Raw genomic sequence first — 576716 nt, forward strand, 5'->3', positions numbered from 1 at the left:
AGGCCTCTGTCGGGGCAGCCCAGAACCTCTGGCTGGGGCAGAACAAGGCTGGTTCTTCTGCCTAGTTCTTGAGACTCTGCAGCCCAAACTCAACCCAAACTCTGGGTTTTTGGAACTCGGTGTGATGACTACTGAGGAAGGTTGACAGATTTGACAGGGTCCCACATCACCAAGAGATAGCTCTCAGCCAGCACTTCCTGCCCCAAACAGAGGCACGTCGGTGTCCCCAGGAGACCCTGGGAGGGCTCCCAGCCACAGCCATCAGGGCTCGGGCTGGCTGGATTGAGTCTGGGCCTGCGGGCCACAGAGACCACCTACCCCAAACATACACTAGGAGCACACAGCCTCCCTGAAACAAGACTGTCTCTTAAAGAGATTTCCTGTCATATAGGATGCTGAGATCTGGCCCTGCTAGAGGCATCTGCATTTTCAAAGAAAGGATTGGAGAGGGCAATGCCTACCCAGTGGAAAGAGCGACATTGAAGTTTTCACCGTAGGCTGATAAAGGAAACATTTTCCCTTTCCCCTCAAATCGAGGTTACTTCGTAAACGTGAATAAGACAGAGTTAAGGGGCTAGCTCAAGGTTGCCCTGTGACCAAAGAGAGCTGAGACACGAACTGGGAAGGGATTCTTTCCCAGCAGCCCACTGAGTGGCCAGACTGCAGTCAGCAAAGAGATGTGCAAAACCAAGGGAGCCCCCATGCCAGGTGAATGGTTCGTTGCTGCCTCCATAACCTCCTCCCACCGCCAGACTGGGCCGGGAGACCTGCCTCCTGCTGTAACTGCTACGTGAGTCTGGCTGTCCAGCTTTGCTCTGTGTCCTCTGCTTCCTCTGCTTCCGCTCCATGGCATCTGCTGGTACTGGTACCTCCATCAGGTGAGCGGGTCTCTGAATCACTGAGGCAGCTTCCCCTCACTGAGGCAGCTCTCCCTGCACCCCGTGCCCCAGTCACGCACTACCACACCAGGCCCCGAAGCCACGCAAGGAGGAGCTAGGCCAGCCCCTCCACCTTTAGGAGGAGATTTCGGGGTTAATCAACTCTATTCACGTTGCAGGTTGTGCTCCCTCTTACCTTGAAAGTGAACTCACAGGCGGATTAAAGTGAAATAAAATCTACCATTTGAGTTACATTCTCAGCTGATTGGAAACATGCATTACCTCCCCATGACCGGGCCGTGAGAAGGGAAGTTATCTCTGTTTAGAGTTTGTAAACTCTTTAGAGCAGAGGCAGCTTTAAAGCTGCTGGGGGAAAAAAATGATCCGGGAATAAATTGCTCTCATTTACCTTTGTTTTCCAATCATACGCTCCAGTGGGAACAAAACAGCCTAAGCGAGTGGATGTGGGGAGCCAGGTGATCCTCAACAGAAGAGTTTCATTATTTCCTTCCTTAGGCACACGAGTTGAAAGGGCTTTAGGTGCCATTTGGCAGGGGGCTTGCACCACAAAAATGTGTGTCCCGCAGTAATGTCAGCATCCTTGAGCTGCTTCTATCTCTGCTTCCACTTCCCCGTGACACCCACTTCTTTAAGGGGCACTATCACCAGAGTGCGCAGCTCCAGACGTTTGGGAACAAGAAACAAGGAGTCTGAGAAAGGGCAGATGTGAATCAAAACCAAATCACAGTCCAGGGAGGAGGGAGAAACCGTGGGGTCTGGGGTTCTGGAGGGGGCTTTCCTTCCCCTCTGTTCTCCGATCCTCTCTGCGTTACCTAACACAGAGCTTACACAGAGCAGGTACTAGGCAAAGCCATCAGGACGTCCCAGGCTCTGAGCCAAGCACTTAAACTGCTGGAAGGAGCCCCAGCTGGGATGTCTGCCTCACTTTCCTTTAAAGATGTGCACGCCGGGGGGAGGGGGCGGGGAATCTTCAGAATAAAGCAGAGACGGGGGGCTTTGGAGGGAGAGCTCAGCCAGGCAGCCAGCCATGGGGTTTCCATAATTGCTTCTCTGAGGGATGGGGATGCCGTGATATCACTCTTTCGTTCACCTGCAGCTTGCTACAGATGGGCTAGGAAGATGGACCCTATTAGGTCACCTTGCCTGTGGGGCAGGTGGGGTGACGGTGGCCCGGAGTATATCAGTCAGGATCCAGTCAGGAAAAAAAAACACTCTATTTCAAAAATTTGGTTCAGTGAATTGGGTATACAGGTGATAGAATCGCCGAAAAGCCACACAGGCAATGCAATTCAGAGTTCGGCAAGAGCAAGAAGTGCTACCACGGCTAGCTCCCACCTCTGGGGCTGCAGGGGCACCTGCAGAGACCGTGTTACCAGAGCGGGTGCTGGGGGGCACAGAGCTAGAACCACCCGTGAAGCTGCGACCTTGGAGGCAGAGGCCATCCAGCGGGAGCTGGAGCCACAGAAGAGATGCAGCTGCTGCCAGACTCTCCCCAAGGTGCTGAGAGAGAGAGCAAACTATCCTGGCTTCTCCCCTTTCCTGGCCCCCAGTGGCCCGAGGCATCTGAGGAGCAGCCTAGGAGACGCAGCCTGCAGGGATGACTCCCCGAAGTACAGAGCCGAGGAGGGAAGGGGGAGCGCGGGCTCTGAGGGCAAACTGTCAAACCCAGCACAGGGAGTGTGCCCACCTCAGTGCCCTCAGTCCCAGCCTGAAGCCCTGGGGTGGCCGCCAAAAATGGAGCGGAGATGGGAGGGGGACGCACAGCACAGAGGGCTCCGCGGCTCAGGGGCCTCCCGAAGCCGTAGGCAAACACAAATCCCCCTCTACCACTGTCATCCCAGCCTGTATGACCTTCAGCATCTGTAAGAAAGGAAGGCAGAGGGCACAAAGGACAAGTGCAGGACAGTGAGGTACAGATGTGGCCTGGCCTGGCCCACACCATCCTGCAAGGATAGCTGCTTTGATTCTGCAGCCCTCCCCTCCCGCCTGAGAGGCAGGGCAGCAGAGCAGGGTCCACATCCCCCCTGCCCTTCACTTACTGACCCTGAGACTTCATTTTCCAAGCCTCTTTTCTTCGTGTGTAAAGTGGGGATACTATTGGTACCTACCCCACCTCTGTGAAGACTGAAACACACACCCTGTACGGGATCTCAGCACCTACCTTGGAAATGCTCAGTAAATGCCACCCATTTCTTATTTAACAGGAACCACCACCCATCCCCAAATGCTCTTCCCTCCAGAAAGCTTCCTTGACTTGTTCCCGCAAAGAGCCAGCTCCTTCCTACCTCCAAACCAGTGTTGGGACACCCAGAGCGGATTTTCAGGCGTGATCCACGGAACAGAATGTATTTCCTCAGCCGGGCCTATGGGTACTGGCTGTGTGCTTGGCATCACGCCGGCACCCCCCCACCCCCCAGCAGAGCCCCGGGGGTGGCGGAAACTGTCTGCAGGTCGAACAACCACCTGGCGCACAGTAGGTCCTCAGTGAGTGTCTGTTGACTGTGAGGAAGAATTTGGAGGGGGTGAAAGCAGACCTTCAGGGAATGAGGCTTTGAGAAGCACATCACACCACAACAAGGATGCTGCTTAAAAGGTTAACGTGCACTTTAAAAAACTAACTGATCGGAATGAGACGAGGCCAGCAGGTTTTTCTGTTTCTAGACGAGTCCCGTCTCCGTGGTGCAACACAACCACCCAGCCCTTCACCTCTTGGAAACACACGCACAAGGTGCAGGGCTCCCACGCTGGAGCTCTGGCCCGAGAGCCCTGGGAGCAGGCAGGCTGGACGCCTGACGTCGGAGGCTTCCAGCACCAGTGCTGGGCCTCATTACTGAGGAACACATAGTCCCCTGTGGCACTCGCTGGAGGCCAGAGAGGGAAGCTAAGCATCAGGGGGCTCCGTCTTTCGTCTTTCGGTTTTACATTCCTCTTCCCCGGGGCCTGCGGTTGCTGTGCAGACTTCAAGCTGCCGTATCAGGAAAGCCTCATGCGGTCTGACGTCTTCCCCAACACGCACACGCACACGCACACGCCTGCCTCTGGGCTTTGTCAAGCACCCCAGGTAAAGTGTTGGTTAGAAAACCATGGGGTAATGATGAGCTGTGAGTTTTGCTCCTTAAAAGCAAAAGTTAAAGTTAGAGAGAAGATACCTCCACTTGAGATTCTCAGCGTGCTTTGCAAACCAGAGTGAATATTTTGGCTCAGCTCAGAGGAAAAAACAGAAGCCAAGGAGATCTCATTAGAGGAGTGGTAGGGGGCATTCAGAACAGGCCAGAGTGTTCTGGGTAACGAAATGCTATACACCCTGGACATGAGGTCCCGGGAATGCTGAACAGCTAACTCTGATGGAGAGAGCAGCGGGTTGAGAGAAAGACATTCATCATGGCCGTGAGACTGAGAAAGTCACCAAAAGCTCCGCATGCCTCCCTTTGCCAGCCTCAACCATCGGGGACGTGCTGGTTAATGTTTAACAACAGGCTCTCTGGGTGGTGCGTGAAGTCTGGTTGTAGTGTTACCCATCTCCGATTTCCATGGTGTAAATTCTCCAACTGTGGTCCATTTCAACCTATCAAGATGACATCACTGAACTTGGATTTGGAAAGAGATGCACAGTCAGCACAGCTCTTCATAGCATTTCTGCCATACAGACACAATTTACAAGAGCATAGCTACAGTAAAAATACAGTAAAATAATTAGGAAGCTGTGTTTTGATTATTTATTAACTTTGTATTTAATATCGTTTGTTTAACTGTGAGTTCATACAATTTAATTTTTAATAGTGCCTTAACAGTCGTCTCTTACAAGATAGCATGAGACAGCTCCAGGACGCCACTGTATGGAAAAAGTGCCTGCCCCTTGTGCTCAACTGTGGGCCAGAGACACAAAATAACCAGTGTGAAAATGCCTTGGAAATAAAGATGCTAGTACACAGAAGCTCTAGAGGGGTCAGAGTAACTATCCTAAGAAACTTGTATAATGCTTTGCTACTTAAAAGTGAATGTGTGTTTAGATTTAGAACACTGGATATTCAAAATAACCTCATGAAGATGTTAAACCATCCCACGCAACAGAAGAAGAAACTAAGGCTCAGAGAGGGGATGAATGCCCAAATTCTCTCAGCAGGTCAGTGGGAGAGCCAGTATCTGATTTCTTCTAGATCCTTGCTCTTCTCACCCCCTTCGCTCCATGCACACTCGGTGAAGGGCAGCTGATCAGCTCTGGTCGAGCTGGGGTTGCAGAGTCACATTGTCAATGCCTGTCTAGCAGATGTCACCAGATATGGTTTACAGGGGCAGTGCTTGTGCTAGGGCCCTGGAATCAGTCCTCTGGCTTAAAACATGCAACGGGGGTGTTAAGTAAGAGACCACACTCCCTTCTTTCCTGGGAACTCTTTTAGAGTTCAGGGCAGTGACAGATTGCCTGGCATTTAGAGGAAGGAAAGCACAGCTCTCTGGGCCTCACCCCACCTCTCATCCCTCTTAGACAAAGGATATTGGAGTCTCTGGTTTACTGATCAGCAGGAAGCAGAGGGGCTTTCAACTCACTCTCTGAGCTGTAGCCAAACCCCAAGGCCTGCTGGACACTGACAGCAGGGCAATGTCTGGTTGGCCACCCAGGCAGTGTGTGAGCATTACCCAGCAGCCCCTTGGGAGGCTCCAGACAGGCTACCCCCCAACCCAGAGCAACTGGCATTGAATTCCAGAGGCATCAAGACCCCCACTTGAGGCTTGGATCCCAGACCCCAAACTCACATGTGGCGGAAACCCATCCCTCCTCCAGAGCAAAGTGAGCCCCTCTCCTACCTCTCACCTTCTCCCAACTTGGCTACTACCCCTCTGGCTTTTGGGTAGGAGACACCCAATTGCCCAGGCCATGTCCCCTCAATCCTGTGTCATTTCAAATTTTCTGACATGTAGATTTGGTAAGCTTGGCTCTTTTAAACATCACGCTTTATGGCCTTTTGCAGTGTAATTTTGTTCCTGTCCTGCCATTCAATTTGAATTAAATATCAAACAGATGTGAGTCATTTTTTGCTCTTTATGAAGAAAAAGTTTAATATTAAGGAGCATGCCCTCCTATATGATCAGGAAAGCCATTCGGAGAAATAAGCCCCTTCAAATTAGAAAAGAATCACGTTGGTTAACATTAAGATGCTTTCAAGTGATACATTTCAAAGTGCTAAAGGAAGGTGTTTCCAGCAAGCTATAAAGCAGCCAGGAGAAAGGAGGAGAAGATATACGGCCCCAGGCTGATGGGGAAATCGGAGCTCAGAGAGGGGGCAACACCACCTGGGGAGGAAGCCCTAAGCTTGGAGATGAGGTTCACAGATGATGGTGGGGGAGGCCATCTTTCCCAAAGGCCGGGGGTGGGAGCAGGGGATGCTCTCTGCAGCCTGTGTGGTCTGAGTGGGAAGGGAGTCATGAGGAGCTCCATTCTGCTCAGAGCCAACCTGACCTGGGTAGCCATTCCCCATCCTCACATACTTGTACCAGCTTGGCACATCACCCCCCGCCAGCAGCCCCAGGGGTGGGCTTGTACGTTTGGGCGTGCTGAATGGCATAATCCCCTTGTTCCTGCTACGGTCTCTTGGACAGTGTGATCTTTGGCCTCTTGTGCGTCTTAGATGCCTCCAAAAATGCCAAGAAAGCTGTGGCTCCTCTTCAGACACAGGAACATACATAAACCTCCATACAACCTCAGGGTCCCCTGATTTAGACCCCCTTCCCCCCGAGATGGCTCTAGAACAGAGCATTTCATCCTCAAGACACTCAGCCCACAGGACTGAGGCCCTTCTTTCACAGAGAACCGGAAGCTACTTTCCTGAGCATCCGCAAGCCCAGCACTGTGCAGGGCCTTGGCGTGAGCTGAGGGAGCTGGTCAGTCTCCAGACCTCTCTGGCTTCTTGGCAACATGCATGCCTGGAGCTCAGCATTATTGGACCTGCCGCCATTCATGGCTTTGAGCCAGGGCTTCTCCAGTGCCGGCTCAGGCTAAAGTGTTTCCATGTGGTCCTTTGACTCTGCACCTAAAAGGCAGTTCTCCAACTACAGCCGGCTGACTATAAATGACATTTCCATGTGGCGGGGAAAGGAGCCAGAAGGCCTCTGATTCCAGCTGGTTCTGGACATCCTGGACCCTGAGATGAGGCTCTGCACACCCGAGGTTCCCCTCTAGGGATGATGTGCAAATGCCCAGAGGCCCTGCTCCATGGGGAGCAGGAAGCCCCGCTGATGAGAAACAGAACCGACACTTCCTAGAATTCCACACACAAAAGAGAAGTTCAGTGGAGGGATTTAGAACAAAGAAAAGCCTAGGCTTTGGAGTCAGACAGTCAACGTCTGGATCCCAGCTCTATCACTTACTCCCTCTCCCAGCCTCAGTTTCTTCCATCTGTTAAGCAGAAATGCATGTCTCCTAGAGTGTTTGGGAGGTTGAAATGGGCTGATGCACGTGCAGCCCTTAGTACAAGGCTTGACCTACAGCAAGGGCTCAACATTTGGAAGTTATCTTTTTTGCCCTTCCTTCCAAGAGGACAAGACCCCTATCTGATGGTGCTTGTGGGGTCTGGCACTGGGAGGTAGATCACAGCCAGGCTTGCTCCCTGCAGTAACCATCCTGATAACCACATGAGGAACAGGAGATGCAAAGGGAGGGGATATAAGTTACTGTCTCATAATTCCTGTCTGAGGGGTGGGGTGGGGAGGAAGAGGAGGGAGGGAGGGGGAGGGGACAAACTGCAAAACTATCTACAAGTGGTTTTAGGAGAGGAATTGAAATTCACAAATCATTGCTGCTATTCCAACCGTTATTTTGCATCTGTGGCAATTCAGTAAGAAGGAATTGAGGTCTGTTCTGAAAGCCTGGGGGGAGAGGGAGGTGCAACAGAGAAAGGGTGAGGGACCCAGGACTACATCCAGATTCTAGAAGGGCTCTGAGCTCAGGCGGCAAGTGCTGGGCTGGTCAGAAGAGAATTCCGGTAGGAGGAGGACAAAGCTGTGCCTTGAACGATGAGAAGTCTGTTGAGGGAGAGACACCCACAATCTATGTCTTGCTGCTCACCAGGCAGGGGTCCGAAGATAAGGAAGCCTGCTCTCAGGGGTCTCGGTTTAGGCTCCCTCCATCTTCCAATGCACTCGGTCACACACAACAGCCATTCGTTTCTGCTTCACTCAGAACAGGAGGTCCCCTCCGCAGTGCTGCCCAGCTTTGGAACTCCTAATGACAATGAAAACGCAGTTCCCTCACCCTACCGCTAGGGGAAGCCGTGCGCCGGTCAGAGCCCTGAGGACACTCCCAGCCCTCCTCAGGGGCCAAGGTCCCTCTCCAACTGACAGAGGCAGGGGGTGTATGTGGGGTCCTGGGCTGTGAAAGGAAGCTGACTGTGATGGGGGCTCAGCCCCACTTCCCGCAGGACACCCTGCCCAACCTTGGAACTTCATGCAGTTGTCCACATGCATTCTGATGACTCTGCTTCTACGGTCTCTGCATGGGCAGGGCCCCAGCTGCAGGCTTTTCTCCAGCCTTTGTGACCACATACATCTTGTCCTGGACTGATGACATGGACTCTCATCCTAGCAGGAACTTGATAACTTAGACACATTCATATCAATCTCTGTTCTCATTTAATTTTCATTTTTATTATGCATTTAAATATTGAATGACTTAAATATATTTAAATAAGCAATTACATCTCCCTCCAGTCTTTCTTTTTCAGGGTATGCATTTTCCCACAGTCATAATCAGGGTGCGTACACTTGCTTTCTTCAGTTATTTCCTGGGCATTTGACATGGCTTCATACTTGTCATATTGATCTTATTGGCTATTCACTAATGGCATCAATGACACACCTCAGTGCATAACCAATCTATGGGCAGCATTTTCACTGGTTACATTTTTTTTTTTTTTTACTGTGTTCAAAGTAACACCCTAAACTATTTATAAAATAATGTTCCTTTTGAGCTATTCCCCTGGAGATGTTCCCGGGAGCTGGATGCCCAGTTGAGAGCTGTGTGAAGATTCTCTGTGGGCTTGATGTTCTATGAATGGCCTCTCACTTATCCATGTGCCAACCCAGCATAGTGCATTCTTGATTCCCATTTTACAGATGAGAAAACTGAGGTGGGTGGAGTGGGTATCTCCCTGTGCTATTTCTTGGCATGTGACCTCCTCCCTCATGATGCACCCTGGGTTTAAAAGGAGACCTGAGTGTCTTTGCCCAAGGCTACATGTAAATGAGTAACAGTGGAAATGCCTGGATGGCAGCACGGAGATAATTATAGGATGAAGAATGTCGATTCTTCAACCTCTGAAAGAAGCCTGCAGATGGCTGTCTCTGACCAAGCCCAAGACTGCCCTCCTCAGTCCCTCCAAGGACCCTTTAAGCCAGGGAGGGCATGCTTTTTGGATCTCTAAGCCCTTCAGAAGATGTGAAAATGGGGGCAGGTCAGCCACATGAAGTGCTGGCCGCAATGTGTAAACAGAGCGCTGCTAATCTCCCAGGTCAGGGCCTGGTGCCACCAGCCGCCCACTGCAGGCACAGAGGCCCGGGTGGCTCTCACCCAGTTGCCTGTATGATCTCACATCACTGGCAGGCGGTCATTGGGCTCCCAGGACCTGGCAGGGGACCATTCGCGGGTACCTCTCTCTGCCCTGCGGCAGCCTGAGCGCCCTGCCCAGCCTTCTCTAGATGCAAAGCTGCCGCAGCTGCCGGGCCAGAGAGGCGCCAGGCTCACACAGGCATCTCTGGCCCCCAGTTGTGCCCCTGGGCGAGGTGCATGGGGCTAACCAGAAACACCTGTGTACATGGAATTTCCTGCCCCAGTTCAGCCTTCATTTCCTCCGCCAGTAAAAACCCAAGGCGTGCAAAGGTGAAAGAAAGCAGCCAGTCAGTCACCCAGACGACGGCCACCAGGGCCGCAGAGACAGGACTCGCTAAATTAAATTTTAATTCCCACCCGATGGCCTGGCCAGGACAGCCATGATTCAAACCATGTAACCGCCACCACGGCCAGACAGATCCCCGCCCGGGTCCTTGCGGGAATTAACCTCACCCCTGGGCTAGCGGACAGGGGTGTCTGCCTTGGCCATCAGGTCATGGAATGAGACCCTAAGAATGAAAGCACTCCCTTTTCCCTCCACCTCATTCTGCAGCTGCAAGGGCTGCCCGGCTGATTAGCTGCTCACTGCCCCAGGCTGTTTGAATTATTAGGTGCTGGAGAGATCAGATCCCACCAGTGATTCAGGGACATTTACCAAGACAACATCAAAGGCGGGGGCAGCCCGGGTCCAAAGTGTAGGATAATGGTCAGGGCCCAAGGCTCTGTGCTCTGTCCTGGCCCAGCAGGTTTAGGTGAGGAGACAGTTGTAAAAATGCCTCCATTTTTCCAGAATATTTTTCCAGAGATTCCTACCGGCTGGAGGAGGCAGGGCTTGGAACAAGAAAAGAGATACTGAGCTACCTGTTGTATGGTTAAACCAACCAAATCATCGTCAGAGACAGTGGCTTGCCTGACCATACAGCTAGCTGGGACCAGGCCACCAGACTGAGTCCATCACTGAAGACTGAGTCGTGACTCCCATCTTCCCATCTCAGCCAGCCATGAAAAGGGCAGGGAAGCGGCCTTGTGGGGGTGATCCTGGGGTTCACAACAGACCTGGGCTCAAAGCCCAGATTGTGCTCTTACACAAGCTAAATTCTCTCAGTTTCAGTCTCAGGGTGATAAAACGGGAAATCATGATAGCCCCACCTTTATAAGGTTGGTGTGAGAAATAAAAGAATGTCCATGAGGTGCTTTATGCTGAGGAATGTGACAAGCCAGGAGACCAGATGAGGCTGCTTTTGCCAGGAAACTTCTGATTTTCTGTCAGTGGCATGTCAGCCATGGTCACCATAGGAATGGAGGTGAAGACTCGCCCTTCAGGAGGACTTGACCCCATCCTAGACACCCACATCCCCACTTCCGGTCTCGTTCAGCCTTGTGCAAGATGCACATGCCCCCTTCCCACCCTGTCTGACTGGTTTCTTCTTTGAGGGGTTCAAACACCAATATGTGTCATTGGTGATGGCAGGTGAGCCAAGGGATGGTGGGATTGGCACAGATCCATCCGAGACCTGGAGAAGCAACTGGGAGACAGAAACTTCAGGACAGAGGGCTGGGAGCAGGAGGCCATAACCAACTCCCTAGCAGAAGCACTGTAGAGCCCTCATTGGGAAGTGGAAAACATCCAGGTTTTTGACAGCTGCCATCCGCCATATTTTTAAAAATAGTTTTATGATTTAAAAACTATATATGCTTATTATAATATACTACGACTACACACCATAATGTGGGTGAATCGCATCAACAACGTTGAGCAAAAGCAACTAGACAGAAAAAGAGTTCACACTGCATGATTCCATTTGTATAAGATTTTAAAATAGGAAATGTAATCTGTGGTGTTTAACTCAGAAGCAGGTCATCCTTGAGGGTGGTAGTGACTGGAAGGGAAGACAGGGGAACTTCTGAAGGGCTGCTGATGGATGTTCTGTTTCTTGATCTGGGAACTGTTTACACAGGTATGTTCACTCAGTGACAACCCACTGAGCTGTACACTCATGATTCTGGCACTTTTCTGTGTCTTTTGTTATAGTTCACAATAAATTTCCTTAAAATAAATTTCCAGGTCCTTGGCAACACCGTGTTAAAAACAAATATAAAACATTCATGTTCAGTGTAGAAAATGGTTTTTTTAATGTAGAAACTTGGAAACAGATCCCTCATCCTACCATCCTAAGTTACTTCTTTTTATTTTTTAGTCTATTTCCTTCCCACCTTTTGCCATGTATGATGTGTGTGTATTTTATACATTTAGTCATATTTTTGAACTTAAAAGTGCCTGTGTGACTTTTGTTGTCTCAATATGATATTGTAAGGATTTGTGCACACGTCCTTAATGCCTCTTGAAAACTATCCTTATGACACTGTAACGTGCCACCATAGGGACATACCATGCTTTAACCTAGTGGTTCTCAACCTCAGTTGATTTTGCCCCTCCTCAGGGAGCATTTTGCAATGTGTGAAGACATTTTCGGTTGTCACAACTTGGGAGGCAAGGTGGCTGCTGGCATCTAGTAGGTCAGGGATGCTGTTAAAGAGGACAGCCCCTATAGCAAAGAATTATTTGACCTCAAACATCAACAGTGCTGAGGCTGAGACTCCCTGTAAATAATTAATAATAATAATAATTAATGTTATTAATAAGGCAACAGCAGACTTCCTAGATAAATCATTCTGTGACCTCTGATTATGTCCTTTGTATCAGTTTCTGTGGGCAAGCTCCATGTTATGGCCACTTTGAAGAGCTTGATGTGTATTGCTAGTCTGTCTTTCAGAAAGTGGTTTCTGTTTACCCACACCATCCCGATCCTTCCTTCTCTAGTGAAAAGCTCTGGCCTCAACCTTTAGAGGCTCATGGACCTCCCACTCCTAAAGATATCTTCTTTGCCCAAGACTCCCTCTCTCACTGTGGCCCATTTTCTCATGCTTTGTCAGCAGAGCTTCCTGAAAGAGGTGTCCACATCCCTCGTCCTTCTCTGCACCCACTGCTCTGGGCACCACAGAAGGACTCCCACCCCCACCATTCCACTGAGACTATCCTCAGACTTACTACAGGGCCCCCTTGAACCAAACATCAAAGTTGTTTTTCAGTGCTTGGCCACCTGACCCTCAGACACATTGGCCACAGGCACCCCTCCCCCATCTCTCTTAGAAGATTGCCGAAGACTCTCGCACCTGCCACCCCTTAGGGCTGGTCCTCCCCAGGGCTTGGACCCCACCCTTTCTCACCCACAAACACAGAGATGATTCCAGCCCAGCCTGCTCTCCTGAACTCCAGACCTATATTTTCAACCAAAACAAGGCAGCTTGGCCTTTCTCCCGAGCCAGTACACTTGAGCCTTCCACAGTTCACCTTCTTTGGTGATCTTTCTGAAACAAAATCACAAATGCAATATGGTAGACTTGATTTGAATCCTGATTCACACAAATCAACCTTAAAACAAAAATATTTTGGGGACAATCTTGGAAATTTGAATATGAACTTGGTATCAGATGTTAAGAAACTATGTTAGATGTGATAATGGCACTGTAGTTGTGTAAAAAAAATGTTCAGTTTCAGTATGGGTTCATGGGAAGTTCATAATACTATTCTGTCCACTTTTTACAAAATTTTTCATACATTAAAAAAAAAACAACACTGCAAATCTGACAACACTGCAAACAACACTGCAAAATATTCTTGTATTCCCTACTGCCTAGAAACAGTCCATGCTTAAAGGTGTCATACAAGCACTTAGAGCCTTGTCTTGCAACCTTCTCCAGCCTGCACTTCCCCAGACAGACTCTTCTGCTCGGTCTGGCAAAAGCCAGGAGCAGGGGGTGATTTGGGTTCCAGTCCCCTCCTGTAGTTGGTCATGCTGTCTTTTTTCACCTAAGAATTCCTAAAAATCTTTGCTGCTGGCTGTTTCGCCGCACAACGAACTGGCCATAAGACCAATTGAAATAACATAAAAGATAAAATAGTGAAAATAAAAGAGGACATAATGAAACATGAAAATTAATAACAAAATTAAAAAAGATTTATTGTGGAAAATGAAAATACAGAAACTATTTGAATACATTTAAAATGTGTGTAGAGGGCTTCCCTGGTGGCGCAGTGGTTGAGAGTCCGCCTGCCGATGCAGGGGACACGAGTTCGTGCCCCGGTCCGGGAAGATCCCACAGGCCGTGGAGCAGCTGGGCTCAGTGAGCTATGGCCGCTGGGCCTGCGCGTCCGGAGCCTGTGCTCCGCAACGGGAGAGGCCGCAACAGTGAGAGGCCCACGTACCGAAAAAAAAAAAAAATGTGTGTAGATTCATGATTACAGTTGTATCTGGATATATCTTAGAGATCGTCCTTTCTCAAAGTCGATCATTAAGGGTTTAGGATCTAATGTCAGGCGTATGTGAGTTCTTTACAATACTAAAAAAAACTCTGCTGTAAGTCTCTTCAGATTTCCCTGGAAGTAAAGCTGATATTTCTTACCAATATATGTAGCCCATATAACTGGTAGTACACATCTGGACTACATTTAAATGCTCCATCACATGCCCAGTTTTAAAATTTCACCAAATCATCTAAGCCAAATTCTGTGCCAAATACCAAAATTCTGTCCCATCATGTTACCCACTATCAAATTGCAAATTTTTTTCACCGTTTTCAAGAAACTTATACTCATCAGGAATCATGTAACCATTTATTTGGCCGAGGGAGGGGGGGATAGGAAGTGCTGATTCTTCTTTTGCCTCCAACTTCTAATATTGCAATGATAAATTTGGTAAAGATGGCATTAGAGAACAATTTGGATCTAAATTAGCCAAAGAATTGAGAATTAATGCTCTCAAAGAGTGTTGTGAATCACTAGCTGCCTCTTTTATACTATCTTTTATGGCCTTGAAACCAAACTGTCACCCAGTTACTTTATCTTTTACGGCAGAGGTGCCTTACGGCCAAGCGGTGCGGTAAAACTGCTTGCGGGAAAGAGTTTACGGCAAAGATACAAGATGCGGTTAAGGTTCTCGGAAGAGAGGACGCGGTTAAGAAGGCACATCTTGGGGCCCAACCTGGACTTATTGAATCAATTCTGGGAGTGGATTTCAGGAATCTGCATTTCTGCAAGCTCTTCAGGTAATTCTTTTTTTTTTTTTAACTGTGGTAAAATATATATAACATAAAATAATTTTTAAATGTATAATAAAGTGACAGGCATTAATCACATCAACACAACATCACAAGCGATCATCACCACTATCTGTTTCCAGAATTGTTCTATCACCCCAAACGGAAGCTCTGTACCCATTAAGCAATAATTCCCCATTTCCGCCAGCTTCTGGTAACCTCTAATCCACTCCCTGTCTCTATGAATTAGCCTAATCTAGGTAGTTCACGTAAGTGAAATCATACAATATGTGTCCTGTGTTTGGCTTGTTTCACTTAGCGTAAATATCTTCCGGTTTCATTCATGTTGTAGCATGTACCATAACTTCATTTTTATGGCTGAATAATATTCCATTGCATGGATATATCACATGTTGTTTACCCACTCATTCTCCTATTGATTGACAGACACTCCATCTTTTGGCTTTTGTGAATAATGCTGCTGTGAACATTGGTCTTTGAGTATCTGTTCAAGTCCCTGTTTTCAATTTTTGGTGTATATACTTAGTAGTGGAATTGCTGGGTCATAAGATAATTTTATGTTGAACTTTCTGAGGAATGCTGAAGTGTTTTCCACCAGCTGCTCCATTTTACATTCCCATGCATGAGTGTTCCATCCCCATTCTCAACAACACTTGTTATTTTCCATTTTTTTTTTTTTTATTATACCATCCTAGTAGATGCGAATTGGTATCTCATGTGGTTTTTTTCTAGTAGTTCTCATGCACACTAAAGCTGGAGAACTGTACTGTTTAAAAAGGAGACAGGGGCTTCCCTGGTGGCGCAGTGGTTGAGAGTCCGCCTGCCGATGCAGGGGACACGGGTTCGTGCCCCGGTCCGGGAAGATCCCACATGCCGCGGAGCGGCTGGGCCCGTGAGCCATGGCCGCTAAGCCTGCGTGTCTGGAGCCTGTGCTCCGCAACGGGAGAGGCCACAACAGTGAGAGGCCCGCGTACCGCTAAATAAATAAATAAAATAAAATAAAATAAAAAATAAAAAGGAGACAGAACTTTCAACAGAGAGATAAGGACTCAGGTAAAGGGAAGGGGATTTTTGTCATTTTTCAAAGAAAAATAATTTTTTTCTTTTTTGTTGTTTTAAACAAACACTGGTTCCTAGTGCTGAATTCAGTGGCCCATCAAGAGCACCTTATAGTCCTGAAGCAAGTTTGAAGAGTTTGGGAGTTGGGAGGACGGGGTTGAGATCTAAGAAGACTGCGCAGATAGTGACTGAGCTGGGGGCAGAGGTGCAGGATTAGTGACGATGGAGCCGTGGAAACCTGAAGTCCCCCACTCTCATGAAGCTCGTAGCAGTGGAAGGGATTGCGTCTGAGCCTCTCTCCAGGGTCTAGTGATTTCATGTGTTGACTTTGTAGGATAACTGTGCCTTTTAGGAAGAGCTGTAATGAGAATGAACAGTGGGAAAAGCGCCATCCAGCTTTTTAATAAAGAAAAACATGTGAGTCATGGGTGGAGAGACTAACTCCTCTGCGTTCCCACCAGCAGTGTCTGTGCAACAGTGCTCAGTGGGCAAGATATCAGGCTCTGGATCCATCTTGAGACATATCCGATCAGAGAGGTTTTCTTGTTTTCTAGGACTTTAGTCCAGGCTGTGTGAAAATCTCTCCGGAGTCAGGGGATGCCCCTCAATACCACCCCCCCCCCGCCCCCCGCCATCACCCTCATTGAGAAGCTGCTGCCCAGTGGGGGTTCTGAGTGTCTGGGAAGTGCTGACCCCTGAGCCCCATAGAGGCTGCCCTCTCACAAATGCCACATCCTGCCAGAAAAACCCCTCACTGCTTTAGGTGGAATTCTGCTTCTTGGGCTACACTGGGCCAATTAGCATAGCAGAGCTCTGTGGGTAAGCACACTCTCAATGGGACTTGTAAGAGCCACAGTCAGGAGATCAAATAACCCCCTTGCTCTCTGTGCAGCAGGCCTGGACTCCATCAGAAGGACACGCCCAGCCAGCCAAGACGTAACTTTGGTGCAGACAGCAGGGCAATGAGGCAAGCAATAAAAAGGCCTGATCTCTTAAGGCAACATGAATTGTTGGCAAGAACATAAGGGGACAGCGACATTAGCCAAGGATCCTTTTCCTCTTGTTATAGATGCCTGCTGACCGCTTGGAAAAAGAAGTGGGGGGAGGGCGGGGAATCCTTCTAACACCAGTGGGCAGCAAGATGCAATTTACAGAACTGATTTCCCCCAAATTTTAACAGCTAAACAGTATCATCATCCCAGGTTCAGTGTAAGAAACAGGTTATTCTAGGTATTTCGAGCAAAAGGGGATTTTTGTATTGGGAATCAGATGCCAACCAGATTGTGGTAGGAGCTGCCTATGCAAAGGGGTGATAATAAGCTGCTGTTTATAAGGACCCATTACATGGCTGAGACATCAGGAAGCTGCTAGAGCTGCCACCATGGCTACTGTCACATGACCTCTCCCAGCCTGAAGCTGGTGACCCTCTTTCTTGAACACCTCTAAAGTCACAACAGCCAAGCTTGCCTCAGCAGGAGGAAGAGGCCTCCCTCAGCTCCAAACCTCCCATGAGAACCACCAGCTAGTGGGACTTACTTCCCATCCAGAACTCTAGTTGCAAGGGTGTCTGGGGAGCTTTCCAGGCTCTCCAAGGAAGGAGGGTTGAATTGAGAATAAGGGTGCCTCATCTCCTCATTTTTCAGTTGTGTCCAGAGAGGTTAAGCCAGTTGTACAAGGTCACACAGCTAGTAGGTAGTGGAGCCATTACTTAAGCCTAAAATTGCAGGACTATGAAGCCTGTTCTTACCCACTGCTTTCTGGGGAATATAGGAGAAAAAGCACTCTACATATTCTAAGCATTCCTATTAATTATAATTACATTGGTGGTTATTATAGATCTCAGATTAAATTGCCAGGAGACTATTATGGATACAATTACTCTGGCAGTCATGAGAAATGAATTGTTCAAGTATCAGTGGAGAGAGCGTTCAGAGGAAGTGGTTAAGAGAAAGTAAATGTGACTAGTCTGGACTTAGCTGCAGAGCAAACCTATATCCTCCTAGATCTCTGTTCCAGGCTACAGGTTCCTCACTCCCTGCCATTGCAGCTTGGGGAGATTTACAGCACCCTTGTTGAAGGGTTAGCACGGAAGGGCAGTTCTCACAACTAACGCTAGCACGTAGATGCCAGGCATGATGCCAAGCATATTTACAAAGATTAGCTCGTTTCATCTGCACAAGAACTTTTGAGGTAGGTGACTGTGTCCTTTGAATTTCATAGATAAGGAGATTGAGTCTCAGGGAGGTTAAATGCCTCATCCGAGGTCACACAGTCAGTCTGTGGTAAAGTCAGAGTTGGCACACAAGTCTAAGTCCGTATTCTGAAATCCTTAGCCCCTGGCTATGTGTACACCTCCCTGACCCTCCAAGGTCTGGCAGCCCCTCACAGCACACACACAGCTGGACTAAGGCAAAAAGATTGAATACCAGCTGGGTGGACACTGCTTGTAACAGAGCAGTGGTGACCTGCTCCCAGGACGCCAGTCTGGAGAACTCAGTGGAGGGGCTTCCAGCAGGCCCGGGGACAGCTTGTAGGGCATTTCTCTACTCCAGGGATTCTTTCCAGGTCCATCATGCATTTCCCCCATCATACCCCATCCCTTGGGATTTTTGGCAAGTCCTAAAAACCTCATTGTTCCAGCTTGAGAGACCTTCATGGCTTGCTAGTTAAGCCTTGCATTGTATTCATAGAGAAAGAGATTGTGAAAGAGGAAGTGACCTGCCAAAGGTAATTTAGATGGCTAGAATCAAGGGGGTAGGGGCAGTACCCAGGCTGCTTCATCTTCTCCTCAACTTTGGAGCTTACATTTAAAGGAGGAGGTGTCATAGCCCAAACTTAGTGCCCCTAGAATTCCTTCATCACTAAGAAATCCGCCTGAACCCTTACTTGTTAGCTTCTGACATAGTGGTCATGTTCATGTTTTATTTCTTGATCTGGGTGATAGTCATATGGCTGTATTGACCCTGTGAAAATTCATTGGGCCGATTACTTATGGGTTTTTTTTTCATTTTTTATATTACGTCAAATTTCAATCAAAAGCTTACTTAGAAATAATGGGGGCTGATTGGCAGCAACATGGATGAACCTAGAGAGTATTATGCTTAGTGAAATAAGTCAGATGGAGAAAGACAAATGCTGCGTGATCTCACTTATAGGTGGAATCTAAAAAACAAACAAACAAAAAACGTGGGTACAGAGAATAGAGTAGTGGTTACCAGAGGAACAGGTACGGAGGAAGCGGGGGAATCAGTAAAGGGGATCAACTGTTTGGTGATAGATGGAAACTAAATTTTTGGTGGTAAGTACACTGTAGGGTACACAGAAGTAGAATACAGTGTTGTACACCTGAAAATTATGTTATAAAGCAATGTTACCTCAATAAGAAATAAATAAAAACAATAGTGGCTGATTAGACTTCCCTCAGTACCAGGAAAATAGTCCATGTTTTCCCTGAAAAGTATTTTCCTTCTAGTCTTAAGAGCCTGAACAAACCATATCCAGTGCTGCTGCTAACTCAGGGCTTGAGAAACCTGAGGAGTGAAACAGACATTCCTTTTACTTTTTCTTCAGAAGGCAGGAACACACACACACACACACACAAATGAGACTTGCGACAGAGACTTGTAGCTGTTCACAAATCATTTACCTCTTCCTCCTGGGCAAGCACTGGGCTATACTTCCCAGCCTCCCTTGCAGGTAGGGGCAGCCATGTGACTGGATTCTGTCCAATGGAATACCCAGAGTGGGTAGAAGTAATGGACACAGATTCCATGTTTGGCCCATAAACCCTCCCATGAACAACCCTTGATTACCTTTTCCTATCTACTGGCTAACTGGAGAATTCTCTGAGGTCCTAGAAGAGGGCAGAGCTGTAAGACAGAAGGAGCCCAGGTCCCTGTGACATCATGTGGAGGAGAGCCATGCAGAAAAGTTGCCTCATCAGGAAAACCTATGATGGGACATTGCACAAGCAAGAAATAAACTGTATTGTGTAAAGTATTGAAATGCATAGCTTGTTTGTTACAGCAGTTAGCCTACCCTGAATAATACAAGAACCATTTTGAAATTAGGCAAATCCTGGTCTCCAAATCACCCCTATTTTCCCAATGTAGAGCCAGCCCCAAAGAATTTTTAAAATCTGAGAAGCCAAAGTGGCCTCTTGCCTGTTACCGATTGACTTTTAATTCAGAAACAGTTGTAATAGGTACCATTTACCAGCTTCCCAGGTGAGTTAGGGCAAGAGGTCAAGGTGGGGAGACTCATTATAAGATATGAGAGTTGTCAGTCCTTTTTTTTTTTTTTTAATTGTTCTGTCTCCTTCTTTGTTAACAAAGTGCTCAGAACAGCAGCATTCCGGACACATTCAATACAGGGCTAACAGTCCTGTACCACCAGAGGGCAATACTATATAATGGCTGATACACATATGATAACTGAATCCTCATGAAAGGGAGAAATGGAGTCAGTAACTATGGAAAGGGGCAGGAGGCTGACACCAGGATTGTGGAAGGTCTCTGTGTGATGTAGTGGGGGACAGTGAGGAAAGTTTCTTCCAGATATGTGTCCCCCACCTCCATCTCCTTTGCAATTGTTCTAAGGACCAACTCTGCCTGTAATTTTCCTGCATGTCTGAAAATTCTCTAGCTGAAATATCCTGTTGCACGAGGTAAGGAAAAACTGTGCTGAAGCTACCTTCCACCAAAACATACACATGTGCAGAGCTGTTAGAAAAGAGGCATTGAGGGAAAAAAACAGATATAAAAGGAGAAGCACATGAGGAGACAGAGTCCCATTTTGTTTTCTCTTGGGCCTGGGGCTTGCAAGAGTTTATAAGGAAACAGCAGTTTCTCTAGCAATACCCTGTGGTTTCTTATTAAAACCCAAGGTTGTGAGTTCTGCTTCCTGAAATGGGTGGGGGATGAGATGGGGTCTAGCTTTTTTCCAGACCAAGCTTCTAGCTCAAAATAACTAGAAAAGAAGACAGAAATATATATATATATATCTTTTAAACTGTTCGATGGCATTAAAGAGCAACCAAAGATTTATAGAAGCAAGATCTCAGAGAGAAGGGGCAACCAGGAATCTAAGCCCAATATTTGGCATCCCTCTTTTCCTTGAGAAGTTTGGACTTTTTTTTTTTTTTGCTGTACCATGCAGCGTGTGGGATCTTAGTTCCCTGACCAGGGATCGAACCCGTGCCCCCTGTATTGGGAGCACAGAGTCTTAACCACTGGACTGCCGGGGAAGTCCCTGGACTTTTTGATTGAAGCGCTGATCAGAAAGTGGCAGCTGAGAAGCTAAGTAAGAACTCTTGACAGCCTCTCACCGGGTTGCAGGAACAAAAATTGGAGTCTGAGACCTGCCAATCAGGAGAGGATACGATGAACGGCCCAGGTTTTCAGTGGGCATCTCAAAGATCTACTACCTAGAATAAGAGGGTCTTAGGGAAGAGATATGGGAACATATGTATATGTATAACTGATTCACTTTGTTATAAAGCAGAAACTAACACACCATTGTAAAGCAATTATACCCCAATAAAGATGTTAAAAAAAAAAAAAAAAAAGAGGGTCTTAGGCCAGATTTCCTAGAAGACAGAGCCAGAGGCAAAAACTTGCATGCTGCCACTTTGCCAGGAAACACACTTGCAGGGAAGCTGGAGTGAGGCAGAAAGGGAGTGGGGCAGAGCAGAAGGGAGAACATGTGTAAGGGAGGGTGTACTGAACTCTACAAAACACCAGTTCTCAAAACCCTCAAGGTCTTCGAAAACAAGGAAAATCTGTTACTATCACAGACCAGATGAGACATGATGACTAAATATGAAGTGGTATCCTGGAACAAAAGAGGAACATTAGGGAAAAACTAATGGAAACCAAATAAAGTATGCAGTTTAGTTAATAGTTATGTACCAATGTTGGCTCCTTAATTGTTACAAAGGTACCTTAGTAATGTAAATTGTTACCAATAGGGAAAAGTGGGTGCAAGGTATATGGAAAGCTCTGTACTATCTTTGCAACTTTTCTGTAAATCTAAAACTATTCTAAAATACAATTTTATTAAAAAGAAAAGAGTAAACAGATAGGTTAAACCAAATGAATTTTCTCTGGTGAAAACGTGAATAATAATAATAACGTCTTGTGGGATTATAAACGTGTATTTAACATCACGTATAATTAAATCATATACATATTAAATATTAATAAACATAAACACATAATTAGATTACATACATAATTAAAACATGTACGTAATTAAAACACACAGCAATAGCTCAAAGGCAGAAGGATGGGGATACATGGAGTTAAGATGTTCTAAAATCCTTGTATTGTCTGGGAAATTGTTAAAATATTCACTTATATTAGATTTTAATAAATCAAAAATGCATGTTGAATCTCTAGTTTCATCACCAACATAATAGAAACTGAATGTGTAACTTAGCAACCAACAGAGAAGAAAAATAGAATAATAAAAATACTTAATATGAAAGAGTAAGAAAGGAAATTGAACATAAAAGAGGTAGGACAAATAGAAAATAAATAGTAAGTTGTAATGCTGAAACCTAAGTATCAGTTATAACATTAAGTATGAATAAAGAAAATGCTCCAATTAAAAGTCTAAGTTAGAGGAGATTTAGAAACAACAACATTAAGCAAATGTTTCTTTAAATAATATACTTTAATTATAAGCATACAAAATTATTAAAAAATGGAGATGGAAAAAGACATTCAATTCAAACAGTAACTAAAAGAAAACTGGTGTAGCTAAGTAGACTTCAAAACAAAGCATTATTGGAGATAAAGAGGGATCATGTATATTAAAAGGGTCAATCCACCAGAAATATATAACAATTCCAAATTTGTATGCACTTCATAACAGAGGCTCAAAATATAAAAAGCAAAATTAGATCAAAGTAAAAAGGAAAAAGACAGATCTACAACTACAGTAGCGGACTGAAATACAGTTCTCTCAGCAACTGATAGAACAAGCAGGAAAAAAATCAGGATTTAAAAGAATCGAGCTATAAAATAAAAAAAGTTGACCTATAACATACATACTACCACCTCTAAACAGTGAGAGATTGAGTACACAATTGACCCTTGAACAACATAGTTTGAACTGCTTGAGTCCACTTATATGTGGATTCTTTTCACCTACTGTATAGTACAGTACTACACAATTCATGGTTGGTTGAATCCAAGGATGTGGAACTGTGAATATGGAGGGCTGACTGTAAAGTTATACTTGGATTTTTGACTGCATGCGGAGTTGGTGCTCCTAACCCCTTGGTTGTTCAAGGGTTGACTGTACCTTCTTTTCAAGTGAACAGAACACTTGCCAAAATTGAGCATGTGTTGAGCCATAAAGCAAATTTCAAAGAACTGAAATCATACAGAAGATATTCTCTAACCACAGTAGAATTAAGCTAAAAACCAATAACAACAAACTAGAAAATACTCAAATGTTTGGAAATTAAGCAATATACTTGTAAATAAATCATGGATCAAAGAATATCACAATAGAGAGGAGAAACTATCTGAATAATAATGAAAATACAACATACGAAAACTTGTGAGCTGTGGACTGAATGTTTGTGTCTCCTCCAGATGCATGTGTTGAAGCCCTATTCCCCAGTGTGATCGTATCAGAGGTAGGGCCTTTGGGAGGTAATTAGGTTTAGACGAGGTGACATGAATGGAGCTCCCATGGTGAGATTGGTACCCATAGGAGAAGAGGAAGAGACAAGAACCTTCTCTGTTTTCACCACGTGAGGATACAGCAAGAAGGTGTGCAGACCAGGAAAAGGGCCCTCACCAGGTGTTAAATCTGTTGACACCTTGATCTTGGAATTTTCAGCCTCCAGAATTATGAGAAATAAAAGTTTGTTGTTTAAGCCATCCAGGCTATAGAATTTTGTTATGGAATGACTAAGATATTGTGGAACATAGTCACAATGGACCTGGACCTGGAAGGAAATTTGTAACCTGGAATTCATGTAAGAGAAAAGAGGAAAGAGCATCTATCTCCAGGAAATTAGAATATCAACAGCATATTCAACCCAAAAAGGTCCACTTCCAGGTGCATGAAGTGGTTTGTGGCAAGGCAATTCTCCTACTAAAAAAACTCCTGGAAACACAGACAACTTATAAAAATCATATATTCAAAAGCATCAGAGAACTACTGAGGCAATGGAGATTAAAGGATAAGATTTCATTGAGGGGAGAACTTTTTACCAGATGAGTGCAGAATACACATTGTTTTCAGGAGACATTTATATGGTCAATTCATTTTCAGTAAAGATGCCAAATCAAACCAGTGGGGAAAGATTAGTTTTTTCATCAAAAGGTGTTGGAACAACTGAATATCCATATGAGATCAAATGAAACTTGACCTCCCTACCTCACACTATATGTAAGATTTAATTTGCCATGGATCATAAACCTAAATGTAAAAGCTATAACTGTAAAGATAGTAAGGAAAATATCTTCATGATCTGGGGTAGGCAAAGATTTCTCAGAACTAGAAAGATATAACTATAAAAGAAATCATTGATTGAGTGGAATTTATCAAAAGTAAAAACGTCTGTTCATCAAAAGATAACCATCAAGAAAATAAACAGAGTTTCCTTGGTGGCGCAGTGGTTGAGAGTCCACCTGCTGATGCAGGGGACACGGGTTTGTGCCCCGGTCCGGGAAGTTCCCACATGCCGCGGAGCGGCTGGGCCCGTGAGCCATGGCCGCTGGGCCTGCACGTCCGGAGCCTGTGCTCCGCAACGGGAGAGGCCACAGCAGTGAGAGGCCCGCGTACCACAAAAAAAAAAAAAAAAAAAAAAAAAAGAAAATAAACAGGCAAGCCCCAGACTGAAAGAAAATATTGACAAGATAGATGACTGAGAAAGAACTTATATTCAGAATACATAAAAACTCCTACAACTTAATAATTTAAAGGAAAAACAGCCCCATAAAAATAAGCAAAAAACTTGACAGACGTTTCACAAAGGAAGATATTTGAATGGCCAATAAGTTTGTGAAAAAGTGCTCAACATTACAAGGCATTAGGAAAGTGGCAAGGATGTAGAGCAACCGAAACGCTCATATTACTGGTAGGAACATAAAAGAGTACAACCATTTTGCAAAAACTCTGGCAATTTCTTAGCTGGTTAAACATGCACTTACACTTTGATTTAGCAATTCCAATCCTAGTTATTTATCCAAGAGGTACAAAAACATATGTCTTTAAACCAACTTATACAAGAATGCTCCACACACCTTTATTCACAATAACAAAAAAATTGGAAAGAAACCCCAAACCCAAATATTCCTCAACAGGAGAGTGGATAAACAAATCACGATGTATTTATACAATGTAGTACTATTCAACAATAAAAACAATCAATGCACACAGCAACATGGATTGATGTCCCAAACAAAAACAACTGAAGACAAAAGAGACATACTCTATAATTCCATTTTTATGAAGTTCTAAAACAGTCAAAACCAATCGAAGGTGAAAAACATCAAAACGATGGTTGCCTCTGGGGGTAGAGATTAACTGGGAAGGGACTCAAGGGAACTTTCTAAGGTGATGAAAATGTTCTGTATCATGATAAAAGAGGCAATTAAATGATATATCCATTTGTCAGAATCGTACAGCTAAAATGTGTGCACTTCCATGCATGTATATTTTACCTTAAAATGAAAGAACTGTTAAAAATCATCATCAGGTAGGGAAGTTCGGGGGAGTACAGTGGATGCAAGAATGGCAGAATTTGATAATTGTTGTGGCTGGGTGATGAATATGCTGGCGTTAATAATACTCTCCTCCTTACGTTGTAAATGTGAATTTTTCCATAATAGAATTTGTTAATGAAGGTGAAATAAAGAAGTTTTAAAATTTCTTTAAAGAAGAAAAAAATGAAGAGAATTAGTTGCCAGCAAGTCTTTATTAAAAGAAACACTAATGGTAGTTTTTTCAAGAAATAAAAATGAAAAAGAATCTGAAAAAGAATAGATATATGTATATGTGTTAACTAAATCATTTTGTTGTACACCTGAAACGAACAGAACATTGTAAATCAAATATACTCCAATATAAATTTTTAAAAATAAATGAATTTCAATTTAAAAAAAGCAATAAAAATGATCCACATAGAAACACAGAGAGACTGAAGAGCACCAGAAGGGATAGATATGTGGATGAACATAAATTAATGTAACTATACAGAATAATCCTAATAATGTTGTGGAGTTTAAAATATATGTGGAAGATTCATGAGAATAATGAAAAGTTGAGAGAGTTAAAAATATTCTAAATTAAAATATTCTAAGGTGTTAAAATTATTGGGAAGATAGGAAAAATAATTTTTTGGTAAAATGTCAAGCAGACATCTTGTAATATATGTGGTAATTTATTACAGTAGTAATAGGAAACTAATGTAGTATCCACTGATGATTTTTGCCAAAACTAACCTTACTTTGATGGTTGCAACATGCTGATTTTCCAACTCCAGCACTCCCTCTACATTTTCTAGTTGCCACTTGTCATTCTACTAAAGGAACAGAACTTTTTCCCCCTTTCTATATAAATAAATAAATAAATATTATATGTATAAGTATCTATTAAATATATATTTATATGCAATATACTATATATATAAGTATATATTATATATGTGTATATATTATCTTTTTATAATCAGTATGGACTCATAAATCCGTCAAATTGTCCCAGATTTGGCCCATGGGAGCCTCTTAAACTGGCTTGTTGTTGAGCCTCTTTAACTGGCTCCAATCATTTTGTGAGTGTGTGTGTCTGTGCATGTGTATTTCCCTACTTCCTAGCATAGCAAGATATTCCAGTCTTATATATTTCCTGCCCTAGACCTAGAATGAGCCATTTCTCCAAGGAGCCCTAGACTCCTTTTAGTAGGAAATGGTATTAAAAATCAAGATCTGGATATTAGATATCCATATTGCTACAGGGGTGTCTTTTCGTCTTGGCCTTTTCAGCAAATAGAGCTAGGAAATATATGCGTGTATAATAAACACACACACACATATATACACACACAAATATATATGTGTGTGAACATATACAGGTATATGCACATATATATTTATACATACCTATTTTAGAAATGAGTTCACACCAGTACCTCCAGTCCCAATTCATCCCTATAGGTCTCTTCCTTGCCTTCCTCCATTCCATATTTCTACATCCCTTTTCCCTATGGTGAGAACCCTGGCTTCCAATAATATCAACACATTTACTCTTTTTTCTAAAACGTATAATAGATCCAAAACTATCTTAGAGGATAAGATAGTGGCGCAGTGGTTAAGAATCCACCTGCCAATGCAGGGGACACGGGTTCAAGCCCTGGTCCAGGAAGATCCCACATGCCGCAGAGCAACTAAGCCTGTGCACCACAACTACTGAGCCTACGCTCTAGAGCCCGCGAGCCACAACTACTGAAGCCCGCACGCCTAGAGCCTGTGCTCCACAACAAGAGAAGCCACCGCCATGACATGACCGCGCACCGCAACGAAGAGTAGCCCCTGCTCGCCACAACTAGAGAAAGCCCGCGAGCAGCAACGCAGCCCCCCGCCCCCCCAAAAAAATTGTTTTAGAATTGATTTTCCTATAGCATTGCAGAAAAAAAGCAAACAATAAAAACGGTTCAGGATTTGTTTCTAACTCTTCCCTGCCTCCCTTCCTCACCACAGACAAAGTATCAAATACTGTATTCATAAGTAAAGTCAACTGCTTCTTTGTCCGCCCCCGCATTCTGTAGGGTTATGGTATTCATTTGAAATAAATTGGGTTTACTGGTTTTAGTTTGATTTTAGTTTTAGAAATGTTCTCCCTGTTCATTCTTACAGATGCAGTTTTAGTTTTTGAGTATGTGGAACTCTAACATACTTCCAAAAGCCAAAGTGTGCAAAATATACTCAGAGAAGTGTTACTGTCTCCCTTGCTTTCTGCCCCTTACCCCTTCTAGGTTACTATGTTCATTGTTTTCTAGTTTATCCTTTCTGTGTTTCTATTTGTAGAGATATATGTATGTTTTCTTATTTCGCCTTCTTTCTTATACAAAATGTAGCACACTATATATGCTCATTTGCACTTTGCTTTTTTCATTTAACAACATCTCCTGTAAATCACTCCATAATCAGTTCATAGAGATCTTCATCCTTTCTTTTTACAGTGTGTAGTATAGTATCAGAGTTTATTCAACCAATCTTACATGCTTGGATATTTAAGTATTTGTCAATATTTTGCAATTACAAATAGTGAAACAATGAATAATCTTGAGAGGATGTATTTTCGTATCATTGGGGTGCATTTTCAGGGTAAATTCTAAAAGCAGAATTGCTTGGTTAAGGGTACATACAAAGATAATTTTATTAAATACTGTGAAATTCCCCTCCATAAGTCTGTAATAGTTTGTATTCCTACCAGCAATATATGAGAGCCTGTTTCCTACAGCTGTGCCAACAGGGTGTAGTTTCAAGCTTTTGAACTTTTGCCAGTCTGATAAGTGAGAAATGATATCTAGGTGTATTTTTTTTTTTTTTTTTTTTTGCAGTACGCGGGCCTCTCACTGTTGTGGCCTCTCCCATTGCGCAGCACGGGCTCCGGACGCGCAGGCTCAGCGGCCATGGCTCACGGGCCTAGCGCAGGCTCAGCGGCCATGGCTCACGGGCCTAGCTGCTCCGCGGCATGTGGGATCTTCCTGGACCGGGGCTGGAACCCGTGTCCCCTGCATGGGCAGACGGACTCTCAACCACTGCGCCACCAGGGAAGCCCCTAGGTGTATTTTTATTTACACTTTTTTTATGAGTGAAGTTGACCATCTTTTCATGTTTTAAGCACCATTTTTATATCTCTTTTGTTAATTGTTCGTATCATTTGAGCATTTTTTCTTTTTTTTTTTTTCTTTTTGTCTGCGTTGGGTCTTCATTGCTGCGTGTGGGCTTTCTCTAGTTGCGGCGAGCCGGGGCTACTCTTCGCTGTGGTGCTCTGCCTTCTCATTGAGGTGGCTTCTCGTTGTGGAGCATGGGTGCTAGGCACACGGGCTCAGTAGTTGTGGTGCATGGGCTTAGTTGCTCCGTGGTATGTGGGATCTTCCCAGACCAGGGATGGAACCTGTGTCCCCCGTGTTGGCAGGTGGATTCTTAACCATTGCGCCACCAGGGAAGTCCCTGAGCATTTTTTCAATAGAATTTTAAATCTCCCCCCCAGTTTTCAGAAGAGATATAGTTATATGACTGCTGTGGACTGAATTGTGCCCTCCCAGAATTCATATTGAGGCTCTAACCCCTATGTGACTATATTTGGAAATAGGGCCTTTAGGAGGTAATTAAGGTTATATGAAGTCATAAGGATGGGGCTCTAATCCAAAAGGATTAGTGTCCTTATAAGAGGAGACACCAGAGAATAATCTCTTCTATTTCTTTCTCTCTCTCCCTGTACAGGTGTACAGAGGAAAGGTCATGTGAAGACAAGTGGCCATGTGCTCTGGAAGAGAGCTTTTACCAGAAACTGAACTGTACCAGAACCTTGATCTTGGACTTTCCAGCCTCCAGAACTGTGAGGAAATTCTATTATCTAAGCCACCCAGTCTATGGTATTTTGTTATGGCAACCTAAGCAGATTAAGAGAAGGACAATAACTTTTACCTGTGTTATATTTTGCCAATATTTTCTTCCAGTTTGTCATTTGTCTTTTGACTTTCTTATGGTGGTTTTCTTTTTCCATGGAAAAGTTTTGTTTTGTTTTTCATGTTTTTAATGTAGTCAAGAGAGAAGTATTATAATAACCTTTTCAGATAATTGTGAATATTGTTCTCTGATTTCTACACCCAAACTCATTAAGTGGTAGTTTCCTAACGGTTAGTAGTTATGTAGAATATTAAAACATATCACTGGACTTTTCATACTCTGTGACATTAAATCCATTGGTTTTTCTTTCACTTTGAATGAATTTTTTTTTAACCAATGCATGATGTTGTAACATCATGCATTTGGAAAATATAAGTTCACTAAGTTATACTATCTTATATATTACTAAGATATTTAAGATCTTTCTAAATGTTGACAGATTTTTATTATATAACATCAAAAAATTATATTAGTTAATACCGTCACCAATGTCATCAGAAAAGTTTTTAAGTTTTGGGAAGCTGTCAACTGTCAAGCTCATGGTGGCAGACACAGGCTTTCAAAAATTTTTAAAATCTGGCCATTAAAGACACTTTTAATTCTTAAGTGAAACTGTGTGTTTGTTGAAGAATTCCATAACTGCTAAGTTTGGGGCCACTGCCTTGATTTATGCTAAGACACAGTTTTACCCACCAGTGCTTTTGTAATATCAGTGCAAATGTCAATACAGTGAGAAAGGCAAATAAGGCCCTACTATTAATTATGAATGTAGTCTCAACCCACAGACCCCAGTAAAGAGTCTCAGGGACCCTGAAGTTGTCCCTTTGAGCACCACTGCTCTACAGGTAGCCTAATCCTTTAAACCATGTTTTCAATCCAGCTCTAACCTCAGGGGGGAAAATATTTAAATCTAGAGATGTCTCTAGGCCTGGAAAAAGGTAATGTAGCCCTGATGGTTTTCCTTGGTCCCTTTGTTGTTCCCAATTAAGGGTAAATATTCGTCTGTACTTCTCTTAGAGAAGGGCATTAACTGCTTAACAAAGACAGGAGGGGGTGGGGATTATTGAAAAAAAGTGAAGGAGTCAGACGTTACCGCCAATTACAGATCAAAGAGAGAGAACTTACCTCTGCAGTAATGAAGTAAGGAAGAAAGGCTCCAGTGGAAGAGACTAGACGGTGGTGCATCTGTTCCATGGAAAAGACCACATCTGTTTGCTTGTGGGGGGCAGAGGACGGTGGGGGGAGGTTTATTTCTTTCCTGGGATTCCTCCACTCCCTCGAGCACTCACATTCACTTCTCTTTGCTTGAGTGTGTTGATGAAAAGCTTAGGAACTAACTAGAGACCCACTCCCTGCCCTTCCACAAATAAGGTCAAGCTAAACCAGGGAAATGGTGACACCCCACCGTTTGACTCTCAGATCATCAAAGGTCTTGGAGAACAGTCAGGGTGGGGCCAGGAGGTGCTGGGGAAATGCACGAATGCTCGATCCCACCCGTTTCCTGCCCTGTCCCAAGATCTTTGGAGGGCCATTTGGCTACCTGTGTTAAAGCTTGTAAACTATGGCTCTTTGATCCAGCAGTTCCGCTTCTAAGAACTTATCCTCAACAGTCAGATGTGCACAAAGATGCATCTCTAAGGACATTCATCAGGTCTTTCTAATAGAGTGGGAAATTGCCTGAAAGAAAAACAGTAACAACAACAATAACCAATAATAATTGGTTAACTAAACAATGGTACAGCCCAGGATGTTTGGGACAGTGGTTCCCAAAATGGGGTCTGCAGATCCCTGAAGGTCACTGAGACCGCAGACTTTTCATGATAATGCTCAGACATTATTTAGCTTTTTCACTGTCTTGGTCTTTGCACCAATGGTGCAAAAACAATCGTGGGTACAACTGCTGGTGACAGCACATATCAGCAATGACACCAAACTTTACTAATCATCATTTTATCATTTATTGCCAAGCACTCGCAGAAAAAAAAATCCCAACAGTTTCACTTAAGAATGTCCTTGATGAAGCAGTAAAAATCACTAATTTTATTGTTCTTATTGATTAACGGATTTTATTGATCTTGACCCCTCAGGACACATTTTACATTTTAAAATGTTCTCTGTGACCACCTGGGAAGTATGTGTGACGTACTTCTGCTATATAACAAACTAGGATGGTTGCCTTGAGAAAAAGCATTTGTGTGACTGAGTTGTGGGCTAAACTAGCTGCTTTTTTCATGAAACACCATTTTTATTTGAAATGACCATGACGGACAGCAGGGCTACATTAATATTTTCATGGGCTCCAGGCACTTTTGCTTTTCTGGGCCCCTTCCTCTATAAAAAAATATAAAAATTATATTTTATGACTATGTTAGTATAAAGACAAATATATTAATGTTATATTTAAAAATATTTTATTTGATCTAAAAGAAGTAACCTTCATTTTCTTCTTCTGATTTTAAAGAAGTTGAAACATTTTTATGGGCCCATAAAGTCATGTGGGCCTGGGCTCTGTTCCTAATGGAGAAGGTGGGCCTGACTGACAGACGAACTGTGGTTGTTCAGACTTGGGTGTGTGCAAGGCTGAATCCTCCATGAGGCATAGTTGTAATATATCATGTTAATATATTTGTCTTTACACCAGTGCTGGGGTTTTTTGTTTGTTTTTGTTTCTGTTTTTAAATGGAGGAAGGGAGCCCAAGAAGGTAAAGATGCCTAAGGCCCAGGAAAGTCATAATGCAGCCCTGTGTATATGGTGGACATTTTCTTGAAAATGAATAAAATGAACTTGTCACTTCAAGAAAGGTAGTTGTGACATTATGTTGCCAATGGTAAATTTGAACTTACAAGGAAAAATTACAATATTGGGAAATTTGTATCTGCCACCATGAGCTTGAAATCTTCTCAGTACTTAAAAACCTTCTGTTGATATCAGCGGTGATATTAAAGAATGTGATCTGATTGTACCATGAAAGGAGTTGGCATTTGGAAGACTGGGAGATCTGTATAACTCAGTGAACCACTGTTTTCCAAATGACCAATGAGTGATTATACCAAATCGTGCATGGCTTAAAGGTCCATCAAAATAATGGATTAAAAAATAAGAGACTATTAAGGAAATCAGCCCTTTGCCTTTGGTGTGAGTTACAAATCATGTTTCCCTAGCTTATCATTTCTACTTGGACTTGATTTATGGTGTTTTTTTTTTTAATGCAGACTTTTAATTTATTTTTTATTTAATTTATTTTTTTAACATCTTTATTGGCGTATAATTGCTTTACAATGTTTGTTAGTTTCTGCTGTGTAACAAAGAGAATCAGCTATATGTATACATAGATCCCCATATCCCCTCCCTATCCCACTCCTCTAGGTGGTCACAAAGCACCGAGCTGATCTCCCTGTGCTATGCAGCTGCTTCCCACTAGCTATCTATTTTACATTTGGTAGTGTATACATGTCAATGCTACCCTCTCACTTCGTCCCAGCTTACCCTTCCCCCTCCCCGTGTCAAGTCCATTCTCTACATCTGCGTCTTTATTCCTGTCCTAATGCAGACTTTTTAAATGTAAAATAAAATTTAAGAATTCTGCTCATTCCCCCCCAAATAAGATAGATTAATAAATCCATTCAAAATAATAAAAAAGTAGATTAACGGATTTTTATGTTACCAAATTCAAAAATGTATCCATTGGTTTCAGATTCTACATTGCTATTAACCTTTAAGAAACTACTACTTTTTGGGTTTTGGTATGGTATCAAAGAAGAACATCCAAAATTATCTGAAAAGGATATTAAAATCTTCTATCTTTTCCCAAACACATATCTGGTTTTTTTTTTAAAACGTAGGCTGGATTTTTTTATACTTAAAACAATAGATAGCAACGACCAAATACAGGAGACATGAGAATCTAGCTATCTTCTGTTAAACCAGACATTAAAGAAATGTGCAAAGTTGCAAGGCAATGACACTCTTCTCACTAAATTTTGTTTGTTTGGAGAATATAGTTATTTTTTATACAAATACATTATTTATATTAACGTGTAACTTGTTTACATATTAACATTTAAAAAATGAATAAATTGATATTTAAGATCTTTCTGTTTTAATTTCTAATAGAACAAATACTGACAGATATACCCCACATAAACAAGAGCTCTTTGCAGTCCTCAATAATTTAAGATAAAGGCGTTTTGAATTCAAATAGTTTGAGAACTGCTGTTGTAGAATACCTGGTTAAATGTTCATAAAGGACCATTAAGTTTAAAAAGCAGGTGACAAGCCCTAAGTACAATAGGAACCCAAATACATTTACTATTAGGTAGATATGGATACAAGGGCTGAAAGGGAAGCAGTGGTTCTCTCCCAGTGGTATACTTAGGGTGATTTTTTTTTTTTTGAGAATTTTTATTTTCCAAGTTTTACATAGTAAGCATGCATTTATTTTGCAATTGGAGAAAAAAAAAGCTGGTGGAACCCTCTGAGCCAGATTAGGGGAGAGTGCATGTCACTGAAGTGGAAGAACAGAGCACACAAGTTAGAGGGGAAGAGAAAGGGTGGTGGAGCCTTTTGGAGAGAGGGCATCTTGAACTGCTCCCAGGGACAATATTCCTACTGAGTTCTATGAGCATGGCACACTGTGGCGGGGGGGCGGGGAGTGTGAGGGGGGATGGCGCTAAGACCACCTCTTGGAGGGGTATAGACTCTAACCCAAGGACAACAGTGCATGACTCAGTGGGGACAGAAAGACCCATTCTGAATGGCCGGGGAGGATGCCGAGGATAGAAGCTGGGCGCAGAGGAAACCAAGCCCGTAGAAGGGCTCTCTTCAGGACTGAGCCATGAGAACTCAGGTCCCAGATGAACTTGGATTGGAACTCCAGCGCCAGCCTACCTGCTCTGTGATCTCCAGCATATTTCTTAGTTTTCCGAATCTATAGTGTCTTCATCTGTAAACTGGGGATAGAGATGTCCCAGAAATAGTGTGCCTGCTAGGGCTGATGTGAAATGAAAATGATACATGTGATTTGACACATAGTGAGTGTGCAGTAAGATGGAAAGAAAAAACAGCCTTGTAGGCATGACCCACTTCCATGTCACCAGGGAAATCAATCTGGTCAGAAACCAAAGCTGGGGTGGAGGTGAGTGAAGCACTTCTTGGCGCCCTAGGGTTGCAGATTGGGATCTCTTAGACAATCGTGCTCTGTGTCTGGTCTTAGCCATCACTAAGGACCTGGGGAAGAGGAAGCCTCAGGTCTGTAAACAGCCAGACACCAGCAGGCTGCAGGCATCTCCTCCTCTCCACACATGCCTGGCCTTCCCTACAGCCCAGCTGCTCTCTCTTGTTAAGTTTCTAGGAGTACTGCTTATGTTTCGGACCAGAGCCTGGGCAGTGTGGCAACGAACCTAGAGGGGTTTTCTCCTGGAAGGAGCCTGGTCCACAGCAGGTGCTCAGCAAGTATTTGTTGAGTGAATTATTGAAGTCTGGCATCCTCCCGACTTGCTGTGGCCTACAGAAGCCTCACCTGGTGGCTGGCCCCTGCAGAACTGAGGGACCACCCTAAAGAGCGGGGAAGGACAGAGCAACTGGGGTGGGGGGTGATCTCTGTCCCTTTCCAGACACCTCTCTGCAGCTTCCCTGGGGGAGTCCTCACACATCCTTAATGCTTTTGTTTTTGGACCCAAAGAAATATCATTTCTCCAGTTTCACCTCCTGTAATTTTCCCCTTCACTCATTCCACTTCAGCCTCACACTCACTCTTCCTTTCTTAAAAATTGAGATATTATTGACATATAACATTGTGTGAGTTTAAGGTGTACAACCTGTTGATTTGACATATTTATATATTGCCATATGACTACCACCTTAGCGCTAGTTAACACCTCTATCATGTCACACGTTATCTTTTTTAATGGTAAGAACACACTCACTACACCTTGATGATTTCAGAGACTCTTCTGCCTCAGGGTCTTTGCATTTGCCCTCCTGCTGCTTGGAATACTCTTCCCCCAGATATCCACTTGGCTTGCTCCCTCAATTCATTCACGTCTTTGCTTAAATGTCACCTTCTCAGGGAGGCCTTCTCTAAAGTTTGAAACTGCACCCCACCTCATACCTCCTATCCCCCTTCCTTGCTTTGTTACTGAGCCCAAGCTCGTACTCCTTGCCGCACGACAGGCCAATAAATCAAGACACGAGTTGTTGGGCCAAGGAATAATGACTTTATTCCGAAAGCCAGCAAGCCAAGAAGATAGTGGACTTGTGCCCCAAAGAACCATCTTGCCTGAGTCAGAATTCAGGCTTCTTTTATACTAAAAGGGGAGGGAGTAAAGCCAAACATTTGCTGGTTCTGGTCAGCCTCTGGAGGGGATGTCTTAATTTCTTCCTCCCTGCAGTCATTCACAGGTGGGCCTGGTAAGGATGGTTCCTGTGAGCTAACCAAAGGTATTTTAGCTTCATGCTCATTACCTGGGAGGCAGGGTTCGCAGAGATGGGCCATTATATGTAATTTAAGCTTATAGGAAACACCCTTTTAGTGATTAACTTGTAGTAGGATACAAAATTTCTTCCCTATTACAGCTTTATTTTCCTCTATAGCATTTACACCATCTGGCACATCATCTCTTTTGCCTATAACCTTTCTTTCCCTACTACACGGCAAACTTCAGGAGGTCAGGGATTTTTGCCTGTTCTGTTCACTGCTTCATCTTCATCACCCAAATTGGTGCATGGCACAAAGTATGACCACAGTAGTTAATTGAATTAATGGATATGTGAATGGCATGTATTGGACACTGCTCTGCAAACTTTTAAAGCCTAGTGTAAAGCATCATGGTGAGGGGAGGAGGTTACCACCAGCTGCTACAGGGGCAGCCCGAGGGAAGGGAGGGGTCTTCAGTGACTCATAACCTCCCCGTCACCAACTCCAGCAGCCACAGAACAACTCTGCGGAGGGTATGTATTGTTATCTAAAGTTGGTCCACAGCTGGGTGCCGAGGTGGCTTCCCCCTCCACACTTTAGTGGAGGGAGAGGAGAGAAGGAGAGGAAAGGTCCCTATTTAAGTCCTTGGGATGGGTCACTAACGCCTTCAGGCCAAAAACCAATTTAGGAATACAAGATAAGTTTTGCATCGGCCCCTCTTTCTGCTTGTCTGCAGTTAAAAAAAAAAATGTGTGTGATGATAAAGAATCACTGTTTATATTAGTAAATCGCAACTTGGGTCCAAGAGTGAACATTTGCTGAATCGAAGTAAACGCCTTCCATGCAACAGAGCAGATCCAGACTTCTAGGGGTCACTATGAAGAACCGCAGGGGTGCGCAGTAGATGGTCGTGGGGAAGACCAGGTTTGATGGGGGCTTGTGTCTAAAGACAGCGGGAGGTTCTGAAGTGCGCGGGAGGTTTGCATTGGTTGGGGAGGGAAAAGTGCTTGCTGGTAACAGCAGTCGTGCCTCCCTCCCTGCGTTAATGGGAAGGCTTCTAGGGATGGGCAGCAAAAGCCCCCCTCAGTAGGCGCTCAGTAAGTGTCACTCGAGACGCACAGGCTGGGACGCGCGCTGGAGAAGTGCCTCTGCCGGGGTCCCGACCCTTTCCCAGGACTTAGCTCAGGGCGAGTCCCCGGCTCGGGCGGGACCCAGCGTTCGGTGTCCTGGCGAGCTGACCGAGGGCTGAGGGCCAGAGCCAGGACCGCGATGCGGCCAGGGGACTGACCCACCGACGTCCAGGCAATACAGCGCGGAGGGTCCCCCGCGCGCGCAGCCGCGGGCTTAGGGTCAAGGCCGGGGCGCCCGGGTGGAGCGGGAGGGGTGGCCGGACACGCGGGGACGGGATGGGATGTGACGAGCGGCGCGCTGTGCATTGTGGGAATCCCGGGGCTGCGGCTAGTGGTTCCAGTTCACTCAGCAGCGGAGCCAGGCGGAGGGGGCGAGCGCGGGGCGCGCGGGCGGGAAGCGAGGAGGCGGGCGGGCCAGCCAGGAGCGCGGAGAAGAAAAGGCGCGAGCGGCCGAGAGGGCACAGGCCGGACACCTTGCTGCTGCCGCCGCCGCCGCCGCCAAGCCGCCCCGTAAGTGCCGCACGGGCCCCCTCGCTGCGCGCCCCGTCCCCGCCGCCCGGGTCCGGCCGCCTCGCTCTTCCGGCCGAGGGTGCCTGGGAGCCTCCGGGCCTGGCGTGTACCGGGCGGCGCACGGCCGCGCTCGGGCCGCCGGCCTCAGCGCGGCCCACGCCGGGGCCTCGCGCATGCACGGCGCCCTCCCAGGCCCTGCCCCGGCCGCGCGGGAGTCCCTCTGGTTTTGTTCAAAAAGCAAACCCGGAAGCCAACTTCTCTTAGAACCGCGTCCTCCTGCCTGCGCCTGGGCGCTTTTGTGGGCAGGAGACAGCCCTGGCCCGTTCCCCGGCGACCCTTCCCGGGGCGGGCGGGCTGGACTCGAGGCTGCGGGAGGCGGCGTGGAGCTGGCCGGTCGGCCTGGGCCTGGACGCCCGGGAGCTGTTGTGCGCGGAGTTGTACTTGGTGAGGCGCCCGTCCGCCGGCGACTTGCCGGCCCCGGCACAATAAGTGGGGCCCGAGCCCCAGGTGGCCGTGGTGTAGGCGTCTGGCTGGTATCTGCTGTGAGGGTGGGGTGGGGGGTTGGGGGATACTTGCGGGACTGCAACCAGGCAGGGGCGGGGAGGGGTTTGTTCAGGGACTGCCTGGAGAGGGGCCACGGGAACCCCCGCAGCTTTCGCTCGTCTTCTGACCGGCCTTTTGTTTGCTTTGTGGTTGGGAGGTTTTTTTTAAAGGTAACTCCGGAAGGCTGGAAGGCTGTAGGTTCCTCGGGTGGAGAAGGCCGGGAGGGAAGAGACTCGCTGGGGGTGGGGTGGAGTGAGGAGGTGAGTGTGCAGGATGCTGTTGGCCATGCCACCTGACAACAGGTGTGCGGAATGGCGCGCCCCACCTCCACTCCTGCAGAGATCACAGATCACTCAAGGATCTTGTCAGTAGATTGCTTGGAAGTTTCTTTTAGACAAGATGTTAGAGAAAAATATTCCTGAGTTTGAAAGTAAGAGACTTATGTATTGATACAAACAGCTGAGACAAGCCTTAAATTCAATAATTAAAATTACCACGAAGTCCTTGTAAGACTTTAATGATCCAAGAAACAGCATATAAGAATAGACAGTTAGAGGGGCACTTCTGCTAGCTTCTCTCTTCTACCCTTGTGGTTTGAGGTTTTATCATTAAAGAGGGGGGAAAGTGCTTTGTTACAAGACTTCCTGCTCTAGGGACTCAGGGAATTTTGAACAGTTTTAGGTTTGAGTGGGAGACTCTAGTTGTGAATTAGATGGAATCCATGGCCACGTTTCGGTTACTAGTCTGCTTTCAGAGGAGTTATTAGCTCTGAAATGGACACCTTATGCCTGCAACTGGAATTAATACCCATTGTACACAACTAACCAAAGCTGGGCAGTAGCATCTCAGTCTTGTACAAGAGACTACCCGATGAGGATAAATGTGTTTTTCAACCTGTTTTTCTTTCTTTCTTTTTTTAAATCCTCAAGACTTTAAATTTTTCTTTACTCTAGTTTTAGGAGGAGAGTGGGAAATCTTTCCACTTTGTTATTGTTTTAATCTCTTACCATTGTTAATGCTGATCCCTGGATAAAGGCGTTTAGTAGGAGGGAAGGGGTTAAAGTATGTGAAAATTGTCTGAGGCAGGGAGGGCCTTTAGAATGAGGAAGGGATGGCTCACATTTTATTAAACGTTAAGAGTTGTCTGGAACATCACACATGACACTCTACACAACTATAAGTCACTGGCTTGGTCTATACCAAATGGGCCAGGGTCAGGGAGGGGTACGTCTCAATCTAACATTTCTTCTGGTCCTCCAGGCAGCAGATCTCTGGAAGATCCCTCATCCCTTCCTTCCAAGAGAGACTTGGACTACATACATGTATTCTCAGACCTGCCTTTAATAGCTTCAGAGTTAATGCTGCCCCAAGCCATTTAAAGGAGCTTTATTTAAATAAACAGAAGCATAAACTGAAAACCCAACCTGACAAAACCCAACAAGAATCTATATGTGGTGTTCATCAGAATTTCAGCAGCCTCTAGCTCTCATTTGAGTGTGCCTTTGGGTTTATGTCAGCTTTTTCAGAGCCCCATTCTTGGCACATGGACTAGGAAGGGGCAGGGCTCAGTGGGGCCCATACCTGTCTTATGGGTCCTTCCCAAGTTCTGTAGGTTTAGAAATACATTGGGCCCCACCCCAGCTCTTATGAGTGAGCCCAAGTGCGTCAGCTCTTCATTCCAAAGAGTTGTATAGCTTGTTAACTTGGATCAGGCCTTCCAGATCAGTGTCTTGCAGCTTTCGGTAAATATTTCTTGAGAATCATTTTCTTGAGGGTCAGGCACTAGGGACAGAACCTGATCAAGAAATGTCCAGTATTGCCATGTCCCCCCACCTCCCAGGAGGGGAGGGGGCTGGAGGTTGAATCAGTCACCAGTGGCCAGTAATTTGGTCAGTCGTGCCTCCTATGTAATGAAGCCTCCATAAAACCTCCAAAGGACAGGGTTCAGAGAACATCCAGGTTGGTGAACAAGTGGAGGTTTGGAGAGAGTGGCACACTTGGAGAGGGCATGGACGCGCCATGCCCTTCCCCAGACCTTGCCCTATGTATCTCTTCCATCAGGCTGTTCCAAGTTTAATAAACTGGTAATCTAGTAAAGAAGAAAAAAAAAAGAGATGCCCAATTCTTATCCTTGGGAAGCTGATATGAGGAGGAGAAGGCAGGCAAGCAGCCATTGCAGGGTCAGTACAGGAGGCCACAGTAGATCCCATAGCAGCTCCCAGACAGTAGCCTATTCAGGAGCAAGCCCTTACCAGGCACGGAAAGGCCAAGTAAGAGTTGGCTGGGCAAAGGAGGGCAGGTGGGGACAAGCGTTTGAGACCTGCCCCACATGTGCAGAGTCTGAGAACAATGAGAACAGAGGTCGTATGGGGGAACTGCCAGAGTGCTCAGGATGGCTGGATTCTAGAGGGGAGTCAGGTGAAGCCAGAGGGCCAAACAGACCAGATCACAGAGGATCCTGATCAGAAACACACGGAAGGATTTAAACTTCTTCCTAAGAGCAGTCACAAGCCTTTGAAGGCTCTGAGTAGGAGGAAGATGTGGTCAGATGTCCTTTATTGGGAATGCTTCATCAGTTCAGCAAATATTGAATAGCTTCTAGATGCCAAGCCTCACCAGGGTCTTGCCCTACTGAAGCTCACATTTTCCTCTGATGGCCTTCCATTGGAGTGATACTCTCTGAGTTTCGCACAACCTTTAAAAGGGAGAGGAGGTTTGAAGGAAAATGTCCTTATGAAGCAGGCAGACAGTGCCTTACTGTTGTTGAAGAATAGTGCTGGTTCCTTTAGTGTCACTCAGGAAGCACATCATGGAGTGGGTTTGCAGAGGTGAGATTTTAATTCCAGACTAGCTTCCTGCTAACTGTACCTGCTTGTAGTGAGTAACACTTGTGTTCAGCTTTTGTTTTTTTCCCGCCATTAAAAACCTAACACATGAGGAGAGTAGTATCTGCTGGAACAAAATGTGTGGTTTAGGGTTTACTTACTGTCTCAATTTATCCTTCTCTCCTTGTTTGCAGTCCCTTGGTTCACTGAGGGTGGACTGTAAGTTCTTTAATCATCCGCCTCATTTTATGGTGTAGTGTTTTATGAATGGAGAGAGATGTTTTTCCTGATTGGCCAGAGTACCAGACCAAGTCTCTGTTCTGAGCCAATCAGAGTGCAGCTTGTGAACCCCCTGCTCTGTGAGTGATAAGTTATGTAGTATATCCACATGCCTCTGGGGACATGACAGCAACAACACCGTTAATCATTTGGTACCATAGGAGTAAACCGAAGAGAATGCAGTAAACAGGATTAGTGTCCTGCGCTTCAGAATTAAGTGTCTCAGGTTTGCCTTTGTGATTGGAGTTGATGGGAAGGTGACAAATGCATGTGGACACGTGGGCATCTATCCAGCTGCAGGGAATGGATGGGGCAGTCCTCGCTCTGTAACAGCGACTTGAGCGCTGATAGCTCAGATTGCTCCATCCTCAGGTGCTGGAGATAGGGCTGTCTGACTCGCAGCCCCCCAGCCGTTCTAATCAATATTTTGCTCAAGATCAATATGCACACATTCATTGCTTAGCAAATAAAAGACTTCACCATTGACCATTCCAGTGGTTTTGTGAGCGTCCTGATTATTTAAGTTTTCTATGCTGCATCTTTTACAGAGGTCAGTGTCTTACAGATATGAGGAAGGTCAGTACTTTCCTCTGGTCTGTGTTACGGTGCCCATCTTATGGCAAGAAGAGAGATTGCTGGAGCCATAGGATGGTCAGGGAGTCAGAAGGCCTCTGCAGGCTCCAGCCTCAGCCGTCGGGGAAATTGCAGTGTTCCCTTCCTGGGAATCCCCAAGGTAGCTCCACAAGCTCCCTGAATTTTGAGGGTCTGGGCTCCCACACGGATGGTCCCAAAGAAGGTCCCGGACTGGTGTCTCACTTGCCACATCTCTGAGTCCTGTGGCCTTTGGAAATGCTGCCCTCATTTTTGTCAGGAGAACCCCATCCACTGTAACTAATCAGTCCCAACCCAGCCAGCATTTGAGGGCCTCTCAGGAACGTGGCTGGGTGGTAGGTTCTTAGAGATACAGTGGTGAGCAGAGCAGCCTGGTGCATGCGGTCAAGACAGACAAGGAAATAGGCAGTGGTGATACAGTGTAACAAGTGCTAAGAGTGGGATAGTTGGCTTTAGAATGTTTATATAAGTTGGATCCGGAGTGGCAATCATGTTGGAGGGAGGGGCTGGAAACTGCACTTGCCAAGCACTTTATATAAGACTGAGAAAAGCAGTTGAACATATTTCCGTGGTGGCTGAGGTGCATTATAAGGGATTTTTCGCTGGGCTCAGGGGCCACCGCAGGAGTGTCTACTGAGGAAACTGAGAGCGATTCAGCCTGGTGGAGCCCTCATTGCTGGAAACAGGGAGAGATGAGCTGGAGGTCAGCAGGACCTTGCGTGTAAAGCTAGAGTCTGGGCGTGGGGCTGCTCCACACTAGACTGGGACTGGGGGCCACATGGCACAGCCACTGCAGGAATGGGTCTCCATCGCCAGAGGACATGTTGGGACCACTAGGTAGGATTGCCCCAGACTGAGGGCTGGAGAGAGAGTTCCAGACTGAGCAAGTGGCATGTGCCGAAGGGTGGAAGTGGGAATGAAGGTGGTTTGCAGCGCACTTAGGAACCAGTAAGGGTGCCCTGTTGGTGAGGAATAGAACGGTGTGGTAGGGTGGCCGTTTCCCCTCCTGAACTCTGTTGCCCCTCCTCCTTGTTTTCGTGTCCATTTTATTCATGGAATCCTCACAGCCAGGCTTCTCCTTTGTCCTGTGCTTTGAGGACAGATCACATTGTCGCGGTCTCATCTCGATCGCTGGGGGGCTTGTCATCAAAGACCTGCTTCTCACTCAAGCCTGGCTCTTCCCTCTACAGCCCCCTCCACCAGTGTGTCTCTGTGTGAACTTTGGGTTTCTGCAAACACGGTTCATGTCTATTGTGAATGATTGATTGTTGGAGGAGTTGCAGAGATAAAGACCACAGAGATCCCTTCAGGACCAACCACAGAATTTTCGTTTCCTGGCCTGATAACAGTCAAAAAGACCGCCAAGCTAATGTTCAGTAACGAACAGATGCCAGGGTTGCCTGAAGACCTACCACTGTTTTCAAAGCCTGTGGGGCCCTCTACAGGGCTGAGGGCTTCTGGTTTGCTAACAGGGTGCCCCCCTGGTGGACGAGTCCAGGAAGGAAGGACACAGCTTTGTTAGTTCGATAAGGTATTATTGCTGTTTCTCCTGTGGGCAAGCTCAGTGCCCCGAAGAGAAGGTGAATGCAGAAGAAGCCACTTGCTCCATGACGTAGGACTGTCCGTCTCTCAGAAAAGGCTAGACACAGGACATGGGTCAAAGTAGGCTTTGACTGGTCGCTCAGACCCTGGTTTCAGGGTCAGCTTTCAAGTTGGTTTGTCAGGTTACAGAGACTGGCTGTTTCCTCTTTTCTTCGAGCACATAGCTGGAGGCCATTTCCCAATCTCTTGCAATTAGGTGTGGCCACGTGACCACATTCTAGTCGGTGGATCACAGTCAGGGGTGATGTGCCCCACTTCCAGGCCTGGCCTCTGAAAGCCCCCATGTGTTGTCCTCCATGGCCCTTTCCCTCCAGTAGTAAACCCTGAATTGTGCATTGAAGGGTGGGAGGAGTCTGGATCCACAAATCATCCTGCAGAGAAGCACCAGCCAGTCATGGAAGCCACTTTGGACTTTCCACAAGTGAGAAGTAAGCTGGGGGCGTTTATTTGTTTCAGCAGCTAACCTAGGATGCATAGGCTTTCAGTGGTGGGGCTGTGACTTGAATCAGGTCAGTCTGACTTTGGAATTCCAGTTATTAACCACAGTGCTCAACAGCCACTTCTGTCACAGCCACTCTCTCCCCCCACGTTGGTGCCTGGCCACAGCTGCCCCGCATCCCATAGACCTCTGGAGAGCAGGACGGACCCAGCGTGTTCGTTGATTGGTTGATCTGGAGATTGCACGTCAGTTTCCAAATGACGTTTTAAAAACCACCACAGTTACTGGATGTCATGAGGCTGCATGGCTCAGTCAGAATTTTTTCAGAGCTGTGCCTGCAGCTTGGGGATTTATAGTTAGAAGTGCAGGAAGCACATGAGGAGGGGAGAGGAACAGAATCCCTTCAGGCCAGGCCCCCTGGGGGGGGGGGATGAAAACTCGGGCTGCTCTATCAGAGAGGAGCCTGACTCCAAATAAGACGTGAAGATGTTCTTCTATCAGCAGAGTGGCAGTGATGTTTAAGATCTTTCCTGGGACCTGGGGAGCTACAGATGAGTTGACTACAGCACCTGGCATGGAGTAGCTCCAGGTTGAGTCGAGCTGGGGAGGCAGGCACACAGATATGTGCCGGGGTATGTTCTGTGGGAACACAGAGCAGTGAGCAATTCCATGGTCAGGACCGAGGAGAGGGGTTGTGTGAGCATCAGTTCAGCAGGTTGGCAAGAGGACAAAGGGTGTTTCAGGCAGGGGAAGCGGCGTGTATAAAAACATTCTGGACACAGCTTCACAGGTCAGGAATTCAGGGGCAGCCTGGGACATCAGCCTGGGCAGGGGTGGCAGGAAGCAGTGCTGCAGAAGTAGTTGAAGGATGCTGTTTGTGGCTGGCTCAGGGTGATGGGGAACCAGCAAAGTGGGCAGAGATCCTCTGGTGTCCATGGAGAGAGACTGGTGCTGGGGAGAACAGGTGAGAAATAGTGGGAGCTGAACCAAGGCAGGGAGGGCGAAGAGAAGGGAAGAGGCTTGAGAAGTTAGGGAAGCCTCCGTGGAACCTCACTAATGACTGGGAGCTGTGGTGGTGGGCAGAGAAACAGGGACAGGGTGACTCCCGCCTGGCAGCTTGATGCGTGGTTTTGCCACTGCTGGGGCTGAGAAACCCAGAGGAGTTCACCTGCCTGTGTGACTTAACCAGTGGGCCCTGCCGCAGGCAGTTAGAACAGAGCTCTGGGGCTCAGCAAACAGGTGTGCACTGGGTTAGGGACCCGGGAGTCACCAGCATGTCAACTAAGACTCTTGACTCAAGTCAGAGGGAAACCCCAGGAGCATTACTTTTGAAGAATAAGCATGTCTAGGACCCATCAGATCCCTCAATGGTAGTGGCTCCTCTCTGGGACAGGACATTGTCCCATTCCCACAAAGGCAGCCCCAAACATACCCAGACAGGTCCGCCTGTAGACAGCTGGAGTCTGTGCTCCAATAAGAACAGGCTTCTCCTTCTGGAAGGGGGGAAGCATTCAGATGTAAAAGCTCTTAGGCCAAAGGAATGGGGTTGGTCTGTGAAACACATTTGCGTTAAAGCAGAAGACTGCTAGGAGCCCAGTTACAGCTTTTCCCTGCGAACACACATGCACACACGTGTACACATACCATTTCCTGCTCAGAGTGAGCATGGGCACCTGTTTGCAGGGAATGTTTTAAAAGAGAGCTCATTACAGAAGAAATGGAGCCAACTAATTGTTTCAGAAAAATCAGACCCTTCTGGGACTCTCTTTAGCACTCAGTGAACAGTTAAGACTTGGTGCCCCCCTTGACAGGGTGAAATACAGGGTTCTCATCACAGAGGCCTTGAGCCCCCTTAATTCTGGTGAGCCAGTCAGCACAGCTGCCCCAGAGTGTCCAGGAATTCTGCTCTCTACTGTTTTGGCCATCTCTCTGTCAGGCATGTGATCTGAGATGATCTTGGGGGTCATACTGATGTTAGGTATAGACCATGCATATCTTGAATGTAGGGTCGGGTGTCAGAGTAACAAGGACTCCTAACTTTGTGGCTTCCATGGTCATAGAGACATGGACTGTGGCAGCTGGAGGGGCCCACACACCGTGGAGCCTGACCTCAGTTTACGAGAAGATGAGAGACCTGCCCATTTTATTCAGTGGTCTGAGCATCAGTGACTTCGAGGGAAGGCATGTCTGACGCCCCAGAACAGGCTGAGGGCTCTGCATAGCCCCTCTCCCAGCACCCTGCACTGGCCTTTCACAGTTACCATTTAAATGATTGTCGGGTTATTTATTGTTTCTCTTCCCCACCAGCTCTGGGAGAACAGGAACCACATCAGTCTCGTGCACTGCTGTCTCCATTCCCCAGCATAATTCCTGAAGTGAATGCATGAATGACTTGAATGCTCTTAGTGAACATTTGTGACCTTACTGTGTGGTGCTACACTAGGTATACAGTTGGGGGCAGCCGTCTGAGACCTTGCAGTGTGATGGGAGAGACGGCGGGGTGGGGCGGGGCCGTGTGCACGTCAGTGCTGTGGTGTGAAGCACATAGGAGCCCAGAGGATGGAGCACTCAGGGAGGGGTTGGCAGAGGGCAGAAAAGAAGCATGAAGGGTAAAGGAGGTCCTGGCTAACAGGCACAGCCACGGTGGAGGAGGGCATTTGGGGACACTACCTGTGTTTGCGTTTAGACCTAAGGAAGCACAGGTAAAACTAGATGGGGGTGCCAGGCCTAGATTTCTAGGGCGTTTCGTGACAGTCCAGGGGTCCTGATTTTATCTTGGGAATTGTGGCAGCAGGGAAAGCTTTAAGACCTGGGCCATGGCGTATTCAGATTTGTGTGTACGGAGATAGCCCAGCCAGTGGAGGGCAGGTAGATTAGAGTGTGGCCTGTGTTGAGAAGACCTTTTCAGGAGATGTTTGTGATCGTTTGGTTAAGATAGTGGTGACCTGGATCCAGGCACAGTCGGGGTGGAAAAGAGAGGACTCCACAGTAGGTGTTGAAGAGGGGGGATCCTTCGGACTGAGGGGCATTTTGGATGGGGGGGGTGGGGGCCAAGGAAGGAAGAACTCTCCTCCCTCTTCTCTAAGGACAGGCCTGTCTAGCAGTCTGCAAGTGCTCAGAGGGCCTCTTAACTCCAGGGGCAGCCTGGGACATCAGCCTGGGCAGGGGTGGCAGGAAGCAGTGCTGCAGAAGTAGTTGAAGGTGCTGGCTGCCCACTGAACTCCTGTGAGCTGTTCTTGCCTCTCACAATAAAGGACCTTAAGGTAGAGGTACTGCTTTCATCAGAGAACCTAGGTATATGCCTTACATCTTCATTCTAGGGGCAGGTGACATAGTTTTCTTTTCTTTTATGAAGGCTTCAGCAAATTTATCAGCCCTGGTCTCAAGTGTATGAAAATACAATTATTAAACAAGCGTATAGATTGTAGCCAAGAAATCCCATTTTCTTTTACATCATGTGGCATAAAGGCGAGGCACTTAAGAGCAGTCATTGTCAGAGTAACGTTTATATGGAAGTGGCCGATAAAATTGATGTCATGGTATAAAACGGGAAAAGCGAAGCCGTTCTCTTTTCCAGGGCTGAAGCGCACTGGCAGAATGCAGAAACTGGGCTTGTGGGGCTCAGCGGCTGCAGGCAGTGGCATCTGCTGGCACAACCCATTTCTTCCAGGGGCCAGAGGCATGGGGAAAGGGGAGATGCCCTGTCCCCAGTAATCCTGACCCATGTGTCTCTTGCCTCCACAGTGTGTTTACTGATCCATCTCCAGGGCCACCGCCATGTCCAGCCGGGGTGGGAAGAAGAAGTCCACCAAAACCTCCCGGTCCGCCAAGGCAGGAGTCATCTTCCCTGTGGGCCGGATGCTGCGGTACATCAAGAAAGGCCACCCCAAGTACAGGATCGGAGTGGGCGCGCCTGTGTACATGGCCGCCGTCCTGGAGTACCTGACAGGTGAGTGTGCCCAAGTCACTGCAGACACCACAGCTTTCCAAGGATTGGTAGGAGGACCTTGTTCATTTCTTTTATTTTGAAATTTTTCAAACCTACAGAAAAGTTACGAGAACAGTACAGTGAACATTTTTACCTAGATTCAACAGTTGTTAACATGTTGCCCCACTTGCTTTATCTCCCTCCACCCTGTGTATATGTGTGTGTGTGTGTGTGCGCGCGCGCGTGTGTGTGTGTGTGCGCGTGTGCGCGCGCGCACGCACTTGGACGTTTCTGGAGAGCCCAGTCCAGTTGTTTTGCAGGATGTCCTTTAATCTGGGTTGGCCTAAGGCTTGGATTTAGGTTAAATGTTTTGGTAGGAGAATTCCGTAAGGGATGTTGAGTCCTTCTCTGGCATCGTGTCAGAAGGTACCTGCTGTGGGTTTGTCCTGTCATTAGTGATCTTTGCTTTAGTCATTCGATCAAGGTGGTATCTGTGCATTTCTGCACATTCTGGATCACAATCTGTCACCCATTGGCTTTAGCATTCCTTGATGATCTTACCTGGATCTGTTATCACTATGACGGTTATAAAATAGTGATTTTTCTATTTCTGTTATTTTTCCTACATTTGTTAGTCGGCATTCTTCTGTTAAGAAAAGGTTTCCTTCTGCCCTTCCCTTCTTTTTATTTTTTGTTCTATCAATGTTGGTTCACGGATTTTTAAAATTTAGTGTGTTATACACTATCATGTCATTACTCGTTATGATGGTCACATTGTCTCAAATTTGACCTTCAAGCTGGTTTTTGTGTCCTTCTGCCCCCTCTCCATCCGTTTCTGTACATTTCCTTGCTTTCCAACATAATGAGATAGTCTCATCTCCCCCTGACCTTCCCCTGCCCTAGTCTTGGAATCAGCCATCCCTTCAGGGGCGTCCTTGGTCCTTTTCCCAGATATAATGTTATTGGTGGCTCCATGGAAACTGTGCGAGGCCAGCTGGGCAGGGATACCACCCCCCATTTTTAGTGAGGAGAAAACCAACCTCTGGGCATAAAAAAATTTGCCTAGGGTCACATATAACTAGGAAGTACTTGAGAAGGAATGCACATCCTGCTCTCCTTTTGTAATGCTTTTACCACTTTTTGCTTCCATACACCATCAGGGTAGGTGGCAGGCAGGGGCAGCTGCCTCCCTAGAGCCAGAAAGGAGAGACTCAACAAGACAGGGCGCCTCTTCCAAACGGAAGTGGTTAGGCAATAGAAGAGCTGGGTCACTTCCTGCTATCCCAGGCCTCTCAATAAGACAACACCAAGGTTTCCCCCACAGAGAACACAGCCATGAGGGTTATAGAGTTTTTTTGTGTTCTGTTAAAAGAGTCTAGGCGAAAAAAGTAATTGGGGTTATAGTTGTGAGGCCTTTGCACATATTTGGAACTTGGACCCTCTGCTTGTCAGAGACTCGTAGGTGGCATGGCTGGTAGCATGAAGTAGGCCTAATTCTTCTCACTATGTGGATGAGGAAACAGAGCCCAGAATTTATGTGTCACATCCAGGAAAACCATGTATAACACAGGCAGTCAGCCAGGGAGACCAGGGAAGGCGTCACTAGATAGGACTCGGAGAACATTTTTAAGGTCTGGCCCGGCAGTTTACATGCTGTGTGACCCAGAGAGAGTCACTTAACCTCTCTGGACCCCAATTGCCTTACAAATCAAATGGAGACAGCAGTCCCTGCTTCACCAACTCCAGGCTGCTATGAGAGGGGCTTTGTTTGAGTATAATGGGAAAGCTGACATGATGTGCAAACCCAGCCAGCCGGTGTTTCCTGGTTCCCGAATGCTATGATGCCCCCGGCACTGGAGTGACACTGGGGTGTTCATAGACACCTTCATTAGGTCAAGTACAATAGCAGGTTCATTTCTTCTGTCAAGCTTCCTCTTTTCAGTTAGCAGGGCGTGGGTGGGGGGATACCACTGCCCCATCATGTCTGAGGCAACTACTGTCTGTGCCGCACAGAAAATCTGTACGTCTTCCTTGTCTATGCCTGGCTGGCTCTGAAACTGAGTGCAGTGCTCATGAAGGCCAGGTCAGCCGGTCCGTTCTCATGGGAACGGACCTTGAGACCCTGCACCCTCCCCACCAACTGTGCCTGTCTCTGGCTGTCATAGGTGCAGTAGTGGTCCCAAAGAGGGGTGGGACAGGGCAGCCCAGCCCTAGAGCTGGCCAAGTCGCTCAAGGCAAATCCTTACTCTGGCGTTAGCCATGTTAACCCCTGTATATTAAAGAGTAATATATATTTTTAAATTTTACCAGGTGCTTCCAGCAGAGCTATTAGCTGAATCTGAGCCATTTCCTCTGCCTATACGCAGTGCTGAGTCATTATGTGACTGCTGCCCAGTGCCTGCCCCCGACTGGGTACCTGGTCTGTGTGATGGGCCTTGAGGGGCGTCCTGAGCACTATACTCAATCACTGTTGGTGCTCACTTGTGTCTGGTTGCCTGATGGGACAGGAGCTGAGTTCTGGGGCCACATCCAGTGAAGCATTGCTCCATTCCACCCATCAGGACAGTGCTGCACACCCACCCTCACTGCTCTTAGGCGGTGATCTGCCCTGAGCCCCTCGGGCTGGGATGTGGGAGCACGTGGATTTTGGGAAGTCCTGGGCATCTGCCTGCTCAGAACTTTGGTTTTGGTCCCTGAGAGAGAAGTAAAGGTGGACCAGCTCGCTCTCGCTCTTTGCTCTTGTTTCACTGAAGACCCTTTCCCACCCATTCCACATACTTACTGAGCACCTGCTGTGTGCCTGACCGTGCTAGGCTCTGTATGAGTGCACAGGAATGACTGGGGAAGAAATGGTCTCTGCTCTGTGGAGCTCTCACAGTCTAGTCTGGGAGACAGAACCAACCAACCCAGGTGGTTACTGACTGTGCTGAGTGCTGTGGAGGCTGTAAACAGGACAGAGGGACCCAGGTGATGATGTGGCCCAGGAGGGCTTCGTTGAGGAGGAGACATCAGCTGAGACCTGGAGAAGGAGACGGTGCCAACCAGCCCTGCGAGGGCTGGGAAAGGGGCTCTGCCACCCACTCACCTGCGCACAGTGCACCTACTGGGTGCCAGCCTCTTCCCAGAGCTGGGAGAAGCCAGGAGAGCAACGCTCATGCAGCTTAGGGCCGAGTCAAGGATGTGGCCCAGACATCATGCTCCAACACAAGGCATCTGAAGGAAGTACCACCCATTCCGCAGGTCCTCATTGAGAGCTACGGTGTGTCCGGTGCCGAGATATAAGCCAGAACAAGACCTCCCCCCAGCCCAAAGAGCTTTTTCCAGAGGCAGGTACAGGCAAGAAAAAGGCAGTGATGAGGTAGAACTGCATGTGCTGGGAGTAGGTTTCAGAAAACATTTCCTGGAGGATGCTTGTTAACCAGTTGACCAGAGCTGCCCTGCTTGTCCAGTTGTCACCTGAAGGGCCCTATGGAGGGATTGTTTTCTTCTCTTACAGGTGGCCTACACAATTGCAGGCATGGTGATGGGGTGCCTGCCACACAATGCTCTTTTGAGATGGCTGGGCCAGGCCTCCTCCTGTGAGAAGGCCCCGGTGGAGAGATGAGGAGGGGTCTGGATGCTCAGGAGTTGCGGAGCTAGCTGCAGGGCCCACCTAGGAACAGGTAGCTCTGGAGCAGGGAGCTGACGTCTCCTTGGTGGCCAGCCAGGGGCACCACTTGGGGTGCCACGATGTTCAGTAGAATCGGGTAGAGGCAGCAGAGCCAGGTGGTTAAGAGTGTGGACCTTGGTGTCAGAGCTGCCATTTCTTCGCTGTGGTCTTAAGCAGGTCACTCACATCCCCAAGCTGCAGTTTTATTATCTGTGAAATGGGGGTTACAGTCACTGTGTCATAGAGTTATTATGAGGTGGAAATGAGAGGATGCACATGAAGTGCTTTTCTGTGCCTGCACAGTGTAGGTGCCCCAATGCTAACTGGTAGCGTAAAAGCAGAGGGAGGGGTCCCCAGTAATCCTGCTCTGGCTGCTGAGGTAACTGAGGGTTGCCCCCTTCCTTTAGGGATGGCGATGGGGCTGTCACTGCCCACTCATGCGTGGTGTCCTTTCATCAGGCACCTGTAGAATATCTTGGCTGTTTCAGGCCTACTTGCTCTGGTTTATTTCAAGCTGCCATTTGACCCCTCCTCAAGCCTGAATCACCCTCAACACCAAGGTGCCCTGTTAACCAAACTCTTTTGTCTGGTATTGAAGGCCACTTCTGTCCTGAGCTCCTGGCACACTCATGAAAACCTTGAAGGGTTTTCTGGTTAGCTAGGAGCTGAGCATACCCAGCCCTGGGCCTGTGTTAGGCCAGAGCTGAGGCCAGATCAACATTAGAGCATCTGGACAGGCAGCAGCCCGGCAGGCCAGGGGCCATCAGAGCCCAGATAGATGATCTCCTGTGGAGAGCATGTCTTCGGGGGTGAGGGACCATGCTCACTCATGGAGTACTTCGTGGGTAAGTACTCATCCTTAGGGTCTGTTCAAGGCTGGGGTGGATGTGGGAGGAGGATGTGGCCTTGCGTCTTGCTGTGAAACTTGAAGCTGGCATCTGTTTCTCCTCTTGGGTGCAGAGCCCAATCATCTGCCGAACTTAAAAGGAAAAGGCAACATCTGGAACAGGCTTGAGTCTGGCGACCAGACAGCTCCTTCTGCACACCTCTCTGTGCCTGGCAGCCCTTCTGACTCTTCCCAGAGCTCCTCCTGAGGAATGTGATGCTGTTTGCTGGTCTTCTCAGTGCCCCAGGACAGTCCATTCTCAACTCTTTGGCCCTTGACCTTCCAGCGTAGGTGATGATAGTAGCCCCACCTCTTGGGGTTGCTTTGAAGATTGATATTGCATCTTATGAATTTAGCCAGCATTCCTGCCAAACACTCAATAAATGATGGATACAAATAAGTATTATCATGGGGAAACAGAGGTAGTTTCTTTGAGGCATCATCTTGGTCCCCATATTACTGCGGTACTTTTTTCTTAAATGATATTTAAAGGGAACTTGAATTTAGTTCAGCTCAGAAAGCCTCTTTGGAGTTTCTTCGCTCTGCTCAGTACAGCACTGCTCTGTGCTGGAAGGTATAGGAGACATGAAATAAGGAACACGTGACATGGCTTTTGCCCTAGTGGAACTTCCATTGATGTTAGGGACACACAAGCCCACAGACCAGTAGGGGAATAGGGCAGGTCTAAGGGACAAGTTAGAAGCACTGGAGTCCTACAGTGGGGGTAGCAGGGGGAATGAGAAGTGTGTGGAAGAGCAAAAAGCAACCATGCTATGATTCGATGGATGCAAAGCACTCTGGGTCGGCATTGCTCAGACTGTGTTCAGCAGAACCGAGGTGTCTGGTGAAATTTAAGAGGTAGTCCACCAAAACATAAGGCTCTATGGGTGAAATTCGGAGATGGCTAGATTCACACTCCCTCTTTTGAGATGGATATGTGAATACCTTTGTTGAGTTCCTGAGTAAAGGAACTGGTTTTAGTTTGGGTACCACCGAGAAACTGCTCTCTTTACTGCAGGACTTTTCAGAGCCTTTAATATACTGGTGTCCCATGAATCCCCAAGGGAGGGAACTGTGATATGTAGTGGTTCCCAGACTTTTATCAGAAAGCCTTTCAAGGAACACCTGTAAACACCTTGCACCATACCGTGTGGGGACACTTATGGGTTAGGCCCATGAGAAATGGTCCATGAGAAATGAAGAGTGCCAACTGAAGAAACAAAGCTGAAGGCCACCATGAAGGATGCATTTTGGTCTGGCTCATGACATTGAGGCACAGAGCTTGGCTAATAGATAAGGAGACCTAGGTGTGCCTCCTCCATACAGGGCCCAACACATTAGAAGGTGCTTCAGCCTTCACACAGGGAGGCTATGACTTGGGAAAGCTGTGCAGTTATTCTGCTAAGCTGAGCCACTCATGCATTGACCACTCTCCAGGGCTGTGGCAGTCACTAATATGCCAGACAAAAGTCCCTGCCCATGGGACTTACCCTGGAGGGAAGTGCCTTTGGAGGCACTCACCCAACGCCTGATGACATCTTTTTCTTTTTCTGGTCCAGAAACCCTGTTACATAGCCTGATCACACAGCTTATTGTGCCAACCTGCCTCCTAGGATGTAAGCCTGTTTGCAAAAATCAAATCTGTTCTCAGAGGATTTCTCCACAGTAAGGAGGATGGGAAGCCCTGGCTGCCAGCTCTCAAGACTGAATGTTGACACTTTGTAATAAGTGTAGACACCCCCCACCCCGCTCCCCCAGTGGACCACCATGAGAGTTCTGCTGATTTGGATACCCCAGCTCTGGTCTGTTTAAATACCTACTGTTGTAGTATTATATTTCTACCTCTTATAGGATAAGGCCGTGGCTAGAATTATTTTTTCTGTCTTTTTTGGCTCTAATCTACAAAATGATGAAGATATCCAGACTTGCATATTCTTAACCCCCTACTCCTTTTCCATTTCCCCATGCCCTGTCCCTCACCATGCCCTGTGTTTCAGACCTCGGTCTTCCCTCTCCTGTTTCTCGTCAGTGACCAGGACCTCCACACTCTTCTAGCAGGCACCTGGCATCGCTCACAGCAGGCACTCCAGTCTGAAACTGCCTGCGGGTACTTCGCTAACCATGGGGAAGTTTACAGGGCCAGCTCCTGACCTGGGGAATGAACAGGGTTCACCCAGGGCACCCTTATGGCTGCTTTACAGACTAGATGAGTCCTAGCCCTTGTGCCTGACTGCATCCTGTAGTAAAACCCCAGGGAAAAGGGATGGTTGTTAAAAATACATCTTGCTATCTGGTTTTGGCTAGTAAAGTGATCATCCTCATCCCAAATTTCAGCTTGTTTGATTTCTAATCTATAACTCAGGTCAGATGTTGCATATCCCTTTGGTGTTAGTCATTGTCTGCACTCCATCCCTGCCCCCATCTCTTGTAAGTATAGTAGGGAGAGGCCTCCTCTGTCAGCAGTGTGTCCTGTTACACAGATACTCATTTCAACAAACATCCATCCACTTAGCATTTCTGGCCTGGGAAAGAAAGGATCCGATAAGCTTGGAAGATTACGGTAGGTGGAGCCTGCAGTTGTCTCTGTCACTTACCTGGCCTCTTTACCACTTTTCTATCCGGAACAGCCAACTGTGTCCTGTACTCACACAGCTAAAAATAGGGCAGGGAGAAGAGGACAGGCCGGCTCCGTGATGCTCCGAGGCTCTCTGAATTCCTGTGTCTCTTGCTTGTTTGCATGACCACCCTACCTTAGACTTACACTTCAGGCCAGGACCCAGCTAACTCTTGCCAGTGACTTCATGCTTCCCTGGGGCTCCCAGAACCCCACAGCACTCACTGTTCTGCAAAGCCCTTCAGCAGCTGAAAGGGAGGACTAGATTTTAATGAGCCAGAGGGTTGCGACTAGAAAAAAATTGGAAACACAGAAGTTGAAACTCCAGTGTTCTGGCAGCCTATATTTAAATGTATGTTCCCTTTTCCAGTTATGTGAGTAATTTATGTTTGAAAATTTAAGAAGGGAAAACTCGCTCATAATCCCACTGCCCAGAGATAGCTGCTGGCACTGAATGCCTTTTGTGTGTATGTGTACATGCATGAAAGGGAGTTAGATTTTAGTCTATTTGTTTTTATTAATATCTGCTATTGATGATCACTGTACATGATCATACGAAGCAAATCATGAAGTCATTAAGGGAGAGCTACATTGTCAGTCCTCCTCAGTCTCCCAGGAGGAATAGATGATTCCGTGGTGGATGAACATTCAAGGGGCGCTGGAAAAAAGCAGCTTTTTAGCACAGTGTTCCCTTGACATTTCCCTGATGACTTGTTGTAAGATGGCCAGCCTGTTAGCAGACCCAGGTGAGTCAGACCTCGGGGCTGAGGCCAGACATAGAAACCACTGAGGGGTGGAGTTTCCCCAGTGCTTCACTTCCCCATCCAAGGTGTGGAGGCGGCAGCACGGCTTGAGGACGTGCTTCTCCCAGGGCCTCTTGAATCTGCTGCAGAGCTCAAAAACTGAACTTTTATCTGGTCCTTCATTCAGTTCTTCTAAAGAGGCCATGAGGTTGTCCAGGAGAGTGTTAAGTGTGGCCTGGGCCCCCTTCACAAAACAGTGGCCCCATGTCCCCTGCACTCCCAGCCCCGGGGGTTGGACCACATCACTTGGATCAGAGAAAGGAAAGGTCTCATTGCTTTCTTTTGCAAATATTTTCTCCTGCTCTGTGACTTCATATTCTCTCAACACTGTATTTCAAAGAGCAGAATGTTTTTTATTTTAAAAAAGTTTCAATTCTTTTTTTCATGTATTGTGCCGTTGATGTTGTATCTAAAAAGTCATCACCAAACCTTGAAGTCATCTAAATTTCCTCCTGTGTTATCTTCTAGGAGTTTTATAGTTTTGGATTTTACATTTAGGTCTCTGCCCCATTTTGTGTTAATTTTTGCAGAGGGTGTTAGGTCTTTGTCTAGATTCAGTTTTTTGCATGTGGATGTCCAGTTGTTCCAGCACCATTTGTTGTAAACCTCTCTGCTTTCTTGAAGATAAGCCACGTTGCCTAGGAAACCTCAGTGGTCAAGGATTCTCATTGTTGCTTCATGATTTCCCTTTGAAGGGCTATATGCAGCTTTCATTTCTGTCATTGGGGTCAGCATATGCATAGCTGAGTTCCCACCAGAAGTTCTGTTTTTGCTTGGGCCAATGGGAAGGCACGAAGCACTACAAAACTGATTCTGGATTTAGGCAAGGAAAAATGTGTGACCCAGACTGTGCATGCCTCTTTCATTCAGACCTTCCATCTGGGCTCACTTTATACATCCTTCAGAATTTCATTTAGTGAGGTCTTCTGGTCGTAAGCTTTCTCGGGCTCTGATTTTGAACATGTCTTTATCTCATCCGTAAAGTTTTTAGCTGTTGTTTCTTCAGTGTCTCTATTCTAGTCTCTTTCTCCTTATGGAACACAAATTAAACATTCCTTAGTGTTTTATCTAAGTTCCATATCTGTTCATCTCATTCGTATTTTTCATTTCTGTCTCTCTAGATTACTTTCTGGATAATTACTTCTGGTCTATCTTGTAGAACTATCTCCCAGTTTACTGGTTCTCTCTTCAGCTGTGTCTTATCTGCTATTTAATTCAGTCACTGCATTTTTAATCTCAGTTGATATTTTTTACTCTGGAAGTTGTTTGGTTCTTTTGTGAATCTGCTTGGTCATTCTTTATAATATCTTGTTTTCTCTTCATTTTCACATTTTTCTTTAAATATATATTATACACAGTTCTCATATATTTTTCTGAATAATTATTTTTCCCCAGCTTTATTAAGGAATAACTGACAAATATAATTGTATATATTTAAAGTGTACAGTGCGATGCCTTAACATAAATGAAATGATTACCCAGTTTATCTGAAGTCTTCATGAGTCTGTTTTTGCTGGATTTTCAGTCATTGTTCAGAAAGCCTACCTCTCTCCAAGGCTACAGAGGAATTCCCTCATGCTCTTGCTTAGTATTTTTATGGTTTAATTTTTTACATTTTTACTTTGACCCATTTGGAATTTATCCTGATATACAGCGTGGGAGAGGGATCAACTTAATTTTGTTCCAGGTGGTTACCCATCTGTCTCAACACAATTAATTGGATATTCCGTCTTTTCCCTGGTGATCTGAGATGCTGCTTTTACCATACATGAAATTTCTAGATATAATTAGGGCTACTTCTCGACTTTCTTTTCTGTTTCATTGGTATGTTTATCTAGTTATATACTTTATGTTTCTCATATCTGGTAGGTCTTTCCTGTCTTTTTATTTTTACACAAAGTAATTGTTTCCTTTAATAAGTAATACATACCAATGACAAAATTCATGTTCCCAAAGGACATACAGTGAGACATGCATTTCTCTCCCTACTCTTTCACACACCCAGTTCTCCTCTCAAGAGACAATCAGTGTTATCAGTTTCTTATATATGTTGTATATGTTTCTAAATATACTCTTCTCCCTTTTCATTTCAAAATAAATATAGTAAATGTAATGGGTGCATGTGATATGCAGAGACTGACATTTATATTTGAGCCCAAATCTGAGGGTGGTTGATCTGCCTCTAACCTGCCCCAACATCGCTGGTTCCCTCAGCCAACCTTGAGTCCTGATTTGAGACTGAGAGGGACGGCCTGCCTGGATCCTGGGCCATCCTGGGGCTGCTTTCCCCCGGGATGACAGCTTTGTAGTTCACACGGCCTGCCATGGATCCTGAGTATTTGTTCTAATCCATAAAACCAGGACAGTGCCTTGGAGAACATCCCTGCACTTCCATCCTGCATCACCGCCTGAATGCTGCAGTGCTTGTTCACTGGTTTAGTAATTCATCTGTAATGACCTATTTGTGAAAGAGTTACCAAGCTCTGACCAGGTACAAGGTGCTGAGCTGGGTGCTGGGGGTCCGAAGAATCACTGTTGATTTCAGCAGATTTGTACTGAGTGTCTGTGATGGGTCAGACATCCCTGAGGACATATTAGTGACCCCCAAGGCTGGGACTATGCCTTCCCTCCCCCTCCCTCATCACTGTGTACTCAGCTGCTCAGCACATAGGTTTTTGTTGAAGGGTAAGAAGACTAGTTAGAGGAAGGATGAATTTCTGGAGGGGGAAATGTAGGTAATGTCAGATGCTGCCAGGAAATTGGTAAGGATGAGAGTTGAACTAGACCCCTGGATTTTTTTAATGATGCATAATTAGGATTAACACCAGGGCGTCGTGGACCAGACCTGCCTGAGGAGAGGCAAGTGGCAGGGCAACTGTTGGTGGCAAATAGGAAGGCACTGGGAGTGTTTCAAGAGTTGATCTCTCACTCCTGCCAGAAAAGGAGGTCTCCAGCTGCACCTCGAATAACAGAGGAAGCCAGGAGCTGCCCACCTGATTAAAGTAGCAGCATCCCTGGAGAGGTGCTTGAGGTCCCCCTGGGTCCCCCGTGGATGACCATCAAGAATGGCTTTAAAAGAACTACTTACTTACTGAGAGGAGGAGGAAGTAGGTAAGAATTCTACAAATATCTCTTCTCTCAATATCTTCCTGTTAAAATATCAGCAACTAATAAAATATATTTATAGCCCTCTTACCTTCTTTCCCTGCCTGAGGGCTTCTCTGTTTAGTCAACCCAGAATAAAATACCATGAGAGCAAAAAGCCACTTCTCAGAACTATAAATAAGTCCTAGCAAGGAGACAAACCCAAAGGATACTAACCACAGTCAGCCTCTCTCTCTCTCCCTCTTCCCACCACCCCCTCCAGTTCTGGTTGCCAAGAGGATGACACACACACTCCTCGGATTTGCCAGGCTGCTCAGCCAGCCTACAGCTCTGACCCTGCCTCCGCCTTCCCTCCCTCCCGCTCTCTTCCTTTATCTTCCACCCCACCTTCTTCCTTGTTAGACAAGTGCCCTCCGTCTAGTGGCCAGAAAACATGTGTTCCCTGGTACTTCAAGAGGCCTGTGGGGTCTACAGGGGGACATGTGTCGAATGGCCTTGATAGAAGACATTTACATATGTCCTCCGTATAGAAGGAGGCTCCTTCTCTGCCAGAGCCCACATTTCTTGCCTTCAGAACTGTGAGGACCATGTGGAAATCCAGGGCCTCTGGAAAAGGCTAATCTATCGGCTTCCTTTGCCGTCGATATCCTGATTGATGCTTCCTGTGGTAAAGGGTAACTGAGGTAGTCTTTGGTTAACATTTCTCTGTTGTCTCTGTAAATCTGGATATTGACCGCTGCAAGTCAATATCTGCTGTTCATTCAGAAAATGAAGGTCTTTAACTCCAGTAGCATTGTTTTCTTTGCTCTCCCACCTCTGCCCCAGGCCCTGGCAGTTTCCCTCACAGATTAAAATCGTGGCTTGTCAAAATGTGAGTTTTGGGGCACAGAGGGCAGTGCTTTGCACGCAGGCAAAGGCGGGACGGTTTAGAGAATAAAACGCCTGTCATACATTGAGCATTTACTATGTGCAAGGCATTGGCTAAGTGCTTTACATCTGGTAACTCACTGAATCCTCAAACCACCTATTTTGCTTAGGAGGAAATTGAGGCTCGAGGAGTTTAAATAACTTCTCCAAGGTCACTCAGCACAATAACTCATCTCTAGAAGAGCATTTCTGTAGGCTCTCAATGGAGCTGAAATCTTAGCAGTGAAAAGGGGAGCCCTGGGGCTTGGGATTACTCAGTGCACTTTGCATCTCCTCTGCCTTTAGTGGACATCTCAGGAGGATGGGATATGCCCAGGCCTCCATGGCTGGCTCCTGTCCTCCCCAGAGCAGCAGCCTGGCCGAGGAGGCAGATGTGGACTCAACGGGAGGAGCGGGCCCTGCGCAGTCACAGGTGATTGCCAAAGGGCACGTGGTGTGGGTGTGTCAGGTGGGAGACAGCCCTGTGGCCTGCTGTGGGCAAACAGGACAGGGGTCCTGCGGGATGGACCTGGAAGGACGAGTAGTCCCTGACAGGAAGGAGGTGCATGAGCTCAAGAGGGGTGATGGCCATTGGAGGGACGTGTGCTGGGCTATAGGGAAGGGGTAGTCTGGTCAGTGTGGGAGGTGCTGCCTGTACCTGGACACAGAGGTCCTGGGGGAGAAGCACCAGACGGCCGCCCTGAGCAGAGCGGAGGGCAGTGCCCAGTCGGGTGTGGGGAGGCTGTAGCACTCAGCAGCGCTGAGGGTGGACTGAAGGGCCAAAGGGTTTTGCCCGATGTCCCTTCATTGTCCTCTTAGTGAAGGGGAGGTGGAATCCTGGGCAACAGAGCTTAGGCAAATCCTTAGACAAGTGGCCCTCAGCATTGGGAATTCGTTTGGGCAGACAGGGCTGGGCTAGTAAAGGTGACCCCAGGAGCGGCAGCCCCTTTCGGGGCCTCCCCTACTATGACACACTCATATCGCTCTAAAAACAGTCAGTTATGGAAGAACCTAAAGAGTCTTCATGTGGTCAGATCTTTTTTTCCAGAAGCAGGATTAAGCAGGCTGGGACAGATGTCAAGGCAGGAGGGTGCTTACGACATGCCGTTTGCCAAAACCAGTGGGGTGGCATATAGCATAGTTGCCATTTCTCATTTATGCTGTGTTTTCAATTTACTTTTTACATTTTGAAAAGATAAATTGTGCACAAGATAAACTCAGACAGCGCCAAAAGGGTAGAAAAAAATGTCTCCCTCGGATATGGTCACCAATTCCACTCCCAGGAGGCAAAGCTGTGCCACATCTCCAGGAACACATGTCAGCGCGGGCTCAAGCGCGGGCGACAGGCATGGCCTCTGCCCCCCACAGGATGGCAGCCTACAAAAGCCCTGCTCTGCTCCTTGTTTCCCCTTTAAAAGTCCATCTGGGGAATGGCACCATGTCAGGGCTCTTTAAATGAGTTTCCTCTTTACATTACACTCTTCAAATCATTTCATGTCAGCAGACATCTCTTGATTGTTCACCCCTTCCTGAGATGAATTAAGAACAAACGGCTGTGATTTTCCATATCAAAACAAACATACACATTAACCATTTCCTTGTAAATTAATTTCGAGTCCTTGAAAGCAGTGAGCGGTGGGGAGAGGGCCCTGCCCGGCTGTCAGCCAGGCCCTGGGTCAGAGCAGGTTCCTCTGGCCTTCCCCAGCCACCTTGTCCTTCCGCCTTCCTTCTGGGGCCTTGACTTGTGCTGCCTCAGCAGCTGGCTTTGGTCCTGCCCTTGCCACGCTACCCCTGCTGAGTCAGACAAAAGCCCCAGACCCCATCCTTAGGCAGAGGATGCCTGTGGGGCCACCCTGGGTGCTGCGTAATATCAAGGCAAGTCTGGCAGCACCGAGGTTAAGCGGGTTCAAGTGCATTTTTCAAACATATGTAAACTGTTAAGTGTAACAGCAAAGGGTAAACTATCAGGTTTTCCATATTGCTTCTCTCCTCCTCCTCTTGGCTCTCACATACATCCCATCTATCCACCTAGCCAGCCAGCCAGCCAGTTATTTTGATAGAGGAAACTGAGGAAAAGAAAGTATAATTTCCTTCCCATAGAAATCAAGCCTGTTATTCTCTGTTTTAAAAGATAAAGTGTGTGGCCGTAGCATCAGTATTTGGAGCTTACGTTTACCAAGTGTTCTAAGCATGTCGTTTGGTAACTCATTAATCCTCACAAGCCTAGAGGTGACCTCAATTATCATCCCCTTTTATAGAATGAGAAACTGAGGCACAGGTGTGTCTTGGCAACTCTCACAGCTAAAGTGCAGGAGCTGTGATTCACACCCAGGCTGTTTGACAGCACGCCCCCGGCTTCAGCACGTTGCTGTTCGGGGCTGCTGCCTCCTCTGAAGACAGACCTAGGAGGTGAGCTTACACAGAATCGCTAGAGATTTGGGGAAGGAAGAGCAAGGCTTTCCTGACGCAGCAAGCTGGGTTGGCGGTTTAAATGAAGGTAATATTTGCCAAGAATCATAATCTCTTTTTTGTTAATCTGAATAATGCAAAATTACTAATTTTTTATTTTGAAATACCAAAAACAATTAGCTTACTTTAGAAACTCTCATATTGAGCTGTGTTTCTTTCTTACTGGGAGACTTTGTGGGATAGGTGGGAGACTGGACCAGATGCTGCCTCCTGGGCCCTTGGCTCATGGGCCCTGAGGAGGGGATCTGTCTTGTGGGCTTAACAGCAGTGGACAAGTTTGTATGAGACTCGAAACATCTGCAGAAAAGCAACAGAATGGTTCATTCTTACAAAATACCTTGTTTTCTGCACAGAACATACCACCTTCAATTACTGCCGTAGGTTTTATTTTCTCTGTGGAACCCCTGTTTCCTTGGAGGCCCCTGGGACAGGCAGACTAGAGAGCTTTGCTCTGGCCCACAGGCAAGACCCCGGTGCTCCAAGCTGACGGCTCAGCGGGCTTCAACCCCTGCCACTCATCTCCCGAAAAGGTGGGATGTGGGCCGGTGGATTCTGGGCTGCCGAGGGAATTGGAGGAAACTGTGGTGCAGTCAGGACGCAGGAAACACTTAGCAGTCGCTCTCCGATTGGGGTTGATTGGGTTAAGGCCTTCCAGAATGGCGTAAAACAGTTCTGAACTCAATGAACTGCTGATGGCAGCCTGATGAATGGAAGGAAATACGATAAACAGATTCCTTGTCGTGCTGTCGGCTTTGTAGCAGATACCTGTTTTCTCCTTGGGATTACGTGAACATTTGCTTTCCTTTGATTTCTGGTTGTTCTTTTCAGTATTGCTTTTGTGAGAGGAGACGCTTCAAGCAGTTCTGTAGAAGCCCCCGACTCTTCCCTAGCCTTTGGTGCGGCCTCCACACATCACCTGTTAGCTGTTAGGAGTCTAACTCTGCCAACCATGACTTCAGCTCCCTGAAGGGAGATAGAATGCTTCAGTACAACAGATAGGGCTCAGTTCAGGCGTTTGGCGGGGTGGGGGGGAAAGACTCTAAGCCTTTGGTCTCTTGGTGAACTTGGAAAGTAGACCTATCAGAGGTATTCATGTTCAGACAGCTGGGCTGTAGCTGAGAAGGCTGCCAAATAATGCTGTTACTCAAGGTTGTGGGAATTTCGTCAAGTGGCCTTAAAACAATCGCGTTCCACGCGGCTGGGGAATGGTGGGCCCAGGGGTGCCTGCTGCTCTGAGGAGAGAATAAGGTCACGTCGCTGGGCCAGGCCGCTGCATATGATGGAGCCAGCGACTCACCGCTCGCCAGGGACCGGCCCTGGCCAGGAGTCGGAGCCAGAGACACTCCGGTGTTCTGCCAATTAGATCTTAAACAAAAAGATCTTAAAACAGGAAACTACCTCACAAGGTGGCCGGTGTAGCTCATCATTCAACCTGTCCCCTTTGCAGTGTTTATAACTGGGGAACCTCACCGCACTGAGGGTCCTCCCCAGAGTGACCCCACGTGCTCTGAGCCCCACACCAGTCCCAGTGCTGGTCGGCGGTATCAAAATTAGACTGTCACTGGTCAGGAAGACTTGGCTTGAGGGGTGGAGGACCTGGTCAGGGGTTTGTTTCTTCTCCTCGTTACTGCTCTTTGCCAGGTTCCTCCCGGGGTTTCTTAACGGGTTCCACTTGTTTGGGTTACAGCCTCAGGGCTGTGGCTCCTGAACTCCTTCTGAGGCAGGATCCAAGCATGGAGCTCTGGAAACCGTGGAGAAGAGAATTTGCGTCTGTCGATGTGCTGCTTTCCTGGTTCTTTTTCTCAGAATCCCTTTTCTCTTAAAACAGCCAGAGGCAAAAAAATTTAGAGATGCACAAAGCCTTCCAAAATGCAAGATTAATCATGTGCAGGAAACCCTCCCTGGTAGGGAGGCACGGGCTGCATTCAAGTCGAGGCGGAGCTGAAGCTGGCTCCGGCCTAGCGCAGGAGGCGGCCCCCTTGCTAGTGGGGGTGAGGGGCCCATCCCCGCGGGCAGTGGGTATAGTGGCAGGAACCCAGGCACAGCCCTGAGCCTAGGGCTTCCATGAATTTGCCCTTGCTATCATTTGCAAAGCCGAGGATCACTTACTAGGAAGGAAACTTAATCAGGAAATCACCTTTGGTGGCGTGTGCCCTGCCCCAATTCCTCGGCACTCACCACCCTCTCTCCTGCCCTCCCACAGACGTGCCCTGGAGAGCAGGTGGGAACTGATCCATCTTGTTGAGTTGCTGGCAGTTGGCACCTCTCCTCTCCCACTGCAGCAGGCAGCCCTCTCTCAGCCAGGAAAGCCCTTTATGATTGCCGTTTCTAACACTGGACTGAGGACGAAGGGGGGTTGGTATTACTGAATACTTGGCAAGGGGCGAGTTCGTGCTCTGGGTTCCTACTTTTGTGCACAGCGGGAGTGCGTCCTCCATCTTTCTGGGCTGTTGTCAACTTCCCCAGCCCTCTGCCTGGGGCGGAGCGGCGAACACAGCTCGTAAAAGGTGGGTCTCTGAGGTGCTCCCTCTTGTGTGTCCCTTGACCGAAGCCGTTGCGGTGGTAACTATCCAACTGGAAAACATGCAGGAGTAAACGGAAGATAAAGCTCTTGTGCAACCAGCCAAGATGGGAATCTCTGCCCCTCTTTGTTACCCCACTTGACGCAGCTCCCTCTCTCCCCACAGGGCTGAGGGTCCTCTCTTTGAAGATAGGGAGTGGGAGGGCCAGTTATCTTGGTCTTCGCAGACCACAAGTGAGCTGGGGTTTTGCAGAAAGGAAGGAGTCCTGGATTTTCTAGCTCCTTGGTGAAGAAGTCAGAGGAGTGACAGGAAGGACACCCCAGCCCAGCTCTTTCTGAGGAGTTAGAACACTCCTCACCCCACTCCACACACCTCTCCAGCCCCTCCGTGTCCACCTTGTTATTACTCCCAGGTGGATCCAGTCTGGCTTCCCTGAGTCCAGGCTGAATTAGCAGTAAGTGAGCACAGTCCTTGACATTTCCCATGAGGAGAAACTCAGGCTATTTGCAATTGCAGACACAATGTGAGAGTGACGGCGGAGGGGGAGCTAGTGGTAGTCCAGGGGAGTTCTTGGAGACCTGATCGTCCTGTTTCTCAGCTGTGGGTGCTCCCTAGAGCTCAGTGCACTGCTTTACTTGCTTGTGTTACATACTGCCTGTCCCTCACCCAAATCAGGGGCCCAAACACACTTGGAGTTCTGGTGACCCCTCTCCACCCTCCAGCTCTTTGCATTCATCATCTGCACCTTCCCCGCACAAAAAATAAAGTAGTGATGCCAAAAATAAAAAGACCACTTGCCTCTTCCCCTCCAGCCTCCACCAGCGGCCACTGTGCCTTCTCTTGGGGAGAACCTGCACCAATACTCTGGGCAGGAAGAGAAAACAGGCCACTTCCACTTTCCCGAGAAACCATAATTTCAAACGATCTTCTTGCCAAATGGATGGGCTTAGGACACTATTGTGGGTTTCTCTGTCTCTCTCCTTCTCTTTCTCTCTCTCTTTTTAAATGAGGGCCAGGTAAAGCATTCTTAGCACATTATGGGGAGAAGGTTGTAATCCCCCAGCCTCCTCCTGTGTATTCTGGCTTTGTAAATACTGATGGCCTCGTGTTTCCTGTGGCCTCAAAGTGGAGGAAGGCTGGGGAGGTGAGGGGGTGGTGGAGGCCAGGAAGCCAGCCAAGTGGGCTACAGCTCAGCGGTGCCAGCTGCCCTCTCCAGCCTTCCTGCCCCTTGGGCTGGCTGTGGCTGGCTCTCCTTCCTGTGCCCTTACTCCTAGGGTCAGGCTCCTGTTGCGTCAGACTCCGGCCTCACTTCCTCACAGGCAGTGAGTTGGACAATAGCGTTGCAGATGTGCTGCCTCCTGCGTGAACGTGGGAGAATGGAGGCCAAGCTGGGCTCATTTCTGCACATGGGCATCAGGTCACTTAGGTATCCCAAGCACGCTTTCTTGCTTGGCCGTGACAGGGTCATCTCCTCTGGGCTTCGGGACACACAGTCACCATCAATTATAGGGAAGCTTCCATGAAATTGACAGGTGGGCCTATACTCAGGCTGTATGGGGAACAGCCCTGTGGAGACTCATGGATGAGGGTGGGAAGTGTACTGATTATCTCCCCTTCTTCCCCAGGCCTCACTCTAGTGACTTGCTCATGTGACGTTCAGGGCGAGGGAACCCTATGGCCTGGGAGCATCAAGCAGGCAGGGGCCTCAGTTGCCTCTGGTGTCCAAGTATCATCAGTGCAGTGATTGATTATTGAGTAAATGAATTCCTGCCTTGGATTTAGGCATTGAATCCGTGTGATCCAGGTGTGAGTATCCAAGCAGCTTTTCAGCTTGACACACAGACTAGTTTTTGCATTGGGTTCAGCTGTTAGTACCCCTTAACAACAGAAACCATGTAATATTGTAAATTTTAAATACCTGGTTTTAATGTAGCTAGAATTTTTTCCCTAGTTATTTTATAATGATTCTGAGTTTTCGCTTTGCTGGAGACATCTAGTGTTTGCAACATAACTTCGAATATTAGAAATCCTTTAGTACCAGGAAGAGGTCAGACTTGAATTGAGCCTAGAAGGGAGTGCTAGGTGGATATGACAGGCAGGGCTGTGGCGTGGACAGAATTGCAGAAGTGAGGGTGTAAGATACATTTTGGGACAGTCTGCATTTCTCATTAAGAAAATGAGGCGAAAGTGATGAGGTTGACACTTACAAAGAGAACTGGGCCACCAAGGAGAAAAAAATCTCTTGCCAAAGGGTACTTCCTAATTTTCCCCATCTTTGGTGCTGTGGAAGAACCTGTCTTCTTGTCTGGCAAACCCTGCCCCAAAGGACTGGTCAATAAACTCTAACTTAGCACCAACTCTAAGTCAGGCTCATATCCTTCTAGGTTTTTTATTATTTTGTGGAAAAAGTCAAATATACAGAAAGCTGAGAGAGGAACTCTCTGACGTCTCGCTCTCTTACATCACTCCTGGATTTAACAAGTGTTAGTATTTCACCACATTTGTTTTCCCCTGTAGACTTTTTCAGGACTATCTGAGTAAATTGCAGACACCAAAGCCCTTCACCCCTAAATACTTCAGCATGTATCTCCTAAGGACAAGATGTTCCCTTCAGAGTGGTAATACCATTGTCACACCCAAGAAAACCAGTAATTCCTTTGTGTCTAATATCTGGTCTACATTCAGATCTCCTCAGTTGTCTCCAGAATGACTTTTATAGCTTTTTTTGCAATCAGGATCCCATCAAGGATTGACACTATATGTAATTGGCTGTTGTGGCTGTGTAGCCTCTTTTAATCTACTACACTCCACCTTTTTTGTTTTATGTTTTTATGACGTTGACTTTGTAAAGGGTCCAGTCATATCCTTCTAGTTTTGAATCTGAGTGTACAGGCGTTCAGCATTGGTTCCATTAACAGAAATTTACTAAGTAATATGCCACCACCCCCTGAAGTCCTGTAAAGCCATGTATGACCCGTTGCTCAGGATGCACAGTTCAGTCTCGGCCACACTGCTGGCTCCACGGGGCTGTTGCTGGTGACGTCTGGAGCGCTGACTGTGGGCAGCCTTGTTCTGGGAAAGGGCTTCAAATCTCAGCTCTACCACTTCTCACTGAGGGCCTTCAGCTGGTGGTCCTTTCTCCTCTCTAAGCTTCGGGGTCTTCACGTCCACAACAAAGGGGTTGGACCCAGGGGTCTTCCTAGTCTCACTCAGCTTTGCCTCTCAACACCTCTGTGACTTGGCTCCAGGTGTTGCCAGGCAGACCGCCTGCAGCTTCATAGCTCGGGGTAGCTGCTTCGGGAAGCCAATTGCCTGCTCCCATTCCTGGCACCAAGAACAGGGGATCCGGGAGGATGCACACGGTTCTCTGATGCTTTAACGTGACCACATGCCCTTCCCCTCTGCTCCCCACAGCGGAGATTCTGGAGCTGGCTGGCAATGCAGCAAGAGACAACAAGAAGGGCCGGGTCACGCCCCGGCACATCCTGCTGGCCGTGGCCAACGATGAAGAGCTGAATCAGGTATGGGGCTCTCCTTTCCCTCCCCCACCCAGACACACCAGCAGGCAGTCTTGCTGCCCAAGAGTTGTCTGTCCAGAGGGAGGGTGCTGTTTGGCTGGCTATCAAGGGTGTGGGCTGCATTTTGGACTATCAGCAGCTTCCCTGTCCCCCCCATGGCAGTTTTTCCCCAAGACTTTATTGGTTTGGGGGAGGGGAATGAAACAAGGTATTTGGCTCTCTTTGGAAGAAAGATGGTTCTTTCTTCCACCCGAGTGGAAACTCCACCCGAGTGAGGGACTCTGAAGACTTGCTCCCCGTGTTGTGAGCCAGGGTCCTGTCAGTTTCCTTGTAGATGCCATGGCGGAGGGAGCTCTACCAACCCAAAGCAAGAGCATGGGGTGGGGGCAGGGCTGAGTTCTTGAAGGTCACGGACGTGCTGGTCTGACTCACCATCCACTACTTTGGTTTTCCTGCAAGCTGCTAAAAGGAGTCACCATCGCCAGCGGGGGAGTGTTACCGAACATCCATCCGGAGTTGCTAGCGAAGAAACGAGGATCCAAAGGGAAGTTGGAAGCCATCATCACACCACCCCCAGCCAAAAAGGCCAAGTCTCCGTCCCAGAAGAAGCCCGTGTCTAAGAAAGCAGGGGGCAAGAAAGGGGCCCGGAAATCCAAGGTGCGTAGGTGATTTGGCAGGGACGTGTGGAGGGTGGGGCTGGGCGGGTGCCGGCAGGCGGGGTCATGCGGGCTCCCCTTCCTACTGAGGGCTCATTCCCCTCTGGGGTGGGGGCCTGTGGAACAAATGGAGCTGGTGACAGAGGGCTAGTCCAGCTCAAGTGGCCAGAGTCTGGATGCAAGTTGGGGACTAGATTTCTGTAGGCAAGGGGGATGTGGGGAGGTGCTGGGGCAGATAGCCCCAGGCTGGAGGGACCTGGTGCCCACCCTTCCAGGAGATGCTCACGCCCATGGGGTGGGACGTGTATACAGGAGCTTCCCTGTGCGAGCGACAGCAATCGAGTCCTGCCCAGAGCTGCCAGCTGCCAGCTTGCCCTTGACGTGCCCAGAACTGTCATTGTGTTGCCATGGCTGCATGTCCTCCTCCGAGCCTGTTCCAGCAGGGATGGTTCAGATGGTTAGCTCTTTGAAATGACCACCTTGTTAAGGAGGAAAATAGATGCGTTATTTGGGCGCTTCCTGCCAGACCCAGCTGGGATTGAGACTAGGTCGTAGGTGCTGATCTTTCTGTGGGGAGCGAAACCTTCTCATGAGTGTGACCTGATGTCTTCTAGGATGGGGCAGGCCCACTAATCCCAAGCCAGGATCTTCCTGGTCCACCCTCGGGAGGTCCACACCCGTGGCTGGTTGCATTCACCTGTCTGAGACTCCAGGGTAACTGGGACACATGGTTTCTGTTTCTTCCTCGCTGGGCCCTGCCTCTCAGCTGTTGTCACAGACTCCAGGGCCAGCAGACTAGGAACAGCGCAGCTCTGTGTTTACTAAAATGGAATCTTAAGGCTGCTCCACCCTGCCCTGCCCTGGGGTGCCCCCTCAGGAGTCACCCTTCTGGCCTCCAGCCAGACTAAGAGGAAATTATCTCTGGCAGAAGGTGGCCTCCCTATTTTGAAAGACCCCCAGTAATATCCCCTTGGAAATGCCCTGCAAGGCCTAATGCAGTGTCAGTGTCAGGACATTCTTACTAGAGCCCAAAGCCCTCACCAGAGTGAGCTGGTGAGGACACCTTCCCAGAACAGGTCCAGGAGCAGTGACCCGGGGCCACATGCCAGCCCGCCCTCCCAGCATGTCCCCTCCGCTGAGCCCATCCAGACATCAGGCAGGCCTTCACCACATGGGGGGCACCTTCTGTGACCTCTCACCTCCCACCCACACTGTTTGTGTTTGTGGACTCTCTTTAGTTGAGGTGTAAGAGGCTGTATTTTTTGTACATCCTTCTGGGTGTGGACAGACACTTCCCTGAAAACGACAAAATCTAAATTCCTCTTGGCCAACAGACGCCCCCCACCCCACCCTACCCTACCCAACCAGGCTCAGAATCACTCCCAGCTCTTTGAGAGAGAAACCGGATACAGAAGAGTGTCCTGTAAGTTATTTCCAGACACTGCACTCCACCTTGCTCACAAGCCCTGGAGGAGGCTCAGGGCAGGCTGGGGATTTCACAGAGTGCTCATTCCTGCTAACTATAAAATTAGCAGATTGAACTGTTTCTTTTTTCCCTTACAACATTTGCATTTGGGGGGAGGTGCAGGACAGGGAAGGCAGGGGAAAGTGCCTGTGTATCCCCCTTTAAATGTTAAAAAAGAAGACGAAGATGCCAAATCCATCATCTCTTGATTATGGGCCTCAGGGAGCTGGCTGCCCACAGAGCAGGGGGCCAGCAGGGGCAGCACTGTGGCACCTCTCCAACCCGAGTGTCTCTGGCAACCCTGGGTTGAACCTTGCTCCCTGTCACCCCCAGTCTTCTGGCGTAGTTTTTGCCCCGTAACTTTCCGAACTTCCCAACTTCCCAAACACTGTGAATGCTTTTTCTTTCTTTTTGGACTTGAAATATAGAGGGTGTGTGTGTGTGTGTGTGTGTGTCTTCTAGTAGCTATATTCGGAACTCAGTGTTTCTAATAACCATATGCCAATAATCACTTGAACACTCAACTTTTCCCTTGATTACAAAAGCAGGAAGTCTGTTATGGTGGTCTGTTTTTCTTCTACACAATAAAACACATTGTCTGCTTACTGTACCAGTATTTGGCTAACATTAAACCCTGGGGGAAGCTGAAATTGGAACCGTGAACAGCTAATTTTCAAAACATTTGTTTAATGTAAATTGTGGTACCAGCTCCCAGAAACAGCGGAGAACCCTGCATCTCCAGGTTTAAGTGGAATGTTCTGAAAATAACCTTTCCAGAGACATGCAGACAAAGCCTTAGTAACATGCTAAAGCACTTGTAGTGAAAGGGAGTTGGTATTTTTCAAGTGTCAACACTTGAATTCCAAATCATAATTTTCCCCCCAATTCTATGTAATTGGAAGGTTTTGAAAGTCTCCAGTTGTGACAGCTGAGTCAGCCGTAGTGGAAACTGTTAGAGAAGGCGACAGAACCCACCAGGGGCTGGGCATCCGGGGCCCTGGCAGTGCCTTGGGGTTCCTCCTTCTACTTGGGTGGCCTCAGGCAAGTCTGTGCCTCAGTTTACCCCCCGCCGTGAAATGATGGGGTCCATCCCAGCCCTACAATTTACTGACTCTAGTGAATGTTTGCATAATGTCTTTGTGTAGGTAATATGTGTGAGAGTTTGGATGGTACAAAGCGTGTGCGGTAATAAAATCTCACTCAGTCCTCCCACTTCTCCCCAGAGCAGTCTCTGGAATGAGTTTTCATGTACCCTTTCAGAAAGTCTAAGCACATAAAAAGCATAGAGATACATAAAGTCTTCCCCATCCTACTGGCCTTAGAGAGAGAGAGAGAGAGAGAGAGAGAGAGAGAGAGAGAGAGAGTGTGTGTGTGTGTGTCGTGTTCCCCACTGTTTTTGCAGTGTGGTGTCAGTGGTTACTGGTGCCAGCTCATCTGGCTTTATATTCCAGTTCTGCCAGTTGCTGGCTGTGTGAGGTGTGAGTTGGGGGAGTTACTTCATTCCTCTGGTATCTCAATTTCCTCATCTGTAAAATGGAGCTATAACACAGGGTGGTTGGGAGGCTTAAAAGAGGATTCATGTGAAGTGCTTACAGCAGTGTCTGGCACACATGTCAGCTGCCGCTGTTACTCCCTTGGCAGTTCTTACTCATCTTGGCGTGTGGAGCTGCTGTAGTCTCTCATGGTGTGACTCCAGTTACTGATACTGTAGGCAGGAGCAATGTACCCAGTTCTCTATGGATTGTTCCTCGTGTCCATTCTGACAAACAGTGCCGCAGTGACCATCACTGTGTGTGGGTCTCTGTGCATAAGTGCAAGTGTATCTGTAGGAGAAAGTCCTCAAGGTGGACTTACTGAAGCAGAGAGTATAATTTTTAACTCTGATGGCTGTTACTCCCATATACAGCATATTATCCCATTAAGAAATTTCAAGAGTGGACTTATTTTCACATTTGACACTGAGTTGTTGAAAGAAGATGCATCCATTCGACCCATATTTATCACATCTACATGTGCTTGTTCCCCTTCTTGGTAGTGAGGGTACAGCACCTTGGTGCTCAGGGAGCTCTGGTCTAGTGAGGGAGGTAGAGTCACTGCACAAGGGGAGGGGCAAGTGGTGCTCCGACCACAATAAAGAGGAGTGATGGCATGGCAGTGTTGTCTTACATAGGTGCTCAGGGGAGGCTTCTCTGGTAAGGTAACACTCAAGGCATTTAAGTGATTGAGAGGAGAGAGCTCCTGGCACAGGGGGGAGCATGCCTGGCTCTTCCCAGAGAGAATGGGACAGGCCTTCATGTGGGGTCCCCAACGTTTCAGAGAAGCCTGGGGACTCTTCTCAAGATAAGGTTTTATTTATTTTTTTAATTTTACTTTTTTAAGAGGGACTTGGCTGGCCCCAAATGATTTTTTGTTTTGTTTAAATTTTATTTATCTTTTTGGCTGCGTTGGGTCTTTGTTGCTGTGCACAGGCTTTCTCTAGTTGTTGGGAGCGGGGGCTACTCTTTGTTGCGGTGTGTGGGCTTCTCATTGCGGTGGCTTCTCTTGTTGCGGAGCACGGGCTCTAGGGCACTTGGGCTTCGGTAGTTGTGGCGTGTGGGCTCTAGGGCACTTGGGCTTCAGTACTTGTGGCTCGCGGGCTCTAGAGCGCAGGCTCAGTATTTGTGGCACACGGGCTTAGTTGCTCCGCGGCATGTGGGATCTTCCCGGACCAGGGCTCGAACCCGTGTCCCCTGCATTGGCAGGCGGATTCTTACCCACTGCGCCACCAGGGAAGTCCAAAATAAGGTTTTAAAATGCATAAAATACCGAAGATTCAAAGGAAACCATTTATGCCTAAATCTTCAAGGTTAAGACCCCCGTCAGAGTGCTCACCAAGATTCATAAGATGATCTTTAAGGTATCTCCAAGAAGGCAGTTTTTGCCAAAAGTTTTGATAAATAGTCATCTCACCTAGGATTTTTCAAATGTAAACCCGCTCTACCACCCCAGTTGAACTCCACCCCCATATGTGAATCACTCTTCCCCATCAAGAAGATACACTTGCTCCTCACTGCCTGGCAAAAAGCCCAAGATGATTTTGGGAGAGCGCCTCTTTCTTTTTGAGAAATATTTAAACTGCAAATGAGTGATTAATGTTCTGGTAAGGGATGCCAAAAAAAAGGGATTGGTTCTTTTGAGAAGCTGCCATCCTTGCAAAATTTTGCTGACTTTTTAATGAAATTTCCAGAGATTCAAACAGCAGAGCAAAGGAGACTAGGCGTAGGTAATCTTGGGTTGATAATTTCACACAAGTCTTTTTGGACACTCAGTTCTACAGATTCTTAAATACGTCTCCCACTGACTCTGACCTTACAGGTTTTCTGCTGTTCAAAACAAAACTGGGTGTATGCACAATACATGGAGTTTTTGGATTTGTACAACAATATGAATTTCTAAAATGTCAATCTTTTTTTTTTAACATCTTTATTGGAGTAAAGTTGCTTTACAATGGTGTATTCGTTTCTGCTTTATAACAAAGTGAATCAGCTCTACATATACATATATCCCCATATCTCCTCCCTTTTTCGTCTCCCTCCCACCCTCCCTATCCCACCCCTCTAGGTGGTCACAAAGCACCGAGCTGATCTCCCTGTGCTTGCAGCTGCCAATCATTTTTTTTTTTTAACTCTTTATTGGAGTATAATTGCTTTCCAATGTTGTGTTAGCTTCTGCAGTACAACAAAATGAATCAGCTATAAGTATACATATATCCCCATATCCCCTCCCTCTTGAGCCTCCTTCCCACCCTCCCTACCCCACCCCTGTAGGTCATCACAGACCACAGAGTTGTTCTCCTTGTGCTATGCAGCAGCTTCCCACTAGCCATCCATAAAATGTCAATCATTTTGGAGATGGACAAAGTATTGCTTGCTAGCTTTTGTCCTCCCTGGGCCAGGTTGTGTAAAGAATCTACCATCTACTCTCACCATTTCATATAAGAAAGGGCATTTTAATACCAAGAAGTGAGGAAGGGACTTAATCGCAGACTACAGACCTTAGGAAAACTTAGGGCACAGTTGTTACGATTGGAATATAGTGACATCTCCCAAGGCAACTGTGTAGACCTGAAGCACCGTGTCACGGACTGCACGCCTTGCAGGGAAGAGGCAGGTGTTGGTTGCCAGGTGGACAGACTGTGAGAACTGGGAAGGAGCAGCTGGTCTTGCACAGGGTTTGCCACTTTCTCTGCCTTGGCCACTCGTTTAGTCAGTTCTCCTGCCTTATCTCACTTTCCTGATGAGGAAGCTAAGTCTTAGGGAATGTGAGCCATGTACCTAAGGCTATGCAGCTAGTAGACCAGGGCTCAAATGCAGGACTTCAGAGTTCAGATAAAGTGTTACTTGTGTGTCCTGTGACTATGGACCACGTCCCTAGGTAGAATCCCCTCTGGTCTGATGGTAGAGGGCTGCAAAGCCGCCCACTGCAGAGTGAGTGGGGCAACACCTTAAAAAACTTTTTTAAAATAACACATTCTGGCCTTTCATTAAATTTGTTTGTACATTCATGATATATATTCTGTTTATAATTTCCACCTGTTACCCTCTACAACGTTCTTTTTCTCGGTGTATTGAATTATAATTGACATAAAGCACTGTATACGTTTAAGGTGTACAGCATGATTTGACTTGCATGTATCATGAAATGATGACCACAATAAGGGTAGTTAATATCCATCATCTCACATACAGAAAAAAATGGTTTTTTCCTTGTGATGAAAACTCTTAGGACCTACTCTCAACAACTTTTCCTACGTTATCATACAGCAGTGTTAACTATAGTCATTGTGTTGTACATTACATTCCCAGTACTTATTTATCTGATAACTGCAAGTTTGTACCTTTTGACCACTTTCCTCCAATCATCCCTCCTCCTCCAACCCTCTGCCTCTGGTAACCACAAATCTGCTCTTTTTTCTTGTGAGTTTGGATTTTTTTGTTATTGTTTTTTTAAGATTCCACATATAAGAGGGATTATGTGGTATATGGTATTTTAATTTCTCTATCTGACTTATTTCACTTAGCATAGTGCTCTCAAGGTCCATCCATTTTGTCGCAAGTGGCAGGATTTCCTTCACTTTTATGGCTGATGAATGTTCCATTTTGTTTTATATAGGGGTGTGTGTGTGTGTACGTGTATCATATTTTCTTTATCCGTTCATCCATTGATGGACACTTAGGTTTTTTTCCATATTTCCATATCTTGGCTATTATAAATAATGCTGCAGTGAACATGGGGTGCATATATCCTTTTGAGTGAGTGTTTTTGTTTCCTTTGGATGAATACCCAGAAGTGGAATTGCTGAATTATGTGGGAGTTCTCTTTTTAATTTTTTGAGGAGCCTCCAAAATGTTTTCCATAGTAGCTGCTCTGGTTTACATTCCCACCAACAGTGTACCAGGGTTCTCTTTTCTCTACATCCTTGCCAACACTTGTTATTTCCTGTCATTTTGATAATAGCCATTCTGACAGGTGTGAGGTGCTGTATCATTGTAGTTTTGATTTGCATTTCCCTGATGATTAGCGATGTTGAGCACCTTTTCATGTACCAGTTGGCCATTTGTATGTCTTCTTTGGAAAAATGGTCTTGAGTTTTTTGCTCTTGAGTTGTCTGAGTTTGTATATATTTTGGATATTAACCCCTTGTCAGATAAATGATTCACAAATATTTTCTGCCATTCCATAGGTTGCCTTTTCACTTTGTTGATTGTTTCCTTTGTTGTGCAGAAACCTTTTAGTTTGATATAGTCCTACTTGTTTGCTTTTGCTTTTGTTGCCTTTTCTTTTGGTGTCAAATCCGAAGTCATTGCCAGTACTAATATCAAATAGCTTACTGTCCGTTTTCCTCTAGGAGTTTTATGGTTTCAGCTCTTATGTTCAAGTTTTTAATCCATTTTGAGTTAATTTTTGTGTACAGTGTAAGATGTAAGTGGTGCAGTTTTATTCTTTTACATTGGCTGTCCAGTTTTCCCAACACTATTTATTGAAGACACTGTCCTTTCTCCATTGTATATTCTTGCCTCCTTTGTTGTAAATTAAGTGACCATATATGCCTGGGTTTATTTCTGGGCTTGCTGTTCTGTTCTATTGATATTTGTGTCTGTTTTTATGCCAATACCATACTGTTTTCATGACTACAGCTTTGTTATGTAGTTTGAAATGAGGGAGCACGATGCCTTCAGATTTGTTCTTCTTTCTTGAGATTGCTTTGGGTATGTGGGGGGTCTTTTGTGGTTCCATACAAATTTTAAGATTGTATTCTATTTCTGTGAAAAATGCCATTGGAATTTTTTTTCACATTTTACTATTTTTTTAAATTGAAGTATAGTTGATTTACAGTGTTGTGTTAATTTGTGCTGTACAGTAAGGTGATTCAGTTATACATATATATACTTTTTTTATTAAGAGCACATTTTATTTTGTAAATTTTATTTTATATTGGAGTGTATTTGGTTTACAGTGTTGTGTTAGTTTCAGGTGTACAGCAAAGTGATTTACTTATACATATACATATGTCTATTCTTTTTCAGATTCTTTTCACATATAGGTTATTGCAGAGTATTGAGTACCCTGTGCTCTACAGTAGATCCTTGTTGATTATCTATTTTATATATAGTAGAGTGTATGTTAATCCCAAACTCCTAATTTATCCTTCCCCTCCCCCCTTCCCTTTTGGTAACCGTAAGTTTGTTTTCTAAGTCTGTGAGTCTGTTTCTGTTTTGAAAATAAGTTCATTTTTATTATTTTTTAAGACTCCATATACAAGTGATATCATATGATATTTGTCTTTCTCTGTCTGACTTCACTTAGTATGATAATCTCTAGGTCCATCTGTGTCGCTGCAAATGGCATTACTTCACTCTTTTTTATGGCTGAGTAATATTCCATTGTATATATGTACCACATCTTCTTTATCCATTCCTCTGTTGATGGACATTTAGGTTGCTTCCATGTCTTGGCTATGGTAAATAGTGCTGCAATGAACATTGGGGTACATGTATCTTTTCAAAGGATGGTTTTCTCTGAATATATGCCCAGGAGTGGGATTGCTGGATCATACGATAGCTCTATTTTTAGTGTTTTGAGGAACCTCCATATTGTTCTCCATAGTGGCTGCACCAATTTACATTCCCACCAAGAGTGTAGGAGGGTTCCCTTTTCTTCACACCTCTTCAGCATTTATTGTTTGTAGACTTTTTGATGATGGCCGTTCTGACCGGTGTGAGGTGATACCTCATTGTAGTTTCAACTTGAATTTTTCTAATCATTAAGAGAATCTTTCCATGTGCCTTTTGGCCATCTGTATGTCTTCTTTGGAGAAATGTCTGTTTAGATCTTCTGCCCATTTTTTGATTGGGTTGCGTGTATTTTTTTTGCTGTTGGGCTGCATGAGCTGTTTTGTATTTTGGAGATTAATCCCTTGTCTGTTGCATTGTTTGCAAATATTTTCTCCCATCCTGTGTGTTGTCTTTTCATTTTGTTTATGGTTTCCTTTGCTGTGCAGAAGCTTTTAAGTTTAATTAGGTCCCATTTGTTTGTTTTTGTTTTCATTACTCTAGGAGGTGGATCAAAAAAGATATTGCTGCGATTTATGTCAAAGAGTGTTCTGCCTATGTTTTCCTCTAAGAGTTTTATACTGTCGTCTTTATATTTAGGTCTTTGATCCATTTTGAGTTTATTTTTGTGTATGCTGTTAGAGAATGTTCTAATTCATTCTCTTACCTGTAGCTGTCCAGTTTTCCCAGCACCAGTTATTGAAGAGATTGTCTTTTCTCCATTGTGTATTCTTGCCTCCTTTGTTGTAGTTTACTTGACCATAGGTGCGTGGGTTTATTTCTGGGCTTTCTGTCCTGTTCCGTTGAGCTCTATTTTTGGTTTTGTGCCAGTACCATAATGTTTTGATGACTGTAGCTTTGTAGTATAGTCTAAAGTAAGGGAGCCTGATTCCTCCAGCTCCGTTTTCCTTTCTCAAGATCGCTTTGGCTATTTGGGGTCTTCGGTGTTTCCATACAAATTTTAAGATTTTTTTGTTCTAGAGCTGCAAAAAAAATGCCATTGGTAATTTGATAAGGATTGCACCTAATTTGTAGATTGCCTTGGGTAGTACAGTCATTTTGATTCTTCCAATCCAAGAACATGTTATATCTTGCCATCTGTTTGTGTCGTCTTTGATTTTTTTCATCAGCGTCTTATAGTTTTCAGAGTACAGGTCTTTTGCCTCCTTGAATCGGTTTATTCCTAGGTATTTTATTCTTTTTGATGTGATGGTAAGTGGGATTGTTTCTTTATTTTCTCTTTATGATCTTTTGTTAGTGTATAGGAATGCAACAGATTTCTGTGTATTAATTTTGTATCCTGCAACTTGATGGAATTCATTGATGAACTCTAGTAGTTTTCTGGTAGCATCTTTAGGATTCTCTATGTATAGTATCATGTCATCTGTAAACAGTGACAGTTTTACTTCTTCTTTTCCAATTTGGATTCCTTTTATTTCTTTTTCTTCTCTGATTGCCATGGCTAGGACTTCCAAAACTATGTTGAAGAAAAGTGGCGAGAGTGGACATCCTTGTCTTGTTTCTGATTTAGAAAAAATGTTTTCAGCTTTTCACCATTGACTCTGGTGTTAGCTGTGGGTTTGACATATCGATGTATGGCCTTTATTATGTTGAGGTATGTTCCCTCTGTGCTCACTTTCTGGAGAGTTTTTATCATAAAAGGTGTTGAATTTTGTGAAAAGTTTTCTCTGCATCTATCGAGATGATCATATGGTTTTTATTCTTCAATTTGTTAATGTGGTTGTATCACACTGATTGATATACAGATATTGAAAAATCCTCTCATCTTTGGGATAAATCCCACTTGATCGTGGTGTAAAGTCCTTTTAATGTACTGTTGGATTTGGTTTGCTGGTATTTGTTGAGGATTTTTGTCTGTATTCATCAGTGATATTGGCCTGTAATTTTCTTTTTTTGTGGTATCTTTGTCTGCTTTTAATATCAGGGTGACAGTGGCCTCATAGAATGAGTTTGGGAGTGTTCCTTCCTCTGTAATTTTTTGGAAGAGTTTGAGAAGGGTAGGTGTTAGCTCTTCTCTGAATGTTTGATAGAATTCGCCCGTGAAGCCATCTGGTCCTGGACTTTTTTTTTGGGGAGTTCTTTTGGGTTTTTTTGTTTTGTATTTTTGTTTTTGGCTGCACTGCAGCTTGCAGGATCTTAGTTCCTCAACCAGGGATTGAACCTGGGCCCTCGCAGTGAAAGCACTGATCCTAACCACTGGACCACCAGGGAATTCCCTGTTGGGAGTTTTAAAATCACAGTTTCAATTTCAGTGGTTTTGATTGGTCTGTTCATATTTTCTGTTTCTTCCTGGTTCAGTTTTGGAAGATTGTACCTTTCTAAGAATTTGTCAATTTCTTCCAGATTGTCCATTTTTTTGGCATATAGTTGCTTGTAGGTAGTCACTTATGATTCTTTGTATTTCTGTGGTGTTAATAGTAACTTCTCTTTTTTCATTTCTCATTTTATTGATTTGAGCCCTCTCCCTTTTTTTCTTGATGAGTCTGGCTAAAGGTTTATCAATTTTGTTTATCTTTTCAAAGAACCAGCTTTTAGTTTCATTGATCTTTTCTATTGTTTTCTTTGTCTCTATTTAATTTTTTTCTGCTCTGATCTTTGTGATTTCTTTCCTTATACTAATGTTGGGTTTTGTTTGTTCTCTTTCTAGTTGCTTTAGGCATAAGGTTAGTTTGTTTGAGATTTTTCTTGTTTCCTGAGGTAAGGTTGTATTGCTATGAACTTACCTCTTAGAACTGCTTTTCCTGCATCCCATAGGTTTTGGATTGTCATGCTTTCATTTTCATTTGTTTCTAGCTATTTTTTGGTTTCCTCTTTGATATCTTCAGTGATCCGTTGGTTGTTTAGTAGCATATTGTTTAGCCTCCACGTGTTTGTGTTTTTTGTTTTTTTTCCCTTGTAGTTGATTTCTAATCTCATAGCATTGTGGTCAGAGAAGAGGCTTGATATGATTTCAGTTTTCTTAAATTTACCAAGGCTTGATTTGTGGCCCAAGATGTGATCTATCCTGGAGAATGTTCCATGTGCACTTGAGAAGAAAGTGAATTCTGGTGCTTTTGGATGGAATGCTCTATATATATCAGTTAAGTCCATCTGGTTGAATGTGTCATTTGAGGCCTGTGTTTCCTTATTGATTTTCTGTCTGGATGATCTGTTCAAAGATGTAAGTCAGGTGTTAAAATCCCCCCATATTATTGTGTTACTGTCGATTTCTCCTTTTATGGCTGTTAGTGTTTGCCTTATATATTGAGGTGCTCCTATATTTGGTGCATATATATTTACAATTGTTATATCTTTTTGAATTGATCCCTTGATTATTATGTAATATCCTTCTTTGTCTCTTTGTAACATTCTTGTAAAATCTATTTTGGGGACTTCCCTGGTTGTCCAGTGGTTAAGACTCCACACTTCTGATGCAGGGTGGCACAGGGTTCGATCCCTGGTCGGGAAACTGAGATCCCACATGCTATGCAGCGTAGCCAAAAAGAAAAAAATTAAAGTCTAATTTGTCTGATATGAGTATTGCTACTCCAGCTTTCTTTTGATTCCGTTTGCATGGGATACCTTTTTCCATCCCCTCACTTTCAGTCTGTGTCCCTAGATCTGAAGTGGGTCCGTTGTAGCCAGCATATATACAGGTCTTGTTTTTGTATCCATTAAGGCAGTCTGTGTCTTTTGTTTGGAGTATTTAATCCATTTACATTTAAGGCAATTATCGATATGTATGTTCTTATTGCCATTTTGTTAATTGTCTTGGGATTGTTTTTGTGGGTTTTTCTCTTCCTTTCCTCTTTTGTTCTCTTCTCGTGTAATTTGGTGACTATCTTTAGTGTTGTGTTTGGATTGCTTTCCCTTGTGTGTGTATGTATCTACTGTAGATTCTTGGTTTGTGGTTCCCATGAGATTTTGATATAGCAGTCTGTATATGTAGAAGATTGTTTTAAGTTGCTGGTCTCTCAGTTTCAAATGCATTTCCTGTATCCTGCATTTGTACTCTCTTCTTGTGTGTGGATGATTTCCTACCTTTACTGTGTGTTTGCCTTTACTGGTGAGCTTTCCCATTCGTACTTTTCTTGATTCTAGTTTGGGCTTTTATCTTCTGCCTAGAGAAGTTCCTTTAGCATTCGTTGTAAAGCTGGTTTGGTGCTGCTGAATTCTGTTAGGTCTTGCTTATCTGTAAAGCTTTTGATTTCTCCGTCGAGTCTGAACAAGAGCCTTGCTGGGTACAGTATTCTTGGTTATATACTTTTCCTTTTCATCACTTTAAATATATTGTGCCACTTCCTTCTGACCTGCAAAATTTCTGCTGAAAAATCAGCTGATAACCTTATGGGGATTCCCTTGTATGTTATTTGTTGCTTTTCCCTTGTTGCTTTTAATATTTTTTCTTTGTCTTTAATTTTTGTCACTTTGACTAATATGTGTCTCAGCATGTTCCTTCTTGGGTTTATCCTGTATGGGAGTCTCTGCACTTCCTGGACTTGAGTGAGTGTTTCCTTTCTCATGTTAGGGAAGTTTTTGGCTATAATCTCTTCAAATATTTTCTCAGGCCATTTTTCTCTCTTCTCCTTCTGGGACCCCTCTAATGCAAATGTTGGTGCATTTAATGTTATCCCAGAGGTCTCTTAAACTGTTCTCATTTCTTTACATTATTTTTTCTTTGTTCTGCAGCAGTGCTTTCCACCATTCTGTCTTCCAGCTCCTTATTTCTTTTTCTGCTTCAATTACTCTGCTACTGATCCTTACTAGTGTAGTTTTTATTCCAGTTATTGAATTGTTCATCTTTCTTTATTCTTTATATCTTCTAGCTCTTTGTTAAATGTCTCTCGTATCGATCTGTGCCTCTGTTCTTTTTATGAGATCTTGGCTTATCTTTAATATCATTCTTCTAAATTCTTTTCAGGTAGGTTGCCTATCTCCACTTCACTTAGTTTTTGTGGGCTTTTATCTTGTTCCTTTGTCTGGAACATATTTTTCTGCCATCTCATTTTGTCTAACTTTCTGTTTTCGTGTTCTCCTTCTGCTAGCTGCAGGACCGTAGCTCCTCTTGTTTCTGGTGTCTGCCCTCTGGTGGGTGAGGTTGGTCCTGGACTTGTGCAGGCTTCCTGGTGTGAGGGACTGGTGCCTGCCCTCTAGTGGGTGAAGCTGGGTTGAGTTTCTCTGCTGGGCAGGACTGTGTCAATGGGTGTGTTTAGAGGTGGCTGTGAGCTCAGCACAGCTTTAGGCAGCCTGTCTGCTGATGGTGGGGCTGTGTTCCTATCCTGCTGGTTGTTTGGCCTGAGGTGTACTAGCACTAGAGCCTGTAGGCTGTTGGGTAGGGCCGGGTCTTGATGCCAAAATGGTGACCTCTGGGAGAGCTCACGCCAATCAGTATTCTCTGGGACCTCTGGCACCAGTGTCCTTGCCCCTCCACTGAGTCACAGCCGACCCTCACCTCCTTAGGAGACTCTCCAAGACTCGTAGGTAGGTCCAGCTGAGGCTCATGTGGAGTTACTGCTGTGCTGGGTTCCAGTGTATGTGAAACCTTGTGTGCATCCTCTAAGAGCAGAGTCTCTGTTTCTCCCAGTTATGTAGAGCCCCTGCACTTAAGCTCCATTGGCCTTCAAAGCCAAATGCTCTGATGGTTCCTCCTCCTGATGCCAGACCACCAGACTTGGGAGCCTGACGTGGGGCTCAGAACTCACTCCTGTGGGAGAACATCTGTGACATAATTATTTTCCAGTTTGTGGGTAAGCCACCTGCTGGGTATGGGATTCGATGATGTCATGAAAGCGCCCCTCCTACCATCTCGTGGTGGCTTCTTCTTTGTCTTTGAAAATATCTTTTTTGGTAGGCTCTAGTTTTTTTTGTCGATGGTTGTTCAGCAGTTACTTGCGATTTTGGTGTTTTCGTGAGAGGAGGTGCGCTCAGGTCCTTCTCTTCTGCTGTCTTGGCTGGGGCTCTCTCGCCATTGGAACTTGATTAGGGATTGCATTGGATCTGTAGATTGCTTTGGGTAGTATGGACATTTTAGCAGTATTAATTCTTCCAGTCCTTGAGCATAGAATATCTTTCCATTTATTTGTGTGTTTAATTTCTTTCATCAGTGCCTTACGGTTTTCACCATGCAGGACTTCCACCTCCTTGGTTAAATATAATCCTTGGTATTTTATTCCTTTTAATGTGGTTGTAAATTGTTTTCTTAATTTCTCTTTATGATAGCTCATTATTAGTGTATGGAAACACCACAGAAATCTGTGTAATGGTTTTGTGTCTTACAACTTTACTGAATTCATTTATTCTAACAATTTTTTTTGTGGAGTTTTTAGAGTTTTCTGTGTATAATATGTTCAAATAGTGACAGTTTTACTTCTTTCTTTCTGATTTGGTTGCCTTTTCTTTTTCTTGCCTAATTTCTGTGGCTAGAGGAAAAGAGGAAAAAGAAATTTAAAAAACTTTCAGACAAGTGAAAATGGAAATATAACTTACTAAAACTTATGACATGCACCAAAAGCAGTTCTAAGAGGCAAATTTATAACAATAAATGCCTACATCAAAAATTTTTTTAAATCTCAAATTAAAAAAAAAACCTGAAGGAACTAGAAAAAGAACAAATGAAGCCCAAAGTTGTTAGAAGGAAGGAAATAACAAAGGCCAGAGAAGAAATGAATGAAATAGAGATTAAAAGAACAACAGAAAAGGTAAATGAAACTAACAGATAAACTAAAGATAAGTAATCTTTCCTATTGGTTGTTCAGTAACATGTTGTTTAATCTTCATATATTTGTGATTTTTCCAGTTTCCTTCTTGTAATTGATTTCTAGTTTCATACCACTGTGGTCAGAAAAGATACTTGACATGATTTCTTACATTTATTAGCGCTTGTTTTGTGGCCTATCATGTGGTCTATCCTGGAAAATGTTATATGTGTACTTGGGAGGAATGTGTATCCTGTTGATTTGGGTGGAATATGCTGTGTATATTTTTAAAATCCATCTGGTTTAACATGTCATTTAAGGCCAGTGTTTTCTTATTGATTTTCTGTAAGGAAGATCTGTCCATGGATGAAAGTGGGGTATTAATGTCCCCTGTCATTATTGTGTTGCTGTCTTTTTCTCTTTTAGGTCTGTTAATATTTGCTTTATATATTTATTTGCTCCTGTGTTGGGTGCATAAATATTTACAAATATTATATCCTCTTGTTGGATTGACTCCTTTATGATTATGTAATGACATTCATTGTCATTGCAGTCATTGTTTTAAAGTCTGTTTTGTCTGATATAAGTATAGCTACCTCAGCTTTCTTTTGGTTTTTATTGGCATGGAAAATGTTCTTCCATCCCTTTACTTTCAGTCTATGTATATCCCTACATCTGAAGCGTGTCTCATGTAGGCAGCATATAGATGGGTGTTGTGTACTTATCCACTCAGTGTCTTTTGATTGGAGAATTTAGTGCGTTTACATTTAAAGTAACTATTGATAGGTATGCACTTATTCCCATTTTGTTAATTGTTTTTTGGCTGTTTTGTATTGGGTTGGCCAAAAGTTTCACTTGGTTTTTTCCATAAGATGGCTCTAGTAGCACTTAGTTGTCTTTAACTTCATTCGAAAAAAATTTTGTTAGATTGTATTGTGACAGCTGTCATATCAGCATGCATTTTATAAAATACCTCAAAATTGGTGAATTTTTGTGTAGCCTTTTTAATACTGAAGATGGCAGAAAAAACAACATTTTAGGCATATTGTGATTTATTATTTCAAGAAAGGTAAAAATGCAACTGAAACACAAAAAAAAGATTTGTGCAGTGTATGGAGAAGGTGCTGTGACTGATCAAATGTGTCAAAAGTGGTTTGCGAAGTTTCGTGCTGGAGATTTCTCCCTGGACGAGGCTCCACAGTCGGGTAGACCTGTTGAAGTTGATAGCAATCAAATCGAGACATTAATTGAGAAAAATCAACATTATACCACACTGGAGATACTGGACATACTCAAAATATCCAAATCAAGCATTGAAAATCATTTGCACTAGCTTGGTTATGTTAATCACTTTGATGTTTGGGTTCCACATAAGGTAGGCAAAAAGAAACCTTCTTGACCATATTTCCCCATGTGATTCTCTACTTAAACGTAATGAAAACGTTCCGTTTTGAAAACAAATTGTGATGGTTGATGAAAAGTGGATACTGTATAATAATGTGGAACAGAAGAGATCATGGGGCAAGCGAAATGAACCACCACCAACCCACCAAAGGTCAGTCTTCATCCAGAGAAGATGGTGTTGTGTATATGGTGGGATTGGAAGGGAGTCCTCTACTATGAGCTCCTTCTGGAAAACCAGACGATTAATTCCAGCAAGTACTGCTCCCAGTTAGACCAACTGAAAGTATCACTCCATGAAAAGCATCCAGAATTAGTCATCAGAAAACTCATAATCTTCCATCAGGATAACGCAAGACCGCATGTTTCTTTGATGACTGGGCAAGAACTGTTACAGCTTGGCTGGGAAGTTCTGATTCATCCACCATATTCACCAGACATTGCACCTTCAGATTTCCATTTATTTCAGTCTTTACAAAAATCTCTTAATGGAAAAAATTTCAGTTCCCTGGAAGACTGTAAAAGGCACCTGGAACAGTTCTTTGCTCAAAAAAGATAAAAAGTTTTAGTAAGATGGAATTATGAAGTTGCCTGAACAATGGCAGAGGGTAGTGGAACAAAAGGTTGAATACGTTGTTCAATAAAGTTCTTGGTGAAAATGAAAAATGTGTCTTTTATTTTTACTTAAAAACCGAAGGCACTTTTTGGCCAATCCAATAGTTCCTCTGTTCCTTTCTTCTTTTCTTGCTCTCTTCCTTTGTGATTTGATGATTTTCTTTAGTGGTACACTTACATTCCTTTCTCTTTTGTGTATATACTATAGGCTTTTGCTTTGTGTTTATCATGAGGCTTATATATAACAACTTGTAACAGTCTATTTAAAATTGATAACACGTTTGATCCCATTCGAAAGCTCTATATTTTCACTCTTCTCTCCATGTTTTATGTTTTTGACATCACATTTTACACCTCTTTATCTTGTGTATAGTCCTTAATTAATTATTGTAGTTACAGTTATTTTTAGTACTTTTGTCTTTAACCTTTATACTAGCTTTATAAGTGATTAATCTACCACCTTTATATTTACCTTTATCAGTGACAAAGGTACTTGTACTTTTCATATGTTTTCCTGTTACTAATTAGTGCCCTTTCTTTTGAGCTTAAAAGAAGTCCCTTTATTATTTCTTTTAAGGCCAGTTTAGTGGTGATGAACTCCTTTAGCTTTTGCTTGTCTGGAGAACTCTTTCTGTATTCTTCACTTCTGAAGGACAGTTTTGCCTGGTAGAGTATTCTTGGTGGGAAGTTTTTTTTACTCTTAGCATTTAGAAAAATCATGCCACTCCCTTCTGGCCTGCAAAATTTTTGCTGAAAAATCTGCTGATAGTCTTATGGGTTTTTTGTGTGTGTGTGTCACAGGTTTTCTCTTGCTGTTTTAAAGATTCTCTCCTTGTCTTTAACTTTTGCCACTTTAATTATAATGTGTCTTGGCATGGTTTTGTTTGCGTTCATCTTTTTTGGAACTCTCAGCTTCCTGGCAGGATTATCTTCCTTTTTATGGCTAAATAATATTCCTGTGTGTGTGTGTGTGTGTGTGTGTGTGTGTGTGTGTGTGTGTGTGTGTATCACATTTTCTTCATTCATTTGTTGATGGGCACTTAGGTTGTTTCCATGTCTGGGCTATTGTAAATAATGCTGCTATGAACATGGGGATGCAGATATCTCTTCAATATAGTGTTTTCATTTCCTTTGGATATATTTCTGGAAGTGGAATTGCTGGAGCACGTGGTAGTTCTATTTTTTATTTTTTGAGGAACCTCTATACTGTTTTTCCATAGTGGCTGAACCAATTTACAATGTGAGGCAACAGCTTTAATGCAGGTAACCATATGCAAATGAATCATTGCTGAAAATTATCAGTATTAATTATCACAGGTTACGCTTTATAACCTGGCTGCATAGGCAGCTGCTGACTTGTATCAGGGGCCCAGGGAGCCTTTCAGGTCCCCTCCTCCCACTAAAACCAGCTCCAGTTCCCAGATGCTTGAAATTCTATCATTTAGGGCTTTCTGACCTCTTCAAATCCAAGTATCCTTGGGCAGAAGCACTAAATATTTATCTACTTAGCAACTGCATTTCATTCCCAAGCATTTACTGAGCACCTCGTGTATGAATGGTGTTCACTGGGTAGAGTAGTGGCTTCAAAACTTTTTTGCTTGCATACTTCCTAAAGCAGTTTTGAAAATCTTCATAGCTCATACATCTAAAATTTGACAGCTAAACTTCTCATAATAAATTTAAATATCTACTACAAAGGGTATAATTTTGATATATAATACATATTGAAATTTAAAAAGAAAACTCTCATCGTTTAAATGTATCCAAAGAAATCTACTTACTGTGATGATTTGATATACCACAAAATACACAAACAGGCTCTTTTTTAACAGTTGGAAAATTTATATAATTTTACTCCTTTGAGCCCTTATTTTCCTTTCACTTGCCCCACAAATTTTTATCCTAATGTAACACTTTTTTTTTTTGCTTGTAGTATGTTAGTGATTTGCGCAACAAAAATAATGTACATAAATTTAAATTCATTTTGAAAAATTTTCTTGTGATCATAAAAGCACTAAATATTATGGTTTCCACAGGATTGGATAGTTATCACATTTATTAATAATACACAGTTGATCAAACTGAAATACTTGACACATTTTAATTTTAACTATTAAGGAGGAACTAAAATTTTTTTGGAACTGTATCATGTCGTGGAATGCATGGAGATAGTTTTTTCAGTTAACTCAAGTACCCTAAGATAAATGTTGCTCATTGTAAAAATGAGTCATCATCCTATATTTTATTTATAGGTATAAGTGCCTGGGAAATCTTGTTCACAAAAGTAATTAAATGGGACTGGAAAGGATTTTGTTATAGCAACATCGCTCAATCCTCTGAACTCTTTCTGAGTTACATGCCAACAATCACATAGTAATCTGTCATCAATTTGTTTTAATAAATGTTTTATTTTAGAACAGTTTTAGATTTACAGAAGTTACAAAGGCCGTATAGAGAGTTCCTGAATATCCCTCACCCAGTTTCCCTGTTGTTAACATCTTCCATAACCCTGGTACATTCATCACAACTAAGAAACCCGCATTGGTACGTTACTGTTAACTAAACTCCATCAATCTGTTCTTTAATGGTCTATCAGCTGTTAACTCAATTTGGTATTTCTTCAGTTTTGTTGAAAGCACAGAATTAGAAACATCTGACTTGTGAAAGGATTTGTCATCCTGTCTTTGCTTTTCTTATTTCCTGGAAAGTATATCAAAAAGGCTTTACTAAGACTTAGTAAAGTCTTAGTAATTGTTGATTATACCTGTCAAATTGTTGATTGTTGATTATATGTTGATTGTTGTAATTGTTGATTATACCTGTCAAATCTGATACACTTGAAGTGTTAGGAAAACCAAAATAGTGATAATTTTACTATATCTTTGCTAATACCATGTTTCTTGTTAAAATGCTTTCTGTCTTAGCATTTATATCAAAATCTTGGAGCATCAAATTTAGCTCATTTAATTAATGGAAAATGTTCCAGGTTTGCCACATAACCTAAATGCCAAAGCAGTCCTTATTGTTAAAGCACTTAGTAAAATTAGACCTTATTTTTCAGTGTAAGTAAAAATATTAATATGTTAATGAATTTGAGTATTAAAAGGGAAAATGGATAGGGCACGGGCCTTGCCCTGAGTTTTCTGTCCAGATCCTTCCTTTAGGAAGCCATGGCCACTTATCATATTTTATATATTTTATATATTTTATAATATTTCTCACCCCGTACTTTGTTGATTTGCTCCCACTGGACCATCCTCAGGAGTAATGTCCTTTTTGATAATAATTGGGGGAAGGAAAAAGTACCTAAACAAAAATTGCTATTGTGCCCACTTTTCTCACTCAACAATATATCTGAATGCAAAAAATCCCCAAATGAGCCAAAATATCCATTTCTAATACAAGCCTCGTCCTTGACAGAAATAAAAGACTGAGAAAGACAGGTATCCCTACTTGAAGGGTGGTGCTCATATTCACTCTTGGGAACTGGGAGAAATGGTTGCGAAGGGAGACCCAGCATGAAACCTTGATTGCAAGCATAGATCACTCTTAGGGCAGATCCACTTCGGGAAGAAGTACATTAGGCAGCAGAGGATCTGGAAAGTAATTATACCTCTCTACTCAACATACCTTTGCAAGGCTCTTGGAAACCCCAGGGGACATATACTTCAGTCTGAACGATGCTGGAAAGAGCCTGCCAAGATCCATGCTCACTGCAGGGGGGTGGGGCATCTCAAGGGGACAGATAGGCTCGCCAACAGCCCCCATATGGATCCTTCTCCAGGGCAGGTCTTAATGAAAGAGGGTGGGAGAGTCTTGCCTCCTGGGCTCGGAGGGTTGGAGGGTGATGATCCTTGGTCTGAGTTTTGGCTCTTGGAGAACTAAGGATCCAGAGCAGTTTGGTTTTTCCCCGCAGACGTGAATACTGTACAGGCATCTAGAAAGTGAAGACCCTGAATTAAGAGACATTTACTTGGTCTAAAGTTATGCAAGTGGTTCTGTTCTAAATTATCACTGTGAAGTTTTGCCTTTAGGTAGCTCTTTTTTTAAGATTATAAAGGTGATGAAAATACAGTTTAGCACTCTTTACTCTTGGACTTCAAAGTAAGCCTGCAGCCCCCACTTTGAAAAATGCTGAGAACTAGTAGTGGTTTAGTTTCCTGTTTTCTCTTGAGTATTATGGGCATTCACCTGCCTGTTAGAAAAGCCCAGATTCACGTGGTCTCCATCTGTGCAGGCCTCATACTGACTCTTCTGTTTGTGCAAGAAGAAGCAGGGAGAAGTCAGCAAGGCAGCCAGCGCTGACAGCACGACCGAGGGCACACCCGCCGATGGCTTCACTGTGCTCTCCACCAAGAGCCTCTTCCTCGGCCAGAAGGTAGGCAAACGCGGGCCCCGGTCTGCTCGCAGGCCCTGGGACAGGTGGGTGCCTCCACCAGCAGGAAGGCTGACTGAGGACCACTCCTGGCCTCATGGGCTGGAGGAGAGAGTGGGGCCTGGGGCGGCTTTAGGAGAGGACTCAGGGAGGGCTGGACAGGGTGCTGAGGGGAGACTGGCAGGTGGGGAGAGGAGATGGTGGTAAAGAAGAGGGACAGCAGCTCCTGTGGGGGTCGGGACACCCTGGGCTTAGTCTGTGGAAGGAGCTGTGTATATGGGATGACCTGGTCATCCTGTAGTCCTGCCCAGAAAAGCAGCTGGAAGTCAAAACTGGGTCCTAGAAAGGGAAAGATCTAGCAGGCAGCCCAGGTGTTCCGGTGGGCACGGAAGGTGGAACCTTGATCCAGGGGGCGGGATTGTTGCTAGACACACTGTGCCACCTGAGGACTCCTCAAGCCAGTCGTTTGTTTGTTTTAACCGTGGGCAATATGTTTTCAGCCGCCCCAGTGATGCCAATTTGCCAGGACGCCATGGTTTTGTAACAAATGATTCACTTTTGTTGAAAATAAAAATGATGCAAAGGCTTTTAAGACCTGAGAATGAGAGTTCATATTTCTCTGTTAACGCCAAAAAAGGGGGTGGAGAGAGAGTGGGAATTACTTTTCTGAATTTTTTTTATCCTACGTTAAAAAAAAATTAAAAGCATGGATTTGAGCTTCCATGTAAATCGCATTCAGTTTGCATGTGGTGAACAACTTGGTTCTGAAGCTGCATCATTTTTAAAACCTCACTGTCAGTTTTCTTTGGCATCTCAGTGACACAGTCCTGCTCACGTCATTGCAAGTGCTCCTTCTCCCCCTCCCTCTTCCTGTCGCTAATTGCACTCAGGCTCCCATGATGCAATTCCTGTGGTGGACTCTGTGTTCCAGCAAATAACCATTACAGTGTACATTTTATAACCATTATCTGTATTTTGTATGCATTTTTCAAAGGAAAAAATAAGCAGCACTATCTGTCATCTTAAGGTCTGGGGCTTTGAAAGTTTTTGTTTAAAATATTTTTTATTTATAAAATTTCAGCTCAGCAGTGAAGGCAACCACCTGGGTTTACTTTCACACCCTTTAACCTGTCCTTTGGGTAATATATTGAAAGTTAACGTGACCTGTCATCCAAATTGCTTTGGTTTGAACTGAAGTGCAAAGAAGCTCTGCGATTTAGGACTAGCTCCAGTGTGCTTCAGATCCCTAATGCTGACGATTAGAGCCAGGACTTGGAAACCTGTTAAGCAGGTAGAACAGTTCAGTGCCTGGGTCCACCCTCTCCCTCACTCCTTCCCGTACCCCACTCTCGCGTGCCCTGGCCTCTCCCTTCCCTGTGTTCTTCTTGCTCTCTCCTGCTGGTTACCCCCAAGCCAGCATCAAGTCAGAACTCCTCACACCCCCTTGCTGGATTTCCGGAATAGCCATACAAATGTCCATGTACAAATGGAGATGCCCTTCTTGGCCTTGGGATCAGGGCCTCGTCTGCTGCATACGAGCCCTGGAAGGGAAGGGAGGCAACAAAGACTGCAGACACATTGCTAGCTCCTCTGCAGCCAAGCAGTGCCGTCTCCTCCATTTTGGGTACAGCCTGGTCTCAGTTCTCAGGAGCAGGCACCACAGGCAGGAGAGTACCAGAAAGTGCAGATCCAGCTAATACTGACTATACTCCACTCTCGGTTGGGGAGGGAGAGTCCAAAAAGCTATAGAGAAGCACTGATACTCTATAGTCATTTACAGGCATGTTATCTAATATTATTTAGGAGATAGAGGAAAATGGAAGATGGAGGCTTGACAGCAAAACTAATGTGGCTTTTTGATACCTTGACTTTTGGAGGGAGAGCCTGAAGGGACTGGTTGAACTGGAGCCCAGTGTAACATGGTCGGCTATGAGAGAAGGGGCTGAGTGCAGAGCCAGAAAGTACACCTGCCTTCTTTACCGTATCACACAGTCCGGTGTGAGTGGTGAGAACATAACCCCAAACTACCACAAGGTGGCCCTTTGCTTCCAGCTTAATGACCCAGGACACACGCATCCAGGATGAGCTACCCCCAAATCCAGCCCTGCAGGTGCCCTTTAGCAGAGTAAACTGTGTCTCCCCAAAAGTGGTGTCACAGAATAAAGCATCATCTCAAGTCAGCCTGGGCACCCTGTTAGAAGCTAGTGTCCTAACAGCCCTTTCTGGAACCCTGTGCCCTGCAGCATGAGAGGGGATAAGTATTCATAGTTGAGAGCGTTATTTTGAAGCAGGACTTTCTGGCCCTTTATAAATAGTTTTTACTGTCAAGTGAAAGTCATGGCATTTAGTGCAAAAGGGGCCAGAGTGGTCAAACTGACACATGGGAATTTTTACACAAAGCACATTTTAAAATGTCATTATTACAGACATTAATTTTGACTTGGATTTTAGGAAGTGTTTCAGAAAGGGTGCTTTACAATGGTGACTGTATGGTGCTCTGTGTTCTATGAGTCTTACTTTCCACCTGTGACAGTGAAACCAATGCTGGAATAGTGCAAAGCAAGCTGAGGTCAGAAAGGTGATACTGTGCTCGCTACAGCCCTGAAAGGCACAGTTGCTAAGCTACTTGCAGGAGAAGCTGGCCCAGGGCTTAGGAGCCTGGGATCCAATTGTTGTTGATGATAATGTATCTCACATACTGACGTCTCAGGAGTAACCGCCCTCGTTGCTCTCTGATTTTACCCAGTATTCACATACATTGTTGAATTGTTTTCAAAAGGGAAACAGTGCTGTGAATCTGAATCGACTAAATGTGTTTGCTTTGTGGTTCAGTGGAGATTCTCAGCTGCTTCTCAAGATTTAAAAAGCTTAATGTCCAAAAAAAGTGCTTCCAATGTGTATTTCTATAAATCTGTGTCAGTGGTAGTAAGCGATGTAGGCTTCCTTGGAAGAGTCAGTATTATTAGAAGCAGTTGGGAAAGCAGTGTCAGGAGGGCATGCGTGTGTGCCTCCCCAACTATCAGGATTGCAGCCACAGCCCTGTGGGCCGCTAGAGGCAGGGGTAGGTACCATGGGTTTTCTTCCTCAGATCCAGACACCCTAGTCCCGGGGGCTGGGGAACAGTAAAGAGAGAGGGAGCTCTTGAAGCAGGAATGAGGAGGCAAGGCCCACCACCCTCTTCCACCCTATGGCTGACGACTGGCTTCTGAGACAGTTTAGGACGCTGATGAAGCCATGCTTCTGGGCCTCCAGCAGTGCGCACAGCTGTCCTTGTCTCTGTGTGGCACATTCTAGCCTGAAACCCACCAGATGCCACCTCCAGGCCTGAGGCTCTGGGGGAATTCAGGCTGGAGATGCGTGCAGGCTGGCAGCATAGCACAGAGGAAGGAGTCCCTCCACCCCAGAGGCCAGGGCAGGAGTGGGCCCTGGAGCAGGCCACAGGGAACACATGGTGATCCATGAGGAAGTGGAAACAGTTCTGTGGAAGACCTCACCTCTCCATCTTCCTTAGTTAAAGTGGACCCTGGGGACAGGAAAAGCGTTACATTTTATGTGGTGGGCACAGGGAAAGGAGTCTTCCTTGTCCATTGTGAGGGAATGAGAGATACGAACAGGCTAGTCTGGACAGTGACAGGCTAGACTTAACAAGTCACTCAGATAATCTTTAAAAATCACGTTTATTTCCTAAAATTGAATTTCTGATCACATATGTGTGAGAAAAAAAAAAAAAGGACTGTACTATTTCCCGTAGCCAAGCAGGTCATGTCAAGGCAGCCCAGATGTCCATTCCAGTAGCCCCAAGCCACTGGCTCCTTCCTTATCATGGGCAGGCTGCCTCCCGACCTGCTCTCAGTGGTGGGTGCCATCCTCCCTTCCAGGATAGCCAGGTTAGCTCTGAGCCACCTCAGGTCCCAGCCAGGCCAAGGGCCCGGTTCCTGAGCTCTGGCCTTTCCGTTAGCTCTGCTTTCGGGGAAGCGGTTTGTTCACTTCATCTTAAAGTTGTGTCTGGATGTTTGACATTCAGTTCCAGCTCTGTGGGCCTACAGAAACCCGAGCACTGTCTTAGGTATTGGATGGCCCTTGGGCAGGAGGCAGCCTGCACTCTGCCTTCAAGGAGCTTGTAGCCTGACGAGGTCACATCAGGAGTAGACAACAAGGGTTAACTGGGCATAACCCCTCGAGGGGAGACTGGGTACTGTAGACATCAGAGGCTGGCTCCAGTAGAGGCCACTGACATGAGCATCATCAGGTCCCCGTGGTGGAAGAGATCTTGAAGGACACTTAGCTCAGTCCCCTTCCCCCAACCCTGCAGCCAAGTGGGACCCCCCTTCTGCTCTATAACTGGCACTCTCTCCAGTGGCCAGCAATCTTCACAGATACTTTAAATTCACCATTCTGTGGTTTAAAACTTAGTTTTCCATCTTTCCCAATGTTAAGACAAGGAAGTAGTTACCTTGTTCATATTCTGAAATCATTAATGACCCTCTCCCCTCCCAGAAAATCAGACTAAACTTGGGAATTTTCACAGTTTCCCAGAAATCTGATTTCCCAGACCACAAATACCCCTGCTCTGCCATGTGCTTCAGACAGCTGTGGGCCCCTTTGGCTAAGAGGCCCAGGTGAATTTGACCCTGGGTGGGCTTAGGGGGGCCTGGGACCTCCTAGGACTGGGCATCTATCCTGGGCCTGCCAGGCCTGTTGGTGTGTGTCCTCGGCACAGTGAGATCCTTTTCAGGCGTGTGTATACGTGGCCTCTGCTTATCCTTCTCCTGTCCAGGGGAGCTTCTGTTCTTGTTTCATGACCAGATGATCAGATCACTGCTGGCTTCTGCCCCCTGGGCCAGCCTGCCCAAGCCAAGATGATTGCCCATCTGTCTTTCCAAAGTGCCTGAAGCAATTTGTCCTCTCCCCTCCCCATTCCTCTCCCAAACACACAAACACAGACTGCCCCCCTCCCCCAAGCACATGCTTTATAGTCCTCTATAATTGTACATTTTTAATAGCAACACTGTTTTGTGGCTCAGCCCCTCACCCTGAGGACTTCTGCTGAGCCTGGTACCCAGCAGAGCATGAGGTGGGTGAGAGTGAAACTGCACTTGGTTAGCTGGGGCTTCTCCATGCTGGTGGCAGTGGCTCCCTGATGTGCAGGATTCAGTGCTTCCAAGAGCGGGGCTGCTTCTGCTCAGAGGGAAGGTGGTAAGCCCTGAGTCAGCTGGGAATTCTGTTTGCAACCGCTCCCTCGCTTCAGCAAGGCCACAAAGCCCTGCACTTTGCCCCAGAAAGCCCTAAAGAGCAGGGGGAGTGCTCCCTAGGCAGAGGCAGAGACAGTCTACCAGGGTCTCCCCGGCTAGTTGAATCAGAGCCCATGGCAGGAGCTGATTTTCCGGTGAGACATTTCTGAATACAAATCCAGAAGTGTGTATACAATTAGAAAAAAATATTATGAAGTTTAAAGATTTAAACATGTATGGTTTTTAAACAAACAAAAAAGGAATCTCCTAGATGTCTTTAAAGTGTATTCATTCATAACACCAAGTGAAGTGTTCTTTTCCCTTTTTTCTCCTTTCCCTTCCTCCCCCAACAATCTCCTGCTGCTTCACACAGTGTAGGTTTTTATTTTTGGTGGGGAGCAGGGAGTACTGGCTTAATTTGAGTTTTTATAAACAGCATTTGCTTGAAGTCATATGCAGTACTTACATGATATCATAATCAAACCCTTCACCCTTGTCCTGAACCCTAAACCTTCACTTGCCTTACTCTGAAACCCCGACCCCCCCCCCCATTGTGTGCCCATCCACACCCCTTCCCCCTGAACCAACACCATTAGCACCCTCTCCCTGATGCTGTCTCTTCTGTGCCTCTGTCCTGGCACCAGGACCTGTGCTCTGAGAGCTTCACTGTGTGAGGGCACCCCAGTGGGCTTCCTTCAGCTTCAGGAATGCCAGTGGCTGGCCCCTAATTACCCTGCAGTGCTGGGAACCACACCCCAGAAAGTCCAAGTGGAGAGAGCTTGTACCTCTTCTCTCTTCGAGCCCTAACTAAAAACGAGGCGTACCACACTGTGGCAGGGCCTAGCCAGAGTCCTTCCCCCGGCCATAAGACCAAATTCATTTCCACAACTTTCAGTCTAAGCAGGTCCCTTTTTTGAGAATCTGCTGATTGCATCTGGGAATCAGAAATGTGGGTTTATATTTCTACTGCTTATAGCACATCAGGTTTTTTGTTTGGTTTTGTTTTCAACAAAATGTTTGGCCCCAGAAATTCAGGGACTTGGAGCTCAGTTGCCAAGAGCTTCCCAGCTGAGTGTCTGCACACGGCCCTCTCCTGGGAGTGAGCGCCTGGACTAAGCGCCTGCCCTGCTGGGCCCTGAGGGTGCGGTCAGCTCCCCAGGCCGGGACTGCAGTTGGTCTTGGTCATCCGCTTCTCTGGGCATTGCTCTCTGCTGCATCTGGTAGGAACGTCTGTCACTGAAGAACAGCCATCTTCCCTGAGAGAGTGTGAGTGCTGAGCTGCAGGCGCTTGGACCTAAGAACAGGAAGGGGATCCTGGGCCAGCTAATTCCCCCTGCCCTCTGACAGCCAGTCTAGAACTTAGGATTCCTCTCAAACTGAGGGTTGCCATGGCACCAGAGTAACAGTGGGGAGGGAGGACATTCAGCGGTTCTTTACAAAGGCTCAGGTGGTAGGGTACTCCTAAAACTCACTAAAGAAAATGCTCTACCCCTTGGGCCTCAGAGTAGCCTCACCAACAACGTGAACAGTTTAAAAGACACACTATCTTGCTGGAGAACTGCTGTATCTCTTCCTGGGTTTGGCCAGAACTTCAGTATTACGTGACTAACAGGCACGTAAAATTAGATGTTACTAAATAACAGGCCATTCTTGCTTCTCACCACCCCTGAGCAGGGCACAGGAGCCAGCCAGCTAGTAGTCACGGTGATGGGGACAGCCTCAAAGACCCATGACCACTTGGAAGAGAATGGTAGAGCTACGAGGGGTTTGCCCAAACCAGCTAGGACTTCCGCACCATCCCAGTGCTCAAAGAAGGGGACGGTCACATATACCACCCCACCCTACCCCAGGAATGAGTACTTGACTCTGGGTCCTGAGAGCTGCTGTACTTGGGCCCCCAGATCACAAGTTCTTTTCAAGGGAAGTGGATCCACCAGCCTGATATGGCTTATGCCTCCCTTTGGCCCCAGGCATCACCAGGCAAAAACGTTCTGGACCCTCAGCCTAGCTTGCTTCCTTTTAGCATCCCGAGTGGCATTTGAGTCTTTCATTTGACACGGATTCAGTTTAGCCAGTGACTCCCTCTTCCCCTTTGTGCCCAGTGCACCTGGAGTGTCCACTGCCCTTCATCTGTATCCCAAGGCTCACGTCTCTGTGACTTCCCAGCTGTCCTGTTATTTCCCACCTCATGCTTTTCTTTTCAGCTGAACCTTATTCACAGTGAAATCAGTAATTTAGCCGGCTTTGAGGTGGAGGCCATAATCAATCCTACCAATGCTGACATTGACCTTAAAGATGACCTAGGTAATTGGGGATGGGGTTTGGCACCATCAGCTGTCAGTTGAAAAGTTATGGAACCCAGAATTTTGGCTCTTCATCTTCTCAAACTTCAGATGGTCAAACCAAATTCCCAAAAGCAAGATTAATGTTTGAGGGTAGACATTGAATGTCTACTTACTTCAAGCCATTCCAAATGGGAATGATCTGATTATGTCTTATTAAGCCCGATTGGCTGCTTTCTCCTTGATTATAAATATATTGCCATCTAAATTCTCTTCCATAATGATCACACTGACTGCTGGTTACTCGGGGGGGATTTTTTAAAACTGTGTTTTTTTTTTTTTTTGTTTTTTTTTTTTAAGAACTGAAAAATCTCAGGTAACTACAAAATGATAGTTTCTCCATTTAAGCCTTAATTAGAAATGACAAAGCATGAAAACACTTGAGAAGGGAGACAATTAAGCTGCATCAGTATACTATTAAGTTGTCTTTAATCCACCAGCAAATTGATTTCCCCCAAATTTACCACCTACTGTCACTTCGACTTCTTCTACAACTGAAAACAGTATATGACTGAGTGCCACCTTCATGAATTACTTGGCTCGTGTATGATATTAAAAAGAAGGGCAATATCTCTTTCTGAGTGAGTTCTTCCAGAGGAAAACTGCCCCAGAGCCATGGCATCTCCCTGCACAGGAGGGTGGACGGTTCAGGGCAAGCTGAGGGCTACCCCTCAGGTGTCCCACTCTGTGGCCTCACCTTTACAGAGAAGAACTGTCAGCTTAGGGCACAGTGAAGGCTCCTGTTTCCTTAGCTGTGAGCCTTGCAGGGGCAACAGGCTAGCAGGTTCCCACCAAGGCAGCCTTATGCCTGATGCTGACTTAGGTATGTTTTTTGTATCTTTAGTTCCCATCTTCGGCCACCTTTGTAAGATGGCAGATTTCCTTACCGGGAGAGATGCTCATGCCAGAGCCCAGGCCCGACCCACACAGACTGGGTACAGTAGTGGGCTGAAGACATGAGAACTGGGACTCAAAAATGCCCTGCTTGAACTTGTTTTCTAACTGCCTTAAACAGATACTTTCTTTAAAAAGACAAAAACAAACCCCCACAAGCTAGAAAAAAACTAGGATCCTGTCTATCCATAGTATATTTTATATGTAAAATACATAAAAATGAGATTGATCAGAACAAGAGGTAGGCTGGAAAAATGTTTTTACACATCGAGGGGGAAAAATAAAGGCATTCCTCTGTGCACACCTATACTGTTTTCTCAGTTTTCAAGAGACGTCCCTCGAAGGTAGACAAAATGATGACCATCACAGGAATAAAAATCAAACCCTAAAAGGTGACTACTGCCGATAAAATGGAGAAACTTGTTGTTTTGGTTCGCCTGATAGTCCACGTTTTTTAAAAACAGATGCCATGTTTCAGTAGCCTTCTCAGTGGGGTGCCAGTCTCACAGGCTTTTGCGAAGTGAAGTGGGGCATTCGTTGTTTTGTTATTTCTTTTAACCTTTGGAAATGATCTCATGTGTCTGTTTCTCTTTTTTTGGACTTGTCATTCAAATGTTTAATTTAAACATGTCACATTTGATATTCCTCCTCCTCCTCTCCTCACCCCCATCCACATGTGCGCACACTTCGTGGACTGATTGCCCTTTTGGCTCATATGTTGGAATCGACCAGGTAGGCCAGCCCTGCCATTGGGGCCTTAGTAAATGTGCCTGTGCGTGGGTCTCGGTCCAACACAGTTGATATACATCTGTTTACCTGTTATAGTTGCAAGTTGTACAGGCTGACATTGCCTCGATCGACAGTGATGCTGTCGTTCACCCGACAAACACTGACTTCTACACCGGTGGTGAAGTAGGTAATGCCTAGCTGGGTGCTGCCGAGTGTGTGTGTGCATGGTCAGTCAGCCGCCGCAGACAGCTTGATCCTTTGACAGCTATGCAGGGCTGCATTCATTTCACACTTCCAGCTGTCCTGACCTTCCCCAGGTCTCCTGTCCCCGGGTTGTGAATGCGAGAACTACAGCTAACTGTCAGCCAGGTTGCATCCTGCAGCTCACAAATGGGCACACTTCTGGTTTGGAAACTGGTTCAGCAACGTTTCTTCACTGCTTCCTGAGGCACAGCTTTGTGGGAGACTGGGTTCACACGTGATTTGAGCTGCAAGCGGGATGCAGACAGATCGGCTGAGTGGCATCCAGGACCACTTCTGTGCCCTCCGTGGACCAGATACACAGGAATGCCTATGCATGGGTCTGTGTCAGAAGCACACTCATTCCTGAGATGGCCTTCAAGCCTTAGATGCACGTGGGGGGAATTATAGCGCACTCCCACACTCAGGGGTTCTCAGGCCTTATGTGTACGAAAGCCACCTCATTCTGATGTGCTGTTCCTAGATCACTCTTGAGAAACACTCTCCTAGACCCAGAAAGCTCCTTCCTCTCCTCGGCAGCTGACACACATGGTCAGTTGGCTTCTGGCACTGAGTAGCTGAGGGTGAGGTGAGGCGGAGAGAGCATGTGGCGTGCCAAGTACTATGACTGCAGACCCACTGCACGAACATAGATAGTGCCCTGCTTTAAGAATGTGTTGAGGGGCCTTTATAATGAGGAGGCATCCAGGTGTGATGGCAAAAAAGTACAGGTTTGGAGCTAGGTAGAAGGATCCTGAATCCTAACCTTACCATTTACTGGCTATGGGGCCTGGGCAAGTCACATAACTCCTCAATGCCTTGGTTTTCCCTATCTGTAAAATAATGGTGATGAAGAGAATTATGTTAAGTCATGTAACCGAAGCACCCTGCTTCATCGCCTGGTTCATGATAGGTGCTTATTGCAAAGGTCTTGCTCTCAGGTGCGTATGTGATTTTTACAGTAGGTGTGCTGGTGCTGAGAGCAGCATTCTGAGTATAGATTCAAACACCAGCTTCCAAAGAGAAGGGATGCATTTCTAGTAAGGGCAGAAGTGAAGTCATCTTGAAGGATGATGCTGTTGGGATTCACATGAGTGTCCCAGACACTGGGAGTGCAACAGCTTAGCAATCTGTAGCTGCCCAGCTCTGTTCAGTGTCACTCACAAAGCCTGCTGTTCACAGTCTGCCCCAGCCACTTTGCTTTGGGCTAATTGCTCTCCTGGGCATTTTGGATTTTGGACAAGGATAGAAAGACAAACTGGATGGAAAGTCAGGATTCGTCAAGCCTGCCAGGCCCAAATGAAATCAGGCTGTAGGCAATTAAAATAAACTCCCCTTTCCCAAGATTTTGGAGGAGTTTAAGAGCTCCTAAGTCAGGCAGCTTAAGAGAAAGACACTTCCTTTCTTAACCAAGTGAAAACTTGATGGGAGGGAAGTACTTACTTGGAGGAAACTAAATAAACAAACAGCTGAGGGCTTATCTTTCAGCCAGGAGTGACTAAGGCCTAGGTTCATCCTGCCATCCAGAACTTTGGGTGAAATGGAAATTGTGAAACTTGCTGGGCAGAAGAATCTCGCCCAGGCTCAGGGAGAGGAAGAAGGGGCCAGCCTGCTGCGGCTGTGAAAGTGTTTCCTCAGGATTAGCCACACCAGGAGGTGGAGCTGGAGGCTTTGAGGCTGGCAGGGGCCAGACGGGGTAACATGCAGAGCCAACTGTGCCCCACCTCTGCCCCCAGAAGAGCCCAGTCCTTCCTAAACCATGAATGGAACCGGTCTCCTTGGAATAATGACAGTGCTAGTGCTTTTCTCTCTGACATGCTTGCCCTTAACCCATTCATATGCACAGGTTAGGCATGAGTAGCCTTGGTGACATGTAAGTAACTCGGGTCCGAGAGCTCGGCCAAGGTTACGTCGTACATCACTCGTGGATACTGTCACAGCAGGTCCAGACAACCTGACTGGCCAAGGAGGAAAGACGGTGCCAGGACCAGAACCCAGGTCTTCCAAAGCCCACCTCAGTGCTTTTTCTCAGCGAACCATTCCAAACTAGTACTGAACCCAGATCTCTTGCAATACCAAAACAATGATCAACCAGATTCACACATGGTCTCAATTGGTTCCAGTTCCCACTTTGATGTGTGAGAGGGGAAAAGAGGAAGCGAGGATGTAATCACTCCACTTCTCATACTTGGTGTGAATTCCTGAGTCCCGAGACTGCTGGAAGAAGGAATGCGAGTGCAGGAATGCTTAGCCCCAGTGATTAACTTTTACCCATCGAAAGTTCTTTCTAACAGTGAAATAGACCACAGGCTGAGCCTGACGTTTGTCCAAGCCTAAATTTTCGCTTAGGCTGGTTTGAACACTGATACTTATGCCTGCTTTCTAAGCATGAAATAATGCTCTTGTTCTCATGGGAGTAACACATGTTTATGCTTGGGGGCAAATAAGCCAATTGCCTTATGATTAACCCTGAAGTTAAGCCTAAAAAGCAAGAGTCTTACATTCAGAGTGTTGACAATACAGTTGGGCCTGTTTCTTGTTAAAAAGTACACGTGTGTCTACATGAACATGTGCATACATATGTGTGTGTAGGAGTCAAGTCCTGACCGGGTTGATTGCCTGCAATCTAGGGTTCAATTTTTAAGTTTGGGAAATGCATTAAGTGTAATTTAACGTGCAAATTTCACTTCTAATTAAAGCAAGATTTAATTATAAGTAAAAATTTTAAAGTAAACACTCTTCCTAAGATAAAACACCTTTAATTATAAATCAGCCCATTTTCTTAATATTTTTCTATTTCAGAAAGGAGTTGGTAGTATTAATACAACACTGATTTTACTTTACCTTCCAAATTTCCCATTTCTCCTAAAGAGTAGATAGGATAGAGAATGTGGACCTGAAATAGTCCTGCCTGGAGCATGTTTGTATCCATCGTTCAAGGTGGAGGATGGGTGAGGAGGGAAGGCCAGACCGGGTACAGCTGGGCAGCAGCATTTGGGATCCAGCAGATTCAGACTTTGGATTCATTTTTCTCGGTTGCATGGATATTTCGGGTGAACCTGTAATTGGGCCTCATTCACCTGGGTTGTACCCTCAAACTCTCCACTTCCTGGTGGGTGGAGTTCAGCCACGAGGCCCAAGCCTGCTCCCTTAAGCCCATTTGGCCACTGTCTCTGATGCTGAACTTTGTCAGAAACACGCAGAGGCTGCCACCACTGCCGGTAAAAACCTCTGAAGCGGATGTGTTTTCCCTCTGGACACCTCTGCCATTTAAAGCCCACTTCACTGCTTTCCAAGACAGGTGAAGGCTTGTGGGCAGTCTGGGCTAATGAGGAGGGACGCTGGATCCCACCTTAGGGATCCCAAGTTAATCTCTGTCTGAAAGTCAGGCCTTCTCTTAGCCGAGAGCTCCTTGTGGGTGATGGCCTGCTGCTCACGTTCATTCAGGCCCCCAGACTTCCTAGAGTGGGGTGACTTATAGGCAGTGCCTGCCATTAGCCCTGTGCCGTCTCATCTGTAACACTGCCCAGGCTGTCTGCTTTTCCTTCTAGGCACTTCCTGGGGTTAGTTCACCCTACCAGAACAACATGCAAATGAGGCAGGTTTCTCTAAGATAATCAGTCCTGGTCATTCCAGGGTGAATCCAAAGAGAATCTGGGCTGGTGCCTCCCAGTGCACCCTCACTGACCCATACCAGAATGTGCCAAGGGCACCTTGAATTTTCCAAGACAAATGGTGAATCTTAAGGGGAGTATGTTATCCTCTTGTGAGGAATGTACTTTAAAATGTGCACAACTGAGGAAGCAGAGCTTATGGAAGACTAAGACCCCGTTCTGGCCAAACTTAAAAGGACGATTTTGACTGCTGCTTGCTGTCCCATGCGAGACATTTAACCCACAGACCTTATAGGTGTTGGTAATCTTATTTGGGAACTTGGCTTTCATAGCGAGAATTGATTACTTACCAAGTACCCTAATTCAAGAAGAGTTGCTCCCTGCCTCCATTTGATTTTTTTTTTTTTTTTTTTTAATCTGGTCCTGAACAGTTAGTCATCCTTCTTTAAGCGTACAAGTTCATCTTTAAGCTCTGTTTCTGGTGTTGCTCTCCTTTACCTAAAACGATTCTGAATCATTTGTGTGATTAAGGAAATACTGTCTGAGGCCTTTTTTTTTTTTTTTTTTTTTTTTTTGTATTCACATATGACACCAGAGCTGCAAAATAGGAACTAAGCATGGTAACAATGCTGGCCCCGAGGTGGCCAAGTCTGCATGCTCTCTTCCGGGCCTGCCGCCAAGAGGAGAGCTAGCTGCTGATGGAAGCACGGCGTGCTTCTTCTAAAACCTCCTTATTTGGGGCTTCTCCCCAGAGACAGGGAAGAAAATCCAGGGGGAGGCATCAGCCTTGGAAGCCGGCACCATCTGCTTTCTCACGCTGATGGAAAGCATGCAGGACAGGCGTGCTTGCAGAGAACAGGCGTCTCCCATCTCCCTCGCATCTCTGGCATGTCCAGGATCACCCCGAGTCACCCCCAGATAAGAGGCAGCAAAGATAGCTCGGTGACCGGCAGTGCAGAGTGGTAACTGGCCGATGGTGAATCTCTTCGAAACTTCACTTTTCTGACTCAGCCAGGGCTTTGTTCCTGTCTTGCAGCTGTCTGGACATTTAGCCAGTCAGATCATTTTTAGTATGTAATCACCTGACATGCTAAGTGTCTGTGTGTGCCCCGAGACGCAAGGATGGCCATCTGACCTCGCCCTGTCCTTGTCTAGGAAACACGCTGGAGAAGAAGGGTGGCAAGGAGTTCGTGGAAGCTGTTCTGGAACTCCGGAAAAAGAACGGGCCCTTGGAAGTAGCTGGAGGTGAGGTGGGGAGGCACTGTGCTGATCTGGGCGTGGTGCATGCTGCCTTAGGGAAACGGTTTTACAGGACGACTTAGAATTCAGAGGTGCATGGCTGTCCCCGAGACGGAGGCAGAAGAAAGCCTGTTAGACTTTTATCACATACAAATTGTCAGGGGAACTTAAGGGTTGTGGAAATTGCCTTTCCAAGTGTTTTCTTCATTACTTAAAATAGCTTCTAAGTGTTTGATGTCTAGCCCTCAAATTTTAAGCAGTTACAGAAGCCAAGTTCGGCAAATCTAAGAGCTGAGAAGTATAGATAGGGATACTGAGCCATCTGCAAAATTGCTGATGAGAGATGCAAATGAATCATTTTCATTCAGCCATCTGTGTTTTTCATGGGAGAAATGTAAATATACATCTCTCATTTGCCAATTACACCTTTCCTGATAAGAGGGGTGTAAGAAGATGACTTGAAATGTGATGTGAGGAGAATTTACTGCTAAGAACTAGAGGCAGGGCACTTCTTACTGATGCCAGCCTGGATTTGGGGATTTTAGGTGGACACAGGGTTTCCCGAGCACCTGGGAGTCTGAACAGTGGGTGAGGCTGGCTCACCCCACCAGCTATGTGAGGACAGGCCACTCCCTTCCTCCCCTTTGGGCTCCAGTTTTCTCTTCTTACTAGATGGTTCCCAATTCTGTCTTTCCAATCCTGTTTGTTTTTAAAATGAATCTTCATATGGGCATCAACAGTTACTATGTGACAGCCACACAACCTTCTCTGAGGGTACCCCAGGCCTTACCTCTCTTTCCCCAGTGACTAACGCACAAACTCCCATCCTGGGCTAGTCACGGGTCCTGGCGGGGATAAGAGGGTGGCATTGCCTTTGACCTCTGCTCTGCCAGTTCTGTTTTGCCTGCAAAGGGCATGGCATTGCAGAGAGTTGGTGGGGGCACAGTTACCGAGCTCTTCCAGGCAGTTCCCCGCTGGAACCGCCCACACTGAACAGGGAGGACACACACAGCATAAACTACCCAGCCAGGGGCTCCTGGCCTCTCCTCAGCCCCTTACTGGCACCTCTCTCTGTGCCAGCCCAGGGTCCTTCCTGTTGGTACTCCAGTTAAAGCCCATTTGGTGACCCTCAGCAGGAGGTGTGATAAGAGGTGGCCCTGATGCTGCCACACACCAAACTTGTCTGGTGACACCGGAGCCACAGCTGGTACAAACCCGTTAGACTTAGCACAGCTAAAGATATGTTTGCCTGTTTCAAAAGCAAGAACACATTTCGTTCTTGATTTTAAGATCTATTTTAGAAAATGTCTTAAAATATTTTTTAAGTATAAAGGAAATAATAGAACATATCCCTGTTCCGCTGTCCAAAGATAATCACTGCTAACACATTTCTTGTCTTTTGAATGCATAGTTTAGCAGTTACTTCTCACGTGGACATGCAGGTGAATTAAGCCCCCCAGTCTCAAGCCCACAGTTCTTGAACCAGTCAGCAAGCAGAGCCAGGACTCAAAATCAGACTTGTGACTCTGGGATCAGAGCAGTTGCTACTGCAGCATGAGACACCTCCCATAAATCACTCTTCTCCAGGTTCTCCTAGCGACAGACGATACCCGTTAACAGCCCAGACCCCTTGGATAGTGCTGATGGTGTTCGTCACAAAGTGGGTTTAGAAAACACTTGGTCAAAAAAGTTTGGGTGTCTTACTGGAGCAGTGGGTGGAGACGTTAGTGTGCTCCTGCATAGAAGTCTCCCAGGAAGCACTCACCAGACCCATTGGTTCCAGAACCACCACCTTTACATTGCAACTTTTGGGACAGGAATCCTGGAACATGCTCTGGGAGACATGGGCTGGCCTGTTATATATTTCCTGGTAGGAGCAGACCCAAGACCAGTGTCTTCAGATCTGACAAGAGGCAGAGAATGAGAACAAATCTGGAAAGGCAGGTCTGCTATGGAGACCTGTAGTTGGAGAAAGGCTCCTCTTCTAGGAGAGGAAAATAGTTCCATCCTAAAAGCACTGTCCAATTAATTCTGTCAAAACTAACAGGATCGGTTAGTCAGGGAGAAGAACAGGGCAGCAGACATGCTATCTGGGTTACTTTCCCAGGAGGTTTGTTCCGAACTGTGTCAGAGATTTATAGATATCGGTACATCATAATTAAATGCACATTAATCCACTTGAGGATAGGGCGGTTGGAGACCCCCGAAAGGCGATTAATTGGAGGCTACAAACATTCTGACACATTTGGTCAAGTTAGATGGTTATGGCTCGGCCTTCTGGGAGGCTAGGGAGAGGGTTTACTGTGACCTTGGCTGAAGTTCCTGGTGGCCACGCGTCCTAACGCCAACTTTCCAAGGGTGGGGGTTGGCTTGGCGTCCCCCCACCCCACCCCGCCACCGAGGGAGGAGACTGCAGGACAAGCAGTTTCCGGCTCGAGCTTCCGTGGGAATCACAAGGCAGCAGGCAGCTGCAGCCCTCCTGGACCAGGTGGTCGGGGGGCCCGGGCAGACGTGCTGGAGCTGGAGAGCCGGCCTGGGCTCGGCACCTAGCACGCGTGCTACTGCAGGGGGACCCAGCTCACTGCTTCTGTCTTGTCCCCTCCAGCCGCTGTCAGCGCAGGCCATGGCCTGCCCGCCAAGTTTGTGATCCACTGTAACAGTCCAGTCTGGGGTGCAGACAAGTGTGAGGAACTTCTGGAAAAGACAGTGAAGAACTGCTTGGCCCTGGCGGATGACAAGAAGCTGAAGTCCATCGCCTTTCCATCCATCGGCAGCGGCAGGTAAGGGCCCACGGCCTGTCCCCCTGCGTATGCGGCCCATGCTTGCAGGGAGCTCCGACTGTGCCCATGGTCGGCTAAGGCTACTTTCAAGCACTTGCCTTTGTTGAGGAGACCGGAAGCTCGAAATCGGGAAGAACATAGACATTAATTGTGAGGGACAGTTGAAGGGATGTAGGGAGACAGGAAGCCTGAGGAGAGAATCAGACTTGAGCCGTGACAGCAGATGTCATCACAGAAGGTGACCCTTGAAGGACACTAAGACCTTAGGTGGGTGGGGAGGCGTGAATGCAGGGATACTGAGCGGGAGAGCCCCTCCCAGACCCAGCCCATATAGCTGTGTTACACTTCTGTCCCCGAACCCCAGCATCCTCTGGGCACAGCCCTCTGCCCCTTATCTTTGTATTCCCAAGCATCCTCCACCTCCCCAAAACCTGCTTGCTCTCCCTGTGCCTCACTGCCCTGCTGATGAGGTGGATCTGAGTGGGCAGATACGTGAGAGTGAGATAGGGCTGGGCCTCCCCCACCTCCCAGCCCTGAAATCTCCCCAGGGAGACTCACGGAGGCTGTGGGGAGCAGCGCAACTGCCCCTAAGACAGACACGCAACCCAGAGGGCCCGCACTGGAAGGGTGTAGTCCTTGAGCCGCTGATGAGGCAGACAGGATTCAGCCACAACCCCCAACCACCCCCGCTCCCGGGTGGTGCACCCCCAGATGCCAGCACACAGCCCATCAGGTCCTGCCTGTCAGGGCAGCCCTGGGCGCGGGCCTGGCTAACCAGCTGCGTGATGGCATGCAAATTAACCCCCCCTCTGAATCCAGCCCCCTACTCTGTAAAATAGATGTGACCGTCCCCCCACGCAGCCTCTCAGGACTGCTCGGAAATTAAAGGAGCTCTCCAAAGGGAGCATGCTTTGAGAACTCTCTGCCACGATGAAGATATGAGGGCTGCCTCTGAGGCTGTGTCTCACTGCCTGCCACATCTCCACGGTCCTCCCTACCAAGGGTCTGAGCAGCAGGCCTCTGGAAGGCTCGCCCTCTGGATGGGGCACGGAAGCAAAGGGAAACTGGCCTTCAGAGCTGCTGCAGCCCCGGACTCTGTATCATCCCTGGGGCTTCCCATGGAGATCGGGAGCCTTCCAGGGTCTCTGCCAGAAGTCCCTCCCAGTTCCCGAGGAAGGCGGGCTGTGCGGTGGCAACACAGGTCCCAGCACACTGACGTCCCGTGACACCGCAGGCTGCATCGCCCTCCTGGGAGAGCCTGAGTCACAGTCCTCAGCACTATTCCGTGTGTGTATAGAAAGCTGCTCTTCTCAAAGCACTTCTCTTCCAAACCCATGAGGAGGACAGAGAGTGGATTTTGCTGTTTTTATCTTGGGCAGGCCTTGTAATTCTGCTTCCCTGAACAGTGCCATCACTGAGGGTCCCACACCCCAAGTGCCAGGGACAGAGCTAGTCCGGGCGGAATTCCTGTCACATCTGCTCAAGCAGAGCTTAGTCGCTGTACCCAGAAGGCCTTGCTTACAGGCAGACAGGCACTGTGCCCCAGGGCTTCCTGTGGGCCAGGGCAGTCACACGTGACTGGTGGACCCACCAGAGGACCTGCTGTGGGAAAAGATCTTCCTCTGGAGCCTCTGTCACTGCCTGCCTCCATCTGGGACAGAAGGAGCATTCCTCTGCAGTCCCTCCTGGAGGTGAGCTGTGGGCGCCGCACCTCCCCTCTCTTCCCCTCCTGGCCTTGGCCCTGGCCCTGCAGTTCCGGGCAGCCGAGGCCTCCCAGACCAGGTGCTCCTTTGTGTGAGGGCCCCTCAGTCCTCTGCACTGACAGTGGGCTCTCTTCTGGGACTTACTTACTAGCACAAAGAAGCTGGTGTCGGGGGAGGGGCCCTGAGCAGAGGACAGGTGAACCCGCACACGGCCCCCAGCCTCGCGTTCCCACACTCACTCCGCCCTGTGCCGAGCTCTGCAGGGACATCCAGAGCTGACACGATTGTTGTTCTGGACTGCCATCTATGTTTCCCGTCACCATACATCTTCATTCCATTCGCTTCTGCCAAAAGCATCTGTTGAGCATCATTTTAAAAGTCAATACCATTTAAATGCCTGTTGAAAGCAGAGCTGACAGAGCTAGAGCATCTAACAGCCTTTTTCGGTCGGCTCTAAGAGCACCTGGCGAAGACGAGCATCCTTCATAAGCTGGTCAGCAAGCACCTAGCAGGTTAAACTTTCCCAGGAACTGTGGAGAGGTGTATAGGTGTAGGTGCCCGATTCAGTCCCAGAGTCAATTCAAGACCTTTTTTTTTTTTTTTTTTTTTTTTTTTTTTTACAAAGTGCTTTTGGATCTGAGCATAATTAGCTAACTTCCTGCTTCTCCCACCTTCCCAGCCCCCCACCTCCCATGGAAGTTCTGTTCTTCAGCACTGCGCTGCTGTGTGACCTTTGGTAAATGAATCACCCTCTCTGTCCCTGGCCTGCCTTATCAGCTAGTGAGGCTAAGGGCCTGCCCTTCCTCACACACGGTTCTGAGGCTCAGTTAATTAGTGTTTCGGAGGCACTTTGATCTACTCTGATGAAAGGTGCTTCCGAGGAGAGACGCAATAGGAGCCTTTATTGGAGGTAATAATTTCATGCTCTTTCATATGACTAGTGGGAAATTTTTAATTGAAGCGTAAAAGTCATGCCCATAAAAGAGCATCTGTTATTACAAACGTATTTACATTTTTCACGGAGTAAAAAGTTTTAAAAAATAATCAATCAGTTGAAAGCTTTTAAGAGGGCGGAATGCCAAAGTCAAGCACATGTGCATAGCCACCCAGCCCCACATCTGTCGGGCAGACCTTGCCCCACAGAGCCGTGTAAACAGCTGCCCTCTCTTTCATGAGCAAAGACTGGGATTATACCAGAGCCGGCCAGTAAATCACAGTGGGGTTTAGGAGGGGAAATAAAACAGCTTGTTTGTGGCATCCAGTGTCTCTGGCATAAAAGTCATGTTGGAATTAAAACAATATAAATGCAAAACATGTTGGTGAAGAGCTGTGGGATCACTTTCTCTCAGCTGAGGCCCAGCATCTTGGGCATGTGGACGATGACCACAGCCCTACAACTCCCTTCCTCCAGCCCATCGGCCCCCAAGACTGGGGGCCAATCTTAAAGCCCACTGGAGGCAAATGAGACCCGGGGTGTAACCCTGGCCTCGGGAAACCACCTCTGGCATCCGGACCTCCTGTCCTTGGGCATCCTGGTCACAATATTGATAGATACCCCACTCCCTCCGCTTTGTTTGACATTAGGGGACGACCCCTCTCCGGAGAGGCAGTACTTGGGGAATAGCTAGTTTGGGGCTTTGATTAAACTCTCCTTAGGTTTATGAGCCTAAAGGAAAGCCAGTTTGTTTTCTTGAAGCTACCACTTGTGGGTATTCATTGAGTCCCAGGCACTGTGCTAATCCCTTCGTCTGCAGTATCTCACAACCCCACAAAGTGAGCAGCGCTATTAATTCCACTCAAAGGCAAAGACACAGAAGCTTAGAGGGGTCAAGTCACTCACCAGAGGTCACACGGCGTGTACTTGGTAGAGCCAGAATTTGCTCAGAGGTCCTTGGCCTCAGTGCTCTCGGTATTAGGCACACGGAACCCCTGCCTCCTGTCCCCTTTGGTCAACAGACCCACCTCCGAGCATCCTGCCAGAGGATCACCCCACTGCCTCTGCGCTCTCTGTGTGAGTGGATTCTAGAGAACCTTGGAAACACCTCTTGGAATTCCCTGACCTGCCCAGGCAGAGCTGTCAGCCTCCCTACCCCCTCGGTGTGGGCCTCAGAAGACAAATATAAAGGACAGAGACAAACTGAATTGGGGAGAATTACTTATTAACCCAAAACACGTGAGCCCTGGAGTGAGAGAAGGTAAGAGGCCTCTGTTGGGTCGTGCTGCCCTGGCCTCTCTCTAGCTTTGGAGGCATTGGGCCCATCACCATCCCCTTCTGAATTTTAGCTTCACCCTCTTATAACCCGCTGCTCTCAGCTCAGGACCTTGATAGCCTGCCCTTTACCTCTGGATGGGGTAGTCTCTGGCTGGGCAGTTACTCAAAGCCAGACAGAACACAGGAACGCCCAGGAGCACAGTGTGCGGGAAACCTAATCCCAGCAGAGGAGGGTCCACGTGGGGTGACAGACATTTTGCCCACGTCACCCAGGCTGCCAAGACGCCCTGCCCTGTCCATCTCCCAAACAGCCCAGACCATTAGACAGGTGGCCTGGTCCAGCAAAAAAAACAGCAGAGTCCATCTAGAATCTGCTTTAACTCCTATTTAGCCTTCAGGGTCAGGCTCCTAAACTTGCTCCTCCAGAGGATCCATCCACGCTTTCCAACCCCCAGGACACAGCCTCTCCTCACGGCAATCTCCGGGTCCCTGATCAGCCGGCTCAGCACAGCCCCTGGCCTGGAGTCCTTAGCATCTGCCCTGTCCCGCCCTGGAGGCTGAGCTCACCAGGAGCAGGGATGAGGAGGGGCCCAGCACAGCTGGAGGGAGCAAATCCTCTTCTGTGTTGTGGCCCTGTGAACTCACGTCTCTGCCATCAGATGGGACAGTGGACAAGCAACCAATGTGTACAGCCCCCGGCCATCACTGAGCAGGTGACCCGGGAGGGCACCAGGTGGGAGGTAGCCCATGGGGTCCCCTTGCAACAGCCAGGGAAACTGAGGTCTAAGACACTTGGGAAAGGCTGTTGCAGACACAGCTGGAGCGACTTCAGGGGGAAGCTCAGACACCTCCTTAGTCGGGTCAAGGCAATAAAAAAGGTCTAAGTCTAAGATAAACTCCATGTGGGGTGGGAAGCACTTGGCCGCAGGGGAACTTAAGACATTTGGCGTGAGCACAGCTGGCAGGGTCAGGAGCCGAATGGGAACAGGAGGGGCACCCATCTCACGGAGAGCCGCATCTGCATCACCACCACTGTCGTCACTGCCATCGCCAAGCAGTACCTAGTTTCCAGTGGAGAAAACTAATGCCAAGAGAGGTGAACGCCTGCTCCCGAGGGCAGCTAAGATTGAAACTGGAATCTGACTGGAGTGCAGAAGCCCTTACCTGCCCTTGCTCTAATGCGCCTTGAGGAGGGGCCATCTGGTCTCATCCAGAAGGCGGACACGGTACAGCGGTAGAACAGAGTGACCGTCACAGAAGCAGTAAGCCTGAGCTGGGGAGGACGGCACAAAGACCTGGCCAGAAGGGCTGTGGTTATTCGACAAAAGAACCCAGCCAGCCAGCCAGGAAGCCACACGATGAGTGAGATGCGTAGGCAAGCCACTGTCCTCAAGCTGCTCAGTACTGCACCAGGGGACCCCGACGGGGCCCCTGCCACACCGCAGCGTGCCCGTGGCCCTCCAAGAGAACGGGACATCCCAGACCCGGCAGCAGCCCTCTGGGGCCCTGATGCTGACTTTGTCAGCACAGGGAAGCAGCAAAGATAGCAGCAGTCACCCAGTCCCAGCTGTCATGGGGTCGGGTTGGGAAGGCCATTTTCCACTGTGTGGGCCTTTAGAAAGACCCTTCGAGACTACCCCCTTTAGAGACGACACTGTCGATTGAGGGCTCTCTGTACGGTATTTTGTTCGATACACACAGCCTCCCCAGGTAATAAATACTTGACTACCTACCCCATTTCACCAGGTGGGGAAACAAGGCACAGAGACAGGGCCCAGACGCAAATCCCGTGTGGCTCCAGGCCACTGCGTGTGCCACAGCTGCCCCTGTTTTGAGGGTGCAGGGCCTCTGCATGTAAAGCACGCTTGTGAAAGCATCCACGTCTACATTCCATTTCATTACAAATACTTCTAACTGTGCCTACTAGAAAACATTTTTGGGACCCACCTGGAAACGTCAGGAAAGCCATCACCTCTTCCATTCCTTCCTGGCGGCTTGCGTGGTCCAGAGGGGCCATAGTCGCATGGCTGGGTCTCTCCTTTAGGCTGTGAGTGCCTCAGACAGAGGGGTGGGTTTGTCAACAAGACGTTTTCCTGGAAACAAATCATATTCACAGTTCACCCAACAGCAACCTTGAAGGACAAGGCCAGACCAGCCCAAGCTCCCTTAACAGTATGGGCTGCAGGTCTGTGACCTTTGATCCCGACCTTTCTTCCCAATGCAGGTTCTTAACCTTTGGGCCCACCCTGAGTGCGTGTAGAACAGTGGATCTCAAAGCATGGTCCTCAGGCTCACCTCATCTGATTTCCTGGGCGGAGCCTGGCAGCCTGCGTCTTGGCCGGCCCTCCGTAATCCTGACAGAGGCTAATGTTGAGAACTGTTGATGTAGAGGAACGGGAACTGATGTCCCTTCGGTCAGAGTCACACATCCCTTTTCAAGGGTCCAAGGCAGAGGCATAGAAAGCTGTGGGAGAAGGTCTGTGTCAGAAAACGCTGGGCATAGGCGGAGTGACCAGCCTGCTGCGGGTGCTCCAGGGGGTCCTGCGGCCACACCCTGCGTCTCTGCACCGCACCACATCTCTCCTGGCTCGGGCAGAGCGGCCACAGGGTGGCATAAGGGCAGCTCACGAAGCCCAGGCCAGGGTCAGCTCAGGCTGGGCAAACACCAGAGGAGATGGGCTGTGACCATCAGGCCACACAACAGACAGCTTGCTCTTCAGGGAAGTTCCACAGGCCCTCACCTCGGCCCAGCTCACCTGCAACGTGCAGGAGGGCACCCTTAGTGGGGGAGCTTGGGGCTGGTGGAGCGTGGTCTCGGGCTTCCAGTGCAGAGGCAACTCTTTGCCGTTCTCTCAGCCTCCGCCTAGCCAGGTCGTGCCCACAGGCCGAGCTCTGCCTGGGGCAGCGGCCCTCAGAGTCCCTGGCCTGAGCTCAGGCTGCTTCCAGTGGCGGGCCGGGCCCCGCTGTCCTGCCGTAGCCTCGCAGCCCTGCCCACTCTCGCCTGTCTGCCCAGGGGCTACCGCCGCCTCAGGCTTTCCTCTGCAGGAACGAAATGAGTCCTTAGGGCAGCTCCTATATTTACAGCAGGAGAATAAACACTTGCTCTTCGTGAGGTGTTTAAAATGGGCCCTCATTCGCGTGACCCTGTGCCCGCGCTCTGCCACGGCTGGCCTGGCCCCTGCCTCAGGAGTAGGGTTGCTTGGAGGAAGGGCGGCCCCTATAAGGGTGCGAGCTGGGTGCCCCACGACACACTCACTGCGGAGAGGCCCTCAAAGCAGAAGGTCGGGCTCACTCCATCCAGTGCTTTCCAGCGCGTGTCTTGTTCCGGACGGTATAGCCTTTGTGCTCCTTGACTCCTGTGAAAATAGTCAAGGCGGCCGAGCCAGGTGTTGTGAGGACAGCTTCTTCCCAGACTGAGCCTGCAGGCCCCAAGTGGGGAAGGGTGCGAGGGGTATCACCTGCCACGCGGGGTCCCCACCCTCCCCACTTCCAGCACAGCCCCTCTTCCCACCACCCTCCATCCCAGCCCGCCTTTTGGTCCCCCCAACTCTGCTGGTGGTCGGAGCCCCAGGGTCTCCTCAGGAGGAAGCCGCCTGTCCGGCAGCCCTGGCCTGGCCGGAGCGCCCCTGCAGCTCTCTCTCAGACTCTGACCCTGGTCTGGTTCACAGGCTCGTGTGTGCTGGCTGCCAGGCAGGAGTGCCTTGTGCCTGGGGGTGGGGGAGGCACCTGCACGTGAGGGGCCCCAACTCTAGGTCACACCCTACTACTGCCTGCAGGCTCCTCTGCACAGGCTAGGAACGGGCCTGGGGTGACACCCTGGTCCTCTAAAAAGGAACTTCACTTCTAAAGCATCCACGAGTTGCTAGGGGTCCACTGCCAAGCTAGGTGAAGCCCTGTTTGATCAAAAACAAGTCGCAAGAATGGTTTTCTCCTTGGCTCTGAAAGGCTCTGAAAAGCCCTGAGTGCTGACAATAGAATAAGTGTGACCCTCCAAAAGAAGCCGCTGAGGTGGTCCACAACTCATGGCACTTAGCGAGTGAGCCTAGGAGAAATCCCGCACCTGACACATTTGAAAACCTCTCACCTGGCAGCAGGTACCCCATCCGAAGGAAAGCCCCGGCCGAAACTGGCAGGTTGACCCAGCACTTCGGACTCCACTGGACCCGCAGGCTCCGGGCAGACTGAAGACGATCTGCTTAGGAACAAAGAAATCCCCATGGAGACCAGCCCCTCACTCTCACCCTCAGTATCCTGGACTGTAAACCGGGGTCAGTAGGGATTTGAATCCAGGGCCGCTGGCTCCAAAGTCCACGTTATTTCCCCCAGACTAGGCAAGTTGACACATTGCTGCCATGGTCCTCCTGCACCTGCAGCGTTGACCAGGAACAGCCCCAGCACACACAGAGCGAGGAGCGCCTGTCCTCCTAGTCCTGCTTTCACATTCTTGCCTGAGCTCTGAGCCCCTGCCTCCAGAATTGCCACGTGACGTTTACTTTAAATGGAATTGTATGGGAATTCACACCAGTTTGGCTTGGAGACTGGGATGCTGTCCCTTGAGATGAAGAGCCTACTTGTCCCAGGGTAACGACCTGCACGCAGCTCCCCAAGGCCTGGGCCTATGGGGTGTCCAAGCTGGAGTGTGCCGGGAGGTGGATTCCTGCCGCCCATGAAATCTGAAGGCCAGTGTGAAGGATGTAACCCTCTACTAGCGTGAATGGAGGCTCGTGCTTCCTGGAGAAGCTCCAGCCTCCAGCCGTCCCTGAGGCTGAGACCCCTGGGGGGGCCTTTGGGAGCCTGGGCTGTGTCTCAAGGCCCATGCTGGTCCCGGTGATGTTGGGAAAAGAACCGTGGGCGCTCACACTGCCTGCGGGAGACTACACTCAGCCCACACGCCGTGAAACACAGATTCTGTCGCCTTGCTGGCATGCTGCCTCTCAGAGCACAGCACATTCTCCTGCGGGCCATAGTTCTCTGTCTACTCATTCTTCCCCTGTCTGGTGGCACTGGGCTGTCTCACGCCTGTGTACAGGCAGCCAGAGGTCGAGTACCACTTGTGGACCCTGACCCAACGCGAGGCCACTGCAGCACAGAGGGCCTCGAGGGGCTCGCGGAGGGAGGATGTGGCCAGGGAGGGGGTCCTGTGGCCGCCATGGCCCCCTAGTTGCTGAGCCGTCGTTCTCTCTCTTGCAGGAACGGTTTTCCGAAGCAGACGGCAGCTCAGCTGATCCTGAAGGCCATCTCCAGTTACTTCGTGTCAACAATGTCCTCTTCCATCAAAACGGTGTATTTTGTGCTTTTTGACAGCGAGAGTATAGGCATCTACGTGCAGGAAATGGCCAAGCTGGACGCCAACTAGGCTGAGGAACTGCAGAACCAGCCCGCACCGTGCCCCCGCCTCCAATTTGAAAGAAAGAAAAGGAAAAAAAAAAAAAGATTCCCTCCACTCCTAGTGGGAGGCGGGAACCCTTTCATTTTTTTCAGTTTTGCTCATCTAGGGAAAATAAGGTTTTGGTTTCCAGTTTAATTGTTTTTGACCTTCTAAAATGTTTTTACGTTAGCACTGATAGTTGACATTACTGTTGTTAAGCACTGTGTTCCAGACCGTGTCTGACTTTAGTGTAACCTAGGAGATTTTATAGTTTTATTTTAATGAAATCCTGCTTGACGCAGAGCAGCGGGGAGAGCAGTGTCTTCTACGTGGGGCAGAGTCCAGGAAGCCCATTTTGTAACCATGTGTCGTGGTGCTTTATTGTACACCCAGTGGCATTCTTTTTACTATAATGTTCTTTTTTTTCCCCTCAAGAAGAAAAATCATGAATCTGCAGCAGACTTAATTTTTGTTTACTCTTTGTCTTAATGATGGATTTGAAAATGAAAGAGTTAAAAGGCAGAACAGAATCTGTTGTCCTTAATTATATTTGCAATTTGGAATTCGTGTGAATTGATTTAGTAAAATGTTAAACTGTTGCGACTGGCGTGTTCCAAGTTATTGTGCCCTCGAGTCCTAAGTCGGTTTCTCTCGTCACAGGATGGGGCACCTTGGGTGGGGCAGCCCACCTCCAGGAAGCACCACAGTGGCCATTGCACCCCCTGGGGTGGGGAGAGCATCTTCAGGCCCTGATCCCCATTTCATGGATGAGGAAGCAGATGTACCAAAAGCCATGTGGGCGGCAAGTGGGCGGCTGGTACTCCAGCCCAGATCTCTAGCCCAGCTCTCTCCTGCTATCTGCCCCCTCCCAACGATCTCTCTGGCTCATGGCTGGACCCAGAGCCCCTGGGCCACTTGCCAGATGGGGCTACAGAAGGCTTGAGCCCTCTGCTGGGGCTTTGTTGGGTCTGTTGTCCCTACAGGATGAGGCCCCTGGCGCCAGGAGCTTTCCAAAGGCAAGGTGCCACCACCAAGGCCCCCAAGACATGCTGTCACCTCTACATGCCTTCTCGCAGCTGTGGGTGTTTAGGGATGATCCCAGCTGCACCAGAGTAGCTTAACTCTGGTCACCTAAACTTCTTAGCAAGGACTTCCCTGGTGGCGCAGTGGTTAAGAAGCCACCTGCCGATGCAGGGGACACGGGTTCGATCCCTGGTCCGGGAAGATCCCACATGCCGTGGAGCAACTAAGCCGTGTGCCACAACTACTGAGCCCGTGTGCCACAACTACTGAAGCCCACACTCCCTAGAGCCTGTGCTCCGCAACAAGAGAAGCCACCATAATGAGAAGTGCACACACCTCAACGAAGAGTAGCCCGCTTGCTGCAACTAGAGAAACCCCGCGTGGCAACGAAGACCCAACGCAGCCAAAAGTAAATAAAAATTAAACTTGTTAGCAAAATGCAGACATTATTTGCTTTAGAAGGTACTTTTACCTTAATCTAAATTTGCCTAAAATGCACAGAAGACTGCTCTTGTCGCTTTAAAAGGAAATGTGCCTGATTCTAAAGCAGACTTTACCCAGGAGGAAATACGCAGCACACTGCACATCATGGATGAATGTAAAGGATCGTTTCTCCTTTCCAAACTGTGCTTAATGAAATCAAAATAGAATTCCTAAGCCATCACACAACCAATCTTTTCAGTTTAAAAGCAGCTACTTCTCACTCAAACCTGAAAGATTTTTCAAATTTTTCCTAAACGTAAGGTGTTATTAAAACTTTTACATTTTTTCCCCAAGATCTTTACTGGGTATAGATGACATATTCCTACTTATTGATTAGATTTTGGCAAAAAGAGAGAAAGTTTATCATTGCCTTTTCAAGAAGATGCATCTTGGGATTAACATATACACGCTACTATATATAAGATAGATAATCAAAAAGGACCTACTGTATAGCACAGGGAACTATACTCAGTATTCTCTAATAACCTAAATGGGAAAAGAATTTGAAAAAGAATAGATACGTGTATATGTATAACTGAATCACTTTGCTGTACACCTGAAACTAACACAACTTTGTAAGCCAACTATACTCCAATATGAAAATAAAAACAAAAACAGAATAAAAAGAAGATGAATCTTAAAAATGAATTCACTCCATAAATAATATTAGCAAACTGTCTGCCTGGACAAACCATACCGAGTAGCTATTCACCCAAGAGCGTTGTTTCTGCAGGTAGAATCTGCGGCGTGTAGGGTGATGAGAAGTACGCTGTGGTTACTGTGAGTTTGTGATACTGATTATTTATTGTGCGCCTGGCACTGTGTTGAGTCTCTTGTGGGTACCATTCATTCTTCCTTGTGATAACCCTGTAGGGCAGGGTCCTTTTGTTAGAGCCATTTTACAGCTGAGAACACCGAGGCTGCCAGAGATTGAGTAACTTGTAAATGGCTTCTAGGTAAATGGCGTTCACTTCCTTCGCTCTGGAGAAGGAACACCTTAGAAGCCAATCCTGTGTTTAGCGGAGATCGTCCACTAGATGTCGCTAAAAGGATTGGGAAGTCAAGAGAGGACAGGGCAGCAGGTTTCTGCTCTTCCTTGGGCTTGCACGAAAGAATAGATTGCATTTGTCAGGATTTGCGTGAATTATTTACCATAATCAGCTAAATGTTTCTAAACTTTCAATAATCCAGAGTGCGCTGTGCCCCTGAGCTGTGGGCTCACTGAAGAAATTGTTTCCAATGAAACTGAGGGAAAGAGAGCCAACCCCCAGCCTGGGAGCCCCACCATCTCTAAACCACCCAGGCTGTTTTTAAAACTGGGATCAAAAATTGTTCTCTGATGTCAGCCTCATGTTTTCAGGGAAGAAAGAAAACAGTTCATTACTTTTTCTTTTTAAAAAAAAAAAAAAGGTATAACTACAAGGAACCAGTTGAAATATACACATACCTCAAATGAAGACAAGTTTGCAGTTAGTAAAATTTACCAGAAGTGAAATTATTCTGTGAAGGGGGAAAACTGCAGGTTCTGGAGAGGTAACGGCTGTCCCGCCCTCCCCTTTGCCTTGAGCTGTGTCAGAGGCAGGCTTGCAGTGAGGGCTGTGGAGCGGAGCCCCTCCTCCGGGGCCGCACAGCCTGGGATGCAGCCTGGGATGGTGGCAGCAGCAGAAACACGCCCTCCCGCTTATTTCTGAGGATCAAACTTTGCCCTCAGCAGCTGGGCTCTGCCCTGAAAAGTCCAGACGATTTCGTCAGCGTGCCTCATGAGCTCCCTTAAATGACATCTGAGATCTAACACAGCGCCATGGCTCCACCTGGGACCACACTGACAATAATAATTACTGTGTGTGTGTGTGTGTGTGTGCGCGGCGTCTGTGTGCACACAGGCACATGCGTACGTGTACACGGGTCCTCTACATCCATCATTTCATCTACTTCTCATGACAACCCTATGAGGTTAACCATACTATCCCTATGTTACAGATTAGAAAGGTCACACAGCTATCAGTGGTGGAATGGGGTTTGAACCCAGCTGTCTGACTCTACAAGTAGAGCTCCCGTGGGACTGACCTCTCCTTTGTTATGTACCCACAAATTCTGCTCCAGTGAGGCAGGGCTTCTTGCCTATTCACTGATACATCCTGTGCAGCTGGCCCTGGGGGCATAGACAGCACCTGTTGGATGACAGGCGGTTAGAGACGTGTACTTAAAGCAATCCAGTGGCCGAGAAAAGACTTATTGGGTGCTGACTATGAATGAAGCCTCAGATTAGGGCCTCTTGCAAAAGCAGGTGAGACACTGCTTCTGTCCAGCAGAGTGGGTGAACCACAGACTCAGCTGCTATATTGCCAGGGAGGGGCTCAGTGTGGGGAGCTGCACCCATGGGCACTCTGAGAGTGCTCAGGGAGGCTTTCTTGGAGCAGATAACCTAGAGCCAGACTTTGTGGGAAAGGTTGGAATCTTCTAGGCCAAGAGAGCAAGGTGATAGGTGACAAGTAGCAGGACGGTGCACAGGCATCTTGGCCCCAGCCGGGGAAGCTCGCTGTGTCCCTGTGCTGGGAAGCCCAGGGCTGCACCCCACTTGCAGCCAGGCAGCCATGTCAGCCCTGGCTCTACCCCCAGCCCTGCCCCTGGCATGTGGAGCTGTCCGTCTGTGGATGTGTTTATCTGGCAGAGTTCCTCCTTCCCATTCAGGGTCAGGTGGCTGTGTTTGGTCACAGCTACAGTTAGCCCTGACAGAGAAAAGGAGGCAAGAAGCAAGAAAAGAAAAGAGAAAAGGGGAAGGGGAAGGCGAGGGGGAAGGGGAGGGGAGGAGAGGGGAAGGGGAGGGGAGGGAGGAGGGGAAGGGGAGGGGAGGGAGGAGGGGAAGGGGAGGGGAGGGAGGAGGGGAAGGGGAGGGGAGGGAGGAGGGGAAGGGGAGGGGAGGGAGGAGGGGAAGGGGAGGAAACAAGAGATGGGCAGTAATTTCCCTCTCTCATCCCATCACAAACCCCTGGAAATCCTGAGGTCCCACAGCTGGGCTGGCCTGTTCTTAAGTCTTGCCTTTCTGGGGAAGGTGGAAGCCTGGGCCAGTCAATTCAGAGGGCAGGTAATCCCCTTGTTTCCTTATGTGTCACTCAGGCTGCATCGTCAATCACCCTGATTGGCCCAGCTCTCATCAGGGGCCATGGTGGCTGGGGGATGGCGTGGCCCATTTATTCATTAGCAAATGCGATGTTTAATTTTCACGGCCAGGCGCCACTGGCCAGTGTTATCTTGGGAGCTGGCCTTGGTGCCGCCTTGAAGCGATCCACCCGAAGGCACTGGGGGCGGGAGGAGTGTCTGGGGCCCAACCCTGGCCGAGAAGAAAGGGAAACGCTCAATGGCAAGGGGTGAGGCCACCTTTTCTTTGGCTTTTCTTCCATTTATAACCTGGCCCGTTGTGTTTGCTTCTGGGGGCCCCGATATCAAAATAATATCGCATGACCCTCCTGACAGGCAAGGCAATAAAACTGCTCATTAATCCCGGCCCCCATCACCGCCCCTCCATACTCCTCAGCAAAGGTGTGTAAATAGACTGGCCTTTCCCTGACCCCTAAAAACCAACCCAGCCAGGGGCTCCTTTGTCAAACTCGGAGAAAGAGCCTCAGAAGTACTCTCTCCACAGACGGCACTTGCCCCTCCCTCCCATTCTCCCACAAACCGGCCCACATCCACGCACACTCACCCGTACTCACGCTTACACGTGCACACACACACCCGCGCTCATGCACACACACACGCTCTCATTCACCTAAGGAGGGAGACTCCAGACCCTCTGGGCCAGCAGAGGCAGAGTCGAGGGACGTGCAGAGAGACATCCAACTTGAACAGAATCAGCCAGGACTCAGTTTTCTGTAAAACAGCTAAAATTTCTGCTCAGAGACGCCCTCCCTGGCCTGTTTCGCCCTGTGAATGTGCAGCTTCCGCTAACACTCCCTTAGCGTGCTTAGTGGGGGCACCCACACTGCCCTCCAGAGCCCGCTGGGGTCCAGCGCCCGCAGCAGAGGGGGCGCCGTCATGTGCCCTGGAGCACACGCCGCAGGTAACGTAATCACCGGGGAAGAGGCCACAGATGGTCCTGAAATCTGTCCCGGTGTTACAAGTTAAAGGTCACTGTCTGGGCTGTGGATGTATGACGACACTGCAGGGAGGGTAGAAAGCTCAGAGTCCCAGAATGAGACCCCGCAAAGCTTCTTGTGTCCAAAGCCCAGGAACCAGAGCTACATACAACCTCAACACAGAGGAACACGGCCCTAGAACGCGTGTAAGCAGGTCATGCGTGCCTTGCTGGCAGGAGTCCCTTCCAGGCCTGAGCTCTTGGGCAGGCCACCACCATAGCTGGTCCAGGTGGGTCCCCAGGCTCGACCTTCTCGACACATCCACCTGTGTACCCCATGCCCAGTCTGGCTGGGAAACCTGATATTTCTGTACCTTGAAACGACAAAGCTTCCTAAGCTTAGGAGAATAAATTAGAGTTGAGTTCAAGTAGGCTCAGCTGCGGCCGATGGGCAAATTGATTTGCTTCCCATCTGGGAGATTAAATTCCACTGCCCCAAAATGGCAGCAGGGTAATGAGCTGTCAGTCAAACAGTGCAGAGCCGGGCTGGGCGCGTAATTGAACCCTGGCAGCTCCTTATTAGGGTCCCCGCAGGTCCTGGCTACGGATTCCCACCTTGAGGCGGCCTCCGAGCCCCAGGAGAGAACGCACTTACTTGGCGCTGCTACACATCCTCTGGAGGGAAATGTCACCTTGGGCAAGGGGGGCGCCAACTTCGGGGAACTTTGACTTAGCCAAGTACTTATGATATGCTTGTCAACAGCCACTGACGGCCCCTGCAGGATTTAATTATGGGCAAATCCAAACACCTGGGAGGATGCTGACAGCATTCACTGAGATGACACCCAGGAGACCTCGCTTCCCAGGGGGCCCTCACCTGAACCCTCCACTGCCTTATGTGTCCCCAGCCACCCCTAGGGCTTCTCAGAGGACAGCACCCTGAAACCATCACCACACCCCACTCAGCCCTTTCTAGCATGCAAGACCTGCATGCACACTGCTGGTTCAATCCTCACGGTGCCCGGGGTGATGGTCAGTGTCTCCATTTATAAAAGGGATAAGGAAACGGGACCCATGGAAGTTTAGAAGCCGCCTTCAAAGTCTACAAAGGCCTGGGAATCGAGGAAGGCTGGTCTTCCTCTCCAGCCTCCCCTTCCCATCTGTGCCGACTCTGTTTCAGGCCACTCCTATCTTGCTTTCAAGATTTTGCATGTGTCAGTTCCTCAGCTTGGAACACGCTACTGCCGCCTTTTTGTAATCCTGCTCAATCCTTCAGGTCTCTGTTCTTAGACCTCCCTTCCTCCCTGACCCCGCTGTCCAGCCAGGTATCTTCCCTCAGGGTAGCCTGCACACCCACCAGTCACAGCACTGTACCTACTGGACAGCTCTCATGTGCTGACGTGGCTGTCTCCCCATCAGATAGCAAGCGCCGTTCATTCTCACACATCCCCTGAGCCTCTGGGCCAAGCACTGTGCTAAGCTCTGGATGTACAGCAGTGAGAAAGTAGAGAAGACCCCAACCCTCCACGAGGCCAGGGACCAGAGCCCCTGCACCCTGCAGCACGCTCGGTGCCTCGCCCAGAGGGTCTGGGGCAGAAGAGGGGCTCTCTCTCAGGGCTGCATGAATCACTGGTCAAGCCGAGCCCGCTGGGACCTCGAAGGCCAGTCATCAGGCAGAGCGCCTGACTCAGAGGAGGCAGTGGGAAGAATGGGGCGGACGGGGCCATTCCTGACACTCTGGTTCTGTAGAAGTCAGCCAGGGGCAACACCCCGCTGGCTCTCTGGCTTCGTGTGGGTACAGAGAGGCTTCAGAGCGAAGGCTGATGTTGGCACTAGGCCTCAGCTTGGCACCAGCTTGCCGCACTGCTAACCACAGCCTGGATCTCATGGCATCTGGTGCTTCTGCTTCCCCTGGCTCTTGATTTGAAAAGGGTGTGGACATGGAACCTTTCCGGCTAGATGCTAAATCCACAGTATCAATAAACAGGGGAAATAGTGGGAAATGTGTGCAGGAGAAACCTCTGAATTATGGCAGCCGAGAGCCCTTGCCTGTGTACCAGTGAGGCTGGGGGCACACATTTTACAGGCCAGGGTATTAACCCCAGGGCTGGTGTCCTTGATGGGCCTGGTGACCTGACGTACAAGTCTGAGTCAGGAAGCTTCTCACAGCCCCAGCCCCGTAACAGGAGGACCAGGTCCTGCTGCCAGCTCAGTCCAAGGCCTAGCTTCTGGCTCTGCCACAGGGAGAGAGAGGCTGTGATCACAAGCACATAGCACACGTTGGCCCTGGTGAGTCTCCACCATGCCCCGGACGGGATGTGTGTCCGACCCTGTGCTGCCCAGACCACCACAGCACAGGGCAGAATCACAGTGATGTAGAACCTTCGAGACCCTGTCTGCCACCTCCACACTCGGGTGGAAAACCACAGTAACAACACAGCCAGAGACGCGACCACGTGTCGAGAAGTGGCAGCGGTGTGAATGCCAGGAACACCAAGAAGCCTGCATGCGTTCTCTATCAACCCTTCCTAATGACCCTGAAAATGAACATGATTATCCCCTCTCTAGGTGAGAGAGCTTGGATCAGAGAGGTGAAGTGACCTGGCCAGGCGATAGAGCATGAACCTGGCAGAACGGGATTCAAAACCAGGAATGAGTCACTCTGAAGTCAACCCTTGCTCATTCTAGTACACTGCCTCCCAGTGGCCGCAAAAGGTAAATTATCCCATTTCACAGGTGAGGAAAAGTGAGGAGGGGATCAGTGCCTTACACGATGCCACAGAGCCAGGGAGACGCCGGCCTTGGACGCCCTCCTGGGCCTCCCAGGTAGAGATCCAGGGCTCTGGCGAAGCCTGAACTGACACAGGAAGCAGCACCGAGCTCTGCTCCTCCGCAGGCTGGGGACCCGGCCGGGGCCTTCCAGTAATTAGTGGGCCCTAGTTAAGACCAAGTCGTGCCGTTCCTGGGCCAGGACTTGTTTTTGTTCCCAGGCGAGGCCCTCGCAGGAAGGCCAGGCGCACGTGCGCAGCCCCATAAATCCAGCCGGCGTCGCTCATTACAACGTTCCACTTCACGACTCCTCCGCCCCAGCCGCTCGGGCTTCGCGGCTGCCGGGCCTCCCTGCAGCCGAGCTCGGCCGCCCGGCACCGCCCGCAGCCCAGACATGAGCTCATCCAGCGCACGGTGTGTGAGGAAGTGGCTGGCAGCGCTCACGGCTGCGAAGGGAAAATGTGCCCATTAAGGCTGTCAGCTGTCAGCCCCCCACCGATACACCCCGCCCTGCCGTGGCAGGACCACCCCACTCCGGGCCCTGCCCACCCTCCAGTTCACGCGGAGGTGCCCCCATGATGGGGCCTGTCCATTCCTGGGGTGTGTGGGCTCCGAGAGTGGCCGCAGGCAGTCGAAGCAGGGCAGGGAGGACTTGGGTGGTAAGAGAAGTGGGATCAGAGACAGCGGCCCTGAGCACCGTCCCGGCTTCAGCAGCTGACCACCGCCCTGTGGTCCCCTGACCCCTCCGACCCTCCATCCCTACAGCTGTGCGATGGGAAGCCACACCTCGTCCTGGCCGGGAAAGCACTGCTCTGCAGCCCATGACCTTGAGCCTCTGTACTTTGGTGTCCCGTTGGTACAAAACCTGGCTGGTCCTTTATCTCTGTGGTCTGAGGAACTGCTAGGGGATGAAGCGCTGACGAGTCACCCCACCTCTTGTGGGCGTGGTCTCATCTGTTAAAATAGAGTTGGCAGCACAGCGTCAGGGACAAATGCATAATCAAAGTGATCTACTTCTTGCTATTGCTCTGATTCCCATAAAGGCTAGAAGCTATGTACCTGTCATGGCTAGAATCCAAATTCTGGCTATGGTCAATGTTTGACAGTAGCTCATCTCCATGGGAGCCAAGTTCAAGGGAACCCGGCTGGGTGGTTATCAACACCATGGTCCATTCTAACCCAACATCGATTGTATGTGGCTGAGAGGCTGGAGTCATCGGCGAGCCCTTCCCCACCCTGTGCTATCACAGCTCAGAGAGGAGCTGGGCAATGCCCAGTTTGGAGGGAACCTTCTAGAACTGTGCTGGCCAATACAGTAGCCATTAGCTACATGTGGCTATTTAAATTTAAATTAATTAAGACTAAATAAAATTAGGAATTCAGTTCCTCATTTTCACGGTCACATTGTAAGTACTCAGCAGCCACAACACTGGGCAGCTCTGTTCTAGAACATCAGTCCCTGGAGCCCTTCTGAGCAACTCCCCAAGGTTTTCATACCATTTAATTTAGTGTATGGAGCAAAAACCACGGCCAGGGCATTTCCACCAGCAAGTGCCTCTATGTTACCAATAATGACAAGGACAGTGACTGATCGTCAGGGTGGAAACAGTAATACCCACGCACTGACGGTTTCTAGGTTCCAGGCCCTGTGCTGCTTACCTCACACTCATTATCACATTTAACCCCTACCTTCTGAATCCTCTACGGTTGGGGACATATCTCCATTTTACTCAAGACAAAATGGACTCAGGAACTCAAGCAAGGCGTAGTGGCAACACTAGCTCCAACTTCAAAGCCAGCCTCCCCTCAGGTGCAGATCTCAGTCACACCTTCTCCTGTGCTTTGACTACAGTTGCACCCCGAGGGATGCTTGCTCTTTCCAAAAGGTGCCAGTTCTCTTCCTGCCTTTCACTTAGCTTTGAACTTCTCTTCCTCTCAGGAAAGCTCAGACTTGTTTGTGAAGGCCCCTCCCGGCCAGTGGGGCTGCCCTGGCCCCATCAGCTACCCTAGTTCCTAGAGGGACCTGCTCACTGGGCCCACCCGGGGCCAGGTACCATGGGGGCAGCCCACGGATGAAGGCCCTAGCTGTGCTGCCAACCCCCTTCAGGGAGCGTGGCCTTCTGCAGGGTCAGGTCAGCAGGGTTAAAAGGGACACCAGGTGTCAGGTGGACACCCCAGTGTACGCACCTCTGAGCAGGAGGTGTTCCTGCCCCAAGCCCTAGCTGTGGCGCACACCAAGGCACGGAGACAGGACGGGGGTGACGGCGGCCAGGCCCCTGGAGTGAGCCCCAGCACCTTCATTCACTTGTCTATGGTTCATTGAACAAGTGAACGCCAGGCACTGGGTTCAAGCAGCCTGCGGGCCTCAGGCAGCCCCTGCATTGGGACCCTCTGCCTGCTGGCATGCATCCACTGCAGTCATGCCAGCTAAACCAGGGCTTCCAGGCTTTGAGCTGAAGCAACACCTAAATGGGATCACAACCCCGTGCTGGAGGCCGAGAGATGGACCATGCCCTCCCCAGGGCCCGAGCCTACATGTGTCCCGCTGAAGACCTAGGACTCTGGTTTAAGAGCCTTTTTATAGATTCCTATAAAGGAGAAAGTGAACTTTTAACATGTTCGCACTCCACTAAGTCAATATGCATGAAAGGGACAACAGCTGAGCTTCCTCTGCGCAAATGCGGTCCAGCAGGGCTGGAGGGTAGCATGGGTGCCACCCAGCTACTGCAGGCATCTGTGGCTGCTTCTCCTCACCCCTGGGACTGGAGCATGGCCCCCAATTAGCAGGCCGCTATCCACCAGACCATGCGCGGGCACTGGTGATGCCGGAAAGCCCTCCCCGGCTGGGCTAATGGGTGGCTCCTGCCCTCACTCAGCCAAGACGGGCCCCCAGACGCACGGTTTTCATGGGAAGATTTAGAGGAGGGGAAATGCGGAAGCTGTAAAGTTTTACTAGGAATTCTCAACCATCCTCCTTTGGCCCCAACACTCATGCTGCCCTTCATTTTTAAGAGGGCTTCCTTTCTGCTTTGAACTTACCCCTTAAATCTAAGCACCCCTGTGCCTGCCTCCAGGATCCAGGATCCAGCCTCAGACTCCAGAGATGCCCACCCAGGAGGAACAGGACGAGAGAGCGTGGGCATCCCAGAAGGCCTTCTCCTGCCCAGCCTCGCCCTGGAACAACCCCCAAGGATGCCGTCTGCCCGCCTGCCATCACGCCAAGGTCACGGGAACGAAGGTTTCACGCCTGAGACAGGACACATCTTGGGTCAGGTTTGCAGACATGTGCACAGCTCTCTCTCTGTTCACTCATTTGCATGAGCATTTGCATGTGTGCAAGGCCTCCTGGGCATGTGGTGGGCATTAGCTCAGTGGTTAAGAAAGCAGATATTTGAGTCAATTCCTGGGTTCGAGTCCCGGCTGTGCCACTTGTTAGCTGTAACCTTGGGTGGGTCACTTAGCTTCTCTGAGTCTACAACTAATCTCTAAAATAGGAACAGTGATACCCCCTGCCCCAAACACACACCCACCCACCATGAGGTTGCTGTGAATATTAAATGCCATGGTGCAAGCACTCCATAAATGGTAGCTTAGAGCCTAAAAACTCTGAGAGGAAGACACCAGTCTCCCCTTCTGGAGAACGAGGGAAGTGAGAAGGTTAATCGACGTACCCAAAGTCCCATGGGAGAAAGAGACAGAACTGTGTTTAAGTCTCAGGTCTTTCAGACTCCTAAGCCCACGACCATGAACTCTTTACTACAAAACATCCTAGGCTTGAGAGCCAAGCAGACCCTTCAATCAGTGAGAAATCAAGAAACTTAGCTGGAATTTTGTAATTAGCAGCTCTACAAAGAAATCATTTTCATTTCGGCCCCATGGTTTAATTCTGTTTCTTAGTTTGAGCTGGCGATGGTGGAGGGTAGTGGTGGTATTATAATGTTTTCAGTGCTTAAGGGAGTCAGTCTAGTGTGGGGGGCCAGTTTACTATCTGCTGCAGAAAATCAAACCCCTACCCCATGGGCAGTTAACTAAACATGGCTCCGAGAGGCCAGGCCCTGCAGCCTCCCAGCCGTGGAGGCCAGGCCGACAGAAGTCCTCTGGCTGTGCGCTCAGGGAGGGAGGGGTGGGGAGGGATTGCAGATAGGAGTCAAGGCTGCCTGGCATCCCCCTCAAAGAGCTGGCATCTCTCCGCCACATCCTAGTCTGGAAATACCTGGAAAATTGATATCTCTTTGCAAATTCTGAGGACTGTCTGCTAACCACCTTTGCGGAATTCTTACCTTCTAGGAGAATTTCTTGGAATCATTCACGAAATAGTTTCTCCTTGTTTCTGAATGGAGCAAAACCTTCTCAGTGTAAAGTCATGTAAAACATAGGCCTGTGGCGATGCTCAGGTTTAGAATCAACCAGTGGTACAAGGCAGAAGTAAGTGGCTGGATCCACGGGGAACACCTGGATAGCAGGTGGGGAAACTGAGGCCCCAGTGCAGAGGGACCACTCAAGACCCAGTTACCAGCTTTGCATCAGTGCTGGGGAGGTAAGCGTCACTGTCTTGGTCTGTCTGCCTTTCTGTCTTTGCCTCACCCTCCTTTATAACAGCCTTGAAACGCCCAAATCCCATGGTAATTGTCTGTGCTAAATTCCTCTTTGGATAAAGAGCTGAATTGTTTTTCCAAGTTGCTAAAAGGTCCAGAAATGTGTAGGTCAATCAGGTTCTAGGAAGGGGCCCACCAGGAGCAAAGGCTGGCCTATTCATGGAAGATTCCGGAGGCCTTAGGAAAAAGCAAAACGCCAAAGTTGATGCACCCCCGCATCCCACCCCCTGTCCATCAACACAGCCTGATGGTTCCTCTAACAAAGCCAGTTGCCAACCGCACGCTGTCTTCTTTAAGCCGTGGTGAAGATGTTGGTTTAGCGGTTGCTCTCTGAGTACGCCAAAGCCAAAGGTATTTCTGCAAAAGCTCACAGATTCTACTGCTGTGCTGGCTTTCTATACATGCAAGAAAGTGGAGTGAGTGCTCCTGTGTTCGCTGAAAGCACCCGGAACCCATCTTTTGGCTGGCGCTCAGCCTTCTGGGAGCTCTGCCCTCTGGAACACTGCTATAAAGCCAGAGATTGTGGAAGAAATGCAGCCGGATGGAGAAACTGTTGTCGCAAAGCTCACAGTTGTGACTCATGTGGAAAAAGGGGCTCCATTCCACATCAGTGAGACTGATCTTCCCTCAGTGGCCTGATATTCTTTCTGTTTGCTCCTAATATGCTGTTGGATGCAACTCTGAAGGAAATGAACAGTGAGAAGACAGAGGATGCTCACAGAGACACACCAGCGGAGTGTCGGGTAGTAGCAAGGGAAGAACAGGAAACCCATGCAGAAGAACTGGTGCAGAACAGCGGCTGGGGGCCACTTCAGGTAGAGGCTCTGGAGCAGATCTAGGACAGGCCCTCTGCTCATCATCTCATTCAGCCCAAGCTCAGGTCTTAGTGTGTGTATTAGTTTCTCACTGCTGCTGTCATGAATTATCTAGAACTTAGTGGCTTAAAACAACACAAGTTATCCTACAGTTCTATAGGTCAGAAGTCCACAATAGGTCTACTGCACTAAAAATCAAGGTGTCACCAGGCTGTGCTCCTTCTGGGCTTGAAGGGAGAATCTGTTTCTTTGCCTTTTCCAGCAACTAGAGGCCCCCTACAGTCTCTGGCTCGCGCCCCTTCTTTCACCTGCAAAGCCGGCTGTGTAGCACCTTCTGACTTCTCTCTGACTCTCTGCGACCTCTGCTTCTGTCATCACATGTCCTTTTCTGACTCTGACACTCCTGCCTTCCTCTCTCACTTCTAGGGCCCTTATGATTATTACATTGACCCAACCGTATAATCCAAGATAATCTCGAAATCTTTAACTTAATCACATCTGCAAAGTCTCCTGTGCCACGTAAAGGGGATTAGGATTGGACCTCGTTGGGGGCTGTTACTCTATCTACAGCAGTGTCTTCAGGGACCCCTGGGGCATAAGTGGTCCTCACACCACAAAGAACAGGGAAAGATGGACTCGCCATCAGAAAAGGGTTAGCAGAATCCATGTGTCACCGAGGGAAGGAAATCCAGTAGATGACACACATCTTTCCCTACAAAGTGCTCTTTCTCCCAGTGTCACCTGATGAACATGAATTTGAGGGCCTCTGCCGGCCCAGGGGGCACAAGGACCCTCTCCTGTGCCTGGGCTGTCTCCAGGGTCAGGCATGCCCTTGGCCCTTGTGGGAAGTAGGACCTGGGCCCTCCACTGCTTAACCCAAACCTTCCCCCACCTGGCTGCCATGCCCCACTCAAATCTTTCATGGCATCACCTAATGAAGCTGCAAATGTGGTCTCCAGCCACTTGGTTTTTGATAAGTTTTCAAGCCTGTGAAGTCCTGGCAGGGGGTGAAATAGGGGTGGATGCAGAGTCACAGAGGGCCCGGGGAATGGGCTCTGAGCACCCCCGTACCAGCTACACACAGCAGCTCCCACACGACGTACACAGCCAGCAGGTTGAGAACGGAGCTCTGGAGCCCATGAACCCCGGTTCAATGCCTACTTCTGCAGCTGGCTGAGCCCGCGGGCCCTGACACGACCACAGTCACAGGCACAGTGAAGCCTAGTGGGTAAGTATCTACCCTTCTCCAATCGTCAGGCTTGGTGGCTTTCTCCTAATTCTCTCTGGGGTCCTAGACTGCCTGCTTTTCTCCCCGGCAACCCAGGCTCCTCTGCAGCCTTCACCTAGAAAAGGCCCTCGTCTCCTGGCGTCCCAGGAGGACTCAGGGAGTCAGGCGGGGTAGACCAGTCCCATCTGAGAGGGGAGCAGAGGCCTCACCTGCCAGGCTCCTTGCAGAAACTACGGGGAGGGACCCTCCCCCTTCAACCGCCTGCTGACCCCACTCGGCCTTTCAGACGCCCTCCTCCCGGAGCTGGGGGCTGCCGCCTCGCCAATACTGGCCACTCACTTTCTACACTGGTGCTCTGAATTATTGGGCTCTGTGGTCTGGGCTTTCCTCTTACCCCTCAGACCAGAGCCAACGGAAGTCAGAGCCTCGGACTCCAGGGTCCTGCAACATCTACAATGGTGACACCGACAACAGGGAACATTTACCGATGGCTTAGCACGGGTCAGGCCCTGTGCCAAAGGCGCTGCAGCAGCAGCGGCAACACAGAGGGGAACGCTACCATTACCCTCATTCTCAAGGTGGGGGCCAGGGCTGGCAGCTGAGGCTTTGAGAAGTTAAGGAACTTGCCCAAGGTCACACAGCAAGTGACAGAGCCAGGACTTGAATCCAGGTCTGACACCAGAGCCTATTTTCTGCACCACTCTGCTTCCCGCCCTGTCCTGGTGTTTCCCGTCCCATCGCAGAACTCCGTCCAGAGGCCCCAGCTTCCAAGCTGCTGTGCCTAGGAAGCCTTTGTGAACCTAAAGCCAGCTCAGGGTACTGCGTGCAGCAGCTGAGCACCCCCAGGCTACCCGCCTGCCTATGCTGAGCACCCTGTCCCTGCGGGCCCGGGAAAACCAAAGCGAACACGGCACCCAGGGCCCTGTATTCCCTGAGGGGTAGCTTCCTTCTGCTCTGCCACCAACATCTGCTGGAGCCTTACCTCTCGGTGACAGGGACCTCCTGATGCAGAGGAAGCGACTTCATGGGGGCTGGCGCAGTGCCAGGGAGGAGAGCTGAACTGAGACTTTCTCGGTGGCAAAGGTGTAAGCAACACTACTGGGTTGGGGGAGAAGATCTAAGTCCAGACTTGTGTGTTAAAGCTGCTGTGATCCTTGGGAATGAATCCTGATTTAAAAAAATAATAAAACATCTGAGGATCCTGGGCCCGACGAGTCCTGCCTGGCGAATGTTTGGGGAGCAACTCTACAACACGGCAACTAGGACTTCTGCAGAGGTAGCACCACACGGCCAAGCCCCGTCCACACGCGCCTCTGAAGCACCCACACTCAAGTCACCAGCGGCTCCAGATGTCGACTTTAAAGCAGACAGTGCTTTGGCAGCCCTGCCAGCCCACAGCCGTCTGCCTCCACAGACAGTACACGGCATCCCCTCACCTCATTTAAGAAGCTGACTTGTTGGTTCCTTTTGAATTCCTACAACCATCATGAAAAGGGAAGAGGGGGAAAGGCCCCCTCAAAGCACCCCCCCCCCGCCACATTGGTGTCCAATGTCAGCTTGTACACACGCACTCAGACCCAGCTGCACGGTGGTACCTGAAGGGTCACACTGCTTCCTCTGCAGCCCGTGCCTGACAGCCAGGCCCACCTGTGCCTTGTTTTCTAGAGAAGCACAGGACAGTGAAAAGGGGGTGGATCTGGCTTCTCAGCCTGGCCACCTACTACATGTGTGACCTTGGGTACGTCACTTGCCATTTCTGAGCCTTTCAAAAGGTTGTCATGAGGATTAAATAAGATGATATGAGTGTATTGGAGAGGCGCCAACACAGGATCTTGCACACAGTAGGTGCTCAATAAATGCACGGTCATTAGTCCTCTTCCACCTCCTTGTGTCTGTCCACCCTGTCCTCGGACAAGAACTTCATAAAGGGAAAGTGAGTCTTTTCCTTCCTCTGGATGGCCCCTGGGCTGAGTCCAGGGCTGTGCCCCCTGAGGCCTCTTGAGAAACAGGGCCCACTGTGCACCCCGGGAGCAAGTGTCCTACGGAGGGGTGCCAGGCCACCTTCCCACCATAAACATCCAGAAATGTTGGATAAGACACGATACACATAAATTTAAATGTAAAGGCTAAGCAAAGGAAGCAAAGAGGGAAGGAAGAGAGGAAGGGAGCAGATGTGGGAAAGCAGCAGTGCTAGAAGGAGGGCAAGGCCATGTGAACACTAAAGCCATGGGCTGCCCCCGGGACATCTGCCAATCCCAGAAGCAGACAAAGCCTTTGGCCCACAAAAGAGGGAGGTCTGAACTGAGATCTCTGCCCGGATCCAGGGCTCTCTAAGAGATATACCTCCTCCAATCCAGTCACTGGAAAAGGAGATATGGCCATCTCCAGCCTTGGCTCTGAATGAGAACTACCCCAGAAACATCTCATAGGAGATCACAGCCCAAGCCTGCCTTCACTCAGGTTTGGGTATGAATTTACAACACCTTCTCAGTCTGGGAAACTCCAGGAAGAGACACTGATTTAAAGTGATTTCAGAGAGGTAGCATCCCTGGGCACCAGGAAGAAGCCTTCACAAAACCTCTCTGAAGGGATGCACGCTCACCCCCGGCCCCCTAAGAATTTTGCAGATTACAATCGGTTAGCTATAAACTCACCATGAAAAATTACCAAATACCCAAGGAGAGAAGGCACCAGGAGTGAGAGCCAGCAAGAACAACGGCGGGAAAATTGGGCCCCAAGGACCAGATATCAAATTTGCAGGTACGAAATATAAATTAAGACCTGTAAGCTTAAACATAATGGGAAAAGAACATTTCAAGACTGACCAGGCATACCTGAAAAAGAATCAACTAGAATTTCCAGAAATGAAAAATGAAATTAGAAGCCCAACGAACGGTTAAAGAGAGCTGACGTGAGAATAAATTAGCTGGAAAAGATCTAAAGAAACAACTTGGAAACTGGCACAAAGATAGAATGCGATGGGGGAGAAAATGAAAGAAACGTGTAAAACGAAGCTATTGCTCACACTCTGTGACACACCGTGAGAAGAGCACATGCCCTACACAGCGGTTGGTACTTCAGCCTGGAGCCCAGAATATCCACAGTTGAGTGGACCTGAGCCTGACCCACAGCCTGGAGCAGAACAGACACCCTGCAGATCCCTGAGTAAAAAGTAAGTTCTTTTGTTGTTGCTTTTTTTTTTTTTTTTTTTGCTGTAAGCCCTGGAGTTATTAGAAAGTACTACTGATGCTAGAACTAACACAGAAGTTGGTACCTAGAAGTGGGCTGCTATCACAACCTAAAATACGTGGCACTGGCTTTGGGACTGGGCAGCAAGTGGTAAGGAAACCTAAACAGGGCTAGAGAAATGGCACTTGGGTTATGTGGTGGTAAAAGTGCTGCCCATGAGACCTGGAAAGCCGGACATACACCTGATATATTTATGGCTTCCAGTGAAGAAGAGTCAGAAAAGATGATTCCTTGGGTGAGTCAGATGTTACTAGCTGCATTTCATAAGGTGCTACAAGAGAGCAATGAGCTCAGGGAAGAACTGACCAGTTTGCAAGCAGAATGGAGGGGGTTCTAAAGTCCCTGGACTTGCAAAGCTGCAAAATGGAAATGTTTTCCCACCAAGTTGAGGGTGTAGCCATAAGACTCAGTCTTAGGTCAAAGACCAAATCAAGGGCACAGCCTTTAAGACACTGTCTCAGAACAGAGATCAAACCACAGATGTGGCCATCACACAGCATTTGTTCACATCTGAAGGGATTAAGATCATACCCGGTAGATCAAGGACAAAGTCAGGCTTTCCTCTCATGGAAGCCTGATTAACTCAGAATACCTATAATTAAAGTGAGAGAGAAAGAGAGGGAGAGGGAAAGGGAAGGAGAGGGGGAGGGGCAGGCCTCAAAAGAATTGTGAGACTGGCTTGTGGCATATGGAGTTGGAACTCAAAAACATTTTTAGAGGTATGTAGTAAAACTAAAAGTCAAATACATTTTTAAACATGATTTTGAGAGTCTTATATTACCAGAAGTATTGCCATTAAAAAAGCCCGTGGCCCCCGCAACTTTCCACAGACAGGGGAGGAGGCTGAGAAAGTTTCTCAGCCAGTGAAGGAAGTCATATTTTTTAACACTTTCTTTGGAGGGAGGCAAGGAGGACAACGGAAGAGGGAGAAACTCCCAAGGGGTGAAACCAGGAGCCACAGAGAACAATGGATGTGGGTGCTACTCCAAGAATCAGGGAATCCAGGAATATTCAAGGAATAATCAAGGAATATTGTCTACCTTCCGCAGAAGAGGATCTCACCATATTTTCCCAGAAGGAGGAATCTACTGTGGACCACTGCTTTGCTCCTCCCATTCTTCCTCGATTCAATGGGAATAATAATTGTAGTTACTTTGTCCCCATTATTCAATTGCATATTGTGTAGTTTTTATTTTTGCCGGGGAAGGGGGTGGGGATAGGGAGCAAATACTTGTCTCTTTAGTTCACAGGCCTCTGGGCCAAGAGAACTGTTGGAGATTACAAGATTCTAAGCCTGATTCTATCACTGGATAGAATGTTGTACAGTCTTGGGGAGAGAGGACGTGTGTTTTGCTTAAGGTGAATATTTGTGACTAGGTGGACAGACTTCAGGACAGCGCATTATCGCTCAGCAAATAATCACCTTTCCTTAGTCCCCTCCATGAGTGAATGAGACTTCCCACCTACTGTTTTGGGCTTAGCCATGTGATTTTCTTTGGCAAATGGAATGTGAGTGGACACGATGTATACTGAGGTTAAACATACTCCTGTGGTTTTCCTTGGCCTCTCACATGCAGGTAACTGCTATCCCTTCTGCCTGGGTCCTGGAATGACAACACGTGGATCAGACCCAAACCTGACCCTCAGTATGGAGTGGAGCCACCAGAGCCAACCTACAAATCTGTAAGCAAAAAGTAAATCTTTCCGTTATAAGTTCTTCCCTGCAAAATTTAATGGAAGATAGATTGAGAATGTTTATTTATTATATATCTCATCAGATTCCCTGAAGATAGTAGAATGAGAGAGGGGAAATAGATAATGACAGACGCTGTTCCAGAATTGGTAAAAGGTATCAACCCTCAGATTTAGGAAGTCCAATGAATCCCAAGTAGGATAGAAAAAAAGAAACTCACACTTACACCTACTACAGTGAAACTGGATAACCCCAAAGACAAAAAGAAGATCTTAAAAGTTGCCAGCAAGGGTGCAATTGATCCCCTGCCTTGCGTGAACTCCACGCCTAGGGGTCTACGTATGGGAACAGATGCTTACACCCTTTATTGAGGAGAATTGCCAGGCAGGTGGCTTTGTATGTGTCATGTTATCTGGAAGGAATCTCAGGGGGTCTCTAATCTGGCCCCCTCAATGACAGATGAGGACACTGGGCTCCAAAAGAGAGAGGGGAAATGGCTGCATATACTGTCTCACTCTCTTGGCAGACATGAGAGGCCAGAGCACCACTTCTCAACCTGTGTTTCCTATGAGAGAGGGCTGAATGTGCCCGGCCTGTTATAGAGGGGTACACGGAGAACAGGTGCTTCCCAAATCCATGCAACAGGGCCTAGAAGAAGAAAGGAAGGCCCCCGAGGGCTCTGATACCTAGGCCACATACCCAGACCCTACTTGGCCCACGGTGGCCGCGCCCGGGAAGGAACTGCCTTCTACGTGGTGCCAACTGGCTTCTGGGGCCTCTCCCAGCCTGGAATACCCCTGCTACCACTCCCAAGAGAGCACTCAGCCCAGATAAAATCCCAGCTCTGCCAAGCAGAGGCATGCCAGACCCTATCAGAAAAGTCCCTGACCATCCAACTCATCCCTTTGGAATTATCCTCTCAAAGTGGACACAGCATGACTTCCCTCATTCCTCAGCTGGCCAAGGTTATTTTGAGGAGAGTGACCAACATAAACAGTACATAAAAATGAGTCCAGAAACCAAACTTCCAGCTTCAGGATGATGAATGTCTATTTGTGGGTGGTAGACCAAACATCTTGGGACAGCTTCCCAGAGCCCAGGGCCATCTGTCCTGCCCACATTCCCAGTGCCAGAGGTGTCACTGGCAATGAAGTCTCCATAGATGACAGTTGTCCTAGAGATCTGCCTCCACAAATATCTTCCTCCCAGGCCCTGAGAAGGAAGGACAGACACAACTGCAGGGTTCACGATGGCCCAGACAACATGGAAGTGAAGAGGCTTGTGGAATGTGTGGACTGGCAGGCAGAGAAACTGCATTTGTCTTTGAGCAAAAGGGTCGGGGTCTGGATGGATAACTGAGGCAATTACTCAGCTCACTAACAGCCAAGCATTTGCTCATTTTCATTAAAAGGATAACCTGGCTGGTGTTCCCCCGGATGGCAGCCCTGGAGCCACCTCCCAAGTATCTGCCTATGGACAACTCACTCTGCAGGTGGCTTTGGCCAATCTATTAACAGTGGGCAACCTCTGGGCTCCAGGTCAATGTGCATTCTCACATTGACCTGTCAAGCGACTCTGCTTTAGGAGAAGGAACCGGATGTCCCTCCCAAACCAAAGGCAGTCACAAGTTATATCCAACCCTCAGGCGATCTTACCTCTTCAAAATATCTTAGGAGCCAGGAAATGGGCCAAAAGGTCTCCAAGAGGCCAAAAGTACTGTCCCAACTTCCATGCACAAAAGCCCATGCCCTCTCCTCATGCACAAGTCCCTCAGAGCCAGTGGTGCTGCCCCTAACAAGCTTGTTCCTATGGTATCCTAAGCCATGACAGATTGGAAATTACAGGTAGGAGCCGCCAATGAGAAGATCAAGCAGGACCACCTGCAGACAGAACACGGGCCATAGCAAAAAGTGACAGCTACTAACTGAGAGCAAAGACACAGGGAAAGAATGCAGACCCGTAAAACAGATGAAAAGAAACTTAAAAAACGTAGCCTCTGACCACTCAGGGCAGGGACGGACAGTGCCATATATCTGAGTAGCACAGAATAAGGCCTGGGCTCATCATTGCATGCAAATATATTTTTGAATGTTTTAATAGGAAACAATTTTAATGAATGAGTTTTACCTGAATTCATTATCATTATAAGGACTGCCGAATGGAGATTTTTTTCTAATCCCATTACTCCTTCTACATTGATCTGTTGGCATTCTACCATGATAAGGAGCTTCCTCTTCTGCATTAATTTAAACCAGTGTGGACTCATGGATTGCTGTGCATTGGGTTTTAACCCATTACTATCATTATATAATTTGATGCTCAAATGTCCCAGATTGCACCAGGGGGAGCTCTTTCAATTTGACTTCCATGTTCTTCTGACATACCCACATCATTCTTTGATTACCTCCTTACTTTCTGGCAGAAGGTGTTTCCAACTCATCATGTACTTTTCCTGCCCCAGCCCTGGATTCAGCCATTTCTCCAAGGAGGCCTGGTTCTCTTTAGTGGAAAATGGTATTAGAAACCATTACCTGAGCAACTAGGTGTGCTATTTGCTACATAGGTGTCATTGTTTCTATGACCTCCCAGTGGAAAGAGCTCAGTAATAATTGTATATGTGAATACACATATATATCACATTTACATATATGCTAATTTCTACATTTATCTATGTTTAAAACCACGTGTTTATACCAATACCTCCAATTTTAGGCCAACAACACTGGGTTCATTCTCACTTTCCCCTTTCCTTATCTGTAACTCCTTCCTCTGATAACAGGAAAACTAGCCTCCACTAGCCTAATATATTTACTTATCTGCTCAGTCGCCCTGTGTATAATCAAATTCTCAAATCTCCTAGGTTGCCACCACACTCAGCCACCTTCCTCACATGGTCTTCAACCTCTGCCAGGCCACATCCCCTGTTGGGCCTGCATAAATGCTTTTTTTCCCGAATAGTTTTAGTGAATTATAAATTACCATGAAATTAACCCACTTTAAGTATACAATTCAAAGTTTTTTTTGTTGTTTTTTTTGTTTTTTTTTTTTGCTGTACTCGGGCCTCTCACTGTTGTGGCCTCTCCCGTTGCGGAGCACAGGCTCTGGACGCGCAGGCTCAGCGGCCATGGCTCACGGGCCCAGCCGCTCCGCGGCATGTGGGATCTTCCCGGACCGGGGCACGAACCCGTGTCCCCTGCATCGGCAGGCGGACTCTCAACCACTGCGCCACCAGGGAAGCCCCAATTCAAAGATTTTTAAAGTAAATTCATAGAATTGTGTAGCCATCACCTAACCATCATCTAAAATTCAGTTTTAGAACACTTCCATCACTCCAACGAACTCCCCAGTGTTCATTTGCAGCCAGACCCCATTCCCCAACCCCAGGCAACCACAGATGTGCTTCCTGTCTCTGTAGATTTACCTGTTCTGGAAATGTCATATAAAGGGAATTGTATATCTTTTGCATCTCACTTGCTTCACTTAGCACAATGTTTTTATACAATGAGGTAACATGCATCCATAGCTCCTTTTTATTACCATATCATATTCCATTTAAAGGACGTGTCAGACTTAAACCAAGTATGTTACCTTTGTAACAAAGTATCTGTTAACCAGCAGACAGACATTTACATTGTTACCAGTTGGGGGCTGTTATGTATAACGCCATGGACTTTCATGTACAAGTCTTTGTATGGATACGTATTTTCATTCATCTTGGGTAGTGCGGTGGGCAGAATAATGGCTCCCAAAGAAGTCCAATTTACTAATCAGCTAACTTTAAGAAAGCAAGATTATCCTAGATTATTATGTATATTATGTCCTAATCCCTAGAACCTGTGAATACGTTATGTTACATGGCAAGGGGGAATTTAGGTTGGAGACGGAATTACGGTTGCTAATCAACTGGTGTTGACAAAGCAAGATTATCCTGGATGATCTGGGCAGGCCCAGTTTACTCACAAGGTTTCTTAAAAGTGGAAGAGGCAGAAGAGGAGGTCAGAGTGACGTAATGTGATGTGAGAAGGACTCAACCCATGAACCATGAACCAAGATGGAGGAAGAAGGCCATGAACCATGAACCAAGGAACCGTGGGCAGCCTCTAGTAGCTGGAAAGTTCTGCCTCCAGAGCTTCCCGAAAGGAGTGCAGCCCTGCTGACACCTTGATTGTACCCCAGTCAGACCCTGTGGGACCTCTAACCTCCAAAACTGTAAGATAATACATTTGTGTTTTCTTCAGCCACTAAGTTTTGTGGTACGTTGTTACAGCAGTGACAGAAAACCAGTACGGGCAGATACCTAATTGGGTTGCATAGCAAGTTTATGTTTAACTTTTTAAGAAGCTGCCCAACTGTCTGTCAAAGCCGCTGTACCATTTTACATTCTCACCAGAAATATATAATCTTGGTCAGCTTCTAGAGCCCTGAAACAATTGTTTTTGACAATTTTGTCCAGTGTCATTTGGGGAGAGGATTTGCCAAGCCTCTCATTCCCACCATACCAATGCCCAAGGGCTTTTTGACTAAGGTATTGAAGAAGGAAGGAAGGAAGGAAGAAAAGAGGGATGAAGGGAAGAGAGGAAAAATATTTTTAAATGACTTACTGGCAATACTAGAGGACAATAATTTCAGGGTCTCAAACCCCTGTCCCTCTTCTTATTAGTGGTATGATTTGGGGCATGTTATCCCACTCCTATGAGCCTCAGTTTTCTCACTATAAAACAGAATAAATAATGAGATCTGCCTCCTAGTTTTGTGGCAAGGATTAAATAAGATAATACATGGGAAATGCATATTCAGTACTTGGCCTCTAACAGCTACCATCGCTGATAATGTTTATAAAGACCAGGTCAACAAGAAAAGGTTATATTTTGTCTTAGCTCTATTTAGGGAGACAGAAGGATGTGCAATGAAAGGTAAAGTACACAAAGTGTAGTATTTGTAGAAATGTAAACACTTGTCTTGGTTGGCCTATTTTCCAAGTCACTCACGGAGCTCAGAAACCTAATACTTAACTACAGAATTTTACAAATCATCTGTTGCCAGTGGCTATCCATACATCACCATGTTCTACCATCAATAACAACTCTGTACGTTTGTATAAGATTCTAACATCTTTCCTGTACATATTTTCACATGTTCTTCAAAACAACCCAGTGGGCAGACAAAACAGGAATGAGCACATATGACAGATTAGGGAAACTGAGGCCCAGAGCTGTCAAGTGATTTATTCAAGGCTCTGCTGAGAGGAGGTGGCAGAGCTACTACCATTTCCTTTTCGGCAAGGTTCCCACCTCTCTTTCACTGACACGGTTCGCTCATGGACCGTGGAAAAGAGTAGGGTTCATCAGATCCAGAGATGCTATTAACACAGTCAACGTCCATGAACACATGCTGATTTCATTATAACTCTGCTCATCTTGCTGGGAGCAGCCATGCATGGCTTGGTAGAGGTTCAGACTCCATTACAGGGTTCAGCTGGCATTTGTCCTAAGCCCAGTGGCATTTTTAATGCATTTGTGAAAATGGAAATGAGTCAAGGCACTCAAGGCCAGTTATTCACGAGCAAGTCAAATACCCCCAGAACCCACAGCGAAGGCCTTGCTGGTGGATTCACGCCCTGTTGACAGCTCCCCACACTCACACTTCCAGAGGCAGACCCTTTGGAAGCCCTGTTCTCCCCACACGCCCTTTCATGCCTGCCATCTCAGACATATCTTCACAATGGCCTCATGACATTAGTCCTCTCATTCTCCCCATTTCACTGACAAGAAAGCAGAGGTTCAGAGAGGGTAACTGACTTGCCTAAGTCACACAGCTGGCAGATGGTGAATCCAGGCCTCAAACTCAGGTCACTGAGATTCAAAACTCCATGAGGTCCCCATGCCCTCCCCATGCCTCTTTTGAGTGTCCCTTGTCATAGAGACCTCCTCTTTCCACCTCACTATGCTCCCTTGGTCATTCTACACTTTGATCTGAAGAACACAGCCTACAGACTGGATAACTGTCCAATACCAGATAAGGGGTGTGCAAGTCAGCCAACCTCCGTGAAGCCTCTGCCCTTGGAGCTCCATGTACAAGGGCAATTTCTGATCGGAGGCTTTCAAATCAAAGAACCCTAAGAGGTAGAAGCCACGTGTCCCGAGAGCACTGCCTGACGGTCTCATTGAACTTGTAAGCTTTGCTGTTGTTATCATTGTTTTTATTCTATTTTGACTTTTTGTTTTGTTGCTCTGGGAAAAGCTAATTCATTAAATGAGCGATGCTTAGTAGTCTTGAGCCAAGTGTAACTTTGTTAGAGGCCATGGGTATAGCTGTAGAGAACCAGAAAGTAATGTAGCGCCTGTTTCAGACCCAAGGTAGATGAGCCAGAAAACGAAGAGCTGTTTGTCCGTCTGTCTCCTCATTTCCCCCCCGCCCCATACGCACACCTACGTGACCGAAGTTTACATGCCAGCCCCAAAGGACATTTTCTCAAAGCCCCTCTCCAGGCTCTGTTCCCAAAGCCCAAGAGGGGCAGGCACACCCCATCTGGACACAGCGATATCTGAATGGGAGGGGTCACACCTACAACGTCCCCAGGATGCCAGTGAGGGCAGGACATGTCACCCCCTCATCTCCCAGAAAGACTGAGGAGCAGGCTGTCCCTGCAGCTCCCTGTCCCTTGTGCCTCAGGCTGTTCCCACACACTTCCCAGGGTCAGGGGGGGTTAGGGAGGTGGAGAAGGGGAGCAATTGAGACTCACAAATTCTATAGTAGAGGGAGGTTCATTCAGATTCATTCATTCATTCATTCATCCACTTACTTATGGTCAACTCTGTGGCAGACAGCACACTAGGAACCCATGACCATCATGAGCACAGCACTTCACAATTTCCAAAACCATTTCACACACGTTCTCTAGGTGATTCACACACTGACCCTATTTGGCAGGGTTGATATCATGCCCATTCTACAGATGGGCACACTGATGTCCAAAAGCAAGTACCCAAGTCTCAGAGCAAGTAGAAAAACCAGGCTGGGAACCCAGAAGTGAGCGTGTAGGTAGACTTCCCTGCCCGTCTCTTCAGCACGGGGACAGTCCTTCTCTCACTAGCAGCTACCTCACGAGATCTTGCAGGAACTGAATGGCGGAACGCATGAGCTGTGCTTTCACCACGCCTGGCACAGTGAGACGGCTCCATGGACACCAGCCGCTCACACTATGGTGGTGCCGTGGGGCCCCGCCTGGACACACGAAAGGGGCTCAGGACCCTCGCTTGGACAGACCAGGGCCCCCGGCCAGTGAGCTGACGTATTCCCTGCCCTGGCCCCCCAGGAGGAAAGCAGGGGCTGTAGGGGGAAGAAGCCCGTGGGGCAGGGCTCTGGGCCTGCCTCGTGGCCGGGCACTCCCGGCCCTCGCCTTTGTCTGCACCCGTGTAACTGAGAGGCCTGTCTAGACTGAGCGGCTACCAGAAGTAATCCCGGGAAAATCTCCCTGAAACCTGATCCCTGCCCTTATCGAGGGCCAGGCAGATTAGCCTGATTGATTGAACAATGGATGCCGGGGCCCTAACACTATCTCCATGTGTCTCCCTGCAGAAAGGGCCCTGGGCAGGCGCAGTGCCGGCCTGGTGGAGGAACCTGTCCTGCAGGGTCGCTCGGCCAGTCAGCCTCCTCCCGGCCTGCTGGGGGAGGGGGCTGGGAGAACCTGATTCCACCAGGGTCAAAACAGCAACTGTCAACCACTTCCAGCACGTAGGTGCTGCTTCCCATGACCCAGCGTCCCTGCAGGGGCTCACACGCCCCACATGGTGAGTGCCTATCATCACCATCATCACCATCACCATCGTCACCATCATCATCCCCCCTGTTGCACAGATGAGGGGGCCACAGAGCCTAAGCAACTCGCTCGGGCTCAGACGGCACAAAGCAGCAGTCAGGAACCAGCTCCAGGCTGTTTGACACACAGCCCTGAGCGCTTGCCCACACTCTAGTCCTGCCTCGTGCAGCTGTGGTCAGCAAGCCACCGTCTCCAACCATTGCTCCAGACACCCTTCCAACGTCTTTCAGCAAAGAAGTCAGGCCTGTGGGCCTCTTCAGCATGACCTGGGGTGTGGAAGCGCTCTGTAAGCAGCCACATACCCCCGTGAGCCCGTGCCATCACCCAGAGCGTCACTCTCTTTTGTTTTCATTTGAACCATTAAGCTTGGGAACGAACTGTAAGCAAAGCAACGCTGCCTCTACCAAGAGCCTTCCAGAGTGAGTGAGCCATGCAGAGGGCGGGGCTGCCGGTCACACGTGGGCCGTCAGGTCAAGAACAGAAGGGCACCGCCACCGCAATCTGCCGGCCCTCAGCAAGGGGTGGATGCAGAGACATGTGGTTGGTATGCTCTGTGATCCTGGTGTTCTGGGAGGACTGGGAAAAGAGGATGACGGACGAGCCACAGTTCTGTCCCACGCTGTGCACCTGGGAGGCCTTTCTGTCACTGAGGTCAGAGCAAGGCCACCAACAGAGCAGCCCAGGGCAGGAGCGTGCAAGTGAGCCACACCTGACTTCCATCCCCACCCCACGACTCACCTATGCGACCTGGGACCGTCACCTGCCCTGTCTGAGCCACGTCACGCCCATTTTACAAATGAGAATACCAACCCCCCAACTCTGCTGCACCCCCAGTGTCGTTTGGAATGAAATGAGCCCACCTGTGCCCCATATGTAGGATAGGCAGGGCAGGAGACACCCCCACCCAGAAACTCCTGCTAAAACTCTGAACTGATGGAACCTATCATGAAACGTCACCCCCCGATAGCAAGTCATGTTCTGTCCTATCCCACAGAGTGACTGCTGATGCTAAGGGTCCCAGAACAACACGTTTTCAGGCAGACCCGTCCTCACGGCCCACAGCACAGGGGCAGGGTCTCTCTACCCTGGACACCACCACTGCGCGGCGGGAGGGCCGCTGTGCGAGAGCCTCTTGTCACAGATGAGGAAACTGAGGCCCAGGGAGACTTCCCCTTAGGTCTCAGTGGAAGGGTTTCCATGGAAGCATTATCCACTCATTAACTAGAGTGTAGAACACTGATCCCCCAGTAATACTTCTTTGAGGTGTTTTTGCAATTCGAATACCCAGCTGGGGTCCTAATTCATTTCAGCAAATGGCATCCAAAGCATCTCTGTCTCTGTGATCTCAAATTGGATAATCCCTGCCCCTCTGGTTTCCTGTTGGCCGGGTAACACCTGGACTCCCAAAGGTCCCCTCACCTTCTCTCTTACTGTATCCCTGTGTGGGCCTGATGTCCGTCCCGCACATATCTTTGCTGAAAGATATGTCTCCATATCTTACCCCAGCATCTCCCATGTCTGTCCAGAACCAGCCAGACCCTCACCCATCTTTTCTGGCCTGCCTCAGCCCACGCAGAGGCAGCACCTTCCTCTCAAATCACTGGTCAATTTCTCCTGTGACTTTATCACTAGACAGGAAATGGCCACTAAGGCCGACCCTCCTTTAGGCGTGGGTCCGCTGCCAAGTGGGGAAGGGGTCTGGGAGATTCCTGAGACGGTGAAGCACCTTGGTGCTGAGGACAAAGGGGGCAAAAAGGTAGGTTTTCCTATGCAAGTCCGCGTAACAAGCACTAGCGGAACACCTGCTACATGCCAGTTCCCTCGCAGGCAGTCGGCGGGGAGGGGGAAGACAAACAACATATACCCCTACCCTCTGGAGCCCTGTCTGACCAAGGCCAAGCACGTTGGGGCCAGAAGGAGCTGGTGGAGGAGCTGTGACTCGTGGGTTGGGGGTGGCTCCCTACAGGAGGGGCCTCGAGAGGTGCTTTGAGAGCTGGGCAGGAGGCCTGGGAGGCAGTATTGTGGGGGATGGCATGGTGTGAGGGAGGGAAGCCCAGGGGGACTCCTGGGGTAGGGTAAGTAGCGCTCAGATCACTCTGTGAACTTTGCACCATGGGAAAAGGAGAGCCACTGGCAACTGCAGAGCAGGGCTGAGTTCTAGAAAGACCACTCTGGTGGCAGAGTTGCAAGTGGATTGGGGGCTGTGGGGTAGAAAGAGGAAAGCAATAAGGGGACTATTGCAACAGTTCAGGGGAGAGAGGGCTCCAGGGTCCACACTCTTCACCATGTACAAGCTGTGTGACCTTGGGCACATTACTTAACCTTTCTGAGCTTTAGTCACCTCCTCTGTGGAATGAGATTGTAACAGCGGGACTGTCATGTGGATTCAACCCGATAATGCATGAAAAGCATTTAGCACGATGCCTGGTCCACAGTATATGCTCAATAAATGTTTGCTTAGAAAAAACAAAAAGGCAAAGACTAATTCTAGAGCCCCCTTCCTCCCCCAATCTCCCCAATCGATAAAAGCAGCCCTTTTATCTCAATCCCTGGGACCAAAGGGAAACCAAACACAGCAGCTGCAGCTCTGCCTCCCAGGACCCATACGCCCCGCCTTCCTGGGCTTCTCCGGTTGGGGCCCACCACTGCCCTGCCGCTGTGGCCGAGGCAAGAATGCTGACGCTGTGACCTGGCCATGAACCTTCCCCCAGGCTTCAACGTGCACAAAAGCATTTCTTCTGCCTCAGCAATGCAAGCACCACCCAGCCCAGCACACCCTGCCCATGGGGAGCCCACAGAACTCAAGTGATCCATGCAGAATTGTACACCTGCCTGGTTTTGCTGCCTGTACCACAGCTGGGCAGCAGGAGAAAAATGAAAGAAAATTTTGTTCTTAATATTTATGACTCTGGCGGTGTGCTCATGCACAGGGCTGAGTTCTTCCATAAAGCAGGGGAAATTCAATCCAGTGTAAAATGTGCTCGGTAGAGGAGCGGGTAACACAAGCTCTCGAAACCCTGAGAACTCTTGGTTGATCTTTTCACAAGAAAATTGTGGGATCTTCCAGGTGGGTCGAGAGGTTGGGAGGCACACATTCTGCAGATTTAGAGGGGAACCAGGCCAGACTCTCAGGGACTTCAGAGACAAGTCCTGTTGGCTGCTGTTGGATGGTGACGTGGCAGCGGCCTGTCCCCTGCCATGTTCCTCAGCCATTCACATGAGGTGGGAACATGCAGTCAGTTCTCTTTGGGCAAAAAATGACAAAGATGGCATTTCAGATTCGATGAAAGCGGGCTTGTTTCCTTGGCCATCTTTGGATCATAATTTATTTTCGATGGTGAGATGTTGCAGAGAGATCATGGGTTTGGGGGTCAGGTCCCAGGTTTCAATCCTGTTCCACAATTTGAAAGCTGCATTGCTTCTCTAAGCTGACCCTTGGGCACTGGTGAAAGATGGAGATGATGGGAGCTGCCTGAGGTGCCTGTCTGAGGGTAGAAGACGATGTTCGTGAAGTACTGAGCCCTGTGCCCGGCACATCCCTGTTTCTTCATAATATGTGTCCTCTGCCGTCAACGACAGTGTCCACTTCAGAATATAGCACATCTGCACCACCACCCCAAAGTGGGCCAGTGGATCAATTGCTTAGATAAAGCAAAATATTTTTTTTTAATGAATGTCACTAGATAATTGAAATAACAAGGTGTTTTTCCCCATGGAAATTATCTAAATGGCCTCAAGTTTCATATGTGTGCAACAGACATAGACTGATAAACAAGGGACTTAGTGGCCCTGGATGAAAAGCCAGCCCCTGGTCATATTTCCAGAAGTCAGAAGGACAACCTTGCCTTTGCAGAGAGCAAGAGGGGTACTTACAACTAAAAATGCAATTCCCACAAGAATTGCTCAGTACAGGGAATTGAGTTCAAGAGAATCCCTGGAAAAGTAAAAAAAAATTCACATGAAAATGGTAATAATGCAAAGTCCTAATGAGAGTGAATTTGCCCTCCAACTACATCTTTGGAAAAAAAAGTTAAAAAATTTTTTTCTTCTATTTATAACCCAGAATGCCTTAAAAATCAGACTGAGGGATCCTGGTCAGACACCTAAATTAGGCCATACATATAAAGAGCTAGGTGGCATTTTTGACACATATATTATATGTATAAAACATTTATACATATATGTAGACGTAACCACAGCAGTCAAGATCTTGAGTAATTCCATCACCCCCAAAAGTTCCCTCGTACCCTTTGTACAGTCAATTTCCCTTACCTCCAGCCAGCAATGAATGTAATTTCAATCACTACAGCTTTGCTTGTTCTAAATCTTCATGTAAATGGAATCATGAAAGATGTGCTCTTCTTTCACTCAGCATAACGTTTTTGAGATTCATCCATGAGGCTGTGTATTTCAGTAGCTTTCTGACCTTTATTGCTAGGCAGTGTTTCATTGGATGAATGGACCACAACTTGTTTATCCATTCACTTACGGATGAGCATTTGGATTGTTTCTAGTTTGGGGCTCTTAGGAGTGAAACTGCTATTAATACTCATATAAAAGTCTTTTGGTGGACATTTGTTTCCATTTCTTTTTTTTTTTTTTTTTTTTTTTTTTGTTTCCATTTCTTTTGAATAAACACCTAAGAATGAAATACTGTTAAGTGTGTATTTAACTTTAACTGAAGCTGCCAACCCGTTTCCCAGAGAGGTTGTACAATTTTACACCTCAACCTACAATATATGAGAGTTATAGTTACTCTACATCCTCACTGGCGCTTGAAAATGTCAGCTTTTTTAGGTATTTGACATATTTTCTTTTTCTACAGATTTATTGAGGCATAAAGTAGAGTCAATTACACTCACCCATGTTAAGGATACAGTTTGATTAACTTTAGTAATTACATATAGTCATGTAACCACAACCACAATCAAGACACAGAAACGTTTTATCACCAAAGGTTCCCTTGAGCCCTCGTGCCGTTGATCCCCTCCCCTGAGCCCTGATCCTCAACCTACCACTGATCTGCATTTTGTAACTACAGTTTTGCCTTTCCCAGAATTGCACGCAAATGAAATCATACAGTATGTAGTGTTTTCACTTGGCTTCATGCTCTTTGAGATTCATCCATTCTGTTGTATGTATGAATAGTTCACTCCTTTTTATTATCAAATAGTATTCCATAGTATGGACATACTACAATTTGTTTATTCATTCACCAGTGGATGGCCAGTGGATTGTTTCCAGTTTGGGGCTATTATAAATAACACTTCTAAGAATGTTCACGTACAATTCTTCTTTTGTTTTTTTTTGGGGGGGGCATATTTTTTCATTATTCTTGGGTAAATAACAAGGAGTTTAATTGCTGGGCTATATGGTAAGCATATGTTTCATCCAGCCAAACTCTTTTCCAAAGTGGCTGGATGATTTTACATCCCCATAGAGAGCAATGTATGGGCATTCTAATTGCTCCACAACTTTGCCAACATTTGGCATTGTCACTCATTAAAATCTTACAGGGAGTGGCCAAGATGACAGAGTAGGAAGACCCTGAGCTTACCTCCTCCCATAGGCACACCAAACTTACAACTGTTTAGAGAGCAACTATCAATCAGAATGACTTGAAGCTTAGCAGAAGAGATTTTCCACAACTAAAGATGTAAAGAAAGAATTACATGAGACGGGTAGGAGGGATGAAGATGCGGTACCATCAAGACCCACACCCTTGGGTAGGCAACCCACAGGAGGACAATCACGATTACAGAGATTCTCCCCAAGACATGTGGGGTCTGAGCCCCACAGCAGGCTCCCTAGCCCAGGGGTCCTACACCAGGAAGACGAAGCCGCAGAACGTCTGGCTTTGAAGGCCAGCAGAGCACCATTACAGGAGAGCCAGAAGGCTTTAAGAAACATAGACTCCACTCTCAAAAGGTGCACACAAAATCCCATATACTCTGAGACTCAGTGCAGAAGCAGTAATTTGAAAGGAGCCTGGGTCAGACCTACCTGCTTATCTTGGAGAGCCTCCTGAAGAGGCAGAAGGCAACTGTGATGCCCCCTGGGACACAGATGCTGGCGGCAGCCACTTTGGAGCGCTTGTTCCACCATGAGAATGCTGGGCTGGCAAGTGCCATTCTGGAGCCCTCCCTCTACCTTAATAGTGCTGGGGGCATACCTGCCCTCTAGCCAGTTGGCACTAGTCCCAGGGGTCCCAGGGGAGAAGAGAGAAAGAAAGGGACAAAGAACTTATTCAAAGAAATAATAGCTGAAAAATTCACTAACCTAAGAAAGGAAACAGACATCCAGGTCCAGGAAGCACGGAGTCCCAACTAAGATGAATCCAAAGAGATTCATACCAAGACACACTATCATTAAAATGACAAAAATTACAGATAAAGAGAATCTTAAAAACAGCAGGGGAAAACAACTAGTTAGGTAGAAGGGAACTCCCATAGACTAACAGTTGACTTTTCAACAGAAATTTGCAGTTCAGCAGGGTGTGGGGCATGATGTATTTAAAGCGATTATAGGAAAAAACCTACAACCAAGAATACTCTACCCAGCAAGAGTAAGGAGATTTAAAGGAGAGAGAAAGAATTTTACAGACAAGCAAGAGTTAAAGAGTGCAGCACCACTAAACCAGCTTTACAAGAAATGTTAAAGGGACTTCTCTAAACAGAAAAGAAAAGACCACAACTAGAGGGACTTCCCTGGTGGCACAGTGGTTAAACATCCGCCTGCCAGTGCAGGGGACAAGGGTTCAAGCCTTGGTCCAGGAAGATCCCACATGCCGCAGAGCAACTAAGCCTCTGCACCACAACTTCTGAGCCTGCGCTCTAGAGCCTGCGAGCCACAACTACTGAGCCTGTGCGCCACAACTACTGAAGCCTGCGTGCCTAGAGCCCATGCTCTGCAACAAGAGAAGCCACTGCAGTGAGAAGCCTGCGCACCACAACAAAGAGTAGCCCCCACTCGCTGCAACTAGAGAAAGCCCATGTGCAGCAATGAAGACCCAATGCAGCCAAAAATAATAAAAATTTTAAAAAAAGACCACAACTAGAAATATAAAATTTATGAAAGGAAAAAATCTCATCGGTAAAGACAAATATACAGTAAAGGTAATAGATCAACCACTTTTAAAGAAAGGTTAAAATACAAAAGAAATATAATCATCTATATATACAATAAGTAGTTTAGGGATACACAAAAGGATGCAAAATGTGATGTCAAAAACATTAAATGTGAGCAGGGGGAGTAAAAATGCAAGGTTGCTAGAATGCATTCAAACTTAAGAGATCATCAATTTAAAATAATCATATATATAGCTTTATAAAAACTTCATGGTAATCAAAAATCAGAAATCTAGATACACACACAAAAAAAGAAATATAAACAAACACTAAATATGACATCAAATCACAAGGGAAGAGAGCAAAAGAAGAAAGGGGGGGGGGAAGAACTATAAAAACAACCAGAAACCAATTTTTTAAATGGCATATAAATACCTACCCATCAATAATTACTTTAAATGTAAATTGGACTAAAGGCCCCAATCAAAAGACACAAAGTGGTTGAATGGTTTAAAAAAATAAGACCCATATATATATTGCCTACAAGAGACTCATTTCAGATCTGAAGACACCAGAGACTGAAAGTGAAGGGATGGAAAGTGGTATTCCATGCAAATGGAAATGAAAACAAAGCTAGGGTAGCAATACTTACATCAGACAAAATAGACTTTAAAGCAAAGACTATATGTAACAAGGGACAAAGGACAGTATATAATGATAAAGGGACCAACCCAAAGAGAGGATATAACAATTTTAAATATATATGCACCCAACATAGGAGCACTTAAATACAGCTGATCTCTGAACAACGCAGGAGTTAGGGCAACCCTCTATGCAGTCAAAAAGTTGCTTATAACTTATAGTCAGTCCCATATACATAGTTCCTCCACATCCACAGTTCCACATGCACAGATTCAACCAATTACAGATCATGTACAACTATAGTATGTACTATTGAAAAAAAAATCAATGTATTAGTGGACCTGAGCAGTTCAACCCCATGTTGTTCAAGGGTGCAACTGTAACAAGTGTTGTTCAAGGAAGAAATTAACAGTAACGTAATAATAATAGGGGACTTTAACATCCCACTTACATCAATTGACAGATTATCCAGATAGAAATTCAATAAGGAAACACTGGCTTTAAATGACACATTAAATCATATGGACTTAGTCCAACATTCTATCACATAGCAGCAGAATATACATTCTTTTCGAGTGCACATGGAACAGATCCAGGATGATCACATGCTAGGACACAAAACAAGTCTCAGTAAATTTAAGAAGATTAAAATCATATCAAGTATCTTTTCTGACCACAATGTTGAGACTAGAAATCAACTACAAGGAAAAAAACTGCAAAAAACACAAACACACGGAGGCTAAACAATATGCTACTAAACAACCAATGGAGAAATCAAAGGAAGAAACCAAAGAGGAAATCAAAAAGCACCTGGAGACAAATGAAAATGGAAACACAATGACCCAAAGTCCATATGACACAGGAAAAGCAGTTCTAAGAGGGAAGTTGATGTGATACAAGTCTACCTCAGGAAATAAGAAAAATCTCAAATAAACAATCTAACCTTACACCTAAAGGAACTAACAACATAAGAACAAAGAAGACCCAAAGTTAGTAGAAGGAAAGAAATCATAAAGACAGAGGAGAAATAAATGAAATAGAAATTAAAAAACAATAGAAAAGATCAAGGAAACTGAGAGCTGGCTCTTTGAAAAGATAAACAAAATCAATAAACCTTTAGGCAGACTCATTAAGAAAAAAACAGAGAGGACCCAAATACATAAAATCAGAAATGAGGAGGGAGAAGTTATAACTGACACCAAAGAAATACAAAGGATCATAAGAGATTAATATACACAATTATACACCAATAAAATGGACAACCTAGAAGGAATGTATAAATTCTTAGAAATGTACAATACCCCAAGACTGAATCAGAAAGAAATATGAAATATGAAAATATGAACCAGTTACCAGTAATGAAATTGAATCAGTAATCAAAAACCTCCCAACAAACAAAAGTCCAGGACCAGAGAGCATAACATGTGAATTCTACCAAACATTTCAAAAAGAGTTAACATATATCCTTCTCAAATTATTCTCCAAAAAATGAAGAGGAAGGAACACTTCCAAACTCACCTTGATATCAAAACCAGACAAACACACCACACAAAAAAAGAAAATTATAGGCTGATATTGCTGATAAACATGGATGCAAAAATTCTCAACAAAATATTAGCAAACCAAATTCAACAATACATTAAAAGGACCATAAACCATGATCAAGTGGGATTTATCCCAGAAATGCAAAGATGGTTCAATATCCACTGAACAATCAATGATGTGTGATACACTGCATTAATAAATTGAAGAATAAAAATCATATGACCATCTCAATAGATGCAGAAAAAGCTTTTTACAAAATTCAACATCTATTTGTGATAACTCTCAACAAAGTGGATATAGACAGCACATACTTCAACATAATAAAGGTCATATATGACAAACCTAGAGCCAACATCATACTCAATGGTGAGAAGCTTAAAGCATTTCCTCTAAGATCAGGAACAAGACAAAGATGCCCACTCTTGCTACTTTTATTCAACACAGTATAAACAGACAAGAAATCCAAACTGGCAAGGAAGAAGTAAAACTGTCACTATTTGCAGATGACATGATACTATATATAGAAAATCCTAAAGACACCACTAGTATTAGAACTAATAAATAAATTCAGTAAAGTTACAGGACATAAAATTAATATACAGAAATCTGTTGGGTTTCTATACAATAATAAGGAACTCTCAGAAAGAGAAATTAAGAAAACAACCCCATTTACAATTGCATCAAAAAGAATAAAACACCTAGGAATAAATGTAACTAAGGAGGTAAAATACCTGTACTTGGAAAACTATAAGATACTGATGAAAGAAATTGAAGATGACACAAACAAATGGAATGATATACCATGTGCATGAATTGGAAGAATGAATATTGTTAAAATGACCATACTGGGCTTCCCTGGTGGCACAGTGGTTAAGAATCCACCTGCCAATGCAGGGGACATGGGTTCGAGCCCTGGTCCAGGAAGATCTCACATGCCGCAGAGCTACTAAGCCCATGCACCACAACTACTGAGCCTGCACTCTAGAGCCCGTGAGCCACAACTACTGAAGCCCGCGTGCCTAGAGTCTGTGCTCTGCAACAAGAGAAGCCACCACAATGAGAAGCCCACGCACTGCAACGAAGAGAAACCCCCGCTCTCCGCAACTAGAGAAAGTCCACATGCAGCAATGAAGACCCAACGCAGCCAAGAATAAATAAAATTTTTAAAAAATGACCATACTACCCAAGGCAGTCTACAGATTCAGTGTAATACCTATCAAAATACCAATGGTATTTTTCATAGAACTAGAATAAATAATTCTAAAATTTGTATGGAAACACAAAAAAACTTGAATAGCCAAAACAAGGCTGAGAAAGAAGAACAAAGCTGGAGGTATGATGTTCCCTGTTTCATATTATGCTACAAAGCTACAGTAATCAAAACAGTTTGGTAGAGGTACAAAAACAGACACATAGATCAATGCAACAGAATAGAGAGCCCAGAAATGCACCCACACTTATGTGGTCAATTAATCTATGACAAAGGAGGCAAGAATATGCAATGGGGAAACAGTTGCCTCTTCAATAAATGGTGTTGGGAAAACTGGACAGCTGCATGCAAAAGAATCAAAATTGGACTACTTTCCCATACCATACACAAAGATAAACTCAAAATGGATTAAACACTTAAATATAACACTGAAACCATAAAACTCCTAGAAGAAAACGTAGGTAGTAGACACCCTGTGATATCAGTCTTAGCAATATGTTTTTGTTCCTGCCTCCTCAGGCAAGAGAAACAAAAGCAAAATAAACAAATGGAATTACATCAAACTAAAAAGCTTTCACACAGCAAAGAAAACTATCAACAAAATGAAAAGGCTGCCTACCGAATGGGAGAAGATATTTGCAAATGATATATTTGTTAAGGGGTTAATATCCAAGATATACAAAGAAATCATACACCTCAACATCACAAAAACCAAACAACCCAATTAAAAAATGGGCAGAGGACCTGAATAGATATTTTTCCAAAGAAGACTTGCAGATGGCCAACAGACACATGAAAAGATGCTCAACATCACTAGTCACCAGGGAAATGCAAATCAAAAGCACAATGAGATACCACCTCACATGTGTCAGAATGGGTATTATCAAAAAGACAAGAAAAGGCTGTGGAGAAAAGGGAACTCTTGTGCACTGTAGGTAGGAATGTAAATTGGTGCAGCTACTATGGAAAACAGTATAGAGATGCCTCAAATAATTAAAAATAGAACTGCCATACAATCCAGCAATTCCACCTCTGCATATTTTTCCAAAGAAAACAAAAACAACAATTTGAAAATATATAAGCACCCCTATGTTCATTGCAGCATTATTTACAATACCCAAGATATGGAACCAACCAAAGTGTCCACCGATAGATGAATGGATGAAGAAGATGTCACACACACACACACACACACACACACACACACACACACACACACGCACACACACACACTGGAGTATTACTCAGCAATAAAAAAGAATGAAATCTTGCCATCTGCAACAACATAGATGAACCTAGAGGGTACTGTGCTAAGTGAAGTAATTCAAACACAGAAGGACAAATAGTGTTTGATTTCACTTATATGTGGAATCTAAAAAAACAAACAAATGAATAAACAAAACAAAACAGAGTCATTGATACAGAAAACAAACAGGTGGTTGCCAGAGGGGGTGGGGGTGGGAAAATGGGTAAAAGAGGTAATGAAGGTTAAGAGGTACAAACTTCTAGTTATAAAATAAATGAGTCATGGGCATGAAATGTACAGCATGGGGAATATAGTCAATAATATTGTAATAACTTTGTATAGTGACAGATGGTAACTGGACTTATCATCGTGATCATTTTGTAAAGTACAGAAATATAGAATCACTATGGTGTGCGCCTGGAACTAACATAGTATCATAGGTCAATTATACTTAAAATTTTAAAATGACATGTAATCACAGTATTCTAATAGGTTCTGCAGAGAACATATTTACATTGTTATAATGATGCAAACACTAATTATTGATATAATTAAAAGTATGATAAAATTTGGGGGAGAGGAAGAAGAGGTAGAGGTATTAAATATTCATCTCATAATATTTATAAATTTAAAATTTGCTTTTCTTTTTATTTTATCTATATGAGATGATAGATGTTAACTAACCCTATTGTTGGTAATCATTTCACGATATACAATATATCAAACTATCATGGTGAACTTACACGATGATATATTTCAATTATTTCCCAATAAAACTGGAAAAAAATTAACATTAATCTAAAATATAATTATTTAGTAGCCTGCTTTTGAGGATAATGTAATAAAGATGATATATTTAATAATAATAAAACTGCACAAATTTTCTGAGAAACTTATCATTGAGGATACGATAGAGATGACTGTCCTTTTTGGTATCTTTATATTTTCTGGAGGGAACAGTGTAAATCAATTTGGGGATTAAATTGCAAATTAAAATGAAAAAAAGATTGTTAGAATTGTAGTCATTCTAGTGGATGAGTTATTGAATTTTCCTGCTAAATATGTGTTGAATGTATAGTCATGTGCTTATCATCCATTCATATGTGCTCTGGTGTGAAGTGTCTATTCAAAATATCTTGCTTATTTTAACACTAGGTTTTCTGTCTTATTGAGCTATAAAGCTCTTCACATATTCTAGCTAAAGTCCTTGATCAGATATGTGAATATTTTCTGAGTCTATTTGCCTTTCCGTTTTATTAAATGTGTCTTTTGACAAGTAGAAGGTTTTAATCTTTACTGAATCCAGTTTATAAATTTTTATGATTCGTGATTTTTCTGTGCCCAAATAAATTTTAGTCTATCCCAATGTGGGGTAGATTTTCTCCTATCTAAACTTCTAGAAGGTTTTAAATTTTAGACTTTACATTTAAGTTCATGATCCATTTGAGTTAATTTTTGTTTATGGTGTAAGGTACAGTGGGTCAAGGTGCTTTTCCTTTTCCATATGGCTATCCAGTTGTTCCAATAACAATATTGGAAAAGAATATCCACTTCCCACTGGACTACCTTGGAATCTTGGTTGAAAATTAATTTACCATATATGTGGGTCTATTTCTGAACTTCCTCTTCTGTTCTTTTAATTTATATGTGTGTCCTTAAATCAATACCACACTAGAGTTTGCTGTACTTTTTTAGTTAGTTTTGAAATCAGGTAGTTTAAATTCTCCAAATTTGTTCTTCTTTTTTCAAGATTGCTCTGGATATTCTAGGACCTCTGTGTTTCTATATTAATTTTAGAATCAATTTGTTAATTTCTAAACAAAAATCTGCTGTAACAGGTTTGGACTGCATTACTTGGGAAGAACTAACATATTAACTATACTGAGTGCTACAATCCATGAACATGATATATCTCTCAATTTATTTAAGTCTCTTTAAATTTTCTCAGGAATGTTTTGCAGTTTTTAGTATAGAGGTATTACACATAGTCTGTTAAATTTTCCCTTATGTATTGTATGGGTTTTATGCTATTATAAATGCAAGAGTCTCTTGAATTTTATTTTCTAATTGTTTGTTCCTAGTATATGGAAAAAAACTGATTGCTGCAAATTGACCTTGTACCCTCTGAATTTGTTAAATTCACTTTTTAGTTCTAGTTGCTTTTTCATAAATTCCTTAGGATTTTTCCATATACATGACCATATTATACACCAATGAAGACAAGTTTAATTCCTCCATCCCTGTCTGTATGTCTTACTTCCTTTAGTTGATTTATTGCACTGGCTAGGATCTTCAGTTCAATGTTGAAGTGATGAGGGTGAACAACATTACCTTGTCTTTAACATTAGGAAGAAAGTGTTTCATACTTCCCCATTATGAAATAAGCTGTAGGTTTTCTGTAGATGTCTTTTATCAGGTTGAAAAAGTCCTTTTTCTTTCTAATTTGCTGAGTTTTTATGAGGATGATGGCTGTTGAGTTTTGTCAAATGCTTTTTCTGTCTTTGAGATAATCATATGGTTTTCCTCCTTTATTCTGTGTTAAGGTGACTTATACTGACTGATTTTCAAATATTAAATCAACTTAGTGTTCCTAGAATAAACACTGCTTGATCATGATGTGTATCCTTCTTCACATTGCTGGATTTGATCTGACAAAGTTATATTAAGGATTTTGTGTCCTTAATGCATCTTGCGTTCTCATGTTCATGAAAGATATTAATCTATAGTTTTCTTGTGTCTTTGTCAGCTTTTGTTACCGGGGTGATGCTGTCCTCATAAACAAGTTGAGAAATATTCCTTCCTCCTGTCTTCCGAATGATTTGGTGTAAGGTTCCTGTTATATATTCCTTCAATGTTTGCTAGAGTTTACCAGTGGAATTATCTGAGCCTGGAGTTTTTTTTTTCTGTGTGGGGAGGTTTTTGAAAATAAATTCAATTACTTTGACAGGTATAGGCCTGTTCAGGTTTGGCAATGAGGGTTTTTTTTTGTTTGTTTTGCTTTTTGCGGTACGCGGGCCTCTCACTGTTGTGGCCTCTCCCGTTCCGGAGCACAGGCTCCAGACGCGCAGGCTGAGCGGCCATGGCTCATGGGCCTAGCCGCTCCGCGGCATGTGGGATCTTCCCGGACGGGGGCACGAACCCGTGTGCCCTGCATCGGCAGGCGGACTCTCAACCACTGCGCCACCAGGGAAGCCCTGGCAATGAGTTTTTAGATGCAACACCAAAATCACAATCCATGAATGGAATATTTGGTAAGTTGAACTTTACTAAAATTTAAAACTTCTCTACAAAAGACACTGTTAAGAGAATAAAAGAAAAGTCAAAGACTGGGAAAACTCTTAAAACTCAATAATAAGGGGAAAAAAGACAATTTTGAAAATGAGTAAAAGATCTGAATAGACATCTTCCCAAAGAAGATATACAGATGGCAATTAAGCATATGAAAAATGCTCAAAATCATGTCATTAGAAATATACTTTACATTTCAGTATACTCATATGTATAATTTTATGTATAAATATATGAAACAAAACTTTCAGAAAACCATACTCTTACTAATGTTATGCACTATGAAATATTATTTTCATGGTACTATTTAAGAAGGCAGAAAGTATGTGATATATGTTATTTGGTCTAGAACGTGTTTGGTTTCAGAGTTGTTGCATAAGAAAGTAAAATTGTGTTATCTCGATAATTCATTTCAGTGGAACTTCCCATCCCTAAAATGAAATTATTGTTATTTATAATTATCATGACGACTATTTTTGATGATATTAATGAAAAGAAATGTCTAGTAATATGCAGGCTCCTAGTCACATATTCATTTAGTTCAAACTCTCTAAAGTCTATGAAATAAACATTACAACCTTCATTTCACAGGTGAGGAAACGAAGAGCCTTAGTCTACTCTGGCTGCCATAACAAAATACCACAGACTGGGTAGCTTAAACAACCAGTTTAATTTCTCATACTTCTTGAGGCTGGAAAGTCCAAGATCAGGGTGCCAGCATAGCCAGGTTCTGGTGAGAGATCTGCCTGGCTTGCAGACGGCCACCTTACCACTGTGTCCTCACATGGGGCGGGGTGGGGGAGTTGGCAGGGGGCACATAAGCAAGCTCTCTGGTGTCTATTTTTATAAGGGCAATAATTCCACTCTCATGATCTTATCTAAACCAAATTATCTCCTCAAGGCCCCATCTTCAAACACAATCGCATTGGGGGTTATGGCTTCCATATATGAATGTAGGGGGGACACAACTCAGTCTACAGCACCAAGGTTCAGAGAAGTTAGCCTACCTGATCAGTTAAGTGGTAGAGGCCAGGCTAAACCCTTGTCCACCTGACTTGAAAGCTCACGTTCTCAGTAGACAATATCTCCCATTTATAAAGCCGGGATCTGAGACAGCCTCCCAATTTTAGCTCCTGCTTTTACCACTGCAGCACATGCACTGAGGAAAGCCAAAGATGAGCAGTCGAAACCTTGAAACACCAAAGAAGCCGTTTTAAGAAAGAGCCTAGTGTCTGTGTCCACACACCCCATCCAAGTGCTCTCATGGAAAAGCCCAGGAGGAGAAGAGGCAGCAGAGACTGTGGCACGAGGAGACGGAAATAAAGATGGATTGGGGCAAGAGGGATACAACAAGTGCCATGACGTTCCGGAGCCCTCCTTTTTTGTGGGTCAGGGACCACCCTGGCTTTGGTTCCCTCTGGTGCCTGGACCCCCAGACCTGCCCTAGGGATGCCCAGTGAAGAGTGGCCTGTCATAAGGATTTGGAGTTTTTTGATGCGGCATCCAAAAAGAAATCAGCCAAGTCTTCATGCCTGCCTACCACCAAGAAATACAGTTTTTAAAGATTTCATCACACCGTCCTCACCCCCACTCCAGCCAAGGGCCTCCTCCATTCTAGAACCTCATATTCAGGCAACAGGGATAGAGTCAAGGACATCCTTCACATTATTAGGTAATAAAACAAACACTGTAAGTTGAAATTTTAATATATTTTCAATGTTTCTCTTCAGACCATGTCAAAATGTCCGTGTCAAAACAGCCAAGTCAACAAGTCACGCATCTGAACGGCACCATTGGATCAGCCACGTCACAATGATCAGTGTCACACTTTCCTGGGTGATAACCAGCTAGTGTGACAGACACACTACTCCACAGCCCAGGCTCCCGGATCTGGGGCAAGGTCGCCACCCAGGAAATGTTTGCATCAGAGGGGCCTTGCTGTTAACCCGCCTGTGCCCGAGATGGTGGGAGGTGGGATGGGAAGGAGGGAGGAGGGCTTGGCAGGTCCCTGCAGGGGGGGCCCTGGGAGGTGGCTGGAGTCACATGACTAACAGGACCTTGACTCTGCCCGTCCTCCAGGCAGACAGGGGACAGTAGACTGGGCCTGGGGTTGAGACCTATCCCAGCCACTGATTCCCCAAGCCCCAGTCTTCCCTGAAATGAAACCAATACAGTAATCTTGGTCCTGTTCATTTATTAAATGAGACAATGTATATAAAGTGTTTAGTTCATAGCAAGTGCTCCATAAATGTTAGCTGTTAGTCTCATCACACCATCATCATCGTCTTCATCTTCTCCCTCCTCCTCCTCCCTTTCCCTCTTCTCTTTTTTCTCCTTCTCCTTCCAGGGATATTGTGAGCATTAAAGGAGATCATGGATAGGAAAGTGTGCACATAGCAAATGAATTATTTTAACTTACTGTAACTTTGCCATCCGTATAAATCAGTGAATGTAGGTTATCTATTCTTCCACTACAGTAGCCACAAGAGTGAAACCACGATGACCTTTTGGTCTTAAGATTTAAAAAGACTCACTGTCATCAAGGATCTGACTTTATTCCAGGCCCATTTTTCTAAGCAAAGCCTCATCTCTTACATATAATTGCTCTGCCTGGAATAGTTACAACTGGGCGATGCTGTCAATGGGGTCTGTCCAGTATTGGAGCACTTCCATTTCTGGATGTAAGCAGGAAGTACATGCACAACTGGGATGGTCAGAGAAGTGAAGCCAAGACTTGTTTTAAGTCAAACTACTTGGAGCTCACTTTAATTCTCATCACTATGCCAGGGAAAGTTGACTGCCACCTACACCATGAGAAACATGCTATTTAAGTGTTCCATGTCTAGGTGAGGAGCATATACTGAGCACTTATTAGTCTTGCTTTTAATAAATTATATCTAATTCCCACACTCATATTTTTGTTGTCCACCACTCACCATTGGAATATAAGCTTCATGAAGACAGGAATTTTTGTCTGCTTTTTTTCATTACTATATGCCCAGTGCCTAGAATAATGTCTGGCATGTGACAGATTCTGAATAAATAACTGTTAAGTGAACTAGCCTTCAAGTCAGTCATTTTCATGTATACTTTATAGTTGTGGAAATTCAGGCTCAGAGAAGTAAAGCAGCCCTTCCAGTATCAAACAGCTAGTAAGGAGAAGAGACTAGACTTGTACTTAGCCTTTCTGGCTCTATCTGCCCCAGAAGATGATGAGACCAATGCCAATTAATTTCTAATGCCCTGACACAAACAGAGATCAAAGCAACAGAGACAGAGAACCAAGCTTGCATAAACCTGGGAGGTAAGAATGTACTCCTTGTTGTACAGAGACAAAATCTTTCTGTCCGTCAACCTGAGTTTTCTGAATCTGCACGAACCATGCAGGCGTAAGGGCCCAAACGTGAGCTATCAAATGCAGAAGCCAGAGGTTAAGGCCCCAAAGTAAAAACTGGCTTAACTCTAGTTCCAACTGCAGTGGAGCAAGTCTACTACAGCCTATCCAAATGATGACAACTAAAAATGCTGGACAGAATTCAGAAAGCAGCTACCTGAGGATCCTGAAAAGTAAATAACAGCAGGTAGATTGGTGAAGGAAGTCAAAACCTGAAGTATAATCAGTATGGTGGTAACGAGTTATATGGTTTTATCTTTTCTTCCTTTATCTCTTGGCTTTAACTGAAGGGTGAGTCAAATGGGGGAATAGCAAAGTGGTTGCAGGAAGCAAAAACTCTAAGAAATGACCTCTTTTGGTGAATGTAGCCCTTAAATTAAGCCAGAGAATGTGGAGGAGTTCACATCGTTTTTAATCTCCTTCTTCCCTCCTTGCTCCACCCCAAGGCCAGCTTCAGTCTGAGAAGTGCAGGACCATGGAAAGGGCAACAAGCCAGGCACCTGCAAGAAGCCTGGGCCTCTGAGAAAGGGGGATCCTGCTGTGCAAAGAGTGCTGTGCTTTCTTCTCTGTTCTGTGACCATGTCAGTATTTTCCATGGGCCCAATCATGCAAAACTGCAACAGTGTCAGTGGCTAAATCAACAAGAGAACCCCAAATTTCTAGCCAGAGGACCAGGCCAGGGAGCCCCTGAAGTTGGAGAGTGTGGGGGAAATCCTATGGAGGAGGGATCAGGAAAAGGTGAGAAAAGGCTCCCAACTGAAGGCGAGACAGAACTTGTCATCTGAACCCAACCAGGTTGGTGGCCGACTAAAAGAAAACAATCAACATTCCCCAGAATATTTTAACAGGACCCAGAGACTCACAAATGAATATAAAGAATGCCCTGGGTATAATACAAAATTACTCAGCCTACCAAGAACCAGGAAAATCTGACCAATTCTCAAGGGAAAGGACAATCAACAGATGCCAACCTCAAGGTGAATCAGATGTTAAAATTATAAAAGTCTTTAAAACAGCTAGATAATCATTCTCTATGAGGTAAAGACAAACACTCTTGAAATGAATGGAAAAATAGACGTGCTCAGCAAAGAAATAGAAATTATGAAAAAGAACCAAATGGAAATTTTGAAACTGATAAATACAACATCTGAAAGTGAAAAACTACTGGATAGATTCAATAGTAGGATGGAGATGACAGAAAAAAGAACAAAATCAATAAATATAGATGGATAAAAATTACCCAAACTAAAGAACAGATGAAAATTATTGAGAAAAAATGAACAGGGCTTTAGGGACCTGTGTGCCAATTTTGAAAGGTCTAACATTCATGTCATTGAGGTCCCTGAGGGAGAAGGGAAAGATTAGCAGAGAAAAAAAAAATTAAGCAAGAAAAATGTCAAACTTAGCAAATTTGACAAAAAACATAAATTTACAGAATAAAGAAGTCAAACACATCTAAAACAGAGCAAATCCAAAAAGACAGCTCATACAGACACATTAAAATCAAACTGCTAAACACTAAAGATAAAGAAAAAAGTCTTGAAAGCAGCCAGAGAAAACACATTATATATAGGAGATTAGCTATTTGAAATACTACTGACTTCGTATCAGAAGCCTTGGAGGTCAGAAGATAGTGAAACAACATCATTAAAGTGCTGAAAGAAATGTCAACCCACAATTCTGTATCAAGTGAAAATAGCCTTCAGAAATGAGAGGAAAATAGTGACATTCTCAAGTGAAGGGACGAACCAAAGAGAATTTGTCACCAGCAGAACTGCTCTAAAATGTATGCTAAAGGAAGTTTTCCAGGCTAAAGGGAAATGATTCCAGTCTTCAGAAATGAGGGAATAGAAACAGTAAGGGTAAATATAATAGGCTATTTTTTTCCTTTCAGGTTTTCAAAAATACATATGACTGCTGAAAGAAAACATGATAATCTACAGAACCCTAAGAGAAGGGCTCAGTGTATGTTTATATAATACCTATGACAACTATAACAAAGTGGGGAGGTTAATAGTACCTTTTTGGTTGTAAGTCTTCTATATTTTACTTGAAAATGTAAAATATTAACTCTAAATAGACTGCAAAGTTAGGTTTATACTGTATCACTTCTAGAGTAATCACTAAAAAATTATATATAACATTGATAGGTATATTAGATATATATTATATATGAAGATATAATTTAAAAAGCCAATATATAAATAAAAATTAAAAACAAAAAAATATTCAGTTATTTCAAAAAAAAGCATTAAATGATGTACAGAGGAGCCAAACAGAGAGGAGACACCAGAAAGTGGGCATAGAAGGAACATACCTCAACATAATAAAGGCCATTTATGACAAACCTACAGCTAATATCATACTCAATGGTGAAAAGCTGAAAGCATTTCCTCTAAGATCGGGAAGAAGACAAGGATGTCCACTCTCATTACTTTTATTCAACATAGTTTTAGGAGTCCTAGCCATGGAAATCAGAGAAGAAAAAGAAATAAAAGGAATCCAAATTGGAAAAGAAGTAAAACTGTCACTGCTTGCAGATGACATGACACTATACATAGAAAATCCTAAAGATGCTACCTTTAGCAACTTCTAGAGCTCATCAATGAATTCAGTAAAGTTGCAGGATTCAAAATTAATACACAGAAATCTGTTGCATTTCTATACACTAACAATGAAAGATCAGAAAGAGAAATTAAAGAAGCAATCCCATTTATCATTGCATCAAAAAGAATAAAATACCTAGGAATAAACCTGCCTAAGAAGGCAAAAGACCTGTACTCCAAAAACTATAAGATGCTGATGAAAGAAACTGAAGATGACACAAACAGATGGAAAGATATACTATGTTCTTGGATTGGAAGACTCAATATTGTCAAAATGCCAATACTACCCAAGGCAATCTATGATTCAATGCAATCCCTATCAAATTACCAATGTTATTTTTCACAGAACAAGAACAAAAACTTTAAAAATCTGTATGGAGACACAAAGGACTACGAATACCCAAAGCAATCTTGAGAAAGAAAAATGGAACTGGAAGAATCAGGTTCCCTGACTTCAGTCTATATTACAAACCTACAGTCATCAAAACAGTAGGGTACTGGCACAAAAACAAAAATAGAGATCAATGTAACAGGATAGAAAGCCCAGAGATAAACCTACGCACCCATGGTCAATTATTCTACAACAAAGGAGGCAAGAATATGCGATGGAAAAAACACAGTCTCTTCAATAAACGGTGCTGGGAAAACTAGACAGCTACATGTAAAAGAATGAAATTAGAACATTCTTTAACACCATACACAAAAATAAACTAAAAATGGATTAGAGACCTAAATGTAAGACTATAAAACTCTTAGAGGAAAACACAGGAAGAACACTCTCTGACATAAATCACAGCAATGTCTTTTCTGATCCGTCTCTTAGAGTAATGGAATTAAAAACAAAAACAAACAAATGGGACCTAATTAAACTCAAAAGCTTTTGCACAGCAAAGGAAACCATAAACAAAACCATAAGACAACCCTCAGAATGGGAGAAAATATTTGCAAACAAAGCAAGCAATAAGGGATTAATCTCCAAAATCTACAAACAGCGTATGCAGCTCAATATCAAAAAAACAAAAAACACAGTCAAAAAATGGGAAGAAGACCTAAATAGACATTTCTCTAAAGAAGACATACAGATGTCCAGGAGGCACATGAAAAGATGATCAACAACACTAATTATTAGAGAAATGCAAATCAAAAGTACAATGAGATATCACCTCACACCTGTCAGAATGCCCATCATCAAAAAGTCCACATACAGTAAATGCTGGAGAGGGTGTGGAGAAAAGGGAACACTCCTACACTGTTGGTTGGAATGTAAATTGGTACAACCACTATGGAGAAAAGTATGGAGGTTCCTTAAAAAACTAAAAATAGAGTTATCATATGATCCAGCAATCCCACTCCTGGGCATATATCCAGAGAAAACCATGATTTGAAAGGATACATGCACCCCAATGTTCATTGCAGCACTGTTTAGAATAGCCAAGACAGGGAAGCAACCTAAATGTCCATCGACAGATGAATGGATAAAGAAGATGTGGAACATATATATAATGGAATATTACTCAGCCATTAAAAAGAATAAAATAATGCCATTTGCAGCAACATGGATGGACCCGGAGATTATCATAGTAAGTGAAGTAAGTCAGACAGAGAAAGACAAATATCATATGATATTGCTTATATGCAGAATCTAAAAAAATGATGCAAATGAACTTATTTACGAAACAGAAACAGACTCATAAACTTAGAAAGCAAACTTATGGTTACCAAAGGGGAAAGGTGGGGAGGGAGGAGGGAAAAATTGGGAGTTTCAGACTGACATATATACATTACTATATTTAAAATATATAATCAACAAGGATGTACTGTATAGCACAGGGAGCTCTCCTCCATATTCTCTAATAACCTATATGGGAAAAGAATTTGAAAAAGAATAGATACATGTATTTGTATAACTGAATCACTTTACTGTACACCTGAAACTAACACAACATTGTGAATCAACTATACTCCAATATAAAATAAAAATTCAAAAGAAAAAAACAAACAACCAGAGAGTAGGCAAATAGAAAAATGATAAAATGGTTGACCTAAATATAAATAATTACATTAAAAGCGATGGTCTAAATACATCAATTAAAAGACAGAGACTGTCAGATTAGATTTTTAAAAAATAGTCTCAACTACATCCTGTATTCAAGAAACTTACTTTAAATATAAAGACATGGGAAGACGGAACCGGAGCCGGGTACGGGCAGCGGACGCGGTCCAGCTGAGAGCCGAAGATGGCAGTGAATGTGTACTCAACGTCGGGCACCAGTGATAACCTCAGTCGACATGACATGCTGGCCTGGATCAATGAGTCTGTGCAGTTGAATCTGACAAAGATTGAACAGTTGTGCTCAGGGGCTGCCTATTGTCAGTTTATGGACATGCTGTTCCCTGGCTCCATTGCCTTGAAGAAAGTGAAATTCCAAGCTAAGCTAGAACATGAATACATCCAGAACTTCAAAATACTACAAGCAGGTTTTAAGAGGATGGGTGTTGACAAAATAATTCCTGTGGACAAATTAGTAAAAGGAAAGTTTCAGGACAATTTTGATTTCGTTCAGTGGTTCAAGAAGTTTTTTGATGCAAACTATGATGGGAAAGACTGTGACCCTGTAGCTGCCAGACAAGGTCAAGAAACTGCAGTGGCCCCCTCCCTTGTTGCTCCAGCTCTGAACAAACCGAAGAAACCTCTCAGCTCTAGCAGTGCAGCTCCACAGAGGCCCATTGCAACACACAGAACTACTGCAACCCCTAAGGCTGGCCCGGGCGTGGTGCGGAAGAATCCTGGTGTGGGGAACGGGGATGATGAAGCAGCCGAATTGATGCAGCAGGTCAACGTATTGAAACTTACCGTCGAAGACTTGGAGAAAGAGAGAGATTTCTACTTTGGAAAGCTAAGGAACATTGAATTCATTTGCCAGGAGAACGAGGGGGAAAACAACCCTGTATTGCAGAGGATTGTGGACATTCTCTATGCCACAGATGAAGGCTTCGTGATACCTGATGAAGGGGGCCCGCAGGAGGAACAAGAAGAGTATTAACAGCCTGGACCAGCTGAGCATCATCCGAATTCTTCACTCCAAATCATGTGCTTAACTGTAAAATATTCCCTTTTATTATTCTTAGAGGACTCACTGGTTTCTTTTCATAAGCAAAAAGTACCTCTTCTTAAAGTGCACTTTGCAGAAGTTTCACTCCTTTTCCAATAAGTTTGAGTTAGGAGCTTTTTCCTTGTAGCAGAGCAGTATTAACATCTAGTTGGTTCACCCAGGGAACAAAGAGGCTGACCATGGGGCTCACTGTGTGGATGCTGGTAGCACTGATGGCTGGAGAAGGGGGAGACCTCAGTAGAGATGTGTAAAGACTGGTTTGAATTTTAAGCTAATGTGAAATCTTGACAGAGAACGTTTTAATAAATAAATGCCTTAAGAGTATTTAAAAGATGCTTCCATATTTCAAAATGTAAAATGTAACATGACAGGAGCTTCTTCGTGTTTGACATTGTGTCTGGGAAGGAAGGGCCAGAACCTGGAACCTTTGGGACCTGCTGTTCCCAGCCCTCACGGGGCTGCCTGATCCTCATAGGCCCAGACCTTGGCCCAAAAGGAAAGTTTGAAAAGTTGATTTGTAAAGCCATTTAGTGTCCTTGACCAGTTGCATCCCTGATAAGAAGCAAGAGGCATTGTTGCCTGGATGAATAGAGGGGTGTGTTTCAGCCCTGAGACATGTTGAGTCGAAGAGCTTGATTTTCATAGAACATTCCTCTGGTGATTTTTCCAGTTATCCCTGATATTTCTATGTACTGTGTTTTGTTGTTGTTGTTTTGTTTTGTTTTTTTTTGAAATGAGGTGTGTCCAGTTTTTAAATCTAACAACTACTTTTGGGGACTTGCCCGCATCTCTGGGATTTGAATGGGGGTTGTGTCCCATTTTACTGTCTTTTAAGTTTACATTTAACATGTTTCTCTTCTCTGCTCCCCTTGCCCACTGGGGACTCCTCTTTGGCTCCTTAAAGTTTGCTGCTTAGAGTGGAAGTTCAGCAGGCAGGTGATCATGCTGCAAGTTCTTTCTGGACCTCTGGCAAAGGGAGTGATCAGTGAAGGAAGGCCACTGCTACCTTGGGATCTGCAAGGCTGGGTGTTTTCGGTACCTGCTGTCCACAGCCCTCCACTGTTATCGGAATACTTTGCCAGTGCACTAATCTCTTTGGAGATAAAAATGTTAGCGTGTTACTAAATGTTAATTTTCTTTTGCAGAAAATACAGTACCATGTCTGAGTTAATTATTAATATTTAAAATATTTCATTCCTTAACTCCCTCATTTGCTTTGCCCACAGCCTATTCAGTTCCTTTGTTCGGCAGAATTCTGCAAAATGTGTTACCCACTACTGAGATTGTTCTGCCCCTGATGTATTTGTATTGATTTGTTTCTGGTGGTAGCTTGTCCTAAAATGTGTGTAGCAAGCAGGTATTTTATGATAAAATTGTTGTGTAGTGCATGCTCTGTGTGGAATTCAGAGGAAAACCCAGATTCAGTGATTAACAATGCCAAAAAATGCAAGTCGCTAGCCATTGTTCAAATAACAGTGGTGCTATTTCTCTTTTGTGGCCTTTTAGACTTTTGTTGCCCTAAAATTCCATTTTATTGGGAACCCGTTTTCCACCTGGTCTGTCTTGACAGGGTTTTTTGCTACTTTAAACAGTTTCTAAATAAAATTCTGTATTTCAAGAAAAAAAAAATATATAAAGACATGCATAAGTTAAAAGTAAAAGGATGAGAAGAGATATATCACACAAATGCTAATGAAAAGAAAGCTGGAATTGTTACATTAATATTAGACAAAGTGGACTCTAGAATAAGAAAAATTGCTATGGATAAAGAGGGATATTACATAATGTTAAAAGGCTCAATCCATCAGGAAACCATAGTAATCCTAGCTGACTGAGCTGAAAAATATATGAACAAAGTCTAACAGGAGTGAAAAATTGAAAGGAGCCAAAGATAAATTCACAATTACAATGGGAGGATTTAACACTCATCTCTCAGTGCTTGATAGAACAAGTAGACAGAAAATCGGCAGGGATATATAAGACTGTAACAGCACCATCAAAAAACTTGACCTAATTGACATTTATAAAATGCCACTCAAAAACTATAGAAAAAAAATTATCTTAAAGTACACATGGATCACTCACCAAGATGGACCATACTATGGGCCACAGAGCAAGACTTAACATGTTTTTTAAATTTGAAATCATATAAAATTTGTTTTCTGACTATTATAGAATGAAACTAAAAATCAATAACAGAAAGATCTGGAAAATCTGCAAATATCTGGAAATGAAGCAGTGCACTTGTAAATAACCCATAGATAAAAGAGGAAGTCTCAAGAAAAATTAGAAAATATTTTGAACTGAAAGAACATGAAGGGAAAATATAACAAAATTTGTGGATATAGCTAAAACAGTGCTTAAAGGAAATTTTATAGCATTAGTTTCTTATATTAGAAAAGAAGAAAGTTCTCATATCAGTCATCTTAGTTTCTATTTTAAGAAACCAGAAAAAAAGAGAAAATTAAATACAAAATATGTAGAAGGAAGGAAATATTAAAGACCCAAATTAGACAAACTAGGAGAAATGAACCAATTCCTTGAAAGACACTCAAGTAAAAGTAGATAAACTGAGTAGTCCTTTGTCTATTATAGAAATTGAATTCATGATTTAAAACTTTTGAGCAAATAAAACTCCAGGTCCAGACGGTTTCTCTAAATACTTTTATCAAACATTTAAGGAGGAATAATACTAATTCTACACAACCTCATACAGAAAATAGAAAAGAATGGAATACTTCTCAACTTATTCTGTGAGACTAGTATAACTCTAATACCCAAACCAGAGAAATATATTATAAGGAAAAAAGCTACAGAACAAATCCCTGATGAACACAGATGCAAATATCCTCAACAAAATCCAGCAACACATAAAAATAATAATACATTACAGGGCTTCCCTGGTGGCGCAGTGGTTGAGATGCAGGGGACACGGGTTCGTGCCCTGGTCCGGGAAGATCCCACATGCCGCGGAGCGGCTGGGCCCGTGAGCCATGGCCACTGAGTCTGCGCGTCCAGAGCCTGTGCTCCGCAACAGGAGAGGCCACAACAGTGAGAGGCCCGCGTACCACAAAAGAAAGAATAATAATACATTACAACCAACTGGGGTTATCCCTGGAATTCAAGGCTGGATCAACATTGGAAAAAGCATTTGGCAAAATTCAAAATCCATATGATTAAAAACTCTCAACAAACTAGTAATAGCAGCAAACTTCCTTAACCTAATAAAGGGTATCTACAAAAACTTACCATTAATAACATACTTAATAGTGAAAGACTGAGTACTTTCATTTTAAGACTGTGAACAAAGTAAATCGGTCCTTCTTACCACTTCTATTCAATATCATATTGGAAGTCCTAGCCAGTGCAATAAGTCAAGAAAAAGAGATAAAAGGTCCGTAGATTGGAAACTAAGAAAACCATCATTATTAGCAGATGGCATGATTGGCCACATAGGGAAAAAAAAAAAAAAAAAAAACTTTTAAAATGCTCCTACAACTAAGTAAGCATAACAGGGTTGTAAGATACAAGGTCAATATACAAAACTCAATTATATTCCTCTATATTAGCAATAAACAGTTGGAATTCAACATTAATAAAGCAGTACTACTTGCATCAAAAAATGGAACACAGGTATAAATCTAACAAAATATGCACAAGATCTGTAGATGAAAAGTATAAATCAACAGATGAAAGAAATCAAAGACCTAAATGAATGGAGAAATAGACCATGTTTATGAGTTGGAAGACTCAATATTATTCAAATATTAATTCTCCCCAAGATGTTCTAGCTAGACCAAAAGCACGATTCATAAAAGAAAAATTGACAAATTGGATGTTTTCAAGGTTTGTTCTATGAAATACACTAAGAGGATGAGAAGACAAACCATGGACTGGGAGAAAATATTTGCAAACTACATATCTAATAAAAGACTTGTTTCCAGAATATATAAAGCACCCTCAAAACTAAACAATAAGAAAATAAACAACCTTTTCAAATTAGTGTTTTCATTTTTTCCAGATATATACCCAGGAGTGGAAATGCTAGATCATATGGTAGTTCAATTTTTAGCTTTTTAAGGAAACTCCATACTGTTTTCCATAGTGGCTACACCAATTTACATGCCCAAAAATGGTGTAAAGAATTCCCTTTTCTCTACATCCTTTCCAATGTTTATTATTTGTAGACTTTTCATGATAGCCATTCTGACAGGTGTCAGGTGATATCTCATTGTTGTTCTGATTTGCATTTCTCTAATAATTAGCAATGTTGAGTATCTTTTCATGTGTCTGTTAGCCATCCATACATATTCTTTGGGAAAATGTCTATTCAGGTCTTATGCCTATTTTTTGACTGGATTATTATTATTTTTTAATATTGAGTTGTATGAGCTGTTTCATTGCAGCACTATTTACAACAGTCAAGATATGGAAGCAACCCAAATGCCCATCAACAGACTAATGGAGAAAGAAGATGTAGTATGTATATATACAATGGAATAAAAAAGAATGAGATTCTGCCATTTGCAGCAACTTGGAGGAACCTAGAGAACATTATGCTTAGTGAAATAAGTCAGACAGAGAAAGACAATTACTGTATGATATCACTTACAGGTAGAATCTAAAATATAATACAAATGAATGCATATGCAAAACAGAAACAGACTCACAGATATAGAAAACAAACTATTGGTTACCAAAGGAGAAATTAGAGGTATGGGATTAAAAGCTACAAACTACTATGTATAATATAGATAAGCAGCAAGGATATATTGTAAAGCAAAGGGAATGATAGCCATTTTCTTGTAATAACTTCTAATGGAACATAATCTTTAAAAATGCTGAATCACTATGCTGTACACCTGAAACTAATATATTATTGTAATTCGACACTTCAAAAAAAGAGAATCTAAAAAAATGGTACAAATGAACTTATTTATGAAACAGAAATATAGTCACAGATGTGGAAAACAAACTTATGATTACCAAGAGGGAAGGGATAAATTGGGAGATTGGGATTGACATATACACACTACTGTATATAAAATAGGTAACTAATAAGAACCTACTGTATAGCACAGGGAACTCTACTCAATACTCTGTAATGGCCTAGATGGGAAAAGAATCTAAAAACGAGTGTATACATGTATAACTGATTCACTTTGCTGTACAGCAGAAACTAACACAACATTGTAAATCAGCTATACTCCAATAAAAATTACTTAAAAAAGAAGGAAAACAAATTAAAGGTGGGCAAAAAATTTAAACAGACGCTTTACCAAAGATATACAGAGGGCAAATAAGCATATAAAAAGATGCTCCATGTCATTAGTCATTAGGCAAATGCAAATTAAAACCACAGTGAGATCACTACATAATTATTAGAATGCCTAAGGGGTTTTGGGGGGGTTGTTTCTGTTTTTATTTATTTTCGCTTTTGTTTTTGTTTTTGCTTTTGTTTTTTTATGACAATACCAACTGCTGGCAAGGGTGCAAAACAACTGGAACTCATATACGTTGGTGGTGGAAATACAAAATAATAAAGCCACTGTTGCAAACACTGCTGTCAGTTTTTTTAAAAAAAATAAAGTTAAACATAGAACTACCATAAGACCAAACAATCCCGGTACTAAGTTTTTATTTCTCTTGGGTAAAAACCTAAGTTCACACAAAAACCCGTACATTTATATAACATTTTTACTCATGATCACCAAAAGCTGAAAACAACCCAGATGCTTTTCAACTGGTGAATGGATAAACACCATGCCAATGGTTCAACAATACAATGGAATACTGCTCAACAATGAAAAGGAACTACTGATTCATGCAACATGGATGAATCTTAAATATATTTGGCTGAATGGAAGAAGTCAGATGTAAAAAGCTATATATCCTACACTCCTGTTTTTATGAATTTTGAAAAAGGCAAACTGACTAAAAATCAGTGGTTGCCAGGGATAGAGGGCAATGAAGGGGCAGATACAATGCAAATTAAAAGAGAACATGGGGGTGCGAGAACTGTTCTGCATCACAACTCTGGTGGTAAAGACATGACTGTATGCATCCTTAGGACTGTACACTACAAAGAACAAGTTTTACTGCATGTAAATTTATAGAAAATACAATCAACCAGGATGTGGTGAGAACCCAAGATGAAATACTAACTGTAACCTAAATGTATAATCTAAATGTATTACAAATTAACAGCATAAGCACACTGGAGGGAATGGAAAAGAGAAGAACTAACCTTAGTAACTTTCAAAAACCATATTTGGACTAGATACTGTAAAGCTAAAAAGAAAAAGAACTGTACATAAATAGTATGTTGTAGTTGGTAAATTTGTTTCTCACAGAGGTATAGGTTAGCAACTTTGAAGCAACTTCCTATGCATAGTAGAGTTGAAGGAATAAATAGATATATTGTAAATAATGAAAACTAGGTTTTTAACTTTCTGTAAAAGCAGTTACAAATAAGTAAATGGAAAAGGTCAGAAGGCACACTGGTACTGGGTTGGAATTAGAACTATCAATAAGAACTAACAGTTTTCAAAATATGTTCACTTAGACATAGTTACAAAAATAAATATAAATGAGTGTACGCATGAGTTAGTGTATGTATATATATCCAAGTTTGGTGTGCTGACAGACCTTAGAAACAATGACATCTCAGTACCACTGAGGACTTTAATGCCCAGATTTTAGCTTCTGAATATCACTGTCCAATTAAAAAACAAAAACTGAAAACAACCACTATCACAACCAGGGCTCCTTGGATAAACGGTTGAATCCAAACCTGGGGCAGAGAAGATACAAGAGGAGTCTGGAGCATCTTGTATGCTAGAAAGTAAAGAAGTGCTCAAAAAAAGATGAGGACACCTGTAAAGGGCTCAGGAACCAACCTCAAAGAGTTCCCAATGGCCAAAGCTCGAACAATTTGAGCAATAAGATGCATAACAAGAGAATAACATATAGGATAACCTATAAAATAAACATACATGGGCCAATACTGAGAGAAAGTGAGACATGGATGAGAAGGAACAGTTCTTCCAAGCATTCCAATTTATACAAGCAGAAGGGGTAAGGGAAATAGAAAATCACTGTTAGAACACCACAATAATTGTTGTAGACAAGATCCAATGATGGATGCTAAAATTAGTGGGAGAAAGTTTGAGGAGAAATGGGATATTTGCATAGTCTCAAAGTATTTCTTCCAGATATTAGGGGAAAATAGTATTTTTGCAGAAACTGACAGGCTAATTCTAAAATTCATTTGGAAATGCAAACAACTAAGAATAGCCAAAACAATCTTGAGAAAGAATAACAAAGTTGGAAGACTCACACTTCCCAGTTTCAAAACTTACAAAGCTACAGTAATCAAGAAAGTTTGGTACTGGCATAAGGATAGACATATAGACCAATGGAATGGAACTGAGAGTCCATTAACATATACACACATATATCTCCAACTGATTTTTGACAAGGGGTGTCAAGACAATTCAACGGAAGAAAGAGTAGTCTTTTAAACAAATGATGCTGGACAAACAGGTTATCTATAGGCAAAAGAATGAATCTGGATTCCTATTTCACACTCTGAATAAAAATCAACTTGAAATGGATCAAGGATCTAAATGTAAAAGCAAAAACTGTAAAGCCCTTAGAAGAAACTTTAGGCATAAATCTTCATGACCTTGGATTAGGCAATGGCTTCTTAGATATGACTCCAACAGAAACAAAAGAAAATAAAAAAACTATCACCAAAATTAAAAACTTTCACCCTTCAAAGGACACCACTAAGAAAGTGAAAAGACAAGTCACAGAATGGGAGGAAATTCTTGCAAATAATATATCTGATAAGGGGCTTGTATCTAGAATCTATCAAGAACTATCACAACTCAATAATAAAAAGACAAATAACCCAATTTTTAAAAATGGCCAAAGGAGCTGAGTAGACAGTTCTCCAGAGAAGGTATTCAAATGACAATATGCACATGAAAAGATGCTCAACATCGTTATGCATTGGAGAAATGCAAATCAAAATTACAATGAGATGCCACTATATACCTAGGATGGCTATAAACAAAAAGATAAAAGCAAGTGTTTGTGAGAATGTGGAGAAACTAGGAACCTCACATATTTCTGGTGGGGATTTAAAATGGTACAGCCACGGGGGAAAATTTTTGGCAGTTCTTCAAAAAGTTAAACATAGTCTTACCATATAATTCAGAAATTCCACTCTTGGGTATATCTCAGACAAACTGAAAATATATGTCCATATCAAAACTTCTACACAAAGGTTTATAGCAGCATTATTCATAATAGCCAAAAAGTGACAACAATCCAAACGTCCACGACTGACGAATGGATAAATAAAATGTGATGTATCACATCATGTGGAATAGCATGGAATATTATTTAGCGATAAAAAGGAATGAGTTACTGTTACATGCTACAACATGAATGAATCTTTAAAATAGTATGCAAAATAAAAGAAGTCAGATCCTAAAGGCCACATATTGTATGATTCCATTTATATGAAATGCCCAGAATAGGCAAATTCATAGAGACAGAAAGTAGATTAGTAGTTGCCAGGGACTTAGAGAAAAAAAGAATGGGGAGTAACTGCTAATGGGTACAGGGTTTCTTTTGGAGGTAATAAAGATGTTCTGGAACTAGATAGTAGTGATGGCTGCACACCTTGTAAATATACTAAAAAATCAATGAATTGTACATTGAATTTTAAAATAATGAATTTCGTAGTATGTGAATTATACCTCACTAATAAAAAGAAAACCACAGACCAATATCCCTCATAAACACAGATGCAAAATATCCTTGAGAAAATATTAGCAAATTGAATCAATATATAAAAGAATAATACATTATGACCATGTGGGGCTTATCTGAAAATCAATGTAATTTACCACATTAATAGATTAAAGGATAAAAAACATACAATCATCTCAACTGGTACCGAAAACAACATCTGACAATATTTAGTACCCATTCATGATAAAAATTCTTAGTAAACCAGGAATGAAAGGGGGAAATCAACATTTATTATCTCATAGGTTCTGGGGTCAGGAATCTGAGTGTGGCTTAACTGACTGCCTATGGCTCAAGGTCTCTCATGAGGTTATGGTCAAGCTGTCGGCTGGGGCACAATCTCCTCTGAAGATGCAAGTGGCAGAGAATGCACTTCCAAGGTCACTCACATGGCTGTTGGTGGGATTCAGTTCTTCATGGGCTGTTAGACTGAGGACCTCAGTTCTTCAGTAACTGTTAGCTGGAGACCTCCCTTAGTCTTTTTCCATATGGACCTCTCCATAGGGCAGCTCAGAGCGTGGTACCTGGCTTCCCTCAGGGCAAGCTGGCAAGAGACAGTGAACCACAAGATGGAAGCCACAGTCTTTTTATGACCTAAACTTTAAAGTGATATTCCATCACTTCTGCTGTGCTCTATTCATTAGAAGCAAGTCGATATGCCCAGCCCATACTCAAGGAAAGCAGATTACACAAGGGTATGAATAAAAGGAGGTGAGAATCTTTGGGTGCCATGTAAGAGTCTGCCTACTACAAAGGGAACTTCTTAAAAAATGATGACTAACAGTATTAATATTATATTTAGTGAAACACTGAAAGCTTTCTTCCCTAACAGAGAACAAGGAAAGGATACACACTCTCACTAATTCCACTCAACAGTAAACAGGAGATCTTTTCAGTGCAATAAAGCTAAATAAATAAGTGAACAAACAAATAGGGCATACAGATCAGTAGGAAAGAAATACTAAAATTATCTCTCTTCTGAGGATATGATTGTTTATATGGCAAATTGTAAAAAATATACCCCTAAAAAACACACTACTAAAACTAATAGGGAAAATTTGCAAGGTCACAGTATAAAAGTCAAAATGCAAAAATCAACGGAATTGCTATATTCTAGTACCAAACAATTTAAAATGGTATTTAAAACACAATACTATTTAAATAGCATCATGAAACACAAATTGCTTAGGAATAAATTTAATTTAAAATGTCCAAAACCTCTACACTGAAAACTACAAGGTAGAAGAGAAATTAAAGAAGCCTTGAATAAATGCAGAGCTACACCAGGTTAATGGATTAGAAGACTCAATATAGTTAAGGTGTCAATTCTCTTCAAATAGTTCTATACATACAACACCATCCCAATCAAAATCCCAGCAAGATCTTTTGTAGATATTGGCAAGCTGATTCTAAAAGTTATTTAGAAATTTGAAGGACCTCATATAGCCAAAACCATCTTAACAAAGGACAAATTTGGAAGACTCACGCCATCTGATTTTAAGAACCATTATAAAGTTACAGCTATTAAGTCAGTAGCACTAATCATCAGGGAAATGTAAATCAAAACCACAGGAGATATCACCTCACACCTGTTAGAATGGCTATTTTCAAAGAGACAAGAAATAGCAAGTGTTGGCTAGGATGAGGAGAAAAGGGAACCCTGTGCACTGTTGGTGGGAAAGTAGTTGGTGCAGCCATTATGGAAAACAGTACGAAAGTTCCTAAAAAAATTAAAAATAGAACTACCATGTGCTCTAGCACTTCTGAGTGTTTATCTGAAGGAAACAAAAACACTAACACAAAAAGATATATGCACCCCCATAATCAACACAGCATTATTTACAATAGCCAAGACATGGCAGAAATCTAGATGTCCATCAATGGGTGAATGGATAAACAAAATGTGATATAGATATCTGTGTACACACACACACACACACACACACACACACACACACACACACACACACCCCGTAGAATATTATTCAGCCATGAAAAGGGAAGGAAATTCCACAATTTGGGACAACGTCCATGGACTGACCTTGAGGGCATTATGCTAAGTGAAATAAGTCACTCAGAGAAAGACAAACACCATATGATCTCACTTATATGTAAAATCTAAAAAACAAACAAACAAACAAACCTCATGGATATAGAGAACTGATTGGTGGTTGCCTGAAGTGGGGGCTGGGGGGTGTGAACTGAGTGAAGGATGTCCAAAAGTACAAATTTTCAGTTATAAAATGAGTAAGTCATGTGGATGTAAGTATAGCATGGTGCCTATACTTAATAATACTGTATTGCATATTTGAAAGTAGCTAGGAGAGTGGATCTATCAAGTTCTCATCACAAGAAAAAGAAATTCGTAACTATGTATGGTGATGGATGTTAACTGGACTTATTGTGGCGATCGTTTTGCAATATATACAAATAACAAATCACTGTGTTGTATACCTAAACTAATATAACATATCAATTATAACTCAATTAAAAAATAATTTTAAAAGATTACGACTGTGTAGTGTTGGCATAAAGATTATCAAACGTATCGAAAGAACAGAATGGATAACCCAGAAATAGACTGTCGCATATGTGATTTTTGACATAAGAGCAAAGGCACTTCAATTGAAAAAGGAAACTTTTTTTAAAAAATAGGGCTAGATAATAAAATAATAATACTTATGCTAGAACAATTGTATATTGATATGGGAAAAACTAAACCTTGACTCCTGCCTCACACCATATGCAGATATTAATTTGAAGTATATGATAGGTCAAGCTGTATTTTCCCCATATCAATATCCAGTTATTCCAGCTCCTCTGCCTCTCCAACATTGGGTGTTGTCTTTCTTATTTTCACTTGTTCTAGTGTCTAGTGGAAGGGGAACAAACAGAACCCCCATATGTTGCTGGTGGAGGTGTAAAATGGTGAAAGAACTTTGGAAACAGTTTTACATTTTTGTAAAATGTTAAACATACATCTATTTATGACCAGCAACTGCACTCTCAGTTACTCACCCAAAAGAATAAAAATATATGTCCACAAGTTCTCTTGTACAAGAATGCTTGTATCAGCTTCATTTAACAAACTTTAACAACCCAATCTCCTTCAACAGAAAACCAATAAATAGTGATATTATCATACAATTGAAATACAATTTCACAATTTAAAAAGTGAACTGCTAATGCACAGAACAGCATGGATGAACCTTAAAACATTATGTTGAGTGAAAGAAACCAGACACAAATGAGTATAAACTGTGTGATTTCATTTATATGAAACTCAAAACATACAAAACTAATCTATGGTTATACTAATAAGAAATATAGTTGCCTATCAGAGGTGGGTATTGACCAAAAGGCAACATAAGAGTAATGGAAATGTTCTGTTTTGACTGTGGTGTTGCTTACACGGGTGTATACATTTCATGAAAATTCATCAGCTTACATACTTAAGTTGTATGCATTTCGCTGTAGGCAAATTTTACCTTGAATTAAAAAAAAAAAAAAGATCATGCTGGCTGCTGTGTGGAGAATGGATAGTAATGGGGCAAGAAGGAAAGTGGGGAGAGCAGTAGGCAGGTTCTAGCAGGTATCCAGGTAAGAGATGACAGTCACTTGGATGGACTTGGCAGCAGTACAGATGGAGATAGGTTTGGGGTGACAGTCTCCTCTAGGACATCTTCCCTAATGGTGGCAGCCCTCATAAATCTTCTCTCAATCTTACAGTACTGTATGTGTCATTGGCCCCATTACATTAATTTCATAATCACTACTGAATACTCACTCCAAAACAGGTACCTAATCATCTTCCTGCTTTTCATATGTTTAGAATCCTGCCTACATTCTAAACCAGACCCTCTACCACTTATTAGTTATTCAATACTGGGCCAGATCAGTAACATTTGGAGTCTCAGTTCCCTTATTCTGTAAATAGGGATAATAATTATATTTACCCTGAAGCCTTATTATGAGGATTAAATTTATATAAAATACATGAGTATTCTTAGGTTTAAATAGGACCATCATGGCAAAGTAACTAGTCTGTTATCTAGCACGTAGTAAGTAGTGAAGAAATGATAGACCCTTTCTTTCCTTCCTCGTCTCCCTAACTAGATTGTGAACTCCCGGAGAGGCAGAGTTATAGCTCCTTCTACTCTTGTCTACTCAGTGGCATAGTAGACCACAAGAGGTATCCTGCAGGTATGCACTTCCTTTTTGGCCTAAATAACCATGGAATAAGATGATCTGTGGCGTGGGTTCTGGGTACAGATTTGCTCAACTAGGAAACATAGAACCCACAAGATTTTAGAAAACATGGGTTTCCTCTAATCAGAACCCAACAAAAGCCAAAATTTCAAGTGAAACTCAGATCTTTGGGGGTTCAATCCAACTTGGTGGTTGGAAAGTTTTGAAAAAAATACCGTTTTAATAAAAGCTAAGGAAAAAAGCTTACTTAAGAAAAAAAAGCTAATAAAGAATGTTGACTTAAATAGTGCTTTATGAAACAATATTATGATGTATAAAAGCAAAAAAAAAAAAAAATAGGAAACATATGGATTAGATTCCCCTGGAAATATATCAAGTTTTAAAATGCAGGGAAATGGTGCTCAGGGAAACGTGGAGGCTTTGTTCAACTCAAAGCACAAATCATTTTCTGAGTTTATTAAAATTGTTTGCATACTTGTGATGAGCTCCGAGTGTGCTCCCTAACTTTTGGTTAAGTGATGTCAGACTATTAGTCCTCAGAAATCAACCAATGTGTCAAAATCAAACACATTTGGATGCAATAGATACATTTTGTGGAAACACCAGAGTTGGGGGAGAAATGGACTGGGGATCAAAGCTAACTCCTCAAATGGGCTTCCATTGGCTTTCAAGGGAAGGAGATATATGGCGTCCAGTTAAAGATGGAGAATTAAACAAAGGTGCATTTACCTCTACTCCCTCCAGAAAGCCCACAAGTTGACAAGAGGTTTTTATGGTATAATTCCCATGGACAGAGAGAACAGGAAAGATTACAAAGCAAGAACATTTTGGAAGCTGGATAAGTGGTAACCAATTTAGCAGACCTGAAAAACTTAGTCCTAAGTCAACAGTAATGAAAGCCAAAATTCAACTAGTCAGGAATTGGCAGCAACATTACCTCTGGAATTGGGGGTGAATGTGCATCTTTAAAAAGGAGAATTGGTTTATAATCTATTTAAGAAACTGTCAAGCCTTCAGAGACCCATCCTCATTCAATGTAGCCAGGTGGCAGCCTCATCACCACTCCAGCAGTAGACTCAAAGATGATTTTCTAGAGAGGTTGAAACAGTCTTGAGATCACCAAACACACGTGAAGGAAAAAGCATCAGAATGAAAACAGAACAGTTAAGTGAAATTTTACATTACTGTTATGAACTGAATTGTACCTGTCCCAAATTCACATGTTAAAGGCCTAACCCCCCATATTATCATATTTGGAGATTGGGCCTTTAAGAAGGTAATTAAGGTTAAATGAGGTCATAAGTTGGGGCTCTGTTCAATAGGACTGGTGTCCTCATAAGGAGAGGAAGGGCTGACACCAGAGCATTCTCTTTCCTCATGCACACAGTGGAAAGACCATGTGAGGACATAGGGAGAAGGTAGCCTTCTGAAAGTCAGGAAGAGAGGCCTCAGCAAAAACCAACCCTTGATCTTGGACTTCCACTCTCTACAACAGTGAGAAAATAAGTTTATTTTGTTTAAGCAACCCAGACTGTGGTATTTTGTTATGACAGCCTGAGCAGGCTAGTAATACACATACTGAATAAGGAGACAGCTAGCCTTCTTCCCCTCCTAAGCTCCTTGAATGCTGAGAGCCAAACATATATCCTCCAGGCAGAAGACTGGAGACAATTTTTCTGAACAATCTGATTATTGCAAGAGAAAAGTCCAAAAGACACAAGCATTGAGGATTCCCAACGAAAATAGCCCAGCTAGATTATGCTACATGAAGTTCATAGTTTAAACAGCCCCACCTAAAGTACATAGAGCTTTGAAGTCAGCTTTTTAATTACCTCTACTCTTAAATGTGAGGAGACAATCAAGAATAACCAGGCATTTGTGGAAATTATATAATATGAAATATAGAGACCAAATTAAATAGGGAAGGAGAAGAAAACTTTAGTGAAACTATAATATTCTCAGAGAAGATACATGTATACATCTTGATTACATCTATGAATCAAGAACAAGATGTTATTTTAAAAAGGAATGTTTAGAAAACAAAAAAGAGCTCTTGGAAATTTTTTTTAAATGATGGCAGAAACAAAATGCATAAAAATTTCAAAATAAACAGCTCAGAAAATAGAAGACAAAAAGATGGAAAATAGAAAAAATAAGAATATTGGGGAAACAGTTCAGTAGATGCACATCTAAATAAGAGGTGCTTCAGGGAGCACATGGGGAGGTAGAACATACAAAGAGGAGAAACGAAAGTGGACATAATCAAGGAAACAATTTTCACAAGTAATAACCAGAACTGAAGGACATGAGGTCCAAGATGGAAAAGACTCACTAAGTGCCCTGCACAATGAGTAAAAATATATCCACACCAAGGAACTGCATCATGAAATTTCAAAACAACAGGGCAAAGAAGATCTCCTATAGTAGAGAGGGAGAGAGAGAAACAGATTTCATATAATGGCCTTCTTGGCAACACTGGAACCATGAAGACAATGGCAAAAGGCCATCACAGTTCTGAAAGATTATTTCCAACCTAGAATACTATACCCAGCCAAACCATCAAGTAAGCATGAGGGTAGAATAAATACATTTTCAGACATCCAAGGTCACAAAAAAAAATGCTTACTTCTTTGTAAGTTAATGGAAGAAAATGTACTCCACCAAAGCAAAGAAGAAACCCAAGAAACAGGAGGATACGGGATCCAGGAAACAGAAGATCAGCAGAAAAACCAAGGGAATTGCCAAGATGCTAATGAAGAAACCCCAAACAAAAGCTGCATAGCAGATTTATTGGGTTGGCCAAAAAGTTCCTTTGGTTTTTAAGTAAAAATACAAGACGCATTTTTCATTTTCACCAAGAACTTTTTGAATGATGAACTTTATTCATTGTTTCGTTCCGCTACCTTCTGCCATTTTTCAGGCACTTCATAATTCCATCTTCCCAAAACATTTTATCTTTTTTGAGCAAAGAACTGTTCCAGGTGCCTTTTACAGTCTTCCAGGGAATTGAAATTTTTTCCATTAAGAGAATTTGGTAAAGACCGAAATAAATGGAAATCCGAGGGTGCAATGTCTGGTGAATACAGCAGATGAATCAGAACTTCCCAGCCAAGCTGTAACAGTTTTTGCCTGGTCATCAAAGAAACAGGCAATCTTGAGTTATCCTGATGGAAGATTATGTGTTTTCTGTTGACTAATTGCAGACAATTTTCTTTGAGTGCTGCTTTCAGTTGGTCTAACTGGGAGCAGTACTTGGTGGAATTAATGTTTGGTTTTCCGGAAGGAGCTCATAACAGAGGACTCCCTCCCAGTCCCACCATATATACACAACATCACCTTCTTTGGATGAAAACTAGCCTTTGGCGTGGTTGGTGGTGGTTCATTTGTCTTGCCCCATTGTCTCTTCTGTTCCACATTATTGTACAGTAGCCGCTTTTCATCGCCTGTCACAATTCGTTTTAAAAATGGAACGTTTTCGTTACCTTTAAGTAGAGAATCTCGTGAAAATACAGTCAAGAAGGTTTTTTTCACTTAACTTATGTGGAACCCCAACACCAAAGCGATGAACACAACCAAGCTGGTGCGAATGATTTTCAGTGCTTGATTTGGGTATTTTGAGTATGTCGGCTATCTCCTGTGTGGTATAACGTTGATTGTTCTCAATTAATGTCTCGATTTGATCGCTATCAACTTCAACTGGTCTACCCAACCGTGGAGCCTCATCCGGTGAGAAATCTCCAGCACGAAACTTCACAAACCACTTTTGACACGTTCGATCAGTCACAGCACCTTCTCCATACATTGCACAAATCTTTTTTTGCGTTTCAGTTGCATTTTTACCTCTCTTGAAATAATAAAGCATAATATGCCTAAATTGTTGGTTTTTTCTTCCATCGTCAATATTGAAATGGCTACACAAAAATTCACGAATTTTGATAAGTTTTTTTTAAATGCTGGTATGACAGCTGTCACAATACAATCTAACAAAATTGTTTCGAATGAAGTTAAAGGCAACAAAGTGGTACTAAAGCCGTTTTACGGAAAAAAACGAATGAACCTTTTGGCCAACCCAACAGAAAGCACCCAACCAAGTTCAGAGGTTGCAGGAGAGATTTTCTCAAGAAGATGGACATGATAGAATAAGGTTCATGAAAACAACTTCAAGACAAATTTTATTCAACTGGGGGAGAGTTTGGTGTTGAATTAGTGACCTATAATAAAAAAACTGGGCAGAGGGGAAAAAAGGTAATTGACTCCAGAGAGGAAATGTTGATCAGGAAAGTACAAGTCTTCATAGTTCAGCTGTGAATAGAGTTTTCAGGATCACAATAATTTAATCACTAAACACTGATCTAATAAAATTATGCTATTCTTTTGGAACAATGGGAGATGGGAGGTGCGGGTGATGACGAAAAAGAGTTAAATCCTCATCTTCCCCAGTGAGAAGTCAATCAACCATGCCAAAAATGAAAACTTCAAGCAACATAAGTGTAAGTACATTATTTAGAGATACCAGAGGTAAATATCAAAAGAATTAGATAAATTACTAAAAGTAGTTGCCTCTGAGAAGTAGAAAATAGGGGCAGAAATCCAGGACTGGGGTGGGTGTATTTGTGTGTGTGTGTGTGTGTCTACACAAGTGGTAATATGTGACTCTCTAAACTATTTGCAAATATAACTTTTATTTTTACATGAAATTTAAAACAAAAACTAATAAAACTTCTAAATGGAAAAACAATGAGGAGGAGGAAAAGGAAAGGAATAAGAAGGGGTGGAGGAATGAGAGAAAAAAAAATATGGGCGTTCTGGCTTCTGAATTATTATTAGAAGCTACAGGTCGGCTGTGCATGATTCTTGTTCCAAAGGCTCCTACCTCTCTACTTCCTGATGGGAGACCCCTCTAGCTACCAAGGATTCAGGGACAGACAGAGGATAGATTGGGCCCCAAGTTCCATACACATGAAAGCTGTCCTAATGGTCCTCACAGGAAATACACACGTTTGCTTACCCACTTGGAGGACTCATTTTAGCCATACCTCCTCCAGGACCACTTGCCTCTGTGGTCTCTCTCCTGGTGAACACCTGTCACCAGCACAGGGGTGAGGTTGGTTCTGAGAATGCATTGAGAACCTCAGGCCTCACCCTAGGGGTTTCTGGATTCTGATTCTACAGGGGAGATCAAAATGCAGGACCAAACCACCAACTGTTCAAGCACTCAGGAAGGAGAGATAGCCCCCGCAACCAGCTAGGTCAGACTCAACCCCTGGGCTTTCTGCTCCACCTTGAGCAAAGCATGGCAGGATGCTGTTTTATGTTTGAAACACCTAAATGGGTAACCCTGCCTGAAAGCCACCTCTTAGCTAGTTTGGGAGGGTTTCAGAGGAAGAACACTGTGTCTGTCCCAACACCAAAACACAGACAAAAAAACTTGGAACAGGACTTCACCTTTTAACTACAAATGTTGTAACTACTACTGAGTAGATCTAATTGGTTTGATTTTTTCTTTAGAATTATAAAAGCAATTCATGGGTATTAAAAACATTCTGACAATACAAGAAGGTAGGATGAAGAGTCATCAGCCCCCTGTGCCTGTTCAGGCTCCCAGGACCTCTGGCTAAAGGAAATCACTGTGAGTATAGTTTCTTAGACATTCCTTGGGGTATATTCTGTACATATAAACATGTATATTGGCCTATACCTCTTATTTATTTTAATCCAGATGGAAGAACTCTGTGCATATTGCTCTGCACTTTCCTTTTTCTATACTTATTTAACATATCTTGGCAATATGTTAGATCTCCAAAGTACATATGGGCCCCCATGTTCTTTATAACGGCTGCAGGGTACTCCATTGTATAGATGTACCTTAGTTTAATCAGTCCTCCATTGGGGGATGTTTATAGTTCTGTCCATCTTTTTCTCTATAATAAATAGGGATGTAGTAAATGTCCTTAGATGCATATCACTGTATTCATTTGTTATTATACCCATAAGATAAAGTCCTGTATGTAGAATTACTAAGTTGAAAGGATGGTGTGTTTTTAATACTGCAGAAACTGTCAAACTTTCCCCGGAAGTCTCACACCAATTCATACCCCCCGCCCACTATGTGTGATTGTGCCTGTTTCCCCATACCCTTTCCAACAAAAGGTACTCGCAAATTTTTAAACCTTCACTTGTTTGCAGGGTGAAAATTGTATCTTGTTATGTTAATAGACATTTTAAAAAATACAGATAAGGTTGAACTTCTTTTCATTTGCCTATAAGCTATTTTTATTTCTGTTTCTGTGAACTACTTGCTCAAGTCTTTACCCATCTTTCCATTGGGTTGTCTGCCTTTTTCTAATTGATTTTTTAAAATAAATTTATTTATTTATTTTTGGCTGTGTTGGGTCTTTCGTTGCTGTGCATGGGCTTTCTCTAGTTGTGGCGAGCGGGGACTACTCTTTGCTGCAGTGCACAGGCTTCTCATTGTGGTGGCTTCTCTCGTTTTGGAGCACGGGCTCTAGGCGCACGGGCTTCAGTAGTTGTGGCTCACGGGCTCTAAAGCATGGGCTCAGTAGTTGTGGCTCACAGGCTTAGTTGCTCCGTGGAATGTGGGATCTTCCCGGACTAGGGATTGAACCCATGTCCCCTGCATTGGCAGGCAGATTCTCAACCACTGCGCCACCAGGGAAGCCCTGGTGATTGATTGATTTTTATTTATTTTTATTTTTAATTAATTTTTATTGGAGTTTAGTCAATTTACAAAGTTGTGATAGTTCCTGCTGTTAGTTTCTGTATAGCAAAGTGAATCAGTTATACATACATCCACTCTTTTTTAGATTCTATTCCCATATAGATCATTACAGAGTCTAATTGATTTTTTAATTATTTTTTTATTGGAGTATAGTTGCTTTACAATGCTGCGTTAGTTTCTACTGTACAGCAAAGTGAATCAGCTATACGTATACATATATCCCCTCTTTTTTGGATTTCCTTCCCATTTAGGTCACCACAGAGCATTGAGTAGAGTTCCCTGTGCTATACAGTAGGTTCTCATTAGTTATCTATTTTATACATAGTAGTGTATATATGTCAAAGTTTACTTATAAAATAAGGAAACTTGTTAACCTTGAACCGGAATTACACACCTGATTTTCTAACAGTACTTGGATGTTAAATCCTAAAATCAACTGGGAGGAGGGGACAGTAGTCCCAAGGTCTCAGGTGAGCACCTAAAAGCAGGAGGAGAGCAATAACGACAGTGGTCCCAACAGGTGGACATCGCGTAAGTACTGCTAGTGTGCTGAGCACTGAGTGCCTTTTGCACATCATCTCATTTCGTCCTTACCATGACCCTACGAGAAAGGTATCACTGGCATCCCCATTTTACAGACAAAGAACAGACTTAGACAGGTCAAGTCACCTGCCTAGGGTCTCACAGCCAGTACACAGCAGAGCTAAGATACAAACCCAGGCTGTGTGACCCGAGACCCAGCTGTTAACCACTCTGCCATACTGTCCACCAGTGGATTCCCAGTACTCAGCACATATGAGGGACTGAGGGTCACGGTGATCACGCCAGACTGAATGCATCTTGATGCCATCCTGGAAAAGCAAGCCACCAGTGTAGCCTGCAGGAAGTTGCCAACTGTCCTGTTCTCTGCTGGGTTCTCAACGTCTAGAGAGGTCCCTGGCATCAGGTGGGTGCTCAGTAAATGGTGGCTGAGTGAATGCATGAATGAATGAATAACGTCTTCTCACTCGACTGTGAGCTCCTTAAGGGCAAGGACCATGACTGGTTTGTTCTCCCAGAGCCTAGCTTGTTGCCTTGCACAGGGAGCACAGAGACCTGTCAAAGACTGTGTGTTGAATGAAGTAAGCACCTCTCCACTCTTTGGGATGGTCTTCCCCACAAGCTTTAACTCTTAATCGAGTTGGAGCAACACCACCAACCCTGGGAAATGTTCTATTGGACGATACTTGACATGTCACACTGGGAAGACCCATGCAAAAGAGTAGGAGGTCAGGGAGCCAGGCCAGAAAGACAAGGGTAACCTGCCCGCTTGCAGGCCAAGCAGCCGGCCCCCTTCCTCCACCTCTGTCCAAAGGTTGTGCCTGCTAGCGTTTCTTAGCTGGGAGAATAAGAGCAGCCCAGAGCCCACGTGGTCACTTCACAGTTTACTGAAGATAGACCTAGATTTCTGTCTGTACTAATTCATCTGGTCTTCAACCACATGCCACATGTACTATTAATATCCCCAGGGATGCAGAAAGGCACAGAGAGGTTAAGATGCTCAAGGTCATAAACAGCAGACGACTGGGCTCTTCTGCCCAGCAGCAATGCTCTTCCTTACTCAGGGCTGTCCTCCAACTCCTGCTCACCCTCCCAGACCCAGCGTCCTGCTCTCCAGCTCAGGCAAGGGCTCCCAGCTCCCAGAACCCCTCCCTCACCCCTTGCCTCAGCCGGCTCCGCCTGTGCCCCTGCTCTGTTAGCAGTGGCGGGAACTGCCTGGCTTGTTATTCAGCTTCTTGGAGTGTGAACACAGATTCCCCACGTGGTCCCTGCCTTCGAGGGCTTCCCCCGATCTGCTCCCAGCACCGTGCGGCAGCCAATGGGGCTCTTGAGGCCTCTCCACACTTCCTGTCGCACCTCTGGCTGAGGGACCCAGCTTGAGTCCAGAGAGCCTCTTAAGCAGAAGGAACTGAAGTGAGGCCACAGGTGAGCTGGGCCCCATCTCAGGTCTGTCTCTTTGCATCGGTCTGAGGGCAGACGGCCAGACAGGCACTGCTGCCGGTTCCATAACCTGTGCTGAAGAGCTTAGGCTCTGGGGTCAGACATAGGTTCAAATACATTCTGTGTGACACTGTGCGAGTTATTCAACGTCTCTGAGCCTAGATTTCCTCAGCTGTAAAACAGGGATGACAAGAGTATCCATTTCACATCACAGGGGCTTGGGGAGGATTAAACTAGTCAATAAGACCCCACCCACTTCTGGAACCTATTTCCTGTGCTGTAGGCAGGCCCTGGGCAGGTATGCTCACTAGCACCTGCGTCATGGAGATGGCCCTGAAGAAGCGTTTATCTGGGAGCGCGCTCAGCCTCCCTGTGTGCTCCCATCCGCGCACAGCTCCTCTCTTTCTTCCAAGCCCACAGTCCCACACGAGACACACATCGGGTTCTAGTCTCCAGCCAAGCTCACGTGTGAGGGCAAGATGATGGATGAACCCTGGATCCAAGGATGCTTAAGCCCCCCACTCCCCAGGCTTGAGTCCCCAACTCCTCCCAGCCCCAGGTGGGTACCCTGGCCTGGCAGGTCCTTTGGGAAGGTGAAGGGGGTGCCTGGAAGAGGAGCTGTGAAAGGCAGAACAGGACTCACCCTGGGATCTTCCTCACCATCTGTCTTGCCAGTCACAGGTGGGCCCTCATCCATCAGGGGTGACACCAGCTCCTTGCTTCCCAGCCGTCTGGGCATCCCTCGCCCACCCTTTCTCTCCCTCCTCTCTTCCCAGAGCTTGGCTGGCCGCAGGGCTGGGCTTGCTCTTAATTAGCCTGACAAAACTCAGTCACCAGGGGAAGTCCTTGAAGTTGAGGATTTCAACAAAGCTAAACCACTAAATCCCGTGGCCGCCAGCCTGTCTTCACAGCTTCTCCGGCTCTGCCAGAAACTGCGCTTACTCCCATGCAGAAACCACAGCCCTGGCGGCTTCAGTGTCTCCCCCCGTCCTGGGCCACCTTATCAGGGCAAGCCCGGCCCATCCTTTATCTGCCTGCCATCTCTAAGTGTTTCCATCCCCCTGACAGGCCCCATAAAACTGGTAAAAGACAAGGCTGTCCCGCTTTTGACATTGCTGACTTCAAAGGCCACGAATTAGGTGGGGCCAGTCTGGATGCTTTGCTGAGCTGAGAGCAACGCTTGGTGCTCCTGCAATGACCCTGTTGGTCTGGGGATTATTTCAGGAGCCCCAGAGCTTATCAATAAGTATACAGCCTGGGTTAAGGGCACAGGCTCTGGAGCCAAGCAGCCCCAGTTCAAGCCCCAGCTCGGCCACTGGGTAACTGGGTTGCTTACTCTTGCTGCTCTGGGTCTTCTCTGACAAACGGGGACCATGACGTTTACCTGTCTAATCCTCCAAACATCACTGGGACAGGTTTGACATGGTGAAGAGGACTCCCTTCTGTATGGAGCTGTCTGTTTCTTGGCAGCCCTGAGAGCCATCCTAACAGGGCCCTGGGTAGCAGTGAGAACTGAATGCAATGGTGGCACCGGGAAAGAAGGAGTGAAGAAAGGACCAGGCCACATGGCACCTGCAGGCTCAATTCCCAACACCCCAACACCCACCCCAGGCTATCAGAGCTCACAGCTCCAAACCCCCTTATCCTGTAGTGGCAAGAGTCCATCTCCCAGGGAACGGGAATTACTGTTTAATGAGCACAGAGTTTCAGCTGGGTAAGATGAAAAGCGTTCTGGAGATGGATGGTGGGAATGGTTGCACAATATAAATTGACCTAACGTCACTGAACTATATGCCTCAAAATGGTTAAAATGGTAAATTTTATGTCATGAATAGTTTATCACAATTTTTTTTTTAAAATCTGACCCTAGGTAAGGAGACAGTTGAGAGGAATGGAAAGAAAGCACTCCCTAGTTCTTCTAAGAGCTCAAGCTGAAACCCAAGATTCATACCTGCTGATAACAAAAATGAAGCCCAAACCAAGAACTGGCCCCCTCCCGCCAGCCCCCGATCCATCCCATGGCCCCATCGGCCCCGACATGGGGCACAGGAGCCATCTCAGGAGGGGTCTGCCATGTGCACAGCCTCACCGCTCAGAGGCCCCCGAGTACAACCCTGCCTGGCTCACACCCACAAACAGTGGCTGCCTAGGACCCTTGCTGCAGGTCTCCTCAGTACAGAGAACGAAGTGCAGAAAGGGGAAGAGGAAGAGGGAATTAAGTCATCCTCAGCTTTTCTCCCAAGTTTCGCTGAGAAGAATCAAGATGCTTTTTGGGCCCACTGCCCAGAGACAAAATAGGAGATGAAAATATTTATTTGTTTCTAAGGCTCTTGCAATCCCAGGATGAAAAGCCCACCTTGATTGTAACTTACTGCAGCCTGAGCTGCTCCCGTGGCAGGCAGCCCTCACCCCCGGCAGCCGCCCAGTTGCTCAGGTCTTGGGGCAAGAAGTTCCACCACCCCACTGGAAAGAAAAAGCGGGATCCCTGTCCCAACAGAAACGGAATCTATTAAATGAGAATGATCCCCTATTGGCATCAGGGAGCCAAAAATAGCCCAGCCGCCCCAGTTGAATCACCAGAGCTAGCACTGTGTCAGCGTTTCTATATAAACCAGGGTTTGCTAGGGGATTAGCTCACAGCCATAAAAAATTTGCTCCAGGCTGAAACTTGGCCTAAAGAAAATCTCAGCCCAGGAGTAGATACTGAAAAGAAAGCCAGCCAGACACCACCCCCAAGCCTCCCAAGGACAAGGGTGCCTCTGACCAGGACCTCTTATACTGGGGCTCTGTTGTCACCAGCATGTAAGAAGCCTGGTGATTTAGGGCACCACTTGGGGTTGTTTAATTCAAAATTTGGTCCTTTTTCTTCAAGACAAAAGAAGGCATATTTGCTGCTTTGAGAGCTTCACATAGGCCTAAGTTTGAGAAAGTGTAATCTAAACCCTCCCTTTCCCTGTTGACAGCTAAATGGCAAGAAAAGTGAGATTTACCTAAGCAGGGAACCAGTGCTCGTGTTGATTCTTTGTACATTGTCGGGACAATGGGTGCTGTCTTCCACCCCAAATGAAAAGTTTTAAAAGCAAGGTCTGGGGACCTAATATATCATAAGGGTAGAATAACTCCATATATGACACAGGTGTAGACAGTGGGGAAAGGATGTTTTGCTTTGGTTTGGTTTTTTCCCTTATGGATAGGCAGTTAGTCCATCATCATCTATTAAATAAAGCTAGACCGCTCTGCACATCATACCATCCACAGCTTCCTGGTGAATTAAAGATCTAAATGAAAAAAATAAAACTATAAAAAATATTAGAAGAAAATTTAAGAAAATGTAAATTGTAAATACGCAAATTCTGAGGGGCAAGGTCTTCTTAAAGAAGACATAATAACCAAAGCCACAAAGAAAGAGAGGTTTTAACACATGACAACACAAAGTTTGAAATTTTTAGGTAGCCAGATTTATTATAGACAAAATTAAAAGAATAGATGGGAGGAAAAATTTGTAAAACTTACGGCAAAGGGTTTATATGCTATCTTAATAAAGGACTCCTACGAATAAATAAGAAAAAGAAAGAATAGCAGAAAAAGAGGCAAAGGATATGAAAAGGCAATTTAAAGAGAAGGAAATGTGAATTGCCAGTAAGCAATGAAAAGATATGCAACTTTACTGGTAGTTAGGGAAATACAAATTAAAACAACAAATCTGACCCATTAGAGTGACAAAATTAAAATAGAATAGTAGCACCCAGTGCTGGTAAAAGTGTAGGGGAACAGGAGTGCTCATTCATTGCTAGGGTCTGATGAACTGCTACAACCTTTAGAAAAGATGTCTAGCACCACCTATTAACATTTAAAATACCTGCAATCTCACTTATAGGAATATGTCCTACAGGGCATATATATAAGAATGTTTATAGCAGCATTGTTTGGCAGGGCAGAAAGTATAATCAAAATGCATGTCCATCAGTTAAAGTATTGAATAAATTGTGTTATGTTTATACCCTCGAATATAAATTATGCAGCTATCAGGGGGAAAAAGAATAAATAACATCATACATGTACTAACAGAAAAATGCCATGATGAATATTTTCCTTTTTAATTACTTATATATTATAATGCAGTGTCCTTTAACATCTATTGTTTTATTACTCAGTCTCTTTTCCTTTATTTTTCCTTTACATTAATTAATCTTTCTTTTTTTTTTTATTTTTTTATTTTATTTTTTTTTTTTTTACATTAATTAATCTTTTAAAGAGTTATCCATGGGGGACTTCCCTGGTGGCGCAGTGGTTAAGAATCTGCCTGCAAGTGCAGGGGACACGGGTTCGAGCCCTGGTCCGGGAAGATCCCACATGCTGCGGAGCAACTAAGCCCGTGCGCTGCAACTACTGAGCCTGTGCTCTAGAGACTGTGAGCCACAACTACTGAGCCCACGAGCCACTACTCAGCCCACGTGCCACAACTACTGAAGCCCGCAGGCATAGAGCCCGTGCTCCGCAACAAGAGAAGCCACTACAGTGAGAAGCTCGCGCACCACAGCAAAGAGTAGCCCCCACTTACTACAGCTAGAGAAAGCCTGTGCGCAGCAACGAAGACCCAACACAACTAAAAATAAATAAATAAATTAATTAATTAATTAAAAAAGAGTTATCCATGAATGTCAGAAGGTTTAAATTTGCCTATGTCCCTTACTGATAAAGGAGGCTTTTCTCAGCAAATTTACTAGCTAACACAATACCACGATGTGGTGTTAATTAAAAAGCAATGTCAAGATAGAGTACTTTGTTTAGTATGAGCCAGATTTTCTTTTTAACGATAAATAAATAATTTAAAATAGGAAAATTTAACATTCCAATATACGTGTATTCATACATTTTAATTTAAGTTTGTCTGTGCATGGAGAGAGGTGTAGATGGAATTACCCTATCCTGTTAGGACTGATAACCTCAGAGGAATGGGATTGGAAGCGGGACCCAAGAACTATTAACTTTTTCTACATACAACTCTGAATTGTTTGGGTTTTTTAGAGCAAACATATATTACACTTATAATATTTTTAAGTAGAAAAAATTTTAATCGCTCCAAAAACAAAGTTCTTTGGTAAAGGGGAAGTGATAGCTGAACCTCAAGACATGCTTAATGGAGTGTACTAATTAATACTATGGCATGGTCAGAGAAGCAGCACCGCCCCTGAACTCAGGGAGCTCACAGACAAGTCAGGAGGACAAAATACATGAAACCCTTAGAAAAAACTTTAAAATCCACAGAGCTTCAGGGGCAGACAGGATCTGGGGTGTTCACGGAGGGCTTCATGGTGGAGGTTTCCAAGGCTTTGAGAATGCAAGGTCTTGGATAAATGGAGGATTAGGGAGCACAAGAGCAGCAGCAGCACAAACAAAAGGTCCCTGGCTGTGAATGAGCCTGGTCATGAGAGGCTGGGGTCTAGGAAAGAGCCTGGCACTCAGTAGATGCTCAGAAGTGCTTCCTGAGCTCTGCCTGCTGCACCTCCTTCTCTTCAGAAGGTGGCACTGGTCAACGAGAGTCTGCACATCAGCCTGAACACTGCCTCTGCAAAGGACAGGTTTTGGTTTCCCTTCCAAGGACCGGTTCTGTGGGGAATGATTCACAGCCAGACTGCTCTCTGCCCCAAGTGCTGAGCCAAAGGCAGCCTCTCCAAAGTCTGGGAGCCCCACCAGGGAGCAGAGGCTCACCTCTGGGGTCACAGAGTGGTATTCATGCCACGCCCAGGTCGGTTCCCATCGCCACCCCCGCCTCAAGTGAACCCGCCTCACTGGGAAGCACACAGATGGCGGCTGCTGTCTTCCCAGCTGGTTTCTAAGCTGCTTGAGGGCAGCGAGCGACCAGCTCTGCCTGGCCTCACGCTCCTTTGTCAGAGGCTTCGATGAGTAAATGACAAGCTCATGTTGGTTTGCACAGTTGGCCTTTGTTGCAGAAGCATCTGGCTTCCCACCTTGCTGTCTTGCAGAATGATAACACTACCAGGGGTTGGAAGGAGAGAGCTAGGATCTGGAGTTTACAAGACTGATAAACAAAGTTTTGTTTTGAGAGGCCAAATGAAAATAGTGACCCATACCAATATTCTTAAGTGAGTATTTGGAGAAGGAAGAGGACAGGCTGTGCATTATTTCCATCGGGGAAGGAGGAAAGAGGGTAATTTGCAAAATATTTTCATTGCAGGCATAAGCAGTTGGGCTATTTTATGTGATTTCTAAAGGAGGAATAAGCAAGGAGCGTGGTTTTCCCACAGGCACATCGTTAGCTGAAAAGGGTGACGCTTTATTTTCTTTCAAGCCCAGGAATGTCCTGGTTGGGTTTATACTCCTAGTCTACTCAGGGATAGCAAAGCCAGCTCTGAAGAGAGAAGCATCCCTCCCTGCCAGCTCCTTTTCTCAGCCCTCAGATGGTTCATCCCCATCCATGTCCGGTCTGTGACCGGTGGTGTTCACTTGGTCCTGCTCAGCCTGTACTCATTCACTGTCCTGAGAGTGTGGGGCAAGGACACACATGATTTCCCAGATGTGCAACTGAGGGTTCTTCCAACCCAATTCCTCGTTAATTCTGTCCAGCTTTATCCCTAGCTACATCCATAGCTGGGTGCAAGGCCTTGGGTACCAGGGCAGGTATGGCTCCTGCTCTCATGGACTTGGAGCTGGCAACCTTCAATCTGAGACTCACAGCTTCCCTCCCAGAACCCACAGGAATGATGACACCTTCCTCCTTCTGGGGCAATTGTCGCTTCTTTCAGAACCCAAAGGGGCTGACTCCCTACCTTGGTTTCAAAATCTTTGATTTTAAAAATCTTCCCTTTCTGCTCAGAGGAAGTGAGCTTCCTTCATTCGTTCCACCAATGTTTAGTGAGTGTTTCTTTAGCGAATGCTTTAGCTGTGATCTACAGGGTGGGCATATTGTAGGGAACAAAATGGAAAAAAAAAATCTCTACCCCAGTGGGGCTTAAATTTTAGGGGCAGAAGTAGAAGAAAAACTAATTAATAAATAAGTCATTTTGCCAAATGCTGTAAGGGAAGCAGGAGCAGGGTGTGCTCCTGGGATAGGGGAAGGGGGTGTGTTAAATAGGGTGGTCAGCGAGGTTCCCTCTCAGCTCCCGCATGCTCAGCCTTTATCTTCTTGCTGAGATGGTATTATTATGGTTCCCAAATGTTTGAAGTTCGAGTGAAGAGTTCATCTGTAATGGGATTATCTCCGGCCCTGTTTGCTTTCATTACAGTCCCACTCTCTCCGAGCATGAGAATCTAACCTTACCGAAAGCATATTTTGGTAATCTGATATAAACTAAATTTAAACTTTGACCTCCAACAATAAAAATGCTACTTTCCCCCTCTGCAGACCTGAAATTCAGATTAAGGGCCTGCCAGCTTCACTTTCCGGGTTTCTAACTGACTTCTAATTAGATTCTGAGCGTTACTCAGAAGAGGCCGAGCACAGGCCCAGGCCCACGCGCTGGCCTGGTTTTTCCTCATTCCCATCAGAAGTCGGATGCCACTCTGAACTTTCCCGTACCTTTTCCTCCAGCTCCTGTTTTGTGGTATCGTCGCAGAGTAGCAAGTTAGCGCTGAAAACTCATAATGAAATTGCTGTCTTAAACCATGTTGCAAATGGGCTCCAATTCCCGTTTTGCACCAACTGCTTTAATCCTGGTGTGGATAAAGGTTAAGTATGAGCTTACTCCAATCTGCCCCCACGTCATGTTCTAATTCCTATAGGTTATCTTATTTAGAAATTAAGGCAAGCCAACTCCACGTGGGGGCCACCCGCTGCTCCGGCTGCTCCCTGCGTCTGAGATCTCTGCAGCCTCACTTGCCACCTGCCCACGAACCACTGCGTTGTTTTAGAGGCTGACATGCATATGCTCAGGTTCGCTAGCCACAAAATTAAAACCTCGCTTTTTCCTTTTATTTTTTTAAAGAGAGAGCTTAAATAAGTTTCACAGTCTGGCCCAGAATAAGCAACTAAAAATTCAAATTCAGAGATGTCCCACATTAATAACTGTTCACCGAGGAAGCATTTCCTGTTTATACGTTGAGCTAATGAGAATCCATCACCCCTGTCAAATACACTGAACACCAAATTCAAATGTCAAACCAAATGTAAGAGGTCACACATTTCCTTTGCTAACTAAAAGTGTAATTCATAAATATTATTGCTACCAAACTCTCCATCTACCACATTTGTTTAGAAATATGCACATGTAATATAAATTGTGATTAAGTTAAATGGGTATATTATTTCCTGTTCTAAGGGCTAACAGCACCATGAATTATGCTTTACTGCAAAGAAGGCTCAAGTCACAAGCAGTTCTGACTGAGCACAGCCCCGTATTTTACACCCCCAGGTTGGTTTTTGCATGTTCATTCATAAATACTTTACATTACCCAGCCTTGCTGATAACTCTCACTTCTGCTGCCTTATCAAATAGCTCTTATTACGGAAAAGGTCAGCTAAATGGACATAAACTTTGAGTCTAGCTACGTGTAAAAATAAAAGTGGAAAAACAAAAAAGATTTACGAAGCCTGGGTCTTCATTTACCTCTGTAAGCATAATACCAGAATCCAAATTAAACTGAAACTTCGCATCTGTGCCATGATTTAGTGAGATGGGAATTGTTAGCACGAGAAGGAACAACCCAGACTTTTAACTTCCAAAGTGTATGCCAGGGAGCAGAAAAACAAGCAGGGAAGCAATCTTGCGTTCCGTTTTTGTCTACAAATAAAATTTAACTCACGTCCTTAGGTTTAAAAACATGTAAACAAATTAAAATTTATATTATTTTAGGAAAACAAAATTTACTCTAGCAAGGAAAACATGGGAAGCAGAACAAACAGAAATATACGCTCACCTAAGAACCTGATAGGGACCCATCCTCATTTCACTTTAATAAAAGGATGGGAAAAGGAGGACCCAGAATCAAAACTGACCCTGGCCAGTTCAGGAAAGGAGTGTAGTTTTACTCCACAGTCAATGAAAACTATCACCAAAGACCAAAAAAGCAAGGAGAGCAAGCAAATAAACCCTACCCTTCCCAGCCTAGGTTGAGAGGTTTGTTCCCACAGGCAGGATGGAGGGCTTAGCCCCAAATCTCTGCAAGGCCCCTGAGCCTCCTTCCCATGGGGGCCAGGTCCCCCTGCCCCCTCCTTCTCTAGGCTAAGCCACGTGGAGGAGGAAGGTGGGTTAGATGCTCCTCAGCGGAGCTCTGAGTCATCATTGTTTTCCAAACCCTTCCCAAGGGGAGCCAACCTGATGCCAATCATACCAGAGAATTCTGCAATGAAACCGAATCTTTGATGTCACAGATTGGTGAGAGGGATACATTGGGCTCCTCAAAGAGATAACCAAGACGACTCACCAGCTTCTGAACTCTGGTGAACAGTGTTTCATAAACTCCAGATTCAGCAGCAGATAATATACAGATACCACTGAAGTTCATTTCTGTGGACGCTGCGCCCACTCACCATGAGGCAGGCGGAGGCTGCCTCTCACCTGCAACCCAGCCTCGCCTCCCCGCAAACGAAGGCTGAGTGAGCAGATCTGGGTTTGAGAATAGCTGCTGCTAGAGAACAGGCTTAAAGGATGTAGCTCTTGTGAAATAGTTCAAATTAGGTTTCCAATACTTGTTTTTTTTTTTCATTTTTACAATATAAAGTTTATTAGATCATTATGTTGTCTGAATTTACCACCTTTGTCAAAAGTGAACTCAGGGCTTCCCTGGTGGCGCAGAGGTTAAGAATCCGCCTGCCAATGCAGGGGACACAGGTTCGAGCCCTGGTCCGGGAAGATCCCACATGCCGTGGAGCAACTAAGCCCATGAGCCACAACTACTGAGCCTGTGCTCTAGAGCCTGCGAGCCACAACTTGTGAAGCCTGTGTGCCTAGAGCCCGTGCTCCGCAACAAGAGAAGCCACCGCAATGAGAAGCCTGAGCACCGCAATGAAGAGTAGCCCCCGCTTGCCGCAACTAGAGAAAGCCTGTGCACAGCAACAAAGACCCAACTCAGCCCAAAATAAATAAATTTATTTATTAAAAAAAAAGTGAACTCAAAGCTTCCAATAGTTTTATCATAGCATTTTCCCATCAAAATATAATAGTTATATCATTGGGTTATTTTAAATATAATACTTTCAAATCTGCTAACTGGGATTTGAAGTCCAGTGAAAGAAAATGATTTTTTATCCCACATTTTTTTATTAGTATATAATTTACAGAAAGTGAAATGCTCAGGTTTTAAGTGTTTTGTTCAATCCATCCTGAAGAATATATACAAAGACATGGAACATTTCTCTCATCCAGAAAGTTCCCCACACCTCTTCTCAATTTTCCACCCCCAGAATCAACTGCTTATCTGATTCCTATCACCATAGGTTAGTTTTTCCTACTCTAGAATTTCTTGTAAATCGACCACATAGTACACATATTTTTGTAACCAGCTTCATTCACTTATCATGGTTTTGAGATTCACCCATGATACTGTGTGTATTGGAAACTCCTTCCTTTATATTACTTGGTATTCTGTCATGACTGTACCACAGTGTGTTTATCCATTCGTTCTTTGCTGGTGGACACCTGGGCTGTCTTCCAGTTTCAGAATTTTATGAATAAAGTTGCTATGAACATTTCTATGAAAAATTTTTGTGAAAATGTATTTTCATTTTTCTCAGGGAAATATCTAAAAGTGGAATTGCTAGGTCACAGGATACATGTATTTTTAACTTTTTAAGAAGGTGCCAGTTTTCCAAAGTGGTCATATCATTTTATACTCCCACCAGCAATGCCGGAGAGTTCCAGTCCCTCCACATCCTCTCTCACATTTCACATTGTTAATTTTTTTCACTTTAACCCTTTCAGTGGATAACCTCTAGTGCCTAAGTAGCAGTAACTCACTGTAACTTTAACTTGCATTTCCCTGAAACCTAATGATGTTGAACACTTTTTCAGGTGCATACTTTTTCAGGTGATATACACTTGAGTATCTTCTTTAGGGACGTTTCTACTAAAATTGTTTTGGCCCATTTTTAATTGATTTGTCTTTTTACTGTTGAATCGTAAGAGTTTTTATACTCTGGATGCAAGTCTTCTGTCAGACATACGTGTCAGCCTATTCATTTCCTTAACAATGTCTTTTGATGAGCCTCAATTTAGTATTTTGATGAAATCCAGTTTACCAAGTTTTGTTTTTATGGCCTGTGTTTTCTGTGACCTCTCTAAGAAATCTTTGTCTACCCTAAGTTCACAAAAACTCTCTTATTTTTTTTTCTAGGCATTTTATTGCTTTAGCTTTTATGTTTAGGTCAATGACCTAGATTGAATTGATTTTTATAGATGATTAGAGATAGAAGCCAAGGTTGTTTTTTTTTTTTTTCCCAAATGGATAACCAATTGTTCCCATACAATTTGTTGAAGGGATTTTCTTTCCCTATTGAATTTCCTTGATACTGTCGTCAAAAATCTTTGGACCATATATCTGTAGGTCTATGTATAGACTCCATTCTGTTCCACTTAACCATTTATCCATTCTTCATCAATACTACCCTGTCTTGATTACTACAGCTCTGTAGTCAGTCTTGTAATAAGGTACAGTAAGTCTTCCAAATTTGTTTTACCTTTTTAATATTGTTCGGTTATTATAGGCCTTTTTGTCTTTCCATATAAATTCTAAAACCACTTTGTCAAAGGAAAAAATGCCCACTTTGTGGGCTTTCAGTTGGGATTGACCAATTTGGGAGAATTGACATTTTAATAATAGCGAGTCTTCCAATTCATAAACTTGGTACATTTCTTCATTTATTTAGATCTTCTCAAATTTCTGTCAGCAATGTTCTATAGTTTCAGTCTTATGCATCTTTCATTAAATTTATCCCTAAGTATTTGATTTTTATGCTATAGTAAATGTTATTTAAAAACTTTCAATGTCGACTGTTCATTTCTAGTATGTGGAACCATAACTTTGTTATATCTTTCACTGTTGCAAAATAAATTATTATTTCTACTCATTTTTTTAAAAAATCCTTAGGAGTTTCTTTGTACAAAATCATGTCACCTGTAAGTAAAGACAGTTTTCCTTCTTCCTTTCCAATCTGTATGTCCTTTATTTCTTTCGCTTGTATCATTGCCTTGTCTAAGACTTCCAGTAAAGTGTTGAATAAAAGTTGTAAAAGAGTCATCCTCACTTAGTCTTCAACCTCTGAAAGAAAGAATTCAGTCACCAGTAAGTATGTCAGCTGTAGGTTTTTTGTAGATGCTATTTATCAGGTTGAGAAAGCTCCCTTTTGTGCCTAGTTTGCTGAGTCTTTGCATGAATAGATGTCTAAATTCATCCATAGCTTTTTCTGCATCTATGGAAATATTATTTTCTTCTGTAGTTAATGTGGTGAATTATACTGATTGATTTTTAATATTATATCAACTTTACATTCCTGGGATGGACTCTACACTTTTCTATACATTGTTGATTGCATTTGCTAACATTTTCTTAAAGATTTTTATACCTATGCTAATGCGGGACTTTGCTCTGTAATTTTCTTTTCTTGTAATGTCCTTGTCTGGTATTGGCATCGAAGGAATGCTGTACTCAAAATAAGTTAGGAAGTGTTCCCTAATATTCTATTTTCTGAAAGAGTTTGTGTAAAATTGATATTAGTTCTTCCTTAAATACTGGAAAGAATTCACCAGAAAAACTATCTGAGCCTGGACATTTGTTTGTGGGAAGTTGTTTCATTACCAAATCAATGTCTTTAGCGAATATAGGGTTTAGATTTGTTGTTGCTTCTTGTGTCAGTTTTGTAAGCTATGTTTTTCAAGTAATGTGTCCCTTTCATCCCAGTCACTGATGACTTGGATTTTTTTGAATGTTGGATATTTTGTAGAAATTGGATGTTCTGTAGAACTACTGCTGTAGAGTTGTTCATAACATCACCTCTTTACCCTTTTAATGTCTTTAGTAATGGCCCCCTTTTATTCCTGGTATTAATAATTTGTGTCTTCTCACTTTTTCCTTTTTATAATTTTTTGTTGTGGTTAAAAAATACATAACATAAAATTTACCCTCAGAACCATTTCTAAGTCTATAGTTCAACAGTGTTAAGTATATTCACATTGTTGTATAACCAATCTCCAGAATTTTTCATCTTGCAAAACTGAAATTCTTTATCCATTAAATAATAAAATTTCCTAGGTGTTTATCAATTTTATTAATCTTTTTAACAAACCAACATTAGTCTTTGCTGATTTTCTCTATTATTTGTTTTCTATTTCATTGATTTCCACTCTTATTTGGGTTTAATTAGCTCAGCTCTTGTTAACTTTTAAGGTGCAAGCAAAGGCAATTGATCTTGCACCCTTATTTCCTAAGATAAGCATTTAAAGCTATACATTTCCCTTTAAAAATTATGCATCCCACAAATTTTGATGTCATCTTTTCATTATCATTAATTTTAAAATATTTTCTAATTTCCCTGTGACTCCTTCTTTGACTCATGGATTATTTAGTCCTATACTGTTTAATTTCCAAATATTTGAAGAATTTTGTATGTATCTTGTTGTCACTGATGTCTACTTTAATTCTATTTCGTTCAGAGAACATACTTAGAAATTCAATGCTTATAAATTTATTTAGATTTGTTTTATGGTTTGGTTTATGGTCTATGTTGAGGAATGCTCCATGTACACTTGAGTAGTACGTGCATTTTGCTTTTGTTGGGTGGAGTGTTGGATAAATGTAAATTAGATCAGGTTATTGGCATTGTTCAAATTTTCCATATAGTCACCAATCTTTCAATATATCAATTGTAAAGAGAAGGGTCTTAAATTCCTCAGCTGTGATTCAGCTTTAGTTCTGTCAATTTTTGTTTCATGTATTTTGGAGCTTTGTTATTAGGGACAAATTTTAGATTTTTATATCTTCCTGATTAATTAACACTTAATGCCACTATAAAATGCACCTTTTATCTTTGTATCATCTTGAAGTCTGCTCATTCTGATATTAGTATTGCTTCAACTGTTTTCTTACACCCAGTGTTTGCATGGTATCTTTTCCCAATCTTTTACCTTCCTTCTATTTGTGACTTTATATTTAAAGTGTATTTCTTATAAACCACATATGGTTGGGTCTTGCATTCTTATCCAATCTGACAATCCCTGCTTTTTAATTGGGAAGGTTAATCCATTTACATATAATTCAATTATTTATATACTTTGATTTTTTAAAATAAATTTATATATTTACTTATTTTTAGCTGTGTTGGGTCTTCGTTGCTGCGCACGGGCTTTCTCTAGTTGCCGTGAGTGGGGGCTACTCCTTGTCGCGGTGTATGGGCTTCTCATTGCGGTGGCTTCTCTTGTTGCGAAGCATGGGCTCTAGGCGCACGGGCTTCAGTAATTGTGGCACACGGACTCAGTAGTTGTGTCTCTCGGGCTCTAGAGCGCAGGCTCAGTAGTTGTGGCACACAGGCTTAGTTGCTCCGCGGCATGTGGGATCTTCCCGGACCAGGGCTGGAACCCATGTCCCCTGCATTGGCAGGCGGATTCTTAACCACTGCGCCACCGGGGAAGCCTCAATACTTTGATTTTAAATGTACCAAATTTGGATTTGATTCTTACTAGTCCTTTACACCCTTTGTTTTCCTGTTACTCCTACCCTGAATTTTTGTAATGAAACAAATATTGTTAGTATTTCATTTCACTTCCCCTATTGACATGCTAGGCATGCTTATTTGTATCATATTTTAACGATTTCTCTAGAGATTACATGTTTGCCTTTAATCTATCAGTTAACTTGCAAAAAATAGTTTACTACTTCCTGCATAGTTTAAGAACTAATAACGGTATATTTCCAATTACAACACTTCCACCCTTTATGCTCTTAGTCACCACAGGTTTTAGTTCTAAAAGACTATAAACCTCCATATTCCTTTGTTATTGTTTTTACTTTAACTGACCAATTATCTTTAAAGAGTTTTAAAGGTACTTTTAATTTATAGACCTATTCACTCTTTCTGGGGTTCTTCATTCATACCAGTCCTTTCTGTAGGAACAGGTTTTCTTCTGAAATCATTTTCTTTTAGCCTATAGAACTGCTTTTAGCATTTTCTGCTCTTCTGGAGATGGATTCTTTCAGCTTTGGTTTGTGTGAATATGTCTTTATTTCGTTTCTGAAGTATATTTTCACTGGATATAGGTTTCCAGGTTGACAAGTTTTGTTTGTTTTTCCATGCAGCACTCTAAAGACGACATTCCATTGCCTCTGACCTCTATTATTTATGATGAAAAGTCAATTACCATTCTTGTCACTGTTCTTCTATGTCTATGATAAATCTAACAGAAATATTTTATCCTTATCCTTTTCCAGCAATATGACTACGATTCCAACTGAGATTCTCCAAGCTTCTTAGACCTTTGGTGGCTTGATTTTTTTTTTTTTTTCCATTAGTTGGGAAAATGTTTGGTCCCTATCTCTTCAAATATTTTTTTCTGCCGTTTTCTCTCTCACCTTCTTTTTCTAGGATTCCAATTACAAGTGTGTTCGACGTTTTGGTGTTATCCCTTAGATCGCAAACGCTCTGTTTCATTTTTTTACTCTTTTTGTTTCAGTTTGGATGATTTCTATTACATGTCTTTACTGATTCTTTCCTCTGTTGTATCCAATCTCCTAAATTCACCAACAGAATTTTCATGCCTGACATCCTGTTTTTCATTTCCAGTATTTCCATTTAGATCTTTTTTTTATACTTTTCATACCTCTGCAAAAATTCTCTATCTGTTCATCCATGTTGCCCACGATTCCCACTAGATCCTTTAACATATTTATGACAGTTATTTTACAGTCTCTGTCTGATAATTCCTCAAGGGTGAAGGTCTCTCAACACTCCTACCCTCTCCCAGTGGCAAATAACTTCTGCCTCTTATTCCTGAAAGGTCAGGAAATGGGAGAGATTTTATTGGTTCTCCTGCTTTACCTACAGACTCGGGCAGGTCCTGTGTACCTGCACCACAGAGAGTTTTCTCTCTGTTCTCCTGTCCTGCCCCCAATCTTCCTTGTGAGCACTCAGTAGAAGCCCATGGACAAAAGTAAGTAGGAAGACACCTCTTGGGTCTGGGGCTTCCAAGAATTCTAAACTGTTATGCTAGCCCACACTTGGCTCTTAAAAGTTCCTTCCAACTTCAGCTGTTTTCTTCTCACTTGCTTCTATGATGGCTACCTCTTCTTCCTGCAGCTCAGCACACGGTGAAACAATCACGTGTCCCATCTCTTCTTGGAGGGGCTGTCACCCTTTGGATTTTAATTCATCAGTTTACCCTGTGTCCTCAGCTCTCTGACACACTTAAAAGTACATGATTTTGTAAACAGTCTGGCTTGTTCTTACTGTTAGGGTGCAACGTTCTCTTGCAACTGTTTACAGCCCATGCAAAAGCCCTCATTAAATATGAATATGAGTAACTAATAATCTCTCGCTTTGGGTATGTATTTATAAGAGTTTTGACACAAATTCACTTTTTGTACATTTAATTCTTTTCTAGTGAAACTGTAATAAAATCTTACCCTTTTCCTTTAGTCCCACAGCTCCTTGCACATAGAGCTTATGAACAGTAATGGGGTAAAGAATTTGTGTGCAAAGAGGGAAGAGATATGGGAACATATGTATATGTATAACGGATTCACTTTGTTATAAAGCAGAAACTAACACACCATTGTAAAGCAATTATACTCCAATAAAGATGTAAAAATAAATAAATAAATACTTTAAAGAAAAAAAAGAATTTGTGTGCAATCAATGAAGGAATGGCTAACAGTAGAATAACTATAACAACAAACATCTGGGCACACGGCAGGTAAAACAGGCACTATCTTATATATGCATGATTTTATTTGTCACAACTCAATGAACTAGACACTGTTTTCCAGATGAAGAAATTCACATTCAGAGGAATAAAATGACTTGACCAAGGCCACATAGCTGATAACTAGAGAAACCAAGACCTGAATCAAAGCAGTCTGGATTCTGGAGTCTACTCTTTACCCCCATTTCATAAAAGAGTGAGTGAGAGGTTAAATATTGACTTAAACTAAATTTTCTTATGCCGATGATCTGACATCTAAGTTCTGACTAATTCATATAGCTCTCCATACACCCAAGGTCAGAGCAACACGCACACACACAACCATTTTTTCACACAAATCCTCCACAAGTGCCACTCCCACATTTCATGTCACCAGAATGCCCTCACATCGCCCTACTGTCTTCAGGAGAACACTCTCTCCAGTCCACCCACCCAATATAATGGGCAGAAGGCCAAGACTGGATGGAGGTTTGCAGAGCATGGCAGCAGAGCAGTGGCCCTAAGTAGGACGAGCCTGCAGATGAGTCCTTGGGCAAATGCAGAGGGAAGACGGGGCTGGCCAGTGAGAGCCCCTGAGGCCCTGGGGGGCCTCCACAGACAGCCTGACTTGAGGAGGGAGTGGGGAGCCCCAGTGCACTGTGGGTCGTCAACTAATGGATCTGAAGGCCAAACCCACGATCTTAAGGAACTGGAAGGAAAACTTCATGTAACTACATTTACAATTTAGCAGCATAACTTCCCTGACAGTCTGTCTAGAATAGGGCTTGCTTTTCTTGAAGCAATCCCTTGGCTGTTCAAAGGAAGACTTTCCCGGGTCACTTTAAAAACTAGAGACGTTGCCATTAGGGGCAAAGAGATCAAAAGCACCTTAATCTCCTCTATCAGCGGGCCAGCCACTTACCAAGTCTGAGAATGTTCCCCACGTGCTGCTCCCTGAGCCTGCCTGACAGTCCCTGGGATTGGTACCTTGGATCTTGGAAAACAGAAATATGGTTTTACTTACGCAGGTCTCTATCTCTGGGAGATGCATGGAATGATAACACAATGGCCCAGTCATCTCCCACCCCAATGGCTGCAAAACGGTATTACAGAATTCATAATTGGAATAGCTGTGGTTGCTTTCTTTAAAGAGGGATCAAAATGTTGAAATCCATCCAAGAGCACTGCTCGTGTAACCTGAGAATGGGTAGCATTCGGTATTGGAGCACACACAAGGCACTTGCCTTCATGTCCTTGAGAAAGACACCCTCAGCGTTCCTCAGCATGGCCCACTTGGGCAGCACCGCTTGTACAAGAGGCTGGTATCGCAGGCGTACCTGTTCTAGGCTCTCTCTTATACCACTAGGTTGCTACAAATTAAGGTTGCATGAACAGAAGTGCACTTCCAAGAACAAAGGAGGTGAGGCCCTTCTTGCTTCTGTATGGCTAACTTGTACAAGGTGTACTGCATTCTGAACCCTTGCACCTTAAGGTGGACTTTGACCAAATAGAGTGAGCCCTGCGGAGGGGCGCTCAGGATGAGGGGAGTTCCGTGGCCAGGACATAAAAAGCCGTTAAACAGCCAGGATGCATTTAGCCTGCTTATGTTTTTTATCTCTGCTCTGATGATTAGCACTCTACCTCATGCTCAAACCTCTCTCACTCTGTACTCAAATCTCACATGTACTGATCCTTCTTCCTCAACTAAACCTTGGGCTCCTCGACAGCAGGGATGATGGGTGGTTAACACACAACACCTGACATGCTCAAGAAATATTTGTTGAATGAATGAATGAATAAATAAATAGACAAACAAAAGGGCTGCCTTGGAAGGATGGATTCCTACCTGCCAGTATCTTTACTCAAAGAGCAAGCCATCCCACCCGTCCCTGGGATGACGGGAAGACCCTGGCCTGCCGATGGAAGCGGCTAATGACATTCCACCTGCCTCCCAAAGAGATGCCAGGGGCTGAAGGATCAGGCTTCTCCAGAATGTATAAGCAAGTGGGGCTCCGGCTATAGAAAGCATAATAATGAATACCAAATTGGAGGAAGTCAAAGATAGGGCTTCCCTGGTGGCGCAGTGGTTGAGAGTCCGCCTGCTGATGCAGGGGACGCGGGTTCGTGCCCCGGTCTGGGAAGATCCCACATGCCACGGAGCGGCTGGGCCCGTGAGCCATGGCCGCTGAGCCTGCGCGTCCGGAGCCTGTGCTCCGCAACGGGAGAGGCCACAACAGTGAGAGGCCCGCGTACCGAAAAAAAAAAAAAAGATAGGGTCAAAGTGGAGTCATGAAGCTGTGGGACCTCAGGCAAACTGCTTTGCCCTTCTGTGTCTTTGTTTCCTTTTGTTGTCAAATGGCTAAAATCATGGCTAGTTCACAAGTGTTGCTGGGAGAATCAAGTGAAATGCTGCCAGTAAAGGGCACGTTGAAAACAATGGAGAGCCCTAAATAGGTAAGGGAGAAAACAGTGACAACAACAGAGATAACTGGCATCCTGGGGGAGGGGTGGTCTGGCCTAAGACACAGTGTGGGAAGGTGCAGGGAGAGTTCTGGAGCTCATTGGGCCCAAAGTGCTCGAGTCCTTCACTTACGGGCAGCCTCCCAGGACATCTGGGCTGACTATTGGAACCCAGCCAGGAGGATGGCAGTGAAGGGGAGGCTAAGGGCGTCTCTGCATAGGGGCAGAAGGGCACTGTGCCATGGTCTGCACGTCCAGGACAGGAGGACGAAGCTCATTACTGTTGCTCTATCGTTACCGACACAACACTGAGAATACACCCAGCCCCGCGTAATTGTGGTCCCCTCTTGCCTTGGCCACTAGGAGTCTCAGAATCTAATTTGTAGCCTGCCCCCAGTAAGAGCACTGGACCCGTGGGTTTTTTTTTTCTTCACACCTCTCCTACGAGACCGTAAGTTCTAGGAGAGCAGGAACTGTGGCTGTTTGGTTCACTGCTCTACCTACACAGCCAGGCACACAATCAATACTCAGCAGAGACTTGTCAAATGACCAGTCGCACCCGTTTCCTGACCCTTCTTTTCCCTTTGCCCCAGTTTCTTCCCTTATTTAATGTTTATCCTGTAACAGCAGCTATATTTCTGAAACCACCTCAGATGCCCTTCTGTACAAGGTGGGGTGCAAGCAGATACATAAGAAAAAGAGGACACAACAAATAAAGAATCCGTGGACGCGTCAGTCACCCCAGCGGCTTATGTAACACAGCTCCACTGACCTTTCCCGCTCCCTCCCAGAGGCAGCGCTGGCGGGTACAGGCACAGAAGGCGCTGGTTCTGAAGTTCAGCTCTGTCCTTAGGAGGCCCTCCTACCAGGCTGCTCCCAGAGATTATGTTACCTCCAGGCCCAACTGAAAAGTTGCCTAGCAACACTCATCGGACTCCTCACCTCTAAATCCCTCATTTGTGTCTTACATGTACACAGTGCGGTGTTAGCGTGACCCTGAGCACAGCTCCCCACCTAAAACAGGCTGCTCTTCCTGCATTGCCAGAACCTTCTTCTGTGTCTGGCCTATGACTTCCAGCTGAGACCCCTGAGTTCCCGTCGAGCGTGAGCACCGAGGCAGGCAAGCAGACTGAGCTTCGAGACCCAAAGCCACCGGGTCTGATTAGCACAGGTAAGAAAGAAGCACGGAGAAAGAGGAAAGGTGAGCTGTAAGCCCACACGTGTCCCACCAACGCAGACCCCGTCTCCCCGAGAACTGCCTCCTTTGAGATTTTCTGCTCTCAGGAAAATGCTTTATTTTTCATCCAGAGGGTCCAAAACATGCAAGTGTGTAAATAAATGAAGTGTTGCTTAAGATCATGTCTAAACAGTGTGCAAAACTAAATACGCTAACTCTAAAGTAAGACAGTGTGCAGTATCCCATCTGGGGAAGCAGGAATACAAGGAGGAGTTTGGGAGAAATAGCTCTATGAGACCCAAATTGTATCTACGGCTTTCCAGAAGCCATGAAAAGAAGTTTCTTTTTGAGCAAAGAAGCCCAAACTCATAGACCCCCAAACATGGGCCAGAGGAGTAGACACGGGCCATCACCCATTTCCTCGGGCTCTCAGCAACCTCTCCAGGCAACCTCCTCGTTGCCAGCGAGGATAGATTTCACCACGGCCTCTCTAGCTGCAGCTCCGGATTAACTACCAGGCAACTGTCAGCTACAAGAGTGTCCACAGGGAAACACTACCCTTTTCCCGTTACTCAAAGAGCAAGCCACGTTTTCTTGTACTGGGTCTAAAACCAGTCAACTCCATCTGGCCTCTATCCCTCAGCCAAAAGTTAAAACAGTAAGCATTACACACATAAAAAAGCAAAAGAGGAATTTAAGCTCTTTATGATGACATGTATTTTTGATAGTGAAATGAAGAGCAGACGAGGGGAAAGGGTCACATCAAGACGTTTGGGATGTGCTGGCCAATAGGTAGCCACTAGCCATACAGGTCTACTTAAGTTTAAATATAATAAAGTAAAATTAAATAGAAGTAAAATCTAGTCCTTTCATTGTACTGGTCACATTTCAAAAGCTCAGTAGACACGTGGCTAGTGACCACTGTGTCAGATGGATCAGATAGTAAAGAACATTTCCATCACTGTAATGTGCTGTGTAATAGCAGTGTAATAGCATTGCTCTGGACCATTCCAAGAGCAGGCGGTGGTCACAATGGTCCATCCCCAACATGGTGGACTCTGTCAACAGGCCCTGCTGGATGCCCATATGCCCCCGATCAACAATTCTAAGCTGGTCCCTCAGTCTCAAAAAAAACCCCTACATCCAAGGTCCAAACACTTCTGGGAATTTTCCTAGTACCCTCAGTGCTGTGTCTCAACCAGACTTATCCCCTCACGCCATCAAAAGTGACCTCGTGACTCATCTCTTGAGCCATACTTCCACACTGCTCTAGGGGTATAGTGGATGGAATGGTGGCCCTCCATAAGATATGTCCTCCTGGAACCTGTGAACTTATTTGGAAAAAGGGTCTTTGTGGATGCAATTAAGAAAAGACCATCCTGGGGGCTTCCCTGGTGGTGCAGTGGTTGAGAGTACGCCTGCCGATGCAGGGGACACGGGTTCGTGCCCCGGTCCGGGAGGATCCCACGTGCCGTGGAGCGGCTGGGCTCGTGAGACATGGCCGCTGAGCCTGTGCATCCGGAGCCTGTGCTCCGCAATGGGAGAGGCCACAACAGTGAGAGGCCCGCGTACCGCAAAAAAAAAAAAAAAAAAGAAAAGAAAAGAAAAGAAAAGACCATCCTGGATTCATTCATCAACAGGCCCTAAGTCCAATGACTAGTATCTTTATAAGAAGAGGAGAAGATACAGACAGAAGAGGAGAAGGCCACATGAGGATTGAAGCAGAGATAAGTTACACAGCTCCAAGGCAAGGAAAGTCCAGGGCTGCCGGCAGCCACCAGAAGCTACAAGTGAGGCATGGAACAGATACTCCCTCAGAGCCTCTAGAAGGAACCAACCCTGCCAACACCTGGATTTTGAACTTCTGGCCTCCAGAACGGTGGAAGAATAAATTTCTGTTCTTTTAAGCCACCAGCTTCCTGGTGATTTGCTACAACAGCCCAGGGAAACAAATGCAAGGGGTGAATGGCAAATTATGACTGAATTATGACTCCTGGCCTGTGACTTGCAGCCTGGACCCACGGGCCCACACTGAGCATGAGCAAAGGCAGGCTGAGCTGAGCCCTAACCCCAACAGTCCTGATTTGCACGTGCCAGAAAGAAGCACCTGCTGGTAATGACAGAATGATCTGAGGACAATGCAGCCTTCTCAGGACTCCTCAAATGATGCCACACAGATGGCTGTGGTACCTCTCCCACTGTCCTTCTCCACCAGTAGCCTCCTCCTCCACACTGTGCCACGCCAGGCTGCACTCTGCCCCTTCTCTCCTGTGGGTCTCATTCCTACTCTTATTCCGAAGCTCATCTTAAAACCCACCCTCCCCAGGTGGGTTCTGAAGCTCCTTCAGACTGCCCCACCCCAGTGTGACAGCCGCACACCACGGCAGAGGGGGCCCCGAGCGCTAGGGTTGACACAGCTGCGCCCTCACCGTAAGACCCCCGTCAGTCTGCCTCTTCATATCTCGGGGCCTCACTATGCCCACCTGCAGCATGAGGGGCAAAGTTAGACTGTCTCGATGATTTCCAGCTCTCGTGTAGCACGTTCACCAGTTTGTGCCATTATTCACCTTTTTTGCCTGGCATGCAACAGATATCAAATAATAGCAATGATATCGATGATAAAAACTAACATTTATGGAGCCAGACATGATGCTAAATGCTTTACATACATTATCACGTTTAATCAATATTTTTTGGATGGCTGGATGAATAGAAAGAGGGAGGAATGGGGCGGTGAGGGGGAGACTGCACTCTAATCCAACACCAGACTCACCAAACCTGCTCCAGCAGAACGCTGTTCCTCTGGCTGGACCCAGCATGGAGCTTAATTTCCCACTAGGGGCTCAGTGATTATAGGGAGGGAACACCAAAGAACTTACAGAAAAGAGATCAGACTTAGGAAATCACTTGCATCTGAATAGGGCACCCTGATTCCTCATGGCCTGACCCCTCCTACCCCCGTCTTTGGACTGGAGGAACTTCTGAAAGGATGCAGTCCCAATTGAGAGCATACAGACAGTAACAGGATCTTGGCACAGATGCTGGCCTAGTGCATCTCTGAATTTCTTCTCCAGCCCACTGGTCTGAGTGCCTTGGAGCACAGGGACATGGGGACTCAGCACAGAACCATAAACCAGTAGGATTAACCCCCATGTCAACACCTGCTAGATGTCAGGGATCCTCTCGGTCACCTGAGAGCGTCTGAAATGACGCATTCCCTGCCACCTTGGCCTGCTCCTCTGGGCTGCCACGTTGCACCTTCACTTGTTTACATCGAGTAACCTGAGCTCAGCGGGCCTGACCGAGGCGTGTTAGTCCTGACACGGCCCAGAGAGGCCAGGACGGCTGCCGTCGGCCTTGTTCTCGTTACTCTGCAGGGGAGGGGCCTTGCTCGCGTTACCCCATCATTCAGGCACTGGGGCACAGGGCTGGCTCCCCAGGGGCTCAGCCGCTGGTTCCGAGGGCACAAGGTAAACCCTGGGAGGTCTTAGCAGCTCTTATCGCTGTCGAACCCTCAGGAACTTGCCGAATGTGAAGCATTTGCTTTCCTTCTCCCACAGGACCCCAGGGCAGGCGGCGGGGCCCCCTGGTGCACCTCGCGTTGCCAGAAGAGAGGCGCCTTGTGCTATTAGCTCAAATAAGGAAAATAATGCTAGGGAGATTGAATTTTCTGCAGACTTGTTTAACTTGGTGATTTCTGAGCGCTTGGCGCTGGCAGGCGTTGGGGAGTGGGCTGCCAGCCTGCGATCTATCAGCCGATTCTTGAGAATGTTCGTAAGCTTATTAAATCAGCATGAGTCACTCTCTTTCCTTCCTCGCAAACATGAATCGCGAATCACCAAAGCCCAAGGAAAACACATGACTCAATAGTTTCTTTGGGGCCTAGAGTGTCTAGGGAGCAGGGAGAAGGGTGCTGTCAGCCCAAGGTCTGCCCCACCAGCAAGTGGAACCCCCAGGCAGGGCAGAGAGAACCGGCCAGGTGGAGCACCCAGACCACAGGTGTGGGCTGGGAAACACGCAGACCGGGGACCATCTCTGCCCTCACTGGCTCATTCGCTCCATCCTGCCTGTGCCAGGTAGCTGGCTGTGCAATGGGGCAGTCAGCCCAGAGCAGGACTGGCCCAGGCTCTACCTTCACAGAGCTTACGGTCTAGTAGAAGGTTTTGTTTTTTTTTTTTTTAATAAATTTATTTACTTAGTTTTTGGCTGCATTGGGTCTTCACTGCTGCGCGCAGGCTTTCTCTAGTCGCGGCGAGCCAGGGCTACTCTTCGTTGCGGTGCGCGGGCTTCTCATCGCGGTGGCTTCTCTTGTTGCGGAGCACGGGCTCTAGGCACGCGGGCTTCAGTAATTGTGGCACGCAGGATCAGTAGTTGTAGCTCGCGGGCTCTAGGCACACAGGCTTCAGTAGTTGTGGCTCTCGGGCTCTAGAGCGCAGGCTCAGTAGCTGTGGCACATGGGCTTAGCTGCTCCGCGGCATGTGGGATCTTCCCGGACCATGGATCGAACCCGTGTCCCCTGCATTGGCAGGCAGATTCTTAACCACTGAGCCACCAGGGAAGTCCCTAGTAGACGTTTTTGAAATGATTGAAACCCTGCTTCTATTTCTTTCCTAGCTGGGAAAGGTGGGGCAGATCAGTTTAACCTCTCTGAACCTCAGTTTCCCCATTCTAATGCCCACTCACAGAGCTGCAGTGAGGATTAAATAAATGAGCTCATATACATGAAGTCCCTCCCATGGTGCCTGGCCCATCTAACTTGCTCAATAGACATCTGCCATGTCTCTAGAAAGAAGGGAGTGGTGCGTGACATCCTGTGAAAACCAGGCGGCCCTCTACCAGTCCCTACCGACCTTCCTGGTGGTACACCAGGCTCGGTCCCCTGGGGGCAGTGTGCTCGCAGCCACCCCCCCCCCCCCCGCAGCTCTGGCTGCAGAGACCAGCTCCATCCTGGGTCTCCTGCCCGGGACTCCTGCCCCCTGGAGCCTCAGCACTTGTTTCAGGTCACCCTTCCTGGCAATCTATAGCAGTATTTCTTTCTCTGCAGCCTTTCTCATCTGGTCTTTTGGCCAGTAGGTCCTGACCACACTCTCGGCCTCCGGCCCTCACCTCTCTGCAAAGAGACCAAGATGGCAATGAGCAGCTTCCTCCCCATGGCCCGGGTCAGCCCACCACCCTTGCCCACTCTCCCCCAGAACAAGGTCCAAAGACTCAAGTCTCCCCCTTTACTGCCCATGCTGGGCTCTCTTCCTTCCCCTGCAAACTTCTCTTCTGGACTCTCAGTTTTCAGTCCCAGGCCCCGAAACATCACCTTCAGGGTGGCCACCTCCAGGGCGAGGCTGTGCACTGCCCAGTTTGGGCAGGGAAGGGAGATATTTGCGAGCATGACAGTGTCTGGGCCCTTCCTGGGCCTGAGCCACAACACAGCCCTGTGCCCGCTGCAGGCGGATCTGCACAGCTGGTCAGCACTGCTGAAGCCCTCTGGATGCCAGACCATCTCCTTTCATCCTCACACAGACCCACCCGGCAGGGACCAGCACCCCGCTTCAGGGCCGCACTGAGGCCGGGACGGGCAAGGCAAGTGGCCCAAGGTCAACATGCAGGGAGTGACGCCACTGAGGGACGGACCTACCTAGGCTGGAAGGAGACAACAGGGTAGGACCATCAGTGGAGGCTGTGGTGCACACAGAAGAACCAAGGAGGCCCTGGGGGCTACGCTCAGGGAAGCACAGCCCTGCGGAGGCCTCAGCTCCTTCCAGCCCTCCTGGGGGCCCATCTCCAAGGGGGGGCTCTGCCTTTGGGAAGCAAACCCTCCTCACATCCCGCTGGGAGGAGTGAATCCACCTGCCCCCACCCCAAGACAGAAAGCTCCGTACAAGCCCAGTATGTCCTCAGGGGGGCGGCAGAGCTGCCCTGACTGAGGGAAGGTGTCTCTCGCGGGGCCACCGAAGGCCGGTCTGGAGGAAACAGCAAAACCACCACCGCGACTGTGTTTAGGCAGCGAATGCGCTACAGAGAACTCCCTTTTTCTATATCTAGTTCTTAAACGGTATTTCATTTTGAAATGGGATTTTGCAAAAGCAAATATCAGTGGTGGGAGAAGTAGAGGCAGGGGTAGAGGAGGAGGAGGAAGGTGAAGGGCGTGCGAAGCACCCCAGAGCTGAGCAGGAGGGTGCTTGCACCCTGTGGACCACTCCCAGGCCCTCCTTCCCCAGACGGGACAGAGACATCGCTAAGCAGCAGACTGTCTAACGGAGCGGCCATCACAATCACCCGGGGCAGAGGTCAGAGACAGAGCCAGGTCTCTCCACAGAAGCCACTACTCAGGACAAGAAGACAGAGCTGGTCAAAAATGGGGACTCCAAGCCATGCACTTGCACTCTGGGGTCCCAGACCACAGCTGGCACTTGGGGCTGCAGCTCTGGGGTCTCCCTGGCAACTCCTGCTGCTTTGAAAGCATCTGCTGATCACAGGCACCCACCACCAACTGACCCGCCCCCCAAAAGGAAAGTGGGACCCAGACAGCCTAAGGCTCTGTCCTCGACTTTCTCCCTGAGCAACCACCTTCACAACAGAGACCCCTGATCTGTGGGTGGAGCAATGCTCTTACACCCCTTCCTGGGAGGCTGTAAGACGCTCCGACCAGCTGTCTGTCTGCCGTTGACTTCCCAAACAGCCCTGACTCGGCCCCGAGCAGAGATGTGCTGCCAGGGAGAGGGGGGGACAGGCAACGACTTTCCATCACTGCTGTCTGAGCGAGGCCTGTCATCCTGCCCTTTCATGCCAGGATCGAGAGGGGCCCGGGAAGTGACAAATGTGTCATGGTCGGGGACCAATTACACATGCTCATAACAAGTCCGTGCCAGGACCCTGGGCCACCTAGATGGTCGAGGGGATTTATGGCCCAAACCTGATTTCCCAGAATCCAGCGAAGGCAGGAACAGAGACAGAACCTGGACAGAACCCTCATCCAGGTCTCACTGGGAGCCAGTGTATTTTTGGAGGGCTCTGGCCTCGCCTGCTTGCTGTACTTTATTGCTGGCAGAGGGACGGGAAATTTATTACTTTACAAATCATACCATTCGCAGCATAAATGAACTGTCTGGCTGCGGCACGCTAGAGCCCAGATGATTTGCGAAACGTCTAATGGTAAGCGGAGTTATGCTATCTGCTTACTTACGGCCTCCGAGACAAAAGCCAACCGTAACGCAGAGCATCTGCACAGTGTAACTCGAGGCCGGCAAATTGGCTGCGACTCAGAAATGTTGGCTCAGCAGCATTACATAACTCTGTGCGCTCGGCCAGGGACTCAGAGGAACACAGGGCAGCCCCTGGGCCCGGAAAGCTGGCCCTGACGGGGCTGCGGATGACAGGCGGGGCAGCACGGGGGCTCGGGGCCTGGGGTCAGGGCCAGGCTGAGCTCCACAGCCTGGCCAGTTCTGAGGCCTGCTAGCAATCAAGAAGTGGAGTGGGCTGGGGGGCCTGCCTGGGAAAGGGGGTACTTGCTAAGGCCCTTCTGCTCCAAATTCCCCAAACCCAGACTGGGAGGACGGTCGTGAAATCACCGCGGCCCCTACGTGTAGACGGGAGCCCGGCAGTACCCACAGCCCACGGGGTGGTCCCCCCACTGCTGGTTGACCTGACCAGGGAGCAGAGAGGGCTGACTGCACGGTCATCAGCTCCGACAGGCTCAGCCCGGTACCAGAGGCGTGGGTCCTCACGGGGAGGGAGGAGACGGCACACCGTTTACGGAGGAAACCAGCAAGTCACCTGGTCTCCCTGAGCTTCAGGCTTATGTAAGTAGCAGTGCCAGGATTCAGACCCGGGCTGTTGTGATGTTGCTCTCATGTGCAGTATCTATGCTGAGTGTGACACTCAACGGTCATCATTTTCCCAAAGCTCTCTAAACAACCTGTGAGATATGGATATCATCACCCCCATGTGACAGGTAAGCAAAGTGAGGCTCAGAGGAGTCCTGTCACTTTTCCAAACTCATACAGTTAGTGAGCGGAGAGCCGGGATCCAAGCTCAGGATGCTCTGGTTCTGAAGTTTCTATCTTTCCCACGGCGCGTGCCTCCCAGGATGCAGAGTGTCATGTTATGGTTTCCCACCACCTCACGCTGTTCTGTTTGGAACAGTGGCATCAGACACTCAATGGGTAAGAAAAGTCCAGCAATGGGTTAGAAAAGGGCTTCAGAAAGAGGGGTCCACGCTTGTCCCTGGGAGCTCTCAGTTTGACTGTTCTCAGGTGTGAGCCCCAAGAGGCGTGGGGTGGCCACTCTCTAGGAGGTCCAGGGGAGGGGGTGACTGGAGAAAGCTTCCAGACCAGGGGTGTATGAGTCACTCAAACTCTGCCGTGGCCCAGGAAGAGCAGCAGAGACCTTGCTTTAAACAAATCTACCGCCGGCCTGTGGCTCCGGGACCTGGGTGACTCTCCAAGGGCAGGAGAGGGACCCAGCAGATCTGTCCCCTTTGCAGATGGGCCAAAGGGCCCTGCCTGAACGCACATGCGATCCTCAGCTCAGGCTTAAAATGTAGCACTGGGGAAAGGTAAACGCCTGTGGGCTCTCAACCTGTGAAGTCTTTAGCTTAAAAACAAAAACAGAAATGCTTTCTGGACAGTTGATTTAAAAACAGAGGACAGTATTTTCAAACACTTTGATCTTCAAAAATAAAAAAGCTGTCTTGTTACCATAGAGAAGTTTGACCGTGCCACTTGGCATTCAAAATCAAAGGCTGTTTGCTGAATACTCATCTAAAAATAGCTTCATTTTGTTCACGAGCCTTACAAGACAAACGCTTGGCCCCAGAGATACCATCCTCTCGCTGTCTCACACAGCCCACACACTCATTCACTTACCTACTCACTCAGCAAAGCTCACTGTCTCCAGTCCCGGTAAAGGCCCAGCAGAAGGGGTCCTTGGATTTCCAATTCCCTCCACGTCACATGCTAAAGACAGACTAGGCCCCACGACCTCTGGAGAAGCTTAAATTCAGTTAATGGACTTTTTAGAGCATGTGAACGTCACCCTCAGTCAAGAAGCCTATTAGCCACGTAAATAGTACACACACGTCCATGGGAAGCACGGGCAGCGGGAGGGTGGCAGCACCCACCGTCAGCACCCACATGCCACCGGGATGAATGTTTTCAGGCGTTCCGGCCGGGCACTGACATGTCTCTGTCGGAACCTCCGGGCACATAACTAATACCTTGTGTGACAGCTGCTTTCGGAAAGGTGCAGTGGCGTTCGTCGCTGGGTCCGATCTTTTCAGAGAACCCCTTAAAGCCTGGGAAACTTGGCCCTGACCCAGACAGGAAGCCACAAGGGGAACACTCTGGTCATGGGCTAAACCACCTTGACCCATGATATGACCCCTGAAGAGGCACAAAAGGAAGGAGGCTCTTTCTCCCTGTGGGCACACATTCCAAGAAGCTCACGTGGCTCCCCAGCCCCAGGGGAGGCTCTTTTGGAAGAACAGGGGGAGGTAGGGGAAAAAACGCTCCTGGACCCAAGTCCAAGGGCTCTCCCGAGCCAGGTGCCAACCCAGCAGCGGGGAGCACGTGAACACAGCACAGCCCCTGTGCACCCTCTCCTGGGTGACAACCTCCCCGGCCTGCAGCAAAGACTCTGAAGGCACCTCCTCATGTCTTTGATGACAAAGAGCCAGGCCACGTGCTCCATAGTTGCGGACACAAGAAATTGTTTTCACTAACAAGTTCCAAGAAGCAGCGGGTCTACACATGACTGAGTCCAGGGCCCCTGGGAGAATCTCAGAGAGGTACGGACCCTCTGCCCAGAAAGGCTCACACAACACTTTTCATCCAGTGTCACGGGGAGGTCAGATGAAGACAGTCTGTGATAAAAGCTCCCCATCACAAGGAGACCAAGGCAGAGAAGCGATCCCCATGCAGCTATTACTCCCCCAGCCCCCTAGGCTCTAGAATGCACAAGGCAGGAGCCACGCCTGTGGCCAGAAGATGGCCCAGGACCCGCCTCCGGGGTCGCTGACCTCTTCTCAGCCTAAATGACAATGAAGACTCCAGCTCGTCAATGTTCTAGTGGGGTGCCCTCTCTAACCTTCAGTTCTCCTGCCCGCACATGGAGGCCAAGGCTATCCACCCAGCTCTCCTGGTGGAGATGCCTCTACCAGGCTTCAGTTTCCCAGAAGATTCTGCCTCAAAACCAAGAGACTGTACTGGACATGGCCATGACCTGCCTGCCCCACCCCTGATGCACTGGCGACTGTGTTTTGTATTATCTGTCCTCCCCTCTGCCCCCGAGGCAGTAATCGATGGGCTACCATTGACCCCCGAGTTGGGCCAAACTGATTCCCTGCCCTGGAACTTGGAATGACAAAATCCCAAGAGAACTGCAGTGCAGCAGCAGTTGTAGCTGAAAACTCATGACATTTCCCAAAGCCGGCTCTCCCTAAGCTGCGAGACAGAGGCCAGGGGGCAGAGGAGAGGGTGAGAGCCCTCCACCATCAGGTGGAGAGAGGCCAGCATAGGGGAGTAGCTGAGCCATCCTCTCCTACCCCTGGGGCCCGGAAGTCCTACCCTCCGTGATCCAGAAGTTGCCCTCCTACAGCCTGAGCTGAGTTGGGCCACAGGGACACTGAAGTCCATGGCGATTCCATCAAATGTGTCCCCATGGCTTAATGTCCTTGAGCCCCAGATAGCCACCAGCCAGGAAAGAAGAGGGCTGAGCACAGCCAACCCATGCAGGGGGAAGGGTCTCTGGACCCTGGCCCAGCACCGTAACACTCTGGGGAGCTTCAGAACTGCAGATGTCCAGACCCCATCGAAGGGCAATTGACTGGATAGGTCTGGGGTGGGGCTGTACGTCTATAGTGTTACAGAGTTCCCCAGGTGATCAGGCGGCTGAGCCTGGTTTAAGAACCACCAGTTTGGGCCATATACACCTTGCCTCACAAAAAACAGAATCCTCAGCATCTGGATGGCAAAGGACAGGGTCTGGGGAGCAATGTTGTTTTCTGGGAAGTTCCTCATCCGTTCTCTTCTTTCTTGGGGCTCCACGTGCCACCCAGCCTCCTCTAGGAAGCCTACCCTCCTTACGTGAACTCCTCCCTGAGCCCCACCTTCCCCATCCTCTGCCATCCACGTCCCCTGTGGTTCCAGTCCTATACCGCACACAGAAACTTCGTCCCTGGGGAGTTCCTGGCCTACTGGGACTGGCCTCTGTCCTGTAGGCTGTAGAGCCATCTCCAGGCCTCCCCTGAGCTTCCGCTCTTGGACATGGCCTGGCCGTGGGCTGTGTGGGTGGGGAGGGCCGTGGGAGAGGGACCGATTCCTGCTTGACCCTGCAGATCTATAGTGGCCCCTGTGCCGGGCGCCCTGCTGAAGGGGAAGCAGGCCCAGCAGGTCTTCACAGGCAGAGACAAGACACACCGGAGAGCTGAGCTGGGGCCCCGTGACTCAGCCCAGAACCCAGGACCGTTCCAGCAAAACCTTCATGCCTCCTCTTAAGTAATGGCACTCAGAAGGGCAGGCGTGGGGGTGGCAGGAGTTAGGAGGAGAAGAGGGAGAGAGGAAGAGAGGAACCTTTCTGAAGCGCCTTCCAACCCAGGCAGGAGGCCAGCTCCCCCAAAGCCCAACCCCAGTGCCAGCTACTGCCCCGGTCTGCCACGGTCCTGAGCTATCGGTGCAGCTGGAAGTGTGCAGGCGTGGAGAAGGCCCCACCGTGCAAAATGTGCATTTGATCAAGGTTGAAAACATGGTGTAACATGAGTTCTCCTGATCTATTGGATTTCTGCGAAAGAGCCCTGAACTCCTCACTCAAGTTCAACCTCAGGTCTCGGGAAAAATGAGTTTGTTAATTCAAGCAATTCCCCAGTGGTTAGTAGTTTATACCACATGCTTTGAAACAATGTGGCCTGAGTCAGGGGAGAAACTGAATGACTTCCTAGGGGAGAGCCAAGGCCTATCTGTTAACCTTGACAGGCTCTGCAGCCTCCTGCACTGGCCCGCCCAGCCCTCTGAGCCCCTCCCACGAGGCTCGGGCAGGGACTCCAGCTCCGCAGCTCACACACTCACACGGAGCAGCCCCCACTATTCAGAGAACAGCCGGCTTCCCACACGCCCCACCCTGCAGGCTGGAGAGCTGGCATCTGCCATCAATTGCCTCTCCAAGAAGCCTGTGTCTCCAGCCATCACCGGGGTCCACTCGGACCCTCCCCCCAGGCAGACCCAGCGAGCTCGCGCTGGCCAGCGTGGATGAAAGGAAGGGTCAGCCCTACTTATGGGTCCGTCTCAGGCAGGAAACGGTGGGGAAGATCCTTGGAAGAGAAGACTGATGACTAGAGGAGCCCTGCCGACCACCTGGTAAACTCCATTCCCTCATGCAGAGAATGTTTATTGGGCATCTGTTTCATGCCAGTCTCCATCCTGACCCAGAGACACCCCCCAAGTGTGGACCCGGGACCGTGCACAGGGACAGTGACAGAACAATGATGAACGCATATTAACAGCCCCCTTCTAGGCCCTTCGCCGGTGTTAATCCTCACAACAACGCTTGAGGGAGGCACAGATGAGTAAACCGAGGAGCAGATCAGTCATTTGCCCAAGGCCACCCAGCTGGTAAGCAGTCGTATGTGGAGTCAGGGCAGTCCAGCTCCACAACCTTTGCCCTTGACCGCCATTGGACCACTGTCCTCCTCATTAGTATAATGAAAGCACTGCCCTGCCTGCCGATCGGTCACACCCAGGAACAACCTAGCACCCAGGAAGTGGTATCCTTAGGGGAAACCCAGGGTCTGAGGCGGGGGCTCGAGCTGCTGGCTCCCCCGCCCTGCCTCAGCGCACCTCGGACAAGATGTTCAACCTCTCAGCTTCCGTTTCCCTCGCTCTAAAATGGGGATGATAATTACCCATAAGGTTCTTGAGAAAATTTCATGAAATAATGCATATTACAGGGCTTAGCACTTTGCAGTATCTGCAAATAAAAGTCTGGTAAAAGTTAGCTACTCTTTAGTAATTAAGATTATTAATAACATCTATATATATATATAAAATCCAAGTGCATGTAAGCCCTGATCAGGCCAAAGCTGGGGGAAAATAACGATATTCATAACACTATATCCATACCATTATTATTATTTCCAACTGGGCTCCCATTTCATGCTTTACCTAACGAAAGTATCTTTTCTTACTAGCCTGATAAGCTGTCCAATGCTCCCCTTTTCTTCCCTCCTCCTCCCCTACCCCCATGTCCGCACCACATCCCTAAGCTCAAACACCAGGGCCACCGGGCATGGGCAACAGACGCTGCCACTACAAACAAGGCAAGGAACAAGAAACGTCTGCCACTTTTCAGGGGCTTTAGCATGAAACCCCCTGATGAACTTGACATTTTGGGGCAGAGTGTTTCACTTATAGCTCCTTCCAATAAGTCCAGCAAGACGGAAACATCCAAGCGATGCAAGGCCACGCTGCTCACAGGGGGAGGCCCTGACAGTCCACATCAGTGAGGACCACCGGCAAGGACGATCCATTTCCAGATTCCAAACCTCAACAGAAGGGACCACAAAAAAGCTCAGACTCCTTCCATGTCTGATTCTCCACCTCTGCACGTGGGCAGAGGTGGGGTACTTTAGGTCCCGTCTCACTGGGTTTTCACTGCAGCCAGGCAAGGGGGGGACTAGTCTCTCCTGACAGCCAGGGAGCAGGCTAAGAGAGATGCAGAGACGTCCGCAGGGCCGAGCTGGGACAGAGCCAGGTCCTCTGCTCCCTGGACTCTTGGCCAGGGGAGGGTGTGGCAACCCACACTGCACTTCTCTGGAAGGCTAAGCCACTCCTTCTGCTGGCTGCTGGGCCGAGAGGTCATAGCTCTGCCTCGCAGCGCTCTGGCCAACTGTTCCGTGAAATCACCCAAAGCCAACAGAAGCTCCGGGAACCGTCAGTCTGTAGCTGCAGCTTCCTCCCTGGCTGTGGGAACCTTCAGCTCCCTAGGGCTCGGGCTAAGTCCACTCTCCACACACACAGGGGAAACGTGCTGAAGGCGGGCCCTTGTTCCCAGACAAGGCCCACCGCTGGCAAGGCCACCCAGTGCCAGGGGCCCAGCTACACCAGACCCCATCTAGCTGGCTGCTGTCTCCCCAGAGCCCTCAGCAGCGCTCTCTGAAGGACCGAACAGACATGGAAAGGCTGAGTTCCCCAAGGCGCCCATAGCAGCCCTGTCCCGCCGCGCCCCAGACAAGGAAGGACCACGGCTGCATCCCTGGACACACGCCCCAATCCCAGCTCGGCTGCACACGCACATGCACCTTTCACATCCGTGGCAGCAGGCCCAAAAGGCAAGCAACAGACAAGCAGCAGCTGGCCACGGAGGGCAGCCGAGGAAGAAGGGCCCTACATCCCTTCCCGGTGCACAGGGTGGTGGGAGGGGCAAGAAGGGGCGACGGGGGCCAACCCAGGCCTCTCTGCCTCTGGGACAAGCCTGTGCAACCCCTGACCCAGCAGCACGGGGTGCACAGAGATGAGAAAATGGGCCCGGTTTCAGTCCCGCCAAATCCTTCAGGATGACCACTGAAGCTGCGAATAATCATTTTTCTGCAGCTTCTTCAGAAGCCAGGATTTATTCTCTGAGTGCACAGAGCCATTGGCTCCACTGTTTCCCATCAGCTCCTGCCACGCTTCCAGGCTGCTGAGCACAGCCCGCAGCCTCCGTTCTCCCTCGACGCTCAAACCCACGCCCACGGCTGTACCAGAGAGGAGAACAGAGCCAGGGGCGGGGTACCCTCAGTAACACCACCTCCCATTTCCAAAGCACTAAACCTTTGGGAGAGGACCCTCACACACAGCTGCGCTGGGAGACGAGACTAAACTCAGGGAGGGGAGAAGAGGGCAGACGAGCTGCCGGACCCTGGAACCACAGGGCAGAGATGAGAATCTCTAGGCGGTGACATCAGTGCCGGCATTACTCAGCATCCGCTGGCATTTTCTGAGCGCTGGCTGCCCAGGGCCCCGGGCCAGGGCTGTGCCCCCGCCGCCCGCCCCTCAGCTGCAGGACCTGACCCGGGAAGCTCCTGACTGTCATGGCCACAGCAGCCGGTGTGGATGTGCTGGTGCACGGGCAATGTCCGTCCCACACGTGCACCAGCGTTCAGCAAGGGACACATCTGACCTGGTCATGTCCCTGGGGGCCCCAGAATCACGGTTGTAACTCTGCAGCAGGGCCCACTGAGCCAGGGGACCATCTGTGTGCAGCCCAGGCAGGTCAGTTCCTGAAGGCTCAGTCCTCGTTCCCTCTCTAGTCACTCTGGACAGATCCCAGCGCGGTTTTCGGTTTGCTCTCAGTGGTTCTCAAGGTGTGGTCCCTGGACCGGCAGAAGCAGCAGCATCACCTGGGAACTTGGATGAAATGCATTCTCAGGCCCCACCCCCAGGCCTCCTCAATCAGAAATGCGGGGGTGGAGCTCAGCAGTGTGTGTTTTAACAAGCCCCCTAGGTGACTGTGACGCAGCTCTGGATCACCAAGTTGTCGGGTTGGGGGCAGGGAGGGGTGGACAGGACACGGGGCCAGGGTGCCAGCAGCTCCTCTGCTCTCCTTCAGCTCAAGGGGGTGTACTCACTTCCCAAGCTAGCAAGCCTGAGGGAGCCCTTTTGCTCCCAAGGGCTGCTCCTCTGTGAGTCAGGGGTCCTTGTGGGTCTCCTCACCCCCAGGAGGCTGAGAGGCTGCCCAACTTCTCACTGCAGACCCCCAAACCCCAGGACCCAGTCTCATCATGTGTTGAGGAATATCAAAGTTTTATTCATATCACGATTAAAATAATATTATACAACACACACTGACCATGTCCCCATTTCAGGGGTCTTTGCTGCTCCCTAAGTTAGAGCTCTCTTCTCCCGACCAGCACGCTTCACTCAGGGCTCTGAGTAACGTCACCGCTTCAGAGACGCCTGTCCCGACCATCGTATCTAAGGTCACTCTTCATCAGCTCTGTCCCCTCACCCAAATTTTTCTGTATCTCCACCTAATAATGTTATTTACTCATCTTACATATTTACTCATTTGTTTGTGGGGGTTTTGTTTTGTTTTGTTTTTGGTCTATTTCCCTCTCTAGGTTGTAAACTCCATGAGGACCGGGATCTCATGTGTTCACTGCTGCCTCCTCAGTGCCTAGGACATGCATCTTGCACAGTAGGAGCTCAATCGAGGTACTAGTAAATGAACGCATGTACACAGAGTAGCAAAACTGTAGCTAGCCACTCCTCACACTTAGCAATCTTGAACGCATAAAAAGGCGAACTTGGAAATTAAATCCAAACAAAACCGACAAAATTAGATGATATGTTCTGCTCGAGTTCAATTGCCAAGAATGGGTTTTAATAGTAGAAAGATAGGGCCTCGAGCCAGTTCTGTTTCTGTATTTTGATGTAATTAATACCAACACAGAGAGTAAATGCTTGCAAACAGATGTGTGCAAACAAAGTGGCATTAATAACCTTAAGGCTTTGTTTACAAGGATAAGCAGCTTTCATACAAAACCAAAACCCTACACATAGGCCTGCAGCACCAATTTAATGAGGGATCACGTGATGACTCTGTAGCGGTATCCTGTTCACTTGACGGCACATCAGCCTTATGGTCGTACTAAAGTCTGCCTTAAATAAACTCTTAATCTTCTCATCCTAATTCGAGCTATCTCTTCCTCACGTATTTTTTCCCAGCACTGTTGCTGCCAACACACTCTAACCGGTTGCCGCACGTCAATCTGGGATCTGTTTGTCCTATGAAAGTGACCCTGGCCACCAGCAAACAGGTATCTTGGCCACTGGCGTGGCCTACTGGCACGTGCCTCGTTCTGCCCTCACTTTTCTCTGTCTGAACGAACGCAACCGAACTAAGCTTCCTCCAGACAGTGGACTGAGGCTATATTTCACTTTCCCTTGGAGCAAACGTGAGCAATCAAATACACCAACCCCATCAGGAAGACATGCGAATGTTTCTTAAATCATCCAGCAATACCAGGTTACAAGGTGGGTACCAAGATAAAATAGATAAGATCATATGAGTTCCAAGGATTGTCATCAAAATGGAAATGCAGACCTTTGAGAATTACAAAGCAGAGCCCTGAGCCACTGATCTCTTTACCTATTCAAGGACCTTGGCACTTGTCACCGAGGCCCCCCAGGAGACACAGCGGAGCACTGATGCACTGAATTCCAGCCCAGGGATTAAGCACAATCTTACCAGTCGGAAATGCAACCATCGGGCCACCAGAAAACTATTAAAGTTCCCGTCCTGGCAGGGCCCGTGTGGAACTGCAAATCAGCTTCCTGGATCCACACATGTTTTGAAATGGTTCTGTAATACTGGCATCTGCAAGGGCTTTCCAGGGATGAAGACATAATGGGTGCCAAAGGTTTAATTAAAATTTTATGGCGGAAAAACTTATACTTGAGAACATAAGTTCTCTCCAGTCTGGGTTTTGTTTCCCCTGTCAGTATGGACAAGAGCACCATGATTCTCTTTTATGCGGGACCTCTAAGCCCTGGGCTGCACGGTGGGGGGCTGCCTGCAGGGGGAGCCCTTCTGCAATGGGACTGGGCCCTGGCACCCTGCCCAAATGCTCACTGTGGCCTGGCACCTGTCCTCAGGGTGGGTGCTAGCCAAGACCAGCTACCCCGGAGGTCAGAGAGCAGGTGCAGCTGAGCAGGAGGTCACCTTATCCAGTCTCCTGCCAGCACGCAAGCCCCCCCGGCACAGCCGTGGGACTCAGCAGCTTCTCTTAAGACTCAGCTCCCCGGGGCATCAGCCTAGAGCAAAAACAACTCTCCTTATTCATGCCTTACATGGCCCCTCAGTCTCTTCAGACGCTGAGGATGGGCTTCCGTGCAGCAAACATCCAGGGAGGAAAACCTCTCCTCAGCCTGTTCCTTCCGGTGCTGGAGGAAGCAGTTCTTGCAGATGCTCTCCAAGGCCTCAGGCTGCTTGTCCCAGTGACCTGAGGACCAGGCCCTCACCCTCCTGATGGTGTCTCTCTCTCTCTCACACACACATGCACACACACACAGCCTCGACCCGGGCAAATGCAGCCTCCTACCCAGTCTCCAACAGGAGGGAGTGCCCTGTTTGCCAAGAAAGCACTGCTCTGTGTCAGTCATCTCCGCTCACCGCCCAGGCGTGAGGATGAAGCCAGGAACCTACAGAGACAAAGGCCCGGCAGCCCCACCAAGCCAGGGACAGGTCAGCCCAGGATGTGGCATCCACGGGGAGGAAGAGGCCTGGGACTAGTTCCTTAGCCGGCGGCACCTTTGCCCACCTCCCAGGGAGGAAGCGCCCCTTCCAGCGGCTCCCAAGGCTTAGCTCCGAGCCCATCTTCCCCTCACCTGACTGCAGGGAGGCTTCTGTGCTCTTCCATGTTCTAGTGGCCCCCAGCGTGCCCACACTCTCGGCTCAAGGACCCGAGAAAGGAGACTGGGGTCCCAAGAGGAAGAGGGGCTTGTCCAGGACCCCCACCAACCTAGGCCCACGCTTGATGGGAGAGAAACCAGGGCCCTCCCAGAAACACGTTTCAGTTAATGGCAACGTTCCTTTCCCATCTCTTCACTTCAAAAGGCTTTCTCTGAGACACTTCTTACAATAAGTGTCATTAAAGGAAGGGGGATTTAGAAGTGACAGATGGAAGCAGCCTGGTCAGACCACCCACCCCATGGCACATTTCCTCACCGGCTCCCCAAGCCAGGAGGCCAAGGGAAACCCATCCTGGGTCCAGCCCCGTGGTTGGAGATGGGGCATCTCGGGCCATGACCCTCCAGTGACCTCAGTGGGTAAAAAGGGCAGGCTGGTTCCTGCCTCGTCCAAGTCATGGGCGCAGTGAGAGGTGAAGGTGCCTTGAGTGGGGAGGGGCCTTGGCAGTGACCCTACCTTGACCCGAGGGTGCCTCACAGAGGCGGTGAAGGAAGGGGCCTTGGAAGGCCGTATGCTGGGGCGTTGGATCTGACCTTTGGGAGAAATCATCAACTAGCGTGGGGATCAGTCACCCTCCCTCTGCCTCCAGGGACCCAGCACTTTCCAGGTAAGCACCAGGTGGCACGCCAGGCCTCCTGCATACATTCAGTCCTCTCAACAATGCTAGGATGTATGGATCGTTTCCAACTAGCAGGTTGGGAGTCTCAGTTTGCTTAATAAGTGAATAACTTAGTAACTTCATGGCTCATTAAGTAACTTGTCCACGGTGTCAGTCAGGGTGTGGTAGGGTGCTCTCCACTGCCACCTCACATTCCTGACCCCCAACCCTTCTGCCATAGGGAAAGCAGTGCCTTTTCAGACCTTGGGGACCAGCTGAGCGAGGCTGACCGAGCCTGGCTCCCCCTCTGTGGCCACCGCCCCGAACCTGCCCGCTTCAGTGCTTGTGTTACAAACTGTGTGGTCTCAACCCTGGCTGCCCACCCTGCTCTAGCTCCACCCACGCGCTCCCTCCCTACCTTCCTGAAGCACTTCTCTGGCATCAGCGCCCACCTGCCCCAAAGCCTTCCATGGTTCTGTGTTTTCACACACTGAAGTCCAGGCAGACCAGTCACTGAAGGCCTCGTGTGACAAGGCAGCGACCTCTGCTCTCTAGACATCTTTTTCGGGGCTCTCTCACACACACATACTATCTCCCACCCAAATGGGACTACCCACTGAGCTCCTGGCGTGGCCTGCCTCTAACGGCCCCGACTTCAAATGCGTGCAGACCCGCGGCTGCTGCCCAGAGCTGGGGGTCTGCCCGAGCGTGAGGGGAGCTCGTCAGCCAGGGGAGGCCCACGTGCTGGTCAGGCAGCCGCAGAGCGAGGGCTGGGTGTGGGAGGGGACTTGGTGGGTGTGAGAACGAAAGTACTGCCGCCGTATCAGTACACAAAGGATGTTGCAGCCATCGAGCCATTACCTTCCAGCCAGACGATGAGCTTGGAGGGCACTGAGGAAGAGAAGACAGGGGATACAGGCCCCAGATAGCTGAGGTGCAGATCAAAGGAATGAATGCAGTGAGCCCAGACTCTTGCCTCTTCCCATACAGAGAAAAGCGCTAACTTCCTTAACTTGAGACGCCTGGTTTTCTTTTATTGACAGTAATCCTTTGATGTTCCGACCACCTGGTCTCTTGTTGCAAAAACTTCTATATATCCTGGCTTCCCCCCTTGCCTCTTCGGAACAGTTTTCTCAGCGTTATCTGAGATGCCGTGTCCTGGGCTTAAGTCCTCAGACAGTCTGCCGAATAAAACATAGCTCTCACCTTTCAGGTGGTGCGTGTTTTCAGCGCACAGGTGCACGAGCCGGTCAGCGGCCTGGGCAGAGGGCACCCTCCACTCCCGACCGCCGGGTTCCCGCAGGGCTCTGCACACACTGTCTCCACCCTCAGGGTGGTCCTGCCGTCCTGGTCTCCCCTGGCAACTCCCCCGAGGGGCCGGGCACTGCTGAGTCATCCCTCACTCACAAAAGGCGCAGCCCCCCCGGTTCTGTACAAAGTCACACAAGCACAACCACTGCCACACAGCTCTTGTGCAACCTGGCACCGTCCTGCTGGCAGGTACTTGGGGATTTCTCTGCGGCTGCACCCGCTCCCAGGGCAGGGAGCCACACACGCATACCCTGCACCTGGAGAACGGTGGCCAGGCGCACCTCGGCCCTGGAGAGGCCTCTGCTGACCTCCGTGTGGGCTGCTGGGTGCAGGGGCTCCTGGGCAATGAGCACCGCCACGGCCCTGGCCTGCCTGAGGCCTCTTCTGCCTGCACATGGGCCACTGCTTTCACCACACACCTTCTTCCGGCCCGTCCCACTGTGCTTCCCAAAGCCACTGAGGGCCTGGAGACAGGGCCCACCGGGTGCCAGATGGGGACCACAGCCTGAGCGCCGGCTCCACCACTGGCTCAGAGAGACTCTGGGAGAGTCCTTGTTCCTGTCTGGCTGCTGTTTCTTCACACATAAAACAGAAGCTGGGACTAGACTGATGACTTCCCAGCTTTGCTCCTAGAAGCCTGGTGGTCACACTCGTGGCCTGGAAGTGTCTCAGAGCTGAGACCTCCTGTCCCTGGTGCGTCACCCTGGGTGAGTGCTTCCTCTTCACAAGACAGAATCCTGGCCTCACCCTTTCTACCCACTCAGATACAGGCTTCCAAGAAGCTACAGAATGGGAGGCCTGGGCCAGAGGTCAGTGGGCCCTCTACCCTGGGCAGGTCAGGGCAGGGTGAGGGAGAAGGGCCTGGCAGAGGGAAAGGCACCCAGTCAGCATGTGGGTGCTGGCAGAGTCTCAAGGGGCCAGTTCCAACCACACGAACGAAGGAACCGCAAGATAATGGGTCACTGCGTCAGCCAAGTTCCTGGCCTCTAAGACAGCCCTGCTGGGATGGCTGGAGTCAGCTTCAGAAGTCGCCAAAGCCTCAGGGGTCTGGGGTCCAGGGGGGCAGAGGCATCAGGCCTGGCTCAAGACCCCAGCCCCCCTACTCCCAGGAGGCCTCTCCTGCCCCTCACCCCTTCCCACCCCAAGAGGCAGGCTGGATCAGTCAGGATCCGGTTGGGAAAACAGAGCCCAGAGCTCACGCCCAGGAGGGCATCACAGTGATGCAGTTACACAGTTGGAGAAGCTGCAAAGACAAGGAGGGGAAAGACAGGCGATGCAGAGGTCGTCAGCCTTAGCAAGAGGAGGGCAATCTCCACCCTAGGACTGGAGGAAAAGCTAGAGGAGGTGCTTCAAGAGCCCAGAAACCAGGCCGTCCAGCAGAAGCTACATTCACATAAGGGCCTTCTCCTGCTGAGGGAGCCAAGACCATGGGGAGACAGGCCAACGAGTGAGAACTGGAGCCCCGGGGGAGGCGGGTGCTGCGGGAGAGAGACAGGAAGGAGTGCCCTCTTCTCTCCCTTCCTCCAGCCCTCCAGCCTCCTGCCGGTGGAGCCAGCAGGGGAGGGTCTGGGAACAGCTCTGAGCAAATGAGGGCCACGTAGACACCCTCAGCCTCCCACCTAGAGACCCTGATGCTTCCAGATCCTGCCCACACTTCAAAGTTCAGCCCAACCATCTCCCCTCGGGAAGCTCTGGGGGCTGATTCTGCACCAGCCCTGCTCTCAGTCTGTCCGGCCATACTCCTCTGGCCTTGGTCCCCTTGCCCACATGGGGTCAGGGCAGGAGGCCCTCTCTGAACTCTCCCCAGTCCCAAAGATATCCCAGCAGCTCAGCAGGCCTCTGTCACAGCTGAGCAAAACACTGATGTGCCCTTCTGCCCTGAACTCCCCAACTGGGTTTATTTTCAAGGAAATCTTTTTTTTCCCAAATGAAAATTCCCAGGTCATTTCTTGGGGAATATATGTCGTTGCTGTACAAAGTGAACGCACAAAAGGAAGCCGAGCACTCCCATGTGAAACGGCTCAAGGCCCAGCCTGACCTGGGAGGGGAACGCGGAGGTGGGAGCATTGAGGTCTCACTGCCTCCAGAAGCCTCCCACTGACACATGAATTTTTAGAGCAAGAGACCCATGCGTTTTCCAACAGAGGGAAAGACGTTTGCTTCACTGAATATGATGGCATCTGGCCCCTCCCTTTCAAGGACCCCACCCACCCCTGCCTGCCCTGAGCCCTGCCGCCTCCAGCCTGCAAGGGTCAGCAGTGGCTTCCTAATTGGCCATGTTCTCCAGCCTCTTTTCCCAACATGAGCCAACCCTGAGAGGTCACCTGTCATCCTACGATCTCTCTCTCCTGAATAAACCCCAAACACCAGAGCCACAGAGATGAGCCGTGAGAATGCTGCAGACAGCTCACGCTGCCTCAGAAGAACTTAGCGCCATCACATGGGTAACGTGAAGTGGGCCATGGTGGAAATACTTACACCATGGAAATGGGCAAACACTTCACATCAGGGCTTTTTTTTTTCTTCTTCTTCTTCCTGGAGAGCTGGTTGTTAAATGCTTATGAGCAAACTACTAAATGAGGCCTTTGACATTCTGGGCTTTCTCCATCACCCCCATCAACACCAGCCTCATGTTCTGCCACCTCCTCCCTTCCACCCTCTCCCTCCAGCTGTTCACCAAACCCACCAGGTCCTTCCGTAGGTCACGCTTTCCCCCAGCTGCTCAAGGGGAGAGTTCAAGGGCATGCTTCTGTCCTAACTTCAGATCCAGTTGTATGACCTTGGGCAAGTCGTTTGCTCTCCTCTGTCCCCTGACCGAGAAAAGGCAGGTAGCAGCACAGTGATAAGCAAGAAACAAGAGCATGTGTGCTGCAAGCTCAGCACCACTCATGGTCCAGGGGTTTGCTCAAAACCACTCTCACCCCCTGCTCTGCCAATAGAGATTCTCCCGTGCTTCAAGGTTCAATCTCCTTGGTGCAGCCAGACCAGTGAGCTCAGCTGAGTGGTCCTGTTCCCTACCAGCAGCCCACTGCTGGGGACCATGGCTCTGTGACATAAGACCAAAGCCCCCTTTGAGAGCAGGGCAGGCAGCCTGGGGGCGTCGGGGAGGTTTACGCACAGGTCCAGTGAGAAGCAGTATTACATGAGTGCGGAAGCTGCCAGGTCCTCTCTGTGTCCTTACCCACAGATCAGGGAAATAAGCGCTCCCTCCCTTTCTATGACCCCCTTCCTCAGGATAAGGAAGTTCCCTCCTTCTTCCTCACAGGCACCTGTCCAACAGTGGCGGGAAGCAGAGATACGAAGCGGGCAAGCGGCCTCATGTGAACTCAGGGTGAATCAGCCTCGGGGCTCACCTCCAGCCTCCAGCCCGTTTGCAAAGGTGAGGAAAACTTCGAGAAGACGGCACACCCACCACCCAGCCTGGATGCCACTGGTTGGCCAGCTCTTCTCTCGGTGGGAAAGGCAATGCCACGCTCACCGCTTGTGCCCTGCCAGCCTTGGACAGGGCACTGACCAAGTCGTGAGGCGCTCCTCTCACGGAGCCTTCCCAGGAGGTCAAGAGCCAGGCCGGGCTGTGCCCTCCTGGTTTCCCGGCAGAACTCAGGGTAGGTCGAGGGGTCACCCCCACTTCCCCGTGAAGAGCTCAGCAGATCCCCAGCACATGGTTATCAGATGTTATCACTCATCACTTACTAGCTGTGGCCTTGGGTGAGTGAGTTCAACTCCGTGGGCCTCGGTTTCCTCCTCTGCAAAGTGGGAGCGATAATAGTCCTGCCTCCTGAGTGGTTATAAGCAACCAGGGGCTTCAGGCACATAATAAGAGCTTAATAAGTTGGATCTATGATAATTTATTACCCCCATTCTACACAGGAAGAAAGGGAGCTTTAAAAGGGTCCCCAGAGAGACATAATTTGTCCCGAGTCCCTGCAGGATCAAATCTGCAGAGGTAGCCCTATGATTGCATGTAAGCCTGGAACCTTAGAGAACCTAAGAGAACAGGAAGCCCTCTCCTTTGCCCCAGGCAAGGACAGCAGAACAGCGGTCACTGATGGTGACTGGAGCCAGGTGTTGCATCTTCTATCACAGGGATCCTCGTGACTGTAAACGTTCAGCATGGCCCAGCTCAGACTCCATTTGTAAAGCGTAAATCACAGAATCTCAGGTTTACGAGGAACTTTAATGCCCATTCAGGTCCACTCCACAGGTGGGCACAGCTCCCCTCAAAACCTAGGCCCGGACACTGCTTGAATACCTCCAGTGATGGGAAACTCTGTACCTGCAGAGGCCAGGAATTCCACTGCAGATGCGCGTGAGGAGAGGGGAACGGGAAACAAACCAAGGGGCCAGAAGAGACTGGGCGCTGAAGGCCAATTCTGCCAGCTTCTCAGATAAGCCTGAGGTATGTCCAGCCTCCAACCTCCAGGCCACCGCCCTCTGCCTGAGGAGTCCCGTTCTCTAGGAATTGAGGCCACCTCGCAGGAGCCAGGCTTGAGCGGGTAGATGTGGAAACAGGCCGAGGCAGACACCAATGGGTTCCACCCCACCAGGCAACAGGAAAGAGAAAAGAGTGGTCCCAGGCCGGGCCCAGCAGCAACAGCCGCCGCCAGGAAGGTCCAAATGCCCAGATAATGAGCCGGATTCTTCTTCCAGAGACACCAGCTAATGAAGGGAGCACAGGAAGCCCCGTGCCACAGGTGCAAACTATTTATACAAGTGTTAAAAATACATTTCGAAAGAAAGCAGGGAAGCCCGAGGAACCCCTCTGCCGCCCTTGGAGAATGATTTCTGAATACCGCGTTAGTTTGTTTTCTGAGAGGTGTTTGAAGTCTCTCCGTGTACCCCTTGGGCAACTTTAATTCCTCCTCTTAATCCCCTGTTACACCTGCTGCTCACTAGCACAGTCCGCTTAGGGGATTATGATTTTTATTCTTAATTATACAGGTATATATTTGGGTCCATGTGCATTGCTATGTTTTTATATAAATTTCAGAAGGCACTGTCAGCCTCACTTCTCCAAGAGGCCCAAAATAGCCTGAGCTTCGTTTAGGCACTAGGCGGATTTAAAATGAAATGTAAAGGGACAGAAGAGTATAATTTTTAAAATCCATTTTCAAAGGCTTGTAACCTTACAGCCAGAGATGAATGGGTTCGTGGGAAAGTGTAAGAAGGAACACGTGAAGAGCTGAGCCTGGGAGGAGCAGGGTGAGGTGGGGGGCACCTTTGCCAATGCCTGGCAGAGCTGGAGGGACCCCCCCCCCCCACCAACCCGCCCAGGCAACCAGCTGCACAGTCCCGGGAAACAGGAAGGCACAGTGATCATCATCATCATTGCCAGCATCATCACCAGCAGCAAGTCCCTCTTCTTAAACACCTACCACGTGCCAACTCTTGTATTCAACTCTTCGCACACTTCACCTCACTAAACACAGCAGCCCTCTCAGGAGGGTGCCGCTAGGATCCCTGGTTTTCAGATAAAGAAACTGAAGCATGGAAAGGTCAGGTGACTTCCCTAAGGTCCCACTGAAGAAATGGTAGGGAAAAAATAATATATGAATGACGATGATCATGATGATATTAATTGAGTGTCGGCAACACGCCAGGCACAGTTTTATGTGCATTATCTCATTTAACCCTCACCAAACGCCAGTGAGATAAGTCCTGTTATTAACCTTATTTTACAGATGAGGAAACCAAGGCTCAGAGAGGCTAAAAAAAAGCTGCCAGAGGTCAGAGAACCAGTAAGGACCTCTGACTTGAACCCAGGTCAGTGAGACCTCAGGACCCAAGCCCTCAATTTCTCCTCTCTCACTCCACAAAGTAACGGCGTGCTCCCTAGCCACAGAGGACTTAAGGACAACGGCACAAGAGATCTGACAACGCAGCATCCCTCCCACTGGTCCTGGAGGCCTAGTAACCAGGGGTCTGTCTAGGTTCTGGATCATCAGGGCCCCAGCAGCTGAGGTAATCTGGGAAGACTCCCTGGAGGAAGGGTCTAAGAGGTAGGCTGGGGAAGAACGGGCTGAAGCACAGAAGACAGTGGAAGTGGATAAAATGGGGCACAAAGGTAAGAAAGGACGAGTATGCTCAGAGGCGCGTGGCTGGAGACCTTAGGAGTCAGATAAGGCAGAAGGATCGGGAGAGAGGTCTGGTCTGGGGACAGACATCTAGGGGTCACAGAACCATAGGGATCCTTCCACCAAATCCACCCTCCCTGCCTTCCCTCCAGCGACTGGGCATGAAGAAAGCATCCCTACTCCTATTCATCCCTGCTCCTGCCTTCAACACCAAGTCGCACCTCCTGAACCCTCCCAAAGACATTGCTCCTGCCGACGGCCCCTCTCTCGGGATCATTAAACTTCTGCTTCCTCCTGCCTCTTTCACATCAGCATACAAATGTGCTCTATTTTTTCCTATGTCTCAGAAAACCCTGCCTGGACCCCCACATCCCTCTCAAGGTGCCACCCCGTTTCACTGCTGCCCATTTTATGGCAAAACACCTCGAGAGCTGGGGGGGAATCGGATAGAGCTGTCTCCTCCCACAGCTCCCCGGTGGACTGGCTCTCACCAGGTCACCAACAGCTCGGGTGGTCAAAGGCCACCCTCAGCAGCCTTTCCCTCCCACCCGTCTGGCTGTACCTTCCCCATCGCCCTGGCTGGTGCCTCCCGCATCCACGACTGCCCTGTCCCTAGGCTCTGAGCCCTCTTCTCTTCTCTCTCTCCACCCACCAGCTCGTCCAGTCCTGTGGTGCTGAATTCTACACCCATGATGCCAAAATGTCCATGTCCAGCCCCGCCCCTCCCCTCAGCGCCGCACGCCTGACGGCAAACTCGATGTCATCGCTTATGTGTCTAAGAGGCCTCTCAAACTTAACAGGTCCCAAACTGCACTCCTGGTTCCCACTCCCCCAAACCTGTTCTTCCTCTGCTCCGCCCCCACCTCAGCAAACGGCTGTGGGGCTGAGGCAAAGAGGGAAGTTAGGCGTAACTCTTGGCTTGAGCAACTCTGTGGACGGAGTGCCAATCCATCAGAAAACCCTCTTGACTATACCCCCAGCACATACCTGGAGCCACCCACGTCTCTCCATCCTCACCGCGCCCCGCCAGCCTACGCCATCACCATTTTGCACCCGGACTCCTGCACTAGCCTAACTGACCTCCCATCTTCACCTCTGCTCCCTACAATCCACTGTCCATTCAGTGGTCAAAGGGATCTTTTTAAAACACAAATCCAATCAAGTCATCACCACCACCACCACTCTAGCTTCCCACTGTACTTGGAATCATATCCAAACTCCTAGACATTGCCCCATACAGCCACATAGGATCTGAACTCTATCTCACCCATATCATCCTTTAGCACTCCCTTCTGGATTCCTACATCCAGCTGTACTGTCCATTCTGCATCTTCAACACACCAGTCTTGTTCAACCCCAGGGCCTTTGCACTTGCAGTTTCATCTGCCTGTAATGCTTTCCCCTGATATTCTCACAGCTGATCCCTTGTCAGGCAGATCTCAGCCAAACTGTCACCTCCATGGGGAAGCCGTCCCTGACCACCCAGTTTAAAAGAGTTGTCCCTCACATCAACCATTTTTAATGCTTTACGGTATACTTGTCACCCCCGACAGTTTCCTTGGTCATTAATATATGTGTGCTACCTGTGTCTCTCACCAGAGTGGGAGCCCCAGGAGACAGGGACCTCATCTGTCATGCTTTCTGCTGTGCCCCCAGCATCCAGCACAGAACCTGGCTCAGCCTTGATGCTCAGTCACCATGACGTGAGTGACTGTGTCATCCCATCTCTTCAGCCCTCCTCCTATCACCCACCCAACCTCCCCCAACACCCTGGCCTTTCTCACAAGGCCCACTGTCCACATGTTGAAGATCAGTGTCCTGATTATGTCAGAGCTTAGGGGTGGGGGCGAAGGGGAGTGGGAATCACAGTGGCTGCCTTTACCCCCCAGAGCCTCAGCCACCACTCCCACCTCCCCACTGCCCAGGCTGCCCTGGGCCACGCCTGCCCTGGCCTGAGGGCGAAATGCCGAGGAGGCAGCCCTGTGCTCTGGAGCACCAGCTCTGCAGGAAGACAGCCAGGGCTCAAATCCTGGCTCCCCACTTATGGCCGAGGGACCTGAGCAGGTCTCTTCACCTCTCTGAAGACAGTGAAAAGATCAGTGGTTGCCAGGGGGTGGGGGAAGGGAGGGATGAACAGGTGCAGCACAGAGGATCTTTAAGGCAGTGAAACGACTCTGTCTGATACTATCATGGTAGATAAATATCATTAAACATTTCTCCAAACCCATACAAGGTACAGCAATAAGAGTGGACCCCGACATAAACTACAGACTCTGGGCGATCATGATGTGTCAACGCAGGTTAATCAGTGATAACACATGTGCTACTCTGGTCGGGGGAGTAAATGGAAACTCTCTTTACCTCCCCCTCAATTTTGCTGTGAACCTAACACTGCTCTATTAAAACGAAAGCTATTAAAAAATTAAAAAGTTGTAAAAGCCCAGCACGAAGCCTGGTGCCCAGAGTTCCCTTCTGATATGTACCTGGCTGAATGTGACTGTGCCTCTTTATGCCTTCAGTCTACCAGGTAGCTAGACACAGCCCTGATGCTGCAAATTTATTGTGCCGTAGTTAAAACATTAAGCCACACTTAATACCTGCAAGGGCTGACTTCTAATGACGGCCACACCGACAAACTTATGGTCCACTCAGCCCCTCACTGCCAGACAAAAATGTAGGGACCGAGCTCTGCAGCCTCGTTACCTGGGCCGCAGGGAAACGTCCAGCTCAGGCTAATCCACAGGGTATGCGTTGGTCCTCGGAGTTGCACCAAGACGTCCTGGCCCGAATGCCCTTCCCAGCAACCTACGCCGTCAACACCAGCCCAACCCATGGTGTCTCCAGGCCGCAAGAGCACTTGCTCACGTCGCCAGCACCCTGCCCACACCCCAGCCTCTAAGCAGCCCAGGGAGGAAAAGAGAGTGAGGACTACAGACCCCTCCATGCACACAGGGACATTAATACCCAAAGACATGTAGAACTCGGCCCCGGGGCCATACAGAGAGTGAGGGACAAGAAACCTGGAAATCCAATAATCTGACTCCTGTTTCCTTGTTCTTTCAAACCCTCTGTCCTGAGTGGCTTAAAAAAAAAAAAAAATAGGGATGGACTTATTATCATCAATACGCCTTTGGCATCTCTATTAGTACCAACAAAAATTCAAATTCCTCATTCTTGTCTAGACTCCACAAAATGCCATCTTTACGGTTGTTTTCGATTCCGTTTTGTGATGTGGGCTTCACCGTAAGCCTATCAGGCTGGTACCAGCCTTCACATCTCACAGATTTTGAACCGAGGCCCAGCAGGGTTTCTGGCTGGCCCAAGGTCACGTGGAGCATCAGAGGTGGGGGCCGTGTCGCCTCCCACGCCAGTGCTCTGTGCTCTCCACCCACCACCTCTCACACCTAAACCAAACCCCCACTCCAGGTCCCTAGAGACCCACAGCTCCTCACCAACTACCTGCTGTTGGAGGTGTCACTCTGTCCCCCGCTCCTACGCCTCTCATCTTGTTGACCTCAGCCCATTGTCTTTGAGGTAAGAGTCCACGTTCCTGGACAATGGAGCCTCTGGAATCCCCACCAATGTATCCAAATATACCTGCCAAATATCACCACCATCAGGTCATCCTCCACCACCGCCAAGAGCACAGCTAATGACGCCTCCCAACTAGTTGGGGCATCAGCCGCCAAACAAAGTCCTGAGAATGGGCCAGAGAGTGCAAGGAAGTGGCCGATGGACAAAATGTACAGACCCCAGAGTTCTGGGCGGGCCCGGGCTCACCTCAGCATTGTCCATCCATCTGTCACCTATCCGTAGCAGCCAGCACCTCAACCTGTTCATTTCTGCAGAGGCCAGTCTGGCTCGGAAGCGTCACCAAGCCCGAGCTTTACGCCAGGCACTTGAGCCTGGGCAGCACAGGCAGATAACCCCCATTTCCAGGTATGCCTGTGGTCACCGGTCAAGGGCAAGCTCTTGGGAAGCCTTCTTCCATCTCTGAGATGTCCAGCAGACAAGCCTAACCCATGTGGGAAATGCACAGACAATGGTACATGGGACTATGGTTCAGGAAGCTGACCTGGCCAGATGGCCTTGGGCAAGGGGACTGGAGGGAACTCAACAGAGAAGGGGCTGCTTCTCAGGGAGAGACCTGAGCTGACATTGGAGGGGTGGGACAAGGCATGGAGGTAAGAGTCTACAAATATTTGGAAGGTGCAAACACCCAGGAAGGGCAGAATTACCTTGCCAAGCAACCAAATGTTTTAAGATGTCAGGCAAAACTCTGACCATAATTTACTTCTTGTCTTTAACTGAAAGCCTCGCCCAGGATGGAGGAGATGGCCAGACGCTGGATCCCCTGGCAGCATGGAGTGGACTCCACAGAACGTTGGTCAGCCAACACCACCCTCATAGGACTCCCGGGGATGAGGACAACAAAATCTCCACATCATACTAGATGCTGGGCTTTTAGGGAGGGTGGGAGGAATTGTTCAGTGCACATCCCAGTCGTAGGGGACCCTCACCACAATACAACCTTCCTGGAGAGAGGCCAACCCCGACAAGCCTCCCAGAATCCCTGAGCTCCTCATACAAATGGAAAAAGCCAGGCCCAGAAAGGGTCGGGGACTTGCCCCGGTCACACCAGGCGTGTGAGAGTCAGAAGTACTCCTTCTCTCTCCCGATGCCCGGGGTAGCCCCCTGCCGCATCAGCACGGCCTTTGCACTTTGTAGTTTTTCCCTGGGGCCCTGCCCAAGCTATTGAGCTTATTACGTAAGAGCTGAGAAGTGGCCCCCCAAGTATTTGCGACAAGTACCCTTTGCTTCGTCAATGAAGCTTTGCTGCAAACGGTCCTCTCTTCCCTAAATATGGTCTCTCCATGGCTGACAGCACAGAGCAGAGCGCACGCCCAGAGAAAGGACAGGAAAATGGGTATAAAATTACATAATAACGTCTGGTTCACACACAAGTTTCTCTCAACCGTGGAGACCCACTGGGAAAAGTCGAGGCAAGATGACCAAAGGTTTGATAGGTCTTTTAAAGTTTTGTTTGGTCGAGATGTTTGCTCTTGTTTTAAGAACTTCTTTGTCGCAGATAAAATTGTTCTCTAATTTGGTCATACATTTGGATTTCATTATTTTCAGAATGTATTCCAGACATCTAAAATTAAACAGATGTCATCAACCCCGTTTAGACCTAAAGACTTGTAACCAAACGGTGACTTCAACCCCAGTGCAATACCGACTTGGAACACTGTGTTTTAGTCATTAAAAGTTTTAAAACTCTGCCCCATTTTTCTCATTTCCTATAATGAGATCTCTTCCCCCTCCTTAAAATATGCCAATTCTTCAAGGGTCATTGGAAAGTCAAATCGGAGAGTAAAGCAAATTTAAATATGAAAAATGGAAGAGTGAAATATGAAATCCTTATCCACTGAAACCCTTACAGAGAAGCTGAACCTCGGCTTCATCACAGAGGAGGGAAAATGGTACGGGCGAGAGCTAGACGTAGCGTGAGTGCAGGAAGGGGATTTGACTTCTAAAGCCTGAATTGTTTTATCGTTCCTTTTCTGACAGGGATTAGATTAGTGAGAATCCTCCAAGCCTGCTCGAGGTGTCCCGGGGACAGTTAAGAAGAAAAGACAATTCTTTCTCTCCTCTGAAGCTCATCTCCGAGCTCGCCCCCAAATGAATTTGTTAAACGGCATAACCAGGTCGGAGGAAAGGGCCTGTGTGAGACGCCCAGAATTCACAAGCAGGGGTACCTGGCCTTTGGGACATGCCTGAGCAGTGGGGGAGGGTTATCTGGATCTGGGGGTTGGAGGTCACACTTGGGGTCTGGCCTACTGGGCCACATAACGTCTTCATTACGTCAATTTCTTAAGCAAAATGGAAAGAATAAAATTAGAGAAGGGGATGAGAGAGGTCCAGAGACCAGAGAGGACCTTCGCCTCTCCCGTGGTACCTCCACCCACCCTGTTCTGGCCCCCAGCAAGCAGGCCTCTGCCCCTAAGTCCAGTCCCCACCCCACCCACGATACAGAGCTGGTGTCTCAACCGGGCCTGCTGCCCTCGGGAGCCCGTGCCAAACATCGCACTGCCCGCTCACCACCCCACACCTGAATTCAGCTCAGGCCCCATTTGGCACGCCCGCCCTTCCTTCCCCGGCCACGTGCCTGCACAGGACCCAACACTGGAAGGAGCGGGGAGAGAGGGCGGGAGAGCTCCGAGCCACTCACCTAAGCTTCCTGTTGCAACACAGACTCCCCAGGCCCCTCCCCTCCCCACAGAATAACTCTCCGTCCTCACTCCGCTGCCTGGGGCACCTCTGAGATGGGAAACGAGCTTGCTTCTAAAGAAAGGATGGTACCTCCGGGGGCTCCTGGCCCCAAATACGTGTTCCAAGCAGCGTGCTCAGCCCCAGGCCTCAGGGAGGGACATGGCCACGGATCTGCTTCCACAGGGACAAGCAGAATCCCTGTTGGGGTCTCTGCCATGGTCACCCGAGAGGGGAGGCAGCCAGACAAAGGAACTCACACAGAGACCTCCGGGAGATGACAAAGTCAAAGGCCTCCTGCGAGGCGGGCAGAAGAAAAAAGTGATGCCTTTGAAACACACGAAGGGCCCATCTTGGCCCTGAGTCGGACCTGTTCAGTATGTTCCAAACATAAGAACCCACCCAAAACACCATCCCAAAGCTGGCTGTAAGTTCATAGATGCACTTACCCCCCAAGTCTTCGGCAAGTCAACCTCCCTGGGCCTTGATTCTCCCTTAGGCACCTCACGGTTGATTTGCAACGATTTGCTCTCCACGACTGGCAAACAGCTTCGCTGGAGATGTCAGCCTGGATAGAGTAGCCCTGGCTGGCTGGCTGTGGCGCTCTGCTCAGAAGGACTGCGTTCTCGGACTTCATTAGTGATGTCTGCCTTAACTGTGGGAGGACAGAGGGGGACAACATTTAGTTCTCTTATTTGCCAACCCAGAATCAACCCATCTTGTTTCACTGATGGGGAAACTGAGGCACAGGGAAGTAGATGAACTCATGCAAGAAGGTCACGCATGAGAATAGAAGATCAAGCTTTAAAAAATCTTCACACTGGGGCTTCCCTGGTGGCGCAGTGGTTGAGAATCTGCCTGCTAATGCAGGGGACACGGGTTCGAGCCCTGGTCTGGGAGGATCCCACGTGCCGCGGAGCAACTGGGCCCGTGAGCCACAACTACTGAGCCTGCGCGTCTGGAGCCTGTGCTCCGCAACAAGAGAGGCCGCGATAGTGAGAGGCCCGCGCACCGCGATGAAGAGTGGCCCCCGCTCGCCGCAACTAGAGAAAGCCCTCGCACAGAAACAAAGACCCGACACAGCCATAAATAAATAAAATTAAAAAAAAAAAAAATCTTCACACTGGAAAACCAGAATTTGCCAGCTGGTCTATTTCAATCCTCAGAGTTCCCTGGATTTGAATAAAGTAGACTTTTCAAAGCACCTCTAACCCATTTTCTTAGAGTGAGCACAACACACGTAAGTAATGCATCAGGCAGGCGGAGACTGAGGTCAGACAGATGAAGGGACGCTGCAGCTTACACAGACAGCCAGTGACAAGCCAGGACAAGACCCAGGCCAACCTGCCCACCAGACCACCTGCCTTTCAGGTTGGCATTTTTTACCCACCAATACTGAGACACTGGAGCTGCCAGAGGGTGTTATGCATCTGAGATGGGAGACTGGGGCGGATACAGAAAGAGAATTCGCTCTTCAACTCACTGGGGAGCTTGTACACAGTAACAATTTATTTGTGGGAACCACTGAATACCTTTGACATCACTTCTGAGACTTGGAGGTAGAGCCAGTTAACTGAGAAGACACCATGACCACCAGGGTCCTTGGGCCCTACTCCCACAAAGACCTTGTAGCCAGCTAATGCCACTCATTTCTCTAGTAGGTAGCTAATAGAGCTCTCAGTACATACAGCAAACTGCAGTCACGAAAGGGACCATTAGCTGGTAATTATTCGCTTTACCGAAGGATTGTTTTTTTTCCACCCCAGGGTTCTTACAAACAACGAGAGCCCTCCTACTAGCATTTGGGTATAATCCCATCCACAAAGACTCTGAGTGTACCAGCCATTCAGAAGCACAAAGGTCCTCATAGGTCAGGACTTGACAACAATCCCGTGCAAAGCACCTGATGAACAACTCCTGTCTGGTCGAAACACCAAACCTGTCCACAAAAACGATCTGGGTAGTAAAGGGAGCACGACCACGGAAAGGATGCCAGGGAAAGCAGGCCTGGGCTCTAAGACCGTCCCGAGATGGCAGGCTGGGAAAGCTCCGGTCCTTGTTGAACTTCAGAGATAAACACTCATCCCACGGGGTGGATGGAGTCCCTACCGAGAGCCAGGCATGACGCTAGGCACAGGAGGAAACAGGGAGCTAAACCAACAAGAATCCTGTGCTCCTGGAGCTCATGATGTGGTGGCACGTCAAGACGCCAGATAGCCACGCTCGTGAATGCCTAACTGTAAACTCAGCTAGGGACTCTATAGGAAAGGAGCTCCGGTCTAGGAGAGCTTTTAATAAAGGCACCTGAGCTGGCCTGAGGGTCAGGGAAGGCTTTTCCCGAAGTAACTGTTAAGTCGACATCTAAGGGTTAAGTGACAGTTAACCAGGCGAACATGGGTAGGGCAGAAAGTGGTCCGGGAAGAGGCAAGACCACGTGTCAGGGCCCTGGGGTAGGAGGGAACATGGTATGTTTGAGGAACTGGGAGAGGTGGCCAAAGTAGATGAGGGGCAGAGAGCAAGGGCAGCACGACCACAGACAAGGGCTCATAGGGCACCCAAAGGAATTTGGTCTTTATGCAAAGGACAATGGGACACCGCTGGATGGCTTAAGCAGGTGGGTGCAAGGGTGTTTTGCAGAGATGGCTCTGGGTGCTGAGTGGAGAAAGGACTCAGGAGGGCCAGGTGAGAGTGGGAGGGCAGCTAGGGTGCAGCTGCAGCTGTCCAGGTGAGAGACAAAGGCAGAGGGACTAGAGTGGCAGCAGCGAGGGTGGACAGAAAAAGAGGGATTCAAGAGCTACAGGACATAAAACTAACAAGACGTAGGGCTGGATCCCCCCGAGGGGTTAGAGAGAGGACCTGTCAGGGGTGCCTCCTAGGTGTCCAGCTGTGTGAGTGGATGAACAGACACATCCCCTGAGATGAGGGAGCCTGGAGGAGTGGGTGTGCTGTGGTAGAAGGGTCAGAATGAGTCTTTTTTTTTTTTTTTTTTTTTTTTTTTTTTGCGGTACGCGGGCCTCTCACTGTTGTGGCCTCTCCCGTTGAGGGGCACAGGCTCCGGACGCGCAGGCTCAGCGGCCATGGCTCACGGGCCCAGCCGCTCCGCGGCACGTGGGATCTTCCCGGACCAGGGAACGAACCCGTGTCCCCTGCATCGGCAGGCGGACGCTCAACTACTGCGCCACCAGGGAAGCCCCAGAGTGAGTCTTATATTCCTCTGAGACAGCCATGTGGAAATACGGTGCATGCAGGAGAATACACGAGTCCCAAGGGAGGACATGGGCATGTACAGCGATGTGGTTCCTTTCCAAGGGCTGCTCAGGGACAAGCCCCAGGATATTACAGCTCTCTCTCCACGGCCCCTCCCACTTCCTCCTCCTGAACCTTCCTACAAAGGGATTTCATACGGAGATTGCAAGATAGAGCTGCTTGCCACGGAAGTCAGACACCTTCTTACATAAGCAAAATTTCAGTCTTTTTTCCCTAAGAGAACAGCAAGAAAAAAAGAAGCTTCAAATCTGGCCGTGGGGATTAAGTGTAGACACTCAGGAGGACTTCCTGGCTCTTAGGGCGTGACCCTGGAATGCATTAGTAAGCAGGAGTCTGGGCTCTCCTTCCCCCTGAGCTTTCTGAGATGGGGGTGGATTGCAGTCTCTTGAGGATGCCTGGAATACAGTCCTGCCAAGACGCAGGGGATTGGACCTGAGGAACCACCGAAGCTCCCTGGGACCAAGTGATTGCTAGTCACATGAACCCTGTCCACCTGGTAACGATCACTCCATTCATCAAGCATTCCCCACGTGCAGAAGCGGTGCCTAGGGGCTTTACACTTATTCCTTCATTTGATCCTCACAACAGTGCCCCTTGGTGAGCAGGACCCCATGTGAAAGAGGCAGACACTGAGGCTCAGAGAGGTTAGGTAACCCAACTGAAACCACACAGGAAATAAGGTACACTGCTGGGATTGGCACCCTTGACCATCACCGAAGCCCATACTTCTCCCTTCTCCTCAACCCCATCCCCGCTTTTATTAAAGCACTCTTAGAAACATTACTAACATGGACTACGGACAGGATAGAAACGATCTGTAACAGCATTTCAATACAAACTGCATTATAAATATAACAAAAGTTATAACAAATATATTATACTACTGGACCCACAGAAAGAAAATTTGCTGTTCTTGACCAGAAAAAAATAAAAACAGGGAGAAAAATCTGTAAGAAACAGAACCATGTAGAAAGAGACAAAAGATAAAGGTCTGTGCATATTTTAAAGGTATTTAATACATTTTGACAAAGGGCCTTTCAGCAACACTCTGGCCACGTGCACCAGCATTATACAGGGGTTCCTACTTCCCCAGCCTCATAAGAAAGAAGTTTCTACTGATTTGTAAGAATCTGTATGTTACATCTGTATGATATATGATCATGTATCGATCATATGATACAAACGTATTCCCTGTTTGTGCTTTGTCTTTATGACGCTTTAGATTCCATTCTAGAAATTCAACTTTAGTAACATAGTTGACAAAGTTGCTGAAATCTATAATTTAAAGCACAAATCAAAGGATCCGTCACCTGGAAAGACGTGTCTTTGCAGGATTTTAATTCTGTTCTCCATGGCTAAGAAGCCACCGTGTCTGATGAGTGACAGGAGAGGAACACTCCAAAGGGAAGCCAGGTCTGCCCCGCCCCTGGGGCTCAGAACGGTCACCCTCCCAGTGCACCAGCGTTCACTGGCCTCTGCCTTGGCCAGCACCTGCTGTCCTGCCTCCGGGGCCCTAGAGCCACCTGGCGCTGCTGGACCTTTGCTTGGGAGTCCCCATAGCCTCAGGTGGTAGCACAGCACCCAAACCAGAGGGTCGCACAGGAACCGAGCTGCACCCTTCTGGGGACCACACTCCCTCGATAGGCAACCCCATGCTCACTCCAGGCCTTTCCCTGACCCGGTTCCCTGTCATGAAGATACACACACACGTGCACAGCACATGTCTCCAAAACAGCAGCTGATCCGAATGAGACCATGTGAGTCAGTCTGCTCACAGGCCTGACAACGCAGAGCAGGGAAACTGAGCCCCCCGCTTGCCCTCCACCCCCAAGTGGAAAGAGCGGGAACCAACGGCATGGCACACCTGAAAAACACACTTTTCTTTCCCATCACCCTATATGGTGGGCAAGGGGCACTAGGGAAAAGCTGAGACGCACATGCCCACCTGTCCCCAAATGGCTGCAGACGGGCCAGCCCTTCCACAGCACCCCACACTTCCCTCTGTGTCACCCCAAGACGGCAGGCAGCTGCTGCAGAGGGACAAGACCCTCTGGGGAAGGAGCAGTGCCCTGGAGTGAGTCCCTCCGCACTGCCCCCACCAAGCTTTGCTGAAGCGGCTGCTCCTGCTGGGACTTCAGAGCTTACAGTCAGAGGAGCTCTGTGGGTGATGGGTTCCAGTGCCCCAGAAGGAAGCTTCCCCGGGTCGGGGCTGGGCGACTCTGGTCACCAGTCTTCCTGGCTGAACCAAGGGCCGTTTTCTCTCAGCATCGGGGCCTCTGAAGCCCCCTTTCGACCCTGCAACCTTCTCCCTCCCCCTTCCCCGTGCTGCCCAGCTATGCAAACACAGACATGCTTGGGGGAAGAATGGTGCTCATATATAATAAGCCTCAAATCTGGCTTCACATGTGGCTATTGTTAGGTAGATTTAAACAGCAATTATGGAGGTACCTCCTTCCTCCTCAGCAACAACCTAGGCCCTTAATCCAGCTAAGACCCAGAGACTTTAGGGTTGAGCTCACCGAGATGAAGGTACCAGCTTAAGCAGCGCCTGCTCCAGGCTGGGGGAGCTGGAACAGGACAACGGCTCTGCCAGCAAAAAAAAAAAAAAAAAAAAAAAAATAAGGAAGGTGGGGGCAAAGAAGGGAGTGCCTGGCTGAAGTCTCCATGCTAACTCAGCTTCCAGAGGATTCCCATGGAAAGTCTGCAGAAATGTTTGAGCTGAGAATTCAAAAAGAAAGGCGACATGGCCCCAGGGCAGCTGAAGCTCAGGCTGAGATGGGCTGGGCGGTGGGGTCTCCCTCCTTCTAGAACCTTGTAGCCGCTGGCTCCCTTACCTCAACAGAGACAACCCAAATGCCTCAGCTTGGTATTCAAGGCTGCCCACTGTCTGACCAGAGTAGAAAAAAGTTTCCATAGGGGAAACATCACTGGGGAGAGAGGAGGGGATGTGCTGGAAGAACCAGATGATGAGCCTTGAGGGTGCCATGTGCATTTCCACGCCCTGAACCTTCGCTCCTCCCAGTTCCCCTGCCAGGAATCCCTCCCCTCCTATAAAGTCCAGCTTTAAGATCCCCACTGCTTCCCTGGACTCAGTCTTTCGCGTTCATGCCCATGCTGTCTGCACAGGCTTGAGGGGCTCACGGTGCAGACAGTTTATCCTCTGGGGACGGGATCCTCTACCCCAGTTGGGTAAGAGGCCCAGAAAGACAGAGGCTGTGACTTCCCTCTGCTGGCCTGGCTTGGCTCCATCAGGCCAATCCCCGCCCTCTGAAAATGAAGCCATTTCTCCCTGTCCCAGTGTCAGGGGAGGGAGTAAGCTCCGCAGCCCCGGAAGCCCTCCCACGGGGCTGGGAACCCCTTGCTGGGGAAGGTGAGGGACACCAGGTGATTCCCCCGTCCCTGCTGGCCCTGGAGGCCTGTGACTGTCTGGCGAATCAACATCTCTCCAGCTACTCATCCTTTCAAGTTTGGATTTTCTCATCCAAGTTTTCTGAGTATAATTTGGTTCTGCTGTATCACAAAACAATAATGAAAACCATTTGGTGTCAACTATCATCTTGGATAAAGGCCCATTGGTGTCTAAAGGGGTAAAGGGACTGCAGCCAGCATTTACTGAGGGTCTCATCCCTGACAGGCAGGCACCTTGCTGGGACTCACACACTCCTTCCTGCAGAGTCTAAGAACAATGGCTTTGCGTAGCCCAGACCTGGATGTGAATCCCAGCTTCTCCACCCAATGGCTGTGTGACCCTGGGCAAGTTATTTCAGTCTCTAATCCTGAATTTCGTCATCAGCAAAGTCACAATAACAATAATACCAAGTTGAGGGGATTGTTGTGATGACCGAATTAAATTAACTCACACAGTCATTCTCAAAGTGTGGTCCTGGGACCAGCAGCCTGAAACTGGTTAGAAATGCAGATTCTCATGTCCACCTTAGTCCTCCTCGATGGGATCCTCTGGCGGTGGGACCCAGCAACCTGCTTGCACAAACCCTCCAGTGATTGGGAGGCATTCAAGGTGGAGCATCACTGAGCTATGGGTGGAAGGTGCCTAACGACAAGCACCTGGCAAGCAAGCTGTAGTCACCACTGCAGGAATCGCCATCTGACTCTCTCCCCTCTCCCCTGCTGGACCCAAGGCTCAGGGACGTTAAGTCAATTCTCCAAAATCAAACAGCTAGAACCCGCACAACATGACTCTGGAGGCCACAGCTTTCCCAGCACACACTAGTGCCTTCCATGTAAAGCCCAAATCCTAAAGCAAAATAAGTCCTGCCCGTGTTTTCCATAGTGGTAAGCAGAGGCTAGTATGGGTAACAGCTATAAACACTTTATGTAAACCTGCAAGGAAAGCAAAGAACCTAAGAACAGGAAGGACCCCTCAAAAACATGAAGGTGCAGAGCCTCTGTGGCCAGAGGTGACTCCATTTGTCCTCAGGAATAGAGGAGCTGGGATACACAAGCCGAGGGTTCTCCAGGACACCGCTGCTGGATGCTCTCAGGAACACCCGAGCGCCTTCACGGCACTAGCGGTAGATATTTGAGCTGTGCAAGTCCAGGCACCTATCTCTTTAAGTACTTTTCAAACATTAAATGGAAAGTACAATTATCAGCTAGTCAAGAAACTTTACTCTCTCCCCAGGACTCAGTTTCTCCGCCTGCAAAGAGGGTGGGCAACAAGTGCTGTTTCCCCTTTACATCTGCAACGCGGGCTGCAACCTCTGTGCTTTCTGTGCCTTAGAGCAGACCTCCTCCTCCTCCCAAGGACCAGGCCTCCTCAGCTCACACCCCACAGAGTCTGGGTGCGGCATGCACCTACTGTGAGGGGGGCACTGGACACATCTGCAGCGAGAGACCAAACGAGCCTGAGCCCCAGGCTGCAGGTGGAGAGTGGAGGGCTGGTTTCTGGGAAGCTGTTTTGCAGAGAACTCACTGAAACCACTACCCCTGTGGCTGCCCCGTTTCCCATCTCACCACATCACCCCACATTAAAGACCCACGTGGGGTCCTCTTTGCTTCCAGGAGACGCTCCAAACTAAATTTCACCTGCCCCAGCACTCAGCACAAGACCTGGCAAGCACTAGGCTCCCAATAAATGTCACAAATGTACCCAAATCACCTAAAGCAACATTCTCAGTGTCCCGCATCCCCTGCCCCCATTAAACCTCCCTGCCTCAGCAGAGCCCGCAAAGCTCCTCTGCTCTCCAGACTGTCACAGGGCCTGCGATGCCACCCTGAGTTGTTCTTAGCTCGCCTTCAACTCTCTACGCTCCAGACACCTTGGTGTCTTTTAATTCCACAAGGAAACCAAGCTCCGCCCGACCCCAGGCCCTTTGCACATGCTAGTCTCGCTTCTGGAATGCTCTTTCCCCTATTCTTCACTTGGCAGATTCCCTCTCAGTCTTTAGGCCTCAGCCTAAAAAGTCACCTCTTCAGAAAAGCCACTCCATCTAGACTAGGTCTCTCCTGTTACCCTACCTGCCCTTTGTTTCTTTAACAGCACTCTTCCCAACAGGCTGTTATTTTTTAGTCTCTTGTGTTTTGTCCGACTATGCTCCCCTCCAATGAAATGTCAGTTCCAGGAAGTCGGAACGACCTCTTGGCTCACCCCTGTCTTCCCAGTGCCTGGCACACTGTAGATGCAAAATAAATATTTTTAGAATGGGTAGGTGAATGAATGAGTTCCCAGAGAGAAAGACAAAAAAGCAATACGAATGATCTAAAATGAATGAGGAGAGAGACAGCATCCTTGGTTGCAGGAGGTGAGGGGTACAGGCAGGGCAGGCACCTGCCTCCTTCACACAGCCCGGCTAGAGGCAGACAAGACTACCAAGGTGGGTTCTGGGCCTGCAGCAGGTGGACAGAGTGGCACTGGAGAGCTCGCCATAGACTGATGGTGACATTCTGCCGTGTTACCAGGGCACCTCAAACGGCCACTGGGCCGTGACCGCTATGTGCAGGCTGGGGGCTGGGCCCAACGGGAGGAGACTTTTCCCTTCCCAGCCTACCTGTTCTCAAGGTCTGTTGTGAGTCAAGGCTGGTGGCAGGAGACGGGGAAGGACACCCAGAAGATGGAAGCAGCCATCAGCACTGCGTTGGCTCCACCAGATAGGTCCCCAACAGGAGACTGGTCTCATTGTGTGTCCCCCGTTGGAAAAAAATTCAGCCCCTGGGTGGGGTGGGGGACACCTAGAGAGAACACGAGACACTGTGCCCAGCCCCCGGGATAGACCCCAGCCAGTGTTTCCAGTTTGTGAGTTTCTCGAAGCCGATGTGTGCCAGACCAGGCTGGGTGATCATCCCAACGTTTGCCTTTCATGGGCGTCTGAGCTTCTCCTTCCCAGCCTTGTATTTGAAACAAGCCGTGATGGATGTTCACGCTGATAGGAGGACTAACAGCCGGCCGCCATTTATTTATGCAAAGCAGCCGGTGCCGGGACGACTTCAGCATACTGCATTGCCAACTAGGGACGATTCTGCTACCCCACACAGGCCTGCTGCCGGTGGCTTCCCACCAAACCAGAGCCATTGCTTCCCCATGGGCTTCTCCGGGACGGGATGAGGATGAAGAGGGGTCTCTTCCTGTTCCTGTCCTCACTCACTCTGTGGCCTTAGGCCAGAGTAGTTATACAGCGGCTTTGACTGCTCACAGCCAGTAAGGTCCGTTAGCTGGATGTAAATAGCTCTCAGCTCTTCAAAGGCCAAGGCAAGCCATTCTGTGAGGTCTGAGTCAGCCCTGCCAGGGTCTCGCATTTCAAGCCTTATTCATCTTCCTGATAACTTCCATAAAGGGCCAACATAGCTTTTTGCTATGCCGAGCCTGCCAACAGCACCCCCAGTGGGACTGTCATAAGAAATTGGCATTCGCTGAGCTCCTACTACATACACAACTCTGTCCCAGTTACTCTGGGAGGGAAAAAAGAGCAGAGAACACATTCACTGTTTTTTTAGGGAGCCAGGCACACACATGGGCCGGAAATATTGTGGGTCAAATCACACAGAAACCCTAAGAAATGCGCAACAGAGTTCAGGGATGGCAGGGTGAACCAGGAGGCAGCAGAGCCCAGTGGCCGAGGACATGGCCCTGCTGTCCGAGAGACTGGACCGGGGTGTGGATTCTAACTCTGCCTCTTTCTAACTGCACGACCTGGGGCAAGGGTCTTAAACTTTTTGAGCCTATGTTTCCTCTTCTGTAAAATGTAAGTAAGACTAGTGATCCTAGGGTTCTTGTGAGGACTAAATGAGATAATATATGGAAAGCACTTAGCATGGTGCCAGGCAGAGAGTGAGCACTCGAGGAGCATCAGCTGTGGTTTATTGTGAGAGAAGCTTTCTGCAGAAGGCAAGTTTTGAGGCTTTGGTAGAAGTACGAGACGGAGACCCATTCCCTAGCTTGCCATCCTGCCCTTGTCGGGGGGTGATATTGTCTCATGCTGCCTCTCTGATCTGAAGCCAGAGGAAGAGGGAAGGATCAGCTACTGGTCCGCCAACCATGGAAAGAAAACTCCAATACCAAGAGACACTCAGTCTTCCACGAAAAAGAAGTACAAATCCCACAGCAACTTAGCCCCTTAGAAATAAACAACCAAAAAGCACAACGTCAGACAATTCTTGATCTGGGGTGGACTGAGCCATGGCTCTGGGTCAGGACACGGGCGTGCTGTGTGCAGGGAAAGAGCACACCTCTCGGCAACACTCCCATTGTCCTGACTGCAGAGGGGAGCTTGGAGGAGAGGGGCACAAGCCCTGTCCCCTGACAGGGAACTGTCACTGGCTTCCACTTCCAGCTCTTTCCCACCCTTTGTCTCCGAACACCTTTACAACTACCATGGGGAGTGGGGGGCAGGGGGTGGCAGGTGGAGCAGGTATAAGTATCAACTGCAGTTTATAGAGGTAAAACTGAGGGTCAGAGAGGTTAAGCAACTTGCTCAAGGTCACACAGCAAGGCTGTGGCAAACCTGGAACTCAAACCCGTCTTCCAACGCCTGATACAGTCCTCATGACTCTCCTTACCTGACATTCTCCCCAGCAGCCAAAAAATCAGAACTGTTTGGACAGTTCAAGTATATACGACAACACAAAAAGGCTTCAACCAGCCATGAGACTCCATGGGAACAAACAACGTATTACATATGGCCATTTCCCAGATGTTCCCAAGACGGCAAGAGAGTCTCCAGGGTTAAGACAAGTTCTCAAGAAGGAAGCAACTTCAATTGTTGTCAAGGGGTAAGGACGAGATAAACTATACTGTGTCCACATTGTGGAATACTCCAGCCACAAAGAAGAATGAGGTTGACCTTGAAGTACTGGCATGGAAAGAACACCTGGACAGGACATGACCCCAAGGATATTAAAAAACAATGAAAACAAAACCACTGGATTGATAAACATATATGCAAATTCACAAAAAAAACATCTGGCAAGATCCACACTCAATGAGATATCTTCCATGTGCCCCTGCAGATCCCCTCTCCGCTGTGCTCCAGCCTGCTCCATGCCCTGGGAGACTGACCTGAATGAATGCCATCAGTGGGTGGCCTTGCCTTCCAGCCAATGCTGAGCACCAGCACGAGGTCAAAGGAATGGAGGAGAATGAGACTGGAGTATTTATGCTCCCAGTTTCCACCTATGGAGTCTCCAAAACTGGCCACAGCCCTCAACCAAAGGTCCCGCTCCTTTCAAGGTGCCCCACTCTCTTCTCCCCAGGTTTGGTTTCTTGGGCCTAAAGGTGAGAAAGACTTCCCCGGGGTGCTGCGTGATGCTTTGTGGCTTCCCCTCACATGACTTTACGTATTGCCTCTCTATTAAAAAACTCCTCAAATTATCCTAGTTAGAATGTGCCATCTGTTTCCTCCTAAGACAAAACCCAAACTGGTAACAGTGGTTAACTGAGCTGGGGAATGGGGGAAGAGAGGGATGAACACCAGTATCTGAAGCTTAGAGGTCTATAGCGACTTTAGCCTTTTCAGTAATGATGTGCTGTGTGTTTGCTTTTTACAGTAAAAATTTTAAGCATATACAAAAAGGGAGAGACCACCACCACAAGGTCCCAGGTATCCACTGCCCAGCCTCAATGACCATCAGCCCATGACCAATCTTGTTTCAACTATGGGCCCCCAGCCACTCCCCACCCCTTATTGTTTTAAAGCAAATCTAAGATATCGCATCACCAGTAATGTTTTAACTTTGTAAGGAAATTATATTTCTATATTGCCTGAGTAACTAAAAACTGATTAAAAACAAAGGAATTCTCAAAGCTATAACCTCTGTGGGTGAGAAGACTCTGTCTTTGCTTTGAGTTTGTGACCCTATCACGGTTTTTTCCCTACCGTGTGTCCTAGAGCCATGGCTCAGAGGCTGGCCAGGTGGCCATGCTGGCCCCTTCAGTGGGCTGGGGGCCCAACTAGCTCTGGATGTCCTTGCCAACCTGTTCTAAATGTGGAGGATCTCATTATTACAAAACCACAGGAATACCTCCCATCTGAGCATCAGTTTTTAGGTTGTTTGGCCTAGTTTTTTGGTTTTATTCCTGTTTTAACTTTGTATTGAAGTACAGCTTTATGTTCACGAGCTCCATTCCATATTGTTGCAAATAGTAGTAGGTTTCTCATTTTCATTGCAATATATTGTATTCTACCGTGTGAATTTATACCGTAATTCATTTACCCATCCTACTCTTGATGGGAATGTGGTCGTTTCCAGTTTGTAGCTGTTACAAATGGTGTTGTTATAGACATCCTAATACCTGTCTTTCAAGGTTCGTATGCTTGCATTTCTGTTGGGTATACACCTACTAGGGAAAGGCTGGGTCATAAGAAGGCGTATGTTTAACCTTGATAGACACAGTTATACAGAGTATATATGATTTCTGGTATTCAATATCCTTGCCAACAGTTGGGTATTTTCTGGGTTTCTTTGTTCCACTGCAGTCATTCTGGTATATGTGATGTTATCTCACTGTGGTTTTAATTTGTATTTATTTGATGACTAATGGAGCTGAACACTACTTCATGTGCTTTTTGGCCATTTGGATATCCTCTTTTTGAAGTACCTTTTCAGGTCTTTTGTACATTTTCCTAGTGAGCTATCTTCTTTTTCTTATCAATTTGCAAAAGTTATTTATATATTCTGGATGCAAGTCATCTGTCAGACGTAGGTTTTGCAAATGTCTTCTTCCATTCTATAGACTGCCTTTTCACTTTCCTAATGGTGTCTTTTGATGAAGAGAAGTTTGTATGTTTAATGTCGTCTAATTTATCAATTTATCTTCTTGTATGGTTAGCAGTTTTGTGTCTTGTTCAAGAAATACTTGCCTTGCACTGCTCTCAGTTTTTACAAAGATTCTTTTAGGAGAAAAAACAAAAACAAAACACCTACTGAAAATTGAGTAAGAAAAGCCCTAAGAGACTAGTGGAGACAGCAAAACAGCAGCTCCAAGAAGCAAAAGGTGTGCAGTTGCCTCATTAGAAAGACAATTCTCTTGTTAGCAGCCACTTGTCAGAACCAAGGCTCTTCTCACCTATAAAGACTTACCCTGGACTGAACTCATTTCCATCAAGAGAAAAATGTAGAGCTTAAGAGTATTTCTTTTGATGCTTAAAAAAATTACTGGATACTTAACAATATGCCAATGACCAGCAAAGAAGATGAGAGCAGGGGTTCTTGAACCATAAGGAATAGTAGAAAAATGCCAGCATTAAAATTGAAATGGCTTTCAGAGAATAAGTGTTTTTAGGAAGAGCAATTATATTTCTATAGGGACCCCCCTCTCCCACAAGAGGTTCACATCATATGCTGTATGAAAATATTTCTAAAAACTTCCACTATGGGGCATTTCTCCCACTGAAAATAATAAATGGAAACATGATTAACACAGTTAGTGGTCTTACTGTCACCAAATATGTTAATCCAAGTAATTTTAAAATTATTTGTTGAAATGACAAAAGTTCCTTTAAAATCAGTATTTTCACTGTTTATTCAGCAATAAGTATGGAAGGTAATTATGGCCTCCTAAATCCAAACCTCTCCTCACATCTAAAACCAAAAACAAGAAACACAAACAAAAAGCTAAGATTGACAAGGAAAAAAAGAAAACCAACAAGGAAAATATATCTACACATGACCCATGCCTTCAACGTTACAAGGTACTAGATAATACTATGAACCTCAAATTACAGTCAAGTAGAGAAATAAGCACCAAATTCCAACAGAGCACCTACTACTGCTGCAAGTTTGCAAGTATAGACAGCTAAAAAGGGGAGTCTTAAGAAATTCCATGAGGAAAAAGGAGAGGCAAGTGGAGGACATAGATAAATCATAGACGGAATCACCCCAGAAAGGAAAAGTCCAACACTAAAGACTATTATACCTCAATAAAGCTGAAAAAAATAAAACCCCCCACTAAATGCAGAACAATGAACACAAGTCTGAAACTTAGTAGTTCACAACACTGGCTACAGGAAAGGCACTTGAAAGTGAGTAGGTTTAGAGGTGGCAATGATAGAGAATTATGGCTTCTAGAAGAAGAAGGAAATAAATAAAGAAGAGGTGCTGCCCCTTAGAGGTGTGACAGTAAAAGAAAAAAAAAGGTGTGTGTGTGGGGGGGGTCGGAAACTAAGACTCTTGCAGAAAAAAAGAGAGCAAGCAACCAACCATTCCTCCTCCCCCCCACCCCAGCACTATCCATTCAATAAATTGCACTTCACTATACTGACAGAAGAGGGCACTCTTGAAACAGAAACTCTCCTTAAAAATGCCTCAAAGTGGGAGGGGAAAAAATCAGACTACTGCCATACTTAGCTACTATAAGAAGAAAAAATAAAATATGAATAAAAACATCTTAGCTAAAGAAAATTCTCCCCCTCCAAAAAAGTCAACCATGAAGCAGAAGAAAACTATAAAGTAACATTTCAAGCTGAATTAAATATTATCAATTTGAAGATTTAAAAAACTAGATTCACATATAAAAACTAAGAATACAAGAGGATCCCCAAAATCAGGAAGAAATGCAGTGAAAGTTGATCAAATTCAGGAAAAAAAATTGAAGAAAAAGTCAAAACCATCTCAGAAATAAAGAATAAATTACAAGGTACCCACAAGAGAATAGGTCCAAATAAAAGGTTAATAAGGGACAATGAAGAAAGGTAGTAAAACAAAAAACAGAACGGAAATGAGTTTAAAAAGAAGTAAAAAAGATCAAAGAGAAAGTAACTGAAATAGAAGGCAGGCAAAGAAGGTCCAACATATGTATGATTGGAGTCTGTGAGCAAGAAAAACAAAACAATGGAACAGAAATAGTACTTAGAAATATAATCCAAGAAAACTGTCCAGAAATAAGATCTTAAACCAACATATTGAAGAGGCCCCTGGGTGCTTGGAAAATTGATCTCGAATGATCAACTCTGAGATGTTCCCTAGTAAAACTATTAGATTTTAATGACAAAGAAAAAGTCCTCAGGAACCTCTATGCAAAAGCATCAAATACTTATGCAGGTGAGAAATTTAGGCTGGCATAAGACTTCCGGAGAGCAACATAAACAACAGGGCCAGAGTGAAGCAGCATTTTCAACACACAAGGAAAGACAGTACAAGCCAAGGATTTTATATCTAGCCTTCATCCAACCAAGCTTTACCCAACCAAAAGATAATAGGGAGCTTCAGCAAAGGGACTGATGGTGATCACTTAATATATTTAATTATAGAGCTAAGAATAACAAAAGGTGGGGTCGTGGTAACAGAAGGATATATACACATTATGTGTTCTGACCAAGCAGAAAGAATGCAACCTTTAAAATGGGAACAAAGGGGAATGTAAAATATGACCACTGATTGTTGTTTAGGTAATAGGTGGGAGTCAAAGTATATCATTTAAAACTGACAGACCACATAGTAAAAGCTTAAGAAGAGGATGGATTAAGGGCAGTATAGAAGGTATAAATGCAAAGGCAACCACCAGATCAAAAATACAAACCTTTCTAAACACCAAAGAAATTTTTAGACAATAATGGAAATACATCACACTCAGAGAAAGGAACTCAATAAACATAACATAATACACACAGTCCTAAGGCAGCATCTCAGCCTATTATTTAATGCGGAAACACCAGAGGCGTTCCCACTGAAGTTAGAACAAGACACAGATGCCCACTTTTCCACTGCTAACATTGTACTGGAAGTATTAGCTAATGCAGTTAGGCAAGAGAAAATAATAAGAGTCTTGAGAATTGGAAAAGAATAAGGAAAGCAAACTGTACTGCAGAGGACATGATAGTATACCCAGAAAACCTAGAGAATAAATAACAAAACTAACTCAGAATTGCTCAAAAACTTTGATCTCAGAACCCCTTTACACCCTTAAAAATTGTTAAGGACCTCAAAGAGCTTTTATTTATGTGCATTATATCTGGTTATATTTACTAGATTAGAAATTAAAACTGAGAAAAATTTAAATATTTATTAACTTAAAAGTAAACACTAGGGAGATGCAAGAGGGAGGACATATGGGGATATATGTATACATATAGCTGATTCACTTTGTTATACAGCAGCAACTAACACAACATTGTAAAGCAATTATACCCCAATAAAGATGTTAAAAAAAAGTAAACACTAATAAACATGTTAACATAAAGAGCATTTTTTGAAAACTAAGCATAAACAAAGACTTCCAGTGAGAATTGACATTGTTTTACATTTTTGCACATCTTTCTTGTTGAGCTTAATAGAAAACAGCTGGATTTTCATATCTGCTTCTGCATTCAGTCTGTTATTATATCACACATTATGTAGCCTCTGGAAAACTCCACTATACACTCAAGAGAGAATGAAGTTAAAAGGGCAAATTATGTCTTATTATTATGAAAATTATTTGGGCCTTGTGAATCCACTAAATGTGTTTCAGGAACCTCAAATGTACTGAGACCACATAGTGAGAGCCATTGAATTAACTCAAACAGTAAAATAATTCATCAAGGTAGTATGATATAAAATAAATAGCAAGAGTCAATAGGCTTCATAAGCACAAATAAAAACCAATCATACGATGTAACAGAAGAGAAACCTCCCGTTTACAAAAGCAGTAGAAAATATAAAGTACTTAAAAATAAATCTAACAAGAAATATTCAAAACCCTTATGAAGAAAACTATAGCACACTCCTAAAAAACACAAAAGTTGACTTGAACTAATGGAAAAGATACCCTTTGTTCATGGTCAGGAGATTCCAACATTGTTAAGATGTCAGTTCTTCCTAAATTAATTTATAAACTTAATATGATCCCAATAAAAATTCTAAACAGATTTTTTTTCTGTAACTGGACAAAGTGATAGTAAGGTTCATATGGAAAAATTAATGTGTAAGAATAGGTAGGAAAACAGTGAAAAGGGAAGTAGCCCTACCAGATAATTTTAAATATTACAAAGCCTCTAGAATTAAAACAGTGTGATAATGGCACATAAAGAGACAGACGAATGGAAGAAACTACAAAGTTCAGAAATAAACCAAACCACCTGTGGAAATCTAGTACATGATAAAGGTGATATCTCAAATCACTCAGGCAGAGATAGATTTTGTAATAAAGGGTACTGATACACGGGATAGACATTTGGAAAAAAAATTAAAATTTGATCCATTCCTTACGTTACATGCAAAAATAAATTCCAAATTGACAAGAGATCTAAGTGTGAAAAACTAAATTACACTATGACTAAAAGAAAATGAGTGAATTCTTCTATAAGAATTATGAATCAAAATACAGATGAAATCAAATTTAAAAAATGATAATTTTGACTACCAAATATTTTTTAAGTTTCCCATGGCGACGAAACACCACAAGCAAAATCAAAAGACAAACGCCAAACTGCAAGAAAATATTTGCAACGTACATCACAGATAAAGGGCTAATATACCTTAAAAAGACTCCCCAAAATCATATAGGAAAATGAGCAAAGACATAAACACACAATTCACCAAAAAGACTTAAGAATGCTTCTGAAACCTATGAAAGATGTTCAACTCCATGCATAATCAGAGAAATGCAAATCAAGACTTCACTGAGATACTATTTTTCATCCATCAGATTGGCAAAAATTCAAAATCTTGACATACGGTCTGTTGGCAAAGCTGTAAGGAAACAGGTATTCTCATACACTGCTGGTGAGAATGCATTTTGCACAATTCCTATGAAGAGGAATCTGGAACACTAACAAAACTATGTCTTTATTTACCTAGCAATCCTACTTCTAAGAAATTACCCTAAAGATACATCTCCCACAATAAGCATATACACACATAAAGTTTATTCATTGCAGCATAATGTTGGAAACTACCTAAGTTCTTAAACACAGGAAACTGGTTGAAAATAAACTTATGTTACATACATACAATGGAGTAAAATATACTGCTGTAAAAAAGAATGGGAAAGATCTTTATGAATTGATATGGAGTGATTTCTAGAATATACTGTTAAAAGAAAAAAGCAAGATGCAAAAGAATACTTATAGTATGCTACCTTTTGTGTAAGAAAAAAGGAGAAATAGGAAAACATGTGTTTGCTGATTTTTGCAAAAACAACAAGCACAGTAAGAGAAAAAACAGAAAAAAATAAAATTGGTTACGTCTGAGGGATGGGGGAGGAAACGGAATGAAAGGGATATGGAGAGGTGTGACTTCTCTGAGCATACTTTTAGTATAGCTTGGACTTTTGGAAGCATATTAATATTCTACATAATCAAAAATAAAATTAAATCAACACGGATGAGGGGAACAAAAAACTAAAATTGAAAGCAAATGAACCAAACTGTATTCCTGATCAATCTAATCATGAGAAATCATCTGACAAACCCTAACCGCACTGAAGAGGAAAGGAAATGAGAAGTAATCCAAGTAATTTTTTTAACAAAGTATGTTGACTATATACCCTCAGTCTAAAGGAAAAAAGACCTGCAAACTAATTGTGAACTCTTTTAATTAGGCTTGTTTTTCATAGTGGTATGGGTGTAGCCATTGTGAAACTATTTTATGTATATTGTAGGACTGAAGATATGAGTAAATTGTGCTGTTGTTGGGAGCCAGGGTTCTCACTGCAGAAGGGAGATTCAAATATGGGATGAGGGGAGGCAATGAAGAACACGTAGGAATGGAATGGATTTGAGGGCAACATCATGGAATCATGGGAAAAAATGTATTTTGTTTTTTTTGCGGTACGCAGGCCTCTCACTGTTGTGGCCTCTCCCGTTGCGGAGCACAGGCTCCGGACACGCAGGCTCAGCGGCCATGGCTCACGGGCCCAGCCGCTCCGCGGCATGCGGGATCTTCCCGGACCGGGGCACGGACCCATGTCCCCTGCATCGGCAGGCAGACTCTCAACCACTGCGCCACCAGGGAAGCCCGAAAATACGTATTTTATATACATATATGTATATAAAATTTCAAATATGTATACATATATGTATATATAACTTCAAATATGTATATGTACTTATTTCTATATTTTAAAGCTAGGATATATAAGTGTGTGTGGGTTTCCTATATTTGAAGGGGTCTAGAAGCAATGACACTTCGTAGCATTGGGCATACCTACTGCCTAGATCTTGCTATTTAAATATCATTCCCCACTAAAAGGAAGCCGGCTTCCTTAGCAAAATGCCTGATTCCAAGACTATGACAAGAAAGGTACAAGGTAAGCCTGGAACATCTTGTTAGTGTCAGAAAGCAAACTCAAAATATTGATGGTAGCATGTCAGAAGGACACAGGAGCCAAGCTGGAAGGCAATCTCACTGTCTACATCTTGGGACAATTACAGCATCAAAATAAATATTGATAGTATAGCTTATAACCCTATAAGCTATAGAATAAAATAGGCATCTATGAGCCTATACTGAGGAGGCAGCAGCAGGAGAAGGAGAAGGAGAAGCAGAAGCAGAAGCAGAAGCAGAAGGGAGGGGAGGAGGAGGGAAAGGAAAAAGGAAGGAGAGAGGTTTGGGGAAAAGGATGGTAGGCTCTTCATCAAAGGAGAATGAGAACTGATAAATGTGGAAAAAGTATTGGGACTGGAAAATCACCATTTTATGACCAACATAGTAAAGACTGGTTGGAGAAGGGATCATTGATGGATGCTAAATTCGGGGTGGAGGGTATTTGATGACGAGCAGGGTATTTGCATGTCAGAGTGTCTCCTCACAGACCACTTATTAGTTACAAGGGAGAAAAGTAACTACAGTTGACCCTTGAGCAACACGAGTCTGAACTGCACAGGCCCGTTTACACGCAGATTTGTTTTGATAGTAAACACTGCGGTACTCCACGATCCACGGTGTGTCGAATTCAAGGACGGGAAACAGCGGATACAGTGGAACCGCACCTACAGAGGGCCGCCTATAAGTTACATGCAGATTTTTGCTGCGTGGAGGGTGGGCACCCCCAACTCCCATGTTGTTCAAGGGTCAACTGCATATAACGTAGTAACTAGACAACACCTTGACCGGGAAATCTAAGTGAACATCACCAACACGGGGCAGGGAGGCAGCGCGTGCCTCCAGCTATGACACCCTGAAAGGATGCTGCAGCCCAGCCAGAGCTCGCTAATCTGAATCTAATCATGAGGAAACATATGATGAACCCAAACTGAGGAATGTTCTGCATTTCGATCTGTTCTTCAACAAAACATCATTGTCGTGATAGACAAAGAAAGGCTGAAGAATGGTTCCAGATTGAAGGTTGTTTGAAAGAGAGCTGACAACTAAATGCAATAAACGCTCATGGACTGGGTCCTGTAGTGAAAGGAAAAACGGGGAACAGGGACTGTAGATGCAGGGAGAGGATTAACTATTCAATGGCAAAAGTCTTCCAATTCTGAAGGAAGCTTATGACATATCAATTTGGCAAATGTCCCCACGTATTCTTCCCCACGGCCATGTCACCTTCACTAATGATAGGCAGGTGTTGTAAGGAGGGCAGCCGTCCAGGGCCCGGAGAGGGCAGCCCCAGACTCCCGGACTTGCGTCTGCCAAAGACTATAGTATGACTTAAGTGCTCCCAGACTTCAACAGTGGATGCACTTGGCAAGAACCCCAGAGGACCTCCTGGAGAAGCCTTGGCCATGGTGGAGGCCTGGAACCAAAGGGTGTGGCCTTCCTCTGACCCTCAGCCAGAATGGACATGGCCCAAAGGGCAAAAGTCCAAAACTCTCCCCAGCTGGAATTCAACAACCTGTATTGATCTGGCTGCAACCCCAGCCCTTGTAAGAAGTCCCCGTGATCACCCCCCCCCGCCGGTCTGGCTGGCCAACGGGAGCTGTCAGCAGACACCACAGTGACTCATCCGATATAAAAATGGGGGGAGTGAGGGAAAATGGGAAATGAGTGAGCACTCATGTGTAGATGCATTCTTCTTCCTGGAGATTTATTCTGGATTATTGCATCTGACACCACTCATATACTGAGAATGGCTTTTGTGCCGAAAACAAAAGGAAAATGGGAGAGCGCTTTCGTTTCATGTTCTTACAGATTTATTTAGTTGGATCATATCTGGCATCAGTACGCCCACGGATCCGTGAAATTGTATTGGCTGAAGACAGGACAGATCAAGCAAGGAGTCTGCATTTTCCATGTCTTCAAGTCGCTGCAGCAATTCCAGAATTTCACAACGTTCACTCCCACAGCCAGGTGAATACCGAATGATTCCAGCGGGGCAAGCAGGGGTGAGGGAGATGGGAAGGAGAGGGGCGTGGAAATTCAGGGAGAGGGCCTGACGTCTGTGACGACAGCTTTGTCACCGCCTTTAGTTCTTCCCAAAGCGTTTGTTTCTATGCTCTTGAATATCATGTGAGGTCAGGATACAATTTGGGTTCAAGCTAATAACAAGGGCTTTGACTGCAGGGGTCTGCTTGTTGGATCAGAGCAGCGCTCAGCTGCCTAGGCCGAGATCCCACGGAGAAGAAAAGCAGGGCTGGATTTTATCTCTAAGATGGGGGTGACCCAGAGCCTGGCCTTTCCCGGGGATAAAGTGGCTAAGAGCAATGACACTCAACAGGCAGAGCAAACGCTCACTAAGTGATGGGTTGACACTCTCAAAGTCCATGTTGTCTTCCCTGACAGATAAACACTCCGATGAATTTCCCAACTGATAATCACAGAGGATTCCAGCGTTTTACAAAAGCCAGTCTTACCCGTCCCAAATCCAAGTACCACTATGGCCTCCTCACCTCTCGGCTTTGTGACCCGGGAAAGCACCAAGGTCCTCCCGAACTGCTCCATCTCCCGACCCAGCATGTTCCCACTTAAAAGACGTTTCCACAGTTTCTTTTCACTGGCCTCTGGAATATGTTATCTTGGGGAAGTTATAACACGTGAACTGGGAGCAGCTGGAGAGAACACTGAGAATGACTCAGGAGTCTTTCTTCCTCGTTCCAGAAAGGGTCATTTCCTACCCAGTTATGGGAAAAGTCAAAAGCTGAGTTGTACCTTCAAGCAGCCTGGCGGGAGGAAGAACGGCCACCGTCCCAGTTACCACCAATAAAGTACTCTGCCACAACTCTGGAGAAAAGCTCACAATTCCAGATGCATAAAACTGGAGAGACGGTCCACACCTCAGCCATCTGCCCCCTCTTCCAAGGTGCCCACAAGTGGCTAGGGGAAGAGCATCAGCACAGTTAGCAACACTGGGTGGGCTCACCTGGGTGCCTTGGAAACCCTGTCCTGTGTGCTGCTGAAGGCCGGTAGGGAGTCAAGAGTCTTGGAGTCTGCTCTCCCCCAGATAATTCTCCAGGCTGAGCAGCTTCAAGCTTTAAGAGCCTGATAACGCTGCTCACCAGAGAGGTTGTCCCGACTCTCCCGAGGCAGCTGAATGGCCTGATTTGAGAATACTGTGTGGCCTCAGAAAGAAGTCCATCTGTCAGAATTCCTCTGGAGAGCATGTGAATGGGGAACAGGGTGGCCACCCGGCTGGTGGCCATTCCAAGCACAAGGGCGGGAGCCAGCAGTGCCAGGTGTGTTTAAAGTTCACCTTACCTTTGGTCCCCCAATACCTGTATGATGGACAGTATTGTGGGAAGGCGTATTCAGCCAGTAATGCGTTTCTGTCAGAGCGGCTGGAAATAAAAGGGAGGGACGGGAGGGAGGCCGCTTTTGTGCTGGGGGTAAATAACCAGCAGGCTGGGGTTTTTTCTTCTCCTCATGTGCACAGGGTCGGGAGGACTGGAAGTTTACCAACTTCTCTAACATTCCTTCTTCTCCATAAAAATTCAAGTCCCGGCTAAGGAGGATTTCTCTCCCTCCTCTGTTGGCCAACCTGAGAGATTACAGCGAGCCACTCAGCGGATACCGAAAGCCCAGACCTAGCATAACGAGAAGATTTCTGACCACGGGGCATTGCTCCATACAGAACTGCTCCAAAGGCAGTCGGCACCCAGGAGGAAACATGCCAAAGAATTTCTTCTACATTAAATTATGAGGTGAGCTGAAAAACAAAATTAATCACCCCCTAGTCCAGGGCTCACAAGGGTCCCTGGACTAAGAAAATAACTTTTCAGGGCTGGCTTCTCAGCAGCCATTTGGCCAAATACCAGAGTCCCTTCCTCATGATTTCAGAGACCAGCAGGGAAGAACATTTTGGCCTTAGATAAGCCAGGCGACAATCACCTAAAAACAGGCACCCTCGGCTTTCAGGGACAACCCCCCTCTAACAGGCTGGAGAAAAGGCGTCGGGGTTAGACATAAGTTGGGCCAATGGAAACGGCTTGACCTCTGTTGGTAAAATTAGGGTGTCAGCGGTCTAGTCATGCTGCTGAGCGAGACTAAGAACGGATGCCCCGCTGGACCTCAGACGCTGTGTTTAAGGCTCATGCGTGCTGCAGGCGGGCGGAGTTGAGAGTGACGCAGTCTTTGTGTATAAAACTACCATGGGATGAAAAAACATTGCGTCTCAAACCGGGCTGACCGCTGCTCTGTGGGCCAACAGCAGCTGTGACTCTCAGCCCCCTCCAGCGGGGCCTAGCGGGGAGACATGGCTCTGGACCCCCACTCCAAAATGCGGATGAGAGTATCATCACCACATCTGTCCTCTGCCCTTCAGTGCTACTAAAGCACGTGTTACATTCTCAAAACCAGGCCAAATCCATTCCTAAGACTTGGCCCATCAGGACCTGGAAAGATGTTTAGTTCTGCCCCCAGATGGTTCAGAAATGTGACTGCTTTGTATCAAAATGCCCCAAACAGCCACCGAACTAGAGCCCCACTTTGTTAAAAGTACCCTACAGAGCTATTCACATGAGTGAACTCCAGCCTGTTTGTGGTGGGTTCCCGACTTCCCCAGAACACAACTGCTCATCTATGCAACTGGGATGGTTTATTGTGCAGTGAAATGTCCCCGGCTTCCAGTGAGAAAGCCCTGCAGTCTCCTGCACACTGAAGCTCCTACACCTTTCTTTCTGACCTTTGGCTGAAGTTCCTGGTGATGTCAGTCCATCCACACCCTGGGGACTCCCCCAGGAAAGACGGAACGAGAGGGGACTGGGCAGACCCCTCCGCCCAGTGTCAAGAAAGCCCAAGTTGGACAGGCTGGCCTGTCCTCCCTTTGTTCCACTGTCTCACGGCAGAGCAGGGCCACCATGTCAGGGGGACTCAGCCCACACCTCCCACTGTGGCTCCTACACGGCACACTCCAAGCCTTTCCCAGACACCAGTGCCATACGAGGACCCAGAGACACCCTGAACCCTCCACTGGCCCCATGACGGCCGCAGAGGCAGGACGCCAGGATAGGAGGCATCCTGTACATCATATTCCTGGGCGGGGGAGCTCAAGGGCCACAGAGGGGGCCCAGGAAATGTAGGAGGACCAACTGAGGGGGCCTTCAGGAGACAGCTGCAGGTCTGCCAGTCTGTGGGCCTTGGCCGAACACAGAGGCGGCCGCAGAGAGGTCATCAACAATTCTAGCCGGCGTTTGGGAGCCAGGCCTGGCGAATCCCACCAGCTCGGCTTCTCCCGGCGTCACCACCTCGGGCGGCCAACAGGTGGCAGAAGAGCTTCGGGGAGCGCTTACCTGAGGCCGCGGCTCTCCCACCGCCACAGCCGGCAAAGGCCGAGGTCGCGCTCAAACACTCCGGGAAGGAAGGGATCCCGGGGAAGGAAGAGCCGGAGAGGAAAGTGCAGAGAGTGGGCGCGTGGGAGCCACAGCCAGCCGGGGCTCTCCCGCTCCACCTCGTAGAAGGTGGTGCAGGCTCCAGCCTGGCATCTCCCTCCCAACCCCACCTCCGGGGACCAGGCGGTGGGGAACTCTGCTTGGTGCAGACCCCTGCGGGGACCCGGGCTTGGAGAGTCCCCGCCCCGGGGTGCAGGTTCCCGCAGCCTGGCACCCCGCCGGCCGCTCCGACCCGGCTAGTCCTCTATACTCAGGCGCGCTTAGAATTAGTTGTAAAGAACAAGAGTCCGGAGTGGGAAGGGGCTGGCGGAGGTGAGAGAGACAGCGCGGAGAGATGGGGTCGTGGCTGTCATCCGCACCCCTTCTTGCTACAAGCAGTGACGATAAAATTACGTTTTTTGAGAACGGGAACGGGAACAGAGGAATTTTGCCTCTTTATACATAACTGCAACATTTCCTACCACCAAATTCCAAAGCTAACAGAGGGAACCCCTTCAGCAATGCCACAGCACTTTGTTCTGTATGGCCTCACACGTTACAGACAGTGAAAGGAATCCATCAGGTTTAATTGGTTCTGCTCTGGTCAGAACTGAGGTCTGTAGAAGCCTCCCATATACTTTACAATTTTAAGTTTGAGAACCTAAACTAATGATGTGAAACTAATGTAGTGGAACACAAAGTGCCCTCTCTGCCAGTAGGAAATAATTTCTGCAGTGCTTCTAAAAACCAAACCAAACCAAACAAATAAATCAAATGATTTTACAATGTGGAAAAGCCGTGAGCAGGCTGGGCTGGAGCTCTGTTTGGGGGAAGCAGGCGGTTTGCGCGGCTTGGAGCGTCTCAGCCACCGGCCTCAGCAGCTCTGCTGGGCTCGGGGGTGCCTGCAGCTGGGAGCATTCGAGCCTCTGGCCCAGCACGCTCAGGAAAACAATCTGGGCCACAAATTCAAAATGACAGTTTTAACAAATACGATTTCAGCTTTTATATTTGGGTTTAGGAAGGGGATGATGGCCTTACCCAGGAATCGCTATTAAATAATAAGCTTATAACATATTTGCTGATGGCAATAGAGACCCTGCTTCAAATTAACTTTAAAATGTGCTGCTGATACGGCTTGCACTTAGAAGGAAAACAAAACTGGCAACTTGGTAGATTTAGTCTAGGGCCAAATGTACAGAAATGTACACAAAGTTGATCGGCACTTTTGCTACCTGAACGGCCAAAGGAGACTTTAACATTTAAGTTGGTTCTTTAAAGATTTCCAAGAAAACTTTTTTCCCTAAACTGATTAGAATATAAAAAAAAATGTTTTTTAACAATTAAAGCATGCTCAAGCTCTGACAATTTCAGCGTCTCGGAAGTTGACTTTTTTTTTAACGCATTTACTTTGTTGTGAAATTGCAATTTGTTAATGAAAGAGAATTGGTTGCATCTGTCTGTTTACAAGTTTTTAATATCCACCAGTCATTTGACCAATGTAGAGAGCAAATAAATATTCTCCCCCCATGTCATTTTTTTTAATTTCCCAGAAACAAGCATTCCTTTATTATCTGTGACCTACTCAAATAAGAATTATTGTTAAACAGTTGCAGGTTTTCATACCTGCTGTAGCATTTAGAGCCCAAAGCACCATATTTCTCTGGAACATTTTTGTTGAGCTTAAATGCAGTCTTAAGTCTGCCCCTATGTTACTTGGGGTTGGGTAACATAGATCACTTTGGAAAAGATAAACAGGCTACCATCAAAGAAATGGAATAACTAGTAAGGATGCTTTCAGTGGCAGCAGGCAGAGAAGGACTATTATCCTAGTGCTAGAAAAATATTCGTATATTTTGGAAAATGCAAACAAATAAAGGGGCAACCTGTGAGGATTAACTAAAGACTCAAATAACACAACCAGCTGTCTGTCGCCCCCACATCCATGTTGGGCTTCAAGGGGAAAAGTTCACACAAAATTGGGTTTGCATTTACTGAAGAAATTAAAGTGATTTGACTCAACACTGACGATGTAGGTCTACAAATCATTTATTACGCACTCACCCACCAGAAGGAAAACGTCTATGGGAACCTTTTGTATGGGAACCTTTGCGTTTCTGAAAGCGGAGGCACAAAAGAGAAGAATTCGTTGCTGTTGTTTAGAAATGATTACAGCTAATACCTGACCACGGCTGATTTTCCTGTCGTTCACCACTTTAACATCGGAAGCATGTGATCGGCCCTCCAGATGCCCATTATTAATTGCACGCTCTTTGATGTCTGAACATCGTCGATAGAACCTACAAAGGCATTAACGTAAGAAAATAATGCCTCCTGAAAAATTCCCAAGTCACTGCCTGGTGAACGCTGCGTGTTCCCCATGCGTTTGCTCACCTTCAGGGACACCGTGAAAATACCCCCAAGCCCCAGACATTTGCCAAATGCTTCAGCAAAAAATAATAAAAAGAGTTTCAAAACTTATCTAAAATTTCTACTCTGCGTGGGGAGAAAATAGCACATTTGTTCATTCAAGAAGCATCTATGTAATTAAGAGCAACAAATTTCTAAAATGCTTATGGCTCAGGAATTCGCATGAATAGAACTATAAAGAAAGAAAAAGACATAGAGTGGGGGGGATAGAAAAACAAAGGTTCGACAGATCCACTGGGCAAGTGAATAAAGGCCACCTCGTTACAAATACCTACACTTTGCTAATGTTTATTTTCTCCCAAGAGACAAATTTATTTTTTAAAGGCTTATCATGAGGGAAATCGCTGACTGTAGGTAAATTTCTTTTCTCAGGCGGAACTCAAAAAGCGATATTGTTATAACATGGTTTCTTGTGTGCAGTTTCAAAACAAATAGACTTTTGTTTTTACAAACCATTTATTTGGGGGGATTTATTTGAAGAAAAATTTTCCTTTGCAAAGAAAAATTTATAAAAAGCTACATGTGCAGATTACTTGACCCACTGCCTATCATAACATCTTTACACATCTCTAGGATTTAACACAGTGAAAGGAAAAGAGTAAAGAGCGTTTGAAGGGCAGCCCAGCACGGCTTGCATGGTTGGTTGCTTTCCTATGCAGAGCTCAGGAATACATCTATCCCAGAAATATTTGTTTATCATGAAAAAATATTTGAGCCACCAAATATTGAATTCTTTCACATTTTTGGGCAAGGTCTTTTTGCCGTCTGGAATTAAGTACGTTAGTAAAGCTCGTGTTTTCAAATATTAGATTTTCTATCGTTCTCTGAAACTCTCTCAAGCACAGAACTGAATAACCTCACCTTTCCAAAAATAGAGACAGAATGAGACAACTACAAATGAGAATTTTTAAAGAAAACGAAAACCTCTTTCAAAGAGTGGAGCTAAAAAATAATAATAATAAAAAGTGATCACACTGCGTATCTTTCTTGGAGTTCAACTAAATAACCTCCGACAGATCTACAAAAAAAAATGGATCGGGCAATTTGCTATCTCAAATGATGCACAATTAAAAGTAAAGTAAATATTTAAAACAATCTTCCTGCTCAAAAGAATTGGAAAATTAAACACTTATAGTCAGCAATCTTGGAATCTTGATTCCTTTACGCTTATATACTTTGCAGGGGTGGAGATGGAGCTTCCCACTGTTTAAAGATTCCTTCTGCAAATAATATCACACTTTCTACACGTACAAGCCCCGCAAACATAACGATGTATTAGCTAAATGTAAGCCCTCTCTGAGTTCCCGGTAAATCTAAATACGTACGAAATTGAAATTGAAATAAGGAACAAGTCTAGTGTTAGTCTTCTCAAAATACTCATTTAATAACTCTCCAAGAAATAGAGTGTTTTAGGAAAGGCAACCCAGATGTCAGCGTATAAAATCAAGCTATAAAGTGCCCTTCAAATATATTTCAATAATTTTTAAATATTTACATTTAATAAGGACAAGTTTTTATGGCAAGAGAGGTAATTACACTTATCATTCATGGAAAAATGTAGTTTTAATGGCTTGCATCTTGATTTGCAAAGGTGAAATAGTAACCTAAAATATGTCAGTGTCTTTTTTTTCTTCTGTTCAGCGATTTCTTGCTTTTGCAGAAGCAAAATATGAAAAGCTAGATGAGCCAGTGTTAGGGCTGGGAAGGAGGGAAAGCCATTGTTGAAAAACATTCACACTCATACATTCTCCCCTCTATTCTTGATGTCTCCTATTATACTAATCTGAAACCCCAAGTATTTGTGCTTTGGGGGGTAATTAGAAGAATCTTATCGGACTTTTATAGCCCTTCCTAATGAGGCTATTTATTTGGCAAACATTAACCAGCCAAGGATTAGGAACACCATGATACGGACCGTATTGAAGCTGCTACCCCTACTGCCCACTCGACACAAAAGCCTGTCTTATCGGCACAACAGGCTTGGTGCAGACAAGTCGTGGCTTCTGAAAATTCACCAGGGGTCAGCCTTCATCAGTCACAACTTCTGAGACCAGGGGCCGAGGCAAATTCAGGTTTGGTCACTTTGAGGCCAGCAACCCTGACGAAACTCAGGGCAGAGGGTTGCTGGGAAGACGGGGAGGGGGAGGAACCCAGGAATCATCTGGGTGGGTCTTGGGGGAAATATCACTGACATTCAGCATGCATCTGCCCCTGGGAAGGACCCGGGCCTCCAGATCCCAGGGGCCTTCCTCTTTACAAGGAAACAGACAGACTTCAGGGCTCTCCGAGAGCGAAACCAAATAGGCTTTCTCTACTTGTCCAGGCCAGCGGGGAAAGCAAGTCGAAGGGAATTGGTTACCTGTCCTAAAATACCTCACTGCAAGCTAAAGCCCTCTTTATTTTTGATGATTTGACATAATCTTAGAGAAAGACTATTAATTTGATGAAAAGTGATTTTAAAAAGTAATTTAAGATGAATTCATAAATAAAATGCTCTCACCTCTGGCAGGGAGGGCAAAGGGCTTGCATGTCTGGCCTGGGAAGCCCTGACACATTCTGGGACTCTAAGAAGGGCAGACTAGAGAAATAAACAAACCATTCAGGCCAGCTTTTCAAAATCTGCCAACGTGGAATTCCCAGTCCAAGGCTTCTGACTTCATTTTGGGCAACCAGGCTGGAGGGGACAACCTTGAGGTGGGATGACAGGGGTTAGGTTTGCAAATGACCTACGGTAGATAAATATTTGTAAAACACTTTGAGAATTAATGAGCTACACAAGCACCCCGGCTACAGAAAAGGCCTCCATTCCGTCCCTTAGGAAATTTCTCAGGGGAGCTAATATTTGAGGCCCAAGACAAAATGTGGCCTGAAGAAGCAGACCCCTATACACAGGCCCATGGCCGTGCTCTGGGTGGTAGACGATTCCATAAAGAACACTCTATGGTGAGTTTGCTCTGAGAGAGAAATTGCTAAACTCTGATTTCTGCCATAACTGAGTAGCCCCTTCTTCACTGGTGAGCCCACCTGTGGGGTCTCTGTCTTGGAGGGCTAGGTAACTGCACTCCTTTCTGGCAGAAGCCATTGGACCCCCAGAAAAACGTAAGGGCAAAATGGCCACTGTGGGAGGCTGTCACCCCCTCCTCCCAAGGCCAGGACTTGACAATATCCAACTCTTGGAAGGGTGGGAGGACTGACGCTGTCGGCTTGGCCTCAATCTCTTTGTCTAAGACAGGCACCCTAACCACAAAAACAACTCTTGCAATTGGCACCGCTTCTATCACCATAGCAACCAGCACTTCTAGAAAGGCTAACACATTGGGTTGGGACTCACAGCCAAATTAAAATTTCCACAGCTCAGTTTGTTCCTCACTCATCCCCTACCCCTCCTCTGGGACCTTCAAGAGCTCGGCCCCGAGTGGCTGGATGACTACATAACAACACAGGCCCACAGCTGCTGGATTCTGCCCAAGGAGTGGCTGCACACCAATGCCCCAAATGCTGAGACAGGTGAGCCCCCAAAGGTGTCAGCTGGGTTTCTATAGCAACGGAATATTTGTCAGACCGAGGTCTCCATGGGCGATGGGGAAGCAGAAAGGGTACTTTTCCATTCCTGTTATGGAAGCAGATGAATCAGTAAGCATTTAGGCCTCATGTGGCCAGAGAAGGGTAAGCTGGGTTCTGCTTACAAGGGGCAGTGGGCTTGAGACGCTCAGTTGTTGACACTGGCCGACTGGGGAGGAGAAAGGCATTAAGGGCCCCTCCTGCCGAAAATCACCACGGTGACGAGATGATGCCGAAGTGCAGGCATACCTGAAACCACGGATCCTGCCAACCACGCAACCCGACACCTACAGCCCCTCAAACACCTACTTAGCTTGACTGAGTAGGCTAGTCTCTAAACTCCACTCAAAAGCAGTGAGGGACATTCAGGCCCAGCCTCTGGACCATAGATGAGGGGGACAGGCAAGTTCACGAAGAGCAGCTTGGTCTAAACTTTGGCCTCTTGGACACATCTTTGGCCGCGTCCATCTCATAGCCTGGGTGAGATATCTGTTCCTGACTGTCTGAGTCAGTAACAATTTGCAGTGAGGACCTATTCCACAAACTAAGAGAGACTGGGGATGGGCTATTAGCTATAGCTCTTTTCATGTGGAATTACTTCTACTGGCACTAATACGCCATCATTTGAAAGCCTTAACCCAAACGGACGGGCGTCCGCCCCAAGCCAAGGCTGCCTGGACTGAGGCAGTGGTCCCCATGTGCTAGCTATTACCAGGTTGTTTGGTCCTGTCCCCAGTCGGCATTTGTTGCCGTGCACTGAGAAACTGCTGTCAGGAAATGTTCTTTTCTAAATTACATAATTAGGGTATTGGGGAGCGTAGTGAAGGCAGATTAGGGGGGCATCACTTGTTCTTACTGCAAACTATGATTCAAAGCACATAAGTAAACACTTAAACTACATGAATGGTTTAATATTGATTAAACAATGATCTCTGAGACCAAACTCTAGCATGGTAGGTAGAAGGAGCCGGGAGGAGGAAAAACAAAGCGTCTGCTAAATCGTGTGCACCGATTTACAGAGAAGTGTGGACTTTGACCTGACAGATCAAAATCAGGATTTGGAATGATTACCTAAAATAAAGTCCTAGGGTCCCGCCCCTGCAAGCTGATGGCAGGGCTGGGGGCTAAATGGTCGGGGTCGGGGGTCAAGTTCTTCCCTCAGAAAGACCAGCTTCTCACTCACACCCACTTCCAGAAACAGAGACTCAGGCAAAGTGCCGGCTCAAATTGCGTTTCATTTATTGTTTCTAACTAGGGCCACGGACTTCAACTTGATTAGAAAATTGTGCTGACGCTTCCTGTGAAGTGTATCCCAAGCCCTCCAGGGGAACTTCAGAAGGGAGTTTTCTGCATGCACCCGCCTCCCCTGTATGGCATTCCCACTGCTGGCAGTGCCCTTGGCTACACATGTGCCCCGATGCCCAGGCAGGTGGAGGGGCCGCCCTCAAGAAACAAGCCCTGGGCAGGAGACTCGGTGGAGGAACCGCTACCGACCAGTGCAGGTCCTCAGAGTTCCTGAGGGTGGGGCAGGCAGGCCCCTGCAGGGTGTGGTTCAGAGGACAGCTCCCCACTCATCTCCGGGGAACCTCCACCCAGTTAGTCACAGGGTCTTTGTCAGGGGAAGCCCAAAGACACCTCTGGCCGCATCTGTGTGCAGACCTCAGCAGCCTGTCATCTCCCTTCCCCCGGCCCATCTTTTGTGTTTGTTCTCCTCCCGCTCCCTCATCTGAATCTCCTCCAGGGCAGGAGACTGCCGGTTGAGTGGGGAGAAGGCTACCAAGGCAAGAATACCCATAATAAAAACTAGCCAGAGTTTTTAAAAGCTTACTCTGCACTAAGCATCATAAACTCACTATTCATCACACCAAGTGATCACAACAGCCCTTCGTGGTAGGTATTATTATCTACCCCCATTTTTTAAATGACAAAAGATATGTGGCACAGGAAGGGTGATTTGCCCAAGATCACGCAGCAATTCTATACATTTTGATTATTTAACAAGCACAGAGCTCTTACTTTGTGCCAGCTGCTGTTCTAAACATTTTATAAATATTAACTGATGAAATCTTCAATGCAGCCTTAAGGAATAGGTATTATTATTGTCATCCCCATTTTAAAAAGAACTGAGGCACAGAGAAGTTAAGTCACTTGCCCCAGGTCACAGAGCCAATAAGTGACTAAGCCAAGATTCTAAAGCCCAACTTCCTAACCTTTCCAAAACACTGAAGGCAGTCCTTAACAAAAGAAGAAAACATGCCCTTCTGCCGTAAGCAAAGTGCTCCGGTGAGAAGGGACAGCAGTGGCACTGTGCCGACGTGGAGAGCTAGTCTGAGAGACTAGAGGCCTGGGCTCCAGCCCCGTCTCTGCTCTGTGGTGACTGGTGAAGCACCGCCCCTCTTAGGCCTCACTTACCACCTGGAGCTTAAGGTGACTGGAGCCCAGGGGCCCTCCACGGTCTCGGTCTCAGCCTCTAGAGGACTAACAGGGTACAGGTAAATCTAGGAGACCAGGGAGTTGGGGAGGGGGCACTGCCCTGCTTCTCTCCAGTCCTCCTCCCCCCACCCCGCCTTGAGCCAAGGCTGGGGGGATCTCTACTGGGGAATCCATAATCACCCATTCCTCCCTCCTATCTGCACAGATGCTTGGGCTCCTAACATACAAACACCTCCAACGATGTTTTCATCTCTGCCAGTCCTCTGCAGGAGGCAGAAGCGGGTACAAAGTGAAAATCCTGCAAAGATTAGTTTCTTCTCAATTGTATGTTCAAAATATGGACAGAGTACGGATAAGCACATCCCTCCCTTCCACTGCCGTAAACAGCTGAAGTGCTGTGCATGGAGAACCCGTCAGGGCCTCTCGGATGAAGCCCTCCAGCTCAGCCACAGCCCAGCCTGGGCCTCAGAGCCCCGCGGCCTCCCTATGCTCAGGGCCAGGCCGGCAGCTGGCCCCGGGGTCATCTGAGGATCTCCCTCTCTCCGAGTCGCCTGTGGCTCCAGGGCTCTGCTGCCACCTCCCAACCTTGAGCAATCCCCGTCAGCTGGGCTGGGCCAGACGTTTGGGTTCTCTACCATACACAGCCGATACTCACTCTTTGCAGACTCCACATATGCCATTCACCTACTTGCTAAAACTGATTAGTAACCCCCCAAAATCAATAGCTGCAGGACTGGCATGGCAGACGTAGACGCGCGGAGAACAGTGAAATTTCTGCGTTCCCTGATGTGCACAGTCCCAGGTGGAAGGTGGTGACGCCCTGCCTTGTTTCAGCTCTTACGCTGCAAACAAGCGCCCTTTCCACGGTCTGCACAGTGCCATGTCTGCCACATTTTTGAGCTTTTTCTTGGTGATTTTGCTGTTGAAAATGGCCCCCAACTATAGTGCGGAAGTACCACCCAGTATTCCTAAGTGCAAGAATACCATGGTGCCCCTCACTGAGACCATCCCTGGGCTAGACAAGCTCTGTTCAGGCATGAGTGTGCTACTGACCGTGAGTTTAGTGTTAATTAATTAAATATGCATATATTACAGAAGGTGTCTTTAAACAGAAACCCACATAAGACAAGGTTAGGTATTGATCAGTTGATGAGTATGTTGGGACCGAGGTTCACAGGACCCAAACCCTGTATTTCCCTTAGAAACAACAGTTCAGCGTTTGTTATTTCAGTGTTGTAGTGACTTTCTAGAACACAACCACCAAGACATAATGAGAATAACTGGAGTTTCCTTCCCACTGAAGGTGCCTGGGCCTATCAGGGGGGGCGAGATGTAAGGAGATACAGGGCCAACAGCTGATGTCAGCAACTCTTCACGCAGCACCACCTTCCCAGACCAGGGCAGGCCCGTTATCTCCTGGAACCTTGTCTTTGTCTTTAACAATAGCGTTTAAAATTGTAATAACGGCCACTAACACCAACTGAACTGGGAGGCAGGCAATACTAACGGCTTCACATTTGTCACACAGTACTTCATTTCACCCTCTTGTGCCCTGTGAAGGTAGGTGGCTTCAGGGCCCCTGCTCGAGGGAACCTGTGCTATGTAGCAAGTGGTCAGTGGAGTCAGTGTCCTGGACTCCTCAAGGGGACAGCTGGAAAAGCCATGCTCCAAGGATTTTGAGACCATTTTCCAGCTCTGGGGTACACAATGGCGAACGGAGGAAGCAGGGACTCAGCCCAGCCTTGAGAGAGTGGCCTGAGAGGGCAGCCAGCCTGTCCCCAAGCCATGCCCCAAGCCTGCCACCACCCAGCCCTGGGCCACTGCAGGGCAGCACTTCCTCTCTGCGCACATGCATCGGGCACCATACTGACGTCCACAACCTTGTGTGATGGACCAGGCAGCTCGCCCTCTCCAGCCCAGCCCGTTGTGGTGGAAGAGCCCAGATGCCAACCCGAGTGCCCGATCTCGGCCACAGCACCACCCCAGCTGAGATGCAAAAGCCTGAGGATGGTGTCACTTGGCACTCAGGTGGCCCTGGGCCACTGTCAGCCTCCCCATGTGACCCTGAGCAAACAACTCACTTCTCCAACCTCTGGTTTTTCCCATCTGTAAAGAAAAGGGAATAATTACTCTCCTGCTTCCAAGTTTTCATATCTACTGTCTCACAATTCTAGGAAACACACAGGCATGGCTGGTAAAGAGCACAAAGACAGTGATTGTTACTGCCGCAGATAAAATTAGATGAATAAAGTAATACTCCCTGGATTCCAAAAAGAAACAAAGTGGCAGCATTAAGCATCTCATTTTTTACATTTTCCACTAAAGCAGGATAGATTGGGCCCCTCAAAAGGAAAAGCCAAAGTCTCAGAATATTCCTGCCACTGAGCTCCCCGTGGAAGGAGGCATACAAGGCATTCACTGACCAGTCATGGGTGCTGATTACCTCCAGATACTGACAGTGCTACTCACAGGCAACAGCAGTGAGAAAAGCTCAGAAACCGTCCCCTAAAAGGTGAAGAGAGGGGGCAAGAGACCCCTCTTCAAATGAGCCTCAGAGAAGATATAAATAGGGCTGAGTGGCAGGAGGAGGGCCAGGACAATTCCGTCCTCCTGCTGTGAGGTAGGAGCTGTGACCCTGGAGTCCCAACAGCCCCACCTGCCTCTCGGCTGCCCCTGCCGGAAACTCCACAGGGCCCAGACAGCAGGAGCCCAGGTAAGCCGCCCCAGGTGCAGAAGTGACCTTGGCTGCAGGAAGTCCTGTCTCCTGCCTGCAGCTAATTGCAGCTGCTGCAGAGGAGCCGACCTAATTACACAAAAGTATGTAGCTCCCACATTCCTGGGCCACCACACAGTCTCACACATCTCGCGGGAGATGCAGCCCCTGACTCCTGTTCTGGCCCTAGCCCCTCATGGTTTTGCCGAGCCCCCAAGACGGTCCCCTCTCTAGCAGCAATTTGGGGCTGCCCCGGCAGCAATTCCCTCCACTTTCCCTTGCCTGCCGCCGAGGCACTTAACCCTCCTCTTTGCCTAATGTAAATATTTAATCCTGTACATTTAGGATCTGCCCATCACCTGCCTCTAGCCTGTTCTCTCCTCATCCAAATGGTCTCCCTACCAGACCCAGGAGTAAGGGCAGGACTCTGAAGGGCTCTCCCACCCTGCACAGCTCCCCACACAGCCTGGCACCCAGCTAACACTTAACCATCTGTGGAGGTGACAAATTGTACAACTGACAGTAACGCAGGTGCTCTGAGCTTCAGTTTTCTCATCTGTCACGTGGCGCTAACACCACCTACTTCACAGAGCTTTTTAGAGATTGAAATCCAACTTGGTGCCGGGCATACAAGAGGTCCCCCATGAACGTTTACTGAACTGAATTGTGAGCCTTACACCTACTGAGCATTAACAATGGGCCAGGGGCTTGCGCATCTAAGACATTTCATCCATCCACATGTAAGTGTCCCTTCCTCCCCGTACCCAGTCTAAGAGACTTCTATGTCTGCCAGCTGTTCCTGCCTCTTCTGTGATGCAGAATCAGGAGATGGTAGTCAGAACAGAGGAGGGATGAAACTGGAGAAACGCTTAGTTGGAGAGCGGGCCCATCTATATCGCAAAGGGTTGGGGTGTGGGGAGCACAGAGGAAAGGAACACTGATGACGGAGGAAACTGCAGCTGGGCACATGGGCTCAAGTGTGCCACTGGGGCACAGGAGAAGGACTCCCAACGTTCAGCTTTCCTTCAAAGGACAATAAAGAGACAGCTTTCTAATTACTCCGGGTGCCGGATTGTGCAGAGATCTGGCCACATGGGGCTCTGGGGCTACGAGGGTTACACACTCATTATCTCTTTAATGCTTACAACATCCCTGAGGCATATTCCCCATTAAACAGATGAGGAAACCAATGTTCATACAGGTTAAATAACTTGCCTGAGGTTACACAGCAACTAAGAGGCCAAGCCAGGTCTCCCCGCAAGATCTGCTGTTTTCTGAGCCTGACCTCCAATCCATGTCACACTGCTACTGCACTGTCACTGTCCTCTAAGACAGTGGGGGTAGGGAGGTGCGTACTGAGCAACTTCTGGGGGTTCTTAAAATGCTGCCTTACAAACCCATCCCCCTGACACCACCACCCACCGCCCCCACCAGAGTGCAAGGAGGCTGGGCCCTCTGGGGACATGTGGAGGAGGGATAGCCTGGCTAGAGGAGCCCCTTGCCCAGGAGTCCTGCCGGGGCAGAACCAGCTCAGACACCAAGGTGATGATAGAGGGGTGACAGCCACCAAGGCCAAGGGTGGTGTCCTGAGCAAGGAGAGCTGTGCTCTGCCCAGAGCGCCAGGAGAGCTAGGTGGGCTTCTCGGGGGAGGTGGGCTTTGTCAACCTGGACGGATGAGTAGGACTTAAGATGGGGATCTGGTAGAGGAAGCAAGACAGGCAAAGGTGTGACGTGAGAAAGCACAGGTTTCCCCTGCAGAGAAGACAGGACACTGGACCCGTATGCGTAGAGCACATGCATGTGCCCGGGTGCCCTGGTGAGAAGTCAGGCCGTCCTTCCAGGGGCAGCCGGGAGGGGCATGGTGGGAGCTGGCCTTCAGGAAGCAGGCCGGTGGGAGTGAGGTGAGCAGAGCAGGGCAGAGGCCTGCCCCGTCCCTGAGCTGAAGTCTGTGTATCAAGGGCCCCTCTTGACGCCCTCTCACCCGGAGCTCTCGAGCCCTCCTGGATGGGACGGTGCAGAGCACAGCTTCTGAATCCAGAGAAATGGTCTTTTCAGCCTTTCGAGAGACTCATCCCAGAGCTGATCAGATGGGATATTTCAGAGTAGGGAGAGGGGGCCATGAGGTGCCCCTCGCCCCAACATGCTACAGGGTAGCTCTAGGACACCAGCAGCACAGATGGCTCAACACCTCCCTTCCTTAATGCAGATCCGCCCCACCCCCGCGCATTTTCCAAAGGTCCGGGAAGCCTACCAGCACTGCTGGAGGTCACCCATCAGTGACCCCGACTGCCATCCGCACCCCCCCTCCGCATTCCAGGCACTTACACCCTCTCCCCCTTCCTCCCCTGAAGAGTCCTTCAGGCCTCAACCTGAATGCAACCTCCTTCTCTAATGCAACCTTCCTCCTCCATGTTCCCACAGCTCTCAGTGCTTCTGCCCACAGTCTGGCTCGATAAACACCCGCTGAAGGAACAATCCCACAGCACTACTTCCCCAGACACCATCTCCTCACCTCTGGATGTGACCATCGGCCCCCGGAGCACAAGGCCCACCATCCCCTGCTTCTCCAGCGCCCGCCTGGGCCTCGCACAGTACTGCACACGGCAGCTGCTCACTCAAGACTCAGCACGGGCCTCCCCCACTGCATGCGCACCCCACCCCGGACAGCCCCTGCTCACTTGCATCTGACCGGTCTCCCTGGGAGGGACCCCAGCACTGAAGGTGCAGGGCTGAAGCTCCAGGGCTGCTCCTGTCCTGCCTTCGCAGAGCCAGCCGCTGGTTGTGGGGCGAGTTGTCACCCAGCTCTTCTGGCAGCCAGCCCAGAGGCTCACCCTTGCCTCCTAGGACACTCCCACCCCAACCCCGCAGGCAGGCAGCCGCTGCCTCTCACCCGAGATGCCTCTGGGTCTCCCAGGCCTCGGTTCTGAGGCCCTCCTCAGGCTGACACATTCGGTCCCTTTGCCTTCTCAACCCCCAATTCCTCATCTGTGAAATGGTTTCAGCACCCTCACAGCCCACAGGGACCTGAACCGGCTTTTGACGCAGGACAACACCCCTCACACTGGTCCCCTCCACTGCAGGAAAGTTCTTCTAAAATCTTCTAGCCAGGCCTAAGGCACATATGCCAAAAGAGGAAAGGACTGTTTTCTCCTTCTACTCAGCTTAGTCTTACAAGGACCCAGAGGGAAAGGAGAGAGTCCCATCCCCACTTCATCACCACGCCCCCTCGCCAGGGGTGCTAGTTCCCTCCACAGCCAGCCCTGAATCAATCTGTGTTTGTGTCATTTAAAATCCTAGTCCTATTAATAGGTTATGCGCAGCACCACCTCATGTTTCGGTTGTGCTCTCTTACCTAGAATGTCCTCCTCACTCCACATCTGAACCTACACCTCTTTCCACCCCAATTCCCAGTGCCACCTCCAGGATGCCCTTATGCTCTGCCTGCCCACACCAACCTTTCCTTCTCCAACATCCAATCACAGTACTAAGGACTTCTGTCCTAGCTCACCTGGTTAGGACCAAACTTGATTATCCCACAAGTTCCTCTGAGATAGGGGACACACAGACCTAATTCTCCAGTCCCCACTCCTCCCAGTAGAGTCCAGAATTTTTTAGGCAGTTCTAAATGACTGAATAGATGAATGAGTGAATGCACAAGTGTTTGGTAAATATTTAAACCTTCAAATCACAAACTGGGTAAAAACATATGAAACATCCTTAATACATAAAGAGCTCTTACAAATCACTAATAGGAAAAAACACTTAATGAAAAATGAGAAAATTATGTAGACAGCAAATTCAGACAATAGTCAATATAAGTGCCCAGTAATGATACAAAAATGTGTTTAGCCTCCCAGGTAATCAAAAAATGCAAATTAGAACAACAATAAGATATTCATTTTTTCTCTAGTAGAGAAGAGGAGAGATTTAAACTTTAGACATTTGATACTTGGGGTGGGAAATAAAGGGAAACACTCTCAAACACTACTGGTAAGAAAGTAAATTAGTACAAACTTTTTGGAAGGCCACTTAGCAAAAGCTATCAAAAGCCGAAAATACACAGATACCTTTTTCAGAAATTTAACTTCTAAGCATTTATCATAGGCAAACGGTTGTCTGAGGGATGCTTACACAAGGATCTTCATTCACCACAGTGTGGTTGGTGATGACTGACACTCAGAGATAACCTATATAAACACATACGAGAGAGTGGTTTTGAATGCTAGAGCACATCCATACCACGGGCCACCATGGAGTCCTCACAAACGATAGTGGAGAACGTACAAGGCTATAAGGATATATTGAAGTATATGCAGCAATACAAACCATGATATACTGGTTAAGTGAGAACAAGTTACGAAAATGGATCATACTGTTTTATAAGAAAAAAATGTATGGAGAGAAAAACAAGACTAGAAGACTCCAAAGTGTTAACAGTGGTTAACTCTATTCTATTTGTTCCAATTTTTCTAAAACGTAGCCATATAGTATTTGCATATAACACTATCAATTGTTCATCGATAGACCACTGATCAGGAGTTAAGATGGGAAAAGCCGAATAATATTCCCTGCCTACCCCTGCCCCACAATACACGCACACACGAGGTGGCACCAGGCATATAACGAGGTCTATGCGTGCGCTCACACTCCCCAGCCCAGACAAGCCAGGTCACCAGCCCAAGGCTTCTTTTGATCTTCAACTGAATCTACTCACTAAGTAATAGAAAGCATTACACCCCAGTACAGATGCCTAATGCCCCTTACAGGAGGTGCCCAGCAACCCCTTGCAGCTGCCCTCTGGACAGTGGCTGCTGACCTCAGGCTCCCCCTAGAGCTCTGTGACAATAAAGATGCTATATATAGTGGAACCAGCCATGAGTGTAATCCAGCCAGCAACAGCATCAATCTATTAATTGCGGCATTAATTCACTTAGGAGCTGATGACTTCATCCATCACACTGAGGCCCTGTAAGTGCCTCCCTTGGGTCTTCCTCATTCTCTGAAAGTAGGGCACAGGAGACATGGAGTGGGTGTCGGCCCAGGCAGCTGGCCCAGCCAAGCCCAGCGTCAGGCAGGAAACAGACAGTGATGCAATTCTGAGTCCATGCCCGGCACAGTGGCTGGCATCTCACACGCTAACGATCCTCAGAGCAGATCGGCAAGGAGATGTGGGAACCCCAGCATCTTCATCCGTAAACTGGGGACGTGAGGCAATCGCATGACTTTCTCAGGGTCACACAACTAAGAAGAGCACGAGCAGAGATTTGAACTCTGATCCTCCTGCTTCTTCCGTGACACTAACACTTCCAAGATGACAGGACTCAGATCCCCAACCACATGACCCACACCCCACAAAGCTCAAGGAGCCCATGGCACTGGAACCAGAGCTAGGTGAAGCACACAAACCCTGGGGCCAGTTCCTCTCTCCTCACCCTGCCCTTGCTCACAAGCGGAAGAGCCTGGGGCTGCCTCTCTGCCATCCTGATATCATGGATATGCAAAAAATTATCAAGAAAGCGCTCACCTCACCCAGAGGCTGCCTGTCGCCTGGTGGCATCACACAGCACAGTGGCCCTGTCCAAACTATCACGGGGCAGCCGGATGCGGCTGGAAGAGCCTTGGCCCCGGCTATCAGGGTAGGGCTGGGTGGGTGGTGCTAGGCAAGGGAGAGAGAAAAGGGGGGGCTCACCATGCAGCTCTCTGTTGCCGAAACCACGAAGCAAAATATTTTCATTCATGAGTTCATCCAGGCTAAACACGCATCTAATCCCCAGGAACTGGCAGTTCAAAACGGCTCCCAGGCGGGAGAAAGACTGAGCGCTCAGTTCAAAGTTGAAAGGAGCCAGTCTTTGCCGCTTATCGCCCAGTGACCATCAGCAGAGCTGAGGGGCTACCCAGGCTTACCCCAGCTCCTGGCCAGCCAGGGAGGCCAGATTCTTAAAGGGCCCAGGGTCCCAGCACCATCAGCTCTCAGTCTGCCCACCCTCCTCCTTGACTGGGCCCTGGGACAGGAGGAGAAGGGGCCTTTCTGCTTGGTTGCCAGGTGCTGATTCCCTCTCAAGATGGGTCTTAACTTGACACTGCAGCAGCCATAGTCTGGGGTGGGGGAAGGGAGAACACAAATGGGTCCGGATACACCTTCTGCCTAAGCAGACTGCCGGTTTCTGCCAGGAAGGGTCTTCAGACCCCCACTGACCATGGAGAAAGGGGGGAGGAGGGAGGCATGGGCTCTACAAAGCTACGCTCCACACAAGCGGGGCGCAGGCAAGGCTCAGCGTCCCTGCCTCTCCCCGCAGGCTGCCTGCGAGTTCAAGAAGGCAGGCTTGGGCCTCCTCTGGCGGGGCTGTCCAGCTTCTCTACCTTGAAGGCAGGTTGGCTGTAGTAACGAAGCTCTCCATAGATGCCTCTGGGTCAAGGAGTGTTATACAATCCAGAATTTGTAATCTCTTCCGGGAAACTAGGTTGCCTTAAGGGGAAAAAAAAAAAGCAATCCCCCTATGGCCCCTGCTTGACCAATACTTTCAAGAAAATTGTCTGGTACAGCAAGCCAGGTCCTTGAGAAACTAATTTTGTGTGAAGGCGACACCACACATATTTTTCCCTTGGGGGTCCTCTTCCCTCCAACTCATCAGCAGCAATCTCTGAATCCGTTGGATTTCTGAGCTCTGCCAATCCCTTTAAAGCTTACTGGAAGTGCTACAGATTTTTTTTTTTTTTTTTTTTTTTTTTTTTTTTTTTTTTTTTGGTGCGGTACGCGGGCCTCTTACTGTTGTGGCCTCTCCCGTTGCGGAGCACAGGCTCCGGACGCGCAGACTCAGCGGCCATGGCTCACGGACCCAGCCGCCCCGCGGCATGCGGGATCCTCCCAGACCGGGGCACGAACCTGCATCCCCTGCATCAGCAGGTGGACTCTCAACCACTGCGCCACCAGGGTAGCCCAGTGCTACAGATTTTATGGTGAGAAAACTAAAGCACTTAGACCAGACATGCAATTTGTAGCTGGAGAGAATTACACAGTCCTGTTTTTTACCTTCCCCTGGAGAGAGAGGGAGGGCCCCAGAGAACAACAAGTGATGAGCCCCACTACTTTCTGCACCACCAGGTGCCGGGCATTTCCCATGCTCTGTGCTAATCGTTCCCCTGCAAGGTAAAGTCCCAGTTTACTGATAAGGAAACAGAAGTTCAGCGGGATGAAGCAATGTGCCCCAGTAAATGTAGTATTTACTACCTATATACTACATAGGTAGTAAATAGGAATGTGAGGACACAGCCCAGGGCTCCAAAAGCTAAGTGAGCCTAGAGACAAGATCCAGGCTAGGACTTGCTTTCTCGCAGGAAGTCCTACCCAATGGCCGTCTGTTCTCAGCATCCAGAGAATATCAGGGACCTCTAGGAAAGAGGTCTCTAGCCTCAGGGAGGGCACAATGAAAGCCAAACCTGGGTCTGCAGGTGGCCCACTCACCTCCTACAACCTCTCCCACCCTAAGCAGCCCTGTCTCACCTACTTTCTTAGTGGAAAAAACTCTAAATTTGGAACCAGAACCCTTGGTTCTAGGCCCAGATCTGATAGTGATCTCGGGGAAGTCATTTCGCCCAAGTGAAGCTCAATTTGCTCACCTGCAAAATGGAGATGATGATTCGGTTGGCCCCGCCAGCACATGTTGCTGAAAACACTCTGCCACAAAATGGGACAAGGCTGTGGCTGGGATGTGGGCTTCAGTTAAGCTGCTGGAATTGCAGACTGTGCCTTCAGATACCCCTCACCCCTCAAAGCAGGGTGGTGATGCTCCCCAGGTACACCCAGGGCTCACCTCCTCTCCAGTGAGAGCCCCCCCAAGGGCATGACCCCTCATGGATTCTTATAATCCTTGTGGTCATTCGCTGACCCTGCTCCGGGATATACGGCCCCAAGATGGGCATTGAACTCATGGGGGTGGGGTGGGGCAATGTGGTGTAGTGGTCATGAGGGTGCCTTTAACCCAGGCCTGTCTGACTCTAGGAGCCCAGCTCTGCTCCATATTAGCTGTGTGACCTTAAGCAAGTCCCTTCATCACTCTGAGACTCAGTGTCCTTACATTTTAAATGGGGATCATAGTATCTACCGCATAGGACTCTTGGGAGGACTGAAAACATGTTAAGTTCTCAGCACAGAGCCTAGCACATGTAAGTGTCCAATAAATGGTAGGCTGAACCCCCCCAAATTATGTAATAGCCTCAGATCTGAGCAAGCGCAGAGAAGGGTCTAGAGCAGTACTGTCCAACAGAAATATAATGCCAGTCACAAACACAATTTGTCGTTTTAGAGAAGCCACTTTTAGAGTAAACAGAAGCAGGTGAAATTCATTTTAATAATGTATTTTCTTAAACCCAGTATACCCCAAATATTATCATTTCAATGTGCAATTGAATATAAAAATTACTAATAGGATATTTAACTTTTTTTTATCCTATGTCTTTGAGCTCCAGTGTGTATTTTACACGTACAGCAGGTGTTAATTCAGATGCTTGATTTTCCTCAGAAATTCTTAATCAGTACTTAGGTCTCATAAAGTTGACAGTTATAAATGTAAATTCACATACCCAAGTTATTCCAAACATACTTAAAAGTTTTCTAATAACTTTTTGCGTCCTTGGGCCTGCTTTTTATAGTCTTCTCTCTCCTCCCTGCTGGCAGGCTGTACTTGTTTTTAAATTTAAATTAATTAAAATGTTTAAATATTGAAAATTCAGCTCTTCAGCCCCACTAGTCACATGTGAAGTGTTCTAAAGCCTCCCATGGCCAATGGCTACTGCTTTGGACGGTGCAGGTTTAGGGGCTCCAGGAAAATGAGACCCCCAATTGGGAGGACCATTCACTCAGAGGCCCCATCAGCAGAAATGGGCCGCTTCCACAGGGCTGGGGCTATAGCAGCACCTGAGGCAGGTAATGCCCTGAGGGCTCTGTGAAGACCCTCTACTCTCACTGAACCTCCTGTTCCCTCAGCTTCCTTTCAGCAAGTGTGCCCATTTCACAGCTGCTCTGGTCAGGAGAGGCCCCTCAACTCTTCCCATGGATGTGCCTCTCTTCACAGACTAAGACTTTGCTCACAAACAGTTCTTGGAACCTCAAGGCAAAAATGATGAACGTGCTTATCAATTTGCTAACGAGCCTTCTCTTGGAAGACACGAGCCAATTTTGTATTGTGTCTGTGTGCATGCCAGGAGGCTCTGGAGATGGAGAGAGAAGGAGCGAGCACAGAAAGAGGAGGAGCAGCCTGCCAGCAGGGAGGAGAGGGGAAACTACAAAAAAGAAGACCCCAAGACTCAAAAAGTAGAGCCCTGGAACCACTTAGTGCAGGGCAAACAGTGTGCCCCACCCTCAGAGGGCATCCCTGGATCACAGTCCAGAACAGGCATGACAGCAACCTGGAGTTACCACGACAGTGTATCTCATACACTCTTGCCTTCTGAGTCAGGGAATAGGGAACACAAGAAAACGTTATGGAAGGACTTCCATGAGAAAAGTAAAAGGAAGCTGTGAGAAACCCAGATAGCCAGGAGTTGCCCATTTCCCAGAAAGCCAAGATATGACTGTTTTGGACACACTGAGTTGTGTGTCTACAAGTGTAGCAATTTTTAAAAGAAATAAAGGGACTTCTCTAGTGGTGCAGTGGTTAAGAATCCGTCTGCCAGTGCAGGGCACACGGGTTCAAGCCCTGGTCCGGGATGATCCCACATGCCGCGGAGCAACTAAGCCCGTGCGCCACAACTACTGAGCCTGTGCTCTAGAGCCTGCAAGCCACAGCTACTGAGCCCGCGAGCCACAACTACTGAGCCCGCGTGCCACAACTACTGAAGCCCGCAAGCCTAGAGCCTGTGCTCTGCAACAAGAGAAGCCACCGAGATGAGAAGCCCACACACTTCAACGAAGAGTAGCCCCCACTCGCCGCAACTAGAGAAAGCCCACACACAGCAAAGAAGACCCAATGCAGCCAAAAAAGCATAAGTAAATAAATAAATTTTTTTAAAAAAGAAATAAAAACAAACCACAGAAAAAAAGGTTACAGAAATCATTTAAATTTGGTTAATAAAACTACCCTTATATGCAGCCTGATCTCTGGATCCATTATATGTTTTTTCTTAATCTCATTTAAAAAACCTTTTTTAAATCAATTTTTTAAATTAAGGCATATAGTTGATTTACAGGCTTCCCTGGTGGCGCAGTGGTTAAGAATCCGCCTGCTAATGCAGGAGACACAGGTTCAAGCCCTGGTCCGGGAAGATCCCACATGCCGTGGAGAAACTAAGCCCGAGCGCCACAACTACTGAGCCTGTGCTCTAGAGCCCGTGAGCCACAAGTACTGAACCCGCATGCCACAACTGCTGAAGCCCGCACGCCTAGAGCCCGTGCTCCACAACAAGAGAAGCTACCGCAGTGAGAAGCCTGTGCACCTCAACGAAGAGTAGCCCCCGCTTGCCACAATTAGAGAAAACCCGCGCACAGCAATAAAGACCCAACAGAGCCAAAAGTTAAAAAAAAGAAAAAAAAAGGTATACAGTTGATTTACAATGTTGTGTTAATTCCTGCTGTACAGCAAAGTGATTCAGTTATACATATGTATATTCTTTTTTTATGTCCCTTTCCATTATGGTTTATCATAGGATACTGAATATAGTTCTCTGTGCTATACGGTAGGACCTTGTTGTTTATCCATTTGGATCCATTATATGTTTATCTGTCTGATACTTGACTTCCCCAGGGAAATATAAGCTCCCTGCAGGCAAGAGTTTCTATTCTGCTCGCTGTTGTACTCCCAGCACCTGGCACTCAGTACACTGGATGGATGGATGGATGGATGGATGGATGGAAGGAAGGACAGACTCCAAGCTGCTCCCTAAACTCAACACCCTTTGGTCATTCAAGAAATATTTCTTTTCCCAAGGGTCACCTGCCCCAAGTTTTGCACCGATCACATTTTTTTCACAGAGAAAGTTCTAGATGTTCAGTTCAAAAAAACCTATAATCACTTACCCACCACAGGCTCCAATCTATCCCCAGAGAGTATGGTACCTCCCTCTCCAGGCCACAAGAAGAAGGAGTCAACACAGCAAGCATGCACCAGCCATGAGCAGAGGTATGTACCTGTCTGCAGCAGGTCCCCTTTGTCCCCCAGACCTGGGCAGTCCAGCAGACTCTGGACATGGGTGGAAGAGAGAAGCAGCCTCAGCTCTCCCCTGGGTGCCCCCTGTCACCACAAGCCAAGAAGGCCCAGCAGCACAGAACTCCCTCTTTTATCTCAGAGGAGTGGAGTCAGGGCTTGGCGATGCCACGTGACCTGCACGGGGTAGGTCCAGAAAATGGAGCTGCATGTCCATCAGCATTTATACCTGTGTTTAATTTCTGCTTAATAAGACAAGTAAAATGCCCTACCTGAAAACCCGCTGACTGCAGGACACGCATTTCCGGATTAAGAGCTCTGTTAGAGATGTTTCCAGCAAGCAAATGACCTCTCTGTGATGTCTACAATTATAGCCACATAACATGTAAATCTCAATACACTTCTAATAGGCAGTTAATACTCTGATATAAAATATTTAAATCTCAACCAAATTCATCCTGCATGGAGCAGCCCTGGTTGACCGAGTTATTAATCCATGGCGATCAATCAGTCACCCCCGCTAAACAGAGAACTGAGGGAGCTACAGCGAGCTTCCTTCCCCCTCTCAGCACAGGCTAATGCCTCCCTGGCCTGGGAGTTTAAATATCACCAAATGCCTTCTGCCCATTGTTCTCCCGGGGGTGGCAGGACCTCTGTCGCGCCCAAGTCATCCCTCCTAGCACCCCAGCCAGAAGCCTGAGCGCGCCCATGGATCTTCCCTCCACCTGCACCCCACCTTTGGACTGATACATCGTGAGGACCTACAATGGGTCCTAGGCAAGCTGCCAGGGCTGCCAGGGTGGGAGACGACAGGACACAGGCCCTGCAGGACTCACAGCAACACAGCCAACACCATCTTCTAACCCAGCTCAAATGTCACCTCCTCTGAAACCGTCCTGAGCAGCTAGACCACTGCAGCCAGGCATCCCTGATGCCTCTCTCACGCTGCCCACATCCTATCCAGCTGCAATTCCTCTTGGCCTTCCCTTCACTGTGCATCCAGGTTTACCCCCTCTACATGGCCTCCACTGCCTCCCCGCTGGCCTGAGCCTTCACCGTCTCCAGCCAGGATCACTGCAGCCACTTTGCCCCGATCCCACCAGTCTCGGTGCAACAGAGCAGCCAGAATCTCGGTTTACATTTTAAAAGGATGATTCTGTGTTCAACAACCTGCAATGGCTTCTCATTCCACTCGAAGTTCTTAAGGTGCGTTCAGACTCCACAGCAGAGCTTCTCTGCGGTCTCTGTGCCATGACCCCTAGCAGGCCGGTGATGCCAGAGGACTCATCTTTGGGAAAGGTTTTGCATGCATAAAAAGTACAGAGCATTCCAAATGAAACCAATTCCATTGAAATAGTTCATTTTTAAAATTTGTGATACTGTGATATGTATGCATTAAATCATAGGATCTGTGGCTACTGTAAGTTTGAACTAGGGGTGAGAAGAAATATTTCAAGATATCTGAAACAGTTTTCATGTAGAATAAAAATATCTGCAATTTGCATGGTTGAGAAAATCACAGGTGGGTTTTTTGCCTGCAATCATAATCGAAAGGTATGCTAAATTTTAGTTAAAGGTTAAGGAAAACAAAGGTGTCCAATTTTTTTGCCATTTAAGCTCAAAGACCCCATGAACTCTATCCATGAGCCCTTCCGGGGTCCAAGCATACTAGGATAAAACCTCTCTCTACATGATCTGCACCACCTCACCTTCTCTCTACCCCGGGCCTCCTCTCCGCTGTGGCCATTCCACTCCAGGCACCCTGTCCTCCAGCCGTTCCTTAAACACATCAGATACATTCTTGCCTTAGGGTTGCCCCTATCTATCAATACACGGATAACTTCTGATAACTTCTTCGCCTCCAAGTCTCTGCTCAAATCTTACCCTCTCACGAGAGGTACTCTCTCCGCCCTCAGCATTTCCCAAACCTTAAGTCCTGCTCTGTTTTTTCTGTTTTCTGTAGCATTTATTACCTTCTAACATGCTACATCGTTCACTCATTTATTATAGCTGTTATGTATCCTATTCCCTCCTCTCCTTCTCTCTTCGTCCCCCTTCCCTCTCCACCTCTCTCCTCTCTCTCCTAGAAATGTAAGCTCCTTGAAGATAGAGGTTTTTGTCTATTTTGTTCGGTGATTCACCCCTAGTTCCTAGAATAGGGCCTGGCAGATCATAGGAACCCAAATACGTGCTGGATAAAATATGAGTGAATGAATGAGCGAATGAACGAACGGCCTCCTCAGTGGTCTCACTCTGCACTAGCCAGTATCCTCTAATCCATCCTTCTCACATCTGATCCCATCACTCCTCTCCTGAGACTCGTCAGGAGGCTCCATCACAGCTGGAACAGAGGCTGACTTCCTACCAAAACTCCCAAGCCCTCCACACGTGTTGGTCCCTGCCCACCTCTCCAGCCTCATCTCAGCCTTTTATCCTGAACACCCCAGCTCTCCGTACCTACCTTTGTTTTACCATTTTGCAGTCTTCCATTGGTCTCTGTCTGTGAGACCCCATCTGGTTCGGTTCCCCTTCGGGTCCCCAGCATCCAGCTCTGGGCCTGGTGCCCAGCTAGTGCCCGGGGACTGTGTGATGGATACATGAACGAGTGAATAAACTAGTGGATGAACCATGCAGGCAGCAGACTCACTGACGCCAGGCACACACCCCGGGTGGGGCCGGTCTCCCTGACTCGTGACTGAGCATTTCACAGGGGACCCACAGAAGCTGGTTCTCAGTTGGGAGAGATGATCCAGCTAATGACGTGTTTAGTTCAGGCACATTCCCTAAACCATACGCTTGAAACCTCTGCCTGGGCAAACGCTTATAGCCGGCCTCTGCCCAGATCCCACCTTCACCAACCACAGGCCGGTCCCATCATCCATGGCTCTGTAGCTCTGCCAAGCCACCCACGGGGCCACAGGCAGGGGCTCAGAGAGGAGCAGCCTCCAGGAGGCGCTGGTGTCCCCAGAGCCACGAGCCCCCACTGCACAGCCCTGCCAACCTCCACCCCTGTGACGCCACCTGCTCTTACTTGTGCCAAGAAGGGCGGTTATGCGGGCACAGCAGAAAAGGAGAGCCCAAGAGGGCAAATACCAGTTGCTGTCAACTGACAAGTGACATACAGCAGCACCTGGGGAAGCAGGCTCCAGGACCGTGCCAAGCCCATGTGGGGTGACGGTGCTGCGATGACGTCTCAGGTGCCATGATCCAGAGGTTCTGTCCGACAGGGTACCAGCCTGGGCGACTCTGGCTTCTGCTACCCCAGACATACCCCCCTCTCTTACTGGCTCCCTTAAAACCGTGAACCGACTATAGAAGTTCCCAACTCCAGGGGCACAACCGTGGAGGAGTTATAGACAAGGCTTAGAGGGTTGGTGTCAGCCAATGGCCAGACAGCAGAGGGAGCTGAATTGTTCAAGGCTGGGGCTAGGGTCAGGGAGAAGCAGCTACACAAGGGCAAGTCACAGGAAGTGTGATGAGACGGGACTGCCCAACTCCAAACCCCCCTCTCATTACTTCCTAATTCTGCCACAGTAAGACCTCAGACAGCTTAACCTATCAGAGCTGTGCCATCTGATATGGTAGCTGCTAGTCACATGTAGCTATGTAAATGCACATTAATTAAAATTAAATTAAATCATAGTTCTTGAGTCATACTAACCACATTTCAGATGCTTAGTAGTCACATGTGGCTAGTGGCTACCATATTGGACAGCCCAGAATAGAGTACTTCCTTCATGGCAGATGAACTTAAATAATGTGATTGCTGTGGGAAAAAGCCCAGTGCAGTGCCTAGCAGAGAGTAGATGTTTAACACCCTTCACCCTTCCCATAAACTCCAGTCACTCCTGCGATTTATCACTGTCCATGCTGCCTCCTTGAAGCCCTCTTGGGTAGCAGCTGCTCAGTCCTCACAGCCTGCCTCCCTCAGGGCTGAGAGATGGGTCACCATCCTCTTTGCTCTGCACTGCCACCTCACAACTGTGATGCTGTCACCCTAAGTGGAAGCCCTCCGAGGGTAAGGCATTTACTTATAGTTAGGAAATTGGATGCTAACAAACTCATTGAAAGGGCTAGAGAAGCTAGCTGTAGATGGGCCTCCAGGAAGTCTTCCCAACCCCACTGAGCCTATCTGCCAATCTGAAGGGAGGTGTGGCTGGCAGAGTAACGGCCTCCCAAGGATATCCATGTCTTAAACCCTGAGGACCTGTGAATGTTTCACATTCCATGGCAAAGGGGAATTAAGGTAGTAGATGAAATTGTGGTCACAGATTGGCTGACTTCGAGATAGGGAGAGTATCCTGGATTCTCTGGATGGGCCCAATGTGATCACAAGGGCCCTTAAATGTGGCACATGGAGGCAGAATAGTCAGTGTCAGAATGACGCAGTATGAGAAAGTCATGACCTGCTATTGCTGGCTTTGAAGATGGAAGGGTCCATGAGCCGAGGCATGGGGACAGCCTCCAGAAGCTGGAAAAGGCAAGAAAATGGCTTCTCACCTAGAGCCTGCAGAAGGGAATGAAGCCCTGATGACAACCTTGATTTTAGCCCTGTGGGACACTTCAGATTGCTGACCTCCAGAACTATAAAGTAATAAATCGGTGGTGTGATCATTTGTTACAGCAGCCATGGGAAACTACTACATAGTCTGGTACCAGAAGTGGGGAGGGGGGTGTCTCTAACAAATACTTAAAAAAGTGGAAGTGACTTTGGAATTGGGCAGTTGCAGAGACTGGAATAATCGTGAGGAGTATGACAGAAAGCCTAGCTTGCTTTGACTTTACTAGACTGTTAGTAAAGATATGGACATTAACAGCTCTACTAGTAAGGACTCACAAGGGATGAGAAACACAGTAGGAAAACCTAAACCACCTTAGAGAATACTTAAGTTGTTGTGAACAGACTGTTAGTAGAAATACAGAGGTTAAAAGTGCTGCAAGTGAGGGCTTGGAAGGAAATTGAGGAAATGATAATGGGAACTGGAAGAAAAAGGGTCCTTTGTTATAGAGTGGCAGGAAACTTAGTGGAATTATGCCCTGCAATTATGTGGAAAGCAGAGCTTGCAAGTGACGAACTTGGATATTTGGCTGAGGAGAATTCCAAGAAAAGTGTCTAAGGTGTGACCAGGTTTAGTTTTGCTTGCTGCTTGTGGTAAAATGCAAAAGGAAAGAGGTAAACTGAAGGAAGAACTGGTAAACGAGAAGGAACCAGGACTTGGTGATTTGAGAAATTCTCGGCCTATCTAGATTCCAAGACACTAAAATTAAGAGATTCAATGTCAGGAAAGCAGGTTCCAGGGTAAAAACTGAGGGTGTGGCTGGACAATCTTTTGCTAGTACCTCAGAAAGATCAAAAGGTCAGAGTATTCAGTGACACAAAAGGCTCTTTGAAGAGATTAAGTGTGTGACTCATAGATCCCCTCAGCCTTCTCAGCAGAAGCCTAAATAGAGGTGAGATTATCTAGCAAAGACCTGTGGAGAAGGAGACCTACAAAGTTCTTGAGAATGTTATACCAGCAGAAACACTGCCAGCTTGCAACGATGGGGCAAGAGAGCAGACAAAATGAAAGAAGGCTGTATGAACTCCAAAACTCTCCACACAAGAAACAGGCTGATCAAACTCCTCAGAGGCAAATGCTCCTCAGATGCTGCCTTTAATGAAAAAGAAAGGGTGACTCAGAGGGTAGAGCCTTGAGCCCAGAGGTTGGAGCCAAGAATCACAGAAAGAGGCTTTGAAACCAAAGGGAGTTTGCCCAGCTCAATTTCCAAATTGCTTGGGACCAGTGACCTTTTTTTTTCTTTAAATTTTCTCCCTTGCTTAACAGAAATTTCTAGAACTGTTATCCCATGCCTGTACCACCACTGTGTTTTGGAGCAGAAAACTTGTTAATTGAATTTCACAGGTTCATAGCTGAAATGGAACTGTGCCTCAGGATGGATTATGGCCAGAGCCTCACTCATATTTGATTTAGTAGGGTATCAGGAAACTGCCACTGGAACTAGTGACTTCAAGAACACACTTCCATAGCTGTAATCCAGGGATGCACAAGTGCTGTCACTGCCACAAGTGCCTCTTAACACCCCAAAAAACTGGTGAACAGACACTGGAATTCTGACATGGAAAAATCAACAGCTGCATGGCCATGCTTGCTGTTGCCAGGCTTGCTGCCAAGGCAGCAAGAAGACAACCTCCACTTCATCTCTGCCTTCCAAATCTTGTACAAATGCACCTACTTGCATCCACACTTTAGCTGTAAGAGAATCTGAGACCTACAGTCTTTGCCTTATCAACATTTGTATACAGGAAGGTACACTAGAAGGAAATTGGATGGATGCCTAGTGCCAATCTACTTCACCCACCACAGTCAACCATTATGCTGAGTATCACTTCATTTCATCATCAAGGCAACCCAACAAAATAGACACAAATGTTCTTCTCAATTTACAAATGAAGAAATTGAAGCTCAGAGAAGTTAACAGACTCACGTAAGACCGTACAGCTAGGAAGGAACATGGATAAAACCCAGGATTCTCTGAATTTAAAGTGTATGTTCTTAATCATCACATGCATGTCAGGGTCAACCTGGTCTTTGAAGGATCCAAAATGCAAGGTAGGACATAATGGAGTTGCATATTCAAAGTAACAGCAAAAAGTTGCACAAAAACAAACATGATGGACCAAGTGAAGGAAGTAGAAGTCATAAGTCATTACAAACATAAATAGTCCTTAAGAACATGCAACATATCAGGCACTGTTCTAGGTAGTGGGGGTACAGCGGTAACCAAAACAGATTGCTCCTGACTGAATAGATTTACAGTCTGGAGACGAGAGAGGTGCTGGTCAAATAACCACACAATGAATTCCTACGTACAACCATTTTGAGAACTAGGGAGGAGAGAGGCTCATTGTACTAGTAGAGGGTACAATATGGGGGACCCAGGCCCACGCTGAAAGTCAGAGAAGGCTGCCTTGGAGAAATGACAATTATACCAGGACACTTCTGTCCTCATAAGCAGAGCTACTGAATTTTAACTGACCTCTCACAGAGGACACCTTAAAAACCCTAATGATAAGTCATGGGGATGTAATGTACAGTGTGGTGACTATAATAATATTGGATTGGCCAAAAGATTCCTTCGGTTTTTAAAGTAAAAATAAAAGACACATTTTTCATTTTCACCAAGAAATTTATTGAACAATATATCCATCGTTTTGTTCCCCTACCTTCTGCCATTTTTCAGGCAGCTTCATAATTCCGTCTTCCCAAAACTTTTTACCTTTCTTGAGCAAAGAACTCTTCCAGGTGCCTTTTACAGTCTTCCAGGGAATTGAAATTTTTTCCATTAAGGTAATTTGGTAAAGACTGAAATAAATGGAAATCCTAAGGTGCAGTGTCTGGTGAATATGGCGGATGAATCGGAACTCCCAAGCCAAGCTGTAACAGTTTTTGCCTGGTCATCAAAGAAACATGCAGTCTTGAATTACCCGGATGGAAGATTATGCGTTTTCTGTTGATTAATTCCAGACGATTTTCTTTCAGTGCTGCTTTCAGTTGGTCTAAATGGGAGCCGTACTTATTGGAATTAATCATTTGGTTTTCCGGAAAAAGCTTATAATAGAGGACTCCCTTCCAATCCCACCATATACACAACATCACCTTCTTTGGAAGAAGACCGGCCTCTGGTGTGGCTGGTGGTGGTTCGTTTCACTTGCCCCACGATCTCTTCTGTTCCACATTATTGTACAGTACCCACTTTTCATTGCCCGTCACAATTTGTTTTAAAAACAGAACATTTTCCTGAGTATAAGTAGAGAATCGCATGTGGAAATATAGTCAAGAAGGTTCTTTTCACTTAACTTATGAGGAACCTGAATACCAGAGCAATGAACATAACCAAGCTGGTGCAAATGATTTTCAACATTTGATTTGTATATTTTGAGTATGTCGGCTATCTCCTGCGTGGTATACGTTGATTACTCTCAATTAATGTCTCGATTTGATCTCTGTCAACTTCAACTGATCTACCTGACCCTGGAGTGTTATCCAGCAAGAAATTTCCAGCACGAAACTTCACAAACCACTTTTGACACATTTGATCCGTCACAGCACCTTCTCCATATACTGCACAAATCTTATTTCGTGCTTCAGTTGCGCTTTTAAATTTCTTGAAATAATAAAGCATAATATGTGGAAAACGTTGCTTTTTTTCTTCCTTCAGTATTAAAATTAAATACACAAAAATTTATCAGTTTTGCTAAGTTTTTCTTGTAAAATGCACAGTGATATGACAGCTGTCACAATACAATCTAATAAAATTACTTTGAATGAAGTTAAAGACAACTAAGTACTACTGGAGCCATCTTATGGGAAAAACCAAACGAAATTTTGGCCAACCCAATACTATATCGTATATTTGAAGGTTGCTAAAAGAGTAGATCTTAATAGTTCTCATCACAAGAAAAAAGTTTTTGTAACTATGCATGGTGATGCATGTCAGGTGGACTTATTACGGTGATCATTTCACAATATATACAAATATCAAATCATGTTATACACCTGAAACTAATATAATGTTGTATGTCAACTATACCTCATTAAAAATTAATAGAACAAAATTAAAACCCTGAATAAAATATTTTTTAATCTTCTCAAAAAAATAGTGAAGAACCACCAGGTCAAAATCTACAAAAAGGAAAGGACATAGAAAGACAAGGCAAACATTCAAAGCTACTTTTGCCCTGAAGTCAATTTCTGATCTAGAAGAAACAGATGCAAAGTTGAGCTATAGCTGTGGTGACCTCCTAGGATGAGAGGAACAAAAGTCAAAGCCTAGTTCCCACCCATGGTAGGTTATTTAATTCCCCACTTACAGTAAGCTGAGTCTGTAAAGAGCTTCACTCAGAGGGTAAAACAGAAATAAACTAGCCCTCTTGTGGGTCTGCAGCTTATGTTTCAAATAACCTGAGAGTTCAAGGAATCTCATTTGAATTAACTGGTAGTACCCTCAAAGCCCAGCAGAAGCAAATGAAAATCCTGAAAGAATTGTCCCTAAAATATATTTTCAAAGTTAATGATCAGCACACCGTCAAAAATAATCAGGCACATAAGGAAATAAGACACCATGAACCAGACAACTGAAACAGATTCACAAACACTTCAGAGAGTAGAATCCTCTCACCATCTATAACAATTATGATCACGAGGTAAATAGTAAAGAAATAAAAAACAGGATGGAAAATATCTACAAGGACAAACGCTCAAAGAACTGAAGGACAGACAGGAGTTAACTAGGTGGAAAGGGCAGGAGAAAGGGGATAGGAAAGGAAAGGCATTTCCAGCCAAAGGGCCAGTGGGCTCCATGCTTTATCCAACCATAAGGCCTCTGTATATTAGATATTGTGGGAAGAGGAAGAAAATGAGCAGTAAGGGCAGAGTGTGATGTTGAAGAACCAAGATGGGTGGAGGCTGGATTCTGATAAGCATTTTGGTCTCTATCCTGAGAACAACGACTGAAATTTACCATTGAAGGAGCCTTGAGACGTTTCAGATAGAAAGTGAAATGGACACACTTGGGATTTGGAAGATCCTTCTATTCTCCTGCTCAGCTCTGAAAGGATCCTTTCTCCCTTTGCTGTCAGAGAGCACACAACAATCCTGAGATCCACACTAGCCAGCACTACCGCCCTCGTGAGAACATGGTAACACTGAGGCCCTTTGAGGGGCGATGGCCTGTCTTGAGGGGCCTATTGAGTCACCTAAGTCTGTTTGGGTTCATTTCATCTGAGGATACAACACACACACACACACAAAGTAGGTGGGGTAGTCCCTGTTGGCAAAGTCAACTGGGGTCTCATCACCTAGGCCTCAACGTCCACATCTGTAGGAAGAGTCTCCCAGCGCCATGGCCTTGGGCTGTCTGAGCTCCCAGCTGACATGAGTCATGCATCGTCAGCAGGCAAGGCAGAGTGTGTGTGTGTGTGTGTGTGTGTGTGTGTGTGTGTGCGCGCGCGCAAGAGAAGGGGATGGGGCAAGAGGAAGAAGAAGGGCCAAGATTCTCACCCTCCATGCTGAACTGAGCTCAGAAGTGCAGTGTGGGTTTCAGGGGAGCATTTGCAGCTCCCACAAAGTGAGCCACGTTTTCTGGGAGGACAAACAAACTCCCCAGCAGCTCATGAAGCTCCTCCCTCCTCACGCCAGGTGGGAGGCACCGTGGCTACATCACGCACCCAGAGCCCAGCCACTCCCCCCATACAGCATTCAGCACCCCCAGGCCACCAGGCCTTTGTTCCTGCATGCCCAGGAGCCACCAGCCTGCCCCTCCCCCCACAGCAGGCCCCCAGAGGCTCAGGGACGAGTCGTGACCTCATCAGCGACCAATATGCACTCCTGTCCCCTGCTCTGAGCCTGCCAGGGAGCCCCCAAGGTGCAGCAGGCAGACCACTGTCAGCCCGGGCAGCCCTGGTAGTGGTGGGGCCTTTGAGGGAAAAGTGAATTTCATCAATCAGCCATTGTTGGCCTGCCAAGTGCAGGCTCGTCCTCCCCCCGCTGTGTCACCGGGCACTGTTGACACAGATGTCAACTGTCAAGCGTGCCCTCCACCCCCCTCCTGCGGCATCCTGCAGGCCCGGCACAAGGGCCTCTGTCGCAATGCTCCCCACTGGCCCCTTGCAAGAACCAAGATTGCCACACCTTCAACATTGCCAAAACTTGACTGGGTACTTCATCATGCGGATGGGCCGTGGAGGCTGCGGCGACACGGACAGGGATGGCAGATACTTGACTGTTTGCCAGGTGACAAATCCCAGCTGAGTGAAACCTGCAGACTTCACAGTATCTGCGGTACATGCTTCCTCCTGCCCTCCCAGCAGAAGAGGCCAGTGGTAGCTTTCTGGGGCCCATTTCCAGCATGGGAAGAAAAGGGCCACGTCTCCACAATCTGTGCATCCGTGGGCCCAGCCAGCAGCCTGGAACCATAGCACTGGCTGAGCTGCCCCCATCCCCTTCAGACCCACCCCAAACCTGTTTCTGGGAAAGACTGAGACACAATGGGCACCATGGGAAGCTATGCAGTGAGCCCCCAGTGGCCTCCATCCCCATTCCTGCCCTTCGCTAGTCCCAGTGGACCTCAGGATAGAGGACGACTACCCCATGACAATCCATGGATGGAAAAGACGTCACAATTGCCAGGGCATGGCAAAGATTCCCGAAACTCACTTAATGCTGGGTCCCAAGAAAGCTGTTAGAAAATATGTGATCCGTGGGAAATTACACTCCATAGGTCACCGTGATTCTGCTGAGTTATTGCCTTGTTTGTGGTCTCAAAAAAAATCCACAAACCATGGCCAAGGCCATGGGAAAGATACAAGAAGGGAAAGAGTTGAGGTCCATTCCTAGTGAGCTCCTAGTCTAGAGGGACGGACACACACACACACACACACACACACACACATACACACACACACACAGATTGTAGCACAGGTAGGGTATGTCCCCAGTGAATGGGTCAGCAGGGGCCCTGGGGAAGGGAGAGCCCAGTGTGTCTAAGTGGACGAGGCAGGCAGACTCACCAGGGAAGTTAGGTCTGTTCCAATTTAGCCAGCTGCCATCCAGGAAGAACAACGCCTTAATAAACTGGATGGGAGGAGCACAGTGCCGCGTGAGGACATTCAGCCTGGACCCGCAGACCAGTGGAGACCTCCTGGCATAAGCCACCAGCCACCGCTACTGCTCAGAGCCCGAGGCCTGTGGGGAAAGGCACTTCTCCAGGAGCAGTCAGCCAAGTGCGAACCAGTATCCAAGGCTCGGTTGGCTCCAAGGCGTGTCCCTGCCACCACCAAAGGCCGCTGCACCAGTACACCCTGGGCTCTCTCTCACGACACACTATTCTGTGCAGCCAGTGATGCCTTCCCAAGATCAGGCAAGGTTTCATCCCTGGAGCCCAGTCCCACAGAGCTGTAGCGAGAGGCTGGGGAGAGGGTCAGGAGTGAGGCGCTGAGCAGTGGCCTGGCCTAGCCCAGGTCAGGAGAGCTTGACAGTATAGGTTTTGGGTCTTCTAATTTTGTTTTTGTTTTTGTTTTTTGCGGTACGCGGGCCTCTCCCTGTTGTGGCCTCTCCCGTTGTGGAACACAGGCTCCGGACGCGCAGGCTCAGCGGCCATGGCTCACGGGCCCAGCCGCTCCGCGGCATGTGGGATCTTCCCGGACCGGGGCACGAACCCGTGTCCTCTGCATCGGCAGGCGGACTCTCAACCACTGCGCCACCACGGAAGCCCTGGGTCTTCTAATTTTGAAACATCAGTGAAAGAAGTATTTTGAAATCTCATTCAATTTTGAAATTTCCTTGAGATAAAACCAAATCTGATTTGGATGAGTTGACACCTTGAACACGGGCACAGGATGTGCCAACCAGTCCCCCCTGTTCTCGTGACCCTGGGGGCTGGCTCCACGGGCCCTACCCTATGGCCTGTCAGAAGGACCGGCTGGCACAGTGTGGGGCTCTGCCCAGGGAGAACTCTGCTGGCAGAAGGCAGCTCACGCCGGGAGCAGACAAGGCTGCTCATGTGCCAGAGTCCTGTGTCTGGCACGGTGTCTGGCACACGGCAGTACCCAATGAATGAATATGTGATGCTCTTGCCATCCTGACACTGTAATTCTAAAAGCCTTCAGGTGCCTAGTGCCTCAGTTTACCTCTCAAGTGAAGTCAGCCCACAGTTTCTCCCTCTGAAAAGCTTTACCAGTTGAACAAAAGCATTGCTAAGGAAGACCTCTGAGCTCCACAGACTACACAGCTTTGACCCATGACCAGGTCTACACATGTAGAACAAGTCTATGAGAGGCACAGGCCCAGAGAAACTGAAGCAGCTTTCTTTTTCACTGCAAGGAGCAGGTGCTCCGGCAGCTCCCACAGCAAATTGCGGAAGAGCATGCGGAAAGCTACAGAATTGTGGCCACTGACCCTGTGATCCAGGAGGTCCTTCAGCGGGCACATCCTCCCAGCCCACGGTACTCTGAATACCAAGCTGACACCAAGAACAGTGCCCAGAGGAGGACAGTGGTAGTAGTCTGCTCTGCAGTTGCAGTGAAGAACATTCTGGAAGGCCAGATATTTTCTAAGTCAGGATTTCTTCCCTGGGACAGAGAGACAAGAAATTCAAAGATAACGATCTACAGAGGCCAGGTAGGGTGAGATCCTCTAGGGTTGGCGTAGATTACTTGGGAGTAGCCGCGGTAGGTCCCATCGTAAGACGCCTCAATCGACAGTACTCGTCTTTATTTTCTAACCTGATGGACATTTAACCATTTTCACGCTACGGCAGAACACACGGCTCTACCGGTTGTGCAGCTCAGTCATGACCCAAGTTCCACGTCCATTGAGCAGGTCCATCACGTTTGAGAAATACCTCCCAGCACTGTCCCCTTGTTCAGTGAACTTCTAAGTGCTCGCTGAGCATGGAACCAGAGGAGCTCCCAGCTCAGTGCAGGCAGGCAGAGCCCTTTCCACTGGAAATGGGACACTCTCAGGCTGTGCCTCCTCCAGCCCTCTGGCGTTGCTCTCCATCATGGCCATGACCCCCGCTAAGGCCAACCTGAGGAAGATCTGTGAGACCTCAGCACAGTCAGGAGACCGTGGGCTCTGACCCTGAGTCAGCCATGCAAGCAGCTTCACCTCTCTAGGCTTCAGGCATCCCATGCGTAGGATGGGGATACAAGGAGCTGCCCTGGATATCTCCAAGAGCGGATAAGAGGAGACCCTAACAAAAGCGATCCCCTTAGTATGATTGTTCAGTTCCTCCTACAAAGGAAGGAGGGGGAGCGAGGGGCAAGGGTCCCTTCCTTAGGAAGGCTTCTCAAATCTGTCTTCACGTCAATCCATAGCTGCCCTACGGAGGTTTCCCAGCTGGGCCACCACCGCCTCCTCTCACCAGAGCTGTGCCACAGCCCGAGCTGACAGCAAGTCACCCCTCCCACCCCAGCAGGAGGCAGGAGAATGACACAACTCAACACCCTGATTAGTCCTGCTCCATTTCTATGCGAGCAGAGTTGGGGCAAAGAGGCAGGTCTCCGTTGTGATTCACCTGCAACAAGGTCACTATCCACAAGACCAGGGCTGGTCTGACCTGGAGGCGACCCTGAGGGTTTGAAGGCAGGCCCTCGCTCCACCCGAAAAATCTCTCTCCCAACGTTTGTCATAGCTCCAGTTCTCACCAGTAGAGTGAATTTTTTTGGATGCTGGAGTTCAAGAATTCCCATTTAATAACTGTTCATCGTTTTAGGACACGTGCTGGTCATTGTTTTAAGCACTCTACATGGATTAACTAATTTAATCCGTACAACAAACCTGTGAGTATATTCTTAGTATATGCCCATTTTACAGATGAGGAAAGGACACTTAGAGAGATTAAGAAACATGCCAAGGTCACAACAGCTAGCAAGTGGCAGATGCAAGAATGAACCCAGGCAGCCTGATTTTAGAGCCCATTACATTCACCTTCACGCCACCTAGAGGGGACCTCGCTTGGGAAAGTGGCTTATGAAGCATTTTTCAAAGAGCCCTAGAGTTGCAAGGTGTTGCCTGGGGAGCCACTAAAGCAGGTAGAAGGATAAGGTGCTTGTCCCCTCCCCCATTTTAATCAACGCAGCTTCCTTACGCAGCATCTCAATTTTAAAGAGACAGTCTACTTTCACTTGTGAAACGGGTCACACCACCAAAAGCAGTTCTAAAATTTTCTTCTTTAGGGAATTCCCAGCTTACACTTTAGGGAGCTTCATTCCCACGGGGCCTTCTGATCTAGGGGAGGAGATACAAGGGAAGAGGTCAAGAAGAACTTGGAAACTTCAGAATCCGGCAGAGAACCATCTAACTTGGGGCCTTAGAAACCAAGGGTCCCTTCTTCCTCCCTAACCATCTTGGGCCCAGAAAACACATGATCACAGGTCCAGAAATGTAAATGGTACCGGCCAATGGGTCAGGGCACACAACCACACACACTCACACACATTCTATCTCTCTCTCTCTCTCTCTCTCTCTCTGTGTCTCTGTCTCTCTCTCTCTCTGCCCCTCCCCCGGACTCTCTCTCTCCCCTGCCCCTTCTCCCTCCCCCCTCCCTCCCCCACACACTCCATTTTAGCCTGTCCTCGGCAATGGAGCCAGAGGGAGGATCCCTGAGAGGTCTTTGGTGTCTGGTCAGCCACACCCTCACGTCGTCCATCCTGGAGCCTCCACCTGGGAGCCCTGAGCCCAGGCTCTGCCTCAGTGACTGTGTGGCCTGTGTCTCTCCACCTGTCCTCTGTGCTGCAGGGGCCCCGTCTGTAAAGGAAGTGTTTGTAGGGGGCTGGAGCCATCCTGCAGGCCCCAGCCCGCTCCGCCTCAGGAAGGGGCTCAGGTATGTGTGCCCTCTCCCCACTGACCAGCAAGCTCCTGAGGAGCAGGGGCCACTCTCTGACCCCCTGGGCAGGAGCATGAGGCCTCGAGCGCAACATCCGCTGGGCCAACGTGTGCGGCGGGGCTACAGACAGCCGCCTGCAGCAGCTGACCTGGGAGCAGGGGGCCACACAGGGCTTAGCACCAGGTGAGCTGGGGCAGTGAAGCGCAGCAGGTGGACACGTCCTCAGTCTCTGCTTTCTGGCCATCCACGTGGGCAGCTGTTTCTGCCTCCCTACAGGACCCTCAACTGAAAATGAGTCTGGGTGGACACAGGACCACGGCTGTGATGGGGCCGAATCTCTTCTCCCTCCCTGGGGATAGTGATGACCATGAAGACAAAGAAGGACTGACAGGAGTCTAGGGAGAGGGAGTCAAGGCTGCCTCTCCCTTCTCAGCCCACGGCCGGGAGCACAGAGAAGCCGGCAGCACTGCGCACAAAATCCTGGGAGACTTTCCACTGTTCCCAGCTGGGCCTCATGCCCGTTCTCTCTCCTGCTCTACCTATTCCCCCAGGGAGCCTCCACAGACCACTCAGCCACGACCTCTGGAAGAAGAACCAAGTTCCTTCCTGCTTTCCCACCTCAAACCACCCACCCCAGGAAGGAGGCGTCCAAACCCAGGGAAGCAGGTAACATCTGTGGCCAAACAGTGACTGAGCAGGAAGAAGACGTGCGAGCAGCTTGCCCAGCGGCCACAACACAGTGTTCCCAAGATGCCTCCAGCGCCACGTGGCCCTTCACTTCCCGCGGGGCTGAGGGTCTCCCTCCCTGTACCCCGGGTCCCCACTGATGAGCGCGAGTGTGGTCTGAAGGGCGTTTGTGCAGTAGCAGCTGGAACGCACAGGATCCGGAGCGTGGTTTGGTTTGGAATCAAGGAGTGCTGGTTGGAAGAGCTACACCCCATGGAAGGTGAGCCCGCCTACACCAACTACTCTCCAGCCTGCCCAGCAGAGAAGTTCAGTCTCACCTGACCAAAGCTATCTCAGCAGGCAGCTCAGAGGGACTGAGGGGCGTGCTCGGACCCCCTGCCCCGAAAGTGAAGCAGCGGCAGCCAGGGAGTAGAAGGGGCCAGGAGGTCTGTGACGCCGAGCCTTGCTGTCCCCAGAGAGTCAGCTTTGCCCCCATCTCCCTCAACACCTGCAGCACCCTCAAAGCAACCCCAAGTTCCCCCTCAGATGATGCCCAGGTAAAGATGCTCAGGACACACCCCTCCTGTCCGCATGAAGGCGCCCCCTGGCTCAGCCTGCTCTGCCTCCTAGTAACAACGGTTCAAACCGGGCCCCCAGCCCGCCCCCCCCCACCTCCCAAATGAGTACCTTTCTCCAACCCCACACTGGCAATTACTCCCAATTACACGATGTGACAAGGCGCTGGGACCTTAGCACTTAACTCGGGTCCTGCATTATGCAATGCTTTTAATCCTCTTACTTAAGGTGGAAAACCGATATGACGCTCTGAGTTCACGTGAATGACTGGAAAAATAATTCTAAGAAATAAAAACATTGCCATCAATATCACCTTACAGGCTCCCTGAAAGGATTAAAAGGATGCATAGTTTGAATTTTCAAATGCCCTCTGCTGAACTCTCCTTGCAAAGGCTCCCTAGGGCGAGAGGGACCGTGCAGGGATTCCCTGGACAAGAGAGTGGTTCCCCTGTGGCTTTGGTGTGAGCTCTATCAGCTAGAATCCTAGGGCCCTCCACCCTGTGCCCTCAGCCACAGCCAGGACTCTCTGAGTGCCCCCATCCCCTAGAGCACTCAGGGTGCAAAGGCTGCGGCATTCATTAAAAAGCCACCCAGAGCCAAAGCCCCATCCCTCCCTCATCCCTAAGGCAGGTCCTACCTTACAAGACTAAGATCCTCAACTGCCCTGTCTTCCGTAACGCCCAGACTTTGTGGAGACACTCACAGCACCCACGGGCCACAGAGAACCTCCACAAGAAGGATAGACATTCCTGGGGCTGCTCGTGTACTGATAAGGTAGGGAGGCCCTCATGGCCCCCATCAGAAGGTCCTAGCACACAACGGGCTCCCTGCTTTCTCCACGATGAGCTGCCAGGCTGCCACACCGCACTGAATTTACCTATAGCCCCTGGACACTCCAATTACCAGCCAGCACTAGGTGCGTAGGTGGGCAAGCAACAGGGCCTGCCCTCTGGTATCCACACCCCAGCCCAAGGCCTGGCCTTTGGGTGGGAGGGAGCAGCCTGACACCAGCAGGTACAATTACAGTGGCTGGGTCCATTAAACCTTAGGAATAAAGAGCTGGCCAGGTAATTACCCCTAATCCCCTTCCAGCCTTTGTCTGCTAGCAGCACAGCCGTAAGCCTAATGGTGTGAGATAAGTGGCCAGACTCCCCAGCCCTCCCCAGAGCTGCCTCAGGCAGGTCTAAGGTGCAGGCACTCAGTCAGCTCAAGCCCACCAGGATGCCATTCCTAAGAGTCTCCTTTGACAGGACCCTCCACGAAGAGGTAGTCCCCAAGGCCCCACAGGACGATGAGGTCCCTGGGGCTACAAGATGGCAGCAGCGTGGCAGTAGGGGAGGAGGTGGGGGATTCCAGGTCCTGGAGGGACCTGGTGTTTGGCCAGGAGGTTTGAGCGAGGAGATTCATGCCACGTGGACCCCACAGCCATTTCCATAACCATATTCTGCTCATGTTCAGACATAATTCCTGCACTCCAGGAGCCATGCACAGGATGGAGATTGTGGTACAAAGCAACTCACCAATAGAATGGTTGGCCCTCAACACTGATGCATGAGTGACCTGTCTGCTACAAAGGACTAAGAGGCTTCCACAGGTGTCGGCCAGACCCTCTGCTCTTTATAACAACCCTAAGAAGTAGAGCGGGCGCCTAGGACCCCGGATATATATAGCATGCCCTTAATCCTCTGGCTCCCATGGCCCCATTCAGCATTTGCACCCTGAGCGGCAGAGGTCACAAACTCAGGAGCCCCCAGACCGCACCTCAACAGGAGAAGACAGATCCTACCTGCGCTCTAATTTTTCTGAAAAGACGGTCCTCCCAGCGCTCTCTTTCTCTGTAAACAGAGACATGGGTCCTTACTCATTTAAAAAGCGAAGCTCCTGGTAACTACTGCCACATATGCCTGTTGCTCTAGAGAAGTCTGAAATCCAAATTTTTAGGGAAAAGCCCTCAATTTTTCAATATCAGCAATGAATGCCAACAATTTAAAACACTGGATGAACCAAGCAAAGGCATCCGTTTGCAAGCTCCGCTGTCCTGGATTTGTCTGTTCGGGGGCCCCTCTATCCCACCTCCAATGAAGCCCCTTGAGAGCAAGAACCACGTCACGTTCTCTGGAGACCAAGCAGCCAGCAGAGAGCCTGGCTCACAGCAGCGCTCATCAAATGCTGGGTAAAGGAGTTCGTGACTTAATGGTGAAGGAGCCCAGGGCAGAAAGGTTAAGGCACCTGTACAAGGTGACCCAGCAGGCGAGGACCAGGCAAAGATGAGCAGCCAGGCTCAGGTACTAAGTTCCTGCCACAGCTCACGTTGCTGTCCTCAGCCCCACTCCACGACATTCACAAAAATAGCCCATCCTGCATTTCACAGTGCTTATTATCCAACGGTGGAATTCAAATTCCAGTGTCTCAAGTTAAATTTTGCAAAGCGTTCCACAACCACTGACCCAGAAGATCATAGACAGCTGGGCTGCAGACCCCTTCCAAGCTCGACATAGTCCATGAGTTGGGTGCAAAGGCCTCAGCAACCCCGCAATGCAGGAAGAATGGCTCACATGAGGAGGAAGGAGACCCCCACCCTGAATCTATGAGACCCTCTTCTTGTCCAGTCTTCTGAATTCTATAACCACCAGTAGGAAATGTACATGGAGCCTTTAGGCAACGGCATCCTGACCTGGAGCTCCAGCCACCACAGGCTGAATACTCAGCTACTCACAGCTACCAGACCATGAGACCAAAGCACAGGAGCTAAACTTCCAGTTCAACATAGCAGCTCGAAGACTGCCTGCGTTAGTTACTGCGGTGCATAACACCACCACAAAGCTACAAAAGAGGTGTCCACCGGGACTGCAATTTCATCTCAAGGCTCAAATGGGGAAGGACTGAGCTCTTCCAGTCTTATGCGGTTGCTGGCATAATTCAGGTCCGTGCAGCCTGCTGGACTAGGGGTTTCTTGCTGGCTTGCAGCCAGAGGCCACCCTCAGTTCCTAGGTGGTTGTTGGCTGGAGATTGCCCTCAGCTCCCACATCACCTCATCAAAGCCAGCTAGGGAGAGAGCCTTCGAGCAAGACTGATGTTACAATCTTATATAAGATACGGACATGACGTCCCATCACCTTTGCCACATTCTATTAGTGAGAAGGAAGTCACAGGTCCCGACCACACTCAAGGCTGGGGGGACGGAATAAGACATGAATGAGTACCAGGAGGAGGAGATAAATAGAACCATTATATAGTGTCCCACACACTCCCTAACACAAAGCAAAGTATTTTTTTTATTGCATCAATCCAAGAGGACCAAGAGAAAAGAAAAGGAAACAACAGAAGAGCGATGTCAACGCTATTTTGGAAGCCAGCAAATAAATGGATGAGTGATGCGGACAAAGGCTGCAGCAGTCCACAGTCCGCTAAGCTAAGGCAGTCCGGGCCAGCCTTCGGAAGCGAGCTGCTGCGGACAGAACCTCAGAAATGCAAGCGACCTAGAGGCGACAGGGGCCTCTGAAAGCACACAGACTGGTTAAAGTCTTTAAAAGCAGCAAACAGATATCCCCTCCTTGATCCTCACCATCCACGTAACCCTTTCTCTTCCAAACTTTCCGAACACAGTAGGTCTATCCTCTGAATTCAGGGACACAAAGCAAAACTGAGGAAAGTGGTGAGGCGCCGTTCTGAAAATGGGGATCCTATGAAAATTAATGTACTGAATAGCAAAATCCTCCAGTGCCCTTTCTCCTTTTGGCTCCAAGAGTTACATGTATCAGGCTAGAAAATTCCCCCTTGAAACTAACCAGCCCGTGAAAACAAAAACTCCCAAAGATACCACTATTTGAGGGTCTCCACGCCCAGAGGACTTCCAACCAGCATGTTCGTGCCTCATCTTAAATATGAGCCAACGATCACCAGCGTCCACCAAAAAGACAGGACAACCGAAAGGAAACAGAAGTAACCCAGAGAAAAGATACAGTATAAACGGCAAAGGAAAACTCCAGAGAAACATACAATTAATTAATACCCTCAGAGAAAGAAGAGAACATAAAGCACATATAAAGTAAAAATTGAAAGCTATAAAGACGCACAAAGCAAGAGCTCTAAGCAATTTTAAAAAGGAAAGCAAGAGTAAAAAAATCCAGTAGGTGTTTGGAAGATAAAGTTGAAAACATACAGTTTAGAGCAGCAGCTCTCAAAGTGTGGTCCTCAGACACCTAAGGGTTCCTGCAGCCCTTTCAAGGGGTCCATGAAACCAAAATTATTTTTATAATAATACTCAGCCATTATTCACCTTTTCCACTGAGCTGACGTTTACACTGATGGTACAAGAGCAATTGTGGGTAAAACTCCTGGGGCCTTAACAGAAATCAAGCGGGTGGCAGCAAACTGTACTCGTAGTCACCCTATTCTTCACTGCCACACACTCAAAGTAAAATCTTAATGTCGAGAAATCTTTTCTCAAAAATTAACAAAGTAAGTCTTTCAATTCAAGGAAAACAACTGGTAATATTTGTTACTAACAATAAAATTTGAGCTTTCAAGCAAAATTAGAATTTTAGGAAGCTCATCTGATACCATAAGCTCGAGAGCATACTTTTCTGTTGCGATCAGTGACATTTACAAATCGAAATGTTTGATATTGTATAAAGCAATGTGTCAACATTTCAAAAATCTATAATTCAGTGCACCAGTATTCGCCAAATGATCAGTGAATAAGGTTTCAAAATCAGGCATAGGGAAAATCCACTCCACGTTCGAGATAGACCAATGGATTCTAATGTAACAGAGAACAAGAAGTTTACAGATGAGGTTTCAGATTCCACACTGACACTAACATTTGAGAACTCACCATGGTAGTTTTGTTGTAATATCAAAGAAGATATCCACAATTATCCAAAAGGGCAATTAGAAATACTCTTCTCTTTTCCAGTACACATCTGAATGAAACCAGACTTTCTTCATATACTTCAATCAAAAAACATATCACAACAGATCCAGTGAAGAAACAGGTGAGAATATAGCTATCGCTATTAAGCCATATATTTGAAAGAATGGCAAAAATATGAAACAATGTCACTCTTTTCACTAAAATTTTTGCTTTGAAAAATGTATTTATATTTTCATAAATTATGCTATTTATGTTAACATGTAAATGGGTTTATTTATATGAATTAATTAATTTTTTTTTTTTTTTTTTTTGGCAGTACGCGGGCCTCGCACTGCTGTGGCCTCTCCTGTTGCGGAGCACAGGCTCCAGACACGCAGACCCAGCGGCCACGGCTCACGGGCCCAGCCACCCCGCGGCACGCGGGATCCTCCCCAACCGGGCAAAAACCCGTGTCCCCTGCATCGGCAGGCGGACTCCCAACTACTGCGCCACCAGGGAAGCCCAATGAATTAATATTTTTTAATTTCTTTTTTAAGTTCTAATATGGTGAATATCAATAGGTATAATCTATGTAAATAAAAGGTCTTTGTGATTCTCAATGATCTTTACGACTGCAAATAGATCCTGAGACTAAAAAAGGAATCTGAGGCCAAAAGGTTTGAGAACTACTGCTCTAGAATGTAAAACAATTAAATGAAAATTAGGAGAAAAGGTTAATCAGTGGATCAGTTCAGGAGATTCAACATTAAAAAAAAAAAAAAATTCCAGAAAGGAGAAAATGAATGGAGGGTGGAAATTTTTATCAAATAAATCATATAAGGCAAATCCCTACAGCTAAAGTTTCTAGACTTAAAAGTATCCAGCAAGTGCCCAAAACAATGTATTTTTTTAAATTCATATGAAGTGATGGAAATGTGACATTTCTGGACCCTGGTGATAAAGGGATGAGTCTCAAAGCTTCTGGGTGGAGGGAAGGGGAGGAGAAGGAAGGAGTGGTGAGAAACGGTCACCTTCTAAGGATGGGGACACAGAATAGCATGGGACTTCTCAGGAGAAATGGGAAGCTAGAAGACAATGCAACACTACCTCCAAGTTTCTAAGGAAAAGCAATTTCAACATAGAATTTTATATTCAGCCAAACTACTCATCAACTATAAAAGTCAAACAAAGATACTTCCAGGGCTTCCCTGGTGGCGCAGTGGTTGCGAGTCCGCCTGCCGATGCAGCGGACACGGGTTCGTGCCCCGGTCTGGGAGGATCCCACATGCCGCGGAGCGGCTGGGCCCGTGAGCCATGGTCGCTGAGCCTGCGCGTCCGGAGCCTGTGCTCCGCGACGGGAGAGGCCACGACAGTGAGAGGTCCGCGTACCGCAAAAAAAAAAAAAAAAAAAAAAAAACTTTCAGACATGCAAAGCCTCCAAGTTTTTGCCTCCCATGTGCCCTTTCTCAGGAGGATACTGGAAGGTATGCTCCTTGAAAGTGAGAGAGTAAATGGAGAAAGAGAAAGGCATGGAACTCAGGAGACAAGCGATCCAGCAGGAGGCCCTGAATGAGGGTAAAGGGTGAACTCAGATTAGCAGTGGTGCCTACAGAGCCACTATCCAGACTGAAGGAAAAAACAAAACAGATGAACTGATGCATTGGAACATATTCAGAAAATACTTAGAGTTTAATCAGAGAACTGGAGGATAAATGGTAACAGAAAACCAAGCAAATGAAAAAGCATGTTGGTTACTATGTACCTAATTTCAAGGAAAACAGAAAGTCTATCAGGAGAAAAGCGATCACAGTACATTACATGGATGTTTACACCACGCTGGGTATCAACACCATCATAACCTGGGTGCTGCCATGTTTCGTAAAGACTGGGGAAAGGGAAGTTAATGTGCATCTATTTGACCAGAGGAGAACTGATGCAGGAAATCTTAACCCCCATCTTCCATAATTGAAAATCAAAAATAATAACTAAAAAAAAATCAAGAAAAAGGTAACATAAGCACATTATCTAGAAATATGGTAACTACCAAAAGAGACAACTAAAAGAATTAAAAACAGTTACTTCTAGAAAGCAGAAACCAGAGGCAGGGGGCAGTGGGCTGCTTTTCATTATAAGCTTATTACTGCTTGGCTACGAATAGGTATTCCTTTGACAAAAATAAAAGTCAAATTAAAAAATTACCCAGGCACCAGAAGAGCCAAACTCTCCTCTTCATAGTCTCATTCATAAACATTCCTTGAATTTTTATTTGCCTTTACCCCCTAACCACAGGCCAGCCAGTTGTGAGTAGCAAGCATAGCATGATTTGGGGGTACAGGAAATCCAAAGATGTTCCCTCACTCTCCTGTGGCTGACACTGAAGCCACCCCAATAAGCCCTGTCATGGTCATCACCATTCACTGGACCTCAGTACAGAGCATAACATCACCCGGCAAGCTACACACTCTTACTTATCTCCTTTTTTCCAGGTGAGACTGAAGGTCAAACGGCCTAAGAGGCAGGGCCTACTCCCTAGGGTGAGTAAATTGCCGGGGGGGATGTGAATCTAGGTGCTCAGTTTGTCTCTGAAACCCACGCTGTACTTCCAAGCTAACCTTTGCCCCTCGCCGGTGAGGCTTCCACACCGCCCCCAGCAAACCGCCCCCAGCAAACCTCAAGAGGGTCACCTGCTCCCCTCAGGACAGTTTTACAGGTCGGCCTATCACCCCTGATATGCTCAATAATTTGCACATGTTTGGGGAAAGTGGCGATATCACTACTAGAGGAGAGGTGGCAGGACAGGTATTATCACACCTCATCTGATAGAGGAGGAAACTGAGACCAGGGGGAAGAAGGGGCCGCCCTGAAGTCACACAACAGGAGCCCAGGTGGCCTGACTCACCTTCTCGTACCCCTTCAGCTATACTGCCAGCAGGCCCCTTCCTTGTCCTCATTCAAGCTTTGGAGTTGGCCTGTTTGTAAGCAGGAAGAACTGTTCATGGGCTTCCTCAGTCCAGCTTTGCGTTTACTCTTCAGTGAAAATGCTGGCAAGTGGATGCAAAACAGACACAATGACACCTGGTGTGTTCTCAAGAGAAGAGGTCAGAACACAGTGGGGCTTGGCTAGAGGAGTGGGGGGTGACAGGGCTGAGGTCCAGGTGCCAAGACATTCAGGTCTGGGTGTCTGCTGGGAAGCCCAAGAGGATAGAGTCACACCCGGATGTCAAAGTGACCCACAGCCTTTAAGGAAAACACTTGGCTTCCCAGAGGGGTCCAGAGCTGTTACTGGGGACCAAAATGGAGCCAAGGGCATGGGGAGGGCATAGAGGATGACAAGCATCCCCACGGCAATTACTACATCATCTCTCCTCCAGCTCCCAATAGGGCAGCCCAGCTGGGCACAAGGAAGTGTTCTCCCCCCGGCATTCGTTAGATTGAACTGTACTGGCAACATCCTGCCCGAGTCTTTCCGGATACTGATGACAGGTCACACACAGGGCTGGCCGTAGAGTGGACACTGGTGAATCCCTGCTGAAAGAATCCGTAAACCCACAAAGCCAGTCGCTGCTCTGTGTGGCAGCAAGCTGGCTCCACCCACAGTATAGGAGGTTCTGGCCTCTTTCTAAAAGCAAGGAAATGGTTCCATGGATACCCACGAGTCTTCTTTCATTCCATCAAAAGGTATACACGTTTAAGTTCTCAGACCCGAGGCAGTTCTATAAAGAATCCATCATCTCCCACCAAAGCCCAAACCCTTCTCTCTCTAGACCAGTGTTCCTCAAAGTGTGGTCCCCCAGTTAACAGTAGCAGCAGCACAGGGGCACTTGTAAAAAATGTCAATTTCTAGGACCCACCCCAGACCTAAGGTCCAACTCTAAAGGTCGGTGGGACCCAGAAATCTCTTGTATCAAGCTATGCAGGTGATTCTGACACAAGCTAGTTTGAGAACCACTGCTTGGGATAAAATCCCCCAAATTAAAATCCCTATACAAAGCAGGCTTCTTCCTCTGAATGAGAAAAAGATAGCTGATGTCGTCGATCACTCACGATTAACATCAAACTCCTCCAAAATCATTTATTCAGCATCTGTTCTACATATATCTAAGATACCTCCACAGATTTGTAAGTGTATATAATTATAGAAGAAAAGGGGGAAATAGAAATGATCTCATATAACTTATTACAATTACGTGTGTGTGTGTTTATGTTTGTGTGTTTTTCCCACCTTCTCCCTAAGATCCTCTCAACGTGCTGAGCACGGGACTCAGCTTTCCCTGGATTTTGCCCTCAGGGTTGCTCAGACCGCGCTCTCGCTGAGCCGAGCCGGGAGCTAAGCCAGCCACCATCGGCTGAGAGTTCACACCCAGCCCAGCCTCCGGGACTTATGGTCCAAGACTTGTCTGAAAACTCCTAAGGACATACAGTCCTTCTTTCCTGCACATTTCTTGCTTCCTTCCTTACCCTCTTCCTGCTCAACGAGAGTCATATCACATATGTTATGAAATGTACACATTTCAGCACATTTCTCCTGCCTCCCTACCATCCAGCGCCGCTAATTGGGCCTCCACTTCTGGCCCCTCCCTCTCCTTTTCCCTGACTAGCCTCGCCCCGTCACCTTCAAGAGGCTCGCGGCTCAGGGCGCCTCACTGTTCAGGGTGCAGCACAGTGTTCCCCTGTTCCCCACGTCGCATATGAATCAGGGCCCGTGGAAATTGAAGCACAAGTCAGCCCAGCCTGTGTATTCCAGCGGGGTCCCCCTAGGAGCATGCCACAGGCAAGCCCAGCTGGAGACCTGGGCCTGCAACATGGACCCCTCTGAAAGCCTCATGAAAGCATTCCAAGATGTAATAAACCCGTCAAGCCCTGGCTAATTTATATCTAAGTGGATGATTTCCCATTTTTCAGAATGTAAATGTTTAGATTGCAGCATTCCCCTGCCTCGGCATCCGGGGTCCTGGCACGTAAGTGGTGAAATCAGCCCGCTTTTCCACAGGGATCCTTAGATGGAAGAGCTACAATGCCAGCATCCTCCAACTGGGAAGAGCTTCCTGCTCTCGATCCGCACGTGTGCAAACCCCACCTCAAAGGCAGTACACCAGCGTTTGCTTACTGTTGAGAAGTCTCACTCTCGCTTTTACAGGGAAGAGGAGGAGAAACAGAGTTTTCAAAGGCAGGACCTCAGAGCCGAGAGAGCAACTCAGATTAGCTAGGTAGTCCAAGACAGTGTTCCTTTTATACTTCTTTCCAAAATGTTCTTCATTTGCTGTAGCCTCAAATACATTTTATTAGATCTTTTCATTGTATAAACAGGCAAGAGAAGTAGATTAGTGGGAATAAATATAACACAACAATCCTAGGAAACAGTCCAGTTTGGCCGACCGAGCCCCAAGCATCCCACTGCCCGCTCTGTCCAGGGCTGCTTGCACTAACCCATGAGACCCTGCCAGCCAACACTCTGGGTGGTCCATCAGCAAGGGCAGTCCCCAGCAAAGAGAAGCCCCAGAAAGAAAGCCATGAGCCTAGGGAACCACTAATGTGAACAACCAGCTCCCCAAGACCAAGGGAACTCCAGGCAAGAGGCCCCATGATACACTACTGGTATCCAAGGACTTCAACGACTTCAACCAAACACACCCATCATCCTGGCGCGTTCCATAAAAGGGCATCAAGTAAGTGTGAGCCCTACCAGCCACCAGCAGTTTCCTCACTGGTAAAGTGAGGCTGAGAATGTCTGACCCTTCCCACCTGCAAAGAATGATGTGGGAAGTCCTGAAATGCTTCAGGGGAAGGCTTGGGAGTCCTCGAAGGAAGCCTGCTTCACCTATCCAAGAAGGCAGCATAATGCTGCACCTCAGAGCACTGGCTCTGATGTGAGTCACACTGTCCAGTTTCAGTCCACCACCTCCTGGCTGTGTGTCCTTGGGGAAGTCACTTCACCTCTCTGAGCCTCAGCTTCCTTTCCAATAAGATGGAGATGCTATAGTCTCCATCTCCTAGGCTGTTACTTATCATTAACACAGATTGAGTATTTACTAGCCTAAGCCCAAGGGCGGCCAGGTGAGCTCTCCTGAGAGTGGACTGTGGACCTGGCTGAAGGGGCCACTCCCCTGAGTGCACACTGGCCGGATGGTGGCAGACGGTACTCGGGCAGCATTTGTGAAAATGAGTCCCAACAGGAGAGACCTGCAGAGAATGGCTGGGTGGAACACTGCCATGAGCCAGACCTGCTCTCTCGCACAAATGGGCCCTGACCCACCCGGAGGGCCAGACTCAGCCGTGGCTCTCAGCTCGAGCCAACACCACCCCCTCGGAGTAGCAGGGATGGTTGGTGTAAGCATCACTAGGGCCTGCACCTATCCTCAGGACCCATGGGAGAAAGGAGTCAAGTCCATTCGGGGCTCCCCTTCGCAGTCACAGTGCCTGAGCTTTGCCAAGTCACCTGAGGACAAGGTTTTCAGGGAAATGCTCAAGTGAGCCCAAGTTCCATCCCAGCTTTGCCCCAGGTCTGAAGCTCAGGGGCAGCCCAAAGCTCCACGTCACCTCTACAGGAGGCCAATTCCAACAACCCCTTCAGCTCTGGAGGCTGACAGGGCACCAAGGGGCCTCCTCCTGTATCAGGGCTCTGCAAACCCAGCCTCGTCCAGCCTCCTGCTCAGCCCCATTTCCCTTCCTGGTCCGGGCTAAGGGGACCAAGCTGTGAGGATTAGCAAGGACCCCCACTCCCAGCCCAAGCATCTGCAGACAGCCCATACTTCCCCCCTTGGCTTGCCGTGTGACTGCCCCAACACTTCCTGGCCAATCCTAACGAAACAGCAAAAGCTTTCCCTGGTCCACCATTGGGCAGCCTGGCTAGAGGTTTTATTCCATTAATTTTCATCCTGATAACTGGAAGCAGCGCTCCTCGGTGCTCCTGTAGGATTTAATGAGCTACCCAACATCACATTTCCCACTGAGGCAGCTTAAACCTGCATTTCACCCCAGGGATGCTGCCACTCCATCCTGCCCCATGGACACCACCTTGCGCCAGGCGAGCCCCAGGCCGTGCCCAGAGCCAGCATCTCCTCCTCCCTGGGGTCCAGCCTGCTCAAAGCACGGCCAGCAGCTCCAGCCTCCACAGGGGTCTCCACCAAACCCCTTGGCAGAAAGCAAAGTAGAGTCTTCTTTGGACCCACGTCCACATCATAGGCACATAAAGGCCTTTATTACCCATAAAGCAAAATTCCTGCAAAGCCTTTCCATCTCGACATGCCACACTCTGTAAAATGACTGCCGCTTGCACACAGCCCTTACGCATGTCAGGGTCTACCCACACACGCTGCAAGCAGGGCACGCCCATACCCACCCAACCTGGGAAGGCATGGGGGTCCAAATCCCAACCCCTGGCACCCACCAGCTGAGTAATGTGGGCCCATCACTTCATCTCATCGAGGCTTATCCCCTTCCTCCGGAACATGGGAGAGCAACAACGCCTAATTCACCTGGCTTGTGTGAAATCCAATTTGCATTTTACTCATTCATTCAATCACTGATCAAATAGCAAGTCCCCTACCCTGTGCCGGGCCTGCCCTGAGCACAGGAGACACAACACTGACCAGAATCACCCACACCCTCATGGTGGTTCCATTCCAGCAGCAAGTAATGAATGAACTTAAATTTCAGATAATGCAGAGCGCCATAGCCTGCCACAATGAGACAGGGCGCTACAGGAGTGCTGGGGGGCGGCTACTTCAGACTGAGGGTGAGGGAGAGGCCAGATCACACACACAGGAGCACCACAGAGCTAGAAAATGTGTCTATGGTAAGAGTATACTATAGTAACACATTAAGAATTACACACTATAATGTATAATTATATGTATGATGCAGTATTATCCTGCAGCACACCACAGCTGGGCTCCCTGAACTGTGAGGTACCTGCAAAACCAAAAGCCTAGGCAGCCTCATGGGAGTGGCTAGGATCTCTGGGGCTTTGCTGCTGCCACCTCGCTATCAGGGACGACTTCTAGGCTCACCCCACAGATAATTATACCTCTCCCGTCCCTACCCCTGCCACCCAAGTCCTCCTGCCCCTCCTCAGACCGAGTGTGCATGACCCCCCATGAGGGCCGGGACCTCAGGTGTCCAGCACAGCGACCAGCACCTAGCAGGTGCTCTGAAAGGCCGAAGGAACTAAGCAGGACTCAGGACATGCTGAAGTGCTGCCCAGCCCCCAGAACAGACCCACCTCCCCACGCGCCCAGCCCCGGAGCCAGACGGAAGGAACCCCATTTGCCCAGATTGACTGTAACGCTCAGATAGTGCAAGGGACTCCTCCAGCGCCTCTCCATTTCCTGCTCTGCTGGGACTTGCGCTCACATCAACAACCAGCCCAGACAGCCCTTCAGCTCCCCACGCCTTAGCCACCAGGGTCCTGGGCCAGACCCACTGGCCCCATCCAGCAGCCGAGCCCACAGAGGGGAAGTGAGGTCACCCAGAGGTCGCACTGGTGTACATCCTGTCCCAAGGGAGACACCATGACCCATCCATGGCTCACCTCCTGCAGGGCCAGACAGGTCTGTAGAGCCCAGGGTGTGTGACGGGCCTCGTACTGCGTGCTTGGCCTGAGGCTGAGCCTATCAGTTGGCATGGGGTCAGAGCGGCACTGGCCCTGTCATCATAGCGGGGAGGGCGACACGCGCCTTCTGCAAACATCTGCCGCACACGCCCTAGATCGCTATCACAGGGTCCCCTCTGCGAGGAGCAGTCATGCGCAGCAAGGGTCTGTTGCAAGCTCCCTGAGTGAGCAAAAGCTCACAGGGGAAAAGAGGGCCATCGTTAGGGGGCGGAGGCGGCCAGGCTGCGGGGGAGGAGGAACAGAAGCCAGGAAGGGTTGAGGCAGGAGACGGAGATCCTGGGGCCGAGGCTTAATGATACTGACGAGGGCTGAGCTGGGCGTGGTGGGTCAGGACACATGCATCCAGCAGGAGCCAGAGAGAACAGTCAGGGACAACATGTGAGAGGGGAGCGCCCTTTCCTGAAGCCATAGGCAGGAGAGCCCCCAGGACCAAGAAGAGCAGCCTTCCCTTAAAGCTGGAGGCATGTGGCTCACGGAGACACTTGGCCAAAGGCTCCCCATTATACACCAGAAACCTGCCATCTGCGGATGCCTCTTCCTCCTCCTGCCCTAGGGACCACTCGGAAACCCAGGGCCAGGTATAAGATCATCCAACTGCCGAGGGGTCATCCTTCTGCCGGGGGAACCCTGAGCTCTTTGAGGAGAACAGGGTGGTGCTTCCCTCAGGTAACCCCGCCAGGACACGGGAGAGTGAAGTCTCCGAAGGGCGTGGGGTCAGGGATGGCGCAGCCCCACCCAGGTTACCTGACCTGCTGCAGAGGCCATGGAACAAGGGTTGTCACACACAGCGTGGGCCGGGCACCCTTCCTCTTCCCTCTCCAGTGTTCCGGGCAGTTTGACAAAGCTGCTCGGCCCCACCTTTCAGTGAGGTCAGGCAATGTACATCCAGCAGGGCTGGGACCCTTAGACCACACCCTTGTCACCTGGGAAACACCTGGGCCAAAACACTTCAACTCAGCCTCAGATGACGCATCTGCTCCAGGCCCCAAACTGCAGGGCCAGTAAGATCTCTGACAGGGAGCTGGAAAATCTAATGTTTCCACTTCTTTTCTGGAATGGAAAGGGGTGAGGGTCATGCTACCTCTGCTCACACACCTCCAGAGATGGGACGTGGCCTCAAGGTGGCTGGGCCCCTAAATGACGACTCTGATAGGAAGTTCCTCCTCCTAGTGAGCTGACACCTGTCTGTGACTTCTGTGGCCCAGCCTCAGTCCTGCCCACCGAGGGCATGCCATCATACGGCCCGTCAGCTACCTAAAGATGCCACGTCCCTCATCATTAATAATCACTGACAGGGTGGTGGCCACGTGCCAGGCAGCGAGTGAGGAGACAGAGAAGTAAGATGAGAGCCCTGCCCTGCCATCTGGTGGGGGAGGCGGCTCTCACAGAGGTGAGCCAAGAACTGTGCGAGCACATGGGGGTGTCACCACCTCCCAGCAGTCACAGAAGGCTTCACAGAGGAGGCCATGCTCAGAGTGGACCTCCGGTCACCACGTGGGAGAGAACGTCCCAGGTGCAGAGAAGAGCAGGTGCCCAGCAAGGCCCAGGGCTGGTGGCTTCTGAGAAACACAAAGGCCAGAGGCCAGACTAGGACAGGCCTGGGAGCTGCTCCCCTACTCTCACCCCCACCAAGTCACCTGCTCCAAGCTCCTGGCTCTTTCTCCAGGGCTCCTGGCTTCTCCCAGCCTCCTGGGCAGCAGAGGATCCTCTGGGGTAGAGAGCTCGCAAAGGTGGCTCTGGGCCCTGGTGCCCAGCATTCATTCATTCACTCATTCGTATTCTCTCTCCCACACACGTACACAATCTCTCTCACCTGCTAGAACCGTCACAAGGCTCAGCTTTGCAGCCTGGGAGGCTTGTCCAGCCACTCATACTCCTCCCTCAGCTCACTGGACTGGTACCAGGTGAACTGAGATGGGTGGCAGGGGGTGACCCAAGGGGGACAGCTCAGAGTCCTCTCCCAGATTCTGAAACAGTAACCCCGCACCCCCTCCCTACCAGAGCTCATTCACTCAGCAAATATTCATCAAGCTCCTATTCCTCTGTCAACACGGAACAAGTATATTTAAAAGTTTCCACCATTAGGTCACCACCATGAATCCCTGCACCCCTCAGACCTCCCAATCCATGGACTCATCGAATATGTATGGGCTGCCATCCCGGACCAGCACCACTGTACACGCTGGCTACACAGATATAAACCTGAGGGTTAGGGTCCTGGCCTTCACCAAGCTGACTCCTAGAGGGGAGACAGATGATAAACAAGTAAACAGACAGGATAAGTGTTATGAAGATAAACACGGTGATGTAATAAAGTGAGAGTGGGGGCGGGGAACGCTTTAGATTGGACGTCAGGAAATCTCTCTCTGAGAGGTGATGTCTGAGCTGAGACCTGAATGACGAGGAGCTTTTCCAAGCAAAAAATCTGGGGAAAGAGTGCTTCCATCAGAGGAAACAGGAAGTGCAAAGGCCCTGAGGTTACTGTTCCAATAACAGAAAGGCCAGCACTGTTGGTGCTTAGTGAGCAAAGAGGAGCTCTGAAAAGCCATTTACTACCTTTATAAGCTCTTAGGTTTTGATTCTAGGTTAGGCCCGGGGTTTCTCCCTTCACTTTCCCCCTTTAGTACCATCGGGATGGGCTAGGTTGTGCTGCAGTAATTTCTTCCTTTACACTACACACCCACTGCTGGTCAGCTGGGGTTTCTGCCCTGCCTTGCCTTCACTCTGGGGCCTGAGAAAAGACCAGCTACTCTCTGGAATTCTGTGCCAGAGGGAAGGAGAAAGTAAGACTAATCACATGCCAGGTTTTTACGTGGTCACCCTGAACATTAGGGACAGGGAAGCCCGGTCCTACCCCATGGCCAGGAGGAGAAACAGAAACATGGAAGGCAGGACCTAGGACTACCAGGGCAAATGCCTGTTCACTGGTTGGAATGCTGGGGTCAATGCTGAAACAGGCCTGTGATCTCTAACAGCATCATCACTGACGGACAGGTGGCAATGTCGCTCAGGAAAGCAAAGACTCATTTTGGCAACGGCAGAGGAAGAGGGTCCTACAGCAGGCATCTCTTCTCTCTGTGCCCTGCAGTGGCCTTTCCTCTGACCAGGCCTCCTGCTAGGTGTACACACATCATGAGTGCCCACCTATGCAGCCCCACACAGGTGAGACTCACGTCCTCCTGCCCCCCCTCCTCCTCGCCCAGAGCAGCGTCCAGACACATCATGTAAATCCCTTCATGGGGCAGAAGGTGGTCTGAAGCAGCAGCCTGGAATTAGAAAGGGGTCTTATTTCCCGCATTCTTCCTCCGACTCCAGATTCGCTCCCTTTGTTCATCTCTCCCACTGCATGGGCCACCGAGGAAAGGACCTCCAGTTCTGATGCAACCATGTCTCCTCTGGGTGAGGCCAAGAAACTCCCAAAAACCATAAAGATGTCCAAACATTGGCCCAGCTTCCTCCACACAGGCATAAACCTCCTTGCTCACATCCGGGCCCACCCCGTCCCTCCTCTGGGCCTCAGGCACCGTCTGGCACCTCCACCCTCCAGCAGCCCGCAGCTCCGTGGCGGCGGAAGTGGGGATGGGAGAGGGACCCAGCCACACCCAACCCCAGCTCCCCCATGACTCCGGGGGTCGGGGATTCTGTGCCAAGCCGCCCCCAATCCATTCATTTTTAGACTGTTTGTTTATCTCATTTCAAGCTAACTCTGTGTCATCACTTGTTATCATAACAGAGAGCACCTGGAAGTGTCTTGGAAAAGCAACAGATAAGCTTTGGAGAGTGCCAGGGATTGCCAGGAACACCAACTGTGTTTCCAGCCTGATGCCCCAGTTACGACAAAGCAGATTCCTTTCTTCCCTTCACATGAAAAGACTAATCCAGGTAAGCCAGCCAAGAACGGCTGCCTGGACTCCCAAGACCTTCCTTCCCCCCATCACCCCTGTGCCTGGTGACGGGACTCACACTCGGTGACATCGGCCTTGCACGGGGCTGAGTGCAGGTCCTGGCCAAGCACCAGGTCCCCAGATTGGCAGTGGTTTCCCTCCACTCCCCATGCCAGCCTTGAGCCAACCTGTCCACCAACAGTCAGAGCCGCAGGGGGTCAGGACAGGCGTGAGGGCGGGACCGCACAGTCATCTATTCGGACAGGCCAGGAGGGCACAGGAATAATCCTCTGAGCCCGTCGCCCGAGAGGCCGCAGACAATGGCGGCAGGGTCAGCCTCCTGCTACCACAGCCGGGTGTCGCAGGCCACACCACAGTCCCCAGGGGGCTGATCCAGCGTGTCGCCCTCATCCTGATCTGCCTCCTGCAGGGTTCCAAGCCCTGTCTCAGCCTGGCTTCTATCACCACCATCACAATGGCTCCCCTGGCTAAGCACCTGTCATACCCAGACCCTGCGCTAGGCTCTTTCCAGTGAGCCTCCGTGGCAACCCTCCTCTTCATCACATTAGACCAGTTAAACAGCTTGCCTTCGTCACCATGCAAGAAGCCGCGGAAGCCGAAGCCATCCTCTACGTCTTGCTCTGTCTGGCCCTCATCCCTGGTTGTAAAGAAGAAAGGGTGACAGAGAGCCCATGCCTCCCCACCTAGATTGCACAGGATTCAGGGGCCCAGGTCCAACCTCAGCCAGCGCCTCCCCAGTGGGCACCTACTGCGTGCTAGCCACGTGCGAGGACCTGCCAGAGACGTGCAAGGAGGAAGCAGCCGTCCCCGCTCTCCAGAGGGCCCCGCCTGGTGGGCAGACCTGTGCCCGGCTCATAGAGAGAGCGCCAGAAGGCTTCCGACAGAGTGGGGGCCCCTTCCCAGCCCCTGTCCTCCCTGACCCAGGCTCTCATCACCTCAGACTCCCAAACGGCCTTTGGAGACACCTTTGGAATTGTCTCCTCTTTTCAGTCCATGGACACGTGACCAGGCGGCTCTGTCACTCTCCTGCTCAGAACATTCAGTGGTTCTCATCCCCTTAGCCACTCACTCACCAGTTACGGAGCGCCCACCACGTGCTGGGCACTGTGCCAGGAGCCGGGGCTGCAGCGACAGGCAAGACGACAACGCTTGTGTCCTAGCTGAGGAGGCAGCTCTCGCTCTCCAGGGCAAGGCTAGACCTCCAGCGTCCAAGGGCACGAGCTCTGTGCTCAGACCCACAACCTCAAGTCTCACGCCTGCTACCCACTGTGTGTGTGGGCTGTGATTATTACCACAACTACCACTGCCACTCTAGTCCCTTGGACCCTGGAGACTGACCCCAAAGTGGCCCTTTGGGCAGAGAGAGCCGGTCGCCGTGGCCGGAGAATGTCTCCTGGGCGGCGCCTTTGCCCTCAGTCTCAGGGGATGTGAGTGTGTCGAGTAAAGAAACAAGACGATCCCAGGCCCGAGGAGTAGATCTGACAGAGGCCAAAAGGCACAGCGTCTGTCTGGGTAGGGTGGGTTGGCAAATCTGGATGGAGATGGAGTTTGGAGAGGAGAGCTGGAGGCCAGGGCCGGTCAGAGGGGACTTTGTTCTTATCCATGGAGGCTTCTAGGTGAGCAGTGCCACACCCAGAACTACCATGAAGGGGAGAGAGTTTGCTAAGGAACCACAGTGGTCAAGACAGAGAATGGGGGAGAGACCGGAGTCAGGCGGGAGCCAGGCGGGAGCCAGGCGAGAAGTGCGGAGGGGCCGCCCTTGCGCTGGGGCCCGAGGCACAGAGGGGAGAAGGCAGAGCGTGGAGGACAGGCCTTAAAAACCAAGAGCTCACAAGGGAAGGGGGCGGGAGCAGGTCCACACACTAGACGGACACGTGCAGGGCTCACCCACCATGTAGGCCCTGCAGTACAGAAAAGCTCCGGGCAGCAAGGATGCCCTGGCCTGGAGCCTGACAGCTCGGCGAGGAGCAGGGTGTCCCACAGCAGCTGCCCTGGCTCTAAATCCCAAGGGTGGGAAAGCTCTCGGCACAACATAGCATCTGCCTCCCTGCCTCCTGATGGATGGGACTGGCCACCAGGCCAGATAGGGAGAGGGCTGCCCCCGACTCTTCCCTCGGTCTAAAGAGTCTAAGTTATCTTCTCCATCACCAGAGAGAACTGAAATCAATGCCCTGTCCCCCCAGTACTCCAGACAGGCAGTCCCCTCCTCACCCAACCCTTGGCAGAGTGGCCCTGCCAGCCCCGTCCCAGGTCCCCTTTGCCCCTTCCCGACTGGCGTGTGTCACTGAGCGAGCATTGGTTAATGGGCTCTGGAGAGAGCCAACCTGCCAGTGAAGGGACAGACATGCCACCACTCACATGGCCCTCTGCTTAAACCTGCCCGGGAGCTACGCGTGGCTTTCAACACATGCAAAAGAGCTCAGTCATCCACAACCATATCAATGCAGATCAAAACTGCGATGAGATACCACTTTTCATCAATCGGATTGGGAAAGATCAGCACAATTGATACTGCTCCACGTAGGCGGAGATATGGGGAAGCAAGCCACTCACACTTCGTTGGCAAGACGGGAAAGTGGGACGGGGCAACATGGCAGAATCAAGCAAACTTAAAAATGCATATCTGCTTCGATCAGCACATCCTCTGTAGGGATCTCTCCTGCAGGTGCACATGTTAACTAAGACATTGGCTGTAGCAGCATCTCTTATTATAGCCAAGAGAGGAAGCAGCCATAAAGCCCATCCATGGGGCACTGGTCCAAGAATGTATGTCTGGCTACATAATGGAATAATATGCAGCCAGTAAAAAGAATGAGGCAGCTCTGTGTGAGCTGATACAGGATGAGTGTTGAGATATGCCAAGTATTAAAAGGAAAAAAAGCTATCAGGCAGCTTGGCGTACAGAGTACACTGCTATTCACAAAAAGAAAAAGTTTGGAGGTATCAGATACGTGCACAAGCACTGACCCCGCATGCCTGACTGAGCACACCTCTGGGAGGGCATAAAGGATGCCCTGGAAACACTGGTTGCCTCTGGGGAAGGAAACTGATGGCTGGAAACAGGCAGAGGGATGCAGATATCACGGTCTACCCTTTTGCACCATATACCCTACACGAGTATCACCCAGTGTCCATATTACCTTAAGGAAATCAACAAGGAACCCTCTTATGGGATAGCATTTCTCATGCCTGCACCCATCTATGTTAGATTTCCCACGCCTATCCCAGGAGATCTCACACAACTGTACCCATGTGCTGTTTTCACCAAATCCTCAGTGCCTGACACTATGCCCAGCACACGGGGTGCTCAGCAAAAGGGTTGGGCGCCGGCCCCTCCAGTTCCAGAATCTCCATCTCTTCCTGGAAGCCAGCAGAGGCCAGAGCTTGCTCTCCTCTGTCAGGAGGATGGGGGGAGGCCGTTGGGCAGTGGACCGGGCCATCAGCCTCCAACTGTATTGCTCCCCCAAAAACACACCCATGAAGCCAGTGCTCTGTATCCTGGAAGGACCCTTGAGGCAGGCAAGGCGCCTGCAGAGTGCCCGCAGCAAGCTGCCTGTGGTCCGGGGAATGGCCTCCGTTGACTAATTTCTGTACATAATTCCACCCAGGATGAGTCAACAACAGGGCAGACAGGAGTCCCCACAGGCCGGCCCCAAACCTGTTGAGAAGGTGGGAAGGCAGAGCATGGGGAGTTCAGACACTGAGAGAGGCCCCCCCAGTCCCCTCAGATCAGGATACCTCCACCTGCAGGTATGGACCTTGCTTCCGTGAGGGTCCCCCGGGCCCTGCCACAGGGTCGACTGCCCAGGATGGGGAAGGGGCCCTGCCCCTCAGCAGCACCCAGACGGGCCCCTCACTGCAGTGGGCCTCTGATCCATCAGCTGGGCTGGGCCAGCCCATTCCACCAGACTCCACCTAACCACCCTGCAGAGGCAGCCACGGATTATGCAACACCACCATTTATCAAGCCCGTGTCCCGCAGCAAGTCACCGTGACCTGGCAGTGGGCCCAGGGGCTGACCCTTCTTACCCCACTGGGTACCCGCCTGAACAGGCAGGCTTTTCCAGACACTCAAATTCTACCACACCACTTACTGCCTGGGTCATCTGGGGCCAGCCCTTTTGTTTCTGGTGCCTCAGTTTCCTTGCCTGTAAAATGGGCTCCTGACACCCCCCTCTCAGGGTTGTTATGAGGACTGAATGGGCTCTTAAGCCCAGTGTACTTAGCACATGCTAAGAGCTCAGTAGCTGGCCACTGCCATCAGAATTCCCAGGAAATCCATGCTGTTCTACCTCCCAGGGCCTTCCCTGCAGCATGTAGGTCTGGGCAGGGAGGAGCAAGAGGAGGTCCAAGGAGAGGAAGGGCACTCCTTCCTGGCCTTGGTGCTTTGCAAAGACCAGTAGCAGCACCTCCACCCGTACCTCTGTTTGCTCTCGCATCTCAGCTCCCCTGCGCTGGCCTTCCCATCTCCAGCCCCTGCTCCTGGAGCAGCAGCAAATCCTTGTCAGCAAACAGCATGATAATTGCTTCTTGGCAGGGTTTCAAATGATATCACAGGACTGGGCTGCTCAATTTGAGCAAATGGAAAGGGGGAAGGAGGGGCACCCAGCAACTCTCGCAAGAGCCCGGGGTGATGGGTAGCTCCAATTACTAATTAATGGACTGCTCAGATGGAACAAATCTGAAACCCCAACAGGTTGGGCAAGCGAGTCCTGGGCTCCCCGCCAGCCCCTTTCATCAAAAGAGATCAGAGCTCTGGTCCTGACCACCTTTGGGACAGGGAGCGCTGGAGTCCTGCCACCCAGTGTCCAGAGAAGCCAACAGAGCCCGCGACCCTGTCCTGGCCAGGAGGCCTCCTGGACCATTCACTCAATCACTTGTCCAGCCAGCATGTGTTGAGCACCAAGTATTCATTACTGGACTGCAGACTTCGGGGGAGTGAGGACTCATCTGTAGTAGTCCCTGATGCACCCCAGTCCTAGCACAGTGCCTGGCAGAAAACAAGAACCAAATGAAATACTGAATACTAAGAACGGTGCTAGGTTCATAGCATACAGTACTGAACAAATGCAGGTTCTGGTGCCAGGATGGCTGTTAACCAAATAAACAATTAGAAGCAATACTGCAATCACAGTAAGCGCCATGAAGAGGCCCGCAGAGGCAAGGGAACGATAATAGTGGAACATGTCCCCAGCTGGGAGGTCAGGGACCCAGACACTACAGTGAGCAGGGGTCCGGGGTGACTTCCCCCAGCCCCACTCTCCCTGGGCTTCCCCAGCATGGGCACTAGCACCACCCTTCCACCACAGAAGACCACCCACTCAGTGGTCTCACCAGCCACCAGGTGGGGTAGGGTGTTGGCCGGGAGAACTTCCCGGAGAAATTGTGCCTCCAGGTCACTGCCTGCCGCAGTGGGGGTAACAAGCATGAACAGACACACGGGACCCTGAGACCATGTGGGACCCCCAATTCCCCAGGCACTTTGCTTCAGAGACAGGTCGTGGTGACATTTGCAGAAGACCCAGACCACCATTCTCAGTGCCTGAATGTCAAGATGTCGCATCCTCCTCCCCATTTACCTTGTGCTCCTGGAAACTGACAAGGGCATGTTTCTAAAAGAGCATATTTGGGGAGGGTGGGGCACAGGCCTGCGTCTGAGTCTCAGCTCTGCTTCTCCTGGCTGTGAGATGCAGGATGAATGACCAAGCTACATTTTCTGTAAGATGGAGTCAAACTGTCAGCACAGACCCTGCCACCACGTCACAGAGACGAAAAGACAGGCACCCAGACCCCTGAGGCTGACCAGTGGCGACTTCCAGAACCCTGTCTTCCTTTTCTGATCATTACTGGGTATGGTATGGGGAACCAGCCTGGGCCCCAGTCTCTGCTTCCCTCTACCCGTCTTTCCACCTGTCCCACATTTTACCATCCCAGGTGTGCATGCCTACTCTCCGAACCAGGAATCATGCACCCTGGGTCCGGGGTCCTTTCACACCCAGAGCTGCCTAATATTTGGAAAGCGGCAAGTCTTCTTAAACTATTACCTGTAACAATATTAGTCAGAATTTCTACCGAACAGGAGCTTAAAGGCGGCCATCTGCTTAGAAGGGGGAGGGGGGCTAGGAACTTGTCTAGAAACACAGTATTTTTACATAGATTTTGTGTTTATTTGGGGTCTTTTGGGAGATGCTGATGGAGGCGGGGCACTCTCGACACCAACACTGTTGTTAATAGTAACAACAAAAAACACTTCCGGGGCTTCCCTGGTGGCGCAGTGGTTGAGAGTCCGACTGCCGATGCAGGGGACACGGGTTCGTGCCCCGGTCCGGAAAGATCCCACATGCCACGGAGTGGCTGGGCCCGTGAGCCATGGCCGCTGAGCCTGCGCGTCCAGAGCCTGTGCTCCGCGACGGGAGAGGCCACGGCAGTGAGAGGCCCGCGTACCGCAAAAAAAAAAAAAAAAACAAAACACTTCGTTGATGCTACCAAAGCACTGTGCCAAGAGCTTTACATACAACTTCTCACTTAATTCTCTTAATATCCAATTAGGTATTATGTCCATTTTACAGATAAGTAAACCGAGATTTAGAAAGGCTACGTAACTTGCCCAAGTCCTTGCAGCTGGCTCAGAACGAGAGGCAAGACTTGAACCCAGGTCTGCCAGATGGCAAATCCACCACTGCTGTTAAATGCAACTGCTACCTTCCTGGCCGTGCTCCACTCGAGGACACCCGTCCCACCCGCTCGACCACCCAGGCCGCCAGGCTGCAGCTGGAGGGCTTCAAACTTCAAACTTCCCACAAATGCATTTCTGAGCAGGATCTTTTTTTTTTTTTTTCCTGGTGGGAGGCTGAAAAGGCTGTTCCTCTTGGTTGCTGCTATCTAGGACCTTTGAAAACATTACAGGGGCTCAAAACAACTCAGAAGGTTGGTGGGTGCTTGCTCAGGTCTGAGCCCCTGGCTGGGGATCCTCCCCCAAACGAGGAAGTGTGGGAGCTGCTCCAAATTCCCCTCTGAGGACTGTGCTCCCTCCCTGACACACCTGACAGATTCTCTTCCACAGATGCCGGCCCAGCCCCTGGGACCTCATCGCACAATGAGGCCCACACCTGCGAGGAATGTCTGTAAATCCTGGGGCTCTGCACAGGGCAGCCGGTGCACAGGGAACGGCAGCAAATCCCAGGATAAAAGCAGAAGCCATCCTGTTGACAATTCATTCGTCTTTCTCCCCCAAATCCATCCACAACAGAACTGTTAAGCTCATGTTTCCTCTCCTGTTGCAAACAATTGTAAAAATGACTGGTATCTGCCCTCAGTGTAGAGCCCGTCTGCTTCTTCCCCAGGCTAAAGCTTTCTGGAAGGGCTGCATGTGTGAAAAACATGCATTCCCAAGGCACACAGATAATGGTTACTCTTAGAGACCCTAATCACTCAGCTCAGAGATGACAAACGCAAAGGCTGCCAACATAACTGCTGACTTTCTGGAGACTGGAGGCCAGCTGCAGACCCGGGGTTGGGGACCCGAGGGCAGGCAGGCTCAGGGCTGCATCTGGAGACGGGGCCGTGCTACAGGGCGTTGTTCTGGCACTCAACCTCCTATAATGAGTCGTCTAGACTCCTGCCTGAGTCTCTCCTGCATCTATGGCCCTAAAATCTCATCTCAAAGTAGAAATGCTCTCTGGGGGAACGGAAGGAGAGTGTAAGGAAGAAAGCTCAGATGGGGCCAGGACAGCTGGTTCTGATCCTGGCTTTGACACTGGCTAAGCTATGCCTTCACCTCTCTGGGCTTTGGTCTTCTCATCTGGCAGTTTGGAACAAAGACCTCTAGGGTCCCACCCAGTCGACGTCCCATGAGTGAGACATGCAGATTGAGAGACATTTAAGTCAGAAAGCACACGAGAGCCCAGTACCGACAGCCAGTCCCCAGCTAAGCCGGCGTCTATGGGGCAACTGGGCCCTTGATAAATATGTACACACAGGACTGCAGGGGCTGATGAGGATAACTGAAGACGAAAACATCTTTTCAGCTTGAAGGGGCCCAAAATTGATGCACTAATGCACAGATTTTTTTTTTTTTTTGCGGTACGCGGACCTCTCACTGTTGTGGCCTCTCCCGTCGCGGAGCACAGGCTCCGGATGGGCAGGCCCAGCGGCCATGGCTCACGGGCCCAGCCACTCCGCGGCATGTGGGATCTTCCTGGACCAGGGCACGAACCCGTGTCTCCTGCATCGGCAAGCGGACTCTCAACCACTGCGCCACCAGGGAAGCCCCTGATTTTTTGTTTTAAACATAAGATGCTACCTATGATGAAATACCTTCTATTTCCCCCATATCCATTTCCCCTGCTGCCAGCAACAGCCTTAATTTTATTGGAGGATCCATCCTTCCCACACTCTCATTCCACGTAGGGTGGAGCAAAAGTCCCATCTAAGCTGATCAGTGCATGGCCTTCCCCTGGCCAGTAACTGGTTCAGGAGAGGGCACATGACTGAAGCCAGTCCGATCAGAGTTCTGAGCCCCAGGACCTCCTAGGAATGCTGGGACAAAGATTCCCCATCTCTCCCACTGGACCAAGTAAGAGAGGATGTGGGGAAAGAGCTGCTGCAGTCATCTTTTCACCATGTGGGGTCTGAGAATAGGACTAGCTTCACTGAAAGGAACCAAGGAATGGGGAGGAAGCACCCCTGTCACGGAGACAGTCTGGGTGCTGGATCAAGCCACACATGATCTACCCATAGACTCCTCAGAGAATATTAAGGAAACATCACATCTGATTGATTCCTCACTTTCTAATCTTTCTTTGAAGAAGATCTTTGCCAACTGAGAGAACAGAACAGACTCACAAGCACATCCAGCCAATTCCCCCAGTTGGAAGTGGATTCATTCAATCATCTATTGATTCTACAAACATTTACTGAGTGCCAGCTCTGTACCATCAATGGTGAGCGAGGCGCAGCCCCTTCCCTCAAGAGCTCTCAGACTGGGGGGACACAACCCCACAGATTGGCAGTTTTGCTGCAGTGTGATGACAGTTCGAACAGAGGACATATGGGAGCTGGGGACACACAGCCTCTAACCCAATGGGTGGGTCAAGGAAGGCTTCCCAGGTGGTATCTGAAGGCAACCACATACCCTCTTAGATTTAGAGCAGACAAACCCTTCACTAAGTAACCTCAGCAGTTCTCAAAGCGACCCTGTGTCCGTGGCTGGACAGGGATCGCCATCCCCACTTAACAGAGAAAGAGGCAGACACCCAAGAAATGGGGGTGTAGGAATGACCAGTTCAGCCTCACACAGGAAGTTTGGGGCTCATCAGAGAGGAGAACCAAACCTCACTCTATCACATACGTCACAACATCCTCTCTGACTTGATGACTGTACAGGACTCCAGAGTCGGTATCAAAGGGACAAAGGCCAGCCATATGCCCCCAGAGGCTGTCTGGGGTCTCTCAGGAAGGTGCCACAGGGAATCACATTAGGCCACGCTGCTGGCCAGGGAGACAGCCCTGAGTGCCCGCTGCCACGACAGCAGCCTTTCTAGACACCTCATCACAGACCCAGGCCAGGTTCCGGGCAGGGCTTTTATCATCACGGGGGTCCCGTCGGCAGAGGGAAAGCTTCAGCAGAGCCCTGACCAGCCGCTGCATTTGACCTGGCCTACGAGAATGGCAACAGGTTTGTGGCCACTGACCCGAGGGGAAGGGGTAAGTGCCAGAAGCGTCCCAACACACAGTCCTCGTGCTGAGGACAATCAGGTCCAGAATAAAAATGAAATTGAGGGCTTCCCTGGTGGCGCAGTGGTTGAGAGTCCGCCTGCCAATGCAGGGGACACGGGTTCGTGCCCCGGTCCGGGAAGATCCCACATGCCGCGGAGCCATGGCTGCTGAGCCTGCGCGTCCGGAGCCTGTGCTCCGCAACGGGAGAGGCCACAGCAGTGAGAGGCCCACATACTGCAAAAAAAAAAAAAAAAAAATTAAATTTAATCCTCCCTGCCTTTTTTTCACCACGATATGATGAAGACCAAAAGAAAAGCTATTAAGAGAGATTAAGAGATGGACTTCGGAATCAAAGTCCTGAGTTTGAGTCCATTTACTAAGCTGTATATTATGGTTCTTTTAAATAATATCAACAACTAATAAAAAAGTCAGTTAGGGCTTCTGCAACTCAGTTTCCTCATCTGTAAAATGGAGCGGCACCTACCTGCCATGGCTCACAGGTAGCACAGGTAAAGCACAGGGGGGAGTTTAGTAAATGTTGAATTAACAGTAGTAGTAGTAATACAACTAGCAATACCATCCTTTGATTAGTATTACTATTCCCACATAGAGATGGCCACTCTCCATCCACTTGAGAGAATATACTGGGATAAAACTGCGGACACACTAAACGAAAACAAGAAAGTATCAGGGTCTAGAATAATCCCCTCCCACAAAGCACACTGTGAGGGCAAAAAGTATAATTTCACAAGCACAGCCCGTGGACCCCACAGAGCCCCAGAGTGATGGCTACAACAGTGTGGCCTGGCCCCTTCTTGGGTTTTCCTGCACAGCCATACGGGGACCTCTGCCATCAGCAGTCTCAAGGCAGGGGTCGGAACCCTCACTTTCTCCGCCCATGAGGGGGGCTCTGGACCACTCAAAAGCAGCCTCTCAACACGCTCAGGTCCCTAGAGTCCCAAGGCCACCAGCTCTAGGACACCAGAGTGTAACCGTCCCCTCAGTTGCCCCCAACCCTACAGCCAACATTCCCTCAGGCCAAGGGTCAGGAGACCTGGTAGTTTTTTCCCCAACGGGCCTTCAGGAGCCTCCCCTTTCTCCTGTCAGCCTTCTAAAACTCAGGCCTGGTTGGCCATGGTGCCAGCCTCCTGGAGACTCCTACTGAGGACCATCACAGCCCAGGTGACTCCAGTGGCTGGAGGAGGACAGACCGAAGCCACCCTGGTCCCACTGGGAACAAAGAACTCAGCTGCGAGGCCCTGGGCAGGCCCTGCGGAGATTCACAGATCACGTGTCACCAGGCCCCGGGAGGGCAGGCCGCAAACTTCGTGGCCCAGTAGGGGTAAGGAGGGGCCTCAGTCACGTTCAAACACCCTCCTTGCCTTGTCTCTTTCCACGCTTTCCCCCGAACAGGCAGCCTCAGGCTCCATGCAGCCTGAAATCCCAACGTCATCCTTCTCCTGGTCCGCCCTTGGGTGTCTCTCCCTGAAGCAACCTGAGCTCCTCAGGCAGCAGCTCCCCGCTGCCTTGCACTCACCGTTAGGTGCCTGTTCCCCAGCTCAGAACAGATACCTGTTGAGTCTGTTTAGCATCTTCCCCATGCTGGGCACATCTAGCACCCACGATGACCAAGTACGGTCCCTTCCCTCAGGGGCTCACGGGGTAGCTGCAGCAGCACAGACAATGCCAATGGCATCACAACAGCTGCCCCTGAGTGCCTCCTGTGTGCCAGTCACTATGCCAGAGAGGTCTCCTATTTTTAACCTCACATCTCTGCAAGGTAAGCATTTCACTCCCCATTGTACTGATGAATCAACTGAGGAGTTGGAGAGTTACAATATCTTCCCCAGGACACATAGAGAGCAAGTGCAGAGCTGAAATAGGAATCCAGGGTTGTCTACACAGAAAGAACGTTGACTTTGGGGTTGGCTATTTGCATACCACCTTCACTATTATCTGTTCAATATCATTTCTTTAAATAATATTAACACCAACAGAGTATGTATTATCTGTTGAGCACTTTCTAAATGCTTCACATGCATTAACTCACTTAATTCTCATAACAACCCTAGAGGGAGGGTCTATTAGGATATCCCAATTAGACAGGAAGACTGAACAGAAGTCCAAGGTCTCACAGCCTGTATGGGGCAGAGCCAGGATTTGAACCAGGCAGTCTGGCCCCAAAGCCCCGCTCTCACCAGTGTACTCTGCTGCCACCCACAGACTTCTGGTTCTCATACCTTGGTTCTAACACCTGAGAAATCCGGTATCTGAAATCACATAGGTTGGTGAACATTTTCTAATACACATCAAACACAACCATAACTATCAACTTCAAAAAAGTACCCCAAGGGGCCTTCTAGAGTCATTGTGAGTACCACTGGTTGTATACGGACCACACTCCAAGAAACCCTGTCTTGGGGAGAAGAGGGCCCAGGTAAGAGAACGAGGACCTGAAAGGTCCGCAGCTATCCCAGAGCCCCCATCACTCTGACTCTGGGTGGACAATAGCCTGAGGCTTGGGGATGCAGGGCCACCCAGAGGAGGCAGAGATGATGGAGCTTGGACCCATAGCTCAGAAGGAAAGCAGGTCATCAAGGCACTCACACTCCACACCCGGTGTGTTCTGCCCCATGGGGGCCCGAGGGGGCCTGGCCCTGCAGAGGCCAAGTCCCGGAAAGAGTACAGAGGGATCAGAGATGACAGGGCCACCCTTCAGCTCCTCCCTTGGCACCTCCCCCAGAGGAAGTCCCCGTCACCACACACCCTCCACACACCCTCCCCTCCAGCCAATTCACCCCTTCCTTCTAGCTCTTTCCATAGCAACAGAAGATGATTCTCTTGGTAAACAAAAAACTACTTTTCTTTCTCTCAAAAGTCACCTACAACAGGACACTCCCTGCCTTTATCCAGGTATTGTTCAAGCCTTGAAGGCCAGTCACCACATCACCCAAGCAGACCTCTCCGCCCCCAGAGCTGAGACATGGTGTCACTTCACACCACGAAAGACACCGCCTATGTCCTTCCCCAGTTCCAACATGGCAACGCCAATGGGTCCATTTCAGGGAAACAAGATATGGGGCACTTCAGCCAACACTCCTGCTTTTCCTTCCTCCCCCACTGTTTCCCAGCTCAGAAACGGCACTGGGTGGTCCCTCCAGTCATTCCTTAGGTGGCAGGGAGCTACCGGACACATGACACACATTGGGCTAGAGACCAAAACCCCATCAAGAAGTAGGAGAATGTACCAGAGGTGGATAACATTTTGCATAAAGCTCTACCGTTTCCATCATCCCTGGACACTCCAAGGGCCTCGTGTGATGCTGTAGTTTCAGCTTCGACCACTGCTCTCACTCAACATGCCCAGGGAAAGCCTTGTTCCCGAAGCCCTCCACACACCAGTTCTCACAAGGACTCGGTTTCCCCAACATCTCTTCCTGCAGCCCCGGACCCCCAGGCCGAATGTTCCCAGACTATGAAGGTATCAGTCCACTTTGGCCAAATGGTTCCCAAACCACACACCTTCTAAAGATCTACAAGTTTCCTGGGCGATGCCTTAAAGTAGAAGATGCTGCAAACAGGTGTGTCACCTGAACAGCACCACCACCACTTCTTCTGCCATCACACACCTCTGCAGCCATCCGTCCCCCTCCCCTACCCCCGTCGGGCCTGGGGATCCATTCTGTCTTGCTCACTGGGATCTCACACCACACATGCAGCCAGTGTGTCCAAAGGGTTTTCAACCCATTGCTTCTCAGGCCCAAATCAGCCATATTGTTGTCTGCTCTCAAGGCGGGAGTAGATAATGATAATGGTAGTGGCAGGGGTGCCAGGTAAGAGCCTGACACATGCGAAAGCCTTGCCGTGTTTGACAGCGGAGTCAGCAGGCTGGGGAGGAATGTTCTATGGTGTTTTCTTCCTGGGAAGTAGCCCCCGGAAACAGCCAGGAGGGGAGGCCCGGCGTGGCCTGAGCTCAGTCACCTTGGGATGAGGCTCTCAGCTTCGGAGGGCAGAGTCGGTGCCACCCTCGCCTCAGCTGCAAGCGGAACTGAACAACAGCAAAGCTCGGAGTCCCGGACTCTACGAGAGCGAGAAGGCTGTGACGCCCTGGGTTTGGACAGGGGGCAGACACATCCTGACCCGCGCGCTCCTCTCAGCACCAGGCCGCACCCTGCCCATCCCTGGGCACAGACAGAAAACGTCCAGGTCAGGGTCATCAGCCAAACACCAAGTCCCCAGGGAAGAGGCTGCAGCAGAAATACGCTCAGCCCCAGTGCCTGCTTCTTTCCACTTGCACATGGCTAAAGGCACACGCCCCGGAGTTGGATGGCCTGGGGCCAGAACCCAGCACCCCAGCTCTGGCTGTTGCACCCTGGACAAGCTAAAACGTGGTTAATAACATCCATCTCAGAGACCGGTCGTGAGGGTTAAATGAATTAACATCCACAAGGCACCTAAAACAGTTTTTGGCATATGTATAAGCACTTTTATCAGCTCTATCATTTTTAATTTTCAATTTAATTATCACTACCACTAGCTCGCAGAGCAGAGCCCCTGAAACAAATGGCCTCCGAATTTCCGAAGTAAAGTCCCAACTTCTGTCCTACTCACGTGGCACCTTAGGAATCACAGATGACCTAGCTTTGCCTCCCTCCCTCTCTGCCCCGCCACCCCCGCCCAGCACATCACACAGCTCCGGGCACACAGCCGGTGCCTGGTCAGCGTCTGCTGAATTGAACCAATGAGATTCCAGGTCTCCCCCTAAGCCCCCTCCCCATGAACTTCTTCTGGGTGTCACTAATCTCTGTCCCCTGGAAAGTGGAGCACAAAGGCTTATATGGTCCTGCCTTCTCAGGAGGCCCATACAAACACAAAACACAGCCAGTAAGAAAATGAAACTTTGGGAAACGGGATGGTGACCATGAACAGAGCCAGGGGGACAAGTCCAAAGTGTCCTTTCTTCACCTGTAGAAGTCCCATGGCTGTCTCCTATATAGATGGCAGGAAAGACATATACAGAAGGGAAACTAAAGCCCCAGGAACCAGCATATACAGCATCACAGACCTGACGAATCATCCCAGGGGCATGGGGCTAGGGCTGGGGCTGTGCAGGCGTCACCCCCAGAACTGCTTCCCCAACCAGATACACAGGCTGGAGAATTCCAGAAGGAACGGCGAGCGCCCACATGTCCACACCCTGCAGTGGTAACAGACATGGAGCCTGCCAGTGTCAAGGCCCCGCATTTGCACAGACAGGCACCTGGGTGTTTACATAAGGCCTGCAAGCCCTTCTTGCTTGATGTCAGATGCCAGCAGCACCCGGGGTTTCCATTGCCTAAGAATTCCTAGAGTGAAAACACAGGGCCTGCGCCTCTCTTTTCCACACAGGGGATGCCACGGGGAGGGCGAGCCTTTGGACTGAGGGAGACTCTTGTAAAGCAGCAACTGCCCTTAACGAGAGCCTCGCTCCCCTTCCCACGTGCCTTTATAAGGGCTCCTGCCGCTAACGAGCACTGGAGTAGAAGCAAAGATGGAGAGAGAAAAAGGAGCTGCGCTGAACTTCCCAGAGCCACAGACCAGCATCCAGATCAGGGAGCGCCCAGCAATGCCAGAAACATGGACTCCGTGGGCTAGGGTTCTGAGAGGCACCCCTGGTAACAAGAACTTGACCTTAACCCTGCCGAGCCCTCAGACATGCCAGTTAAATATGTTCAACTGAGAAACTGCAACTAGAACCCAAGTCTTTGCCATTTTATTCAAAAATGTTTACTTCATGTTTCCCTATTAAATATAAGCAATTTCCCCCTTGTATATATTTGCATCACATTCACACAATGTGTTCCCCATCAACATTTGAATTATGGGTACAGGCCCTGAAATGTTAGTTTTGTGCTAAGATAAATATTGGAATCATATTCGCTCTGCTTTTTTGAAGTAGTCAGCATCACAATTCGTGATGGAAGAGCCAAGGCACCGTTTGCTTTGTTAAGTAACAAAAGGCTAACGAGCAAGGCTCTTGGGGGGAAAGGGATCACAACGGCCTCCTAGAACCTTCTCACTGCCTTTGTGACTCTTCTATCTGCTGACAATAGACTGGCACAGTTTCTCTGCTGGCATTGGGCAAATCCCCCGAGCCTCTGAACCTGGCCCTGAGAGGATGATTGTGTTCGTGGTGCGCCCGGCACCTGCCACGACTAGCATCGAGGTACAGGTGAAGCCCCAGCACCATCACCACACCCTGCCCAGGTTTCCTGATGACCTTACATGGAACCCTGGAAAGAACAAGCAAGAAAGAGGAAGGAGGAAAGGGAGGGAGACAAGGGAGGGCTCACACGCGCCCCTGGGAATCAGACCCCTCTCCGATTCCTAAGGGGGCCACGTTGGCTGGAAAAGCACTGGCCCTCTGTTCACACGCCCCTGCTCCTCCACAGGTGGTTCACCTGACAGGCCTGCCTCTGTGGGCTGACCAAAGCAAGGGGACGGCTCAGAAATGCAGCACACTCCTCCCTGCCACACACGATCTTCACAAGGGCCATATCTGGGGAAAGCCACAGGGCTCAAATCCAGGCCACCCACAGTCAGCAGCCCACCCCCGGTTCTGGCAATTCCAGTCATTCTGGTCATTTCAAGCTCAAAATGATGGCTGGGTTGGGTCAGGAAGCTTCTCCCTCTGCAGGTGAGGGCACTCTGGGGGTGACGATTCAAAGAACCAGGCCGCACTTTGCTGAGCCCCCTCCCCTGGACTATTTCTCACAGGTGTCATACACCAATGCTATGAGGGAATCATGCCAGGTGGTAAGAGCCCCATTTTACAGATGTGGAAACTGAGGCTGAGAGAGGCTTACCCAAGATCAGGTAAGGGATAGCTCCTCATGCACCCTCCAGAGTCTGTGCATCGTATCTGTTGAAGGGATCTGTGTCTATGAATCGCATCATTGGAACTTTCCTCTGTGCTCTAGGAGCTCTGAAAAACTGGTTCGAGGGTCTGTCATCAGCACCAGGTCCTTATAACCTCAGGACCTCAGTTCCCTCAACCGTACCATAAGGGGGCATCCTTATCTATCCATAATCATTATGTTCAATTATGTCCACAATCATCGTTAGGATTGCTGCTACCACCAAAAGTATTAGCACTCCATTGGCTCTTCCAGCTCTAGCTTTCTCACCCTGATCATCCTTTAAAATTATTCATAGAGCCATGCCCAGCTGAGAGCTGCGCATCCCCTACGGAGCACCTGCTACCCCGGTGCCCTTCCCCTCAAAACTCCTCAAGGTCCCAGCCCAGTAGCCGTCACCCCCAGAAACTCCACCAACGAGGCACTGCAGAGCAGAGCTGGGAACGTGCAGCCCTCGAGGCTGGCAGCCTCCCCCCAGCCCTGCCTCACATACTTGCTTCCTGGTAGGAAAAATATGACGCGGCTGGATCTGCCTCAGAGAGCATTAGGTTATGATCATTTGAACTCCATTCAGTTATTCCTGTTAAATGCATGAGCAGAACACTGTAGCTGGTGGGCTGGATTCTTGGTAAGAAAAGAAAGTGGGTTTATATTTCAAACTGGAAGACATCTCTAACCAAGGGATCCAATGAATGAAGTAACTTTAGACCTTTTCCTCTTCGGCAGTGCTTTGCACAGAAGAGAAATGAGCCCCGGTGACCAGGACTCCGGGCCCATCCTGGTGATGGGCTCGGCTTACACCCAGCTAATTAAATTAAGCCGCAGCCACCTCACTCTTCCCCGGGCTAGAGGGGGCCCATGCATTATGCTGTCCTGAGCTCCCCACAAATTGCCTCTCCCCGAAGAGGGCTTCACCACTTGAGAAAACGCATCCAAGGCGGTGCGTGGCAGTGAGGCCCCGGTAATTGGCCCTCCCCTTGGCGCGACCTCTCCCACTTGCCCGCCAGTGGAGAGATAATGAGAGGCCAAAGCATGGGGAGGCTCAGCAAACAGGGTGAGGGAAAGGGCTTTGCTCCGGAACCCAGGCCAGCCGGCCAGTCTTTCTCCAGCTAAGCCACAGTGGCAGGAAGCCGTGGGGCAGGGATGAACGGAACCTTCTCCTGGGTGTGGTCTCGCTGCTCCATCCTGGACAAGCTTCTCATAGACCACAGGCCACACTGGCAGGTAGTGACCTGGCCGGTGGGCAGTCAGCAGGTCCGCACGTGGCACAACCCCTGGAGTGCCACGTGTGAATAGTTGTGTCTGCTACTGGGAGCCCCAGAGTGGAGGCCCCAACTCTGCAGAGTAAGTAAACCAGGCAGGACTTCCTGGAGGAGGAGGAGGAAAGGAATGCCCCATGGGACTCCCACACAATTACCTCGAGAGGGCCCTTCACCAGGGCACCTTCCCACGCCACACAGGGCGGGGCACCAGGCACGCGGAGTTGTTCCAGAGAGTGTCTCTGCCTCTCTGTGTTCCTGTTTTTTAATACTTCCAAGTTACTATTTTTCTGCACAAAGCAAAGAAAAATGTCTCCGTCACTGTAGCAATGGAAGTGGCCTCCATTATGTGTGGGAAATCCCCCCGGAGAACAAAGGGAGGAAGATCAGCAGGAGATGTGCAGCAGGGAAAGTAAGGATGCAGACAGGCCTGGGATGGCAAGTTTGCAGAGCGCTAATCCGCCCCGCACCAAGGGACTGATTTTAACAAGCCAGGCTGTTTGCGAGGCGCTGTGGGTTGACTCACACGGGCTGTTGTGTCAGTCTCTTCTGCTTCGTTCTGCATTCAGAATGCTCTCATTCCAGGCCTTCTTATCCAAAAATGACTGTGCCGTGAAAACCAGCCCCATTTTGGACAACTCCTGAATTGAAGGGACATTTCTCTACGCGTCACTTCTCTGCCGTGCGCTGCCACTCAAAGAGGCAGGGAGGAGAGGGTGATTTCAGGCTAACTCCCCATCCACATCTGCCTCTGCTCCTCGCTGAGCTGGGGTGAGGACCCTGGGGAAGAGGCTGTGCTCCTCGGCTGAGGGGAAGGCTGGGTAATTGGGCTCTGCAGCTACGAAAAGCCAGCAGCCCACAGGGGAGAGCCCACAGCAGCCCTCAGGAGAGGCAGGTTCCTCCCTACAACGCTTTCTCCAATGGCTCTCGCCGGATTTGGACAATAGCTATAATAGCAGACATTACTGAGCACCAGGCACTGTGCCAGGCACTTTACATGCACCATTTCATTCTCACAGCAACTCTGAGGAGGGCACCTTTATCCCCTCTTACAGAGAAAGAAACGGAGACTTGAAGGACTAGAAAGTGAGTTGAGGTGTCACAGCTGACCCCTGATGGAGCTGGGTTTCCAACACAGCGCGGGCTGCCAAACTCCTATCCTTCTGCCCTCCTGCCTCACAGACTGTACGTCCATGTGCTCTGTCCCATGCCTGGGCTTTGGGAGGCAGTGGTGCGGGGAGCAGGGCTGGGAAGCACTGGTGAGCACAGAGAAAAAAACCCAAGTCTGCTGGGTCTCCCCACTTTCCTGGTAAGCCGGTCCCGGCATGTTACTGGGAGGGTGGATTCCCAAGTGTGCCAGGGACGAAGCTGCCACAGTCCATCAACAGAACCCATGTCGGGGAGCAATGCAAGACCTCCCGTGGAGCCTGAGGGGCAGTGTCTGGGAAGCAGCTGGGACATCAGAAACTCACCCCTCTCTGTACCATCCAATCTGCAGCAGGAGGCAGCCGGCTGGGCTGCTTTCTGAGTCACAGGGGTGTGGGTGAGGCCAGGAAGCCAAGCCGAAAACTGACCTTCTCCCTGAGGTCACTGCCTACACAGTGATGGTCACATGGCAAGGATTTGCCAGTGGCTTAACCCACTTCAAAGGGGGCAAGGGCAACTGGATGGGCACGTGATGTGACCGGCACTGGAAAATCCACCAGTCCCTTCCTCAGGCAAGGAGGGCCAGCGGACAAGGTCCCCAGCAAAGCCAGCACCACGTGACAAAGGCCAACCGCACACCCAGGCACCCATCCACCGTCTCTCAGTCACTGGCATGGGGGATGAGGCAGCCACACCCTCCTCGGCGGGCATCACTTCTCTCAACTCCCCCAGGTAAACACACGCCTGATTGGCCCTCACTTTGAAATCTGAATCTCCGCGATGGAAACCCAGGGTTGTAAGCGATCAGACTTTGTTAATTTTGCCAGGCATCACCCACGGGACTGAGCACGGCTCTCAGGGTGTGGCCGCCATCAGCCAAACCAGCCACATCTGCTTGCATTTCATCACCAACATGGTAAAGCTTGACTTTCAGCTGACCTTGAAATGCACAAACTCCAGCAGGGGAGGGGGTGGCAGTGGGGGAGAGGAGCCAAGTGAAAGCCGCTAAAAGGAAGCAGAAATAAAACAAGCTGGGGCTGCCCTGTGTCCCCCCAAATTAAAACCAAATGAACATATCAAAGGGCACTTTTCCCAGCTATTTTGGCTCCAACACTCCTCAGCTTTAATCAAGTCCCTGGGAGAGAAAGCCTCAAGTGGCTGTAATTTCCTACCTGCCTTCTTCACCTGTGCAGCTCGGGCCTGAATCTGGGAGTTATTTGGGCTGATTTTCCCCTAATGCACAAACCCTGCCACAATGCCTTCTCCCTAAGCCAGGCCTGGCTCCCTAGGCCCCGACAGAGGACGTCAGCCAGCCTAGGCTTTCCAGGCCCTGAGGAAGGCAGCAGGCTGGCAGGGAGGGTTCATTCCCCTCTGGGGTGTCTGCTCCCGAGAGGACCTCCATGTAGGCCCCGGCTCTGGCAGACCAGCTCCCGCAGACCAAGAGGACCTATTCACCACTGGCAGGGACAGGATGTCGGAAGCCAGGGATGCCGACTGACAGCTGTGGCCACACCTTTGCCTTCTACCGCGTGGTGCTTCCTGAGCACGGAGGCAAGAGAGCACCCGGGGTTTGCCTCTCAGCCCAAGGCCCAGCCCTCTCCCCCTCGCTGTGGGACAACACGTGAGCTCCGTCCCTTTCTGAGCCCCAGGTGCCCCCTCAGCAGAATAAGAAGACTGGACAAGATCATGAGTGACACAGCTTTTCCTAACACCGTTCCCATGTTAATAATAAACACACATACAGCTCCTCACTCTGCAAAGACCCTTCATTCTGGCCTCACAAGAGCCCCCAAAGACAGGAATTGTTGTGGAGGCTGGAGAGAGGAGGAGGTGGGCTGCCAAAGGCCACACAGCTAGTAGGCAGTAGAGCTCTCCACCTGTGCCATTCTGCGGTTCCATGATGCCTCCAGGGACCTATCCAGCTCTGGCATTCAGACAGCTACTCAAAGACTTCCATGATGTTTGCTCCTGGGGAATCTCCCCTAGAGAGATTACAATGTCTTGTGTTCTAGAGCAAGGCCTCAGAGTTCCAGAGCAGAGGAAAAGCAGATGAGACAGAGGAAGCTAGAACAAACAAGAGGCACCATGAGAGCAGCCAGGTGCCAAGCTCCCCCAGCCCCACCTACAAAAAGAAGAGCTTCGAGCACTTAGTTAGTGCCTACTGCATACCACGTGCTTTCCATGCTTCATCTCATTCCACCCCCAATGAGCCTCTGAGATAGGAACTATTATCATTCCCATCTGACAACCATGATTGCTCACCATGTGTCAGGCACTGGATGAGACAGCTGGGGCTCAGAGAGAATCGGTGAGGTGCCCAAGGTCCCACTTCAAGATGGAGAACAACCTCAACATACCAATGGCATTTGTGGGAAGAATCCCACAAATATTCCATTTTTTTCTTTCTGGCCTTGGCATCCCTCACCATAGAGGCTGCCTTTTTGATGGCGTGTTCTAGGAAGCATGGATTACGTACAAGGAACTCCAGCTCTCTGGCCTCAGCTGGCCTCCATGGCTGGCTGCATCTGGGCCGGCAGAGGGGACGCTATCCTGCCATGCAGCACAGACAGATCCGCAGCAGGTTTCCCTGATGTGCAGCTGGGCCGGAAACGGTGGCACAGCCCCTGCAGGGCATTGCATATTAGGCACCGGTGGCTCCATAGGCCGGCTCATAGCCACAGCCTGGGGCCCCGTCAGCGGGCAAACCCAGCCCCAGCCCAGCATCCCTACAGGCTGAGGCAAGAGCAGCAAGTCCCGCCCCCTCAAAAGATGGGAGCCCCCACACCCCTGCTCTGAAGGCCATCCTCCTCCTCCTGTCTGTCCTCGCACCCCATCCCCAGGCAGCTCTGAGCCATGGCCAGATGAGGCATCTTAGACCCTCTTCACAGAAGAGTCCACACCCAGAGCAGCTGAGTGGTGCGGACTCCCGAGTTTGGCAAGACCTCTGAGCCCAGACTTCTGCCACCAACAACACGCAGCCCTTCCAAGAGTAAAAACACTGACTTCGGAGTCAGAATGCCTGGGTGCAAATCCTGCTCTGCCCTTAACCTCTCTGAGAGTCAGTTTCCTCGCTTGTAAAATGAGGATACGAATGGGGCAGGTAGGGCTGAGTCAGCCAAACAGACCCAGCGAGGAGCTGACTGCAACAGGCGAGGAAGGAAATAGGGGCTCAGCACGTGGAGGGCTGGACCCGCCGACGAGGCATGGTACTGGCACACACTCGGTGCCCCATCAGCATCGGTAGGTGTCTAAGAGCGGTCCCAAAGGGGTGAGGATGACGCCAGGGAACAGAAGGGTGCGGGGCAGGCTACCGGCAAGCTTGAATTGAGCACCCACCCGAAACATGTGAGAGGACAGGGCAGCCACCAAAAAAGCAACGTCCAGCCCTGTGGCACCCCCAGCTCAGCGGGGCCTCCCTGCCGCAGACAGCTGCCCAACCTGTCCCCGCAGGGCCTTGACTCCTACCCTGAGGTTTATTTCCAAGACCCCAAGGCATGATCTTGCTCCCAGTCAAGGAAGGCCCTTGACCTCTGTCCTCCTTGGCCAGTTCTGGCCTCTAGGCCATAGCAGAGGTCCAGCAGGTGTCTCCATGTACCGGAGTCACCTCTGCCCAGCTCAAGGACAAACGCCTGCCACCACCCTCGTGGGACACTTCTGTGCACTCCAGGCCCTGCTCTGGGGTCCCACAGTCTTGAGGCAGCGTTGGGGGTAGAGTGGAGGTGAGGACACGGTGGGGAACAGGGATCCTGCCGATCACGAGAACTCGTGGGGACCTGGCAGCCTCACATACACACCCAAGTAAGACTCCCACACCCCGGTCAGGAGTCAGGGCAGGCCCCTCGAGGTGGCTCGACAGCCTGGGTCCACAGGGCTGTGACGCTGGGGAACAGCCCAGAGGAGATGAAAGCTACTTCTCCCTGCCTGTGAATCCCCTACCCGGCACGGTCCCAAGCTGAGCCATGCAGGAAATGCCACAGTCTTGTCCCAGGTTCAAGTTCAAAGTCTGGCACTTGCCAGCTGTCAGGGAGGCCCTGGGCCACAGCTTCCTCACCTGTGAAGTTGGAGGGAGGGGCGCTCAGAGGAATGAGGAGCTGAAGGGAGCTTCTGGTGGGGTCCCTTCTGCACTCGAGTTCTCTTACCGCCTAGAGTCTTCCCGGGGGGCAGAAAGCCCCAGGACACCGAGTGTCACACTGAATGGTCCCAGAGCAAGGGCAGTTCCCCTTTGTAGGGTAAACAAGAGTCAAACCAAAGACCCTTATGGGATCCCTAACGGTGGGAGCCAAGTGTGGGGAGATTCCTGGGCAGGAAGGAGACCCATGGCTCTCTCTAGGATGAGGGCTGGGGTGGGGTGGGGAATCATCTCTACCCCGTGTCCCCAAGACAGGTTCCCACTTTGACTAAATTCCCTTTGGGGAGGCAATGACCCCTCTCCCCTGGGTCACAGCAAACACAGTTGCACCAGCCAGGACCGACTTCCCCAGCCTGCAAAGCGGGGCCAACCTGCCACACAGCAGGCGCGCTGCCCACAGCTCCACTTGTGTGGGTACAGCTCCGCCGCTGGACGGCTTCTTGACAGTTATTGGCAGGGTCCCCGCTACCGGAGGACGAGCTGGGGGAGGGGAAGCAGGAAGAAAGGCCAATTTTGTTTCCCAGGGAGAACCGATTGCTGCTGACAGCTGTCCATAGGAAAGCGGAGGCACGTGCCCAAGTAATCTAAACTCGAGCGGCCCAGGTCTCCCCTCAACCCAGAAATGAGCTTGTTAGAAGAGCCTGGATCCCGGCCATTTCCCTTGACAGCTTCCTTCCCCTAATACACGCGGCAAATTGGCAACCTGTCCTCAGGCATTTGCATCCCACGTCCCTGGAGGGAGATATCTCTATTATTCTGTTTTGGATAAAGGAGGCCGTTTGAGATGACAGGTAGCAAACGCCTCTTTAATAAAGCACGCAAGCGGCCGAAGACAGCCAGGCTGTGGAGAGGGACTTGACAAATAGGTAGATTTGCAACTCAGGAGCATTAGCAGGGCCAGCAGGAGCAGCGAGCAAGGGAATGTGGGGGCTGTGAGAGAAATCACCCCTTGTTATTCTGATTTAACCGTCTCACCGCTGGAGCCCCTGTCTGCCCCCTCCCAACGGCAGACTCAGGAAACGACACGGTCCGGCCCAGCACTGCAGGCCGCACCTTGGTTCTCTGAGCTCATCACCAGCATGGTGGGTCAAAACCTCCCAATCAGTCTGCAGACATTTCAAGAATGGTCCGTGCCCTTCTCTCTTCTCCATCTCAGTCTGTGCTATTTTTTTTTTTTTCCAATAATCCCAATTTTAGGGGACTTCCCTGGTGGTTTAGTGGTTAAGACTCCGCACTTCCGGGCTTCCCTGGTGGCGCAGTGGTTGAGAGTCCGCCTGCCGATGCAGGAGACACGGACGGGTTCGTGCCCCGGTCTGGGAAGATCCCACGTGCCGCGGAGCGGCTGGGCCCATGACCCATGGCCGCTGAGCCTGCGCGTCCGGAGCCTGTGCTCCGCAACGGGAGAGGCCACAACAGTGAGAGGCCCGCGCACTGCAAAAAAAAAAAAAAAGACTCCGCACTTCCACTGCAGGGAGTGTGGGTTCAATCCCTGGTCGGGGAACTAAGATCCCACATGCCCCGTGGCGCAGCCAAAAAAAAATAAGAAGAATCCCAATTTTAAGAGAAATTAACATTTACTCAGCACTCACCATGCTTCTCCACCGCGTTGCCCTAAGTGAGGGAAGCACGTTTGCCTCTGTCGTTTCATTTCCCTTGACGGAACTACTTACTCCATCGCACAAACAGCTTCGCCTCCACTTCTCCCTCCCTGGCCTCTAGCTTCTCCCTCAGCCTTAATCTAAGCCTCTAGCTTCTCCCCTTATCCTTAATCCAATGGCGCTGGGTTTAAGAAGTTGGGTTCTCTCCAGTGAGGAGCTGGCAAATGTATAACAGCCAGCTCTCCCAGCAAATAAATAAATAAAAACCTGATTTGTAGTGTTTGTCAATTTCTATGGTGTAAATACTCACACTGGCTGATTTTAAGCTTCCAACGGGATGTCACTGAACTCAGTTGGGCAGAAGTCAGCACAGCCAGCTGTGAGGCTTGTGCGAGCTGGCTCCAGCACCCTGCTGATTCAGCTCCTCCACAGGCTCATCCCTTTCCCCTCAGCCCAAGGGAAAACACTTCCAACCCTGAATTCGGTGAACACACACACACACACAGCCTCTTCCCCCAGCTCCAGTCATACCACCCCTCTCACTGCTCCTGCCTGAGTGAACTACAAGAAGGCTTTTCACCAGCGCCGCGCCAAGGACTCTTCACCTCGGATGATACGAATCCCTGCTCCATCGCTTCAGCACACCCGTGTGAGTGTGGGTGCCTTTCATAACCACTCTGTGCCTTCGTTTCCACATTTATAAATAGGAATGGTAGCTCATGGGGAGAGTGACGGCTAACTGAGGCAATGCGCAGTACAGTACCTGGCCCACAGCAGATGCTCTGTAATGTTGGCGATATCCTCCTCATCGCCCACCGGACAAAGGCGTCTCTGATGTAAACACAACGGGATGCTTCCTCTTCCTCACCCAGGCACTTGCCACACTGCTAAGGGCTGCCTGCGCAGGACTGGGTGGCCGTCTGGTTCTTGGCGCAGTCGTGGTTGAGCCCAGAGTAGAGCCGTGAACTCCTACCCACCAGCTCTCCTGACGAGGCTCCAGCGTGGCTGCTCTCCACCTCCGTGGTGGCGGCACATTGGAATCACCTGCGGAGCTTGACCATCTATTGAAGCCAGGTCTCATCTCCACCCAAGATTCTGATTTAACACATTCAGGGCGCTGACTCAGCATCAGAATGTTTTTAAATCTCTCCAGGTGATTCTCGTGCGCAGGCAGGATTGAGAACCAGTGAGGACTGATAAGCAGGGCTACTCAAAGTAGCAGCTGAGCACAAAGTGTGAGTGCTCAGCTCTTGTTCCAAGCAGCCTTGGCCTCAGACCACATTTGAATGCATCCTTCCTGATGCCGGAAGTTCCCGGCCCAGAGAATTCCTGTGGCTGGAGTGACCCACAGAGACCATGTTCCAGAAGGGATTCCAGCAGCAAATGGGGCACGGGACTGGGCAGGCGGTAAGGGCTCCCCGACCCGGAATGCCGTGTCGCCTTGCAGTCCCCCCCGTGCCTGCCTCTAATGCCTGGGCTCTTTCCTGCTCCAAGAACCAGCAAGGCTGTGGTCATGTGAAAAGCATTCTTGGGGGTTGTGTGTACACAGCCAACATGACTGTACACAGGGGCCTTGACCAAAAGCAGCACACACAATGTCTAGGTGGGTGGCCAAAACCCGAACTGCCCCCTGAAAAAAAAAAAAAAGGGAGTGAAACTGCTGTTTCCCAACGTGCTTCTACAGAATTCTGGTTCTTTGGGCTATTCATCAGGATTAGGGACAGAGGTGCTTAGATCAGATACATCTGAAGGAAGCTGGATTAGACAAAGCTAAAACTGTCTCTTTACTGTAGGACTTCTTGGAGTCTCAGTGGAATAATGGGCATAGGGCATCTCCAAGAGAAGAGATAAGAAGCAGTCCTTCCCAAACTTATTAGACCCTGGAAACTCTTCCCCATATAGTACCTCTCAGGACCAGCAATCCACAACACGTGTTTGGCAAAGGCTCAAGAAGACCCCATGCTAACAGGTCCCGCCATGACATCAGGCGGAAGGGAAGCCTGCCTGTCCCCGTCCTCACTAAAGGATGGTCACCAACAGGAGAAGCTGCTCCAGAAGCACAGGAGGAAGACCCTCAGCCCAGATTCGCTCCAGATCCCACAAACAGGCTTGATCAGGCTGGGGCAAAAAAAGTGGATTATGTAAATACAAATTTGGGGACTTTTTTTTTTTTAAAGAAGATGTTGGGGGTAGGAGTTTATTAATTAATTTATTTATTTTCGCTCTGTTGGGTCTTCGTTTCCGTGCGAGGGCTTTCTCTAGTTGCAGCACGTGGGGGCCACTCTTCATCGCGGTGCGCGGGCCTCTCACTATCACAGCCTCTCTTGTTGCGGAGCACAGGCTCCAGACGTGCAGGCTCAGTAGTTGTAGCTCATGGGCCTAGTTGCTCCGCGGCACGTGGGATCCTCCCAGACCAGGGCTCAACCCCGTGTCCCCTGCATTAGCAGGCAGATTCTCAACCACTGAGCCACCAGGGAAGCCCTTTGGGGACTTTTTAAACACGGTTATTCACCCAATTAACCCTAATGGCCCCTCAGAGCCGAGAGTATTGTGTAAACACATGGGCCTGAATGTGGCCTCAGCCCTAAGATTTCCTCAAAAGACGGGGTTTACGAGTCCCCCATAAGGGTTCCCTCTGGGCCCTAACTTGGCAGATAAGTTCATTGCCCGGAAGGGAATTCTTGCCTAAAATTTGAAAAGGTTAAGAGTAAAAAGGCTCCAGCCCCCTTTCGGCAAGTAGGGAACTCTCTGGATACAGATTTTATATATATCTTCATTGGCCATAAAACATACATTACATGACACAGAACATCTGGTAGCCTCTGGTAGCCTAGCTCTTTCCCAATAACAGGAGAAATTGTAGATTTCTCTCCAGCAGCCACTTACATTCACATATTCTAAATGTTTCCCACTGGATACAACACAACCAGGAGGGCGGCCAAACCCAGGCCTGCCTCAGTGAGGCGATGGGAGACCCACCGCAGCTGGCCCTGCTGAGAGCAAGGAGGCCAGGCACACCAGCCCTAGCATGGAGCCCCCAGGAGGATCTGGGCCCCCTCCAGCAGATGAGGCCAGGGCCGACTCCTCAGCACAGAGAGCCTTGGAGTCCAAGGGGATGTGACCATGGTCAAGTCTGCTGACCGATGGTGGTTAGGGGCTAATTTTCTAACCCCGACCAGGAACAAGTCTTTGGAAATCTTCTTGGGCACTAAGGGGCCGTGGGAGAGACCTAGAGTCCGAGGGCCCATCCCTGCTGCAGGGAGCTTACACATCTGGGGGGAAACAAGCTGAGGGCTGATCTTCCCTTGGCCACCAACCTACTCTCCATACATACACACATCCGGTCAGAAGAGCCAGAAACGTGGGAGTCACTGTTTCCTCCCCTCCCTCGCCAACCATGTCCCACCCAACGCCACACCTACTAACCTGACCTCCAGAATATCTCCATGGCCACGGCCTCCACCCCAACCAGCCACGTCTCTCCCTTGCCCATCCTCACTGGTCTCCCAGCTTCCTCTCTGGTCCTCCTCTGTCCATCTTTTGCTCTGGGGGATGCAAAAGTGACCAAGTCCCAGTTTGGCATAGAATCCTTCCTACTACTCTTATGATAAATACCTCGCACAGCTCATGACTAATTGGGTCCCACTCACCCTGTTGCCTCCCTCTGCCTAGAACTCTCTTCCCTCCTGTCTCCTCCAAGTTACCTCTCCCTTAGCCTCCAGCATTCAGATCAAATGTCATTTCCCCCGGGGAACTCAGTATGGGCTCTCACAACTCCTTGGTAGCAGATGACCAAACAAAAATTACTCCAAGTACCCCGCACTTGGCCCACAGTGGTGTTCAGTAGCTATTTGTTGACTAAAAGGGCTTTACTGAGACCAACAACCAGGGGGACGAGGCATCTACAGGCCTAGCACTGTGAATGGTGGGAGAAGCAGGGAGAGAAGAAAGGGCAGGCACATCCTCCCTTGATTTAGCCCTCCCAGCAATGCTGTGAGTTCAGTGCTATTAAGCATATAGTAAGTAAACAGGCCCAGGGAAGTAACATGCAGAGCCAGGAAGGTGGAGGCAGGATTTGAATCCACCTCTAGCTGACTCCAAAGCCCAAGCTCTTTCCCCTACAGGCTTCTACTCAGGGCTCTGTTTAGGGTGCCCGGGGCTCATTCATACTGACGGTGGAGGAGGCCTGGAGGGTCCAAGCAGAGGAATCAGCACGAGCAGAAGCACGGTGGCGTGAGGCAGCCAGTGTGTCTGGGAATTGGGAGAGGGCAGCAGGGCTGAAGAAAGTTCTAGAGAACACAGAGCCAAGAGCCAGAGCAGTGTGCAGAGCTGGGTAAGGAGGCCACGACATGCCAGCCTGAGGAGCCCAGGTGTTATCCTGGATGACAGAGAGCATGACCTTAACTTCTCCCCCATGCAGGAGACAGTCACCAGCTGCTTCAGCGTTGTAAACAGGGGAGCCCCATTCAGACTTTTTACCAGATCAGCATCACATCATCAGGCCCAGCACAAAATGAATAAACACATTATTGTTTTTGTTACAATACAATAATGAATGTATTATTGAATGAATAATACATTCATTCAATAATACATGAATGAATGAATGAATGGCAAATATATTATACTTCGCTCTCAAAACACGTGCTCTCAATTAGCAGTTAGTATCCCTTTAGGATCTAAGGGGAAATATTCTCCTGCACTCAGGACAGTCTTCTGAGAGCCCCCAGGACTGGCCAGGAGGAAGATTTGGGCCCAAAGGGAGTGTTTGAGAATGAACTACATCCCACCACCGCATTCCAAACTCCTCACCCCCCTCCGCTAGGAGCCTACCAGGTAGAGCGCAGTCACGTTCTCCTGACTATGCTTTGATTGAGGTGCACTCCCACACCCTCCCCTCTCACCTGCTGCCCAAATGCCCTTTTCCCACTTCACAGGAGACTAAAGCACTGCCAGACTTTTAACAACAGATCTGTATTATCACCCTAACCAGTAGATCTCAGCACATCTCTCACCACAGCTCTCTGTTGGATTACAACCTCCCGCAGGACTGAACGAGCCCGTTTCACTCCTTCGACTGGCAGCCAGCAAGTGCGGGTAAGTACCTAACACCCACTGAGGCCTGAAAGCATCTCCGCTTGCGTTTACATATTGGCTCATTCCCGACCCACCAGGCAACCAACCTTTCCTGAGGGCCCACTATGTGCCAGACACTGATGAGAATACAAAATGGTGTGAAATACAAGATTACTGCCTCATTGGATCAACAAGATTTCATCTCGTGAAAACTTATAACAACACAAGCTGTAAGGAAAAGTTCTAGAGAAGCGCTGTCCCAGAGCAGTTAGTGCTCCAGTACCACGTGAGTGACACAGAAGAACGCTACCAGCATTCAGAAGAGGGAGAGTGCCGGAACTGTGGATGAGGCTGTGGAGGGAAGACTTCACAGAAGAGCCAGAGAAAGATCTGAGCTGAGCCTTAAAGCCCAACCAGAGTTTTGGTACGTGGATGAAAAGGAGACATCAGTACCGCTGGGCAGAGGGGCCAAGGCCAAAGCACTAAAGAGAGGACTGCCCAGGACTCTGATGGAAAATTGCACCCACAGACCCTGGACAAGGGACACTGTGATTTGGCCCAGACAGCACTGTGGGGACACAATCATTCCAAAGACTAACATCTCTGTGTACATATTTGTATATGTGTGTGAGTGTGTGTGTGTGTGTGTGTGTGTGTGTGTGTGCGCGCCCATGCACACGCTGCATCTCTGGCCAAGGTGATTATGCAAATCTGAAGCTGGGCAACTCCTCCCACGGGAAGCAGCCAGCAGGCAATACTTAGGGCATGGAAAGCACTACCAGGAGGTGCCAATCTCAGCAGCGATGCTTACCATGCTCTTGTACAACTCCCCTGGCGTCAGCCTTGAAGACCATAGGATCAGGGAAGGCCTGCCTGGGGCCCCCGCACACCGCCCTGCAACACTTCTACAGGGTTTACCGAGGCCTGTCTTCAGGGCCATCCCAGGCTTCCAGGAGATGAGGCTGGGGTTTCACTTGACAGCTTCCTACCACTGTCCCTGAGAGCCAAGAGCTGTTGCAGCTGCAGTTCTTCCTCACCAGGCCTCATCACAGGGTGCGGATTTTGGAATGTGCCCAAGATGTCCATGCATGGGGACTTTGGGCAAGTTCTGTCCCTTCTCTGGGCCTCAGTTTCTTGATCTAAACATGGCAGGGGTGGACTGTGTGACTTCTTAGGACCCCTCTAGTCTACAACTCTAAGATGCAAAGGAATCATGTAATTCCCATCTGTTCAGCATCGTGCCGGAGTTCCCGTGAGCACCACCTGACCCACTTACTTCTACAAGGGAGACCGCCCACCAGCTGTGTCTGCAGTGGAATCTTGTGTTTAACAGCTTGCAGCGGGGTGGGGCACGGGCACAGAGAATCCCATGACCATGCCAACAGGTCAGCTCTATTATGACACTGGTTTGGGGATGCAGGGTCAGTGAGCTGAGAGTCCCAGACCCGTTTCCCTCTAACCAGGCCTGGGCTTGGGACGAGCCTCCACTCCCCACAGCCTCCATTTTCACTGATATGAAGTGAGGGCAGTGACCTTCCAGCTGCTATTCTCTAAGCTGCCTCTCCCACATGCCCCGAAGGGTGGGGAGTAGGGTCACCTGGGGCAGGACAGGATGGTGGGAAGGGCCAGGCTTAGAGGCGAGCATTCCTCGGTCTGATTCCTGGCTGAGCCACTTACTACCTTGTTCACCTTGTGTGGCTCATTTATCCTGCAAGCCTTGGCTACACTAGGAACATCATACCTGCACTCTGCAGGGTGTTGGGAGAGATTGGAGATCAAGTATGTCAAGTACCTGAAACATAGCAGGAACTCAATGATTGGTAGTTATTATCAAAAGCACTTTTAAAACCAGGAATACAAGCAGACCAATAGAACAGGAGAAAACTCCATAAACAGACACAAGCACATGTGGAAATTTAGTATATGATACAGGTAGCATTTCCACGTAGTCGAGTTGAAATGGATTATTCAGTAAACGGTGTCAGGACAACTGATTGCTAATTTTTGTTGGTGGCAAGGGAAGGAATAGTCAAATCCATACCTTTCTCCCTAAACTATAACAAATTCTAGATGAAACATAGATTCAGATGTCAATGATAAAATCTTATAAGTTCTAGAAGAAAATATGGGTGAAGAGTTTTTAAATCTTGCAAGGGGGAGGGATGCTTTCTAAGCATGTTATGTGAAAAATTAAAAGTCATAAAGGAGAAAAGTTCAACCACATAAAAACCTAAAACTTCTAATTAAAAAAAATGTATGGTTAAATAAGATGTTTTCAAGATATACAACAAAGAGTTACTTGTCAACAAACCTTTATGAATTGGTCTACTGAGTACCAGTTGCTGCATTTCTAACAAAGAGCTCTCACCATTCAGTTCTTTAAAATGAGCCTCCAGTAGAAGTATGAGCAAAGGACATGAAAAAGCAATTCGTAAAAGAAGCCATAAAAGAGAATGCAATATTGCCATCTGCAGCAACATGGACGGACCTAGAGATTATCATACGAAGTGAAGTAAGTCAGGCAAATATTATATGATGTCACTTATATGTGAATCTAAAAATAGAATACAAACCAACTTATTTACAAAACAGAAACAGACTCACAGACAGAGAAAACAAACTTATGGTTACCAAAGGGGAAAGGGGAGGGGGAGGGATAAATTAGGAGTATGAGATTCGCAGATACACACTACTATATATAAAATAGATAACCAGTAAGGATTTACTATATAGTTGAATATTGAACTATATTCAGTATCTTGTAATATTGAAGTGTAATATCAAGTGGATGAATATGGAACTATATTCAATATCTTGTAATAACCTATAATGGAAAAGAATCTGAAGCTGTACACCTGAACTAACACAATACTGTAAAGCAACTATAGCTAAATTTTTTTAAAAAAGAAAGAAATACAAAACAGCCACTAAGAATCAAATAAATGCAAACAGGCACAATGTATAATTTTTCTACTTCCATATAGGCAACAAATGAAAACATGAACAAAACTGAGGTTGTCTGGGGTGTCAGGAAACACATTCTCATGCAGTATGAGTGTCCTTTGAGAGGGACAATTTGGCATCATGTATCAACACAATAAATGTGCATAGGGCTTCCCTGGTGGCACAGTGGTTGAGAGTCCGCCTGCCGATGCAGGGGACACGGGTTCGTGCCCCGGTCCTGGAAGATCCCACATGCCGCGGAGCGGCTGGGCCCATGAGCCACGGCCGCTGAGCCTGCGCGTCCGGAGCCTGTGCTCCGTAACGGGAGAGGCCACAACAGTGAGAGGCCCGCGTACCACAAAAAAAAGTAAAAATAAATATAAATAATAAATAAATAAATTGCATACCCTTTGGCCCTACAAAGACATAGACCTACAAAGATGTTCCTTGAAGTTTGTTTATAATAAAGAAAAATTGGAAACAGCAACCTAAATATACATGAAGGGAAGACTAGCCACATAAGTTATGATAGTCACAGAACACTCTGTAACTATGTAAACCAGCCAGAGAGCTGGAAAGCTCAAGGCTCCATCAGCAAATGTCACAAGAGTGGCAGCAAGATGCCATCTGGGAGGTGCGGATGCGGTTGAGCACGGCCCTTGGAAAATAATGGAATGGCTCCACCTTGCCCACTGTGTGAGGGACGGGGTGATATGGCTGGGGTCCTGAGGACCAAACCACAGAAGAGGCTGCACACATCCAGAAGAGATGACCTTCATGCTCTGGGATGGAGGGCAGGGGGCTTGTGACTCACACCCTGGCCACCTCCCCTCCGCAGGGTGGGGAGGGGAGAGGGTGGCTATACTGTGATTTCCTCCAACATCTCAGGCAGGAAGGCCCCCCATGTTAACAGGTGGGCATGGAGGCCCCAGCATGTGGGTGGAGATATGATAGCTCAGGAGCCAGGCCAACCCCTGGGCAGAGTTCTCCGTCCAGGACCCACACCCTGGTCCCAACACATGCAGGGTCCACCTGGTAGCTTGGCCGTACCTAAGATCTAGAGTCCAGGCTTTGGTTCAGAATCCACCCCCGATGTGCACATGGACATGGGTCACGAGGCATCAAAACTAGGGGCCACATGCAGGTCAGGGAGAAGGAAGAGCAAGAAGTACCCAGGGCATAGGAGAATCTGATAAGGCAATTTGAGAGATCAGATCAACTAGCCCAGAGGTTCTCAGGTCTTCCCTGAAGAAGGTCTTAGCATAGAAATCTCTGCTCAAACAAAGGTTAAAATGGAACCCCAGGGGCTTCCCTGGTGGCGCAGTGGTTGAGAGTCTGCCTGCCGGTGCAGGGGACACGGGTTCGTGCCCCGGTCCAGGAAGATCCCACATGTCACAGAGCGGCTGGGCCCGTGAGCCATGGCCGCTGAGCCTGCGCGTCCGGAGCCTGTGCTCCGCAACGGGAGAGGCCACAACAGTGAGAGGCCCACATACCACAAAAAAAAAAAAAAAAAAAAATGGAACCCCAGGTAGAAGAGACACATGCCCACCCCTAAGGAGGCAGCTGCACGGGCAGGAAGGCTCAGGGGCCGAGGGCTGTGTGCCAGCTCTGTGCTTGCTCCTCTCTGAGAGGAGATGAGGAGGAGAGAGAGTCCTGCCCTCCAGAAGCACACGGCCAGGTGGGGAGAAGGGACTCCACAGCGGCAGGTCAGAGGGGCAGGCACTCACATCGGCCAGCTGAAGGTCAGAGTGGCGCCTGGGACGGGGGCTGCAGCCAGTTCAGGAAGGTCTGAACGTCCAATCTGGGAAACAGGACAAGCCCAAGAAGGGGTCCCTGCCAAGAGGTGTCTGAGTCTGTTCCGGCCAGAACAGGAGCGGTGATGGAAAGAGTGTGTGAAAGGGAGCAGGGACAGACCTGGGGGGCCGCCAAGAACTTAAGGAGAGAATCATCTAGTAATTTTGCTCTGCCTGGTGAAAGCCGGGGCTGGAACACGGTGGGTCCCTCAGCCCGCGTCCCGTGGCAGCCTCTGCACCCTCCAGCCTTCCCTCCCCAGGAGGCAGCACCAGGTACTCTAGGATCCTGTGGGGCTGGGCTCTCGGCAAACAGGAGGAAAGGAGGTCAACAGTCACAGGGCTCGCGCTTGGGGCCATCCCCAAGGCAGAGGAGGATGAGGCTGCAGGAGCACAGTAAGACCTGGCCGCAGGTGATGGGAAACCTCTGAAGAGCTTTACCCAGGCCTGGCCTGACTTGGACCAGGTGAGGCCAGAGGATGAGTTAGAGGAAGTGGAAGAGGCTTTACAGAGAGATCACAGGGGTAGAGGAACCGTGGTGAGGCCAGACCCAGGCAGGGGCCGTGGCCATGGAGACGAGATAAAGAATCAGGAAATACTTCAGAAGCAGAATGGGTGGCTGCATCCTCCACCCAGGCTGGAAACCTGGACGTTTCTTGTCTCTTTCTCACGCCCTTGGCCTAATGAACCCCCATGAGGGTACAGTCCAAGGAAGAGGCAGCAGACCTGGAAAGAGGGTGTGAATAAAGACCGTCAGCCTGAGTGTGCGGTTGGGGGGCACCAGCCACCTGGCAGGACACACACTGCAGTGGCTGGTCATGTCCTGGACTACATCTTCCTCAATGCCACCTCCCCTGCTGAGTGCCAAGCAAGTGAAGGCCCACAGGAGGAGCTCAGCCTGACTCGTTCCTGTCAGGAATGGTGGTCAGGGCAAAGACGGCATCTAGTGAGAGAACTGGGTGTCATCCGCAAACAGTGGCAGTGCCTAAGCTTTCTGAGCACTGACCTGCTGTTGGGCAGTGTTCAAGGAGCTTTATAGAGATTAACTCAGTCGGTCCTCATAACCACCCTAGAAGAAAGCACCATTATCATCCCAAGTTTACAGGTGAGGAAACTATGTCTCAGAGAAGTTGAGTGACTTGTTAAAGGTCACACAGCTTGGAAAGTTTAGAGCCAGGACTGGCCCCAGGCAGACTGGTCCCTCTTAACCACAACGCTGTGAAAATAGGCCAAGAGGAGACAGGAGAGTGCACAGAGGGAGAAAAGAAAAGGACCAAGGACAGAGCCCAGGGTGATAGCCATGAACCAGAAGCAGCCAGGAGAGCAAAGCCACCAGAGAGGAGAAAAAGGAGCAGAGGAGGGAGTCAGGGGCACTGCCTGGCAGGGTGAGCACTCAGTAGGTGCTTGAGTGAGTCAATGAACGAATGAGTAAGTGATGCCTGAGGAATGGAGGTGATGCAGACAGCAAGAAGCAGACAGTTGCAGGAAACAGAATGGGTGCCCCACTGCAGAGAGGCCAGAAGGGCCCCAGATTTAGAACGGATGAGAAGCTGTCACCACAGCCCGTCCCAGCCCACAGGGCCTGGTGTTCAGTCCGGGGATGGCTGGGCCACAGAAGGCCTCAATCCGCTCTGCATGCCTGAAAAACAGTGCTTTCTCTCCATGCGTGGGGACTCTTGCTCTATGCCAAGTTCTTTCAAGTATGGAAAGGATTTGCTCCCCAAACAGTTCACAGCTACTTCTAAAGCTCACCCTGCAAGATGTTGCCTGTTTATAAGCAGAAATCACTCCATAACCGAACAGGAAAAAGAAGAGTGGCAATTCCATATTGTCTTTGATTTTGTTTTAAATAAGAACTCAGAATTGCGTCCTTGACCACATCCAAGTTACTCCTTTTCCCCATATATGGCCGGATCCACGGATTGCCAGGACAAGCCATGTTTTCCTTATTAAGCAATATACAAAGTTAGCAAACAGAGCCCGCTCACTCACATCCCAGCCCCAACTGTCGTCACTGGAGCAAGGGCCTGACCAGGCTGAGAGCATCAGGGGGCCCCAGCAGCAGCAGGCCGCAGACCAGAACACTGGACTGGGGGTCGGGGAGCCTGTCCCAGTGTAGCCACCACTGACCCAGGCTCTGGGCATCAACAACAGTAACGCCTACTGGGTGCCAAGCTCTGACAAAAGTCATGCTGAGCCCTGATAACAAAGCCTAAGGTGTGAGCATTATTATTCCGTCATACAGAGGAGCGGAGTGCGGCATAGAGAGGCCACATAATCTGTTCAAGGTCATCCAGCTGGGATGGCAGAGGTGGAGAAGGACCCATTTCTGTCTGATTTCATAGCCCCTTTTCCTTTCAGTTCCCCATGGGTCATCTCTCCTCTCTAGGCTTTGGTTTACCCCTCTGTACCTGAGATGGCTGATAAAATGATTTCTTAACCCCCTCCAACTCTCACATCAGCACTTGTTCTGTTACAGGGTATCAGAACCTTCCAACGTACCCTTTGGTCAAGGTCCAGAATAGACGAAGGGTAACGGGTGCATGGAGCCACAGCCCCCTGCAGAGTCCTGAGGCAGCAGTGTGGAGCAGCACGGGACCTCTGCCGCCCATCTGGAACTGAGAACAGTCTCACTCCTCCCTGCTCAGTGCCTCTTGGCCCCCAGGATTTGCCCAGCCCTTCAAGGCCTCCCCCTCCAGGAGCCATTCTGCCCTGCAGAGCCCACAGCATGTCCACGGCCTGCTGTCTGGCCCTCACAAGCCTGCCTTTGACTCCCAGGCCTCTGGAATTTGACAGCTAGAACATACAAAGCTGAATGTTCTACTGTGGGATTGGATGGTGGGGTCTGAGAGCCCCATCCTCCCAAGTGGACGAATCCGGTGTGGCCCTGAAACAGAAGAGACTCATGCCCCACTAGGCATCTTTGGAAAGTGCAAGACCGGGGCTGCCTTCTCTGGGTCACAGCTCCTCCTTAAAACCTCCTGGGTGGACAACTGGTTAAACCTGTGGGCTGCGGGGCTCCAGACCAGGTTTCCGGATGTGAATCTCTGGAGGTGGGCATCCAACCTGCGTGCTTCACCAGCACCCCGGATTTTACGATGGCATCACTGTCGGAGGACAATGCCTGCTGGTTTCTCCCCTGCCCCTCCCACCTCACATCTTTGGTCCCACCTCCCGCCTCTTCCTCCTCTGTATATGTGAGCCCAAGACATGCAGCCCCCGTAAAAGGTGGAGGTTCCCATAAAACGCCACACAACTGTGACTCTTCCTTTATAAGTGGCATTTTTTTAGTGTTTTTCACATTAATCTGACAATAATAAACATAAGAATAAACCTGCACTTCAAGATGCTTTTCAAACTCCCAGGAGCTACAGCATCTTAATCCACGTGGGTTAAAAAGTGAAACTTTTTAGCTCCCACTTTCTTGGGGACCCACCTTCTCTACCTTGCCTCCTGGTTCTGCGGGGGTTACTATCGGTAGATCAGTTCAATGAATCAATTAAGTATCAGTTAAGTGAATACACAAATGAATACCTAACCTTTAAGAAGCCAGTCTCAAACAGTTGATCTGTTTCGCATTGGTAAAATTTTTTAAAGATTAGCAAATGTTCCAAGAAATGACTGTTACTCTTGGATTGCAGAAGTGTTTTAATCCATGATGACAGTTTGTCTTGTATCATAACCTGACACCCCTTTTCCAACCAGGCACTGACCGGGTGCAGTGGTTTTCTAAAGACACCTCATCTCACCCTGCAACCAGATACCCTTGACCCACTACAGTTCAAAACTATTTCATAGAGGTCAGCTCCCTGGATCCCATCACCACTCAGATTACTTCAGGCATCCTGTCCTTTCTTGTTTTGAGTTAGAACAAAGTGTTCATCATTTTAATTGGTAGGTATGTATTTTTTGTAAAAATTTCAAATGATACAAAAGTGTCTAAAGTAAAACAGGGAAGCCTGATCCCAGCCTGGATAGATGGGGTGACACCCTCTCCTCTTCTCGGGAGACCCCATAGTCTGCAACACTCTGCTGGTTCCTTTGAAGTCACTGGGTACAGCTCCCACGATTTCATTCCATCTGTGATTCCGGAGACCCAGGCAGGGGTCACCAGGTGCTGGGGGCCCTCAGTGCCACCCTCCTCAACACCAAAACATCTCTGCCTGGCCCCCCACTGTCACTTCTCTCTACCCCAAACTATCTTCCTTATGGTGCCTGGTCACCTTTCTTTAACTTTTTTATGTTGACTTATCAAAATTAGCAACACACCTCACTGCTCAATACCAGCAAGTGTTCTCCAGCCCCAGAGGGAGTTCTTCCATTCCCTCAAGACCCAGACCCTGACTACTTCTCCAGACATAGTCTCCTATCTCACTTCCATTCATCAGCTGAACACCCACACGCCCTCTACACACCCCTACTCTCCTGTCTTGTTAAATTTGCTCCAGACTGTCCCACCTGGAAGTCTTCTCTACCCCAACTTTATAAGACCAAATCCCTTCCTCATATGCCATGACTCAACCCATAGGCTCCCCCCTCCATGAAGCCCTGCCCGATGCTCCCAGCTAGAAGCCATGGTCAATTACTCCCTTTCTGACCTGTATAATAGCATGAGGAGCCATTCCTCCCACGTCTCCACTCCTCAGGTAGACCATGAACCTTACGAGGTCAGAGACCAGGTCTTATGCACTCGACTCCTCCATAGACCCTGGCAGCAACAAGGACTTTAGTTGTTTGTTAGACTCATAAATAAACAAGCAACTAAAGGACATTGTGTGGACAGATGGAGCATGAAGTCGCTTGAACTGCAAGATACACGCAGCTGAGGAACAGTACAAAAGATGCAAAACGTGCAGGTGCTAAAAATCACGATCCCAGTGGAAGGTGGAAAAGTTCAGGCTTTCAAGACATGTGCCCTGACAAACAGCTCCCTGGGCAAGGGTAGCAGTCCAAGCAAAGTCGGAGGCAAGAAGTAGCAGAAAATGAAGGTGGGGAGCCAGGTCCCATTCAGAGGGACCTAAGCTCAAGAAAGAAGTTGGAAGTCAGACTACTGACAGTTTAGAGCCATCAAATTGGATACTGGGATGATGACTTATGGGCTGAGTTGAAGAAGAATACATCTCACCTTCTCACATTAGCTCAAGACTTTCTCTGCCTGAAATGACCTTCTCTACTTTATCTCCTCAGGATCAAACCTTCCCATCCTCTAGGTTCAAAAGACACCTTCTCCACGAAACCAGAGACTGAAAATCAAAACACAAAATCTCACCATCAGAAGAATCCAAAAATCAGGAAGCATGTCCGATAAGAAGGCTCTAATAGAGGTTCACTGGTTTTTCTCAGTATGGAAAGATAACGTTACTCAACTTAATTCAACAGTATTTGCCGACATACAGCACGTGACCGATGCTGTTCCCCACAACCCCGGGATACAGAGTCTGGCCAAGTGAACACATATTTACACTTACTAACACAGAGTGTGGGTGCACCATAAAATAAGAAGGGGAGTAAGAGAAGACTTCCTTATGAAATGACAGTCAAGAGCAAACTAATTCAATTCACATTAATTTTATTTATTCATTTGAGAAACATATGAATAACCAATACGTGCCAGGCATTGAATGCCCAGAAATTGGCCATGCAGAGAGGAGTGAGGTAGAGGGATGGGAACATTCTAGGTAAAAGAAACAGAATCTCCAAAGAGGTCGAAGATAAGAGTCACAGGATCAGGTCCAGCTGCCCAGGAGCTTCAGCCGGATGAGAGAAAGTAGAGATTTGTGAGAGATGAGGAAGGCTTGAACTAGAGCAGTGGCAGCGGCTCAGGGGAGAGAAGTAGACACATCTGGGAGAAAGTATAGAGGCAGAGTCTATAGACCTGGGTTATGGATGCAGAGAGAGGAAACCACAAGCATCCTAAGCAAACCTGACCCTGGGGCTAGATTTCCTGAGGCAGCCATGCTCGTGCATCTGACTCCACTATGTACCCGGCCAAGTCAGGGGCCCTGGCGGGTTGCCCAGCATAAGGCCACGGACCAAGATTATTGATCCCCCTACAGCTCCCCCTGTAGGCTGGGTTCTCACCATCCGTGTGGACTCTCCAGCTGTCACTGCTAAAGATCAGGACAAAATGAGTCTCAAATTTTAGCCCAGAGTCCCATCCAAGAGACTCAATAGGACATGCTAGCCTGGTATCACATGGCCAGTTTCTGTACCTCTGAATACCAAATGCATGCATTCCCTACCAAAAGCAGGAGCCAAGTCCAGACTGCCCACAGATTGGCAAGGAGGAGGGGCTGGCAGTGGGGGATAGCTAGGTTGGAACACACCCTATAGGGCCCAAGAACAACATCCATACCTAAATAGCTCAAATTGGGTTTGGCATGTACTGAATTTCAGTTTGTATGCCAAGGTCCTGGTCCCCCAAGGACACTGGTATAATTAGGCAACCCACGGCTGGTGGTCAGAGCATAATCCCCAAGAAAAGGAGTCTGTCACACAATCCGGTAAGGAGGCAGAGTGTAGGGGCTGACACACTCTCCTCCCATCAGCCAACGCCCAGAGCCTCCAGGATCAGCTGGCATCCGTGAGGGGAGCCTAACCCCGCACAGCAAAATTCATCTTCCTGCGACAAGTCGCACGTTGCACCTCCTTGCTCCTCCCTCCTCTACCCCCAGCCCCCTTCACCCTAGTTTGTATGCAAAAGCCCCCACTACACACAGGTACACACAGACGCCCACACAGACACATCCCAAGTGGACATCAGTGAGCTATGGCCGCACCCTGGTCAGGACCACACTTGCACCAGGCTGAGCTGGTCCAGGGCACCTTGAGAGCGACAGCTCAGGGGGCAGAACCAGAGGTGAGCAGACCGATGATGGTGGAACCCAGGCCGGTGATGCTCTCAGTTCTGTCCCCAGCCCAGAAGTCTCCACTAGCCCCAGACTCCTCCATCCAAAGGCCTGACGGGTGGCCCTCAGGAAGCTCAAGCCCAGCCCACCCAAATGGAGCTCAACATTTTCCTCCACACCTGCCCCTCCAGCAGGACTTTCCAGCTCCAGGGGTGGTTCCTCCTCATCCATGTTGTCAAGCAAGAAGCTTGGGGGAGCCACCAGCCCCCCAGCATCCACTCCATCAGCGAGTCCTGCCGATTCCGCCTCCAGTTCTGTCCCTCCCACTGCAGCCACTGCCTCCCGCCAGGATGACCACAGCAGCTTCCTAACTGGCCCCTCCTTCCAGACCCTTCTCCTTCCCCACAGCAGCCAGTGCGCTCTTCTTAAAATGCAGATCTGCCCCTGCCAGGTCCGTAACCAAATGCCCGTGCAGGTAAAGCCCTCTGTGTGACTCACCGGTTCTCCCCCTGCCCACCTCTCCCAGCGCCCATCGCCACCCCTCTCCTGGGCCCTCCCTCGCACCCCCCACCCCCAGCAGTGCTGCCCTTCCTTCCATTCAGCAGTGTGGACCACCCCTGCTCACCACACCTTTGCACGTGCCGTTCCCGCCACCTTGATCTCACTTCCTGGCCCCTCTGCTGGGCTTGCCATCAGGACTAGTTTGTGCAGGAAGCCTTCCCCGGCCAGCACTGCTCCACGCCAAGCCCTGTGCCCCCAACAGCCCTGAGGTTCCCATTTCCTTCTCTCCATCTCCTCCCTGCACCACCCAGCGCCAGAGGGAGCACTCCATCGCAGACAAGTCTACTGGACAGCGCTGCACTGGACCATTAGCCCCACAAGGGCAGGGACGGAGTCTGTCCTGCCCCTCACTGTCACCCGGTGCCTGGAAGACAGTGGGAAGCTCCACGTGGGCCGAACAGGTGAGGGGGCGGCCGAGAGGGAAAGAAGTAGAGGCAGGCAAGTGGGCCGAGGCCCATCTCCCGTGTGTAAGGGCTGCGCTTTAATAGACGTGGGCCTTCCACTTGGGGGCTGGCCATCGGGGAAGACATCCCATCTAGAGAAGGACCACAGGGCTGGTACAGCAAAGGGAAGGCAGCCACCAGGGACAGGAATGCTCTTCCGCTGGCCCACCCCAGAGTACCCAGCACACAGTGCCAATCTCCCCTCCCAGTCCAACCCAGGAGGACAATCTCTCACATGGAGGGCAGTCCCCTCCAAAGCCTCCCCAGTGAGAGGGAGGCCTCCCCCACACTACCCGGCCTTTCTCCCTGTCAGGCTAGGCAGCAGGGCCAGGCTCCCCCGCGGAGGGTCAGTGCTTCGTGGCTAGACCCCCAACACCGAGCCAGTCAGACCCGGCCTTCAGGCCTGCCCAGGGCTTCACACTCCGGATCTCTGGACTCCCCTTGCTCCGTGGGTTCCACCCAAATTCCTGAGGTCTGAATGTTCCCCGAGTCTATCAGGACACAGGTCAGTGATGGGGAGCTGAGAGAGGAAACACAAGTCACAGACGCATCCTCCCCGCACCGGCCAGACTCCAGCACCCTACTCCGGAGCTGCCACATCTGAGTGGTCCTCCGACGACCAGGGGCAGCCCCGCCCTGGCCCCGAGACCTGGGGTGGGCCGGAGGGGAACGGACAGCCCAACAGCCGAGGGGCAAGGTGCCAGCTCCAGTTACCACAGTGTTGTTAAAAGTCAACTGTCTCCCAGGGAGGTGTACACGGCTGTTTGCTTTACAATAATCTGTTAAACTGAATATTTTCTATATGTGTTGCATTTCACAATGTCTTAAAGGTTAAAAAAAGAAAAGAGAAGGTAACCGTCTTTGTGGAATGTAAACCCTGGCGAATGCCAAACCTCAGACCGGTACCAGAATCACCACCCAGGATTCGGCTGCTAACCGGGCCCTGTGCAGAGCAGCCCCATGAGTCAAGCAGCCCAGAGGGTCACGCTGCCCCTGGGACGTGTCAGCGGCAGGCCTGTGCTGATGGGGGACAAGGCTGTGCCCATCTCCAATTAAGTGCTTTTGTTGGGGGAGAGGGGAGAACCTGGGGAGGGCACACTGCTCTCTGGACCACCGCCACACAGCCTGCCAGCCTCTGGACCCCGGGAACCCACGACGTCCAGGTAGCAAAACTGGAGATGAACTGGGCCCTGAGGACTTCCTTCAGAAGAGAAAATAAAACACCACCAGAAAGCAAGCAGTTCACACAATGGCCACAGACACACAGAAAGGCTCAGCCTTACTCTTCAAAGAAATGCAAATCAGAGCAGCAATAAGATACCCCTTTTCACCCAACCTACCGGCAACAATTAAAGGGTGATAAGACAGGGGCAGGTCAAGAGGCAAGGAAAAAAGTCCCTCACTTATCTAGGAGCGGAGTATAAATTGCACATGCCTCTGGAGGGCAATCTGGCACTACCCGACCGTATCTTATCAGTGCGCGTCCATTTGGCAAATTCATTTCAAGGAAATACCTAAGGAGACAAAAAGACAGGCAAAGATTTGGGTACACTGACATTCAGAGCAGCTCTCTTTACAGTAACAAAAAATTGGAAACATCCTAACCGTCCATTAATAAGGGCCTGATTTATAAGTTATAGTATAACAGACACGATGCAGCTTGGTAGAAAGAAAGCAGTAGCTCCTAATTTATGAGTGAAAGATGTCCAGGATCTAGTAAGGGGGGAAGGACGGGTCACAGAACAGTACAGTATAGCATGGTTTCACGTATATGTGAAGCGCGTGTGTGTGTGTTTATACGTGTGAGTATTTCGGCATACACACACGCATAATTCTAGGCATAATAATAGGCAAAACTATTGGAAGGATAAATGCCTGAGCAGCTATGGATGGAGAAGGCAGACTATGAGGGAGTTTCGCTGACTTTGGATTGCTTTAAATTTTTATAACAATTATGTATTATCAAAGAGGTAATAACGATATCCCATTCCAATAAAGCACTATGTAAGAAAAAACAGGCCTACATCCCCGTGGACAGGAAGAACAAGAGAAGAAACGACAGCAACAAAATTTTGGAAACTAGAAAGCACATGGATGAGGGGAACTGACTTCACAGACCTAAGTAAAGTAAATCCTACGTTAGCAGTGAAGAAAGCCAAAAAGCTAACTGATGTTCACCCTAGAATTATACAAAGCCTTAGGAATTAGAGGCACCAGGGGCCTGTGAAAGGTAGGGCTGAGAGCAGGATGGTTGGCTGAAAGTCCTTATAACCCGCTTTTGGGTGTACAGATCCCCTCTCCAACTCCCTGCAGCCAGGTGACTGCACTCTCCTTGCTGGCAGAAGACGGGGGGATTCTTTTCTGTGAAGGGTTTAGCACAGGGACTCTGGCTTAGGGACACCAAGCACGGGTGAGAGCAGAGGTACCATACCAAAAACAGAGGAATTAAGTGACAGTTTACACTCTGAATGTTGAGACCCTTCCTCCCCCATCAGATTCCTAGGATGCTGCGAGCCTGGCAGACATCCGCCAAGCTGCAGAATGGAGGTGGCTTCCCTGAGTCATCCCTCTAGCTCTAGAGAAAAGAGTCAGAAGTTCTACAAAAGGACTGCTGTTCTGTGAACAACACACGTACACAGCTTCCAACCAGTTTTTAGTGAATATGAGTGGACAAGCAAGGATTATGAGACATCAGAGGAAATTCTCTGCTATCAAAGATAGAGGACAGGGACTTCCCTGGTGGTGTAGTGGTTAAGAATCCGCCTGCCAATGCAGGGGACACGGGTTCGAGCCCTGGTCCGGGAAGATCCCACATGCCGCGGATCAACTAAGCCCGTGCGCCACAACTACTGAGCCTGCACTCTAGACCGCACGAGCCACAACTATTGAGCCCGCACACCACAACTACTGAAGTCCACGCACCTAGAGCCCTAGAGTTCCACAACAAGGGAAGCCACCGCAATGAGAAGCCCGTGCACCACAACGAAGAGTAGCTGTCTCTCGCCACAACTAGAGAAAGCCCGCACGCAGCAACGAAGACCCAACGCAGCCAAAAATAAATACATAAATAAATAGATTTATTTTAAAAGAAAAGATAGAGGACGAAATAAACAGAATAAAAAAGCAACTTGGAGGAAAGAGACAATGCAAGGAGACTAAAACTTTAAAGAATAAGAGTTAATGCAATAAGAAATGATGCTTCCATGAAACCAGAATAGGATGCAACAAAGCAACAGCATGCAGAGAACCAAAGAGCTCCTGGAAATTAAAAATATGACAGCAGAAATGAAAAACTCAGTAGAAGGGATGAGAGATATTGTTGAGAGAATCTCCCAGAAAGAACAGTAAAAAGAAAAGTAAAGGGCTACACTAAGAGGTTCAGCATCTAAATAATCAGATGTATCTGTTATTACCACAACAACGCTCAATAATAAACAACTGTGATACCTCAGTAGCACACAAGAATAAGCATTTATTGCTCATGCATCTGGGATGGTTGCTGATGTTAGCTGAGGGTTGGCTCTGCTCCACATGTCTCTCATCCTCCTCCTGGAACCAGTGGCTAACCTGGGTGTGTTCTTCCCATGGTGATGGCAGCAAGCAAAAGCAAGCAATCTCAATCCCACAAATGGCTTTCAGTCCTTTGCCTGTATCATGATTACCATCATCCCACTGGCCCAAAGTAAGCCATATGTCTCAGCCCAGAATCAGAGAAGCAAGAACCACAAAGTTACATGGCAAGGGACATGGATACAAGGAAGAAGCTATTTCTGCAACTGACCACATAAGACATCAAAAAAAAAAAAAGAATCAGAAAATAGAAAGGATAGGAAGATATCATAAAATAAATAATTCTCATAGATTTCCTAAAAGTAAAGGACAAAAGTTTCTAGATTGAATAGCCCACTGAGCATCCAGCAGATGAAAGGAAATAGAAGCATACCAAAACTCACCACAAATATCAATTTCAAATCACTGGGAACCAAAAGTTCCTAGGGACTCCCCTGGTGGTCCAATGGCTAAGACTCCACACTCCCAATGCAGGGGGCCTGGGTTCAATCCCTGGTCAGGGAACTAGATCCCACATGCCGCAACTAAAGACCCTGCATGCCTCAACTAAAGATCCCGCATGCCACAACTAAAAAAAAAAGATCCCACATGCCGCAACTAAAGATCCCGGATGCCGCAATGCAGATCCCACATGCAGCAACAAAGATCCTACGTGCCGCAACAAAGACCCAACACCAAATAAATAAATAAATTAATTTAAAAAAAAAAAGTTCTGGGACTTCCCTGGTAGCACAGTGGTTAAGAATCCGCCTGCCAATGCAGGGGACACGGGTTCAAGCCCTGGTCCGGGAAGATCCCACATGCCGTGGAGCAACTAAGCCTGTGCACCACAACTGCTGAGCCTGACTCTAGAGTCCACAAGCCACAACTACTGAGCTCACATGCCACAACTACTGAAGACTGCACATCTAGAGCCCGTGCTCTGCAACAAGAGAAGCCACCACAATGAGAAGCCCACGCACTACAACAAAGAGTAGCCCCCACTCGCTGCAACTAGAGAAAGCCCACGCACAGCAACAAAGACCCAATGCAGCCATAAATAAATAAATAAATATATTTATTTATTAAAAAAAAAAAGTTCCTAGAAGCATCTAGAGAGGAAATAGCAACAGGTTTCACACGAAAGATGTGGAGCACCAAAATGGCATCAGAATTTTCAACAGCAACCTCAGAAGCTAAAAGGCAATGGACAAAGGCTTCAAAATTCTTAAGGAAAATTATTTCCAAATTAGAGTTCTATACCCAGCCAAACTATCAAGCTAAGTGTGAAGGGAAAATAAAGAGTTTGTAACATGTACAAGGTTTAAAAAACTTACCTCCACCACACCCTTTACCAGGAAGCCACAGAGACCGTGCTCTGCTGAAGGCATGGGATACGAGAGACAGGAAATCCTACTTAGAAGAGAAGTGCAACCAATTCCCATGCTGATGGTGAAGGAAAAGCTCAGGATGTATACCAAACACAGAGGAGAGACAGTCCAGACCACGGCAAGTCAGAAGGCTCCAGGGGAGACTTTCTCAGGGAGGTGAACCTCGTAAAATACTCACGTGTCTGAATATACTAAGGAGATTTACATAACTAGGGTAGAGTGTACAGACAAAATACTGATGAATGCATAGAAAATTATACAAATAAAAACAACAATTATTAATTGTGGTGAAACACAAAACATTGTGCAGCCAAAGGAAAATGCTCATGGTTTCATATGACGTAGGCCAAATAGTGTAAACACTGAATGCTGATCTATCAAACATACAATGTAACTCTCCTGGGAGCATGTGGGGCGCTATGAGAGGACACGTGTGTGACAAGTAAACAAGCAGTATAAATGCTCGCCTTCCACGGTGAGAAGTCAATAGACAAAGCTTAAAACTGAAAAAAGTTAAAGTAGCAATACAAACATGTTTGGTAGAGTTACGGAAGTCAACGTGCAAAAAAATCAGGTAAAAGGTTGAAATTGGTTGTCCCTAGGAAGTGGAAATGAGGACAGATGAGTACGTAGGGTAAGGGGAGCTTCTTTTTCATAACAAGTGTTGTGTAAGTATTTAATTCATGTTGAACTTCAGTAACAAATGAAAACTAAATTTAAAAAGCAAAAACAAATTCCACCACCACCACTAAAAAAGAAAAAGAAAGATAGAGAAAGCAGCGAGCTTGCCGCTGTTGACAGCTCAGATGCCTAGCCATGCCAGGCTGTGGAACAAGTAGAGGGTAAAGGAGCAAGTCATGGGCAGTGGGACCCAGGAGAAAGGGACTGAATTCTGAGTGGCTGGCTCAGCAAAGGCTTCTGAAAAGCAGGTGATCAATCATTTCTAGTAGAGAGTTAACATGCTCCAGAATTTTTCTATTCATTTCGGAGACCGTTCAAAATATTATACCATTTGCAACATTGTTTGAAAAAATGAAAAGTTGGAAACATCCCTAAGTTCATCAATAAAGGACTTAAATAAATTGTAAGCCATCCACACAGCGAAACACAAAGCAGGTATCTGCAAGGAGGTGGAGTTTTGTGTGCAGATGATGTAGAAAGATGCCCAAGGTGTTACCAAATGAATGGGGAACAATATGTGTCATATGAGTCCATTCTGTGTAAATAACAAGTATGTATAATATATCCTAGAAAAAAGGTTGAACTTTATTCAACCAGCTACTGACAATGGTTGTTTCTGGGAGAGAGATCAAGGCAACTTACACTTTCTATATGACATTCATTTGTTCTTCAAGTATTTATTGAACACCTAAATATGTTATATACTCTATTGTTTGGACTTTTTATACTGAGTATCAGCGGATTAAAAACAAAGATTTAGAAATAAGAAAAAATAAATACTAAAATAATTCATTCAAACTTGTTTTCATTTTTAGAAATAAAATATCATCCAGAGAATATAGAAGTGTGTGGCCCAGTCAACACGGGCTAGGGAGGGACCACTCCAAAAAGCTGGGAGCCTGTGAGTGGATCCCTCTCCCTGCTTCCTGAGCTGGGAGCCTTGGCCACAGTCGCTGGCAGGCTGTGCTGGCCCTGAAGTGTCTGTCCCGTTGGGAGCAGGACTCTATCTCCCTGGCACCACGTGACTGCACCCCAGAGGCCCACTTTGGAACCCTTGGCTGGGACCTAGAGAGGGACCTAGCTGGCCTGGACCTAGTGAGGCCGGGGTGATGGTCACCACTGAAGTTAAGTGGGGGAGTTCTGTCCCTTGCCTGGGACCTGTCCTTTTCAGCCTGCATGAGGCCCAAGCATTCTTCCAGTCTTGACTAACAGAGCTCCCCTGGTGGTGGGGCTCCGGACTCCTAATAGGCATAAGCTGGGGACCGACCGGTCCTCAGCAGCGTGCAGTGACTGAAGGAGCACAGGCTCTGGGCTCCGCTGCCAACTAGCTGTGTGACTCTGGGAAAGTCCGTGACCACTCTAAACCTCTGTGAATGAAGATAATAACGTCCTCATGGCAGGCCTTGCAGTAGGAGTCATTGGAATAAGCCACGTTAAGTAGCCAGCACAGCGCCCGGTGCCTGGTAGGCGCTCAGCAAAGCCCTATCCTGTTTTCAGAAAGGGGTCCTAAGATTTGCCCACCACAAGGTAGCTCATGTCCCCACCTCCCTTCAAAACGAGCCAAAGCTAAAGTGATCCTGGGGCCTCAGGCACCAGAGGAGGGGGGAGGCCCGGGAGGGTGTGGAGGTGATTGGAGGAGCTGACAACTTGAAAGAATGACAACGGCGGGTAAAAACACTACACCAGAAGGCACCTCACCAGAGAGGCACAGGGCTCTTACCAGGATGACCTCCCAAAGGCAGAGGCAAACCACAGGCTTACATGTAGAAGTGGGGACCGTTCCTTGGACTGCACAAGGTGACCCTTCCTGGCAGAAAAGCAGGACGAAGCATTCACAAGATGTTTGCTCCACGACCTTGAGAGGTAGATATCATTATCCCCATTTTGCAGATAAGGAAACTGACGTTCAGTGTAATTTGCCCCAAGCTACCCGGTTAGCAAATGAATTTAGCCTTCAAAAAAAAAAAAAAGTTTGCCCTGAAGCACTATCTCAGCTATAAGGAAGACGTCATGCTAATAGCGGAGGAATACAAATCAATGTACTAATATTAAATCCCTTCTTTTTTACCTAATAAATAGACATTTTTTAAATCGATAATCCACAGTTAGTGAAAGATGTTGGGAAACAGACATTCTTAGACTCTGCTGGTGAGAGTGTAAACAGATAGAGCCTTTCCGGAAAATGATTAGCAATACATGTGACAATTTCAAACACGCGCATTGATTTAGCAACAGCTATAAAAATTATAAATAGGCATAGCTCTCCAACGCAGCAATTCTACTTCTAGCATTTCTCCTACAGTTGTACTTGCACAACTAAACCAAGACATAAGGATGTTCACTGAGGCATGCTCTGTAATTAAAAAAAAAAAAAGTCCATTGATAAGAGACTGATACAGCTATGCCATGAAGCTGCCGTGCTGATGTCGTGCTGTGAAGTTGCCCAGGACACATTATTAAGTAGAACAATCACTGTTCATGCTGTTATAAAAGTAATTAATCAATTTATATTAAAAAGGATACCACATACACACACAAAGATACCTAGAAACTGTTAACAGTGGTTATTTTTAGAGAGCAGAGGTTGAGGGTCTTCAAGTTCTCACTCTATTCCTTCTCGCACTCTTTAAACTTTTCACTCATAAAAAAATAAATATAAATAAATAAAAATAAATAAATAAATAAAAGCACTTATATGATTTAATCCAGAAAACCCACTTCTAAGAATTTATCTCAACAACAAAAAAAATGTGCCTTGCACTCAGCAAATATTTGTTGAATAATAAATGTAAGCGGAACATCCTTGGCCATAAGGATGTTCACTCATGTTGACAGCACAAACGTAAAAGCAGCCTATACGTATCCATCCACAAAATACGGTTCCAGCCAATGAGAAGATGGTCTGCAGCCCTAGAGAGGATGTTCAGGAATATCCAATGGCAGTCACAAACATTCACAATTAAATAAGAGGAAAATCCAGTTTACAAAACGTCACGTAGTTAGCACGATCTCATCTTATATACCAAGGTGGTGCGATCACTAAAAATTTTTCTCCCTCTGAATTTTCTGACTTTCCACAATAATCATCTACTGCTTTTTAATAAGGAGAAAATCAGTTTTTTCTTACACATAAATGATAAATTTAGTACAAAGGCTTGGATGAGATGCTTGCCTCTGTATAAAACTAATGGTTTCCGTAATCTCCGTAGTGATAAAAAGACTCAGTCATGGGACTTCCCTGGTGGTCCAGTGGTTAAGAATCAGCCTTCCAATGCAGGGGATGCAGGTTCGATCCCTGGTCAGGGAACTAAGATCCCACATGCTGCGGGGCAACTAAGCCTGTGCGCCACAACTACTGAGCTCGCGCCTCAACTAGAGCCCGCGTGCGGCAAACTACAGAGCCCATGCGCTCTGGAGCCCTCGCCACACTAGAGAAGAGAAAACCCGCACGCCACAACTAGAGAGAAGCCCACGCACTGCAACGAAAGATCCCACATGCTGCAACGAAGACCCGACACAGCCAAAAATAAAAAAATAAAAATAAATAAATAATACTGAATTTGCCTGTCTGTAAGATGCTTATTGTTATCTAACAAAAACCTGAGGCTGTATAAATCACTCAGTCTGCTTCTGAACTAAGACAGCTTAAGGAATTTCCTGAACAAGGTAAAATAAAGCAATAATATAGCACGGATTTATTAAAAAAAAAGACTCAGTTGTGGAATGCAGTCAGATCTGAATTACTATAAGCGTGTTCCAAAGCACCGAGGGACAGGATGATGCCCTAGCTTTGACAAAGGGGCTTGCCCACACATGGATGTGTTCTCAAAATAACAGGCTCCACATCTCAGGAGTCCCTCTCTCTCTGTCCCTGGGTCTCCAGGAGGCCAGTAGGGCAGAGGGCCACGTGCCAGGCCAGGAAGGTGGCAGCAGGGGCATGGCCCTGAAATGCCCTGGACCAGGATTCCAGGCCAGTCCTGCTCTGGCAGGCCGGGGGAACTTTCGAGGGTCACATCCCCTCTCCGACTCTGTTATCTTTACGCGTGACAATAACTCCTGCCCTGCCTACCTTACAATAGGCTGACGGAAGGAGCATACGAGAGGCCTACCACGTGCCAGGCACTGGGGGAGTGTTGTGTGAGCATGAGTTTATTCCCTGTGGATTCCACGCCCGACTCTCGGAGCCAAGACAGACAGCTGGAGATGATCCCAGGAATGCATGGAGGTGGGTTTCCAGCCCAGCCCCACCCTGCACCCATCCCCCTCCACCACCTCTCAGAGCACTCAGCTACACACACCTGCTGTCCCCTCCCTGACACGTCTTTCAAGGAAGTCAGTGTCCCAGAGAAAAGCAAACCTCTTGGGTAGCTGCTGGAAGCAACAGTAGCCCTACTGTCCCAGTTATAAGAATCCCTTTGCAAAGAAAGTTTTGACAAAGAGAAAGGCAAAGAGAAAAGGGGGGTTATGACAACAGTAGGGCAGAGCAAACCAATTCAAGTCCTGACACAGGCAAACTGGTTCTTAAAGTCACCTGTCTCTGAACAGGAACGCAAGGCCCTGTCCTGTCACGCCACACAGCTGGGGCACTGTGTGTTGCCAACTGACTTATATAAGCTCGTGAAAACCCCATTCATCTGAGTTCCCTGTTTGCGCAAATAGTGTCAGGGGTGCATCCGAGAACCCTGGCCATCCATCAATGCCGCTGCGTTTCCCGGGCTGGCGCTGATTCACCTGGGCCCGAACCCTCACTGTGTACACTCCACCCAAGCTGTGCATCCTGCAGGCAGCTTCTGTCACCACGAGACCTTTCAGCCTGCTGGTGCCTCCTTCCCATTTATCAGGCCCACAATCGCTGTATTAATGCAGGTGAAATCCTTAGCATTCAGAGGGAGAGGAAAAGGGTCCCACTGACTGATAGGATGTGTTGGGTGTTTATTCTGATCAATCGGCCCAACCAAAGCCTGGGGGTTCAGAAACCAATCCTCTGCCAGCATGTCTGCCCTGGAGAGAAGAGAGCCAGGGGTCTTGAGATAGCCTTGCAGGAAGCACCCATGCCAGTCCAGAGCAAGAACCTCAAAGTGGGAGAAGGCTGGGGGCCTTAACTCTGCTCCGTGGGTACATGGGGTAGCGAGACCCTAAGAAACCAGGGTCAGCAGCTCCCAGCTAGCTTCAAGCCGCCCCCCGGGTGAATGTGAGGAACGGGGAGGCTGGCTCAAAGCCTCTCAGAGACTCCCAGGTCCACACCTAGGGTCAACCACACCCACAGAAGACCTAGTCTGTCCCGATCAATGCCAAGTCATTTACTGAACCCTCAAACAGAAATTCTTCTCTAGAAGTCCATTTAAAAAAGAGAAATACACACATATTCATTTGCAGCCTCAGAGCGCAAGTCCCGTGGGGCAAGAAGGGTGCAACTGCACACGCACACCGTAGCCTGGATTCAAGGGTATGATTTACAGGTATGTGATCCGATGCCTTGGCCTTACAGAGCAACAAACAACAGGCAAGCCCCATGTGCATCCCTGAAAACGAGTTATATTTACTCAGTTACATATTTGACATGAGCTCAGATGAGCAGACAGTACAACACAATCTACTATGATACTTATAAAATTCATGCTTTCAATTCTCAGCCTATATTGATCTTTGCTATCTATGTACATAAATAAATACAGACGTATTTAGACATACATGACTACGGTACAAACTCTGGCTGAGGTTAACGTAAGACAACTGATACTAACGCTACCCAAAGAGGCTGGGAAGTGTTAAACAAAAATCTGCAGCGTGGTTCTCACTAAAGCAGCACCCTTCAAAGTCAACAGCTGTTGCTTCTGCCATTCCTGGGCAACAAGGCCTGGAAGGTCCACTTGGTGAGCACAGGCACTTCGGTCCTTTCTCTTTCCCTCCAAAGGAAGTATTTTCCACGGGACCTTGGACCCTAACCACAAATGTGTATCCATGCTGCACATCTCATTCTGACAGGGAAGACTTAAAGTAAGCCCAGTTATTCTTAAGGATGTTCATTCTTATTTATTAAGCATTTATACGATCTAAATACTTTTCCAAGGGCTGGAGAAGCAGCAGTGAACAGAGAGAACAGGCACGTCCTTAACCTCACAGAGCTCACATTCTAATAAGGAATTTTGCTTTTGCTGATTCGTTTCTTAATCAAGGTGGCAAAGTCCTTTCAACGTCACACTTTTGTCAACAGTCTGATTTTTCTCAAATACTTAAACCTTGGTTCCAATCAATATATCTATTTAAAAAGCCACATGATCCTGAATTTGGTTCTATAATGAGAAAAGTGACCCATGAATTCTAACACCGGGTCCTATCTTCTGTCTCTGTGTTACCCCAGGCAGATCAGATGTCAGTCTATGTTCAACATTTCTGAATTCCTACCAGCCAGCCGTGGGAAAACTTTGAGTGTCAGACCACCGACCAAGAATCCAGAGACGTCCCCAAACAGCTAGCAAGTCCTGAGATGTTTCGGTGATGCCCTCAAAAAAGTTGTACCAGGAGTTGAAACTGTCTCTTAGAAAAACACATCCCTGGATAAAGATAACTCATTTTGTGGGCTCTAATTGTGGGTTCTAGAGTATATTCCAAAAGGGGAAACAAGAAAGGGGTGCCATGCTCTCCTGGGCATGTGTCAGCAGCAGGAGATCTGATCTGGGAGAGCCCAGTGGAGGCTCCAAATGCAGGGCAGCTCTGACACTCAAGGACAAAACTCCACCAGTTCAGCAGGGATGGGGGCAGGCTACACACCTGGCCCTCCTGTGGGGCGCAGGTGGAGGAGAGGCAATTGGAGGGCAGAGCAGGTAACTGCCTCCCTGCTGGCTTTGGCTCCGTCTTTCAGCCCCTCACCTGCCTGACTTCCAGGGAACATCCCTGCTCATCCATGAAAGTGTCAGCCTCTTGCTCCCTCAGAAAACCAGGCGGAGATGGAGCTTTTCAGACTTTTAATTGTTCTTGGATTCAGCTCCCAAGAACCCAGGGACAGGAGGCCCAGCAGAGTTTGCTCAGAACTGAGATCATGTATTTCCTAACCAAAGAATACATCTCAGCTAGTAACTGCCTCATTCACTTTTCTAGAGCGGTTATAATTATAGTATTTGTTTCATAATTGCAGCCTACTTGCACATACAAAATCCCTGAATCTTAAAGTAAATTACAGCTCTCTTTTTGATTTAACAGCCATTGTGCTGCTAGTTTACAAAGAGGAGGAGATCCCTCCAGTTATTATTATAATAATAAGCCTAAGGTGAGCAAAGCTTGAGTTTTCAGCAGGTGACGTGGCTTATTAGTACAAAAGAGAATTATCAAAAATGATTTTATTGAACAGCCTAATTACAGATTTCTCAATTCTCGGCTCAAGGGCGTGCGAGAACAACATTTGATCTGCCCTTTTCCTGGCTTGCACTGACCTCGGCATGCATGATGAGGAAATCCAACCTGACTGTGGTCAGTGTCCCTTGCAGGGCATTTGGTATAACGATTTAACCTGGTGACACTAACTTTTCAATTCCTGTTTAAAGAGGGCTCTGGACTTCTCTGGAGAAAAGAGTGCATGACACACGAGGTTATTCTTTGGGGCCTATCAAGGAACATGTGATGGGCTGGGCCTTGGACACCGGTGCTAAGGCAAGCAGAGAGGACAGACATGCGGCAGGGGCCGGGGCGGCAGGGGCCGGGGCGGCAGGGGCCGGGGCGGCAGGACTCGGACAGGCAGGAAGGCTGCAGGCTGCAGGTTGAAACCTCATTTTCAATGTGCCTTTCACCTCTGAGTGAGGCCAGAAGCTGACACAGCTGTCAAAGCCCAGACGAGAATGTCTGAAATGACTCCGTGCTGCTATGCAGGGCAGAGGGACTGACAGAGTCACTCCCATCCCGTGAGATGTTTGAGCCAGGTGTGCCCAACAAAAGACCGCACCACCGCGCGTCTACCTGCAGCGCCCGTGTTTGCTCACCGCCAGCGGGAGGGGCCTCCAGGCCTATGGGGAGCTCACAAATGCCTCTTCACTCCAGGCTACTCGGAAAACAAAACCTTACCTTCTGAGACAGGCACCTCCTTTCCTGCTGGGGGCTGCTAAGAAAGTCTCCAGGCCCCAGATCCCTGCAGGCATTCCCAGATGGCGATGCTCTCGGACAAAGGTGAACTCAGGTCCCGCCAGAAGGAAAGCCCCGCACAAAGCTGGAAGCAGGAGCGTGGGTCTTCCCTCCACCTCAACCCCCTGCACCGTGGCCCCTGCCTGCCTGCTTGCCAAGGCCAAGGCCATTCATCCGACAGCCTTTGACCCAAAACACCTCTTTGCAGGGGCTCCCGATCGGGAGGCCCACTTCCCAGTGCTGGGAGTACAGATGTAACTGACAGGTTGTCGTCCCTAGAGATGAGCCCCTTCTATGCCCCAGACTCCAAGCCAGAGCTGGTGACACATAGAAGGAGAAAGTGGTCTGAGTTCCTGCCCTCAGGAGCTCGTGGTCTAGGGTGGGCTAGAGTGACCCTGCTGTTCACTGCCAGTAATATGATCTTAGCCAAGCCCCTTCACCCTGAGCCTCTGCCCTTATGTGGAGAGGTGGACAGAACTATTCCGTTGAATGATGAGATATTGATCAAATGTCTCCAGATGTCACCCATGGGAGGCAGCCTGGCATGTGGTTAAGAGGACAGTAGTCATGGGTTTGGATCCCAGCTCCAGTCCTTACTAGCTGTACCACCGTGGGCAAGTTAGAGACTTCACGCCTGTTTCCTTATGTGCCAAATGGAGATAAGAAGAGTACCTGCCTCCTGGGGGTGATGTGAGAAGTAAACATCTGTCAAACGCTGAGAAAAGTGCCTAGCACAGAGCTGACGTTTATGGAGTGTTGTGGAGTGCGTTATTGTTGCAACTGTCACTTGTTCTTACAATCACACGACAAACTCGGGATCCAAAAGTGAAGATGAGACAGTCCTTGTCACCTAGGGGGGGAACCGCCCACTTAGGCTTTGCACAGTGTGAGCACTGGGTCCTTGAGAGCCCAGGGGAGGGCCCCGATCCAGACTTAGTGGGATCAGAGAAAGCCCTGGGAGGAAGAGACACCCCAGTTGAGACCTGAAGGCCAGGTGGGTGATAACCAGCCCAGGTCAAGAAGCGGGGATGGGAAGGCAGTCCAGGCAGAGGGAATGGCGTGTGCAAAGGTGCAGAGGTCTGAGGAGCTGGTGAGGGGCGTGTAAGTTGAGGCACTCTCGCTGGACCCCTGTGAGGATGAAGACGATCTGCCCACCAAAGGGCACTGAGAACTTGGCCCCTATACAAGTGCAGGGATTATCTAGTTTGCTTTTCATTAAACCCCGAAATAGGGCTTCCCTGGTGGCGCAGTGGTTAAGAATCTGCCTGCCAATGCAGAGGACACGAGTTCGAGCCCTGGTCTGGGAAGATTCCACATGCCACGGAGCAACTAAGCCCGTGAGCCACAACTACTGAGCCTGCGCTTCTGGAGCCTGTGCTCCTCAACGGGAGAGGCCGCAACAGTGAGAGGCCCGCGCACCGTGATGAAGAGTGGCCCCCGCTCGCCGCAACTGAAGAAAGCCCTTGCACAGAAACAAAGACCCAACACAGCCAAAAATAAATATTAATTAATTAATTAATTTATAAAATGGTCCACATCAAAAAAATCTTTTAAAAAAATTAAAAAAAAAAACCCAAAATAAACATCTAGAAACAAGTGCTTACTGAGGCCCAAGGCAGCTCTGGGCTGGGTCCCATGGGGCACACAAACTGAACTAGATCCTCTGCCTGGCTCAGGAATCCCAGAGTCCCCGCCCTGACCACGGGACTCGGGCAGAGCCTACCTGCTTCAGCCAAGGTGTTCACGGCTGCGGGCCCAGAGCTCAGGGGGCTCCCTGGTGGGGCCGGCCCTCTGACTGGACGGCTCTTCCCTGCCACACACACAGCTGCCCACTGTGGCTGTGTTGCCTGGCACAGGGGCCGGCTGCACCGCAATCAGGAATACCCGCTGCACCTGTAAGGGTCCAGCTGCTCTCTGTTGGATTGAGGTTCGCATGCATACTTCTAAAGCACAGTCCGTTTCTAGTCTAAAGCCTTTCTCAGAATAGGTGAACTGTCCTCCTGCACCTGGTTTTGTAAGACGCAGGCAGCCAGGGGACGGGACAGGAGAGCTGGGCCTGGTTACTCGAGGATCTCAGGGCACAGAGGTGTAGAGACCGTACAAGGGTCTCTGCATGGGCCTTTGTCAGTGGGGCCGCCGACAGCCATCCTGGAGCTCGCTTCCGTGGAGCTCGGGGAACCAGGATAAGCTAGGTAAGGATGTTGCTCAGCCCCGCCTTGTGGAGACCATCTGGCAACTGACAGCCCACCTCCCAATCCTGGACCACTATTTCCTTACTGTGTGAGCTGAGGCACGTCACTTACCCTCTCTGTGCCTCAGCCGCCTCGCCCGATCCTACCTCAAGACGTTGTCTGAGGATTAAAATAAGGAACATCGAGAACCCAGGAGGTCCTGGCACAGTCTGGCTCTCAGCAGTGTTAGCTGTTATTACGCCAGTACTTCTCAGGGGGCGAAATACCAGTGGAGAATGTCATGGGCCCCCCAAGCAGCACTGCTTATCTGCCCCCACTCCAGGCACACTCAGGAACCAATAGAGACGACCATGAACGTGTCTTGCTTATTGGTGGGGTAGTTCTGGGAGGAAAACATTTCTTTCAAATTTTATGGACACTTTATTTGAGACTTGAGCCAGGCAGACCATCCCTCAAGTCTATTCTAAAATCTAAGGCAAGTAAGACAGTAGGGAATGTGGAGTAGAATGCACGTGACAACTAGTATTCATTCAGAACCAAGTCCAGGAGCCGGGGGAGCTGTTCTTGGGGCCCCGTGCGCTCACAGTACCCAGGCTCCCTGTGTTTGATCGACTCCAGGGATTCACCATGACAGGGGCTGGATGGGCTCTTCCCCCGCAATATGCTGTGATCGTGAATCCAATGCTCTACCCCCTCTGCACCTGCCTCTGGGAAGAAAGGCGTCCCCTCCACAAAGCCCCAAACAGAGAGGCTCAGCCAGGGCAGGGTCACTTCTGGGAACCACCCCATGGCCACCGGCAAGCCCGCCTCCCCAGGATGCACTTCCTCACATCCCCAGTGCCCTGGCAGGGGCTCTGCCCCTGCTCTGCCCTCCTTCTTCCCCTTGGACTGCTGCAGCCCACCCCACAGGCCAGCCCGACCAGCTCATGCGTGGGAGAATTCATACATCTCCCCCAGCGATGACCCCCCAACCTGGGCTCCCACACCCCCCTCCCCAGGGCAGATCCACACGTCCATCATGGAGGTCGCCTCCAGCAGGTGGGCCACGGCCCCTCCCAGCACAGCCAGCGCAGCGCCCAGGAGCGGGCACGACTCAGCACGGCCGGCCAGGCCACTGAACCGTCCCAGAGCCCACACCTTGTAATTAGTCCGTGGGCCTGGGCCAGGGACAAAGGTCTGGAAAAGCCAGCAAATGGGATACGTGCATTAAAACTGGGTCTCCGTGCCAAGTGTGCAACTTAATTACATAGCCCAGATACTCTCTTCTCTTGTGAACTCTCATGTCAGCCTGTGACTACACAAAAGAGGGATTAAAGACTGCCTGACACAGGCCAGCGAGGCCAAGTCTGCGTCCTGAAAGTGGAGGCCACCACAAGCCACACCCAGGGCCGGGAGGAGCGCTCCTCCAGAGGCCCCCCGCGAGAAGAGGTGGCCAGGTACTCGGCAGCCCGGACCTGCGAGAAATTCTGAGCCTACTGCACAGCGCCTTGCAACGAGGAAGTCCATCTAGTACCAAGAAGAAGCCGGACCTCCAGACGGTCCCAGCACCTGCCATCTTCTTGCCTACTCAAGCCTTCTTACACGGTGGCCACCGTCCCAGGAGGCAGTCACACACCTCACGTTACCATCTTCTCTGCAGCAAAGGCCTGCTCACCTGGGCAGAGTGAGCCACCTGGCTGAGACGGCAGAGGCAGAGCCAGGAGTGGTGAACCAAAGGGGTCTCATCTGCGCCTCTGCCTGAGACCACGACCTGATGGGGTGCCTCTCGTCCTAAAGCCAATCATCCCCACCGCCGGTCCTGTCATGGCCTTCCCAAACCACATCTGGAAAAACCCATGATCACCTCCTAAAGATACCGGGCAGCGAGCCTCAGAGAATCCCAGGGCAAGCCCCAGAACTGCTTCTGCTAAGGTGTGCGCCGGCCCCGGGGAAGGGGAGCTGGCAAAGGCTATTGTTACTATGGACCAGGTATTCCGTTTAGGCAATTTCAGCCCAATGTTCTAGAATGCCCCCCAACCCCAGCCCACGTGCGTAGAGGGAAAGACAGGGGTCCCAGCTTCCCAGGATCTGGCCTACTTTGGGAGTTAAGATTGCAAGAGGGAAGAGATATGGGAACATATGTATAACTGATTCACTTTGTTATAAAGCAGAAACTAACACACCATTGTAAAGCAATTATACCCCAATAAAGATGTTAAAAAAAAAAAAAAAGATTCACGGCCAAGATTCACAACACTAGAAGCACAGTTTCTCTGACTGAAATGGGTGGTTCCGAAGGCGTGGGCTAGCAGAGGGGAGGGAGCAGAACAGGACGAGTCAAGGAAGGGTCTGCCAAGGGGAAGGGTCTCCCAGCTTTGCCCCTGCCCTGCCGTGAGGAAGCAGATTAGGCCAGGAAGATGCAGGGTCTGACACACACCCCATCCACCCTGTCCTGCAGCCCCTACAAACCTGGAGGGCCTGCACACCCACCGGCCTCAAGGATGGACAGCAGCACAGCCTAGACTGCAGACTTGAGCAAGGGGCCTCTGGACCAGTGGCAGGGGAGCACCCCCACGTTGAGGGGGCCAAGACCCCTCAGCCCCTAGGCCCTACTTGAGGCCCTCACCATGCCGCCTTTGATGTACCCGCCAACACAGCAGCCCTGAGACCCTCTGCATTCCTGGCCCTGCTGAGGTCCCAGCACTGCACCTGTACCGTCTGTCCCAGTAGTCAGTGCCTGGTAGGTGCCCCCAGCCAGACCCCCTCAGGCTGTGATGGGCACACCAAGCCCAAGGGGCAGAGACTCACCAGGACTACACAGCCAGCACTTCTCACCGCCCCAGTGTCTACACAGCTAGCCCTGCTGGTGGACACCACAGCAGGGAGGGGAGCTCTGGGCTGGCAACCTGTTGCCTGGGGTCCAGGCCACGCTGAGAGCCAAGGAAACACCAGAAACACCAAATTAGCTCCATCCGTTGGAGAGCATGACAAAGCATCATTCCACCTGTTGTAACAACAGCAATAAAATAATGTCCTCAGGGCCTCAGTTTCCTCACCTGTGAAATGGTCACAGCTATAACCCCCACCTCAAAGGGAAAGGAAGAGACAGTGCAGGGGAGTGAGAGCACACTGCTCAGAATACACGTGCGGCTCTCCCTCTGGGGCTTCTTCTTATTAGTAGGCTCTGATTCTCATGGATGTGTGTCCAGCCTGTGGCTAAGACTAAGTACCCAAATTTGAGAACAACTGACTGTTTCTGTAGATTTAGAGCAGAGTTAAGGAAGTTCCTATAACATCCCTTTCATCACTGGCTTTCCAATTTGCTTTCCTGGGTGGCAAGGAAAAAGTAGAGCATTAGAGGAGTAGGGATGGTGGGAGGCTTGGGCACTCCTGGGAAGGGCGGAGCACCGGGGAAAACAGCCCTGAAGCTGCACTTCCGGGTGTGGGGCAGCCTCCACCTCACCAGCAGATGGGCAAGCAGCCCTGTGATAAGGAGCCTGGTCTAGGTTCAGACCACCTGGCTTCAAATTTCAGTCCCACAGCTTCCCTGCTACAAGTTACCAAACCTCCCTGCCTCGATGTTCACATCTCTAAAATGGGAATCACAATAGCACCTGCCTCTCTGAGTTGTATGTGTGTAAAGGGAGAGTGTGCAAAGGCTGTGGCATAGAGCCTGGCTCATGCCCAGCCCAGTGCATGCTGGCTGTCACATAGCCTCCCTATCCCAGCATCCCTACTCTACCCACAGAAGGGCCTGTGCTGGGACAGCCAGCCTTCACGGGGTGGCCACAGGGAGGCTGGCACTCTGTAGTCCTCTTTCCACCCCACCCCTGGGCCTAGGGGCGTAGCCCCACTGTCAGGCAGGGTTGAAGGCACTGTCTCCACTCTTCACTACTCCACCCCCAATCCTAACCAATCCCCGCACAGGGCTCTTTTGAGGGTTAGGACGGGTGAGAGTCCTAGCATTGTCCCTGTCCAAATAGTAGCAGGTCCAGGGTTCTGGGGGACTTCAACAGAAGGGGCCAAGGCCGGTGGGAAAAGAATCCACAGTCCCAAGGTAGGGTTGTCCCGAGTTAGAGCAGCACCCAAGCATGTCCCTGAGTCCCTCTGCCCAGCCAGGAAGCAGCTGTCCTAAAGGAAAGGTCCTGAGCTCCCCAGCTGAAGACTCTACCCTAAACAGACCCCAGAAACAGTCCTAGCCCAGGCCTCAGTTTCCTCATCTACAAAATGGGGCAACAGCCACTCTTTATCCCCTCCCCCAGGGCAGTAGATGATATCAAAGGAGGTGACAAGTAGCAAAGACCTTGAGACCCACCCGGTCAGCATCCCGACTACAGGGCCATTTCTCTGCAGCCACTGGTGGCCTGGGCACCAACTGAGGCCAGGCCCCCTGGGCAGAGCTGCAGGAGTGAAGGCTCCAGTCCTGCCCCAGCTCTTCAAGCAGCGCAGAATGGACGCAGGAGCCCAGCAGAGAAACTGGGGAGACAAGAAGAGTGACCAGCCATTCAGAGCCAAGGCTCAGCAAGCACTGGGAATGATGGTGAGGCCACAGCCGTGCTCAGAAATAGCCCTCAGGCCCCACTGGCCAGCCTCTTGAGGATGGCTCTGGACCACGTGGTCCCTCCACCTGATGGGCCAAGAGCAAACGTGAGACACACTTCTAAAGTGAATTCAAAGAAAATTCTAATTTGCTTCCACTCTGAAGACCATCTTTTAAGAGGATGTCCATGCTATGTGGGCCTCGCCAAATTGCTGACATCGACATCATCGCTGGCCCACAACTATTTATTAAGTGCTCGCTATGTGCCAGGAGCTCATCATCTCATTTAGCTAGCACTAGAAGGCAGGTATTAGCATTATCCCCATTTTACAAAGAAAGAAGACAAGGCTCAGAGAGGTGAAGTGAGTTACCCTGAGTCACACAGCCAAGAAGCGGCAACGCCCTGACTCCAGAGTCTGTACCGAGGCCACCAAGGCCACCTGGACCGCCTAGGCCAGCACTTCCCTCACTGTAGCCATGAGGCCCAGAAGGGCAAGGGGCCCTCAGCAGGTGAGTGGGCAAGACAGACGGTAGGTTAGCACGAGCTGAGATGCAAGCACAAGCCTTAAAACTAAACAGATTGAGACCTAAATTTTAAGTCCGCCACCTACTAGCTCTCCGTTTCCTCCTCTCAAAAGTAGAGATGCTCTCGTCCCAAGCTCTTGTGGGGCTGCTGTGAGGTTTAGAAAACCTTACAGGCCTAGCATGTGTCAGTGTGCAGTAAATGTGGGGTCTCACCACTACCCAGAAACTTCTCTCCGACTACCCTGCCTCGTACCCAAGCAGCAGTGGGCTCTCGGGGAGGCGGGGCACCTCCAGGAGGCAGCACCAGTCCATCTGCGCTCCATCAGGCCAACGAACCACCTGCATCTTTCTCTCAGTCCGCATCGTGCAGCTGTGTGCCCCTAAACATGCCTGGAATTCACCAAACACCACAGACGTCATTTAACAAAGCTGCAAACACACATTTGTCAGAACTCCCTGGATCTAATTTCCCAACAACCAGAAGAAGGAAGGAGCGAGGCAAACAATCACCATCTCTCCGAGATCCAGAGTGTCTTGAGCTGTGCGCGTTGGTAGCACAGCGGTGAGCACGGCTCCGAGCATAGCTGTCTTCCAAAGCGTCTTGAGTTGTGAAGCAGCTTTGACCCCAAACAGTGGTGACTTCAGGGACGTCACTGCCCTCTGTAGCTTGTGGCTCCCTTTCTAGAACAAGGGTGGCTGTACTGGGATAGGACATGAGAGTCCAAGGGCTTCAGGCCTGCCCAGCCCAGAGAAAGGCAGAGCTGTCCAACTGAAATACAACACGGGCCACCAATACAAGCCACATATGTAATTTTACATTTCCTACTAGCCACGTTTAAAAAAAAAAAAGTAAAAAGAAACGTGTGAAATTAAATTTAATAATAGATCTCATTGAACCCGAGATACAGGGCATACCAAGTCAACATATAATCAATATTTTTAAATTATTAATGAGATATTTTAGAGCCTTTGTTTCACACCAAGTATTTGGAAGTCTGGGTATATCTCACTGTACATCTCAACCTGGACCAGCTACATCTCAAGCGCTCAGTGGCCATCAGGTGGCTAGTGGCTACTGAACTGTAGTGCTGGTCTGACAGAAGCAGCAGGCATCCTCCTCCTTACACCTGATTTTCCAAGTTTAAAACTGTGAATGCCTGGTGGCGCAGTGGTTGAGAGTCCGCCTGCCGATGCAGGGGACGCGGGTTCGTGCCCCGGTCCAGGAGGATCCCACATGCCACAGAGCGGCTGGGCCCGTGAGCCGTGGCCGCTGAGCCTGCGCGTCCGGAGCCTGTGCTGCGCAACGGGAGAGGCCACAACAGAGAGAGGCCCGCGTACCGCAAAAAAAAAAAAAAAAATGTGAATGCCTTGCTCTTTATTAAAAATAATTACAATTATCGAGCGTAAGGATACTAATTATGGTCTTTTATTGGGTCCTTCCTATGACCAGGAACGTGCCTCACAATAATCATGTGAGATAGGATTTTACAAAGGAGAAAACTGAGGCACAGAGAGGGCAAGTCATCTGCCCAAGCTCACACAGCTACTAGGTGGTAGAAATGGGATTGGAACCCAGGCAGTCTGACCCCAGAACCCTTGCTCCTAATCGCTGCTCTACACTGCCTTCTCAGCCCCACCCTTTCCACCTATCCCCTTGGCTACATCTCAAACTGTCTAGGAGGGCAGGGAGGCGCCAGGAGAACAGCTTTAACTGGCTCCCTTCCTCCTCCCCTCGGCTCCCCAGACTGCCACGGCCCAACCTAGGACCCAGGCTCCACTCCAGCCCACTCTCACCCACCACCACCTGGGAGCTGGCAGGCTCAGCCCAGGGAGAAGCGACTTCATTCACAGGCTGGTAAAGGGGATAATTAAACACCCAGCCCACGCCCCCAGCCCCCAGGACCAGGAACCCCAGCCACCTCATCGCCCTGCTGCCAGCCAACAGGGTCAGAGGAATGCCACGCAGAATTCGGCAATGGGCAGAGCAGGGCAAAATCCCCCTTTATAGAGTTATTTTTGCTGTGGAGTTTTCACTGGCCTGTAAAATATTTTTATATTTATTATATGTTTAATGGGAACTCCGAGAATCAACAGGGTGTAAATAATGAAAACTAGGACAGCAAAGGCCCCAATAAACCTCACAACAGCCCTTCGATGCTCCCTGGGAGCTCCAGCTTCTCCTTCCTCCCCAGACCCCATCCTCTGACCCCGGAGCAAGCCCAGAAGCCCGGGGACGCTCAGCAAACCCATCTCCGGCTCCCAGAAGTTAGGCTCACCTGTCAGCAGAGAGGGCTATGCCACTGGTAGAGCCCACTGAACAGGCAAAGCGAGAAAGGGCCTACTATGCGCCCGGCCAACGCCAGCGCTCATGGGATCTTGGCCAAGAGGAGACCTGATGAGGGCTTCCTCCTCCCCGACCCCGTGGCCTCTGACAGCTTTCCCGGTCCTGGGTCCCGACGCCAGCCCCGACGGTATAGACTCATGATGGACCACCGTGTTCCCAAGGCCACGGCATCCCGAGGTCTCACTGGGGAACCACAAGTCTTAGGAGAAAGTGTTCCATCCACAAACCCTGACCTCCATGGCTCTGCGGCACCCTGGCCCAGTGTGCCCACGAAAGCTCCCAGTGCCCCCGTCAGCACCCCACTGCCCACATCCCCCTGACACCATGCACAGGACAAAGCCAAGGGGAAGCAGGACCTTGCTTCTGTCCCAGGCAGGAGCACAGAGGCACAGAGAAGGGAAGAAACAAACCCAGAGAGTGGGTACCAGTTAGTGGCAGAGCAAAGCTTAGCCTCAGGGCTAGAGACCCCATGGTCAGGGAATGAGACCCAGCCTGAGGCTCTGCCCTCCCCAGGCAGGAGCTGTTCTCTCCACACGTCAACAGCAGCCACCCTACCTCTGCCTACCAGGGACCCCGACGAATGCAGACTCCATCCCTGACAATCCGACCCTCTGCATCCTGGGTCACCACAATGAATGCTGCTGCTTCCACCTCACGGGTGCCCTTCGCACACCTGAACACAGGTAAGTACCCTTTCCCCAGATCCCAGAGCATCCCCATACAGCAAGGTGCCCATCTCCTCACGGCACCAGGCTGCCCAGGCCTCTTACAATGAGGCACCACCCCCGGGAGGACCCGCTGTCCCCTCAACCAATCAGGACGCTAAACGTCTATTCACGCGTTTAGAGGTGGCCTTCAGAGATGTTGATGAAGCAACCATAAAATGTGACACAAGTTGACACCAGCTTTGTAGCCAGAATCTCTGCTGCGGAGCCTAGTATGTCCCGCGGCGGACAGAATTCAAAAACTGCACTTCGCACTTATCCCAGGTAAAGTCCTGCTCGCTAGCTGTGGCCCCAGGGTGCCCACCCGGCCTCCTCAGCACACATGTGGTCGAGCGCTGCCCCTTCCCGGCCCAGCAGCCTCACCGGCCCATCAACAAGGCCACACAAGCCGCCCGGCCCCGCTCAGACACTCCCAGCCACACTCGACCCAATAACATACACGCGTCGGCCCCACCGCAAGGCCGTGGGGACCTACGGGGGAGGAATCCCCGCGGGGCCACAGACAGACAAGCTGGAGGGTGAAGGCCACGAACACAAGTCAGGTGGGAGCAGCTCCTCCCCAGGGACAGGTCAGGCGGTGCTCCCGTCTGCAGCAGCTACACCAACAGGAGATTCTTGTCTCTCAACCCCTATAATTATAGTCCCCGGTGTTCGGTTAACACCCGTGTCATTGCAGGGTGTTGGAACAAGCAGATTCTGAGCGAGAAAAATTAAACAAGAGCGTTTGACGAGTGGCCCGCCCCCTGCAGCACCACACTGAGCCAGGCCAAGGGGGACGGGGCTGGGCCTCGCGGGGCCACCTGGAAGGAGCCCTCACTCAGGGCAGGAGGCAGGAGGCTGCAGTAAGGAGGGCAACGTCCTGTTTGGGAGAAGAGGTCCCACAAGGGCCCTGGAGAGGGGGAGGCTGGGCGGGTCGTTGGATGTCTGCTCCCCTGAGACTCCCTCATCCGGTGCAGCAGCGGACGGCAGATGCGGGGCGCGGCGAGGCACCCTCTGGGAGAGGGCTGAGCAGGTGGAGAGACGCAGCAGCCCGCTTCCTCCCGCTCCTACGGCGAGCCTCCAGCGCCTCCCCACCTCCCGAGGAAGCAGGCCACGGAGACAACGGGGGTCGTGGGGGTCTGTGCCCAGGGCCTTCTCCAGCCCCACTGACTCAGCCCAACTCAGCTTTCCCACACCCCGGGGAGCTGCAACTCAAGACGTCGGCATTGAGCCCCACGTGCAGGGGCTGCTGCGGGGACCGCATCCCTGCCACCCAGTCCCTGGCAGGCTTCAACACCAAGCGCTCGACCTCCAGCCCCTGCCCCACAAAAGCTCACAATGTGCCAACAAACAGTAACGGGTGCTCGCGCACTGGAGCAACCTGCCGCAGACACAGGGTCCGGAGCGTCCTCCACACCCCCCACTCAGCCCCGCAATTCCCAGGGTGCCCAGGTCTCCCCCCATGGGACCAAACTCAGGCCTCACGCTGAGGACCAGAGACACGGCCGACTGACCTAGAACACCAGCCACGCCCCCCACTGATCCGTTGCCGTCCCCACGTAAGCACTTTGTAGCCACTCTCGCTCCCATGATCCCCACCTAACAGTTGCTGTCACCGTCCCATTTTACAAGTGAGCAAACCAAGTGAGAAAATCCTGAAGTGGTAGATGCAGGGTTTAAACCCAAGTCTGATCACCTCTAAATCCCAGAGGACATCTGAGGACAGTCTGGGCTCTTTACAAAGGGCAATTCAGGGAGACGCCCCAGAGAAGTCTCCCTGAGCTCCCAGGTCCCAGCGCAGGCCCCAGCTGCTTGCTCACCCTCCACCCATGCTAAGCCGTGGGGGACGTGAGGATGGTTCCCCCCAGATCCCGCTCAAAGAGAGGCACTGAACAGACTTTGGCTTCCCAGCCCCTGCCATGAGAGAGAACACATGTTTCCTGTGTTCCTTCTCTCCTTCGGCTCTCCCCACATGCTGGAGATATTATTATTATTTATTATTTGCTGAGTGCTGACAGCACGCTGAGCAGCAGGTCTGGGAGCCCAGGCCCTGCCAACACGGCTTACAGTCAGACAGCCTGCGTGACACGGTTCCTCCGCCACCAAGATACACACCCGGCTGCCGGGGCTGGCTGCCGGGGACCCAGCCTCCGAGACCCTCCTCTCCTGTCCTCAGCCGCAGCAGTCCATGCCCCTGGGCCTCTCACACATCCCAGGAGGACGACATCTTTAGTCTGGGCAGCCGGACATTCCAGGGGCTGGGCCTCCAACCCCACGAGGTGGGGGGAGGATTTGCTCGGGGCTGGGCTGGGGCAGACCCAGGAGAAAGCCCTGCCGGCAGGGCCTCCTCAGCTTAGCCCGTACTCGCACCTGCTGGTAGCTGTGGCAGGTCCTAAAAACCCAAGATGGCCACGGCACCAGCCCCTTCTCGCCTGAGCACCCAGCTCACTCTCCCCTTCTTCCTCAGAAGAGAGGACTAGAGGCCAGAGTGAGCTCCCGGGGACAGGGAGAACCCCAGGGCCCTGTCCTAGAAGCAGGGCCAGGACTAGGGAGGTGAGTGAGGCCCAAACTTTTAGGGGCACAAAATGTAAGCGGGCCCCAAAAAACTCAGCAATCAAGATTAACAATGTTTCCATGCAGTACTTTTCATTTAGCTGTTTTTCTGGGGCTTTATCTTGTTCCTTCATCTGGTACATAGTCCTCTGCCTTTTCATTTTGTCTGTCTTTCTGTGAACGTGGTCTTCGTTCCACAGGCTGCAGAACTGTAGTTCTTGCATCTGCTGTCTGCCCTCTGGTGGATGAGGCTATCTAAGAGGCTTGTGCAAGCTTCCTGATGGGAGGGACTGGTGGTGGGTAGAGCTGGGTGTTGCTCTGGTGGGCAGAGCTCAGTAACACTTTAATCCGCTTGTCTGCTGATGGGTGGGGCTGGGTTCCCTCCCTGTTGGTTGTTTGGCCTACGGCAACCCAGCACTGGCGCCTACCTGGGTCTTTGGTCGGGCTAATGGCGGATTCTGGGAGGGCTCACACCAAGGAGTACTTCCCAGAACTTCTGCTGCCAGTGTCCTTGTCCCCACGGTGAGCCTCAGCTGCCCCCCTGCCTCTTCAGGAGACCCTCCAACACTAGCAGGAAGGTCTGGTTCAGTTTCCCCTGGGGTCACTGCTCCTTCCCCTGGGTCCCGATGCACACACTACTTTGTGTGTGTCCTCCAAGAGTGGAGTCTCTGTTTCCCCCAGTCCTGTCAAAGTCCTGTAATCAAATCCCACTAGCCATCAAAGTCTGATTCTCTAGGAATCCCTCCTCCCATTGCTGGACCCCCGTCAGGTTGGGAAGGTTGGGAACCCTGACGTGGGGCTCAGAACCTTCACTCCAGTGGGTGGACTTCTGTGGTGTAAGTGTTCTCCAGTTTGTGAGTCACCCACACAGCAGTTACAGGATTTGATTTTACTGTGATTGCGCCCCTCCTACCATCTCATTGTGGTTCCTCCTTTGTCTTTGGATGTGGGGTATCTTTTTTGGTGAGTTCCAGTGTCTTCTTGTCAATGATAGTTCAGCAGTTAGCTGTGATTCCAGTGCTCTCGTAAGAGGGAGTGAGCGCACGTCCCTCTACTCCACCATCTTGAATCAACCTCCTCCACGCAATATTTTTAAAAGTCAGAATCAAGGTCGAGTAAAAATAAATTAAGGCCAAAATCCATGGTGAATATAATACCAATATTCTAAGTAAATACAAGATCAGTACTGCTGATTTTCCCTCTGCCTTAGGTTCCAATATGGCTCGACACAGCATTGCTAAGAAGGCCACTTGGACCGGGGTTGTCGGGGGTAGGGGGTGGGAGGTGGCTTCCCCAGCCCATCCTCTTCACTGGAGGAATCTCCGTCACCCTTTAGCAATGTCTCCCCGAGTGAGGACTCACAGAGAAGGTCATCGTCCATCCCTGAGGGTCTTCCTGGAGAAAGAAGTATTCAGAGGTCAGTGGAGCCTATCAGTATCCAGGGGTGGGATAAGGAGAAGATGTACCTTGGAGCACCTATGCTTCTCCCCCACTCACATATGGGTGCCCAGCCTCATGCATCTGGAAGGATCACTCGTGAACCAGCCATTGGCCCTGACCTGGGCAGCTGGGGGGACCCACCCACATTTCCCCATCGTCATTCCGGACACCCTGGCCTCATTCCAGGCCTTTCTTTCCCCTCAGCTGAATCATTCTCTTACTCATTTCTTTCACAAGGGTCATGTTCACAGTCTCAGGGCCAGACCCCAGGCTGGCCTAAGAGATGGAACAGTCCTGCTCCATCTTCAGAAGCTCACAGTCAGATGCAAGGAGGCGAAGGCAAGCTCAGGCCTTGAGGCCACAGCAAGGGGGGAAGGGAGCCACCTAACCCGGCCAGAAGCAGTGGGGAGGGCAGGCAGGGGGGTAGGGAGGCAGGTGAGGCATAGTAAGGTGGCCACCTGAGAAGAGGCTTCTCCACACCCGTTTCTGGTTAGCAGAGTTTCCATGGCTGCAAGTCTTGTGGGGACCTCCACCTTGGAAGCCGAAGAGAAACCCACACTCCTTTGTTTCTGGCTATGGAGATCCCTGGAACTCTGTGGTGGGCACAGTGATGAACACCCACCCCCGACCCCGCCACCTGCCCCAAAGATGCCCGTATCCTAATCCCCAGAACCTTCTATTATGTAAATTACATGGCAAAGGGGGGCTTCTGCAAATGTGATTAAGTTCAACGGTCTTGAAATGGGGAAATTATCCTGGATTTCCTAGTGGGACCCAATCTAATGACACCAGTCCTTAAAAGTGGGGAGCATCTTCCAGCTGTGGTGAGAGAACAGTGATGATGAAAGGACTGTCAGAGAAACGCAGCATTGCTGGCTTTGAAGGTGGAGGAAGGGGCCACCAGCCAAGAAATGCAAGCAGCCTCTGGAAGCTGGAAAAGGCAGGAACACAGACTATCCCCTAGAGCTTCCAGATGGAGCACAGCCCTGCCAACACCTTGATCTTAACACAGTGAGACCTTGTCAGCCTCTGATTTACAGAACCGTAAGATGATAAATTTGTGTTGCTTTAAGCCCCTGAATCTGTCGTAATGTATTACAGCAACAATAGAAAACTAATACTGCCCCAGAGCCCTCAGCCGCCCTGCCCTTCCACCTCCTCATGTTTGTCGACAGAAGGGCCTCCCCATGAGAAGCCACTGAAAGAGCTCAGCTCTGTGGCTGCTGCAGCCTGCTCTCTGAGTAAACACCTAAGCCTATGCTTAGAGCAGTCCAAGCCCACAGGTAGCCCCGGCCTCCCACCCCTTCCCCAGGGGCCCCGACAGGCCCAGGCTCCACAGCAGAACCTTCTCCCATCAGCCAGCTCAGTCTCCTCATATCTGGCATGGGCCCGGGCCCAGTCATCCTTCCACAGGGGTCTGGACCACCCAGCCTCTCATCATGGGCACAGTTCATCTCAGATCACCCTGCCACGTGTACCTTCCTGAAACAGCAATTTCAACACCTCACTGCCCTGCTGCAAGACTTTCTCTAGCTCCCCAAGGCCTAGAGCAGTGACATACAAACTGTGTTTCCCAGAACTCTGAGGCCCCTGGGGAGGGGGTTGGGGACGGCCTGAAGAGCAGGTGAATGGGGATCAGAAAGGTCCCCAGCTGTTCTACAGTCGCGTACAAGCAAGAGTCACTTCAACAAAGGGGCCTTCATATAGAGAAGAAGTGTAAATATGGTGGCATGCAGGAAAAAGTCACAAACCAGTGACAAAACTCAGCATAGAGTCCCCTCCCCTCATGCCTCACCTCCCCCAGCAGCATCAGTACTTTTGCATCTATCGGCGTGATTGTGGGAATCACATCTGTCCCCCTCTAATAGGCTGTGAGCTCCATGACAGCGGGGATCATGTCAGTTTTGTTCCCACCTCGGAACCCCAGAATCAAACATGGTGACCGGCACTTTTGAATGGATAATTGAATGACTGAATACTTCCTACCTACCTACACACACACACACACACACACACACACACACACACACAGAGTAGCCCCAGATCACCTCCTTAGCCTCTCAGCACACTGCCCATAGCACACCTCTGAGACCCACACTTTCTAGGGCCCCTCGACACCCACACTGGAAGTGCTTGGGGAGGAGTGGAGTGAAGAGGCTCTCACTCATCTCCTCTGCTCAGATCCTGCCCAGCTCAGGGCTGGACCTGTCCGAGGTGCTAGCAACACCTACCAGGCATCGGCCACCAAAGGCAATGAATGGGGTGGGGTGCAGGTCAGGGGCACCCCAGTGTCTGTGTGTCTGTAAGCCCGTCCTCAGCTTCCTCTCTGTTCTCTGCTGCCTGCCTATCTGACTGCTGTCAAAGCATTCTCTTTCAGCCCACAGCTTCAGCTCAGGGTAGGGGATCCAAATACAGTAGCACAAGCATGGGGCCACGGGCATTTACAACAGAAAGGTCTCCCCTGGGTCCCCACAACCCCCCAGCACCATCCTGGGCAAAGGATCCCCCGTGAGCTCAGAGCTGCTTGCACCCTCTAAGCCACTGTGAGGGGCAATGAGGAAAGCACTGGGCAGAGGTGGGGGGCTCGTGTGGGTTTGTTCTAAGTGTCTGAGGCTCCTACCCTCATCTTTCCATGCTCCCATTCAACAGACATCTATCAAACACCTACTATGCACCAGGCATTCTCTGTCCAGCCCCCGGCACAGTGCCCATACACAGTAGGCACTCAGTTCTCCTGCCTGCTGCAGCAGTTGCTCCCCAGAAAACTTCCCTGGGCCAGGAAGCTGCATCTGGGCATCGTGACAACCAGCTCAACTCAAGCCTTCACATGCATGTGTGTCTTTATGCGCCAGCAAGAGGCTCCAAGGTCCTGGGAGATACCATCAGAGAGACACTCGGATCTGTGTAGTGTGCAGTGATTCACAGCCGGAGACATCCCTCCCCAGGCTACCGCTGAATTATCAGCACGACCATCTTCAATTACGAGGCTTGTCACTCATCTCCAGCCATCAGAAGGAAGTGAGTGAGGAGATTAATGTCTTTTTAAAAACTGCTTTCATCCCTTAAAAGGATTCCTCCACAGATGCCGTTTACAATTCTAACAGGAAAAGCTTCCCACCCCCTCAGTCATCTTTGATCATATTGCCTCTCCCAAGAGGCCTTCTCGGGGCTGGGAGGCCACGCAGGAAGCAAGCATGTAGAGCTTGAGAGCCTGTCTGCATAGGTTCAAATCCTAGCTTGGCTGCTTACTGGCTGTATGACCCTGAACGAGTGATTTACCTTTCCCGTGCCTCAGTTTCCTCCCCTGTAAGAGGAAGGGGTAACCACACCTATCTCTTAGATTGTGGGAGGATTCAATGGGCTAATACCTGGTAAGCACTCAGTACAGTGCCTGGTACATGGTACGTGCTTGGTAAGCATAAGCTGACACTATTTGCTTTCATTATTCCATATCCTTACAACTCCAGGGAATAGATCCTCCCACTTGCTTTGCTGGCATTCACTAATGGCTTTTCTCTGTATGACAATACTCAACAGCTATTTACAGAGAATTAAGCCTTGTGCCAGGAATACAAAGGAAAGCTACCAAGGCCCAGTGGGAAAAGCAGATACAACACTCTAAGGATATGAAACACAAGACATCATCATCAGTGGAGAAAGAGTGATCTGGGAAATCATGCTGGTGCAGGTATATCAGACGATAAGACATTTGGGCTTTGAGGGCTGAATAGGAGTTTATCAGTTGAATCTTACCCTGTCCGAAGCAGGTGTTCCATAAATAACTAGCACTTAAATGAGGCAGAGTAGGTGAAGGGCATTCCAGCCCAAGGGAACAGTGTGTTCAAGGATAGAGAAGTGACAGGACATAGTTTAGCCAGAGCAGGAAGTTTACAAGCAGAAAAATAAGTTGAGGCCAAGTTGGGGAAAGGTCTTGAATGCCATACTCAGGGGTCTTGGCTTTATTCCAGGCTCTACAGGGCCATGTCAGAGGAGAAGTGACAAATTAGAGGTGGGTTTAGAAAAATGGCTTGATTTGCAAAGCAGGTGACACAAGACTGAAGACAGCAGACCAGGGAGGAGGTCATGGCAGCCCTGTCTTCACTCATCAACTGAGCTCTGCTCTCCACTTGCCCTTGAACTTTCTTCCTGGTAGAGATGTTCTCAAGTTCACACCCCTAGAGACCCCACACTCCCAGCTATTCTGGTTAAGGACATGGTGCCCACAGCTGCCTGCTGTCAGAAGGGGCCCTCAGCCACGACCTTCTGGGGGAACGTTCACATCTCCATGGAAGTCCCCAGCTGAGAGACAATGTTTCCATACATTGGAAAAACCTATGGCAGGCTGGCTTCTGGAATTCCAGGGAACTGACTTTTCAGCACTTAGGGCCTGTGGCTCTTACTTCTCCCTCCCCCATCCTAGGTGCCCCCTTCCTTTCCACTCAGCCCAGCTTATCCTGGCTAGTACATTTCTTCCTAAATGCAGGTTGTGATGTTCTGCGTCACGGACACTTGAGAACCCTCCATGGATCAAGCTGTGCTCCTACCTCACCAGCCTGGCAGAGATGCTGCCAACACTGCCAACACCATCCTGACCACCTGCCCGGAGGCTGGGGCCACACTTAGGCAGCTGCCCCAGCAGGCACTAAAATTAGGTGACCCGTCAGACCCAGGACATGGTGATCACGGGCAGGCTACCAAAGCTGACCAGAGGGTCACTCCTCCCAGCCCAGGACCCGAGGCAGGGCAGAACAAGAGCGGCCCAGTGTCCTTTCACACCCGGGGAAACTGAGGCCTGGAGAAGAGCAGGAATCACTGAAGAGCTGAGAACTTAGAGTTTTGTTTATTCCTTTAGGAATTGTCCTTGAGGATGAAAAGTAATACGTACCCCTAGCAGAAATTTAAAATATATTCCATGAAGAGATGAGAATTTGAAAACCACAATCCCATCCCCTGAGCTAACTTCCACTTATTCTAATATATCTCCCTCCTTCTTTGCAGACTGTTTTACACAACAGAAAACACGCTTTACAACTTATAAAATGTTCCCTTCCTCTACCTAGAATCATTTTGACAAATCATTAAAAATTCTTTACATGCATCCATTTGAATCAATGTACAGTATTCCATTTTATTAATATGCCAGAGAAATTCCCTATTGTTGAAGTTATTTCCCCTTTCACGCTGTTATAAAAAAACACTGCAGTAAACACCTAGGCACATGAGTGTTTGTCCACATCTATGCTGATCTCCTCAGGATGGATTGCCAGCAGTGGAATGAATGGGTCACAAGAGAAGCATACGTTCAGGCTCTTGATACAGACTGCCTCCTCCTTTCCAAAAAGCCTCCCCACACATTCCTCTGCCAGCTCTGGCCACGGCTCCTTCCTTCCACAGTTTGCTCATTTCTGGGATCATTTCTCTTCAAGGAAGTTTGTGTCTGTAACGCTTGCTTGTCTAACACTGCAGACAAAAGCATCTGTTCAGTGCAACACTGAGCGGCAGTTCCTTTTTCCTAAACTAACCACAGCATCCAGGAGACACAGGAAGTAATCGAGGACCCAGGGACTCAGAGTAGCTACTCCTGTGTATGTGGGCCTTAAATTAGGGGTCAAAGTGGAACCCGTTGATCTGGTCCTTCCAAAGAGCCCCAGTGACCTCTCCTACCCCAGCTCACCCAGCTGCACACACCCAGAAAACAATTCTCTTCAGTGATGCTGTCCATCCCCAACAAGGTTAACTGATAACCCAAATTACGACACCAGACCTAAGACGGCAACCCATAAAGCAACTTGGCCAAGAATCAAAGTGCCTTTATATTTCCCAGCAGGGAAACTAAACTCCAGGCTCAGTGTAAATAGGCTGTCTCTGGTCCGACGTCAGCCTCACTGCTGGCAAGTTATAGATGGCACTGCCGTATCACCCGTCATAAATACAGTCCCTTGGCTAAACAAAACCGACAGTTTTGTGTCAATAACCTTTGAACCACTCAAACCCAGTGTCAATTGTATTTGTCTTCCAGCTGAGGTTTACTCTAGACTGTTTGCTAAATCAGGGCTCATCTGCGGAGATAATTCAAATATATTACAGGCACCAGGCAGACACAAGGGCCCCTACCTCTGCTCCCGGGCCTCCCCCAGGCCTCACAAGGGTCTCCACCGTGGCAGCCTGCATGCTGCCCATTCCCCTCAACACTCAGCAAGTCTTACCAGGAAAGAACAAGAAACAAGGGGAAAGAAGAGACACTGAGGCCAGGATTAGAACCCTGGCACTGCTGCCAGCCCTCTGGGCCACCCCAGCAAAGTCACCCAAGCACGGGAAGCCTCTGTCTTCTCCTGAACGAAGGAAGTACCTAGTCTCCTGAAACATGGAGTCCCTATTTTCAGAGGACTGCTCATGTATCACATCAGGCCACATGAAGGGATCAGCTCTGGACAGTGATAACCCAGGAAGAGCAGAAATGCAGAATCAGCTCCCAGTGCCGTACAAGAGACAGATGAGCAGAGAGCAAAACCCTCCAAGTGCTGCTGTGTTGAGGAGCAACCAACGTGGAGACACCCTGACCTGACTGGGGCCGGGGTGGGCTCCAAACAGATATGACATAATACACAGCTACCTTTTCACAGAAAGGGATACAGCACAGGGCTTCCCTGGTGGCGCAGTGGTTGGGAATCTGCCTGCCAGTGCAGGGGGCACGGGTTCGAGCCCTGGTCCGGGAAGATCCCACATGCCGCGGAGCAACTAAGCCTGTGTGCCACAACTACTGAGCCTGTGTTCTAGAGCCCGCAAGCCACAACTACTGAGCCCACGTGCCACAACTACTGAAGCCCATGCTCCTAGAGCCCATGCTCCACAACAAGAGAGGCCACCACAATGAGAAGCCCGGGCACCGCAATGAAGAGTGGCCCCCATTCGTCACAATGAGAAAGCCCACGTGCAGCAACAAAGACCCAACGCAGCCAAAAATAAATAAACAAATTAATTAATAAAATTGCATTTTTAAAAAATCCTTTAAAGAAAAGGATACAGCACAGAGACAGCCCAGCTCTGGCCAAGACGGGTGCAGTTACCCTGGCCACCTGAGGCTGGGCTAATCTGTGCAATTAGCCTGCTGCATGCCAAGCCCTGCCCTGCCACCAGGGAGACAGGAACTCAGATGAGATTCGTGCTCCCACCGCCAAGGCTCCTCTCACACCCCCTCGGACCACCCCCACCTACCTAACTACCCACCCACCTACCTACCTACCTTCAACAGCTGGGGGCCTCTCAGCCATGACCCAGGGTCTTCAGTGCCTTTCACCATCCGGGGGGCTTCACCCAAGCCCACTCGCAAGCCCCCCAGCTGGCAGGAACCCAAACACCCCCAGTGAGGAAGGGGAAAAGGCTTAGGAGACTACCTCTGCTTCGTCTCAGGGCTATGAAGCTGGGGGCTTGACAGGAGGTTAGGATGGGAGGACTGGGGTGTTAAGGGCTGTGTTTTAATGACCATGAACCTCTCTGGGAAATGAATGAGAAGAAACTCAACAAGGAAACCCCTGTGCGAAATGGAAGGGGCAAAGAGAGAACACAGCTGTGTTGTGGTTAACAGAGCTCCAGGCAAGCCCCCAGCTTCATAGCCCTGAGACCCAGCACCGATCTGTAAAATGGGAATTATGCTCTCTGCCCAAAGAGTCACTGCCACGATCAGACAAAGTGGGGGCCGTTGAAGCCTTCCGCGTCTTGAAACACGTCCACAAGCAGAAGGGATGATGGCTGCTGTGGTTAGAAGGCTGTGCTTCCCCTACATCGACCAGGAGGCAGAGACCCACATCCCGCCCCTGGCTCCACCTCTAACTGCTCTGAGACCCCAGGGAAGTGCCGCCCCTCCCTGGGCCTCACTGGAATCGGGAGGGACTTACACAAGGCAGTCTCTAAAGTCCCTTCAGCTCTGATGCCATAGGATGGATTCCGTGATGGGGGTCGACTACCGAGGCCAGCCCACGGCAAGGTGCCCCTTCCCAGAGGTCAGCTCGACCCCTCCCCCATCAATCTGATGGGAGTCGCAGAGGAGGTGTTGGCAGAACCAGGGTCAAAGACGTCACCATCACTCACCTTTGGGAGCCTAACCCCTATCCGGGGATGCGGGGATCCCTCAGGTTTCCACTTCTCATCTCTGCCGGCCCCTGGGAGAAGGGAGTGCCGGGACCATCCCTTTACCACCTGGAGGAATAGAAAGGGTAAAGCGGCAGCGTCTGTGCCGAGCAGGGAAGGCAGGAGACTTTTATAAATGACCCTCTTAGCTGTTTACGAGACACCTTCTGAGAGAAAGCAGAGGAGGAGAAATAAACTTGAAGTAGGGAAACCTGGCTGGTGTCTGAGATGAGCTTTGATAAGCCAGCTGCGCCAGCATTTCTTCTGCTTTTATGGCTACCTTTACGGCCCTGTGTTTGGGACCCTTTATCAGGGGCCGGAAGGAGAGAGCAGGCAAGACGAAAAGCCTTCCCTGGCAACTCCACGAGCAGATCCCACCTCCTCTGGAGATCAAGATAACCCCAGTGTGCCTCCCAGTCCAGGCAGCTGTGCCCCAGACGCCCAGATCTGCGGTGGACAAGGAATTCCTGAGCACGGCAGTAAATTTGAAGAGCCAGGCCCTTGGGCAGCCCTGACTGTGCTGCAGCCCCACGACAACAGTGCTAGCACTGGGCTTCTCCTGAGACCACTAGGTAGCCCCATCAGGACACTCTGGATCCCTTATCCCCAAACCCACTGACATCAGGAGGGGTGTCTTGGGGTTCCTCCCCCAGCATAACCTGGTGCTTCCTGCTGGGCCTGGGGCTAGGACAGCTTCCCAGACTCACACCCAGGTTGAGGCTGGGGATCTACCATTCTCACCCCCCTGAACTTTCCAGCATTATGTAATGGTTAAAAATATGGGGTAGAGAAAGACTCTTCCGTCAAGCAACCAGTTCTGAATTCCAGCTCCTCCCCTTGCTACCTGGGGCGGTAACTCCCTCTGGGCCTTGGTTTTCTCATCCATTAAATGGCCGGTGCAATCAGTCCCTAAACTTGCAGGACGGGACACGTAGAAGGAGCGCAGCAGATAGGAACAGTCTTCAAATTGGGTGTCTGGACGTCCCAGCAGCAAAAGTAGTCAAGATGCCAGCGTTCACGGCTCATTTCCCTAGACTGGCCATGCTCTAGACGCCTGAAACCTTCATGTCAGCCTCACCTGAATGATGGTGGCCCAAGCCCCGGCCCCATACGTATGGCAAACCTTACTGGGCTCCTAACATGAGCCACTGTGCTTGGGGCTAGGGGACAGTGTTACAGAAATGGAGAAAGATATAGTCCTGACACCCAGGGAGTCCACAGTCTGTGGCCAGAAACAAGCCTACAGATTCAGGATATGTGAAGTGCAAAACTCGGAGATGGTGCCAAGGGAGCAGGACAGTAGATACAGGCATGGTCGGGGAGCGGGGCTGGAGGAGCTACTCAGAAGATGGGTCTCTGGGCTGGGCCTGAAGAAGTGAGAAGGAGTTTGCCAAGAGAAAGAGAAGGAGAAGGAAACCATTCCCTAGTCAATTAATGGCTGGTAATTTGTAGCAGGTGAGCCCCACGGAGGGGAGGCAAGGACAGCCGGGCCCAGGCAGCAGAGGGTGAGAGGAAACAGTGGACCAGCCTCCACTTAGAAAAGCCTTGAATGGCGGCTGGGCAGCCCCAGCCTAGTGCTAAAGGTGCCAAGGTGCAGCCCAGGGCAGGTAAAGGGTGTGGGCCAGGTAACAACATCAGTTTAGACTGCTTTGGGGGAACTGCTCTTGGATCACAGCAGAGGACGACAGGGAGAATAGGGTCTTGGAGGAGACTGAACAAGAAAGCAGGTGATGAGGGCACAGCAGGCTGAATGCCCAAGAATCTGGCTCACTCAGAGCTGCCCCCGTGGAAGCAGAGAGCCTGCCCTCCAGCAGATCCATGTGGCCAGACCATTGTGCCCACCGCAGACCTACTTCTCAAAGGCATCCAAGAGATCAGAACCAGGTGCCCGAATGCAGCCCTGGCATCTCCAGAGCCCCACTGGTGCCACAGCCACCCCAGGCCTGGAGGCAGTCACCCACTGTTGGGCAACCCAGGCACCTCACAGCACAGACACCCCATATGTGCCTCTCCTCTTCTCAGACAACACCCAGGCCCTTGCTTCCGAGGTACTTTGGAGGCAAAACTACATGCTTTTTCCTCCCTGCTCCCAGCTCAGCCCAGCTGCACCAGGCTCCCCTAAAACCGTGCTTGCAGCCACCGGAAGCCTGTGGGTCCATCAGCCACAGCCCTGGATGGGCTCCAGCATGGTTCAGAGTGCACTCCTAGTTTCCTGGCCCAGCAACTCTTATCTCCCCTTCCAACGCCCTGGACCCTCGCCCTCCATCCTTTCCAAGGGTCCCCCAACAGCTGTGTGCTCTGCAGGGACATACCCTCCATCCACCCCCAAGTAGAACCCCAACCTGGCTTCTTTTAGTAAAACATTATATTTTGGAATAATACAGATTCACTGGAAGTTGCCCAGATAGTACAGACAGGCCTGTGAGCCCCTCCCCGTTTCCCCCATGGTTGCATCTTACATTACTATAGTACAACACCAACACTAGGAAACTAACACTGCTATAAAGCATGTGTAGTTCTCATTTTCTCACATGTGTAGATTCATGAAATCACCACCAAAATCAAGATACCGAACCGTTCCATCAGCCCAATCTTTGAGACCGCCTTTTTTTTTTTTAATTTAAAATACATACGATAAAACTTTTTTAAAAAACCAAATCAGGGTGGGGAATGGAGACTGAAGTCAAGAGATTTAGCAACAGACGCACTAGTCAAACAGTCCACACTGGAGCAAAGAGGCAGGTGGGGTAAAAGGAACCTTGTTTCCCTCTTCCCACTCTCCTGCCGCATGGCCCTGCCCCAGGGCCGCCAGAGAGTGGAGGGAGAAACAGAAGTGTGAGAGGGCAGCGAGGAACCCAGACACGTGGACCCAGAGCCCCAATCCAGAAAGGCCAGGGCCCTGCATTTCTCCATGCCCCCAACAGGGTGAGCCAACAGCCTTCAGTGAAGCAAGGCAGCTCCCCTACCCGCTGCAGCCCAGCTACCACCCAAGTCCCTTCTTCCCCTCCTTGAAGGCTGAAGGGGGCTTCTCCATTGCCTCACCATTGCCACAGAGGGACCCCTGGCCAGGTGGGGGCCCCACAGGTTGCTGAATGAAGGAGCATATATGACTCAGGCCCCTCTTAGGCCCTGAGGCCCCCGGCCCCAACCCCAAAGGAAGGTAGAAGCACAGCCAGGGCAGTTTGGATGATAACTCTGGGTGGGCCTGTGAAAGGGCCCAGGAAGGCGGTCAGCAGCTAGATTTCATCCACCAGGCCTCCTGGCCACCTCTCCCCTTCCTGAGGGCCCCTGGTGCGGGCTCCTCAGAGAATGTTGGGTACAGGGGCTACAGACTCAATGGGCGTGGAGAGACAGAGGGAGGCACTGGGAGCTCAGGCCAGCCCTCTGGTGTGGGGCCCAGGGAGCCAGAGTCCAGGGATCCAGGGTCCAGGTAGCCAGGGTCCAGTGATCCAGAGCCCAGTGATCCAGGGTCCAGGGTTCCAGGGCCCAGGGATCCAGGGTCCAGGGATCCAGGGCCCAGGGATCCAGGGCCTAGGGATCCAGAGCCCAGTGATCCAGGGCCCAGGGAGCCAGGGCCCAGGGAGCCAGGGTCCAGTGATCCAGAGCCCAGTGATCCAGGGCCCAGGGATCCAGGGTCCAGGGATCCAGGGCCCAGAGATCCAGGGTCCAGGGATCCAGGGTCCAGGGATCCAGAGCCCAGAGATCCAGGGTACAGGGATCCAGAGTCCAGGGATCCAGGGCCCAGGGATCCAGGGTCCAGGTAGCCAGAGTCCAGGGATCCAGGGTCCAGGGATCCAGGGATCCAGAGCCCAGGGATCCAGAACCCAGGGATCCAGGGCCCAGGGATCCAGGGCCCAGGGATCCAGAGCCCAGGGATCCAGGGCCCAGGGATCCAGGGTCCAGGGATCCAGGGCCCAGGGATCCAGGGCCCAGGGATCCAGGGTCCAGGGATCCAGGGCCCAGGGATCCAGAGCCCAGGGATCCAGGGTCCAGGGATCCAGGGTCCAGGGATTCAGGGCCCAGGGATCCAGGGTCCAGGGATCCAGGGCCCAGGGATCCAGGGTCCAGGGATCCAGGGCCCAGGGATCCAGGGCCCAGGGATCCAGAGCCCAGGGATCCAGAACCCAGGGATCCAGGGTCCAGGGATCCAGGGCCCAGGGATCCAGAGCTGCCTCCACTCAGAAAGGAAATCAGTACTGTGAAGTCAGCCAGATCACTGGAGTGAAGGCAGGGATTTGGCCTCCCCCACACCCCAATTCCAGCACCTCCTTCCCCAGCCCAGAGGAGAAACCCAGGGCCCTCTGTAGTCCATCTCCCACCCCTCACTCAGACCTCACTCAACTGTCTCTTGACCCCTGCCCACCATACTAGAGCAGAGCCCTGCTCTGGCCTCTTCCCAGCTCAGTCACCCTCAGGGGCGCCCCCTTCCCCTGGGGGATCCCTTGTGCTGGCATTCAGAGCTCAGCTGCCCTCTGCAGCCCAGCTCCCATCACAGCCCCATAAGCACTCAGGCTTGGCCACCCTCAACTAAACCAAATTTACAGCTTCCCAAACGCTCCCCACATCCCCTGCCTGCGTGTGTTCACCTATCCTGTCCACTTGCCCATACAGCTTCCCCATCTGCTCTGGAGGAAATCTTGCCCATGTCTCAAGAGCCAGTACAAAAATTAGCTGCTCTAGAGAGCCTTCTGTGATCCGCAGGCCCGCTCTACTTCACCTGTCGGCCACAGTGACCCAGGGGTGCGGGGCTGGCCAAGTATAAGGATCCCATAGTAAGCTGAGGAACCTGAGGCCCAAGTAGGGGAAGTGCCTTGCCTGGCCGTCCTGTACCTCTTTGCTTCTGCCCTCCTCCTTTGAAGACTGTGGGCAGAGAGAGGGAGGTCACCTTGCACGCTCCTGGAGGCGGGGAGGGGGCTGGACCCCCTCCAGCCTGGGTATATCCAAGCACCACAAGCTCCCAGAGTCTAGTGCCAGACCAGCTCTGCCTCCTTGGAAGCCTTACCACTGTTGACTACAGCCAAACTTCCTGGTTCCTAGAGGAAGGGGGACCTTGAGATGTGCCAGTCACACTGACCTCCCAGCCTACCCAGGCCCTCTCAGATGACCCAGCACCTAGGGGTTCCCAGGGAGACGCAGCTCAGGGGGCAAGAAGGCTGCCACCAGCACGGTCCAGGCCCTGGCCAACCGGTCCAAAGCGTGCAAGAATGGAGGTCTCCGTCGGCAGAGAACACAGCCGGGACAAGGTCCCGTGGAGCCTTCAGGCTGCACTCCTCCTCCTTCCTATTTATGGCCCTCTGGAGGCTGCTTTCCCCTTTGTTCTGCCAAACAAGCTCACTCCTGACTTCCAAGTCAGCCAGGGACTTGGCAAACATTTGTCAGGACTCGTCCCTCACTCTGTGTTTGTCTCCGCGGCGGGGATCTGGGCTCTGTGCGCAGACAAGCGTCACCCCTGGGGCTCGGCAGGGGTCCCCACGTTCTGCAGCCCCGAGGCCCCAGCTGAAGGCGTACCGGGATGGAGTCTCTCCGTCCACCGAAAGTCCAGCCTCGTGCCACCCTGCCTGAAATGCCACCCCATCCTCAGTCTCATGCGTGCCCCCCAGGGCAGGAACCGCACGTGGGCCCTGTCAGTCAGACAGTCACACCTAGTGGCAGTGAGTTTGAGGTGTCGGGGAAAGGGCGGGAGGGGGAGCCTGTGAGGACTCAAGGTTTGCGTTGAGGGGGCTGAGTGTGAGCCAGAGCCCAACACAAGGAGAGGGAAGGAGAGGCGGCAGCAGCTGCCACCGGCTTACCACCTCCACGTGTCCTGAACTCAAGATGGTACCACCCAGCCAGCCGAGGTCAGTGTGCCCTGATCAAAGCCGCCAGCTGGGCAGGCAGCCTCCAAAAAGGCAGGTACTCTGCAGAGATGCCAGCCTCAGATTTCATAGTCAGTGCCAGGGAGCAGACAGATGGAGGCCTGTGCCAGATGGAGGGCCCAGAGGGCAGAGATGTTCTGAGCAGACTGAGTCTCTAGGCCTCAGTTTCCCTATACGCACAGTGGGAACCCCGAGGGAGAGAGCTCATCAGCCTGGAGCCGCACAGGAAGCTACCTCAGACCCCACAGCGCAGGGCAGGACAGAGGGGGAGGCCCGGGGGACAGAGAGTCCAGGGCCCAGGCCCACATCCTTCACCTCTCTAGGCCTGCACTTGTTTGATTCCTGGGGATGGAAACAGTGCCTGCTTTACAGATTTGCTCTGAGAACAAAAGGAGCTCATGCACAGAAAGATGTTGGCAAAGCCCCGGCCCACACCTGGGCCTTAATCCACGGGAACTGGTGTTATTGTTACTATCACTCGCCATCTTGGGCAAGTCGCTGAGCCTCTTCCAAGTTCTCCTCTCCCTCATCTATAAAGCGGGCTGACAGCTGGCTGTGATGAGGAAACGTCCTGATACAAAGAGCCCCACACAGGCCTAGCATCCTGCTGGTGTTAAAAGAGCAGCGTGCCCTCTACGTGGATCCAGTAGGTATTTAACTGGTGCTTGCTGACTTGAATCACAAACAGCTAACAGGAAATTTTAAAGGAGCGAGGAACAGCTGACCCATGGAGGTTCTTCCATCAGGATGGACCCCCCAGGGTCCGGGACCCTCGGAGACGGGCTGGACAGCCTCGTGGAGAGGCTCCTTACTCTGCAGCTTGCAAACTGTGGCCCAGGGAGCCCTGGGGCTCCTCGGGGTGCCTGTAGGGCCAGAAAGGAATGTGGGGGGAGGGCAGATGAGCCCACTTCTACCCTCAATCAGAGCAGCACTGCATTCATCTATTTAGGAGTTCTGGTAAAGTTTCATCGGAAAAATGCACCCTTCTGCTAGAAGTAATTCAACTTCTTGTTTTTCACATGAAGAAAATAAAGCCCAGAGAGTCCCAAGGGGCCAGGAACCCAGCACTTTAGAGCTGTGGAGGCCCTTGTGGTAGCTCTTTATGCCGCTCCTCATGGCAGGTGGGGCAAGAGGGATACAGGGGGCTGTGCCCCTTCCTCAGGTGGATAAGAACATCCAGGCTGAGCCTGCCCTTCGCTAGCTTTGTCACGTCCCTGCCCCTACCCCAGCTCCAGGGCCAACTCCTGCTACACCCACACCTCAGGGGGAAGTTCACTTTCTCCAGGAAGCCTGCCCTGACCCCTAGGTTAGGTTTGCTGCCCCTGTTCTCTCTCCCACAGCCCCTAACCTGCCCCACTTCTAAAGATGCATTCATCTTTAGATCCAATCCCTCATGAAGGATTGCACCAAGACTGTCTATGACCCCTGAGTCCCCAGCGCCCCAAACAGTGCCAGCACATGGAGTGGGTGCTATTGAAATTGCCTGATGAATTGCCTGTTGACAAATGGAATGGCGTACAGCCTCCACTGTCAGAATCTGTAAAATGGGTGAATACCACCTCCCACAATGAGAATAATGACTGGCAAGTCAAGGTCTCAAACAGCAGAGGTCTTTCTTCTGCTGCCCTGGGCGGTTCTGAGGGCAGGCAGCCAGGCATTATCACCAGGTTCCTCTGCCATGGCAGAGGTTCACCTCAATGAACAGAGGCCTGGGCTGGCCATGCGGGGTCCCTTACAAAGACCTCAGGGCACCTCACCCATCAGAGGTGCCTGCCAGGCCAGCACACACCTTCTCAGCACTAGTATTTACATAGGCTTTGCAGAGGGGGGAAACACAAAATGCTTCAAAGCACTCCACAGGGGAGAAGGGACCACAAAGCCCTGGGGATCCGGGGCTCCTGTAGCCAGCCCTGAGCTGACTCCAGGACCTACCAAGGGCTGCTCCTGATGAGCTCACGAGCCTGTGGCTGAGGCCAGGCCTTGCACATGTGGCCATCCCTACGCATCACAGCCCTGCTAGGCATCTCCCATTGAGCAGCTGAGAAAGTGAGGCTCACAATGACAAGGGGGCAGAACTGGGATTCCCACCCACTCTGCCTCCAGATGAGCCTTGAGTGCCGGGGAGAACCTGGGCCAAAAGTGAACACACAGGATATCTCAAGTCCCCAGGTTCTAACCCACTGAGCCCTGGAAGTGGGGCTGGAGTGCTGGGGGGCATAGCTTAGAGAGAAGAATTAGAGGTGCAGGTGACTCTGCACCAAAACACACTCCCATCTCCCCACGGGGCAGTCAGCCTGAGGAGCCCAGGGGAAATGGCAGTCACTTTGCAGCCACCAGCTCTATGCATCCAAGGTTCCCATCTGAGGGGGGCAGCCCCGCAACACTGAGGGAGCATCAATGTTTCATGGGCAGCTCCCTCCTGGCCTCCAATCGTGTTTTCAATCGTCATGAAACAATTCAGAATTTCCAACTCAGGGCTAACAGGCTGCCCTCAGCCAGTCAGCCAGAGGAGGCAGGGGTAATTATTTTAAAATAATTTAAAACCAGCTGCTCACCGCGCTGGTTCCCCAGATGGTCTGTTTGCGGCAGTGGCTGTGCCCCTTCGGGCCCTGAACGCCCTGTCTCCCCAGCAGTAGCAGACACCTGGAAGGCTCCTGGAGCACAAGCCACAGAGCCTGTGAGGATGAGAGACACAGACCAGGCCTACAGAAGGGTAAACTGAGGCCCTCTAAAGGGCAGCTCCAAAAGCAGGGGCCTCAACTTCTCACCTTCATATTTCCCAAGCCAAGCTGTAGCCTCCTGTGCTCCAGGCAGATGGATAGACTGATGGACCAAGAAAGAGACGGATGAAGTGGCCGAGTGAATGCTATTGCAGTATTCTGCTCCTATATCACCTCCTCAGATCCATCCTTCACTACCCAGAGGGAGTGATCTTTCTAATATAAATCTGACCAGATCTCTCACTGTTTAAACTCTTCACCTGCTCCTGTTTGCCTTCAGGAGAACATCCCATCCTCCTAACAAGGATTGTGAAGCCCTGTGGTATCTGCTTCCCACTTAATCCTCCAACTTCCTCTTCCCCCATTCTATGCCTTATCACCTGTTCCAGTGCTATTCCACAGTAGGAGGGGAGAGGGGGAGAACTGTTCCAGGCAAACTCAAAGCCTGTATGTCATTCAGGGCCCTTCAACACCAGGCAGATTTCCTCTCCAGCACTGTGCTCCAAATATGGTTATGGGTGGCTGTGTCTGCCTCGTTGGCTCAACCCAAATGAGCAGGAGATATCAGTCTTTGTGTGTGTGCAATCACAGGCACAGAATATGTGCTCTCTAAACTTCTGCTGACTTAACAGATGCCTGTCCAGGAAGGTTCCAGACCAGGGCTCTTTCCATTATTCCATATAAATGCAGATAGGTCTGCAATGAAAAAAAATACTTGAGATGCCCAAATGGTTTCTATTTTTGCTTTGGCTGCCAGGAAGCTCAAAGTGCAATATAATAATGCTCAAAGTAATTAATCTCTTACCTGATCCTAGGGGTTCCTCTCTACCTTTAGAGCCTCTAATTCCCTCCTCACAGATGAAAAAGGGAGTACAAATAGATGTCCTTCCTTGATCTAATGATCCATCCCTATATGTGAGTCAGTAGACTCTGAGCCTGCCCTCAGACTTTCTGGTAGCCCTCTACCTCTTCCCATAGATGAATGCAGGAACAATCTTGATGGACTTCAGACTCTCAACAAAGCCAGTGCCTCCCCACTACACTGGAGTGAACTTCTTACCAACACCATCAGCAGCCCTCTGGGAACCTTCACAGGGCAGGGACTTCTTTGGGAACTAACCCATTCCCCTCCACTTGCACCTCAGAGGACTTGTTGCAGGACAGCAGCCAGTATTTTGGAGGGAGTATGATGAGTAGTCCCTAACATGGTGGTGCGCCCTGTCCCATTCTTCTGGGGTGGAGCCTGTGACCCTAGCCTGGCCAGACACAGCCCTGAGCCACTCTTCTCCACAAATTGATTGATTCAGCAGTGGGCTTGCAAGCTGCACCCAGCCAATCAGCATAGCCAAATTCCTTTGCCCGCCCCCCCAGGGAGGGTCCTGTGGTTGGCAAGAGAGGCTCAGCCCTGCTCTCCAGGAGCTTACAGGTGGTAGGGGCAATACATTTTAATCAATCATTACATAAATAATGATTTCAATACTATTGAAATAAGAGCTATGAAGGGAAAGGACATTCTCCCTGCTTTTACTAGATATTGAAATAAGAAATACTGCTTGAAGAATCGTTATGCCTTTCTGCATAACTGTGGCAGAAGACATTTGCCCATTAAGTTTAGTGTGAATTCATGTGACAAATTCAGCTCAGAGTTTTGTACTACGGAGAAAAACTTTGGACTAGAAGAAGCATGTCAGTTTGGAAGGAAAAACAAAGCAAATGCATCAGACAATTCTGTTGACCTTTTTTGTTAGGTACCCGGAAGCTTAAAGCTAAACTGATACTAAGGTACAAGGATTGTGTCACCTCTGTTCCTGGTGGATCCAGCTCTAACCTTCCTCTCTCTGATGCCTGATTCCTCTGCCTTTAAAGTAGAAATATGTATGCCCCCAAGATGTCAAAATCTAAAGGGAAAATGTGAAAAATTCTTTTTGGAAGAAGTGAAAATATGATCATAAAAAGCATTTTTAACCTACTCCAGTTCACCAAGGACTTCTGGGCTTTCAGGCCCTGATCCCACTCCACCCCACCTGACCTGCCTGCTCAGCTTTCCTGATCCAAAACTTCCAAGCAGCTAAGCAGGGGATGAGAAGCAGGTTTGCTAAATCAGAGAATGAACCTCCTCTTGCCTGATTCAACCAACGTGACCACCCTGGGGAAAGAAGGAAACAAAAATGAGAGCAAACTCTTTTAAAGAGCAAAGCTACCCGGCAGGTATCACCACTTTGAGCCTGCTGTCCACCCTTACACCAGGCCACACCCCTCAACTCCACCATCTCCTAGATTTATCGATGAAGTGAAAACTCTTATTATTCTCCCATTTCACAGGTAGGGAAGCTGAAGCCGGGAGATGTTATGTGATTTGCCCAAGGCCACACAGTTAGTAAAAGACAGACAAGACTCCAACTCTGACCATCGGGTCTCAGAGGCAGCTTTTTGACACCACAGGCTCCGCCTGGGAACAAGGACTTACAGGGAATCACATTCATGGGCCCAATCACCACTGAGAACAAAACGCAGAAAATCGCTGCTGTGCAGGAGGAGAAAGGTTTGATTTCCCAGCACAAGCACCAGAGTGAATGCCACCGCAGCTAGACAAATGTCTGGCCCTCCATACGTAGTAAGGGCCCAGCGGTTACATTTATGCCCAAAGATGCCCAGGTGCCCAGGGTGTGGAAGGAGGCTGCCTGAGACAAGGTCGGTAGCATCTCAGGTTAGCAGCCCACGGGCCCAGACTGGCCAACAAACCAGTTTCACACATAAAACAGACAAACTCGTGGCAGCGGGAGAAGCAGAAGCTAGAATTCCTGAAGGGCAGGATCCAAGCCTAGAGACTGCGTTCCAAGTCTGAAATCGGGGGTGTCAGGGACTCAGCCTTCACCCTTACGATCCTGTGTGCACCGAGCCCCACACACCCACCAAAGAGGTGCTCCCGCTGTTGAGGGTCGAGGGGAGGCTGTGGATTCCCGCAACAGCAGGACAGGGTGCAGGGGCCGCCTTGAGGGCCCCGAGTGCCGCGGCCTCTGCGAGCCTTGGTCCCGCAGGCTTCCGGCTTTGGGTGTTAGGAGGGCGTCCGGGGTCTCCGCGTTGCCGGCCGGGTAGCCTTGGAAGCGAGGACCAGAGGGTGCCAGGGCGGGCGCAGGGGGCCGTGGCCTCTCCCGCAGCAGCTGTCAGAGAGAACCAGGCAGGGAGGCGCCGCCGGTGACGGCACCTCATGAAACATTGATGCCCGGCCGCCGCACTGCCATCTCCCGGCACCTTGAGCCAAAGCGGCAGCCCTGAGTCCCTTGGCCGTCGGGGACAGGCTCAGGTGCTCCTGTCCCCCGGGGTAGTCCCAGACCGACTGCCCGCCCGACGCTGTACCCCATCCCGTGGCCCCAGCAGCAGCAGGCTCAGACTGGGCACTTGGGGGAAGCGGGAGCCTGTTTGTCCAATTGGTTTCCAGCACAAGGCTTCACGCGGGATATCTGGCCCTGGGTTAAGAACCCAGTCGTCTGCGGTTGGAACCCAGTTCCCCTCAGTCCGATCCATCTCCCAGGAGCCACCAGCCAGGGATAGCCACCAACCAGGCCACATAGGTTGAGTCCTCCCCTGTGGAAAGGCCAAGTAGGACGACTGCTGGAGGGTGTGCAGGCAAGGGGCTGGACAAGGGGCCTCAGAAGTCTGTCCTTGTGGGGTTGGTCTCTCCTTTCCTCAACAGCCCAACCCCTGAGGAGGAAGGGGTGGGGGGAGAATCCTCCAAGCAGAGCAGATCGGGAGGTTGTCCCTCCCTAGTAACCCCCCCCCCCATACACAGAGAAACTCTAGAGTCTGTCCTCAACTTCCCTTGGTTGCCAAGCTCTGCGCAGCGGACTCCCCCTGTCAATATGCAAGAGCAGCTCCCTCCCGCAGGCTGAGCAGAAAGGGGGAAAGGTCGACTCTCACAACTCCGGCTCAACCGTCACCTAGCGGGACGTGGGGAAACGCCGACCAGACCCCGACTAAACCGAGATCGGGCTCAGCCCCTCACGTGTCAGGTGGGAAACTGAGCCCGGGGAGAGAAAGCCTGCGGGGCCAGGCCGGGACTCGCAGAGACTTCGTCCGCATGCGGCCAGGCCCCGCCTCCGCGCGCGCAGTCCCGGGGCGCGCTCAACGGCCTAGGGCCCGGGCCACGAGCCGCGCAGACCCCTGCCTGCGCCCCGAGGGAGGCCGGGACCCCTAGCCGGCGGGACTGCGCGCCGTGCCCTCCGCGCTGGTCCCTGCGAGAGCCTCGCTTCCCCTCCCCCCTTCCCGCCTCCCCAGCTAGTGTCCCCGCCTTCCCCGCGGGCGACGGGCGGCGGCGGCGGCGGCGGGGCAGCGGGAGGAGCGGGCCGAGCAGTGGCAGCCGCGTCCTTGCACACTGGGATGTAGCGAACCAGAAGGGGCCGAAGCTGCGCGCAGAGCCGGAGACGCAGCTGGATCCGGGGCCCTAGCCAGAGTCCAAACCTAAGCCAGAGTCCGTGGCGAGCGAGCCCGGAGCCGAGGAGCCGCACGCGCCGCGCAGTCCGGGTCAGGTAAGAGTCTTTGGGCTAGGGGCGCTGGGTCCCCGCAGTGTTGGGGCGCAAGGAGGTGGTGGCCGAGTTGCGCGCTGTTTGCTCCGGGAGTAGGTGGGGTCCAGCCGGTGGCGCGGGACTGAGCACATCGCGAAGGCCAGGCGCCATCAAGGCAGCTCCAGGAGTTCATTCCTGCGCCCAGCGCACAATCACAACTGCCATTGTCAGGCGCTACCTCACCTAACCGGTGGACCCACGCCATGCTTTAGCCCTGAGCACCCTAAGAGGGCAAGAGTTTCGGGGGCGCGGGCCCCAGCCCTGCGAAGGGCACAGCCCTGGACGCCCTTCGCAGCCCCTCGTGGTGGCGCGGACCGCTGGGGACCTCTGGGAGAAAGGGCAAGCGAGAGGGCCGCCCGCCGCTCCCCGCAGCACCCAGGAATGGGGGCCCCAGAACGAGCGGAAGCGCTGGCCCCTCTGCACGCGCGGGGACTTCGGCCTAAGCTTCGCGTCAAGAGGGTATCTTTCCTAAACGAAACCGCTTCATTCGTTCGTTCGTTCGTTTGTTCGGGCAGCTGTGCCGCAGGAAAGCAACAGACGTCGGCCGGAGCCCCGGCTGTCTTCGCCGCGCACCCCGACGTCCCGCCGCAGTGCTTGGAGGCGCCCCCAGCCCAAAGCGGCCTGCCGGAGCCGCCACCGGTCAGGCTTTTCCTTACCCTGAGAGAAACCCCAAATGCTCTTCGCAAAATCCAATAAAGACATTCCCGCAGCTTCTCCAGGGTTTGGTGGTTGACTCTGGGTTCCGGAGCACACAGCCGCTTCTCTAGAACCGGGTCTCGGAATTCTGAAATTGACCAGCCTCCTAAATCTCGGCCGATTCCACCGTGGTTAAGCGAGGGCCCCGTGGCCGGGATCGCAGCAATGGGAACCCCAGGCCGGAATCCAGGGTCCAAGGTTTTCCGGTTTAGGAACTCCCTTAATCAAAATATTTGAATCCACTTTTCTGAGAAACCAAGGCTCAGGCATTCTCTTGGCAGCCCAGTGGCCTCTGACAGCCACCAGGGCCAGAGGGAGGCAACCTCAGGTTGCTGTCCACTTGGCAGAGGCTACAGTCTAGGGTGATGACAAAAGCTACAGGCAGCAAGGGCAGCACAGGAGGCGGACTTGCTGGCCTCCTGCCTTTTCCTCAGACTGCTTTCGAACTCCTCACCTCTGCTCAGAAAAGGAAAAGAAGTGGACTGGAGCATACAGACCCGGCTGCCTGGACGCTAGGATGTAGAGGTGGCTTTTGCTGACCTTCAGGCCAGGTTCAGGGTGCCCTTCTATCAGGAAAGCAGCTGCTGGAAAGAGGAGGCTGTGTACAGCAGAAGCTGACCCTCTGCTTCCCAGTTGTGTGACCAGCCGTTGCCACTTTCCTAGCCTTCTCTTCCCCTGGCTCAGCCATTCTCAGGAACTATACCGCGACCAGTGGGCTCCGGTGAGCCATGAGCCTGGAGAGCGATGGGCCCTACCAGCTGCTTACGGAGAGTTCTGAGTTTCATGCTCCCATCAGCACCCCACTGAGCCATACTGCCTGAATACATCTCAGCTCTTCCCACCAGAACAGGCTGGGGAACTCCGACTGAAAGGAAGTCACAGGCTGGGGACCTGAAAGCCTAAAGGATCCAGTGAGATCATTCCCAGCCCCTACCTGAGCACCCCTTTCCCCATCACTCAGAGATTGCTTGCAGTCAAAGAAACAAGAGTTTTTATTGGGGAGGGGGTGTTAGATCCGGCAGAGGAGGTAGGTGGTCCGGGCTGCACTCCCAAAACTGGGTTTTCTAGTTTGAACTTCTCCACGGCCTAAGAGGCTTAGGGCTGGAATGTCCCGGAGAGTCATGGATGGTCCCTGGGGCAAGCCATGGCACATTCCTTTCCTTCTCCTAAAATCCCTTGATTCTGGTGCAAAGATTAGGACAAGGTACCTCTGTGAGCTGGTGGAAGGATGCCCTCCATGAGGACCCTCCAACCACCCTTCCCAAATAAAATTACTAAGCCATTCTTGGGCACAGAGTCTGTTTTCTGTAAGCCCAGTCTCAGGAAGAGCCCCTATGGTGATTATTTCAACCCGACAACAGCCCAGGCTTCTCTGCTGAGCCCAGCCAGGACTCTAAGCCCCAAATTTCCTGAAAGTCACAGAATCATTGCTAGCTCTGTGTGTCCTGGAGGGATGGGGCACATGGTTCCAGCTCCAGGAAGCCCCCTTCCCTTCTCTCTTCATGTCACATCATCAGGTGAGGTGGAGGCTGTAGCAGCAGTCAGGGATCGCTGTGTCCCACGTCATACATGGGAACTCGCACACAGTGCAGGTCAAGCCTTGTCTAAGGTCAGACAGCAAAGCCAGGGGAACGCTGAACCCCTGCTCTTACTCCTGAAAGACAGCTGCCTCCTGTCTCGTGTGCGTGCGTGTGTGTGTGCGTGCGTGTGTGTGTGTGTGTGTGCGTGTGCGTGTGCGTGTGTGTGTGCGTGTGTGTGTGTGTGGTGTGATATGAGTGTGCAAGAAGCCCCTACTCTGCCTGGGATAGCAGCCAGCGGAGCGAGTGGCTGAGGAAGAAAAGAAAGCGCCCAGGTCCCGTCTCCAGCCAACACCCAGAATCAGGCCACGGCCTCCTCTAGATCAATCACTTCCTCACCCCTGCTCATTCAGCCCTGTCCAGGTCTAGCAGAAAAGACTCCCCTGGGCAGCCCCCACTAGTCTCAGCCCCTCTCTAGGGCTCAGGGCCCCTGGGATATGGAGCTTCACCGGCAATAGTCTGAGCACCTTTCCATCCACACAGCAGGCATTAAGATTTCCAAACATAGGGATTATGGTGACTGCCTGGAGCACTGCCAGAGGCTTGGATCCAGAGGGGCACACAGCAGGTGCTCAATCACTGCATTAAATGCATCCACAGTGAGATACAAGCCCCTCAGACTGAATAGCTAGAGCTGCAGAGTCACAAAACAGTCCCCATCCATGCAACGCCTGACTCTAGCCCCTTTGGGGAGTGGGGGCCTGTGACCCTCAGCCTCTGGATGCCCGTAGGCAGACCATTCATTCCATGCCCCCATCCAGAGGGGCACTGTGTTTCCCACCTTGGCCCGACACTTGGTGGGCTTAGAACACACCCCTGTCAGCCAGATTTTGCACCAAACAGCATCAGTGTTCTGGGACCCAGAGGCCTGGCTGTGTGTACACATATGTGACTGTACTCCGCAGTCCCCTGTGTGGGCGTAGTGTGTGTGTGTCTGTGTGTGCACAGCACACCTGTATGGGTATGCAGTACATATGAGTACATGCATGCTTTTGTGACCTGTCTGTATCCAGGCAGCGTGGGTGGCACACTGTCCAGTCGGGGTAAGGCAGCTAAACGGAAGATGGCGTGTGAAGGGGCACTCCCTGGCATGCTGCAGCACCTGAATACCTCCTTGAAAGGAGGTATCTGCTGCTTCAGGAGATTCAGCTAAAAAATGTGATAAGAGATGGGGCTGAGGGCAAATGCTAGGAAATCATACCCCCCGTGTACCCCTCCCACCATCCCCGTACACACCAAGTCTGTTTTCACCCTGGGGGTCTCAACTTGGAGAAACTTCCCTTTGGGAGGAAAAGGCTGGAGTTACTGAGGCCCTCCCCCAACCCAAACTCCTGGGATGCATCCTCCCTCTGGCCCCAGCCTCAGACCTTGGCCCCTGTGGCCTCAGGCACCCAGTGAGAGTGGGCCAGCCCTAAGGAACTGTGCCTTTTCCCCAGGGACCAGAGCTGGGGGCCTTGGGCTGAGGCCAAGGGAGCAAGAGGCAGGCCTGGTTCCACCCTGCCCACGCCCCTGCCCTCATAATCCTTACCAAGGAGCTCAGCCTGGGGCGCGGGTGCCTTCCTCTGATAGGGAGCCAGGTGAGGGCAGGGACTGAAGAGGGTCCCAGACCCTGACAGCCTGCACAGTCAGTCCCAAGCAGAGACCCCAGGAGGACATGAGGATGCACTAGGCCCCAGGGTGAGGTACTGGGCCTGGAGATTACCACAGTGCTTCCCCCCGAGGCCGCTGTCCTGCCCAGTGCCACTTCTGTCTGGTGGAGCAGACAGATGAGGGGCAGAGGGCAGCCTGGGGTCCAGCTGTGGCTAGAGGAACAGGTCAGGGTCACACCCTACCACCCGAGCTGTCACCTATTTGCTCAGGACTCTGATGTCTCAAGACCAGTTAAGCAAAATCCTTCAACAAACTTTACTGAAGTAGGAGGATTCAACGAGGGACTCATTCTTAGAGGTGGGAAGGGGAATGTCTTTGCCTGTGCTCGTAGAGTGCCCACTGGTGCTGCAGCTTAGCTACCACTGTGTGGGAGAGAAGCTCAAAGACGGTCTTAGGCTTCCTGGGCTGCTGGCCTAGGCTTGAAAACTGCAGTCACCTGGCCTGCCAGGCCTGTGCCTGAAGCTCTGGGAAGCCAAAGCCCTGCAAACGTGCCCTGAAGGGGGCAGAGCCCCATCGTGTGGCAACCGAGGCCGGGGACTGGCGGATTTGGTCAGACCATTGAAGGTGCAAAACAAGGGGAGACAGCCCTACTGAAGAGGCTCTGGGGCCTGGCAGGGCTCTTGGGGTCTCCTGCTGCACTCGCCAGCGGCCTGGAGCCAACAGAAACGCTTCATCTGATTAGAAGCCATCAGTTCTATCCCAATCCCGGAAAATTGACTGCGGTGCAGAGGGGGAGGCCTGAGAAGAAGCCTTGGGGGAGAGGGTCCAAGCTAATTAGGAGGCAGCATTCGGGGGCCCATTAGAGCGCAGGCTGCTGTCACTCAGCCTGGCTCAGGTCCCGGGAGACGAGGCCGGGTAAGGAGGGGCCACGGCCCCTCGACGAGGACGCTGCTGGGAGCTGCCAGAACGAGCCCCGGGCTCTGCCCCCACCCTGGCGCTGGCTCGCAGGCGCCCGGTCGGTGCGATCCTCCTTGGTGAACATTCACTCATCCTGGGCTGGTCTTGCCGGGGGCTTGGGACTTCGAGGCGGCCCAGACAGGAGTTGGTTCTGAGCGAAACAAGTCATTTGGGGCTTGAGGTGGGCACAAGCCGCGCGGGACTTGCAGGCCAGATGCGTTTCTTTTGTGCGGCCGCGGGAGAACTCAGTGTGTCACCGGGGAAGGAGGGTGAGGCGCGGCGAGGCCGCGGGAGGGGGGAGGCGGCGGGAAGGTGGCTGCGGAGGGGGAGGGCGCGGGTGAGGCAGTGAGGGAGGGAAGGAGGGAGGCGGCAGAGAGGGCGCGGCTGCGCGGGCGGCTCGCGGCTGGATTCCGCCCGCGCTCCCTCGCTCGCTCGTTCGCTCCCTCCTTCCCTCCCAGCCCCCTCCCACCCAGGCCCACCCCACCCACCACCCCTGGCGCAGGGACTGCTGGAACCTGGCGTGCGCGCTGTCGCTTTAAGACAGACTCTGCCGGCGCCGTCCGGAGCCTTAGAAACCGGCCCCGGATCGGGAGCCGGAACCGGGGCCGGGCGGGCGGCTGAGGCCCGAGCGGCGGGAGGGCAGCGCGGAGCGCGAAGCCGGGCTCCCGGTCGCGGGAAACCGCTGCCGCCCGCCTGGCCCCGCAGCCCCGGGCGGTCCATGGGGCGGGCGCGGCGTCGTTTCGGGCGCGGGCAGCCCTGGGGGGCGGCCGCTTAGGCGCTGCGCTCTTGTCCTCACAGGTCGCAGCCAGGCTGCCGGGCGCGCCCAGCTCCGGCCCCTGGAGCGCCCGCCGCGGTCCCCGCCTCCATGGACGCCTTCAAGGGGGGCATGAGCCTGGAGCGGCTGCCGGAGGGGCTCCGGCCGCCGCCGCCGCCGCCGCACGACATGGGGCCCGCCTTCCACCTAGCCCGCGCCGCCGACCCCCGCGAGCCGCTCGAGAACTCCGCCAGCGAGTCGTCCGACACGGAGCTGCCAGGTAAGCTCGGCTCCCCGCGAGGCGCGCACGGAGCCTACCCGGGTGCAGGGAGCCGGGAGCAGGGCCTGGCGTCCGCTCCGCACAGTCACGCTCGCTCTACGCCCCAGGAGGCCTCAGGACCTTTCCTTTTCCCATTCTCCACCTGACGCTGAACACGGACAAGTAGGCGCTTTATGAAGCGGAAATTTAGTGCTTTTCGAAGGCACTTCCACGCGGTGCCCACGCGCCAAGTGACCTGCAAATGCACGAACCTACAACCGAAGGGTCGGAATGACAGCCCCTCTTGATCGGGAGCAAATAGAACGGGGAGAACAGTTAGGCTTGCGCAAATGGTTGTCGAAGGGCCGCTTGGACCGAAGGAGAGGAGCAGATCAGAAAGAAATGGGCGGCGGGCGAGAGAAAGTGCCCAGAGAGAGAGAGTACAGACACCCCGACAGACTGTGGGCGACTGACTGAGAGGGAGAGACCTAAGAGAAGGTGGCGGGAAAAGTCGGAAAAGCAAACTGGGGGGGAAGAAAAACAACCTTAAGTAAAGGGAAAAGAGAGGACAGCGAGGGCGAGTGGGCCAAGAGGGGCGACCCGGCTCCAGTCAGAACCGCCTAAAAGAGGGATCCGTGCCCCCACGTGCTCCGCCAGAGCCCGGAGCCGCCAGGCCGCGGGTCTAGGGCTCCGACTCTGCTCGGCCAAGTCTCCTTCCGCGCTGCCTTTCTGCCCGAGCTCAAGCTTTTTTCCCCACGCCAGCTACTGGGTCGGCGGGTGGGCGGCGCGGGCAGTGATGAGGCCAATACCCGGCCCTGCCCGGGCTCAAGGGTCTCCGAACGGCTCCCGCGCTCGAGGTCCTAGTTCAGCGCCGCCGCCGAACTTCCCACTCCCCCGGCCGTGGGCGCCTCTTCTGCGTTCATTTCTTAATCCACCGCTGAGTGTTTCTCTACGAGTTTTTAATCTCTATTTATTTCTGTTTTGCATCCCTAAGTGACTTTCTCTGAGAGGTTCTGTTTGCTTGGTTAAAAAAACAATCAACGCTGGACGGTACTTCTGTTTTCAAAAGTTTTAACCGTGGCCTTCGGTTGGTTTTTATTTTTAAAACCCAGAGAAATACATAGTCATAGATTGCTTTAAAAAGCCAAGTCTATGAGAATAAATTTTTTAAGTTAACTGTATTTTTCGTTATAGAAAGAATTGCTATACTAGATATATTTCTCTGGAATTTAAAATATCTACATGCAACATTATTCTTCGGGAGATTTTTAAAAGTCAATCCAAAATGGCGCTTTTCTCCGGGATTTTCTCAAAATCCGTTTACAGTGATGTTATTTGGGGAATTTAAGTTATCTAACTATAGTGTTGTATTTCCCTGGGATTTAAAAATTATTTCTAGAAGGGCATTATCAGGAAGGGGTTAAAAAAATCTATCTACAACAGTACATTGATTTTTTTTAAATCCCAGATAAATAAATGCCTGTGTCTGCCTGGAGTTTATACACTTAACAGCACTGTATTTAGTTAGGGGTGTGTTTGCACGGAGGTTTCTGGCTTCTTAATCTGCATTTGCTGTGTTTCTACCTGCCTATTTTTAAGAATTTGTGACCCTTTCTATGTTTTTAGGCATAGAGCTGTGAGCTTTTCTGGGCTTCTGTGTTTTGTTTTTAAATTCTTTTTCTTTATGTTTCAATGTTTCTATAACTGCATGTTGTTTGTGTAGCTTCAAAGAGAGAGAGGCTAGAGCCCCCAGGTCACCTAGACAGAGTCTGTGAGTCTGGGCTGCCTGGCTGCTGCCAGAGGGATTTTCTGTGCCTTGGGACTTGAGGCCTGGAGCTAAGGCCGAGAACCCGGCTGTGTTGTGCCTGCCCGGTGGGGCTCCCACACGGCCCTGAGGAGAAGAAATTGGAGGGGCTGCAGGCCACTGCCTGGCTCTTGCTCCACCCACCCCCCAGCTTCAGGCTAGAAAGATTTGATCCTAGTTCAGAAAAGCAGAGACCCCCTCTGATTTAGAACCCCAAGAGCCCTAAAAAATGTACATTTTCGGGTGACATCAACAGCAGAGCCCCAGCATGAGCCGAGCTGTGAGAGCAGGCCCTGCGCAGCTAGGAACCTAGGCCCACGTCTCCGACTCCTGGGCTCTTCTCCCAGACGAGCCTGATCAGAGGTGACTACTGCCTACCCTACCCGGCACAGGCGGGCTCTTTCCAATGGGTACAATTCCAGGGGCCCTGGCGGGAGGGCGGGCCCCACCAGGGCTGACCACGAGCGCTTCGGTGGAGCCGGGATGGGGTGCAAAAGGGCATAAGCCCGAGGTGACTGGCGCCCTGTCCTGCCTGCTTCAGAGAAGGAGCGCAGCGGGGAACCCAAGGGGCCCGAGGACAGCAGTGCGGGCGGCGCAGGCTGCGGCGGTGTGGAGGACCCCGCCAAGAAGAAGAAGCAGCGGCGGCAACGCACGCACTTCACAAGCCAGCAATTGCAAGAGCTGGAGGCCACGTTCCAGAGGAACCGCTACCCGGACATGAGCATGCGGGAGGAGATCGCCGTGTGGACCAACCTCACCGAGCCACGCGTGAGGGTGAGCGTGGGGTGCGCGCCTAAGGGGACCCGCGCAGACGGCTGCCAGCCGGCCCAGCGCAGCCCTTGAAAGCTTAGACCCGCGCTCAGACTATCACTCTTTCGCACACTCAGACCGGCTCCCTCCCTCCACCGGAGGCAATTCCACCTTAGGCCCCGGTCTACCCAGCTGCTGCAGAGCCGTTTGGTGCTAGCCCCCCTCGGCTGCTGCCGCCTCGGATCCCTCTGACCCGCATCCTACCTGACCCTTGGGCTCTACCGCAGCCCCCGCCCAAAGACCTGTGTCCCCAAGGGATGTTCCCCTGCCCTGCAGAGCCCAGAACCCGCTCGGCTGTTACCCCCTAGACTGAGCAGAGGATTCCCCGCTGCTGGGGACCTCCGAGCCGCTGGCACCTTCCCGCGAAAACGAAAGGGAAAGGCAGATCCTGCCTGGCAGCCTGAGAGAGGCCTGATAAGAGTGCAGGCTTGGGGGGTCTCAAAACTTCCTAGGGCAGTGGTCCCACCCATACGCTGCTTCTCCAAAATCTCAGGATATTCTCCACCGGACTCTTTCTCAGCCATTCGGCCAGTCTTAGCTGAACCCTTTCCCTAATGCCCTTTCCCGTAGGGCTGGGTTCAGGTGAGGAGGGGGCAGCTCTGGTGGATGAGTGAGCCTCAGGCCGAATCCCTTTGGAGATGTAAGGTCTCCAACTCAAGACAGGACTGCACCCTCCCTCTTCTCACCCCTTGGTTCCCAGTGAAAACATGGCTGTCCTGCCAGAGCAGCAAGAGAATCACTTCTTCTCTGGGTACTGCAAATATTTAATCAGATATTGGGAGCACGTTCCAAGCTAAACCAAAGTCCCACCTGGGCCACAGACTCCCTGCTATAACCCCAGCTCTCACCCTTCCCCAGTCAGGCTGGCCAGCCCAGTGGGATAGAGAGTGAAGACAGCATTCGGTAATCCTGAACTCACTAAGCCTGCCTGGGGTTTACGGTGGTACGGGTGGGGTGGAGTGGGGGTGGAATCAGGCAACGTTAGTGCTGGGGGTGGAGAAGGCTGAGATGCAGGGGTCCGGCAAGAGAGGTCGGGATACAGCCCGGGGCTGGTCGAGGGCTGCGGAGGGCAAAGGACTGGGACAAGATGAGGATCGGCAAGCACTGGGAGTTGGAAAAGAAGAGGTTCTAACGGAATTTTGTGAGGAAAAGTGGAGAGGGAGAGTAGAGAGAAACTAGTAAGAAGTGAAAGGAAATTAAATATTTGCAGAAAAACATATTTGGCGTATATTTAGGTAGCAGAAAAGAAATTAAGTATTTAAGGGAGAAGCAAAAGGATCAAGTATTTGAGAAGACTAAAGAATCAACCATTTAAGAGAAACAGTGAAGGTCAGATATTTGGAAAGAAGAAAACAAACTAAATATTTGCAGAAGAATCAAAAGGATCAAAAATGGGGGATAACGAAGAAAAATGGACTGTTTGAGGGAGAAGAAAGTGGTTCAGATAGTGGGGTGGACGGAACGAAAATAAACATTTGAGGCAGAAATGGTAATATCAAATATTACCGATAAAGATGGAAACAGACTATCTGAGGAATGAAAAATAGACTGAAGAATGAGAGGAGTCGCAAGGTCGTATATTTCAGGAAAGAAAAGTACCTTTTGTATTCGAGGAAGAAGAAAATGGATGGAGTATTTAGGAGGTAGATGGGGAACCGTTTGCGGGAGAAGGCAGAAGATGACCTGGTTGAGAGAGGAAGAAAGAAAACAAATATTTGTTAAAAAAAAAAAAAAAAGAGGATCCGTATTAGGAGAAGAAACCGGATTTAATTGGGGGAAGAGGATAAAGATCAGAAAAAGGAAAAGACTAATATTTTCTGGAGACAGGAAGGGAACCATTATGGAGAGAAGGCAGGGGTGGAAATATCGAAGAAAGAAACGGTATTCGGAGAGAAGGAAGCGGGCGGAGGCCTCGGGTGGGGCGGGGGAGGTGGAGGCGTCTTCCCGCCCTCGGCAGCCCTGACCTTTCTCCTGTCCCCCTCCCCTAGGTCTGGTTCAAGAACCGGCGAGCCAAGTGGCGGAAGCGCGAGCGTAACCAGCAGCTGGACCTGTGCAAGGGCGGCTACGTGCCGCAGTTCAGCGGCTTGGTGCAGCCCTACGAGGACGTGTACGCCGCTGGCTACTCCTACAACAACTGGGCCGCTAAGAGCCTGGCACCAGCGCCGCTCTCCACCAAGAGCTTCACCTTCTTCAACTCCATGAGCCCGCTGTCATCGCAGTCCATGTTCTCGGCCCCCAGCTCCATCTCCTCCATGACCATGCCGTCGAGCATGGGCCCGGGCGCTGTGCCCGGCATGCCCAACTCGGGCCTCAACAACATCAACAACCTCACCGGCTCCTCGCTTAACTCGGCCATGTCACCGGGCGGCTGCCCGTACGGCACACCCGCCTCGCCCTACAGCGTCTACCGGGACACGTGCAACTCGAGCCTAGCCAGCCTGCGGCTCAAGTCCAAGCAGCACTCGTCGTTCGGCTACGGCGGCCTGCAGGGCCCGGCCTCGGGCCTCAATGCGTGCCAGTACAACAGCTGACCGCCCAGCCGGGCCACGCGGGCCGGCGGCCGGCACAGCGCCGGGGCCGGGACCGGGTCGGGTGCGGGCGCGGAGGACCTGGCGCCTGCGCGGCCCCCTGCTCCCCACCTCCGGCTTGGTTTTGTGTTTGCTTTCCTGGACCCCACTCTGCCCTCCAAAACGAGACAAAGCAAAAAGACGTCGGAGAAAAGTGCCGCGAAAAAACGGATGAGTTGCAATTTTCCTCGGGATGGCGCGGGTGGTGCGTGCTCGCTCGCTCGCTCGGGGCCCGGTGGGCCACTCTGCGGAGGGGACGCGGCGCGGGAGGCGAGCGCCGAGGCCGGCGGCCCGGAGGAGACGCCCCGTAGCCCGCGTTCCCGCCTGCGAACTGGAGCGCGGACCGCCGGCAAGCCTGGACCCCAGCCAGGTGCGAACCAAGACGCCCTCTCCGAGCTAGGCCCGGCCAAGCATACCTTAGCTCGATCCGGATCCAAGTTGGAGGGGCGCTGGGCCAGGGATGACGGTACCCAGTCCAGGGTCGGGATCTCGCCGTGGAGCCGTACTAATGGCCCCGGCGCGCCTCGAAGAGCCCTTGCCTGCCCCGCAGGATTACTTTAAGGCCAACGAGCCGCAGCTGGCGGTGCGGACGAGGCGGGAGCATGCGGAGTGCTCGTCTCAGAGCATCCCAGCCCCCAAGCTTCGCAGCAAGCCCAGGCCCTCCCCTCAGCTCCCGGCTAGAAGGTGGCCCGCCTGTCCGGCGAGGAGCCGCCTCCTCACCGCCCGCCGTGCAAGAGTCGAGCCGGGAGAGCTCGGGGAGCGGCCAGGGCCCCACGCCGTGCCCACTTTGCACACCCGCTCTCCGGCCCGCGCCCCAGTTTACAGCGTCCTTGTGTATGTCGGACTTACTGTATAGAATTATAAATCTGTCTATATCGACTTGTCCATGTACATCCATTAAAACCATAGTACGAGCGTGCTAACCACTGCCGAGCCCTGACTGCTTCATTCGGTCTTGGAGGGAAGGCGGGTAGAAAGGGAACTGCACCCCCGTGGGCCCTGCGAGTAGGAGAAAAGAGCCGAAGCCGACCCTGCCAGAGGACCCTACGCCCACTTCCCCACCACCATTCCAGACCAGTTCAACCCGGCTCCCTCGAGGGCGCAGCCCAGCGCTCCGAGCTCCCTTTCCGCGCGCGCCGGCGCGCGCCCGATACTCATCGGCGGTGCGGCTCAGCCTCCCGGCGCCGCGCGCGGGCCACTCTAGCCTGGACCACCCGACCGCCGGATTCTGCAGGCTCTTCCCAGACTGGGTCTGCAGTGACGCTCCAGGCTTTTAGGGTGCTTCGCGGCCTTTGTCTGCTGGGAGCTTGGCGGTGGGAGCCGCTGAGAGCCTCTTTAGACCTGGGGTTGCCTGTTCTCCAATAGGCCCGGTGCCCCCACCTTGAGCCCTGCTCTGGTTGTTCCAGGAGGACCGAGGGTGCTGGATCCGCCAGAGTCGAGCCAGGGCCTCCACATCGAAATCCCACGCAGGGGCATATGGCTGTTCCGGTGAAAGTGTCCATCCATCTCACAGAACTCACTTCTCACTTACCTTACATCCCAAGTTATCGGTCGCTCCCGCCGCCACCTCCCCCTACTTTTGGAAACTACTGAACAAGACCAGCCTGTAAACTGCCTGTAAAATTCTGCTTCCCTTAAGTAAGTCTCTTCTAATGGCAAAACAAAATGTCTGCAGCTGTAGCAGGGGAGGAAGGAGGGGGTGGTATTCTGCTTTAGAATCACCTTGTGATTGTCACTGCCCTGGAGCTGGACCCAGGCAAGCGCTAGATGGGAGTGGGGCACAGCCATGGGCTTAGTCATGAGCTAATAGCTGGAGAGCCCTGTGCACACATTCCTAAACCAGGTCAACACTGCCTCTGAGGTCAGGAGTGCTGTCCCTATTATACAGATGATGGAACCAAGGCTCCATCACACTATGCACTGGGCCAAGGTCACACGGGTTCCAAAGCCAGGCATCCTTCCACCGGTCTTCTCACCTTCAGATGAGGAGTGAGGAGGGGTCCTTGCTGGAGGATGGCTCAGCCTGATGCTGTAGGACTTGGAGTGAAGGGTTCTGAGAAGGACCGGGCCAGATACACAGGCTGGAGGAGGGAGGAGGGGGGAGGGAAGGTTGGGGCAGGGGGCTGGAGCCCGACCACCCCTCCCCCAACGGCTGGAGTCCAGAGCTCCGACCCCTCACTCTCTGGAAACATAAACACAATCACATCTGGACTCAGAGTGCCTCCCCCAGCCTCACACATCTGCCAAGGCCAGGGGGCCCTGGTCTCAGCTGAGAGCAGGAGGCAGGGGAGACCTAGAAGGAGGTGGGACTGGAGAGAAGAGGGAGGCAGAGAGGCCTCTCTGAAAGTCAGGCCCCGTCTCAGGTGAGAGGAGGGCCGAAGAAGAGCTCTGGTAGAGACTTAGTGTGGAGGCGGGGCCACAGGCCGAACAGCTGCAGCCAGGAGGAAAGGCAGCAGCAGTCCAGGATGACCCCATCGTCCATCAGGGACCACGGCCACCAAGGTGAGTGCAGGACCCAGCCTTGGGCCCCCCCATCTATTCTGTGCCTGCAGATAGTACCCAGCCCTCCCCAGCTACACCAACTGCAGACCCAGCCTTGGGCCCCCCCATCCATTCTGTGCCTGCAGGTAGTACCCAGCCCTCCCCAGCTACACCACCTGCAGGGTCATCTCTGGAGGGGGGATGAGGAACACACGGGGTTCTGAAAGGCAAGTGCTCTGAGAAAAGGCAGAAAGTCCTGGTCCTGCTCTGCCTGAAGAAGACTGGGGAGGCTTCATTTACTGTGCTTCTGCCCTTGGTGCTGGGGATGGAGAAGCGGGAAACAGACACAGTCCCTGCTCTCATGGACAAGTAAACAAACACGTATAATTACAAACTGGGCTGAGTGCTTTTGAAGAAAACATGGTGCTGTGAGTAAGAAAGAATGAAAAGTCCTGCTTCAAACAGGATGGGCTTGCAGGCAAGGCTGTTCGGGAGGAGGCGGCGCCATCTCCGCCTCCAGTGGCAAGCGGTATCGTACACTGAGCCCATTCAGGGTCCAGGGCCCTCTGCTAAGTGCACGCGTCTCATAGGTGAGCCCCTTTTACCTGCACCGCAGCCCTATGAGATGATCCTCATTATCCCCTTTCCCTGATGAGGCCCCTGAGGCTTAAAGAAGCCACATAGCAGGAAGTGATGGGATGGATTCAAACCCAGTCACCCTCTACCTTCCGCACTGGGCTGCCCCATGCCAAGTATCGTGGGCAACATGGCAGGGGAGGGTGTCTGACCTTGAAGAGATCATAATTTCTGCTGGCCACACAGGACTGGCCCGCAGGAAATAGAAAAGCAGATTTGTTCTTACTTGGTACTGACAAAGTGACCCCCAAAGGGCCGCTGCAGATTTAGAGGGGCCATGAATTAGGGACAAGAGGGCAAGAGGCTGGTGCCCAGCACTGGTTTGCAGGCACTGTGGGCACCAAAGGAGGATGGGGTGAGCCACTGTGTGCAACCCCTGTAGTGCCTGGTCATTGAGGGAGAGGAGCCGAGTCACCTCCCCTAGCTTTATGGCCCTCCCTCTGGGCCACCAGAGTCACCTGGAGGGGGAGGGGGAAATCACAGCTGGAAAAGCTGCCTCGCAGAGGGGCATGGCCTGGGGAGTCCAAGCCCTAGAGGTGGCTCTGGGTGGCCCTTCAGCTCCACATGCCTCAGCCTGCTGCTGCCCCAGGAAATAGCAGTGGGACCTCAGTCACCAAGAGGGCCAGTCTGGGAAATGAGAGTGAGGGTGGTTTTCTGCCCAGGGACCTCCCCATCTCCTGGGCCAGTTACTTGGCTCTGGCATCCACAGGAACTTTTGCTGTGGTCTTGGAGAGCGAGAGTTTGAGTTCTGGCGCTCCCCCTGAGTTGCCCTGGACAAGAGGCTTCACTAAGGTCTCTGGGCCTGTTCTTCAGTAAAAGGGAATGACGACAATCACTTCACACAGCTGTCTAAAGGATTAAATGAGATAACGCACATAAAGTGCTGGCATATAGTAAGTGCTCAATAAATTGTTATTGATGTTGGAATTGTTACTGTTAATGTTATTATTATTAAAGTGAGATGTCCTGCCTCTCCTCCTGAGGGCCCTGTCCCCCACTTTCCACATTAATCGGGCATCTCTTAAGATTCTCAACAGGTCATTTCTGAAAATGTCATTTGGGGCCCACCTTGGATTTCCCTCCAGCTTTGCTGGGCGCCATGAATGTGAGTCATGATTGACAGTCCTGCTGATTTCCCCGCCTGCCTTACCTTCCCCACTCCATCCCAGCTCTGGAACCATCCTAGACTTGGGCCCCGGTAACCCAGCCTTGGGCCCCCTGTAACTCTCCTGATGGGAATCACATTGGTGTTGGGCTAGGGACTGGGGGTGGCGGGGGAGATAATTGTAATTCGTGTCCAGAGGCTGGACTCAGCTGTGCTCTGGGAGAGAGGAAAAAGGCCCCAGGCCCCGGGATTTGCCTTTGCCAAGCTCATGTGGCTAGGTGGGAGAGGAGCGGAGCACACAGGTGACAGCTGGGACTGAGGAAGCCCTCGGTGTGGGCAGTAGAATGAGGTGGGCAGGCGGGGACACAGAGAAGCTTCCTGGTGAAGGCAGGGCCCTGGAATATCAACCATGAAATCCAAACTCCTGTCTTGTTCAGTGTTACGAGCTTCTCGTTTCCTAGATGGGCGCTTCCAATCTGCCTCCCAGGCTTTCTCTCAGCCCTTGCCAATCTGCTTCCTTGCCCCTCTCCCCACGGGAACCCCTGTCTTCACACTCCTGTGTTGCCTTCGCAGGGCCCTGGGCCTTGCCTCCCAGCTGGCTGTGTAACCCAGAGCCGGTGCCCACTGATCGAGAGGCTGCAGGGCACCCAGGAGACACAGTGCCAGCGCTCAGCCAGGTTGGGGAGCCTGTGATCCCATGAATCAGGACGCTGCCGAGGAGCAGGTCAGGGTGCAGGAAGCTGCATTTGGAGCAGGGTGGAGGCAGAGGGCAGGATGGATGAAAGCTTCTCTGGGTGATCGGGTCACGTGGCCGCACACCTCACCATGCGCCCTCCCCTGCTGTGCGCTGTACGTGTTTTCTAGATGAGGAAGCTAAGGCTGGGGGTGTCATGTGACCTGTCCAAAGGCATGCAGCTTTAGAGCCTTGGATCCCAGCCTGTCTGACTGCAGGCAGAGCCTGTGGCTTAACTTCTGTGGGCACGGCCTCCCGCAGGCAGGGTCACTGCAGCTCCCGAGAGCCAGGATGTAGCGGCAAACAGGTGTGGACAGCCATGCGTGGAGAGTGTCTGCACACAGTCGGTGCTCAGTAACGATCTGCTGAATAAATGAAGTGAAGGGCTGCCCCGCTTTATGCCTCACTCCACAAGGCACACCCTGGCCTTGCTCCCTCTCCCTGCTCCTGCCTCTCTTCTCTTGCTTCTTGCCCTCCTCCCCTCACTCCCTCCCTCCCCCCTCTCAGCACTGGCAGCTCCTGGCGCTGCTTTTAAAAGTGTATCTGAACAACAACAACAAAAATTCAAAAATGGGCAAAGGACTTTGAACAGACATTTCCCCAAAGAAGACAAATGGCCAATAAACACATGAAAAGATGCTCAACATCACTAGTCGTTAGGGAAATGCAAATCAAAACCACAATGAGATACCACTACACATCCATTACGACGGCTCTTACCAAAAGAGCAGAAAATAACAAGTGTTGGTAAGGATGTGGAGAAATTAGAACCCTTGTGCATTGCTGGTAGGAATGTAAAATGGTGCCGCTGTGGAAAACAGTATGGTGATTCCCTTAAAAAAAAATAAACAGAATTATTATATTATCCAGAAATTCCACTTCTGGGTACATACCGAAAAGAAACAAAAGCAGGGACTCAAACACATATTTGTACACCCATGTTCATAGCAGCATCATTGACAATAGCCTAAAGGTAGGAGCAACCCATGCCCATCAACAGATGAATAAACAAAATGTGGTATGTACATTCAGCCTTGAAACAGAAGGAAATTCTGACCCTACTACATGGATGAACCTTGAAGACATTATGCTACATGAAATTGGCCAGACACAAAAGAACAAACATTGTATGATTGCACTTATATGAGGTACCTGGAATAGGCAAGCTCATACAGACAGAAAGCAGGATGGTGGTTGCCAGGCGCAGGGAGGAGAGGGGAATGGGGAGTTAGTGTTTAGTGGGTACAGAGCTTCATTTTGGGATGGTGAAAACGTTCTGGAAATGGATGGTGGTGATGGTTGCACAACAATATGAATGTGCTTAATGTCACTGAACTGTGCACTTTAAAAAAGGTTAAAATGGTAAATTTCATGTTATGTGCATTTTATCACACTTAAAAAAAATGTGTATCTGTGTCTATGCCTCTACCTTATCCAGAGAGGCATTCAGAGACTGGTGCCCAGGACTCCTGGGGGCTGAACCCACTACCAGAGCTGGGGTGGTGCTTGCTGGAAAACCTTTCCTTGCCGCCCTCTTCAACTGGTACCCTTTGAGGCCCCAGTTACAGCTGAACCCCCTTGTGGCCCTCACCCCATCTTCCATCCCTCTGTGCAGCATAGCAGTGGGACCCCATTAAGGACACGTCCCCTACTGAGTGTCTACTATATGGCCAAGAGAAAGTAAATGGGGCCGATGACTTCTCTATAAGTTTAGCATAAAATTAAATAATAGGTTTGCCATTGCCTTTTTTTAAAAACTGAGTTTCTTTGTCAAAACACTAAACAAGGCAAGCTACAGAACATTATATAAGCATGGTACCATTTTTATTTTTACACAAGTACAGAGAAATTTCTGGATGTGTTAACAAAGTGTTAACACCAGCTACCTCTGGGTGCTGGGAAATAAGGGATTTTTTTTTTTTTCATTTTTCCTTTCCAAGTTTTTTGCACTAAGCATGTATTACTTTTGTCATGATGGAATGAAACATCAAATATTATTTTAAAAATGCAAAGAACTGCGATCTGCAGGACAGGGAGTGGCCTTCTGCCTACAGGTCCCTGTCCTCACCCCAGAGGGGTCATTCATCACCTCCCTGGGATGATGTGTCAACCCCCAGGATTCAGCCTCGTGCTGGGGGCAGGCCAGTGTGACAGGTGGTGTCAAGTAAACCTTTACAGATTTTTATAGAAGTGAAATTTTTGTTTTCAAATACTTTCTTCTTTAAACAGATGCCAAATTAGTAGGTGCCAAGAGGAGTGTTCAGAGAGAAGAAGAATCTGTAATGCTCTTGTATATTGCAAAGCAGAGAGAACTCAGTTTAAAAACGGCTCTCGTAAGCAGTAAGTGTGCCCATCCCTGTCCCCTTTGTCCCCTCGCTGCATCCCCAGCCCCGCCCTCCTAATCCTCCAACTCAGCAGCCTATTTACACTCTTACCTTGCTTTCACACACACACGTGCACCCACACGCGTGCACACACACACACTGTGTGTGCCTGCCAGCCAGCGTGATCATGGAATCTTTCTTAAAGAGGTCCAAATTACCAAGGTTTTACTGCACTACTAAAAATAGTCACGCTTACTTAGCCTGTTTAATAAGCACACCATTTCTGATTTTTCTGCCTGAGTAAACTGAAACATCATTCCAGAAATACGTTTTTACTGAAACAAGAAAGCTTGATTTTTGCTTCCCTGTTCATACGGTTTTCTCCCTCTTTCCCTGTCTGCCTCCTCTCTCCATCCCCTGTGTCCCCCTCAGCTCCCACCCTTCTCTTTTTGAAATTTCAAAACATAGAGGGGAAAGTAACAGTAATTTGGACTTGGCTTTTATGCAAAATGGACCAATTTTTTTTAAGTGTTGGTAATTTGTCCCGAAAATGGATATAGGGAGTTGGGCTGGAAAAGCTTTGAAGAATGGGGTTTTATGAGTGGAAAATGAGGCCTGAGTGTGCGGGAATGTGAGCTGCACCTCCCTCTGTGCCTGGGACAGTGCGGCACGTGGGATAATCGGGGCTGAGAGCACCATTACCGCCATTATCACATTATATTATTAGTATTCATCAGAATCAGACAGAGCACATTAACCCATTTAATTGAACAAAGGGCTTAACGCCCCAGTGACTTCACGGAAAGTGCTTGGCAAACCCTCCAAGACACTGCAGCCACAAAGCAGCCGGCCACTATGCCGTTTGCCAGGTGGTGGCGGGGCCAGCAAGGGTTTCCCCAAACCGCTCCCGCTGTGGCCTCGCTGGGAACTTTCCAGGACACACTGGAATGGACGCTGATCCCCACCCTTCCTCCAGCCTTTTCATGCACACACCTCTCTTCCTCTGAGTAGACATGATCTAATAAAGGCTATATTTGGACAAAACACACACACACACACACACACACACACACACACACACTCACACAAGACAGTGTGGCCAAGGACCCTCCCTCCATCTCCCAAACTAGCACTCCTGCTGAGTCTCGGAAGCTGGTCCTGAGTACAGGCACACACAGTTCATGGCTTCTCCCGAGCTTGGTGCCCACGCCTCCAAAGCTTCTTGCTTCTTCCTCAGTCTCCACTGAGGCCACCCCCGGGCAGCCCCCCAGGCTCACAGAGACTGGCCCAGTCCATCAAGGCAAGGATACCCACTGAGCCTTGGCTGGGGGAGGTGCCCGGGAGAGGCCAGGGCTCCTCTGGATTCTAGCCCCTGGGCTGGGCTCCTCCCCAGGGCCTGGCTGTCCCTTCCCGGAGCCCGAGTTTCCTCTTCTGTCAGTGGGCACTGGGTCTGCCTGCTTGCCTCTTGGGGTTTGCTGTCAGGGTTTGAAGAGACCATGGACGCAAACAGTATGTAAGGCTTTCAGGTGTGCTGTTACTTCAGAGGCACAAAATTGTCCTTTATCATCTCACTGACCTCCTGCTACTGGAGAATCTCTGAGTGGGAAAGCTCTTCCTTGGTCAACATGCCCAGCCTCCTCCCCTCCAGATTCCCCCACAATGCTCCTGCCAGCTGGCCCACAGGGAAATATCTCACTTTATGTCACTGGGGACAGTGGCACTCCCAAGGCCTCAGCAGGGATGCTGCACTGCCCCAGATCCTCCACTGGGTCAGGAGCTACCACTTGAGTGAGATGGCATCACCCTCCCACCCTGAAATCCATCTCCACTGGGTCTGGGGCAGCAAGGCACAAGAAGGCCCCACGACAGGCCCAGCCCTGCCAACCTCTGGGGGGATGAGAACCAGAGACAAGTAGGTCACAGAGGTTAAGAGTGTGGGCTCTAGAGTTAGACAGAGCCTGGGTTCTACTCAGAGCCGTACCACTTACTGCCACATAACCTCTCTAAGCCTCAGTTTCCTCATCTGTACAATGGGGATAAATGTGAAAAGCTATGTGCAGTGTTTGGCACTGTGCCTGTGACATGATAGGCTCAAAATAACTCCTGGGCCTCTGCTGCCTGCTTTCTCCCTCCCCCATCAGGACTCTAATGCTGGCAGATGTCAGTCTATCCATCACTGGCATCCAGGTATTACAGCATAACCTCTCAGTCCACGGCCCTTGTCCTGGTTCTAGAGGAATTATGGTCTGATTTAAGGTCAGTTATGAAAGTTCAAGGGTGAGAGTATGAAAAAGGAGATATCAAGGCTAACCGGAGCAATCTGGGACGGCTTCCTGTTAGAGAGGGCCTAATGCTGAGTCTTGAAGGACAGGCAGATGGGAATGGGTACGCAGGAGTGGAGGTGAGAATGAGCTGGGCAAAGGGGAGCCCTGGAAGCTATGGGGAGAGGAAGGGGGAGACAGAATAGAGAAGTCTTAAATGCCAGGTGAGGGGGAGCAGGTCATTCTCAGAGAGGAAGCAAGAATCAAATCTGGCCAGGTCACTTTCCTGCTTCCAAATTGCCAAGCTGCGGTACTCAGGATCATACTCAATGTACTTCCCCAATCTCCCCACCACCTCGCCCATACTGCAGGCTGTGGCCACACCAGCTTCGCAGCTCCCACCCTCTTTCTTTTGTGCCTGTGGTTCCTTCTGCCTGGAATGCCCTTCCACCTACCACAGGCACAGCTGTGCATGCACATGCATGCACGCACACGCACACACACCCACGCACACTGCTTAACTTTTTTTTTTTTTTTTTTTTTGGCCACACCGTGTAGCATGCAGGATCTTAGTTCCCGACCAGGGATCGAATGCGGGCCCCGGTAGTGAAAGCGCGGAGTTCTAACCACTGACCCACCAGGGAATTCCCAGCATTTTTTTCAAGATGAAAATTGTATTGTTTCTCCTGATTGTAAACTACATACTGATTCTTAAAATTCAAAAAGGTCAGAAAAGTGTGAGGACAAAGTCAAGACCACCAAACCACTACTAACATGATGATCCTTCCAGACATCGCTCAGCACACACACGTGCATGTACACATAGGCTACGTACACTCACTCGGTGATACACAAAGGACGGCAGACCACATGCTGCTTCAGAAGCCACTTTTTCAATCACATAATGTCAAGAACATCTACTCTTATCAACAAATCACTATTTTAGGGGCCACATGTATGGACTCATACTAATTCAGCCAGTCGGCTCACCAATGGGCATTAAGTAATTCCTTGATCTCTTTTGCTGTGTTTCTATCACAACAGGCCACGGTAAACATCCTTATCCCTGCATCTCTGTGCATTTGTCATTTGGCTCTTCAGGATAATTTCATAAGCAGAACTGTTGGGCCATGGGAACACACGCATAAAATCTAAACCACATTGCCTTCTGAAAGAGCCACACCTATCTGCACTGCCAAAGTGAACGGGGGTGCCACCTCCATGCCCTGGCCAATACTAGGTTTCGTCTATCATCCTTGCCACCTGAAAGAGTATCTCACTGCCACTGTGTGTGTGGTTTTATTTATTTCTCACTTCTTTTTTTTTAAATACAAATGGTGTCACGTATGTACAGTTCTGCACCTGGCTTTTTCCACCTGACACTTCTTTCACACCTTTTCCACTTGCTTATTCAAGAATCAGGTAAAAAGTCACCGACTCAGGTCAAGAACCTCCCAAAGTACCCCCTCTGATGCCCACAGCTTCTCCCCTTGCTGATGAGGTATCAGTGGGTACAGGAGCAGGCAGGGGGCCAGAAAGGTTGGAATACATCATCCCCACCTAGGAAGCCAGCCTCCTGGGCAGCAATGACGAGGCTGGCTTATCCTGCCTGCTGAGCTCACGCCCGCTCAGCACATCCCATCGGCCAGCCAAGCCTGCCTGTGGGCCTGCTTGACTGAAACCCAGGGAAGGGTGACTTCTAAGCCTAACCCCTCTTCTGCCCAAGCTATAATTTCCTGATTAGGTGCCACACACTGATTGCTTCCTGCTGCCCTTTCCATCTCTGGAGCTCCCAGGGCTCCCGAGCCAGGAGCCGCTGGACCAGCAGACTTCAGAGCTTCCACCAGGCAGCAAGAAGGTGCCAGGAAACTGGCTAAATGAGACCCGTCTGAGAGACCACCTTCCCTCCTCCCAGAGGCAGGCCCTGCTCAGGAGGGAATCAGGGCTTGATTCCTAAGGTTCAAAAAATAGCTTTGATAAGAAAAAACAAGGCTGCTGTGAGACAGTAGAGCAGAGGGGTACATGTGTGGTCTGCGTTCAGATACTAACTCTGCCCTCCAGTGATGATCTTGCCAAGTAACAGTCTCTCTGAGCGCCGCTTGCCCACCTATAAGGTGAGGATAACAATTCCCTAGAGGACGTTGCACCCTATTATAGCAGCAGTTAGAGCCAGACACGCTTGGTTCTTCCCCCTTAGTTATACAGCCTTGCGTAGGTTAATTGCCTCTTTGAACCTCAGTTTTGCCACCTGTTTAATGGGGATAATGAAAGTACCTAAGTGTTGTTATGAGATTCAAATCATGTATGTCAAAGTGTCTTAAACAGAACTACTGATAAAACAGAAGGTGGTATTTTCCACAGCCAAAGAGAACAGGCCATACCTTTGGAGCCTCGGCCTGACCTCTGCTTGGACTCCTCCTTCGCTGGCCCAGCAGCATGTTTTGAAGAGTCTTTCCATCTCATGCCCCAATCCCAGGCATCAAGGCCCCAGTGGGGAAGAAGGGAGTCAAGGGGCAGCTGTGCTCTCAGGACACCGAGCTCTGGGCAGTGGGGTGCCTCTGCTGTGAAAGGTCATTGCCCCATCACCAGTTTACAAAAGTTGGGGTCAACCTCCAGTTTCCTCAGAGTTTTAGAGCAGACTCTTCATCCCCCTATGGCCTCTGCCACCCTTCCTTTTGAGACCTCAGTTTCATTTTGCAAAATGCCAGTCACATTTGGTGCCACCACCCTCAGGGGTACTTCACCTAGAGGCCTCAGATCACAGCTGGGAGCTCAGTCAGTGGTTTGTAAAGCCCTCTAAACATATCCCAATTTTAGCCTAAGAGGTCCTTATTACACACCGCCCCCTTTACGTCACCCAAACATCATGCAGACCCCAAGTGGTTGAATCTCTTCATAGGGCTCCATTTTTAAAAGACACAGTTCAGGGCTTCCCTGGTGGCGCAGTGGTTAAGAATCCGTCTGCCAATGCAGGGGATACGGGTTCGAGCCCTGGTCTGGGAAGATCCCACATGCCGCGGAGCAACTAAGCCCGTGCGCCACAACTACTGAGCCCGTGTGCCACACTGAAGCCTGCATGCCTAGAGCCTGTGCTCCGCAACAAGAGGAGCCACTGCAATGAGAAGCCCGTGCACCACAATGAAGATTAGCCTCCGCTTGCCGCAACTAGAGAGAGCCCTTGTGCAGCAACAAAGACCCAACGCAGCCAAAAATAAATAAATTAATTAATTTTTAAAAATAAAAACAAATAAATAAATAAAAGACACAGTTCAGCAACCAAAAATCATCCCTAAATAATTTCCATCATTATTTGCCTCTCTCAAGGAACATCAGTGGGGATCCAGCTGTCACCCTACAAGGATACTTGCTGTCTCCATTTGTCCCCTTTCCATTCTCACCCTCCAGCTGGGTCGGAGCCTCTGTCCAAAGTCTCTGACTCCCAGCCTTGGCTTTTACTTCCTTCCTCCTCCATGTCCCGGCTCCTATCGTGTAGGTCCGATGAGCCTTGCCCATTACCCTGCTTCTCCACAGTGAAGGAGAAGCCAGGAGCCCACCGAGAAAGCACAGATGCTCCCCTTTCCTTCAGCTCTCCAGCCCTGCCTCCCCCATCCCCCTAGGGCTGCATCACACCAAGCCTTAAGTGAAATCAGAGCTAGAACTCGGGGAAGGTGCGGCATGTGGCAGACCAAGCACAGACGAAATTCTTGGTGCAGGGTGTGGGGAAGAGTAGGGTGCTCGTGTGTTGGTAACTCTCACCCCATCACACTGAGCTCCTTTCTCCTAATTTCCCAACCCCTGTGACTAGAATCAGCAACAATTACCTCTCCTTTCTGAGTAGCCTAGTTAGGAATTCAGAGCCGTCTCCTCCTGACCTGGGGAAGGGCGGTTCATTGTACAAGGTGTCCTGTCTCACCCACATTTGGGGAAAACATCAAGATGTGCAGTTTCCAGCGTCTCAGTATTGGATTTTTAGGGGCTGTTGGACTGAAGAGGAGCACTTATAGTCTCAGTCCTGCCTGGATTTCCATATTATAGAGACTGCTTCCTGCTGGTGGAATCAACAAGCAGTTTAAAAAAAACCCCAAAATCCAGCCACCTTCCAAACACCTCTAGACTTGGATTCCATATCCTTCTTACAAGAGCTGGGGGAGGGCCTGGGTGTGACCAGAAGACTCAGACCCAGGTCCCGGGTATCCCACTGCAGCCCCAAACCACCCAGCTGGCAGGATGGAAGGTGGGCGAGCCATTTGGGGACAGCTCTGCTGGATCCCGACGCTGGGGGAAGGAGGAGGAGGGTCCTGCTTTCCACAGCCAGGCCTGGGCAAGCAGAGCCACTTCTGCCCCAAGCAAATCAATTGAAAGCCTTGGCCAAGCCTGTTTGAGTTGGTGAGAGCCCAAGTGGGAATTCCAATCTGCCAGTGTTTGCTCTGCAGGCAAAGAGAGCCAAACAGAAATGCTGCTCTGGGACTTTACACCAAATATCCAGTGGCTTGTTCTGCCAGCAGTGCTGAGCCAGCCGTCTGCACATCACCCTCTCCCAGCTCCCTGCTCTGTGAAAGCCTTCTGCTTGTGCCCTTAAAGGAAGCTTGCCCTCCCACACCACAGCCCCACAGCCCGTGCCTGGGCTTCCCTGCTGGGACCGGGCCCTGCAGGTGCAACCGGCCATCCCGTACCAGCTCCACCTGGACACGCATTCCCCCCACCCAGCCCCAGGTTCCTGATCTCTGCTTCCTGCTCTCAGCTCCACGCTTTCACCACTCCCACCCCCCCGCCCCAGCCACCTCGTCATTGGCCCAGTCCCTCTCAGCCCCTGATCAGGAAAGCCCACGGCAGCTGGCCTCACAGCAGAGGCAGAGCTGACAGCCAGGAAGCACGAACCATAGTTGACTGTGTCTCTTTTTTTTTTTACACTGTCACATGTATTTTATTTGATCTTTATAGCTGAACAGTTTTATCAGTTTTATCAGCCCATTTCTCAGACGAAATAGCTGAGGTTTCAAAAGACCAGACACCTTGCCCGAGGTCGCCTGATTAAGGAATCCAAGTTTCCTGACTCTAAAACCATGGTACTCACTAACTTGCCTCCCTGCAGAAGTTTTTAAATCTTTTGTTCACTCCCAGAGGCCTAGGGCAACTCCCACGATTCCTAGTGACAGCAGGCGGAGATGTTTCCGCATTCCCCCATGCAACACTGGCACATCCAGTGTGGGCAGTTGGCAACGTCTGCTTTATCCCAGTCCTGAATCGGAGCCACTGCCTGAGGCCTGCATCCTGGGCTGACTGGGCTGCACCCACCAGAGCCCCCCCGGAAGCCCCCAGCCAAGAGTCGCCCCCTTCACAGTTAGGTACTGGGTGCACACCCCGCTTACTTCAGGGCCACCTCCCAGGGCACTGGCACGAAGTTCTCTCCACCTGAGGAAGGAGCGAGGCCAGACGCCCTGCCCTCACAGGGCTCCCCCACTGCACGGCGATGGGTCTCACGCTCCAGAGCGATCCTTCTTGGCACCGTTTCACACAGTTCTCAGTTTGGTCCTGAGTGCGATCATTTGCAAATGGAAATGATCTGAGTATCTTAGAAGACACATGCTCTCTGCATTCACACAATTATTGTCACTTCCTCAGGGAAATTTTCTCTCATCCGTTCTGGCCGGATGACTGTCTCCCCTAGATAACCGTGGGCACCAAGAGGGCCAGGACGAGACTGTGGCTTTCTCGTCACAGAACCCCCAGCACCCTGCACAGCTCAGGAAATAGTAGTCGGGTGAATGAAACCACGAGTAAAGGCTTCCACCAGCCCTTGTCCTCTGGCTTCAGGGGTGCCGTCATCCAGGCCTGGAGCCCACGGGACCCCCATGGGACCCTTGTCCAGCCATTCTCAATTCTACATGTTTTCTACTGACCTGACTCCCCAGGGTGGGCCTGGGCACCCAGCTACAGATGCTGGCTTCCCACCCACAGCTCAACCCAGAACTCATGTCTCCTCTAAGAATAGGGCACCGCCAAGGTGACAGGCCTCAAGAACACTCCCCAGAAATGGGAGCAGAGGGGGCACTGCCGGGCCTCTGGTCTGGCCAGTCGGGAGCAAGGGGTACCAGCCACCCTGCCCCACCTGGGCCTTCAGATGGCTCCGTGGTGGCTGGGCCGGGATGGCGCCAGGACCTTGCGAGCTGTGGCAGTCATGTGGCCAGGGACGACACAGAAAAATGCCACCTTTCGAGTAAAGAGTTCTAACTAAAGGGGAGGGAGCAGCCCAAAGCGCCCGATACTGCCAGTCCTCTGGCCCCTGCATGAGGTGCCCCCCTGAACTGCACGCCACACAACAGTATCCTTCCAGTCACGGCTGCACCCCTGGGGCACCACCATCACTGTGAGCCTGGGAGAAGCAGAGTAGAACCCCAAAGAGGGGCCTCCAGGGCTCTGGGTGCACAGAGAGAGCTGTAGCTCTGCCAGGTGTGGGCACACACACAAAGATGAGGGCAGCAGAGCTTCCAGGATCAGTAGGGCCACACCAGCTCAAAGGAGCCACGCACTCTTATGGGGCGGCTGGAAGCCCTTCTCGGTCCAGGGTCCTCAGGTGGCTTACCCAGGAACCCGGTGGGTCCTTGATGCTGGGGTCAAAGGAGGAGAGAGCCAGTGTGGACCCTAGGTGTGTCTTCTGGTCAGGGGGGGCCTTGAGCCTCCCTCTCCCCACTCCCTACTCCCAAGGTCTGGCTGTGTCATGTGAGGGAGGAATCAGACTTCATGGGCATCTACTCAGGCCCAATTCCCAAAGGTGGAGAAATGCCATGATCACAGCAACCGTGAAGAGGCCAACTCAGAAAACCTGTGTTTAGTTGGCGGGACAGGGTGTCACAGCCTGGGAGGCCCTCGGTGCCTGGGTGCCCACACCCACTACTTCTCCTCGACCTTCTCCAAGGACTGGGACTGCTTCCTCTGGGGCAAGTCTTCAAGCATCAGGCTCAGCACGTGCACGATCTCGTAGTACAGCTCCTGAAGCCTGGAAATGGAGGAGGAGAGGAGGCCTGAGCTCACGAGTGGGCTCCATGCCGCCCTGGCCCTGCCCACGGCACTCTCGCACCCGCACGTTCACCACTCCTGGTAGGTGTGGGGTCACGGAAGAGCGAGGACTTCAGAGCCACATAGGGCTGGGCTGGGAGCCCGGCTGTGCCCCTCTACCTGTGGCCCCAGGAGTAAAGTCATTTCACCGCATGTGTCAGGTGGGAGGCAACAGACTCCTGGGCTCGGAGCGAGGTGAGCCCGTGGAGGTGCCCAGAAGCTGCCTGGTCCACGCCTGGGCCAACACTGGTCATCCCTAGATCCCCTCCTTTTAGTTCCTCCTGTCTGCGAAGCCCTCAAGGCAGCTTTTGTTGAGAAACCAGGCTAATCGTGCACCTCCCCTTCCTGCAAGTAATGGCCAGAAGGACCCCAGCTAACTCACACTGAGCATAGCCCTGGGCCAGGCCAAGCTCAGAGCTTCACACACATTGCTTCCATAGTCAGCCCCTCCTGTGCCAGGTAGGAAAGGGACAAAGACTTTGCCAGAGTCACACAGTACCAAGCCAGGGGCTTCAGCTTCTGACTTGCCAGCCAGCAGCGTTCTCTCGGCCCTCTGAAAAGTGCTTGGTGAGGAGGGTCTTGGAGAGTCAGAGGAGCCAATATTTAAAAACAGGTCAGGGTGGGCTGGGGAGGCCAGTGGGTGGAGTCTCCCCCAGCCACAGGCCCGTCCGCACAGCAGCCCAGCCCCTGTACACCGCCAGGAAGGGCCTCGCCCGACCCGCCCTGCACATCAGCCATTGCCCCCCTGGGCCTGGGGCCAGGTCAGCGGAGCTGGGACTGACTTGTAGATGGTAGCATCCTGGTTGTCCAGAGTGGACAAGTAGACATCAATGAAGGGTAGGCTAATGCCAAAATCATCCAAGACCATGGGGTCAGTGTGCCGCAGGGTCTTCTTAAACTTCTCCACCAGCTCAGTGAAACTTTTGTGGTCAACATTCTTCTAGAGAGGGAAGCATAAAGAGAGCAAGGATGAGGAGGTAGTGACCGGGCTGCACAGAGACCTGGGGCCCCTCCACGTGGGGGCCAGGCAGAGGCCTGACCCTGGCCCCAGGATGAGTCCTGAGTCCAATCACAGTTCACCCCAACCCCTTCTGGGCCTGGACCCCCCTGACTGAGGTCACCTGGTGAGCCACCATCCCTGACGTGAGGACAGGTGACACAGGAAGGAATCGGTGAGAGCCTGAGCGTGGCTCAGCATTTCACCCTGTTCTGGACAAACCTTGGGCACACCGAGACAGGCGGGCATCTCCACCTCAGAGAGGAGGCTGAGGAGGAAGGCACCAGCCACTTGGCGGAGAAAGGGGCAGCATGCTGTTCACGACCCGGCCGAGCACCCCGGCAGCTCAGAGCACTTCGGCCGAAAAGAGAGGACGCTCCTCCAGCCCCTCACAGTTGTATCATGCTTGAGAGAAAATCTCCAGCCCACTGTGCTCACTCTTGTTCCAGTTTAGAAAAACTGAGGTTAGTAACACCTGTCAGGGCCTCCGTGGCCTCGCCCACTCAGCGGACGGGGACGAAGCCTGCTTGGCACCCAGCGAGTCCTCAGGAACAAGAGTGCTCCAGGCAAAGGGCCCAGCAATGGAGTTTTGCCCATGAAGGAGGGAAATATGATAATCACAACACTCAACACTTGAAGAGGTCCAGAGACACATAAAAATACAGAGAATAACGTCAGACTCTGAAAAGTACAGGGGGGGTGAGTAGCTGACTTACCAAGTGCCACAGATGCCTAAGGCCACCCGCCCTCCACGCAGGCCCCCAGGCCCATCTTCCTGGCCGTTCCTTCAGCCCTGACTGTCCCTCTGCTTGTCCGCCGGCCCATGGAGACCACCTACCTGCGTCTGCATCAGCTTGCTGACCTCCTCCTGCTGCCACTTCAAAATCACATGCTTTTCTTCCATGAGTGTCATGTGTCTCTCTAGCATCAGCTCCCGCTCAAACTTTTTGACAGAGTCCTAGAGGGTGGGAGGATGGAGGTAAGATATGGGCTCTCAGTGCGCACCACTCCCGTCTTCCTTCTTCCCCAGTCTTCCACTGCTGCTCCGGCCCCTCAGCAGGAGGATCCCCTCACAGGCCAGCCCCCAGCTCAAGCTGCCAACTGTAGCTGCAGTGACTTCCTAAGCACCTACCCTGCAGGCCACCATCCTGAGGGAGGGAAAATGCAGGGCTCAGGGAAAAGAGTCAGGCTGCGGTAGAGCCTGGTCACCCCCCCTCCACTTCAGGAGGGAGATCGCTCAGTGTCCTCCCTTGAGACTTGGCCCATCCGCCTGCCACACTTACCACTCCCCCATCCTTACAAGCACCACCTCACCTCCGTGTGAATGATCATCACACCCACGAACATGCTGAGGAAGACGAAGGAGGCAAGCAAGATGAAGATGATGGTGAATGAACGGCTCAGAGTAAAATTCCGGGCATCCAGCTGCTGCTGCAGGTCTGTCCAGCCATCGACCTGCTCAGGCAAGGCAGGGTACGCTGAGCGCCTAGGCCCAGAGCGGCAGGCCTCCTCTCACCCACCGTGGGGAGCCCCAGCCCCACCGAGGAGCAGGCCGGCTTCCTTCCACATCAGCCCTGCGACAGCCCCTAATGCTCTGACTCCAGGGCACACGTGCTGGCCTGGAGCTGCACGGCACCACTGGGTGGGGGTGCTGCTGATCAAGGCGCCCTAAGGGCTCTCCTCCAAAAGGCCTTCCATCCCTCCCCAAAAGACAATGCCTCTCTGCCCTCCTTTGGAGAGACCCCGATCCTTCCAGAGTCCAACAGAATCTAGACTCTGAGACTTGGGCTTTGCAGGCTTCTTCTGGGTGGCTTTGTGACAGCCTGTTCCCAAAAAGGCTCTGTGACATGGGTTTCCCTTCTAAATTCAACTTAATCTGAATGAATTGTCTTTTGAAAACTTTTTGAAAGTTTTGCACCCCTGTGGGACAAATAAGGATGCTCTAGGGAGTCACAAGATTAGAGATAATCTTGTGGCCAGGGCACTGGCCTATCCTTAGTCCTAGGAGGCCAGCCCCCAGCTTCCCCAGACCAGCTAAGTGTCTGAACATGGGAAAGGCCCCCAAGTAAGGCCCAGCATGTCCACACGCCCACACCAGCTGCCAGTCCCTTCTCAAGTCCCCTGCCCCTACCGCGGCTCCCAAACACGGTACCGTGGCCAAGCTGAAGAGGGTAAAGAAGGCCAGAGCCAGGTTCCCCCAGTTATTCAGGTCAGCACTCTCTGGAACTCCAAATAGGCAGAAGCCCAGGACAGCGAAGACGTACATCAGGACGAAGAGCAGGACGAGCACGGAGGCCACGGTGCAGGCTGTCTGCCCCATGGCGCTGATGAGTGTCTGCAAGGCACAGGCACTGGGACTAGGCCAGGCTGCAAGGCTGGGTTGGACTCAGAGGACAGGGGTCCAGCCCGTCCCGACACCAGCTGCCCCAGAATCCAGTGCCTTGCCTGGCACATGGCAGATGCTCCATAAATGGCTGGATGAATGAATGAGTGAATGAATGGTAACTGTGCCCAGACTGAGGGCTGGACCAACCTAAGAGTGGTTCATCAGTGCCTGGCATCCACGCTCAGTTGCCCACGGGTGGATCACCCGTGGTGTCCCAGGTCTCGTGCAGTCTCCCCATCAGCACCACTAAGCACTCCACTTGAACCCCAGCCTGCCTCTGTGGTCATCCTAAGGTGCCCTGCTCCCACCCCTCAGCTGGGCGCCAGCCCTGAATGCTCTTCCAGGCCAAGGAGGAGTATGGGAACTACCCTGGGAGTGGGAATGAAGAAGGCTGAGAGGAATAGGATTTCTCAATTCTTCTGGGCCCCATTTCACAGGCAGGTCTCCACCTTGGGACCTCAGTCTTCCCCCATGAGATGGGTGTTTGTCTTATCTCCCATGCCTCATCGTTCCTTCTCCATGCCCTGGAGTCTTGCATATACGTGTTCAGCTACCTTGATACTGTCACAGATACCATGTCAAGGTAGGAAGATGTTCCCATTTCAAGATGCAGGATCAGAGGCTCAAAGAAGCAAAATGCCTTGGTCACAGTCACACTCTGCTAGAACGGCAGAGCGGGAACACATTCTCCAGCCCCTTGCCTTGCGCCACCACAGTCAACCACAAAAGCACCTCTTTCTAAGCCAAGATACTATTTATTGACTTAGCAGTAGGAAGGGAGGTACTGGTGGAGCTGGGACACAGGACAGTGAAGTTTTGACAGTCTGGGGTAAAGTGCAAAACAGAGAGACAACCCAGGAGCACTGGGGCTGGCTGCCCTGTATGTGGACCACTTTGGCAGCTACCTGCAAGGGTGAATGCATACCCGACGCCCCCCTCCCCTCCTTGAGGGAAGAAAAATCAGTGTTAAGGGATTAATTCCAAAAGAACTGAGCTGTAAAAAAATTGCCTCCAATCCTGCAAGAGAGACAGAACTTCTTTCCCAAGACTGCTAAGACTGAAGAGGTAAGAACTCATGAAAAAGGCTACAATGGGACACAGTCTGCAGGTGACATCTTCAGGGTGCGGAGGGGCAGGGCCACGTGGAAGAACCTGAGGTACCTTGGAAGGATGAGGGAGAGGCCCCGGTTGGGTCTCCCACTTCCAGGCTAGTGCACAGGCCCAGTGCCACCCGAGGTCAAAGCCAAGCAGCCTCGAGAACAGCCGTGCAGCAAAAGTCACGCTCTCCGGAAGCCTGTGTGGGACTGACTCCTGACCGCTGGTCTTGGCCACGTTCTTCAAGCACTATCCAGACAGGCTCCATTATTCTGCAGTCTAGAAGGTTCAGAAATCTAGTCCCGGGAATGAGCCTCCAAGGTGGGAGAGCTGAGTCCAGGATGTTGGACCACCAGAGAACTCCCAGCCCCATGGAATATTAATCGGTGAGAGCTCTCCCAGAGGTCTCCACCCCAACACTACGACCCGACTCCACCCAAGGGCCAGCAAGCGCCAATGCTGGACGCCTCATGCCAAACAACTGGCAAGACAGGAACACAACCCCACCCACTAGCAGTCAGGCTGCCTAAAGTCATACTAAGTTCACAGACACCCCAAAACACACCACCAGATGCAGCACTGCCCATCAGAGGGGCAAGATACAGCCCCACCCACCAGAACACAAGCACCAGTCACCCCCACCAGGAAGCCTACACAAGCCACTGGACCAACCTCACCCACTGGGGGCAGACAACAGAAGTAAGAGGAACTACGATCCTGCAGCCTGCATAAAGGAGACCCCAAACACAGTAAGTTAAACAAAATAAGAAGACAGAGAAATATGCATCAGATGAGGAGCAAGGTAAAAACCCATCAGACCTAACAAATGAAGAGGAGACAGGCAGTCTACCTGAAAAAGAATTCAGAGTAATGATAGTAAAGATGATCCAAAGTCTTGGAAATAGAATGGAGAAAACACAAGAAACGTTTAACAAGGAGCTAGAACTAAAGAGCAAACAAACAGTGATGAACAACGCAGTAATTGAAATTAAAAATACTCTAGAAGGAATCAATAGCAGAATAACTGAGACAGAAGAACGGATGAGTGACCTGGAAGATAAAATAGTGGAAATAACTAATGCAGAGCAGAATAAAGAAAAAAGAATGAAAAGAACTGAGGACAGTCTCAGAGACCTCAGGGACAACATTAAACGCACCTACATTCGAAGTATAGGGGTCCAAGAAGAAGAAGAGAGAAAGAAAGGGTCTAAGAAAATACTTGAAGAGATTACAGTCGAAAACTTCCACAACATGGGAAAGGAAATAGTCAATCAAATCCAGGAAGCGCAGAGAGTCCCTTACAGGATAAACCCAAGGAGAAACACGCCAAGACACACATTAATCAAACTGTCAAAAATTAAATACAAAGAAAAAATATTAAAAGCAGCAAGGGAAAAGCAACAAATAACATACAAGGGAATTCACATGAGGTTAACAGCTGATCTTTTAGCAGAAACTCTACAAGCCAGAAGGGAGTGGCAGGACATATTTAAAATGATGAAAGGGAAGAACCTACAACCAAGATTACTCTACCCAGCAAGGATCTCATTCAGATTTGAAGGAGAAATTAAAACATTTACAGACAAGCAAAAGTTAAGAAAACTAAGCACCACCAAACCAGCTCTACAACAAATGCTAAAGGAACTTCTCTAGGCAGGAAACACAAGAGAAGGAAAAGACCTACAATAACAAACCCAAAACAATTAAGAAAATGATAATAGGAACATACATAGCAATAACTACCTTAAATGTAAATGGATTAAATGTCCCCACCAAAAGACATACACTGGCTGAATGGATACAAAAACAAGACCCGTTTATACGCTGTCTACAAAAGACCCACTTCAGACCAAGGGACACATACAGACTGAAAGTGAGGGGATGGAAAAAGATATTCCATGCAAATGGAAATCAAAAGAAAGCTGGAGTAGCAATACTCATATCAGACAAAAGAGACTTTAAAATAAACATTATTACAAGAGACAAGGAAGGATGCTACATAATGATCAAGGGATCAATCCAAGAAGAAGATATAACAATTGTAAATCTTTATGCACCCAACATAGGAGCACCTCAATACATAAGGCAAATGCTAAGAGCCATAAAAGTGGAAATCGATAGTAACACAATAATAGCAGGGGACTTTAACACCTCACTTATACCAATAGACAGATCATCCAAACAGAAAATAGATAAGGAAACACAAGCTTTAAATGATACATTAGATCAGATGGACTTAATTGATATTTATAGGACATTCCATCTAGAAACAATAGAATACACTTTCTTCTCAAGTGCACATGGAACGTTCTCCAGGATAGATCACATCTTGGGTCACAAATCAAGCCTTGGTAAATTTAAGAAAATTGAAATCGTATCAAGCATCTTTTCCGACCACAACGCTATGAGACTAGATATCAATTACAGGGAAAAAAACGGTAAAAAATACAAACACATGGAGGTTAAACAGCATGCTACTAAATAACCAAGAGATCACTGAAGAAATCAAACAGGAAATCAAAAACTACCTAGAAACAAATGACAATGAAAACACAATGACGCAAAACTTATGGGATGCAGCAAAAGCAGTTCTAAGAGGGAAGTTGACAGCAATACAATCCTACCTCAAGAAATAAGAGGGTCTTCCCTGGTGAAACAGTGGTTAAGAATCCACCTGCCAATGCAGGGGACACGAGTTTGATCCCTGGTCCGGGAAGATCCCACATGCCACGGAGCAACTAAGCCCCTGTGCTACGCAAGCCACAACTACTAAGCCCTTGGGCCACAACTACTGAAGCCCGTGCGCCTAGATACAGCCCATGCTCCACAACAAGAGAAGCCACTGCCATGAGAAGCCCGTGCACTGCAATGAAGAGTAGCCCCTGCTCGCTGCAACTACAGAAAGCCCACGTGCAGGAACGAAGACCCAAAACAGCCAAAAAAAAAGGAAAGAAAAAGAAACAAGAAAAATCTCAAATAAACAACATAACCTTACACCTAAAGCAGTTAGAGAAAGAACAAAAAAAAACCCCAAAGCTAGCAGAAAGAAAGAAATCATAAATCAGATCAGAAATAAATCAAAAAGAAATGAAGGAAACAATAGCAAAGATTAATAAACTAAAAGCTGGTTCTTTGGAAGATAAACAAAATGGATAAACCATTAGCCAGACTCATCAGGAAAAAAAGAGAGAAGACTCAAATCAAAATAATTAGAAATGAAAACGGAGAAGTAACAACTGACACTGCAGAAATACAAAGGATTGTGAGAGACTACTATAAGCAACTATATGCCAGTAAAATGGACAACCTGGAAGAAATGGACAAATTCTTAGAAAAGTACAACCTTCCAAGACTGAATCAGGAAGAAATACAAAATATGAACAGACCAATCAGGAGCACTGAAATTGAAACTGTGATTAAAAATCCTCCAACAGGGCTTCCCTGGTGGCGCAGTGATTGAGAGTCCGCCTGCCAATGCAGGGGACGCAGGTTCGTGCCCCGGTCCGGGAAGATCCCACGTGCCGCGGAGCAGCTGGGCCCACGAGCCATGGCCACTGAGCCTGCGCGTCCGGAGCCTGTGCTCCGCAACGGGAGAGGCCACAACAGTGAGAGGCCCACGTACCACAAAAAAAAAAAAAAATCCTCCAACAAACAAAAGCCCAGGGCCAGATGGCTTCACAGGTGAATTCTATCAAGCATTTAGAGAAGAGCTAACATGTATCCTTCTAAAACTCTTCCAAAATACTCCCAAACTCATTCTATGAGGCCACCATCACCCTGATACCCAAACCAGACAGAGACACTACAAAAAAAAGAAAATTAAAGACCAATATCACTGATGAATATAGATGCAAAAATCCTCAACAAAATACTAGCAAACAGAATCCAACAATACATTAAAAGGATCATACACCATGATCAAGTGGGATTTATCCCAGAGATACAAGGATTCTTCAATATATGCAAGTCAATCAATGTGATACACCATATTAACAAACTGAAGAATAAAAACCATATGATCAGCTCAATAGATGCAGAAAAAAGCTTTTGACAAAATTCAACACTGATTTATGACAAAAACTCTCCAGAAAGTGGGCATAGAGGGAACCTATCTCAACATAATAAAGGTCACATACGACAAACCCACAGCAAACATCATTCTCAATGGTGAGAAACTGAAAGCATTTCCTATAAGATCAAGAACAAGACAAGGATGTCCACTCTCACCACTATTATTCAACATAGGTTTGGAAGTAATGGCCAAGGCAATAGGAGAAGAAAGAGAAATAAAAGGAATACAAATCAGAAAAGAAGGAGTAAAACTGTCACTGTTTGCAGATGACATGATACTATACATAGAGAATCCTAACGATGACACCAGAAAACTACTAGAGCTAATCAATGAATTTGGTGAAGTTGCAGGAAACAAAATTAATGCACAGAAACCTCCTGCATTCCTATACACTGACAACGAAAGACCAGAAAGAGAAATTAAGGAAACAACCCATTCACCATTGCAACAAAAAGAATAAAATACCTAGGAAAAAACCTACCTAAGGAGGTAAAAGACTTGTACTCAGAAACCTATAAGACACTGATGAAAGAAATCAAAAATGACACAAACAGATGGAGAGATATACCATGTTCTTAGACTGGAAGAATCAATATTGTGAAAATGACTATAATGTCCAAAGCAATCTACAGATTAATGCAATCCCTATCAAATTACCCACGGCATTTTTTACAGAACTAGAAAAAAAATCCTAAAATTTGTATGGAGGGCTTCCCTGGTGGCGCAGTGGTTGAGAGTCCACCTGCTAATGCAGGGGACACGGGTTCGTGCCCTGGTCCAGGAAGATCCCATGTGCCACGGAGGGGCTGGGCCCGTGAGCCATGGCCGCTGAGCCTGTGCAGTCCGGAGCCTGTGCTCCACAATGGAAGAGGCCACAACAGAGAGAGGCCCGCGTATCGCAAAAAAAAAAAAAAAATTTGTAGGGAGACACAGAACATCCCGAATGGCCAAAGCAATCTTGAGGGAAAAAAAATGGAGCTGGAAGAATCAGACTCCCTGATTTCAGACTATACTACAAAGCTACAGTAATCAAGACAACAAGGCACAAAAACAGGAATATAGATCAACGGAACAGAATAGAAGGCCCAGAGATAAACTCACATACCTATGGTCAACTAATCTACGACAAGGAGGAAAGGATATACAATGGAGAAAAGACAGTCTCTTCAATAAGTGGTGCTGGGAAAACTGGACAGCTACATGTAAAAGAATGAAATTAGAACACTCCCTAACACCATGCACATAATAAACTCAAAATGGATTAAAGACCTAAATGTAAGACTGGACATTATAAAACTCTTAGAGGAAAACATAGGAAGAACACTCTTTGACATAAATCACAACAAGATCTAGAGTAATGGAAATAAAAACGAAAGTAAACAAATGGGACCTAATGAAACTTCAAAGCTTTTGCACAGCAAAGGAAACTATAAACAGGATGAAAAGACAACCCTCAGAATGGGAGAAAATATTTGCAAATGAATCAACAGACAAAAGATTAATCTCCAAAATATATAAACAGCTCATGCAGCTCAATATTAAAAAAACAAACAACCCAATCAAAAAGTGGGCAGAAGACCTAAATAGACATCTCTCCAAAGAAGACATACACATGGCCAAGAGGCACATGAAAAGCTGCTCAACATCACTAATTATTAGAGGAATGCAAATCAAAACTACAATGAGGTATCACCTCACACTGGTCAGAACAGGCATCATTAGAAAATCTATGAACAACAAATGCTGGAGAGGGTGTGGAGAAAAGGGAACCCTCTTGCATTGTTGGTGAGAACGTAAATTGGTACAGCCACTATGGAGAACAGTATGGAGGTGCCTTAAAAAACTAAAAATAGAACTACCATATGACCCAGCAATCGCACTACTGGGCATATACCCTGAGAAAACCATAATTCAAAAAGACACATGCGAGAAGGAGCGAAGCTCTGGCCCGGCGCGGAGTACGCGCTCTACGGGGACGCTGGGCCGGGCACCGGGTTGTGTGGAGAAGTGAGCGCGCTCGCCTGATCCCGTCCTCGCCACTCCGAGCCAGAAGGGGCGAGCTCCTGAGGCCCTCGTCCTCCGCAACCTCCGCCCGGCGGCGTCGGCGTGCCCTCGGCCCGGCCAGCTTGCAGCCGCCTACCCTCCCGTGCCCCCGCCCTGCCGCCCCTTGTCCGCCCAGCGGCCGGGTCTGTGGTGTTAGCAACCCGAACAAGACCACTCAAGGTGAAGGATATCTACTAATACCAGCACTTTGAATGAAAATTTGTTTCTCTGCCACAAACTGAACACTTTTGTGTGTGTCTTGGGGGGGGAGTTGAAACACAAATCTAATTTTGTGGCATAGCAGCTATGCAGCTTGAAATCCAAGTAGCACTAAATTTTATTATTTCATATCTGTACAATAAGCTTCCCAGGAGACGTGTCAACATTTTTGGTGAAGAGCTCGAAAGACTTCTTAAGAAGAAATATGAAGGGCACTGGTATCCTGAAAAGCCATACAAAGGATCAGGGTTTAGATGTATACACGTAGGGGAGAAGGTGGACCCAGTGATTGAACAAGCATCCAAAGAGAGTGGTTTGGACATTGATGATGTTCGCGGCAATCTGCCGCAGGATCTTAGTGTTTGGATCGACCCATTTGAGGTTTCCTACCAAATTGGTGAAAAGGGACCAGTGAAGGTGCTTTATGTGGATGATAATAATGAAAATGGATGTGAGTTGGATAAGGAGATCAAAAACAGCTTTAACCCAGAGGCCCAGGTTTTTATGCCCATAAGTGACCCAGCCTCATCAGTGTCCAGCTCTCCATCTCCTCCCTTTGGTCACTCTGCTGCTGTAAGCCCTACCTTCATGCCCCGGTCCACTCAGCCTTTAACCTTTACCACTGCCACTTTTGCTGCCACCAAGTTCGGCTCTACCAAAATGAAGAACAGTGGCCGAAGCAACAAGGTTGCACGTACTTCTCCTATCAACCTCGGCTTGAATGTGAATGACCTCTTGAAGCAGAAAGCCATCTCTTCCTCAGTGCACTCTCTGTATGGGCTCGGCCTGGGTAGCCAGCAGAAGCCACGGCCACAGCAACAGCCATCCCAGCCACCGCCGTCACCACCACCGCAGCAGCAGCAACAGCAGAAAACCTCCGCTCTTTCTCCTAACGCCAAGGAATTTATTTTTCCTAATATGCAGGGTCAAGGTAGTAGTACCAGTGGAATGTTCCCAGGTGACAGCCCCCTTAACCTCAGTCCTCTCCAGTACAGTAATGCCTTTGATGTGTTTGCGGCCTACGGAGGCCTCAACGAGAAGTCTTTTGTAGATGGCTTGAATTTTAGCTTGAATAACATGCAGTATTCTAACCAGCAATTCCAGCCTGTTATGGCTAACTAAAAAAAGAAAAGATGTATTGTACAAGTTAAAATGCTCGGACCCAAGGGGGATGTTTTTTTTTTTATAACCTCCTTGAGATTTTTTTTTTTAAGCTTATAGTAAGGATACATTCAAGCTTGGTTACAAAAATAAAACATGCATCATTTTTCATTGCCAACCAAGCACAAAGTTATTTTATACTGACTGTATATTTTAAAGTATACTCTCAGATATGGCCTCTTACAGTATTTAAGATATAGCAAGGACATGGCTGATTTTTTTTTTATATATAAAAAATTGGCAATAATAAGTGGGTTTATTGGTCTTTTCTAATTGTATAATTTAATTTAGTACAAAGTTTGTAAAATACCAGAGGATATATATATTGTTTCTACGACATGGTATTGCATTTATATCTTTTTACTACAGTGACCTGTGACAGCAGCAGCTTCATGTTGTATTTTTTTTACTGAAATTGTAAATTATCCATCTTAAAGACATCACCTCTTCTAAATTGTGTACAGGATATTCCTTTAGTGGTGGAATGAAAATGTACGAATATTTGCTTTTTCAAAAAAATGTATTTTCTGTTAAAGGTTTAAAGATTTTTGCTATATATTATGGAAGAAAATGTAATCGTAAATATTAATTTTGTACCTATATTGTGCAATACTTGAAAAAAACGGTATAAAAGTATTTTGAGTCAGTGTCTTACATGTTAAGAGGGACTGAAATAGTTTATATTAAGTTTGTATTAAAATTCTTTAAAATTAAAAAAAAAAAAAAAAAAAAGACACATGCACCCCAATGTTCATTACAGCACTATTTACAATAGCCAGGTCATGGAAGCAACCTAAATGCCTATCGACAGATGAATGGATAAAGAAGATGTGGTACATATATACAATGGAATATTACTCAGCCATAAAAAGGAACGAAACTGGGTCATTTGTAGAGATGTGGATGGACCTAGAGACTGTCATACAGAGAGAAACAAGTCAAAAAGAGAAAAACAAATATTGTATATTAACGCATATATGTGGAATCTAGAAAAATAGTACAGATGAACCGGTTCGCAAGGCAGATGGAGACAGATGTAAAGAACAAGTGTATGGACACTAAGGGGGGAAAGTGAGGGGGTGGTTGTGGTGGGATGAACTGGGAGATTGGGATGGACATATATAAACGAATATGTAAAAATAGATAACTAATAAGAACCTGCTGTATAATAAATAAATAAAGTAAAATTTTTTTAAAAACTAAAAATAGAACTACCATATGACCCAGCAATCCCACTGCTGGGCACATACCCTGAGAAAACCATAATTCAAAAAGAGTCATGTACCACAATGTTCACTGCAGCTCTATTTACAATAGCCAGGACATGGAAGCAACCTAAGTGTCCATCGACAGATGAATGGATAAAGAAGATGTGGCACATATATACAATGGAATATTACTCGCCATAAAGAGAAATGAAATTGAGTTATTTGTAGTGAGGTGGATGGACCTAGAGTCTGTCATACAGAGTGAAGTAAGTCAGAAAGAGAAAAACAAGTACCATATGCTAACACATATATATGGAATCTAAAAAAAAAAAAAGGTTCTGATGAACCTAGGGGCAGGACAGGAATAAAGACGCAGATGTAGAGAATGGACTTGAGGACATGGGGTGGGGAAGGGTAAGCTGGGACGAAGTGAGGGAGTGGCATGGACATATATACACTATCAAATGTAAAATAGATAGCTAGTGGGAAGCAGCCACATAGCACAGGGAGGTCAACTCGGTGCTTTGTGACCACCTGGATGGGTGGGATAGGGAGGGTGGGAGGGAGATACAAGAGGGAGGAGATATGGTGACATATGTATATGTATAGCTGATTCACTTTGTTATAAAGCAGAAACTAACACACTACTGTAAAGCAATTATACTCCAATAAAGATGTTAAAAAAATAAATAAAAATGAAAGACACGTGTACCACAGTGTTCATTGCAGCACTATTTACAATAGCCAGGACATGGAAGCAACCTAAATGTCCATCGACAGATGAATGGATAAAGAAGATGTGGCACATATATGTAATGGAATATTACTCAGTCATAAAAAGGAATGAAATTGAGTTATTTGTATTGAGGTGGATGCACCCAGAGTCTGTCATAAAGAGTGAAGTAAGTAAGAAAGAGAAAAACAAATACCGTATGCTAACGCACATATATGGAACTAAAAAATGGTACTGATGAACCTAGTGGCCGGGCAGGAATAAAGACGCAGATGTAGAGAATGGACTTGAGGACAGAGCGGGCGAAAGGGAAGCTGGGATGAAGTGAGAGAGTAGCATTGACATATATACACTACCAAATGTAAAATGGATGGCTAGTGGGAAGATGTTGCATAGCTCAGGGAGATAAGCTCGGTGCTTTGTGATGACCTAGAGGGGTCAGATAGGGAGGGTGGGAGGGAGGCTCAAGAGGGAGGGGATATGGGGGTATATGTATACATATAGCTGATTCACTTTGTTGTGCAGCAGAAACTAACACAACAGTGTAAAGTAATTATACTCCATTAAAGATATAAAAATACATAAATAAATAAACAAATAAAGTTAGTATTAAAAAAAGGAAAGCCCAGAGATAAACCCACGAACATATGGTCACCTTATCTTTGACAAAGGAGGCAAGAATTTATAGTGGAGAAAAGACAGCCTCTTCAATAAGTGGTGCGGGAAAACTGGACAGCTACATGTAAAAGAATGAAATTAGAACACTTCCTAACACCATACACAAAAGTAAAGTCAAAATGAATTAAGGACCTAAATGTAAGGCCAGACACTATAAAACTCTTAGGGGAAAATATTGGCAGAACACTCTATTACATAAATCACAGCTAAATCCTTTGTGACCCACCTCCTAGAGCAATGGAAATAAAAACAAAAATAAACAAATGGGACCTAATGAAACTTAAAAGTTTTTGCACATCAAAGGAAACCAAAAATAAGACAAAAAGACAAACCTCAGAATGGGAGAAAATATTTGGAAACGAAGCAACTGACAAAGGATTAATCTCCAAAATATACAAGCAGCTCATGCAGCTCAATATCAAAAAAACAAACAACCCAGTCCAAAAATGGGTAGAAGCCCTAAATAGACATGTCTCCAAAAAAGATACACAGATTGCCAACAAACACATGAAAAGATGCTCAACATCACTAATCATTAGAGAAATGCAAATCAAAACCACAATGAGGTATCACCTCACACCAGTCAGAATGGCATCATGAAAAAATCTAGGAAGAATAAGTGCTGGAGAGGGTGTGGAGAAAAGGGGACCCTCCTGCACTGTTGGTGGGAATGTAAATTGATACAACCACTATGGAGAACAGTATGGACATTCCTTTAAAAACTAAAAATAGAATTACTATATGACCCAGCAATCCCACTACTGGGCATATACCCTGAGAAAACCATAATTCAAAAAGACACATGCACCCCAATGTTCATTGCAGCACTATTTACAATAGCCAGGACATGGAAGCAACCTAAATGTCCATTGACAGATGAATGGATAAAGAAGATGTGGCACATATATACAATGGAATATTACTCAGCCATAAAAAGGAATGAAATTGAGTTATTTGTAGTGAGGTGGATGGACCTAGAGACTGTCATACAGAGTGAAGTAACTCAAAAAGAGTAAAACAAATACCGTATGCTAAAGCATATATTTGGAATCTAGAAAAATCATACTGATGAACCTAGTGGCAGGGCAGGAATAAAGATGCAGATGTAGAGAACGGACTTGAGGACACAGTGGGGGAAAGGGAGGCTGGGATGTAGTGAGAGAGTAGCATGGACATATATACACTACCAAATGTATAACAGATAGCTAGTGGGAAGCAGCTGCATAGAACAGGGAGATCAGCTCGGTGCTTTGTGACCACCTAAAGGGTTGGGGTAGGGAGGGTGGGAGGGAGGCACAAGAGGGAGGGGATATGGGGATATATGTATTCATATAGCTGATTCGCTTTGTTGTACAGCAGAAACTAACACAACATTGTAAAGCAGTTATACTCTAATAAAGATGTATAAAAAAAAAAAAAAGAAATCTAGTCCCATGGATGTTTACCCAGATCCCCATAGGCTGGTAGCTCCTTCCCTGAGGAAGTCCTGCACTTTCTAGACCTACAGCCTGGCCCCCAGTAGGTGCCTGATTCTGAATTCCCAAATTCTTTGGGGAAGCAACTCCTAGCCCCCAGTTCAGCTGTCCTGGGCTCTGAATCACGCTAGGGCTGCCCTCCTGGCCTTGGGGCATTCTGGGCATGGAGAGGACCTCTTGTCAGGGCAGGTACTCGGGCCCTGCCGCTCTGATGGGTGGCAAGTGATGCACCCCAAAGAGGAGCAGGCAGGGAGGGAGGCGAGGCTGATGCTCTCACTTGCAGCCCAGTGTCTGCAGGTGGTTCTTCAGGCTGAAATGCAGATGAACAAGGACAGTGTGGCCCTTGGTTGCCCAGCTAACAGAGCTTCTCTGTGTGCAAAACAGCAAGAAACTATTTCTTCATGGTGCAGGTTTATTGCCATGAGGTGGAAAGCAGAATGTCATCTTAATTCATCAGGGAACAGGAGTCAAGAATGTGCCGGAGTGCCAGCTCTGGGCACTGAGCTGCAGCTCTGTTAGAGCCTCATCTAGACCTCAGTGAATATAAATCAGCACAGAGGTGCAAGGCTCCACCGTTGGCACCTCCAGCTCCCCTGGCCAGCTGGCCAGGCTGGTGTACAGAGGGCATGTAATCCAGAGTCACTCTGGGGGTCCAGGGACATCCCCAAACCCATAGAAGAGCTACAACCAGGGGGTCTGATGGTTCCCCAGGGAACAACTTTTGGATACAAGGCTCTGCTTAATGACAGAAAGACCTTGGGGTCAAACATGGACTGTATGCGTATGAACATGCTGTGTTTGCGTGCCCTTGGGTGTCTGCGTGACCACATGGACCAAAGGCCACGCAGAGGCCTTCGGTCACCAAGCAAGCCAGGCTGAGCTCTGGGATAGGCCTTGGCCAGTGGGGAGGGCTGTGTGCCCTTCACTGGATCCCTGGGCTATCCCTGCCGGGCACCAAGACCCTGGCACCACCAGGCCTTCCCCGCTGACCAGGCTGCCACAACACAATGCACTCAGCAGTTGGCTCGTGCCCTCAGCCTCACAAGGGACAATCTGGGTCACTGCCCCTCCCCCCACTCCCCAAGATGGAAGCCCCTCCTGCCACCAGTCCTTTCTGCTTCCTCCTCCCTGCACAGCCCTGGACTTCCTTTCCCTCAGCCCACCACCATGACCACCTTCCTCTCATGACTCCCGCAGGTCTCTGGCACCTTCATTCCACAGTGATCTCTCTCCTGGCCTTCCCTGTAAACCCTCTCTTGCCTGAGGACATCGCTCCCCGGCAGCCCTCTAGAGGGAGGCTGCTCATCCCCCACCCACCTGATTCAGGAGGCCATCCCCTACTTTATCCTCGGAGCCCCAGCCTCCATGGGCAAAGCCCCTGCCTCTGGGCAGGGCCAACCTTCCACCTTCCCACACCCTGTTGCATCTTGGAATGGCTCCACCCCACCCTGCTCTCATCCTGGGGGCCTTCAGCATCTCTGTGGACATCCACCAATCCCCAGGCCTCTTTGTCCCTTGACTTCCTCATCTCCAGCGACCCTTGAATCACTTTAGGCCCCTGCTCCCTTGGTGCCCCATACCCCAAAAAATGGGCACAGCCCCCACTGTCTGATTACTCCCTCACTCCGAGGTGCCCGCCACCTGGCACTCACCTCCCAAAGAGCTCCAGTCTTCTTTCCTGTCCACCTGCCTTACTCTCATCCCTCCCTGACACAGACTCCATAGGCCAGCACCTCAGACACTCCCTTCCCCACTTCTAGGACACATTATAGGGTCTGCCTCTAGCCCACGAACAAGGGGAGTCACTCCCAAGTGTAAAAGGAGTAGTGCCATGACTCGAGGTGCACTTTAGAGATTCCTCCAGCTGCTGAGGCATTTCTGCTCCAGGGCTCTCAGTGGTGTGGGAAGCCACTGCAGGAACCCATGGAAAGGTGAATGGTGATGGAGAAAAAATGATGGCTGTTGGAGTGAAAAGGTGTGAACAAGCCGAGAACTATCTAGGAGGCCAGGCTATAGGACTCTGAGAGAGAGAGCTCAAAGCCGACACTCAAACTTACGACTTGGCAGTTGACTTGACAGGAGGCACCCATCCCCAACAGACAAAATACAGGGGGAGGAGCCAGGTCTTGGGATTGGAGGGTGGGGGTGGGAGGAGAGTGAAGACTTCCGGTTTAGACACGTTGAGTTTGAGGAGTATGTGAGCTATCCAGGAAGCAGTTAGGTCTGAAGTTCAAAGAAAGTAGTGTGGGCAGGTGAAGACCCCTGACAAGTGCAAAAGGTCACCCAAAGAGAATACAGAGTGGGAAGAGAAGAGAGCTCAGGACACAGTCTTGAGAAAACCACACTCATGGGCAAGGCAAAGAAAACACGCACCTGAGAAGTTATGCCTAAGAGGCTGGAGGGAAACCAGGAGAAAGCGGTGACAGGAAGCTGCTGGCAACCTCAGAGGGGCTAGTTACAGGGGAGAGGAGGGAGGAAGCCCGGACACAAATGACAGGTAAGGAAGAGGGACTGGGAGAACAGACACCCCTTCCAGGAGCCTTGCCGTGAAGAGAAGCAGGAGGATGGGACCATGCTCCCATCCTGGGAGGGGACACACACGGGTATGTGACCACGTGAGAGCAAGACCTGAATGCATGGGGTCTGCAGGAGGGGGAGCTCTTTAACATGCACCTATTCTCCACTCAGGCCTGGGGCTCCCTTGGGCTCCCTGAGTGTCGGACCTAAGCCCTAGACAGACAGACACCAGGCTGGCCTAGGGGCAACCTCTCAGCAGAACAGGCTGACACACCCTAACTTGTCAAATAGGTCCAAACCAGCCCCTTCCTGGAGAAGCACGGGTACTGACCAGAGCCAGGGCAAACATACCATGTCCAGGATGGACACCTGAGGGCACGTTTGGGGCACCTCTGAGGTTTGTTCTGAAACCTCCGAGCCAAGTAAAGACTGGCCACCCTCTGCCCTCTCAGCAGGAGCAGCACTTCCAGAGCTGCCTGAACAAGTCATGAGACCATTCCCATCAAGAGAAGCAGCAGATTTTTCAATCGTTCGGGGAAAGCAGTGAGTGGCTGAAGCCACCAAAAAGCTGGAGACTCCTGGGCATGTAGTCCAAAGGGTCTGGACCATAAGAAAATCAGTCACTTTGCAACATGGGAGAAAGGAAAAGATCAGATGGTCTTGAGTCAGACACACCTTTTGAAGCTCAGCTCCAGCATCTAACTGCTGAGTGACCTTGGGTCTCAATTTCTTCATCTGTAAAATGGAGCTAATACCTTTCCTAGAATCGTTTTAAGATTAAATGAGAGAACACAGGTAAACATCAACCTGTCACACAAGAGGACTCAGTCACTGCATGAGAGTAGCAGAATTATCATTTCATCAGGAGCTGATGGGCAGACGGGCCCTATCACCTGCACTCCCAGAACCGTGGCATCCCATGTCACTCACCCGGATGCCGCGGCTATAGGGGATAAGCTTGAGAATGCGCAGGGACTGTACGCCATCGGCGATGTTGAGGTAGGGGTAGTGCTTGCCCTTGATCTTGCGGAGACTGTAGGGGATGAAGATGATGATGATAATGATCACATCTAGCAGGTTGTAGCCATCCTTCCAGTAGTTGATGGGGTCCACGTAGAGCTTCATGCAGAACTCGGAGCTATAGATGGACACAAAGATGAGCTCTGAGACCTACAGGGGTGGTAAGGGTACGAGGGTCAGACCAAGCTGCAGACCTTACCCCTGCCTGGGCCACCCAATCAGGTGTGTGTGTTGGCGGGGCGAGGGTGGGAGCGGGTGCTCCTAAGTCAGCCACAAGACAGAGAAACCCAGGCAGAGTCCCTGGCATACAGTGGACACAATGTGCCTGATTCCCTTCTCTTTCTGTGTCTTGCCTACCCTGTGGCCCCAAGCTTAGGGCTGGGTTTGACCCAGATAGCTTGGGAATGACTGACTGACCGATGGACAGAATGACTATTGAGGCCCGGTGGGAGGTGCGTGTCAGGCAACCCGGATTTCCAAAGAGAAGATCCCAAGAGCCTTCTGGCCAACCTGAATACCCAGACTTTTGGGAAAGGAGATGAACTACTCACACATCTACTTTATTTACTCTATTATCACACATACTTAAAATCAGTTAATTAATCTGCTTCTGAAGAACATTCTGCTTTTTTTTTCCACTTTTATACTTTATGAAACAATCTCATTCAAATTCTTCTCATGCATCTACAACTCCAGTGGCTTTGATTTTACCAAAAGGTACTTTTTGAGTCATCTGAGTTTTTCCTTATCATCAATGAATTCATGCATTGAGGAAGCTTTGATTAAGCATCTACCACATGCCAAGCAAGCACTGTTTCAGGCACAGGGAAATGAAACAATGAAACAGTCTCTTTTTTTTTTTTTAGAAGTTAATTTTTTTTATTGGGAAACCAAGGCAACAAACCTAAAGTTATTGAAAATGAAATCAGTAACTAAGACTCTGCAGGCCCCATCCCCAACCAGCACCAAGGCCTCTGTTTGGCCTAACCCCAGTTTCTCTCGTCCCCAAAAGAACAACCGTGTGAAGAACCTGGGGTCAACCTCAGGGCACACACTGCAACTCCCTCTACCCCACCCTCAACTGACACACACACCCCGGATCAGCAGGCTGGGTCTAGGCCCAAGGAGGGAATAGTGAGGTTTCCTGGTTGGCAGGGAATCCCACCCCAACCTGGTCAAAATCCCAAGTTAGGAAAGGAAGACAGAAGGGAGACTGGCTTGCCCTCCCACTCCCCTCCCCTCAGTCCCCCCAGACAACAGGCTCACATCCCTGATCAGTAACACTGTGATTCTGAGGTGTCAGTAGGGCTCCCAGTGGCTTCACCAGATTACTGCAAAGGGCCCAGGGGAGGGGGCAGGCATTTACCCTGCCACCTGTTCAGTATTAGCCAGCCAAGCTGCTGCCCTCAGCTTGTGCTGTGGCCCCTCTCCCCTGTAGACACCCACGGCTGGGGACCAGGCCTCCTGCCAGAGAGAAATGAGTCCAGGAGGCCCTTGCTTCCCCAGCCAGGGAGGAAGGATGGCCTGGGAAGCCTGGGACAGCTACACCAGCTTCTTGGCTTCCAAGAAGCTCTTGGGATGTCGCATCTGCCCGACGCCAATGGCTACGAGAATGAGGGTCTGCAGGATAGATCACCACAGCATGCCCAGGAAGCTGACGGTCTAGTAGGGGAGACGGAAATGAATGTTTAGACAAATACATACGTAACATCAGACAGGAAGGAAAGTGAAACAGCCAAAGGGGAGAGAGGGGCTGGCCAGGGTGGGGAGGGGCAGGCATGGCAGCTACTTTAGAAAAGGTGCTGAGTGGAGGCCTTGCTAAAGCCAGGGATGGAGCCATAATAAAAACTGGGAGACTACTCCCCAATGGCGAGTACAAGGGCCTTAAGGGGAGCAAGGAACAGCAAAGCCAGAAAGGGGTGAGCAGAGCAGGAGATGCAGTTGGAGGGGCGGGCCATGTAGGGAGGGCCTTGTAGGCCTGGTGAGGGCTGTGAACTTTAACCTCAGCCTTGGAGGAGTTTGAGCAAGGGAGTGATGTGAACTGATTTACATTTTAAAGAGATCTCCGTGGAAAAGAGACCGTGGGGGAACTGGCAGGAGTAGCAACTGGGAGGCAAGTTAGGGAGGAGGCGCTAGATAGTAGAAGAACCATCATCCAGGCAAGAGACGAGGTTAGATTGTATTGGAGTGGGGGACAGTGTGGAGCTGAAGAGAAGAGGACAGATTCCGGAAGTATTTTGTGGGCAGTGATGACAGGACTTGCTGATGGACTCAGGGGTGCACAGGGTAGAGAGAAGGCAAGGAAGACTCTAGTGCTTCACACAGAGCAACTGGGTAAACGCCGATACCTTTAACTGAGATGAGTTTGGGGTGGGGTGAAGGGGGGCTAGAGAGAGTTTCTATTTCCATTTCTAGAGGGAAATAGAAAAGGTTTTGAGATACACCACCTTTTAAATATGTCAGATGCTGTCACTGGAAATTGTAACTCAAGCCACAACTATCCCTTTGGAAAACATGAGGGCAGCTGGTGGTGTTATTTGTCCTGTATACTTATATTTGTGGTCACCACATGGCAACCATTTACATACACTTTTATGTTTGTTAACTACAATGAAACATTTAATATACACAAAAAGGTAAAAAGAATAATATAATGAACAACCATATACCACCACCCAGCTTAAGAAATAAAATATTACCATTACAGGCAGAGCCTCACATCCATCAGATCCCCTTCCCTTCCCACAAAAGTAATCCTGTTTTAAATCTGGAGTATGTCTTGCTCGTGTGTTTTATACTTTTACCACATATGTATCCCTAAAAGTACATAGTATGGTTTTGCATTTTTTATACACTACATAAATTGCATATACATTACAGTATTCTTTGGGTGATTTTTTTTCATTTAAAATTATAAGATTCATCCATGTTGATATACGTAAACCTAGTTTAGTGTTTCACCACTATTTAGCAATTCCACTTATGAAAATACTATAATTTCTTTATCCAGTTACCCACTGAGTGATATTTAGCTTCTTTGTAATTTTTTACTACTGCAAAGAGTATAAAAGTACAAAAAGTTTGAGTCAGGTTGCAGGGCCATTTAAAAAGTGGACTTAAGGTCCTTTGCCCCTGGGCCCTCTCCCCAGCCAGATCGTGGGCAAGATGGCTGGGTGTGCAGCATCCTCGAACCCATGAGCAGTTCCTCCGTGCCCCTAGGGACCCCAGCCCCTGCCACAGCAGATTCTGAGCACCCCTTGGGCTCCCAGCTGCTGGGCCGCCAGCACCAACTTCTGGAGCACCCGAAAGGGAATTCTCCTGTTTGCTAAGATGCTATTGTGCCTGGTGATTCTGACCTGCCTTGACTGCTGATTGAGATGATCTTTGCTGCTATATTCTTTATCATCTATGTGTGTTACCTGCACACCGAGATATAGGCTATCAACTGGCCTTGGAGTGATTTCTTCCAAACCCACATAGTGGTCATCCTCTACCTGATCACCTCAACCGTTGTCCTTGTTGAGAGAAGAAACCACTCCAAAATCATCACAGGAGTACTGGGTCTAATCGCTGGGTGCCTACGTGGCCATGATGCCCACGTTACCTTCCCCTTGTGGCAGCAGACACAGCTGCCCCACTAACCCTGCAGATTGCCAGCTGTAGTTGAACTCCCTTCATTTCTCTCTGAAACCTGCAAATAACACCTCCATCGAAATAACTCTCTGCGCTTACAACACTCCCAACCAGCTCGTAGCCCCATGTTTTACTGTACACAGGTGTAGTTTCTCTGTTACATACCTAGGAGTGGAATTACCTGATTGTAGAATATGAGCATCTTCAGCTTCACTGGATTTTGCCAAATTGTTTTCTGAAGCTATTGTACTAATTTACTTTAATATCAATGATGCTCCTTTTTTTAAAATTTCTATTGGAGTATAGTTGTTTCACAATGTTATGTTAGTTTCTGCTGTACAGCAAAGTGAATGTTATATGTATACATATAGCCCCTCTTTTTTAGATTTCCTTCCCATTTAGGTCACCAGAGCATTGAGTAGAGTTCCCTGTGCTATACAGTAGATTCTCATTAGTTACCTATTTTATACATAGTAGTATATATATATGTCTATCCCAATCTCCCAATTCATTCCACCACCACCCTCCCCGCCTTGGTATCCATAATTTGTTCTCTACATCTGTGTCTCTATTTCTGCTTTGCAAATAAGTTCATTTGTACCATTTTTCTAGATTCCACATGTAAGCGATATTATACGATATTTGTTTTTCTCTTTCTGACTTACTTCTGAACAATGCTTTTTTTTTTTTTAACATCCTTACCAATACTTCCTACTGTTGGACTTCTTAATTTTTGTCAATCTGATGAATATGAAATGGTATCTTATTTTTCAGTTTGTCATTTCTCTAATTATTAATGAAGTTGGGCATCTTTTTATATGTTTAAATTGTAAATTGCCTGTTCCTAATCTGTTGCCAAATTTTCTGCTAGATTGTTTTGTCTTTTTCTTATTGATTTGGAAGACAATATATCACATACTTTGAATCCTAAGCCTTTACCTGTTATATGTGTTTCAAATAGCATCTCCTACAGTGACTTATCTTTTCACCTCTTTAATGATCTTTTGATGAATAGAAATTTAAAGTTTTAATGGAATCAAATTAACCAAACTTTTTCTCCATGGCTTATTTATTTCATACCTTAAGATACCTTTCCCTTCTGAGATCATATAAATCTATATTTTCTTCTAAAAATTTAAAGTTTCACTTTTCAAGTTAGGTCTTTAGCTGTGTATGCTGGAAGGTAGAGAGCCAATTGTGTTTTTTCTTTGCACATGTACTGTTTAATGAAGAATTTATCTTCCACCACTCATTTGCAGTGCCATCTGACAGGGGCCAGGTTTTCATACAAGCCAGGTCTGTTTCTGAGCACTCTATCCTGTTCCATTGGTCTATCTGTCTATCCACGCATCATCACCCTGCTTTAATTACTGCAGCATTATAGGAAGTCTTATTACCTGGTAAGTCAAGACTTCTCCCCTTTTCACTTTCAAAACCATCTTGGTTTTTATATTTCATTCTTTTATCTAAATTTTAGCATCAGCTTTTGGCGACCCATAAAAAAATCCTGCCAGACTTCTTATTGGAATTTCATTGATATAATAGCTTAATTAGGGAAGATTGCATCTTGAAGAAACTAAGTCTTTCTATGCATGATCTGATATACCCTTCCATTTCTTTGTCTTCTTTAATGACCTTTATAGATTTTTTCCTCCTTAAAAATCACCCAAGATTTTATTAGCTTTGCCTCTAAGTACTTTTTGTATTTTATTAGAAGTGCTATCATTTTTGTTGCTGACATATTAAATATATTTTATTTATTAATCACATATCCACCAAGTTTGCTGGACTTTATTATTTATTAACTTTATTAATTGTATTAACTTCATTAATTAATAATTCTTCCAGATTCTTTTGGGATTTCTATACAGGAATCATAACACCTGTGAATAATGACGGTCTTTTAAAACTTTCTTTCTAATCCTTAATGTTTTTTATTCCTTTTCCTTGTATTATACATTGGCTAAGACGCTAATACAAATCTTGTCAATAATAACTGGCCTACATCTTTAAAGGGAATACCGTTACAGTTTCACCACTGAGTGTGAATTTTGATGTAGGTTTTTCATCGGTACTCTTAATCACTTAAAACAAATCCTTTCTACTCCTAGTTTGCTAAATTTTTATCATGAAAGATATTCATGATAAACTTTTTTCTATATCTCTTAAAGTGATTTTATTGGGGTTTTTTACTCATTTAATATTTTAAGCTGGTTAATAAAATTTCTAGATTTTTCTAATATTCACATTCCTGGAAAACCCCAACTTGGCAATGCTATATTACCTTCTTCATATATTTTTTAAAATTCAGTTTCCTAATATTCTGTTTGGGATTTTTATGTCCAAGCTCATGATACTGGGTGTAATCTTCCTTTTTCATATGGTCATTGTCTAGTTTTGTTTTGGCATGACAGATACACAGTTGTCCCTTGGTATTCCCAGGGGATTGGTTCCAGGACCTCACCCCCCATGGATACCAAAATCCAAGGATGCTCAAGTCCCTTATATAAAAAGGCATAGTATTTGTATATAACCTATGTACATCCTCCCCACGTACTTTAAATCATCTCTAGATTACTTATAGTACTATACTTGACCTTAGCCAAAAGGCCAAGAAGCGATCTAGATTATATATAGTAATCTAATACTAATACAACATAAATGCTATCTAAATAGTGGTAAATACAATGTAAATTCTATGTAAATAGTTGCCAGGCAAGCAGCAAATTCAAATTTTGTTTTTTGAAATTTTCTGTAATTTTTTTTCTTAGAATACTTTTGATCCCTGGTTGGTTGAATCCATGGATTTGGAAACCACGATACACAGGGCCAACGGTACTGGCTTAATGAAATGAACTGTCTGTGGGCGGGGCAGATATGCTCATTTATCTAATCACTAAAAGCGTTTTATATGTTTGGAATTATATCTTCCATGAATGTAAAACCATTTGGTTCAAGTTACTTTTTTTTTGTTTTAGGAGATGGAAAATTTTCACTACTAATCCAATGTTTTATAAACACTAAAGGACATATATGAACACATATTTTTTCAAGTATTTCCTTTTTTATTGAGAGTTTTGTAATTTTTTTCTAGAAAATTATCTTATTTCAGCTAGGTTTTCAAATTTATTGCCATAAAATTATTAGATTTCTGACATCTATTGTAAATAGTGGTAAATGCAATTTCTCTTTTTAATCCCTAACATGATTCAGGGCTTCACTGACAACTTATCATGATTGTCTCATCAAGAAAGTTATTTTATAATTATTTTCTAAGATCTAACTTTTGGCTTTGTTGATCCCTTTGTGTTGAATCTTTGTTTTCCATTTCATTAATTTTTGCTCTTACCTATTTCCTTTTTTTTTTTTTTCATTTTAACATCTTTATTGGGGTATAATTGCTTTACAATGGTATGTTAGTTTCAGCTTCACAACAAAATGAATCAGTTATATATATACATATGTTCCCATATCTCTTCCCGCTTGCGTCTCCCTCCCTCCCACCCTCCCTATCCCACCCCTCCAGGCGGTCACAAAGCACCGAGCTGATCTCCCTGTGCTATGCGGCTGCTTCCCACTAGCTATCTACCTTACGTTTGGTAGTGTATATATGTCCATGCCTCTCTCTCGCTTTGTCACAGTTTACCCTTACCCCTCCCCATAGCCTCAAGTCCATTCTCTAGTAAGTCTGTGTCTTTATTCCTGTTTCACCCCTAGGTTTTCCATGACATTTTTTTCCTTAAATTCCATATATATGTGTTAGCATACGGTATTTGTCTCTCTCTTTCTGACTTACTTCACTCTGTATGACAGACTCTAGGTCTATCCACCTCATTACAAATAGCTCAATTTCGTTTCTTTTTATGGCTGAGTAATATTCCATTGTATATATGTGCCACATCTTCTTTATCCATTCATCCGATGACGGACTCTTAGGTTGTTTCTACTTTCCTTTTTTTTTTTTCCTTTACTTTTCCTTCCTTTTTCTCCCTTTGGATTTTATTCTGTTGCTCTTTTCCAACAGGTCAGCTCAATAATTTTTAAAATTGAGGTATAATTCATGTACCATAAAATTCATCATTTTAAAGTGTAGAATTCAGTAGGGAGGGGGTTCATTTTGAGTATTTATTATCTTTAGGTTTTGATTGTGGTAAAATATACACACCATGAAATTGATCATTTTAAAGCATTTTTAGGTATACAATTAATTCAGTAGTATTAAGTATTCACATTATTACACAATTATCCCCACTATCCACTCCAAGAACTATTTCACTATCCTAAACAAAAACTCTGTATCTAATAAACAATAATTCCCATCCTCCTCTCTAGCCATCTCATAGTAAACTCTATTCTACTTTCTGTATGAATTTGCCTATTCTAGGTACTTCATATAAGTGCAACCATATAATTTTTGCCCTTTGTGTGTCTGGTTTATATATCACTCAGCATGATGCTTTCAAGGTTCACCCCCATTGTAGCATGTATCACAATTCCATTACTTTTTAGGACTGAATAATATTCCATTTTATGAATATACCAAATCTTCTTTATCCATTCACTGGTTGATGGATACATGGGTTGCTCCCACCTTTTGGCTATTGAGAATAATGCTGCTATGAACATTGCTGTGTGACTATCTGTATGAGTCCCTGTTTTTGATTTTTGGGGGTATACACCTGGAAGTGGAATTGCTGGATCATATGGTAATTCTATGATTAACTTTTTGAGGAAATACCAAAATATTTTCTATAGTGGCTGCATGATTTCACATTCCAATCAGCAATGCACAAGCATTCTAATTTCTCCACATCCTCATCAACACCTGTTATTTTCCTTTTTTTTTTTTTTTTTTTTTGCGGTATGCGGGCCTCTCACTGTTGTGGCCTCTCCCGTCACAGAGCACAGGCTCCGGACATGCAGGCTCAGCAGCCATGGCTCACGGGCCCAGCCACTCCGTGGCATGTGGGATCTTCCCGGACCGGGGCACGAACCCACGTCCCCTGCATCAGCAGGCGGACTCTCAACCACTGCGCCACCTGTGAAGCCCTATTTTCCATTTTATGGGGAGAGGGGTTTTGTTTGTTTTTATACTAGCTGTCCTAATGGGTGTGAAGTTGTATCTCGTTGTGGTTTTGATTTGCATTTTGCATTCTGATGACTAGCGATGCTGAACGTCTTTTCATGCGCTTACTGGTCATTTGTATATCTGCTTTGGAGAAATGTCTATTCAAGTCCTTTGCCTGTTTTTGAATTGGGTTTTTGTTGTTGTTGAGTTGTGGAAATTCTTTATATGTTCTAGATATTAATCCCTTACCAGATATATAATTTGCAAATATTTTCTCCTATTCTGTGGGTCATATGTTCACTCTCTTGATTGTATCCTTAGATTCACAAATGTTTTTAATTTTGATGAAGTCCAATTTATCTATTTTTTCTTTTGTTTCTTGTGCTTTTAATGTCATATCTAAGAGTCCATTGCCAAATGCCAAGTCCATAAAGATTTACCCCTATGTTTTCTTCTAAGAGTTTCTTCTAGTTTATATATTTTGGATTTTGATCCATTTTCAGTTAATTTTTGTGTGGGTGTGGCTGCATTGGGTCTTCGTTGCTGCACATGGGCTTTCTCTAGTTGCGGCAAATGGGGGTTACTCTTCATTGCAGTTTGAGGGCTTCTCATTGCAGTGGCTTCTCTTGTTGCGGAGCACGGGCTCCAGGCACACAGGCTTCAGTAGATGTGGCACCTGGGCTCAGTAGTTGTGGCTTGCGGGCTCTAGAGAGCAGGCTCTGTAGTTGTGGTGCACGGGCTTACTTGCTCCACGGCACGTGGGATCTTCCTGGACCAGGGATTGAACCTGTGTCCCCTGCATTGGTAGGCAGATTCTTAACCACTGCACCACCAGGGAAGTTAATTTTTATATATGGTGTGAGGCAGGGGTCTAACTTTACTCTTTTGCATGTGGATATCAAGTTGTCCTACCACCATTTGATGAAAAGATTATTTTTCTCCCCCTGAAAAGTCTTGGCACCCTTGTCAAAAGTCAATTGGCCATAGATATTTGGATTTATTTCTAGAATCTCAATTCTATTCCATAGGTCTATGTCTGTCCTTATGTGAGTACCACACTCTTTTCATTATTGTATCTTTGTAGTAAGTTTTGAAGTCAGAAAGTGCAAGTCCTCCAACTTTGTTCTTCATTTTCAATGTTGTCTTGGCTATTCACATTCATATGAATTTAAGGATGTGCTTTTCAATTTCTTTTTTGTAAAGGCTGTTGAAATTTTGATAGGGATTGAATTGAATTTGTAGATCACTTTGGATAGTCCTCTTAACAAGTTTTGTAATCCATGAATATAGGATGTCTTTCCATTTATTTAGGTCTTATTTAATTTCTTTCAGCAAAGTTGTATAATTTTCAGTATACACATCTCTCATCTCCTTGGCTAAATTTATTCCTAGGTATTTTATTATTTTGAATGCTATTATAAATGGAATTTTCTTAATTTCCTTTTCAGATTGTTCATATTAGTGTATAGAAATACAACTAATTTTTGTTGTTAATCTTGTATCCTGCAACTGTGCTGAATTCATTTAATAGCTCTAATAGTTGAGTTTGTATATGTGTGTATTCTTTAGGATTTTCTAAGATCAAGTCATAAGATCAAGTCATCTACAAATAAAGATAATTTCGGTTCTTCCTTTCCAATTTGGATAAATTTTAACTCTTTTTCTTGCCTAAATGCTCTGGCTAGAACTTCCAGTACAATGTTGAATAATGGTGAAAGCAGGCATCTGTCTTATTCCTTATCTTAGGGAAAAGATTTTCAGTCTTTCACCACTGGGTATGATGTTAGTTGTGGATTTCTTCATAATTACCCATTATCAAGTCAAGAAATTTTCCTTCTATTTCTAGTTCAAATTGTTTGTTTGTTTGGTTTTTTAATCATGAAAGGGTGTTGGATTTTGCCAAATGCTTTTTCAGCATCTACTGAGATAATTATATCAATTGTTTCCTTCATTCTATTGATGTATTACATTCGTTGGTTTTTTCTATGTTGAACCACCCTTGCATTCCTGGGATAAATCCCACTTGGTCATGGTGTATAATCTTTTTAAGCATGCTGCTGGGTTCAGATGTAAGTATCTCAACTATTATTGCACCTATATTCATAAGGGATGTTGGTCTCTAGCTTTCTTGTGATGTCTTTGGCTTTGGTCTCAGGGTAATGTTGGCCTCACGGAATGAATTCAGAAATATTCCCTCCTTTTCTATTTTTGGAAGAGTTTGAGAAGGATTGGCATTCAATCTTTTTAAAATGCAGGGTAAAATTAACTAGTGAAGACATGTGGTCCTGTGCATTGCTTTGTTGGGAGGTTTTTTGATTAGTGATTCTATCTCTTTATTTATAGGTCTGTTTCAGTATGTCTGTTTTCTATTTCTTCTTGAGTCAGGTTGGTAGTTAGTATGTTTCCAGGATTTTGTCCATTTCATCTAGGCTATCTAATTTGTTGGTGTACAAAGTGCTCACAGTATTCTGCTATAAAACTTTTCTTTTCTATAAGGTCATTTGTAATGTCCCAACGTTCATTTCTGTTATTAGTAATTTAAGTCGTCTTTTTCTTAGTCAATCTAACTAAAGGCTTATAAATTTTGTTGATCTTTTCAAAGAACTGAAATTTTATTTTATTGACTTTTCTCTATTATTTCTCTATTTTGTTTCTCACTCTAATCTTTTTCGTTTCCTTTCTTCTGCTAGTTTTGGGTATAGTTTGTTCCTCTTTTTCTAGTTCCTTAAGGTGTAAAATTAGGTTATTAATTTGAGATCTTTCTTCTTTTCTAATGCAGGCACTTACAAGTATAAATATCACTCTGAGCACTGCTTCTGTTGCAACCTATAAGTTTCATTATGTTGTATTTTCATGTTCATTTTTCTTAAAGTATTTTCTAAATTCCTTTGTGATTCCTTCTTTGACCTATTGGTTATTTAAGAATGTGTAGTTTAATTTCCATATATTTGGAAATTTTCCAGTTTTCCTGCTGTTGCTGATTTTTAGTTTTACTCCATAGTTGTCAGAAAAATACTCTGTATGATTTCAATAGTTTTTAATTTACTGAGACTTGTTTTGTTGCCTAACATATGGTCTATCCTGTAGAATGCTCCATAGGTACTTGAGAAAAACTATTATATCTTATTGATGAACTGACCCTATGGTCAATACATAATGTCCTTCTTTGTCTCTTGTAACATTTTACTTTAATGTCTATTTTGTCTGATATGAGTATACCCAACCCAGCTCTCTTTTGGTTTCTATTTGCATGGAATACCTTCTTGCATTTTTCACTTTCAACCTATTTGTATCTGGATCTCAAGTGAATCTCTTGTAGACAGCATATATTTGGATTTTTTTAAGAATCAATTCTATCTTAATTGGACAGTTTAATTCATTTACATTTAAAGTAATTACTGACAAGGAAGAAACTACTCCTGCCATTTTGCTGTTTGTTTAATATATGTCACATCTTTTTTGTTCCTCAGTTCCTCCATTACTGCTTTCTTTGGTGTTTTGGGGTTTTTTTTGTAGTGTACCATTTTGATTCTTTTCTCATTTCTTTTTCTGCATTTTTAAAGTTATTTTCTTGGTGGTTATCCTTGAGATTACAATCAACCTCTTAAATGTACAACAATCCATTTTTAACTAATATGACCTTAGCTTCAATAGTATATTAACAATTCTGTTCCTACACAGCTCCATTCCCCTCTTCATGTTTCTGTTGTCACAAAATACATCTGAATACACTGAGTGCCCATTAACTATATAATTATTGTTTTATGCATTCATATTTTAAACCATACAGACAAAGAAAGGAGCTATGAACCCAAAATACAATACTGGCTTTTATATTCACCTATGTAGTTACATTTATCAGTGTTCTTTATTTTGTCATAGGGCTTAAGGTACTATCTAGTTTCATTTCCACCTAAAGGACTATCTTTAGCATTTCTTGTAGCACAGGTCTACCAGAAGCAAACTCCCTCAGCTTTTGTTTATCTGGAAATATCTTAATTTCTTCGTCATTTTTTGAAGGATAGTTTTGCTAGATATAGAATTCTTGGTTGACAATATTTTTCTTTCAGTACTTTAAATATGTCATTTCACTGCCACTGTCCTCATAGTTTCTGAGGAGAAATCAGCTGTTAATCTTATGGAGGATTCCTTATATGTAACAAGTTGCTTCTCTCTTGCTGCTTTCAGGATTCTGTCTTTGACTTTTGATAGCTTGATTATAATGTGTCTCAGTGTGGATCTCTTTGTTTCTCCTTCTTGGAATTCACTGAGCTTCTTGGATGTATATATTCTTTATCAAATTTGCAAGGTTTTGGGCAATTATTTCATCAAATATTCGTTCTTCCTCTTTCTCTCTCTCTTCTCCTTCTGGAATGCATGTGTATGTTAATATGATTGATGGCGCCCCTCAGGTTTCTTACACTCTGTTCATTTTCATCATTCTTTTTTCTTTCTGCTCCTCAGGCTGAATAAGTCCAAGTGATTTGCCTTCAAGTTCACTGATTATTTCTTCTGGCTGCTCAAATCTGCTCTTGAACCCTCTAGTGAATTTTTTAATTATTTTATTTTCAGCTCCAGAATTTGTTTCATTCCTTTTTATAATTTCTATTTACTGATATATTCTATTTCCTGAAACACTGTTCTCCTGGTTACCTTTAGGTCTTTGCCTGTGGTTTCCTTTAGGTCTCTGAGCATATTTTACATAGTTGACTTTAAGTCTCTGTCTAGTAATTCCCATTACTAGTTTCTGTTCATTTCTCCTGTGTAAAAGCCATCCTTTCTTGTTGCTTTGCATGCTTCATAATTTTTTTTGAAAACTGGACATTTTAAATTGTACAATGTGGTAACTCTGGAAATCAAATTCTTCCCTCTCCTCAGGGTTTGTTTTTGTGGGTAGTAGCTGTTTGTTTAGTGACTTGTCTAAACAATTTTTGTAAAGACTGTATTCTTTGTAATGTATGGTCTCTGAAGTCTCTTCCTCTGTAGTTTCTGGTCAGCTAGTAAACAGAGATTTTCTTAAATGCCTCAGGCAAAAAGAGGGAAGGGAGGGAAGGAGAAAGAAGACAGAGAGAAAGAAAGTAAGGAAGGAAAGAAGGAAGGAAGAGAAAAGGAGAGAGGAAGGGAGGGAGAAGAAAAACTCTCTTAGTCTTTGCAGATGGCTCTGTGTTGAGGAACTCCTTCAATGCTGAGCCAGGCCACTTACAGCTGTACATTAGCATTCACTTTGGGCTTCTGCTGAGCCTAAAGATCAGTCACAGTGAAAGCGTGGGATGTTCTCAGTTATTTCCTAAGCATGTGTCTTGTCCTGTGAATGTATGGCATACATGGGAGTTTTTCAATGTCCTCTTTTTCCAAAGAATCTCTCTCCCTGGATTGTCCTCTCAGGCTTTCAGCATATCTATTGTTTGCCTCGAGTGTTATTTTTTTGCTCCAGGTGGCAGTGGGTCATTCATTTGCTTTTCAGTGGTTTTGAGAAATGCCCTCTGCATAGCCACCTTTCTGTCCTGAGAAAGTTCCAGATTATCCAAAACAAAGAGAAGCTTTGGATCAGTCCTTCAGGCAGCCCCCTCAGATAGGTCAAAACAGACAAACAATTCTTTAAGAACAAAATCTTCTCTGTTGTTTCTGGACCCAGGGACTAGGGTCCCACGTAGAGAACACAGGCTGCCACCTTCAGAACCATCACCATGCTGAGGAGGGGTGTGGGCCAAAGACAAGTAAAAATGCTACAAAGTTTTCCTACCTTTTTTAAGTTGCCCCTTTCTTGATTCAGTGTTCACTCAGTTACTATAAACCTTTGGCTATTTTCCAGAGTTCTGACCGTTTTGCCCTCTTTTTAGGTGTTTCTGTGGACAGGTGGCCTCTTGGAGCTACCTACTCTGCCTTTTCACTGACATTACTCCTCTCCAGTTTTCTTTTTCTCCTCTCCATTTCTGAAGGACAGTTTTTTCTAGGTGTTGAATTCTTGTTGGACAGTCTTTCTTTCAGCACTTTGAATATGACATCGCTTGCCTTCTGGCCCCTGTGGCTTCGGATGAGAAATCAGCTATTCATTTTATTGAGGATCCTTTTTATGTAATGAATCACTTCTCTGTTGATGGTCTCAAATTCTCCCTTGGTCTTTGTCTTTCAACAAATTGTTTATAGTGTGTCTAGGTGGATCTCTGGGTTTATCCTACTAGGAGTTTGTTGATCTTCTTGCATGTGCAGATTAATGTTTTTCATAAAACTCGGGGAGTTTTTGGCCATTACTTCTTCACATATTCTTTCTACCTTTTCTCTCCTCTCCTTCTGTGACACCTATTGCATGCATGTTTGTATGTTTGATGGTGTTTCATGGGTCTCTGCTTATTTTTATTTATTCATTTTACTTTCTGTTCCTCACACTGGAAATCTCAGTTGACCTATCTTTCTTTTCTTTAATTCTTTCTTCCACTAGCTCAAATCTGCTGTTGAAGTCCTCTCATGAGTTCTTTTTTTTTTTTTGCAGTACATGGGCCTGTCACTGCTGTGGCCTCTCCTGTTGTGGAGCACAGGCTCCGGACACGCAGGCTCAGCGGCCATGGCTCACGGGCCCAGCCGCTCCGTGGCATGTGGGATCCTCCCGGACTGGGGCACGAACCCGTGTCCCCTGCATCGGCAGGCAAACTCTCAACCACTGCTCCACCAGGGAAGCCCCGTCTCGTGAATTCATTTCAATTATTGTACTTTTCAACTACAGGATTTCTGTTTGGTTCTTTTTAATAATTTCTCTTTACTCATATTCTCTATTTGGTGAGACACTGCTCTCATACTTTCCTTTAGTTCTTTAGATTTGGGTTTTTTTTTTTTTTTTTTTTTGAAATCCTAAGTCCACCAGATGGGCTTCCTTACAACATTTGTAAAATAGTGTTATTAATACACACCTTCCAGGGTGGCTGTTGAGATCATTGAAAATAACATGTATGAAAGCCCCTGGCTAACTATAAAACTGAGAAGTTATTAAGACTCTTAGGGATCCCGATGAAGGTACCAGGAAAGTACTGAGAAGGCCCTGATCTGTCACCTCTAACTAATCTTAAGATTCTTTGCAAGCAGCGAATGAAGGCTAAGGCAGACTTGTAAACTGCTGAGGCATTAAATACATGCCTTGGCAAAGGCTGGGAGACTTATTTGTTCCAGGCATTTAAGGAATACTCTGTTCAATCATTAGCAGACCATTAAGCTAACTGAGCAGAGACTTTGGTGGCCACGCATGACAAAGAATATACACTTTATCAAAATAGTTCAGGAAAGTCACTTTAAAAAAAAAGAAAGGAATGGCAACAACAATAAAACCCTAGGGAGGGGGGAGTATCTGGTTTCCAGAGTTTCCAATCTTATATGATTTAAAGTGTCCAATTTTCAACCCTCAAAAAAAGAAATCATGAGACATGCAGAGAAACAAGAATGTATGGTCTTTACACAAGAAAAAAAGCTATCAATAGAAACTTTTCTTGACTTGCAGAATTTTCCAGTCTGGATCGTGTTGACTGCACACTCATGTTCCTCTGTCCTCTATTGCCTGAAAATAGGCAGCTGGATGAAAAGCCTTGATCAGATTCACGTTTGATCTTTTTGGCAAGATTATAGGTTCTGGGACTTCCCTGGTGGCACAGTGGTTAAGAATCCGCCTGCCAATGCAGGGGACATGGGTTTGAGCCCTGGTCTGGGAAGATCCCACAGGCTGCAGAGTGACTAAGCCCATGCGCCACAACTACTGAGCCTGCGCTCTAGAGCCCGCGCGCCACACTACTGAGCCCACGTGCTGCAACAATTGAAGCCTGCATGCCTAGAGCCTGTGCTCCGCAACAAGAGAAGCCACCGCACTGAGAAGCCCGTGCACCGCAACGAAGAGTAGCCCCTACTCGCCGCAACTAGAGAAAGCCCGTGTGCACCAATGAGGACCCAACAAAGCCAAAAATAAAATAAAAAATTAAAAAAAAGATTATAGGTTCTGTTCTTTCATAGGAGGCATATAATGTCACGTTGTCTCTTTTTATGAGGGAAGCAGTCACTAATGGTCAAAATGCTTAAGTCCTATAATTCATTGGGGGTTGAAAAATTGTGATATTCTGTCATTTCATTTTCACTTATTAACTAGGATATTTCTATAAAGACATGTTTCCCCTTACTACTATGTGGTTACTCAGTAATACAGTTCATGTAAGAAAGGTCAGTAATACTTGATTTTTTCCCTTAATTCAACAATTTTTGAGATAAAGTATTAGGTCCTTGTCACCAACCAAAAGTGACCTGTTAGCTTTTTTAGTATAATTATATGTTTACAGATTATTTGATGAATTTCAAAATCCACTGTAATTATTATCCTTACTGAGCTCAAAGGTTCCCATCTTTGGCCAGTAGGAGCCTCTTCAAGTTGTCCCCTGAGCCCTTGTGACATGACCCCAGTAATCTTTGATAGCTTCCTTGCTATGTGTACAACAAGATGTTCCTAGCTCATCTGGTGTATTTTCTACAATCAGCCATTTCTCTAAGAATTCCTAGTTTCTTTTAGTGAGAAATGGTATTTCAACAACATATTATGGGACTTCCATGGTGGCGTGGTGGTTAAGAATCTGCCTGCCAATGCAGGGGACACAGGTTCGATCCCTAGTCCAGAAAGATCCCACATGCCACGGAGCAACTAAGCCCGTGCGCCACTACCGAGCCCATGCTCCGCAACCACTGAAGCCCACGCACCTGGAGCCCGTGCTCTGCAGGAAGAGAAACCACCGCAATGAGAAGCCCGCATACCTCAAAGAAGAGTAGCCCCCACTCGACACAACTACAGAAAGCCCGCATGCAGCAACGAAAACCCAACGCAGCCAAAAATTAATTAATTTAAAAAACGATCACATTATGGTCACTAAGGATGCATAATTGCTAAGTTGATCATTGTTCTAGATTTTTCAATGGATAAAGGTAAAATATTTCAGTAGTTTATATTGATACTTCCAATTTAAATGCAGAACTACAGGGCTTTCACTTAACTTTGTCTATATTACATCCATATCTCCTTTCTTCCATGAGTAGCCTGGTTCTCAAGAACACAGAGGATAATGGAATTAAACTGTCCCATAATGACCCATCTGCTTTATCCTTGTGTTACACACACAGCAGTCTCAGAATACTACTACTAATAGCATCACCACAAAGCTGATTTCCGAAAATGGCTAAAAATTGTTTTTGCATTGACTCTCCCCATTCTTACCCATTTTTAATCAATACTATATCTTCACTGTCAGAGGATATATTCATTAGGTGCTACATTATCTCCTTGTTCACCCATAATTATGATTAGTTCTATAAATAATCATATTTTTAATGTTCATTGCCAGTCCTAATGTTGATACTTCTTTAGTCATTTTGGTTGGCTGAAACTTATTCTTTACTAGATTCGTAAGGAAGGGCTCATGGGAACAATATTAGTGAAGCTTTCTAACATTGATGACAGTTTGTCTATGTCCTTTATACTTGAAAGTCAGTTTTGCTGGATCTAGAATTCTTGGTTCACATTTTCTTTCCTGAAGTATCTTAAATGTTTTACTCTATTTTCTTTTAGCATAAAGCATTACTATAGCAAAGTCTGATAATAATTAATTTTCTTTTCCTTATAAGCCACTTTGCCTAGATGCTTATAATTTCCCCCACACCTCTTTCCTTTAAAGTCCAATAATTTTAGTAGAATATGTTCTGGTGTTTGTTGTATAAGTCCATATTCTCAATATGCAACTTTCAAAATATAGTTTCAATTCTTTTATTTCAGGTAACTTTTCTTAGATTTTAGATTTTTTTTTTTTGTGGCTATGTTGGTCTTAGTGCGGCATGTGGGCTTTCTCTCTAGTGTGATATGCGGGCTCCAGGGCACATGGGTTCTGTAGTTTGCGGCATGCAGGCTCTCCCGTTGAGGTGCACGAGCTCAGTAGATGTGGTGCGCAGGCTTAGTTGTGCTGTGGCATGTGGGATCTTAGTTCCCTGACCAGGGATCAAACCCACGTCCCCTGCATTGGAAGGTGGATTCTTTACCACTGGACCACCAGGGAAGTCCCTAGATTTTAGTGTTTATTCTGTTCCTTTACTTTGTTTCTGTTTCTGTTTCAAATTCAGGGACTCCTATTATCCTTAAGTTGGATCATTTTTCCCCAATCTTCAATTTTCATCATTTTCTCTTGAATCCTTATCTCTTCATTTCTTACTGATGTTTAAGAATTTCCCCCACTTTATCTTATATTTCTCTTAATTTCTCTTAAGCTATTATCTGCTATATCTAATTGTTCTTAGTCTAATTCAGTCTTCATTTTTGAAATGAGTTCCTTTTATTTCTAATTATTTTCTGACTTTTGTCACCTCACTCTTTTCTTTCCTATCTAACATCATTTTCTTAAACATTTACTTTCTTCTGAAATAATACGGTACAGTTTTTATCTGTTTTGTGAACATGTCTTTGTGGCAGGCTTTCATTATCTACAATGATATTATTTTCCACTTTACTCTCTTTTTTCTTATAATAATTTTGTATGGGATTTTACCTCAATCTTTTCCTATTGCACTTTTTTATGTGAAATTAATTTTCTTGGACTTTGAGAAAATGTGATTCTAACTTCAAGTATTCCCTCTTGATTTAAAATGTGGTTGCTTGATTTTTAAGGTTTCCTGGTGCTGTTCCCCTCTTCCAATTTTATCAGAACCTCTCTTCCTTCATCTTTGGGTCTCTAACCTGTTCAATTGTCATTCCACTCCCAATACTTCTCCTAAGTGTGGAGCACTGTCCTTGAAAGGAGCTATGGAGAGTCAGTTTTAAAAGTTTATTGGGTCTGGACTGTTCTAGCCCCTTCATAAATTTCGGGAACCTCTTGTGCTATCCCAGTATTTGATTAGGTAACACCCTTCCTAATATCAACTGCTGTTCTCACATCAGCCCATCATACTTTCCAGTGAATACTTACTGACTTCCCTCTGCTTCCTCTCCTACAGATGCTAATACTATGCAGTGTGGCTCTTGGTAAGGATCTCTTGTTAACTAGTTTTGATATAAATCCTGTCCATGGGTTTTTGGTTTTGCTATCTAGTTGCTCTGTTTTTTTAAGAGGGGATTCAGGGAGATTAAAAAACCATGTCACTGCTACTACTGCTGCCACCATCTTCCCAGATATTAGAGTATATTTTAATAGTCCTTAGAATCTTCTACAGAAAAAATTTTTGAACAAAATGCCTTAAAAATCTTATAACATTTTCAGAAATAAAACAGGTAAAACAGAAGAAAATGGACCCATTTTGTCTGCTTACCTCAAAAAGTCTGAACAAGTTGTATCTTGTTTTATAATCAGTCCACAAGACCATAAAAAAGGCATTCGTTGAGACGGTGCTAATCATAATTATCTTAAAGAGACGACTCATTATAACTCTCTTCACAAATGCCTGACACTGAGTATCTTTCCTCCTGTCAAAAATTTGAATAAGAGGTATGATTATCTTATAGCTCTGCTGTAAGGTAATGCATAATGCACACTTTTTTTTAGGGACAAAGGTCTGCTTTCGCCCTTCTGTGAATATAAATCTACATATATATATACTTTAAAATTGCAATGCAATGCTGACTTAATGACCACTGAAATATGTATGACGATTACTGGGTGGGTCTGTCCCCACTCAGTTGCTCAGTTCCTCCTCTCTAGACCTGTGAAAAAGAATGGTTACCACTCCACCTCAAGCAAAACAAAGCACCATCTTCACTTACTCGTTCAACAAATTTTTATTAAGTAACTACTGTTCAACTCACTCATTTATTCATTCAACAAGTTTTTATTGAATGACTACTACATGCCAGGCAATACAGTAGGCACTTGGGATACAGGTAAGCAAAACTAAATATTGTCAGTCTAGTAGGGAAAACTGCTAATCAAATAATCAGCCATACAAGTGCTTACAAATCAATCATAAAAAACTGACCACCCTAAGAAAAAATGGGCAAACACACAGTCAACTCATTAAAGAAATACAATGGCATGAAGTTCCCTCCAAAATGTTCAGTAGCACTACTAATTGGGGAGGTACAAATTAAGTAAAACCAGTAATTTTGCTTATAAAATTAGCAAAGGCTTAAATGTGATAACATTTAGTGCTGGCAAGAGTGTAGTGCAACGGAGCAGTCTCATAAACTGCCAGGGGAATGTAAACTGACCAACTTTTCTGAAAAGCCTTAGTTCTGTTTGTATCCTCAGACCCAAGGAATCTACCCCAAGAGAATACAATCTGAAATGCAAACAGTGACTTTAGTCAAACATGTTTATCCCAGCAATATTTGCTGTGAGAATTTGGAAACAATTTAAAAGTCTAACCAAAAAAAGACAGGTTAAGCAAATCATGGCATATCCATTTCATGGAATATTATACAGACACTACAACATGTCTATGCCTTTTTCATGATTTAGAAAAATGTTTATGAGCCACTGGATAGCAAAACAGAAAGAAAGCAAGATAAGAATTCTCTACTCAAAATTATCTCAACTGTGCAAAATAGGTAGAAAAAAATTCGGCATGAAGTATGCCAAAATGTTGATATTGTCTGCCTACGGATAGTGAGGTTATAGGTAATCCTTTTTCCTATTTATTTATGTTCATCTGTGCTTTCCAATTTTTCTCAGAGAGTATGTATTACTTTTTCCCCATTATATGTAACAAGTGAACCCAGTCTCACACAGTAAAAAAATATAGATTTATATACTTTTATAACCTATTAAAAACAAGATATATAATTTTCATTATCTGATTTGAAATCAGGTCTATTACCCAAAAAAAAGGCTTCAAATTATCTAACATAGTAGGGAATAAAAAAGGACAAAATGGAGTCAAACTAGTCATTCAGTCTACAGGTCAAATAAGGGTGCGACTGAACGCTTGATTAACAGCCAATTGTGACAGGAAAGCCGAGGAAACAACTGTTTGGCTGAGACTTCACCAGCCTCACCAGTTGGAGAAATCAGATTATCCAGGACGAGCCCCTCAGTCTGCGAAGTGGATGAGTGCCTGTGGGAAGAGGCTACGAGACCCAACACTGCCATTTGCACACTTCTTAACAAGAAAGAGAAATAAAGAGTATTTACTGAGATTTCCATAACGTCTCATAGAACAGCGGCGACACATCCTCAAACAGTGAGCTAGGACGGACTCTTGTGTGGTTCTGATGATAAAAGTGTTGAGACATTTTCCAAATTTTCAATTTTTATTCCTTGCTTTTACCATCCAACAGAAAATCTCTGCTTAGGAATCTCCTCAGCATCTAGATTCCAAGAGGCCTCAGAGGAGTGTCCACAGAGGGCATCGTTGCTTTATGAAGTCACTCTTGGACATTCCAGTATGTTACTAGCCGGCAGGCCCCTGGAGGGGAGAGCTCCCCATTGGTCTACCCACAGATCCTCTCTTCCCAAGGAGACCGAGCACCTCTGTTCAGCAAAAGAGTCACAAGCACCCTGCAATTGTGATGCTCTGGGCTAAAGCTGAGAGACAGGCCAGACAAAAGCCCCTCCTTCAGGAAGTGCCCCCAACTGACAGACAGAGGCCCTTAATAATGTGTTAAAATAGGTTAAGGGTCATAGAAGAGGGGAAAGCAAAATTCTCTGGGCTTCTAAGAGCAAGAGCACACAGCCAGGGCACAGCACTGGAGACACCTGGAAGGACAAGGAAAGATTTTGATGGCTTTGGGGCTAGAACCCAAGAAACAGGAAGAGCAGAAGTTATCCATGCCTGGGGCTTCCCTGGTGGCGCAGTGGTTGAGAGTCCGCCTGCCGATGCAGGGGACGCGGGTTCGTGCCCCGGTCCGGGAGGATCCCACATGCCGCGGAGCGGCTGGGCCCATGAGCCATGGCCGCTGAGCCTGCGCGTCTGGAGCCTGTGCTCCGCAACGGGAGAGGCCACAACAGTGAGAGGCCCGCGTACCGCAAAAAAAAAAAAAACAAAAAAAGAAGTTATCCATGCCCAGCACTGGCTAACTGGGGACACAGAATGTGCACATACAAACCACCTGAGAATGTAAGGGACGGGCCTTGGGGTAGAGATGTTTTAGGTACAAGAGCAACAGGGATTTTTGCTCTGTTCAATTCTTGGGATTAATATATTCTCTCGTTCTCCTTCTCCTAGCCCCTTTGGCTTCCAAGGCAAATCAAGACAGAGGCTTCTGGGTAGCCCTGTGTTGAATTAAATGTTTAGTTGGCCAAATTGGTCAAATTCCTGGAACCTTAATTCCTTGGGCCATAATAAAAGGAGGTGACCACGTCACCACCTCCACTGCCCCAGGCATTCTGAAACAAGTGAACACGACCATCTCACAAAGAAAAATACTCTTGTAGGCAAGCGGTATACTGAACTGGGAAATAACATCTTACCAATCTCTCCACTTAAAATCATCAACAGCAAAGCTTTAAGAAACACTTTGATTAATGTCCCCAGGCTTCAAACCTTGGCCTCACCGTCTTAGTCTATATTCTTTCCCTCAGGGATCAAGCTCCTCCTACTGCCTCCTTTGGTCATATGCCCCCTGACGCCTTCTGGGCTCCTGCCCACACCCTGACAGTGGCCTCCTGGAGCAGCTGCTCAGAGAGAGCCTGAATCAGTTCCCCATCTCTGTTTCCACCCGCCCCAATTCAACAATGTGCCTAATCCCGCCGGGCCATATAGGAGGCCCTCGGTAAATCTGTGCTATGTGAATGTACCTCAGGGATCCTTACGCTCACTCAAGTAGCTGAGTCTAGTGGGATTCTATTTCCAGGAGTCCCAAGGATACACTACTATGCTTCCGCTCCTTAAGCTCCAAAGCACACTTCTGGGGAGAAATGAAGAAGAGATTAAGAATGTAAAAAATTCTTTCACGATGCTTGGAGGGGTGAGTAAAGATGGCTAGCTGGAAGCAGTCAAGAAGAGACCAGCTGTTCTTGGTGTACAGTATCAGCACAGCCAACCACAGCTGAATGTGTTTTCTTTTTATTTGTTTGTTTATTTATTTTTGGCTGCGTTGGGTCTTCGTTGATGCAGGCGGGCTTTCGCTAGTTGTGGTGAGCAGGGGCTACTCTTCGTTGCAATGCGCAGGCTTCTCATTGCAGTGGCTTCTCTTGTTGTGGAGCACGGGCTCTAGGTGTGCGGGCTTCAGTAGTTGTGGCATGGGGCTCAGTAGTTGTAGCTCATGGGCTCAGCAGTTGTGGCTCACAGGCTCTAGAGCACAGGCTCAGTAGTTGTGGTGCACGGGCTTAGCTGCTCTGCAGCATGTGGGATCCTCCCAGACCAGGGCTCGAACCCATGTGCCCTGCATTGGCAGGCAGATTCTTAACCACTGCGCCACCAGGGAAGTCCCTGAATGTGTTTTCTGAAGTCACTGATGAAGAAATCTAGTCTGGGACTGGAACTCCAGCTGATGAGTGGACTCAGAAGTAACCAGCTTATCCAGGCCTACTGAAATCACCCGTATCTTCTTGTGGATAGGTGGGCGGGACAAGCACCCTGGATGAGAAGCTAAAGGGCCACCTCTTCTGCCCTTTTAGCAGCAACTTACACTCTCCCTGACTTGAGCAGCACCACCTTAGCCGCCGCACACAGTCAGTAGGCACGGCAGCTTGGTGACTCTAGTCTTCTGACCAGGAGTCATTCCTAGTTACATGTAACTAGAATTGAAACACAAAGTTCACACATTATATCCAAACCCTATTACACCTCTTGCTGTTTTGCAGAAATTTTACAAAACTGAAAGTTATAGAGTTCAACTAGTATATTTTTAAACTCTGGATTAGAACGTATACAGACTGCTCCACATTAACACTAGTAGTCCAATACCTCAGCACACTGCCGAAGGTCAGGTGTGTGTCCATATGCAACATACGTGCTGCTGCTTTTTGTCTCAAGCAAAAACATAAAGAATCATGCTTATTCTATTTATCTAAAGTTGTCCTAAATTCTATCGTCAGAGAGTAACCACAATTTTCAGAACTTTCACTAACTTCATTTTAGAAAAGGACACTGTCAAATGTGCTGCCCTGATTTATTATCTATAGAGGTCATGCAAAGGGTCAAAGGTCATAGCTATTTAAACCCCCTCTACTCCAGTGATCATTTAAAAGGAAAATAGAGGGAAACCAAAGCTTGCCACATCAGAGAAACCACTGTCATCACAAAGATTTGGAACAGAAGGAAAGTTGGGGCCTCCAACTTTGGCAATGTCTCTTTTAAGTTGAAATGTCAGTTACTTAGAGCAAGTCTGGGGATTCATTCTGTTGGAATTTACCACAAGGAGTATTACCACAGACTTCTGATATGGGATCTTTGATTCTCTAAAGTTCATGAGTTCCAGCAGATGCGACACCCCTTAACATGGACCTTATGTCAAATCCTCACATAGATGCTAATTAGTAGCTACATTCTCAGGTCCTGACAACTGCAATTATTCGCTGTACCCTGCTCTCTCCACGGTGCCATACACAGTACAGGTTAATAGTTTTTAAGCCTCTCAGACTTACATTCAAAATAGAGGGAAAGGTTTCCATTCAAGGTACAATGAAACAATTTAAGTGACACCACAAGGGAGCAAACAAACAAATCCAGAAGGTGGAATATTCTACAGGACTCGGTTTTTACAGTAAGTCACTGATATGGAGAGAAAGAGGGAATGAGGGCAGGAGGCTTGCTCGCTCTAGACTGAAAGCTGAAAGAGACACAACAACCAGATGTGATGGGTGAACTTCATGTGAATCACTGATTAGAACAAAATTACTGTCCACAGACATTCTTGACCTTCAGAACAATTTGATTTGGTATTAGGTGACACCAAGAAATCATAGTTTATTTTGTTTGGTGTGATAATGGCATTTTGGTTTCTACAAGAAAATGACCATATTTTCTAGAGATGTTTACTGGAGGATGTAGGGGCAAAATGACATGCTATCTGGGATTTGCTTTTAAATACTTTAGCAAAGAAAAAGGAAATGGGAGATTATATGATGTAACTGGCAAGATCTTGGTAACTGTTAAATCTGGGTGATCAGTACATAAGGGTTGAATGCCCTATTTTACTCTATTTTAAAATATGTCTACACTTTTTCATGTTTAAAAATTCATGTAGAAAACTTTGAAGCACTGAGCTAGAAATCTTTGGTAATAAAATGTATAAAAACTCCCAAATCTATAATATGGGAAAAAGTTTATAAAAACACATGGCTTTGCTTTTTCCTCTGTTTTAAAAAATTTTTAATTAATTAATTAATTTATTTATTTACTTATTTACTTTTGGCTGCGTCGGGTCTTCATTGCTGCGCGTGGGCTTTCTCTAGTTGCAGTGAGCAGGGGCGACTCTTTGTTGCAGTCCACGGGCTTCTCATTGCGATGGCTTTCCCGTTGCAGAGCACAGGCTCTAGTCGCGTGGGCTTCAGTAGTTGCAGCACGTGGGCTCAGTAGTTGCAGCACGCGGGCTCTAGAGCACAGGCTCAGTAGTTGTGGTGCATGGGCTTAGTTGCTCCGCGGCATGTGGGATCTTCCCGGACCGGGGCACAAACCCGCGTCCCCTGCATCGGCAGGCGGACTCTCAACCACTGCGCCACCAGGGAAGCCCGGCAGGTAGATTCTTAACCACTGCGTTTCCCTGTTAAAAATTTCAAAGAAGTACAAGTTCTAGTGTCCAGGCTCTGGATCTCCCAGCAGCCACAGAGTCTGGGGTGACTCTTCTCTCTCTTTCCCCCACCCCACCGTGTATACTCCACACCCGCAGGGCAAAATGACTATACCTGCCAGGCCAACAGAACCAGCCGAAAACTGGCTTCAGAGAGCTCAGCCTCCTTATCATATTCCCATATGACTTCTCAGACTAGGGGCCAGGGTTGGTGGGGAGTGGGGGGGATGAGAAGCTTTGCTTATTGTAACACAGAGTGATTTTTCTGGCTTCTGATGTAAGGCAGGGTATAAAGATGATGCTTGTTAAATCCTACTACTATAAGGCATGTTCCTTGGATAGATACATACACATTCTTTTAATCTACCTTTTAATCTCATTAATAACTACATTCCTGAGTTCCCTCAAAGAACAGTTACTGCAATTTTTAAATAATAGCTTACTTTATATTCCATTTTACTCATGTCAGTGACACATGGAGTAAACAGAGCTCATTACTGGATAATACCCAAGTAGCTTCTAGCTCAGTGGCTACATACCCTCAGTTCAGGGGTCACAACACGCAAATGATGGGAAAAAACGACCCTTGGTTCCTCCTCCCCTCAGTATGTCAAATAATGACCTGGCAAGTTGGTCACTGTGACAGTGAATCCTTTTATTGCCTCACCTTGCTGGAAGCCTTGCACAAGACACTTGTCTTCTTCTTTCTCCCTGTCTGAAAAGGAAGGATAAAACACTAGACAGCTCACCCAATTTTTGAGATCTCTGTAAATTAAGTAACTACTTAAGTAGTAACAACAGCTAAAATCCAAATCAACTTTAGCATCATAAGAATCGTTACATACAGTTAAACCCTTTACCTATAGAGTTCATCATTCTTTTTCTACCTTACAATTGCTCTCCAACACAATGCATTTGTAAAGTCACCATAATCACTTGAATTTCTGGGTTATAAAAATGTGTGAATGCTCCCCCATACCCATTTCTGGTCTTTAAAAATGTTATTTCTCTTTTTTAATATTATTAATAGAATTACCTGGGTTGATTTACCTTATATATGTGATTAGATATAATGAAAAATACCTCAGGCTCAAGTTTAAATCATTTTTATTTAAGCACTGATTTTACAAAATGTGATCGTTCAAAAGGTGAACTAAATTTACGGCTTAATGTTCATGTGTTGATAAATTGCCTTCAAAATACATTGGAGCTAGATGTGTACATAAGACATTGGAGCTAGATGTGTATATAAGATTTTACATCGTTTTGGAAGAAATCACACAGAAGCAGCTGCTTTTTCAATAAACTTGGCCAGTTTCACATCTCTTTTGGTCAGTCCTCCACAGTCATGTGATGTGAGAGTTATCTGAACCTAAGAAAGAGAGAAGCAGCTTTGAAAACCCTGAGTTGCAATTCATGATGCTCTCCTTTGGTAGTTCAGAAATCAATCTATTACTCAATATTTACCTTTGAGAATTGAGGAGATTAAATGATTTAGAAAATACTACATTATGAATAAGCAATGCATTTCTAAAACCCAGTAAACTCCAGGCTGGGCCCAGCAGCCTCCTAGGGATAAAAAGGTTCTCTCATAAGAAGGGCAAATGAGCTACCAGAATCTCAAATCTTGACTCTTCAGGAAAAAAAAAAAAAAGAGAGAGAGAGACACTGAGGTACCACTTTAACTCCCATTACTTTAATTACACCAACTATTTTCAAGCCACTGAGAAAAACTAAGCTATCAAATGTAATATCTTAGCAACCATGTTAAAAAAAAGCCCATTTCCAAATTAGGGAAGTGGGGGTGGGGTGGAGGAACAGACTGTTGCCTCTTGACAAATCAATTAAAAAGCAAAAACAAAATTATGGGCAAAGAGAGGTAACTAGGAAATAAAAGTTTATGCTGGTACCTGTATGCTCTGAATTATTGCAATTAAATCACAAAAATGTGAAATCTTCTTTTTTCAAAGAGGACTTTCAAAGAGATAATAGAAATCTCACAGAAATCTAGATGATAAGAAATTCCACATGGCATGATCACCAAGGCAAGGACACTTTTTGGGCAAGTGTTATTCTTCTCACTGTGCCCCCTTAAAACTCCTTGATGAAGTCTTTTCAGTCTGCTCTTTCTCTTAGGAAGGTCAGTTCCCACTGAGAATAGAGAATTTAATAAATAGTTCTTGAGCAAATTTATTAAATAAGGCCGTATCTTTCTTATTTGCTACCATCTCTTTCAATAATTTACCTTAAGAGGGTTTAAAAATTTATCTACATGACAGATATTCAAGTTTAATTCATGAGTCTAATTTGGCCCAACTTTTCCATACTAGTGTCTGTAGAAGATAAGCATGAAAATAAAGAACTCAGTCACTGTTGTCTTGAGTAGATCTGAACATTTTTTTACTAATTTGCAGTAATACACAGGGATTCTGAGAGAAAGAATAAGAGAATATTTTCCTAAGCACAATGACACTTAGCTGCACAGGATGACAAGCAAGAAAGGACGGAAGAAGTTTCTTAAACTCCATAATTATGGTGATTCCAAAATCAGGCAATTCAGTTACCTTGTTGTACACATTGAACCACTCCGGGTGATGATTCATCTTCTCTGCTTGTAGGGCAACTCGGGACATAAAGCCAAATGCCTGCATAAGATGAAGTCGAAAGTGATGACTGACAGTGCCCCCTGCCCTGGATCTGAGAGAGATACCAGAGCAACCCGACCAGAAAAAACATGGCTAGAATCCTCAGGGAAGCCTGGAGAATCAAATATGAAAGCGAATGCTCTCCACAGAGCTGGGGAAGCAGTGTAGCAGGACTGTGACCTGCTGCTGGATGGTGAAAAACAATCAGGCTCAAATAAACAAACCGGGAAATTGGTCTCACCCAGTGACCTGTCTGGGCTGTTTAATTTTCCTCAGGACGAGACTCTCCAAAAGAAGGAATAATTTCCCTTTAATTCAGTGTCCTGGATCTTACTACCTGGCCCCAAATCTTAGAAGTCACTTTTCTTGCAGCACTGCTCCTTTTGTTTTTAGTGACTGGGTTGCTAACTAAGGCATCGACCACAAAGACTATGGGAAAATGTCTTGTGAGTGTGTCTTAAGCCAAAGCTCCGGTAGAAATGAACAACCATCCCATCCGCCAGGCAGGACAGAAGGGGATGAGAGACTGTTTTCATTGACATCCAGAGTGGAACAGAAAAGATGGGCTTGCCCACTCAGGGTCTTCTTGCTACTGCCCAGCACTGCCATTTCGAGGAGAAAGCACTCCGCCTTGGGGCAGAAGGCTGCAGAGCCAGCCACAGGCATAAGTGGGGGCCTGTAGGGCACTGTCTTCATACCACAGGGAAAGTGCAAACCTAATTTTGTTAAGCAGAAGGCAAACTTGTCCTGAGAGGAAAAAAACCATTTTTTTGCTTGCTTTCAAATTTTTATGAGGGTAATTGCAAACAGTAGAAGAGTTTGTCTCTTCTGTGTCCATAAGGCAGAAATACTTGGTAAGACTCTAAGGAAGTGGTACATTAATTACAAAGTTACAGTGGAATTCACAGGCATTACCCATTACAGCCACATAAATAAATATTTAACTTCTTTACCCCTATCCAGAAAAAACAATCTGATGTTAGTTGCGCTGTTTTTTGGATCACCAAATGACATAAGAGTGCATTTCCAAGTTAACAGAAATATGGAAGATGCCATTTTCAAACAATTCTGTCATTCATAATGGTTCCTATCTCAGAATCGATTTTATTCAGGATAAAGATTTCCATTTTGACACTTAATGCCTGAAGAAGAGTCTTCCCTATTAGGAAAAGGAAGGAAGTTCAAGAAAAATCCATTTAACTATGTATGGAATTATCAGTAGGAAAACAATATTCACTCTCCCACCCCTTCTCATTTCACAATTTGATTTTCTATGTGAGGGGAAGGAACAAGTCAAATGAGAAAGTTTGTTTTAATAATTCAAACACAGAGTTAACCTGTATTAAATTATTATGAGAATTTTTACCCTGTTTGCCTATAATGCCTTATTCTCATTTAGCTTTAGAAGATTTACAATTTCATCACCACCCCGAGAGACATTAAAGACATGGATTTCTTTCTTTTTTAAAAAAAAATATTTATTTATTTGGCTGCACAGGGTCTTTAGTTGCAACATGCGGGATCTTTAGTTGCAGCATGCAGGATCTTTTAGTTGTGGCATGCAGTATCTTTAGTTGCAGCACGCGGGATCTTTTAGTTGCAGCATGTGGAATCTTTAGTTGTGGCATGCGGGCTCTTAGTTGCAGCATGCAGGTTCTAGTTCCCTGACCACAGATTGAACCCAGGCTCCCTGCATTGGGAGTGTGGAGTTTATTTTTGTTTGTTTGTTTTTTGGTTTTTTTGTGGTACGCAGGCCTATCACTGTTGTGGCCTCTCCCATTGCGGAGCACAGGCTCCGGACGTGCAGGCTCAGCGGCCATGGCTCACGGGCCCAGCCGCTCTGCGGCATGTGGGATCCTCCCAGACCGGGGCACGAACCCGTGTCCCCTGCATCGGCAGGCGGACTCTCAACGACTGCGCCACCAGGGAAGCCCTGGGACTGTGGAGTTTTAACCACTGGACCACCAGGGAAGTCCCAAGGACATGGATTTCTGAGCCAGGGATTCAAATCCCAATTCTACTACTCAACTGTCATGTGATCTAACTCTGAGCCTCAATTTTCTTATCAGTAAAATGATGATAATAATAAAACGGTCATGTAATTATTTTTATTAAAAAAAAAGAGAGAGGGTGGGAGGGAGGGAGACGCAAGAGGGAAGAGATACGGGAACATATGTATATGTATAACTGATTCACTTTGTTATAAAGCAGAAACTAACACACCATTGTAAAGCAATTATACCCCAATAAAGATGTTAAAAAAAAAAAAAAAGAGAGAGAGATGGGGATATAAGAACACTTAGCACAGCACCTGGCACAGAATGCACATATTGCTACCACTACTGCTTCTGGCCAAACGACATACCGTAAACCTCACAAAACATAATGGTAAATGAAAAGCCCTCCCACAGACTTGAGAATCTAAGATTCCAGTTGCTTTGTCTCAGAAGAATGGCTCTCTCCTTTTCCCATGTGCGATAAACAGAGACTGACACACATATGCTAGACAAAGATAATATACGGTGGAATAACACTTTGATGCAGACTGACTGGGGAAAACAGCTGAATAACAAGAAATCAGGTGGGCACAGTCACTGTCTAAGTTCTTAAGCCCTGTAGCCACAATTTCTTTGAACCAAGCTATCCTAAAAGGTCCAAAGTTATGCTTAGAATCCTTTAACATTGCCCAAGAGCCAAATGGATCTACTGAATGGATGATCTGAACATGATCAGAAGTGCTCCTCAAATCTCTGACCACCAGCATGCTATCAGCGTAGTAGTAAAATCTATTCCATCACAAATATGACTTAAAAGAGAACATCCATATCCTAAGAGGTACATTGATCAAAGAAAAAGCATCTACCCTATCTACATACAATGTTAAAAAAAAAAAGTACATCCAAACACCCTCCAAATTTGTATTTTCCTCAGTTTTGCATATTTCCCTTCAACTGTCACCTAATATTTACATTTAATAAAATATCGAAAAGCCTGATAAACAATTTATACAGGATCCTAATTCTTCCTTAGGGAAAGAATACTCTATCTGTTATGGGAGCAAAAAGATAATTCCAAATCCTTCTTCCATATAACAGAACAAATTAATCCTCCAAACATTTAATTTTTTAAATAAATTTATTTATTTAATTTATTTTATTATTTTTTGGCTGTGTTGTTTCTTCGTTGCTGCGCGCAGGCTTTCTCTAGTTGAGGCGAGAGGGGGCTACCCTTTGTTGCTGCACGCGGGCTTCTCATTGAGGAGGCTTCTCTTGTTGCGGAGCACAGGCTCTAGGTGCGCAGGCTTCAGTAGTTGTGGCATGCACGCTCAGTAGTTGGCTAGGTGCACGTCCTTCAGTAGTTGTGGCATACAGGCTCGGTAATTGTGTCTTGCATGCTCTAGAGCACAGGCTCAGTAGTTGTGGCACACGGGCTTAGGTGCTCCACGGCATGTGGGATCTTCCCAGACCAGGGCTCGAACCTGTGTCCCCTGCATTGGCAGGCAAATTCTTAACCACTGCACCACCCGGGAAGCCCCAAACATTTATTTCTAAATCCACAAATTAACAACATCCATAACAATACACATTCAAATTAAAGTAAAAGAACTTCTGCAAGGAAGTTAGATGAGTAGGTAGGAGAGGGAAAAAGCAAAACCTCAAAGGGGAATTTTGATTATATGGAATACAATAAAGAAGGAATATGACGAAACAGCAAACTTGGCAGACAGTGAAAAACATCTGTCCCTTCTTTCAAAGATTTATTTTTATAGCCCTAGCTACTTGTTACCAGGATGCCAGTTGGAATCTAAAAGCCTTGAGCTAGCTAAAAGTACAGGCTTTCTAAACCATTCCATCAAAGAAATCTGCTAACAGCCCAAGGCAAAATAGATACCAGCAACCCAGTAAGAAGCTTAGAGAACAGGACTGAGAAAATGGACAAATGAAGTAGAAATCAACACGAGTTTAAAATAATTAGAAAATAATAAATACAGAAAACAAAATACATCTAACATATAGATAACCGTTGCCAATAAGAGAACAACAACTTTAAAAAAAAAAAAAAACAGAAGAAAGAAAAAAACTGGACATGTAATTCAAGAAAAATTTCCAGAAACAAAAGTTTTAAGTCTATAGATTGTAAGAATTCAGCCATGTCTACACATTCTAGTGAAGTCAGTGAACTATAAAGATAAAAAAATTCTTTTGGCACCTAGTCAAATAAAATCAGCTCACCTATAATGTTGAAAAGAATCTGGCTGACTTCAAACTTCCACATATCAACATTCAACATATAAGTTAGAGGAGCAATGCCTATAAAGACTTTAGGAAATGAAAACGTGAAGAATTTTATACCCATAGGCTTCCCTGGTGGTTCAGTGGTTAAGAATACGCCTGCCAGTGCAGGGGACACAGATTCGAGCTCTGGTCCAGGAAGATCCCACATGCAGTGGAGCAACTAGGCCCATGCGCCAGAACTACTGAGCCTGCACTCTAGAGCCTGTGAGCCACAACTACTGAGTCCGCGTGCCACAATTACTGAAGCCCGTGTGCCTACAGCCAGTGCTCTGCAACAAGAGAAGCCACCGCACTGAGAAGCCTGCGCACCGCAACGAAGAGTAGCCCCCGCTTGCCGCAACTAGAGAAAGCCCACGCATAGCAACGAAGACCAAACGCAGCCAAAAATAAATAAATCATTTAAAAAATAAAAAAGAATTTTATACCCAGCTAAACCGTTGTTCAAAATTAATGCAAGAGACATATGTTTTTTAAATGCAGTAACTCAGGGAATAATTTCCATTCACCCTTTTTGAGGAAATTTTTATTAAAGGATGAAATATAAGTAACTAAGAGATGAATGCGGAAACTATACCAAAGGTATTGACAGTAAGTAATAAATTCATTCAGCTCTAGAAATACATTTTAAACAACTGTGGGGATTATAGTTACAGAATAAAATGTAAATGTTATAAACTATTAAAAGGGTTGAAGATAATAAAAATAGGGAAGGTAGATGAAAGTTTTAAAAAAATCTTTAAAAGCTGAAAGATCAAGTGTTAAAGATATATTTAAAAGTATAAAACATAAGCACTAGAACTAAAAAACAATATGAACTAAAATTTTAGTTCCTAAAAGGAAAGTAGGAAAAAGTAGAAGTGTAATTTTGATGTTGCTTAGTGGGGAGACCACTATCTAAAGAAATGCTAGCTAAATGCTATCTAAAGAAATGGAGGATTACATTTGCTATGTAAAACTATAGATTTAATAGTATCCACAAGAAGAACGAAATTTAGAAGAAAACAAAACAACTTAATTCACAATTAAGTAAAGGAAAACACAATTAAAATGCAACAAAAAAATCCTACAATCCATATAATGATTTAAGATAAGGGAGAAAAGAGTATATTGGTTCTGTCAGGTTTTATAAGACCAAACACCTTTCCAATCAATAAATGTATAGAGCCTAAATCCAACCAGTTAAAATTAAGAAGAGAGAATGTTACAATGGATCACAAAGCAAAACTCAACCACTAGAAATAAAAGGACATAGGCAAATGTAACTTCTTTTAAGAAATCATAAGGGTAATTTAAATTATAAAGTATATCCACAATGAGGATGAAGACTGAGTAACTGTGAATATCTATATTGCAATAACATAGCATCAAAATCAATGAGACAGAAATGACAGGGCTCATGGGCCAAAGAGAAATATTTGTAGTTGGAGACTTTAATTCACATCTCTTGAGCCATGGCAGATTAAGTGAATAAAAGTAAGGATATGGACTACTTAAAAACATAATTTAAAAGGTAGATGTAATCGATGTATTTTAAACTCTAAAACTTGAGAATATAGCTTTTAAAATATATTTGGAACATGCACAGAAACCGAATATATACTACCCCACAAAGAAAATCTCAAAAATCAAAAAGTAGAAAGAGTACTGATAACATTCTCCAATAAAATTAAAAACAAAATCAGGACACTAATGTAGCAAAAAGTACTACCTGAAAAAATTTTAAATTCTTCTTTTAAAACTCTTGGGTCAATGTTCATTGCAGCACTATTTACAATAGCCAGGACATGGAAACAACCTAAATATCCATCAACAGATGAACGGATAAAGAAGATGTGGCACATATATACAATGGAATACTACTCAGCCATAAAAAGAAGCAAAACTGAATTATTTGTAGTGAGGTGGATGGACCTAGAGTCTGTCATACAGAGTGAAGTAAGTCAGAAAGAGAAAAATATATACCATATGCTAACGCATACATATGGAATCTAAAAAAAATGGTACTGATGAACCTAGTTGCAGGGTAGGGAATAAAGAGGCAGACATAGAGAATGGACTTGAGGACATGGGGTGGGAGGGTGAAGCTGGGGCGAAGTGAGAGTAGCATCAACATATATACACTACCGAATGTAAAATAGTTGGCTGGTGGGAAGCAGCAGCAAAGCACAGGGAGATCGGCTCTGTGCTTTGTGATGACCTAGAGGGGTGGGATAGGGAGGATGGGAGGGAGGCTCAAGAGGGACGGGATATGCGGCATGTGTATGCATATGGCTGATTCACTTTGTTGTGCAACAGAAACTAACATGGGACTGTGAAGCAATTATACTCCAATAAAGATTTTTCACAGAACTAGAACAAAAAATTTCACAATTTATATGGAAACACAAAAGACCCCGAATAGCCAAAGCAATCTTGAGAACGAAAAACAGAGCTGGAGGAATCAGGCTCCCTGACTTCAGACTATACTACAAAGCTACAGTAATCAAGACAGTATGGTACTGGCACAAAAAGAGAAACAAAGATCAATGGAATAAGATAGAAAGCACAGAGATAAACCCACGCACATATGGTCACCTTATCTTTGATAAAGGAGGCAGGAATGTACAGTGGAGAAAGGACAGCCTCTTCAATAAGTGGTGCTGGGAAAACTGGACAGGTACATGTACAAGTATGAGATTAGATCACTCCCTAACACCATACACAAAAATAAGCTCAAAATGGATTAAAGACCTAAATGTAAGGCCAGACACTATCAAACTCTTAGAGGAAAACATAGGCAGAACACTCTATGACATAAATCACAGCAAGATCCTTTTTGACCCACGTCCTAGAGAAATGGAAATAAAAACAAAAATAAACAAATGGGACCTAATGAAACTTCAAAGTTTTTGCACAGCAAAGGAAACCATAAACAAGACCAAAAGACAACCCTCAGAATGGGAGAAAATATTTGCAAATGAAACAACTGACAAAGGATTAATCTCCAAAATTTATAAGTAGCTCATGCAGCTCAATAGCAAAAAACAAACAACCCAATCCAAAAATGGGCAGAAGACCTAAATAGACATTTCTCCAAAGAAGATATACAGACTGCCAACAAACACATGAAAGAATGCTCAACATCATTAACCATTAGTGAAATGCAAATCAAAACTACAATGAGATATCATCTCACACCGGTCAGAATGGCCATCATCAAAAAATCTAGAAACAATAAATGCTGGAGAGGGTGTGAAGAAAAGGGAACACTCTTGCACTGCTGGTGGGAATGTGAATTGGTACAGCCACTATGGAGAACAGTATGGAGGTTCCTTAAAAAACCAAAAATAGAACTACCATATGACCCAGCAATCCCACTACTGGGCATATACCCTGAGAAAACCATAATTCAAAAAGAGTCATGTACCAAAGTGCTCATTGCAGCTCTATTTACAATAGCCCAGAGATGGAAACAACCTAAGTGTCCATCATCGGATGAATGGATAAAGAAGATGTGGCACATATATACAATGGAATATTACTCAGCCATAAAAAGAAACGAAATTGAGCTATTTGTAATGAGGTGGATGGACCTAGAGTCTGTCATACAGAGTGAAGTAAGTCAGAAAGAGAAAGACAAATACTGTATGCTAACACATATGTATGGAATTTAAGGAAAAAAATGTCATGAAGAACCTAGGGGTAAGACAGGAATAAAGACACAGATCTACTAGAGAATGGACTTGAGGATATGGGGAGGGGGAAGGGTAAGCTGTGACAAAGCGAGAGAGTGGCATGGACATATATACACTACCAAACGTAAAATACACAGATAGTGGGAAGCAGCCGCATAGCACAGGGAGATCAGCTCGGTGCTTTGTGACCACCTAGAGGCATGGGATAGGAAGGGTGGGAGGGAGGGAGACACAAGAGGGAAGAGATATGGGAACATATGTATAACTGATTCACTTTGTTATAAAGCAGAAACTAACACACCATTGTAAAGCAATTATACTCCAATAAAGATGTAAAAAAAAAAATTTTTTTTTAAATTAAAGTAGCTGAAAAAAATCAGAAAAACGAAACAAAACAAAACAAAAAAACAAAAATAGAAAAACTCGGATCAAAAATGAAATCAATACTAAAGAGAAAATAATAATTATTAATTATTATTTATATTAATTAATAGAAATTAATAATGTAAGCATTACATATGGATACATCTAAAGCAATAATCAGAATAAACATCTTTAAATACTTAAATTATCTTAAATTAATGAACTTTAAAGAATTAAAATAAATTAATTAAATATCCAATCAAGAAAGTAGATAAATAACAAGAAAATAAATTTAGGGAGGAGAGCAGGAATGAATATAAATAAAGGGAAAAGCAAATGTAAATTAATTAGGAAAGAGAAAAAAATGGTATAACTACTGAATCCAGAAGCTGTATCTGGAAGAAATATATAATAGAAAATTGGTTGCTTCCTGTAAAAACAAACAGAAAGGGCTTCCCTGGTGGCGCAGTGGTTGAGAGTCTGCCTGCCGATGCAGGGGACACGGGTTCGTGCCCTGGTCCGGGAAGATCCCACATGCCGCGGAGCAGCTAGGCCCGTGAGCCATGGCCGCCGAGCCTGCGCGTCCGGAGCCTGTAGGCAACACCTTTCTTAATGGGGAAAGACTGGAAGAATTCCCATTGAAGTCAAGAATAAAAGAAGCCAAAAACATGTCAATAAGCTTCTTATAAACACAATGAATTAGAAAATACACTGGAAGAAAAGTTCCCATCTAAAATGGCACCAAAAATTATCTAGGAGTAACCTTAATAAGAAATGCATAAATTCTACATACAAAAAACTTTAAACCACTACTAAAAAACAGATGGTGGAATGGTGGTTAAGATTCCTCCTGCCATTGTAGGGGACATGGGTTTGAGCCCTGGTCCGGGAAGATCCCACATGCCATGGAGCAACTAAGCCTGTGCACCACAACTACTGAGTCTGCGCTCTAGAGCCCGTGAGCCACAACTACTGAGCCCACGTGCCACAACTACTAAAGCCCGTGCGCCTGGAGCCCATGCTCCACAACAAGAAAAGCCACCACAATGAGAAGCCCGCGCACCGCAACGAAGGGTAGCCCCCGCTCACCACAACTAGAGAAAGCCCGCGTGCAGCAACGAAGACCTAATGCAGCCAAAAATAAAAATAAATAAATAAATAAATTTTTAAAAAATAGATAAATCTTACTAAATTTTTTTCTGTATGACAATAAAAGTCAACAAATTAAAAGAAAACAAACTGTATTTGCAGTACACATTTCCTTAGCATATCAAGAGATCTTATATAAATTAATAAGAGAAAGACCAAACACCCAATTTTTTTAAGTGGGCAAAGGACATAATAGATAACAGAGAAAAGAAATCAAATGGTTCTTAAACGTAAAAACTGCTCCATCTCATACATAAGAGGAGTACAAGTTAAAACTAAGTTATATGTCAATTTTATCTCAATAAATCGGGGTGGGGGGAACTAAGTTAAACCTATCAGTTTGGCAAAGATCAAAAAGTTTGATAATATTCTGTTAGTGAAGATACAGGAGAAAAGGCACTCTCATATTTTTGGTGAAAATAAATTGATATAATAATCACTATGGGGGCTTCCCTGGTGGCGCAGTGGCTGAGAGTCCGCCTGCCGATGCAGGGGACACGGGTTCGTGCCCCGGTCCGGGAAGATCCCACATGCCGTGGAGCGGCTGGGCCCGTGAGCCATGGCTGCTGAGCCCGCGCGTCCGGAGCCTGTGCTCCGCAGGGGGAGAGGCTACAGCAGTGGGAGGCCCACGTACCGAAAAAACAGAAAAACAAAAAAACAAAAAAAAAACAAACAATAATCACTATGGAAGAGAATACAACAACATTTATCAAAATTAAAAATGCCTATGCCCTTAGGAAAAAATATGATTACGTCTTTCGGCCAAGCAATTCCACTTCTAGGAATTTGTCCTGCAGACATACTCACACATAAATTACAAGAATGGTCACTGCAGCACAGCCTGTAACAGCAACAGGCTTGAAAGAGCCAAATGTCCATTAATAGAGAGCTGATTAAAATGTATTATGGTACATTTATTCACTGGAATACTATGTAGCCATTAAGAAGAAGGAGAAAACTCTTTATCCTCTGACTAGAAATACCTCCAACATATATTACTAAATGGGAAAAAATGCATAACAATAGTCTATAAATTGTATAAAAAGAAAAGAAAAGAAAGTATGTGCATTAATATCTCTGGAATGATATATAAGGATCTGGGAATAGTGAATGATGGGGGGGTGGAAAGGGAGAACTGGGTGGTTGAGAATCAGGAACAGGAAGAGGCTTACTCTACTCCTTGGTACCTTTTGACTTTTGAACCAATATATATATGATCTACTTTAAAAGTCAGTTAGCTTGGGAAAAAATGAAGAAGCCATGCAAATGAAGGTCTCACTGTAAAGGGAGCTGGGATCCTCCTGTGATGTATGTAACCTGGTTCATATTAAAATATTTTGGCTCACATTAACTTCTTAACATATGCCTACCTGTTTAGGTGGGTTTTTAGTGCCAATTTATAGCATAGTTTGTCTATGAGCCATGTTCTGTTGAGCCACGGCCATTTCAAACAAACATATGTCCAACAAATAGCATATAATGGCTGATAATGGTTTCAGTCTTTCCTCTATTGCAAATTACAAACGTTTTATGAACAAGTCCATGAATGCATGATGAAGTATGACTTTTTAAGTCACTCTGCCATTTTATGGAATGTAAGCATTACAATCACAGTAAATTGGGCCAATGAAGTTTGTCATTTGGAAATCTCCAAACCATCAGCAATTAAAAGATTTTTCCATGAACCCCAAATCAAGTATTCTTTGGGAACTTTAATTTTCTTAAAGTTCCTTTTGTTTCAGTTTATTCCATGAAAATATGAAAGACTATCAGATGCACAAAACCGAAACAAAAATCCTGTATTGATCTGTGAAATGTTTAACAGCACCCTGAATTTAAAACGCAGCTTCAGTCCAAATAACACGATTTATTAAAGTTCTAAGACTTAACTTCTAGCACATATTTACAATATGAATCTGTCATTACTCAGAGCAATTCTCTTTGATATGTTCTTTAAATCAGCTGCCTTTTATATTTTGATTATAGACTATTTTAATTATGCACTAAAAAAGAACATATCTCCCACTAAGAAAATGAGCACCAGCAACTCCAAAGTAATTTCCCCAGTACAATCTCCATTAAGCCTCTAAATACTTCCTTTACTAATTCAATGAATTAGAACTCTATTGTTTATGAATCACCTTTATGTTTGTAGGCCTATAACCCTTCTTTTATAAAATACAATTGCTATGGAAGGAAACGATATTTATGTCTGATTAGAAATGAAAACACTATTACATAAATCAGTTTGGGCATTTCTTCACGTCTTGAAACATGATCAGCAATTTAGTCTAATTGGTGATCAAGGAAACTATCTTGTGATCAATTAAAGTAATTACCAAATTCCGGCAACACAACCTACCTTAATTTCAGCTAGAGTCTGCACTTCTTCAACTTTAATTAAAAATAATGAAAATTATTAAGCAAAATGCACAGCAAGATCATTGCCAAGCACGCACATGTCACAGGACAGGACCTTCCCTTGGTGTTGGTGACTGATCCATCACATAAACATTGCTTGGTGCACCAAGGAAAGGCATTCTTTGCCCCCAGAATATGATTACATGTCTCACGATGGCTTTCTCTGAAAAACACTCAACTGTTCTAGCCACTGCCAAGGGAACATCAGATCTTAATCTGCAGGCAACAGACGCATATTCTCAACTTGCAACACGAGAAATGTGAGGAGCAGATCCAACCAAAGATGTATTTGATCATGCTTTTTTTCCTCCAAACTGTCACTGGTATTTTGACACAGTGGTCAATCGCAGAGACTTTAGGGTCAGAGACCTAGGTTCAAGTCCTGGCTCTGCTATTCACTAGCTATGTGACCTCAAAGAAATTACTTAACATTTGAAATGAGTCTCAGTTTCCTCATATGTTTAAAGGGGATAATTCATGTGACAAACTTTACAGTATGACAGGCATTCTATTAGGCACTCAGTTAATGCTACTGTTTATTATCATCATCAACACTTTAACATTACAGTGTCTATGGCCTGGAAAGGAAGAATTCCTTTCCAAACCTAGTACAAAAACAATAGGAAGGCCAAAGAAATCCACCTATGCAAGGCTGAGAAAACCATAAACATATTTAGAACGGTTTCTCGATGTATCCTCAGAAGAAGATTTCCAGTGGAACTGGCAATCTGTCAGTGAGCTTCTTAACCAAACAGGTGACTCACATCTCCCTGAGAAGCCAAACTAAAGGCCTTGCCTGCAGACCATCCCCTAGGCAGTCCGGTGTGTGTGTGTGTGTCTGGGCAGACAACCCCAGCCGATCCAGGGGCCCTAGGCTACCTGCCTTCTACGTGCTCTACTGCAGAGCCCAACATTTCCAACAACTCAGGCCAAGAATACCCAACTCTGAAGCTAAAACTGGCTTCCCCAGGCACTTGAGACAATGTCCACAACCTACTGAAAGAACAGCCCGCTCTGCTGTGCCTTAGGCTGAATTAGTGCCCCCACAGTTGTGGCAATAAGTACACCACCTGTGAGATAGCACGCTCACTTCTAAACATTACTTTCAAAAGCTGTACGCACAGAACCATAATATTTTAGAGCCGTTAAAAGAAGTTCCTAAGTCACCATTTTTTTTGCAATAATCATAATATCCTAATTAGGCCATTTCGAAAAATAAGGCAGCTCTTTTAGCTAGTTACATGGTACTACCTTCAATGTATACTGTTAAATGAAAAAGCAAGGTGCAAAAGAGTTTCCTTTGCAGAATCAGGATTTATAATTACATTAGTAAACTCCTCCTGAATTCCTAGGGAGACTACTGTTTGATAAAGGTCTGCTACTATGAATCCACTCTTCTCAAGGCAGCAGAGTTAAGCAACATAAACACCTGTACACACAATTTTACCTAAGAGTCCTTCGTTTTTGTTCCATTTGCAGTGAAAGTTCTCTAACTAGCTAAGTTTCACACAGCTTTCTGTGCCAAAAAGAAGGTCTGACCAGGATGACCACAAGCTGAGAACACCTTTACCACTCATTTCCGAATTCCTCTGCACATGTATTTAAATTACATTTCCCCATATCATCATCAGCTACTACTGGGCAGACCAACAGCTAAATCTGATTAGCTCTTTCTAGAATTTCTCACAATCCTTTAGTTTTGCTCTCTTGGAATCAGCACATTTCACCAGCTTTCTATCCATCCTTTCCCCCTAAAGCAGACCAAAACAACGGTTTCAAAATCACCCGAGAGGAATCCACCAGAGAAGCCATTAATGCCGATTTCCCTAATGTCAGAATAACTTCTGATGCCTCGCTGTTCACTGCTGCTATTCATTATTGCCAGTCGGTTGCCTCAGAAAAGTCCTGTTGGAGGTTTTCTTTCCTAACCTGCTGATAATCCGTATTTGTTAGCTTTCAGGAGTCTTGCGGGGGAGAGGTATGGCAAAGACTACCAAGGTTTTTGGTTTGTTCTGTTTTAGCCACCCTGTAAGAATTACAATTTACACTCCTTCATATTGTGATCATTATGAGGTTTATAAAAATTCAAATTTATATAGAAAAATATCCCTAGGCTTCAACTTCATGCATCCAAACCACTATGATATATGGAGTATACGGCCAAATACATTTTTAAAAATGGAATAAAAAAATGGAATAATATCAAAATGGCAGTCTACTCCCTATCTTTTCTGCTTTATAATCAACTGGTTCCTTTTAAGAGATGCAACTAGTACGTACACTATATAATTCCAGTTTATATCTGACGGGAAACGGCCTTGCCTTATTATATATATAAGGTTGTATATGCACCTAATTTTAAAAAGAGAAAGAGAGAAAAGACAAAATGGTTTCTTTCTGCCCAAACTGGGATGTGTTATATTAAACTGAAAGTCAAGATCCGGTAACAATAACCAAAAGGGTGGAGGAAGAAAACAAGGGCTCAGGGCAAAAAGAACACCCACTCCCCTACCATCTGGGTGTGGGGACACTCAAAAAGCATTTTAAAGAAACAAAGCAGTATCTGATCTGGCTTAATGGTACAGTAAATACATTTTCTACAAGCAGTACACATTTTGTAAAACAGTCTCATTCCACTTCACAAAGTATCCGATGGTATAAAAAGGTCTGCACATTGGTGAATTCATACTTATCCTTTCTTTTACTTATTTTTAAACAAGAATCAAGTCTCCTTGTAAGAGTTTTTAGGTACAGTTTTAGCAACATTTGCCAATATTTTCTGTAGGAAAAATACATCACCCAAATATTCAAGCCCCATCAGACATCCTGATCATTCCACAGAGGACATCCAGTGATAGACGGCTGCAATGCATCACTGGAAGAAAACAGCCTGCCAGACCCGCTTCTCAGAAAACGATGCCAATCCAGAAGAAGCCCGGTGTGGAAACACACCATCCCATAAGTCGTCTGTATTTATTTGTTTCAAAGTGCACACACAGGCTATGAACTTGGAAAGGTCCCTGAACCTGTCAGTCTTCAGACACTGAGCTGAAGCAAACCACAAATATATTCTGAATTTATCCTCAATCTGTTATGATGAGGCTTAAGGAGAGCTCTCTTCCTACCCTTACTGATTGAAACTAGGTACTTTTTTGGTCTTGTGTTCTAAACAGTATTACTAAAGAATTAAAAGAAAAATATCAGGGCTTGAGGCACAAAGAAAGTAAAAAAAGCTCAGCACTTACCCTATTTTTGGTATCAAAAGATCACAAGGTCTGGTGGGGGATGTCATCGTATCCCGAAAAGTTCTAATCCCAGCTCTGCCTCATTCTATGGACTTAAGCAAATCCTAAATGTCTCACTTCTCCCAGCCTTTGTAAATCGGAGGCTCTACTACTTCTTAAGTTCACTGTAAGTGTACGGAGGTCTCATAAGAACGTGCATTTTTGTGCCTTGCACAAAAAATGTGCTACTGTGGAACACTGAAAAGGTTCCAATTTGCTTGAATCCTACACAAAGTAATTTTCCTCCATTTTTTTAATCTAGAAAATTTGCTCTGTGTAGCCAAATAAATGTAGATGCATCCTGAATACAAATGAAAAACTCTCTGTGTTTAAAATTCACAAATAACTCTAGTAACTCAGAAGACAGTAATGAATAGAGGAAACATTTAAAAGAATAAATGGTTACTTAAATCAATTCTTTTTGTAATATTCTTACATAAATTACCTTAACTTCAGCTGTTGATCAAGTAGGGTTTTGGGGTTTGGGTTTTTTGCTTTTTTTAAAATAACTCACAAAATCCTGGAAAAAAAAAAAAAAAAACGGTTTGTTTTCCTGGGCGTATGTAAATGGGAAAGTTTTTCTCCTCCTTAGAGCAGGCTCCCATACGGTTCCACCACAGAGCAGTTGCCTTCTCTGTGCAGGTGAGGGCTGACGGGCAGGCAGCACACAGCAAAGCTCCGTCTCCGCACCAAGACCTGCACAGCTCACTTACAATCCCATCAGAGGAAAAGAACACAGCTAGCTCTAAAGCTCCAGGACAAAGAAAGCATACAGAGCCTGATGGAGTGAGAGGGCTTTGCCATTTGATGCAACTGCTAAAGAGAAATTCTTCCCTTTTGTTTTTATAAGTTTATTATTTCATACCTATGCAAATCATACTTTATATATTAGGCAATAATATTTGAGAAATACTCAAGTCAAATTAAAGGCTTCAATAGCCTTGCCAAAAGCACTGTGATTTTCCTATAAAAAAATTATTCCAATTTGTTGATCTTACATAGGATGAAACATACTGTAACAATCTTCATAATTTATGTCCTGTTGGGACACAATGATTTAAAGTAACATAATACAGAGCCGCATCATGGCTAATCTAAACCACCTGACCAGATAAACACCAGCTTCCCTTCTCTCTTCAGCAAGGGCATTTCTGTTTATTGTCATATCATTTCCTCATTCTAGGAACATGCAGAATAAATGCAGCCAACCTGCATTTCAGTGGGAGGCTGAGCTGGCCTTTCCCATGTCAGGAGGTTTGTGCGCACACAGGTACCAGTACAATGTCAAGGGCTTACAAGACAGAAAACAATCCAAGAATTCCACCCTCAAAATCATTTACAGTGAAGCAAATATGGATTCATCCAGTACAATCCGGACCAGGTGTGGTGTTATAAACCACAATCTTTGGGCTTTTATTTTTTTATAATGTCACTGAAGAGGTAATTCTTTAAAACAAATTATGGGGCTTACTATGAGCCAAATTTTTATAAATGCTTCAATCATGCCTCTTGCCATGCTCACAGGCACTCATGATCTGATTGACCAAACTGAAATGCCCAAATTAACCAACGTATTTTGGGGGTGAGGAAACTTGGTAGACGAGAAAGACAAAGAACCCATAGGGCACTAACCATGGCCATTTCTGGTGCACGACTGCACAGGCAGATTTCAACTTGTGGGCTTTCTCCAGGGCCCAAATCCCTTCGCCCTCCTCCCATGTGCAAACCTTACTGGGCAGAGGGAAGTTTTCAGGGGGACTTAAGGGAAGGTTTAAAGTTTCAGTCGTGAAAGAAAAAGTGCAGGAACACATGTGCATTCAGCAGATAACAATTCACTGAAAAATATTTTAAATCAAAACAAAATGCCTGTCTGACCAAATTTTTATAAACTTGGTTGGGGAAGAGGAAAACAAACAATTGTATAAGGGTGGTTTCAAATATTGCTTTCTGCTATTACTGAGAATTTTCAAAGCTTTTCATGCTCCATTGGAAACAGCTCTGCTTCACAAGCTGTTCTGGTTGGTCCAGCCAAAGAAACGGTCTGATACACTTTATTACAAGTTTATTGATTTGCTTACCCAGGCAAATATATTTAATTATCTTTGCCCATGAAGACCAGTGTAAAATAGGATTCCTCCACTGAAAGCAATGAGATTACTTAAACACAAGTGGATGAGACAGAACTAGCAGATACTAGGCAACTGCATCCCAACCCCAGCTCCACTGAAGTCCACACTACAACATCCTAACTCAAGTCCACCAGTCCCTGAATGCACAGAAGCTAAGCCAACTTGACTAGCACCATTTTTCAGTCTCACCCATATCTGCAGAGGGAAGGAGACAGCAAGTAGTTACATTTCTATCACAATCTGGAGTTTTTTTGATTTGGGAAATTAAAGGGAAAATACCATTTTGGAATATCCTTTTTCAGGCAACAGACATAAAATAACTTAGGTCTGAACACTATTGCACATTTATAAAAATTTAAGGTAATAAATTACAAATCTGCAGTATCATGGGTGACATTCCAAGTAGGTGCTATCAACAGTGAATTGTGGTAAAAAGTAGATCTTTTCTGCCCTAAAGTACTCACTACCTGGACTGAGGCCCCACTTGCACTCCATCTTTGCACCTTATGAAACCCTCGCAGATTTCCAGAACCACTTCAAAATCAGCTCACGCTGCTCTGAAGTCACAAGGGCTTAGGTCACCATGGGTTTCACTGGCTTCATGCATGGACAGGGGTTCTCTAAGGACAAAGAGCCTTGTCACTGGGCTACTATGTGACTGTCCCCAAGCCCTGACCTTTGCACAATCCTGAACCTTGTTTACTAATCTGTATACCAGAAGGTTATCCCAGCAATTCCATTTTTAGATCTATACCTTAAGGACACTCTCACACCTGTCCACAAGGAAATATAAGGACGCATGTTACAAAACTTACTGTAGTAATGAACATCAGAAAGAACAAATATCCATCAATAGGGAAATAGATCAACTGTGGGTAACATTTAATTTTTAAATTGATTTGCAGAGGAAAAGAACATTTAAAAAACACATCGAAAAAAATAAATTAAAAAATTTTAAAAACTAAAAAAATCTAAAAAAAACAAAACAAAAGACATGTACTGTAACAGAAGCATACAATGAGATGTAAAGACTATCAGTCCAGGGCTGCCCTGGTGGCGCAGTGGTTGAGAGTCCGCCTGCCGGAGCAGGGGACATGGGTTCGTGCCCCGGTCCGGGAAGATCCCACATGCCGCGGAGCGGCTGGGCCCGTGGGCCATGGCCGCTGAGCCTGCGTGTCTGGAGCCTGTGCTCCGCAACGGGAGAGGCCGCAAGAGTGAGAGGCCCGTGTACCGCAAAAAAAAAAAGACTATCAGTCCAAGAATCCAAAACCTGGGTCCTTGAGCAAGCTACATTTCTTGGCTAGGTTGAGATTCCCATCTGGGCATAGGGAGATGATGTGTACCAACTGCATAGCACAGCACCCTCACACACACAGTAAAGTTCAATGAAAAAGAATATTAGCTAATAAGAATAGTAGCAGCATACAATGGAATAACTACACAGCCATAAAAAATAATGAAATAATGCCATGTGCAGCAACAACATGGATGGACTTAGAGATTATCATACTAAGTGAAGTAAGTCAGAAAGAGAAAAACAAATACCATATGCTATCACTTATATGTGGAATCTAAAATATGACACAAATAATAATAAAATAAAATATGTCACAAAGGAACTTATCTACGAAACAGAAACAGAGTCACAGACATAAAGAACAGACTTGTGCTCGCCAACGAGGAAGGTGGGTGGGGGAAGGATGGAACGGGAGTTTGGAGTGAGCAGATGTAAACTATTATATAGAGAATGGATACACAACAAGGTCCTACTGTATAGCACAGGGAACTATATTCAATATCCTGTGATAAACCATAATGGAAAAAAATATGAAAAAGAGTACACATATATGTATAACTAAATCACTTTGCTGTATAGCCAAAATTAACACAACAATGTAAACAACTATACTTCAATAAATTTTTAAATGATAACAATAATAGCACCACCTAATAGACACAAGGAACAATTTACCTCTGATTACTTCCTGATTATTTCAGCATTAACCATAAATTGTTTTATCATTTACTTGGATACACCTGAGTAGACTCCTTTCTGATTAAGTAGCACCCTCTGAACATAACTAATTCTTGCTGACTATGTATGGATCATAGTCTATCTCAGGGGCTGAAATATCACTGATTCTCACTGTTCCATTCTGGATAAAGAAGGAAAGGGGAAAACCCAAAAGGCATTTAAAAAAACCACCACTCCAGGCCAGGCATTCACACAACCCCGCCATCAGGCTGACCCTTCCTGTTTTGCAGAGGAGAGAACTGAGGCTCCAAGAGGAGTCAACCACCTAACAAAAAGTGAGGCTGGGATTCGAATTCAACTATGCCCAACTCCAAAGCCTCCGTGTGGGTTCAGGACAAATCTCTCATGTCAGATTATACTTTTTCCATTTCTTCCTTTTACCTAAAAGCTAATTATAGCAAAACTAAGTTAATAAAGCATTACAGAAGGTTTAGAGAAAGAAGTAAAAAACTATTATATATTTTGTTTTTATTTTTTCCCTGTGCCCTTTTTCCCACAACTGTCATGATAATATTCTTTTACTGTGGATCCTTAACCGTCTTATTACATTAAAACATCCTACCCATTTTCCATGCGGCTCCATGGTCTTCTTTACTTATTTTTCGAAGCTGCATAGAATGGATAACTTTCTCTTATAGAAACTATTTCACGTAAATAGTTCAATCATGTAGAAGAGAGACATGTATACAAATATGTCTTTTTAAGCCAAGCCTTCTGAACACAGATTCTTTTTTTTAACTGAAGTAGTTTATTTATGTTTCACGTGTACAGCAAAGTGATTCACTTGTGTGTATATATATATATTCTTTTTCAGATTCTTTTCCATTATAGGTTATTACAAGATATTGAAAAGATTCTTTGAATTCTCTACCAATGCACATTGTGGAATTTCAGAGGTAAAATTGAGGAACAACTGTATAACTGGGGGTTTATGGAACAAATGAGAAGGCTTTTTTTTAAATCCTTTTTTTCAAAGTCCAGTGAGAACATTAGACTGCATAATAAAGTCTTCTTTAACTGAGCGCTTATTAAAGCAACCGATTAGTTCAGGTATTAACTGTCTGCTGTGCCAAAACCATGACAACTGAAACTGTTAGAACAAATACTCCACCCACCAAACTGGGAATGGCAGGGTCATCAAATCCTCCAGTGTGCAGGCAGTGTGCCCTGTGGAAAGATCCCCAGAGTAGCCTTCTCTGGGACCTGAGTTCTTACCCTCAAATATCTCTCCCAGCCACATGTGACTGTGGGCACACCACCCAACTTTCTTTTTTTCCTTTTTTTGGCACGCCACGTGGCTTATAAGATCCTAGTTCCCCAACCAGGGATCGAACCCGGGCCCTCGGCAGTGAGAGCGCGGAGCACTACCTGCTGGACTATCTGCTGGTGGGAAATTCCCACCACCCGACTTTCACACTGAGCTCCCCAATTTGCCCAGGAGAGGACTACTCACTGAGGGGCAGAGAGAAGGCCCAGGAGTCAGGATACAAAAGAGCTCTGTTTTCGTCTTTAATGCTTAGAGAACAGAGTACTGCTCTGAAATGATCTGCATCTTAAGTTTTCAAAATTATGATATTGGCAGAGTTTCATAATGAAGTCAAAGTCTCCATTACCCTCTTGGTTTGCCTAATCTCCCTCAAGCACCCACTGAAAACTTGAGGCCATGCCTACCCTGGTTTCTGAGATGTATTCTTCTTTTAAACCTTGAGAGTTATGGCCAGCTGCAAATCCCGGGTTATAATAAAACAAAAAATATGCTGATCTGTAAATATGGGGAGTGGGCATGAGGTCAGAAATAAATTGGGGGTGGTTCTGAAAGAAATGCACAATCCAGAGAGCCATGTTTCACGAGACCAACAGGATCGGAACTGGCGGGGACTGTAGCCCAAATCCCCAAGGCTCAGAAAAGCATGCCTTACGATTTTTAGTTTGAATTTGTTTTCTTTACAAAAAAAGGTGTGCTGCTTTAACTTTAAATCTCTCTGGACTCATGCAGTATGATATGGAAAAGTGCCCAAAAAGTCCTGTGATACAGAAAGACCCAGAAGGGAAAGTGAGAACTCCCACCTTGGATAGTTACTCCTCCCTCTCAGCCCTGGCCTCAGGGGGTATTCCAGTGATGGCAGGGCTCCTCCCACTGTGTGACCTGACGACCAGCAGAAGGAGATAAGTGCTGTGTTCTCTGGTGATTAAAAAAAAACAAAAAAGATTCTTCTTATTGCACGGACTGGGGTTTTCCTAAGCCGGCAACCATATTGTTTAGGAAGTGAGAGTTTGTTTCTTCATGGTAGTTAGGAAAGAACCTAGAGTTCTCTGTCTGGCATAAATGACCTATTTGGGACCTCAGAAGTGTTTTTACAAGCTCCAGTAGAACTTTAAGGTAGTTAAGTGTCCAATTTATCTTTCAGTTTCACATATTGTGAGAGCACACCCCAAGTCACAAATGTCTGCCTCAGCCTTTCACAGAAAGCACTTGTGAACCACCTTATGTGTTTTTCTTATGCGTTTGTTTCCTTCTTTAGATGCATCAGAGGTTTTAGGCCTAGAGATTGTGTCTTCACATGATAGACGCTGCACAGGATTTAAGTGGTCTCTGCGTTTTGGCATAGACTGGGGCACTCTGCATCACCCTTTCTCCTGACTGCCTCAGATTTTGGAAAAACCCCCGTCAAAAATGATGAAGGTTCCTATGACCCAGAAGATACCCCTTACATATTACACACAGGCATTAACAGGTTAGGGATACAAGGTTCTAAAAATTCCAGAATCTCAAAAAACAAACAGAAACAAAATCCAAAACCTGAATATAAGAAAATCATGACTACATTAATATAAGCATGTAATAAAGTTAGAAATTCTATCTGGCCACCTTCTTATTGTGTACCACTTTCTAAGAAGGCAGGGCCATACTGAATAATGACAACTAACAGACACACATATGCCTTTTTAGAAGGTTCAAGGTTGGTGTTTTCTCTCAAAATTCAATACTATTCAGTATTTTCTTCCAATATATTTCCTTTAAACATCAAATATGGTCAGGTATATTCCAAATAAGATTTTTTTTAAAGACTAAAAGCATACTTATAATAATGGATTTAAGAAAAATCTGCTCACAAATCCGACAATAGAGAAAATGAAGGTTAAATTATTACAGCCAGCATTTATATCATTCCATTTAAATAAAGTTTTTTGATTTTAGAAGTAGAGACAGGCTCTATTTTATTTTAAAATTTTCAAAAATTAACGCTAAATAAAGAGATTTTTTTCTTCTTTTTGGTGCAACACCTTTCTTTTGCCACTTATAATTTTATGAGTTAGTAATAAATGACTTTGGTTACATCAAAACAAATGGGAAATGGTTTGGGTTTTGATGCAATTTTTTAAAAGCTCATAATAAGCTCCTTTACAGCACTCTAAATATATATATTTTAAAGTAATTAAAATTTCCAAACATAATGTCTGAATTTCAGACAGAATTCAAGCATTCCTAACTTGACAACCTCCTAACTCTATTCCTTCCCCCACTCCACCCCACACTACCTCAGCTCAGCACCACTTCCCAGCCTCCACTCTCACACAGAAGTAAGTCAAAGGTTAATTTCCATTCTAAATCAAACTCTAATCCAAACTCTAATCCTGTGCTCCCAAAGTACCCCACCCAACACACAAAACTACCATGCAGTCTTCTCCAAAGTGGGAAGTTCTTAAAAGGGTGACAACACTCGACAAATAGTGAAAATCAACTATAAAACTCAAAAATTCCACTGCTACCCACACCATACTATAGACATAAAATGGTTAGTCAGCGAAAAAACTACTTCAGTATATCTCTACTGCCATTTCTTAGTGAGAAAATGACTTTTAAAAGTTAGTCAAAGAACCATGAGAGGTAAGGCTAACAGAGCCACTGCTGGTTTCACTTCTGGCACCCAGAGTCTATGGCAGCAGCGATGGATCCCGAAACATGCGTGACGATCAACACTGAAAGGTAGCAACATCATAGGCATGAAGACTCCAGGAACTGCAGACCAGAATCAAAACCTCGAACCCCACACTCACAGGGCTAAAATGTTTCCTCATGTGAGGAAGAGAACTACCACTAACAATTTTTGGCAATAATATTTGAATCTTGGCTCAACTGGATAATTTTGTTCTGCACCAAAACCAATTCCATTCAAATTCCCAAAGCCTATGAGCAGATTCGTACTAATTTAAAGACATAGTTTCCTTCCAAACCCAATGAAATGAAAGGCAGAAACCAGCAAACGAAAAAAAAAAAAATTAAATAACATATATAAGATGGCTTGCCATTTTATGAAAAACAAATGAAGAATTACACTCACATCACACTGATAAACTGAGAGGCTGCCAGTGGTTTTCAGGGCAGATGTAACATTTTAACAAATGTGATTGTTTGTGAACGAAATAATTCTGATCAAAAACTTAATTGCAGCCAAAGTGAGCCCTGGGCTGTGTCACCATAATCCATTTTGACAGGAAGCAGTGAGTGGAGATTCCTACTGTGAACGAAGCACATGTGAAAGGTCAGCTTTGGCCTGGAACTTCAAAACCGTTAACGTGTAAAACAGTGTGCATTAGAGCCCGGAACGGCTAACCACTGGATTAGCGGATGTCCGCTGTGTGGGTCTGATGTGCTTTTGGCAGGTAATGGTTAATTTGTAAATAGGCAATGTATTGTAACTTTCTTCCTTGCCTCTTCCCAACATTTACCAGCAGGACCCATTCTTAATTAGAGTTCCAGAATATTACAATGTTAGATTTATAACACGGCCTCATTATAAGAAAGTCCTTGTTTTTGAAATGAAACTTATTTTTAATAATTTAGTGCAGGAAAAGTTACATGTATTTTAAAAATGTTTGTTGATATAATGAATGAAAAACTCTTTCATGTAAAATGAATACATTTGTTCACCAATAGCAACTGTATTATAAAAGCCAAAATTTGCCAAATGAGAATTTCATTACAAGAAATGTATAATTTACTCACATATTATAATATGAAAAACTAATTACACAATACTATTTTGCATGGCTTAAAACAAAATTCTAAATAAAAATGCAGTTAATACCAGCTTTCATTTTTCAATGAAACTTATGAAAGAACCAAGCTAAATATTGCCTTATAAGCCAATGCATGCAAAAGTGCTTTATACAAATTTAGTGCTATAAAATTGGTTCATTTGGCTTTAAATAAGTCATTTCTCCCATATCTAAACCACTTGAGGTAATATGGCATTAATGAGTGATAAAAGCTGGCACTGTGCACTTCCATGATTATTTCAGGATTTAACTCATTTCTGAGTTGAGGGGAAATAATACTTCTCTCTGAAAATAAGGAGATCTTCTACAATAAGTTTTACTTCTATTCTCAAAATCAGCCTTCTAAGGTTGTATCTCTGGCCACTGGGCAGATGTAGCTCCTGGGCCCTTCGCAGGCTAAATACAGAAATCTTGAAGGTGGCTACATGGCAAGGGTAGCCTCATTGCCAGCAATCTCATGCTTCCTAACCCCTTCAGAATGTCTACTGACACCTTTAGAAACAAAATCACACGTGTGCTACTAACTGCAATGCAAGGCTGAGGAGAAAAAAGAATCAAGGTCGGCAAAACAAGTTACCAATTTCTTATGTTTCTGCTTTCCATACAGGATCTGAAAACAAAACCTTCAGCATATTTGGAAGATTCAGAATTTCCCTAACAGTTTGCTTCTGAAAGTATGGAATGTACACATTTACCAACCACCTTCCTGGTCTCTAAGCCCTAGGACACAGCCCCTGACCTTCAAGGAGCTTACAGTGCGGTAGGAGAGGGCAGATAATCAGCCATGAAGACCTGGCAAGAAGTAAAGGAGGTAGAGAGGAAGCAAGCAAGAGAGGCTGTGTGCGCAAGTGGTGCTGGGCATGTCCATCTTATATTTTCACCCCTCTTCTCCACAGATGCAATAGCAATCCAGATTCACCAGTAGAGCACCTAATTTCCCATAGGAGCTAAATTTATCCTAGGTACATGAGTAAAGAAGAGATGTGTAATTCACCCAAAAAATATTTTAGAAGGTTCCAAATTGGTCAGTAAGGTATTTTCTTATACTGCTAAGTGACTGATTACACCTGGTAACACTATGTGTATATAATTTTAGCTTCACTCCTAATCGTTTTTTCCATCACCACAACCTTTTCAGCATAATAATTCTTGGCCACCATTCCACTTCCTTCGTGAGGCTCAGGCTCAAAGAAGCTTACAAACTTCCCTCCAGAAAGATTACCGACAGAGTGGGAAGTGCCCCACACTGAGTTCCAACTTAAAATGGGCATGCCCACTCAGGGTTAGGGACCCTATGCTGAGGTGCATGTGCCCCACGCTCAGTGCCAACACTTAGGATTCTCTCACTCAGGAGCAAGATTATTGCTAAGGCAATTACAACTACTGATCACGAAAGAGATGCTGCTATTTCTTAATTGGTTTATATTTGTTTACATGTCTTAAAAACAGATGTCCAGAAGGTTGAACTTATACTTTAATTCAGTTCTGGACTGTGAGCTAAGTTTTCACAAATACAAAGAAATATGTTGTTACCGGTTTCTTTTTAAGGACCCATGTTCAAATGGGAGGACACCTAAGAAATTCATCATTGAATTCTTATTTGTAGGCGCAGATTCTCTGTAGCCTGTAAATTATTTTGATTTACGGTGAATCATTATTGTATTCATAAATGCTGAAGAGTTGGTGAACAACATGATATAATGACACCCCAAAATAATTTTATAACTGCAGGTGTGCAAATCATAACATGTGGGAGATGACTCAAAGGATAATGGGGAATAAAACAGTTTAGGAAGGGTCACATAAAGAAGGGAAAGGAGCGAGGGCACATACGGCAACTTTCCAAGATGTCTTTAAAACCAAACTACTCGTTTAGAGGCAGACGCAGTCCAGCAGTCAGGCATGGGCAGCAGAGTCAACAGTTACATTTAAACAAGCAAAGACAAAATGCTCCATAATTTACAACAACCCAATCATACTGCTCATTCTTTTGAGGTTAAATGCTACTGACATAAGCTACACCTGAGTCCAATCAGTGCAGAGACGTTGAGAAGATTCACACGAAAGGACTAAATTTGTCACAAATGGGTTGGTTTCCGATCTTAACGTAGCCAAGTTGCTTTACTCTGACCTCTATTGAACAAATCAACTTAATGGGCACTAGGAGTGCTATAAAACTTAACAATGGAGTGATTTTTAACTTTTAAAATACAGTTATGAAGCAAAATGTTGGATAGCTTCTACAATACTGGAAATCAAATTAAATCTAGATGTTTTTTAACAGTCTTGACAGATATAATCCTAGTTACCATGTAAATTTATGGTAAGCTGCTGTGATATTAGCCACAGGTGCTACTTTTAATATATGAGCCACATCTGGCTGGGAATAGAATTTCTCAGAGGACTGAAAATGACCTCACTGTCAGACAATGGAAGGGAAAAACCAAGACCGCTGTGGCATATGAAAAGCTGAAGATGTGGTCCACAACTAAATATTTCACATAAAATTCATTTTAACTCTGCAGTTGTAGGTTAAAAGATGTTATGCTTTCAATATTTAAGAGGCGTAGATATACTTCAACCAAACAGCCAAAAGATTAAGAATGTAAGTCAGTTATGAATACCCTGGCTACGTATATAATACTAGTTTTCCATCCTTTGATCAATGTCGGGAAAAATGATGCACTAAGACTTGAAAAGAAAATTCTTTCATGGTTCCCAAGCACAAAACATGATTAGATACCACCAAGCATACCAAACCAAGATGTAACCATTACTGATCTCTAAGCAGCAACTCTCCAGCGCCAGGCCAACATCACTGGTTGGGTTTTTAAAGTTCTTTGGAGCCATTCATCACGCCCAAGAAAACATTCTCATAAGGTGAAATTTTTAAAAAATCATTACAAGTAATCACCATTCTAAGTCTGAGAACCAGCAATATCACCACAGACAAATACAAAGAGAAAACACAAGTTTCTCTTACTTATCCAATTCAAAAATAAAAAGAAGAATATGTATAAAATATACAACTGTTTCCTTTTAAGAAACCCTTTCTGGGCTTCCCTGGTGGCGCAGTGGTTGAGAGTCCGCCTGCCGATGCAGGGGACACGGGTTCATGCCCCGGTCCGGGAAGATCCCACATGCCGTGGAGCGGCTGGGTCCGTAAGCCGTGGCCGTTGAGCCTGCGCGTCCGGAGCCTGTGCTCCGCAACGGGAGAGGCCACTGCAGTGAGAGGCCCGCGTACCACAAAAAAAAAAAAAAAAAGAAAGAAACCCTTTCTGAACCACTCAAAACCCATCATTTGCTAGAGAACTGGCAAGTGTGGAAATGTGATAGAGGATTTACAAAGATTGAATTTCCTATGAAATAACTCTTCCCAAATTAAACAAGGCTTTGTTATCTGAAAAAAATCTCTAAAAGAGAAGCATTTCTATGAAGATATTCCCTACACCATTGCCCTACGCTGTAAGAACGGTAGCTGCAAAGCCCTATAACATAACATTTTCCTTCTGACCTTCTCAAGTAACTTGAAGGGCTTGATTTTTTAGCTTCAACAGATCAATTCAATCTAGATGATGATTTCTATTTACTTTAACAAGTAACTGGATCTATGCCTGATCTCAATGGGCATCAAGATCCTGAGTGTCTTTAGCAAGAAGAACCTGGTATGATTCCCGGATACTTCTGTGATCAATGGACAGCATTTATATGGAGCATTTAGGAAAGGTAGGCTCACAAAGTCTCATCTGTGGTTAGTTATGATAGAAAGGCACTGGTTAAATTAAACATGGCCTTTCCTTTCAGTGGAATCCTCTATATATCCCACCATTAAAAACCATGAAGTAAAATACTTTACTGACAGCGAAAAATGGTCACCATACATAAAGTGAGAAGATGCAACTGAGCAAAAAAGCATCTACAATATGACTCCAAATATATGTACATACGTACATACTCACAAAATACACATTCACACATACTGCTTTTTAAGTGGGCAGAAGGTATATTTTTCTTCTTTGTACTTTTCTGTGTCTTCCTAATTATAAAACATACTATGCAGTCAGGAAAAAAAATGTATCTATTAACAAGCTAAACAGACCACACAAATGAAACAGGGTGCTATCATTCCCGGAAGAGAGAGAGGCCAGGCTGACCTCTGTGGGGTATGAGTGATCCATAAATGTTAAACCCTTCTATTTAAACCTTGCAGTTTTAAACAAATAGGAAGATGGAAAGAGACTCATTCTCAAGCTTATGTAACAGAGTCACAGTTTAAGACATTTAGAATTACAATGGCCCTCTCTTCTACACACCTGTATCCACAATTGTATGGTCAGTGGCTCAGAAAGCTGGGGTCTCTCAGTGCAGAAGTTTATCTTCTCTACACCGAGTTCTAATTTGCCAAGTTAAGTTTTTAGCTGCTCTTTGCAGACCTTCTGTCTGGAAGAGACTTCCCCCTCCAGGTAGAAGTTGACCTCCAATCTGTAGCTGACTTAGGACAAATAACTGATCAATCAAGTATTATAAACTAATGCTTTCAGGGCAGGGCATGGGAACCATGTAGCAATTTACAGGTCAAATTCCCATCAGTAGCTGGCTACCCTTTTCTTCAAAATATGCAAAGAACACATTGCCTCTTTTAAGCCCTCCAAAATAAACACTGTTTCCTAAACAGAACAAAGAAACACACTCAATTTTGAACAGCAGAGTTGTTCATTCAAAGGTCTAGGACATTCCTAAATAGAACAGCATTCCATATCCTGAATTACCCCACAACACTTCAAAATATAGACTTGGGTTAGAGAACAGCTGTGGCCTCAGAATAAGTGGGAAGCCTGGCCTTGGAAGGACGGCGCCTCACTGCTTCATCTGTACGTTTGAGCAGGTTCCTTCTTACCATTAGTAACCTGGGCTTCCTAATACCCAACCCCGCAAGGCTGCTGGAAAGATTCGATGAAACCACCTACATTATTTCCCAGGTCACCCAACAATGAGCTACTAACGCCTGGAAAACACTCAATAGTTCATAAAATACTTCGTGACTCTCCAAACTGTCAGAAAGAAAACTGACTTGGCTGCATTTCTGGTAAATAATGCAACATTAAAGAGTTACCTGTATTACAGGTATGACCTTAAAAACCTGTATTACAGAGTGACCTTAAGGCAACATTTTTACAACAAAAACTTTTTAAATAATTCCTAAAAAAATGTATCAAACAAACTTTTAAAACTTTTCTATCTGGAACGCCACCAAGTTATGATTTTAAAAAGAGAAAGAAAAGAAAAGCAAATCAGCCAAGAGGGCTGGACCAGTGGTCACAGAAAAGGAAAGGAATCTGACATTAAAAGAACTGTCATGAAACGAAAATGAGTGCCTAATGGATAACAGGTAGAAGGCCTGCAGCAGTGTGATGCTCTGTGGAGTCCTGGCAGAACCTGCCGTGGTCCCTCAGGACACCAAGATTTACAAAAGGCTGGGTGTGGGTGGCTGAAGCCGCGGAGCCACAACATCGAGTAAGTGCCAACCTCAGCCTCTCCTCGGTGGAGGTGATTTACTAGAGATGCCACAAGTGGCCCCTTTCTTTCTCCGACACTCCAAAACTGCCTGCAGAACAGAGGCACGATCAATGCGGTTCTTCTGGGAAGGGTGCCACGGCCCTAAAGACCATCCCATCATACATACCAACTTAGCAGCCAAGTAAGTTGGTCACTGTTAGGAAACATCTGTGTTTAGGAGTAAGGAAACGAGAGAAAGGAGAAGTCCCTGGTGAGAAAGGGTTTTAGGTAGTAACCTGTAGGAGACAAAAGCACTATGTTCCCCTGGGGCTAAGGGCACTGACTAGGATCTCCTATGTGAGCCCAATCAAGGGGCTTCATGTATTCAAAATACCTAGGTAACACTGGGAGGGCACTGTGGGAGAGGTACACAAGCACAACCCAAGTCTTCACCCTCAAGGCACTTATATGTTAGATGCAGAGAGACAAAAGTAAGTGGTCACATTCCTCTGTTGCATGATTTAAGCTGCACTTACTCACATCCTAATCCCACCACTGGTTCACTGTCAACTTCACCACAGGGCCTCAATAGCCTCATCCGTCCTAGCACTAATGTTCACAGGTTTAATATCAAAACAAGGCTGAAAGAAAACCACTAACAAATAGGATAATGCAAGGGCTGAATTACAAACAGAAAGAACAGACAAGAGGCTAATGTCTGTGGCTACAAAGATCTATGTAAGGCACATGAGCTCCACTTCCTCTCCAGTCTGCCCTGCACCCCCATCCCACACAAATGATCCTTCCTACGGCCACTGATGACCTCCATGTTGCTTAATGCGTGATCATCTTTTGGTACTCATCTTACTTGGAGTGTCAGCAGAACTGATTCCTCTCTCCCTTTTTTTAAAAAAATTATTTATTTAATTTATTTATTTTTGGCTGCATTGGATTTTCGTTGCTGCGCACAGGCTTTCTCTACTTGCAGCGAGCGGGGGCTACCCTTTCGTTGCAGTGTGCGGGCTTCTCATGGCAGTGGCTTCTCTTGTTGCAGAGCACGGGCTCTAGGCTCACACGCTTCAGTAGTTGTGGCACGTGGGCTCAGTAGTTGTGGCTCATGGGCTCAGTAATTGTGGCTCATGGGCTCTAGAGCACAGGCTCAGTAGTTGTGATGCATGGGCTTAGTTGCTCCGCAACATGCGGGATCTTCCCAGACCAAGGCTCGAACCCACGTCCCCTGCATTGGTAGGCGGATTCTTAACCACTGCGCCACCAGGAAAGCCCCCTCTCTCCCTTTTAAAACATCATCTTCTTCTGGATTCTGTGTACAACACTGGCCTGATTTTCTTCCTATTTCACTATAAAGTCTTTCTCAGTCTTCTGCCAACACCTCCTCTTCTATCCTACCCCTAAATGGACCGGGTTCTGAGCCCTCTTCTCTTCTCACACTATAATTTCTGCCTGGGTAACCTCATCTATTACATTGGCTTGGTTCCATACACATCTATGTCTCCCCAATTATCTACAACCCAGACACAAAACTACCTTCTTAGGGTTGACACTGGGATGTCTCGTAGCAACGCACATTTAACAATATCCACACCAGAAAGCTTGATCCCTGCACACCAATCCTGTTCCTTTCCCACACTTCCCCAGCTCAGTAAATGTCACTCCCAACCACCCAGTTCCTCGGGTCCTAAACCTGAAAGTCATACTTAACACTCCCTGCTCTTCTTCCTCACCACCCATCACCACTCCTCCCTTGTAGAGAAACTTGGGTTTTCTCTTGATATTTTTATTCCCTGTAAGTGTTATGTGTGGCATCATTGGTTCCTGCTCATGTAAACTACTAAAAGCAGCTCCAACCTCTATACCTCTCTGCTTCCCCTTTGTCATTATCCAGGCCAGAATCTCCTGCTGTGTCCACCTAGTAATGATGTCTCACCTGGATGAATGCAACAGCCTCCTTACTATTCTCCTCATGTAATTTTTTGCCCCCTCCCGCCTCCACTTCATCCTCTAAGTCCTCAGACAGCCTGCCCACTTCCCATAACACCATGTCCTCACCCCTCCTGTCCTCTTCCTGTCACCTTTCTGGGCCGCCATATTGATGCATGTGAATGTCCTGGCTGATGCTCTCAAGAACATCAATGATGCCAAAGAGATGCAAACACCAGGCTCTTACTAGACTGTGCTCCAAAGTCATCATCCAGTTTCTAACAGTAATAACGAAGAATGGTTACATTGGCGAATTTGAAATCACTGATGACCACAGAGCTGGGAAAATGGTTGTGAACGTCATGGGCAAGTTAAACAAGTGTGTAGTGATCAGTCCCAGATTTGATGTGCAACTCAAAGATCTAAAAAAATGGCAGATTGCCCATTTGGTTTCATTATACTGACAACTTCAGCTGGCATCATGGACAAAGAAGCAGCAAAACAAAACACAGGAAAGAAAATCCTGGGATTCTTTTCCTAGGGATGTAGTACACACGTGCAAATGAAATGTCTCAATGGACAAAGGAAATAAAAGAAAAAGAAAATGCATCAGCTTATCAGTTCCTTGGAGAGGTCTTCCCTGACAGCTCTCCTCCAACTGAATTCAGTTTTCCCATTTTCTCTCTCTCAACTGTCTCTTCTGCTGGAGAGGCAGTATCCACACTGGCAAATGGAAGGGATTGCCTGGGTCAAATCCCAACTCCACTGCGGGGCCCTGGGTAAATCACTTAATCTAAACTCTGGTACCCTTACCTGTAAAATGAGGTAAATATTCTCTGAAAGACAGGGTTTTGTGAGGATTAAATGAATAAATACATGTAAAGTCCTTACAACATAGCCTGGCCCAAAGCTGGAGTGCTCACCAAGCATTAGCTATTAGGATGTTTCTTCATGGCACTTAACCATAACTGGCAATTATACATGCGTTATTTTCTTTGTTTATGCTCTCCCTCCCCTACTATACTGTAAGTGTTAGCTCCAGTTCCAGTATGGCACTAATGTTTTTTGCCCCCCTGTCCTTGGCTTCCCCACTTCTTCAGTGAAAGGGATGACTAGGTGACCTCTCGGGTACCTCACAGTTCTAATCTCTAACAGACTAAAGAGGCCTCTTACAGAGAAGTAATGAGAGGTAAGGTTAGAGACTGTGGGCAGCTTTGAAAACCTCTGAGAAGATGATGTCTTGTAAGATGTAACAGAAAGGAACTGGGATTTTCTGAGCAGATACCAACTTGGTCACAATAAAACAGCATGCAGGCCAATGAAGGCAGAGAGGGCCTAGAGGTAAAAAGCCATGAGGAAGCTCCTTCCGGAGCGCTAGGGGGAGGAGAGGTGCACCCAGACCAAGCACAGTCACTGACCAGTTCCTGGTGACTGATCACCAAGATAATTCTTCAGTTTCATGTCTGGATGCTTGAGAGAATGGTGGTCCTGAGACAAACAAACAAGTTTCTTTTAGGAAACTTTCTTGTAGGAAAGACAGAAAGACACTAAGAGTTTGCTTTCAGATACCTTAAACCTGAGGCAACACTGAACGAGGGAGAGAGCAGCACAAGGACCCTCCATGCCAATCTTCAGCCCAGCTCACTGAACCAACCTTAGGGCCCTCACTTGCCCCACACATTACAAATAAGATGTGCCCTCTTTCTCCCTGTCCCTGACCTGTGCCACCTGCCAACCCCTCCCCCGTAGCTCCTTCCTTCAAAAAAACCTATCAGACCTATCAAAACTCCCCCTTCTCCAGGCAGACTTCCTGGATTACACCTTTCAGCTTCTTAATATTTCAGATTTTAGTGCCCAGTTAGCATGACAATTTTAAAAATCAACTATCAGGACTTCCCTGGTGGTCCAGTGGGTAAGACTCCGTGCTCCCAATTCAGGGGGCCCGGGTTTGATCCCTGGTCAGGGAACTAGATCCCACATGCATGCCGCAACTAAGAAGTCCGCGTGCCACAAGTAAAGATCCCGCATGCCGCCACTAAGACCCGGCACAACCGAAATAAATAAATAAATAAATAAATATTTTTAAAAATCAACTATCAATATCTTAATGCAAGGCAGATGTTCCACCTCCCCAACAAAACTGGGAATTCTTCTGGGCAGGAACGGAATCAGTTGCTTCTTTTGCATCTTCCTCCTTCCACGCCTTGGGCCCAGAGCAGTGCCAGCCCCTCAGTGGTTGCCGGCTCAAGGACCTCGCTACGCTCTCTGATCCTGACAGAGCCAGGCCCTCTGGCTCTCAGTGGGGAGACCATGTGGCTCCCAGCCCAGCCCCAACTGGGTCTGCTCCAGGCACCTGGTGCGTGTCCATGGTCAGTGCTACAGTGGCAAGGACAGGGCATTTGAAGTCAGTTTGATGAATGATATGGTAGAAGGCCACAATCCTGCCTCACTGGCTGAGAGCACAGGAGCAAACTGATTCATTAGTGGCGTTTGCTGTTTTGATAAGACTGATTTTAATGATACAATTAAATGATGTCTGATTGCTCAACAGTGATACCTGGGTTGCTCCCACACAAGCACAGCTCTGTTTGTCCTAGCTGGTGAACAGCCCCTTTCTCAGGGAAGTATTGTCAAACCCATCTAAGGCAGAAAAGTAATCCAACAAGCAGTCCTTGGAAAGCAAGATATCTCCCAGAAGAAATAAAAAAGTAAACACAAAACACCTTTCTATATCACAGTAGGATCTAAAAATGTTGCTGTGGGAACCAGAGATGAGTCTGGCGCCTACTAACTGTGACATGACCCTGTGTGACCACAGCAAGTCCATGATCACAGTCTGGTTCAGTGTCCTTCTGTAAAATTCAGAGGACTAATTTTAGTGAATTAGTTAGAATGGCCCATTCCAGCCTGGATCAGAAGGGCAATATGATGGTAAATTATCTGCAAAACAGGGAAGAGGATGCATTGCTTTGTTTTGTTTAAAAGGATGTAGAGAAAAGAGCAACACACAGAGAGCTCAGAGCCAAGGTGAGCTCTGGTAGGCCACGTGCCTCCTGAGGTGAGAAAGCCACTGGTCACCACCTGGCCACAGGAACATGACTGCAGCGTTGTAGTTACTGCTCGGAAGAGCTGATAAAGAGTTGATAAAGCCTCTTCATCAGGCACCCAAGGTCCGTATTTCAAAACAGCTGAGTGCAAGTTTCTATGTCATGGCCCTAATGCACCAAAACTCTATTGACAAAACTCTTGCTGTGCAAACCTAAACACTATTGATAATGGCTGTACTGAAACAATGGAGTGGCATACCAAAGAAAAACAGAAACAGAGCAGAAAACACGACCAAAATACTTTTAAGTGATTACTTAAGGTCTCCTTTAAATTATTTTCTGTAATTATCGAGCCAGCAGTCCATTGTTATTAATTCATATTCAGCCTATTTAAGCGGTACCAGCAACACAGGCTGAAAACAAATGCCTCAGTAATTTCCTAACTTTTGAGTGTTATTTTCTTGTCAGTTAAATTTAAAGCAGCCCATTTGTGACCACATTATACCAAGTTAATCTCATCTAAAGTGCTTCACAAACCCTAACAGCTACGCTAAGGTTTTATACTAATGAAAGCAATTTACATAAATGAAATTTATGTCAATGCATTTCATGACAAATTTTTTATTTTATAATAATTATAGTACTTATATGATAACATCTGTTGATAGTCACAGTCTAAACCTGGCAAAGATTTAAACCCACAACATTTTCCATGCATCATGTACATTATCTGTGAAAAGCAATAAAAAAAAGTAATGAATGCATTAATCATACCAATATCATCTGCAAAGCATAAATCTGAAATACCTTTCACGTCAGCTCAAACTGCGTTTTATTTTTTACACACCTGATTTTACGCCATCTGTAAAAGGGCAAGACAAAGACTTTTGAGGAAATTATATTTCTTGGCTGTTTGACTTTTACAAAATACTCAGGCGAAGTTGTGTAAACAGAAGGTTTACTATACTACTAAGAAAAAACGATGCAGTTAAAAGTCCATTTTTATTAAAGGACGGTGTAATCACCACAACATTTTCACACTGCAGTGTGGTGTCATATCTGCATTTTTTACACCTGTTTTACATTTCCCTCCGTCTATCTATCACATGTGTTTTTACAAATACACATCAGCTCTAAACCTCTTCTATGACATAAACAGCAGAAGCAAGACTCCAAATGATAACATTTTAGGCTCTAATTTCCCTACCCTGGTGGACACCAAACCAACGTCCCAGCCACCACCTGACAACATCAGCGTGTCCTGCCAGGGACTCCCCGGGACTCCAGGAATAACTTCAAAGTGAAAACCAACATGAAAACACCACGCAGATATTCCTACCAGCTTCCCAAATTTTAGGTAAAGTTTACTAAAAGGTAGCATCTCTACTCTCTACTCCAATGACAACTGTGAACACTTTCTCAGGTTTCTAGTTGGCTAAAAAAGCCCATCAGGGGCTTCCCTGGTGGCGCAGTGGTTGAGAGTCCACCTGCCAATGCAGGGGACACGGGTTCGTGCCCCGGTCCGGGAAGATCCCACATGCCGCGGAGCGGCTAGGCCCATAAGCCATGGCCGCTGAGCCAGCACGTCCGGAACCTGTGCTCCGCAATGAGAGAGGCCACGACAGTGAGAGGCCCACATAACGCAAAAAAAAAAAAAAAAAAAAAAAGCCCATCAGTGGGCACATGTTAAGAGCAAGCAACTGGTGTGATAATCAGACAGGTTTTCACTTTCCCTGGCTCCCAGACACACAGATAATAGCCTAAACTTTAAAAGCAAAATGACACTTTCTAACCTATATGATGCCGAAGCCTTAAGAACATCCTCACTGAGAGTGTTTCTTTACCCTCACCAGGCAGTGAATATCCACTTTCAAGAGTACTCAGATGTGACATTTATATTACTGAATTACTGACTCATAACTTAATGAACAATAAAAACTGAACTAATTCGTTCACAAGGAGAGTGCCTGAGACCTCCACCCATGTCCTGCCAGGATCGTTAAGATTTTCATTAACAGTTGTCTGTCTCCTGGTATCAACAAGCCTTTGACTTCACTAAGTGTTTCAGAATGTTAACCATAAGCCTATTATCAAATTCCTCAATAAAACATCTTTACAGAGTAAGTCAGCAACAGTAACTTTCAACTGCTCTACAGCAGGAGCCCCAGGACAGGAATAGAAACCATTTTACAAACCCCAAACTCACATATGGTGGGTGTTACTGCTGCTAGACACACAGAACCCCACTCCTCCACCATCGCCACCACCGCCGAGGCCATTCAGAAGCCCCCTCCCTACTCCAGTGCCAGAAATCTTTTAACAGCAGCAGTTACATTAACCAAAATGTGATGAACAAGACAAAGCACAAATAGAGCTTGGACCCTGCCCTGTGAGAGATACTCAACTTGGACAAGCTATTAGACTGAACCATGTAAAAGAGCCATTTTTGTAGGTCAAATCTGGCTGAATATCAGCCAGTTCGTAAGATTCCATCTAACAAAATCAAATACCCTGCAGGCAGGCCCACCTAATAAGGCACAGATAAGGTCCAGGAGCTCCTCCTGGAACGCAGAGAATTACAGTTCTTTTTCACAAAGCTCAGTCCCTCTCTCATGAATCAAACCTGCTCTCCATTACCAAGTGGAAAATCCTTATCTCCTCCAGCCAGAACTCTTCATTCACCCAAAAGGTACCAAACTAGGTCAGCTGACGCACCCCCACTCTTACCTATTCCTGATACTAAGTTTGTTTCTGCACTGAACAGGGGTGGTCCAGTATCCAAGAAGGAGAGACTGGGGACAGCCTTCCCAGGGGGCTGTGATGCCGCCTGGCCCACCTGGGCTCCTGCCCTGGGGGGCTCCACCTGCTGGCATCTGGAGTAGCTGTTGCCCGGGTTCAAAGCCTCATCTTCTAAACCTGCTTCCAAAGCATAAAATTTCCTCTGATTTTTTTTTTTTTTTTTTTTGGCTGCGTTGGGTCTTCGTTGCCACATGGGCTTTCTCTAGTTGCGGCGAGTGGGGGCTACTCTATTGCAGTGAGCGGACTTCTCATTGCAGTGGCTTCTCTTGTTGCAGAGCACGGGCTCTAGGAGCATGGGCTTCAGTAGTTGTGGCTTGCAGGCTCAGTAGTTGTGGCTCACGGGCTTCAGCAGTTGTGGCTCGCGGGCTCTAGAGCGCAGGCTCAGTAGTTGTGGTGCACGGGCTTAGTTGCTCTGCAGCAATGTGGGATCTTCCTGGACCAGGGCTCGAACCCGTGTCCCCTGCATTGGCAGGCGTATTCTTAACCATTGTGCCACCATGGAAACCCATTTCCTCTGATTTTGTAAGCTTCCCACTTGTCCCTACATGACAATGCCTAACAAAATGTATCTTTATGGAAGGCTCACACCCACGTTTCTAACTGACATTTTGTTCTTTCAACACTATCACCCTGCAGTTGCCAAACACCTAAGAATACGTTTACATGTCACTCAGAGACCTCTCCCTCCTTATGTCTACATGAACAGAAAAAAAAGCAAAACTCCTTTACAAATGCCAACCCCACCCTAAGTCCAAGTACTCCAAGTGTTGAAATTTCCTGCCTCAGCCCTGGCACCGCCATGCTCGGAACACCCATAGAGTCTCACCATTACCTTTGCACCACCACCGAGGAAAGACAGTGGGCTAACAGCAACCAAAACCCACGGCCACTTCATCCACCTACGCCATTAGGATCCCTCGGGAATTTTCACATTTATATTCGCTAAGTATTTGCGCCGATCTGAGCTATCAAATGCATGTGGACTCTTTGGAACTAACCATATCTTGGAATAAAACCTCTAAGAGGAAAAAAGTCCAAATATATTTTACTAGCTACTTCTTATGGTAAAACCTAGAATAACCCAAAGCTTTGAGAAGTAGCTTTTCCATCCAGGGTCAATGAAAAGGTTTCTAAAATGTATGGTTCAATTTCTATAGTAATAAAAGAAATGGATTCTAAAGCAAACTTATAATACCATTTCACACATGCTACATAAGCAAACCACTTAAAAACTGTAACACCCGGGACTTCCCTGGTGGCCCAGTGGTTGAGATTCCACGCTTCCACTGCAGGGGGCACGGGTTCCATCCCTGGTCAGGAACTAATATCCCACACGCTGCAAGGCACGGCCAAAAAAGTAACACCCAACAAGTGTAATCTTACTCCTGAAGATTTATTGTAAGTAAAAAGACAAGACTGTGTAAAGAACTGGAAAATGAGGGCTTCCCTGGTGGCGCAGTGGTTGAGAGTCCGCCTGCCAATGCAGGGGACACGGGTTCATGCCCCGGTCCAGGAAGATCCCACATGCCGTGGAGCGGCTGGGCCCGTGAGCCATGGCCGCTGAGCCTGCGCGTCCGGAGCCTGTGCTCCGCAACGGTAGAGGCCACAACAGTGAGAGGACCCCGTACCGAAAAAAAAAAAAAAAAAAGAACTGGAAAATGTTCATACCCTATTGAGCAAAAAAACAGAACATTTTTTACCTATATATTCAGCAAAGACTAAAAAAAAATACATGCTAATACCCAGTGTGAAGTCTCTTAGGGGAGATGGGGGTCATCAGCTCTGACCATGGCTCCCTCCAGCGTGTAAAGCTGAGGCCAGGAGAGGTGCTGTCACATGCAGCACAGTGGGTCTCCCCTAACTCCTGCTAAGGGCAGGGCTGCAGTGAGGGAGACATGGTCTTAGCAAGGCATACACACGCATGTGGAAATGCCTGCTCACAATAAAAAGTTACAGGTCCACAGGCTAGAGTGGACATCCTCTCATACCCATCTGGCATACACGGGGGACTGTACCTAGAAGATAAATTTCTAGATTCGTACGATGGGTATTGGTGGACAATGGGTATTTTAAAAGTTGATACACATCACCCAATTGCTCTCCAAAAAGGTTATATTACTTGACACTCCGACCTCTTCACTTTCCATCTCCCACATCACAACTGCACTTCCCTCCTCACCAGCTTAGACTCCAAAGTCCAATGTTTTGACCCTCCCTTGCACACATCCTTAGTTTCCTTGCCCCCTGTTCCTCCACTGCATTCATCTGCCAAAAGTTCAGCCCTTGTTAACAGCTCATACAACTCAAAATCAAAAAAAACAAACAACCCATTCAAAACCTGGGCTGAAGACCTAAATAGACCTTTCTCCAAAGAAGACATACAGATGGCCAACAGGCACATGAAAAGATGCTCAACATCACTAATTATTAGAGAAATGCAAATCAAAACTACAATGAGGTATCACCTCACACCAGTTAAGAATGGCCACCAAGAAACCTACAAATAACAAATGCTGGAGAGGGTGTGGAGAAAACGAAACCTTCCTACACTGTTAGTGGGAATGTAAATTGGTGCAGCCACTATGGAAAACAGTTTGGAGGTTTCCTCAAAAAAACTAAAAATAGAGTTGCCATATGATCCAGCAATCCCACTCCTGAGCGTATATCAGGACAAAACTATAATTCAAAAAGATACATGCATCCCCCGATGTTCACTGCAGCACTATTTACAATAGTCAAGACATGGAAACAACGTAAATGTCCACTGACAGAGGAATGGACAAAGAAGATGTGGTACATATATACAATGGAATATTACTCAGCCATAAGAAAGAGTGAAATAATGCCATTTGCAACAACATGGATGGACCTAGAGATTATCATACTAAGTGAAGTAAGTCAGAAAGAGAAAGACAAATATCATATGCTATCACTTATATGTGGAATCTAAAATACAACATAAATGAACCTATCCACGAAACAGAAAAAGACTCACAGACATAGAGGACAGACTTGTGGTTGCCAAGGAAGAAGGGGGTGGGGGAGGGATAGACTGGGAGTTTGTGTTTAGTAGAAGCAAACTATTACATGGAGAGTGGATAAACAACAAGGTCCTACTGTACAGCACAGGGATATCCTGTGATAAACCATAATAGAAAAGAATATGAAAAAGAATATGTGTGTGTGTGTGCACATGCACGCGTGTATATAGCTGAACCACCATACAGCAGAAATTAACACAACATTGTAAATCAACTATACTTCAATAAAATAAATTAAAAACAAAAAAAGGTCAGCCCTTGTTAAGCCCAACCCTGCACATACTCCAAGCCTGTGCCCAAGCAGCTGAACATGGCTGGACAAAACACACAAGATCTTCACCTTAAATGTTTGCCCATAAATCTCCAGTGACACTGAGAACTGCCCAGCAACTGCCCACATTTCACAGTTCCTTCACTGTCTTAGTCTCTAAGAGGACTATTTCATGCCTTTTCCTATTTTTCCATATCTCCAACACTCCTCCCTCCCACTCCGACTCATTCTCAACTGATGACCTCACTAAAAAAAACAGAAGCAATCAGAAGAGAAAACTACCTCTTCTTCCCAAGGCGAACGTGGCAACCTACCTGCATCTGTACACACACACTCAGCCTTCCTTCCTATCACCATGGAGGTACCACGCCTGCAACTCCACCTGCCCTCTTTTGCCGATCCAGGACAATTATCCCCTCTGACGGCTCTCAAACTGTTATCCCCAGCCTGAACTCTGACCTCATATCACCAACTGCTGATCCAATATTGCCACTGGGGTGACTAGTAAGTATCTCAAACCTGACATGTCCAAAATGGAATTCTTAATTCCCTACCCTGCTCTCCACTCCACTTTCCCCAGCCAAGTAAATGGTACCGGTGGCACCACCAAAACCTTGGGATCATCCTTGACCCTCTCCTTCCCCCACATCCAATCTAACAGCAAGTCTGGACTGTTCTATCTTACAAATAAATGAGAAATCCTGCATTTCTCTCCACATACCACTGCTTCCCCCATAGTCTCTCACCATCTCTTGCCTAGCCTATCACATGGCAACGCATACATTCTGCCTGCTGCCACTCTTGCCCTTCTACCATCTGTTCACAGCAGAACAGCCAGGGTGATCTTTTTAGAACATAAACTGCATCATGGCACTTCTCTGCCTGAAACCCTCCAAGGGCTTTTCTTCACAGAATAAAATCCAAACTCCCTGCACGGCAACAAGGCTCCAGTGCTCTGGCCCCTCCCTCTCTTCAGCCTCTTCTCCTTTCTGTCCGCTCCAGAAACGGGCCCCCTGGCTCTTCCTCAATCACACCAAGATCACTCCTGCTCCAGGAATTTGGTACTTGCTGTCTCTCCACCAGAAATGCTCTTCCTTCGGTCTTCACATGCTCAGCTCCCTCACATTACTCAGGCCTCAGATGTCCCCTCCCCAGAGAGGCCTTTCCAGCCCCCTCCACCTTAAATAGTGTGCTCACCCCTCCGTCACCCCCATCCCAATATCCTACTTTATTCTCCCTCATGACTTCATCACTACATGAAACTATATTATTTGTTCATTTGTTTATTGTCTATCTTCTCTGCTAGAAAGGGAGCTACATGAGCTTAGAATAGTGCCTGGCACAGAGAAGGGGCTTAATAAATATCTGGTAATGAATATTGCTTTTACAATAAAAATTAAACTACTTTAAAAAAATTTAACTGCGTGCACAATTGCCACATTGTGAATAAACTATACATATGGAGAAAGAGTAGAAGAGAATAGGTAAAAAGATGGAAGTAGTTGCAATGGGAAAATTTTTATTTTTATTTCCCATCGTATTTTAATGTTTTATATCATTGCTTTATAATTTTAAAAAATACCTTTTCTGTATTGAAAAATAAATGAAAGATAAGTGAGGATCCATCAATGCCAGAGGGTCATCACTCTAAACATTAGTTGCAAAAAAGGGAAAAGCAGCCCTGACACCTGGGAGCTGGCCTGGACTGCCACCTAGGCCTCCAAGTTGCTAGGAGCCAAACCCAAACCTAGGCCTTGGTGCTGAACAGCAACAGCAACATCAGACAAGGCCACTCTGTGACCATGAAGGATTAGGACAAAAATATAACCACTCTTGTAATGATTATTGTAATCATGACAATAATGTAATGCGGAGTATCACAGATATCACTCTGCAATGATATCTCAACACAAACAAAATGTGAACATTGTCCAAATCACAAAACACCAAGCACCCGCCTCTCCTGGCTAATGAGTGACTGCTGCTTCTTTACCAGTTTCAGCTTTGGCCCCACTTTAGTCCATTCTCCCTCTAGGTAAGATTTATTAAAATAGTGAATCATAGAAGAGCACATTTGCAGACAGCATCCAACCCAGAGCAAAGCTCTGATCCTTAAAGACTCCAAAATCACCAACACCAGCCCAAATCCGGTAGTAAGTCTTTCCAACACCGTCTTCCTGAGATGCCCCACGGTTCCCTATGGCGTGCACTATTCCTCACCGCAACAAGCAATAAGCCTAACTTGTTCAGCTATTGGTATGTTCCTGGTGGTCTTTGGCTGGTGGGCACTGACACTTGTCATGACATCAGTTGCCACTACAGGCCATTACATGCAGAAGTCATAGGAGCCTGGCTAGAAAACCAACCGCAGGATATAATATCAGTGCTGGTTCTCTGAATACGTTCCCTGACGTCAGCTGATTTTCTTGTCGTCTGCCTCTTTCTCCTAAAAGGTGAGTGAAGGGGGTGGGGGGGGAAAGCCAAGAAAATTAAGTGTCCTGGTGAATAACGTTACAATTAATCAAGGACACCCTGCACAGCTTCCCTTCCCCCCACCATTTCCGAAAGTACCCTGAGCACGAGGTTAGAGTGGGGCTGGATGACTGACTCATGGGCAGAGTCTGAGGCAACACTACTCAAGTACTTTAAGCCACATGTTCAAGCCCAATAAATTAGCCCAGGCTTAAAGAAGTCAGGCTGTACACATGTAAGAATTTTAATAAGCTTGGAAAATGCTACCTAGAGCTTATGCACAAGCTTACTGTACCAATGGGATTCCCTGCCACCAGCCACAGAGTGCTAAGCCCCTGACAAGAGCCATCAAGCATGTGGGGCAGCAGGGACAAGGAGTCGGCTTGGTCCAGGTTTCCTCAGGAGCTGGAGACACAGCAGAAGGCTGGTAGCCAGATGGATGGAGACCAGAATAGGGCATGCGGCACAGTGGAGCCAACAGCATTTACTAGGAAAACATGTCAAGGTTTCTTTGGTGGAAATCTGGTCCTCAGACACCCTTCCAGAAACAAGCAAACACTGTAATCAATGTCTGCATTTATCAAATGCTTGTTTGTACCCAGAACTGTGTTATGTACAATAGACAGTTATTTAAGCCAACAGGATCTCTGCCTTCTAGATGCTGACACCTAATATAAATAAAAACAATAAATCTGTCCAGAGGATTATCAAACTAACTGAACAAACATGGAATAGTCTAAAGCACTGACCTTATATAAATGCAATGGAGTAAGAACTGATGGGAGATGACTCTCTAAACAGGGTGGGGCCCTAATGGAACAGTTTCCCTGTTAAGGCTGAATCACAAAGGCAGGGACCAGCTTTTAAGAAAAGCTTCAGGACTTCCCTGGTGGCGCAGTGGTTAAGAATCCGCCTGCCAATGCAGGGGACATAGGTTCGAGCCCTGGTCCGGAAAGATCCCACAGGCTGCGGAGTAACTAAGCCCATGCACCACAACTACTGAGCCTGCGCTCTAGAGCCTGTGAGCCACAACTACTGAAGCCCATGCGCCTAGAGCCCATGCTCCGCAACAAAAGAAGCCATGCAATGAGAAGCCCGCGCACCACAACGAAGACCCAACACAGCCATAAATAAATAAATAAATAAATAAATAAATAAATAAATAAATTTATTAAAAAGAAAAAAGAAAGAAAGAAAAGCTTCAAGGGCTGGCTATTGGGCTTGCAGAAAATGAGCCAATCTGAGAAGAGGGTGCAGCTTGGGAGATGATTTAGAGACAGAAATGCAACTATAAGGAGAAAGAAAACTTGACAACCATCCAAGAAAAGTAGGGGAAATCAGTCAAGCAGGTGTATGTTTCTCAACCGCTTTTACTCATGTCCCCTTCTGATCAGTATAAAAAGCTCACACTCTCTGTTAATGTTATTCAAGATTTGAAAGGAAATTAAATCTCCTAACCAACACCAAATCAGAGCAATAGTGGTTTCAGAATCTGATTTTCCAAATCACACAAATCACCCTCTTCCCCTAGAGCTGAGATTCACCCAGTTGGGTGGTAGCAGCTGTCAACAAGGAAGGAGTAACTATCACTGAATTCTTAAGGAAAAAAGGATTTGGATTTTGGACCCACAGGGCACCGGACAACCAGTAGTATTAAAAGAGTTACAGCCTAAGGTGACAAAAATAGACCATGGCACAAGCAGGAATATGTAATAATTACCTGATTAAAATTTTTGAAAGAGAACTCTTTGTAGATGGCATCTCTCTCACTTAATTCCGACCATCCTGCTGCTTTAAGGTCAAGTATAACTTGGTTCCTCTCCTCTGCTGTCAACCAGTGAGCATCTGCTGACTATGAAAAGAACACATTTAATACCTGAAATGTAGAGGTTTGGTTAAATTCAAATAAATTTACTGCTCTTTACCTTATGTAGAGAGGTGGAAAAAAGTCTTAAGGGCAACAACTTCTAACCATCTTTGATTACTTTGTTCTCAAAATACACAATTCTCAAAAAACAGACAAAAACAAGGCTAGCTCTGAACAGAATCAGCTGTCTCCATTGTATGTGGGTTTATCACCCCTTACATATGCCTCAAACTTTACAATTCAGCTTCTCTGGTTTATTACAGACACAGCTGAGATCAACCATTTCTCCATCTTACCAAAGATCATCACCAAAGGCCAGCACTCCAGGACTTGGGAAACTGCGGCAAACACACCCACCCAAGGAAACCCTGCAAGTCCATCGTCAGAACCAGGATTGGAACCCAGGGCTCTAAACTCCTGGTCTACTGCTCTTTGGATGGTCCCACAGCACCTTAGTAGCCTTCAGTCCTTACTCACATGAGTCTCAACTATCTGGGTTCACCATCCCCTTTCAATTGTAATGAAAACCAATCCTCAAAGAGGAAAAATCAAATGCACATTTACAGGGGATTTTGTATAATAACTTCTGGGTGTCCACAGACCCTCTGGACTACAGGTAAAAAGCCCCTGCTTTAGTGGAACGAGTTTTCTCAGAAACACCGGTAAGACAAACTCCCTCAACTGTCTGGCCAGAGCGCTGCCCAGTCAGAAGCACTTGTGCGCAACTGTCCACCTTGTTCCTACTCATCCTGGTGATGACGTTCCCAAATCCGGAATTCTATTGGTTAACAGGTCCACACTTTCCATGCTATTAGTTTTTTAACTGAAAGAACTCTAAGCAGCATGTCAGACAGAAGATAAGGACACTCTAGGAGAAGTCAGAAGAGCTATGCTCTCGCTCTGGCATAAGTGCCCACCAGTACCTCCTGTCTTCCCTACGTGCAGGGTTACTATCGTCTCAGATGAGGGAGGGACTGGCACCCAGAAAGACTGAACTAATGTGAGGGCTCCTTATCAAAGGGCAACCGGGGGCTGAGCTGTATCCTCTGCCATGAAACTTCAACTCATTCCCACTTCAGAAATCCTACAACCCTTTATCATTGACATCAATGTAATTAAGAAGGCAAAGTAAGTAACCTTAAAGACAACTTATTCTACGAGGAGGACAAAAGGATGCTAATGAGTCAATTTTCTAGTTTCTCTTCCTTGCTAGGCCAGCTACCCTTCCCTACAACTAACAAAAGAGAAAGTGAGAATACCTCTTAATTAAATAAAAACATTTAAAGGCTTGTTATCAAAAACCATTTACTATTAAGAACCAATGTATCGATTAGCTTTACAATGACAGCTCTGAAAAAGTTCACATAAAGACCTGCTACAGGAAACAAGCTAAAATTTTTTTAAATAAATATTTTAACTCAACTCAAACTATTTTGGAATCACTGAGTAGCTGCAAAGAAAACTATTAACCATGTTGTGGGCAATGCAGCAGTCACCCGGAGTCTGTGGAGCACACTCTGAGCTGTTTTCCTCCACCCTCTCCACCATCCACATCCCCAGTGAGGTCAATGTGTGCTCACCACAGATGTCTGCCGAGGAATAGGGACCGTGTTCAGGACTGTGAAATGAAGTCACTTCACTTACATAACACAAATGGTCCCCTTGGGGACATACCCTCTGCAGAACCCTTTGTGGTGGACTTTCTTTTTTTTTCCTGTGGGAGGTGTGGGGAGCGACAGGGAAAGCACAGGATTTGGAGAGCAACCTTGATTCGAAGCCTAGCTTTGTTACTTTCAGCTGTGGGTGCTGAATAAATCACTTAGCCTCTCACTGAGTAGCAGCGTTCTACAGTGGGGATGTTACAGTATCCACCTGCCCAGATTTTTTTAAAGGTTTAAAGAGATCTTAAGTGTGAAGGCACCCAGCAGAGAGTCTGGCATGTGGCAGCCACTCCAATCGCGGCTGTTTATTCATCCCTCCCCAAACCCCACAATTTTACTTGATCACCAGCACCCTAGACACAGGTATGCCTTGGGACACGCCTAGGTGACAGTAAGCACTCATCTTGCGTTCTCACCTTAATGGCCACAAAACAGAGTGCTCATCTTCTCCGTCATCGAGTTATTTTACATTTCTTCTATTAAAGAATTTCAAACTGCCAAATGGGCTCTGGCAAGCAATCTAAGAAAATGAAATGGTGAGTTTAATGCAGTATTTTCCCACTAGGTGGTGCTGCAAGTTAAAACTTTCCCTCAAGTTAACTTACCCCCCAATATGTTAACTTCTAAAGCGGGGAAACGGACGGGACGCCCCTCGGAAGAGGAAAGAATCAATGTGCAACCAAAAAAATAATTTATTGGTAATTCCTCAAAACAATTAACACCAAGGCAAATGAGTTAATTCAACATTCAGTGCCCCGTTCAGAGCCGAGACGGAGACGGTGCCTGCTCTCACCGAGCGCACAATCTAGAGGACCCAACGCCACCTTAATCACATAAAGAGTCCCTAACCGTGAAATATTTTCACAACTACTTTTCGTATTCACTTTTTTTTTTTAACGAAAGTCGTCCTGGTTTGTTTTCCGGTTGGCAATTTCGTAGGCTACGACGGAATTCTAGGCCAAGGGAAAACTGTCAGATGCTGCGGCCACCCTTGTCTCAGACCAGAGCGTCGGGCAGGTGCGAGGTGCCCAAACGTGCCTACCCAAAGTCCCAGCCCAAAGGCCCGGCCCACTTCGGGGCCTGCGCCGGTCCCTCCGCCCCTCGGCCGGCACGGCGGGGCCTCGCCCTCCTCCCGCACCGCTAGCCCTCGGCACTCACCATGGCCGCGAGGCTCTGGCTCCTGCCCTGCAGCGCCGCGAACCAACGCCGCGTCGCCCCTCGCGCCCCCAGGGCCGCAGCCATAATCTCTGGCCGAGGGCTGCCCGGCGCGCTGCCTGACCGCCCCTGCCCGAAGTCAGGGGCCGAGCCGGCAGCTCCCAGCCACGGCCCAGGACTTCCCGCACAACCCGGCCCCGCGCCGCGCAGGCCCAGACGCGGACCTGCCCCGGAAGGCCCCCAGATGCTACAATGGCCGGCGACGCTGCTGGCATCTAGGCGGACGCGCGGCAGGCCCCCGGCAGGCCTCCGCAGGCCCAGATGCTGTCAACCCCGGCTCTGCGGCCCGTCCTCGTCATCCCTGCCCGGTGCTGGGTCTCCCGCCTGTGCGAGAGCGGTAGGCGTGCTGGCGAGGCGATGAGGATGGACCTCCGCCTCGCTCTTCGGTGTCCGGGCCTCGGGTTGTCGCCGACCGTCTGACCGCACTGGGCTCCCTTCTGGGCGGTGGGGCGAACAGTCCGCGCAGGCGGGAGGACGTCGCGGGCAGGGGCAGGAACAGATGAGCTGCAGAGGGGCGGGGGGTGATTGGGGACCACTCCCCTCTGCTTGGGGTTGAGTGAACCATAGTGATCCGCACAAGGGCCTTATAAGGCAGGGGGCCGCCGGTTGGAAAGTGAGCTCTGCTCTGTTATTACTTAGCTGCCAATGCTCTGGGCAAACTGGCTCATCTGTCTTTGCCTAGATAAAATAATTTGGAAATCTAGCTCATAGTGCTCTCTAGAAGGTAGCACAGGCACGGTACACAGGCACCTCGGAGATACATGTGGACAGATTTAGATATTTTTTTTATATATTTAGTTTTCGATAAAAGAAGTAGTCTTTTTTATATTTGTATTAGTATTTTATTCTCTTATCATCATTACTCCTTTTTTTGCCTTTCTTTTTGAGGTGTAATTCACATACCATAAAATTCACCCTTTAAAGTGTACAATTCAGTGGTTTTTAGTATATGCACTTGTATCTTTTTTTACTAGTTTAAGCAAATTAATAATATAAGCAGTTTTGCAGAGGACATAGCAATACACTCGAATATTTTTTTAAAACGAGTCAATTTTAAGTTCAACTTAGCAGTTGCTAGCATTTGGCTTTATTTCTCATGTGGACTTGCAAAATATAAAGCCTTTTTACCCAAAATAGTCTAAAATTCAGACTCATGGCCCAGCCCATCTTCTTCCCTTTTGCCCACTTGATGAAAACTCAGCAGAGCAATCTTGCTGTAGACCTTCATCAGATGTCACTGATCTCAAGGCATTTATCTAAGACATTCTAGTTTCCTTTGCCTGATGCCTTAGGTGGACAGAGGCAGGGGTTGGAATTAAAAATTGTATTTCCAATATTTACTTTGGGTTTTTAGGATCATGAAAAATGCTATAGAAACTTGCTCATTAAAGTGAGAACTGAGAAATGAACTGGTAGTTGTGAGGTAACAAGTTGGAGACCTCTCATTATTTTCAGTAGTTTGCTTTCATCATTTTCCTTCCCTAACATTTTCCTTCCCTAACACACTGTACGAGACTGTGGCATGTCAGCTCTAGTCATGAAAGCAGCAGCAGAATGCTAGTGCTAGTTAGGGCCCAGGGGAAGTGATGACCACCAGGAGGGGCTGTGAATGCCCGGCCCTCACATGTAGGTCTCTTAGCAGGATTTAAGTCCCTCAGCAAAGATTTACTGGGCACATCGTCTGTAATGAACACTGTTGAGAAAAGCAGTCTCCTGCTCACAGTCTTTCACATAAGAATAGGCCTTGGACCTGGGACACTTCCTTACCAAAAAAGAGCCCACACACACTGTGCCAGGCTTATCAGCCTGTGAAGGTACCCTTCCCTGTTTCAGACTGAATGTGTGCTCCTTTGTTCTGCTTAAGCATGGATGTTAATGACCTTGGGGCACACAATGCTATGGCACTAGAGGGGTGCTCTTTAGCCATAGGCTGGGGGTGAGGGACACCCATGAGCCACTCTGCACACTACTGTGACTGATCTTGCTGTCTCTAAGTGAATAAAAACACTTCCATCCACTGCTTGACCATGTTGTTTTCATTGGCAACTCTGATACCAAGAAGTCATGGACAGAAGTGTTTGGACTTATATCCCTGGTGGCTGGCATTGTGATGATCCTTGCTATCCTCCATGTAGTTGCAGTCCCCTTCTGGCATTGGTTCCCGGTACATGGTGTTCTCGACAGACATGTTTGGCTTGGGGTGGTTTAGCTGGTCTTGGACCACTTCCTTCCCCCCATCTGCTTCCCTGTCCCTCAACACCAGTGCTTCCGGCTGACCCTCCACACTTGCACCTCCCCTCCAGGGAGCAGCCCTGCTCCACATTTCCCTCCAGGGGAAGCTCTGTAGCTTATCTGAGCTAAGTGTCAGAAGCAAAGCCATGGATCTGTTGGTCATCCTGGGAGCCTTTCCTCACCCTCCAGACTAGAATAGGACCCCGTTACATATCAAACAATATGAAAATTCCTATATCCTTGATAGGATAACGCCCACTCTTGGAATCTGCCCCCAAGGAAATAAGACTATATACACAACCATAAATCCAGCAAAAGAGCACAGGTTAGATAAGTAATGCTGAATCTATTCAAAGGCCTATTATGTAGCCACGGTTAGGAAAACTACTACCAACAGTGAAATATTAATTATTTGTTAAGCAAAAGAAGAAAAACGCTATATCATGACTACAAGTATGGGAAACACACATAAGAGAAAGACCGGAGTGATAGGCATACGATGGTTGCCTGAGCCATGGCAGAGAGGCAGGACTGGGTACCAACCCACATAGAGGCTCTGGAGTCAGAATGCTTAGGTTTGAAGATGGGTTCCACCACTGGAAGCTGTATAACCAAGAGCAAGTTATTTAGGGCCTCATTTACTCATTTTAGAGTGGTGTCAATCTCAGAGGGCTATTGTACAGATAAATGAAACGGTGTATGTCAAGCACCTCAAACAGTAGCTGGCACACGCAGTAATATTCAAATGTTGGTTATTATTATAAGAGATGGAATAACTAGAGGTTTCTTTTCTTATACGTACAGATAAACATACACGTGAAGGTTCAACTCCCAGCTTCATCAATGTACTGTGTATGTAACCTAGGTAACTTATTTAACCTCAATATGCCCGTTTGCTCATTTGTAAAATGGAAGTAATAATGGTACTGTTCTGAGCTATGGTCCCCTCCTGCCAGTGACTACCCCAGCCAGAGCTGTCCACAGCATGACACATAACATTGACACATAACATTGTAAACTCTCAACCGATGTTACACGCAGAAGGAGACTCATCTAAGGTTCTATTTTCATAGAATTTAGGACGTCTTATGAACTATTCTATCTAAAGCTCTGGAAATGATCAGTATAAAAGTAGTTTATCATTATGTAGTCAGCTGTCATATCTGAATTTAAGGGATCTTTTAGAAACAGCTTTTCAAAAAGTTTATGTAAATTACATGTTATCTCTACACGTATCCTAAACTAGACTAGAATCAACTTGTGGGCGACAACAGTACTTTATATTTCTTTTGACTCTCACTAAACCTAGCACAATTCCAAGAACATTTTAAGGTTTAATTAGTGCATGCTGATTAATATCTGCCTTACCCAGAAACAACTTCTTAAACCACTTCAGATGCTTTCAGTGAAATCAGAGATCATGAACACCAAGGTATTTGACTTTATTTTCCCATTGGTTGCTACTTGAAAGGGCACACTTATCGATCCTAATTATTCTTCCCATAAAAGAACACTTTCCTGCTTACTGACTCTGGGAGAGAAATGGCAAATGAACAGAAAACCAACTTTCTCAGACATATACAAGAAATCAAGAGTTTTCTAAAACTATAACCTGAAAGTCCTATTTCTGCCTCTATATAGTAAGCATACTGTCATTCTACTCACTATTCCACCAAAATACATCTTCACATGTCAAACTGGATTACTCCCTTAAGTACTGGGTAATGTTCAAGTAGTAAAAACAAGAATTTTTACTGAATGTTATGGACTATTTTTGCATTTGCTTATTACAATACTAGTTAGAAACACCAGTTTATAATTTTTTACACATTCAACAGTTCAACAAACACATGATTCTTTCAATCTGACTGAAGTTGTAAGTCAGCGCTTCGCTGGAGAAAATGTATGAAATTGCAGCGTTAATTTCTGAAATGAAGGATTGAAATTCTTTCCAACTCTCCTTTGAGTCTATCACTACTCCGCATGTTCCTGCTCTTGTCCTGGAATTAGCCATCGAATACTCTCAGTTCGAACGGTAGCATACATAATAAAACTAATTAAAAAGAATAAGGAAAATACAAGCAACCAGTCTACATTTTTTATCAAAGTGCTGGGAAGAGGACCTATTTGGTCAGCTTGAGTTACCACCACGTTTTTCTTGGCTTCTATACCTGAAAGAGAAATCAGTTGTTTCAAATGAGATAGAAAACATACCCGCTACAAAATTTTCTTAAGTATTCTGCATGGTATGCAAAATGATATGCAGTCTTAAAATAAACACCACAGCTAGTATATCTGGGATGGGTTTCACTTGCCTGTCAGTGTAATCTGTAACTTGCCCTTCTCCCCACCACATCAAAGGAGCAGGAATCCATTCAGCTGTTCAAAGCTAAAACACCAGAATTTCAATGAACTCACCAGAAAGGTCTTAGTCAGTGCACTGTGTGAGTTGTCTTTTGTTCTCTTTCAAGACCGATGTTCAACAACTAGTAAAGCTATTCTCAGGACTCTACAGAATGTTTTCACAGGGTAAGTAATGCTAAATTCAAAATGTTTTTAAATAATTTACTGAAAGAATTGTTAGGGGACTTCCCTGGCAGGCCAGTGATTAAGACTCCACACTTCCACTGCAGGGTGTGGGTTCATTCCCTGGTCGGGGAACTAAGATCCTGCATGCCATGTGGCACGGCCAAAAAAAAAAAAAAGAGTCAAGCTGAGCTCATTTAAAAAAAAAAAAAAAAAGAAGAATTTTTAGAACAACTCACCACCACTGGGATCCGTGATTACCAAAGATGCTGTGACTCCTAGATTTCATTTGGTTCTAAGTTTTCTGGGAGCACTGAGCAAAATGGCTCCCCCTGTCCATATCAATCTAAATGACAACCAGGGGACCAGGACAAGACTTGGAATAACTAACTACCTGGTAAGAAGCCTTTTACTCCTATGAGGTAACTCAGTTCTTTGTTCTTCTGTGTTAGATATAAGTCATTACATGCAGCTAAGAGTATATGGAAGGTATGTTATAATTTTTATTTACTTCCAGTGAATATATTTCAGGAAGAAGAGGGGTGCTCATAACTGAGGCATTAAAGCTTTTGAGGAATGAATTTTCCAACAAAGGAAATTTCATCAATGTACAGTGCTCAAATTTTTACAGGATAAAAATAAGGCCCTATGTTTTGGCAAATATTAAGGAATTAAAATAGCATCTACAAATGAATTAATAAATAGAACTCTATACAGCAACAAACATGAATAAAACACAACCATACACAACAATGCAGATGAATCCCATAAACATAATGGTCAGTGAAATCAGCCAGGCATGGAAGGATCCACACTGTACATCTCCATTAATATAAAAGTCAAAAACAAGGAACACTGGGGCTTGCCTGGTGGCGCAGTGGTTGAGAGTCCGCCTGCCAATGCAGGGGACACAGGTTCGTGCCCCGGTCCGGGAGGATCCCACATGCCGCGGAGCGGCTGGGCCCGTGAGCCATGGCCACTGAGCCTGCACGTCTGGAGCCTGTGCTCCGCAACGGGAGAGGCCACAACAGTGAGAGGCCCGTGTATCGCAAAATAAAACAAAAACAAACAAAAAAACAAGGAACAGTACACTATGGTGTTACGAGTGAAGATGGTGGTTATCCTTGGGGAGGACAGGAGTGAGAGTGCTAAAAGGGGACTGGTGATGTTCTCTTTCTGCGTACTGGTTACTCAGGGTGTTCACTCTGTGAAAATTCGGTGCCACGTACACTAGTGATTGATGCATATTTTTGTGTAAATATTATACTTAAATGAATAATGTATGTAAAACAGTATCTAGAGGTATATAGTATGTAAATTTTATCTCAATAAAGCTGTTATATTTTTTAAAGGTATCTATAATCATATTAGTATTACCTATTCATGTTAAGCTTGCCACTGACCAGGAGACATTTAACAGGATCTTAACATTTCATTAGAAAAGAAGTTTTATATCCTAAAGCCAATCTTGAATCCTTCACTTAAGGATAATACTGTAGCAGATCCGAACCCACAGAAGGCACATTCCTCCAGCAATAAAATGTCTTCTTCTACAGTGTTCTACATACCTGTCTGATTAAAAATGAAGATTTTCAGCGTTTCCAATGTTCGGTCTGTATGATTAAATCTAGCCATTGGTTTAGCCCCTTGAAATAACAAGATGTTAGGAACAGCTACAGTGCCAAACCTCGTAGAAAGGCTACAAGAGAGAGAAGTCAGTCAGAAAACCCGAATTAACAGTGGACTTCCTCACACAATTACCATATCAGAATGGATGGAAATAAATGAGGAAGGCTCAGTTTCCTGTGACCTATGGAGGCTCCTGATACTGAAACAACAGGCTTGTAGTTGCTCCTGACAGCTTTCCTCGTGGGTCATGGTTGGGGGCATTCGTGTTCTGTTCTCTGAGTTGCTTTCTGTTACAACATGGAGCTGCCCATGACACAATTATTCCACTAGTTCTGTTTTTAACAGCCAAAACAGATCAGACCAGAAAATTCTAATTTATGAACGAAGCACACTATGTCAATTTACCTAACAGAAGAAATTTCAGACTCTGCAGAATGCCCATCTCCAACCCTCATAAAAGATTCAACTTAAGCATTTAGGTTAGTGAGTCGGTGCAAAGGAATCTACAACCTAACAAACACACCAGGAAGTTCACAATTAAGGCAGGACAATTCAGAAGTAATAGGACCTGAGCAGTACTGTGTCACTTTTACAGAATACAGAGTAGTGGTATAAGCTCCAGAGTCAAAATGCTCAGGGTTCAAGCCTCAGTTCTGCCACTGAACCAGCTGTGTGACCTTTGGGCAGATTATTTAACCTTTTTAAGCCTCAGTTATTACCCCCAGAAGTAAAATGGTAATATTGTATGATCAGGATTTTTTCTTCTGTAAACATGCTGTAACATAAATATTAACATATGAGGCAAACACATGTCCCACACCATACAGTAAGAGCGAGTATCCTCTATCCTCCATAATTGAGGCACCATACCAGGCACTGAGAAGGATGCATGGTGATGAAGAAGGAACAGAGGAGATGATAAAAGCCTGCAGGGATTGGGGGGCAGCATGGGGGTTAGTATCAGACCCATAACCAAACAGCACTAAGCAGGTGCTTGGAGCCAGCCCTGCTGGATTGGGGGCAGTGGAGAGCCCAGTCAAAGCTGGACAATGACCTTGAATGTCCTTCCAATCAGTCTGTAACCTTGAGCCTGGCCACTGAGATCTCTCCCTGAAGGCTTTGTGGGAATTTGTTGGGCAATTTCTTTATTCATAAACAATTTCAGGTAAACACTGGCAGTTCCATTACCCACCCTGAAAATCAGTGCCTCATTTTCACCACCAACTTGACTATCTTCCAGACTTTCCAAATTTATTCACACACAACCTCCTTGTGACCTGCTAATAAGCAGCATCTGACTTAGAGGAGGAGGGGAGTACACAGTTTATAACCTCAGGCACAGTCACAGGGGAAATATACAACATCTGCACAAAGTTCTTTGTAACTTACCTTACTGAACATTCAGAAAAGACAAAACCCCACTGAACAATATGAAAGAACATAAATTTAGCAAGGGTAAATGTATTTCAAAGGCCTAAAATAATTCGTCAAATTTATTGAATGTCTCCTAAGAACACGCAAGCAAGAATACATGTGAGCATGAAGAAAGAAAAGGAAGGAGGGAAAGAAGGAAAGAAAAAACTAAAAAGGAAAGAAAGAAATCCTTAGTAGACATAAAACGGGTGCCCAGAGTTAGGCTGCCAGGGTGGGAACCTAAGCTGCAGATGAAAGTCACAAAGGAACACCCTACTTAGGATGCTAATTTTGCTAATTCAGTCTGGCCCGGACCCTAAAATGTCCTCTGCCCCCACCCCTGCCATCAGGCAGAGCCATCACTGAATTCCACCACGCAGAGAACAGTCTTTCTTTCTCAAGGGGCCTCCAGAAAGTCTCCCTCGGGAATGTGACAGTCCTCACTAGTCACACTTGTTTCTCCCTCCCTCAGTTCCATTTCAAAGCTCAAGCTCAAACCTACCTCCTCTGCTCCTAACTTAACTGATTACGACCTCCAAGTAACTGTAACCATCATCCAACAAGATGAGGCAGAAACCCCACCAAGGGAAGATACTAAGGGAAGATACCTGCTGTGCTGAGATGCATCCAGTGCCAAAAAGTGAAGAGCTGGAAACGCCCGGGGCAGAGAGTTAAAATGAGGGGCCAAACTGGCAGAAAACCGGCACCAAGGGGTGTAAAACAGGACTAGAGTGCAGTCACTACCGTTTGGGTTGAGAAAATCCATAAGGTCCTGTGGCAAAAGAAACAAAGTGTTAAAGTCAGCAGTACAGGATGTACACTTTTTCTGGAAGGATACACAAAAAACAAGAACCACTGCTGCCGTCAAGCGAGAGGAGGTAGGGGCAGGGACGGGAGGGAGACAGTAGTGCAGCTCCCGAAGAACCTTCTGGATTGGGACCATAGGGATCCATGGGTCAGCAGAAAAGTACTATCAAATGACGTGTTATAAACTTTCCTCCAAGGTTTCTTTTTTTGTTTTAATTGAAGTATATAGTTGATTTACAATGTTGTGTTAATTTCTTTTCCATTACGGTTTATCAGAGGATATTAAATACAGTTTCCTGTGCTATACAGCAGGACATTGTTGTTTATCCACTCTCTATGTGATAGTTTATGTCTACTAATCACAAACTCCCAGTCTATCCCTTCCCCACCCACTTCTTCCTTGGCAACCACAAGTCTGTCCTCTATGTCTGTGAGTCTGTTTCTGTTTCCTGGATAGGTTCATTTGTGTCGTATTTGAGATTCAACACATAAGTGATATCATATGCTATTTGTCTTTCTCTTTCTGACTTACTTCACTTAGTATAATCATCTCTAGGTCCATCTATATTGCTGCAAATGGCATTATTTCATTATTTTTTATGGCTGAGTAATATTCCATTGTATATGTGTACCACATCTTCTTTATCCATTCCTCTGTCAGTGGACATTTAGGCTGTTTCCATGTCTTGGCTATTGTAAGTAGTGGTGCTATGAACATAGGGGTGCATGTATGTTCTTTTTTTTTGGCTGCACTGTGCGGCATGCAGGATCTTAGTTCCCCGACCATGAATTGAACCTGTGCCCCCTGCAGTGGAAGCGTGGAGTCTTAACCACTGGACTTCCAGGGAAGTCCCAGAATGTTTTTTGTTTGTTTGTTTGTTTTTTACATCTTTATTGGAGTATAATTGCTTTACAATGGTGAGTTAGTTTCTGCTTTATAACAAAGTGAATCAGTTATACATATACATATGTTCCCATATCGCTTCCCTCTTGCGTCTCCCTCCCTCCCACCCTCCCTATCCCACCCCTCCAGGCGGTCACAGAGCACCAAGCTGATCTCCCTGCTTCCCACTAGCTATCTACCTTACGTTTGGTAGTGTATATATGTTCATGCCTCTCTCCCGCTTTGTCACAGCTTACCCTTCCCCCTCCCCATATCCTCAAGTCCATTCTCTAGTAGGTCTGTGTCTTTATTCCTGTCTTACCCCTAGGTTCTTCATGACATTTTTTTTCTTAAATTCCATATATATGTGTTAGCATATGGTATTTGTCTTTCTCTTTCTGACTTACTTCACTCTGTATGACAGACTCCAGTTCCATCCACCTCATTACAAATAGCTCAATTTCGTTTCTTTTAATCGCTGAGTAATATTCCCTTGTATATATGTGCCACATCTTCTTTATCCATTCATCCTATGATGGACACTTAGGTTGTTTCCATCTCCAGGCTATTGTAAATAGAGCTGCAATGAACACTTTGGTACATGACTCTTTTTGAATTATGGTTTTCTCAGGGTATATGCCCAGTAGTGGGATTGCTGGGTCATATGGTAGTTCTATTTTTAGGTTTTTGAGGAACGTCCATACTGTCTCCATAGTGGCTGCACCAATTTACATTCCCACCAAGAGTGTAGGAGGGGTCCTCCTCGCAGCTTTCTTAATATTACTATAGAGCAATTTTAATATTTTTCATAATTCATCAATTCATATACTCACAGGGTACAGGCCACGGTCCCAACTTTGGAATTCTGCATCTCATACAATCTAACAACATTATTAAAGCACTGTGGTCTCAGGCCCAAACTATCATCTCAGCAGCTCCAAGTCTGTACTAAGCAGTCAGATACATGTATTTGACCAAAGGTTAGTTCAGTTTGAGGGTGCACCATACCTGCCACCACCAAAACTCAGACTGCTCAAACTGCTTGCTCCTGGTCATGTGTGTGACACCCATCAAAAGGCCACAGAGCTGAGGCACAGCATTCACCAGGCACTGAGGGGAGGGTGCAAGGCCAGTGCTGACAACTGCCTCGGAGGGGAGCTCAACATACCACATGTACCCTCATTTGAAATAAGCAATCACACCTCTCAGAGCTAGGATTCTTCTCTTACATAAGCAGCCTGAATTCATTCTGCTCTCTGGCTTTAACAATCTTACAGAAAATGTCAGTCAGTATCCCAGTATTCTCTTTAGAATCACCATTTAGCCAACTAGCTGGAAAAGCATGGCTGGGCTGGACAAATTGGTCAGCTCTCAGTCCAGAGTAAACACTAGATTCACACTCTTTGGAGGAAAAAAAACTTTTCATCAATGTAACATACTTGACGGAGGTATAGAACCGAGATGGTGGAGTACAAGGATGTGATCTCACTCCCTCTTGTGAGAACACCAGAATCACAACTAACTGCTGAACAATCATCGACAGGAAGACATTGGAACTCACCAAAAAAGATACCCCACATCCAAAGACAAAGGAGAAGCCACAATGAGACGGTAGGTGGGGCGCCAATCACAGTAAAATCAAATCCCATAACTGCTGGGTGGGTGACTCATAGTCTGGAGAACACTTATACCACAGAAGTCCACCCACTGGAGTGAAGGTTCTGAGCCCCACGTCAGGCTTCCCAACCTAGGGGTCCAGCAGTGGCAGGAGGAATTCCTAGAGAATCAGGCTTTGATGGCTAGTGGGATTTGATTGCAGGACTTCGACAGGACTGGGGGAAACAGAGACTCCACTCTTGGAGGGCACACACAAAGTAGTGTGCGCATCGGGACCCAGGGGAAGGAGCAGTGACCCCAGGGGAGACTGAACCAGACCTACCTGCTAGTGCTGGAGGGTCTTGGGCAGAGGCGGGGGGTGGCTGTGGCTCACCATGGGGACAAGGACACTGGCAGCAGAAGTTCTGGAAAGTACTCCTTGGCGTGAGCCTTCCCAGAATCCGCCATTAGCCCCACCAAAGAGCAGGGTAGGCTCCAGTGTTGGGTCACCTCAGACCAAACAACCAACAGGGAGGGAACCAAGCCCCAGCATAAGCAGACAAGCAGATTAAAGTTTTACTGAGCTCTGCCCACCAGAGCAACACCCAGCTCTACCCACCACCAGGCCCTCCCATCAGGAAAGTTGCTCAAGCCTCTTAGATAGCCTCATCCACCACAGGGCAGACAGCAGAAGCAAGAAGAACTGCAATCCTGCAGTCTGTGGAACAAAAACCACATTCACAGAAAGATAGACAATATGAAAAGGCAGAGGGATATGTACCAGATGAAGGAACAAGATAAAACGCCAGAAAAACAACTAAGTGAAGTGGAGATAGGCAACCTTCCAGAAAAAGAATTCAGAATAATCATAGTGAAGGAGATCCAGGACCTTGAAAAAAGAATGGAAGCAAAGATCGAGAAGATGCAAGAAATGTTTAACAAAGACCTAGAAGAATTAAAGAACAAACAAACAGAGATGAACAATACAATAACTGAAATGAAAACTACACTAGAAGGAATCAATAGCAGAATAACTGAGACAGAAGAACGGATAAGTGACCTGGAAGACAGAATGGTGGAATTCACTGCTGCGGAACAGAACAAAGAAAAAAGAATGAAAAGAAATGAAGACAGCCTAAGAGATCTCTGGGACAACATTAAATGCAACAACATTCGCATTATACGGGTCCTAGAAGGAGAAGAGAGAGAGAAAGGACCCAAGAAAATATTTGAAGAGATTATAGTCGAAAACTTCCCTAACATGGGAAAGGAAATAGCCACCCAAGTCCAGGAAGCGCAGAGAGTCCCACACAGGATAAACCCAAGGAGAAACATGCCGAGACACATAGTAATCAAATTGGCAAAAATTAAAGACAAAGAAAAATTATTGAAAGCAGCAAGGGAAAAACAACAAATAACATACAAAGGAACTCCCATAAGGTTAACAGCTGATTTCTCAGCAGAAACTCTACAAGCCAGAAGGGAGTGGCATGATATACTTAAAGTGATGAAAGGGAAGAACCTACAACCAAGATTACTCTACCCAGCAAGGATCTCATTCAGACTGATGGAGAAATCAAAAGCTTTACAGACAAGCAAAAGCTAAGAGAATTCAGCACTACCAAACCAGCACTACAGCAAATGCTAAACGAACTTCTCTAAGTGGGAAACACAAGAGAAGAAAAGGACCTACAAAAACAAGCCCAAGGGCTTCCCTGGTGACGCAGTGGTTGAGAGTCCGCCTGCCGATGCAGGGGACACGGGTTCGTGCCCCGGTCCAGGAAGATCCCACATGCCGCGGAGCAGCTGGGCCCGTGAGCCATGGCCGCTGAGCCTGCACGTCCGGAGCCTGTGCTCCGCAATGGGAGAGGCCACAACAGTGAGAGGCCCGCGTACAGAAAAAAAAAAGGAACTAGAGAAAGAAGAACAAACAAAACCCAAAGTTAGCAAAAGGAAAGAAATCATAAAGATCAGAGCAAAAATAAATGAAATAGAAACAAACAAAACAATAGCAAAATCAATAAAACTAAAAGCTGGTTCTTTGAGAAGATAAACAAAATTGATAAACCATTAGCCAGACTCATCAAGAAAAAGAGGGAGAGGACTCAAATCAATAAAATTAGAAATGAAAAGGGAGAAGTTACAACAGACACCACAGAAATACAAAGCATCCTAAGAGACTACTACAAGCAACTCTATGCCAATAAAATGGACAACCTGGAAGAAATGGACAAATTCTTAGAAAGGTATAACCCTCCAAGACTGAACCAGGAAGAAATAGAAAATATGAACAGACCAATCACAAGTAATGAAATTGAAACTGATTAAAAATCTTCCAACAAACAAAAGTCCAGGACTTCACAGGTGAATTTTATCAAACATTTAGAGAACAGCTAACACCCATCCTTCTCAAACTCTTCTAAAAAACTGCAGAGGAAGGAACACTCCCAAACTCATTCTATGAGGCCACCATCACCCTGACACCAAAACCAGACAAAGATACTACAAAAAAAGAAAATTACAGACCAATATCACTGATGAACACAGATGCAAAAATCCTCAACAAAATACTAGCAAACAGAATTCAACAACACATTAAAAGGATCATACAGCATGATCAAGTGGAATTTATCCCAGGGATGCAAGGATTCTTCAATATACACAAATCAATCAATGTGATACACCATATTAACAAACTGAAGGAGAAAAACCATATGATCATCTCAATAGATGCAGAAGAAGCTTTCGACAAAATTCAACACCCATTTATGATAAAAAACTCTCCAGAAAATGAGTATAGAGGGAACCTACCTCAACATCATAAAGGCCATATACGACAAACCCACAGCAAACATCATTCTCAGTGGTGAAAAACTGAAAGCATTTCCTCTAAGATTAGGAAAAGAGAAGGATGTCCTATCTCACCACTATTATTCAACATAGTTTTGGAAGTCCTAGCCACGGCAATCAGAGAAGAAAAAGAAGTAAAAGGAATACAAATTGGAAAAGAAGAAGTAAAACTGTCACTGTTTGCAGATGACATGATACTATACATAGAGAATCCTAAAGATGCCACCAGAAAACTACTAGGGCTAATCAGTGAATTTGGTAAACTTGCAGGATACAAAATTAATGCACAGAAGTCTCTTGCATTCCTATACACTAATGATGAAAAATCTTAAGGAGAAATTAAGGAAACACTCCCATTTACCACTGCAACAAAAAGAATAAAATACCTAGGAATAAACCTATCTAGGGAGACAAAAGACCTGTATGCAGAAAACTGTAAGACACTAATGAAAGAAATTAATGATACCAACAGATGGAGAGATATACCATGTTCTTGGATTGGAAGAATCAATATTGTGAAAATGACTATACTACCCAAAGCAATCTACAGATTCAATGCAATCCCTATCAAACTACCAATGGAATTTTTTATGGAACTAGAACAAAAAATCTTAAAATCTGTATGAAGACACAAAAGACCCCGAATAGCCAAAGCAGCCTTGAGGGGAAAAAACCGAGCTGGAGGAATCAGACTCCCTGACTTCAGACTATACTACAGAGCTACAGTAATCAAGACAATATGGTACTGGCACAAAAAGAGAAACAAAGATCAATGGAATAAGATAGAAAGCACAGAGATAAACCCATACACCTATGGTCAACTAATCTATGACAAAGGAGGCAAGGATATACAATGGAGAAAGACGGTCTCTTCAATAAGTGGTGCTGGGAAAACTGGACAGTTACATGTAAAAGAATGAAATTAGAACACTCCCTAACACCATACACAAAAATAAACTCAAAATGGATTAGAGACCTAAATGTAAGACTGGACACTATAAAACTCTTAGAGGAAAACATAAGAAGAACACTCTTTGACATAAATCACAGCAAGGTCTTTTTTGATCCACCTCCTAGAGTAACGGAAATAAAAACAAAAATAAACAAATGGGACCTAATGAAACTTCAGAGCTTTTGCACAGCAAAGGAAACCATAAACAAGATGAAAAGAGAACCCTCAGAATGGGGGAAAATATTTGCAAATGAATCAACGTTCAAAGGATTAATCTCCAAAATATATAAACAGCTCATGCAGCTCAATATTAAAAAAACAAACAACCGAATCCAAAAATGGGCAGAAGGGGGCTTCCCTGGTGGCGCAGTGGTTGAGAGTCCGCCTGCCAATGCAGGGGACGCAGGTTCGTGCCCCGGTCCGGGAAGATCCCACGTGCCGCGGAGCAGCTGGGCCCGTGAGCCATGGCCGCTAAGCCTGCGCATCCGGAGCCTGTGCTCCGCAACGGGAGAGGCCACAGCAGTGAGAGGCCCGCTTACCGCAAAAACAAACGAACAAACAAACAAAAATGGGCAGAAGACCTAAATAGACATTTCTCCAAAGAAGACATACAGATGGCCAAGAAGCACATGAAAAGCTGCTCAACATCACTAATTATTAGAGAAATGCAAATCAAAACTACAGTGAGGTATCACCTCACACCAGTTAGAATGGGCATCATCAGAAAATCTACAAACAACAAATGCTGGAGAGGGTGTGGAGAAAGGGGAACCTTCTTGCACTGTTGGTGGGAATGTAAATTGATACAGCCACTATGGAGAACAGTATGGAGGTTCCTTAAAAAACTAAAACTAGAATTACCATATGATCCAGCAATCCCACTACTGGACATATACCCAGAGAAAATCATAATTCAAAAAGACACATGCACTCCAATGTTCATTGCAGCACTATTTACAACAGCCAGGTCATGGAAGCAACCTAAATGCCCATCAACAGACGAATGGATAAAGAAGATGTGGTACATATATACAATGGAATATTACTCAGCCATAAAAAGGAATGAAATTGGGTCATTTCTTGAGATGTGGATTGGGATTGACATGTATACACTGATGTGTATAAAACTGATGACTAATAAGAAGATGCTGTATAAAAAAATTAGAAAAAATAAACAAACAAACAAAAAACATACTTTGCAACCTAAGTGTCTATCGACAGATGAATGGATAAATAAGATGTGGCACATATATACAATGCAATATTACTCAGCCATAAAAAGAAACGAAATTGAGTTATTTGTAGTGAGGTGGATGGACCTAGAATCTGTCATACAGAGTGAAGTAAGTCAGAAAGAGAAAAACAAATATCATATGCTAACTCATATATATGGAATCTAAACAAAAAAATGGTTCTGAAGAACCTAGGAGCAGGACAGGAATAAAGACACAGACGTAGAGAATGGACTTGAGGACACGGGAGGGGGAAGGGTAAGCTGGGACGAAGTGAGAACAGCACTGACATATATACACTACCAAATGTAAAATAGATAGCTAGTGGGAAGCAGCCGCATAGCACAGGGAGATCAGCTCAGTGCTTTGTGACCACCTAGACGGGTAGGATAGGGAGGGTGGGAGGGATACGCAAGAGGGAGGGGATATGAGGATATATATATATGTATAGCTGATTCACTTTGTTATACAGCAGAAACTAACACAACATTGTAAAGCAATTATACTCCAGTAAAGATGTTAAAAATATATATATATATATATATGTATAAAACATACTTCTCAGGGACATGACTAGTCTAAACAATGCTAAATTACAATTTTAGTAATTCAGATATTTTATTTTTATGCCTCCATAACAAATACCTCATTTAGAAGAAGAAGAATGCTATGATTCTGATACCAAGCACCTATCTGTCCACTGGGATTTTTATCATGAGACTTGGTGGTGAGATTAACCCAAGGCTGACTAGGTTTAGGCCTCCTAAAAAGCATATTCGACACTAGTTATATCTCCTCCTTTTCCTACAAACATCACAGAAAGCCAGATGAATTTTCACTGATGCAGCCATTAAATGCTATCCCACTTACAATATGATAAAGATTATGACTCCTCATTTGAAAGTTGACAGAGTATTAAATCGTAAAATGAAATGTGCGGAAAAGGAGAAAAGCACTAAATACTTTTGTCTTACCTGTGATATATTTAAAATTTTCAGAGTGAAATTTTCTAATCCCGTCACATTTCTCTCCTCGCAGTTCACCTTCGGGGATTTCAGACTTTCGGTGGTGTTGGCATCCTCTGTCGGCGGGGGGTCAGATTCTACCACTTCGGGCTCTGTGTAGTACTCCTCTTCTCTCTCCGGGAAGCTGGCTCCAGCGCTGTCCAGAGAGAAGAGGCTCTCCCGGGGGTTGCACCTTGAGTCCTCCTCCCCTCCAGCCCTGCAGGTGCCGCTGCTGGGCTCTGGGCTCAGTTTGTCCTCGGCTTCCCCAGGAATCACAGACAACATTACCATGTGTTCACCATCAGCGTCCAGCCCCAGCACTGCCTCGGCCTCTTCAGCAGCCAGGTCCTGGCCCACCGGGTCACGGGAAGGCACCTCCTCACTCATGTACCCAGCCCCCACCTGGAATGGGTAAGCAGGCTGCTCCTCTGACCATAAGTGACCTCTTTTCTCTGCAACTAAAACATGCCACTATGTTCACAGTCACATCTAACTTCAAAATAAATGAATCCCAAAGAATTACAGTTCTCAAATATGAAATTTTCCCCTCCAGAGTAAAAAGTTACCTTCCCATTAAACTATCACAGAGCCACCCATCATTCTCCAGGTCATGAAGAAGATCACAAGGAGATACTAGATTAATGAATGCCAGGAAGTGGACAAACACATAGCTTCATGCAAAACCTGCTGCTTGCCATGCGGATTACGAGCAAAAACATTCCACTGCAGACATCCAATTAGGAAAATATAATACAAACACTTTAACAATTTAGTTTATTTGATGAGACTATCCAAGAAAATGATGATGGCTTTATGGAATATTCTACCATGGCAAAGCATCTTTGCACCCATTATAACAGCTCTGTGAGATGGGCAGCACAAGGGTTATCATCCCGACTTAATAGATGAGGTACAGAGAGGTTCAGTGTAATGCACAATGGCACACAGCCAGTAAGCAGCAGAGCCACGTCTAAGAGCGAAGTCTACTGACTGCTACTCCAGAGCAGGCCTTACCCTCCCCACATGATACCTCGGAGGGCTGCTGGGCAACACTGCCCGAAGAATGCTACTAGAGCCAGCTCCTTCCCGGGGTGGCCTCTACGGCTGGCCTCTGCTCTCCTGCCTGCTGCCCTTGGGCTACTGCCCTCAGCAGTGCTAAAGGTGCACCAAGCAGAGCAGGGGCAGCAGCAGGGAGAAGAGGAGGAGGGTTTTTCTCTCACTTTGGAGCCACTAGATGCGGCTTGGGCCAAAGGTTCAGGTAAGGGGAGAGTCCTGGGCAGTCTCAAACATCCATCTGGCAAGCTCCACTCACCTCTGTACAATGACTCCTGCCCTCCACCTCTCATGACCTCAACGACAGCCGCCAGACTCCGGGCCAGGCACTGACCAGGGGAAACGAATGGGCCCAGCTGCACTCAGACAAGCCCACCATATGGCTGGGGAGCCACCAGCTGTATAATGAGCTCTGCATGCAAACAGTGTGTCTAGCAGAGTGTGAATGACCAACTGGCTTCAAAGCCGGGGAGGGATCTGGGAACTTCCTAAGGTATGCACATTTGTATAACGTCTCAAAGAATATCTCCACAGATGTTTGCAGATTCATTCAGCAATTCAAAAACACTCTCTGGGAATTTGCTTCAGGCTAAGTGGCATAAAAGGAACCAGATTTATTCTCCCTCCTGAAACAACCCAAAAATCAGCCAAATATGTGAAACAACAGTTTCAGGAGACTAGCAATGAGACAACGAAGGACAGTGAACAGGAAGCAGATGAGAAGAGCCCTACAAACGCTCTAGCTTACTGCCTGAGAGAGTTCCTGCCCTGTCTCAGGGAGGGCCCAGCTGACTTCTCCAGCTGAGATGGAACTGAGGGTCCAGAAAGACCAAGAAGCTAGAGTTTGCAGGACAGAATACTGGAGATGGGAGAGCTGCAGAAAGAGGACTCTGGAGACCTGTGGAGGGGGCCCCGCCTTGAGTATACTGGTCAGCATATGCCTGTAAGTGAACTACCCCAAGCCAGGGAAAGAACCACTCAAAGGGATTAGAGGTAACAGTACCCAACAGCCACAGAAAGCTGGGAATAGTACCTGTCCCCACCCACTAGCCTGGGAAACCTCCTAAGTCACAGGGTACTGGGGAGAGTACGCGAAAGGGACTTGCCTCAGCAGTGGGGCCCAATTAACCCTAAAGTAAATACAGCTCTGCTTCCATCTAGCAATCCTTAAAAGTGAGAATCACACTGTGTTCAAGTAACTTAACTGTATCCCAGAACAAAGCTCAAGAATATTTACAGGAATACTAAAATATCTAGCACTCGACCAGGGAAAATTTACTTCTGGCATCCAATCGAAGATTACCAGGCATGCAAAGAAGCAGGGAAATTCCCCTCATTATCCATAATGAGAATAAGCAACCAAACCTGACCCAGAACTTGCAGATTTCAGAATTATTAGATGAGGCTGTCAAAACAGCAATAACTGCATCACATATGTTTAAAAAGTTAAGTAGATATAGAGAACATAAGATATAAAAAAAGACCCAAATCAAAATGCAAATCAAAACCACAATGAGATATCACCTCACACATATTAGAATGGCTATTATCAAAAAGACAAGAAATGACAAATGTTGGTATGCATGCAGACAAAGAGGAACCCTTGTGCACTATCAGTGAAAATGTAAATTGGTGCAGCCACTAAGGAAAACAGTATGGAAGTTCCTCAAAAAATAGAACTACCATATGATCCAGCAATTCCACTTCTGGGCATTTATCCAAAGAAAATGAAAACACTCACTTGAAAAGGTACATGCACCCCCATGTTCACTGCAGCATTATTTACATAAGCCAAGACACGGAAGCAATTGATGGATGCATAGATAAAGAAAATGTGAGATATATATACATATATTTGTATATGTATACGTGTATGTATATATATGTATATGTGTATATATATGTATATATATATAAAAAGTATTATTCAGCCATTTAAAAACAGGAAATCTTGCCATTTACGAGAACATGGACAGACCTTGAGGGCATTATGCTAAGTGAAATAAATCAGAGAAAGACAAATACTGTAATATCTCACTTAAATGTGGAATCTAAAAACAAACAAACAGGGCTTCCCTGGTGGCACAGTGGTTGAGAGTCCGCCTGTCGATGCAGGGGACACGGGTTCGTGCCCCGGTCTGGGAACATCCCACATGCCACGGAGCGGCTAGGCCCGTGAGCCATGGCCGCTGAGCCTGCGTGTCCGGAGCCTGTGCTCCGCAACGGGAGAGGCCACAACAGTGAGAGGCCCGCGTACCGCAAAAAACAACAACAACAACAACAACAAAAAAAAACTCCACAAGCTCATACAGAAAACAGTTTGGTGGTTGACAGAGGTGGTGGGTAGGGGGTGGGCAAAATGGGTGAAGATGGTCAAAAAGTACAAACTTCCAGTTATAAAATAAGTAAGTCATGGGAATATAATGCACAGCATGGTAACTATAGTTAATTATACTGTATTGTATATCTGAAAGTTGCTAAGAGGGTAGTAAACCTTAAAAGGTCTCATCCAAAGAAAAAAATTTTATAACTGTGTGTGATGATGGATTTTAACCAGACTTATTGTGGTGATCATTTTACTATATATATATATATATATATATATCAGATGATTATGTTATACAACTGAAACTACTATAATGTTATATCAATTATATCTCAATAATAATTTTTTAAAAGACCCAAATTATACTTCTAGCAATGAAAATTACAAGGTCAGAGATGAAAACTGCACTGGATGGGATTCATAGTAGATTAGACATTACAGAAGAAAAGAGTAGTTAACTTAAGGCATAACAATAAAACCCATACAAAATGAAACACACAATGAAAAAATGAATCCCCCCCAAATTAAGAGTGACAGTGAGCTGTGGGACAATTTCAAGTGGTCTCATGTACAGATAATTGGAGTACCGAAAAGAGAGAAGTAAATGGGGGAAAACACAAAAAGTAATTGAAAAAACAATCACTGAAAACTTTACAAACCTGATGAAAACTATTAATCCATAGATCCAAGAAGCTCAACAAACTACCCCAAGATACATCATAATCAAACTGATCAAAACCAGTGACAAAGAAAAAATCTTAAAAGCAGATGGAGAAAAAAGACATGCTATGTATAGAGGAACAAAGATAAGGATGACAGCAGATTTCTCATTGGAAACAATGCAAGCAAGAAGAACAGCATCTTTAAGGGACTGAAAGGAAAAAAACTATAAACCTAGAATTCTATACCCAGCAAAAATATCTTTCAAAATCAAAGGCAAAATAAATACGTTTTCAGACATACAAAAGCTGAAACAGTTCATAACCAGCAGACCTACATGACAAGAATCTGAAATGAATTTCTTCAGGCAATAGAAAAATGATACCAGGTGGAAATGTGGATCCACACAAAAGAATGAAGAGCACCAGAAATGGTAACTACGTAAATAAATATATACAATTCTTTCTGAAAGTCTAGCTCTGAAGGGGAAAAGAAAGACCCGGTAGTTGTTATGGGCAGGCAGGGGGCTAAGGGAAATTTTCGTTTTGGTTTTTAGGACACAGGAGAAATTTAAGGATATATAAAGCTCATGGGAAAGTGAGTAAGCAGGGAGAGGTGACAATACAGGTTAGAGAGGGCAGAGTACAGGGCTTGAGAAGCAAGATAGGTCCTTGACAGAAGAGGGTCAAGCACTTCTTTACCTATGACCTAGAAAAGGGGCTGGGTGCCTGGGCAAGGAGCTCTGTCAATGGGGTGCGGATGGCAGTCCTTCTGTAGCCTTTGGTTGATAAACATGTACTACTTGTATAATCATAAGTAAAAACAAACAAACATATTTACTAGATCGTCCTCAAGACAGAGCAGAAAATGAAGCCAGAGAGGCTAAAAGTCTGGAGAAGAACAAAGGGTGCCAGATTTGGGAACCAACTCCACTCCCAAATGCACCAGCTCTGCAGAGATCTTCTCTCTCTGAACCTAATCAACATTCTAGGTCATCTAAAGTAAATGGAGAATGCCAATATCCTAAAAGAATCTCAAGAGAAAAAAATCAGGGCACAAAATAGAATCTGGTTCTTCTGATCACCTTTATGTAAAACTGGATAGATGTCCCTTACAGAAAATCAAAAGGAAGTCTGAGTGATGCAGAGAGCTAGAATTTTGAGTCAGGAGTGTTGTTTTTCCCTCCTGTGAAGATATTTAAGTAGAGAGGACAAATTAGGAACAAAACAAAAATTCTCACACCCTCAGGTACCATTTTTTTCATTTAAGCATTGGGAAGAAAGGAAACATTGAATTATTCCACTCCAAGAAATGACCTACCGTGTGAGAGCCATTGAACCCTCCCATGGTAATGCGCCTTTTAAAAAGGATTGCTTCTCAATATCAATAATCTGATTATAGTTTGAGCCATGCATAAAGTGGAAATGACTGCACTATTGGCAGCAAGGAATATGTTTGGAGAACAGGGGCGAGGGCACCACTCCAACTCTGCCAAGGAGCCCTAGCCTGGGTGAGCTCCTTCATACCCTTCCAGTTGTTCTCAAAAGACTCTCTACCAGCCACAGGTTTTTTTTCATAATGGCTTCTGTGTCAGGGGAGCCAACTGGGGAGGATCAAAAACAGCTGGGGGTTAGAGGGGCAGCAACCCGTACTTTCCATAGGAAATTTTCAGTGTGTGCTTCTAACAAATGGAGAAAACACCACTGAAATGCAGACATTCACAGGGCTACCATGCAGATTAAATGAGAAAAGACGTATATGGTCCCTGGCACATGGTAAGCACTCCATAAATGGCTACAGTGATGGTGATGATGATGATGATGATAATGGTTATGACTGATGCTTACAATTCAAAGAGATGGACGGGAACCACAACTAGGTCCTATTAATTCCTCTGCTAAATACACTCTGGATCCATCCACTTCTCCCAACCCACTCACACCCCTCAGCCCAGGCCACAGTCATCTCTCACTTGGACAACTGCTGCAACCACCAAAATGGTCTTCCTGGTTGGCCCTGTACCCCCTCTCCAAACCCTTCTCCTCACAGCATCCAAGTGAAACTGAAAGTCAAAGGCAAATGTGATCACGTCACTCCCCTGCTCAAACCCTTTCAATGGCTTCTCCCTACGCTGTGAATGAATCCATGCTCTGTAGCATGACTACCAGGGCCCAGGTGATAAGGCCTCTGTCCATACTCCCAACAGGTGCCACTAGACATTTCTGGTCCCTGATCACTTACACCCTCCTCCCCCTACCTCAGAACTGTCCTGAGGGCTGTTTCTCTGCCAAGAGCCCTCCCTCCACTCCCTCTCTTCTTCTGGCTAATCTGACACATCCTTCAGATCTCACCCTGAACTTCACCTCTGTAAGGTGAACTTCACCCTCCTAGACCCTCATACCAGAAGGGTCTCCCATTACAGCATTCCATAATGCCCTGGGGCTCTCCTTGAAGCATTTTCCACTCTTGTGGAAAATTTACTTAATTATTTGTGGTCATTTAATGCCTGCCTTCCCCATCAGACAGGAGGGTGGGCGTATTTCTCTACTTGCTCTCCACTGCACCCAGAGTGCCTAACAGAGCATATGGCATATGACAGGTGCTCAGTCAGAATCTGCTAGTTGACTGTCTAGTGAAGACAGGTGTGGGGTGTTGAAGTCCAGGGTTGGCACCCGTTCCTCGACACCTGGACAGCACTGCCACCTCCAGTTGCTAATTTGCCAGTGGTATCCTCTGCAGAAAAAAGGCCTTGGATTTTCAGCCACCCCCAAAAGGAACCAGCTGGTGAAGCTTCCTCGGTCCTCACCCCATTCATGGCCTGGCCATGATGACCAGTGACCCACCCCATGGCTGGTGTTCCCCTCAGGTCTGTATGACATGACCCTCCCTGCCAGGTAGGCTCACACTGACTGCCGAATCAGCCAGTGTTCTGCCAGGAAACAGCACGTGCAACTTAGACAATTGGAGGAGAACTTAATAAAGGTACCTCCAACATGTGAGCTGGGTGTAGAGAAACCAAAAGCAATGGTAAGGAATCCCAGGGTCAATAACAGCAGAGGGGGAGCCAGTTACCACTCATAGACCTTAAGAGTCCAGAGGCAGAAGCCTTGAAACAGAGAGTACAACCTTCTAGAAGCCCTAACTTTCAGTGGAGGGACACAGCCAACCTGCGATATCCCCAAGGGAGGGAGCTGAGAGAATCAATAACCTGACCTCACTCTCCCTTCATGCCAACACAACAGAAGCCAGAAGACAGAAGAGCCAGTTGTTTATTCCATACAGGACAGCTACTCAGGGCACAGAGCAGGGTGGAGAAGGCTGAAGAATGATCTGAGAGACAAACAGAAGATATCCAGCACATGCTGTCCCCTCTCTGAGGCTGGTGGTTAAGTGTAACGACAGAGAAGTGTGGTACAGAGCTTTGACTGTGAGGTCAGGCAGACAGAGGCTTGAATTGTAGCGTCTCAACTTCTGCTGTTGGACCTTGGTAAAAGACTTAGGGGATGCTGAGTCTCAGTTTACTCATCTATCAAATGGGGACAATAACAACATACATTTCATAAGCATTTAAAGACTAAATAAGATGATGCTCAAAAAGCACTAAGCACACTGCCTGGCAGATAATGAGTGTTTTCATTACTTTTCATTACTCAGCAAGCCGGCTGCCCTGCCTCTTTCCAGGACACGGCAGGGAAAGGAAAGATCTGTGTATTCCTGTTAAGTTTTGAATGACATGAAAGGCCAAAGTGTCTGGACTTTAATAGGGCTCTGCGGAGTAGGGCGAAGAAACAATGGGAATAAGGCCTCCACTCCTGGGCCCAGCCATGCCTCCAGGTGGCTGCCTTCCCCACAGAGGGACCCTGAGAGCATGCTCTGGCAAGCAGCAAGTTACCCTGGGATCTGCTGTGTTTTTCTCATCTGTCCTTCACAGGCACCTGAGCAAGAGTTACCCTCTTACGAAAGTGGTCCAGCAGGGTGCAAAGTAAAGCGTGGGCTTTGCAGTCAGAGATACAGGCTCTGCCAATTACCAGAATCGCAAACGTAGGCAGATTACTTAGCCTCTCTGAGCTCAGCATCTTCATCTGTAAAACACGGATACTCACGGAATCTATCTCATAGGATCGGTGGGAGGGCTAAATAAGATAATGATAGCACTATGCGCAGTTCCTGGCTCCTAATAAGGGCACCATAGAGGTCGGCTATTCGTTATGATGATTATCATTAATAATGAAGTGCTCAGCACATGGGGGTACGCCTCAGTAAGCGCTAATACACGGTTCCTCCCGACTGAGTCACCTGTTCAGGGGCCTGAACATGGCCCGGGCATCCCGCCCCGCCGGCCCCTACCCCGGACCGCGAGCGGGGACCACCGGGGGAAGGAGGTCGGGATAACCCGGGGAGACGCGCTCTAGGGAGCGCCAGGAAGAGGCGAGGCGCGCAGCGCGGGCCTTCGCGCAAGTAAAAGAGCGTCGCCCGGGTAGACAGCCACCTCGCCGGTCATTACACGCACAGCCGCCCACGGCCCCAGCCCGCACTCACCCTCCTGGCCGCGGGCGGGAGGCCCCAGCACCCACAGCAGTACCTGCCACCAGCCAAGGAGCCGCATGGTGCGCGGCGGGCAGCGGCCGCACCACCCAGGCCGAAGGGTAACCGGCGCACAGCGACTCGAGTCGCGCTCCTTGCCGGAGGAAGGCTTGAGGAGGAAAACTCGGGAGCGCGGGCGCGGCCCCGCGCCGCCATCTTGACAGCTGGCAGCTGCCGCGGGCGCCATCTTGAAGCCGGGCGGCCGCCTCTCGTCTCTGGCCTGTGCCTTGGGACTCGGGGCTGTTTGGGAGCCAAGCGCCCGCCATCTCAGGTCGTTTCGAAGTTTCCTGACCCTCAGGTCCTGGGCGGGGTTCCGGCAGAGGCCCGTTGCCCTCTTTCTTCACCCGGCAATCGGGGCCGGGCGGCCGGCAGCAAGCCCTGCGCCCGCCCAGCGCTTCGTTCCCGGGCCAGAAAGGCCCGGAAGCGTCCTCCTGGAGTGCCGCATCCAGGGTCAGATCCCTTTCCTCATCCATATTATCCTTCCCAGGTTGCCAGATAAAACACAGGATGCCCAGTTAAATTTGAATTTCACATAAACAACGAATAATTTTTACTATAAGAGACCGACCGAGGCTGGGCTGCGGTAGTTTTGCTATAGGAAATTTTCTAGTGGTTCCAGGAGGATCTGACACAGTGGACAACATGGGTGGAAGAGCCCACGTTCTTGATCACCACATTCATCTTTTGGCCAACAACCTCCCTCTCCCCCAACAGTGTAGTAGCAAATATTTTCTTCTTTAAATTATTCTCTCCCATACCCTCCATACTGGTTTTGAAGGTCATGATAAAGCCAATGGGACAGAGGATTAAGGGGATTTAGGCTTAATGAAAAGGAGGCTGATTTGACTCATCTGGACACTCCAACGTGGATGCTCTGTGGTTACAATTCCTTCCTTTTTGTTATGTCCTTTTCCCTCTCTGTGTTTGTGTTTTGGTTGTTTGGACAGATGCACTTACAGATGTTAGACTTGTTGCCTTTCGATAAATACTATATACACACTCTGATGGAAACTCAATAAATACAGCCAACAGAATAGAATGCGAATTTGACTGTCTCGCCACCAGGTGGCACATGCACTTATTTGCAGTGAGAAAATTGCATTCAGGTTTGAAACTTTGATTTTACTTTCGTTTCTAGGGGGTAAAAAAGTTGACATCATCCTCTTCGTTTGGCTGAGATGAACTCTATGCACCAACACCATACAGCCCGGGGATTGTTCATACAAGAATCTGATAATAATTGGAATTGTTCTTCACAGCTACACACCTGCACTCCTGGTGTTTTGTCTCCCCTGATCGGTTTGCATAAATTTTTTTAATCTATTGAGTCATGAGGACTTCTTTGTCTCTCTCCCTCCCTCTCTCTCAACAGACAAGTATTTACTTTCATTTAGATCACTGTGGCAAAGTGTATTTTCCAAAGCTTGCCACAAAAATATTCCCCATCCCACATGCTGCTGTGCAACGTAATTTTGCCACTGGCCCATCAATAGGTAGAATCTAATTCCCCTCCCCTTGAATCTGGGTGGTCCTGTGATTCACATATAACCAAGAGAATGTGGCAGTGTATGAAATGATCCTGTATGACTTCTGAGGCGACACAGATTTATCCTTTTTTGCTGGAAGGTTTGCACAGGCGTTCTGAGCCACGAAGTAAGTAGATGGACTGTCCTGAGGCTGTATGCAAACCTAGCTTGCATAGGGAAGCCGTGACACGTCAAGAAGAGAGATGCCCACCATCACCAGCTGAGCCTGGCCCCATTCTGTTGCAGCTTCGGCAACCATTGGACTACTACTGCCTGAGAGACCATAGCCAGAGATGCACAGCTTGAGCTGTTTCCAAATTCCGGACCCACAGAAACAGAAATTTTAAAAATGTCATTTTAAAAATGGTTCTGAAGAACATAGGGGCAGGACAGGAATAAAGATGCAGACGTAGAGAATGGACTTGAGGACAAAGGGAGGGGGAAGGGTAAGCTGGGACGAAGTGAGAGAGTGGCATGGACTTATATATACTACCAAATGTAAAATAGACAGCTAGTGGGAAGCAGCCACATAGCACAGGGAGATCAGGTCGGCGCTTTGTGTCCACCTAGAGGGGTGGGAGGGAGACACAAGAAAGAAGGGGATATGGGGATATGTGTATACGTATGCTGATTCACTTTGTTATAAAGCAGAAGCTAACGCACCATTGCAGAGCAATTATACTCCAATAAAGATGTTGAAAAAAAATTGTTATTTTAAGTCACTAAGTTTTTGGTGATTTTTTAAATAGAATAGATAACTGGATTGTGTTGTTTGTAATGTAATACCTTTAATCTGAAGAGGATATTTAATTAATAAATCAATATTTTGGGCATGTATTCACATGGTTATTCTTCCAAGCTCCTTTCCTGTCTTTATCATTTTAATTTTGATGGACTTAAGATGACCCAATGTACTCATTATTTATTTCATCAATACTGGATATGCTTTGCAGTTATAACAAAAGGAGATTAAACTAAGCTCCTTCAATAATTAAGTAGCCTCCCAAGATATTTAAGAGACTTGTGTCCTGAAGCACAAGGTAGATCAGGCAATGTACAGTAGTTAAGAAAACTCTAAAAACATCACAGGCCATACCCTAAGTTTCATTCCTAATCAAAACCATGCTTTACTTTGATGTACATGAGATGCTACCTGGTATAATCACAAGTATAAACCTCAACTGTAAAACAAGGAGACCTCTGCATTTCTTTATTTTTTTTAACGTTTTCTCTTTTTTTAAATTTATTTTATTTTTTTGGCTGCACTGGGTCTTCGTTGCTGTGCGCGGGCTTTCTCTAGTTATGAAGAGCGGGGGCTACTTTTCGTTGCGGTGCGCGGGCTTCTCATTGCGGTGGCTTCTTGTGTTGCGGAGCACGGGCTCTAGAGCGCAGGCTCAGTAGTTGTAGCGCACGGGCTTAGTTGCTCCGCGGCATGTGGGATCTTCCTGGACCAGGGCTCGAACCCCTGTCCCCTGCACTGGCAGGCAGATTCTTAACCACTGCTCCACCAGGGAAGCCCCGACCTCTACATTTCTGATCTGGGTATTAAGCCTTTGGCATTTATGATTTCACTCAGATGGCTTTCTCCCAGAGATACCATTCTTATTTGACTCATTAGGAAACTAAAGCCAGAGAAAATGGCTCAGTGTCACATAGGGAGTTTCTGACACAGCTGAAGCTAGAATATCAATCTGAATTCAAAACTTTTTACACTGATATACAACCAGTAACCCATTTCAAATGTTATCACACTGTTAACCAATACTTCATAATAGCTTGTGTAATAAATATTAGATTTAACTAAATTGTGTTTAAAAGCTAATGAGAAGGATCCTACTGAGAGAGGTTTCAGACACAGGAGAGAGGATAATTTCTGAGGAAAAAGTACGGTGGGATCCAAAGAGGGATAAACTAGAGACAGTAAGAGGAATACTTCCTCCATTGTAATAGGAGGAAAGGATGAATGCAGATAAGCTATTTTCTCTGTCAAGAAGAAAGGTGGTCTGCTGAGAGAGAGTATGTGGTGATCTAAGTATCTAAGGAGAGTGGAGAGTGGAAATCTGAAATAACCTGAATAAAGAATGGCATGAGAGCTGACTAAGGATACTAAGATAGTGTTGGGGATCCAGCTGTGGTTGCAAAGCAGGAATTTATAGTGGCAAATGGCACAGTTAAGCATTTTTCTCCAATAGCATTTAGCAGCTCTGGAGTAAAAGGGAACCAAAATTAGCCCAGAGTTAGTGTTTTGCCAGGCTTGCATGATGGAAAGTCCGCGGCGGGGGGGGTAGGAGGGAGTTAGTTGAAGATAATGATAGTTGCTAATGTCCTTATCGGTATAGTTGTGTCTTAACATCATTTTGAAAGGGAAATCTTATGAGTTGGTTATTCCTTAGGTACGTGAGTACTTAGTATAACCTAACAATCATGTACAATCAGTGTATTGATTATCTAGTGTTGCATAACAAATTATCCAAAACTTTGTCTTAAAATAGTAATAATCATTTATTATCTCACACCATTTATGTGGGTAAGGAATTCAGAAATGGCTTAGCTGGGTGGTTCTAGCTCAGGATCTCTCATGCGATTGCAATCAAGATGTTGGCTTGGGCTGCAGTTATTTGTAGGCTTGACTGGGGCTGGAAGATCTGCTTCCAAGATGGCAAGTTGACACTGACTGTTAGTAGGATGGCTCAGTTCTTAACCATGTGGATCTCTCCATAGGAGAGTTTCTATGTTCTAATGATATGACAGATGGCTTCCCCCAGACCAAGTGATCCAAGGCAGCAATGCTAAGTGCAGTCCATTATGTCCTAGACTCAAAAATCACACATCGGGACTTCGCTGGTGGTGCAGTGGTTAAGAATCTGCCTGCCAATGCAGGGAACATGGGTTCGATCCCTGGTCCAGGAAGATCCCATATGCCACAGAGCAACTAATCCCGTGCGCCACAACTACTGAGCCCGCGAGCCACAACTACTGAGCCCGCATGCCACAACTACTGAAGCCCATGTGCCTAGAGCCTGTGCTCCGCAACGAGAGAAGCAACCGCAATGAGAAGCCTGTGCGCCACAACTAGAAAAAGCCCGCACACAGCAACAAAGACCCAACGCAGCCAAAAATAAATAAATAAAATAAATTTTAAAAAAGAAATCACACATCATCATTTCTGCAATATCCTATTGGCTACACATTTTACCATGCAGGAGGGGACAACACAAGGACATAATACCGGGAGATGAGGATCACTAGGAGCCATATGGGGCTGGCTTACCACAACTGAGTAATAAGATTTGAATACCTATAGTATTAATACTTGATGATGTTATAATAATAAGAAAATAACATAAAAATTACTTATCCAAGCCATTACCTAATGGTCAATTACCTACTTACCTAATATGTTCTTCCTCCCCTATTCAATTCATTGAATCTGATTTTTTTGAGATGTACTTGAGTTTACAACAGATTTGAGAAGTTCTGTTTAAGAAATGCCAAATCCTCAAGCAATAAAGAAATCCATAAATTATGATTCAACTTACTGTGTTTGATAGTATAACCAACATAGCATTTGGAGATACTGATTCACTAATCCCACCTTCAAAATATTAAAACTGACATCAAAATGGTGACTATAAAAAACGACAGGGAGTTCCCTGGTGGTCCAGGGGTTAGGACTCAGGGCTTTCACTACCATGGCCTGGGGTTCAATCCCTGGTTGGGGAACTAAGATTCCACAAGCCCCACGGCATGGCCAAAAAAACCCAAAAGGACAATAGGCTATATATATTTTGTTTTAAAAACTAAAACATGCTTTCTAGCACATGCTAGAATACTCTTTGACATAAATTATAGCAATATTTTTTGGGTCTATTTCTTAAAGCAAAGGAAATAAAAGCAAAATAAACAAGTGGGGCTAATCAGACTTAAAAGCTTTTGCAGAGCAAAGGAAATCATCAACAACCTACTGAATGGGAGAAAATATTTGTGTATGATATGACTGATAAGGGATTAATATCCAAAATATATAAAGAGCTAATAGAACTCAACATCAAGAAACAAACAACCCAATTAAAAAATGAGCAGAAGACATGAATAGACATTTCAGAGAAGACATACTGATGACCAACAGGCACATGAAAAGATGCTCAATGTCATTAATCATCAGAGAATTGCAAATTAAAACTACAATGAGATATCACCTCACACCTGACAGGATGGCTGTCATCAAAGAGACCACAAATAACAAATGTTGGCAAGGATATGGAGAAAAGAACTCTCATACACCATACACTGTTGGTGGGAACGTAAACTGGAGCAACCACTGTGGAAAACAGTATGCTTCCCAGAAAACTAAAAACAGAACTACCATATGACCCAGCACTTCCACTCCTGGGTATATATCTGAAAAAAACAAAAACACTAATTTGAAAAGATACATGCACCTCAATGTTTACAGCAGCATTATTTACAGTTGCCAAGATATGGAAGCAGCCTAAGTGTCCATCAGCAGACAAATGGATAAAGAAGATGTGGTGTATATGTATACAATGGAATACTACTCAGCCATAAAAAAGAATTTTTGCCATTTGCAACAACATGGATGGACTTGGAGGGTATTATGGTAAGTGAAATATGTCATACAGAGAAAGACAAATACTGTATAATATCACTTATAAGTGGAATCTAAAAAATAAAACAAACTAGTGAATATAACAAAAAGGAAACAGATTCACAGATACAGAGAACAAACTAGTGGTTATCAGTGGGGAGAGGGAAGGGGGGGGCACGACAGGGGTAGGGCATTAAGAGGTACAAACTATTATGTATAAAATAAACAAGCTACAAGGATATATTGTACAATATAGGGAAGATAGCCAGTATTTTATAACTATAAATGGAATATAACCTTTAAAAATTGTGAATTACTGTATTGTACACCTGTAACTTATATAATACTGTACGTCAACTATATCTCAATCTTTTAACAAGTAAACAAAAAAACAGTACATGCAATTCTTAAGAAGGCAAATAAAATCATTCAAGTCTTGGAAGTATCCTTACAGTCAAGTCTTCCAAGCAAGAATAACTGCGCAGGGACTACCCTCGTGGTCCAGTGGCTAGGACTCCGAGCTCCCAATGCAGGGGGCCCAGGTTCAATCCCTGGTCAGGGAATTAGATCGCACATGCCACGACTAAGATCCAGCATGCCACAACTAAGATCCAGCTTGCCACAACTAAAGATCCCGCACACCACAACTAAAAAAGATCCCAGAGACTTCCCTGGTGGCACAGTGGTTAAGAATCTGCCTAACAATGCAGGGGACACGGGTTCGAGCCCTGGTCCAGGAAGATCCCACATGCTGCAGTGCAACTAAGCCCACGCGCCACAACTACTGAGCCTGCACTCTAGAGCCCGCAAGCCATAACTACCGAGCCTGCGTACCTCGAGCCCGTGCTCCGCAACAAGAGAAGCCACAGCAATAAGAAGCCCACGCACCACAACAAAGAGTAGCCCCCACTCGCTACAACTAGAGAAAGACCGCATGCAGCAATGAAGACCCAACGCACCCAAAAAGAAATAAATAAAATAAAATAAATAAATTTATTAAAAAATAAAAAAAAGATCCCAGGTGTCGCAACTAAAACAGATCCCTCATGCCGCAACTAAGACCTGGCACTGCCAAATAAATATTAAAAAATATAATAATAACTGTGCAGAGAATTCCCTGGCGGTCCAGTGGTTGGGACTCTGCGCTTTCACTGCTAAGGGCGCGGGTTCAATCACTGGTTGGGAAACTAAGATCCCACAAGCCGCAAGTCGCAGCCAAAGGAAAAAAAAAAGAACAACTGTGCATCAATTGATGTTCCTCTTCTTTCTCTTGTCCATTCCCCACTCCAGATAACCTTCAGATAATGTAAAGGTTAAAGGAATATCTTGTGATATTGCCTGATGTTCTGCTAATACAGATAACAAAATGCCCAAATCAATGGGCATGTTTTACAAATTTGAAAATTCAGCATCTGCTTTCATTTTATTAAGATACTTTCATGTTAAAAGACCTTTTAGAATGTATAACAAAAGTTAAAATTATCATACTAAAATATGTCAGGTGATGGGTTAAGTATTTTAGTTTGGTTATATATCCCATATAATTCTTGCAATATCTCTGGCATAGACATTATATACATTTTTTAAATGAAGAAAATAAAAGCTTAAGTAATTTGCCTAAGGTCCCCACATTAAATGGCAGAGCTTGAATTTGAACCTGAAACTAAACTCTGTCAGTATGCCAAATTGCCCAAATGCATCAGTAAGTTCCCTACATATGAAGGAGTTCCATTCCGAGAGCACGTTCGTAAGTCCAATTTGTTTCCAAGTCCAACAAATTAGCCTAGGTACTCAACTAACACAATCGGCTATGTAGTACCGTACTGTAATAGGTTTATAATAATTTTCACACAAATAATACACAGAAAACAAACACAAAAAATACAGAAAACAATTTTAAACTTACAGTACAGTACCTTGACAAGTACAGTAGTACAGTACAACAGCTGGCATACAGGGCCTGGCATCGAGTGAACAGGCAAGAAGAGTTACTGACTGGAAGAGGGAGAGGAGGTGGGATGGTAGAGCTGAAGGATCGTCAGCAATGTGAGATAGAAGACAAGCTGCAATTTCACTCATGCCTGACGCTGATGGCACAGGTTCTAGTTCCTTGCTAGATTCAATTCTATCTACCCTCTTGAAAAATGGATCCAGTGATGTCTGGTTAGTACTGTACCAGCGACATCACCGCTGCTTTTTACGCTTGCTTCTGGACATCCCGGGCTTGAAATAAAGATACTGTATTACTGTACTCTATACAGTACTGTACAGTATACAAAAACACAACCACTTGTAGAGGATGCACGCATGTGACGATGTACACCAGACATGTGAACTAACTTAAGTGATTCAACATGAGAACACATGTTTGCATCGCTGAAAGTTCACAGCTTGAAGGTTCGTATGTAGGGGACTTACTGTATTCTCATTGAATTCTCACTACAAACCTATCTCTGAGGCTTAGATTAAGCAACAACTTGAGAAAGGTCATAAACTACTGAGTGGCTGTGCAGGGACTCAAATCCAGGTCCATCTCTAAATCCAATGTGTTTTGCTATAAACACAGAAATTAAAAGTAACACATATTATAAATATCAAATTAGGAATATGAAACAAATAATTTACTGAAATAGGCAGTGGGTGCCCTAGAACAACACTTTACCAGTAGTCAATATATCTATTCCAAATCAGGGCTCAAACTTTTCACAAACGCCAGATCAATAATATCTAACTTCATATAAGCTAACTGCAACAAAAGTATTACTTTGTCAAATGCCATGAAGAGAACAAATCTTTATTCAAATACCTCTGCTCTCATTGGGAAGCTGCTGTGTGGGATGCTATGGCAGGGGTGAAGGGGAGAGAGAAAAAGGTTTAGAGGATGCTTTAGAAGAGCAGGAAACTGGCCATTGGTAAGACATCCGTGTGCTGAGAAGGACTATAATTTGAAAACAAAAGTAATATGTTTAGCCATATTTCATTCACACTTCTAAAGTCTGCTCAAAGGGATACCCAAGAATCTGAAGTTTACTTGGAACAGATCTCAGGCCAGATGTTGTACTTCAAACTAGTGCCTTTTTGTTCTCTTTGCTTTCCTTCCTCATCCCACCTTTCTTTAAATATCCTTTGTTTATAAAAATCTTTTTAAAGATAATAGTGTCATTGTAAGGATTCTTTCAAACAGTTTAAATATTTTGTAAAATAGCAAAATTCTAGAAAATAAAGAGAATTCTTCTAAAACCCATACACCCTAAAATTCAAAGTAGAGCACATTGCTTCCCTAAATTGCCTTGTTAAGTCAAAAGACCCTTTTTTGTGAGTCTGGGACATCTTCTCATACCAAAATGCAAGGAAGCAGACAAAGAATACTAGGCCTATGCCAAAATGATTGAGGAGCCAAACTGGCTCCTACAAGCCAAAGATGGAACAATTTGAGCATAAAAATGAATAATTTCAATAGAAGGAGATATATCATATATGTTAGAATCCATGAGTTCATATTGAAAAATATTTTTTTAAACCTTCAATGAACCAAAAT

The 576716-nt window shown here is 47.2% G+C and overlaps 7 protein-coding genes and 4 long non-coding RNA genes across 27 annotated transcripts; 6 read left to right on the top strand and 5 right to left on the bottom strand.

Annotated features, from left to right (window-relative positions):
* The first annotated feature begins 37243 nt into the window (after positions 1-37243).
* Positions 37244-117338, top strand: LOC101284614 (core histone macro-H2A.1). Of its 7 annotated transcripts, none has more exons than XM_004282104.4 (9): positions 37244-37389; positions 47434-47638; positions 67986-68092; positions 68549-68746; positions 90280-90390; positions 97823-97922; positions 104593-104682; positions 107282-107456; positions 116562-117338. In XM_004282104.4, exons 2-9 carry the CDS (start codon positions 47467-47469, stop codon positions 116725-116727), a joined length of 1119 nt encoding a protein of 372 aa, XP_004282152.1. In that variant the 5' UTR covers positions 37244-37389; positions 47434-47466; the 3' UTR covers positions 116728-117338. The 7 variants fall into 7 exon arrangements, with proteins under 7 accessions (XP_004282152.1, XP_004282155.1, XP_012393013.1 ...); XM_004282107.3 differs by lacking the exon at positions 97823-97922 and adding an exon at positions 99680-99770; XM_012537559.3 differs by having other exon boundaries at positions 90283-90390.
* LOC117197567 (uncharacterized) lies at positions 106768-322111 on the bottom strand. 6 transcript variants are annotated; one of them, XR_007476759.1, is made up of 6 exons: positions 322018-322111; positions 243969-244174; positions 115456-115563; positions 113667-114727; positions 113319-113464; positions 106768-109516 (listed from the first exon to the last, which is right to left on the bottom strand). It is a non-coding gene; the product is annotated as an uncharacterized LOC117197567 (long non-coding RNA). The 6 variants fall into 6 exon arrangements; XR_007476760.1 differs by lacking the exons at positions 243969-244174; positions 322018-322111 and adding an exon at positions 225976-226126; XR_007476758.1 differs by lacking the exons at positions 243969-244174; positions 322018-322111 and adding an exon at positions 225627-226119.
* LOC101285559 (microtubule-associated protein RP/EB family member 1-like) lies at positions 167715-169987 on the top strand. The gene has a single exon (XM_033409897.2). The coding sequence runs from the start codon at positions 167724-167726 to the stop codon at positions 168528-168530; it is 807 nt and encodes a 268-aa protein (XP_033265788.1). The 5' UTR covers positions 167715-167723; the 3' UTR covers positions 168531-169987.
* LOC117197568 (uncharacterized) lies at positions 226309-240172 on the top strand. Of its 2 annotated transcripts, XR_007476761.1 has the most exons (4): positions 226309-231882; positions 234441-234554; positions 235458-235574; positions 236857-240172. It is a non-coding gene; the product is annotated as an uncharacterized LOC117197568 (long non-coding RNA). The 2 variants fall into 2 exon arrangements; XR_004478248.2 differs by having other exon boundaries at positions 235458-240172.
* Positions 271091-274698, bottom strand: LOC125964097 (uncharacterized). Its single transcript, XR_007476762.1, has 3 exons — positions 274660-274698; positions 273925-274016; positions 271091-271198 (listed from the first exon to the last, which is right to left on the bottom strand). It is a non-coding gene; the product is annotated as an uncharacterized LOC125964097 (long non-coding RNA).
* A 93994-nt stretch (positions 322112-416105) lies between the features above and the next one.
* Positions 416106-417567, top strand: LOC117197550 (uncharacterized). The gene is made up of 2 exons (XR_004478213.2): positions 416106-416817; positions 417369-417567. It is a non-coding gene; the product is annotated as an uncharacterized LOC117197550 (long non-coding RNA).
* A 4506-nt stretch (positions 417568-422073) lies between these two features.
* On the top strand, positions 422074-428793 carry PITX1 (paired like homeodomain 1). The gene is made up of 3 exons (XM_004282108.3): positions 422074-422707; positions 425032-425264; positions 427289-428793. The coding sequence occupies exons 1-3, from the start codon at positions 422539-422541 to the stop codon at positions 427829-427831; spliced, it is 945 nt and encodes a 314-aa protein (XP_004282156.1). The 5' UTR covers positions 422074-422538; the 3' UTR covers positions 427832-428793.
* Positions 428794-433667: 4874 nt separating this feature from the next.
* CATSPER3 (cation channel sperm associated 3) lies at positions 433668-491412 on the bottom strand. Its single transcript, XM_004282109.3, has 8 exons — positions 485893-491412; positions 484076-484229; positions 463978-464217; positions 447613-447795; positions 446775-446915; positions 446299-446418; positions 445246-445403; positions 433668-444404 (listed from the first exon to the last, which is right to left on the bottom strand). Exons 1-8 carry the CDS (start codon positions 485991-485993, stop codon positions 444299-444301), a joined length of 1203 nt encoding a protein of 400 aa, XP_004282157.1. The 5' UTR covers positions 485994-491412; the 3' UTR covers positions 433668-444298.
* Positions 454945-456500, top strand: LOC125964066 (protein Tob1). The gene has a single exon (XM_049708298.1). The coding sequence runs from the start codon at positions 455363-455365 to the stop codon at positions 456395-456397; it is 1035 nt and encodes a 344-aa protein (XP_049564255.1). The 5' UTR covers positions 454945-455362; the 3' UTR covers positions 456398-456500.
* A 111-nt stretch (positions 491413-491523) lies between the features above and the next one.
* On the bottom strand, positions 491524-541373 carry PCBD2 (pterin-4 alpha-carbinolamine dehydratase 2). 2 transcript variants are annotated; one of them, XM_004282110.4, is made up of 4 exons: positions 541240-541373; positions 538274-538405; positions 492998-493078; positions 491524-491805 (listed from the first exon to the last, which is right to left on the bottom strand). In XM_004282110.4, the coding sequence occupies exons 1-4, from the start codon at positions 541321-541323 to the stop codon at positions 491710-491712; spliced, it is 393 nt and encodes a 130-aa protein (XP_004282158.1). In that variant the 5' UTR covers positions 541324-541373; the 3' UTR covers positions 491524-491709. The 2 variants fall into 2 exon arrangements, with proteins under 2 accessions (XP_004282158.1, XP_033265763.1); XM_033409872.2 differs by lacking the exon at positions 538274-538405 and having other exon boundaries at positions 541240-541365.
* Positions 541374-544946: 3573 nt separating this feature from the next.
* On the bottom strand, positions 544947-567463 carry TXNDC15 (thioredoxin domain containing 15). 4 transcript variants are annotated; one of them, XM_033409871.2, is made up of 6 exons: positions 566999-567137; positions 566410-566541; positions 558391-558878; positions 549705-549868; positions 547623-547753; positions 544947-545699 (listed from the first exon to the last, which is right to left on the bottom strand). In XM_033409871.2, the coding sequence occupies exons 3-6, from the start codon at positions 558805-558807 to the stop codon at positions 545503-545505; spliced, it is 909 nt and encodes a 302-aa protein (XP_033265762.1). In that variant the 5' UTR covers positions 558808-558878; positions 566410-566541; positions 566999-567137; the 3' UTR covers positions 544947-545502. The 4 variants fall into 4 exon arrangements, with proteins under 4 accessions (XP_033265762.1, XP_033265760.2, XP_004282159.2 ...); XM_033409869.2 differs by lacking the exon at positions 566410-566541 and having other exon boundaries at positions 567042-567463; XM_004282111.4 differs by lacking the exon at positions 566410-566541 and having other exon boundaries at positions 566999-567296.
* Positions 567464-576716: the final 9253 nt, after the last annotated feature.

The sequence above is a fragment of the Orcinus orca genome, chromosome 3 (assembly GCF_937001465.1).
Source record: "Orcinus orca chromosome 3, mOrcOrc1.1, whole genome shotgun sequence".
Taxonomy (NCBI): domain Eukaryota; kingdom Metazoa; phylum Chordata; class Mammalia; order Artiodactyla; family Delphinidae; genus Orcinus; species Orcinus orca.

What these genes read in the sequence shown, in the direction of transcription:
- PITX1 (XM_004282108.3), top strand. Translation starts at nt 422,539, where the DNA reads ATGGACGCCTTCAAGGGGGGCATGAGCCTGGAGCGGCTGCCGGAGGGG. An exon ending in GTCCGACACGGAGCTGCCAG is followed by an intron (nt 422,708 to 425,031) that starts GTAAGCTCGGCT and finishes TGCCTGCTTCAG; the next exon opens with AGAAGGAGCGCAGCGGGGAA. An exon ending in TCACCGAGCCACGCGTGAGG is followed by an intron (nt 425,265 to 427,288) that starts GTGAGCGTGGGG and finishes CCCCTCCCCTAG; the next exon opens with GTCTGGTTCAAGAACCGGCG.
- LOC101285559 (XM_033409897.2), top strand. Translation starts at nt 167,724, where the DNA reads ATGGCAGTGAATGTGTACTCAACGTCGGGCACCAGTGATAACCTCAGT.
- LOC101284614 (XM_004282104.4), top strand. Translation starts at nt 47,467, where the DNA reads ATGTCCAGCCGGGGTGGGAAGAAGAAGTCCACCAAAACCTCCCGGTCC. An exon ending in CGTCCTGGAGTACCTGACAG is followed by an intron (nt 47,639 to 67,985) that starts GTGAGTGTGCCC and finishes TGCTCCCCACAG; the next exon opens with CGGAGATTCTGGAGCTGGCT. An exon ending in TGACCTTAAAGATGACCTAG is followed by an intron (nt 97,923 to 104,592) that starts GTAATTGGGGAT and finishes GTCCTTGTCTAG; the next exon opens with GAAACACGCTGGAGAAGAAG.
- CATSPER3 (XM_004282109.3), bottom strand. Translation starts at nt 485,993, where the DNA reads ATGTCTCAACACTTTTATCATCAGAACCACACAAGAGTCCGTCCTAGC. An exon ending in GAGACGTTATGGAAATCTCA is followed by an intron (nt 484,230 to 485,892) that starts GTAAATACTCTT and finishes AATTTTTGACAG; the next exon opens with GAGGAAAGATACTCAGTGTC. An exon ending in ACTTGTTCAGACTTTTTGAG is followed by an intron (nt 464,218 to 484,075) that starts GTAAGCAGACAA and finishes CCACCCCTGTAG; the next exon opens with GTCTCAGAGCTCATCTTTGT.
- LOC125964066 (XM_049708298.1), top strand. Translation starts at nt 455,363, where the DNA reads ATGCAGCTTGAAATCCAAGTAGCACTAAATTTTATTATTTCATATCTG.
- PCBD2 (XM_004282110.4), bottom strand. Translation starts at nt 541,323, where the DNA reads ATGGCTGCGGCCCTGGGGGCGCGAGGGGCGACGCGGCGTTGGTTCGCG. An exon ending in CTTTCAAAAATTTTAATCAG is followed by an intron (nt 493,079 to 538,273) that starts GTAATTATTACA and finishes CATCTTATGCAG; the next exon opens with GCATTTGGCTTTATGTCCCG. An exon ending in GGTTCAATGTGTACAACAAG is followed by an intron (nt 491,806 to 492,997) that starts GTAACTGAATTG and finishes TCTCTTTCTTAG; the next exon opens with GTTCAGATAACTCTCACATC.
- TXNDC15 (XM_033409869.2), bottom strand. Translation starts at nt 567,309, where the DNA reads ATGGCGGGCGCTTGGCTCCCAAACAGCCCCGAGTCCCAAGGCACAGGC. An exon ending in GGCTCCTTGGCTGGTGGCAG is followed by an intron (nt 558,879 to 567,041) that starts GTACTGCTGTGG and finishes GGCATGTTTTAG; the next exon opens with TTGCAGAGAAAAGAGGTCAC. An exon ending in CTTCATTTTTAATCAGACAG is followed by an intron (nt 545,700 to 547,622) that starts GTATGTAGAACA and finishes TTTCTCTTTCAG; the next exon opens with GTATAGAAGCCAAGAAAAAC.